The 576,716-nt window shown below is 36.3% G+C and overlaps 4 protein-coding genes, 1 non-coding gene and 1 pseudogene across 5 annotated transcripts; 2 read left to right on the top strand and 4 right to left on the bottom strand.

Moving 5' to 3' along the window:
• Positions 1–126,690: 126,690 nt before the first annotated feature.
• SLC26A7 (solute carrier family 26 member 7) lies at positions 126,691–435,201 on the bottom strand. The gene is made up of 20 exons (XM_057734289.1): positions 435,168–435,201; positions 431,388–431,438; positions 287,646–287,870; positions 246,325–246,435; positions 241,014–241,186; positions 205,282–205,446; positions 179,501–179,653; positions 176,142–176,224; positions 173,217–173,364; positions 171,085–171,198; positions 162,943–163,020; positions 161,523–161,618; positions 154,510–154,616; positions 153,446–153,512; positions 148,068–148,202; positions 141,771–141,819; positions 132,825–132,925; positions 127,939–127,993; positions 127,753–127,856; positions 126,691–126,726 (listed from the first exon to the last, which is right to left on the bottom strand). Exons 3-20 carry the CDS (start codon positions 287,836–287,838, stop codon positions 126,691–126,693), a joined length of 1,968 nt encoding a protein of 655 aa, XP_057590272.1. The 5' UTR covers positions 287,839–287,870; positions 431,388–431,438; positions 435,168–435,201.
• Positions 149,321–151,208, bottom strand: LOC130853101 (serine/threonine-protein phosphatase PP1-gamma catalytic subunit B-like; annotated as a pseudogene).
• On the bottom strand, positions 322,906–420,365 carry LRRC69 (leucine rich repeat containing 69). The gene is given in 5 exon segments (XM_057734292.1): positions 322,906–323,053; positions 341,245–341,424; positions 353,553–353,654; positions 420,185–420,212; positions 420,214–420,365. Coding segments are annotated over 5 exon segments (573 nt in total). The 3' UTR covers positions 322,906–322,942.
• Positions 422,777–447,817, bottom strand: OTUD6B (OTU deubiquitinase 6B). Its single transcript, XM_057734291.1, has 7 exons — positions 447,630–447,817; positions 446,884–447,035; positions 444,566–444,646; positions 436,799–437,111; positions 435,168–435,229; positions 432,457–432,563; positions 422,777–431,438 (listed from the first exon to the last, which is right to left on the bottom strand). The coding sequence occupies exons 1-7, from the start codon at positions 447,709–447,711 to the stop codon at positions 431,366–431,368; spliced, it is 870 nt and encodes a 289-aa protein (XP_057590274.1). The 5' UTR covers positions 447,712–447,817; the 3' UTR covers positions 422,777–431,365.
• A 44,303-nt stretch (positions 447,818–492,120) lies between these two features.
• TRNAL-CAA (transfer RNA leucine (anticodon CAA)) lies at positions 492,121–492,193 on the top strand. Its single transcript has one exon. It is a non-coding gene; the product is annotated as a tRNA-Leu (tRNA).
• A 12,346-nt stretch (positions 492,194–504,539) lies between these two features.
• Positions 504,540–576,228, top strand: PIP4P2 (phosphatidylinositol-4,5-bisphosphate 4-phosphatase 2). The gene is made up of 7 exons (XM_057736416.1): positions 504,540–504,782; positions 526,564–526,712; positions 540,672–540,778; positions 541,827–541,950; positions 551,424–551,476; positions 573,955–574,045; positions 574,693–576,228. The coding sequence occupies exons 1-7, from the start codon at positions 504,677–504,679 to the stop codon at positions 574,834–574,836; spliced, it is 774 nt and encodes a 257-aa protein (XP_057592399.1). The 5' UTR covers positions 504,540–504,676; the 3' UTR covers positions 574,837–576,228.
• Positions 576,229–576,716: the final 488 nt, after the last annotated feature.

Here is a 576,716-nt window from a genome sequence, read left to right as displayed (position 1 = left end):
ATATTATGTAAATTTATGCTGTTAGTAATTAAGAGGAATTGCTAATTATAATAACATTATTTTTGCATATATTTTATACTTTGAAATACCATTTTGCCTTTATTTTTCAAAATTTTCTTCCATCAACAGTTTTGCAAAGTGGTCATGCAGGTATTATTGTTCAAAGTTTACAGGTGGTGAAAATAAGGGTAAAAGAGATTATGCTATTTATCAGTCACATATAAACAAGTGGCATTGTCATTGCTCAAACACCAAATGTTCTGATTCTAAATCATTGCTGTTCAGGTACCCATTTTGTCTGAGGGAGTTATTTGGAAGCTTTACCAGTTCTTAAGACAACAGACCATAAAGATAGTCATTTATTTTGCCTTCATGCTTGACCAGCCCTGGTTATATTGCCAGGGACATATAATCTTTCTGATAATTTCCCTTTCTCCAGTAACTTAAATCTGCTGTTTGTCATTCAGAGTGCATTCATTATACCAGGGGGAAAAAAAAAAAAAACGCCACAGGAAATCAGCATTTAAAATTCAAGACTGAAGCATGATTTGGATGAATTAAGGATGCAAAGTGATATCTGCTGATACCATAACTGTCACTCAATAGCTATCTCAAGATTCTCTTCCAGCAGCAAAAAACAAAGTGCCTAAGCTTAGCCAAAGCAGGACCCAGTGATGATACAAAATGACAGAGCTTTCATTGCATGGGAGACAGTTTAACTAGTTCTCACTTTGGATTCCTAAAAGATGCATATGGAGCAATCATTCTATGAATGAAGCATGTGTGATCTTCAGGGGAGCTGGCCAAAGTGCTAAAGTGCATGGGTTTTGGATGTCAGTGTGAACATGTGGTGCTGTGTGAATAAAATGTGATAGCGCCTATCAGAACGAGCCTGCATCATATTCTTACTTGACACATTAAGCAAAGCTTTCAGCTCTGGGTGTATTGATGATGAAATTTTGTTCACGATTGTTTTATGATAGCTTGTTCTGGGACTTGAAAACCAAATACTCTTTATCTTCTTATCAGGAAAGATTTAAAAGTGGTATCACACACTCTGTACCTCTAGAGTTGTGAACTCATTTGTTCTCATCTTCAGCCTAAAGAGTTTAACCTGTTAAATACTCCAGCCAGTATTACACTTTGCATAGAGAACCTCTTCTTTTTACTGTCCCATCAAAAGCACTATACCAAGAATTACATAATTGAGTTGCAACACCACATTCTTGAATTAAAATTATTTGATCAGATGAAATAAAAGGCATAGTTATGTGCATGTATGTGTGTCTTCCAATATATTGTTCGTATATACTGTTAAACAAATGCAGGTAGTATCTATGTTTATTGTTTCTTTGTTTATATCTTATTTAAAAACTCTAATCCATGCCAGTATAATTCTTCATTATTCATGGATAATTTTAAGAACAGGGTGTCTTAGACTGGATTCCTCAGAAATCAACCTGAAACAAAGTGGAACTGCTTTATTAGGAAATGTGTTTCAGGAAGTAGAAATGAGGGATGAGGGAGTGAAGAAGGGAAGAAGATGCCTCCCTGAATTGGCTGTTGCTGTGATGCAACTGGTTACTCAATACCATAAGAACTCTTGAAGAACTTTATAAAGTAAACTTTAGGACTGTCGTTAGAGTAAGAAAGGAGGAAGAATCTCTCCATGTGCTCTTGTCTACCAAGAGCTGCCCTTCAGAGCACTTCCAGATTACTCTTGAGTTGAGTTGCCCCACTCCAGCAGCTGTATCAACAGAAGGCTTCATGGAGGGTCTGAAATGCTGTCAAGATATAAACATGCATGAAACAAGTCTGAGCTAAAACAAAACTGGTTGCTCCTGTGGCTGCAATAAGAAATCTGTGGTGATACTGAAGAGGTTTCTGATTCATGAGGACTCCATTACTTATGAATAATCTGGATTCCAAAAATTCACTTGTAAGTTTGTTATATGAATGTTCTATTCCTACACAAACTGTCTAAATCTCATTCTGTAGACATTTAAAGAAATTCCCAGGGTAATCCACAGAGACCCACTTAACCATGTAGATAAAAATATTAACTTTTCTCAATGAAAAATTGTGTTCAAAACTATATTATAACAGTATATCATATTGTTTCAGCTAAACATGCTAACTGACATCTACTAGTTCTTGGGAAATGGCTGCTAAAAGTCTCAGCCAAACCAGGCTGACCTCTGAAATTCATTCTCACTAGAGTATTAGTGACTGATATCAGATCTGTGTGATTAGTGGGAAAGAAAACAAAATCATGAGTGAAGTATTAAGGGAGAGGATTGACAAAGGTGAAATTTTCCTATATTGTTTTTAATAAACTGCCTGCTTCATAGCTTTCTTTCTTCTCATATCATTTTGTTACATACATTGCTTTTATTTTGTTTCCACTTTGACTATAGTCTTTGAGTCTGGGCCTGCAAGGCACATTCAAAAAGGCATTGCATGGCATTTTGAATTGACAATGAGTTCTTTATTTTTCATTCACTAATTTTTAGGTCATTATTTGAATGATAAGAGAAAGGAAAATCATGTATGTAGTGTAGTATGTAGTGATTCTGTATTTTTATTTCATTTGTAAATCAAGTTGTTTAAAATTGGGGAGTACATCTATTTTTGTTATGGCCAAATTTGACTCTATTAATATGTCTCCCTTGTTTTTATTCATGGAATGGAAAAAATCTGAAAAAAAATCTGGTTTACTACTTTTAAGTCCTTCTCTTAAAATTCTTTTAAGAGGTGCTTTTATTTGGAATTTATCTATACTTTTCCCAAGAAGAGAGACTATCGCTTTGGTATTTAGATTATGAACAAGCAATAAAAGCTATAAAATTTTATTGAAGTGAGCTGTCAGTTAAAATAGTGGAGTAAGGAACTCTAAAACTCTATTGCTTCATAAAAGCAATGAAAAATCTGGCAAAAATGGCTGGAATCAAAGTTTTCAGAGTTCTGGAAACTAATCAAATGTCTTTCATAATTAGAGTAAAACTATATTTTTAAGAAAAACAGAATCTTGGTAAGAAAAGCAAGATTTGTGGCATTTTAATCTACCTTGATCCCATCTCTAATTCCCCTGGTGAGTGGTGGTCTTGAAGAAAACAGCTTGCATTTCTGGTACACATACTGGTACCAGAAGGAGCAGAATGGACCTCATATACAAAGAAGTGTGGTTGTTTGTTTTGACCTGTCTTGTGCCTTGATGGAGGACCAGCTTAAAGGGGTTTCCTTCATTCTACCTAATTCAGAACTCTCCCAATGCTGAGGTGGCTCCCCAGGGCACATCTGTCAAAACATTTATATGCAATTATATCGGTTGTTTCTGTCTGTGGCAATGGAGTACAGTTGGGACAAACAATAGACTAACCAAAACTTGGGAGGAAAGATTGGGGAATGAGATGTTTTGGGGAATAAGGATATGAAAAATTCTGGCATATTCCTGGGGCTTTAGAAGTCCCTGCACATGCCCAGGGCTGTATGCATGCTCAGAAAAAAAAAAGAAAGAAAGAAAGAAAGCAAGCAAGCAAGCAAGCAAGCCCTAAGATCTGACCTCTGGATGACCCTCAAGCTTTGCACAAGTAGGAAACTAAGTCTAAGGCAGAGTTGTAAATTGCCTAGATGAGTGTTGAAGGTGTTAACCAACACACACAGAAAGCCCATCTGTAAAGATTAGAGGCTATATTTTGTTTCCAGGAGTTAAGATAGTCTCTGCCCAATCCCTGTCTAACTACTAATCTAACAAAATAGAGACTTCAGTCACCCCACACAACAAAGATTATAGATTTGCAAAACTAGTTCAAAAAAGTCAATAAATAAATATATAATGACAACTACAAAAAGTGGCAAAAACATACCCTAAGGATGAGGTAAAATTTGTTTCCTATAATTGTCCCATTACAATATTCAAAATTTCCTGAATTCAATAAAAATTTATGAAGTATGCAAATACATAAGAAAACATGACTTGCACAAAAGGGAAAAAAGCAAGTAATAGAAACTTTCTGTGGAAGCCTGACATTGGAGTTACTAAACAATAACTTTAAATCACTTGCATAAATATGTTCAAAGGGCTAAAGGAAACCATGACCAAAAACTAAAGGAAATTGTGTCACCAGATATATAATATTAATGAAGAGATAGCCATTATGAAAAGGTATAAAATAGAAATTCTGGCACTGAAAATTACTATAGCTGAAATAAAAAGTTGATTAGAGGAGCTAAATAGATTTGAGAAGGAAGAAGAAAGAATCAATAGACAGGAAGTTATTATATTGAGATTATTCAACCTGAGAAATAGAAAGGAAAAAGAATGAAGAACAGTGAACAAAGACTAGGAAACCAGTTGACTACTATCAAGTGTATTCACATATACAGAATGGGAGTCCCAAAAGGAAAGGAAAAGAAGGAGCAGAAAGAATATTTGAATAAGAACTAGCAAAAAATTTCCCAAACTTGGAAAAAAAACATTAGTATATACACATTTAAAAAGCCCAAGGAACTCAAGTAGGATAAATTAAAAGAGATCTACACTGAGACACATTATAATCAAAGTATTGAAAGACATAGACAAAGAGAGTATTATGAAAGCAGTAACAGAAAAGTGACTCATTATTTAAAAGGGATCCTACATATGATAATAGCTGATTGTTTATCAGAATCCATGGAGGCCAGAAGGCTGTAGGATGACATATTCAAAGTGTTGAGAGAAAAAAAATTGTCAGCTAATAATTCTGTATCTGATGAAACCATCCTTCAAAAGTAAAGGAGAAATTAATCCATTCCCAGATAAACAAAGCTGAGAGAATTCATTGCTATTAGACTTGCCCTACCCTTCAGGGGGAAATGAAAGCATACTTGACAATAACACAAACCCACACAAAGAAATAAAGAACACTGTAAAGGTAACTACACAGGCAAATACAAAAGTCAGTATTCACATATTTCTTGTTTTTAACTTCTCTTTTTTCATATCTGATTTAAAAGACAACTTCAAAAAACAGTAATTAGAAATCCAATTTTGATGGGCACTCAATTACTAAAGATGTAATTTGTGAAAATAAAAGCATAAAGGGGGAGATGGAGCTATATAGTAGCAAAGATCTTATATAACATTAAATCTTAGTTGGTATTAATCCAAACTAGATTGCTATAAATTAACATGTTAATTGTAATCCCCATGTCAGTTACTAGGCAAATAATTTAAAAGTATATGGTAAAAGAAGGGACAAAAGAATTAAAATGATACAGTAGAAAATATATATTTTTAGCACAAAAAAGACAATAATGAAGGAATTGAGGCACAAAAGAGATATGACATGTAGAAACTAATAGCAAAACACCAGAAGTCATTCCTTATATGTTATTACATTAAATGGAAATAGATTAAGTTGTCCAAATAAGAACCAGAGATTGGCAGAATAGATGAAAAAATATGATCCAACTAAGCACTGTCTATAAGAAATCCACTGTAGATTCAAAGGTACATATAGGTTGAAAGTAAAAGGATGGGAAAAGATATTTCATGAAAATAGTAACCAAAATAGAGCCAGATGGCTATACTTAATATTAGACAAAATCAACTTTAAGACAAAAATTGTTATAAAACATAGAGCATATTATATAGTAATGAAAGGGTCAATTCATCAAGGAAATATAACAGTTATAAATGTATATGCACCTAGAGTAAAGCCCCAATATACATGAAGCAAATACTAACAGAATTAAAGGGAGAATAGACTGTTCAGCAATAATAATTGGAGGGCTTCCCTGGTAGCACAGTAGTTAAGAATCCACCTGCCAATGCAGGGGACTCGGGTTTGATCCCTGGTCCAGGAAAATACCACATGCCATGGAGCAACTAAGCTCGTGTGCCACAGCTACTGAACCTGTACACTTGGCCACAACTAATGAGCCCAAACTCAGCAACTACTGAAGCCTGCATGCCTAGAGCCCATGCTCTGCAGCAAGAGAAGCCATCACAATGAGAAGCCACCACAATGAGAAGCCCATGCACCACAGCAAAGTGTAGCCTCTGCTTTCCTCAACTAGAGTAAGCCTGTGTGCAGCAATGAAGACCCAAAGCAGCCAATAAATAATAATTAAAAAATAAATTAAAAAAATAATAATTGGAGATTTCAGTACCTCACTTTCAATAATGGTTAGATGAATAGGCAGAAGATCAAAGAGATTAGACTAGACTAGAAGACTTGAACATTATATACCAAGTAGACCCAACAGGCTCCAAAACAGCAGAATACATATTCTTTTCAAATGCACATGAAACATTCTCCAAGACAGACCTTATGTTACATGACAAAACATCTCAATACATTTAAAAAGTAAAATCACCACAAAGTATGTTCTCCACAACAAAGGAATGAAATTATAAATCAATGACAGAAGGAAATTTAGAAAATTCACAATTATGTGGAGATTAAACAATACATTCCTAAATACCAATAGGTCAAAGAAATAAAAGAGCAAATAGAAACTAATTTGTGATGAATGAAAACAAAAATACAAAATACCAAAATCATGGGATGCAGTTAAAGCAGTGCTCAGAGGGAAATTTGCAGCTGTAATCATCTATATTAGAGAACTCTCAAGTAAAGAACCTAACTCTACCATAAGAAACTAGAAGAAGAAGGGCAAACTAAACCAAAGCAAGCAGAAAGAAGAAAATAAAGATTAGTGCAGAGATAAACAAAATAGAGAATACAAAACCCAAAAGTATATTCTTTGAAAATGTCAACAAAATTGGCAAATATTTTGACCAAGAAAAAAAGAAAAGAATCAAATTACTCAAACCAAGAATAAAAGTGGGGATATTACTACACAGATCTTACTGAAATAAAAAGGATTCCAAGAGAGTACTACAGATTTTGGTATACCAACAAAGTAGATAACCTCAATGAAATGGGCAAATACCTAAAAATAATCTAATAAAGCTGACTAAAAAAAGAAAATAGAAAATCTGAATAGACTTATAACAAGTAAAGAGATTGAGTCACTAATCAAAACACTTTCTACAACAACAATGAAAAAATGCAGGACCACATAGCCTCACTGGTGAATTCTACAAAATGATTAAAGGATTAACACTAATCTTTCTCAAACTCTTCCAAAAACTAATGGAGGGAATATTTCCTAACTCATTCTATGAAGCCAGTATTACTCTAATAATAAAGCCATACCAGAAGACTAGGACTAGGAATAGGACTAAAAGGAGGAGAGGAGAAGGAGGAGGAGGAGGAAGAGGGAGAAGAAAGAAAGAAAACTACGGACAGATATCCTTTATGAATATAGATGCAAATATCCTCAATAGAATAGTAGCAAACAGAATCTAACAGCATATTAAGAGGATTATACATGATAATTGAGATTTATCCCAGGAATTTGAGTTATTCAACATATGAAAATCAACCAATGCAGTAAACCATATTAATAGAATGAAGGTTTTAAAGATACATGATCAACTCAATAGATTCAGAAGATGCATTGGAAGAAAATTCAACACTTTTTCATGATGAGAATACTCAGCAAACTAGGAGTAGAAGGAAACTTCCTCAACCTAATAAAGGACATTTATGAAGAACCCAGCACTAACAACATACTTACTATGAAACATTAAATATCTTACACCTCCAGGATCAAAAAAAGTCTGATATTTTTACTTCCTTTCAACATTTTACTGGAAGTTCTAGCAAGAGCAATCAGGCAAGATAAATAAATGAAATGCATTTGAATTGGGAAGGAAAAAGTAAAACTATATACACAGATAACATGATACCTATATACAGAAAACCCTAAAGAATTCAAAAAAAACTAGTAGAGCTAATGAATAATTTCAATGACACTGCAGGATATGAAACCGATATGCAAAAATCAGTTGTATTTTTATACACTTGCAATGAACAATCTGAAAAATGAAATTAAGAAAAAAATACATACACAATAGCATCAAAAAGGATAAAATACCTAGGAATAAACTTAACCAAGGAGGCAAAAGACTTGCACACTTAAAACTACAAGACAGGGCTGAAAGACATTAAAGACACCGATAAATGAAAAGACATCTTGAATGTCCAAGAAAGATGAATGGATAAATGAAATTAGTATAGGCAAACAATGAAATTTTATTCAGACATAAAGAGAAATGAAGTACTGATACTACAACATGGATGAAACTTGAAAACATGTTAAATGAAATAAGCCAGCCATATTGTATGATACATTTTATACAAAATATCTCTCTAAACTAGGCAAGTCCACAAGGGCAGAGAATAGATTTTTGGTTGCCAGGGTCTGGGAAGAGAGGGGAATGGAGATTAACTGCTTAATAGATATGGGATTTCTTTTGAAGGTGACAAAATTTTCTAGAATTATAGAGTAGTGGTGGTTGCACAGCATTGCAAGTATGTCAAAAAACCCACTGAATTGTATACTTTAGTATGGTTAAAATGATGAATTTTATGTTATGTAAATTTATCTAAAATTTTTTAAGTTTGTTGGAGAAAATATGGAAAATATTTACTTTTGCATTTTTGATTCAAAAATTATTGAATTAAAATATTCTTGAATTAAAATATATTACATATAATAAACATAAATTTCCATGAGTAAAGTAAATGACATAATTCTTAATTTTGCAACATCTAGGATTTTTTTCTCATTAAAGGTAAAGAAATAGAAAATCACTCATAGGCAGCTGCCTGAAGAGAAAGCAAAAGTAGGCTTTGCTATTTAGTATGAGAACTGAGGTATTCCTTCGAATTAAACAAATGTAAACATTTTTATCTCAAATCATTGGATTCCCAGAAATAATGAACTTTAACTATAGCTTCCAGTTATATACATTTAAATTCAAATTTGAGACTAAAATCAAAACTCTTTCAAGTAAATTAAATAGACACACAAATTTATGTCTATATCTTTAGCACTGGAGGTAGAGTTCCTTTATGTAATTAAATCTTTCATCATTTGGAGCCATTCTCAGAGTGCACTAATTGTACTTACACTGGAAACTTTCAGACAATAAACCATGCGCTAGGACTCTCTTCCTTCAGTATGATTACGCTCTACTTCAGCATGAATGTGCTTTTTTTTTCCTCAGGGCTCACTAATGCCTTCAGTTGCTGCAGCATATCAAATTCCTTCTGAACTAAATTGTAATGAAATGCATGGTGCATCCTTCAAGATGGATTTGTTTCAAGGCATTTAGCAGAGGCTGAATGAAACAACATTGATAAAATAACCACACCAAAACCAGTAGTATCTGATATAAACTTTTTTTTATCACCATCTATTCACTTGACAAACATTTGTTTAGCAGTTGTTCAGTTTTTAGTTAGGCACTGCTAAACAAATGGAGTTAAAGTTTAACATTCACAAATTTCAAGAAGGCCATGCATGATACATTGGGGAATGATATAGAGACAAAAAATAGAAATGACAGTAATTTAATGTAGCAAGTACAATGACAGAAATATGCCATAGTGAGAACACAAAAGAGGAGCAAGTAGCATAACCTGGATGGTGAGGAAAGGCTTCTAGGAAGAGTAAAAGCTGTTTCTGTGGGTAAAACAGTTAACCAGAGAAAGGAAAAAGGAGAGCAATTGTAGACACAGGATAATAATTCATAAAGACACACAGGTAAGAAATAACATTAAGTGCAGGTAAATTGCAAGACATTATACAATGTTTCTAGAAAGGGTCAGACAAAGAAAAGCTTTGTATACCACATTAAGGAGTTTAGATATTATCATGTTGGTAATGGAAAATTACTAAAGATTTTTAAGAAGCAGCAAAGTACAGATTAATTTGTGCTTTACACAGTACACTTCTGAAGGAATATAGGATTTGAGGAAATATGCTAAAAATTTTTAGGATGAGTAGTCTGTATGACACATATTCAATGGATAATAATGAAAAGTTTAGAAATTCAGAACATATCTCCATGCTGAATTAAGAAAATTAAGAGGACTTTTTGGCATATGCAAGTATGGGTTTAGAAATTGAGAAAGAATAACAGTGGTAAATCTATGTACCGTTTCCTCAAAAGAATGTTTTTTCTGAGTCAACAGTAGACAACCGTTTAGTGGTTAGAAATTAAGCCTAGGATCAGGGTTTGGGATTGACCACCGCTATCATAAAATTCTCAATCTTTTTTTTAAAACAAAAAGGCAAGAAACCCTAAAACTCATGTATCATGTCCCAGAAACTTGCCTTCAGTGATATCTATGGATTCCTAAAATCCAAAACAACACGCAATCCAAAAAGTAACATTTGATTGGACATTTCCAGTAAACCTGAAGAGTTAAAAAAAAAAAGCAAAACAAAAAAAAAAACAATCAGCAGATCACTAAAAAATACAATTAACATGGTACTTTTTGTTTTGCTTTGTTTTTAGATCATTGTTAGTGACTGTACGAGATTGACAGTCAATGTGGTTATTGCAAACTTTGTAAAGACGGCAATGAATTGTAAAAAACACCACAGTGCTTAACTATTTGGTAATGCCATCAATTGCTCTACAGTAAATTGTGAATATAGATATGTTCAGAAAACAAAGCAGAAAAGAGTTGAGATGAATCCCAGATAAGTCATAAAAGCATAGACTCCGCTTTTTTTCTCTTTCTTTGAAAACTTTCATCTCATAAACTGAAACAGTGTCTCATTGTCCTGACCAAAATCCTTCTTTCTTCAGGAAAACACCATGAAAATTAACATTCACTAACATCAGTGTTGGTTTGAACTAAAGAGTCTATTATAACTCCATTAGAATAGAATTGTTTGTGGCATAAAATTACCGTGGGAAATGAGTCCATGCTCTACCTTCCCGTACGCACATTGCTAAGACCCCGTAGAGAATCCATTAGTGGGACCCAGAGTCCACTTTTTTTTTGCCTTAGAAACACAGTAGCCTGTAATTTTTCTTTGCCCAAGATTTTAAAAAGGCCATTCCTGGCTGAGTCTCATGCATGCTGTCATAGTTCCATGTCCAACTCATATCCTAGTTATCATCTGGACACCTTCTCAAGAAAAGAAGGCACAATGAAATCAGCTTTTCTTGTTTCACAGTATATCTAGTGAGCAAGGAATTCCTTTTAGCTGAACTCTTTCTTGATTTTCTATTTCTATTGTAAATTAGACTTTCATTTTATAAAATAAGATTCTCAAATATTTAGTTTTAGTTTAATATTAGGTATATTCTGTCATCAAAATTTATATTTGATTTTGTAAGCTTTATACCAATGATGTGGAAATTTAACTACACTGTGTTAAACCAGATTCTTTATCATTAAAGAAGGCCATATTTTAATGATCAAATACATGTATAATGTGCAAATACATGGTATCAAATTATCTTAGCCTGATGCTATATTAAAAGTGACATTTATCTAGTTATAAACACATAACATTAAAATGATTATTAGAGTAGATCAACTATGGATTATGCTTACTTAAAGACAATAACTTCTTGATGGTTTATGTTAATGGAGAAGAAAGGTATAAATCTTACATAAGGAAAGTCTATGTATGAAAAGGTACAATTTTAATTCAGTAAAGTACTTAACTCCATCAAATCTAAACCATCTTAAAGTTCATGGATGGAGTGACTTGAATCTCCTTTAGGTTAATTCTTTTAAGGACTTGGACTACTGGTAAAGCAGCTATGTTTTCCCAAGAGGGGCTTTGGTCATATTTTTAGATACTTTAGTATTATATAATGCTGTTTTTTCCTTCTCTAATGATTCATACATTCTTTTGAAGGGATAGGAGTTTGGTGCAACAAAAGAAGCAATACCACCGGACACATTGCTTTGGTTGTGGGAGTATTACTCATCATGAAATCAGATTTTACCTCCTGTCACCTTTGAACCTTTGAACCTTGGATAACTGTCCCTTTTGACCATATGGTATTGTCATTCAGGATGGAGGTAATGATTATATAGCAATAGGCTATAATGGTGATCCAACAAAGAAAAGGCAAAATTCTAGATAATTTACATATCACCATGTATTCAACAAACGATTAGTTAATATCAGCATCATTTGGCATAGACCACTACGCCATTCTTCTTAGACTACATCATTCACTGGACCCTTTAGGCTCTCCCCCTACCTTATTGTTCACTTAGCTTTCTTGCTTGTCTTCTTCTTAAATTTCCAACCTCTAAACAATGGAATGTCTTAGGATTCAGTCCTGGCATCACTTTGCATTATATACCAATAAATTCATTGTGGTTTCACCTTGTCCCATGGTTTTAAACACCAGCTTTATGCTAATGACTCTCAGGTTCATGAATTCACCTTGACCTCTCCTTGAAAAGTCTCCAACTGTCTATTAATATCCAGTTCTATTTTTGACACTAATTCTTAACTAACCTCTTGATTCCTCTCCCTTAAACTTGTTTTTCCCTCAGTTGCCCTATGTCAATAAATAGCAATCTCATTCTTCTATTTAGAAGTCTTCCTTGTATTATTCCTCTTTCTGTACTTCCTTTAGGTGTAAGATTAGATTGTCTATTTGAGATTTTTTTTTTGTTTCTTGAGGTAGGATTGTATTGCTATAAACTTAACTCTTAGAACTGCTTTTGCTGCATCCCATAGGTTTTGAGTTGTCATGTTTTCATTGTCATTTGTTTCTAGGTATTTTTTTAAATTTCTTCTTTGATTTCTTCAGTGATATCTTGGTTATTTAGTAGAGCACTGTCTAGCCTCCATGTATTTGTGTTTTTTACAGTTTTTTTTCCTGTAATTGATTTCTAATCTCATATAGCATTGTGGTCAGAAAAGATGCTTGATACAATTTCAATTTTCTTAAATTTTCCAAGGCTTGATTTGTGACACAAGATTGTGATCTATCCTAGAGAATGTTCCATGTGCATTTTAGAAGAAAGTGTATTCTGCCACTTTTGGGTGGAATGTCCTATAAATATCAATTAAATCTATCTGGTCTATTGTGTCATTTAAAGCTTGTGTTTCCTTATTTATTTTCTGTCTGGATGATCTGTCCATTGGTGTAAGTGGGGTGTTATATTTTCTTCCTGGATTGATCTCTTAATCGTTATGTAGTGTCCTTCCTTTTCTCCTGTAAGAATCTTTATTTTAAAGTCTATTTTGTTTGATATGAGTATTGCTACAATAGCTTTCTTTTGATTTCCATTTGCATGGAGTATGTTTTTGCATCCCCTCACTTTCAGTCTGTATGTATCCCTAGATCTGAAGTGGGTCTCTTGTAGACAGCACATATGTGGGTCTTGTTTTTGTATCCATTCAGCCAGTCTGTGTCTTTTGGTTGGAGCATTTAGTCTATTTGCATTCAAGATAATTATTGATATGTATGTTCCTATTACCATTTTCTTAATTGTTTTCTTTTTGTTTTTGTAGGTCGTTTTCTTCTCTTATGTTTCCCAGTTAGAGAATTTCCTTTAGCATTTGTTGTAGGGCTGGTTTAGTGGTGCTGAATCCTTCTAGCTTTTGCTTGTCTGTAATGCTTTTGATTTCTCCATCAAATCTGAATGAGATCCTTGCTGGGTAGAGTATTCTTGGTTGCAGTTTCTTCCCTTTCATCACTTCAAATATATCATGCCACTCCCTTCTGGCTTGCAGAGTTTCTGCTAAGAAATCAGCTGTTAACCTTATGGGAGTTCCCTTGTATGTTATTTGTCATTTTTCCCTTGTTGCTTTTAATAATTCTTCTTTGTCTTAATTTTTGGCACTTTGACTATTGTGTGTCTTGGCGTGTTTCTCCTTGGGTTTATCCTGCCTGGGACTCTCTGTGCTTCCTGGATTTGGGTCGCTATTTCCTTTCCCATGTTAGGGAAATTTCCAACTCTAATCTCTTCCAGTATTTTCTTGGGTGCTTTCTCTCTCTCTTCTCCTTCTGGGACCCCTCTAATGCAAATGTTGGTACATTTAACATTGTCTCAGAGGTCCCTTAGGCTGTCTTCATTTCTTTTCATTCCTTTTTCTTTATTCTTTTCTTCATCAGTGATTTTCTCCATTCTGTCTTCCAGGTCACTTATTTGCCCTTCTGCCTCAGTTAATCTGCTATTGGTTCCTTCTAGTGTACTTTTCATTTCAACTATTGTGTTGCATATCTCTGTTTGTTTGTTCTTTAATTCTTCTAGGTCTTTGTTAAACTTTTCTTGCATCTTCACGATCTCTGCATCCAGTCTTTTTTCAAAGTCCTGGATCATCTTCACTATCATTATTCTGAATTCTTTTCCTGGAAGGGTGCCTATCTCCACTTCATTTAGATGTTTTTCTGGAGTTTTATCTTGTCTCTTCATCTGGTACAAAGTCCTCTTTCTTTTCATTTTCTCTATCTTTCTGTGGCTATGATTTTCAGTTCCACAGAACAAAATACTGCTGATACTGCTTGATAATGCTCTCTTCCCTCTTGTGGAGGAAGCTATCTAAGAGGCTCACAAGTGTTTCCTGATGGGAGGGACTGATGGTGGGTAGGGCTCTGTGGGTGGAGCTCAGTAAAACTTTAATCTGCTTGTCTGCCAATGGGTGGGGCTGTGTTCCCACCTTGTTGGTTGTTTGGCCTTAGGCTACCCAGCACTGGAGCTTACAGGCTCTTTGGTGGGGCAAATGAAGGGCTCATGCCAATGAGCACTTCCTATAACTCCTACCGCCAGTGTCCCTGTTCCCGCAGTTAGCCACAGCTGCCCCCCCCCCCACCTCTTCAGGCAACTGTCCAACACCAGCAGGCAGGTCTGGTTCAGTCTCCTATGGAGTCACTCCTCCTCCCCCCAGGTCCTGTTGCACTCCACTCCAAGAGTGGAGTCTCTGTTTCCCCAAGTCCTGTAGAGATCCTGCAATTAAATCCCACTGGTTTTCAAAGTATGATTCTCTGGGGATTCCTCCTCCTGTTGCCAGACCCCCAGGTTGGGAAGCCTGACGTGGGGCTCAGAACCCTCACTTTAGTGGGTGGACTTCTGTGGTATAACTGTTCTCCAGTTTGTGAGTCACCCACCCAGAGGTTATGGGATTTAATGTTAATATTATTGCATCCCTCCAACTGTCGCATTGTGGCTTCTCCTTTGTCTCTGGATGTGGGGAGTCATTTTTGGTGAGTTCCAGGGTCTTTCTGTCTATGATTGTTCAGCAGTTAGTCATAATTCCTGTGCTCTTGCAAAAGGGAGTGTGTGCACATCCTCACATGCATCTTTTTGAATTCTGTTGGAAGTTTTTAATTACAGTTTCAATTTCATTGTTTGTGACAGGTCTGTTTATTTTTTCTAATTCTTCTTGGTTTTGTCTAGAAAATTGTACCTTTCCAAGAATTTGTACATTTCCTCAAAGTTGTCCATTTTATTGTCATTTGGTCACTTGTAGTAGTCTATCATAATCCTTCATATTTCTGTGGTGTCTGTTGTGATTTCTCCTTTTTCATTTCTAATTTTATTAATTTGTATCCTCCCCCTTTTTTTCTTGAGTCTGGCTAAAGATTTATCAATTTTGTTTATCTTTGCAAATAACTCACTTTTAGTTTTATTGAGCTTTGCTTTGCTTTCTTCATTTCTATTTCATTTATTTCTGCTCTGATCTTTATGATGTCTTTCCTTCTACTGACTTTGGGTTTTCTTTGTTCTTCTTTCTCTAGTTACTTTAGGTGTAAGTTTAGATGTTTTATTTAAATTTTTCCTTAATTCTTGACGTGAGAATGAATTACTATAAACTTCCCTCTTAGAACTGCTTTTGCTGCATCCCATAGCTTTATATATATATATATATATATATATATATATATATATATATTTATTTATTTTATTTATTTATTGGCTGTGTTGAGTGTTAATTGCTGCACACAGGCTTTCTCTAGTTGCTGTGAGTGGGGGCTACTCTTCATTGTGGTGTGTGGGCTCCTCATTGTAGTAGTGGCTTCTCTTGTTGTGGAGCATGGGCTCTAGGTGCATGGGCTCAATAGTTGTGTCTCACAGGCTCTAGAGAACAGGCTCAATAGTTGTGGCACACAGGCTTATTTGCTCCATGGCATGTGGAATCTTCCCAGAGCAGGGCTCGAACCCATGTCCCCTGCATTGGCAGGCAGATTCTTAACCACTGTGCCACCTAGGAAGTCCATCCCATAGCTTTTGAGACATTGTGTTTTCATTGCCATTTGTTTCTAGGTATTTTTTAATTTCTTCTTTGATTTTTTCAGTGATCTCTTGGCTATTTAATAGATCACTGTTTAGCCTCTGTGTATTTGTGGTTTTTACAGTTTTCTTTTTCCTGTAATTGATTTCTAATCTAATAGCATTATGGTCAGAAAAGATGCTTGATACAATTTCAGTTTTCTTAAATTATCCAAGGCTTCATTTGTGACCCAAGATATGATCTATTCTAGAGAATATTCCAGGTACAGTTGAGAAGAAAGTGTATCTGCCACTTTTGGGTGGAATATTCTAATAAATATCAGTTAAATCTACCTGGTCTATTATGTCATTTAAAGCTTGTGTTTCCTTATTTATTTCCTGTCTGGATGATCTGTCCATTGGTGTAAGTGGAGTGTTAAAGTTACCCACTATTATTGTGTTATCTTCAATTTCCCCTTTTATTTTTGTTAGCATTTGCCTTATGTATTGAGGTGTGCCTATGTTGGGTGCATAAATATTTACAATTGATATATCTTATTCCTGGATTGATCTCTTTTTTTTTTTATTTTTTTTATTTATTTATTTAATTTATTTTTTGGCCGCATTGGGTCTTTGTTGCTGCACATGGGCTTTCTCTAGTTGCTTTGAGTGGGGGCTACTTTTTATTGTGGTGTGCAGGCTCCTCATTGTAGTGGCTTCTCTTGTTGTGGAGCATGGGCCCTAGGCACGTGGGCTTCAGTAGTTGCGGCACATGGGCTCAGTAGTTGTGGCTCACGGGCTCTAGAGCACAGGTTCAACAGTTGTGGTCCACAGGCTTAGTTGCTCCGTGGCATGTGGAATCTTCCCAGGGCAGGGCTCGAACCCATGTCCCCTGCATTGGCAGGTGGGTTCTTTACCACTGTGCCACCTAGGAAGTCCCTGGATTGATCTCTTAATCATTATGTAGTGTCCTTCCTTTTCTCCTGTAACAGTCTTTATTTTAAAGTCTATTTTGTCTGATATGAGTATTGCTACACCAGCTTTCTTTTGATTTCCATTTGCATGGAGTATCTTTTTACATCCCTTCACTTTCATTCTGTATGTGTCCCAAGGTCTGAAGTGGGCCTCTTGTGGACAGCAGGTATATGGATCTTGTTTTTTTATCCATTCAGCCAGATTGTGTCTTTTGGTTGGAGCATTAAATCCATTTACAATTAAGGTTATTATTAATATGGGTGTTCCTATCACCATTTTCTTAATTGTTTTGGGGGGTTTTTGGTGTCTGTTTCTTCCTGTTTAACAAAGTCCTTTTAAGACTCGTTGTAAAGCTGGTTTGGTGGTGCTGAATTCTCTTAGATTTTGCTTGTCTGTAAAGCTTTTGATTTCTCCTCCAAATCCGAATGAGATCCTGGCTGGGTAGAGTAATCTTGGTTGTAGTTTTTTTTTTTTTTTTTTTTCTTTTATCACTTATGTATATCCTAACACTCTCTTCTGGCCTGCAGAATTTCTGCTGAAAAATCAGCTGATATCTTTTTGGGGATTCCTTTGTATGTTATTTTTTGCTTTCCCTTATTGCTTTTATTTATTTATTTTTTATCCCTTATTGCTTTTAATATTTTTTTCTTTGAATTTAATTTTTGTTTGTTTGACATATATATCTTGGTGTGTTTCTCCTTGTCTTTATCCTGTATGGGACTCTCTGCATTTCCTGGACTTGATTATTTCCTTTCCCATGTTAGGGAAGTTTTCCACTATGATCTTTTCAAATATTTTCTCAGACCCTTTCTTTTTCTCTTCTCTTTCTGGAACCCCTATGATTCAAATGTTGGTGCATTTATTCCTTTCCCAGAGGGCTCTGAGATTGTCTTCAAGTTTTTTCATTCTTTTCTCTTTATTCTTTTCCTCTGCAGTTATTTCCACCATTCTGTCTTCCAGCTCACTTATTCATTCCTCTGCCTCAGTTATTCTGTTATTGATTTCTTCTAATGTATTTTTCATTTCAGTTACTGTGTTGTTCATTTCTGTTTGTTTGTTCTTTAGTTCTTCTAGATCTTTGTTAAACATTTCTTCTATTTGTTCTATCCATACCTCCATTCATTTCTGAGATTCTTTTTTTTTTTTACCCAGAAATAACCACCTTTTTTTTAAAATTTTATTTATTTATTTATTATTTTTTTGGGGGTACACCAAGTTCAATCAACTGTTTTTATACACATATCCCCATATTCCCTCCCTTCCTTGACTCCCCCTGCCTCGAGTCCCCCCCACCCTCCCCGCCCCAGTCCTCTAAGCATTTGAGATTCCTTATCATCTTTACTATCATTACTGTGAATTCTTTTTCAGGTAGGTTGCATATTTCTTCTTTATTTATTTGGTCTTGTAAGTTTTTACATTGTTCCTTTACCTGGGACATATTTTTTTGTCATCTCATTTTTATTCTGATGAGTGGGGGGTGCTCCTGTCTTACTGGTTGTTTGGCCTGAGGCTTCCAGCACTGGAGTTTGTAGTCTGTTTGGTAGAGCTGGGTCTTAATGCTGAGATGAAGACCTTTGGGACACCTCATTCTGATGAATATTCCATGGTGTCTGAGGTTCTCTGTTAGTCCAGTGGTTCAGACTCTGAGCTCCCAGCACAGGAGCTCTGGCCTGACCCCTGGCTTGTGAACCAAGATCCTGCAAGCTATGTGGGGTGATACTTAGACAGGAACAGGGTTTAGGTGGTGGGCTGGGCCTATGCTTAGGACCCAAATGGCCAGAAAAGGCCCTGGGGGCTGTGGATAGTAGGGCTTAGGCTCAACTCAGCAGGAGGGTCAAAGGAGTGCCTCTGGCCTTGGTGGGCACAAGACAAGGTCTAGGACCCTAGCAGGTTTCCTGGGCCTGAGTGGGTGGGGAAAACACTAGGTGCATTCCCCACAGTCATCCAATCCAAGAGGGTCCTTCCCCATTGGCCTCTCTTCTTCCCCCCTCCCTCCTATGCCCCTAGGACCCAAGTAATCAGAGGGGGCCCTGGAAGGTGGAAAACCCAGCTTGGGACCCCAGCAGGCTTTCCACAGCCCAAGTGGACCAGAGAAACACCCACTGTACACCTCCTGATACCCCAGTCCCAGAGGGATCCTTCCTGTCTGCCTTTTCTCCTCTTCCCCCCTCCTCCTTAAACCATGTACCTCAGATGGGACTTGAATCCATGTGTTGGGACTTGAACCTGGCCAAAACTCATATTGGATCTCAAACCCACATGGCCAGGACTCAACTTGGCCAAAACCCAAGGTCTTCCAATTGAGATCACTCACCTGGTTTCAGGACTTAATGAAACTTAGGTTCTTAATGTCTCATCACAGAAAAAATTCAGTGAGAGACAAAATGATTGGTAAGAAGTGGATTTATTTAGTGAGAAACACACTCCACAGACAGCGTGTGGGCCATCTCAGATGGTGAGAAAGGCACCAAGGTATGGGGTTGTCAGTTTTTATAGGAGTGGGTAATTTCATAGGCTAATGAGTAAGAGGAGTATTCCAGCTATTTGGGAAGGAGCAGGCCACCACCCACTTTTTGATACTTATGGTCAGCCTTGGAACTCTCATGGGGCATGTAGGTGTGTCATTTAGCTTGCTGATGTGTTACAGTGAGCATATACTGAGGCTCAAGTTCTAGTGGGAGTCAACTTGTCCACTATATTGAACCCATTTGGTTCTAATCAGTTTATGTTATGTCATCGGGCTATGTCATTCTTTCAAAGGTTGTGCTCTGCCCCCTTCCCTCCTGTTTCACTCCCTTCCTCCTATGCCCCTAGGACCCACATGGCCCAGATGGGGCCTCAGAGGACAGAGGACCTGACCAGGAGCCCAGCAGGCTTCCTGGGCCTGATTGGGCAGTGGAAAGACTAGGTGCACTACCCCCGATCCTCTGAGCCCCTGAGGGTCTCTTCAGTAATGGGAACTCCTCCCCTCTCCCAGCTACCCCTCAGGGCACCAGTCCTGTCTGAACTCCACTTCCTATCCTCCCTCACTCCCTGTCCCATGTCCTACCCAGTCACTTGGGAGTTCCTCCCATCTCCTTGGGTGTCAAAGTCCCCCACCAGCAGCCAGCCAGTGCCCTAGTTGTGGGAAGATGCAAACTCTATGTTTTCCCACACAGTCATCTTCACTCTTTCTTTTTAACACATAAAGATCCACTCCCAGAACCAAGGCCAGTGTCTTCTTAGCCCTGATGCAGCCAGCACTCCTCCTCAAAGAATTAATGACATAAGCTTGAGGTTCCCCTAAATTTATATTGTGTATCCAATATCCAGTACAAGGTGGTAGGAACAGTGTTTGTAATAAAGAATCCTAATTCTTGACGAAGTCCTGGGATTCAATGTAAGTGAATGATAATGTGTATATGTGCTTGAGTTATTGATGATAATGATAATAGTGAGGATGAATAATGCTAATATATGAAAGCCTATAGCCATCGGTGGATATTAAATGCAAATTGCTGGAGAACTAGCAAACTAAAGGAAAAATTTTAGATTTTATATGAACTATGTATAGATAAAATTAATTAAAGCCATTTATGTGAATTATTTATCATATTTCTATTTACTACACAACTTAATAGTGAGATATTATTAAATATATTGAATTATCTTTTTAATAAATAGTATTTGATTAAAGAGTTAATGTGTGTGTGTATGTAGTTGTCATGGTTTGTATGTCAAAAATATCATCTGCTTACAAGGTTCAAAAAATAGAAGAAACAATACTGCCCATACTAAATATATTATAAATATAAAACATTCAAAAAAGTAACAATTCACAGTTGAGACTATATTTCACTCAAATTATTTTGTTTAAAAAATCAGGCTTTACTCTATTCTTAATTTCTTTCAATTGAATGGACTGTAATTTCCACTTGACATGTCATGTCTTGGAATTATTATAACCATTTGCAAATTAAATACTTAGTGCCCTACAGAGTAAGTCTGTGAATTAGTTTCTATTGATTACCTGTAGGTTAATAATCACTCTAGCCTATTGTTTAGGTTCATACACCTAACCAGATAACCTGCAATTTTATGCATTATCTTCTTATGACAAGCTCCAGTGTTTACTGTGATATCTTCTTCAGCAAAACATTTCTCACAGTTATTCATTCATTGAGTATAAGTTGAGTAAGGCCAAGTTGCTTCCTAAAACCAGGACAGATTCTACTTTGTCCAACAAGAATAAAAAAAACTCAGAATATAAAGATACTTCTTTTTCTACAGTAAATGGCACACAGATGGTGCTTAACTGTTATCTGAATCAATTCCAAAAATGTGCAAAATCTTAATAGAACTGAAGATGGTTGAGGTTCTATGAATATCTTTAAAACTTTTAAGTTTTTTTCCAGACTTTAGATTGAAATTTTATTACTTATACTGTTGTTTGTAGAAAAACCATTTTCAGGGGAAATTTTGGATGACATTTAACAATGTCTGTCTAATAAAATATTTTAATTTACTTTGTACATTATTGTATGGATAGTAAGACTCTAAAAACCCATATACTTCTGACTTCACTCCCACTCTCTGGATAACTTGTATGCTCACAGATGGAGGTTTTAACAATTTTATTTGGATTTCACTCTTCCTTGAAAGATGTATCATTCTGTTTCCAGACCCTCTACATTATTTTCTTGCATTTAATTATTCATTCTTCTCTTTCATATTCTTTCTCCTATTTCATACCTTATCTTTTTAATAGGAAGGTGAAAAAAGCAGGGAGAAGAAGGTAAATGAATGGGAGAAAAAAATAAAAGAGAAAAAAAGGAAGAAGAACAAGATTGTAAATCACATGATTCTGACAGAAGGCCTGGCATACACCCAATGACTCTCATACATAAGCCCATGTCCGTATCTCTGTAATGACCAGGACATACCAATATTCCCTATTGTGGAGTCAAAGATGACTTGGAAACAGTCCTGGAAATCCTTGGGCTCAAGGAAGCATAGGAATACATATCATTTTAATAGAATAATAAGTTGTGTCCCTATTCTCAAATGAATATGGAAATCCTGAGTGTCCAGAATCAGAAAAGGGGCCCATGCTTCCAACATTAAAAACATTCATGGACAAGAGCCCAGCATAACTGAGCGATAGTACTTCTACTTGAATCAGCTCTTTAAGATCTCTGAAAGAATGTTTATTTCCTAAGTATGTTTCTGTTCAATACTACTATTTGCCAATCTCTCTACTGGGTCCTACCTTGCACAGATAAATGACAAATGGTCCCTGATTCCAAGAACCTCATCATACAGCAAGGGAGGCAAGTATACAGAAAGTAAGGATCTATAGAGTCTAATAAACAAAGAGTTATTTATTCTGCCTGTGGACTGGTATGGAAATTAGCAAAATGTTGGTAGAGACTCAGAATATCTTAAAAGAGCTTAAAGATTGAATAATCACAATGAATTAGTTTGAGTTGCAGACAGATTTTTATGTATAGTAAGGATCAACTCAGGACTGAATAGTAACTTTCTTCTGGCAAAGCAGATATGAACAACCTTAAAGATGTGTCTAAAGATGATCTGATGGAGTCTTTTAGAGAAAAATAGAATATAATTAATAAGCTAGATGTTTTACTCTATAATTTACTCTATGGCAGGGTCAGCACATTTGAATACCTATAAAGGCTAAACAGAAAATGTAAATGAATGAATGACACAGGGTACAGATTAAACATATATAAATGGAGTTCATTTCCATAAAGATAACACAATGTCATCTCAGGTTATCTTTCATTTGTTTCATTTTTGATAAATACATGGGTAAAGATACATAATTCTCTGACAGTTGCCCTCAGTTTGGGAAACAATAGGAATTGTTGAGGATTGTGGCAAACTGGAGAGCATGCCCAAAGAGCGTACTTGTTACTTTGCTTCTCACAATTTTTGGTATTCCAGAATGTGGGACAAATATTAATGGATAATTGAATTGAGAATTGGAAATATTTAATTGCATGAATTATTCTAATATTATGAGGTATACATTACACAAAATTAAATTCAATCTTTGTAGTTGTATAATTCAGTGAGTGTTGGTTACTCTGTATCGTCATGTACCTACCACCATGGTCAAGATATATAGCGTTTCGAACAGACCAATCACAAGTATGGAAATTGAGGCAGTGATTAAAAATCTCCCAACACACAAAAGCCCAGGACCAGATGGGTTCACGGGCGAATTCTATCAAACATTTCGAGAAGAGCTAACACCTATCCTTCTCAAACTCTTCCAAAATATTGCAGAAGGCGGAACACTCCCAAACTCATTCTACGAGGCTACCATCACCCTGATATGAAAACCAGGCAAAGATGTCACAAAAAAAGAAAACTACAGACCAATATCACTGATGAATATAGATGCAAAAATCCTCAACAAAATACTAGCTAACAGACTCCAACAGCACATTAAAAAAATCATACACCATGATCAAGTGGGGTTTATCCCTGGGATGCAAGGATTCTTCAATATACACAAATCAATCAACGTGATACATCATATCAACAAATTGAAGGATAAAAACCATATGATCATTTCAATAGATGCAGAAAAAGCTTTTGACAAAATTCAACATCCATTTATGATAAAAGCTCTCCAGAAAATGGGCATAGAAGGAAATTACCTCAACATAATAAGAGCCATAAATGAAAAACCAAAAGCCAAAATCGTTCTCAATGGGGAAAAACTGGAAGAATTCCCTCTAAGAACAAGAACAAGACAAGGGTGTCCACTCTCACCACTATTATTCAACATAGTTTTGGAAGTTTTAGCCACAGCAATCAGAGAAGAAAAAGAAATCAAAGGAATCCAAATTGGAAAAGAAGAAGTAAAATTGTCGCTCTTTGCAGATGACATGATATTATATATAGAAAACCCTAAAGACTCTGCCAGAAAACTGCTAGCACTAATTGATGAGTTTAGTAAAGTAGCAGGATACAAAATTAATGCACAGAAATCTCTTGCATTCCTATACACGAACAACGGAAGAGCAGAAAGAGAAATTAAGGAAACTCTCCCATTCACCATTGCAACCAAAAGAATCAAATACCTAGGAATAAACCTGCCTAAGGAGGCAAAAGATCTGTGTGCAGAAAACTTTAAGACACTGTTGAAAGAAATCAAAAACGACACAAACAGATGGAGAGATATACCATGTTCCTGGATTGGAAGAATCAACATCATGAAAATGACTGTACTACCCAAAGCAATTTACAGATTCAGTGCAATCCCGGTCAAATTACCCATGGCATTTTTCACAGAACTAGAGCAAGAAATCTTACGATTTGTATGGAAATGCAAAAGACCCTGAATAGCCAAAGCAATCTTGAGAAGGAAAAATGGAGTTGGTGGAATCAGGCTTCCTGACTTCAAACTATACTACAAGGCCATAGTGATCAAGACAGTATGGTACTGGCACAAAAAGAGAAAGGAAGATCAATGGAATAGAATAGAGAACTCAGAAGTAAGCCCAAACACATATGGGCACCTTATCTTTGACAAAGGAGGCACGAGTATACAATGGAAAAAAGACAGCCTCTTCAAGAAGTGGTGCTGGGAATATTGGACAGCAACATGTAAAAGAATGACATTAGAACACTACCTAACACCATACACAAAAAGAAACTCCAAATGGATTAAAGACCTACATGTAAGGCCAGACACTATAAAACTCCTAGAGGAAAACATAGGCAGAACACTCTATGACATCCATCAAAGCAAGATCCTTTTTGACCCACCTCCTAGAATCATGGAAATAAAATCAAGAATAAACAAATGGGACCTCATGAAACTTAAAAGCTTTTGCACAGTGAAAGAAACCATAAACAAGACTAAAAGCAACCCTCAGAATGGGAAGAAATAATTGCCTATGAAACAATGGACAAAGAATTAACCTCCAAAATATACAAGCAGCTCATGCAGCTTAATATCAAAAAAGCAAATAACCCAATCCACAAATGGGCAGAAGACCTAAATAGACATTTCTCCAAAGAAGACATGCAGATGGGTAACAAACACATGAAAAGATGCTCAACATCACTCCTCATCAGAGAAATGCAAGTCAAAGCCACAATGAGGTATCACCTCACACTGGTCAGAATGGCCATCATCACAAAATCTGGAAACAACAAATGTTGGAGAGGGTGTGGAGAAAAGGGAACTCTCCTGCACTGTTGGTGGGAATGTAAGTTGGTACAGCCACTATGGAAAACAATTTGGAGGTTCCTTAAAAAACTACAAATAGAACTACCATATGATCCAGTAATCCCACTCCTGGGCATATACCCAAAGAAAACCATGATCCCAAAAGAAACTTGTACCATAATGTTTATTGCAGCACTATTTACAATAGCCAGGACATGAAAGCATCCGAAATGCCCATCAACAAATGAATGGCTAAAGAAGAGGTGGCATATATACACAATGGAATATTACTCAGCTATAAAAAGGGATGAGATGGAGCTATATGTAATGAGGTGGATAGAACTACAATCTGTCATTCAGAGTGAAGTAAGTCAGAAAGAGAAGGACAAATATTGTATGTTAACTCACATATACGGAATCTAAAAATGGTACTGATAAACTCAGTGACAAGAACAAGGATGCAGATACATAGAATGGACTGGAGAACTCGTGGTATGGGAGGGGGCAGGGGGGTGAAGGGGAAGCTGAGACGAAGCGAGAGAGTAGCACAGACATATATATACTACCAAGTGTAAAATAGATAGTGGGAAGTTGTTGTATAACAAAGGGAGTCCAACTCGAGGATGGAAGATGCCTTAGAGGACTGGGGCGGGGAGGGTGGTGGGGACTCGAGGGGGGGGAGTCAAGGAAGGGAGGGAATACGGGGATATGTGTATAAAATCAGATGATTGAACTTGGTGTACCCCCCCCCCAAAAAAAAAAGATATATAGCGTTTCATCACCCCCCAAATTTCCCGAATGCTGCTTTTCAGTCAGTCCTCCCCTACTACACCTGACCCTTGATAATCACTTATAACTCTTCTTTTCTCTTAGTTTTCCCTCCTAAAATTTTTTATATAAAGGAAACCATACAATATGATGTCTTTTGTGATCTGCTTCTTTCACTTAGCATGATTTCAATATTCACCCATGTCATTTCATGTATAAGTATGTACATGCATTTTTATTTTCGAGAGGTATTCCATTGTATGTTTACACTACAACTTGGTTACCGTTAGCCCGTTGCCAGATAACTGAGCCATTTCAGAACTTTTGCTATTATGCATAAAGCTACTAAAAACATTTTTTCACATTAATTTATCTTTGGGAAATATCTAGAAATGGATCAGCTGGATTTTATGTGTGTATGTGTTTAATTTAATAAGAAACTATCCAACAATTTTCTAAAGTGTTGTACCATTTTATATTTTGCATTCTCACCAGCAATATTTCAGAGTTCCAGTTGCCCCAGAAGTTCTCTAACCCTTAGTATATATGGTCTTTTTTTGTTTTACATTTTAATTATTCTAATGCATTTGTATTGATATCTGCTTACAGTTTTAAATTGTATTTTACTAATGACTAATGATGTTGAGAATCTTTTTTTGTGTGTGCTTATACCTACTCATGTATCTTCTTTGATAAAATTTTTGTTCAGAGATTGTGTCCACATTTTGGGTTAACTGTCTTATTACTGAGTTGTAAAATTTCCTTATAAACTCTGTAGTTAAGTTCTTTATCAGAATGTGTTTTGAAAATATTTTTCCTCATTTGTGGGTTTTTATTTCTTAAGAGTATCTTTTGAAGAGCCGAATCTCTATTATTAAATTGAATTTGTCAATATTTTTCTCTCATGGTTCATGCTTTTTATATTCTATCTAGGAATCATTGGCTAACCCAGGGTCACAAAGAGTTTCTCTTCTGTTTTTTTCTATAAGTTTTATAGTTTTGGTTCCTATGTTCAGGTTCATGGTTCATAATACCAAATTTTTTATATTGTCAAAGTTCAATGTTTTCCCATATATATACATCAAATTGTGGCAGGACTGTTTGTTGCATAGATTATCCTTTTCCTATTGAATTATCTTATCAACTTTGTCTAAAGTTAATTAACAAGTCATGTATGTGTCTATTTCTGGACTCATCTGTTCCACTGATCTATATGATTGTTCTTATGCCAGTTAGTAATGTAGTTTTATAAGTATTTAACTCAGGCGGTATAAGAGTACAGACTTTTCCTTCTCTTTCCACATTGTATGGATTATTCTAAATATTTGGTTTTTCCATATAACTTTTAGAATAAACTTGTTAATTCCTATGAAAGAGTTTTGATTTGAATGTGGAGGATATTACACTGGATCTGCAGATCAATTTGGGAGGAAGCAATATCTTAACAATATTGAGTCTTTCAAACAGTGATATACCTTTATTATTCAGAAATGTTTTGCCATTCTTAATATACACATCTTACATATGTTTTGTTAAACTGATGATAATGTCATGTATTTTGATAATGTCATATATGGTATAGTTTTTTTAATTATCATTTCTAATTATTCATTTCTATATAGAAATTCAATGAATTTTTTACGTTGACTTTATATCTTATGACTTTGTTTACTTACCACTTCTGGCAGTTTTTTAAAGTATATATGTAAAGTATATTTAGGACTTTCTATATTGATAATCATGTGAGCTGTGAATGAAGAGTGTTTAATATATTTTTTTTACAATTGGTATGGTTTTTTCTTGTTTTTCTTTTTTCAATTATTGAAGTGGCCATGACCTCCAACAATGTTGACTAAAAGTTGTGAGGACAATTTTTTACCATTAAGTAAAAGCATAATTTTGCTGTAAGGGTTTTTTGTTTGCTTGGATTTTGTCTATGTGTTCTATCTACCATTGAGTGAGGAGTGTTAAAAATCTCCAACTGTAGTTGTGGATTTGTCTGTTTCTCCTTGCTGTTCTATCATTTTCCCTTCACGTACTTTGAAGAACTGTCATGAGATACTTCAGATCCTATCTTTAGGATAATAAGAATTATGTCTTTCTGATTTAATTGAACTTTTTTCACCTTGCAATTTTTTTTATCTCTGTTAATACTTATTTTTCTTTTGTGTTGCATGGATATATATTTCATCCTTTTACTTTTACCTATTTCTTTATATTTAAAGTAAATTTCTTGATGATAGCATATATTGGGGTCTTCCTTAAATCCAATTTTACCATCTCTACCCTTTAATTGAATATTTAGACCATTTACATTAAATGTATTTATTGATGTAGTTGGGCTTAAATCTGTTATCTTGCTATTTCCTGTCTAGTGTCCCATCACTTCTTTCTTTCTTTCTTTCTTTCTTTCTTTTTCTTTTCCTGCCATTTTTAAATTAATTGAGTTATTTTTATAATTCCATTTTTGTCTCCACTATATTATTCTTAGATATTAACATATATCTTTGTTTCATTTCTCAATTGCTGATCTGCATTCTATAATATGCATCTTTAACTTACCATAGTTACCTTCAAATAAAAATATACCATTTTTTGGATGTTATAAGAACCTTACAACTGTATGTTTGTATTTTTTCCCTCCTATCATTTATACTGTCATTGTCATATGTTTTACTTTTACATACGTCATAAACCCCACAATATTTTACTCTTTTCTTGTTTTAGAATGTCAATTTTTAAAGAGGCTAAAAATAAGAGAAGAGGATTTTTTGTTTACTCACATTTTTACCATTTTTGGTGCTAATTCATTTCTTTGTACAGAGACAGATTTCCGACTGGCTTATATACTTTCTGACTGTAAAACTTATTTTAATCTTCCTTATAGTACAGCAATGCTGATGATAAATTCTCTGTGTTTGTATTTAATCTGGAAAGTTATTTATTTTGGCTTTATTTATTTATTTATTTATTTTTAAAGTGGAGGTTTCTCCTCCACCTTTCTTAAAGTGGAGGTGTTCCTCTACTTTTTTATTTATTCATTTATTTATTTATTGGCTTTATTGGGTCTTCGTTGCTGCACACAGCCTTTCTGTAGTTGCAGTGACTGGGCACTACTCTTCTTTTGTGGTGCATGGGCTCCTCATTGCCGTGGCTTGTCTCGTTGTGGAGCATGGGCTTTAGGCATGTGGGCTTCAATAGCTGTGGTGCATGGGCTCAGTGGTTGTGGCTCATGGGCTCTAAAGCGCAGGCTTTAGTGTGGCACACGGGCTTAGCTGCTCCACGGCATGTGGGATCCTTCCAGAGCAGGGCTTGAACCCATGTTCCCTGCATTGGCAGGCGGATTCTTAACCACCGTGCCACCTAGGAAGGCCTTGGCTTTATTTTTTAAAGAGAATTTTGTTGGTTGTAACAGTCTCAGTTGACAAGTTGCTTTGTTTCTTTACCCAGTCAACATGTCATTTCATTGACTTTTAGCTTACTTTATAATAAGAAGTCTACTGTGATTATTAGCTTTGTTCTCATCTATGTTTCTTTTTTCTCTGACTGCTTCAAGTTTTTTCTTGTTGTTGTTTTGTTTTAATTGTTTGTTTTTACTTTGGGTTTTCAGCAGTGTGGTTATGATGTGCTTAGGTGTATTTAGGCTGCTTAGGGTTCTTTGAGACTCTTGGAAATATTGTCTGTTGATAAAGGGCAGCAGGAACTTCCCTGGTGGTGCAGTGGTTAAGGATCTGCCTGCCAATGCAAGGGACAGTCCTGGTCCAGGATGATCCCATATTCAGCAGAACAGCTAAGTTCGTGTACCACAACTACTGAGCCTGTGCTCTAGGGCCTGTGAAACACAACTACTGAGCCTGAGTGCCACTACTACTGAAGCCCATGTGCCTAGAGCCCATGCTCCGCAACAAGAGAAACTACCGCAATGAGAAGCCCGTGCACTGCAATGAAGAGTAGCCCCTGCTCGCTGCAATTAGAAAAAACCTGAGTGCAGCAATGGGGACCCAACACAGCCAATAAAAAATAAATTAATTAATTAAAAATAAATAAAAAATAAATAAAGAGCAGCAGAATATGCTACCTCAAAATATGCTGCTTGGTATATTAATTAATTTTGAGTTGTAGACACTTGAAAAACAGAAAATTCAAGGAGAGGCTTTCTCTGAATTCCCCTTATCCACCTAAAGACAGATCCACCAAAAGGAATTCCATTGTCATAAATATCCTCCCTGGGATTTTCATCAACCAGGGAAATTGACTCACCACAGGAGAGGAGAGTAGTTGATATCACACCCAGACAAACTTCGTCAGAAATACCTCCTGTCTAGTCTTCTAAAGACCTATGCATCTTTCCTAAAAATTACTTACTCTTTCCTACAAGGCTGATGTCCCCTCTTCTCTTTCCCTACTGAGATGGTATTTAATCTTAAATTCTAAAGCCACCTCTTTGAGTTATTCATTTTTCCTGGACATCACCCGTGTATACGTGGGGTATTAATGTTAGTAAATTTCTGTTTGTCTATCTCTTGTTAACCTGTATTTTATTACAGGAGCCTCTAAGAACTCAGAAGGGTAGAAGGATAATTATTTTTCCTCCCTTACTTTGGCTTCAATCAATCTTGGAGAATTCTTGGCCAGTATCTCAACATATATTATTGTAGCCATCTTTCTCTCCTATTTCCTCTGGGATACCATTCCAGGTATTTCATAGAGTTTTATAGTGTCCCACATATGCCCCAAATGCCTTGATAGACATTTATTTCCTTAACGTTAATAAGCCTTATGTCCAAAAACTACTCTGTTAAATATTTTAATTTAATAAATTTAGCCATAGGCACTTCCATGATAAAATGATAATTCAAGTACTATTAAATTTAAGTCTAGGGGAAAACGAACACAGTTTCACATCTTTATATACAAGGGCTGAAATAACTATCTTCGACATTTTCTGTAGAAGAGAGAATAATCCCTTGAGATTTGCACAAATTCCCCGATTATAGACAATGGCACAAGGAATGTCCAAATTGAATTGCTGCCAAATACAAACAAAACAAAACAAAACAAAAAACAAACAAGCAAAAAAAAAGCCTAAGGCAGGGGTTTTGGAGTTTAACAAACAAAATGTCCATTAATTTAGGCCTTCTGTGTTTGGGCCCTAAAGTCAGGGATCTTTCTGCTATATGGTTTTTAACCAGATTATTTGTAATGATGAGGTTCAGATAGTCAACATTAGGCAAGATAAGTCCAGACTATCATTTACTAATCTTTTTGATAGTGGATCTGCCAAATAGTCCTTTGGATACATGTTAGTTTTCATTAAACCCCATTTACTCCTTTCTTCTTTCTTTCTTCTTTTCTTCATTTTTTCATTTATTGTTCATTGTGAATTTTTGCCAAACCATAGTTTTTACATTTCTACACAGGAGAGCAAAATATTTAATTACAAATTTAAATATTAACTTCATGATATTTTTCTTATTCACATATCACTTATACCAAAATTTATTTTTTACCTAAATGTAAATAGACTTTTATTTAGCCTTATCTTAAGCAATTATATTCATCAAATTAATGGTTCTCAATCTTTAGCACAGGTTGGTATCACCTGGAAGGCTTTTTAAATAAAACAGATTGCTGGGCCTCACCGCCAAAGTTTCTGGTCCAGGAGATCTAGGGTAAGGCTTGATAATTTGCATTTCTAATAAGCTCCCAGGTGATGCTGATGCTATTTGTTTGGGAACCACATAAAATAACCTCAACATTAAGTTGTAGTTTTGTTGTGTTAATTATGCGAACACACATATATACATACACATTTTCTAATGCAGTTATAGATATTCAATATGTAACTATTAAAATCAAAATGTTGCCTTGTGAACCACCAACAAATTTTCTCACCTATTACACATTTTTAGGAGAAATTGTCTAGCAGGTCTAACTTGATTTTCCTGGTGAATAATCCTCTATCTGGTTATTCTTACTTCATCTCTATTTTTCTCCTTTGACTTTAAAACTCTGAATGTCTATTATGTTATCTGACTACAAATAGAATGTCACTTGGCATACCCCATACATCCAGCATAAGAAAGTTATTAGTTGCCCATAAGTTGTTGGGAACAGAAAAGTTTTGTCTCAAGAAACCTAGGGAAAATAAAGTGTCCAACATTCACTAGCACAGAAAGCTCACTTTTCATAGTATGACTTGGAACAGCCCTGCATCCTCTCTTCCCCTACCTCTGCCCCTAAATCATCATTCTGAATCCAGAAGTTCATGTTCTCTTCATCATGTTACTATATTAGTGGTAAGTAATGGATTTGGAAAACTGCATTTAAGGATGGTTTTTTATTGACATACATTGACACAGAAGAATATAAATGCTGATTACACAAATAATATGGCAAGTAGATTACTGAGATATCATTATTATTGTTATTATTGTCTAACTAACATTACTATTACTAATGCTCTTAAGTCAAGAATGACAGGGTGAGCAAAGTCAGAAAGGAAATAGAAATTCAAGACATTTCCTAAAACCATCTCCAAGCCGTTTAGGTTAAGGCACTCTAATATTTTAACAAATAAAAGGAAATGTGCACCTTGCTTACTTTCACACTTAGGATTTCCCTCACAATACCTTTCGCATCTGAAATGTCTTCCTTTATCACCTTCATTAATTCAAACTTGACCTTTGCTTTAAGGCTTAGCTGGAAAACCATTCCTCTAAAAGAGCCTTGGAACACCTAAAGCAATTATAGAATGTACCACTTAGCACTTATATTCAGTTACATATTTTTCAACATTATTTAATAAATATTATTTTTTTCCTCAACTGCAGAGAGATGCTCCCCACTTTCCTTGTAATTGTGCTAAGTATTTTCTCAGTGATTCATCTTTGATTATATTCTAGTGAATTCTAAAGAAACATCTAATTATATAGCTTTTCTTGTTATTTAAATCCATTTCTTATTTTACTCATAGATAAATATAGTCTGACCACAAATTCTACTATTATTAAAATTACATGATCATATATAAAATTTATATATGTGTATATTTTACCTATATCTTCTTACTAATTTTTCTTTAATTTATTATGGTCAATACATTGTAGCTTTATAGAGAATTGGTAATTTTAACTCAAATTCTTTAATATTACATCTTATTTTTGAATTAGATGCCTAAACAAATAAGTTCCGACTACTTAAAGAATCAAGAAAAAATACCTCTAATTTTATATCTGTAAGAAAGAAATTATAAAGCATGATATAATTTTTCTGCTTCAGAAAAAAAATACATAATAGCATCAGGAAAATTAAAGTTGTGGCTACAAAACATCATATGACTAATTTATTTGCATTTTTCTTTTGTCAACAATCCATTAGCATTGTCTACGTGATGCCAAAGTGTTTGCCTTAACAGTCAACTGACGCATGGGGTGAAATATCAACATGATTTCTTTCCTATACTTGATGGCATCAGACATTTTTAATGAAAACAGCCATATTAATCAACATTTTTAAAGTTTATATCATAGTCTCTCAAATTTAGACTAACAAAGGATAGGGAAAATCATGAATATTACTTTCTGTCTGCCAGGAGGGCCCTTGCCACTCTATTAAACCTGCAGAGGACTCCTGGCTTAAGGGAGAGATGTTTTACCACTGTTGGATCTAGTGGAAATCTGCTGAGGAGGAGGGGGAAGAGCTTTATTGATCACAAACAGAAATTGTGTCAAGAAGCTTCTACCTTTACAAATAAAAGCTGAAAACGCTGAAAACCATTGATACTGAAAGCATGATGAATTGATTTAGAGGAGGAAACAAACCGCTTTTTGATCAAAAAATGCCACCATTCAGCATTTTTCCTTTGTGTAAAAATACAGAAAATAGTATTAAACTAAACAGTCATAAATATGTCCTGCCATATTCTAATTACACCATAATTTTTTCATGCGTTTGATACTAATTCAGATTCTGACAGTTTCTCTTGAGGCGTGAAAACATTAAATTATAAACTCTAACACCTATTTTCCAAAAAAAAAAAATTACTGAGGTAAAACCTGTATCTAATGCTAAGGGGTAATAAATCTTGGAGCCGGAAGACTTGGACTCAAGTCTCTGCTACCTCATTAACCAGTTCTGCTCTATCATTAACTAGTTATGTCACCTTGGGCTGTTTTAGCTTTCTGAGGCTAATTCTCTCACCTATAAAATGCAATTATTAATATCTGCTTTACACTTCTGTGGTGAGATTAAATGAAATAAGAGATGGGAATATTCTTTGTAAACCGTAAAATGCCAAAACAATAAAATAAAATAAAAATTGGCAGCCCAGATCACTGACTTATTTGTTATTGTTATTCATATTATCTGAAAGCAAATGGGTTTAGAGCTATCTCACACTTTCATGTACTCAGCATAGCCACAACAACTCAATCACTGTCCTTTAAAAATATGGATGTTTAAAGCTCCACCCTCTTGTGAATATTTAGTGTCAAGTTGGATAAAGCACCTGCATGCTTGACTTAATTATTTATTTTCTTTCAAATGTTAGTGATGTGTGGGCAGAATATATATATATGTATTTGCATTTGGTCAATCAAAAGAAATGCCTAAAAAATTCACCAAGAAAATAAAGAGTGTCTTGCAAAGATGGTAATCATATTAACAACTAAACAAATGAACAAATAAACCTACTCCAGTGTCAGTCAATATGCAATGATGAAAAAATTGTCAAATTCATGGAATCTTAAGATCTGGAAGACAGCTTGGAAATCAAATTCTCTACCTTTTTACATCATGAGAGAATCCTCTCTACCATTTTACAACCAGCTGGATCCTTTCATTATATCCCAGCAGTCAAGTATTTTCATCTCCACTCTTCAGCTATGTGTTGCCTGGTTTCACAGTCACTCCTTAAATGGCATAACAGTTTTTCTAGATTTCTTCTGATTCTTTTCTGGAAAGTATCACAAGTTATTATGTCAGCTCTTGGTGAGAGATCTCAGAGAAAAATTTAGGGGTGGAAGGACTGAACAGCAATGAAAACAACCTCTTTTGCCTGCTAGTAAGATGACTTTTAAAGTGCTAAATATTTTCAAAAGTTATTTCAATCTAATGTATATTTACACAATCCTAAATAAAATATATTTCATTTCTGTTTGTCAATATTTCTGTCTCTATACAATTTTTTAATTAAACAGGCTTCTTTTTTTAGTAGATATTTTGATAGTTTTACTTTACTAGGTATTTTCAAGTCTGTTTATTAAAGTTGTGATAAGTATATTTGGACTTGTTTTACACATAAAATTAATGCATATATAACATTAATTTCAGGTTCAGAAATTAATTTATAAAAATCATGTATATTCAATATTAAGTTATACTATTCGTCACATGTTCTAAACATCACTGTTCTTCCTCTGTCCTTTCCCTGTTTCTCAAACGTAGTCATGGACTTGACCAGAAAGATAAGACAGGTATTTCTACCTACAGCTGGAAATTTTAAAACATTTGTTTTATCAGGAACTGGGTAAAGAACAAGAAAAATTGAAAAGGGAAAAATTGAAAATACATTTTAACTCGTATTCTCCAGGTCTCAGAAGTCTGTGACTTCAAAATAAAGTAGTACTTCCTTTGTTTTACTGATTTATCTTGGTGCAGGCATTCATCCTGTTTGACTTAGAGAAGCTAGACTTTTATTAGGTTTCCTTCTCCCAGGTGCCTCTGGGAATCCTGAGAGCATTTGTTATGCTCTCAAAACTTAGCCTCTCAAAATTTTTTCTGGTACTCACCAGTCACTTAAACCCTAGACCCTGACTCTAGACCCTGTTCCACAGTTCTGAGTTGAGCTTCAATTCATATGTGTCTCTGGAGGGATTCCCCCTCTTCTTTAACTTCACCTTAAGCATAGTGGCAAGCTCACCTCTCAGTTCTCTGAAGCACAACAGGCCTATGCAATGTTTAACAAGACTATTCCAAAAAGAAACAAGAGAAGGAAACTATAACACAGAAAACTTAGATTTGGTTGTGGTTGTTTTTAGAATCTATAATCTCAAGCCACAAGTCAAAGGTCTCCTGGGACCTTTTTTCCCCTTAAATTTTGACCTGCCTCACTGTGGTAAAAATCAACCTCTGTGCCATCTCTTGTCTCTCCTATTTTATAGAGTTCAGCTTAATTCCTGACAAATGGGCAAGGAGAATTTCCTAACTACACATCTTCTCCCGTAGGCTAGATGCCAACTCCCTAAGGCTAAAGTGAATAGAAATAGCTTTCCTTTCCTCTTGCCTCCCCCAGGAGACCTCAATTTCTGCCCTTGATTGACCTCTCCCAGACTGATTCATGGGGTACATGCATTCTCTTCAGGGAGAAATCCATCCCCTTCCCACAGGTATTGGTCTACCAGGCACCCTTAAGGACAATTCCACAATACAGAATTCCCTGTGTATTTCCCAAAGTGTAGAATACTACACATTGAAAAACATCAATGGAATCAACAAGTTGGAACTAGGTAGTAACATTTTCATTTCTGTTTCAAGCATTTTGTGAGCTTACAAGAGAAAACTCACAAACACATATATTCCATGCAAGCAAATGAAGAAATAATAGTGCTAACCAAGGGCAATCTAAATCAGAACCACATTACCAAAGAGAACATTTGCTATCTTAGTCTTAATTGTCTGCCTGTCAATTACTTTTCTGATATCAAGATATTCTCAAGAAGAAAAGGTAGGTAACTTTTTGTATGTCTGAATAACTTTAAAAATCCCCAAAAGATAAACCTTCCCAGAATAAAGAAAGAATCATTCACAAGAGGAAAGGAAAAAACTCCACCCTAGAAAACAGAAATTATGTTCTAGTAATTTTTTAAAAGTCAACATTTTAGAATAATTTTAAGTTCACAGCAAAATCAAGAGGAAAGGACAGAGATTTCCCATATATTCCCTGCCTTAACACATACATAACTTTCCCTATTATCAACATCACCCACCAGAGAGGGTGGTACATTTGTTAGAATTGATAAACCTACATTGACACAACATAATCACCCAAAATCCTTTATTTACATTAGGGTTCATTCTTGATGTTGTCTGTTCTATGGCCTTGGACAAATGTATAATGACATATAGCCATCATTACAGTATTATACAGAATCTTTTCACTGCCATAAAAAATCTTCTATACACTGTTCATTAATCTCTCCCCTCCCCCCAATCCCTCACAACCACTGGTATGTTTACTGTCTCCTTATTTTTGCGTTGTCCAGAGTAAATGTATAGTTGGAATCATACATTATGAAAAGTAGTACTTTTTACATTGGCTTCTTTCACTTTGTAAAATGCATTCCATGTATTTTCATTGCTTGATAGCTCATTCCTTTTTAGTGCTGAATAATATTCCATTGTCTGAATGTACCACAGTTTATTTATCCATTCACCTATTTAAGGATATCTTAGTTGCTCCTAAGTTTTGGCAATTATGGTTGAAGCAGCTATAAATATCTGTGTGCAGGTTTTTGTTTTGGACATAAGTTTTTAACTCTTTTGGGCCAATACCAAGGAACATAATTGCACAATTATACAGTAAAAATATGTTTAGTTTTGTAGGAAACCATGAAATTCTCTTCCAAAATGGCTACATGATTTTGCATTCCCACCATCAGTGAATAAGAATTCTTGTTGTTCCATATCCTTGTCAGCATTTGGCATTGTCAGTGTTACGGATTATGGCCATTCTAATGGCTGTGTAGTGGTAGTGTATTGTTGTTTTAATTCACATTTCCCTGATCACATATGATGTGGAACATCTTTACCTATACTTATTTCCCATCTGTATATCTTCCTTGGTGAGGTGTCTGTTAAGATCTTTGGCCAATTCTTTAATTGGATTTTATGTTTGCTTATTGTTGAGTTTTAAAAGTTATTTATATATTTTGGATAATATTCTTTTATTAGATATGTCTTTTGTAAATATTTTCTTCCACTCTGACTTGTCTTCTTGAACTGTTGACATTGTCTTTCACAGAGAGAAGCTTTTAATTCTTTTTTAAAAATTTTTATTGGAGTATAGTTGCTTTACAATGTTATGTTAGTTTCAGGTATACAGCAAAGTGAATCAGTTATACATATAACTGCATTTTTTTTAGATTCTTTTCCCATATAGGCCATTACAGAGTATTAAGTAGAGCTTCCTGTGCTATACAGTAGGTTCTTATTAGTTACTATTTTATATATAGTAGTGTGTATATGTCAATCCCAATCTCCCAATTTATCCCTCTCATCCCCTACACTGGTATCTCCTGCTAACAAGTTTGTTTTCTACATCCATGGCTCTACTTCTGTTTTGTAACTAAGTTCATTTGAACCCTTTTTTATTAGATTCCACATATAACCGATATCATGATATTTGTCTTTCTGTGTCTGACTTACTTCACTCAGTATGACAATCTCTAGGTCCATCCATGTTGCTGCAAATGGTATTATTTTGTTGTATTTTATGGCTAATATTCCATTGTATATATGTACCACATCTTCTTTATCCATGCTTCCTACTCCTCCACCGCTTGATCCCCATTCTCCAGAAAGTTTTTAATTTTAATGAAGTTTATCTTATCCAGTATTTCTTTCATAGTAATGCATCTAAAAGTGCATCATCACTCCTAGGATTATCTAGATTTTCTCCTATATTCTCTACTAGATTTATAGTTTTATAGTTTTGTGTTTTCCATTTAGGTCTATGATCCATTTTGAGCTAATTTTTGTGAAGAGTGAAAGATCTATATCTAGTTGTTTTAATAACTTTTTTAAGAATTTTATTTTTACATTGGAGTATAGTTGATTAACTATGTTGTGTTAGTTACAGGTGTATAGCAAAGTGATTCCGTTACACATGTACATACATCTACACACTTTCAGATTTTTTCCCATATACTTCCCTGTGCAATACTAGGTCCTTGTTGATTATCTCTGGCAGCTGTGGACTGTGAGAGCAAGCACACACAGGTACTGGGCCATAGCAGAGCCTAAGTGGACACAATAGGAACCATGGCAGATCAGAGTTCAATCTGGAGGCAGAGGAGGGCCTCTTGGGGAGGCAAAAGTGGCCTGAGGCTCAAGGCATGTATAAGGACACTTACAACTGAGACCCCAAGGAAGTAGAATTATTATTATTAATTCTATTGATTTGATCCATTCTGTTCTAACTTCTGGCCTTGTTTTTGTGGTTTTTAATTATGATCTTAGTCCAAAGGGATCTTCACGTTTTATAACATATCTTTTATTCTATTTTTTACTTTTATTTTTAGCCTTTTTGTATATTTCTATTTCTAGCTAGCTTTTTTGTAGTGGTAAGTTTATCTCCCCTAATTCTTTTCTTCTTTATCTTTAATATATTTCTATTTTATTTTTTCTTTTTATATTTCCAGTCATACTATGCTCTTCTGTTGCTCTCTGTATTATTCCTTTTTATTTTATTTTATCTTATACTTTTAATAAATATTATTGGTCTGCTCTATTTTCTTGCTTTATTCTTCAGATGACACATTGCTTTTTGTTATTAGGTTTTGTCTTTATCTTAATTCTAATTATAATTGTTTGATTTTGTATTGGGGATCTTCAGTCTATCTGGTTGTTCTCTTGCTTTTTGTTATATTTCCTCCTTGTTTCTCTTTGGTCCCTGTTGTATTTGGTACTCATTTCTTGTTTTCACAACTCCCCTGTTTGTTTGTTTGTTTGTTTTCAATTTTTGTTGGTTTTCTCTTTAATTGTCTGATTGCATTCTGGGGTTCTTCTGTCAGGTCGTTCTAGTGCTTTATCTTCTATTGGGTTCTGTTTTTGCTTTTCTTGTGCACGTACATGTTTCCTTGATTCAGTATTTTTTTTGTTTGACCTAATCTTTTGCCATCAGTTTGGAGCTTGGATAGACTTTTTTAATCCCCTTTATTGCCAGGACAAGTGACCTCTGGAGTGTGGATTCCTTGACCAGAAGTCCAGTTGAAGGCTCTGGGGAGGGAGCACTGAGTCCAGGATGCTAGACCACTAGAGACTCCTCAGCCACAGGGATGATTAACTGCAGAGAAATCTCATGGAGGCCTCTATCAGAGTCTAAGACCCGGCTTGACTCAACTACATGCAAATGACAGTGCTGGTTACCTCACACCAAACTACAAATAAGAGAGGAACACAAACCCACCCATCAGCACACAGACTACCTAAAGACATATTAAGCTCACAGATACCCTAAAATACACCACTTGACATGGCCCTGCTCATCAGAGGGAAAAGACTCAGATCCTACACAAGATAGCAGGCACCAGACCATCCCATCAGGAAGCCTGCTCAAGACACTGGACCAACCCCACCACAGGGGGCAGCGAACAGAAACAAGAGGAATTACTACTAGGCAGCATAAAGAAAAGAGAGCAAATACTATAAATTAGACAAAATAAAAAAAGAAAGAAACACCTTGCAGGCAAAGGAGCAAGATAAAGACACACAAGACGAAATAAATGAAGAATAAATAGGCAAATTGCCTGAAAAAGAATTCAGAGCAATGATAGTAAAGATGATCCAAAATCTCAATAACAAAATAGAGAAAATACAAGAAAAGACCATTTAATAAGAACCTAGAAGAACTAAAGAGAAAACAAACACTAATGAGCAATACAATAACTGAAATTAAAAATACTCTAGATGGTATAAGCAGCAGAATAAATGAAGCAGAAGAAAGGGTAAGAGTTGGAAGATAGAATGGGGGAAATAACTGCCACAGAGCAAGAAAGAGAAAAAAAGAATAAAAAGAATGGAAGACAGTCCCAGAGCCCTTGGGGACAATATTAAGCACAACTACATCTGAATCATAGGCATCCCAGAAGAAGAAGAAAAAAAGAAAGAGTCTGAGGAAATATTTGAAGAGGTTATAAGGGAAAACTTCCCCCACTTGGGAAAGGAAATAATTAATCAAGTCCAAAAAGCACAGAGAGTCCCATACAGAATAAACCCAAGGAGAAATACACCAAGGCACATATTAAGCAAACTAATGACAGTTAAACACAAAGAAAAAATATTAAAAGCAGCAAGAGAAAAGCAACAAAAAACATACATTAGAAAACCCATAAGGATAGCAGCTGACCTCTCTGCAGAAACTCTGCAGGCCAGAAGCGGGTGGCAGGATATACTGAAAGTCCTGAAAGAGAAAAACCTACAGCCAAGAATACTCTACCCAGCAAGAATCTCATTCAGATTCAAAGGAGAAATCAAAAGCTTTACAGACAAGCAAAAGTTAAGAGAATTCAGCATCAGCAAACCAGTGTTACAACAATTGCTAAAGGAACTTCTCTAGGAAGGTAACACAAGAGAAAGAAAAGACCTACAAAAACAAACCCAAAACAATTAAGAAAATGGTAATAGGAACATACATATCAATAATTACCTTAAATGTAAATGGACTAAATGCACCAACCAAAGGACACAGACTGGCTGAATGCATATAAAAACAAGACCCTTATATATGCTATCTACAAGAAACCCACTTCAGACCTAGGGACACATAAAGACTGAAAGTAAGGGGATGGAAAAAAGATATTCTACGCAAATGGAAGTCAAAAGAAAGCTAGTGTAGCAATACTCATATTAGACAAATTAGACTTAAAGTAAAGACTACAGCAAGAGACAAGGAAGGACACTACATAATGATCAAGGGATCAATCCAAGAAGAAGATATAACAATTGTAAATGTCTAAGCATCCAATATAGGAGCACCTCAGTACATAAGGCATATGCTAACAGCCATAAAAGGGGAAATTGACAGTAACACAATAATAGTAGGAGATATTAACACCCCACTTATACCAATAGACAGATCATCCAAACAGAAAATAAATAAGGAGTTGCAAGCTTTAAATGACACTTAGATCATCTTGACTTAATTGATATTTATAGCACATTCCATCCAAAAACTACAGAATACACTTTCTTCTGAGGTGCGCACAGAATATTCTCCAGGATAGATCACATGTTGGGTCACAAATCAAGCCTCAGTAAATTCAAGAAAATTGAAATCATATCAAGCATCTTCTCCGACAACAACACCATGAGACTAGATATCAATTACAGGAAAACAATGTAAAAAATACAAACACATGAAGGCTAAACAATACATTATTAAACAATCAAGTAATCATTGAAGAAATCAAAGAGGAAATCAAAAAATACCTAGAAAAAAATGACAATGAAAACACAATTACTCAAAACATATGGGATACAGCAAAACAGTTCTAAGAGGGAAGTTTATAGCAATACAATCCTACTTCAAGAAACAAGAAAAATCTTGAGTAAACTACCTAAATTTACACCTAAAACAATTAGAGAAAGAAGAACAGAAAAATCCCAAAGTGAGCAGAAGGAAAGAAATCATAAAGATCACATCACAAATAAATGAAAAAGAAATGAAGGAACAATAGCAAAAATCAATAAAACTAAAAGCTTCTTCTTTGAGAAGATAAACAAAGTTGATAAACCATTAGCTAGACCCATTGGGAAAAAAAGGGAGAAGATGCAAATCAACAGAATTAGAAATGAAGAAGAAGTAACAACTGACACCACAGAAATACAAAAGATCATGAGAGACTACTACTAGCAACTATACGTCAATAAATTGGATAACCTGGAAGAAATGGATAAATTCTAAGAAAAGTACAATCTTCCAAGACTGAACCAGGAAGAAATAGAAAATATGAAGAGACCAATCATAAGCACTGAAATTGAAACTGTGATTAAAAATCTCCCAACATACAAAAGACCAGGGCCAGATGGCTTCACAGGTAATTCTATCAAACATTGAGAGAAGAACTAACACCTATCCTTCTCAAACTCTTCCAATATATAGCAGAAGAAAGAACACTCCCAAACTCATTCTATGAGGCCACCATCACCCTGATACCAAAACTAGGCAGAGGTGTCACAAAAAAAGAAAATTACAGGCTAATATCACAGATGAATATAGACGCCAAAATCCTCAACAAAATACTAGCAAACAGAATCCAACAGCACATTAAAAAGATCATACATCGTGATCAAGTTGGGTTTATCTCTGGAATGCAAGGATTCTTTAATATATGAAACTCAATCAATGTGATACATCATATTAACAAATTGTAGGATAAAAACCATATGATCATCTCAATAGGTGCACAAAAAGCTTTTGACAATATTCAATATCCATTTATGATAAAAACTCTCCAGACAATGGGCATAGAAAGAACATACCTCAACATAATAAAAGACATATTTGACAAACCAACAGCCAACATAATTCTAAATGGTGAAAAACTGAAAGCATTCCCTATAAGGACAGGAACAAGACAAAGATGCCCACTCTCACCACTATTATTCAACATAGTTTTGGAAGTGTTAGCCACAGGAATTAGAGAAGAAAATGAAGTACAAGCAATCCAAATTGGAAAAGGATTACAACTGTCACCTTTTGCATATGACAGATATTAGACATAGAAAACTCTAAAGATGCTATCAGTAAACTGCTATCAGTAGTCGATGAATTTAGTAAAGTAGCAGGATACAAAATTAATGCACAGAAATCTCTTGCATTCCTATTCCCTAACAATGAAAGATCAGAAAAAGAAATTATGGAAATACTTCCATTTGCTATTGCAACAAAAAGAATGAAATACCTAGGAATAAACCTGCCTAAGGAGGCAAAAGATGTATGCAGAAAACTATAAGACACTGATGAAAGAAATCAAAGACAATACAAACACATGGAGGGACATACCATGTTCTTGGATTGAAAGAATCAACATTGTGAAAAAGACTATACTACACAAAGCAATTTACAGATTCATCACTATCCCTATCAAATTACCAATGTCATTTTTCACAGAACTAGAACAAGAAATTTTATGATTTGTATGGAAATGCAAAAGACCCTGAATAGCCAAAGCAACCTTGAGAAGCAAAGACAGAGCTGGAGGAATCAGGCTCCCTGACTTCAAACTATACTGCAAGCCTACAGTGATCAAGACAATATGGTACTGGCACAAAAACAGAAATAGAGATCAATAGAACAGAATAGAGAGCCCAGAGATAAACTCATGCACATATGGGCACCTTATCTTTGACTAAGGAGGCAAGAATGGTGCTGGGAAAATTGGACAGCTATGTGTAAAATAATGAAACTAGAACACTCCTTAACACCATACACAAAACTAAACTCAAAATGGATTAAAGACCTAAATGTAAGGCCACACACTGTAAAACATTTAGAGGAAAACATAGGCAGAACACTCTGTGAGATAAATCAAAGCATAATAAAAGATCCTTTTTGACCCATCTCCCAGAATAATGGAAATGAAATCAAAAATAAACAAATGGGACCTAATGAAAATTAAAAGGTATTGCACAGCAAAAGAAACCATAAACTAGGCAAGAAGACAACCCTCAGAATGGGAGAAAATATTTGCCAGTGAAGCAACTGACAGAGGATTAATTTCCAAAATATACAAGCAGCTCATGCAGCTTAATACCAAAAAAGCAAATAACCCAATTCAAAAATGGGTGAAAGACCTAAACAGACATTTCTCCAAAGAAGACATGCAGATGGCTAACAAACATATGAAAAGATGCTCAACATCACTAATCATTAGCAAAATGCAAGTCAAAGCCACAAGGAGGTATCACCTCACATCAGTCAGAATGGCCATCATCAAAAAATCTAGAAACAATAAATGCTTGAGAGGGTACAGAGAAAAGGGAACCCTCCTTCACTGTTGGTATGAATGTAAATTGATATAGCCACTATGGAAAACAGTATGGAGGTTCCTTAAAAAGCTAAAAGTAGAACTACCATATGACCCAGCAATCCCATTGCTGGGCTTTTACCCAGAGAAAACCATAATTCAAAAAGATACGTGTACCAAAATGTTCATTGCAGCACTATTTACAATATCCAGGACATGGAAGCAACCTAAATGCCCATCAACAGATGAATGCATAAAGAAGATGTGGCACATATACACAATGGAATACTAGTCAGCCATAAAAAGGAATGAAATTGAGTTATTTGTAGTGAGATGGATGGACCTAGATTCTGTCATACAGAGCAAAGTAAGCCAGAAAGAGAAAATAAAATACCCTATGCTAACTCATATACATTAAATCTAAAAAAATGGTACTGATGAACCCAGGGACCAGGCAAGAATAAAGATGCAGATATAGAGAACGGACTTGAGGACACGGGGTCAGGGGTGAAGGGGAAGCTGGGACAAAGTGAGAGAGTAGCATTGACATATATACACTACCAAATGTAAAATAGATAGCTAGTGGGAATCTGCTGCATAACACAGGAAGATCAACTTGATGATGGGTGATGACTTAGAGGGCTGGGATAGGGAGGGTGGGAAGAAGTCACGGGAGGGAAGGGATATGGGTATATATGTATAAATACAGCTGATTCACTTTGTTGTACAGCAAAAACTGTCACAACAGTATAAAGCAATTACATTCCAATAAAGAGCTTAAAAAATTACTCTGGTCAAAGGCATCTAAAATATCAAGATACAATTGTGAAAAAATAGAAGTGGCCATTATGATACCATAGTGACCTTAGTGAGTGCAGTTCCTTAGTAATGTAGAGCCAATTTTGGTGGTGAAATAGAAAGTTAGAAGTACAGAAGTGAAAACTGTGGGTCTAATTCTGCCTTCACTTGGATTTTTTCTTCATCTGATCCTATGTTATATAATCATAACTGTGTGTAATCTATATTTCTATATTTGACACTCTAATCAGAATATTCACTTAATTTAGACTTTGATCCTTTGCTCACTGGTTCTCTCAACTATTCTCAGGTCATCTGTCAGTTCATAAGCATCTACATGCTCTAAAAAGAACAGACATTGCTGTCTATGCTCTAAATCCCAGAGACCTAGAACAGGCAGAAATCCATTACAAGGGGAAACAGTAGGAAAGATCTGTGTGGTGATAAAGGAAAGAGGACAGACTTGGTAGAGCTTTTTAAAGGAATTCTTTCCCTACTGTCCTTTCCCTACTGTTACCTGTATGATCACAAATCACTCACAGCCAGATGGAGCTAGGCTTGCATGATCTGACTTTCTGGCAAAGGCCAGATTTCTGTCACTTCTCAAAGCAAAAGTGTCCAGTCCTGCTGCAGAAGCAGCCCTCCTTTTAGATTTCAACATGGAATTTTTATGCTGTTGTGCTTACTCCTCTTCAGTGTTATAAAACAGTCAAGGAAGATGAATATGGCTGGTAATTTATACTAGTAACTTGCATTGAATTATACTTGGATGACTTATTAAATGAAGGATATGATCAATATTACATCCATCATAAATGAAAAACTCCACTTTTGAATGGATCTAATCCATTCATTGTTTTATGAGCACAGTGTCCTCCAGAGAGAGTCACAAATCCAAATAATGTCACCAAGTGATGGATTTTATGTTCTCTTCTCAGGCATAGCTAAAAAATGCCTGAGATCCTTATGTAGAATGAGGGTTCCTCTTTGGCAAATCATTGAAGCATTGAATCTTTCATAGCAAAGTTTCATGAGACTATCAGGAAATGTCTTTGTTCAGCTGCAAAGATTATAAAAGGCAAGGTGGTAAATGGAGGATGGGTAAATATGGCCTTAGATAAACAGAACTACATGAAGCCTCTTGTTTCCTTACTAGTCCCTATGAAATTATTCAAAGAAAGAGGCTAGATTTGGAAGTCTAAGCTTCCTTCACTTAGTGAATATTGCTCAGCTCACTCAGTGTGTTTTGCAATAATGCCCAGGAAATTAAAAACCACAAAAGTTTCCTCATTTTCTTAACCATATTTCCTATTGTACACAATATTTTGCTTTAATTTGAAATGCTTAATCTCTCTTTGATGAACTAAAATATCTTCCATACAAGACACAATTCATTTTGTGTAAACTCAACTCTAAGGTAAAAATGGATGACTAATATTATAGAGTTCTCTAGAACAATAATAGTCATCCATTTTTAATTAATTTTAAATAAAATTAAGATTGTTTTTTCTTATAAGACCTCAGTGAGATAGGTTATATTATTGTCCCAATTTTTAGACAAGAAAACTGAGAAACATTTTTTGTTTGTTTTTTGTTTTGTTTACATATTGTCTGCGGCTGCTTTTTTTACATTGAAGTATACTTGATTTACAATATTGTGTTAGTTTCAGGTGTACAACAAAGTGATCTGGTTATACATATATATGTGTATATATACATATATATTATTCTTTTCCATTATAGTTTATTTACAAGATAGTGAATGTAGTTCCCTGTTCTATACAGTAAATCATTATTGTTTATCTATTTTATAAATGATAGTATGCATCTGTTAATCCCATATTCCTAATTTATCCCTCCCTCCCTTCCCCTTTGGTAACCATCAGTTTGTTTTCTAGTCTGAGAGTCTGTTTCTGTTTTGTAAATAAGTTTATTTGTGCTATTTTTTAGTTTCCACATGTAAGTGATATGATATAATATTTGTCTTTCTCTGACTTACTTCATTTAGTATGGTAATCTATAGTCCATCCATGGTGCTATAAATGGCATTATTTCATTCTTTTTATGGCTGAATAGAGAAATATTTTTAAATTGCTTAATATCAAATAACATGCTTCAGAACTCCAGAACTCTCACTCTTAACCATTATATATAATTCCTCATAAATCACTTGTAAAAGAAAATTTCCCAGAGTGAATATACATTATTCTACTGGATTAAAAGGGCTCATCAAGTGCCCAGTACAACAGATAGAAAAGATATCTCACCAAAGCACATCTTATTGAAATAGGAGTCTTTTCTCTCATCTTTTTTCTCACAATGAGAGTGAGAAAAATCTAAATCTAGAGATTTTAGAAAGAATAAATATCACCTACAAAGGAATGGATAATTGTATATGACATAAGATATTTTAACAGCAAGTTTCAATGATAGAAGATTTATACCCAGCCAAACTCTTAACCAATAGACAGTAGAATGAAGACATTTACAGACAAGTATGGCCTCTGAAATTTCACCTGCTATGTAGTCTTTCTTAGGGAGTTCCTTGAGAGTGTACTACAACAAAAACAAATGAGTAAATAGAGAGGAAGAAACAGGTTTAAGGAAACCGCAACTGAAACCCAAGAGAGCAGTAATAGGCCATCTCAGGAAGATGTTCATGCCCCAGGCCCTGAGAACCTTGAGCCAGAACTGAAGAAAAGTCACTAAGGAAACAGCTTACTCATTAAAATATAAGATATGATGGCATGTTTATAAAGAAAAAAAAAGAAAGAGGATTTTTTGTCATTTTCTTGGGGAATGGGAAAGAGATATTTCAGAAAGAGAAATTAATGGTTTGACAAGAATATATTGGGGAAAGAATCAAGAACGGGCAGAAGTAAGAAAAAGTTATTTTGAGGCAGAAGTAATTACCGGTTGAGAGAATTTTATCTTGTGCTTCTAAGATGACCATGATGGAAATTTATTTTATATTTCCTATTATGCCACCCCCAAAGTACCTTTTTTCTAATCACCTTTTGCTGGTTGGAAAGGGAATTTTTTGTGGGTAGTTCAGAGTGAAGGAGGAAGGATGCTGAAGGGCTTTCCTTCCCTACCCGCAATTTCACCCTTTACTCTGGCCCTATAAACTAGAGGAGAAAGAGAATAGATTCCTAAACAGAATCAGCCAAAATGGCCTGGATCTAGAGTAACATTTTCTGCGAGTTTCCAAGTCTGCACTGGTATTATGGAAGGGTATTGAGAAAGGCGGGGTGAGGAGAGACACTTTTAATAAAGGAATCAACATTTCAATTTGGAGTAGGAGTTAGTCAAGTGAAAGTGAGCAGTAGGGGAAATTTTCCAGGCTGACAGAATAGCTTTGTCAAGAAGTGAGGAGACCATCTCACATTCTGATAAACAGTTCTGTGTGACTACATTGTGAAAGACCTCAATTCATGTGAGAAAAACACACCAAAAAGGAGAGAGCAGTTCAGAAAACCCTTGCTGGAGGAATGAACCCTTCACACCTGAACTATTCAACATGAAATGGTTCTGAATCCATGTCCAAAAAGAGGGAATTTGGATGTTCCAATATTTTTTTTAAAAATGAGAAAGGAGAATAAACACATGTAAATGGAGAAATATAATTTTACATAAAAATCCACAAAGCAAGAAAAATGGTGGAAAGCAAATGTGATCACACTGAGTAAAGATAGTTCCTATACTGTTCAAGCATGATGAAGCTACAGATTTGCAAGACCAAAGTCACATCAAAAGCATTTATGAACTATTTTCTCACTATGAAAGTCATGGCTGTTGGATGTTCACATTAAACAAGGTAGGATTAGCGACCCACGGGTGCATGGGCTGTGGCTTCAGGTGTTACTTAATGGGAAGAATATGTCCCAGAACCAAGTCAGGAAATAAATAGCCCTTTCACAATCACATTGCATATCAAGGTAGCTGGACCAGTAAACAGAGACCTGAAGTGGGATTCACTAAAATAGAGTAGATCACTTGAATTCTCGTGAAAATAATACTCATTCAAAGACAATAACTGCCCTTTGAAATTTGAACAATTGGAGTCAAGAAACAAAACAGGATAAATTTAGGACATCTTCTGATCATACCAGGATTGCCTCAAAAGAACTGTTTCTTACTCTAGGGGTGTATGAGCCTGTGTGTTTTCACATAGAGGTTGTATTGCTGCTTATGTTTTTTCTTGTTAATCATATTCTATATATCTTGGCAGCTTGTGCATTGTGCTTTTGTTTTATAGCCATGAGATGAGAAAAAATTATTCAGGAAGCAAGTCAGCCATCATTTTTGATAAAGTATAGTCAAATATCTTATGGGAGCTCCTCCACCCTCAAGAAGGAGACACAATTGACTCTGATATCAAAGTCACAGTTGTAGGGAGTATGACTTTTTCTGTTTTTAAGCTCTTTATTGGAAAATAATTGCTTTACATTCTTGTACCAGCTTTTGAGGTATACCAAAATGAATCAGCTGTATTCATACATATATCCCCATATCCCCTCCCTCCCGCAACTCTCTCTTGCTCTCCCTGTCCTGGCCCTCTAAGGCAACACCCATTAGGGAGTACAACTTTTACTAAGAGAAAAAGGTTGAGCCTAAAGAAAAGAAGGCCAGGAGAAAGCAAGTTAGGGTTTAAGGAGAACTGGAAGCTTTTGAGAAGCACATATGGGCAATGGATTTTACTGGGCTAGAAGTTTGGAGACAAACATTAGTATGGATAAAAAAACCGAGGCATTTATCTGTAATGAAATCTCTGCATATATTCCCTGAAAATCCAAGTGATTGAGGATTCTGTGACTGGTGGCCTCAATCATTCCTCTTTCCCTCAGGGACATAATGAACAATTATTATTACTGAAATATAACAACTAACAAATATTTTGAAAGTATTAGCTAGGTATCTATATACAGTGGCTCTAGGATAGAATGTCTCTCTTCAAAATAATTTTTAAAAAGCAGAAAAAAGAGCAGTTATTTCTTGAAAATAAAAAAGGAAAGATACACAAACTCTATTACATTTTTTTATTACATAGAGATTATCAATTCCTTTTACAGAATTAAGGAAGTACAGACTAGGAAAACTACACAGGTTTTTTGTTTGTTTGTTTGAATTGGGGTATAGTTGTTTTACAATGTTGTGTTAGTTTCTACTGTACAGTGAAGTGGAGTTCCCTGCTATACAGCAGGTTCTTATTAGTTATCTATGTTATATATATTAGTGTATATATGTCAGTCCCAGTCTCCCAATTCATCCCACCCCAACCTCCCCCACCTGCTTTCCCCCCTTGGTGTCCATACATTTGTTCTCTACATCTGCATCTCTTTTTCTGCCTTGCAAACTGGTTCATCTGTACCATTTTTCTAGATTCCACATATATGCACTATTTATAACAGCCAGGTCATGGAAGCAACCTAAATGTCCATCGACAGATGAATGGATAAAGAAGATGTGGTACCTACATACAATGGAATATTACTCAGCCATAAAAAGGAATGAAATTTGGTCATTTGTAGAGGCATGGACAGACGTAGAGACTGTCATACAGAGTGAAGTATGTCAGAAAGAGAAAAACAAATATCATATATTAATGCATATACACAGGTTTTCAAGGAAAAAAACACCAAATTTGAATCACATCATACACACAGCTTTATAATCTGCTTTTACATTTATATATTTATTCATAAATATATATTGTTATATACTTATACTATATTTCATGAATATACTTATTTGCCATTAATTGGTCCTCCACAAAGTCATTTTTAATGATAGCATGCTACTCCATACTATGAATATCCTATAATTTATGTCATCAATTGTAAATAGTCAGATACTTGGCTTCCTTTTGCTTCCCCCCTTCATTTATTTCTTTTATAATCAATAAAGCTGGTTTCTGAAATTTTCTCTTAATTTTTTAATTTATCAGATCTTCAAAAGATAGCAGGGAAAACACTAATCTGTATACACAGATAATGCAAAACTAAAATAAAGATTGTCCTTACCTTGGCCAAGAATTAAAACCCTTAATACTGCTATGGGGAGAAAAATAGTCATTTGTTTTTAATTAAAATACTAAACAATCTATGCAACTATCTAGTAAGAATAAAAATTCAGTAAGATGACCAATAATCCTCTCTCTATTTTATATTAATACTTATTAGGCATTTACAGAGGAAAAGAAGACTTGACATCCTCTCTTTTTCCACATTCAGATTTATGTTATTAAAATAAACAGATTACTTACAGTGGAAAACAAGTGCCAAGTGTTTTCAAATTCAATTTGATGGGGTAGTACTAAGCTTAAGCGCTTAGGAAACCTTTGAAAATAAACTTATTTTCATTTCTGCTTGAATAAAACATTATCATGAAATAAATCTCAGATGTGCAATTACATAATGTACATCTTAAACATTATTTTACTTTATTTATTTATTTATTTATTTATTTATTTATTTATTTATTTATTTATGTATATCCTGAACAGGGTGTTTCCCTCATGGTCTAATGTTAGTGAATTGTCATAAAACTCTTTCTGGAATATAAACTCAGACCCTCTTACTTTAATCTGTCAGCCTACAGTGCTTACATACATGAGTACATCTGCCATTGCCCTAAAAGCATCTTACACCTCCTTGCCCATCCTTCATCCTCATTAGATTGGAAGCTACCTGAGGACTGGGACCTTATCTTCCATGCCTTCATGTCATCTTCACTTCCTATCAAAACAATGGAAGTATAGCAAAGTTGAACAAATATTTGCTAAATGAATTAATATATGTTATCCACTCACACCAGGTCATTAAACTACTTTTTTTGGTTGACTTAGCAAGTATAAGTCTTCAAACATGTCTGTTAGAAAGAATACCGACTCCTGAAAAAATGTAATACTATTTGAAATGTTCTGTTCAGTGCTTTATCACCACTCTGTTTATCAAGGACTCATGGCTAAGGCATTTTAGACAGGAAAATAAAACATGACATGAAAATGAAAATAGTGTGAGATAAAACTGACCCTCACACTTATGCCATGCAAAGTCAAATTAAGCCCTCCATATTTGATCTGGTTATTGAAATGGATGGCAGATAATTCCACAGAAAGGTGATACTAATAAATCGATTTTGGGCTCCCAATGACAAGGTGGGTGGAATTTGTATATTTCTCTCAGTCTTTTTTCTGGTATTTTTAGAACTTAATCTTCTACATTTGAGATAACAAAGTTGGGAAGGATCAACGACTCCCAAGAATAAAGAAGAAAGTAATAAGGTGATTGCCAGGCTTTGTGGACCGTAATTGAAATCCTTACTTTTTAACAGTAGGATTACTTTTACCCACATTTTTCTTTAGAGCTAAACAGACTCTTGAACAGTACTTGAATCCCTCTCTTGAATATGTAGCAATATCATACACATCAAGTTCTTTGCTAAGAAAGCTGTACTGTGCCAATATCAAAGTTGACATGCAGGACTGGGTTGGATGTTAAAACGTGTTTCTTTGTAGACAACATATTGTGCCAGTTGACTCCCTATACACAAGGGAATTCTTTACTTCATTTTAATTTATTTAAAATATCTTAGAAACTATTTGATGGCAAACCATTTTCACTGAAAGGAAAATAGTGACATCTGGTGGAATATTTTTATCTGAAAGTCTAGTCATTTACATTTCTACTCCCTCAAAATAAGTTTTTAAAATATACATTCTTTCCCTGGAGAACAAATGTGCCATTTTTAAAAATTAATTAATTAATTAGTTTATTTTTGGCTGTGTTGGGTCTTTGTTACTGTGTGCAGGCTTTCTCTAGTTGTGGCGAGTGGGGGCTACTCTTTGTTGCAGTGTGCGGGCTTCTCAGTGCAGTGGCTTCTCTTGTTGTGGAGTACAGGCTCTAGGTGTGCGGGCTTCGGTAGTTGTAGCACACATGCTTAGTTGCTCCGTGGCACGTGGGATCTTCCCAGATCAGGGCTCAAACCTACGTTCCCTGTGTTGGCAGGCAGATTAACCACTGAGCCACCAGGGAAGTCCTAAATGTGCCTTTATAATGGAACTGGCATCTGCTATATATCATAATGTTACATTATCGTGCCAATACCAATAACTAATTCCCTTTTCTTAAAATAAAAACTTGGAGATTCTTTAGTTAATGTCCAAAGCAATAAATCTTAAAAAAAAACCCAAAAACTGATTATAAGGATTTGTCTTCTATTATTCTAGCCAATTGAGCAATGCAATCTGAAAGTCACAACCAATATGGTATGTACAGAGGTATGTAAACACTCATGTGTGCATATATGTGTATGTATATGTTAATTATATAATATATTATATTATTACATTATATTAATTATATAGTATATGTGTACATAATATATACATACACATAAACTAATTATGTATAATTATATATACGTACACATATGTTAATTATGTATAATTATATATACACATACATATATATTAATTATATATTATATATATATAATATATTTTCACATATATTTAATTATATATGTATAATATATAAACATAATTTCTGAGGTCAGGCAACCCGGAAAAAAGTGAAACATGCTTTTATAATGCTCAAGAGGGCTTAACCCAGACCATAATGAACTTGCAAATTTTCAAATGCCTGTGTACATATTATTTTGAAATTAATTTATAATTGAGTATGAATAGTGAACCACGAAGTAGCCATAAATTACTGTACTGAATGATGGTCTAGACTGGTGCCCATATAGCAGCCACAAAGGGTAAATGTTTCCATGATTAGATTATAATTGCACTGTATCTCCTGCAATGTGAGTTATTTGCAACTACTGTGTAATGCAAATTCTAAGTCAAATAAAGCCAGGATCTCCACTAGGTTATATGGAGAGTCTTGAGAGGTAGTTTAGATCTTAGACTTGGACTCCCACAGACCTGGGTTAGAATCCTGGTTTCAAATTGGATGTCATTTAATTTCTCTGTATCCCCATTAGTAAAATGGGCACAGAAGTGCAACAGAGTTGTTGTAAGTATTAATGGAAAAATATAGGTAAAATACTTTAGCAAAGTGACTGGAAAATAATGCTTATTTGTTATAGTTGTGATTATTCTATTACTCCCTTTCTGTGTCACACGTGGTTGTATAACACATTGTGCAACACAGTATGTTGTATCACATATATATGTCATGTAAAAGTTTCTGATCTTAATTACAAAGGTCACAGCACTTGAGAACTTGGGATCTAGAGCAAATGTAGTTCACATCTTGGCTCTGTCACTTACTGTGTGGTCTTGGGCAAGTTACTTAATTTTTCTGTGACCCAGCTTCATCAGTTATAAAATTAGGATAAAATTTTACCTTACCTCATACAGTTTTATTATGAGAATTTATTGTGAGGTTTTATTGTGAGGATTAAATGTGTTTATAAATGTAAAGCTTTAGAGCACTGTCTGGCACAAAGTAAGAGCTATATAAATATTACCTCTTAGTATTGCATTATCTACAATGTAATAACACAAAAAACAAAGAACACTTGGTTTACTTTTCCAAATAATTTCAATGGATATAAGTGGAGAGACTGATTTAAATTTGACTTCTAAAGTATAAATAGCCCAGAAGAGAGTTCCCTGGCCACAGCCACAGATCACTTTGGTTTGCTTATCCATTGATGAGTATATATACTCAACTGAAATGTAATTCATTTTTCCTTCTTGTGTCTATGATCTCACCTTGGGCCTAAGTTTTGCTCATTGCTGGGATTTAAACATCACTGGGTATCCCTGGCTGATGGGAAGAAATTGTGTTGGGGTACAATTGTGAGTTGGATCTAGATGTTAAATAGAAGCCAAATCAAAAAGGGTCTTGAGTATTAAGCCTATCTATCAAATGGGAAAGTTGTAATACATAGACTCTTGTTCTCTGACTTTCAGGTAGTGTTTCCTGTAAAGGACATAAAGCCCTTTCTCCTATATCACATGGAAACATAGAAGCTCAAGACTGGGTGAAACGAGCTCCTAATTCCAATCTGAGGCAAGAATCCTGTCAGCATTCCTCTTGAGTTATTGTCGGTTCTCTGCTTGAACACCTCCGGTGATTGAGAACCATCACCTCTTGAGACATCACATTATACCTTTTAGAAATTAATTACTGTAACTAAAGTCAAACATGAAATATTGAACAACCCATTTATCTCCCCTCTTCATCTCCAAAATGCAAGTAAAACAAGTTAAGAATTGCTTTTAAAAAATCCCACAAGAGCAAAGAGACAGGATGTTAATGTAACTTTGGGAGAGGATTCGGTAGAATAGAGAGACTGGAAACTCAGGTCTTCAAGGGGAAAGACAAAGCCTGGAAAGGCTCAGGTACATCTGAGGTGTGATGTGGGGCTGAAAATGAGAATTTATTGAAAGGCTGTTTAAAAAGAGTCATACACCCAGATTCTCTCCCTCACCTCATAGAGACAGGGCACTGTCCTCCTTCCCACTCAGGCATATTGATTTACTTTCTGAAGATGTTGAACCATAAAGATTGTCAAAGGAAAATGCTTTTCTCAAGTGTTAAGTGGAATGTAGTTCACATCTCATGACTGGTTGACGTGAGGGTATAAAGGCCTGACCTTGGGGCATTTCCAAAGGACCCTATCAGATCTGGTGCTTTCCATGGATTCAGAAGAGGTCTCTGTCACACTGGATTGGAAATTCTCTAATAAACTTCTTGTGTACAAATATCATCTCAGATTGTGGTTCCTAAGGTGTCCTATCTAAGGCAAGAGCTATGGGTTATAAACCTAAGGATTTTGTAATTTATAAGATGTAACATGATTTGACTTTATGTTTAATTGGATGCATATCTATTTTTATTTATTTATTAATTATTTTATTGGCTGTGTTGGGTCTTCATTGCTGCATGAGGTCTTTCTCTAGTTGCAGAGAGCAGGGGCTACTCTTTGTTGTAATGTGCAAGCTCCTCGTTGCGGTGGCTTCTCTTGTTGCAGAGCACAGGTTCTAGGTGCATGGGTTTCAGTAGTTGCAGCACATGGGCTCAATAGTTGTGGCTCACAGACTCTAAAGTGCAGGTTCAATAGTTGTGGCACATGGGCTTAGTTGCTCTGAGGCATGTGGGATCTTCCTGGAGCAGAGCTCAGACCCTTGTGCCCTGCATTGGCAGGCAGATTCTCAACCACTGTGCCACCTAGGAAGCCCAGATGCATATCTATTTTTGAACAGCTTTTGTGGTATAATTGACATACAAGAAAGTGCACATATTTAACAATTACAATTTGGTACGTTTTGCATGAGAACTTACCCATGAAACCATCACAAATTAATGATGATGAGTGTACCCGTCTGCCCAACATGTTTGTAATCCCTCTGTAATCACTTCCTCTCTTACATTCCTATCTATATCCCCAGGCAACCACTAACTGATTTGTGTCTCTGAAGATTGGTTTGTATTTACTAGAGTTTATATAAATGAAATCATAATGTATGCACTATCTTTTGTCTGGCTTCTTTCACCCAGCATAACTATTTTGATTTTCATTCATGTTGTATCCATCAAAAGTTTAGAGTTTATGTAGAATTGTTATTATTTCTTCTTTAAATATTTTATACAATACAAAAGAAAAAGAAAGATTGTCAACACTTGGACACCAGGCACAGGGGATGGCGGAGGTGACACACCTTCTGAAAACAAGAGGATTGAGTATAGGTCTGTATATTGAAGACGAAGCCACTCAAATGGCCTTCTAGCACAGTAGCTACCACTCAACACCTTCCCCAATTTCATCTGTGGAAATTTACCAGCCCAAGGGAAATATCTCTGATTCTGACACTTAGATCTCCCTAAGTGATCCCTGTCCCAAAATGATCACCTTGTGGTAAGATCTACCATTTGCCTAACCTCATGCACATCACAGCATTTAATTGCCTTGCTGTTGTGGATTCTGTAGCATATCACCTAGATTCTCCCTTTAGGACTGAGGTGATGCTCCCAGTAGCTGGAGGTATTAGTGATTTATGGATCATTTCCTGAGAGGAAATCACCTCAAATGAAGAGAGCTGTCTTACCCAGAGGACAAGCCCAAATCCAATGATTTGTATATGATTACAGTCTTTCCTGGAGGACATCCCAAATCCAAAGATTTGTAGATGCGAGGCAAAGAGGTCCAGCCCTCTTGCCTCAATTAAGTACATCTCTGAGGTGTCATCCCAATACAGATCTCTCCTTGTGATTTCCGGATAACTGATTGAAATCATATCCCTACCCAATTTCTCTCTTTCCTCCTCAGGTGTTGATTCCAAGAAAATCCTGAATAAACCTGCTGCACAATCTATTTTCCAGGGAACCTAAACTAACAGACTCACTCTAGAATATGAAAGGATATCCCAACCTTTATTTTTTAGGAAAGACTCTAACATGTAAGACTGAGTCCAAATCAATGCACAGTGAGGAGAAAAAAAAAGGCAACTTGGGACCCCCTAGGTGGCACGGTGGTTAAGAATCCGCCTGCGAATGTAGGAGACATGGGTTTGATCCCTGGCCTGGGAAGATCCCACATGCCACGGAGCAACTAAATCTGTGCGCCACAACCACTAAGCCTGTGCTCTAGAGCTCACGAGCTACAACTACTGAAGCCCACATGCCTAGAGCCGGTGCTCCGCAACACTGCACTGAGAAGCCCACACACAGCAACGAAGAGCAGCCCCCGCTCTCCACAACTAGAGAAAGCCCATGTAGAGCAACAAAGAGCAAAAACAGCCAACATATAAATAAATAAATAAATAAATAAATAAATAAATAAATAAATAAATAAAAATTTTTTAAAAGGAACTTGAAGGGAAAAGATAATGCAGAGAATATTAATATTGAATTATTCTCAAAGAGATAATACTTCATTCATAAAATGAAAAACAGGATGCTCTAAGAACCCAACTTTCTGAAAACAAAGAAGAGCTCTTGGGAAATAAAAATATGGTAATAGAAATAAAAATTTTGATAGACTGAAAGAATTGTAGAACTCGTCAGAATATAGAACAAAATACAAAAGAAAGACAGCATGAGAAAATTAGATCTGGGAGGCATAACATTTTACTAGAAAAGGAATTTTAAAAATAGAAAAGTTTTTTTAAAAAGCTAATAGAAAACATGAGAAAATTTCTTAGAAATGAAGACCAAGTGGTCCTAAAGTATCCCACACAATGAATAAAAAGTTCCACATTAATGCAAATCTCTGAGAAATTTCAGACTAAAAAGTATAAAGAGAATTTACTGAAAACTTTCCAGAAGGAGAATAAACAAATGCAGCATATATGCAAAAGATAGTCTCAGGCTTCTTAACAACAATCCTCAAAGTTAGAAAACAATAATGTAACCCATGCCTTTAAAATTTGAAGGAGTGTAATTTCCAATCCAGAATTCTAGGCCCAGGAATGCTCTTAATCAAATTTAGGAAAGAATAGAGACATTTTCAGATGGTCAAGTTTCAAAAATTTTATTCATCATGCATCCTTTCTGAGGAAGCTTATTGGGAAAATATTCCATTAAAATAGGGAAATAGAACAAGAAAGAGGATATTTTGAGATTTTGGAAAGAGGTAAAGGATATTGAAAGAACCACAGCTGCATCAAGATAGGAGCCAGTGAGCTAAAGACTCCAAAGAGAATTTTGCTGAGAAAACATGGCACTGAACATATTGACCAAAATATCTTACTGCATTGATTGAAATCTTGCGGCTCTGATGGAGAATTTGAGGATGAATTAATAGCAGCATCCAGGAGAAATAACAAAAATTGGATAATCATTAATTCTAAGGAAATTGTACGTTATACAATAAGGTAGAAAATATCATCTTAATATTTTATGTGACTCAATCATGAGCTATTTATATAAAATACATTCTGAATATTGATTTAACCAGAAAAAAAAAGTTATTTAACTATGTTGGGAGAAGGGAAGAAGACAGGAGAAGGTGATATAGAACCAAATTCCCATTTCCTATAGTAGTAGTCATTAGATTTAATGCTTTTTAAAGCAGAATATGCATGATATTTAGAAAATAGAGGAAGAATAAGTGAAAATGGTCCCTAGAGATTGCTCTGGGGAACAAGGATTAGGGTGGAGAGACAGAAGATAACTTGTTTTAAATTACATGCTTTGCGGTGTTATTTGTCTCTGTAAACTGACTGTGTGTGTGTGTATGTGTGTGTGTGTGAATTACTTTTATAAACATTTTTTAAAAATAAACATTTAAAAGAAAATTTCTTATTCTGACCTAAGATCTGCCTCTCTACCTTCTGGTTCTAATTACACTCTTTGTGACTCAACATATAAAAAAATCAATAGTTTCTCTTCACCATGACTATCCTTCAAGTACTTTAAATCAGAGCTTTTTTTTTCTTTCTTCAGTTTGCATTTATAAGGGCTAAAATCTCCTGTTTCATTCAACCACACCTTATGTGAAACCATTCCCTTCCCTGACCTGATTGCTTTTCTCTGTACTCAGTAGAGTGGTAACCAGAGCTGAGGAGGATACTCCTGAGATAGTCTGGCTAATTTACAGCAACATTATCGCTTCTTTCATTCTGTACATTATAATCCATTAAAGGCAACAAAGATCACATTAAGTATCTTAGAATCCAAAACACATTAATGCTTCATAGTGAAATCTTGTCTTTTCCACACATATTTTTTCACCTATTCTATGGGTGGAATTTATTGTTTGGATCTCTCTTTTTTTTTTCATCTTGGTGGAGAGCCTTATATTTATCTCTATTAAAGTGTGACATTAAAGTCACCTTACTGTCAAACTGAAAACAAAATATATTTGGCTCTTGATTATTCATAGACTATATTAGCTATCTCTTCCAAATTTGTGTTACGCATAAATGTGACAGCTGTACTTTCAATTCAGGTCTTGAGTAAAAATGGCAAACACCACCAAATCTAGCAAGGCAGAGCCCTTCAGCCATAGGAACACGTGTTTCAGGTTAACAACCATCTGTTAGTCAGCTTTAAGTTACAAGTTGTTCAACTGTTAGAAGACCATCAAATCTGGCCAAGAGCCAGATACACCCAGTAGATTAACAGTCCTATATTTTAGCCATTTATTAGCCAAGTCATTAAAAAAACAAATTAATATAATTAAACATAATACTCTTTTTTCTGATACAAATTATGAAACATACAAGCAGCTACTATCATTCCTATTTCATTACATATTCAGACACAGCTATCATTTGACTTGTCTGTTATCTTATAGTGACAGACCTAGATGCAGGTTTTGATTTTGGCTCCTGCCGTCTAGCCCTATTCTTTAGAAGTGTCTCAGGATATGTTATTGTTGCTGCTGTTGTTATCTTAATGTGAGTTTGTTAGCCAAAGGATTTTATCTTCATTTTCATACCCTGAAATTCCACGTAGATATAGCATAGTTCAGTCCTGGAGGTCATCCATAGATATTTAAATTTTAATGGGCAAATCCCGGCCTCCCCAGGCCCAGCTATTCCCACTGCTTTCTGACAACTGACTGAAGATACATCTTTGAGTCTTTAGATCTTCCTAGGCAAAGAGCGTGTACTTTGACATTTGCATTTATCTCATTATGTTTGATTGGCATATTGAAATCCATAAGCTTGTGGTTAATACATTGTCAAGGATTCTTAATTAAGCTGGTTGTGCAAAAAAGGCATCGGGGTCTCTTGAGAAATATATAATCTTAGCCAATCATTCACTTTGAATTTGCCTTGCTGCCCTGGCGGCATAGCAGTAGTGCTACAGGGAAGATTGGAGGCTTAACATAACAACCAACAGCTTGTAACTGGTCCTGCCATTTGAGTTGGGAGGCAAGGAAAACTGTCATGATAGAGAGGGGAGACATGCAGAATACCTAAGTTCATATTCCCTACAGACAAATGAAACAGAAGAACAAAATATATCACAGGCAAAGCTGCCAGTTGTCATACTCCAGGGAATTATTGAACATTCACGTGTTTACTTTTTACTTACTTTTTCCTACTAGCCTTCTCATGAAATCAGGGAAGCTGAGGCAAAGAAACCAAATCTCTACCGAATCAAAGCCATCTGTATGTGGCTGTGTATTGTAAGGCAGTGGGTGTAAAAGTTTGCTGCCAGGATCAGCAGGACAAGTATCAGCTGGCAACTTAGAAATGCAAATTCCCAAGTCCCATTCCAGAGCTACTTAATCAACAACTAGGAGGAGAGCCCAGAAATGGGTGTCTTAACAAGCCACCCAGGTCACTCTGAAGCACTTCAGTTTGAGAACCACTGCTATAAAGGAACAACTTGGATTTTCCAGGTGGGAACCTCTCAAAGGATATGATGGAATGATTCTGAGCAAAGCAAGGACAGCTCATGGAAAACTCTAGGCTGAGTATACTCACTCACTATTTCCCCTGCCTGCTTGGCTGTCATTGCATTAGCATCCCCTGTGTGGCAAAAACCATGGACCCCAGTGTCCATCAGATCCTTAGCAGTTTCCTTCAGGAGGCAGCATTCCTATAGGAGAGGTATGATGCTCTTTTTCCACATGATCCATTACCTGCCAAAGTAAATTTCACCTTTGCCTCCAGTCTTCTTCGATCTACCTCATGACCACGAGCCTTAGCAGCAAATTAATTTTGTTGACTTCGAACATTATGCATTCATATCGTTCACACCTTCCCTTCCTTTCCTGTTCAGGATTCCTACAGGCAATCCCTTTATGGCCTGACCAGCAGGATGCTGTGGTTTAAATGTGGGTCATGCAATGAGGATTACACCACTGGGAGCTAGGCTGCTCTGCTTTCCATACACCCTGTTGATTTCTGATGATCCCACTCTCAATTTTTTTCCAAACCCCTAGGTGATGCTTCCCTGGCACATGATGGTTGAGACATCTCAACTCTACTATGCCTACTAAGAATCCATTAAATACAGGGAATGAGCATTGGGCTTTAGTCCAAGAAGGTTTTGGTGAAATTTCCCTTAATTGTCATATATACCAAATATCCCTATGTCATGCACCCCTAAACAGCAACTGTTCTACTAGTAGGCATATGAGGGTACATGCTGAAACAAATGCATTTAAATCTTTTCTATCTGTAGATTCCTAGGTTGTTTTCCTTTTGCTATTCACTCAATGTGCCTAACCTTTGCCAAACAACTGCAGAACTATGATCTGGCCACAGGTTTTATTTGCTGCCTTTAGTCATTTTTGATTTCTTAGCAGAAGCAAATATGAGAGTAAAAGTCAATGGAAAGCAGGTTTAGGTAAGCTCCATTCTGTCCATACATATTGCGAAGAATCCCTGCATGTACTTGAGGCTAAGAGGTAGTTTCTGCTTGGATTTGGAACACCATAAATCAAATAACTATGGTTCAGCCACCCCAAGACTGCTGACATGGCTCCCTCCCAATATTTATTGCCACATGTAAGAACTTACAAATGCCAGCATGAGTAGGCTGCCTGCACCTGGCAAATTATTTCTGGTTTATCAGAAAATCCAGGGGCTGCTTTTGTTTGATGTTAGCATGGTTCAGTTATTGCTCCAGTGCTGTTTGCATGACACTCATTTTCACAGCATCAGAAAGGGTGGGAATCACCAAGAAAGCCTCTAGACCTCATATTGTATAATCCTTTTCTCCATATATGCCAACTGACAAGCCTTTCTTCATATATGCCTGCATTTAAAGATTTCAAAGACAGAGGTGGCCTGTGAGTTGTTTTCGTAGCTATCTGGTACAGTTAATTGAGTTGTTATTTTACATGGGTGAGAAAATCATGTATTTGATGAGCATTTTGTATCTAGTATGTGTCAGTCACTGTGCTGGGGACAGTGGACACTGACCCTGCTCTCAGGAAGCTGACATCCTCTGGCACCATTTAGGAGTCCAGGTGGCTTTCTCCCTGCTTTTTTTACCACCACACTTATTTACCACATGATGTCTGAGCATTTCTTAGCTGTTTTCTGTTGCACCGAGCTCTGTGGGAAGGAGTTAGCTATATTGTCATTGTAGCATAGCTATTGACAAGGCATCTAAAACTCTTAATTCATAGTGTCTAATAGTATCACTAAAGTTAACTAGGATATAATTTTTAGGAGACAAAGATTTTTCTTAAAAAAATCAATGGTGGGCTTCCTAGGTGGCGCAGTGGTTAAGAATCCGCCTGCCAGTGCAGGGGAGACGGGTTCGATCCCTGCCCCAGGAAGATCCCACATGCCACGGAGCTAATAAGCCCGTGCGCCACAACAGTTGAGCCTGCGCTTTAGAGCCCGTGAGCCACAACTATTGAGCCCATGTGCTGCAACTACTGAAGCCCATGTGCCTAGAGTCCATGCTCCACAATAAGAGAAGCCACGGCAATGAGGAGCCCGCTCACCACAAAGAAGAGTAGCCCCCACTCACTGCAACTAAAGAAAGCCCACGCACAGCAAAAAAAGACCCAACACAGCCAATAAAATTAATTACTTAATTTAAAAATCAATGGTAACAATAGATTATGTACTTAGAATTGAAAAATACAAATATCGATATGAAACCACATGTAATCTCACTCCCCAGGAAAAAAACTGTTGAAATTTATGTGTAACTCTATAAATAGACCTATTTATAAGCACCAAATATAGATTAAATTTGGATTAAATAATTTTGAATCTGGTTTCTTTATGTGAGCATTTTTCATATCAATGAAGTTATAATGGTTCCATAATATTCCACTATTTGGACATGTCATGATTTTTTAAACCATCTTCTACTGTAGTACATTTAATCTTTCTAATGTTTCATCAGTTCCAATACTCCTATGACTAACATTCTGATGCATGATCTTTGTCTTCATTTACAAATATTTCCTTAGGTTGTGTACCTAGAAGCAGATAAACACCTAGGCTAAGTACTATGAGGTCTTTAAAGTCTCTTGGTTACAAAATGGCAAACATTTTTTCCAGAAATGTTATACCAATTTAAATTTTCATCATTCTTAAGAGTGCCTCTGAGACCAAGTTTTTTTTTCTTCAAAATCTTGTATGAAATATTAAAACATCTTACAAGTCAAAAAGTGTATAGTTTTCCTTAGCAATCTTTCCTCCAACTGAATGTTTTTAACATAATTCTTTGTACATTTTTTTGCATGATATATAAGCTGCACTCCGATAGGACAAATGTTTTCTAGCACAGTAATTTTGACCCCATAATGAAATATGAAAGCTATGACTTTTTTTCATCACAGAATGTCTCCCATGCCCTTTCTTTGCTTATATCACCCTGTTTTTCCTTTTCATTTGGAAAAACATACTGTAGCTCCCCCTAAGCATAGGAGGCAGAGGATATGACCCAAGGCTGGCAGTTTCAATATGGTCACATGATTCTACTAGAGCTAGTCATAGTATTTCCCAAAGCTTTTCACTTGAGCTAACAGGGAGTCCAGGAAGATGTACAGGGAGCCATTCTGATTGCCACAAGGAGAGCCTCTGCCTGCAGAATAAAATCAAGTAGAGACAAGCAAAACAGTACAAGAGACCCTGAATGTAATCTCTGACTTCCAGGATGCAGCTATATCTGAAGTTGGCTTTGTTCCTAGAATTCTAAGCTTCATGAGACAGTAATTACTATTTAGCTCAAACTGGCTGTAGATATTTTTGATACTTTCAAACCAAAAAAACAAAAACAAAAACAAAACAAAAAAAAACCCCACCTATTTGAATATACAACTCCAAACTATCCCACAGAGCTATGACAGTGGTCCTCGACCTTTCTGACACCAGGGAGCGGGTTTAATGGAAAACATTTTTTCCACAGATGGGGGTGGGGGGTGGCTTAGGAGGAATGCTAGTGATGGTGAGCAGTGGGGAGCGGCAGATGAAGCTTTGCTCCCTTGCCTGCCACTTACCTCCTGCTGTGCAGCCCAGTTCCCAGGCTGCAGACCAGTACCAGTCAGCGGCCCAGGGATTGGGTACCCCTGCTATAGGAGATATCAAATCTTAGGCCAAGTCGGAACCACATTGAGTAGAATGTGGTTCAGGAGGTCGGTGGAAGAATTTATCAGTGTGATCAGAATTACATATATATAAAGAATGGAACCAATTTTCAGGTTATATAAAATGAAAGGGCATTTGGAAATGTATTCATTAGGTCTTACACACTATGTGCTTTTTTTTCTCTATAAATATGAGATAAAAACTCCAACTCATACCCCATGTCATAATAGTTACTGAAGAGGAAAGAATACGAGTGGAAAACCTTGCCCTTGCTTCAGAGAGTTACTAACCTAGTTAGACAAAATTTATATAAGCGTATGTCCTATTAAAAGAAAAGTGATCAAAGTAGCTCACCTTTGTAGGCTGTTCAACTAGGATTTTTTAGAATATATATTATGTATAGGACTACATAGGATCAACATATTTTCCCCAGTTAGACTCTGGTTGATGCTAGGATGCATTCCTTGAAGGTATGCAATATGTAAAATACGGGGTAATATAAATAGCACTGAACTGAGAGCCAGGAGACCTCCTGTAGTCCAGTTGTTAGTCCCAAGTTGTCATGTGACTTGGGCTTATCATTTACCTGAGTCCTAGTTGATTCATGTATTCAACAAGCAATTTAGACTTCATAGGCTCTAGTACTAAATGTCAGAGAGTCATCATTCAAAATATAGCACCTCAGAATAAGGAATTAGAATTGTCCCTAAAGACTACTGTTTCTTCAGTTACTCAGCCCATGTCACCACTTTGGTGAATCCTTTGGGCTCTCTAGACAGAGATATAACACATCTACGTATTCAAGATGATTGAAAATAAAGAACGGAAAAAGATATGTTAGGCAAACACTAACAGTAAGCTTGTATAGCTATATTAAGAACATTATTAAACATATCATAATTTAACAAATTGTTATAAAGTGCACACCTTGTACCCACCATCCAGATCAAGAGAGTATTGCTGGCAGGACCAGCCCCCATCTGAACCACTGTGTGTCTCTTACTAAGCACAATGCTTTCCTTCCCCCCTTGAGATATGACAATAACTTTATGGCAAGAATGTTCTTGCTATACATTTGTATTTTTACCACCATTGTTTTTCAACTATATGTAAAACAGAATCATAGTACATACATTACTTTGTGGTTTGCTTCTTTAAAGTAACATTATATTCATTGTGGCCAGCTGCAATTTGTTCACTTTTATTATCATACAATATTCCACGTGTGCCAATTACTGATTTATTTTCTCTCTTGCCTTAGCTTTGTGATACTGGAGCTAGATCTTGCACATATTTCTTTTCTGCCAACTCACACAATATTGTTTTGTTAGTAAAGTGCACTGGACAGGACCTATAGGAAGAAGGGACTTTTCTTCCTGGTCCCAGTGCATTTTCTTCTTTTTACTTTTGTGGTTCACAGCTGCCAGCAGCACCGGGGACACCTGGTGACACTCACCCCATGCATTTCAGTGGCACCTCACGGGATGACTGTTCAGGGAGATTTGCAGCACCCCTGCAGGCAGCTTCCTAGTAAGTTTCACTGGCATCCCAGTTCATGGTTTCCTGTATACCAGCTCTGGCCTGTGGCACCTCAGCAAATTTCTCTAATATGCAGTGGGACACAGCCATACCCTCCCCTTGAGGTATGAACCTCCACCTGTAGAGGCCCTTCCTCAAGCTTCTTCCTTCCTTGGGTACTTTCTCTCAGCTCTAGGCTATCCCTGTATCTGCTCTTTCTTTCTTTTTTTTTTTTTCTTTTAAAGAACTTTTATTGAGATATAATTGAAGTACAATAAAATACATATATTTAAAGTGCACAATTTGATATTTTTTTCCTTATTATTAATGTATATATGATAACCCCAATCTCCCAATTCATCCCTATCTGCTCTTTCTATATAGGTTAGAGTTCTCTTTACCTCTCTTAGTAGTTTATCCCCTGCTACTAATTAATCTCTTTTATTAAATTTTGAAATTAGTAATATGGTTTCTCTCCCCTGCCTGGACTCTGACTAATATATTTCATACATGCCAAATATTTCTTAATTGTATGAGTTTTTTTCAAAGAACCAGGTCTTGGTTTTATTGAACTTCATCTTTTATATTCCTGTTCTATAGCTCTCATTTCTGATCTTTATTTCACCCTTTCTTCTACATCACTTGGATTTCTTTTGTTGCTCCTTTACTACCATCTGAGATGGATGCTTATTTTATTTTTTTAATCTTCTTATTTTTAGTATAAATATTTAAGGCTATAAACTGCTTTCTTAGTACTACTATAGTTCCAACATGCATATTTCTAAGATTTTGCTATCATTCAGTCTAAAATACATTTCCATTTTTATTCCTTTTTAACTCATGGAAGATTTAATTTCCAAATATTTGGGAATTTTCTAGTTCTCTTTTTGATATTTACTTTTAGATTTCATTTGCCTTTTTGTCAGTTAACAGTCCCTATATGATGTCAGTTCTTTGAAATTGTTGAGGCTTTTATTTCTCAATACATAGGAAATTTTTATTTTCTATTTCTTGAGGTGATAATACTATGTTCATACAAACTTTAAACTAGCATATTTTTCTGATGAATTTCATGCTTTCATCAGTATGAAGTGGATCTTCTTACCTCCCTTAATGTTTTTGTTTAAAGTCTAGTTTGTCTATTATTAATGCAGCTATAAAAGCTTTCTGTTGGTATTTGCCTAGTGAATATTTTCCCGTTTTCAGATTTTCAAGCTTTCCATAGTCTTAGGTTTTGGGTGTTTCTCTTTTTTCTCTATTTATTCTAGAAATTAAAACATGCGTCTTAAAACATCAACATTAAAATATGTATAATCGAAACATTTACCTTCCTCTCAGCTAACACAAGGTCCTGAGAATATTTTAGCTGCAATTTACACTTAACTGATATTTCAGTTTTCCAAGTATTTTGACTCAATAATTTTAACTCTCTTAGACATTATTCTAACTCTATATCAATGTTCATTTACATTTGCCCACATATTTACACTCTTCCCCTCTTAATTTGCTTTGCATCTCACATCTTCCATCTGGATCACTTTAATTCTTCCTTAAACATCTTTTGAATATCCTATTGAAATAATGCTATTAATAAATTCTTTTAGATTCATTTCTTTGAAAATATCTTTATTTTGAAACATATTTTTGATGGTTTTGGAATTTTAAGTGGACAATTCTTTCCCTCAGCAAATAGAAAATATCATTACACTAACTTCCAGCTTCCATTTTTATGGTTAAAGCTTCCATTTTTATGGTTAAGTCAGATGTCAGTAGCTTAAACAGAATTTGGGTTTTCTTTGGTCTCTTCAAAGTTTTCAAAGATTTTTTTTCTCTTTATTTTATGTAATTTTCTTATGATATGACTAGGTGTGGATTTTTAAATTTTATTATAGTTGGAATCCTCTGGGCCACTTCAATCTGTAAATGGAAGAATTTCTCATTTCTCATTATTATATCTGCTCCTCCTTCTGAGACTCATCAAATGCTTGTTAACCTCCTTAGATTTCCCCACATTTCTCACCCTCTATTTCCATCTTTTTCCCTCTCTATGCATATATTGAGTAAACTCCTCTGAGCTTCAACAATTATTAGCTCATAGCCAGTCTTGCTTCATTTATCTTTTCTCAATTCTCTCATATCCATAACATTTTGAAGCAATTCCCATATAGCATTTTGCTTCATCTGTAAATATTTCAATGCGTTTTTCCAACAGAAAGAATTCTTTCAAAAATAATCACAGTAATATTATCATGAATTACATTTCTAAAGTCTTTACTGTCATCAAATACCCAGAATTAAAATTCCCATTGTTTTATAATATCTTTTACTCTAGTGTTTGTCTTGTTATTTTCCTTTAAATCATTGAATATTTTGAGCATATTTATGAGGTCTTTTAAAATCCTTGTTAACTAATTTAATCATCTCTGTCATTTCTGGGCCTGTTTTTATTGATTGCATTTTCTACTAGTTATGGATCTTTTTTTCCCTGCATCTCCACATGTCTAGTAACTTTTATTAGATGTCAGACATCATAAATCTTATTTTTGAATATTGGATTTTGTTGTATCCCTTTAGAATTATGGGCTTTGTTCTGGCAGGGACTTAGGGTACTTGTGAATCAGCTTGATCTTTTCTAGGGCTCTTTTTAAGCTTTTGTAGGGCCAGGTTACTGAAGCTTTACTCTGGCCTTTGTTTAGTCCCACTGCTAATACGTGCCCCTTTTACATCTCTACTTAGAGGCTATATATTCAACAAGGTCTCTCCACTGTGGCTAGTGGAAACACAAATGATTCCAAGTCTGTGTTCGGTTTACTGTTCCTTAATAATTATTCTTTTCAAGCTTTTTCTTTTTCTTTCTTTCTTTCTTTCTTTCTTTCTTTCTTTTTTTTTTTTTTTTTTTTTTTTGCATATTCTTTGGAGTTTCACTTTAGGTATACACAGATGGGTGTTAAGACAAAGATCCAGGGAAATCCCTATGCAGATTTCTGTAACTCTTTCTCTGCATAGCTCCTTTCTCTAGGATACTCAACCTACAAATTCTGTCTCTTCAACTCAGTAAAATTGCTGCACTCTGTTTGGGTTCCCTACTTCTGTATCAATTCATAAATTGCCACCAGACCTACAGCTGCTGTAACTGTAATGCTCACTACTTTTGTTTCCTTTCCCTTAGATCACACAGTTCTGAACTGACCATTGTTCAATGTCTGAAAACAGTTGTTTCATACATTTTTTCCAGTTTTATAGTGGTTTATAATGATAAGTCCTGTAGAAATTAATCTCATAATCAAAAGAAATCTGATAATCATTTTCTTTTAACATAGAAAACATAGATGTTTTATAATCTTTGGATAATTCTAATATCTGAAATCAGTTTCTGCTCTCTATTGTCTTCTCTGGTTCTCACTTTTAGTCCCTTGTAGCTCTGATGTCTATTTATCTTTGGCAGAATGATGATCCCTGCATTTTTTTTTTAATTACATGGAGATTCCCTAAGGCTAGGATGAATGTGTCTTCTACCAGAGGCATTTGATTGGGAATCTCCTCAAACCTGGGGCAAAAAAAATAAAAAACATTAGTCTACTGTCATAAATTTTTAGATATTTTTTCTCCTTTTCTCCTACTTCATTGCCCCATAAGTCATATTTTTCAGTGCTGTGGAGAAAGACAAAGATAGTTTTAACTATGGATTGCCCTTATCTACTCAGTGAGACCAGTCCTAGCTTAATGTAGGAGAGAATTTCTTCTAAATTGTGGGTAGGATCTTTTATGAAAAACAAAAACTTGTGTTTAAGCTTCTGTTTTCCTTGCCCCAAGAGGCCCAAAAGTGTCACTTTCACGTATCCTCAGCATAAAAAAACACAAATAACCAATAAACATCCTTAGTGTTCTGATAGTCTGTTTATTCTGCTTGATTTTCTAGGTTTAGACTTTTCTAAGGTTTAATATTTGATATGCAGTTTCCTACTGGTATATATTAAAAATACATATATAATGTATAACTAATTTGTAAAAATAATTAATAACATATTATTCCATATATGTTAATATAATTATACTATGTATGTATTATAGTACATATTTAATATATATTATATATCATATGTATTATAGTATATGTTTCATATATATTATAAATAATATATATGGAAAGAGCATATAATTCCACTATGTCTTACTGTTTTCAGCAAGAGAAAGTAATCTAAATAATCTAATTCATCATTCCCAGAAATAGAATTCTTCAAATCAATTTCTTAAAAGCTGAAATTATGAAGGGTGAAGGAATTGTTCTCTTCTTCTTTCTCAGCCTCAGTACAAGGTGAAGTAATGATTCTGGGTAAGCATAACTGCTCTGAAGACCACTCTTCCCCGTGTGGGCTGTTCTAAACTATAGGCTTAGAGGGAAAGATAGTATTATCAGCTTTGTTTGATTGTTGATCTATAACCATATTCTTTTTTATCTTATAACTGGAAGTGTGTACCTTTTGGCCACCTCTGGCCGTATTCTTCAATCAGGTTTATCTATATAATAAAGCTTATATTTGACTTCCAGTTCTCTGTTTCCTATGTCTTATTTCTCAATTGCTTTCCAAACTTGGAGAAGAAGAATAGTTACCTTTTCTATCCAAACCCCTCTCCAAAAAGAGAAAAATACAATGGCATATATTAAAAGATATTTTTCCTTTTAATTCCTGGCTAAATTTATATGTGGAATTATGAAAATATAGATAAAACAGAATGAAGGATGGACTGGGAAAAGATGGTGGAGGAGTAGGATGTGGCTATCACCTTCCTCCACACAAATACGTCAAAAACACGTCTACTTGGGGAATGGCTCCTGGAGAACACATTCCAAATACCGGCAGGAGACCTCAGACTGCCAAAAAGGCAAGAGAATTTCCACTAATCGGGTAGCGCAAAGGAAAGAAGGGAAAAAGAGAGACAAAGAATCCTGAGGAGACTGGCCCCTTTGGGAGGGAGCTGTGAGGGGGGAAGGCTCCCACACACAGGGGAGCCCCCTCACTGGCGGGGAAGGACGGGGAAGCCTCGGAGCCCCCAGAAGAGAGAGCAACAGCAGGTCTGCCGAAGGCAGAGCGGAGAGATCCCGGTACTGAGGAGTCAGGCAGCACTCCCCAGCCAAGAAGCTAAGCTCCTCACCCACAGTGGCGGTGGGGGCTGGGTTCCGAGGCTTGGGCTTCAGAGAACAGACCCCAGGGAGAGAGCAGGGGTTGGCTGCATGAGAACAGCCTGGGGGGCAAGTGCACCAGCAAGATAGGAGGGAGTTTGGAGAAAATCCTGGGCCAGACGGAGAGGCAGGGGACTTCTGTTTCAGAGTGCTTGGGAGGAGCTTTCCTCTCCATGAACTCACAGGCTGCAAAGTGGTGCTACCAGCAGCTGCCGGATCAAAAAGCCCACCTCCCACTCCATGCCCCTGACCAGTGGCTGCTGGATCAAAAAGCCCGCTGCCCCGTGCCCCCACCTGCCCTGTGCACTGCTGGGTCCTGCCGAATGCCCGCCCACCTGCCCGCCGCCCCACTCCCCTGCCCTGCTGCCAAGCTGCCGGCCTGAAGCCTGCTCACCCACAGCTGCCAAGGGTCCTGTGTGTAAGGCAAGTTATCGGCGATACCCTCCCACCAGCAGGGGAAGCCAACCAACACCAACGGTCCTGCAATCAGGACCAACTTCCGTGGGAGAACGCACAGCACACCTCAGGCTCACACTGACCGTCACTGCTGCAAGCAATCCCACAGATTTCAGTTAGATTGCCATATCCCTCCCTACTCCCCAACCTGAAGTTGCTAGTGAGCCCCAATCGGCCTCTTTTGCCCCCTCTTGCCTAGGTGGGTAACCAAGTCTTGAGAGCAACCTACACACAAAGTAGGGACCAAAACCAAAACTGATCCCCAAGGACCGCAGGACCAAAGAAGAGAAAGAGGAACATCCAAATGAGGAGCAGATTTAATGCCTACAATAGGTTTGAAAGAACCTGCATCTGTGGAACACCTGACTAGATGAGTGTTTCTACAATACAGATTGTAGACATAGGGGAAAACTGGGGACTGTGGGGACAAATACATACAGGACTAATACCAGATCACAGTCTGAGCTCTCCACAGTCCTCTCCACAGCAGGTGCAGAGCCATAGCTAGAAGTATTGGAGGACTTCTTGGTGTGCTTATCTTCTTTCTGGTTTTAGGTATTTGTTAGTTAAATTTTTACTGTGTATATTTGATGTGGATTTGCTTGTGATTGGTATGAGTACTCTCTTCTTTCTTTTCTTTGCTCTCTCTTTTTCTCTTCTTTTTGGTTTCTTTTCCTCTTCTTTTTTTGCAAGTGCAAGTGGGCAAATCTCCTTGTGTGATTTTGACTGATTAGAGTTGCTTTTACCACCAGTTTTGGGGATCTGTCTGTCCTTTCCCCTTCTTCCCTTTTTTTCTTCCTTTTTTCCTTTACTCTCCTTCTACCTCCTTTATCTCCATGCTGTGCAACTTCCAAGGTTCTGGTGCCCCAGCTGGGGGTCAAATCTGGACCTCTGAGACAGCAGAGCAAGTGCAGGACATTGGACCACCAGAGAACTCCTGACCCCATGGAATATTAATCAGCAAGTGCTCCCTCAGAGTTCTTATTCTCAACACCAAGTTCCAAACCCAACCAAAGGCCAGCAAGCTCCAGTGCTTGACACCTCAAGACGAACAGAAAAGAGATAAGAGGAATTTCTACTAGGCAGCATAGGGAAAGGAGGCAGCAAATACTATAACTTAGACAAAATGAGAAAACAAAGAAACACCTTGCAGGCAAAGGAGCAAGATAAAAACCCACAAGACCAAATAAATGAAGAAGAAAATGGCAAATTGCCTGAAAAATAATTCAGAGTAATTATAGTAAAGATGGTCCAAAATCTCAAAAACAAAATTCAGAAAATACAAGAAACATTTTAATTAATAAGAACCTAGAAGAACTAAAGAGAAAATAAACAGTAATGAAAAACAAAATAACTGAAATTAAAAATACTCTAGATGGTTAAACAGCAGAATAACTGAGGCAGAAGAACGAGTAAGTGAATTGAAAGACATGATGCGGGAAAAAACTGCCATAGAGCAGGAAAAAGAAAAAAACAATAAAAACAATGAAAGAGAGTCTCAGAGACATCGGAGATAATATTAAGCGCACCAACATTCAAATCATAGGCATCCAAGAAGAAGACAAAAAAAAGAAAGGGTCTGAGAAGATATTTGAGGAGATTATGGTGGAAAACTTCCCCCATGTGGGAAAGGAAATAATTACTCAAGTCCAAGAAGTGCAGAGAGTCCCATACAGAATAAACCCAAGGAGAAACACACTGAGGCACATATTAATCAAACTGCTGAAAATTAAACACAAAGACAAAATATTAAAAGCAGCAAGAGAAAAGCAACAAACAACTTATAAGGGAAAACCCATAAGTTGATCTCTCTGCAGAAACTCTGCAGGCCATAAGGGAGTGGCAGAAGATGTTAAAGTCTTGAAAGAGAAAAACCTACAGCCAAGAATACTCTACTCAGCAAGAATCTCATTCAGATTTGACAGAGAAATCAAAAGTTTTACAGACAAGCAAAAGTTAAGAGAATTCAGCACCACCAAACCAGCCTTACAACAATAGCTAAAGGAACTCTTCTAGGCAGTAAATTCAAGACAAGTAAAAGACCTCGAAAAACACAGTCAAAACAATTAAGAAAATGGTAATAGGAACACACATGTCAATAATTACATTAAATGTAAATGGATTAAATGCTCCAACCAAAAAGCCACAAACTGGCTGAATGGACAAAAACATGACCCTTATGCTGTCTACAAGAAACCCACTTCAGACCAAGGGACACATATAGACTGAAAGTAAAGGGATGGAAAAAGATATTCCATGCAAATGGAAGTCAAAAGAAAGCTGGAGTAGCAATACTCATATCAGACAAATTAGACTATAAGTAAAGACTATTACAAGAGGCAAGGAAGGACACTACATAATGATCAAGGGATCAATCCATGAAGAACCTATAACAATTGTAAATATCTATGCACCCAACATAGGAACACCTCAATACATAAGTCAAATACTAACAACCATAAAAGGGGAAATCGATAGTAAGACAATATTAGTAAGAGACTTTAACACTCCACTTACACCAATGGACAGATCATCCAAACAGAAAATAAATAAGGAAACAAAGCTATAAATGAGACATTAGAGCATCTTGGCTTAATTGATATTTATAGGACATTCTATCAAAAAATTACAGAATACACTTTCTTCTCGATTGCACACGGAACATTCTCCAGGATAGACCACATCTTGGGGCATAAATCAAGCCTTGGTAAATTCAAGAGAACTGAAATCATATCAAGCATCTTCTCTGACCACAATGCCATGAGACTAGATATCATTTACCTGAAAAAAAAACTGTAAAAAATACAAACACATGGAGGCTAAACAATATGCTATTAAACAACCAAGAAGTCACTGCAGAAATCAAAGAAGAAATCAAAAAAGACCCAGAAACAAATGACAATGAAAACAGGACAACCCAAAACCTATGGGACTCAGCAAAAGCAGTTCTAAGAGGGAAGTTTATAGCAATACAATCCTACCTCAAGAAACAAGAAAAATATCGAATAAACAACCTAACCTTACACCTAAAATGATTAGAGAAAGAAGAACAAAAAACCCCCAAAGTGAGCAGAAGGAAAGAAATCATACAGATCACATCAGAAATAAATGAAAAAGAAATGAAAGAAACAATAGCAAAGATCGATGAAACTAAAAGCTGGTTCCTTGAGAAGATAAAAAAAAATTGATATACCATTAGCCAAACTCATCAGCAAAAAAAGGGAGAAGGCACAAATCAACAGAATTAGAAATGACAAAGGAGAAGTAACAACCGACACTGCAGAAATGCAAACGTCCATGAGAGACTACTACAAGCAACTATATGCCAATAAATTGGATAACCTGGAAGAAATGGATAAATTCTTAGAAAACTACAATCTTCCAAGACTAAACCAGGAAGAAATAGAAAATATGAACAGATCAATCACAAGCACTGAAATTGAGACTGTGATGAAAAATCTCCCTACAAACAAAAGCCCAAGGCCCGATGGCTTCACAGGAAAATTCTATCAAACATTGAGAGAAGAGCTAACACCTATCCTTCTCAAACTCTTCCAAAATATAGCAGAAGGAGGAACACTCCCAAACTCATTCTACGAGGACACCATCACCCTGATACCAAAACCAGGCAAAGATGTCACAAAAAAGGAAAATTACAGGCCAATATCACTGATGAATATAGATGCCAAAATCCTCAACAAAATACTAGCAAACAGAATCCAACAGCACATTAAAAAGATCATACACCATGATCAAGTGGGGCTTATCCCTGGAATGCAAGGATTCCTCAATATATGCAAATCAATCAATGTGATACATCATATTAACAAATTGTAGTATAAAAACCATATGATCATCTCAATAGATGCAGAAAAATCTTTTGACAAAATTCAACATCCATTTATGATAAAAACTCTCCAGAAAGTGGGCATAGAAGGAAGTTACCTCAGCATGATAAATGCCATATGTGACAAACCCACAGCCCACATAATTCTAAATGGTGAAAAAGTGAAAGCATTCCCTCTAAGGACAGGAACAAGTCAAAGGTGTCCACTCTCACCACTGTTATTCAACATAGTTTTGGAAGTTTTAGCCACAGCAATCAGAGAAGAAAGTGAAATAAAAGGAATCCAAATTGGAAAAGAAGAAGTAAAATTGTCTCCCTTTGCAGATGACATGTTATTATACATAGAAAACCCTAAAGATTCTACCAGAAAACTGCTAGCACTAATCAGTTGAATTTAGTAAAGTAGCAGGATACAAGATTAATGCACAGAAATCTCTTGCATTCCTACACACTAACAACGAAAGAGCAGAAAGAGAAATTAAGGAAGCACTCCCATTTACCACTGCAAAAAGAAGAATAAAATACCTAGGAATAAACCTGCCTAAGGAGGCAAAAGACCTATACACAGAAAAGTATAACACACTGATGAAAGAAATCAAAGATGATACAAACACATGGAGGGATATAGCATGTTCTTTGATTGGAAGAATCAACATTGTGCTAATGACTATTCCACCCAAAGCAATTTACAGATTCAACACAATCCCTATCAAATTACCAATGACATTTTTCACAGAATTAGAAGAAGAAATTTTAAGATTTGTATGGAAATGCAAAAAACTCCAAATAGCTGAAGCAGTCTTGAGAAGGAAAGACAGAGCTGGAGTAATCAGACTCCCTGACTTCAAACTATACTACAAGGCTACAGTGATCAAGACAGTTTCGTACTGGCACAAAACCAGAAATATAGATCAATGGAACACAATAGAGAGCCCAGAGATAAATCCACACATATATGCGCACCTCATCTTTGATATAGGAGGCAAGAATATACAATGGAAAAAAGACAGCCTCTTCCATAAGTGGTCTGGGAAAATTGGACAGCAATATGTAAAAGAATGAAATTAGAACACTTCCTAACACCATACACAAAAATAAACTCAAAATGGATTAAAGACCTAAATGTAAGGCCAGACACTATAAAACTCCTCGAGGGAAACATAGGCAGAACACTTTATGACATACACCAAAGCAAGATCCTTTTTGACCCTCCACCTAGAATAATGGAAATAATATCAAAAATAAACAAATGGGACCTAATGAAAATTAAAAGCTTTTGTGCAGCAAAGGAAACCATAAACAAGACAAGAAGACAACTCTCAGAATGCTAGAAAATACTTGCCAGTGAAGCAATGGACAAAGGATTAATCTCCAAAATATACAAGTAGCTCATGCAGCTTAACACCAAAAAAGCAAATAACCCAATCCACAAATGGGCGGAAGACCTAAATAGACATTTCTCCAAAGAAGACATGCAGATGGCTAACGAACACATGAAAAGATGCTCAACATCACTAATCATGAGAGAAAGGCAAGTCAAAGCCACAATGAGGTATCACCTCACACTGGTCAGAATGGCCATCATCAAAAAAATCTAGAAACAATAAATGTTGGAGAGGGTGTGGAGAAAAGGGAACCCTCCTGCACTGTTGGTGGGAATATAAGTTGGTACAGCCACTATGGAAAACAGTTTGGAGATTCCTTAAAAAACTAAACATAGAACTACCATATGATCCAGTAATCCCACTACTGGGCATATACCCTGAGAAGAGTATAATCCAAAAAGAAACATGTACCATAATGTTCATTGCAGCACTATTTACAATAGCCAGGACATAGAAGCAACCTAACTGCCAATCAACAGATGAATGGATAAAGAAGATGTGGCACATATATAAGATGGAATATTACACAGACATAAAAAAGAATGAACAAAGGGAGATCAACTTTATGATGGGTGATGCCTTAGAGGGCCAGGACAGGGAGGGTGGGAGGGAGTCACGGGAAGGAGGGGATGTGAGGATATATGTATAAATACAGCTGATTCACTTTGGTGTACCTCAAAAGCTGGTACACGAGTATAAAACAATTATATTCCAATAAAGAGCTTTAAAAAAAAAGTTAAAAAAAATGGTACTGATGAACCCAGGGCCAGGGAAAGAATAAAGATGCAGATGTAGAGAATAGACTTTAGGACACAGGGTGGGGGGGAAGGCAAATGGGAAGCTGGGATGAAGTGATAGAGTAGCATTGACATATATACACTACCAAATGTAAGATAAATAGCTAGTGGAAAGTTTCTGCATAACATAGGGAGATCACCTCGATGATGGGTGATGACTTAGAGGGCTGGGATAGGGAGGGTGGGAGGGAGTCATGGGAGGGAGGGGATATGGGGATATATGTATAAATACAGCTGATTCACTTTGGTGTACCTCAAAAATTGGCACAGCAGTGTTAAGCAATTTTATTCCAATAAAGACCTTAAAAAAAAAAAAGGATGATGCAGGGAAACAGAAACAAATCCTACCTGCTAGTCATGATCACTGAGATGTGAAAAAGGGCAAGTTTCTTCTTGTTTCTCCTCTGCTACCTAGAGAATAACTTGATGATCCCTACTACTAAGTCAAATGGTTCCCAAACGATACCTTGCCTCAGTATGTGGTTTTATAGTTTGTGGGTCCTCAAGACAAGTATGGTACATTGTTCTATTACAACTAAAGTCATTATACACTTTCCTTCTAGCACTTTTACTCAATGACTGCTTTAAACCTTACCAGTTAAATACTCATTTGAGGGACCTCTGCAATCCTTTAATTTCTTTGGCCAGAAAATAAAAAAACACAAAATAATTAAAGACATCTCAATGAGGTAAGGTAAGAATTAAAGAAAATTGCTTAGTTCTTAAATACGTCTAAAATAATTAGCCACAAAATCTCTGTTTTCTTTGCACTCTTCAAATCATTCTGGTTTCTGGTGCCTGGGACAGGCTGAGGTCAGCCTGCACTGTAACTCAATTACCAGTTCACTAGTATCAGTTACGCACGACGAGACAACATAATATTGGATGACAAAAGAGCCTGTGTTGGAGTGTAAAAAAGTTAAAAGGTCAGAAAGGTAAACAGAATCAGGGCCATTGAGAACTTTATAGGTCATTAAAAGGATTTTAAAAGCCATATGCTGTCTAGGAGGCAGCCAAGATAGAGATTGTAAGATGGGAGAAATATGATCTGTAGATCAAGACCTAGTAACAACGCTGGCAGCAGCAACATTCAAAACCATCTGCAGCCAGTTTAGCAAACAATCTGGAATGCCACCAGGAATAAATTAGAATAGTCCTGGAAGAAATGAAAGCCTAGCATGGATGAGTGAAATGTTGCTTGCTGGAGAATGCAGAGCCCGTAGTCTTACAATATTCTAGAAACCATAAAAAAGAATTTTTCACCACCAATGCAGTATGGAGATTGAAATTTAAACTGAGGGCCACCAAAAGAAACATGCATGGCAAAACTGCCATTTGAAGCAATGAACATGAATCCCAGTCTCACTGGTTCTGCTAGCATAATGTGCAGCTCAACTGGGAAGGAACAAGGTTAACTCTGCCACAGTCTAAACGGGACAATGCTCACCTGGCCAGCCCTAGAAGCACAATGATGTTGAGTTTTGGAGCCAGCAATTTGAGTAATACCCCTTGATAATACGTGCAGTGGACTTTTAGATCAGAACTCTATTAAGACTGCAACTTGATTTGTTAACGTTTGTTGAGAAGGAACTCACATCATTCAGTAAACTTACACTGAGTCTTAAACAGTAAGCAAAAACAGAAGCAAAAATATATGATCTCTAACATTTACTAATTCCTTACTCTATAAGGCCAACACAGTTCTATGTGCTTTACATAAAGTCTAAGGTCATTCTGACACCATAAATGTTATGATTTATGGGTTGTCTTATAACTCCTCTTCCTAACCCCTCAATGACATTGCTCAGAGAGAAAAATCCATGCCCTGCCCTTTGCAATCATTGGAGCAGATAATTCCTTAGAATGAGCGTGGGCTTCTAGCATTGCAAGTATATGTATAGAAATTGATGGGCCTGAATATGTCTGATGATGTAACATTACCAGTGAAGTGAATACCATCCCCATTTTACAGATAAGAAAGGCAAGGAATTGTGAAATTTAGTAGATTGCACTTTAGTGCAGTGGTCCCTTAGTATTCAGGACTTCTCTTCCCCAACCCCATGGATACCAAAATCTGTGAATGTAAGTCCCTTACATAAAATTGCCTAGTGTTTGCATATAGCCTATGCAAATCCTCCTATATACTTTAAATCATCTCTAGATTATTTATAGTCACTAATACAATGTAAACTCTGTATAAACAGATGTAAATACATTGTAAATGCTATGTGAATATTTGCCAGCACAGGGCAAATTCAAGTTTTGTTTTTTGGAACTTTCTGGAAATTTTTTTTCCAAATATTTTTGATCCACAGTTGGTTGAATAAGGGTTGACTATATGTTGTTCGGCCAGAATTTGAACTCTGATGCTTTAAAATCTTATACAAATCTAACCACATAGTTGTTCTGCATTTAATCCCAGAATCCTAGTCCCATTTTACTTAGGCAATGATGAAACCATCAGATAAGAGCAGCTGAGAGAATTCAGCCATCCTGAGCTTTGCCTAGGTCTCCTGAATTCATCAAATTCTGCACTGAGTTCCTCTTGAGCCAACTGCTCAACCTCTCTCCCTCTTTTTCTGTCCCCCCATGTGAATGAAAAATATTGCCTACTATATAAGCAAGCAAAGCATGTTGCAGCTATCAAACCATAACATGACAGCTGCCCAGGGCAGTGAGCCCTGAGGAAACTTAGGGTGAGAAAGCACAGGATACTAGCCCCAGATAGGTGAGATGCAAATCAAAGGAATGATTTCAGTGAGCCCAGACCCTTGCATCTTCCCATACATAGAAAAGAGCTAAATTCCTTTACCTGGGATATCTGGTTTTCTTTAATTAACAGTAACATTTTGATGTTTGACTATCTGGTCTTTGTGGCAAAACTATATATTCTGGCTCTTCCCTTGCGTCTTCAGAGCAGCCTCAGAGTTATCTGAGAGGCTGTGTCCCAGGCTTAAGTCCTCAGTTTTGTCCACCAAATAAAACATAATTCTCAACTTTTAGGTTGTGCATTTTTTTCATTCAACATACATTACTCATTATATAGATTTAGAAGCTAAGAATATGCTTCAGTATCTATATGAAATTGTTCACAATTCAGAACTTTTAAAGACAAAGTGTTCCACAGGGAGATTTAAACACCTCCAGCTCTCTGTCCCATTTTTACAATATTAGAATTCCTACGCTCATTCTGAGAAGTAGCTGGCTCTTAGTTGCTTGCTAAGCATCTTGTATAGCCTTTTTTCTCTCTCAGCAATATCACTGAGGAGTTAGGGAGAGACGTAACAGGATAAACTTGGCAGTACAGGCATACCTCATTACATTGCACTTCACTTCATTGTATTTCACCGATACTGTGTTTTTTAAAGGTTTGTGCCAACCCTGCTTCCAGAAAGTCTATCGGCACCATTTTTCCAACAGCATTTTCTCACTCATGTCCTTGTGTCTCATTTTGGTAATTCTCACAATATTTCACATTTTTTATTTATTTCATACTTTATTATTTCACACTTTATTATTATTATGTTTGTTATGGTGATCTATAATCAGTGATCTTTGATGTTATTACTACAACTCACTGAAGGCTCAGATGATGATTAACATTCATTAGCAATAAAGTATTTTTTAATTAAGGCATGCACATTGTTTTGTTTAGACATAATGCTATTGCACACATAGTAGACTACAGTACGGTGTAAACATAAGTTTTATATGTATTAGGAAACCCCAAAATTCATCTGATTCACTTTATTGCAGTGGTCTGGAATTGAACCTGCAATATCTCTGAGATATGCCTATAATAACTTTCTACTTGAGCTCTGCCTGAAAAAGTTGTACCCCATTGTGTCAGCTTCTTAAAAGTGCTAAGGATACTTGCTGTGTTATACTCATAAAGTCTATCCCCCTGTACCTTAGGAAAGAGTTACAAGTGTTGACCAACAGCATCATCCTGGTATTTAACATTTCATGTTCACTGTGTTGGCTTTACTTGTAGGCTCCAAAAGATCAACTATGAATCATGGGAGGTTTGCAAGTGGGCTTAAATTTCCTCAGAAATAACACCCACCCAAGCATGAATTGGTAAGGATACATGAACTACAAAATGGTAATCTTTGATTAAATCACACTGCAAAAAGTGAAATGTTAGATGGATATTTGAAGGTTTTTGTTTGTTCTATCATGATTCTCAGAAGGGGAATAGTAACAGGAATAATCCATCTGCAAGGAAGTCAGATTTTATATATGAATTTTGAGAAAGATTCAAAAGTCAGTTAAGATTTACATTTGACTTTGATATTTTAAGTAGGATAGGTTCTTTGCAAATTTGCTCTAAAATATTGTTAAAAGATTATTCTAACTTTGAAGATCACTATTAGAACTGCATCTTGAGCCTAATTTATGAACAGGGAAGGACATTCTGATATTCTAAAACACATGTAAATTATCAAATGTACATATAGAGATGTTATTACTGACATTGATAGCAATTGATCCTGTGAATAAAGTTTACAGTAGGCATGAAACTATTTTTGTCTTTATCTCCTCTTTACACATCAGACATAATATGGGCTAGAATTGTTTTAATAGCCAATTCAATAGAATACCTTTGACGATTATTCCATTAAACTAAATACTAACTGCTGGTTCCCTAGTTTATACAAAATTTCACAGTAAAGGAAGAAACTAGGATATGGGACTGAAATAACCTGAAGAAAAAGAGTAGAAGTCATGTATTCAAAGTTTAAATTTGCTAGGCACATCTTAAATTTTCTAACATTCAGTATTCATTTGATTAACACTGCTCTATTAACAGCCCTTTAGAGATGAGAATTCCAACTCTAGTAACCAATGGACAACAGGAAGTTACCATTTAAAAGCATAAAAGTAGACTAATACTATAAATGTTCAACTCAGTGCTTTAGGATTCAGGATTTTGACATATTCTGTAGATGGTGGTTTTTTTTGCTGAAGGAATGTCAATGTTTATTTCAGTAATTTTTTCAAGAAATATTTTGACATCCTTATAGATGCCAGAGATTTCATATATACACGTTCATATATATGTAGATATACATATACATACACTCTGAAAATAGCTGACATTTATATTAATCACTCAAAAACTTGGGCAAATTTGAAAACTTCTGCATACATGTTCATAGCAACATTATTCATAGTAGCAAAAAATGAAAACCACCCAAATATTTATCAACTGATAATGGATAAATGAAACTTGGTATGTTCATACAATAGAATACTATTCAGCAATAAAAAATAATGAAGTATTGATACATACTGCAACATTAATGAAAATAGGAAACATTAAGATAAGTGAAAGAATCACAGTCATAAAAAAGAATTGTATATTTCCATTTATATGAAATTTCTAGATAAGCAAATCTATGGAGACAGAAAGTAGCTTAGTGATTCCAGGCAGGAGGGAATAGGGAGTGACTACTAATGGGTATGGGGTGATAAAATATTATAAAATTAGATAGTGGTAATTGTCGCATAAGTCTGTGAATATACTAAAAATGCTGAATTAAATATTTTAAAAAGGCAAGTTTTATAAGTGAATTATATCTCAATAAAGTTATAAAAATATAACTATGATCACATTTAGAATAATATAAATGTGTCAATTCATGAGAGCAACATACATCAAGAGAAAATCATTGACTAGATTCATATGACATATAAAATTAGGACAGTTTTGATGCAATTCCAGTCTAGAGTTTATTGACTTTTAAGGGTAGATAGCTGATTATCAGAAAAAGAGAATATATGACCAAATCAGCCTTCATAGGCAAATAATTGCAAATCTAGCTTAAAATGTGAGTCACTTTAGTAAGCAATTTAAAAATATTATTTATTATTTTTAGTAAACAAGACAATTCTTTCATGGTAAATGAAGAGAAATCCACTCAATTCAAAAATTAAGCTAATATAAATATGTTCTATCTTTTTTGAGATGTCATTATTTTTACTCTCACAGTAAGTCTATTTAAAACAGGCATAAATAATACTGTTTGTGACTCTTTAGAATGGGACATGGTGCATAAGAAAAAGACTGATATTCAGCTAGTACCACTGATATGACCATATTAGAGGTTAAAATAGTGAAATAGTCTGTACTTACTGGTAAACAGTCTCTACCTCTAACCTCTTAGAGTCTCCCTGCCTTCCAGTTGACCTGAACCTACCCTAGCTTCCAGCCTCCGACCTGTATAAAGCAACTATAGGATTGAAAAGCTGGTGTCCATACAATGCAGTTGTAAATAGTCAGAATATAATACCTGATTAGAAATAATAATCTGACAAATGCAACTGTTAATCAAAGCATGGCATTTATAGCTTATAAATTGCTTTCACACATTTTTTAATTAAATCATAGTTGATTTACAATATTACATTAGTTTCAGATATACAACATAGTGATTCCTGGAATGCAAAGTTGTTTCAAGAAACGAAAATCAGTCAATGTCATACATCACATTAACACAATTTAAAAAAAGATCATCTCAATTGATGCTGAAAAAGCATTTGACAAAATTCAACACTGTTTCATAGTCATAACATTCAACAAAGTAGGAAGAAAATTACCTCATAATACATAATAAAGTCCATCTGTGAAAAATCCACAGTTAACATCATACACTGTGATGCAACTGAAAGCTTTTCCTTTAAAAACGGGAACAAAATAAGGATGCCCATGTTTGCTACCTCTATTCAACACAGTACTGAAAGTCCTAATCAGAGCAATCAGGTAAGAAAAATAAGTAAAAGGAATCCAAATTGGAAAGGAAAATATTTATAAAATTATCTCTGTTTGTAGATTGCATGATCTCATATGTACAAACCCTAATGATTCTACATTTTAAAAAAAAGCTGTTAGAACCAATTTAAAAATTCAGCATTCATTTATGAATATACAAAAATAAAAATCAACGCAATTTCATTTTTTTACATTTAGCTGTCTAGTTTTCCCAGCATCATTTATTGAAGAGACTGTCCTTCCTCCATTTAACACCACACAAAAAAATAAACTCAAAATGGATTAAAGACCTAAATGTAATACAAGACAGTATAAAACTCTTAGAGAAAAACATAGGCAGAATGCTCTCTAACATAAATCAGAGAAATATCTTTTTTGATCCATCTCCCTGAGTAATGGAAATAAAAAAAAATAAACAAATGGGACCTAATTAAACTCAAAAGCTTTTGCACAGCAAAGGAAATCATAAACAAAATGAAAAGACAACCCACATAATGGGAGAAAATATTTGCAAATGAAGTGACTGACAAGGGATTAATATCCAAAATATACAAACAGCTCCTGCAGCTTAATATCAAATAAACAAATAACCTAATCAAAAATGGGGGGAAGATCTGAATAGACATTTCTCCAAAGAAGATATACACATGGCCAAGAGGCATGTGAAAAGATACTCCACATCACTAATTATTAGAGAAATGCAAATCATAACTACAATGAGGTATCACTTCACACAGGCTAGAATGGCCATCATCAAAAAATCTACAAACAATAAATGCTGGAGAGGGTGTGGAGAAAAGGGAACCCTCCTACATTGTTGGTGGGAATGTAAATTAGTACAGTCACTATGGAGAACAATATGAAAGTTCCTTAAAATACTAAAAATAGAGTTACCATATGATCCAGCAATTCTACTCCTGAGCATATGTCCAGAGAAAACCATAATTCGAAAGGATACATCCACCCCAATGTTCATTGCAGCGCTATTTACAACAGCCAGGATATGGAAGCAGCCTACATGTCCATCAACAGAAGAATGGATAAAGAAGATGTGGTACATATATACAATGGAATATTACTCAGCCATAAAAAGAATGAAATAATGCCATTTGCAGCAACATGGATGGACCTAGAGGTTGTCATACTGAGTAAAGTAAGTCAGACACCGAAAGAAAAATATCATGACATCACTTATATGTGGAATCTAAAACAAACAAACAAAAAAAGCATACAAATTAACTTATTTACAAAACAGAAGTAGTGTCATGGATGTAGAAAACAAACTTATGATTACCAGGGAATGGGGTGGGGGGAGGTAAATTGGGAGATTGGGGTTGAAGTATACACACTACTATATATAAAATAGATAACTAATAAGAACATACTGTATAGCACAGGGAACTCCATTCAATACTCTGTAATGACCAATATGGGAATAGAACCTAAAAAGCAATGGATATATGTATACGTATAACTGACTCACTTTGCTGTATAGCGGAAACTAACAAACATTGTAAATCAACTATACTCCAATAAAAATTAGATAATAAAAAAACAGTACAAAAAATCAGTTGTTTCTGTACACTAACAATGAATAATCTGAAAAGGAAATTAAGAAAACAATTCCATTTATAATAGTATTGAAAAGAAAAAAGTACTTAAAAATTAACCAAGATGATGAAAACTTGTACACTGAAAGCTATAAAGCATTACTGAAGGAAATAAAAGAGGACACAAATAAAAAGAAAGGCATCCTGTGTTCATGCATTGGAAGACTTAATACTGTTAAGAAGCCAATGCTACTGAAAATGATCTACAGATCCAATGCAATCCTTATCAAAACCCCAATGAGTTGTGTTTTTCTTTTTGCACAAATTGAAAAATCCATCCTAACATTCATACGGAGTATTAAAGAATCCTTGATAGCCAAACCAAACTAGAAAAAGAACAAAGCGGGAGGCCTCATACTTCCTGATTTTGAAACTTACTACAAGGTGACAGTAATCAAAAGGGTGTGGTACTGGAATAAACATTATAGACCAATGGAATAGAATAGAGAGCCCAGAAATAAACTCTCATATTTATTTTGTTCTGTCAAAACTTCCACTCTCAGAAAATGTCCCTGTGTTCAAATATTCCATTGCATTTATTTATACTTTTGGTTTACAGGATTAATACATTAAAAATACATTCATGTTTTATTGGCCCAATAACTGAGTTGTGGCTGTATTGCCAATAATAACGTTTCTTGTCTCAGTAGCCCAGCTGGTAGTGATATACAGGGTCAGATAGATGGATCAGGGTTCAAATCTTGCAGAAGAGTGGGGTTTATATTAACTATGTGTACCAAGGAAGAGTTCTACAGTTAGAGAAATACACAGAGAACAAGTTGAGAATGCAATCTCACAGTGCATGATATGTTAACACAGGCATACCTTGGAGGTATCATGGGTTTGGTTCCAGACCACTATAATAAAGTGAATATTGCAGTAAAGCAAGTTACAGGTTTTTTTTCAGTTTCCCAGTGCATATAAAAGTAATATTTACACTATATTGTAGTTTATTAAGTGTGCAATAGCATTTTTTCTAAAAAGAAAAAAACAATGTTATACCTTAATTTAAAAAAATTTTATCACTAAGAAAATGCTAACTATCACCTGAATCTTTAGCAAGCCACAGTCGTTTTGCTGGTGGAGGGTCTTGCCTTGATGCTGATGACTGTTGACTTATCAGATTTGTGGTTGTTGAAGGTTTGGGGTGGTGTGGCAATAAGACAACAGTGAAGTTTGTCACATTGATTGATTCTTCCTTTCACAAACAAGTTCTCTGTAGCATGCAATGACACTTAATAGCATTTTACTCACAGTAAAATTTCTTTAGGAATTGGAGTCAATCTTCTCAAAGCCTGCTGCTGCTTTATCAACTAAGTTTATGTAATATTCTAAATCCTTGGTTGTCATTCCAACAATCTTCACAGTATCTTCACCAGGAGAAAATAACATCTCAGGAAATCATTTTCTTTGATCATCCATAAGAAGTAACTCTTCATCCAATAAAGATTTACCATGAGGTTGCAACAGTTCAGTCACATCTTCAGGCTTCAGTACTAGAAATGCTAATACTAATTCTCTCACTATCTCCACCACATCTGCAGTTACTTCATCCACTGTAGTATTGAATCCCTCACAGTCATCCATAAGTCTTGAACACCCTCTTTCAAACTCCTTTTAATGTTGATATTTTGATCCCTTCCTATGAATTACAATTGTTCTTAATGGCATCTAGAATGGTGAATCCTTTCCAGATGTTTTCAACTTACTTTGTATAGTTCCATCAGAGGAATCACTATCTATTGGGGCTATAGCCATACAAAATGTTTATCTTAAGTAATAAGACCTGAAAGTTGAAATGACTCCTCAATCCATGGGCTTCAGAATGGATACTCTATTAACAGGCAAGAAAACAATATGAATCTCACTGTCCATCTCCATAAGATCTCTTGGGTTACCAGGTGCACTATCAATAAGCAGTAATATTTTGAAAGGAATCTCTGCTTCTGAGCAGCAGCTCTCAACAGTAGGCTTAAAATATTCAGTAAACCATGTTGAAAAGCAAATGTGCTGTCATCCAGGCTGTGTCATTCTATTTATAGAACAGAGTGGATTTAGCAGAATTCTTAAAGTCTCTAGGATTTTCAGAATGGTAAATGAGCCTTGGTTTCAACTTAAAATCACCAGCTGCATTTTGCACTAACAAGACAGTCAAACTGTCTTTTGAAGCTCTGAAGCCAAGCATTGACTTCTCCTCTCTACCTATGAAAGTCCTAGATGGCATCTTGTTCCAGTATAAAGCTGTTTTGTCTACACTGAAAATATATTAATTAGCATAGCCACATTCATTAATTATCTTAACTAGATCTTCTGCATAACTTCGTATAACTTCTACATCAGCATTTGCTGCTTCACTTTGCAATTTTATGTTATGTGGAAATGGCTTCTTTCCTTAAACTACACGAACCAACTTCTGCTAGCTCCAAACTTTGCTTCTACAGCTTCCTCACATCTCTCAGCCTTTGTAAAATTGAAAAGAGTTAGAGTCTTTCCCTGGATTAGGTTTTGGCTTAAGGGAATGTTGTGGCTGATTTGATTCTTCTATCTAGACCATTAAAGTTTCTTCATATAAGCAATAAGGCTGTTTCCCTTTGTTATCATTCATGTGTTCACTTAAGTAGCACTTTTAATTTCCTTCAAGAACTTTTCCCTTGCATTCATGACTTGGCTAACTGTTTGGTGCAAGAGGCCTAACTTTTAGCCTGTCTCAGCTTTCAATACACCTTCCTCACTAAGCTTAATGATTTCTAGCTTTTGATTTAAAGTGAAAGACGTGTGACTCTTCCTTTCACTTGAACACTTAGAAGCCACTGCACACTTATTAACTGACCTAATTTCAATATTGTTGTGTCTCAGGGAACAGGGAGGCTCAAGAAGAGGGAAAGAGATGGGGGAAGGGCTGGTCAGTGTAGCAGTCAGAACAAACACATTTATTGATTAAGTTTGTCATTTTATACGGGCACAGTTCAAGGTGCCCCAAAACATTACAAAATAACATCAAAGATCACTGACCACAGATTACCATAACAAATATAATGTCAATGAAAAAGTTTGAAATATTGTGAAAATTACTAAAATGAGACACAGAGACATGAAGTGACTAAATGTTTTTGGAAAAATGGTGCCAATAACTTGCTCTAAGCAGGTTTGCCACAAACCTTCAATTTGTAAAAACTGCAATTATCTGGAAAGTACAGTAAAACAAGTTATGCCTGAATGTCACTAGGCATTTGGTTGGATGTGGCTGGGTTGTTCCATAAGGGAGGAGTCTGAAAAGAGAAACTTGGTCAAACACTATAAAAAACAGGTGGTGAATGTGCTAATGTAGATACTTTACAAAGCATCTCACTTGTTTGGGAGCAGTGAGATCAAGTGTAACCAAGCAGGACACTATGGGGCTTTCCCAAAACAAAGCATCCCCACCCCACCATGTCCTCCACCTTGTCTGTAGGAAAACTTTAGCTTCCTTGGCCATCCCAGATTTTCAAAGAGTAAATTTAATCAGAGAAGTGAGAAAATGCAGAACGAAAGGAAAACAGTCAAGCAAGACAAACTAATAATAGTTTTGCCAATAAACAAAGTCAAAGACCTTTAGCTCCTCCTCATGGGCTATAAAGAATATTCTGAGCTACATCCTTTGAGCTGTTTTGCACATACTGAAACCCCCACCAGGTGGAAGAAGTTAACTGTATGTTGCCCACAAGCATGTAGACCCCAGACCAGTTGTAACCAGAAGGTTGATGGTGTTGACTCCCAATTACCTCACCACCAACCAGTCAGAAGAATGTCCACAAGCTGATCACACATCCCACAACTCTTTCTCCCTCACCCTGTCTTTAGAAACCTTGCCATGAAAGTCTTTGGGAAGTTTGGGCATTTTCAGCATTAGCTACCTGGACTCCTTTTTGGTACCCTGCAATGAACACTGCATTTTCCTTCACCACATCCAGTGTCAGTAGATTGGCTTTACTATGCGTGCGTAAGTGGATTCAAGTTTGGGTGGGTAACAGTGTGGCTCTCCTACCACTCAGTGGTTGGGTGTAGTAGCACCATAACGGGGATACTGAGCATCTAATTAACCCCCACACACACACAACTATGCTACCTCCCAGAGTTAAAAAGTGATGTTTCCCTTGAATTGTTGTCATATAGTGGTATAAGAGCTGTAGGCCATAAGATGTATGGGCTGCTTTTTGGAGAGGTTTTAGTGGGTGTGACTCCCACACTTACCTTGGCTGGTACCTACCTACTGGCGGATCCAGCCCAGCTGAATCAGGTATCAACTTCGTAAGATATAAGTAATGTTTTTCCTACTTTTAAGCTAGTGACCATTGGTCAGGCAGCTACAAAAGAAAAAAAAAAAAAATAACCCTTCTCCTGTTGCTTGGCAATATGACATCTTTATTTGAAAACTCTCAGCAGCATGTGGTAGAAATAGTATATTCACATAAAGAAAAGCTGGTGCTACATTATAGTGAGTTTTGTTATCATTTCCATTCCTTTAACAAACATAGAAGTAAAAGGTACTGGTGCTGTAAAAAGATGAGAATCTGCAACACCCAATGTACAACTAGTCAAGATTTGGATAACATTATAGCCATTCAAGATGGAACAGGAAAATATTAGCACAAAGCTGGGGTTAAATAGGAAGTAAGGAAAACCATGAGTAGCTTAATACAACATATGGAAGAACCAAATGCATCACCATCACAGGTACTTTGAAGAACTCTTTGTGATATTCAGATGCTACAGGAAAGAAACTCATTAAAGAAGCAAGTAAATAGAACTCAAAATAAACATCAACCTCAAAAACCAACTTCATTGTGTGGAATTGAAATTCTAGAGGAGTATAAAGTGACCAGACACAGAGAACAATTTCTTATGCATTACCAGTGCTAAAAATGACAAAAGAATTCTTATTTATACAACATGACAATATTCGACAGTAAGTGCTAGTACCTCATTATTCAGTGATGGCACCTTCAAGATGTTACCAACAGAGTTCACTCAGTTATTTACTACACATGGTGTAATGTTGGGTTATACTATGCCATTGATTTATGCACTAACAATGGAAAGGTGAGAAGACACACAGATATATAGACAGATATATATATAATATTATACATATTATATTACTTGAATATATATTATACATATATAAATTACTTGAATTTGTACAGCAAAGAAATCTTGACATTAACTCTTCACTGTGGATGAATTTTGAAATTGCGAATATGAATGCAATCTCAAAAGCAATTTGACTATTCCTACCAAATGCACAACTAAAAGAATGCTTGTTTCACTTTTCACAATCATTTTGAAGAAAAATACCTTCTTGGGTCTAACACATGAGTGTATGACAATAGAAAGTAATATTGTACACGTGCGTCATTGTAAGATGTAAATAAATTTTTTTAGTATATTGTGGAGAATGCAGACGAAAATTTAGATGACCTGACTGATTATGTTGAGAGTGTATTCCATGGATGGCATGGCAGAGGAAGAAGACCAGAAGCTCCAAGATTTCCACCAGAAATTTGGAATGTTTATACATCAGTACTGAAGAGTGATCACAAGATGAACAATGCAGTGGAAGACTAGCATAGCAAATTTCAAAAGCCGATGGTAGTGCATCATCCCTCACTCTGTCCTCACATAGCTTTTCCTTTGTGCATGCACACTCCTGGTGTATCTTCCTCTTTTAAGATCACAGTCTTATTGGATTAGGGCCCCATCTAAATGACCTTATTTATCCTCAATTACCTCCTTAATGGCCCTATCTCCAAGTACAGTCACATTGGGTGTTACAACTTCCACATGTGAATTTTGGGAGGACACCATTCAGTTCATGACAGACTCTTACTTTCAAAAGTGATCCCATGGCACCACCTTCCCCAATTGCTGACCAAATTCTATCTAAAAATTCTTATGCTATCAATCTTACAAAATTATTTCTTATTTGGTAATAAAGTAACCATGATTATATTGCCAACTAACTAGAAATTCCCAAGATAGTAAATTAGTTGAAGATGCAGTATATAGTTGTTCTCTGGGTAAAAACACAAATTCAATTATTCAATAAGAAAGCACAGAGTGTAACACCTTCGCACACTACCACATCCATCAGACCAGATAACTGCACTTTCATGCATCATTTGGTCAGTCAAAATAAAATTGCTGTAACAGGACATCACTGTAGACTGCTTTGAAACTAAATACTTGACTTCAATAAATGTCTTGGCTTCTGCTATGATTCCATCTTACAACGCAATAACATTTTCTTTGATCCACATCCTATCCCTCTAATATTCTCTGTTAATTAAAGTTTAAGAACAATTGATTGATTAGACAGACAAAACAGAATCTTCTTCAGATCTATAGATTTTATACTTCAAGCTGTTTTTCAGTCTTTGCCAGTTTTTTATTGTCCAGCTTTCAAAAAATGGTAGGTTGTTATCTTGCTGGTAGTGAATCATTGCTACATATTGTGCCTCATCTGAGTCACACTGACCTGAGGTTCATAGACACTGACTTACTCCTGTCACTTAGGACCTATTTAGGTTTTCTTTGCCAATCCAAAATATTTAAAACTCCTAAAGCTATTATTCATCATATCATTTATAAAAATCTGGATTTGACAGTTGAATTAGCCAATCATTTACATTAATAAAAGTAAATTTTTTAAATTTACTCATTGAAAGGAATAAATACAGAAAATGCTACATTTCACAATTGACTTCTCACTATTCTAGCAGACTAAAATTATTTCTTTCTGGATGATTAAATTTGGGGGGAAAATTTTTTTAATGTTTTATATGTTTATCCTATTTAAGATAACTTTTACTTTGCAACAAAACCAACATTACCACTAATAAAACATTGGTCTTTTATTAAATTTTAGAGTACTGATATCAGATGCTTGCTGATTAAATAGTTTATTCACTTGGTTCCTAAGAAATTATATGAGGCTTCTGGAATGTCCTACTATCACAGACAAATACCTGACAATACATGCATATTACAGTGGTGGACAAATTGAAAAAAATTTGATAGCTAGTAATAATTATAATGAAAATAATGATTGATTCAAATAAAACATGATTTTCCATATAAAAGTGGACACAATTCCTGTGTTTAATCAGAAATCACTCAACATACAATTATTGAGTGCCTACTACATGCGACTTGCAGCAATAATCTCTGAGAACAAATAGTGCATCAAACAAAATCTTTAGAAATAGCTTATATGAAAACAAGGTTCTTTTTTTCTGTTTACACATTCTTTGGAACCCTATTTGCCCACATAAAACATAAATCCAATTTGCATGATTTATAGCATAATGCTTTGAGTGGGATTTTTTTCCTTCAGTACTCCACAACCACCCCTAATACAAAATTACCCTAATATCTATTTACTTCTCATGTTGTTCCATCACTGCTGGAAAATGTTAAAGACAAAGAGATCTGTTCCTGAATTCTTCTTGAGAGTTCTGGAATTCAGCTCAATATCCTTCATTTACTCCTCCAGCACTTCCTAAAAGAGAAACATAAAAGCAGTTGGTCAAAGGCAAGAATATAAAGTTAGGAAGAAATTGTGCTCATTCAATTCTTTTTAGCTCACTGGCATTTCACATACATTAAAAGAGAGAGAGAGGGAGCGAGGCAGAGGGAGAAAAGAAAAATAATAAAAGAAAGAAAGGAAAAGAAAAACCACTGTGGTAGCCCTGTTAAAAAAGTTTAAGAACAGTCAGCTGTGTCACAGTTTTTCTTTGAGAAACAGAAGTTGGAGAAAAGGAAGGTCAAAAAGGAAAAAGTCTCCATTCAATGTTATGTTTTGTAAATGGATTTCCCAAAGATTTTTCAACTTTCCTATAGGAAAGAATCAGTTCATTGATTCAATGGTCATCTCTGCCTCAAATGGTCATTAAAATTCCATTTTTATGGAATTAAAAACAGATGAACCTAGACCTTTTTCTTGACTAAAAACCTCAAAAGAAAGGAGAAAGGATACAATGGTGGTTGGCTATAAATGAGAGAAAGAACTGGTCTGATTCACAACTTTCTGAAGTTCAATGAAGAAATTTTCTATTATTATCCCATTGAACTCAGAGCCATACTGTATTACTAAAGCAGGAGACAGATGGGCCCCCAGGGCAAATGGTTGGAATTTGTTCCCTGTGGACTGATATTCTGAGATGGGAATAATAGGACAATTGGGAGAGGAGGCTGGGCTCTGCCCAGATAGAAGATAAGAGAATATATATTCCTCATTCTTGAAGTCTGGAGACCTCCCCTGACTACACAGGCACAGAATGCCTCCTTGGAGGTCAAAAGGGGAGTGATGCCAAGTGGCCAAACCTACCCATAGGCCTCTTCAGTGGAATCTGTCTTGGCTAAGAGATGCACTTGCACATATGGGAAAATCCTGAGATACACCAAATATGGACTTTGAACCAGGTAAATCAAAATGATTGATCAAAGGAAACACAGAAGAAATGCCCCATGTAAGTGATTTAAACTACCACGAGGGTGCAACTCTCTCTGAGCCTGACCATGTGTCTATCCACACATATTTTACTCTTTTTTTCTAATAAATATTTTACTTGTTTCACTAATTTTCCTCTTTGTGGGAATTCTTTTCTGCAAAGCCATAGGGCCAGGGCCTTGTCACTGACCACTGGTCTAGTGGCTAGGATTCAAAGCTGTCACTGCTACGACCTGATCTCAGTCACTGTCTGGGAACCAAAACCCTGCTTCAAGCTGCTGTGGGCCGAGGCCACGCAAGATCATTACCAGGCTAAAAATAGCTTTAGATGTGCCAAATATATATATATGTGTGTTTCTATTAGAATTAAAATGCTGTTTGCAATTAGTTGATATTAATAATTCTAGTTGGCTAGAATTATGTACATCTATTTATCAATTTGGAGATTAATTAACTTCAAGTAAAATAAAATAATGTTAAATTACTAAAATTATTTCTATGGGTTGGTTGCAGTGAACAATACAACATAATTTGAAAATGAAACACAGAGGCTGTCTGATGCAATTTCATACAAAGTGACTTAGTTTTGTTTTGAATATTAGGAAACTGACCTAAACTGGGAAGGTACAGAGCTTTCTGTGAACAATTGTGTATAGGTACATCAATTTATTATTGTTAACCTTTGAAAAATGAATAGGAAGCTTATCTCAGGTGATTATACATACCAAATTTGAACTTGATAATCACAACTGTGTATACTCTGAAAATTTTGCCTCAAGACTTGACTGAGTCTCCACTGGATTGTTTCTTGTTGATATCAATCTCACCTCACAATGTCTAGGAACCCATGTCCTAAAGGAGATCTCCTTTTGGTTTTATTCCCACTTATTTTGTTAACTTGCATTTTTGGCAAACACTATAAATTGACTTATTTATACCTTATGTAAAATGGAAACATGGCATTTGTTCCTTCTTTGTTCCCATAGTGTATAAATAAAGTGATAATATGGAGAGTTCCTACAAGTACTTCCAAAAAGTTGATAAGACTTCCCCCTGAGCACAAAAATAATCCCCCTTCAAAACAGTAAGCATAAATTGTAAAATCATCCATCATTTAATGAACATTAATTGGGTACTTTCCCTATCTCAGACACTGTGATCAATGACATAAAAATGAAGGCATGTTCCCTTTTCTCAAAAATTTTACCACCTAACAAGGGAAATAAATAATATAAAGTGGTAAATATTTTATCTATGGTGAGGCCCCCAAAACATAATGATCATCCTAATCTGAAGGTATCAAGAAGCAACTTGGTAAGATTTAACATTTAAATAGAGTCTTGGTTCTTCAAGGTCATCCACAAAAAAATGAGGACGAGTGCTGTGTGCAAAGACACGGTGGCATGGGATGGGAGTGTGTGAATGTGGTGTGGTATGGCTAAACATTAAATTTATGAGTGAGGATTATATGAATCAGTACTCTTTTGATTGCAGGAGAAAGAAATACACCTCAAATGAACTTAAACATACAAGGAAAATCTGTTGATTTAAATAAACTACAAGAAGACAAAGATAGTCTTTAGGGTGGTGGGATCCAGAGATACAACTTCTATTACAACTGTTTCTCCATCTTTGTCTCTAATTTCTTCTTTGTTTTGTATCTTACGGTTTGTTCTTTTCCACTAGGGAGGGCTTTCTCTACAGTGTAGAGAACACAAGCACTGGGAGTTAGAGACTCACATCCTAACCATTACATCAAGAGAGAAGACAGCTTTTTTCCTTCCATCTACAGAATGAGAGTTTCCAGGGAAGGAGTAATAATAAAATAGTTCTTTTTTCTAAAGTTTTTTTTTTTTTTTTTGAGAACTTTATTTATTATTTTTTTGGCAGTGTTGGGTCTTTGTTGCTGCACACTGGCTTCCTCTAGTTCTGGCAAGCAGGAGCTACTCTTTGTTGCAGAGCACAGGGTTCTCATTGCAGTGGCTTCTCTTGTGGAGCATGAGCTTCAGTAGTTGCAGCATGCAGGCTCAGTAGCTGTGGCTCACAGGCTTAGTTTCTCCACAGCATGTGGGATCTTCCTGGACCAGGGATCGACCCCGTGTCCCTTGCATTGGCAGGCAGATTCTTAACCACTGCACCACCAGGAAAGTCCCCATTTTGAGTCTTATAAAAGGGAGCAAATATAATAAGTACAACTTGATTACAGATAAGGTAGGTCATAGTCAGATCACTGAGAATTCTTTATGCTATGCAAAATTTGGATTTCACCCTTTATCTTAAAGGGAACCAATGAAAGGTTTTAAATAAAGGAGTAATAGGTCAGGTTTCTATACTTAAAGCATAGAGGATGATGGGGTAAATGGAGAGAGGGCAGGGTGACAGGAAGTAGTTGCCTTGATCTATATGTGAGATGATGACAGCTTGAATTAGAATAATAGCTGTAGTAATCTAGGAGGAATAGAGTAAACAGGAGCTATTATTCACTAGTCATAGATGTTTGAAAAGGAAAGTTCCATGGAATGACTAGAAGATTTCTGGTTTGGGTGCTAGGTAAATAATGGCACTGTTAACCTGAATGAGATCTACACAAAGAGGAAAGAGACATGTCCATTTTGAACAAGTTGAGGATAATGTGAGAGATTGAGATGATGTTCAGTAGCATCTTAGTTATATAAGTCTAAAGCTCAGGAGACAAGTTGACTAAGCTTGGAATATAAAGTTGGGGAATATTCACATAGAAATGGCAGTTGAAGTCATAGAGGAGGCTGAGGTGGCCAAGACAATATGTAAAGTGAGAAAAGAAGAGAACAAAATACAATTGTCCCTTGATATTCATTAGGGACTCATTCTAAGACCCTATGCAGATACCAAAATCTGCATATGCTCAAGCTCCTTATACAAAATGGTGTAGTACTTGCATATAACCAACATATATCCTCTCATATACTTTAAATTATCTCTAAATTACTTATGATACCTAATACAATGCAGATGCTATGTAAATAGCTGTAAACACAAAGTAAATTCTGAGTAAATAGTTTCTGGTGCAGGGCAAATTCAAGTTTTGCTTTCTGAAACTTTCTGGATTTTTTTTTTTTTTTTTTTGATCTGTGTTTGGTTGAATCTGCAGATGTGGAATCTGAGAATACAAAGGGCATACTGCACAGAACTCTATAGATTTAATGGATGACTGTGAAGTGATGACTTTGTAAAGTGCCCACTTGACTGAACTATATTTCCCAGAATTCTCTATTTTTTTTTTGCTACATTTCCAGTTGACATGGGATGGTGATTTTCTTACTAGAGATAAGGTGTCAGAATGGAGGTGACAGCTATTTTGTTTTGTGTCCTAATATGTAGAGAATGTTCAATGTGTTCTTGAGAAGAATATTCTGTTCTTCTTGGGTAGAATATTGTGTATATGTCTATTAGGTTCAAAATTGTCTAAAGCATTGTTCAAGTCCTCTGTTTTGTGTATTGATCTTCTGCATGCTCATTCTACCCATTATTAGAGTATTGAAATCTACTATTATTTTTTACTATTTCCCCCTTCAATTCTGTTAATGTTTGCTTCATATAGTTGGATGCTCTTCTGTAACATACATAAGTATTCATAAGCATTTTGTCTTCCTAATGCACTGATTATATGATTATATAACATACTTTGTATTTTGTAACATTTTTTGACAAAGTTTATTTTGTCTGATGTAAGTATATACACTCCTACTCTCATTTGGTTACCATTTGCTTGATATATCTTTTTCCATCCTTTTACTTTCAAGCTATGTATGTCCTTATATCTTAAGTGAGTCTCTTTTAAGCAGCATATATCAATAGTTTGACCATGTTTTTTCATCCATTCATACAATCTGTGTCTTTTGACTGGAGAGTTTAAGCCATTTATATTTGAAGTAATTGGTGACAGGAAAGAACCTTATATTGTCATTTTGTTTGTTGTTTTCTGTATGTTGTATAGTTATTTTGTCCCTCTTTTACTGCTTTTCTTCTGTTTTATTGATTATTTTTATAATGACAGAATCAGCTGTATTTAGACATATATCCCCATATCCCCTCCTTCCCGCAACTCCCTCCCACACTGCCTATCCTGGCCTCCTAAGGCATCACCCATCATCGAGTTGATCTCCCTTTGTTATAAAGCAACTTCCCACTAGCTATCTATTTTACAGTTGGTAGTGTAAATACGTCTATGCTACTCTCTCACTTCGTCCCAGCTTCCCCTTCGCCCCCCACTCCCCCAACCCCGTGTCCTCCAGTCCATTCTTTGCATCTGCATCCTTATTCTTGCCCTGTCAATGGGTTCATCAGTACCTTTTTTTCTTAGATTCCATATATATGAGTTAGCATACAGAATTTGTTTTCCTCTTTCTGGCTTACTTCACTCTGTATGACAGACTCTAGGTCTATCCACCTCATTACATATAGCTCCATTTCATTCCTTTTTATGGCTGAGTAATATTCCATTGTATATATGTGCCACATCTTCTTTATCCATTCATCTGTTGATGGGCCTTTAGGTTGCTTCCATGTACTGGCTATTGTAAATAGTGCTGCAATGAACGTTATGGTACATGTTTCTTTTTGGATTATGCTTTTCTCTGGGTATATGCCCAGCAGTGGGATTACTGGATCATATGGTAGTTCTATTTGTAGTTTCTTAAGGAACCTCCAATTTGTTTTCCATAGTGGCTGTACCAACTTACATTCCCACCAACAGTGCAGGAGGGTTCCCTTTTCTCCACACCCTCTCCAACATTTGTTGTTTCCAGATTTTGTGATGATGGCCATTCTGACCAGTGTGAGGTGATACCTCACTGTGGCTTTGACTGGCATTTCTCTGATGATGAGTGATGTTGAGCATCTTTTCATGTGTTTGTTGGCCATCTGTATGTCTTCTTTGGAGAAATGTCTATTTAGGTCTTCTGCCCATTTTTGGATTGGGTTATTTGCTTTTTTGGTATTAAGCTGCATGAGCTGCTTGTATATTTTGGAGAGTAATCCTTTGTCCACTGCATCGTTGGCAACTATTTTCTCCCATTCTGAGGGTTGTCTTCTTGTCTTGTTTATGGTTTCTTTCGCTGTGCAAAAGATTTTAAGTTTCATTAGGTCACATTTGTTCATACTTGATTTTATTTCCATGATTCTAGGAGATGGGTCAAAAAGGATCTTGCTTTGATGGATGTCATAGAGTGTTCTGCCTATGTTTTCCTCTAGGAGTTTTATAGTGTCTGACCTTACATTTAGGTCTTTAATCCATTTTGAGTTTATTTTTGTGTATGGTGTTAGAAAGTGTTCTAATGTCATTCTTTTGCATGTTGCTGTCCAACTTTCCCGGCACCACTTATGGAAGAGGCTGTCTTTTTTCGATTGTATATTCGTGCCTCCTTTGTCAAAGATAAGGTGCCCATATGTGCTTGGGTTTACCTCTGGGTTCTCTATGCTGTTCCATTGATCTTCCTTTCTATTTTTGTACCAGTACCATACTGTCCTGATCACTGTGGCCTTGTAGTATAGTTTGAAGTCAGGAAGCCTAATTCCACCAACTCCGTCTTTCCTTCTCAAGATTGCTTTGGCTATTTGGGGTCTTTTGCATTTCCACACAATCATAAGATTTCTTGTTCTAGTTCTGTGAGAAATGCCATTGGTAATTTGATAGGGATTGCACTGAATCTGTAGATTGCTTTGGGTAGTGTAGTCCTTTGCACAATGTTGATTCTTCCAATCCAAGAACATGGTATGTCTCTCCATCTGGTTGTACCATCTTTGATTTCTTTCATCAGTGTCTTATAGTTTTCTGCATACAGGACTTTTGCCTCCTTAGGCAGGTTTATTCCTAGGTATCTTATTCTTTTTGTTGTAATAGTAAATGGGAGAGTTTCCTTAATTTCCCTTTCTGCTGTTTCATTGTTAGTGTGTAGGAATGCAAGAGATTTCTGTGCATTAATTTTGTATCCTGCTACTTTACTAAATTCATCGATTAGTGCTAGCAGTTTTATGGTAGAATCTTTAGGGTTTTCTATGTATGATATCATGTCATCTGCAAAGAGTGACAATTTTACTTCTTCTTTTCCAATCTGGATTCCTTTTATTTCATTTTCTTCTCAGATTTCTGTGGCTAACACTTCCAAAACTGTGTTGAATAATAATGGTGAGAGTGGACACCCTTGTCTTGTTCCTGTTCTTAGAGGGAATGCTTTCAGTTTCTCCCCATTTAGAACGATGTTGGCTTTTGGTTTCTCATATATGGCTTTTATTATGTAGAATTTTATTATGTTGAATTTTCTTATATTTCCTTCTATGCCCTTTTTCTGGAGAGTTTTTGTCATAAATGGATGTTGAATTTTGTCAAAGGCTTTTTCTGCATCTATTGAGATTATCATACAGTTTATATCCTTCAATTTGTCACTATGATGTATCACATTTATTGATTTGCATATATTGGGGAATCCTTGCATTCCAGGGATAAGCCCCACTTGATCATGGTGTATGATCTTTTTAATGTGCTGTTGGATTCTGTTTGCTAGTATTTTGTTGAGGATTTTGGCATCTATATTCATCAGTGATATTGGCCTGTAATGTTCTTTTTTTGTGACATATTTGCCTGGTTTTGGTATCAGGGTGATGGTGTCCTCGTAAAATGAGTTTGGGAGTGTTCCTCCTTCTGCTATATTTTGGAAGAGTTTGAGAAGATAGGTGTTAGCTCTTCTCTCAATGTTTGATAGAATTTTCCTGTGAATCCATCTGGCCCTGGGCTTTTGTTTGTTGGGAGATTTTTCATCACAGTCTCAATTTCCATACTTGTGATTGGTCTGTTCATGTTTCCTATGTCTTCCTGGTTCAGTCTTGGAAGATTGTAGTTTTCTAAGAATTTATCCATTTCTTCCAGGTTATCCAATTTATTGGCATATAGTTGCTTGTAGTAGTCTCTCATGAACTTTTGTATTTCTGTGGTGTCCATTGTTACCTCCTCTTTTTCATTTCTAATTCTGTTGATTTGCATCCTCTCCTTTTTTTTCCTGATGATCCTTGCTAATGGTTTATCAATTTTGTTTTTTTCAGGTAATTGATATCTAGTCTCATGGCATTGTGGTCTGAGAAGATGTTTGATATGATTTCAATTTTCTTGAATTTATGGAGGCTTGATTTGTGACCCAAGATGTGATCTATCCTGGAGAATGTTCTGTGTGCACTTCAGAAGAAAGTGTGTTCTGTCATTTTTGGGTGGAATGTCCTATAAATATCAGTTAAGTCGAGATGGTCTAATGTGTCATTTAAAGCTTGTGTGTCCTTATTTATTTTCTGTTTGGATGATCTGTCCATTGATGTAAGTGGGGTGTTAAAGTCTCCTACTATTACTGTGTTACTGTCGATGTGCCCTTTTATGGCTGTTAGCATTTGCCTTATGTACTGAGGTGCACCTATGTTAGGGGCATAGATATTTACAATTGTTATAGGTTCTTCGTGGATTGATCCCTTGATCATTATGCAGTGTCCTTCCTTGTCTCTTTTAATAGTCTTTACTTTAAAGTCTAATTTGTCTGATATGAGTATTGCTACTCCAGTTTTCTTTTGACTTCCATTTTCATGGAATATCTTTTTCCATCCCTTTACTTTCAGTCTATATGTATCCCTTGGTCTGAAGTGGGTTTCTTGTAGGTGGCATATAGAAGGGTCTTGTTTTTGTATCCATTCAGCCAGTCTGTGTCTTTTGGTTGGAGCATTTAATCCATTTACATTTAAGGTGATTATTGACATGTGTGTTCTGATTACCATTTCCTTAATTGTTTTGGGCTTGTTTTTTTAGGTCTTTTCCTTCTCTTGTGTTTCCTGCTTAGAAAAGTTCCTTAAGCAATTGTTGTAAGGCTGATTTGGTGGTGCTGAATTCTCTTAGCTGTTGCTTGTCTGGAAAGCTTTTGATTTCTCCTTTGAATCTGAATGAGATTCTTGCTGGGTAGAGTATTCTTGGCTGTAGGTTTTTCTCTTTCAGGACTTTCAGTATATCCTGCTACTCCCTTCTGGCCTGCAGAGTTTCTGCAGAAAGATCAGCTGTTATCCTTATGGGTTTTCCCTTATATGTTATTTGTTTCTTTTCTCTTGCTGCTTTTAATATTTTGTCTTTGTGTTTAATTTTTGTCAGTTTGATTAATATGTGCCTCAGTGTCTTTCTCCTTGGGTTTATTCTGTATGGGACTCTCTGTGCTTCTTGGACTTGAGTAACTATTTCCTTTCCCATGTGGGGCAAGTTTTCCACTATAACCTCTTCAAATATTTTCTCAGACCCTTTCTTTTTTTCTTCTTCTTCTGGGATGCCTATGATTAGAATGTTGGTGAGCTTAATGTTGTCACCAAGATCTCTGAGACTGTCTTCCATTCTATTTATTCCTTTTCCTCTTTCCTGCTCTGTGGCAGTTATTTCCCCCATTCTATCTTCCAATTCACTTATTCATTCTTTTGCCTCAGTTATTCTGCAGTTTATACCATCTGGAGTATTTTTAATTTTGGTTATTTTGTTGTCCGTTACTGTTTGTTTGCTCTTTAGTTCTTTTGAGTCCTTATTACCTGTTTCTTGTATTTTCTCTATTTTGTTGTCGAGATTTTGGATCATCTTTACTTTCATAACTCTGAATTCTTTTTCAGGCAATTTTCCTATTTCCTCTTCATTTATTTGGTCTTGTGGGTTTTTTTCCTGCTCCTTTGCCCCATGGTGTTTCTTTGTTTTCTCATTTTGTCTAATTTATAGGATTTGCTGTCTCCTTTCCTTATGCTGCCTAGTAGTAATTCCTCTTGTTTCTGCCCTCTGCCCCCTGTGGTGGGGTTTGTCCAGTGTCCTGAGTAGGCTTCCTGGAGGGGGGGTCTGGTGTCAGCTTTCCGGTGTGTGGCTCTGTGCCTTTTCTCTCTGATGAGCAGGGCCATGTCAGGTGGTGTGTTTTAGGGTATCTATGAGGTTAATATGGCTTTAGGTAGTCTGTGTGCTGATGAGTGGGTTTGTGTTCCTGTCTTATTTGTAGTTTGGTGTGAGGTGTCCCGCTTTGGCAGTTGTAGGCAGTCAGATGAAGCTGGGTCTTAGACTCTGATACATGGCTCCATGAGAGTTCTCTGCAGTGAATCTTCCCTGTGTCTGAGGACTCCCTAGTAGTCTAGCATCCTGGATTCAGTGCTCCCTCCCCAGAGCCTCCTGCTTGACTTCTGATGGAGTAGTCCAGACTTCAGAGGTTGCTTGTCCTGGCAATAAAGGGGTTTAAAGAGGACTGTCCAAGCCCCAGACTAATGGCAGTGTGTTGAGTCAAACAAATACCAGTTATGTCGGGATCTTTGCAGTCCTTTCTGGTGTCCGAGGTCTTCTGCTGGTGTTCAGCTGGTTCTCTGTGGGAATTATTGTGTATTTTGATGTATTCCTGGTACAGCTGTGGAGGGGGATGCATTCCACGTCCTTCTACTTCACTGCCATCTTTCTTCTCCTCAGGTGATTTACTCTTAATGTTTGCCTCCCTCAGGGAAGTTGCTGAGGATCCTGGGGCACAGCAGTGCAGGGAGCAGCTATAAAATACTCTTAGAAGCTCCCATAATAGTTACATCAGCAGAAAGATCCTTCTCAAAATGAAAAATTACCAAAAATTATTTGCAATCTTACATTTGAAAAGAGCAACTGAAGTTACTTTCAGTTATAACAACTGAAAATGAAGCTGCCGAAAGTAAAAATTGTGCCAACATAATTAATGACCTTGTAGAAAAATGAGCCAAAATCTTGTGATTAGAATGTCACATTAATAAAATACAATTCAGTATTGTATTGTATACAATTATGATATCAAAGATATTATTTTTTGTAATTTGTAAGTTTACATTTTATTCATTTGTCACTATTGCTCCTAATAAATATTGCAGTTAATAAAATATTTTTAAAGGAAAAACATTTGCATAATTGCTCTCATTTGAAGTGGTGATTAAAGAGTATGCAGGGAACAAATGTTTTAAAAAGAGTATGGAAGTGGCATTTCCCTGGTGGTCAATTGGTTAAGACTCTGCACCTCCAATGCATGGGGCACAGATTCAGTCTCTGGCTGGGGAAATAAGATCCTATATACTGCAGGGTGCAGCCAAAAAGAAAAGAAAAAAATTATGGAAGTGAATCCAGAAGTTAATTAACTAAAAGTAATATTATTTTTCTAGGTTTGGGGGTGTTTGTGATATTTGTCAGTTTTGTCACATTTAAAAAATGTGATTTAACTTTTTTCTCAATATAAATAAATACCTATTTTTATACCTTATTTCATAATCTTTTTCTGGATTTGAGAGGTCACTTCCCATAGTTTAAGCTCCAGATCCCACAGAGCCTAGACTTGCTTTCTTCTTACTTGCAATGCCTGAGGGCAGTAGATTCAATCAACCAGGCCAGCCTGGGATATTTCTGTATGTAGAGTCAGACTCCATCTTACATAACTAGAACTTCCACTTCTTTCTTCAGGCACTAGCCTGAGAATTGAAACTGTTCAAAACTTTCCATTTTAAGAACTCAAGACAGTGATCCTCCAAAGAACATTTTGGAAGTATCCTTATTAGGATACAAAAGTGTCCACCACTGCTATTTCCTCCAGTACATTTCAGTCTGTTTTTAAAAATTTGGACTAAATACCACAGAGGCTCAATAGATGTTCAATCATGTGTTAACTATTTGCATGCAGTTAGAAGATTTAACAGTAAGTAAAGTTTTATAAATTTAATCAGACTGACTTGGTAGAATCAGCTGGTTTTGCTTTATTTATTATCACTGTGTTATTGTAGTAGATCCAGCCAGCAGCATTAGAACTGGAAAAATCCTAAACATAAGATATTAAATATACCCAAGAGGACTACTCCACCCTATCCACCTCAGACCATCTGGCCCTTTGCTTAACCTAGATTCTACTCATTTATCTACAGCATCAAGGAGTCTGGCAAAACTAGATCCTATTGTATAAAAAAACTGAGGCAAATTAAATGCACCATAAATCAGTTTATTTAAAATAATTTCAACCTTTTGGGGACTATCTAGTTATTAACTAATGTGAACAATTAAGTTTATTCGAAAACTCTTACCTTATTTATCAGAAACAGCCCAGGTCCCATGACAGTGAAGTTTCCTCAAATTATGACTTATAATCCTGATTTTATTTCAAATGTATAATTTATGATTACAGAAATGATAGAGCAATAGAATGAAAAGGGTAGAAGAGCCACACCCGGAGGTGACAGACTGAATTCTTGAGAAAAAATATTTTAGCACATGAAGTTTTTACCAGGAAATAAAACTAACATAAATTCTTTAAACCAGTCTTTGGTCTTAAGGCAGCTGAACTTAGACTTTGTGAACACTAGGAGTCAGACAGAACTGGGTTTAAAAGCTATTTGACATAGGCAAGTTATTGAATTAGCTACGCCTAACTTCCCAGATGTGTAAAAACAACATAATAATAATGACCTTATGAGGCTATTGAGAAAAATGTACATAATAACACCAATAAATGGGAGATATCTTTAACACTCTTCTAATAAAAGTTATACAATGATTTTTAAAAATGAGTGGTGTCTATGTTATTTATATAAAATAACTTCATTGTTTATTATGCTTTGTCAGTGTACAATTTTTAAATAATTAGGAGCAAAATTTGGGTGGCAGGGAGGATCTTTCAAAATATATTTGTCAGGGAGTAATCTCAATCTTATAGAGAAAGGGAGGGAACAAACTTGCTACCATTCCATAGATGCTGAATGTAGATGAGACAGTTTATCACTCACAGCAGAGCACACAGTAGGGACATCAGCATAGTGGTGCCGGATCCCAGGTCCCCAAGTCCTATGGGCAACACCATCGGCCCAGATGGATGCCTAGAGCCAAGGAAACAGCAATCCTTGAGCAAGCAGCAAACAAGCCAGTCCCCCTCCACTAGGGAATGAGGCCATCATGTGGTCATCCAGACCTGCTTAGTGGCCCATGTGGCTAACTATGAAGACTGCTCAGAATCAAGAGATGAATAAAGCTTGCAGTTTATACACAAGGAAAGAATATTCAGGGACACTCAGGGCCCCTGGCCAATTGCTTTCCCTGGCAATGTTGTTTTCAAGAAACAACAGTCTTCCTTTGATGTTAAACACTAACTGGAGATGCTATTGTTTACATATCTGATTCTGATTCAATGATTTTAACTGTTCCAAAATCTAGAACATTTAACAATTTTACAAATTAAAGTTTGTGAAATGATGAAGAACCTACTTCTTCTCTTTCTATCAAGAAGTTTAGACTTTACAATTTTGTGCAATATTTCAAACTGATATAGTATAATATAAACTGCTCTTGTAATACAAACCAACCACTTGATTTTGGCTATTGTGTTACTCTTTCTCATCTACACATGTTTTTTTCCAGGTCACTTTCTGCCTCCATCTTCTACTTAGCCACAGGAGGATGTGGTAACAGATAACACAAAAATACAAAAGTCCAGTAACAATCCACAAAGCGTTAGCAGTTAAAAAACAAGTAGGTTGATTTTAGATTATCTCATTGCCCCTTCACCTTAGTAAATTGTTGGCAAAATTACTGTCTCAGAACCAGTTTTAACTTCTACAAAGCAAAAGATGAAAAAAGTAAGATTATTCTAAATATCATTTAACACCATAGATTTTCAAAAGATCAACTGCCTGATATGATGTTAAATATAGTTGAATGTGGTCCCACATCTCTGCACCACTTTGCCAAGTTTCCGTCGGATGTAATTTGCAACAAGCAACATATTAAACCTCCATAAATAGTCATTATAATATAAACACTGAACACGCCTTATTGTAGCAGTGAAAGAAGGCTCTCCAAAACATATAAAATAGAAAACAAATCCTTGAATTTCATCTCAGGGCAGAAGGTGGATTTGAATTTGGAGACATGCCAAATGGTAATTTTGGGCACAAATATTTCAGACAAAGCTGATCTATTATGAGTAATAACAGCATATGGTAGTTTCTAACTCAGTTTGCATATCAGGAAGCACGCCCAATTAGTATGTGAGGCCATTTACACTTCAGCAAAGTTATTAACAGTAAATCATAACAAAGTAGGTATAATCAAATTATACCTTCTATTTTAAATATATATAAAAATCTGACACAAATGCATCAATACAGAGAAAAAAAGAATATTAAATGAGTTAAATCAGCAAATTAACTTTTGTTTCTTCTTATTATTATTATTATTATTTTATTTTATTTTCCCATAGCCAGCTGCTATGGCTCTTGACAGTTTCCTTTTAGCTAGCTAAGCCTCAGAGAATTAAAGAAGACATTTGGCCTTTATGGTTTTCTATGTCTGAATGTGTATGTCCTGAGGAGAAAAGGAGCTGTGCAAGAAGCTATTAAGCTCCAGTGAGTGAGCATGGATGTGGAGGGTATGAGTTATGCTCACTGAAACAGATGGCATGTCCCAGAATTCCCTGAGCTGCCTCAGGCTTTTGCTGGTGTCAACCCTGTTGTGAGTGGGTTTTCATAATGAATTTAGTGTTAATTTTCACACACACATACAAACCATTAGAATTACATTAAAGAGCTGACTAAATGCCACCAAGACTCCAAGTATGACTGTTTTTTTGTTCCTTTGGAAGAAGCTCTGAAGAATCCAGAATCTCAACTCAATCATTCATTATAGTTTGTGGTGAATAGCAGGCCTCCCTGTGGCTGAGGAGAGGGGCAAATACTTTTGGGGGGTTCCCGAATCCCACACACTAGAGTAAGGCTCCTAATTATTTTTAGATAATCACAGTAGTGAGCATTGTTCTCAATACCAAATATAGGGTATCTTATCTAACTTGACTTTTAAATTTTTGTTTAGTCATTTCCCTTTAAAATATGTTTTAGTAAATAAATAAAGCAAAAACCTTTGGCTGGAGTAAATAATGTAAATGTATTCAAGAAACACATATTCCAAAAAGACTACCAGCTATGTGTGGAATATCTAGAGGGTACAATAGCTTGATATAGATGCTGTCAAGGTAAGTATAAAAAGCAACAGGGAGCATCACGGAGACTGACAAAAAGAGAGCATTTTCAAAAAGAGACACACAGATATCCGTTCTTCAGAAAATAGCAAAGCTACTAGTACTGTTAAAAATAATAACAGTGACAATCAATTCTGTTGATTGAGCACCCATTATGTTTCAAGTACTATACTCAATGGTTTTCATACATTATCTTGTTTCTTTCTCATAAAAATGTGTCGACAAAAAATATATATATGCATAACGTGAGAGTTGCGAGTTAAGTTTTATTTGGGGCAAAATGAGGACTGCAGCCAGGATATATAGGAGTTTTGCAACAAAGGACAGGTAGTTGGGAACATCAAGAGATTATTGTTAATTAAAGAAAACCAGATATCTTAAGTTAAAGAATTTAGCACTTTTCTATATATGGGAAGATGCAAGCTCTGGGCTCACTGAAATCATTCCTTTGATATGCACCTTAGCTATCTGGGGCCCCTATTTTCACATCCTGACTTTCCTCAAGTCTCACCACAGGGAGTGGCTAGCAATCTGAGGGCTGCTAGATGGCAGGCATTCTTTTCAGCCCTGAGTTTCTTCCTCTCAGCTCACCGGCTCACATTGGAGGGCTGCAATCGTTGATTACTGCAACATCCTTTGTTTATTGATATGGCAAAAATATTCCATTTAGAAATATTCCATTCCATTTTTAAATATCCCATTTATCAAATGTCAAGAATAAACGCTAAAATAAAAGCATTTTTAAATGCTTCCTTCATGCCAGGCTCTGTTCTCACCCCGACACCATCGCCCCCCCCCCCCCACCCAAGCCATGCTGTTGTCCTTTCAATGTTTTAACACTTGAGCTCTTTCTTACAGTTGAGTTTTCCTCTTTTGGAGTCCTCTTGTGTCAGCTTCACCCACCCTAAACTTGCTTTTTTTTGGGCAGGGGGCTGGGGGGAGCTCGGTATCTCCCTCTTCTCCATAACTTCTCACTTAAAAATCTTCTGAGAACTGTTAGGTTCCTAACTGTCTCACTCAATCCCTCCTCTCCCCACCTTCTTCCCAGCTGTGTTATTCTCTACCATGGTGGTGACTGGCTTCACTCCTCAGGGCCCTTTCTCAATTTCTAAGTATTTATTTGCCTTATTTTTGTCTCTTCCTTACTACAGTAAAGTATCATAAGGTCAGGTTCCAGCTCCTTTTCAGTCACCAATCAATACACAGCACATAACAAGGAATTTGGTACATGGTTGGTACTCAGTAAACACTCACTAGGTGAAAGAATGTGCTAAATACCTTGCATTAATCCTCTCATTTAATGAATGATTTTCCTGTGAGCTTACTGAGGACAATGTGCCCTTGACCACACAACTAATAAATGCCTATGGTAAAATCCAAAGCCAATTATGTAGGACTTCAGACCATGACTTTATCCATTATATGCCCATTTGAAAATCTCACAGATTCATAGCATCAGTTTAGTATAGATATTTAGGATTGTTCTGTGTTTTTTTAAAATAATCTTTCACAATTTTGGCCAATACACAATCCTTTTTCAGTTTTGCTTTAGCGCTACTGCTCTCAAGCGTTCATCAGCTACATTTAGCTTAGCAGCTCTTCAGCAACTTGGAGTAAAGTAGATCAAGAAAGGAAAAGGCAAGACATATAGCTTCCACTATATATACATCTCTCACTGTATACAAGCCCAGGGAATAAAAATCTCACCCTGTTTTAACATGTCTTTAACCCAGCCACACGAACAATAAAGGGGTTTGTTAAATGGGACTCTGATTAGAACCTGAAAGGAATCGTCATTCTATTTTACTGAGGCTCCTAACTTTAAGCTACTATGACATATATATATATATATATATATATATATATATATATATATATTTTTTTTTTTTTTTTTTTTTTCTTTTTAAGAGAAAGAAATGAAGTTTCTGTTGTGGACTGAATTGTGTCCCCCATCCCCTGAATCGCATGTTGAAGCTCTAACTTTCAATGTGATGATATTTGAAGGTGGGGCCTTTAGGAGGTAATTAAGTTTACATTTGGTTGTTAGAGTGGAGCCCTCATGATGGGATTTGTGCCTTTATAAAAAGAGACATCACAGAGCTTGCCTCCTCTTTCTCTCTCTAATGGCAGGCACCAAGGAAAGCCCATGGGAGGACACAGCAAGAAGGCAGACATCAAAAACCCAAGGAGAGAGTTCTCACCAGATACTGACCCTTCTGTCGCCTTGACCTGGAACTCTCAGGCTCCAGAACTCTGAGAAACAAATTCCTACTGTTTAAGCCACCCAGAATGTGGTGTTTCATTATGGCAGCCCAAGCTGACTGGGATAGTTTCTTCCGCCAAAAGCAAAACCTGTATAGTGTGATTACTAGCTATTGTTTCCCATATATCATTTCTTTGTGACTTTAGATCATGTCCTAATGGGACTATCTTCCTCATAGTTGTTGACTTTTGGGATATTGGGGAAATTTAAAGAAATAGAGACCACTTGCATATCGGCTTCTAAATAATTGTTTGATGACATAATATTTCCCATTTTACTGGAACTGAGAATATTTCTATGCTAGGAAAGAAATTACATTAAAAATTTTCACAAAACCATTAATACACCACAGTATTGTAATATTATCTCATATTTTTCTTCCAATCCCATCTTTATTTTATATCTATAGGAAAAATGAGCAGAAGAGATTCTTAAATATATCATCTTCTATGATAGTCTAAGATTTTTATCTCTGAATTTGTCATTATGCTTTGAAAACTAATAATTTCAAGCTCTGTAACTCCATAACTTTCAGAAATTTATCCCAGATATAAACCAATTATACAGAAGGGGGGAAGGCATAAATAAAGCAAAATTGTGTGTAAATCCAGCTAATTTTGCCCTTAGAATAAATAGATACACATAAAGACAAATACAAAGACGAAAATGTGACTATTCCTGGAATTTTAAAAGAAGAATGTTCAGATTCTTGGTCATCTTAACCAGAGTTTAAAAAGATGAACTTTGAGGAAAGCTTTCTACATCATAGAGTTGCTTGAAGCATTAATTATTATAATACTTTACAGTATTTAAAACAATACTGACACAGGAGGTAATCAATAAATGATCATTTATATTTCACCCTTAAACATTTTAGACACTCTCCTGTGTGGCTGAACCACACTAGCTCCATTTTGTCAGCTCCATCTTAGGCCCCAGTGCTAGCCCCACCCCTTTCCACATGACTGAGCTTTAGTCTACTCATAAGGAACATGCCCAAGCCAGATAAGTTCCCTATCAGCCTTTACCATGCCTTCATCTGATATGAAAACTGGAAGAATGCCTTTTGCTGATGCAAATAGTGGCCTTGAGATCCCCCGGTGGGGGGGGGGGGGAGGGTACAAATGTGCTTCTCCCTAGTAATCAGATTCTCCTTTTAGCTTTGACCCCTTTAAATCCCCCTGCACCCCTTTCAGCACAGAGTGCAGCTGCAAATTCCTCTGAACCATTGTCAGGCCAATCCTGCCTATATGTAAGTTACCCACAATAATCTTTACAATTACTTTTATGGAGTTGCCTGCTTTGTTTTTTGGTCTCAAAATTTCTTCTCAGTTTGGAAGGTATTATTCAATATCTTCACCTTCCAACACTCCTATAAAATGAATCATCAGGTGTACCTTATAACCTAGAAATATATCCAGCTCTTTATATCCTCAGTTACTTTATCACTTTCAATACTGATTTTGACTCCTCTTGGTGTTGGTCAAGGTGAAGAAGAGAATAATTTCTGGACATGTTATATTGTTTCTATAACAGTGGCTTGAATAATTTTTTTTAATTTATTTTTCCTTGATGTGTCTTTCTACTCCTAATCATGGAAACAAATAGCATGCAATATGGAATCCTGACCAAAGAATTTTGCTAAGAAATTCATGAGATGGGGCATGTATGGCTATTTGCATAACTGACGCCATCTTGGGCCCTCACAGTTTCTCTTATCCTTTCACTGACTCTACCCAGGACTGTATTGTGAGTAAATCACTTTCTGTCATTAAGGGCAGGGCTTTGTAGTTAATATATGTTGTTAATTAATCATTAGGATCAAGTAGCCTCCATGCTCCATTAGTCCCCAAACAATGATAAAATCTTCACTGACATATTCCCAATGCCCAAGAGACTAGTTACCCATGCATAAACTTTGACTTAGGAAGGAACATTCTCTTTCCAAGCACCTACCCCCATACCCTAGGTTAACTATAAAATTATCCCAATGGCCCCTCAGTGGTGTGGAGTGCAGCTGTGAATGCTTCTTGATTGTTGTCTGCCTGATCTTGATTTCACTCTGTAAGTTACCCTATAATAAACTGACCCATTGATTATATGGCTTTTATGCTCAGTTCAGTGGGCACTTTTTGTTCCCTCTGTCCTCCAACAGGGTGAGGCAACTAGCTGTTTAAGCCACAGATTGGGAAGTGGGAGTTGTCAGGTCAGGGAGAAGAGTAAAAAGAGGCTGGAAGGAGGCTTATTAGTGGGGGCTGGAAGAGCAATGAGGAAATGCTTTTGGAGACTAGTAAGAATGCAACTGAGTTACACAGTGGCAGAACAACTGGGAGAATATTGCCTTCAGCAATTTGAAATATAGAAAATAAATTTTTGGATCTGGCTAAGGAGAGTGTCAGGTAGTGTTGAAAGTACCATTTGGTTTTTTTGTTTTTCTTTTTGTTTTCAATCTTTATTGGAGTATAATAGCTTTACACTGTGGTACCAGTTTCCGCTATACAATAAAGTGAATCAGCTGTATTTATACATATATCCCCATATCCCCTCCCTCCCAAGCTTTCCTCCCACCCTCCCTATCCCACCCCTCTAGGTCATTAGCAATCATCAAGTTGATCTCCCTGTGTTAAGATGTTGCTTCCCACTAGCTATTTTACATTTGGTAGTATATACATGTCAATACTACTCTTTCACTTCATTCCAGCTTTTCCTTCCCAACTCCCCATGTCCTCAAGTCGGTTCTCTACCTCTGCAACTATTCTTCCTCTACCATTGAGTTCGTCAATACCATTTTTTTTAGATTCCATATATATGTGTTAGCATATAGTATTTGTTCTTCTCTTTCTGACTTACTTCGCTCTGTATGACAGACTCCATTTGGTTTTGGTTTTGGTTTTTAGCTGCATCGTGTAAGGTGACAGAAGAGAGACATGAGCTGAGAGGAACTTTCAGCTTGAAAGCAGAATGTAAAGGAAATAAAGAAAAGCTAAGAATTGCATGGTTGAAATATAAAACTGATTCACATTTCCATCCTATAGAAGATCCTCAGGTAAGAAATAATCTTAGGATAAATATCTATTTAAATATGTAGTTATAAAACCCTTTGATAGGATCTCAGGAAAACTTAGGGTGGTGGCTAGTTGACCCCAATCAGTCAAAAAGGTTTCTAAAAATCAAGTGTGTTGTCCCACGGCAGTTTTACACGCTCAAAGTAGATAGAGATCTGTTCCAAAAAGAATTATGTATATCACTTCTGGGTCATGGCATCGACCCAATAAGATTCATGACAATTTGAAGAGAATGATATTGATTCAAACACTGCCTCCTTGGACCAAAAGGAACAGAAACAGGGAAAGAAAGGCCTCCGGGAATTTAACTTTCTATGAGAAAGAGCAGGCTGAGACAGCTACTCAACTGCAAAACCAGCTATTTCTATCAAAAAGAGAAGACTTCTCAGAAAGCAGAACCAAAAAGCCCGAAGCTGAAGTCAAGATCCAAGAACAATGGATCCGAGAATCACTCTCAGGCTGCAGAGCTTGACCCTAATTAAGGAACCTGCCTTGCCCCCAGAGGAGGGAAACCTGGTGACATGTACCCAATTCTTTTTCAAAATTACTAGAAAATCATGACTGCTATGTGCTCCCCACTCTTAGTCTCTTTTTTTCTTAAATATTATTGTAAATTCTGATTACTTTTTTTTACAAATTTATTTATTTATTTTATTTTTGGCTGTGTTGGGTCTTTATTGCTGTGTGCTAGCTTTCTCCAGTTGTGGTGAGCGGGGGCTACTCTTTGTCTTGGTGCACGGGCTTCTCATTGCAGTGGCTTCCCTTGTTGTGGAGCACAGGCTCTAGACTTGTGGGCTTCGGTAGCTGTGGCACATGGGCTCAGTAGTTGTGGCACATGGACTCAGTAGTTGTGGCACATGGGCTCAGTAGTTGTGGCTCACAGGCTCTAGAGCACAGGCTCAGTAGTTATGGTGCATGGGCTTAGTTGCTCCACGGCATATGGAATCTTCCCAGACCAGGGCTCGAACCCATATCCCCTGCATTGGCAGGCAGATTCTTAACCACTGCACCACCAGGGAAGCCCTAGATTACTTTTAAATTTAAAGAAAAGCTACAAAGATAATACAGGAAATTACCATATACCCTTCATCCACTTTCTCAAACTATTAACATTATACATAACCATGAAGCATTTGTCACAACTAAGGAATGAATATTGTAATTACAATATAGTAATATAGTAATTACATTACTAATAATGAAACTTCACAGTGTATTTTGCTTGCACTATTTACCTCACTGTCCTAATGTTCTTTTTCAGAATATTCTGCAAGATATCACAGTTCATTCAGTCATCTCGAGTCTTCAGTTTCCTCTGGTGTGATGGTATCTAAATCTCTGCATTTGATGACCTTGAGAGTTTTGAGGTGTACTGCCCAGGTATTTTGAAGACAAACTAGGGCTCTTTGACCTTCAAAGTAAGTTTTTCACTTTTTTTAATGGCCTAAAACCAGCCATTTCTCTAAGAAGCCCTGGTTCCTTCTATTGCTTAATAGAATAAGAAAGCATGATCTGGGTGTTGAATATGCCCACTGCTCCTTTCTTACTTTTTTTTGAACAGGAGTGTCTATTATGGTTATTCTGCCCCTCTCTTACCATTGTATACTGAGTATGTGACTGGAAGATAACTTGGGTTTCTAGTTCTCAGCTCTTAGTAGCAAAAGAAGCTGCATCTGAGGAACTCAACCTGAGGAGTTTCACCCACACTGAACCAGACACTGGTTATGAAATCCTGGACTCGAAGCCTGATGCTATAATTGGGGTGAGAATTTGGAGTCCTTGGATGGAAGTGAGCATATTTTCCATGTTGAAGGAATGTGAATAATTTGTGTGACCAGAGGTGAACTCTGATACATTGTTTGATGGCTAAAACATTATGCACATCCCTTTGCAAAGTGGCTCTGCTGTTCCTCCCATGCAGAGATGTAGTCTATTTCTTCATTCCCTTAAATTGAGCTGGCTTTGTGGTGGAAGAAATGTGTTGGAAATGACATTTTTTTTGAGTTCCCAAGCATAGGCCTTAAGAACCTTGCAATGGCTGCCTTCATTCTCTTGGAAATCCTAAGACTTCTAGGCTTGTAAAGAAGCCCAGCCAGGCATAAATCCCAGGTGAGCCCAGCCCTCAGCTAACTCACCAGCTGAATGCAGCAGTAGGAGTGAACTCAGGGGAGCCCAACAGAATCAGTCCGACAAATGAAATCATGAGAAATGATAAATCACTATGTTTTGGAGTAGTTTGTTAAGAAGAAATGGATAACACAGTAAAACTGACTGCCAAAAAAGATCATATTTCTATTGATCCAATATGTACTACCTGTAAGTTCCAACTGCCCAACTCGGGGATTTTGGTAGGCAATAAAATACAGTAAATTGGAATAGTAAGTTAATATCTTAATTTTCTATTTTCATATTATATTTTTACTGATGACATAGACTTAATGCTCTACTGAAAAAGAGTTTTATCAGTAAAAATTTTGAGAACTGTCACAAATTGGCAAGGTATTTGGAGAACTGAAACTTCTGATTCCCTCTCAGATGGCATCTTAGAGATACCTGTTTACTCCATCTGAAACTAGAGATTAGTTCTCTGGGAGTCAGGGTTAAGACACTGCAGTATAATTGTGACTGGAAACTGGCAAGCAAACATTGTTCAACAGAGACAGAAACTTTTTCATGAAGAAAGTTCAATTTACCTCTCCAGATTTACTTCAAGTTACTGACCTTCTGAGTCCCTTGAAGATACATGCCAACCTCTTTTCCGTAGTCCATTCCTAGGTTTTTAATATCTTTACATAGTGTTAGTTTTAATTGACTTATCATTTCATTCATCTCTTCAACACATATTAAACATGCCATTTAATGAATCAGGAATATAACAGAGATTACTATATAGCTGATGCCTTTAAAAGCATATAAATGAACGATTAGGATGTAATACTGTGTAAATTGGGTGAATTGTGATAAAGACTCTAACTCCATTATTTGACTACTGCTAACAGCTTTTAAGCCAAACACCTCTCTTTTCCCCTTCTGCCCCACATCTGGGCAAACTTATAAGAAGGCTTGTGTGCTTCCTCCTTTGTTATGGGAGGGTCAAGAACACATTCCCCGGTCACACCCCCTAACCACCATAAAAATCTCAAGCTAGTCTCCCTCCCTTGATCCCTCAAATCATTTTTTACCAGAGTGGGGGGCCTGCCCTGCTATTCCCAGAAAGCTGATTACATAAGTAACAAACATTTTCAAATCTTCTTGGTGCCTATGTGGTACCATCAGTCTCAAATAAAATTGTGAGTAAGGGTAGCCATTTTGTCTTTAAAGAGTGACCACAAAACCGGTGATCAGAAAAGGTAGCCTGGATGATATTTGAATGGCATCTTAAACTGTATACTTAGCATGTAGAATTATAATTCTCTTTTTACCTATTTATGTCTTACCTTTAATATCCTTAAAGGCAAGAAATTACTCATTCTTGTATTCATATCAACCAGCATGGTTGGTACATGGAATGTAATAGTTGTTCAAATACTTTTTGAACACATGAATGGCTTTTGGATGCCAAGGGAGAGCATGATTTTAAGAAAGAGAGAGTAGTTGAGAGTATGAAAAGCAATGAGGATAAGTAAGAAGTGTATTAAAAGGTAGCTACTGAGTTTGGGAATTTGGAAGCAAATGATCATGTTTTCCAGAATCCTTTAAAACTGTAATGAGGGCAAAAGTCAGACTACAAAGGCCAGAGATGGACAAGTTGAGGCAGCAAATGTTGACGACTGTTTCAACAAATTGGAATAGAGATTATTCAGGCAAGACTGAAGATAAGCAGAGAGAAGAGACAGAAAAGAAAGCACGGCCAAGTGAGAAAAAAAATTTTTTTTGAGGAGGGGAATAAGATAAAGTTTTTTTTATAAACTATGATTACATCCAGTCAAGCAAAAGAGATTAAGACACTAGAAAGAAGAATTAATTGATAGATCTTGCATGGAAAAGCAAGAAGGAAGTTTTGGATTTTAAAAAATGAAGTTAAACTAACAAAGCAAGGTTGGGAGGAGAAAATGTCACGTGGCAGATTTGATCTTGATTAGAAGAAAATACAACTCAACCATTTATACTCAAACAATGTAAGTACATATGGATTTGGATGTGTATATCTTCAGGTGGCCAGGATGAGTAGGACACTGAGGGATAAAATGCATAATGGCTTCCTAAAGAGGTGGGGCCAAGGTTATCTGTGGAAGGCCCTGAGGAATGGGATTTAGAAGGGAAATTAAGGATGTGGTGCTTGTTTACAACACTGGAAAGTAGGAATGGAGAATCACTGAGCACAGAGAAGTGAAAGCATTGACAGACCACCTAGTGGCCTTTTTGGGGACATTAATCTGCAGAAGTGTGATCATCTTCCCAGTCTGTATATACCACAAGAATTTGGATCCAAGATCTCAAGACTACACATATTAGATTCCCCTCCATTTTTACTCAGACTGCAAGTAATTTTTCTAGCAATTACCATGTCCTCTTTTGCTTTACCCTCTCTCTCCCTCACATTGGTGTTAACCTGGATGGTTTGCCCTGGACAAGCAAGGCATAGGAAGACGTGCAGTGAGTCCCTCTCACAGCTCCTCTGGGACTTGGGTTGCAGAACATTGTTATATAACATTCACTGTAGAACAATTTCTGATTTCTTTAAAAAAAAAGAAGTTAAAAAAGGATTGTGAGATGGAGTCCAAATATATATTTTATTAATTTTTTGACCTTCTGAATATTTAATGCAATTAAATCAATTACCCATAGAAAGAGAATCACTTTAAAAAGCGGATAAAGAATATACTGCAGTAAGAATATTCCAGAAAAATGAAACCTGAAGACATACATTCACACATCTGGCAGTGATTCATAATTGAACATTATTTTCTCTGTAGTTATGATGGTTTACATCAGCCCCATCCCCAAACTAAAAGTAGCTGAGTAATATTACTGGCACTATCACTTTATCCCAGCTCCATATGTGCAGAATAAAAGATTTTAACTACAATTCACTCTGGTAGCATTACACAGGGAATGTCAATGAAAGTGCTGAAAGAAAATAATTAGCCATGGAGCCTTAGGCTGGAAAGAAAATCTCTCTCTTTCTTTATGTGTTTCTAATGGATATGTGTGAGAAGCAACTTGGAGGATGAGACCATTTTCTTATATGACTATATTAGTATCTTTCAGAAACAGTATAAATTTGTGAAACAAGGAGGAGACTGAATTTTCCATGATGAAAGATATTAAATACAAACTTTCAGCCTTAAGCAATTCACCCAAGAGGGATAATATGTTTCAGATACTTTCTGACTCTGACAAACTCATATTAATCAAAAAGTATGGTGAATTTGACAAGTTATACTCAGTTCTGGTTACTGAAGAATAGCACTATAGATCCACTATATATCTACAATACACTGTGACTGGTGCGTAAGCCCACATAAAGCAAGTGGTGAACACATATGGCCTAAGACTTAGAGTACAGGGCTTCTTTCAAATATCAGACTAAAGAAAGCCTTTGTGACTGTGAATCCAAACTTTAGTGTATAAAACAAAAGTGGATGATTCTTTAAAAATTCTTATTCTCAAATTCACCCCAAAGAAATTCTGATCCACTAGGTTTTGGGTAGGGTGCTTAAATCTACATATGTAGAAAATACGCATGGTGATTCTTGTGCAGATACTATAAGGATCACATTTCAACCGAGATATAGGAGAGAGCTGGCATAATTTTCTTGGTTTTAATTAATTGTCTCTAATCTGTTAAGTGAGACCCTCACTACTTCAATCTTTTCATTGGCAGAGTGAAGAGGAGCAACTTAAAAAAAAAAAAGGTTTACACATGACAAGAATTGTGTGTCAATTCCATGTTTGGCAGTTTACTGCTATTCTCAAATTTTAATTCCAGAGCCAAAGCAAAAGGCATGGGTCCAAGCTCCAGGAAAAGATGATAGGTGGGAAGAATTGTGTTTGGCTTCATAAACACCAGTTCCACCATGTCTGTGTCTTGGAGTGGGGTGAGGGAGGGAGGGGTGGCCCTGGTCATCCAAGCATTTCTGAGGCATACTGCTCAGCCTGCCTCCCAAAGCCACATCATCATTTTCATCTCTGCCCTCAGCAGCACTCTGAACTCCAAAAGAGATTTCTAACCAGCCCTCCTCATCAAAATTTATTCTGTGCTTTGTTTTTTCCGGCCCTTGATGACAACGTCAGAAGCTTATCAGATGAACTAATTCTTCCTAAAGCTAACACAAGGCAGGGCAGGGCTTGCGTGTGTTCTTCCTTTCTTATAATATTTATTCCAGCCTAAATAAGTGGCTAATGCTGAAAATCTCAGGCCCCTTGGAAGACAGATGAAGTATATATTTAGATCCAGGAGACAGCTACATATTCCTGAAATCATAGGGTTAGTCATGCCAACCAACCTCCTCCTCATCTACTCACTCCCTGCCTTTATCCTCAGTCTTTCCTCCTCCCCTCAAGCCATCCAGTGTCCAGGCATTACATTCGGTGCTCTCCCTTCCCCATACTCTCTCAGGCATCATTAGCCTAAGGAAAGACACCTTTATTTAAACAATAGATCCCTTACTACAAATTTAAGAAAATAGGGAGCACGGAAGCTTGAGAACTCTATAGGATATAAATCAAGATGTAAGGAAGTGTAGAAATAGGGCTGTTAAATATGGAAATTGATTTGGAAAACATTACAGTCTAAAAGAGTCCATCTTTCCTTACTTTTCTACCCTCACAAGGCCAGAAATTGCTTCAAAATCAAGAAGGGAAAAAAGGCAGCTCTAGAAGCAAAGGAAATAAAGACACAATTCTAGTTTTTTTTTTTAATTGAAGCATTTTATTTTTTTAATGCAACAATTGTTCTTGTTAAGTATAAATTCTTCCTGGACTTATTCATTAGCCAATTTTTAAATGTGGCCATAAAAACAAGAGGCTCCAAATAGGAAAAAATACTAAAAAGCTTTCTATACTTAGTAGAGAGAGTTGTCATTATTTAGGACAGAAAGGAAAATAAGTTTGACCAAAATGACCTTCCTGTTGCTGAATCAATAGAAAATGAGTGAGGATTTTTACATGATGAGCACTCTGAAAGCTATAATTTCAGAGCACTTAGCTAATTTGTAGTAACCTTGTATTCTTTCCTTCTTAATAAACAAACAAAAAACAACAAAGAAACAAACAAACAAAAAAGTGGAAAGCTCTCACTGCAGTTAGCATCAGGACTCTGTTCTGCACCTGTTTCTGTGACAACTGGTAGAATTAAGCACGTCTGTTATTTTCTCTAAAACAGTATGATAGTTAAAGGAAAGCTAACTAACTCAATTCAGTTTTCTTAACAGGATGGTTAATCATTAGAAACCATCACCAGAATATAATATCGCAGCTTATGAATAACCATTGGAATACTGCAAACCCATTCCTGACCACTTCACGTTTCATGGCCAGAATCTCATCTCAGTAGCCAGGTATGGCTAGTAATATCTATGCTAACCTACAGTCTCTAGCATTGAAATGCTTTAACCTGACAGTTCACAATTACTTATCATGTTTTTGCTGCAAAAACATCACATTATATTAAATATAAATAAAATTCTAGTAAGCCTAATTTTAAGACATAATATATAAGAAATTTATAACTCTCTGCTATGGACTTGTGTCTCCCTAAAATTCATATATTGAAGCCCTAACCCCCCAATGTGACTGTATGTGGAGACTGAGCATACAGGGAAGTAATAAAGGTTAAATAAGGTCATAAGGGTGAAGTCCTAAGCTTATAGGTTGATAGGATTCTTTAGAAGAGACATTCTCTTCCCATCACATGAGGACACAGCAAGAAAGTAGCTGTCTACAAATCAGAAAAGAAGCTCTCACCAGATTGAATCAGCTGCCACCTTGATCTTTGACTTCTCAGCCTACCGAACTTTGAGAAATAAATGTCTATTGTTTACGCTCTCCAGTCTGTGGTATTTTATTACAGTAGCCTGCTGAGACATTCCCATTGGTCACTATTCCTGCCACCCTGTCTCAGGACACAACACACACTTTCTGCCATACTTTCCTTAAGTTATTCTTATTCTTAGCACATATTATCATTTAACTTATAATAAAGGTATTTAAAATTTATCCCATTTATTTTGTCTTCCCTTGTTAGAATGTAAGTTCCATGAAGGCAGGGACTTTTCTTCTGCTTTATTCACTGCCATACCTCCATCACCTAAAAGAGTGCCTTATCTTCTTGTTCTTTGAGCAGTAACCTTTAAAATACTGGAGAATATTGAACTCGGCCTAGAAACTCAGGAAAGACAAGCAATAGTATATAAATGAAGAACTCAAACAAATTAAAAAATTAAATTACATATTAATTAAAATTAGAACCAAAAGGATTTAAACCTGGTGTGAAAGGATTGTCTAAATGTAGTGTTGCAGCAAAAAGTAACTTCATTAGCCTTCCATAAATTGACTTATAATATCTCACAATTTTAGGTTTAAATTTTGTAAGAGCAAATTTCAAAGAATATTGAATCCAGGAATTTTCAACACATAATACTTTGTGGTCAGTCTAAGAAAGCAAAACATATTATTTGCTTTATAGGAGAGTACATACTTTGAAATAATGGACACAAATCCATTTAAGCATAATAGTCATTATATTTCAGTTTATTTCCGTGTAAATTGGTTGTTATATGCTGAGTCAGTGCAAAGGGTTATTTAAAAGATAATTAAATGCATTGAAAAATATAAAAGTATGTGTGGCATATTGGACAATATGATTTTTAACTAAAAATCTTAGGATTGCACAAGCCTCACTTAACTCCCTATTGAAGACCTGGCAACAAAATCACTGCCAAAAAGCATATTCTATATTGAATTAGATGATCATCCCACAGAATGCAGAACGTGCATTTCTAGGCATACGTATGTTCAACAACATACTAATATATTTTGGTAACCACTAAATGTCAAACATTATCCATACAGGGTATTAACACATTAATGTTTTCATTAAAAAAGAGAGATCTCTTTCCTCATTACATTACACATTTATACAATAGCGATCTGTCACATAAATTACAGCAAAGTAATTCAAGTTAGACTTTATAACACTTGAATCATATAATCGGGGCAAATAACCTTTAAAATGAAAGATAAATGGTAAAATTTAAGGGCATTTAATTTGCATAAATGTAATGTTAACAGTCTTTTCCTGGTTATATACTTTATGGTTAATTTATATATGTCACTCTATTAGGTCCTTAACACTCTTATAGGTCAGTTTTAATTTTTTCCAATTTTATTTTACCATAATAAGTAATATGGAAGTAGTTCATCATATACAAAAGTAAGTTAATCTCATAAAAATAATTCAGCATGACTAGAAACACTCTAGCATCAGGACCATATTATAGTTCTTCTGTTGTTGATGTCTGCTTTGAAATAAGCATTTATGTTTTAGAATCTTGTGTGTCTAAAACTCATATTCAATTATGAGCTCTCAAAACTCAATTCCAGGGAGTTCCTCCAGGTCTACAGTCATTGTGACCTTAGTATGCAGGATAAGCCTTAGAACAAAGGATTATTTATGGTACATATTTTGGTCTTCCTTTACTTTGAAAATAATAACATTTGACACCAAAGTTGTTGGCTTTTAAGTTTTACCCATTAAATGTCTAATATAAACAGTGAAATGCATTCAAATACATCTCAGACAATTGTGTGTCAGCTTCAATAATAAAATAGAAGAAACCATTCATTGATTAACTAATGATTTTAATGCCATCTATAGTCCATAACCTTTAACAAATTAGAAAATGCCTACAGTACATGAATTTAATAACAGGCTAAAGTTGCACAGAAATATGTTAATTTATACATAGCAAAATATATTTTCTTTCTTAACTTCCCTTGACTCATGTTTATGTGCTTATGACCAAAGGATTAGAGAAGGGGAATGTTGCCACCATCTACCATTGGAATAATTTAATCAGAAAAGGAGAGTGAAATTCCTTTTTTTAAGGAAATTTTACTTCTAATTATTACTTCCACCTTTATTTGGAACAGTATTTGATGGGAAGAAAAGTTGGCTTCACGCATGTCCATCCAAATTAGTGATAAAGGGACTGAGGCTTCCTGTGGAACAAAATCTACCCTCTGTAGTTCATGTCAATCAAAATTGACATGGCTAAATAAGTTATGAGAATTTGAAATGTTTATTATTCCCCTTTCATTTTATTACATTGTCTGCATAGGACTTAATGGTAAAAATAAGGGTCATGTGAACGTTTACTACACATTTGCTAGGGGCCATTACATCACTTGGCAGATATTAGAATTTACTCTTACAGATGTCCACAAAACACCTAAATTACCAGACTTTTAATTTTGTTTTCAAACTATTTCTCAAACTCACTTTAAAGTACTTCGCTTTTTGTTAACTGTTAATTTCTAGAACAGTTAAAATGCCTTAAGATTAAAGCATGTATCTACACCTATCTTTGAAAGTAAGATTTCTTCATAGGTAATCAAATTGCTAGGTAAAAATATGAAACTATATAATTGTATGTGATTGAAAATATATGTAGAAACATGAAAACAATAACTTATACAAGTCAGCCTGGCCTGTGGTGTTTATTTGTCAATTACCCTCTTGGTTTAGTGGGTTTACAGATAATCACTTACTTAAGCTCCCTTCTAACAAAATAAAAAATAAAGCATTCTATGGAGATCTATTTATCAATAGGGATCTAGAGAGATAAATGTATCATATTATATTAACTATTTCTCTGCAATAGGAAAGTCCCAAACTACTATAATTAATCCTATATTGGAATACCACAAAGCTATTCTACTGGTGATATTTTCTCATCTAAAAATCATATTTGTGAAAAAACATAAAATGTGCAACTTCCACATCCTCTGGTTCCAATAAAACTTAAGCTGAAAACAGAGACTTTTATGGGATGGGAATGTGGAAATTAGGGCTATAAGGTCTGAAGATTCTAAGCATTTCCAGTACTCACAGCAAAACAGACTAATGTCAAGCACTTGGTTTCGCTGGGATACTAATTACTTTAAAAACATTCCTGAAGACTTCCAAGCGTGGAAAAGCACAGAGAAGAATGGTTTCTAGTTTGTCATTTGTTTTTGTTTGACTTACTTTCTGTAAATTTCATAATCATATTGCATGAAGTAACATTTAACCTTATTGATATTTAACGGCTTTTTTTGGTAGGGGAAAATGGCATACTTGCTAAGTTGTTTTTACATATTAGTTACAGATGATCCTGCATTTTTACAAATGGCTTGCAAATGTTCTAAATCTCTTATATGACAAATTATTTCTCACTTTTACAAATATACTTACAACAAAACTGAATTAACACAAAATACTGTGGTATAAAAAAGGAAATAAATTCGTTTATCTTTCAGTACACTAAAACTAAACGCATTCTGATTTTTGTAAAATAACTATAAAATAACCTACAAAGTGAATTTGCTTACTAACAAAGATTAGATAAAATTGTTAGCAAACCTTGAGCCGTGGTTATGTGATTACTAAGTCATATCACACGTGGTAGTAGAGGTCATTTGTAGGATCTACACAACAAAAAAGGTTATGCAGAATACTTGAGTATGGCCTCCTTGGAGCAGTTGCTAAAGAAAAGAGCAAAAGTCTCAGATTTCACTGTGGTCACTGAGTCTGCTCAAATTCTGAAATAGAAGGGGAAGAAATTAGCACCTGCTACTTATTTAACTCTTAAGTTGATACCATAGTCAAAGAACAGCAGTAACTGAAGCAAGCTGTCCAGCTCAGCTAAGAAAATGAATATTCTCTGAGGCATCAGAGTATTGAAGTTTAAAGCTCCAAGTTCCAGATCAGACTGTGGACTTTGAAACTGACTCTACCACTTACAGATGGTATAACTTCCCTTAGTTTCCTCATTTCTAAAAATATGTTAAATAATAGTATCTACTACTATGCAAATTATGGCAAATTTAGTGAAGTAATACAGATAAAGCTCTTAGCATATTCCGCGAACATAATGAGCACTCGTGAATGTTAGGTATATAATAGTAGTAGTAGTAATACTAATAGAAATTATGATAATAATATTATTATTTTGTGAATACATACGGTTCTAATTGCACATAATAGGGATGATTCAGGAAGACAATAAATGCTGTTCTAGGGATAAGGAAAGGCAAAACAATTCTAAATCAAAGAAAAATTGTGGGAAGTCAAAGTTCTAGAAACAGTTCTAAAACTAACCATAGAGCCCAGTATTGTAAGATAACTTTGACACTGTGAGTTCTGGGCTCTGCAAATAGTCAAAGGTGGCAATATGAGCTTAGAGTAAAGGGTATCACAAGAGCAAAATGCTATAAGGCTATGTTTAGAGTTTTTGCATTTGACAGAGGTGGACTGCAATTCCCAAGATAGCGGATCCTGGAAGATGCATTTATTTTATAAGCAAGCAGTTTGCACTTAATAGGCGATCACCAGTCCTCTAACCAGTCATATTGTTGATAGATTGAAATTATTAAACAATGTTCATAACTTGTCCAAAACAGGAATGAAAAAATTCCTTTACTTGTAGCAGAGGACCCTGAGGAAGAGGCACATTTTAAAAGGTTTTTAGATGTCAGTGGGATAATAAGCTGTATAAAAAATGCAAAGCCCTTTATTCTACATTCCAGTTTTCTTATAATTCCGGCATACAAACTTGCTCAACTCACCTTATTTAAATGGATATTTTTTACTGCAGCAGATATTGATTCAAAAAAAATTGGTTTCTCTGAATCTAGGTTTCCACAGTATTTCATTGCTTTTATCAAGGAAGCTGTAAGAAAGCACAAGTGATACAAGGATACGTAGAACAGTAGAAGGACCATGTCCATTGTTAGCCAAGGATACTCCCTTACCTGTGCAGTGGACTAATGATACATCCACACTCTTGTCCTTACAGTCCATGTAAATCTGGAAGAATTAAAATAGTACACCCACAATTAATTCAGGATAGCTGGCAGGAAGGAATACGCTGAGTTTCAGAAGGCGGAATTTCTAGTACAAAAAGCCAATGTTTATGATGTCACACCACCAGGGGGAGGCATTGTAACACAGTCAGGCATACTCAGACCTGCTTCTAAAACAGATGATCTTAGTAAAGGAAGATGAATGCCAGCAAGGCATTTATCATTTAAGTAACTAAGTTTCGCTGCTTACATTTTCCACTTTATTTAATAAAAGTGAAAATACCACTTTTTGTTCCTCATAAGAATGATATAAAACTGTTTTCAATCATCTTTTATTGGAAGTCAAGTACCCATTTGGGAATATGATGAAACCTGCCGACCGACAGCTTACTTTAATATTTTACAATAATTTGTACATATTCATGGATTCTCTAAACCCCATCCATGGAAAGTAAATTGAGAACATCACTATAATCAAAGCCAAGTTTGATTGTCCAACTTCCATTTTTATTGTCCATCAAGATGAGAGATCCTAACTAATTTTCTTGACATACTGCGGGGTCTTACCTTCTTTAAGTCCTAGAAAATCTCAAGTAGTAACAACCTTACTGAAGGCCCTGATCTTAAATTCGTCCAGACCAAAGTCAGCCCACAAAACTCAGTAAATCTAGAAGTTTTAGTAACAGTAGAATGGATTTGGTTATATAATAGCAAAGTATCATACATATAAAATGTAGAATGCTGCATTTACAAAACATTTTAAGAGTATGCATGGTACATCCAAAAATTTCCCTTATTTTCTTCCAGCATAAGCAGTTAATTTCTATGGTAGAAGAATTATGGAATAATAGGAGACATCACTCTGAGCATAAATAAACAAGCAAAAAATAAACAAGCAAAAAATAAACAAATAAATAATACATGGTCTGAGACTTGCCATTGTATAAATGACTCCTGTTTTGTAAGTTAAAATGACAATAAGTGATCTGTCAGTGTTTTACTCTTCCTCAAGCTCAGTGATGCACAAACACAATGCTACGGGTGGTTTGCTGATGCTGATAAACATATTCTCTACTCTTGTTCACTGACCTCTCCAGTGGCCTAAGTAGAAGAATAAATAGGACTCACTCCATTTTCTTCAACCTATAACTCTTAGGAGAATGTTCCTTATACCAAAGTGACTAAGAAAATAATCCAGGGAGTGTTTTTGGGAAGCAGGAAGACATGCATGGCTGAAGAGACTTTGTGGCTCTTTACTCTGGACCCTATTTCATGGTGGCAGGAACTAAGAAATAATATTAGTTGCAGTGATGACTTTTGCCAAATGAGAACAAATAATAGAAGCTAGCATTATTGAGTACATACTTTTTAAAATGCTTTATACGCAATATGTCATTTCTAAGCTTAACAACACTTGATGAAGTGGGTATTTCTATTTCTAGTTTACAGAAAAGCAAACAAATACTTAAACACAGATCCTAGAACTAGTTATGTAGCTAAGATTTGGACCAAGTGTTTGTCTATCTTTAAATTCTATGTTCGTAACATAATTTACTGTAACCATGACGAAATAAACGAAATAGTAATAGGAAACTAAAAATGGCAAACTGATACAAAACTGCTGGTTTTGCATATACAGAAGGGCAAATGTCAATTTCTGCGAATTTAAAAATAAAATGCATCAGTTGACTTATTCCTTCATTCTGTTGTGTGGTATTTTAAAACCATTAAGATGAATTTTTAAAAGTTTCTTTCTCAGGATGCCCAATACCTAGATTATTTGAATTCCTCTGAATTTTCAACTTTAGATCTTAAACTCAGTGGGAATAAGTAACCATTTCTTCCTCTTTACTAACACTAAGTCCTGATTTGCAGTATCTAGAGAAGGCAGCTAATAAATACTGGAGTATATTCAAAAACAAATTTTAAATACAATTAAATAAAAAATATACACAGATTATCCCATAAAAGGACAATCCTAGTCCAGTGTTTCTCAAAACATGATCTTTGGACAACCTACATTGTTTAAAATGAAGGTTCCTGGGCCAGAACCAGGACTCAGAAGACCACATTTTTTTCCTTCCAGTTTTATTGAGTTATAATTGACATGCAGCACTGCATAAGTTCAAGGTATACAGCATAAAGATTTGACTTACATACATCATGAAATGAAGACCACAGTAAGTGTAATGAAAATCCATCATCTCATATAGATACAAAATTAAAGAAATAGAAAAAAATATATCTTTTCCACATGATGAAAACTCTCAGGATTTACTCTCTCAACAACTTTCATATGTAACATACAGTGTGTTAATTATATTTATCATGTTGTACCTACATCCTTAGCACTTATTTATCTTATAACCAGAAGTTTGTACCTTTTAACTGCCTTCATCCAATTCCCCCTCCCCTAACCCTTTGCCTCTGGTAACCATAAATCTTATCTCTTTTCCTATGAGTATGTTTGTTTGTTCGTTTATTTGTTTTTAGCATATAATTGACCAACAATACTATGGTACACAACATAGTGTTTCAATATTTCTATACATTCCAAAATGATCACTATAAGTCTAGTTACATTCGAAAGACTGCATCTTAAATAAGCTCCGCAGATGATCCTTATACACACAGGTTTAACAGCGCTTTTCTGGACCTTGGTAAATAAAAGTGCCAAACAAAAGAAGCCCTCCCATGATGAGGCACTATCTGTTTACAGTCTAGATTCAGATGCAAGAAAAGTATTGAGGTTGAACCCTATGCCAAATTGTGCAAAGATTTTATGGTGAGCAACAAGAAAATAAAAGCATATTACACACAGAAAAGGGTGACAATCAAAAAGAGCCACTAGGTTTAAGGCTTAGGATACTTAAACTTCAATTATTTGGCATAATTTATTTCTTTTCTGAATATCTACTAATTCTGAAACAAAATCACCCTCTCATTTTTACAAAATGAATAAAGTGAGATCCAGACAGGTTAGACAATTTCCCTAACACCTCCCAGAAGATGTGATAGATCTGAGACTACACTCTGACTGTCACATAGTAAGCTGCTTCCCTTCACATAGTCCTACCCCATCTTCACAGGAAAGCCAAACTAAAGTTGACCTTTGTACTATCTTGAGTTTGAAAGGTTGGAAATTTCAAATTTAAAATATGAATGGAGACACAGTTATGCAACACCATGAGAAAACAATCAAAATCTACAATATGGGGACTTCCCTGGTGACACAGTGGTTAAGAATCCACCTGCCAATGCAGGGGACACAGGTTTGATCCCTGGTCCAGGAAGATCCCTCATGCCGCGGAGCAACGAAGCCCGTGTACCACAACTACTGAGACCGTGTGCTGCAACTACTGAAGCCCATATGCCTAGAGCCCATGCTCCACAACAGGAGAAGCCACTGCAATGAGGAGCCCGTGCACCACAATGAAGAGTAACCCCTGCTCACCGCAACTAGAGAAGGCCTGTGTGCAGCAACGAATACCCAACACAACCAATAAATTAAATAAATAAATAAATAAATTTATTTTTTAAAAAAGTTAATGTCCAATTTTGACTTCTGGCCATGATAAGTAACTAATATAAAGACTATCCTATCCTCCATAAATAAGTAGACAACTGGACAAAATATACAAACTGTTTTCAGGCAATGGGAATAGGGAGCAAAGGACTGAGTTCTCTGAGAGACAGAAAACAAATGGGGTGAGCTCTCAGATCATCTCAGCTTTCTGCTGCAAAGCAGTTTGTGGGCCACTACATGATGGTGGCGGGAGCGGGGGGACCCACGCAAAATGCAGCCACTTCACTGAGCTGAGAAGAAAGAACTGGCATTCAGGAAGGATTGAGTGGGTGAAATTTATGGGAGAAAGTAATGAAAAGGAGGGAAATATGCAGGGAAAAAGCTCCAGAAATTGCCATAGGTTATGATTAAGTTTTTGGCTGAATACAAAGCCTCACACAGCAGGAGACTGTAAGAGGCCAGAGTAAGAGTGCCACTGGCGAGCAAAGAGCCAAAGGCAAGGTGAAGGGAGTTCCACACAGCAGACGCTAAAAGAGGACTGAGGACAGCTGAGAAACAGACAATGCCTGATTTTCACAATCCTCCCCCATATTTAGTGTACTGAAGGAGAAAATAAATGGAAATAAGAAAGGGAGTACATTCCTTGTTGACTTAGTATTTACTAAAAAAAAAAAAAGAGGAAACAATTCCAGAAGTGTCTGAATTTTCCTTGAATTGGCAAAATTAGGTGTTCCACCTAAAAAAATGGAGGCTTCAGATTTAAAGAAATAAAACTGTTTTATTTTTTGCAACCAAGATCGTGGAGACCCTATGGAGGACATGCAGTGGAGAAGTAAACACCACTATCTGAGAGAATGGAGAAAAATCCCTGCATTGGGCATTATTTCAGAGACCAGGAATGGTTTCAGGTCAGACTGTACCAATCCACGATGTGAGAGACAACATCCTGCCACAATCAGGCCACATGCTCATAGAAGGAATTTTTCTCCTTATTTCTAGAAGCCTAGGAGTTGACTGCCGAGCATGTGGTATGCCCATTACATCTCAAGTCTATGTTCTGTTTTAACTCCCCACATGAATACCCACCTCTACTCTCTCCACCCCCTCCAGATTCACACACAGCTAGAAACTTCATGGGATCCAAAAATCTATAGTGGGAGGCATAAAGTCTATGTCCTTTGGGGAGAATGGGTGAGATGAGTATTGAAACAAGCAGGGTCAAGACCCCAGAGCTGAGAGAGAGGCTGGTGAAAACGCTGTTACTAAAGAGAAGGGAAAGAATCAGTCCAAACACAAGCTGTGCAAATACCTCAACAAGCATGGAGACTCCAGAATAATCAGAAAAGGTCAATCCACTGCAATCCAGGATTAAAGAACACTTCTGATTTAAGCAGCACTGTGTAGCTTCTTCTACAGGAGAAATAGAGTCGAGTTAGGAAGAATTCTTAGAGATTTTACTCTTGAGTTTGTTGAACATTGGGAAGATTAACAGTGGCCTCATGTTTAACAAGACCAATTCCAAACACTTAATTTTTACATTTTTCAGTTAATTACTAATTATTTTTGAACTCTTTGATTTTTGATTGTCCAAATGTTATCTCAGGTAGTTATTACATAACTCAGACAGGAAGATGGGCTAGGTTAATTACCAGTATCATTTCAAGATAAACAAACTGAAGCTCAGCAAGTTTAGATGATTCTGAAAGGATCCTTGGCAAGTTAGTGCCAAACACAGCCTAGAATCTAGGCCTCAAGACATTCTCAAAGTACACTTTCCACAATATCCCACAGTTTCCTTCATGGGTATGCCCAGAGGTAGAGCCCTATTTTATGGTGTCTGAAGTTTATATACTTTTCAAGTCACACTAAGGAGAAGAGTCAGTCTTGGAGCTTGTCCCTCAGACTTAGAAGCATTCTGTGTGAGGGGCCCTGAAAATTAAACTTCCTTTGGTTCTTAGTAAATCTGCCTCTGAATGCACCTAGTGGGAATTTCTTTTTTTTTAATTAGGAGTTCATGACCTCTTTTCCACTGATATCCTCAGGGCCAGTTTCCTCATGTGAAATGACATATTTCTAAACAGTGACAGGCCACCATGTCTGAGGTCCCTCTAAGGAGTGATATGGCTCTGAGAGCAGATGATATAGGCTAAGATTCCCCCATCATTAGTAGGGGGGAATTCAAATAAACTCCAATTCATTTATTATTATGAAATTCTCTGAAAATATAAATTTTTAATTGGAATAGTTTTGCCATTTAAAATGTCCATGATTTTCCTCTGTAGTGGCTACAGAAAAATGGGACTATGGTGGTTTCTTAATTAGCATTGAAGGGAAGTATGAGGGAAATTGTGTATTTTTAAAAACTAAGAAATGCTACAAAGTAATTTTTAATGTATTTTAAAAGCAATATTCATGTACAGGGTTTGTTTCCAAGTTTCATCTTTAGATATATATTCACATTTATTAATTGAAATAATAACTATAGAGCATGAGCATGTTCAAGAAATTTTTTGAAATCAAGGGAATGATACAAATGTGCAAGATCCTACTCCTTTCTTCTAGGAGTTTATCCTTGAGTGCCAACGATAATATTGGTACATAACATATTATTAAAAATGAAAGAGAATGGAAATTTACAAGAAGTCTCTTTGGAGCAATCAGGGAAGGCTTCATGCAAAAGTAGCCTGGAAGGGTATATTTAATTACAAAAAATAGAAACAATATGGAGTTGTAAGCATTCCAATCATATGGACAGCTTTAATTAAACACAAATGATAGTTTAAGATCTCAAACTTCTTCTGCTCCGATTCAATCAATATTTATTGGGGACCTACCACATGCCTCACACTCCAGTAGTGCCTTCTGTTTCCCTTTTTCTGCCATGAGAAGGAGGGCTGAGAGTAAGTACAGATTCAGGCTATGAGACTGGTTCAAAATGGCAAATTAGAACCTCAAACAAAATGAAAATTGACCACAACTTAGCTCTTCCACTGACCACTAGGTAGTAATCATTACCATTCAATATTTGCCTAAATAAAAATAGAACCTAGCCCTACTGTACAAAGGCTCTTATTTATAACCTCAGATATATAATGTGTCCCTGCTTGTTATCAGAGATTGGAGAGGGGTTTAAGATCAGAGGAAAAATAAAAATATGTATCCTAAGCAAAGACAGACAGTGGAATGTTGATTGGTATTTATTCCTTTTATCTCCTAGTCTCACAAACAGACACACACACACACACACACACAGGTTGGCACTACATTAATTAATTTAGAGATACTTTTATTCCACCTTATTTAGAGTCACAGAGGCAGAATTACTAGATCAATACTAAAAGATATGCTAAGACATTTGGCTGATTATTTATCTGTGATATGTATTTCCTTGCAAATTTTTTATGATTCATAAATATAATTTTAACCAATTTGGAAAATTTTTATTGAATTTTCAGAGTATAAGAATCTCTAATAATTAAATATCGGATAAGCTTTCCTACAAAAGTTCAATAATTCACATGCTATATACATACATAAAATATATATAATGGATTAGATATTTCCCTACAAAGTTAGATATAAAAAGCTTTGGTGAGACTAACTGTTTGCAATGTACCATGGAGTTCAAAATTTGAAGGGTTCCTATGCAATTCTCCTGAATATATCTGTTTTAGAAAACAAAATGTATATGATTTTTTAAAAGACACATCAGGCCAGCTCTTTTGACATCTTTTCAGCATGTCAACTGTATACATATCTTTTCAAGCTCCATGTTTAATGAGAGCATATTTACACCATGGAAACTGGCAAGTGCAACAAATCAGTGCTTTTCCATCACCCCTTGCCATATCCTCCATTCCAAGAGTTATTTGTCAAAGATTTACCAGCACATCACTACTTAAATCTGGGTACTCTTGTTAAACACAAAGAAAATAATGAGTAATTTTTTTTAAAATTCAATGGCTTGGATTAAATAAATGACTTAAACCTCTGACATATTTAGCAATAAATCTTAAAATGACAATGATCATACAATTTGATAACAAAATTAGTGAAGTCCTTTTTTCCATCTCCTTACACAGCATTGTTCTTAACAAATGATATATGTCTTCTATAATATAGTACATATTTCAAAATAAGCTAAATCTAAAATCCTTACTCCAAAACTGTATATAGAAAAAGTTATTATTAATATCTAATCCACCAAATTAAACTATGAATTTTTGAGATCCTTAAGCCTTATTCTTTATTTCCTAGAAAATATAATTGTCATTGAATATATACTGAATTATATTCAATATAATCTGAAAAATATTAGCAACTAAGGAGGTACATAAATTATTATCTATAACTAACTTTATGGCATGCGTTCTATCATCCCCATTCCTTAGCAAGACAAACATGGCTAATCAATTATGGTACTTTTTTCCACTTAAGTCAAAGAAGATCTCAGAATTTTTATCAATTCAGTGCTGAAGGAAGCCACTACTAGTTCATAAGAAACTTACTTGTCGATCTGAACTTAATATTCCAGTGAAAAAACTATGCATATATTATTTAGAGAGATTGATCACTAGATCTAAATGACTAGGAAATGGTGGTAAAAAGATACAGAAAATTATTTAAGAAAAGTTTTTTTTTCTTTTCTATCCTATCACATTTATTTCACTTGTAAATTATACTTGCCATTCTCTATATTTTCTTGTAATCAGTTCATAATTTAAGTGATGATAGATTGTTAACTATGAAAATGGGTTTAATCAATAGCAAAACAAAAATTTTCCTTCCATTGTTTCAGACTGTGCTTGCTCTGTCTTTCATTTTTACATTTGAAGTTCCTCTTTTCTGTTCCTTTAATCAAAATGCAGGCACATTTTCAGATTGTCAAAAAAAATAAAATAAAACAAAAGAATTGCGCCATCCATGTAGTTGTGGATAATAATTCAAGTAAGCTATTTTAAGAGAAGCAATTCATGATGTTTTCTGTAAATAAAAAGATATTTTTAATGGCAAAGTTACCAATGCACTCAAATGAAAATTTAAATACAATGGACATTTCTGAAGTCTTTCCAAAAATAAGTGACATTTTCTTTTACACAATATCCTCTCAGTTCTGCCATTGTACTGATTTTATGGCTATATCCTTGTGTTCTAAGCTTCTAAGTAAATCAACCAGTGCAATAAAAATCACACTGCTGTAGAAGAGAGTGAAGTGAATGCACAGCTAATATCCTGCCTTAAGCAAAATGAGGTAAGTTTGGAGTATGTGCAAAGAAGACAGCTAATCTATACCCATGTGGGATGTGGTAAATGATGGGCTTTATCTACAAAAAACAACATTTCAGAAAGAAATTAACCATCAGGTGTGGGTGGGCAATTAACTCCAGACTGTGCAAGCCAGCTCTTTCCTGTGGAATATTCATTAACCCCTTTAATTAAAAAGTATTCATAGTTGCATAATTTAGGAGTGCTTCTTTTATGCTTCAAAAGGTTCTTCACAGTCTGTAAGTCACTCATAATGTTTTAAAAGAAGGCATTTTCTGCTGATATCAAGTAACTATTGAGAAACAGATTTACATCTCTAACTTCTCAAGAAAACAAGGATATCAGAAATATTTAGGACAAACCAAAACACTATCTTTGGAAAACATGTGCACATGTTATTGAGCATCTCTCACTCATTCATTCAAGCAGTCCATCACTATAGACGTATTGGGTGCTTAGTTTAAGCACTGTCCTAAGAAATAAAAATAGAATGATGGACAAGAGAGATGATGGCTCCTACCCTCAATAGACTCACAACAAAACTGGGAAACCAGGCAGCTTAACTAGTAATCTGAAGTGTTACAAAGGCTGAAAAAGTTATGCAGAAAGTGCTAAGGGACAGGACAGACCTGATATTGTGGACAGAATAATGGCCCCCAATGATGTCTGTATCTTAATCCCTAGAACCTGTGGAATATGTTTCCTTACATGCCAAAAGGAATTTTGCAGACTTGATTAAATTAAGGATCCTGAAATGAGGAGATCACCCTGGATTATTGGGGTGAGGGGGGTCCAATGTAATTACAAGGGTTCTTATGAGAGGGAAGCAGGAGGGTCAGAGTCAGAGAAGGAGATGAGATGTGGTGATGGAAGAAGAGGTCAGAGAGAGATTTGAAAATGCTAACATGGCTCATTTGAAGATGGAGAAAGGGTCCATGAGCCAAGGAATGTGGATGGCCTCTAGAAACTGAAAACGACAAGGAAGTAAAAGGATTCTCTCCTAGAGCCTCCAGACAAAATATAGTTGGTTTGGGGAATTGGGTGGGGGTGGAGGGGTGGTTGAGGGAGGGGAGCTAATTTAGGCTTCAGGATCCATGATGACAGAAGTCATGCCTGCTTTCTTCATCCTTGAATATATAGCACTGTCACTGTGTCTAGGACTTAGTCGGTGTTCATTAAATACAAGAAATATTTGCTGAGTGAACAAGGACATGCATAAAGTAATACAGGAATGAAAGGAAGAATGGGACATGTAAGCTGAGATGTGGAGGATAATTTGAAGTTAAGCAGATAAGAAGGGGGTGGAGATGAACCTGAAAAAATCACAATGCTAAGAGAGACATTGACAGAGTGCCTCTTGGTAATGGCACAATGTGACTAAAGTGTTTTGGAACACAACCTACTAACTGTGGTAATAGAAGATTTCTTCACATTTGAGCAATTTTTGTTTTCATTCAGAGAAATATGATGACTTCCGCCTTATTATTTACATAGTTTATATGTACAGTTTGATTATTCAATCAAATCCTCCTCTTTTGTAAAGATTGTTGGGGAGGGGGTATTTTTTATTCTCTTACCTCTTTCCCACTCTCTTGCCTGACTAATGTTTCCCTTTGCTTTAGTTACTTCCAGATCTATTCAATGGTCCCCAAAACCCATGGATGTCTCCTGGATAGTCTCCCAGTATCTTAAATTCACCATCCTCTAAAGTAACCTTCCCTTTCCTTTTAGCCAGCCTCCTGGATTTCCTATTATCCCAGTTTGAGAGTTTCAAAGCTTCAAATCATCATTTGTAGTGCCTTCCTCCTTCCCGCAACATCCAAACAGTACTGGTTATGTTAATTACATACTGAAATTTCTTTTATCTTCTATCTCCATTTGCACAAGCTCGCAACCAAAGCAGAGGAAGATGGCACTATCTGTTACCTCCTTTTCCCTGGATTAGCACCAACTCACCCTTCTTGGCTGTGTTCCTGAAGACTGCATCTGGCTCAGAACTCTCAAATTCCAGCTTTAAGCACCCTTTCCTGTACACATGTCTGCCATCAACAGGGACTCGAGTTCCTCCTCTGTCCCTAAACAACTGCGTGCAAGTTAATTATCTATGGCCTCAACTTCTTCAACAGTAAAATGAAGAGTATCCTAAAACCTATTTGAAAATGGGAGTATAGTTTCCAATTATCTATTTCAATTATTGAGAAGAATGTCCTTTGAAAACTTGGAAGTGCTATACAAATATTAGCATTGTAATTTTCATTCACTGTTCATTGGACAATGAAGGATAATGCAATGGAAATTTAAAATGCATTTCTTCCCTTAAAAATCTAGTTAGGAGGAAAATATGCACGAACAAAACAACTTTATAACCATGTAAGGCGATATGTGATTGAGTGAGGCATGTAGTAGTCTCTCCGTGTTACTTTGATTTCCATTTTACATCTGAAGAAACAAGTCCAGGCTGCACTTGACCGTTAAGTTCCCCTCTATGGATCTGGTTGATTTCTTTGTCTACCTGAGATTGCCTAAGAGTGTGTCCCTTCAATTTACTTCTCTATTAAACCTTGAAGAAAGTATAATATTTGGATTGGCAAAAAAGTAGATAGTTCTAGAAAGGAGAATACAAATAAAGGATCAGATCCAGGGATTATTAAATTAGATGTAGGGGCCATGAACTGATTCATCTGACTACGATAGAGAACTTATGTAATGTGTAGTAAAAGGGAAATCAGTTTGAGAAGATAAGGAAGGGTTTTAGGTGCCAAGCTGAGGAGTGGGCACTTGATCCTCAGAAGGGAACCTTCATAATCTCTAATGCATAAGAAGTCTTTTTTAAAAAGGTGATTTAAGATTAATCTATCATTACATCACAGAATAGAATAAAGCTGGGATCGCAACTACATCTCAGCTTGTGTGTCAACAACAACCATTGTTGTAGCTTCTTTCAGCCACCTGTTTAGAAGATTTTCAGGTTACTTTGGCTCACAGGAGGAAGTGCCTTGATTGATTAGTTCTGTCTGATGTAAGCACAGGAAACTGGGTATTTTCTATCCATGGAATAAGACCAAGACTGTCTCATAGCAGAAAAAAAAAAATATGAAAGTCATACTAATTCATTTTGAATACGGTTGAGGACAGAATCAGAGTCACAGGAGTGAAAATGTAAAGGCAATAAAACCAAGAGTTATAGGTCTTACTACTGAAATTGAGAGAGGAAATCAAGAACATGAGCAGTAAGTGAAACCTGAGCATTTAAAGCACAGGGAAGTGACAGAAAGATGTTGCTCCCTGAACAAGAGTCAGAGATAGGAGAACCCAGGATACTTTACAGTGTCAGAAGAGAGGAGGGAAGGAGGGTACCAGAAAAATATCCTGGTCAACCAGTCCTGGCTACTATAAAAGGGCCACTGGGTGCCAAAAGCTTTACAAGGACACAGCAAAGATGACCATGCCCATCAGCCACTTGCTCTGTGCAAAGTGAGCCTGATCTAGTGATAAAGAGGAGAAAACACCCTTAAAAAGTTTCCAGATTGGCAGAAAAGTGATATAAATGATCAATTATATTGGGTTGGACAAAATGTTCATTCAGATGCTTCTGTAAGATTTTATGGAAAAACCCAAACAAACTTTCTGGCCAACCCTATATATATATAATATATCGTATATTTATTTATTTTATATATTTATTTATATATATTTATGATGTTATTTGTTGTGATTTTAATCTACATGTCCCCAATAATTATTACAAATAACAATAGTGAATTTAAGCAAATTCTCATATGTTTATTGGTAAATTTGAAAGTGTCACTTTTTGTGAAATGACTGTTCATGTCTCTTGGCCATTTTTCTAATGGATCATCTGCCATTTTTACTCTTTGATATACTGGGGAGTGCAATTCTTTCTCCATTTTATATGTTACAGCTATCTTCTTTCACTCTGGCTTATCTTTTCATGCTTTATATGATGCCTTTTGGTAAACAAAAGCTCTTGATAATAATCTAGTGAAGTTTAATGAGAATGTTTAACATTTCCTGTATATATTCTTCTATATTCTTTTCTAAATTTATAATTTGTCTACCACTCCTAGGACTCTGATCCAGCTGGTACTGATTTGGGATAGGGTATGGGCTAAAGGTCTAATTTCATTCATTGTGGATACATGATTGTCTCATCATTGTATATTAACAAGACTGTTAATATACTCACTGCTCTGCAGTGCCACATTTGTCACAAATAAAACACCAATATATGTGAGATTTTTTCCTCACTTCTGTGCTCTCTACTCTGTCCTATTGATCTGTTCACTTATCTCTAAACCAATACCACACTGCACTGATTATTAGGGTTTTATAATAAATCTCTAGGTACATAAGAAAACATGATCTCCCTCTTGTTCATATACTTCAACAGTTGCGCCTATTCTTGGCCATTTGAGTTTCTGTACAAAATTTAGAATGAGTTTGTCAATTGCCATTAAATTGTCCTATTGGAATTTTAATTGTGATTCAATTTATATCTATAAATAAATTCAAGGACTGACATTTTCAGTATTGTGCATTCTGATCAATGGACATTGTATTTCCTTTCATTAAAAAAAATACCATTAATTTGTGTTTCAGGTATTCTTAATGCCTCATTATAAAGTTTTACACCTTCATTTTTGTAGGTTTATATATCTTAAAATTACTTCTAAAAGAGATTAGGAGGATGAGGAGGAAGAAAAAGAAAAGGAGGAAGGGTGAGGACAGATAGGAGGAGGAAGAGAGAAACAAGAGAGGAGGACGGAGCAGGCAAGGAGGAGGGAGACAGAAGAGGAGAGAGTGGGAGGAGAGAGGAAGGGGAGATTGAGAGCAGAGAGAGGAGGCAGATAAGGAGGAGAGAGGAAGGAGGACAGAAGTAGGAAGCAGAGAGGGAGGAGAAGGGGAAGAAGATTTCATTCTCTGGTCTATATCCAAGCCAGAACACTTAGATTTTTTTAAGCTAACTCACCATTGCAAATGCCACTGGATAGAGCATGGAGCAATGTGTTTTGTTCACACTGAAACGAAAACAAATATAAAGAAGAATAACATTATAAAAATTCATTTCTGTCTCTGAAAAAGAACATCATTCTTTTCTCCATAAATAACAAAAAAATAGTCTCCAATAATTATTTTTCCCTAGTCTTTTTTTTCAGAATGACAAATACAACAAACTGAAATAATAATTAGTTCTAAGTTATGTTAGCTCAGTAGATAATTTAAGTCATCAAGTCAGACTATCTTCTTTAGAACATTTTCTGCAAGATTAAGTTTGCTTTGATTTTTGATCAGGAATGGAACATTTGCATATGTGTTTCATGAAGTGTATCCAATCAGAAATTAACTCCATTAACACAGCACTCTCCAAGAGAGAGCCACCAACCATGTATTTCATATTATACAAAAGATAGCTGTTTGCTTAGTATGATAATCTCTTGGTCCATCCATGTTGCTGTAAATGGCATTATTTTATTCTTTTTTATGGCTAAATAATGTGAGGTAAACCACACAGAGAAAGATAAATATCATGATATCACTTATATGTGGAACCTAAAAAAAACAATATAAATGAATTTATATACAAAACAGAAACAGACTCACAGACATAGAAAACAAATGTATGGTTAACAATGGGGAGAGGGGAGAGGAGGGATAAATTAGAAGTTTGGGATTAACATATATACAACAACAAGGACCTACTGTATAGCACAAAGAACTGTACTCAATATTTTGTAATAACTTATAAGGGAAAAGAATATGAAATAAAAAGATACATATGTATGTAGAGCTGAATCACTTTGCTGTACACCTGAAACTAACACAACATTGAAAATCAACTATACTCCAATAAAAATAAATTAATTTTTTTAAAGTTAGCTATTCATCTGAAGCTCCATAAAAATGTCCAAGAAAAAAAAAACATTCTTGATTTATGGAAATGCTGGAGAATGAAAATGACTCTATATCCTACAATTGAATTTCTTTGAAATTAAACATGATTGATGCCCTAAAATTATCACATTATGTACTCCTCAAAAATGTGTTACTGTTATCACTGTTAATGATGATAGCAACTGTTATTTCTTGAGTAACAAAAACAATCATTTCATCCTCAGAATTATCCTATGAAGTTACTGATCTCATTTTCCATATGAAAGTTGGAAAATTTCTAAATTTGGAAGACTTCTAAAGATTGACATGGCTAAATAACTTGACCAAAGTCACAAAGCTGGTAAGAACTGAGTTACAATGTGAGCTCATGTCTTTCCAAACTGCTACATTATACTGCTTTTTGCATGAAATCAGGTTTCATCTTAGAGGGTGACCACAGAACATCTATTTTCCCTTCTTAATCTCAGTGATGCAGCTTATATATTTTAAGTCTGATTCTGACAGTTATCAAATAATTTCCACTAGGTTATTTTACATTTCTAAGTCTTAACCTTTCTTTTTTGTAACATTCAGGTAAAGTCAGTTACATCATGGGGCTGATGACAATTAAGTTAGATAGCCCATTTAAAGGAATTAGCCTCTGAGAGATAGTCAATAAATGTGTTTCCTTTACCTCCTCTTAAAATGCCTTATCTGAAATCTCTCCTGCAGAAGAATCTCAAATTATTTACATAGATACTCTACCCTCAAGAAGGTGGAGAATGACTCCACACTCCTTAAGTACAGGCCGCACATAGTGACTTGCTTTCAAGGAGTATAGCATGGAAAGGGGAAAAATAGAGTAACTTAACAGTGAAGAAATCTGACAAATACTACCTCATTCAGGTGATCAAAGTCAACATCAACAGTGATAAATCATGTTGATATTATGTATCCTTGATACAAGGTGATGAAAATGGTACTTTGCCTCCATAGTTTTCCTCCTGAAAACCTGTACCCTAGTCCTACCATGAGAAAAATAAGAAATAATTCCAACAGAGGGGCATTCTACAAAATACCTGACCAGTACTACTCAAAACTGTCAAGGCCATCGAAAAAGGGAGTCTAAGAAACTGTCACAGCCAAGAGAAACCTAAGGAGACAGGACAACTAGATGTAAGGTGATATCCTAGATGGAATTCTGGAGCAGAAGAAGGACATTAGGTAAAGCTAAGTAAATCTGAATAAAGCATGGACTGTAATTAATGATAATGTATCCATATTGGTTGACTTATTATAATAAATATGTCACACTAATGCAAGATATTAATAATAGAGCAAACTGTGTGTGGTGTGGGATATATAAGAACTCTTTATAATAAGTTCTCAATTTTTCTCTGTAAATCTGAAACTGTTCTAAAAAATAAAGTCTAGTTAAAAAAAAAATGTTGTCTGAGCAAAAGAAAATTTTAGATAAACAGCAGATTGAAACTCTTCTTGCAAAGTGAAACCACAAAGTGGTGATTAATATTATAGTGAATATGTGCAGCCTATATAATAATGAGCACAAATCCATCAAACACTAGCAGCCTGAGATCCTTCTAAGCTTCTGCATTCAGGGAGATATTTTATGGTGATATATAGGAAGTTTAGCAGGATAATGATATAGAAGTATATCATTATATAACCCAGTAGGGAATCCTTTTTCAGTTTGTGTTTTGAGTAGGATGTGAATTTTCCTACTCTGGAGTGTTTTAAATGCCCTTTTATCACCATCATCTGTTGAAAATGCAGCTGTCAGAGAAGAGAAAATCTAGGCCCTGGCAGAGTACTCCAGTTTAAGGCACAACTGTAGACTACTATGTGAAGCCTAATAAAGGGAGGCAAAGCTGCAGTAGAGATTAATTGATGCAGACTTGCTACTCTAAAAATGAACTTAGAATAAGTACATAGTCCTTAAAACAAGTAGATATCCTAGACAGACAGTGTCCTAGACAAGGATAATATGAGATGCCCAAAAGAGCATCCATGCTCAAGACTAGCCTTTTAACCATTCTGAATAAAAGTTTATCCCAGGTTCCTCTGCGAGGAGGGATTCCAAATTTCCATCTGAATCCTTGGTGTGTCCTTTAAAATTCACAATATACAAATACACATACAATATATGCATTATTATCATTACAGTGGAACTCAGTTTCAAGAAATTCTTTCTCACCATGATAAAGTTCTTTTTTTTTTAAGAACTTTTACTTCAGATACAACTGACATACAATAAACTGCATATATTTAAAGTGTACAATTTGATTTTTTTTCTTATTAATAATGTATATATGGCAATCCCAATTTCCCAATTCATCCCACACCAACCTCCCCCCCCTCACTTTCCCCACTTGGTGTCAATATGTATGTTCTCTACATCTGTGTCTCTATTTCTGCCTTGCAAACCGGTTGATCTGTACCATTTTTCTATATTCCGCATATATGTGTTAATATAAAATATTTGCTTTTCTCTTTGACTCACTTCACTCTGTATGACAGTCTCTAGGTCCATCTATGTCTCTACAAATGTCCCAGTTTCATTCCTTTTTACAGCTGAGTAATATTCCATTGTATATATGTACCATATCTTTTTTATCCATTCATCTGTTGATGGACATTTAAGTTGCTTCCATGTACTGGCTATTGTAAATAGTGCTGCAATGAACATTGCAGTGCATGTGTCTTTTTGAATAATGGTGTTCTCTGGGTATATGCCCAGCAGTGGGATTGCTGGGTCGTATGGTAACTCTATTTTTAGTTTTTCAAGGAACCTCCATACTGTTCTCCATAGTGTCTGTATCAATTCACATTCCCACCAACAGCGCAAGAGCGTTCCCTTTTCTCCACACCCTCTCCAGCATTTACTGTTTGTAGATTTTCTGATGATGCCCACCATCATAATGTTCTAAGTTAAAGAATCCTTTCAGGTGCCATAACCTATCAATAGCCTAGATTCAATGAACTCTATTTGATCTTTAGACTCAATTTTCTGAAGTCCCAAGTAGGTAAAATCCAGAATCTAAAAATGGTACTGATGAACTCAGTGACAAGAACAAGGACGCAGATACAGAGAATGGACTGGAGAACTCGAGGTATGGGAGGGGGCGGGGGGTGAAGGGGAAACTGAGACGAAGCGAGAGAGTAGCACAGACATATACATACTACCAAGTGTAAAATAGATAGTCAGTGGGAAGTTGTTGTATAACAAAGGGAGTCCAACTCGAGGATGGAAGATGCCTTAGAGGACTGGGGTGGGGAAGGTGGGGGGAACTCAAAGCGGGGGGGAGTCAAGGAAGGGAGGGAATACGGGGATATGTGTATAAAAACAGTTGATTGAACTTGGTGTACCCCCCCCCCCAAAAAAAAAAAAAAAAAGTATGACTTAGAGGGCCAGGATAGGGAGCGTGGGAGGGAGCTGCATGAGGGAGGGGATATGGGGATATATGTATAAATACAGCTGATTCACTTTGGTATACCTCAAAAATTGGCACAAGAGTGTAAAGCAATTATATTCCAATAAAGAGATTAAAAAAAAAAAAAAGACTGAAAAAAAAATAAAAAATAAAAAAATAAAATCCCAAAAAAAAAAAAAAAAATCACTCATGTGGAATTGTCTCACAGAAGACTGTGTTAATGAGATTTGTTTCCAAGATATACTACAAGATAAACACATGCCAATTTGCAATTTCTGAAAACAAGTTGGAGCAATCTTAATCTTGCAGTACAATATTTTATGGAAAACACTATCGATAAATAATTAGTTATAAGAATCCTCACATCAGGTAATCTGCTAGAAATGATAAAGCCCACAAAGTAGTATATTATTTCAAGAAGTAAATTTACATTTTGGTAAAATAAGACCACAAACTTCTTGTGGGTTAATTAGGTTATTTGAAGCTCTAGACAGATTTTCCTACAATACTGTTATGCATGGTGGTTATTAGCCTAACGTCAGCCACAAGAACCTACCTCTCTCATAATACACTTTAACACTCTAAAAGGTATAGAATGGCTTTGTGATTAAAAATAGGCCTAATATACTACTTGAACAACTAGGAATATATCTCCCCCTTTGGCATAAGAGCAAGTTCTTCTCAATCAAAAGATCACAGGTGGTGGTTACTAATATTCCAATGAAACTGACATCCTAAAGCGCACGGTGAGGGGTAAAGGGGATATAGAGATGTATACGCAGGGCCAGCTTCATGGGCTTGAGCCCTGTGCAGTCCCTGTGCAGTCACACAGGCCCCCATGCTTAGAAGGGTCGCTCATTTGGCTTAATGTTTTGTTGTCACCATTTTGAAATTCCTAACAAATGCTGAACAAGGAACTTCACATTTTCATTTTGAACTGCACCCAGCAAATTTCATATCTGATCTTGTATCTAGGGCCTCTGTGGTGTGGATCAGTATGAGGCTCAAAGGCAGAAGCATGAAGCCTCAGAGACAGGAATGTAGAATTAGCTCCTGAGACACCAGAAATGGGAGGGCCGAGGTCTCCTATGCATCCAACGGACTGGGAGATAGTATATGCTCAAGGATACAAGAGAAAGAAGAGACCTTTGTGATCTAAAATAGTCAAGATACACTTCATTGAGGGGGTATTATTTGTACTCAATCAAACTAATAATACTAGCTAAGATTTTATAGTACTGAGTAGGCCAGGCACTATTCTAATTTCTTTGTGTATATTAACTCATTTAATCATCTCCAGTACTGATTAGGAAACTGAAACAGAAAAGATTAAACAACTTGGTTAAGGTCCCACAGCTCCTAAATGGCTCACCCAGGCAGCTTAGCTCCAAAGTCCATGCTCTTGATATTGCAGAAGGCTTAAGCATTCAAATGATTATAGATAGCTCATTCACATGAACTCATCCTGAGGCACATTTGATTTGCTATCTCTGTTAACTGAGATAATTTATGGAGATAAAGAATGATAAAATTTTAAAATACTGTTATAATGATAGAAACAGTTCATACTTCTCTGAGTCATTTACCATATTCTCTTTTAGAGGTAGATCTAACTCTTCTTTCTCTTGGTAAAAAGATCCTTCAATTTATGTGACTTGTCTTATTTAGTCTTCTCAGGGTTATAGCACCTAGTATACATGTCCATTAGATATACGCTTAATTAATGAGTAAATGAACAACTGAACAAATGAATGAAAAAGTGATTACGTAAAAGCTAACTACAAGGACCAAATAAAAAGTATAATACAATATAAGGCTTTGCCGAGGGAAGAGGTCTCTAAACATTTTTATAATGTATTATATTTACATGATACTTTTTTGGGGTATCATGATATAAGGTTATCTGTAGCATGATATTGTAATGATGAAAAAGTGGACCCTACCTTGCTGATTTCAAGTGGCTGGTTGTCGGCATTTTCTTTTTGGATTATGTTCATTAGATCAGTATGAAACTTCTTCGCATTCAGAAAAACAAGCGGGTTGTTTATTGAGATGATTTTCACCTGCTGCAGGGTTTCCTTTTGGAGGACAGAGGAATAGATTCAGAGTTCTGAATGAAATAAATCCTACAATGAATTGAAATCCTACAATCCAAATATCATTCAATCATGGAAGCAATCTCTTGGCTGATGTTTTCATTATTAAAATTTCTTTGGAGAATTTAATATACTCTCACAATTCTCAAGGAAAAATATGTACTTCCTCTTTATTAAGAAACATTACTAACCATGAGATAAGTCTGCAGCTTTTTAGAAAATGGCCCTTATTCCTACTAAATTGGGTTTTGAGGAGGAAACAGCCTAGACTATCCAAAGAGTACCAGGAAGACTTACCCTCCTAAAAGTACTTCTTCCACTCAATCTAGAAATTAAAAATTCCTTTACCTAGACATCAGTATTTTTAAAAATGAAAATGTGTCCTTAAGGGTCACTCAGTCATTTGCCTCATAAGGACATAGGCTTCCTTAGGCTGGAATATAACCTTACAAGTGACTAATAGTTCTAAGTGGGAGAAAGAAACCCAGAGGCATTATCAAGAAGGTAATTTCACTTTGGGCAGGCCTAGATTACACTGGATTGCCAGGATGTAGGCAAGACATGAAGAAATGGAGAAGGAAAAATTTCAGCACAAAAGGTGTCTTCTTTGGCCATTTGCTCAGCTCTTCCTGGCAATACCATCTTCTCCATGACTTTTGGGCGGGCATCTGTCTTAGAAACTGAGGATGGTAAGTCGATGAAATAACTCCTTATCAACGAAATAAAGTAATATTCCTTCAGACTTTAGTACTCACATAGAGGAGGAGACATACAGGCAGAGATAGAAAGATAAAAGAAAATATTAGATAAGTGAATTTGGACAACTTATTTAACCTCTCTCAGATTCCTTGTTTTTTAAGGTAGGTAATTTTTTAAACAAGTTCATCATTTAGTAAACCTGAATTCATTTCTACCACATGGTATTGTACATGGTCATCTGTTGAAACAGATTTCTTTTAAATAGATCTTAGTTTTAAAAAGTCATAGATACTATGAGTTCTGTATAAACCGGTGGATGGTAAATTAGTTTCCTTGTTTTGACCTGTAAGCCTCAACTTCACCACAGAATAAAGAATGTAGGCCAAAGAAAGCATAATCGGTCACTCATATAGAACAGCATTTTTCTATAATTTGAAGCTTTCTGAATGGACGGGTTCAGGCCTGATGTAACTGTAAAAAGATGACTTAGTGAATGGACTATATGGAAATTGTACAAAATGTTATTAACTTTAATCATTAATAGCTTAAACAGCACTATGTTACTAATTGCTATTCAATCTCAAAAACCTGTTCTTGAATCCCCATGAAGGCAGCAGGAGTACACAACCATGCCACCTTGTACTTAGGGGAGTGTCAATATATATTTCAATGGAAACTTTGGCTTTAGGAGAGAGTCACAGACATTTAACATAATGGCTTTAATTGTCATTTCAAGTGTACCACAGGGGAAAGTGTGCTTAAAACATACATACCAGTGATGCTGGCAAGGTTGAAAGTTACTCCTAATTTTGATAGCTATAAAAGCTAGTTTGTACATGATAAGACTAAGAGAAAAAAAAAGCAATTCCTTTGAAACAAACAAAAAGTTCACAGTGTTTTGTATCCAACACTATGCATTTTATGACAATGACATGTACAGATTGAGCACCCCAGGTCTCTCTTTACATCCTAAAAAAAATGAGCATTTACATTATTCTCGGGCTGCACTGAATTTTAAAAAAAAATCAATTATACACTCATCCCTTGGACAGGATAAACTGTCCTGGAGTGTATAGTTTTAGCACCATCATTAAAGTTGTTTGCAAAAGGAACATAGAACTAAATACAACAAAACACTTTTCCTTGGGAGCGGAGAGTTTTTCATTTGCTGTTATAACCAACAAATACCACTCATTAAGTCAAAAATGGAAGAGGGGGTCCCACAAACACTATTTGAGCAAGCTGACCAATACACATTACAGTTTTAAGAATGAAGGTTTTATACTGTATATTACAAGTTCAAGAGGCAGTGCCAACGTGACACCTATTTCTTTGCTTGCTTTGTGATCATACCCTTCGAAGGTGTTATGGGTCTCATGATATTTGGCTTCTTTTTCTCTGCAGGATTTAAAATCTGAAATGAACACATTAGTGTTTCATCCACACTCACCATGGCACCTCCATTGTCAAACTCCCCACAACAACTGGGTGCAGAAAACAGAGTGACCAACTGCCTCTTTGCAAAAAATTTATATCCATCTTCAACTACCTGATAGGCTGTACATATAAGATCCAAATCATGCTTATGGAGAGATTTTGCAACCACTTCTGCAACAAGTGTGAAGGACACTCCTCTGTCATTTTCACCCCAGCGTAAGACATCTTTATCGGGGTCAGAACACAAAAGATCACAAAGAAGACCTTGATCTGGTACATCAGTTGGTCACATAATTCATCAGATCTCTCCATAGATTGAGGATCTGGTGATAAACCTCCATGACAGCAGAATATTTTCTCACCCATGATGGCTGCTATCGGTAAACTGTTAAAGCAGTCTGTGAAAGTCTTCCATAGTATAATGTTATATCCTCTTCTATATTCATCATAAAATCCATAAATTCTATTGATGCTGGCACATTTGTGGTTTCTGCTGAGAAGGAAAAATTTCTCGGAATGTTTGATTTTGTAAGTCAATGAGAGGCGGATAGTCTCCAATGACTGCTTTCCACTGTCCACACAGTCTCCAAGCAACAGGTAACTGTTTCCTGGCAGAAAACCACCGTACTCAAAAAGTCGGAGCAAATCATAGTATTTCCCATGGATATCACCACATATTTTGAGAGGTGCTTCAAGTTCTAGTAGGATAGGATGACTGAGAAAGATCTCTCGGGACTTTAAGCACAGTTCTCTGATTTTGTTCTCCTGTCGCTGGACATTCTTACCAAGTTTGGACCCTCTCTTTTCCAGAAGCCATTGGATGATGCTGTTGAGTTTATCTGTATCTGCCATTGCCTTCCCACTGCTGACCTTCCCACAGCGGCATCGCCTCCCGCTCGCACCCAGGATTCACACCTGCTTTCCCACATCACCAGCACAGAGATGGTGGTGGCAGCGATGGCAGAAGCCACCGCGGGTCTTTCCTCCAACCGCCCTGCTCCCTGCTTCCTCCTTCTCTCACCCCTGGAACCACGAGAGCTCAAGTAGGTAAATTTTTAAACTAGATAATGTCAAAAAGTTTCGATAGCTACACAACTGTTTTAACTCTAGAGAGTGAGATTTGTTACAAATACATAATTCAAGAAAGCAAAAACCCTTAAGTTATCAAATTAACTTTTAATCAAGAGGAAATCTCTTATAAGCCAAAAATAAATCAATTATTTGGCCTGTCATGCTTAGTTATGACAAAGCCCCACATCTTGGATTGACTCAATAATCACACCTCATGATTGTGCCAATATGTTTTTTTTTAAGAACTTTTATTGAGCTACAGTTGACATACAATAAACTGCATATATTTAGAGTGTACAATTGGATATTTTTTTTCTTATTAGTAATGTATATATGGCAATCCCAATCTCCCAATTCATTCCCCCACAACCCTTGTGCCAATATGTTTTAAGATAATATATTTTTTAAAGATAGGTATTGATTAAGGAATAGAGACTCAAATTGGGCCAGAAAAAAATTCTCGATAGAGTTGAATTCACTGATTGGGAAGAGACCTTCCAAACTGATAGTGAGTACTTCATGTGAAGAAGGGGTGGGAGAGTGCAGCTCACAACCACTGCTGAAGTTAGCTAAAAATCCACCTAACTCATAGTTCATATTCAAATCTTTTTCTATCGTAGTGTTTTCCCTCTTAGTTTTGATACAAAACATTAAGTAACTAGTGAGGTGTAATATTCTAATAAAATTAAGATTTCCATGTGACACAGTTATTATTCAGGTAGGTGATATTATTCAGGTAGATGACTAGACTGGAACAAATAAAGTTTTAAAGGCATGGAGAAATTTCAGCATTTTCATCTTCCTACAAATCCCCTCATTCACTTCCTCATATATTTAGCCTGAGAAGAAGATATGGATTAGAAAGAATTTATTAACCAGTAATCTTTAAACTGAAAAATAGTCAAATTTGAATTCTGTTTCAAAGCTAAGAATGTCAAGGCTGTACGTGTGGGGTGGATACACAGAGGACTTTAGAGGCCTGAGTCAGTCTGGGACTTTGCATGAGCACTAAATTCCCATGGAAAATCTAAAGAAAGAAAAGAAACGGATAGGAAAGAAAGGTAGCATTGGTGGAAAACTTGAGCCTGGGACACCTTTGAAGTCTTTGAACTCCAATAGCATTCTATGAAGCAAATATTTCCATACTTGTTAAAAACACAAGCCATTTCCCTGGGCATCACAGAAGGACTCCGGCTGCTACTTTCTACTTCCAGTCTACTCAGAAATACCCTGACACTGCTCCTTCTGGTAGGAGGCCAGTTCTCTCTGTTCTGAGGACAATCATGAGGTACGAAAACAAGTAAAAATGAAAAATGAAGGGAAAAAAAAGTTAACCAAACACTACAAAGTAGGTTCAAAATGAGACTAGTTTTTTTAATTGACAAAAATTCAAGTCAACATTTTCTTTCTTCACTTTATACTTGTTTGGGTCATCCTTCAGAACAAGAAGCTAGAACTCAAACACAACTGGCCTGCCTAAACATGGATTGGGTGAGACAATTTACATAAGTTGTTTCCTTAAAAAAGTGTCGGCTATGCAAGAAACCAATCCTAGTAGCATTAATTACCCTCTGCTAATAATACAGACTCATTGATTTTGTTAACAAATACCATGACCCCACTTTGCTCTATTCCCTTCCTTATTCCCTATCTTCCTCCATCATTTAATTTGGAATAGGCTATTAGTTTAGTTTGACTGTTTTATGTCAACTTAATGGAAAAGAGGTTTCCAAACACCTGAACTAATCCAGACAATGATTCTACCATGAATTGTACATCTGTGGACCATGCTATCCTCTTATCTGAATGCTGATACAAGATTTCTGTTGATGTTCTACTGATTTGTTACATGTTGATTGTGATATATACGGTAGTCACACATGCCACTGAAAGTTCAAACTAATCAAAAACAGAATTATCATTTTAAGGTAGTAGTTTATCTGCTTCTTATAATATCTTGAAATTATCTGACCTACGAAAGTTACTAATTGCACAAAAGAAAAGGAAACTAAACTTACATCATCCATTTCTGTCTTCACTTTAAATTCCATTTCCTTCATATTTTTTATACTCAAAGTCTTTGCTCTAGAATTAAGGCAGATATAAAATACAATGTCATTTCCAAATTACTACATTAACCATGAAGAGTAAAAAGGATGAGCCATTTTGTTTTAACAATTAGAACATACCTAGAATGGTTCAGATGCTATATCCCATTTGCTCATAAGACACTGGAAAATGTGTATCTCTCTGGAATCCTCAGAAATATAGTAACAACAGAGACATCTAAACAAATTTTAAAGTGTAATTTATCTCATCTGGGCTACCATATCTTCAAGTTATAACAGGTGGATTGACAAAGAAGAGCAATAAAGGAGAAGGCTAGAAAGTATATGGTATTAAGAAAATCTTGTTTTAGGGTAAAGGAAATAAGGAGGGAATCAATGGCAAGATAGTACCACATAACAGTAAATCTATATATCTATATCTATATCTATAGACTTCACAAAGAATCTATAGAGGTAAAGCTTAAATTTTTAAGAATATATTATTTCATAAAGAATTTCAAGGGAAGGATGAGAAGTGTGTAGAATCATTATCAGATGATGAACACTAGGAAAACAGAAAAAGAATTGATCAAAATATGGAATGGTTTACAGATGTTCAGTAAAAAAAAAGAATGTGCTCTTTATTAAATTATCTAGAAAAAAAGTAGCTAGATTAATACAGCTTCTGAAAAATTAAATTTGTTGAGGTTGTTTAACTTTTCAAATGATAACATTGTTATATAGTTTGTGTCTCATTAGATACTATATCCATTCACTTAATTTAAAAAATAGCTCTGTGATACAGTGTATGGCTATGGGGTTAATTTATTTACTTTAACAGATTTATATATTCTATTTTACAGTCTTGACAACATTATTACATATCACATGTAGATAAAAACTTCTCTTTTGTCTCTAAATCTAAATAAAACATGAGATTGTAATACTGTCTATTCCACAGCAATAAAAGTAACTGGCAACATTATATACTTTGCTGCTGTGTCAGAATAAACAGCATTTAAGTAAAATCTTACCTTGGGAAGCGACCAATCACGATAGCTACGGTACACACAACACCAAACAGCAGCCCCACGTTGGCAGCGAAACATATTGTAAATATATATGTACTGACCCATATGCCCTGAAAGAGAAATAGGAAACAGGAGATATGGGTCCTTTGGTATTCTCACCTTTCTTGTAATTGCTAAATTCCTCACAATCTTGTTCTACATTATTCCTGTGATAAGATCTCTCAGCAAAAATAAATTATTTAAGGAGTGGTAAATAGAAGCCCAAGAACACAGAAACAAATCCAGGCCCCACCAGAGTCCCAGTGGCAGAGGTTAAGGGAAAGGCAAAGGGAAAAGGTGTATTCTTTTATATATAGATGCTGCCAACCCTTAGTTCAATCCCCAACAAACATTCTATTTAAAATCTGTAAATGGTTGATGTGCTTGGTTCAAAAGCATGCTATATTTTCCAATTGTTTTTTCATTTAATGTAATAATACTACAAACAAACATTTGCAGATTTTTGGTCATTCCCAGCAATATTCTGTTTTCTAGGATTGCTATAAAAAGAACTAAGGTAGCTTATTACTGTTGACTCTTATCACATAAGACTCTTAAGCCTAATGTTAAAATGACTGATTCTAACAACATGACCAAAACCACTTTTAGATCAACCACTATAAAGATGGTTATAATTTTATTTGCAAGGGGTCACTTCTTATGAAATTGTGAAAGCTAAAAACTCAAGGCCAACTTATTTCTTGGGAATATTTCAAAAGATTGCAAGAAAATTCTCCTTTAGTTGGTACTTGAAGAGTATTGTAGTTTTGTCTACCACCTGAAATTACAATTTGCAACAAGATACTGTATTATATTGGCAATTCTAAGTTTATTGCTGGGAAAAATAGCTTTAAAAGCAAAATGATTTGTGAAATCCAGAAGTTATATTTTCTAAACAAAAAATTCTGCGTTTATCAAATAGTAGACCAACAAATTTTTCAAACTCTCTTTCTCCCCCCAAATTATCTGCATTACTTTGTAAATTCTAAGCTGAATTCTTTCTGTCCCAATAGCTGTATTATCACATTAAGACATTTTTAACAACATAAACCAATTCCATATGCTAATGAAAAAGAAATTTCTCTATAATCTGAAAACAGCACAGATTCTTGGAGGAGTATAGTTTGTTTTTTTCAGACAAGTTTGAAACAAATGTTTCTAAAAGGTATTTTTTACTCAAAATTTTTTACTTCTCCTAGGTCTGTATTATTTATCTACACTGAGCTTGAGTGGTTTTTAATGTTGAGCTACTTTCAAAAGCTAAGCACCTTGAAGCAAATGGACAGGTTTTTGTCTGTAAAATTCCCTTTTGATATAGAAGAAACAAGCATTCTGGAATAAAAAAGAAACTATATTTTAAGTGTTCTCATGTTAAGATCCATCACCTACAAATGTAATGCTATTAGAACTTATTATTACACCATCCTGTCATCTAATATGTTAAACACTGAGATGTTTTTCTTCTATTCAAGTGAATGAAGAGTCATTTGAATCTTCTATTTGTACACAGTGTGTTTTTCCCTTCCCAGTGTATTACACTCAGACTCGATCATGCACAAAATAAGGCTGCAAATTTTTGATCATTACTTCAACTTGCCATGATTGCTCTGTTTCTCTCTCATTCCCTAATGCTTACCGAGCCTGCCTGGGTGTGGAAGAATAAGACCTCACCAAAAGCTTTATAAGTCCTATTCCTCTTGGCCAACCTCCATGATTCAATATGGCATGGGGAACTGAGGATACTGGGCCCTGCCATTTAAAAAAATACAGAGCCTGGAGGCCATGATTAATCAGAGTGACCAAAACTGTTGGTACCATCTGGTTCTATTTTTAAAGCGTATTTACTCTCCCATATCATCATCTATTGTAAAGTAGGCTTATAATGCTTAGTTATTTCCCAGAGTTACATCTGTAACTGAAAAAAATATCAAATGGAAATTATTAACATAGACAAGTATACAGTTCCACTGCTTAAAATATGTCCCAACACTATTCTGTAACAATTCCTATTAAAGATCCAAATGCTGGATGTCACAGCTATAAGAAATAGGGTTCTTGAAACTCTATTTTTTTTTTTTTTGCACTATGCGTTCTTATTTGATCTCTTCCCTATTTGGCATTCACAGGCCCTAAACTTGTTAATAGATAACCCCAAAGTTGGCCTCAAGTAGGGAACACATAAACTCCTCCTTTTATAGAAAATATAACAGTGTAAAACACAGTTTATCAGCTACTTAATCACTTCACCTCTCTGCTCCATCTGTTATCCTATCTGTTTCGGTGACTGATCCATATTATTAAATTTCTGTAGGTCTGAATTCTGTTTCTACTGTTCAGTTACCCAAACTCAGTTCTAAGTCCAGGAGTAAGCCCTCCATTTTGGATCCCTACTTCCTCATTATCTTGAAGAGGGTTTTGATCTACAACTCAAAGTAGAATTCTTATTAAACTGTAAAAAATTCAAAGAAATAAAAATTTCTAATTTTTCATGTGATGACTACTTACATTTTTCTTAAACTTTCAACCTTCAAATTACTTCACACATACACACATCTTTGGTAACTTTGCTTCCATGATATTTCAGGTATATTCTATCTATTAAGTTATCTGGACATATTCTGTCGGCTGACTGATCTATCCACAAAACTCTGTGCAATATTATCACTACAAATGCTATGCCCAGATCATATCCCAATAACCCATGGTTTGTCACTGTTAAATTCCTTAGCAACTAGAGATACCTATCCACTTCAACTGTAGGAGGCCACTGTCAAGCTAAACACGTCATCACATGTAATTATCATGTACCTGCTATATCCATATCACCTTTCTCAACCGTTTTTTCCCAAACCATCCTGCCTACTTACTCCAGGTTTCCAACTATTACCTCTAGGTAGGAGATTACCAATTATGAGCCATTAAACCAGTTTCAAACAGTCTACCAAATTCCTTCAAACTCAGTGTGTCCAAATGCAAACTCATTAAATTCACCCCCCAAATCTGCCCTTCTTCCACTGTTCTCTTTCAGTTATAATACTAATATTCTTCAAGACACTACAATCAGAAACCTTGGAATAATATTTTACTATTTCTCCTGTTTCATATACTTGTTCAATCATTTCCAAGTCCTATCAATTATTAATAAAAAAATCTCAAATTATACCCTCTTCTCAATTCACTGATAATGTCCTAGTTCACACTTTGCTATTGTTCCCTTAAATGGTTCTAATGGCCTCCTACTTAACTATCTTCTTCTGTTATCAGCACTGTAAACCATTTGCCATACTGCTGCCAGAATAACCTTTCTAAGTATAGATTTGGAAAGCAGATTTAGATAGTATATTAAAATCATTTTTACTTTACATCCCTCTATTAGAATCCACCCAAAACAAAATAAAAAAGGAATATACGGAGAGGAAAATCCAGCTTTGATGAAACAAGAACATGGTTACAACTCCTAACTATAAAATATGATACAGAATTGCAAAATTTGTAAGATACCAAGAAGGACACTGGAAGCCAACAAATTTATCCTTGAAGTTTAATCAATTACAGATTTCTCCATGAATGTCACAATTTTTAAAATTCTATACAATAATCTTCTGATAAGAGCTTTAAGTTCTAGGGGAAATAATGGGCCACCAGAGAAGAAAGAAAGGTACCCATATGTTACCTATTTGATACCATATAAAGGACATGAAATGCCATTTGTATCATTTACAACCTAGCTTCTTAACCAAAGGAGACTGACAGAGATAAAGCAAGGTGAAAAAGGTAGAGGAGGCAGCCAGTATCAGATTATCCAGGAGCCTATGATTTGTGAGGCTTTATTTCAACTAAGGACAAATCTTCTGATGACATACTTAAATCAGTCATGGGATGCTCCACCTCACTTCCTACCTCCTGCCCTCCCCACATTATTTTTCAGCAAATAGCTATGTCCACTAGAAATGCATCATAATTATAAAGGAATAATGAAGGAACCTATTTACAAAAATGGGAAAAAGAAATAAAGTTATCAAATAGAGACAGAGGATAGGTTTAGAAATGTAAGAGGCGATATAATCTCAGGGGTAAAAAAAAAAACCTCAAAAATAGATATGAAGAGTCAAAGAAGAAAAATAGGAAAGAAATTGGATGGAAACAAAAACATTACAGAGATAAAAGCCATATTCAAATTTACAAAATGGGTAATCACAACTAGAAATACATAATCATAGATACAGTGCATAGTCCAGAGAAACCATATGCACACACACACACACACACACAAGTGCACACCCCAAAATAATCATGGGAAAATGTACAGATTTTAAGAAACAAAAAGTAAATTAAAAATACATAATTCAGGGGCTTCCTAGGTGGCGCAGTGGCTGAGAATCCGCCTGCCAATGCAGGGGACACGGGTTCGATCCCTGCTCCAGGAGGATCCCACATGCCGCGGAGCAACTGGGCCCGTGCGCCACAACTATTGAGCCTGCGCTTTAGAGCCCGTGAGCCACAACTATTGAGCCCATGTGCTGCAGCTACTGAAGCCCACGTGCCTAGAGCCCAAGCTCCGCAACAAGAGAAGTCACGGCAACGGGGAGCCTGCACACTGCAACGAAGAGTAGCCCCCACTCACCACAACTAAAAAGAAAGCCCACGCACAGCAAAAAAAGACCCAACACAGACAATAAAATAATAAATAAATAAATAAAATAAATTTTAAAAATACATAATTAAGAGAACAGAACATACATATTTGAAAAAATATTCAAGGACATATTAGAAGAAAAATTTTGTATATAATTTTCGATTCCAAGATCACAAGGATATGTCATGCTCTTAGAAATTTGTTACTGACTGTTCCACCACAAGTAATATTCAGATAATACTACCAAACTTTATGAGCAAGAAACTTATTGAAGAATCCATTTAGAAAAACAAACTCACATTAAATAACAAAAAATTAAGTTGACCTGTGAATTCTCTGCCTTACTCCCCAATGTCTAAAGATAATTCAAGTTTAAAAAGCCTGGGGGAAAGAATTTTAGACTCAGCCAAAAACTTCCTTCTAGTATAAAAAGAAAATATATTTTAACCATGCAGTACCTTTGGGAATATAAAACTCATGATTCCTTCTTGGAAAACTGCTTGGTGATAACATATAGAATACAACCAGAGGAACTGAAATAAATAACTCAGGAATACTAACCTGTAATTTTTTAAAAACTAAAGGTAATCAGCAAATGCATTTTCTTCTGTATTCTATAACTTAATGAATGACATCATCTTCCTCCAGTGATGTTCCCAACTGATAACTTACAAACCATTCTAGACTGATGCACTTTATATGATGAATTGGTGATGAGGGGTAATGAAATCTCTTCAGTATTTTTCAACTCTATTCCTTCCTCTTGAATCTCAAGTCTTAGTTGTGGTCCAGGCCTTTCTCATTTATTTGCCTGAATTACTAAAGGAGTGCTTTTAATTGTTACCTACTTCATCAATTCAATCAATCTTCCTCAAATTATTCAAATGACCTTTCTAAAACACAAATCTTATTCCTATTTCTCCTTTCAGTGATACTTCACTGCCATCTTCGCAGGACATGAGCAGCCTCTCCCAGTCCAACTCTTTCTTAACTTTTCCAATCCTATCTGTTACTACTTCCAATTTCACACTATGTGTTCTACTCAACATTTCCTGGAAAAAGCCTTCCCTGACATCTCTCCTCTTCCATCATGGTAATACGCTTCCCCTTACATGGTTAATGAGTTCCTTAGAAATACTTTTATCATGGGTTTATCAATAGCTTGTTAAATATGTTTGTATTTTCTTATTTTTCTATTTCTGTGTAACACCTCACATATATCACCTTAAAAGAGTCATGATCCTCTGTTAGCTGGTTAATTTTGTCATCTTGAACTTCCTACAATATACTGTTCCTTCAAGTCTCAGTTCAAAGTTCAGCTATGCTGTAAGTCTTCTGTATTAACCCAGTCCAAATTAAATGCTCCAGCCTCTATTTCTCTCCAGTGCTAAGTTTTTACTTTTGCTTCCAGGTTATATTGTATCATGCCTCGTATAATAAGTTACTGTTTCTTTGCCTGCATCCTGCACAAATATTAGTGTCTGAAGAGAATAACTACTTCTTTATTCATCTGTGCATTCTACATGGCACTCATTATTGTACCTTAGTAGAAGCTCAGTAATTTTGAGACTCAAGAGGAGTATTATTAAAGTACGTGCCGGCATAAATAATCCCCCAAAGTCTCCCAAAGCAAAGGATTTGAAGGAGATAATTGCATTTCAATATGGTGAATGCCATAATAGAGCTAAACAGAGGCTAGTCATGAAATAGCTCACCCATATAGGAAAGGGAGAGAATTCTGGATGTTCTTGCATAGACACATTTCTCTAGAACAAGTATATTAAACATTTATGTTAGTAGAATCCATATTTTATCATTGTTCAGTATAATTTAATCTGTTCCTAAAAATATCTTATTAATATAATGCTCCTCTCAACGTAACACATTTAAAGAACAATTCATGAGACTGTATTTAGAATGAACATGGTCACTATTAACATGTTTACCCTATATTGATGCAGCATACATTTCTTAGCAATTAATACTGGCTTTTCATATATGTTATAAATAGTCATATTTCTAATAGCTATTCCTTGATGGACTTCACTTCCAGAATCAATTCATAATGGAAATTGGGAATTCCAAAGCCACTCAAGTTAGCTAGCATTTCTTTAAAAGTTCTTAAACAACACATCAATCAAAATCTGACAAAAGTCCATTTCTGTTTCTTATAAAGACATTTTACATTTTAATGTTTTTATTAAGAATTTAAAACATGATAGTTTATAAAATGTAAGTCTCAAATGGATAAAACTATTTTCTACAAATGGAACTATTAAAACTTATTTTGTAACATGTGTTTAAGCCAAAGATAGTAATTTTAGGTCAAATTTCTACTTACCCAATCAATTTTATCCACATTCCAGTATTTTTTTAAATCCCGAAACTGTATTAGCATTCCCTTCAGTCCCACAACAATAATACTTGCAAGAACACACTACAAATAAGAAATAAGTTGATGAAGATACAAGATAAAGATTTTAATCTAACTTTAAAACAATCAGGGTATTTGTTTTTGAAGTACTTACTAGAGAAAACCAATAACCATTTAGAAGACTAAAGTAATATTCATTTTGTTTAGAACTAACCTATTATTGTACTTTGGGAATATAATATCAGTTCTAGAAAATCACAGGGTAAATGTTATGCCATTCTAAAAAAAAAGAGCAAAGAAAAAGAAAAGTAGTGAATTGTAAGGCTGAATGTTATAAGGCTGTCCTCTTAACTTGATAATAATTATTCACTGCCATTTGTTTGAAATCCGTTTGTTGTTAAAATTAAATATTTATACCATGTATTTCCTTATAATAGTCTTGAGTATCAATTATCTGGCTTCACCTGAAAATATTTATGACTCTCTCAAAAAGTAAACTTGATTTTTGTGGGGGGGAATGAATTGGGAGATTGGGATTGCCATATATACACTACTAATAAGAAAAAAAATATCAAATTGTACACTTTAAATATATGCAGTTAATTGTATATCAATTGTATCTCAATAAAAGTTCTTAAAGGAAAAAGAAAAAAAAAGTGAACTTGATTTTTGGAAAATCCTCTCATGAAAATGACTTATTACATGAATGAAGAATTAGAACAAGAAAGGACTGACACTGTCTCTGGATCTCTGAAGACCAGGATCTTACTTGTATCACTTTAGTGCCCCAGGCTTGTGAAAAGCAAGGTAAACACGTGTACTAATATTCTGAGTCACTTTGCATAAACGTGTACCAAGGGTGGCAAGATATATTTTATTCCCTATTCTCTTGCCCAGCATGCATTTTCTAAGAGTCCAAATTTTGTAAAATTCTTCCAATTCTTATAACAGACTTCCCTGGTGGTCCACTGGTTAAGACTCTGTGCCTCCCCTGCAGGGTGTGCAGGGTTCAATCCCTGGCCAGGGAATTAAGATACCCCGATGCCGCGCAACACAGCAAAAAAAAAAAAAAATAGGAGTCACATGTACTTCTTATAACAGAGATTGCCTAGTTTCACCTTCCAAATGAATACAGAATAAATCTAATTCCATTATGCCATTTTTATTCAAAAGCCTAATTCTTAATTAGAAAACAGCCATGGTACCCTCTCATACTTTCCCCACCAAATGTGGGCTCTTTACACCTTTCCCCCATTCAGGCATTACTTATGTCACATAAGTTTTTAGATTTAGGATCCTTGAGGTTGTTCTTCAAAGAAATTTTTAAAATACAATGATTCTCATTAAAAGTAAATTTAAAAAGTAAATAATAAAAAGCATGACTTACCATGGGCAGCCAGTAAAGCAAAGGTCCTATTGCATAGATGACTATCAGGATGAAAATGCAAGATATCAGACAAGCCACCTGTAAAATGCAAGACAGACCAGAAGAAAAAAGCTTTAGACTTTCTTATTATTCCAAAGTTATAGGGGAAAAAAGATAATTCTTAGTCCTTCTCGATAAGAAGAAACAAAATGTTGGTACATGATTGTTAAATTATATAGACTGTCATTATCTATAGTTTGTAGCTGAAGGAACCCAAATGTGACAGCTGACAAACTGGTGCAATCAAATTAATTCAGCAATGAGAAAAGCAATTCTACACAAAGAAACAGGACACTATCAAATTTTACCACACATCACAGCACGACTTTTTGTTTGTTTGTTTAATAGTGAAAATGACATTTCAATTAAAAGTTCTTTAGTCTTTAGTTGTTCAGCCTGGCCCCCCGTCTCATTTCCTATTTGTTTGGGTAATAACTGAATATGCAGCTCAGGGTTTTTCTGTGCTAATGACAAATTTCCACGGAAGCCTTTATTCTCTTCTTTGGGGTCCTTTGTTAGTATGAAATAGCTACATGGGATTATGGCAGCAGTCTCTGCAGTGAAATAGACTTAATTTTATTAATCCTGAAAAGTCAATAGTATTGTGTTCTAACCAACTCACCTGGCTGACAAAAGGCAATTCAAAACAGTTCACTCCTAGCCATGCTCCACTTGATGGAGAACAAATTTCACATAAGCAAGTAATCATCTCAATAGAAACATTTAGCCAAACTGTTGGCCTAACGAGAAAAGAGGGCTTTCAAAGAATCAAAAAAATACCTAAAATATCATTGTGGAGAAATCCAAAGAAATAAAAACCTATTAGAGTGGCTAAAAATAAATATATTAAAAATAATCAATAGCAAGGGCCAGCAAGGACTCAGAGCAACTAGAGTTCTCAGACACTGCTAGTGGGAATTCAGTATGGTACAACCACTTCAAAAACAATTTGGCAGTTTCTTCTGAAGTTATGTATGACCCAGAACTACCTAAGAGAAATGAAAACATATGCCTACAAAAATATTTACATTTAAATATTTATAGCAGTTTTATTCATAAACATCAAAAACTGTAAATAACTAAACTGTCCACGAATTGGTGAATAGATAAGTTTTGGCACATCCATACAATAGAATACTACTCAAAAATAAGAAAGAACAGATTATTGATACATGCAAAAACATGGATGAAACTCAAAACCATAAAACTAAGTGAAAGAAGCTAGATACAAGTTCCTTCCATATTTAGTGGAACTCATCTACAGCACCCCCCATCATATAAAGGGGGAAAAAGTCCTTCTGTAGGAAATGTCATTAGGGAACTAAGTATTGTGCATAAAAGAAGTTATAGTACACCAAACTGTCACTAAACCGACCATTTGGGAGTAACTGGTGATTTACATGATAAGAATTTTTAAATAACAAAATATTATGCCTGTCATTCCACTAGACTGGAGAGAGCTAGTTGGAGGCAGATTACACGATTCATGGAGAGAGCTAGTTGGAGGCAGATTACACGATTCATTCAGATACCCTTTTTTTTTTTTTTGGCACACGGGCTTAGTTGCTCCACGGCATGTGGGATCTTCCTGGGGCTGGGATCGAACCCGTGACCTCTGCATTGGCAGGCGGATTCTTAACCACTGCACCACCTAGGAAGCCCAGATACCCTTGTTAAGTGACTCAGTATATCCATGTTTATGTGGAAAGAAAAAGACACCAACTGCTAAGGTGCACTTCATGTCAAAAGAAAATGGCATGTATTGTCATTGTGAGACTCTCTACTCATACACTGACGATGTACCTGACAATAAAAACTCTTAATCTTAGTTGCAGCTATGAATTTGGGACAGCTAGAGTCTAAACTCCTTTGAAGGATCTGGGAGACAAAAAGGCAAAGTGACTTTCCCAAAGTCATGAAGCTACAGAGTTAGAATATGAACTGAATTGGATCCATAAAGCCAAATATATTTTAAGGTTCTAGATACCTTACATACATAAAACTGTTAGAGAAATTACAACCTAACTAAATAATTCTATTTAAAAAGAGTAAACTACAACTAATTATGGGATTTTCTCTAAAGAATATTTAACTTGGCTTTTATTTACGTGGCTCTTTGCATGTACATTAACAACAGAGTGCTCACTGAACTACAACTTCAGTCTTACTGTTAAAATAAGTCAAGAGTTAAATGGATCTTATTTGCAAAGGGTAACAAACAATGGGTGGAAAAGACTGTTTACCTTAGATGCTAAATCATTTAATGAAATACACTATATAAGCAAATAGCTTATGTCAGCTCCCTTAATGCACTTACCTCATCATTGTTGATGTCCCAGGTCAAAAGATAAGTGCATCTAATTAGATAAGAAATCTCTATCAGTTCTGCCTAGGGTATCTACTCCTCAGGCACAGAAATCAATAATATAATAGTTTCTACCCTCAAAACTCTCAAAATACTGACATTCTTTGTCTCCATAAATAAGAGACCCAGATATTAAAGTCTGAATTTGGAAAAAGTCTTTGAAAGCATTCAGTCCAAGCTATCATTCCATTTATGACCAACTCAGTAACTATACAAAGAGGCTAAGCTAAGACGACATATTTACAGTGCTACAACAGACTTCACCGACTTCAGGTTTCTGTAATAACCCAGTTACACTATATTTTCAAGTATTACACAAATTCTGAATATCTATAACTTTGTATGTGAAGTGCTAATATCTTACCTATCTCTGACTTAGAAAAAAAATTTAAAGGCAAGTTACAATCAGAAGAGAGATAAATTTGCTTCCTTTTTTTAAACTCAGAAAACAAACAAAGCTAAGTGCCCCCTTAATAAATTTCAGGTTAGTTTACTAGTAGAGAAAACTGTTCACACCTTTAATTAACCATAGGACAAACATTTTCTAGGTACTTTACTTTTCTTTAACTCTTTCCATTTCATACTAACTAAATGTGCAAAGATAATTTTTTATTCTAAAGTCATAACTACTCATATTTAAGTTAATTCTGAATACATGATAATGAAATAACCTATATTCTCTTCTTGTTACATTCTCAAACAAATATTATCTGTGTTATAGGTTACTTACAAAGATGACTATGCAAGCATCAGTGTTACCCATACCTATAGATAAGGCTGGAGTGAGAATGAGATGCCAGCCATTTCCTTCCTAAGTAGTTGTCAAAGAATGCAAAGAAGGTCAAGCACTCATTACCTGCACAGCTTTGTGGAAAGTAGTGGAATAGTGACAGAGATAAGAAAGGGAAGAAAGAGAAAAAGAGGGAGAGGATACTGGGTAACTAGGCTAGATTAAGAAGGATTTAAAAGAAGTTGGAAGTAATAAACCAAATTCTGCAAGAATAAAGGAATATAGTTTGGCAAATTAGAACCCAGAGGCAATTTCAGTGTCACAGAAGAACATGGCAGCTGTCATTTTCAGCTGTGGCTGAGCTTGGCCTGCAGCAGATGCTATCTCTCATCCTTCACGGTTTGGTTGTGCCTCCCAAACTGCTTGAAGAGCACAAGTATAGCTACTCTGTTGGAAGCAAAAAGAAACACACAGGGGGAGGGTGGGAGGGTTACAGTGCCTTCCTCCCATAATTAACATTCATTAAAGGCAAGGACAGAAGAAAGGCCCACAACACTCATTTGTGCTATATGTCTAGGTACCACCAAGACTTTCTTATTCCTAGACACCCATGCTCTGCATGTCACATCTAAAGATAAGCACTGTAAAAAAGTTCCGACATGGAGGATAGAAACGTCTTTGGGCCTTTGACCATGGCACTTGGTATTCAATAATTCGTATCTTTTGGGATGGCCGTGGTGGCGCAGTGGTTAAGAATCCGCCTACCAGTGCAGAGGACATGGGTTCTATCCCTGCTCCAGAAAGATCCCACATGCCACAGAGCAGCTAAGCTTGTGTGCCACAACTGCTTAGCCCACGCACTACAACTACTGAAGCTTGCATGCCTAGATCCTGTGCTCTGCAACAAGAGAAGTCACCCAGAAGTCCTCACACTGCAATAAAGACCCAACTCGCCACAACTAGAGAAAGCCTGTGCACAGCAATGAAGCCCTAACGCAGACAAAAAATAAACCTCTAAAAAAAAAAATTAGTATCTTTTGTTACTTCAATATAAACATCTTAATTTTTATTATTTATTTATTTATTGGCTACATTGGGTCTTCATTGCTGCACATGGGCTTTCTCCAGTTGTGGTGAGTGGGGGCTACTCTTCATTGTGGTGTGTGGGCTTCTCATTGTGGTGGCTTCTCTTGTTGCGGAGCATGAGCTTTAGGCACGTGGGCTTCAGTAGTTGTGGCACAAGGGCTCAATAGTTGTGGCTCATGGGCTCTAGAGTACAGGCTCAGTAGTTGTGGTGCATGGGCTTAGTTACTCCATGGCATGTGGAATCTTCCTGGAGCAGGGCTCAAACCCATGTCCGCTGCATTGGAAGGTGGATTCTTAACCACTGCACCACCTAGGAAGTCCTAAACATTTTAATTTGACTTTCTAAAGCATTGAAAGTCTTTACAATCAACTCACTTGTATGTAAATGGCCCCAAATGTGCTGTCTAATATAGCCACATGTGACCCTTGAGCATTTGAAACGTAGCTGCTGGGTATTAAGAGATGGTGTAAATGTAAAATACACACCAGATTTTGAAGCCTTATAAAAAAGAATATAAAATACATCATTAATAGTTCTTACACAGATTACTTCTTGGAATAATATTTTGACTATATTGAGTAAATTAAAATATAGTTTTAAAACTAATATTACCAGTTCCATTCTACTTTTTAAAATATAACTACTAGAAAATTTCATTTACCTATATGACTCATATTGTGTTTCTATTAAATAGTACTTCTCTAAGGTCTATGATCCTAAGCCTGATTTCAAATAGTATTTTCCTAACTTCAAATGTTCTATATTAAGTTATAGTAAAAGCTCTTGCCTGGCTTGACATATTCCTTTTTATATTGTAACAGGGAAGAACAAAATCTGACTCCATGTTGGACCTGTTTCTTTTACTTTAACCTTTGCTCTCTGTTGCTTTTTGTTACTACAAGCACTAAAAGGAAGTTGTCTATAGCTATTGACATACATAATGGCCTCCCACTGGGAATCTTGCCCCTCTGCCTAAACGTTAAACTAAAGTGCCTTTGTTTAGCTCACAGGGAAACATTCTGACCCTGCCTACCTGTGAGTGGCTACAAGAAAGAAGAAATTAACAAATCGCCTCCCCGAGGCTGGCCAGACCAGAAGATATTTTTCAAGACTTACGGCCTTTTTACTTTACTTCCTCACCTCCTCATCCTCTCTGTTCGTAAAATAAACTAGCATCCAGACCCCAATAAGATGGTACTCCAGGACGTTAGTCCACCATCTTCTTGGATGCCTGGCTTTCTTTTTTTTTTTTTTTTTTGGCACACGAGCTTAGTTGCTCCGCGGCATGTGGGATCTTCCTGGAGCTGGGATCGAATCCGTGACCTCTGCATTGCCAGGTGGATTCTTAACCACTGCGCCACCTAGGAAGCCCCTGGCTTTCTGAATAAAGTCATACTCCTTGCCTCAACACCTTGTCTCCCGATTTATTGTCCTGTTGTATGGTGAGAAGAGTGAGCTTGGACTTGGTAACCATATCAGCAAAATTGACTAGTTTAATAATTATCAGATACTTTCATTTTTCCTTCATTATTTCCATACATAGTTATGGAACATCTACTACGTGCTAAGTCTTGGGCTGGACACTGAGGATATGGTGAACCAAAGCAGACATGGGCTCCCTAGGAGCTGAAGTCAAGAGCAGAAGGCAGATCAATCACATAGTCACACTGATGAACACTTAATGTCCAACAGAGCTAAGGTCTCTGAAGAAAAGAACACAGTTGACCCTGAAGTATCAGTGACATCTGAAGGATGGGAGGAGTTAACTTAGAGGGGAAGAGGAGGCAGTCACAGAGACAAAAGGAAGACACTGGAGCCCACGAGAAAGGAGGAGCTGTGACTGGAGAGCTGAGAGTGAGGTGTTCAAGAGTCCAAGATGAGGCTGTAGGGGGAAGCACTCAGTTTTGGTAACATAAACATCTAAATTCTAAGACCTATGCAAAACCTTTTATGGGCTCTAGGAAGAAGTAACAAGATCATATTTGCATTTTAAAGGATATCTTTCTACAGAAATACTACCAGTGTTTCTGAATAAGAAAGAGTCAGTTGGTGAAATAATTGACAAATACAAGGTGGTTCCCGCTGCTGCTTTGATTGGCTATTATTAGCCTAAAAATTGAAGGGTTTTAATTCTTCTAGATTAACTTACTGGGTATAAGTCTAGTACCTAAGAGAGACAGTGCTATTTAAGGGATTGCTTTGTGAAGTCGTTATCACAAAGAAAACTGGTTTCACAAATAGCCTATTTAGAACAAAAGTTTTAAGACTTGCCTTGCCCAATGCCTTCTTCAAATCATGTCTGTTATCCCTACATAAGCTTAATAGTTGTAATGCCAAAATGACTACCATGGGAAAGCATCCTTGATTTGGGTAAGCACATTAAATCAAATTCCTTCTCTGTGCAATTTAATGGGAATTGTTGAGCAGATTAGTGACAGTCTCAACAAGCAGAACAGCATGAAAATATTGTGCTGCCAAGCTTTGTTTCACTGAACTAGTCTATTGTTAGGTACCTTTCATTTCTTCTGAAGTCTGATAAATAGAATAGCATGCAGAAATGATGAGAGGAAATCTAACACACTCATCCTTCTAAGAAACTAGGTGGAAACTACTATAGAATCCTAGAATTTTATAGATAGAAGAGTCTTCCCTTACAGTCCTCAGAGTAAGGAATGATACTTGAGTACACTATGTATTAAACATTCAAATGTAGATTACAAACATTTGAGAGTTTACAAAAATGTTTATGCCAATACACATGATGAACTTATGCTTTAAATCAAGAATTGTGTAAAAATCAATCAAATTGTCATGTAAAACAATGTTGAATGAGAATTATACATCTTTGCTGATAAGTTGTGGCAATAATATGTCAAATTATTATAGATTCAGAATTTGTTGCTGCTTCCCCTCTGCTCCATGGTACATTCATCGATAATTTTATTAGTTAGTTTTATGCTATATTTTAATGTTCATTTACTCATCCTTCTCTTGCCACTTGCCCCCAAGGTCAAGAAACATATCCTTTTCAGATTTACTCCTCTACAAGCCCCCAAAAAGGACTAAATACAAGGTAAAGTCCCAATAAATATTTAAATTATCACATAAAATGTTTTATGAATTCTCATTCAACTCCAATTTAAAATAAATGTGAATTGTTTTAATAATGGTTAGCTGTTAATTTATTAAATTAACATATACATGAATTTACTTGTGTAGAACAGTGGTTAAGAATGCAAGATTTGGAGTGGATCTCTCTGGGTTCAAATCCCAGCTCTGCCACTTACTAGCTCTGTGACTTGGGTAAGTTAGTTTAACCCTATTTTCCTCAATTTTGTCACGTGGAAACCTAGCATAATAATTACACCTCCTTCACAGAGTTGCCTAAAAGATTAAATGAGTTCATTTATATAAAAAGTATGACATGCAATGCGTGGCATATAACTAACTCAATATATGCTTCCACCAACACTAACCAAAATGTGCACAGACGTATTATTCATTCACATACTTGTACATCTCTATAGAGAGGAATGTCAGTATCAAGGAGGATATTGCATACAGTAGTTTTCATTTTATTTAAAGGAAGTGAACAAAAATTTTTAAATTTCAAATTGACTGGTTAGATTAGCAAAAAGTACAATCAGAGATACCACTAGAGGGAGCCTTTGTTCAAAGTCTGACAACAATAAAGCTGCCATTAGTACAGGATTTTTTTTTCTGTTCATTAAATCATTCAGCTTCTCAAGGATCATTCATTCCTAAGAAAGAGAAGAGAAGAACTTCCTTGATACTAATTTTAAGAAATTGAAGAAGTAAAAATATTCTCAGGATTTTAGAGAGAAGCTCACTCTTCCCACTTTCCAAGAAGGAGAGTAAAGGCCCATCAGTTCTTTTGTCCCTGCTGAACAATAAAGTTACCTGTGTCTTTGCTCCCGTGCTATATAGACCAGCGGTTCTCCCCATGGCAGCAGCACTTGGTATGCAGAAGAAAAATGAAGGAATCACATTGCTAAGACCATGGGCCAAAAATTCCTACAGGAATGATAATAGGAGAATGTGTCATTTCTTAATCACAATCAACTTTCAGAGACCACAGGTAAAACTTGTCATAGAATGAGACTTATTTTGTATTCTATTTCTGTTCTCTCCACTGGTTGTAATTTAATCATTATTTTAAAAATAGCTAACATTTACTGAGTGCGTACAATAAGCCAGAAACTCTTCTAAGCACTTTATTCATTTAATCCTTACAACAATAAGAATCTTATAGGAAAGTACAAGGTATTTATTGTATCTGTTGCCAATTTCTCCTCGTTCAAGTCACTACAATCAAGGCTTTTGTTTCCACCACTCCACCAATGACCTCCACAGTGCTAAATCCAATGGTTAATTCCTACCTTCTCTGGCCTAAAAGTGGCATTTGACACAATTGCTCTCTCCCTCCTTAAAGGCTCCTTCCAGGTCCTTCTAGGACCTCTCACCATCCGTTTTCTCCTACCTCCCTGGTCACCACTTTTCAGCCTCCTTTGCAGTTCCTTCTCATCTCACCAATCACAAATATTAGACCACTTCCCTCTCTAATCTTAGCTACCCAAATACACGTTGGCAGCCCCCAAATTTATACCTCCAGCCTAGATCACTCTTTTGAACTTCAGACTGACATAGCCAACCTGCTACTCAGCATTTTCATTTGGATGGTTAACAAGTATCCCAAACTTAACTAATCAGGCTATTGCTCTATATACTCCCACCCTGGTGCTCCCATATCCTTCCCTATCTCAAGCTCCAGTTGCTTGGGCCAAAAGCTTTAGAGATAGTCTTGACTTCCCCTTTTCCCAGATGGTGTCCACAACCAATCCAGAATCTGTCCAGTCCTCACCTCCTTCATTGCTACATCCTCGTCCATGTCATTAAATGTCATTTGGATTATTACAAAAGCCTCCTAATGTTTTTCTGCTTCTGCTGTTGCTAGTAAGTGACACAAACAAAATTCCAAGCCCTCACAGACTAGTGTTCTAGTGAGGGAATTCTGACAATAAACAAGATGAATATGGAAAGCAAAGCAGAGAAGGGAGTGGGAAAATTTGGAGTTTAGGATTTTAGCTTACCAAGAAAAGCCTCCCTGAGAAGGGAACATTTGAATAAAGGAGGCATGCAGCTACCTGAGGGTACAGAATTCCTGGAAAAGGGAACAGCAAGTACAAACATCCTGAGCTAGAAACATGACTAGTGAACTCAAGGAAAAACAAGGCAGTAAGTGTGGCTACAACAGACTACAAAAGAAATAAAGGAAAAGGGATGTTGGCAAGGTCAGGTAGGGCCTTGTAAGCTTTGGTAATAAGCTTTTAATCTGAGTACTATGGGAAGCCACTGGGAGGTTCTGAGATGAGGAAAGACATAGTCTGTGTTATGCACCATTGTATCCCTTGTCCCTAGATCAGTACCTGGTAAATAGTAGGGTTCAATACACATTTGTTGAATGAATAAATCAGCTTTTTTTACAGATGACAAAACTGGGGCACAGAAACAATTTCAGAGTGAGATTTAGGTATAGGTACTTTGGCATTCTAACCACTATTCCACAGCTACCTCTGCAGACCTGTGCAGAAATGTAGGGCCAAGGGTCTTGAGACAAGACACTAGCAAAAGTAGATTGAGAAACATGCTCAACAAAATCTTCATCCTTTGCTATTCTAAAAATGGACCCTTGCATCCTTTAGTGTTCTTTGTATTTTGAAATCCAACGTTTTTAAAAGTCAGCATGCAATGATAAATATATTTAGATTCTCTCCTTAAAACAAATCAAACAACAACATCAAGATGCCCCTCTCTAAAAAACAAAGTGTACTCTAACCAATCCATGAAGGTCAGATTTTCACCTTTCTATGAATGATTTAGAGATTTTCTTTTGCTTTATTCTACCCATTCACTTTATATACTTAGGAAAGCTGTATTTTTCATAAGTTTAACATTCTCAGGATCTGGGAGTACATCATACAATGATACAATAGCTATGGAGAGGTGTGGAGAGGTGTTGGGGCATACTCCACCTGGTTGTCATCAACGGAATATCTGAATTTTTTGGCAGATCCTTGAGCAAGAGCCAGTGAGGCCACATAGCCTACAAGTGCCACTCCAAAAGCTTCCGTGACTACTGCAGAGAGGATGTTCATTGGGGGAGCTCTAGGTGGAGGAATTCTGTGGAAAGAAAGACCATATTGAACTCTTCAACTTTCGTGTAATTTCTGTAACAATTTGCAGTGAATTCAACTATGATAATGACTCTGAAGTTTACACTGAATATATGAAATACCCCTGAGAAAACCAAGCAGCCTTGCCCTTAAAAGCCTTTTGTTTTCAACATTATTTAGCAGAAAAGCAAAATCACAAAGAATACCATAGGGACAGCTCCGTGCATCTAACTGGCATTCACTTTCAGTTAAAAAATTCAGGTTATAGCACAGAAACTTTGACTCAAAAAAATTTCCTGTATCAGAACAAAAGCAAATCTGTAGCTTTCTTTCACTGAACCTTCCTAAACGTTTATTTGGCTGGCATTAGAAACTGTAGTTCCTGCCTTGAATACTACAGTACTGTATGCAAACACTAGTTTACCCTGAGCTATGATTCTTGAGCTAATCTTTAAGTTTGCCATTGAGTTTATAATCTTAATTATGTTTTTAACTTGATCATTTCACAGTACACTTAACTATTGTTAAAAAAAAGGAGACAACAGGCCCATAAAGGAGTCACTTGTGGTAAGCCACACGTAAGTAAAATAAGAATTAATACCTAACAATTGCAGTTTCAGCCTCTCCCAGGAATGTAACCTTAGCTAGTCAATCTGGAATTACCTGGTCAGCACTAGTGAGGTAATTTGCCCTTCTGTCCCCCATAGGATGGTGACCTTGCCTGAAACAATCCACTCTTTGCTAGAAACTTCCTTTTCCTGCCCCCCTTCTGACTATAAAAGCCTTTCATTTCATACAGCTCTTCAGGCTCCTTTTGATCTGCTTGATGGGCTGCTGCTCAATTAAGCAATTGTTGAATAAAGCCAATAAGACCTCTAAATGTACTCAGCTCAATTTCGTTTTTTGACTCTATGTATCACATGCTAAGAAAAATATCTTTAAAGGCTCCATCTACCCTCTGTTACAAAATATAGGACCACAGTTAGCTGTTTCTCAGTTTTGACAACTGTTTAAAATATATCTTCCAACTAATACCCAGTCATTGTCCTATTGTCTTTCTGCAAACCACTTGAGCCAAAGTATTATTGTTTATTTATCCCTGATGACACTTACCTCCCCTCTTTAAAAAACTCCTCTGGGGCAAAAGTAGAAGAAAGAGGGAAAATAATTCATGCTGATATACTGAACATGTTAACTGAATGCTCAGCACTTTCATATTAGCAGTTTTATTCAATTCTCCCCACAATCCCCAGACCAAGTATCACTAATGCAATGTATAGAGGAGGAAACATTTTACGAAACATATCTAAATCACAAGGTGAATGGTAGAGCTGGGATTCAACCTCACCTCCATCTCTTATTAATGCCATGCTTTTTTTATGATTCTGTAAAAATATGGGTCTGAAAAGGTCACTCAAAATAAAGGAGAATTAGACTGGATGGAGGAGAGGCAGTTTTTTATCCACTCCTTCAAGTTTATCCCCAGGTCAAATTGATTCATACCATTATAAGCCCAAAGATATATAACACATAAAAGTGCTACCATTTCAAATTATAAAAACTTTTGTTTCATGAAAATTTAGCTTGCCTAATTATTAATAATGATGAACTAACCTAGAGAAAAAACTGAATTTGAAGGTGGGAAATTAGAGAACCCTTTAGAAAACAAAAGTTGATTCCAATAATCACTCTTAGCCTATACCTGCATAAAGGCTAAAGACAAGATTTTTTAAATTATCTTTTTAATCTCTGAGAATTTTTCTACTATCCCTCCATTTTAGTGTAATTAGAAGCCAAACTTTGGAGCTGGAAGATAAAAATATGGAGGAGCAGCCACTCTAACTTTGCCCAAATTTATAAATATTGGTGTATAGTACTGCCTGTTAAAAGAGAATAATTCATAAGACATCCCCTTTCTCCCCAATGATGACTTTGTTTTCTTTCAGGCTATATTTGGAATGACATTTTGTCCTTCTAGGGTGAACACTTCTTCTTCTGGCTAACCTTCCTCTTAGTGTCCAGAAGAAAGCTTTAAGACAGTTGAGGAACATGCTCTCGTCTCCATTTTCACCCTCTCTTTCACCATTGTACACCACCCATGACTATAATTTTGCTATTTCAGATGATGTTTGTGTACTTTTACTATGTTTTAAGTGAAATAAAAATAGTCATAGGAATATGTGAGTGGAGTAGGGAAAACTATATCATACAGCATGACTCTAATTTGGAAATTCAATGTCCTACTTTCTTTTTCAAATAATATTCATGTCATTTCCAAATCTTTTACCTGAAGCAATGCTGTATAAAATAGTTATCAACTTCCCAAATAATAGATAAGCAATCTGAGAAGTTATTTTTTCTTTAATGTGAATTGTTTGTTTCTATCATTGTAAAATAGAAATTAATTGGAATTTTGTCCCATACAGAGCCTATGAAAGAAATGAAATTCATACCCACCTATCCCCATTCAAAAAACAAACAAGAAAGAAAGAAAGAAAGAAAGAAAGAAAGAAAGAAAGAAAGAAAGAAAGAGAGAAAGAGAGAGAGAGAGGGAGAGAAAGAAAGAAAGAAAGAAAGAGAGAGAGAGAGAGAGAGAGAGAAAGAAAGAAAGAAAGAAAGAAAGAAAGAAAGAAAGAAAGAAAGAAAGAAAGAAAGGAAGGAAGGAAGGAAGGAAGGAAGGAAGGAAGGAAGGAAGGAAGGAAGGAAGAAAGGAAGAAAGGAAAAAAGAAAAAGGAAGGAAGAAAGAAAGAAAAAAAGAAAAAAGAGAGAAAAAGACTACGTTACCCTTTTGGAATATGACCAACTACTTCTAATCCATACGTGTTTTCCATATTGGTACAATAACAAGTAAATGATGCAGCAATAATCTGTGTGGTTCCATTAAAAAAAAAGAAAAAGAAAATTATTCCTGGCCTCTCAAACATCTTAACACTATCTTTAAAAGTAAACATTTTTTCATGTGCCCCATGATTGTCAAGAGTAACATAGCAGTTGCACAGATTTTTAAAAACCAAGAAAATTTTAAAAATCAAAGATCCCTCTGAGATTTGAGGGCACTTAATTTGCAGTTTCAAAAATTAAATGTCGTCACAGTAATACAGCTTTTTTTATATCCTTCCCAATTGTGTCAACCCAATTATGCCTGATTCTGAAGGGGAGCAGAACACAGAACATAGGAGTGTGTATGTGCATGAGTGCATGTCTGTGTGTGCGTGTGTGTGTGTCCAGATACCACAAGCCAATCTAAATACTTGTCTCTTGTAATATGAAGGGATGGTTTATATCACAGAATGTTTTCCCTCCACTGCAGCAACCACTTGAGTTTAAGATGTTGCATCAATATTCTTAATGCAGGTTAGTAATCAATGATGATTTACAGTCTCCTTGAATAATTTTGAATTTTGAGCTTTTGCTATTTCTTGAAGTAAAATATGCTAGTTAGTAATGTGTTCAACTCAATACTTTTGAAATTACCTCCCTGGAGTTTCAGGTGCCTGACCCTCTGTTATATGATATAATGATACCTAATAAGCAAGGCCATGTGTTCTCTACAAGTAACCATGATCCCCTTTAAAATGTACGTTCAGAGTTCTATTCAATGTTTGCTTTTACCAGCCATGCCACCTTAATGTTTTCCATCCACTTTCACATTCTCTTTTCATTCTTCTGATAATTTAATAGGTACTAGAAATTTCACATGGTTATCATATTAGTTTGGTATCAGTTTGGAATTATTTAAATACTATAGTTTTTGGTTAAAAAGAGACACTAATTACCTAAAGTACAAATTTACTATACATGGCCAGAAAAAATATATGACACTAGCAAAATAAGGAATATCTAACAATGCCCAATAATATTACTTTGTAGGGATTTTCCTACCTATTTCTGTTCTCTGTGATGATATTTAACTGAATATATAGAAATTTTTAAAACATCAAATAGACTTAAAAATTAAAAGAGCCTTGAGAATTTTTTAAAAAGGCAACAAAACTCTACAGGTTATACTGTTAAAGTTTATAAGTATTGTGATATATTTGTATTTTCTAAAGAATGTAGTAGTAGTTAAAAATTCTGGCTATTAGGCTGGAATCAGAAGTGTTAATGTATTCAAAAATTCCTGAGCCCATTAATAAATTTTAATTGCTAACAATATTTATGAAATATTAATATCAAGTCAGAAAATACTGTGAGCTGTAAAAGAAAATATTCCATAGCCACAAGATTCTGGCTTCTTATTGAAAATGGAAAAATACATGGTGTTCAAATACACATAGCCAATATTAAAACTAAGTAACCTAAGTCACTAACTTGGTCTTTCAGACAGTGCTTTAGAGGGTTCTAATCTGGTTGTTCTCCAACTGTAGCGCTCCTCACAAAATGGGAGTTTTGTGGGGGCAGGAGGAGGTACCCAACTCAAACATGGACTCCTCTTTCAGGACCACACCCAGAATCCTCATGAATTTATAATTTCCTGTGCAAATGGCTCCAAGTCTGCTTCCAGAATACCTTTCCCAGGTCAAACCTTCCAATGTGGCCCAAGGAAAAGTCAAGGGACAGTTGTGGTGGTAGAAAAGTGGGGATGTGTTTGGAGCTTGTGTACTGGGGCAAGGGTATCTACATATATACTTAAGAATCCCATTATAGGTGGGATAGAGCTGAAGTAGGAAGAGAATAGGCAGTCCAAGGGACTGGCTTTCCCCTTGCTGCCACATTCTGGCAGAATTCGAAGGATTAGGAGAATTCTTTATTTTAACCTGCCTTTCAAGGTAATCACTAAGGTTACTTTAGTCAAGATAGGAAAATAGAACGTGTTTTATTTAACATATAACTCTTAAGCATTTGGCCCTGCATTAGTATTTTTGCCTTACGTCCTACAGATATCCGGGCAACAGTGTATAAGGAGTATCTTTTATTTTTTGTAAGGATAATTTTTTTTTTTTGCACTGAATAAGCAACTGTTTTATTCCGTACTGAATAAAACAAGTTCAACAGCCTTCTTCCCCAAGGTTATTTTTCAATTTCTCATTTCATGAAACTTATGTAATCAAGCTTCCCAAAATACAATAAGCATTCCTTAATACCTATAGGACTTTGGAATAAAATATGTTTCACAGTTGTTCCTATGAAAACCACTAATAATCACAGTACCCTCCACTTGTATGGCTTATTTGAAATATACACACACACATACAAACACACATATTATATAGAATATATATGTTATATGTATCTCTACAAATTATACAAGGCCTAACTATGGAGAGAGGCCATCCATCTTAGTTATGCAGAAAAAAGTCATATCCCTCATAGACAGTTGCCAATGTGCTAGCCTTATACATTTACATAAACCTACACCACTTCAACAGTGTGAAGGGATATTTCAACAGGTGAAATTATTTACACACCACTTGTCATATACATGTATAACCCAAACACCATTAAAAAACTAAAGCCAATTAATAATAAGTTAGTAGACTGTGGTTGGCTTAACACTTCATTTTCAATGTAATGCTTTGTTTAGTTAAGAGTTCCCATTAGAGGCTCTTAAATTTTCAAAATGTATTTTTTAATGTCATAAGCCTCAGGAGCAAAGTACGATTTGTTGCTTTGCCAAGTACGACAACAACAACAACAACAAATCTTAGAGAATCAGCTCTGGTGAGTGAAAATCATGAGTATCCTTTCAATAAAGCAAAATTAGGTCAGTAAAAACAATGCTAATAAATCTACCAATCATTAATGGACATTTAACGATTGACAATATTTCTATGCATCATACAAATGCCATATCAATAGGATGTGGTATCACTTTTTACTGCTTTAAGGAGAATCATGCCAGAGATCTTTTGAGTCTCATCCTCAGAAATGTCTCCTATTTAAAATGTTAAGCTATACGTTCTCTTATTTATCTAAAAAACAAATACAAGCATATGAAAAATTCTGTGAAAATTGAAAATATGTGCTTCCTTTTTTAAATTATTGATTCAAAATATTTCCTGTCTTTACATTAGTGTATATCCATTCAAATTAGCCCTGCTTTAATGAGAGATGGGGTTAGCTGTGAGTTACTATAGACAATAATAAGGTGAGCCTCTGCAGGCATTGCAGGGCAGAATGTTAAATGTTGATTTCATACTTACCAAAACTAAGTCAACAGGAAGAACAATTTTAATTTTCCTTTTAAACTGTTCATTCAGCTCTTTAACCAGAACAAGCACCACAATGCTCAGCAAGGATAAGAGCAGTGCTCCCAGCTGCACAGACTTGATGTTTTCAAAGACATACGCATAGATCTATGGTAATGAGGAAAAATACAAACAAAATTCACAATCACCCACAATATACCAAAACTAAAATATGGCCCAAATGAACTCAGTGATGTTTTGTGATAAATAGCTGAATAAATGGGGAGTAGAAAGGTGAGGCATAGAAGGGTAGTCAGTGCTTAATTCATTTGCATGTACAAAATTGCTTTGCCCTCGATTCTTCCACCAAACTCACTGTTTGTTCCTTCCTACTACTACACTTCCAGCTCTTCCTCAGATACTTCAATGGGCAGAGGTGCCAAAACTCTTTAGCTACATTCAGATTCATCATTAAGAGCACGTGAGGGAACTATAGTTTCCTTTGAACCCCACTACTCTTCCTCAAAACCCAGAATCAAACATGCACACATACTTTAAATATCAATGGATACATCTGGAAGTTAATAGCTCTGTGTAAGGAGATACCTGCGTTTCTCTGTACCTTTCATATTTCTCTTACAAAGATGTATGACTTGTATAATTTTAAAGGTTTTACATAGGTCTTAAATGCTTATCTTCAAAATGTCTCAACTCCTTCTTCTCTTGGAACATGTTAAATCTGATTTTTATAAACTCATTTCCATTTATCCACAGCTGATTTATTAAGTCTGGTTTCAAGTGATAAAAACTAGTTTTTACTTCAGCACACAGGCCATTCTTATAGCAGCTCAACCTGTTGGTGTTCTTGCCCTCTTTTTTTTAAAATCTCAAAAATAATTTGACCACAACTAAAAATATTGGATTAAAATACTATATATTTAGCAGAATTTTAGGAGATGCTAAAATTCTGCTCAGTAGGTATCCTAATTGAACCCATCTTGCCCAGGGATCAGAAACATACCTGGTATATAAATGAGGTACATCAGGCTATCTGCACACAGATTCCATATATTGAATATTATCATTAACACTGTAACTTTTTCAAACAAAGAAAATGTACTTAGTTAACATGGAGCCCTGTTGGTTGAAAGGGATCAGAGTAATGTAGAATCCAGAATCTCCTTTGTCCACACAGAAAAAATTGGTTGTGTAATCAGCTACATTAAGGAATAATTGGGGGTCAGATAGCTTTACTTGTTATCTTTTTCGCAGCATTCTATTGTATTCCACACTACTTGGAAGAAAATTGGGTACTACAATATCATGGTTATCTGAGATGCAGACAATATTTTTCTTCTCTGTCTCTCTAAGCTATGGATAATAACTGTTCACAGAACTCCTGCAGCAAGTGAAGAAGCAGGTTCCATTTCTCATAGTTACCCCTTACTCAAAGCCCGGAACAAAAATCCAAAATGCTACTCAATGAAATATATTCTATAGGGGATGCAGTCAGAGAGATGTCAAGAAAATCTGGTCCAAATACACAGCTTTCTGATGCTTTATCATGATCTGAATATAAAATTGAGACTATCATTTAGATGATTTGCATCCAAACGTTTAAAAACATTTAGAGCTTATTCCTTCTGTTTTATCCATGGTATTAAAAGTATGCCATGACAGTGCCTGTATAAGAAATCAGAAAAATGTGAAAAAATCCCAAGCCATAGCAAATTTACTGTAATGTGCATTTTGAGAACATGTGTTTGCAGTAATAAAAATGGCCACCCCAGAATGAAAGGAATGAAAAACTCTCCCCCAGGGTTTTTACTGCCTTTCTGAATTAAACTATAATTTGTAGAGCAAAGTACGTCTCACAAGATGCTCCAGAAGAACATGGGGGAGGGCAGAGGCTGGTTACAACCTGCACGAAGAACACAATAGAAAAATAGGCTGATGAATGTTATACTAATGACTATCATGTGGACCCACAAGGAGAAACCACAGCTAAAACTGGCTTGTAGGAGATAGGTGGCATTTGGAGACAAAGATAGGGACAGGGATAGGCATGTGCAAAAACACACACATGCACACATTTACACATGCTCATTTAATATAGGTCTAGCATCCTAAACACACATTGATGTTTCTCATTTATAGTATAAATCCAGTCATTTGGATATGCTATCACACACTACACTTCAGTAGATAAAAATCCTATTGAAGATCATCATTCATTTCCCAGACCTCAGAGAAGCAAAGATAGTTTATATGTGTATGGATAAGTAAGTAAACTATTTTGTCAGAACTGAGCAACCTGTTTTAAAAAACAGGAGTTTAGCTCATTTGGAGACTATAATACTAGTAATTCTTTAAATTGTCCAGTTAATATAACTTGACATAAAATGAAAAATAGCAACATAAACAAATCCATTTTGAGATATTTCAAAGAATGAAAATAGCCTATCCATCATACACATACATTATTTTTTATAATTTTCTTCAGAGAGGGGACTTTTCTGAAGCACTTAATGGACATTTACACAGACAAACACATTCATACATACACACTACCTACATAATGTGTTTTTATCTGATTCTTAATACATTTTTTTTCACTGATGGATTCTCAGCTCCTAGAGTAATGTCTGGCAGATTCCAGGCACTCAATAAATACTGTTGAATGAATAAAAGCTTTAGACTAACATAGTAATAGTAACAATAAATCTGTAAACAATAAATCTGTAAATAAGAGTAGATTTTACCCTGAATAAGCAGAATGACAGGGAGAGGAAGAATTCAGACTCCTCTTTTCTCACTATTAATACTTAACTATATCATATTAAAGGGATTTGTAGTTATTTGTTCAATCACTCAACATATTTTTTCATGTTCATTCTGTTTACATTTTTAAAAGTTTTTATTTTGTAACAGAGTATAGTTGATTAACAATGTTGTGTTAGTTTCAGATGTACAGCACAGTGATTCAGTTATACACATACAGGTATCTATTCTTTTTCAAATTCTTTTCCCATTTAGGTTATTACAGAATATTAAGCAGAGTTCCCTATGCTATACAGTAGGTCCCTGTTGGTTATCGATTTTAATATAGCAGTCTGTATATGTCAATCTCAAACTCCCAATCTATCCCTCCCCAACAACCTTCCCCCTGGTAACCATAAATTCATTCTCTAAGTTTGTATGTTTCTGTCTTGTAAATAAGTTCACTCGTATCGTTTTTTTTAGATTCCACATATAAGTGATATCATATGGTACTTGTCTTTCTTTGTGAGACTTACTTCACTTAATATGATAATCTCCAGCTTCATCCATGTTGTAACAAAGGGCAATATTTCATTCTTTTTGATGGTTGAGTAATATTCTATTGTATAAGTTTACCACACTTTCTTTATCCATTCATCTGTATATACACATTTAGGTTGCTTGCATGTCTTGACTATTGTAAACAGCACTGCAATGAATAGTGGGGTGCATGTATAGTCTCGAATTATGGTTTTCTCTGGATACATGTCCAGGAGTAAGACCGCTGGCTCATGTGGTAAATCTATTTTTAGTTTTTTAAGGAATCTCCATACTGTTCTCCATAGCGGCTGTACCAGGTTACATTTCCACCAACACCGTAGGAGGGTACCCTTTTCTCCACACCCTCTCCAGCATTTTTGTTTGTAGATTTTTTGATGGTGGCCATTCTGACCAGTGAGAGATGATGTCTCACTGTAGTTCTGATTTGCATTTCTCTAATAATTAGTGATGTTGAGCAGCTTTTCATGTGCTTTTTAGTCATCTGTATACCTTCTTTGGAGAAATGTCTGTTTAGATCTTCTGCCCATTTTTTGATTGGGTTGTTTCTTTTTTTGATATTGAGCCACCTGAGCTGTTTGTATATTTTTTTGTTTTTGTTTGTTTAAATTTTATTTATTATTTTTATTTATTTTTTGGCTGTGTTGGGTCTTTGCTGCACATGGCTTTCTCTAGTTGTGGTGAGCAAAGGCGACTCTTCATTCCAGTGTGTGGGCTTCTCATCATGGTGGCTTCTCTAGCTGCTGAGCACAGGCTCTAGGCATGAGGGCTTCAGTAGTTAGGGCACTTGGGCTCAGTAGTTGTGGCTCATGGAATTTAGAGTGCAGGGTTAATAGTTGTGGCACAGAGGCTTAGTTGCTCTATGGCATTTGGGATCTTCCAGGACCAGGGATCGGACCCATGTCCCTTGCATTGGCAGGCAGATTCTTAACCACTGTGCCATGAGGAAAGTCCCTGTTTGTATATTTTGGAGACTAATCCCTTGGCAGTCACATCATTTGCAAATACTTTCTCCCATTCTGTGGGTTTTCTTTTAATTTTGGTGATGGTTTCCTTTGCTGTGCAAAAGCATTTGAGTTTAATTAGATCCCATTTGTTTATTTTTATTTCCATTACTCTAGAAGACAGATCCAAAAAGATTGTTGTGATTTATCACAAAGAGTGTTTTGCCTGTGTTTTCCTCTAAGAGTTTTATAGTATCCATTGTTACATTTAGCTCTTTAATCCATTTTGAATTTATTTTATGAATGCTGTTAAACAATGTTCTAATTGCATTTTTTACATGCAGCTGTCCAGTTTTATAAGCACCAAGTATTGAAGAGAATGTCTTTCCCCCATTGTATAGTCTTGCCTCCTTTGTCATAGATTAATTGACCATAGGTGCATGGGTTTATTTCCGGGCTTTCTATCCTGTTCCATTGATCTATATTTCTGTTTTTGTGCCAGTACCATACTGTTTTGATGACTGTAGCTTTATAGTACAGTCTGAAGTCAGGAAGCCTGACTCGTCCGGCTCCATTTTTCTTTCTCAAGATTGCTTTGGCTATTTGTGGTCTTTGTGTTTCCATGCAAATTGTAAAGTTTTTTATTCTAATACTGTGAAAAATGCCATTGGTAATTTAATAGAAATTGCATTGAATCTGTAGACAGCATTGAGTAGTATAGTCATTTTGACAAAACTGATTCTTCCAACCCAAGAACATAGTACATCTCTCCATCTGTTTGTGTCATCTTTGATTTTCTTCATCAGCATCTTATTGTTTTTGGAGTACAGGTCTTTTGCCTCCTTACATAGGTTTATTCCTAGGTATTTTATTCTTTTCAATATGATGGTAAATGAGATTATTTCTTTAATTTCTCTTCCTGATCTTTCATTGTTAGTGTATAGAAATGCAAGACTTATGTGTATTAATTTTGTATCCTGCAAATTCACTTTACTCATTGATGAGCTCTAGTAGATTTCAAACAGCATTTTTAGGATCTTCTAGGTATAGTATCATGTCATCTGCAAACAGTAACAGTTTTACTTCTCCTTTACCAATTTGGATTCCTTGCATTTTTTCTTCTCTGATTGCCATGGCTAGGACTTCCAAAACTATGTTGAATAAAAGTGGTGAGAGTGGACATCCTTGTCTTAGTCCTGATTTTAGAGGTAATGCTTTCAGCCTTTCACTGTTGAGTATGATGTTAGCTGTGGGTTTGTCATATATGGTTTTCATTATGTTGAGGTATGTTTCCTCTGTGCCCACTCTCTGGAGAGGTTTTAACATAAACGGGTGTTGAATTTTGTCAAAAGCTTTTTCTGCATCTACTGAGATGATCATATGGTTTTATTCATCTGTTTTCATGGTGTATCACACTGATTGATTTGCAGATACTGAAACATCCTTGCATCTCTGGGATAAATCCCACTTGTTCATGGTATGTGATCCTTTTAATGTATTGTTGGATTCAGATTGCTATTATTTTACTGAGAATTTTCCCATCTATGTTCCATCTGTGTTACTGGCATGTAATTTTCTTTTCTTGTGGTATCTTTGTCTGGTTTTGGTGTCAGGGTGATGGTGGTATCATACAATAGGTAGTGTTCCAAACCCTGCAATTTTTTGTAAGTTTCAGAATGATAGGTGTTAACTTTTCTCTAAATGTTTGATAGAATTTGCCTGCGAAGCCATCTGGTCCTGAACTTTTGTTTTTGGGGAGTTTTCTAATCAGTTTCAATTTCAGTACTTGTGATTGGTCTGTTCATACTTTCTATTTCTTCCCGATTCAGTCTTGGAAGCTTGTACCTTTCTAAGAATTGGTCCATTTTTTTCTAGGTTTTCCATTTTTTTGGTGTATAGTTGCTTGTAGTAGTCTGTTGTGATCCTTTGTATTTCTGTGGTGTCTGTTATAACTTTTCCATCTTCATTTCTAATTTTATTGATTTGAGCCCTCTTCCATTTTCCTTGCTGAGTCTGGCTAAAGGCTTATCAATTTTGTTTATCTTTTCAAATAACCAGCTTTTAGTTTCATTGCTCTTTTCTATTGTTTTCTTCATCTCTATTTTATTAATTTCTGCTCTGATCTTTATAATTTCTTTCCTTCTACTAACTCGGGGTTTTGTTTGTTCTTCTTTCTCTAGTTGCTTTAGGTATAAAGTTAGGTGGTTTATTTCAGATTTTTCTTGTTTCCCATGTAAGATTGTATTGTTATAAACTTCCCTCTTAGAACTGCTTTTGTTGCATCCCACAGGTTTTGGATCATTACCTTTCATTGCCATTTTTCTCTAGGTAATTTTTTGTTTCCTCTTTGATTTCTTCAGTGATCCATTGGCTGTTCAGCAGCATATTGTTTATCTTCCACATGATTGTTTTTTCTTTTTTGAGCTTTTTCCTTGTAGTTGATCGCTAATCTCATAGCATTGTGGTTGGAAAAGATGCCTGATAAGATTTCAATTTTCCTAAAATTACCAAAGTTCGCCTTGTGGCCCAGCATGTGATCAATCCTGGAGAATGTTCCATGTGCACTTGAGAAGAATGTGTATTCTTCTGCTTTTGGACTGAATGTTCTATAAATATCAATTAAGTCCATCTGGTCTAATTTGTCATTTAAGGCCTGTTTTTCCTTGTTGATTTTCTGTCTGGATGATCTGTCCATTGATGAGAGTGGGGTGTTAAAGTCCCTACTATTGACCCTACAGAGCCAGAAGATCAGGAGAGATGCTGTGGGCAATCTCCCTACCCACTCAGCACTGGAAAGCCTGCTGGGCTCCCAGTCCAGGCCTTCAGTCCTACAAGGGCCCCTCCAGGCTGCATTGGTACTGGGGGCATAGGAGGGAAGTGGGGAAGAAGAGGAGAGGCAGATGGGGGGAGGGGCCCTCTGGGATTGGAAGATCAAGGGGGAGGTGGGGAAGGCATTTTCCCTGCCCATTTGGCCTTGGAAGCTTGCTGGGCTCCTGGACCTGGTCATTCTCACTCCAGGGCCCTCTCCAGCTGCTCAGGACCTAGGAGAGTGGGAGGAAGGGAGGAGGAGGGAAGAGGAAGAGAGTCAGGTTGGGGACCCTCTGAGACTGGGTGATCTGGGGAAGCATCAGGGGCATTGACCTATCCCAGTTGGCCCAGGGAAGCCTGTTGGGCTTCTAGGTCTGGTCTCCTCCCTTCCAGTGCCCCCTTCAGTTGTGTGGGTCTTAGGGGCATAGGAGGGAGGGGGAAGGTAAGAAGAGAGGCCAAGGGGGAGGAAGCATCTAGTATTTTCAGAGATCAGAGGACTGGAGGAAGCATCTAGCATTTCCCATACCAACTCAGGCTCAGGGAGCCTGCTGGGGTCCTGGAGCTGGTCCCTTACCCCCAAGACCATAGGTACTTCTGGGCCCTCCTGCCTCACTGAACCTAAGCCCCACTCCTCACTCCCCCCACCAAAGCTCCCTTTTCTTGCCCTGTGGGACCTAGGTGTCAGCCCTGCCCACTGCCTAAACCCCACCCCTGCTTAAGCCCTGCCCCCAGAGCCAAGGACTTTTTTAGCTTTTTTTTTCTTTTTTTCTTTTCTTTTCTTTTTTCTTTCTCCCCTCCTCTATTTTGCTATTGAGGTTCTGTTGTAGCTTCCAGTTGCTGTTTCATCTATTTTTTAAATTTTTTTAACATATCTGTTAGTTTTCTAAACTTATTGTATTTTTTAGTTTGCTATTGTTCTGCTCCTTTTTTTTTTTTTTCCTTCTCCACACAGCTTGAGGGATCCTGGTTCACAAGCCCAGGATCAGGCCTGGGCTTCTGTGGTAGGAGATCTGAGTTCAAAACATTGGACTAACAGGGAACCCCAGACCCCAGGGAATATTCATCAGAGTGAGGTCTTCCAGAGGTTCTCACCTCAGCACTAAGACCCAGCTCTGCTCAACAGCCTACAAACTCCAGCGACTGAACCCTCAGGCCAAACAATCAGTAAGACAGCAACATAATCCCACATATTCAAAAAAAAAGGGGGGGGGAGACAAAAAAAAAATATGTCACAGACAAAGGAACAATGTAAAAACAAACAAGACCAAAAAGAAAAAAAAATGAAGAGGAAATAGGCAACCTAGCTGAAAAAGAATTCACAGTAGTGATAGTAAGGATGCTCCAGAATCTCAGAAATAGAATCAAGAAAATATAAAAAAATGTTTAACAAATATCTAGAAGAACTAAAGAACAAACAAACACAGATGAACAACACAATAACTGAAATGAAAAATACACTGGAAGGACTGAGGCAGAAGAACAAATAAGTGAGATGGAGGATAGAATGGTGGAAATAAATGCCAAGGAAGAGAATAAAGAAAAAAGAATGAAAAGAATTAAGGACAGTCTCAGAGACCTCTGGGACAACACTAAACACACTAACATTCGAATTATATGGGTCCCAGAAGAAGAAGAGAAAAAGAAACAGTCTGAGAAAATATTTGAAGAGATTATAGTGGAAAACATCCCTAACGTGGGAAAAGAAATAATTTCCCAAGTCCAGGCAGCACAGAGAGTCCCATATAGAATTAACCCTAAGAGAAACACACCAAGACACACATTAATCAAATTAACAAAAATTAAAATTCAAAGAAAAAATATTAAAAGCAGCAAGCAAAAAGCAAAAAATAATATACAAAGGAGAACCTATAAGGTTATCAGCTGATTTCTCTGCAGAAACACTACAGGCCAGAAGGAGTGGCAGGATATACTTAAAGCAATGAAAAAGAAAAACCTACCACCAAGATTACTCTACGCAGCAAGGATATAATTCAGATTTGAGGGAGAAATCAAAAGCTTTATAGACAAGCAAAAGCTAAGAGAATTCAGTACCACCAAACCAGCTTTACAACAAATGCTAAAGGAAATTCTCTAGGAGGGAAAAAAAAGAGAAGAGAAAGACCCACAAGAACAAACTCAAAACAATTAAGAAAATGGTAATAGGATCATATATATCAATAATAACCTTGACTGTATATGGATTAAATGTTCCAAACTAAAGACACAACTGGCTGAATGGATACAAAAATGAAACCTACATATATGTTGTCTATAAGAGACTCACTTCAGACCTAGGGACACATACAGCCTGAAAGTAAAGGGATGGAAAAAGTTATTCCATGCAAACAGAAATCAAAAGAAAGATGGAGTAGCAATACTCATATCAGATTAAATAGATTTTAAAACAAAGATAGTTACAAGAGATAAGGAAGGACACTACACAACGATCAAAGCATCAACCCAAGAAGAAAATATAACAATTGTAAATATTTATGCACCCAACATAGGAGCACCTCAATACATAAGGCAAATGCTAACAGCCATAAAAGCAGAAATGGACAGTAACACAATAATAGAAGGGAACTTTAACACCCCACTTACACCAATGGACAGATCATCCAAACAGAAAATAAAAAAGGAACACAAGCTTTAAATGACACATTAGAACATCTTGACTTAATTGATATTTATAGAACATTCCACCTGAAAGTGGCAGAATACACTTTCTTCTCAAGTGCACATGGAACTTTCTCTAGGATAGATTACATCTTGGGTCACAAATTAAGCCTCAGAAAATTTAAGAAAACTAAAATTACATCAAGCATCTTCTCTGACTATAATGCTGAGATTAGAAATCAATTACAGGAAGAAAAACTGTAAAAAACACAAATTCATGGAGGCAAAACAGTGCACTACAAAGTAGTCGAGGAATCACTGAAGAAATCAAAGATGAAATTAAAAAATACATAGAAATAAGTGACAATGAAAACAAGACAACCCAAAACTTATGTGATGCAGCAAGAACAGTTCCAAGAGGGAAGTTTATAGCAATTCAATCTCACTTCCAGAAACAAGAAAAGTCCCAAATAAACAATCTAGCCGTACATCTAAAACAACTAGAGAAAGAAGAACAAAGAAAACCCGAAGTCAGTAGAAGGAAAGAAATCATAAAAATCAGAGCAGAAATAAATGAAATAGAAATGAAGAAAATAATAGCAAAGATCAATAAAACTAGAAGTTGGTTCTTTGAGAAGATAAACAAAATTGATAAATCTTTAGCCAGACTCATTAAGAAAAAAAGGGAAAGGATACAAATCAATAAAATTAGAAATGAAAAAGGAGAAATCACAAATGAGATCACAGAAATACAAAGGATTAGAGGAGATTATTATAAACAACTTATGCCAATAAAATGGACAACCTCGAAGAAATGGACAAATTCTTTGAAAGGTACGATTTTCCAAGACTGAATCAGGAAGAATTAGAAAATATAAACAGACATCACAAGTAATGAAATTGAAAGTGTAATAAAAAATCTTCCAACAAACAAAAGTCCAGGACCAGATGGCTTCACAGGTGAATTCTACCAAACATTTAGAGACAATCTAACACTTACCCTTCTCAAACTCTTCCAAAGAATTGCAAAGGGAGGAATACTCCCAATAAGTTTCACAATGCTACCATCACCCTGATACCAAAACCAAATAAAGATATCACAAAAAAAGAAAATTACAGACTAATACCACTGATCAACATAGATGCAAAAATCCTCAACAAAGTACTAGCAAACAGAATCCAACAGCACATTAAAAGAATCATACACCATGATCAAATGGGATTTAGACAGGAATGCAAGGGTTCTTCAATATATGCAAATCAATGTGATACACCATATTAACAAATTAAGGAATAAAAACCATATGATCATCTCATTAGATGCAGAAAAAGCTTTTGACAAAACTCAACACCCATTTATGATAAAAACTCTCCAGAAAATGAGCATAGAGAGAACCTACCTCAACATATTAAAGGCCATATATGACAAACCCACAGCAAACATTTTTCTCAATTGTGAAAAACTGAAAGCATTTCCACTGAGGTCAGGAAAAAGACAAGAATGTCCACCCTCACCACTCTTACCCAACATAGTTTTGGAAGTCCTTGCCACAGCAATCAGAGAAGAAAAAGAAATAAAAGGAATCCAAATTGGAAAAGAAGTAAAACTGTCACTGTTTGCAGATGATATGACACTATATATAGAAAATCCTAAAGATGTGACCAGAAAACTACTAGAGCTCATCAATGAATTTGGAAAAGTTGCAGGATACAAAATTAATGCACAGAAATCTCTTGCATTCCTATACACTAACAACAAAACATCAGAAAGAGAAATTAAGGAAACAATCCCATTCACCATTGCAACAAAAAGAATAAAATACCAAGGCAAAAACCTACTTAAGAATACAAAAAACTTGTACTCAGAAAACTATAAAACACTGAAGAAAGAAATCAAAGATGACATAAACAGATGGTTAAATATACCATGTTCTTGTATTGGAAGAATCAATGTTGTGAAAATGACTATACTACTCAAAGTAATCTACAGATTCAATGTAATCCCTATCAAAATACCAATGGCATTCTTCACAGAATTAGAACAAAAAATTTTACAATTTGTATGGAAACACAAAAGACCCTGAATAGCCAAAGCAATCGAGAAAGAAAAATGGAGCTGTAGGAATCAGGGTCCCTGATTTCAGGATATACTACAAAGCTTTAGTAATCAAGACAGCATGGTACTGGCACAAAAACAGAAATACAGATCAATGGTACAGGATAGAAAGTCCAGAGATAAACTCACACACAAATGGTCACCTTATTAATGACAAAGGAGGCAAGAATATACAATGGAAAAAAGACAGCCTCTTCAATAAGTGGTGCTGGCAAAACTGGACAGCTACATATAAAAGAATGAAATTAGAACACTCCCTAACACCATACACAAAAGTAAACTCAAAATGGATTAAAGACTTAAATGTAAGACCAGACACTATAAAACTCTTAGAGGAAAACATAGGCAGCACACTCTATGACATAAACCATAGCAAGATAATGGAAATAAAACCAGACTAATGGAAATAAAACCAAAAATAAACAAATGGACCTGATGAAACTTAAAAGCTTTCATTTTTTAAGTTCCTTTTGCCTTCACAAAGGAAACCATAAATAAGACAAAAGGACAGCCTTCAGAACGGGAGAAAATATTTTTAAATAAAGCAACTGACAAAGGATTAATCTGCAAAACACACAAGCAACTCATGCAGCTCAATATCAAAAAAACAAACAAACAACCAAATCCAAAAATGAGCAGACCTAAATAGACATGTCTCCAAGGAAGACATACAGATTGCCAAAAAACACATGAAAAGATGTTCAACATCACTAATTATTAGAGAAATGCAAATCAAAACCACAATGAGGTTATCATCTCACACCAGTCAGAATGGCCATCATCAAAATATCTAGAAACAATAAATGCTGGAGAGGGTGTGGAGAAAAGGGAACCTTCCTGCACTGTTGGTGGGACTGTAAATTGATATAGCCACTATAGAGAACAGTATGGAGGTTCCTTAAAAAATTAAAAACGGAACTACCATATGACCCAGCAATCCCACTCCTGGGCATATACCCAGAGAAAACCATAATTCAAAAAGACACATGTATGCCAATGTTCACTGCAGTACTATTTACAATAGCCAGGACATGGAAGCAACCTAAATGCCCATCAACAGATGAATGGATAAAGAAGATGTGGCACATATATACAATGGAATATTACTCAGCCATAAAACGGAATGAAAGTGAACTATTTGTAGTGAGGTGGATGGACCTAGAGTCTGTCATACGGAGTGAAATAAGTCAGAAAGAGAAAAACAAATACTGTATGCTAATGTATATATATGGAATCTAGAAAAAATGATAGTGATGAAGCTAGTGGCAGGGCAGGAATAGGGATGCAGATGTAGAGAGCAGACTTGAGGACACTGGGGGGAGGGGAAGGGAAGCTGGGATGTAGTGAGAAAGTAGCATTGACATATAAACACTACCAAATGTAAAATAGATGGCTAGTAGGAAGCTGCTACAGAGCATAGGGAAATCAGCTTGATGCTTTGTGAAGACATAAAGGGATGGAATAGGGAGGTTGGGAGGGAGGCTCAAGAGGGAGGGTATATGGGGATATATGCATATATATATATATATATATATATATATATATATATATCTGATTCACTTTGTTGTACAGCAGAAACTAGCACAATACTGTAAATCACTATACTCCAATAAAGATTAAAAAAAAAGTCCCCCATTATTATTTTGTTCCTGTTGATTTCTCCTTTTACGGCTGTTAGTATTTGCTATATATGTTGAGGTGCTCCTATGTTGAGTGTATGTCTATTTATAATTGTTGTATCTTCTTCTTGTATTGAACCCTTGATCATTATATATGTCCTTCCTTGTCTCTTCTAAGTCTTTATTTTAAAGTCTATTTTGTCTGATATGGATATTGCCTCCCCCACTTTCTTCTGATTTCCATTTTCATGTAATATTTTTTTTTCCATCTGCTCACTTTCAGTCTGTATAGGTTCCTAGATCTTAAGTGGGTTTCTTGTATACAGCATATATCCAGGTCTTGGTTTTGTATCCATTCAGCCAGTCTATGTCTTTTGGTTGGAGCATTTAATCCATTTACATTTAAGACAATCACCAACTATGTATATTCTTATTGTTTTGGATTTGTTTTTGGAGGTCTTCTTCTTCTCTTTCTCTCTTCTTCTCTTGTAATTTGATGACTAATTTTTTGTTGTGTTTAAATTCCGTTTGCTTTTTTGCATGTGCATCTCTTATAAATTTTTGGTTTGTGGTTACCGTGAGGTTTTGATATAGCAGTCTATAAATAAACTAAATAAACATTTTTTTTTCTGTCTTTTATTTTCAAATGTATTTCCAATATCTTGCATTTGTACTCTGCTGTTCTCACAATTGCTGGTTTTGATATATTTGTGTGTGGATGATTTCCTACCTTTACTGTATGTTTGCTTTTACCAGTGAGCTTTTCCATTCATATTTTTCATGTTACTAGTTGTGGCCTTTTCTCTTCCATCTCGAGAAATTTCCTTTAGCATTTGCTGCAAAGTTTGTCTGGTGGTAATGAATTCCCTTAGCTTTTGCTTGTCTATAAAGCTTTTGATTCTCCATCAAATCTGAATGAGAGCCTTGTTGGGTAAAGTATTCTTGGTTGTAGGTTCTTCCTTTTTGTCACTTTAAATATATCATGTCACTCCCTTCTGGCCTGCAGAGTTTCTGCTGAGAAATTGGCTGATTATCTTATGGGAATTTCCTTGTTTGATATTTGCTGCTTTTTCCTTGATGATTTTTAATATCTTTTTTCTGTCTCTAATTTTTGTCAGTTTGATTACTATGTGTCTCAGCATGTTCCTCCTTGGGTTTATCCTGCCTGGGACTTTCTGTGCTTCTTGGACTTGGGTGACTGTTTCCTTCCCTGTGTTTGGGAAGTTTTCAGCTATTATCTCTTCATATATTTTCCCAGGTCCCTTCTCTTTCTCTTCTCCTTCTAGAACCCCTGTTATGCAAATGTCAGTGAGTTTAATGTTTTCCCAGAGGTCTCTTAGACTGTCCTTATTTCTTTTCATTCTTTTTTCTTCATTCTCTTCCATGGCACTGATTTCCACCATTCTGTCTTCCAGCTCACTTGTCTGTTCTTCTGCCTCAGTTATTCTGCTATTGATTCCTTCTACTGTATTTTGTATTTCCGTTGTTGTATTGCTCATCTCTGTTTGTTCTTTAGTTCTTCTAGCTCTTTGTTAAACATTTCTTGTAACTTCTTGATCTGTGCCTCCATTCTTCTTCCAAGATCTTGGATCATCTTTACTATCATTACTCTGAATTCTTTTTTGGGTATATTGCCTATCTCCTCTTCACTTAGTTGTTCTTCTGGAGTTTTATTGTGTTCCTTCATCTGGGACATGTTCCTCTGCTATTTCATTTTGTCTAACTTTCTGTGATTGCAGTTTCTGTTCTGCAAGCTGCAGGATTATAGTTCTTCTTGCTTCTGCTGTCTGCCCCCTGATGGCTGAGGCTGTCTAACAGCCTTGTGCAACTTCCTGGTAGGAGGGACTGGTTCCTGCCCACTGGTGTGTGGAGCTGTGTCTTGTCCCTCTGGTGAGCAGGACCATGTCAATAGGTGTGTTTAGCAGGAAGTTGTGTGCTCAGGAAGACTTTAAGCAGCCTGTCTGCTGATAAGTGGGGCTGTGTTTCTGCCCTGTTGGTTATTTGGCCTGAGGCATCCCAGCACTGGAGCCTACAGGCTGTTAGGTGGAGCCACCTCTTGGTGGAAAAATGGTGGAAACTTCCACTGCCAGTGTCTTTGTCTGCAGTGTGCCACAGCCAAACCCCCACCTCCAAAGGAGACCCTCCAATTCTATCAGGTATGTCTGGCCCAGGCTCTTAAGAGGTCACTGCTTTTTTTCACCATGTCCTGGTGCACATGAGACCTTGTGTGTACCCTCCAAGAGTGGTGCTTCTGTTTCCCCCAGTCCTGTGGAATTCCTGCAATCAAACCCCACTGGCCTTCAAAGCGAGATTCTCTGGGGTCTCCTCCTTCCATTGCTAGAACGCCCAGCCTGGGGAGCCTGATGTCAGGCTTAGGACTTTCACTCCTATGGGAGAATTTCTGTCATATAATTATTTTCCAGTTTGTGGGTCACCCAACCAACGGGCATAGGATTTGATTTTTTTATCACACACAATTACTCTCCTCCAACTGTCTCATTGTGGCTTCTTCTTTTTCTTTGGATGTAGGATGTTCTTTGTGTTAGGTTCCAGTATTTTTTGTCAATGGTTGTTCAACAGTTAGTTGAGATTTTGGTGTTTCCATAAGAAGAGGTGAGCTCACAACCTAATATTCCTCCATCTTTCTGAGATAGCCCCTGAAAATCTGGAGATCCCATCATGACATGGCTACTGCTGCTACTGGGAGAAGCAATCTCCCTCAATATGTTTATTGAGGTTCTATTGTGTGTAAGGCATTGAGCTAAATATTAAAGCTACTATTACAGTAAATCTCAAGTAATCCATCTTTGATGTATTCTATCTGATCTAAATAATCATACTTTTAATCATTCTGTTTATATAAGAATGAAGCAAAATCCAAAGTACTACTCTGAAATCTATGAACCTTAATTCCCAATACATGACTTTGAGGCAGGCATCAACCACAAAACCAGAAATATCTCCAGAAAAATGGTAGCATTCATACATGTGTGTTACCATGAGTTCAGACTTTGGACTGAAAACACATTTGGCATAATCTGTGCACAGATATTTGTCTAAAATTCAATGACCAGTACCTTTACAGGAGACAGAAGAGGAGAAGACACAAACACAGAAGGGCAGGCCATGTGGTGACAGAGGCACAGTTTGGTGTGATGCAGCCACAAGGCAAGTGTGGCTGGAGCCACCAGAAGCTAGAAGACAAGGAATGATTCTCCCCTAGAACCTCCAGAGCATGTGTGGCCCTGAAGACACCTTGATTTTGGACTTCTGGCCTTTGTAAATGAGAAAATAAGTTTCTGTGTGTTGTTACCATGTTTGTGGTAATTTATTACAGTAACCACAGGATACTAACACAGTTTCTCACTGCTGAGACAATTCAAAGAGGGTGTTATAGACTCATCTGTGTTCCCATAAAATTCATATGTTGAAGCCCTAATCCTCAATACCTCATAATGCGACTGTATTTGGAGATAGGGCCTTTAAAGAGGAATTAAATTAAAATGGTGCTTTTAGGGCGGGCCCTAACCCAATCTGACTGGTGTCTTTATAAAAAGAAGAGCTTAAGACAGAAAAACTCTAGGAATGCACATGCACAGAAGTGTGAAGAGGCAGGAGGGTGGTCATATACAAGCAAAGGAGAGAAGTCCTGTAGGCACCTTGATTTTTGACTTCAGGACTTCACAACTGTGAGAAAATAAATTTCTATTTTTTAAGCCACCCAGTCTACTCAGTTTGTCATGGCAGCCCTAGCAATATAGAGGACAAACGGACTCACAGCTTTAGCCTTTGGAATTCCCTGTATGCCCTAGTAAATTATTTCCTCTTCAAGTTAACCAAGATAAAAGTAACCAAGATAAAACACAAAATGAGACTAAATAGAAAACTTTTAGTAACAGTAACTAAACAATTAGTACCATTAAGAGAGACAGCCAACTACTAAGCATTTATCACAGATAAATAGTCATGGTGGATAGCTGTGGTAAGGATTTCAACTACAGTGCCTAACAAAGGCAGTATTTAGGAGATATTATTCAGCACTTGTTAGAGCTGAAAGGCCTTGAAATCAACCAGTTGAATCTACGCATTCTACAGAGGTAGAAACTAAGGCTCCAAAGATTTGTAATTTACTTTATTCTAGGTGACATGGCTTGTGAGTGAAAGAGTCAAGACTGTGACACAGGTTCTCTGAACCCTAGACCAACACATTCACCATTTTATCAATGCCTCACACACTATTCTTTTCTTTCAGTCCAGCAAACAACTTTGCCAAACTTCCTTGGTGCTTCCTTTTTCCCTTGGTTTATATGGAGGGAAGATGCCACCCTTTGAAAGAGAGACTATCATGGAGCATGGAGTCTTTGATTTTGGTTGTTAGTAGTGGGATTCAACGGCACCTGGCTTTGCCTTAAACAAGTTTTCCCACCTGCTGCCTTGTCCCTTTAACATCAGCAGCAGAATCATGTCAATCCAAGAGAAGCAATAAACCCTTCCACTTGATTCTAAAAACTGTAAGAACAGGAACCATGACTGTTTTTCTTAACATATACACATTTGGTGAAAGTATACTTGTATCTATACAGGACATTCACCCTAGTTCCCTCTCTCCACCTCAAATGAAAGAAAATTTTATATTACCCCTATCACAAACACACGGCGGGAGGGCAGACTGGAGTGGAAAGAATGGGAGAGATTGTTTAAACTTCATCATTTTCTAGAAGAGTGGGTGAACTAACATTTCCAGGCACTAGGCTAGCCATCTTATATGCACTGACTCATTTGATTTCCCAATGAATACAAGGTGAGCATAATCACTTCTTCACTCTATCACATTATCTGCCTTTAATTAAACTGCCTGGTTTCCCTCATTAATGCTATATGAGATTACTTTCTTCACCAATTTGTCTCCTCCCATCCTACTTCACATCCCTCTCCCCTCAGCATTTCAATAAAACTCCACTGGAACAGGGATGTTATTTCTCAACTGCATCCTCATCACCTATGAGGAGGTCAATTAACATCTGTTGAGGAAATCCATTTTAACAGTTTTTGAATCAAGAATGCATACTAATCTCTTCCAATCCACGTGTAGATTATTCTGTTGACTATTCATGCTTTTGAAGCCTCACTTTTAGTCCAACTCTCCCACCTCCCAGAGGAGACTGAAGTCTGCTGTGGGCCCTGCTTTTGTTTTTTAAGGTAGCTTTCACATCCTTGGAGCCTTTAAACATGAGCCACAATTGCCCAGGCATACCCTCCCCCTGCCCCAACTTGCTTTCAACTTGATTATATTTGTTTTTATTTTATTTTATTTTTTAATGTTATTTTTTGGACGTGCCACGTGGCATTCAGGACCTTAGTTCCCCCACCAGGGATCGAACTCGCACTCCCTGCAGTGGAAGCATGAAGTCTTAACCACTGGACTGACAGGGAAGTCCCCAGCTTGATTATATTTTAATTCTATCTCTAAGCAGATCTAGATTCCTGCTCAGGGACCACTAAAGCCATCTATGATAATTCCAAATTGATGTTGGTACAAGTTCTCTCTGTTCTTAAGAATTTGATGTCCCCTATAAACTTTGCCTATATATCATTATATCATTAAACAATTTAGAATGGTTATTATTAAGATCAAGCTCCCCTAATCCCTATACTTCCCAAAGTAGCACACATTAATAGAAACACAAGACTAATATTAAGTTTAAAGCTCAACCCCCAGTCTGTGTTCATAAGTACAAACACAACTCCAAAAGGAAGAAAAAGATTACAACATTCTATTATTCTTTACATCATTTTATATGCAAATTTCTGGTCAATAACTGCTTCTCACACTGGGAATTTATCCCAATAAACTACTGCTTTAAGGGGTACATTAAGTCTCCAACCAAAAAGTGATCCAGGGGAAGTATGATATGTTAAAGCTAGAGACAACATGGGTGCACAAAACTCACTTGGGCCAAACACAACAAAGCGTGCCAAGGCCCAAGTGGCATCCAACCATCACTTGTTTAGAAAACCAAGTTTAATTTGAATTACTTAAGCAACTGGATTTTGTGGTGGTGCATTTTTCAGTGGATTGTGGAGGATGAAGAGTTTAGCCCAAGATAATTGAGTTGCTAAAATATCTGCCTTCTGATTTAGAATTTTAAAGTAACCTTTGTTACAAATTCCTATATAATTGTTTCGTATCCAAATTAAACCTGCCACATTTTCTATCCACCATATCACTGATTGATTCAAGCTGCAGAAGAACATTCCTTTCCTCTCCCCTTCAATTTGTTCTGTCCATTTTTCAGGGTGTATTCAACATCCTCACAATTCACAATAGAAATGTCACAATAACTGCAGAGAAACTGTGGGCTTTCATAAACTAACAAAGTGTGTTTTTGATTCAGAAATCCCAGAGGGCCTGTGTCTTTAAAGTAGATTTGATCTCCATATATAAACCTCATTTGTACATATTTAATTGTGATCTCATTCTCTAGAAAAGAAAATGTTTCATTGGCTCTGATTTCCTTCTGACATTTCTACTCCCCACCCCCCCTTTTTTTTAAAACAATCTTGGTTCTTGCTTCATAGCCTTCAGGGCTATCCAAGCTAGAAAAGTGCTTTGCTTGTACTTCAGGGATGGGAGTGACAATGAAATTGCTTTCTCGTCTGAAATTCCTCAATTTTAAGAAAAGAATTAAAAATTTCCCCAAAAGGTAGTTGAATATATTGACAAGCTTGCCTTGTGCTCTTGGGTTTAACGTATAGAACTGTACCTAATTATTTATATGCATTCATATAAATCATGTCAGTGAAAATAACTTTGCCAAATTTATCATAGGCTGCTACAGGATAGCACACTGGTGCCACCTCAAAGAAATCCACATGTGCTAACATGAACTAGTAATTTTTGTTTTATTGTGCCCTTTTGGGGGAAATATCCTTTCTAATAAAAAGATATATTGTCATTTCTAAATATAAAAAATCGATTTTTTATTTATGAGAATAAACTTTTCCCTTGTATCTTTGTGGGACAAACTATCAGAAAACATTTTAATTTGGTAAAAGGTTTTATTTAGTCTTGACCTGCTCTCTTCCTGCTTTCTGATTGCTTTCTCCAGAAGATTTTAGGCTTCAACACTTCACATAGTTAAAATTTTCCTCTAGATTCTGGTTTTATCAATTAGAGAATTTGTGTTCTAATGAGTATTAAAATATACCTCAAAGTTATTTTTCCTTCAAAAAAAAAATCTCTCAAAAGTTAACCCGAGTACACTCTTAGTGGGAATGTAAATTGGTACAAACACTATGGAAAACAGCATGGTGGTTTCTCAAAAAACTAAAAATAGAACTACCATGTGATCCAGCAAGTCTGCTCCTGGGTATTGATCCCCTCAAAATGAAAATGTTAATTCAAAAAGGTACATGTATCCCAATGTTCACAGCAACATTGTTTACAATAGCCAAGATATATAAGCAACCTAAGTGTTCATCAACTACACCAAAGCACACCATCCAAATGTCCCAGTGTAACCTACTGATACAAAATCTATTTCTTAATCTAATGCTCAGATCACAACAATTTGTGACATTGCAATATCAGCATTAATTTTGAAACCTTGGCAAAGAACAAAAGCATCATTCCAACCTAGATGCCTAACAGTGCAGGGCTCTGTGACTTTGCAAAGCAAGAGCAACTTTTCTTTGTTTTCCATCTACACAAACCATATCAACTTCCACCAACTGAGTAATGCAAATTTAGTCAGCCATCTAAAAATATTTTTAAATCTGATTCTATTCCAGTATGAGAACTTACAAAAGACCCCCAAATGCTGAACAATTATTGACAGAAAGACACTGGAACTCACCAAAAATGACTCCCCACATCCAGAGACAAAGGAGAAGCCACAATGAGAAGGTAGGAAGAGCACAATCACATTAAAATCAAATCCCATAAATGCTGGGTGGGTGACTCACAAACTGGAGAACAGTTATACTGCAGAAGTCCACCCACTAAAGTGAGGGTTCAGAGCCCAACGTTAGGCTCCCCAACCTGGGAGTCCAGCAATGGGAGGAGGAATCCCCAGAGAATCAGACTTTGAAAGCCAGCAGGATTTGATTACAAGACCTCCACAGGACTGGGGGAAAGAGAGACTCCACTCTTGGAGGGCACACAAAACAGTGTGCGTACCAGGACCCAGGGGGAAGGAGCAGCAACCCCACAGGAGACTGAACCAGACCTACCTGCTGGTGTTGGAAGGTTGCCTGAAGAGGTGGGGGGCAGCTGTGGCTCACCAAGGAGACAGGGGCACTGGCAGCAGGGGTTCTGGGAAGTACTCATTGGCGTGAACCCTCCGAGAGTCCACCATTAGCCCCATCAAAGAGCCTTCAAGCTCCAGTGCTAAGTAGCCTCAGGTCAAACAACCAACAAGGTGGGAACACAGCCCCACCCATTAGCAGACAAGAAGATTAAAGTTTTACTGAGCTCTGCCCACCAAATCGTATTAAAGTCTTACTGAGCTCCACCCACACAGCCCTAACCACCATCAGTCCCTCCCATCAGGAAGCACCCACAAGCCTCCTAGATAGCTTTCTCCACAGCAGTATTAAGCAGTATCAGCAGTATTTTGTTTTGTGGAACTGAAAACCACAGCCACAGAAAGACAGAGAAAATGAAAAAGCAGAGGACTTTGTACCTGATGAAGGAACAGGATAAAAACCCAGAAAAACAAGTAAATGAAGGGGAGATAGGCACCCTTCCAGAAAAAGAATTCAGAATAATGATGGTGAAGATGATTCAGGACTTTGAAAATAAGACTGGATGCAGAGATTGAAAAGTTTACCAAAGACCTAGAAGTAAAGAGCAAACAAACAGAGATATGCAACACAATAACGGAAATGAAAAATACACTAGAAGGAACCAACAGCAGATTAACTGAGGCAGAAGGGCGAATAAGTGACCTGGAAGACAGAATGGTGAAATTCACTGATGCGGAAAAGAATAAGGAAAAAAGAATGAAAAGAACTGAAGACAGCCTAAGAGACCTCTGGGACAATGTTAAACGTGCCAACATTCACATTACAGGGGTCCCAGAAGGAGGAGAGAGAGATAAAGGATCCGAGAAAATACTGGAAGAGATTATAGTTGAAAATTTCCCTAACATGGGAAAGGAAATAGCTACCCAAGTCCAGGAAGCGCAGAGAGTCCCAGGCAGGATAAATCCAAGGAGAAACATGCCAAGACATATAGTAGTCAAATTGACAAAAATTAAAGACAGAAAAATGTTATTAAAAGCAACAAGGGAAAAACATACAAGGGAACTCCCATAAGGGTAACAGCTGATTTCTCAGCAGAAACTCTGCAAGCCAGAAGGGAGTGGCAGGATATATTTCAAGTGATGAAAGGGAAGAACCTACAACCAAGAATACTCTACCCAGCAAGGATCTCATTCCGATTCGACAGAGACATCAAAAGCTTTCCAGACAAGCAACAGCTAAGAGAATTCAGCACCACCAAACCAGCCCTACAACAAATGCTAAAGGAACTTCTCTAAGTGGGAAACATAAGAGAAGAAAAGGACCTACAAAAACAACAACAAAACAATTAAGAAAATGGCAATAGGAACATACATATCGACAATTACCTTGAATGTAAATGAACTAAATGCCCGAACCAAAAGACACAGACTGGCTGAATATACAAAAACAAGACCCATATATATGCTGTCTACAAGAGACCCACTTCAGACCTAGGGACACATACAGACTGAAAGTGAGGGGATGGAAAAAGATATTCCATGCAAATGAAAATCAAAAGAAAGCTGGAGTAGCAATAGTCACATCAGATAAAATAGACTTTAAAATAAAAAGTGTTACAAGAGACAAGAAAGGACATTACATAAAGTTCAAGGGATCCATCCAAGAAGAGGAGATAACAATTATAAATATATATGCACCCAATATAGGAGCACCTCAATACACAAAGCAAATGCTTACAACTATGAAAGAGGAAATGCAAGGCAGAAATAGAAACAAAGATGTAGAGAACATACACATGGACACCAAGTGGGGAAACTGTGGAGGGTTGGGGGAGAATGAATTGGGAGATTGGGACACCAAATTGTACACTCTAAGTATATGCTGTTTATTGTCTGTTAACTGTATCTCAATAAAAGTTCTTAAAAAAAAAAAAAGACCCCCAAAAGTCACATTACAGTGTCTGATCTACAAGGTAAAGAAAAAGCAGCTTGCAGTTTACTGTGCAAGAAAGCAAACTTTAAAAAATCATACACAAAACACTTCAATGTAGCATTTTATGCACATCGCCACCAGAGAAACAAGCTGAAAGACCAAATGTTGTTCTCATAGCAGGCTATCCAGCTTCTTTTAACACAACTACTGAAAAGAGGATTGATTAATTGTATAATGTGAATAGGACTAAAGTGACCAATTTGTAACCTGCATACATTTCTTTACACTGCTCATGCACAGACAAGCGTGCTGCTCCCAGCCTGGAGGTCAAAACAAAATCTAGTACCAATTTGGTTCTATTGGTGCAGACCTGGCATCACCAAAAATTTTAACTCAGCCAGTCACCTGATAACTTATAGCTACTTTGGTCTGCTTTTATTTGATCTGAAGCTTGGAATTATATTCTTTCCACTTACAGTTTTAGTGTTCTTGTTTTAGTTTTAAGCTTTCTTATAATGAAAGAATCACTGAGCAGGATATTACTTAAATAATAAAAATTCAGAAACAGCTTCCAGCTTTGTGTTGCCAGCTACTATATTAACTGCTTTACCAACTGATCAGAAAAACACCCATTAAACAGAAAAGTGATACTATTTTTTACATATCAAAATGGCAAATTTTAAAAATAGTAATAATCGGAGTTGATGAGAGTAAATATTGATTAGTACTACTTTTCAGATTGATATTTGGCAAAAATATTTGATCCAGTGATTCCATAACTAGGAATTTATCTTAATGAAATCATCAGGGATGCAAATTAGAACATATGAATAAAACAAATCTTCACTGAGCTGTGTATAATGGTGAAACACCACAAACCACTCAATAACAGGAATTAGATAAATAATTTATTAAACTTCCATATATTGAGCTACTATTCAGCCATTCCTTGATTAAGGGCAAGAAAATTAAGAATGGGAATATGCTCATTATAAAACATTAATGTTATTTAGTATAGACCATTACATTGTAGGAGACCAGAATATGCCACTCCAAAATATGCCTCTTTGGTATAAGAATTATTTTGAGCTTATTATTTTGAGAAACGGCCGACACAGGGAAGCTCTGAAAACAGTACAAGTTACCCTTTCACAGAGAAATTTACATTTACATGGAAAATCCCTATGTGAAAGTGTGTCTTCCTCTCAGTACCAGGAAGAAAAAAATGACTCTAAATCACAAGAGATTCTTATCAATGGAGAAGGAACTAATCCAAATCTGCATAATAAACCTTACTCATGTTCACTGTACTTTTCATGGTCACTTTCTCATAACTTGCTTCCCCCACACTCTTATTCCTTTGTTTTAACTGAAGATGGTATTTGAGCCCAAATCCTAGCCACTTTGAGTTACTAAACCTTGAGTTTCTCCCATGTGTGTATGAAGTATACATGCTAATAAACTTCTGTTTGATTTTCTCTTGTTAATTTGTATTTTGTTACAGGGGCCCCAGCTCCTCAAGAGTAGAGAAAAAGGTATTTTTCCTCTTCTGCAATATAAAATTAAATAAAATGAAGTCTGGTTGCCTTCAACATCATTAACAAGGCATTGACTTTCTTATAAAACTCCAATAGGATGTGACTTCCTAAGCAGTCACAGATTTTAGATCAGCCTCAGAAAGAGACCAAGAACAATGGAGAATTATTAGGATAATATGTTGAAACTGGACACGTTTCTTTCTCAGGTTTAAGTGAATTTTAATAACTGATTGTCCGCTATTGGGACTCCGGACCCCAATTTTGACCAGGCCTCTAATTTGATCTATAGCAGGATTCACAATAGTGAAAGAATGTGGTAGGATATACTTCTGTTACACTGGGCCACAAGCCTGGTAGATGGCTTCCATTAGAAGTTAGCAACACATCTGGTCACAAAAAAATTCAAGCTACTTTTTTCCAACCATGTTCCCAAACCGTACCATATTTAATTGTTTATTACAAACAACTGTTCCCCAAATTAGTAGGTTTCATTAATTAAACTAGTTTCATACCCTCAATCACATTTAAAATATCCTAAAAGATTTTATTTAAGCCCGTGTTGCTTTAAAATAGAAAAATCTCAGCCCTGCAATTAATTGAATTTTACTATGTCAGACACACACAAAATCTATTAACAAAGACATATGGAAAAACTCACATAAAAGAATCCAAGTGGTCCAGATATGTATGGCATTTTCATTCCCAAGAGATATTTGACTTGTGAAGTCACGACATGGGTGGCAGCGCCAGTTGTCATCGCACTGATCACAGGCTCTGTAAGCAGGAATGTGGCACTGCCCAGTTGTAGCACAAACATGGCCACCTAAGAGAACAAAGGAAAATGAACCTTCCCAAGCTTCCTAGTGATGTTAATATCTGACACATTTTCATTTTCAATACACAGACAGAGGGAACTGATATGAAATGTACTCCTTAAATTTTCTATATTCAATAGCTTGAGCTTTCTTGAGAACATTACTAGGTTCTAGGACTTTCCAAATGTTTTTGGGTGCAATTACAAGTGTTTCAATTAAAGTTAACATAGTTTTTTTTTTCTGAATATTGACTTTTCTTTCTTCCTCTTTTCCTAATAATATATATTACAAAAAAGGAAATATATTCAAAGTAGTTAATATATGGGGTTCTGTGGAGAAAAATAAAATTTGCATTATCATACCTATAATTTTTTAAAAAACCCAAAGGACACGATTCACTACTTTATATCCAATAGGCTTGAGGAGAAAAAGCCATTTCTTGAGTTTCTGCCAGGTTCTGAGAAATGGAAACCTACTATTTAGACTATACTCCATCAAGTAGCTGTAAAGGGTCAATATTAATAAGAAGACATCAGGACTTATATGTATACGGAGAAGAACAAAAGACAGAGGTAGTTTAAAGGAATATGTCTTAAGAAACCCAGGAATCAGTAGGACAGTCATTTTCCTTCAACTTTTCCTTTCTGCTCCTAGCATCATGCTCCATTGCGAAACTATTTCATGGCCAGACAATTCATCTCATCTGAGTAGAAGTTATGCACTGAGCTCTGCTGGGCAAAAAATGACAGCAAAAATCAAATCTCTTTTCTCACTGGTAACGCTGCAATAATTATTGCAGAGAAAGAACTTTTAGGAGGTGGCCCACTCTTTGACTGAATACATCCATGTAAATCAGTCATAGAAATTTGCTGTTTTGAAAGTAACATTAAATTACATGCCTGAGTATCCACACTGGAAAAGAAACACAAAATGGGTCACGCTGATATGTCCTCTTAGTGTGTTAATTATAACATTTAGCTCAGGTCTTAAAATTCTTGTTGGAAAATAAGATTATTAAAGAAATCAAAGGAAAGAATAGCAATGGGTTCTCCACCTATCAAGAGGTCACAGTGATAAAAATAAGAAGTATAACGTGCTAAGTACCACCAGAGCATACATTGCAAAATATATCATTTCTATCATATCACAATGCCCCTTGGCGAAGCACAATAATATTCTAAACTTGTATTAGCGTGGAGTTTTCTGGGCTCAAATCTGAAAATTTAAGTTCTGATTCTAGCTCCACCATATCCTAGTTTTGTGACTATAGAAAAACTGTTAAAATTTCCAAGCCTCGTCATCTATAAATAATTAGAATGATGTCTGCCTTACTGATATTGCAGAATTGCTGTAAAGTGAATGTGAAATAACATATTTGAAACTGTAGAGGCTTTGAAACCTGTAAAATGTGCAACATATGCAATGTACCTTGAATGTCATAAGGTGCCGTATATATTTACCTAGCACGGAAAACTAGCCACCAGATTTTAAAATGTAGAAAAGGCCACACCATATTTTCCAAGTCTGGAGAACATGAAAGAATTTATCAGTGCAGAAAGAAATGTATTTAAATTGTTTGCATTAGCAACCCCCTTCTATTCAACATGCAACAAAGAAAAAAATACAGACTGCCAACATAGAAATCAGGCAATCTCCTGCCAAAAAAAAGAAGCCAAAGCAGCAGCTTCTACTACCAACACTTTTTTTCAGAAACTATCTGTCAGTTTTTCAAATGGAAATGTCCTAAGGGAAATACCCAATCAATAATAGTATAGGTACTGTTGGAACACATTGAGTCATAGTTTGTTGATTTTCATCCTGAAAACACAATCAGTTATGAAAAATATTGAACCAATTTTTCCCAAGTCTCTCTCTACTGGTTAGTTCCAGATTATGACATTAACTCTTACAGGCCATGAGGATGAAATTACTGTAGTATTGGGGTAAGATGAACACCAGAGAGTTGGATTTTCATTTAAGCTAAATGCAGCATACAAGCAATCCAAATCTTTGAAATTCTGAAAACTGTTTGCAGATATGGAATTTTATGCATACATGTAATGTCAGAAAGTTCTTATCTGTATGCCAAGAAATCTTATCTTCATTTATTTTGAGAAGCAAACTGCTTTGGGATGCCTTGTATAGATCATCACCATTTTACCATCTGGTTTTAATTTTTTCCTACCCAGCATCTATTTAGAGGGGTTCATGATTTCTCATGCTTGAGAAACGAAGGTCACCTAACCTGAAGTGATACACCAACCACTTCCAGCTAACCACTGTCTTCTAGTAGCAACTTGTTTGTCATATCTACAACCTGAATGTTACAAATGGAAAAGTATGGGAAAAGTTCAAGGTATAAAAAGAGTTCAGCCATCTCAAATGTTGAAAACATATGTACCTATCTAACAATATAAAATGAAAAAGGTGGAGTATCCTCCTTCAAAACTTATCCAAAGACTCAAAGTATTTTTGTAATATTTTACTTGTACACATTTTTATGCTTTAAAAAAAAATCTTCCCAGCAATGGACAAGTTCCTAAAATGAAGAATGCTTAACTCTGAAAGTTCAACAAGCCCCTCAAGACCTCATTTTTGATACAAAATATTGTGTATGTGAAGGATGATTGCAAACATGTGAGAGTTAACTGAAAAGAAATTACTTTCTCCTGGATGACAACATTCTCCATAACCCTACACAATGGCATACATTTTAAGAAAGAAAAAAAGGAAGAGGAGGTGGGGGAGGGATAGGACAAGGAAGAGAAAGAGAAGGAGAAATTTAATAACTCCCCTTTCCTTACAACCCAAATTTCAACAGTTTATTCACATCAAAATGAGGGATCTAGCATACAGACAATGAGGCACACAGGTTGAAGGCAGCAAGTACCTGTGCAACACAGGCTTTGTAAGAGGTGTCTACAGATGGAACTGTTTCCATTCCAAGGTTTCCCTGGAATTTAAATAAGCATGTAAAGTGAGGATCCTTCGAGAATATTTTGCTCAGGAACCTAGTATTTAAATTTTATGCTAATGTTAAAAAGATTTAAGCTAATGACAATCAACAGCCACATCACCTCCTTTTACTAATAATACGAATGATAATAATTCTAATCTGGCTAGCCAACTCCCAAAATTTGCCCACGCAACATTTTATGAGAAAATAAATTTCATACAATATATTTCAGCTGTTTGTAGTAATGTTAATGTTCTGAGCTAATGCTGAAAACCTCTGACATGCATTATCAAAGTTCACTAGCATGATACTATTTGGTAATGCTTTTATGAACACCATGTGTTCTGCATATATTGAATGTATCTCAGATTTCAGGCCATTTTTTTGCAAGTGGCCTTCAAGTAGTGAAAAAAAGAAAAGAGTGCACACAAACAGCTATACTACCCAAGTGGATGCAATACTGCATGCATTTCAGATTTTGTCAGTTTTTCTGCAATCTGGCTCTTACATTATACCAAATCACTTATTTGTTTGTTCAGTGAATATTTATTGAATACCTAGTGGGGCAAGGCACAACATTGTTGCAGAATACAGAGATAAGATACAGTTCATACTTTGAAAGACCTTATAAAGTGAGGTGAAATGTTGATGTTGGGAGCAGGAAATGTTAACCCTGCTCACAACAGCATAAAGAACTGTAATGTAGGTGTTACTAGGAAGGTGAGGTCTAAGAAGCTATTTGAGTGGGACCTAAAACCCTAAAAGCCTTTTGTTCTCTACTGAGTATGGCATGCAGATTTGGGGAAGAGAACTAAATTGCTCATAATAATAGGAGAACAATTGAGTGCTATGTAGGGATATGGCAGAAGAAAACCTCTGTGTGACCAGAGAGCTTGAGAGAAAAAAATGTCAAATGGATATCTATGAGGTTATGTGCTGTGGAATTCAGAATACAAAGCCCTTCTCCATACTATTAAATAATAAAAAGGAATGGCCTATCAAGCCATGCAAAGACATGGATGAATCTTAAATGAATGTTGTAAGTGAATGAAGACAGTCTGGAAAAGCTACATACTGCATGATTCCATTTATATGACTCTAGAAAAGGCAAAACTATAGTGACAGTAAGCAGATCAGTAGTTGCCAAAGACTTGGGAGTTGGAGAGTGTAACAGGTGAAACATAGGGAATTTTTTAGGATGGTGAAACTATTCTGTATGATATTGCAATGGTGTATATATGACACTAAGCATTTGCCAAAACCCATGAACCTTAATGTGTGCAAATTAAAAAAAAATAATTTGGATGTTGGGAGACCCCAGGATGGTCTGCAGAATGTGACAAAGAATCTGACAACCAATTCTGCATTTACTATCCGTATATGTTTTGCCTTTTCTAGACTGTCATTTAAATGGAGTCATACAACATACAGATTTTTCAGACTTGCTAAATATATAAAAAAACCTCACTGAAAGGAATGCAAAAAATGTGTTCATGTGAATAACTCCGGAAAGTATGTAAAACCAAAGGCAAAAAAGAAACACTGTACTTGAGTTGATAAAGTTATTTCCAATGGGGATAGAATTGTTAACAATTCTGAAACCACTATAAACACAAAGTGGAATTGAAAAATCAAGTAAATGGATGTAGATGGTGGGAGCCAGGTTTCTCACTATTGAAGAAGTTATATACAAGCAAGGGGCGAAGGCTAGAATTAACAGTATGGGAGGGATAAGAGTTGCAGACATCAGTAGGAAATCATGTTTAGTTTAACACAGATATAGATAGATACATTTAGGAATATATGCAGATATGTTTACATACATTGGTTGATATACATACATGTTTCCCTGCTGTGTAGGCTGAAATGGCTTAGAAGCCAACAACATCCCTGTGGCAATGAACACACCTAGCATCTAGATCTTCATCTCTAATATGATTCCCCAAGAAAAGAAACCAGATTTCCTTAGAAAAATGGTTGATTCTAGAACTGTTACCAAGTCCAAGCTTGCTCTGCTCACTACACAACAGGCCAATGAATCGAAGACGAGGTGTTGAGGCAAGGAATACGACTTTATTCAGAAAGCTGGCAAACCGTGAAGATGGCAGACTAATGTCTCCTAAAAAACCATCTTATTGGGCTCTGGATGCCAGCTTGTTTTATGGAATTGGTGGTGGAGGCGGGGGGCAGGGGGCAGGAAATAAAGTAAGAAGGGTTACAGTCTTGCAAAACATCTCATGGAATGACTAGCCTCAGGGGAAGGGATGTGTTAATTTCACAGGTGGGTAGGGTTCCCTGAGGCAGGCCATTGTGTATGATTAAAGCAATGAAAAGCAAAGGTTAAAGTCAAAGAAACAGATCCAACATGGAGTCCAATTTAGCTCTACATGGTAACAATTCTGCACTGTCAATGTCCACTCCATTATCTTGTGGGAAAAGGGTGGCAATGTTCTAACTGCTCCATCAGATGGATCTTTCTGGGAGTGTCCACCATTGGTGTCAGTGTTCCAAATGTTGAGATTTGTCTTTTCTTCCACTTTGGAAGTGTAAACCCGTAAACTTAAAAATATTTACAACCTAAAAGTTGAAAGTTATCAGGAATTTTGAGGGCTCAAACCCACATGTTGGGACTCGAACCCAGCTAAACTTAGACTGGGACTCAAACCCAAGTGGCCACATCTCAAGTTAAAGAATCTAGCATTTTTCTATGTATGGGAAGATGCAAGAGGCTGTGCTCATTGAAATCTTTTTTTTTTTTTTTCTTTTCATATGTACCACAGCTGTCTAGGGCTTGTATCCTATATTTTCACATCCTGAGTTTCCTCAGGGCTCCCCATAGAAAGTGGCTGCAGTCTCATGGCTGCTAGATGGCAGGTCTTCTTCTCTTTCCTGAGTTTTCTCAGGGTTCACTGGCTCACATTGGAGGCCTGCAGCCACCAATGACTGATCCTCTCCTCTTGATCAGGTATTTGACCAGTATTTGGGAGATGCTTCATGATGAAATTTTGTCCCATGGTGCTGGCAGGCTCATCCCAGGTCAAGTGAAAATTCTTGATATGCCACTCCAGGTGCTAATTTCAGATTAGGCCCTATTGATAAAAATTCTCTGGACCCTCTGTCTAATTATGATCCAGGAGACATTTACCCTTGCTGTTTCTTCCCATACCTAGACTCACATTATTACACTTTTAGCCATAGAAGTTTTGTTGGAGGCCTGGTTACACATAGGGTACTGCAAGAGACAACAATCATAAAACAGACAAGTTATAAGCAACTCAGCCAGTAACATTGACAAAGACATACTGCAGCAGGGAGACACAAAGCACAAACAATTTGTAAACAAAGAACAAATTAAAATAATGATTAGTATAACTAATTGTAATCCAGCTGCAATAAAATATCAAGTCCAAGGGAGAGACAGCTGGAGACATCAAATTCTGTGAGGATCAGGTAGAGAGAAAAAAGATAAACTGTTTTGTCTTTGTTTACAAAGGCATACTTTATCACCTTGTAGGTCAAAACGTAAAAGGTTTTTTCCAAAAAACAAGGATTAAAGCCAGTATACTTCCCAAAGCCATAAAGTTACAAATCATATTTACCAGTCTACTCAGTCTCATGTAATTAATCTGCATTGATCTGGATAAAATAATCAAGCTTCTTATGTTTTGGTCATTTGTTACCCAGTCCAGTGATACTATCTAAAGAAAACTTATATTTGTTATAAAGTTCTTTTTAAAGCATCAGGACACATCAGAAGTTAGGGATTCCATATAAATTTTGGAATATACATATAAACGACATTTATCCATACACTATAACCTAAGGTTCATCTCCAATCACTGGACAATGTTTTTGAAATAATTTAACACACCAAATAAACAGCTTGACATCTCTCTCTGAGATGTCTCAGAGATGTTCTTTCCAAGTATCTCAGAGTCAGCTGGAGGCTAAAAAGCTTCAGTCAGATTTTGATATTTGGGAAGTTTGTTAAAAATATCAATAAGGTTTTAAAACACAACAGGGTCACAGGTTACTGTGAAACAATACTTATTCATTTAACCAAAGTCACAAAACAATGGAAAGAAGACAAATACAGATCACCTAAGGTTGCAGAAATCATATAATCTGTTATCAAAGAAAAAGCATTCTTAACAGATCAAATTCCAGTCTTGTATTAGGTTACTTAACAAAGTCCATTTACTTAGTTAACTTCAATCTAACTTTAGTTAATCTTGACCATATACAAAACTTTCTCAGTAAAATGTAATTTCATTTCTCATAACTTCTTAACTGAAAACACACATTATACTATCAAGTTATTTTTCTTGCTGACAAATTTGCAACAGATAACACTATTTTATTTAACTTCTATTAAACTTAGGTGCAGTGAAAGTACCATACTTAATGTTGATGGCTCTAATGACATGTCTATATTAATTAGATCAACAAACTTAAACACTAAAAAATACTAGGTATTAGTTTAATACTGAATATTTCCCAGTTCACGTGAATCTGAAACCCATTTAGCTTAATTCCTCTTGTATTTAGAAATATTTGGTTTGTAAGCGCTTACTTTTCTTTAAGCCAATTAAATAGAGCTCATTTACAGATTAAACCCAACAATGTTATCTAAAGACAAAGACACATACAAACACACAAATAGAGAGACCTCATAGTTTTCATTTCAAATTTCAGCCCAGAGTCAGGTACAGCAATGTAAAACCCATCAGTTTACTAAAGGTTGGACTAAGATTCTGTTTCTGGCAGATGGAACAAATCAAGCTCACTCGTCTAGATGGCTAAACCCTTTTTACTATTTATGAAAAATAAGTCAAGTTCTAAATTACTGTCTCCTAGGATGACTTTGTTTCCCCTTTGTCGGTTTCTGGGCAGACAAAGCCATTGCAATCATGTGGGTCTTTTGCCTATTTCTCTGCGTGTGTTCAGCCTTTTCAGCCATATCCCTATTACTGAAAACTGAATTGGCCACTTGGACACTGGAGTATGAGTACCAGCAGTTGCTTTCTGAATTCTGCACCTGATGTCTGGGGCAGACTGGGCCGTGAAATGCCTAGCCAAAAGGGCCTGCACCTTGGGGGCGGAGGGATCCACGTTCATTTGGGATCCATGACCCTGCAGGGTGAGGTCCCCTAGTTGGCCTTCTAGAGGCTGTAAGAAAGAACAGTGTTGTACTTCTCCAGAAACTCCCATGACCAGGATAGACTGAGATGTCTTCCATGCTACCTTGGTGTTTACCACAGAATATGCCACCCATATCTATTAGAAAGTCAGTCAACTTGTTCCCCACTGTCAGTGTTACCTGGGGTTCCTGTGGGGAAGTCAGAATTGGATGCCTCAAGTCCAAGAGAGTCTTCTGGTCTCTTACCGGATATCTGGCAAGGGAAATTGCCCTCCTGTAGAAGTGGCTCCCGGTCCAAATTGGGTGCCCTGCCAAGTCCCTGTGCACCAAAGGTTAATATCATGTCCCGACTCTCATTTTCTCTCTCTTCCCTTGTAGTACAGGTTTCCCCTTGGGTTTCCTTTCAGACCACCACACCATAAGGTGGCAGTCCTCTGACTCCTTTTCTTCCTGTTGCAATAGCATAAATGCTTCTACATATGGAATCTCATCTCTTTTCCCTGCTCTTTTGCAAAACACTTCTAACTGCTAAATGGTATAATAATTGAGTGAGCTATTCAGGGGCCATTGTTCTTCTGATCCTAGCATATATTGGGTCCACAGCTGATTACAATAGTATATCATGCCTTTCTTAGTCATAGGCTCACAGCTATGCTTTGCCTATTTATTTAATATACACCCCAAAGGGCTCTCCTTTGGGATTGATGGAGTATTTCCCATTTTTATAAGTATGATAACACAAAAACACAAAAGATGCAAACAAATTCCAACACTAAAAGCCTAAACAAATTCTAGCATTGATGCACATAGAACCAAGACAAAATCAACACAAAAACCAGCAAACTAGTTCCCAGCGAGCCAGCTCCCAGAATCAGGTAGAGTCCAACAACAATTCACCCCTCCAGCAGGGTACCCCAACCAGACTTGATTGTCCCATAAAGGAAAACCCCAGATTGAGGGGGAATACGTTCCCGGCATGCACACCGGAGCAACTTACCCTTTGAATTGGATCAAGTCCGTTGACTCATATCCCCAGGTGGAACCAAAGTCCCCCAGATGGGACCAAAGTCCCCCACATGGAACCGAAGTTCCCCAGATGGGACCAAAATCCCCCAGACAGGACCAAAGTTCCCCAGGTGGGACCGAAGTCCCCCAGACAGGACCGAAGTCCCCCAGACGGAACCGAAGTTCCCCAGACAGAACCAAAGTTCCCAAGATGGGACCAAAGTCCCAGAATCAAATCAAGCCTGTTGACTCATAACACAGAAGGATACACAAAACTAAACCAAGGCAACACCAACACAAACAAACTGGTTAATGAATTGGGTAGACTTATCCTACAAAATTGAGTCTGTGAACTCACAGAAGTTGGTCAGTTCCTTGCTTCAACTTCTGGGGTAGCCGGTGCCGCTTCAGAGAAGATCCTCAGGACAAATGGTCCTGGCAGCTGCTAGGGCCTTGCCCCAATATTCCCTGACTGGGGCCGGCTAGCCATGAGCAGCAAGGCTCCTGTCTGACTAAGCCAAATTTGTTACTGTGTCCAAGCTTGCTCTGCTTGCCACACGACAGGCCAGTGAATCAAAGAGAGGTGTTGAGGCAAGGAATATAACTTTATTTGGAAAGCCGGCAAACCGTGAGATGACAGACTAATGTCTCCTAAAAAACCATCTTATTGGGCTCTGGATGCCAGTTTGTTTTATAGAATCAGAGAGGGAGGGGCTGGGAAGTAAAGTAAAAAGGGTTATGAGTCTTGCAAAACATCTCATGGAATGACTAGCCACGGGGGAAGGGATGTGTTAATTTCACAGGTGGGTAGGTTTCCCTGAGGCAGGCCATTGTGTATGATTAAAGCAATGAAAAGCAAAGGTTAAAGTCAAAGAAACAGATCCAACATGGAGTCCAATTTAGCTCTACATGGTAACAGAACTAGGGTGGGAAATATACACTATGAGCCTGGATCATCCCATAGTGCCAGAAAGTAAAAAGTAAATCCAAAAATAAATAACAAACAAACAAATAAACAAGTAGGAGTATATCAAGGAGGGACATAGAAGCCAACTGAAAAAAGATCCCAATGCTCAAAGCTAGAACAATCTGAAGATCAACATAAATAAAGTAGTACTGAATTATAACCCAAAGGATAAAATAAATATTCTTGAGTCCATACTGATATAAATGATTTATTAAATTTTAAAATGGGAGAGTTGGAAAACTATTGCTCAGAGGAATTCCAGTAAATTATGTAGATACTCTACACTCTTTATCTTAACTCTCCTTTAACATAACTCCCATACCTTAAGAGTGGGCTGTGCATATTGACTTCTTTCCCAAAAATGCAGTATGGAAAAGTGGAAAATACAGTAATTTGGAGAAATCTAACAAACTAACACTAGTTCAGCCAGGTGATCCAGGTTAACATTAAGTGTGATAAGTTATGTTGATAGTCTATACTCTTTAATAAGATGTGGTGGGAATATCACTCTATCTCTCTCATCTTCCTCTCCAAAACCCACAACCCCAAGTTTAATCATGATAAAAACATCAGACAAATCCCAATTGAGGGATATTCTAGAGAATATTAACCAGAAGTCGTCAAAACTGTCAAGATCATCAAAAGTAAGAAAAGTCTCACACATTTTCACAGTTAAGAGGAGCCTATCGGAAGACAACACTACTAAATGTAACATGGTATAGCAGATAGCATCCTGGAATAGAAAAATAACATTAGGTAAAATTTAAGGAAATTCGATGACAATATATGGACTTTACTTAACAACAATGTATCAATCTGATTCATTAGTTGTGACTAGTATACCATACTAATGTAGATATTAATAATAGGGGAAGTAATAGGGGTATGTGGCAGCTGTGTGTACTATCTTTGCAACTTTACTGAAAATCAAAAACTATTCTAAATTAAGAAGTTTGTTTTTAAAAAAGAAAGAAAAGAAAAGAAAAGAAAAACTCCTCTACCTCTCCCACAGAAACTTCAGGTAAGTCTACATTTTTCCAACATGTATGTGTTGTTCAATACGAGTTCCTGAGTTCTGCATATATGGGGACAAGGGAAAAGAGGGACTCCTGGAGAAGCTTCAAAAAACTGGGTTTCAGAGGTATGATGTGTGCAAATAACCACACCAAGACAAGTCTGCACACATAGAGAGAAATAGAAAATGTGCCACTAGTTTTCAGAAGGAGAATGAAGTACTGCTGGACAGGGATAAAATTGTATCTTGACACTTGAGGAATCCAAGAAGAAAGAAGTTATTGGAAAGCATTCCAGAAGGAGGGAAGAATATGAGTATAAAGCAGGACAGCATGGGATATGTTCAGAAGACACAGCGTTGTTAGTTTAGAAGAAGCACAACTAGCCAAAAGGGAACAATAAAAAATACAGTAAGACATTTTGAACTCAGAATGTGGAGCACCTTAAAATAGTAAAAAGAGAGTTTTCCAGGTGTGAGTGACATCACTTTTCCATACATTTATTAAACACCTAATTTTGCAAACAAATATGTTGCACACTGGCTCAAAAATCGGAGCTGTGCTTTGCCAGGATCAATCTCATAACAGAATGTGAAACAACTGGCTGTTTAAAAAGTTAGTATGAGAGGAGTAGCAAGAAGAAAAAGGACAAAAGCAACTAAACTGGACATAGCAGGAATGGAGAACAGATATGAGACTAGCTTATCATATGCTAGGAAACAAACAATTTATTTTTTATTTGACTTTTTATTGCAGAATATATCAGAAATTCACTGGACTTAAGAATTAATTTATTTGGAATTGCATGGTTGAAGGCAGCACCATAATCTTTTCAGTTCTCAGACTTTTCTAGAAAAAAAAATAGCCCCTAATGCAAGAGGCAGTGAGAATCAGAACTGCTAGGGATGAACAACACTTTGACTCTTCTGCTTCCAGTCTTCCCTAGCTAAAGAAGAAAAACAAAGTTTTAAAATGGGATGACTGGAGCAGGATATTATTAAAAGCCACAGAGGAATAGGGGGTTGTAGGAGTGGTTGTATCTTTATTTTTCTTCAGGTGTTGGCTGCAGGATAGTTGTGAGGAGAGGTGGAAGATTTCATTGACCAAGTCTTCACATTTGAGCTAGATGGATCTGACAAAATCCATGACCAAACTAGAAAATTGTAATACCTTTTCTTACTCCTTCTTCATTAAGAATTGTGCTACAATTTAAACAGAAAAAGACACATTCCCTCTCTTCTCATGGGGGATAGAGGGAGAAAATGATGAATTAGAAAAGGCAAAAATAAAATCTCAATTTAATTTTGGTTATTTGACATAGTGATGCTACTAACATTTAATTGACCTTATTCTTATTCAACTTACATTTATTCTGTACCAGCTGTTAGCATTATAGAGCTCAACAGTCTCTATTCTATAGAAACTAACAGTCCTGAAAAGGAAGCAAATACACGGAAAATATTTTCTGGTAGATTGAGAAGTCCTATAATGTAAGTCATAAGCAATGTCTCATAGAGTAAGTAAGGGTAATCACTTATAACCATGTCCAGAGATATCAATGAAGGTCTCTCTGAGACAATTGTATTTAAGCTGAGCCTTGAAGGACATAAAAGTGGTGTGAGAAAGGACCTTGAAGGTCTCAAGAATGGCAGGCACACAGTTGTACAGCTAAGGCCGTTGCCCCACCAGACAAGTCATGACTAACACATAGGCTGCTGCTACTCTTAAGCAGATAAAATATGGGAGAGAACTAGCACAATGCCTGGCCCAAAAAAGGTGCTACATTGAGTTTCCTTGCTTCCTTTCTCAATATTAGTTTAAAAAGCTGTGTAACATAGCACTTAAGAGACTGTATACTTGAGTCCAACTCCTACCTTGCCAATTCCTAATTATGAGATTCTAAGTAAGTCACTTTACCTTTCAGTATCTTCATCAGTATACTGGGAAGAATAACATTATTTATTTCATAAATGCTGATGGAGACTGAATATATGAATACATGCAGTAAGCTTAGAACAGAGCTTGGCACATAGTAGGCTAATAAATATTATTACTGTTTTTAATGTGAAGAATTTTCAATTTATAATCTTAAGAATAATTCTAATTCTATTAAGTAATTGCTTCTTAGATTTGCCAGGTACAAACACAGCTGGAAAGATTTAGAGTAAAGAGAGTAATGGCTTCCTGTCTGTTATGGTTGTGAAATAGTGAAACATCATCGAAAGGGACTTTAGATTGCCTTCCCCCAACATTACAAAAGAAGAAAGTCAATTTTTCTGGAAGGAGTAAGAATTATGTGTTGAATAGGTAGACTAAACGAGTTAACATCTTAAATCCTTTCGATACTCATGATCTCATTATTTAAAAGATGCAAAAAAAAATGTTTAGTATGAAATCAAAATAAATGAAGAATCTCTTATTTGGGTCTGCACTTGGTTTTTATTATCCTTGAAAATATAAGACTATGTTTCCAGAATGTACCCGTACAATAATAAAAGGCTCTCTCACTAAACACTCCCACCTATGTCACCCCATGCTTGTGCAACTGTCGAACAAAGGAGCCATATATCCCCATGTACTCCAGGGCAGAAATCTTGTCCTGTGGTTGCTTCAGAAAAATAAAGCTTGCGAAAACTTTCAAAGGTAAATGGACAGGGGACAATCCCAGACTCCTCTAAATTCTTGGAAAAAGGAATGGGGAAAGTGCCCATTATAGAGAATAATAAAAGCTACAGGGAAAAGGGAATAATGTTTTTTAAAGTGTCATAATTTTATCGAGTGTTTGTTTCCCCAACAAAAATGCTTATTGATACTGGCATTTTAAATGGTTCCACCTTGCCTTGAAATTAACACCTCATTGCTGTCAGCAAGCAATCAATTCCTCTCTTGGCTGCTACCATTTTTCTTTTTTGGAAAGTAACATACTGCAAACTTACATCAGTTAGAGTTTCTTTGTAAAATGAGACACTTAATGTATCTTAGAAACAGATGACAGAAATGGAAATAAAAAGATTCCCAAAGCAGTCAGTTCAGCCACAATCAGATAGTGCATGAGTTCTACTCACCGAGGTCCCTACTGTGATATAAAACCATTACAACAAAACTAGAAAATCAATAATAAACTTATGTAGAGAGAAAGAAACCAGACAAAAATAATACAATGGATACATTTTTATAAAAGTCTAGAAAATATAAACTAATCTATGGTACTTAGTGGTTGATGAGAAGGGAGGTTCCAAAAGGAGTGAGAAGAAGGGCAAGTGTCAGAGGAAAAATTTAAGGGAGTGACAGATATTTTCATTATATTGACTGTTGGATGGTTTCATGGGTGTATTCATATGTCAAAACTTACTCTAAATATGTGGAATTTATACCTCAATAAAGCTGTTTTTAAAGAGCCCATAATCTAATCTACAACATAGAAACCTATCACATTACATCACTGTGGTGTAAAAGTATACCTTATACTAGCAATATAAAAGAAATAGTAAGGGAGAAGAGAGATAGGAATAATTCATTTTACTTGAATGACAATGAATGAGAGGTATTTGAATGCATTAATGCTTATTACTCACATATATACAGCTTACCTAAAAGGTGATCAAACCACTAGAAGGCAATGTCTGTTAGTTTTGATGTAGGCAAACTACAGTAATGAATGTACCATTTTTAATGCAAGAAAGATCAAGTATACAAAAAATAATAATAATTTTAAGACAACATAATCAATAAGGTAGAACTTATTGCTAGACATTAAGACCCTTTTCCCCTCCAAGGGCTCATGAAACATTCATAAAAATTTCCCATATATTAGATTACAAGGAGAACATTAATAAATTAGAAAATGTAGAGATATTTCAAACAATAATCTCTGACCACAATGCAACAACAGTAGAAATTATTGACAAAATTTTTTTTAAAAAGGCTCATTCACTTGAAAATTTAAAACCCTTTTCCTATATAATTGTTGGGTGAAAGGAGAAATATAAACTGAAATCACAAAATTTCTAAAATATATCACTATTGAAATGCAACCATAATCTATAGAAAATATTTCAAGCAACGAGCATAGGAAAATTCATAACCTTAAATTTATTTTTTATAAATAAAAAATTTTAAAGTTATAATAAATAAATTGAATTCCCAGCTCAAAAACTAGAAAAATAATAAACTAAAAAATAGCAAAAGGAAGGAAATAATAAAAATGAGATATCAATAGAAAAAAAGTAGATCTACTATTTCAAAATAATATTATTTAAAAAGAAAAATTAACAAAATAGACAAACCACCAGCTGACTTTGTTCATGAAAAAAGGATAAAAGAACAAACATAAAAATAGGAAATGACAAAGGGGAGAAAAGATTAAAATAAGAGATTGTTTAAAAAGCATAAGAAATTAAAGACCTATATACAAATGAATTTGAAAAGCTCCATTAAAAGATTGATTTTCTACAGAAATTTTCTAGAGAAATTCTTTTTTTTCTAAACTCTTTATTGGAAATTCTGAATGCCAAATCTGGCTGTATTAGAGATAGAAATGTTTAAACTGATCAATTTTTGTAGACAATATAGAGTACATTATCAATAAATTACCCCAAAAGAATATCAGGGAGCAAATGATTCCAGTGGAAGATTCTTTAGAGGATTCTACAAAACCTTCACAGACTAGATGTCCCAAAAGTGTGATACATTGCTTAAGAGCATTGGGAAAGAATATTAAAAAGAGAGAAAAGCATTGATAACTAGATCTGATAAAGAGAGTACAAAAAAAGAAAACTATATGCCAATACCACTGAAGAAAAATGATGCAAAAGTGCTACATAAAAAATTAATAAACAGAATCCAAACCACATTAAGAATAAAATAGAGGTGTGGCCAAGATAGTGGAGTAGGAAAACCCTGAACTCACTTCCTCCTATAGGCACACTAAAATTACAACTATTTACAGAGCAACTAACTACGAAAACAACCTGAAGAGTAGCAGAAAAGATGTTCCACAATTAGACATATAAAAAGGAAACCACAATGAGATGGGTAGAAGGGCCAGAGATACAGTACAATCAGGAACCACACCCTAGGGAGTAGGAGGACGCAGAGTTTGTATATCCCCACAACTAGGGCACCTACCAGATGCTGGTGGGGGACCTCAACATCCAAGGGGATGGGAGGAACCCTTGAGTGACTGGGTAGGACGTGGGGGGAAGAGAAGGGGGATAAGAAGTGGAGGATGGGTGAGACCAGTGCCCCTGAGGGGTGGCTGGGGAGGGGAGGGGTTCCCAGGTTGGAGGGACCCTTGGAGGTTCAGAGGGTTGGGGGGGAATGCAGCTGGCAATTACCCTGCATACTCGGGCCTTGGGAAGCCTGCTGGGGTCCTGGGTTATGTCCTCCACCATCTGGGGCCCCTCTGGCTATGTGGGTCCTGGGGTCATGAGAGAGAGGAGGGGGAAGTAGAGTAGAGGTGAATGGGGAGGGACCCTCCTAGACCAGAGAATCATGAGGGATGCCACTAGCATTTCTCCCACCAACTTGAGCACTGGGGAGCCTGCTAGGGTCCTGAGCCTAATCCTCTGCCCTCCAAGGCCTCCCCTGCCCTGTGGGTCCTAGGGACATGAGAGGGAGGGAGGGGAGAGAAGAAGAGTAGAGGCAAACAGGGAGCCTACTGAGGTGCGGGGCCTGAGGCTGAAGGCACTCTGGGGCCCCTCCTTGCATGCTGAGCCTAAGCCCCACCACCACCACCCAGGGCCTTTTCTAGCCACCTGGATCCTAAGACTAAACCATGTCCCTTCATAGAACCCACCCCTGCCTAAGCCTAACCCCCTACCTAAGCCTCCTTCCCAACAGCTAAGGCATTTTCTGGCTTTTTGTTTTTTGTTTTTTTTTCTGCTTTTTGCTATAGTGGTTCTATTTTACCTTCTGGATGTTGTTTCATTTACATTTTATATTTTCTAACATATCTGTTAGTTTTTTCATCTTATTTTATTTTTTTACTCTTTGCTATTGCTTTGTACCCCCCAACTTTTTTTTTTTTTTGTAACCCTGTGTGGCTTGCAGGATCTTGGTTTATGGGGGTCAGGCCTGAGCTCCTGTGGTGGGAGCAATGAGTCTGAAGCATTGGGATTACAAAGAACTTCAAACCCCGGGGAATATTAATCGGAGTCAGCTCTCCTGGAGGTCCTCATCTGGGCACAAAGACTCAGGTCAATGCAATAGCCTAAAAACTCCAGTGCTAGAAGCCTCAAGCCAAACAACCTGTAAGACAGGAATACACTTGCACTGTCAAAAACAAAAACAAAAACAAAAAAAGAGATGACAGAAAAATATGTTACAGATAAAGGAACAAGGTAAAAACCTATAAAATGAAATAAACGAAGAGGAAACAGACAACCTACCTGAAAAAGAATTTAGAATAGTGATAGAAGATGATCCAAAATCTTGGAAACAGAATGGTGACATGGATAGAGAAAATACAAGAAATGCACAACAAAGACCTAGAAGAACTAAAGAATAGACAAACAGAAAAGAACAACACAATAACTGAAATGAAAAATACAATAGAAGGAATCAATAGCAGAATAACTGAGGCAGAAGAACGAATAAGCGAGCTGGAAGATAGAATGGTGGAAATAACTGATAAGGAGCAGAATTAAACAAAAGAATGAAAAGAATTGGAGACAGTATCAGAGACCTCTAGAAGAAAACTAAACATAAGAACATCCACATTATAAGGTTTCCCAGAAGAAGAAGAGCAAAAAGAAAGGGTCTGAGAAAATATTTGAAGAGATTTTAGTTGAAAATTTCCCTAACATAGAAAAGGAAATAGCCGCCCAAGACCAGGAAGTGCAGAGAGTCCCATACATGATAAACTGTAAGAGAAACATGTAAAGACATATATTAGTCAAACTAACAAAAATTAAATTCAAAGAAAAAATATTAAAACAGCAAGGGAAAAGCAAAAAATTACATACAAGGAAACCCCCATAAGGTTACCAGCTGATTTTTCAGCAGTAACTCTGAAGGCCAGAAGGGAGTGGCAGGATATATATATATAAAGTGATAAAAGAGAAAAATCTAAAACCAAGATTAATCTACCCAGAGATGAAAGAGAAAAATCTAAAACCAAGATTATTCTATTCAGACTTCATGGAGAAATCAAAAGCTTTACAGACAAGCAAAGCTAACAGAATTCAGCACCACAAAACCAGCTTTACAACAAATGCTAAAGGAATTCTCTAGGCAGGAAACACAAGAAAAGAAAAAGACCCACAAAAACAAACCTAAAATAATTAAGAAAATGATAATAGGAACAAACATATTGGAAATTACCTTAAATGTAAATGGATTAAACTCCCCAATCAAAACACTCAGACTGGCTGATTGGATACAAAAACAAGACCCATATACATGCTGTCTACAAGAGACCTGTTTCAGACCTAGGGACACATACAGACTGAAAGCGAGGGGATAGAAAAAGATATTCCAAGCAAATGGAAATCAAAAGAAAGCTGGAGTAGCCATACTCATGTCAGATTAAATAGATTTTAAAATAAAGACTGTTACAAGAGATAAGGAAGGACAATAAATGACAATATAGGAAACAATCAAAGAAGAACATATAACAATTATAAATATTAATGAACCCAACATAGGAGCACCTCAATACATAAGGAAAATGCTAACAACCATAAAAGGAGAAATCGACAGTAACACAATAGTGGGGAACTTGAACACCCCACTAACACCAATGGATAGATCATCCAAATAGAAAATAAATAAGGAAACACAGCTTTAAATGACACAACAGACCAGATAGATTTGATTGATATTTATAGGACATTCCACCTGAAAGTGGCAGAACACACTTTCTTTTCAAGTATACATGGAACATTCTCTAGGATAGATCACATCTTGGGGCACAAATCAAGTCTGAGAAAATTTAAGAAAATTGAAATTGTATCAAGCATCTTTTCCAACCACAATGCTATGAGATTAGAAATCAACTGCAGAAAAAAAATGTAAAAAACATAGATACATGGAAGGTAAATAGTGTAGAACTAAATAACCAAGAGATCACTGAAGAAATCAAAGAGGAAATAAAAAACTACATAGACACAAATGACAATGAAAACACAGCAACCCAAAACCTGTAGGACATAGCAAAAGTACTCCTAATAGGGAAGTTTATAGCAATTCAATCTCACCTCAAGAAACAAAAATATCAAATAAACAATCTAAGCTTTAACCTAAAGCAACAAGAGAAAGAAGAACAAAGAAACCCAAAGTCAATAGAAGGAAAGCAATCATAAAGATCAGAGCAGAAATAAATGAAATAGAAGTGAAGAAAACAATAGCAAAGATCAATAAAACTAAAAGTTGGTCCTCTGAGAAGATAAACAAAATTGATAAACCTTTAGCCAGACTCATCAAGAAAAAAAAGGGAGAGGACAAAAATCAATACAATTAGAAATGAAAAAGGAGAAATTACAAATGACACCACAGAAATACAAGGAATCATAAGAGACTTCTATAAACAACTATATGCCAATAAAATGGACAACCTCAAAGACATGGACAATTTCTTGAAGAGGTACAACTTTGAAAGACTGAACCAGGAAGAATTAGAAAGTATAAACAGACTTACCACAAGTAATGAAATTGAAACTGTAATTAAAAATTTTCCAACAAACAAAAGTCCAGGACCAGATGGCGTCACAGGTGAAATTCTACCAAACATTTAGAGAAGAGCTAACACCTATCCTTCTCGAGCTCTTCCAAAAAATTGTAGAGAGAGGAACACTCCAAACTTCCTTCTACAAGGCCATCATCACCCTGATACCAAAACCAGACAAAGATATCACAAAAAAAGAAAATTACAGGCCACTGATGAACATAGATATAAAAATCCTCAACAAAATCCTAGCAAAAAGAATCCAACAACATATTTTAAGAGGATCATACACCATGATTAAGTGGGATGTGTCCCAGGAAGGCAAGCTTTCTTCAATATATGCAAATCACACAATGTGATACACCATATTAACAAATTAAGGAATAAAAACCATATGATCATCTCATTAGATGCAGAAAAATTTTTGACAAAATTCAACACCCATTTTATGATAAAAACTCTCCAGAAAGTGGGCATAGAGGGAACCTACCTCAACATAATAAAGAGCACATATAACAAACCCACAGCAAACATCATTCTCAGTGGTGAAAAACAAAGCATTTCCACTAAGTTCATGAACAAGAGAAGAATATCCACCCGCACCACTCTTTTTCAACATAGTTTTGGAAGGCTTAGTCATGGCAATCAAAGAAAAAAAAGAAATAAAAGGAATATAAATTAGAAAAGAAGTAAAACTGTCACTGTTTGCAGATGACATGATACTATACATAGAAAATCCTAAAGATGCAACCAGAAAACTACTAGAGCCCATCAATGAATTTGGTAAAGTTGCAGGATACAAAATTAATACACAGAAATCTCTTCCATTCCTATACACTAGCAACAAAAGATCATAAAGAGAAATTAAGGAAATAATCCTATTTACCATCACAACAAAAAGAAAAAAATACTTAGAAATAATCTGCATAAGGAGGCAAAAGACCTATACTCAGAAAACTATAAAACACTGATGAAAAACATCAAAGATGACATAAACAGATGGAGGAATATACCATGCTATAGGATTGGAAAAATAAATATTGTGAAAATGACTATACTACACAAAGGAATCTACAGATTCAATGTAATCCCTATCAAATTACCAATGGTATTCTTCATAGAATTAGAACAAAAAGTTTCTAAATTTGTATGGAAACACAAAAGACCCTGAATAGCCAAAGCAATATTGACAAAGAAAAACAGAGCTGGAGAAATCAGGCTCTCAGACTTCAGACTATACTACAAAGCTACAGTAATAAAGACAGTATGATTCTGCCACAAAAACAGAAATACAGACCAATGGAACAGGACAGAAAGCCCAGAGATAAACCCATGCATATATGATCACCTAATTTAGGACAAAGGAAGCAAGAACATACAATGGAGAAAAGACAGCCTCTTCAATAAGTTGTGCTGGGGAAAACTGGAAAGGTACATGTAAAAAAATGCAATTAGAACACTACATAACACCATACACAAAAAATAAACTCAAAATGTATTAAAAACCTAAATATAAGACCGGACAGCATAAAGCTCTTAGAGGAAAACAGGAAAAACACTCTTTGACATAAACCACAGTGAGATCTTTTTTGACACACCTCCTAATGTAATGAAAATAAAAACAAAAACGAACAAATGGGACTGAATGAAACTTAAAAGCTTTTGCACATCAAAGGAAACCATAGAAAAGATGAAAAGATAATCCTCAGAATGGGAGAAAATATTTGCAAATGAAGCAGCAAAGGATTAATCTTCAATATATAAACAGCTCATGGAGCTCAATATCATAAAAACAAACAACCCAATAAAAAAATTGGCAGAAGACCTAAATAGACATCTCTCCAAGGAGGATATACAGATAGCCAAGAGGCACATGAAAGGATGCTCAACATCACTAATTATTAGAGAAATGCAGTCAAAAGTACAATGAGGTATCACCTCACATCAGTCAGAATGGCCATCATCAAAAAATCTACAAACAATAAATGCTGGAGAGGACTGGAGAAAAAGGAATCCTCTTCCACTGTTGGTGGGGATGTAAATTTATATATCCACTGTGGAGAACAGTATGGAGATTCCTTAAAAACTCAAAACAGAACTACCATATGACCCAGCAATCCCGCTACTGGGCATATACTCTGCAAAAACCATAATTCAAAAGGACACATGTACCCCAACGTTCATTGCAGCACTATTTACAATAGCCAGGACACAGAAGCAGCCTACATGTCCATCAACAGATGAATGGATGAAGAAGATGTGGTACATATATAGAATGGAATATTACTTGGCCATAAAAAGAAATGAAATTGGGTCATCTGCAGAGATGTGCATGGACATAGTGATTGTCATACAGAATGAAATGTCAGAAAGAGGAAAACAAATATCATATATTAACATATAAATGTGGAATCCAGAAAAATGGTACATATGAACCTATCTGCATGGCAAGTATAGAAACACAGATGTAGAGAACAGAAGTGTGGACACAGTTGGGGAAGGGGAAGGTGGGATGAATTGGGAGATTGTGTTTGAAATAAATACACTACCATGTGAAAAATAGATAGCTAGTGCAAACCTGCTATATATCACAGGGAGCTTAGTTCACTGCTCTGTCATGAACTAGATGGGTGGGATGGGAGGGGAGACGGGTCCAAGAAGGAGGGGATATATGTTTACATATAGATGATTCACTTCATTGTACAGTAGAAACTAACACAAAATTACAGAGAAATTATACTTAAAAAAAAATGTAATTGGCCTAAACGCATTAACTAAAGGGCAGAGATCAGCAGAGTGGATAAGAAAAACACAGTCTGACAATATGCTGTGTAGAAAATACTAAATTCAAATTCAATAATACAGGTAGGTTCAAATTTTAAAAAATGAGAAATGATACACTACACAAACATTTATTTGAAAAAGGAGGAGTAACTAGTGGTGCTGGGAAAACCGGAGAGCTACATGCAAAATAATGAAAGTAGAACACTCCCTAACACCATACACAAAAATAAACTCTAAATGGATTAAAGGCCTAAATGTAAGACTGAATACTATAAAACTCTTAGAGGAAAATATAGGCAGAACACTCTTTGACATAAATCAAAGCAATATCTTTTTCATCCCACTGCCTAGAGTAATGAAAATAGGAAAAAACAATAAAGAATGGGACCTAATTAAATATAAAAGCTTTTGCACAGCAAACGAAACCAAAAAAAAAAAAAAATGAAAATACAACCCTCAGAATGGGAGAAAATATTTGCAAATGAAGCAACTGACAAGGGACTAATTTCCACAACACATAAACAGCTTATGCAGCTCAATATCAAAAAAACAAACAGCCCAATCAAAAAATGGGCAGAGGATCTAAACAGATAATTTCTCCAAAGAAGACACACAGATGGCCCACAAACATATGAAAAGATGCTCAACATCACTAATTATTAGAGAAATGCAATCAGAACTACAATGAGCCTTCACCTCACACCAGTCAGAATAGCCATCATCAAAAAATCTACAAATAACAAATGCTGGAGAGGGTGTGGAAGAAAAGGAACCCTCCTACACTGTTGGTGGGAATGTAAAATGGTACAGCCACCAAGGAAAACAGTATGGAGGTTCCTTAAAAAACTAAAAATAGAGCTACCATATGACCCAGCAATCCCACTCCTAGGCATGTATCTGGAGAAAATCAGAATTTGAAAGGATGCATGCACCCCAATGTTAATTGCAGCGCTATTTACAATAGGCAGGACATGGAAGCAACCTAAATGTCCAGCAACAGAGGAATAGATAAAAAAGAAGTAGCACATATATACAATGGAATATTGCCCAGCCATAAATAGCAGTGAAATAGTGCCTTTTGCAGAAACGGGGATGGACCTAGAGATTGTCATATGGAGTAAAGTAAGTCAGAAAGAGAAAAACAAATATTGTATAATATTTCTTATATGTGGAATTTAGTAAAATGGTACAGATGAAATTATTTGCAAGCAGAAATAGAGTCACAGATGCAGAGACCAAACTCATGGTTACAAAGTGGGGAAGTGGGGGTAGGGTGAGAGGTTGGGATTGACATATATACACTACTATGTATAAAATAACTAATGAAAGCCTAAAAGACAAAAAATAAAAGTGATGCTAAAAATAAATAAATAAATAAATAAATAAATAAATAAATATCCAGTTCACCTGCTTGATAAAAAAAGATAAAGTATATTTCAGAGAAAAGAGAACTATGACACAAAAAAGAGACTGTGAATAATAATAAAAGGAACAATCCATCCGGGGGACATAATAGTCTAAATCTGTATGCATCAAGCAACAGAGTATCAAAATTCACAAAGCAAAAACTGATAAAGCAGAAAAGAGAAACAGATCAGTAGTCGAAACTGAGGTCTTCAACATTCTCTTCTCCATAACAGATAAAATTATTAGACAGAAAATCCAAAAGGACAAAAAAGGTTGATTAGAGCCAACCAACACCATCTAATTGACGTACAGTAAATTCTCTACATATGAACAAGTTCCATTCTGAGAGTGCATTCTTAACTCTGAATTGTTCGTAAGTCCAACAAAGTTGGCCTTGGTACTCAACTAACATAGTCAGCTATATAGTATTGTATTATAATAGGTTTATAGTACTTTTCATGCAATAATACATTAAAAATAAACACAGATAATAAAACATTTTTAATCTTAGTGTACAGTAACTTGAAAAGTACAATAGTACAGTACAACAGCTGGCATACACTGGCTGGCATCAAGTGAACTGGCAGGAAGGGTTACTGACTGGAGTAGTGAGAGGAGGTGGGAGGTGGTAGAGCTGAAGGATCATCATCAATAGAGATGGAGGGCAAGCTGCAATTTCACTCATATCTAACATTGATGGCACAGGTTCTGGTTCCTTGCTGGATTCAATTCTATCTACCTTTCTCACAAAATGATCCAGTGACGTCTGGGTAGTAGCTCTTTCTTTCTCATCATAGATGACATGGTAGCACTGGATTACATTCTGTTTTCATTGTCACTTTTTTCTAGGTATTTTTTTATTTCCTTTTTAATTTCTTCAGTGATCCCTTGGTTATTTAGTAGCGTATTGTTTAGCCTCCATGTGTTTGTGTTTTTTACACTTTTTTTCCTGTAATTGATTTCTAATCTCATAGTGTTGTGGTCGGAAAAGAAGCTTGATATGATTCCAATTTTCCTAAATTCACCAAGGCTTGATTTATGACCCAAAATCTGATCTACCCTGGAGAATGTTCCATGTGCACTTGAGAAGAACATGTAATCTGCTGTTTTTGGATGTAATGTCCTATAGGTATCTATTAAATCAAGCTGGTTTATTGTGTCATTTAAAGCTTGTGTTTCCTTACTAATTTTCTGTCTGGATGATCTGTCCATTGGTATAAGTGGGGTGTTAAAGTCCCCCACTATTATTGTGTTACTGTTTATTTCCTCTTTCATAGTTGTTAGCATTTGCATTATGTATTGAGGTGCTCCTATATTGGGTGCATATATATTTATAATTGTTATCTCATTCTTGGATGGATCCCTTGATCTTTATGTAGTGTGCTTTCTTGTCTCTTATAACAGTTTTTATTTGAAAGTCTATTCTATCTGATATGAGTATCACTACTCCAACTTTCTTCTGATTTCCATTTGCATGGAATATCTTTTTCCATCCCCTCACTTTCAGTCTGTATGTGTCCCTAGGTCTGAAGTGGGTCTCTTGTAGACAGCATATACATGGGTTTTGTTTTTGTATATTCAGCCAGTCTGTGTGTTTTGGTTGGGGCATTTAGTCCATTTATATTCAAGGTAATTGTCGATATGTATGTTCCTATTACCATTTTCTTAATTGTTTTGTTTGTTTTTGCAGGTCCTTTTCTTCTCTTATGTTTCCCACATAGAGAAGTTCCTTTAGCATTTGTTGTAGGGCTGGTTTGGTGGTGTTGAATTCTCTTAGCTGTTGCTTGTCTGGCAAGCTTTTGATGTCTCTGTCAAATCGGAATGAGATCCTTGCTTGGTAGAGTATTCTTGGTTGTAGGTCCTTCCCTTTCAGCACTTGAAATATATCCTGCCACTACCTTCTGGCTTGCAGAGTTTCTGCTGAGAAATCAGCTGTTACCCTTATGGGAGTTCCCTTGTATGTTACTTGTTGTTTTCCCCTTGTTGCTTTTAGTAACTTTTCTCTGTCTTTAATTTTTGTCAGTTTGACTACTATATGTCTTGGCATGTTTCTCCTTGGGTTTATCCTGCCTGGGACTCTCTGTGCTTCCTGGACTTGGGTAGCTATTTCCTTTCCCATGTTAGGGAAATTTTCAACTATAATCTCTTCCAATATTTTCTTGGGTCCTTCCTCTCTCTCTTCTCCTTCTGGGACCCCTGTAATGTGAATGTTGGCGCATTTAACATTGTCTCAGAGGTCTCTTAGGCTGTCTTCAGTTCTCTTCATTCTTTTTTCCTTATTCTTTTCTGCATCAATGATTATCCCCATTCTGTCTTCCAGGTCACTTATTCGCCCTTCTGCCTCAGTTAATCTGCTGTTGGTTCCTTCTAGTGTATTTTTCATTTCCGTTATTGTGTTGCATATCTCTGTTTGTTTGCTCTTTACTTCTTCTAGGTCTTTGGTAAACTTTTCGATCTTTGCATCCAGTCTTATTTTCAAAGTCCTGAATCATCTTCACCATCATTATTCTGAATTCTTTTTCTGTAAGGGTGCCTAACTCCTCTCCATTTAGTTGTTTTTCTGGGGTTTTATCCTGTCCCTTCATCAGGTACAAAGTCCTCTGCTTTTTCATTTTCTCTATCTTCCTTGGCTGTGGTTTTCAGTTCCACAAGACAAAATACTGCTGATACTGCTTGATTCTGCTATCTGCCCTCCTGTGGAGGAAGGTATCTCTGTGATCAATGATCTTTGATGTTACTGTCACAAGTCTCTGAAGGATCAGGTGATAATTAACATTTTTAGCAATAAAGTATTATTTAATTAAGGTATGTACATTGCTTTTCTAGATACTAGAATACTTAATACTATTTAATACTTAATAGATTACAGTATGCTATAAACATAACCTATATATGCACTTGGAAATGAAAAACTTTGTGACTTGTTTTATTGCAATATTCACTTGAGGAGCTGGATCCAAAAGATCCAACAGACTACAGGATTCTAGTTGACAATGGGAACAGATGGGTTTGGAGGTCAAATAAAATCCAGCCACCTGTTTACAAATTGTCTAAATTATAGGTCACATGTCCAGGATCAGAGCTGATAAAAGAAAGCAGATGTTTAATGAAGTTATAAGACAAAATATATAATTCTGGATCAGATCTTACATGTAATAAAAGGCCATGAGAACCAAAATATTTTTGCTATCTTTGATAATATTCTCTTTTAATCTTTTGCTTCTACGAAGTTTCATTCTGGGAAATGAGATATTTATTTTTATGTTGCTAGAATTCTGGCATTTACATTAATATTTTATTATTATTTAAATTCTTAATCCAAATTTTCTATATAATAACAAAATACTTGGTAATTATTTAAACTCATGGAAAATGGTTAAAATGAGAACAAGCAGAGATTGCTGGATCTTATTGCTAATTATATATGCTCTTAGACTTATAAAAATACTAATATACACCTAAAGCTACTTGCTTCATGCTGAATGGAATAAGAGAAGGTCAAAACCTAGGAAAAATTATAAATTCAAAGAGAATTATGAACAGAAAATAATGAGACCAGAAGAAGTAGTGATAATATATTTGCTGTGTTAACACATAGATTTTTATTTTAAATGGACATAAATTAAGGAAAGTCTATAGTGAATCTATGGCAACATATCCAAGTCTGAATCACCAGTTCACATGGCTGATTATTTCTGAGATGGACACAGATGATAGATTCATGAGAGGGACTCACATAGGCCAAGCTAGAGGAAAAGGCCACTAACCCTGCTTCTGCAAGTCTCAGAAATACGCTGACATCATTCATGTTAAAAATAAATAGCAAAGATTATACAGTACCCAGGCATCAAGTTTGTATTTCATGAAAGCACACTCAGCCAAAGAGAATATCTATTGGCTTTCTAGTCTGAGAGTCTCCTACACAAAGCTGCCACTCAGATAATCTGTTTTCTGAGGAACTGTGAATATTGGAATTCTTCTTCATTTTTCATCCTTAATTCTTCCATCCTTTTTACATAGCTAGAAGGCAACATAACTCTAAGAATTTTTTTAATTAATTAATTTATTTATTTATTTATTTTATTGGCTGTGTTGGGTCTTTTTTGCTGTGCGCGGGCTTTCTTTAGTTGCAGTGAGTTGGGGCTCCTCTTCATTGTGGTATGCGGGCTCCTCATTGCCGTGGCTTCTCTTGTTGTGGAGCAGGGGCTCTAGGTGCGTGGACTTCAGTAGTTGCAGTACATGGACTCAACAGTTGTGACTCACGGGCTTTAAAGTGCAGGCTCAATAGCTGTGGCGCATGGGCTTAGTTGCTCCATGGCATGTGGGATCTTCCTGGAGCAGGGATTGAACCCGTGTCTCCTGCATTGGCAGGCAGATTCTTAACCACTGCACCACCTAGGAAGCCCCTAAGAATTTTAATGTTTCTTTCCCTCCAGGTTGCATCTTTCTTCCTACCAACCAATTACAGGCAATCACCAACTATCTTTCCCTCTTCTTGGAATCTACACCATCTTTGACCTTGTAAATAATGGATGAGGGTGAGTCAAAAATTATCCGCACTTAGGTTATAACTTCTGTTGGCTGCACTGTCTTATCGGCACTTTTCATTCAAGGCTACTGTCTCCGCAGTCATTGCTGTGCAGGTGTGAACATGTCACATCAGTTCATTTGTAACTGTGGTGCAAGCAAAAATGGATTCTCCACTTGTGGTCTGCATGAAAGAAAAGCAGTGTGCAGTGATTTGTTTTTTGTGGTCTGAGGGTGTACCTGGTGCTGTTATTTATCGAAGACTTTGTGCACAGTATGGAGAAAGTGTTTTGTCATGAAGACGTGTGTTTGAATGGATAGAAAAGTTCAAGGAAGGTCAAGCAACTGTTAGCCATCAAGAATGAACCGGATGCCTGTCCACGTGAAGACGTGAAGATAGCGGTGCATTTGTGGCTCACAGCTCAGCCTAAAACATTTTTTAATGAGGGAATATGAAACCTTATTGAAGATGGACAAAGTGTATTGAAAATTAAGGATATTATGCTGAAAAATGATGTATTTGTCTTTTCTAAAAGTTAATGAAAATAAATTCTACAGCCAGAGTGTGGATAATTTTTGACTCACCCTTGTAATACCACAAAATAGAGCCTCTACCAGCCCAGAAAGCAGCCACGAAGGAAGTTAATGTATACTTAAGCCAGTTTAAAATGAGGGAGTAAAAAAAAAATAAAAATAAATAAAAAAATAAAATGAGGGAGTAAGCCAAAATAGCTATCAAATAGGCAACCCATGTCTAATAGTCAGTACTTATCTACATTTATTTTATTTTCACTTCTGAGTTATTTAATTTTGACAACTGATTAGAAACAGCAAATTACATAGTCTGATATTTTGAAGAAACAGATAGACTAGAGGAGATCTGGCACACACATGCTTGATGCTGAAAGGGCCAAAGACTGGTGCAGATCTGTATACCAAGCCCTCACACCAGCAAGTCTATGGCACAAACTAAATACTGATGTAGACAGTAAAATCATAAAATCTGAAAATTGGGAAGGATCCTAGCAATCTAGTTATGTCTCCCTCCCATTGTAGGAATTTCTCCTATATTATCCTACAGTGATGATCTGATCACTGTGTGAATGCAAGGACTACCTCATTGCCTTACAAGGAAGTGCACTCCCTTTTGTTAAACATTTTTTAGAAAGCCTGTTCTTGAAAAGTCAAGAACTCCTTCCCTGTAACTTCTATTTATTGATTTTAATTCATTTATTGAAGCAGCATTTATAAAGTAACTGCTCTATTCAGTAGACAGTATTTTCATAAAGATAAAACACATCTGCCCTTCATCCACCTAGAGAAACAAACCCATGAACAATAATAAAAATAAAGCAACAGAGAAAGTGGCCCAGATGGGGGAGTAGGGAGACCCTGAGCTCACCTCCTCCCACAGGCACAGCCAAAATTACAACTGTATACAGAGCAACTATTGATGAGAAAGACTGGAAGACTAACAAAAAAGATCTTCTACAGCTAAAAATATAATAAAGGAACCACAAAGAGATGAGTAGGAGGGGTGAAGACACAGTAGAGTTGAGACTCACACCCCCAGTAGGTAACCCACAAATGGGAGGATAATTACAATTGCAGAGGTTCTCCATAGGAAGTGAGGAGTTTGAGTCCCACATCATATTCCCTAGCCTGGAGGTCCTGCAGTGGAAAGAAGAGCACCCAGATTGTTTGGCTCTGAAGGCAAGGGCGCTTACTTTTGGGAGACCCAGAGGACTGTGGAAATAGAAACTCCACTCTTAAAGGGCACACATAAAATCTCACACACTCTGGAACCTAGGGCAGAAGCAGTAATTCGAAAGGAGCCTGGGTTAAACACATCTGTTGACACTGGAGAGCCTCCTGGAGAGGCAGGAGGTAATTGGGACTTACCCTGGGGACACAGACACTGGTTGCAGCCACTCTAGGGAGCTAATTGTTCCATGAGGAGACTGGTGCTGGCAAAGGCCATTTTGGAATTCTCCCTCTAGCCTATTAACAATGGGACCCAGCCGCACCCACCAGCCTGTAGGCACCAGTACTAGGATGCCTCAGGTTAAGCAGCTAATCAGGCAGGGACACAGCACCAGCCACCAGGAGCACTGCTGCATTAAGACCCTTTGAACCTACAGTCAACTTGGGACCAGGTCCTATCCAACAGATAGCTCACACACCAATGCAACCATAATAGCCTGAGACCACCCCGTGCCTCACAGCCAGTAGACCAACATCAACTCTGGAAAACTCAGGGTCCTGAAGCCAGAGATCCTGCAACCCAGCTCTGCCTACCAGTGGGCTAGCACTAGCCTTGGGACCAGCCTCACCCACTAGTAGGCAGGCACCAGCCCTAGGACCTGCTGAGCCCTGGCACTACCCATTATTAGGCCAGTACACCAATGCCAGATATCCAGGGCCCTGCAGCCAGAGACACTGGGACCAAGCTCCACCCACCAGTGGCCCCACACTAGCCTCAAGAACTAGCCTCACCCGTCAGTGGGTGGACACCAGCCCAAGGTCCACCATGACCCTGCAGTTTGTGATGTTATGACCCAGCCCACCCACCAGCAGACCAGTGCCAGCACTAAGACACCTTGGGAACTTCAGCCAGCCATCTCAGGATCCTGCCCCACCCATCAGAATGTTGACAACAATTGTGGAACACCCCAGACCCCCAGCCAACTCTGTCAGGAAATGGCCCTATTCGGCAGTGAGAAAATTCCAGCTCCAGGACCCCTAGGGCCCTGTGGTCAGAGACTCCAGGACTTGGCTTCACCCACCAGCAAGCTGGCACTAGCCACAGGACCCAGAGGGACCAGGCCCCACCCACCAGAAGGCTGACAACAGCATTGGGAAACCCCAGACACTGCGCCCAGCCACATCAGGAACTGATCCTACCCACTAGCAGGACTGACCCTACCTAACACTATATCTGGAATGACTGGGCCCACAACCACCCACCCCAGAACCCAGCTCCACATACCAGTAGGCCAGCACTAGCCCTGGGACCAGCCAGTGCTTTGCAAATAGCCATATCATGATCAGGCCCTGCCCATCAGCAGGCAATTTTCCCATAAGGTAGGGCCTAGCAACCAACTGGACAGACCACATACAGTAGTCAACCTGCAAAAACAGAAAGATGCATACAGCTCAAACAGGGGGCACAACTAGAATATGTAGAATTGGTGATCAGAGAGGGGTATGCTGCTGGGACAGATAAGACATCTCCTACAAAAGGCAACTTATCCTAGGTCAGGAAACATAGCCAACCTACCAAATACATAGAAATGAAAAAAAAAAAAAAAAAAACAAATTAGGCAAATAGAGGCAACAGAAGAATATATTGCAAATGAAGGAATAAGAAAAAAACCCAGAAGCACAACTAAGTGAACTGGACATAGGCAATCTACCCAATAAAGCTTAAAGTTAATGATCATAATGCTAATTCTTCCAATCCAAGAACATGGTAGATCCCTCCATCTGTTTGTATCGTCTTTGATTTCTTTCATCAGTGTCTTATAGTTTTCTGCATATGAGTCTTTTGCCTCCTTAGGCAGGTTTATTCCTAGGTATTTTATTCTTTTTTGTTGCATTGGTAAATGGGAGTGTTTCCTTAATTTCTATTTCTGCTCTTTTGTTCTTAGAGTATAGGAATGCAAGAGATTTCTGTGCATTAATTTTGTATCCTGCTACTTTACTAAATTCATCGATTAGTGCTAGCAGTTTTCTGGTACCAATTTAGGGTTTTCTATGTATAATATCATGTCATCTACAAAGAGTGACAATTTTACTTCTTCTTTTCCAATTTCGATACCTTTTATTTTGTTTTCTTCTCTGACTGCTATTGCTAAAACTTTCAATACTATGTTGAATAATGACTATACTACCCAAAGCAATTTATAGATTCAACACAATCCCTATCAAATTACCAATGGCATTTTTCACAGAACTAGAACAAGAAATCTTACGATTTTTATGAAAATGCAAAAGACCCTAAATAGGCAAAGCAATCTTGAGAAGGAAAGAAAGAATTGGTAGAATCAGGCTTCCTGACTTCAAACTATACTACAAGGCTACAGTGATCAAGACAGTATGGTACTGGCACAAAAACAGAAATATAGATCAATGGAACAGAACAGAGAGCCCAGAGATAAATACATGCACATATGGTCACCTCAATTATGACAAAGGAGGCAAGAGTGTGCAATGGAAAAGAGACAGCCCCTTCAATAAGTGGTGCTGGTAAAATTGGACAGCTACATGTAAAAGAATGAAATTAGAACACTTCCTAACACCATACACAAAAATAAACTCAAAATGGATTGAAGACCTAAATGTAAGGCCAGACAGTATAAAAAACTCTTAGAGGAAAACACAGGCAGAACATCCTATGACATAAATCAAAGCAAGATCCTTTTCGACCTACCTCCTAGAATTATGGAAATAAAATCAAAACTAAATAAATGGGACCTAATGAAACTTAAAAGCTTTTGCACAGTGAAAGAAACCATAAACAAGACAAGAAGACAACCCTCAGAATGGGAGAAAATATTTGCCAGTGAAGCAAATGACAAAGGATTAATCTCCAAAATATATAAACCTCTCATGCAGCTTAATACCAAAAAAGCAAATAACCAATACACAAATAGGCAGAAGACCTAAACAGATATTTCTCCAAAGAAGACATGCAGATGGCTAACAAACATGAAAATATGCTCAACATCACTAATCATCAGAGAAATGAAAGTCAAAGCCACAATGAGGTATCACCGCACACTAGTCAGAATGGCCATCATCAAAAAATCTGGAAACAATAAATGTTGGAGAGGGTGTGGAGAAAAGGGAACCCTCCTGCACTGTTGGTGGGACGTAAATTGATACAGCCACTATGGAAAACAGTTTAGAGGTTCCTTAAAAAACTAAAAATAGAACTATCATATGACACAGCAATCCCACTCCTGTGCATATACCCTGAGAAAACCATAATAAAAAAAGAAACGTACCACAATATTCATTGCAGCACTGTTTACAATAGCCAGGACATGGAAGCAATTTAAATGCCCATCAACAGATGAATGGATAAAGTGTGGCACATATATACAATGGAATATTACTCAGCCATAAAAAGGAATGAAATAGAATGAGTTATTTGTAGTGAGGTGGATGGACCTAGAGTCTGTCATACAGAGTGAAGTAAGCCAAAAAGAGAAAAACAAATATTGTATACTAACTCATACATATGGAATCTAAAAAACAAACAAACAAACAAAATGTACTGATGAACCCAGTGACAAGACAAGAATAAGGATGCAGATGCAGAGAATGGACTGGAGGACATGGGGTTGGGGGGACGGAGGGCGAAGGGGAAGCTGGGACGAAGTGAGAGAGTAGCATAGACATATATATACTACCAACTGTAAAATAGATAGCTAGTGGGAAGTTGCTGTATAACAAAGGGAGATCAACTCGATGATGGATGATGCCTTAGAGGGCTGGGACAGGGAGGGTGGGGGGGAGTCGTGGGAGGGAGGGAATATGGGGATATGTGTATAAATACAGCTGATTGACTTTAGTGTACCTCAAAAGCTGGTACAAGAGTGTAAAGCACTTATATTCCAATAAAGAGCTAAAAACAAATAAAAAATAAGTTTAAAAAAAATAAAAAGCTTTGCACAGCAAAGGAATCTATCAACAAAACAAAAAGGTCACGTACTGAATGGGAGAAGCTATTGCAAACAATATATCTGATAATGGTTTAATATCCCAAAACATAAAAAACTCATAGAACTCAGCATCAAAAAAAAAAAAAAACAACAAAAAGACAAAAAAACAAAAAACATACAACCCAATTTAAAAATGGGCAGAGGATCTGAACAGACATTTTTACAAAGAAGATATACTTTTGGTCAAAAGGCACATGCACAGATGTTCATTTTCACTGATCATATGGGAAATGCAAACCAAAACCAATGAAATATCACCTCACACCTGTCAGAATGGCTATTATCAAAAAGACAACAAATAACCAATGTTGGTGAGGATGTACAGAAAAGGGAACTCTGGTGCATTATTTGTGGGAATGTAAATCAGTGCAACCACTACGGAAAATATTAGGAAGTGTCTGCAAAAAATTAAAAACAGAACTACAATATTATCCAGCATTTCCACTCCTGGGTATTTATTCAAAGAAATTGAAAATACTTATTAGAAAAGATATATGCACCCCTATGTTTATTGCAGCATTATTTCTAATAGCCAAGATATGGAAGCAATGTAAATGCCCATCAATAGAGGAATGGATGAAGTAGATGTAGTCTATATATACAATGGAATATTACTCAACCATATAAATAATGAAATCTTGCCATTTGTGACAACATAGACAGACCTAGAGGGTATTATGCTAAGTGAAATAAATCAGACAAGGAAAGACAAAGACTGTAAGATTTCACTCATATATGGAATCTAAAAGGCAAAACAATGAACAAATATAACAAAACAGAAGTAGAAATGTAGACAGAACAAATAGGTGGTTGCCAGAGGAAAAGGAAAGAAATAGGTGAAAGAAAATAAATACAAACTTTCAGTTGCAAAATAAATGAGTCATAGGTATGAAATGCATTGTGTGGGGAATGTAGTCAATAATTATGTGGTATCTCTGTACGGTGATAGGATTTTAACTAGACTTATTATGGTGATTATTTTGAAATATGTAGAAATATTGAATCACTCTATTATGTAATTATAAGATAAATATGTACAACATGATAAATATAATTAACAGTGCTGTATGTTATACGTGAAAGTTGTTAAGAGAGTAAATCCTAAGTGTTCTCAATACAAGAAAAAAATACTTTTTTCTATTTTTTTAATTTTGTATCTATGAGATGATGGATGTTCATTAAACTTAAATTTCATGATGTATGTATGTTAAATCATTATGCTGTACACCTTAAGCTTATACAGTGCTGTATATCAATTATCTTAATAAAACTGGAAGAAAAATTCAATTGACAAGAAAAATTTAATTTAATAAATAAAGCACCAATTGCCTTTTCTTTGCCACTGTCTCCCTCTCTTTATTCCCAAGTTTCAGTATACTTACCTGAATCACACCTCCCAAGAAGGAAACAGCTGCAGCAACACCAATCCTTTGCATCTCAAAGTCAGATAAGCCCAGCACACTTGTGTTACTCTGGGTGGTAAGGTTTTGACTGCTCAGAGGGACAAGCCGTTCCACTGCATTAGCTGATATTAAGGATGTCAAGGCAAAGGTGCCTAAAAGGGGCAGGGGGGAATCTTCTGTTAGTAACACTCAATAAACATTATTGGATTCTACCATTAAAGTTGAATCCATGTTGTAAAACCAAAACAGATCTATTAGAAGCACTCTCCTCTGCATCCCCACTATTCCACCCTTCACTCCATGGAAAACACAGAAACCTACCTTTCTATATACATATTTCTTCCACACATAGCCACGCCATCTACTTGCTATTCCCTCCCAGGCAACACATTTTCTGACCTCTCTGCAGACTTACATAGAGAATGTCCTCAGGACAGGGATTAAGATCATGGTCTGGACTTGAATCCAGCTCCTCCATTTATCACTATTGAGACTTAAAGCACATTACTCTGAGTCTAAATCGCCTCATCCATAAAATGGGGGTAATAATAGAACACTATTTTTGAGTTTGAGGATAATATAAATGAGATGATAAATATGAAGACCTCAATAGGCTCAGTGGAAAATATGACTTTTTGCTGAATCTGGGGTTCATTGCCTGAAATGCTTGCTCCTCCAATCTACTTACGAAAACACTCTTGTCCTTCCTGGTCTGGCTCAAATCCCATATTCAACAGATCCATCCCAGACCCTCCAGGCCATGTTTAATCTTTCTATTCCCTGTGCTCTCATAACAGAGTATACCTTTATTATAGTATAACAACAACATGCTGTGGCCCATAAATTAAACATACCATTTCCATCTACTAGAACTAGATAAGGTTAAAAGTATTTCCCAGGAACTGTCCTGGCCTCACACAAATGCAGGATCATTTTCAATGTGTTCCCCTCTTTCTGCCAAGAGTTCTGATGCTCTTATCTTGGCACAGCATGACTGAGAATGCAGCCACACCAGCAGGGAAATGCCAACTCCCACAGAGAGGGTTCAGCAATTTCGGATTAAAGAAACAAACTGCAGCATTGTGCAAACATTCCCCCAACTCATTACCTGAAGACCTTACTTCGCCCAAGGTCACAAATGACACTTTATAAAAAAGGGCCTGTCACAAGATGTAGACATCTCAACAAACGGCATACAGCCTCATAGGACAAGAGAGCCAAGTCAGACAGAAAAAAGGTCTCAGTGGAAACCCAATACAGACAATCTTTTGGTTTTACAGGATAACCAAGGCAGTATGTGCGGTGATTCAGCATAGTGTGGTGATTGTAGCCTCCAAGAAACCTCACCTTAAATCCCAGCACTGTCATCTCAGTCTTTACATCTAAAGACAGAAAGCATTCCTTACCCAATGGGGTTGTGATGAGACTTAAATGAAATAATATAATATACCACATATCACAATATATGGCATGTGGTTAGCAACTAAAACAGATAATTCTTAATAAGATTAAAACCAAAATGCTCTGCTATCGTCTGTTATTCAGTGTTCACTGTTCCATTGAGTTGATGTTACATAAATACACACAGATCAAGCTGAATACTCTCTTAGGGAGCTAAGTCATTCTCAATAAATCATCAAGAAATATTAACTATCATACCACTGTTGTCATCATAAAGTACTAAATTAAGAACACATAAAGGAACAAATATATCTAATGATTAGAGACAAGATTCTGGCATCAAGGATGGGCAATACCAGATAAGGAATATTTGCCACAGAATCTGCTCTTGATAAGACTTATTTTTTCAAGATATGTTACAACAGAATTTCTCAGTCTGATATTCCTGAAGGTAAAGAAGTGTGTGCTTTGGCCTTTAAATCTAGAACATGGAGCAAAATGATTTGTACAAAAGCCACTGAACAAATGACTAGAGAACTGAGAACCAAGATGATTTAGAGTTAATTTTTGAGTTTAGGCCTACCTTCCCTAAGAGTTGGAGGAAGATAAGAAGGAATTGAATGGTAAGAGAGAAAGGCCATCTAAAATGCTTTGTTGAGGAAAGAAAGCGAGTCTCACCTGTGTGTGAGTCACATCCCAAGAACTTCTGCAGAGACAGACGTTGCCAACAATGAATATGGGGTTACCCACTGTGCCAACATGGTTATGGGAGTACTGCCTCTTTTCAAAAGATGATGTTTTGCCGTTTCTGAGACAGCTGAGAACAATCAAGGATGCTGAGGCTGCTTGTGACTATATAGAGGATTTTGTGAATGACATTTTACCTTCTCTATCTTATTGGTCTTGCTTTGTCTTTATCTCTTCCCTACTACTCCTTTATCCACCTAGTAGCTTAAGAGTACTGTGGTTGGCAGGGCTAATAGGAAGTGAATTGGGGCCTCAGAACTGGACAGACCTAAGTTCAAATTCCTGTCCAAATTACCTAAACTCTATCAGCTTCCTCATTTGTAAGATAAAATATCTAGTTACAAATTGGGTAGAGATTAAACAAGATTTCACATATAAAAGACATCTATCACAAGTCCTACCTCATTTGGTAAATAATCATTTGCTTATTTTCTTTTTTTCTAAAGAGTACCCTCTATGGTCTCCCTAATCTTTTCTCTAAATTACTGAACATATTTTTCTCTTTAAAATTTTTTCTCTAATTTAGGAGATAATTATATCTTACAAGTTGTCACATATGGGTTATCTTCAAAAATTTTCTTTCCACTGGGTTAATACCCAAGTTTCTGTTATTTTCCTTTTCATTCTAAGACATGTTCTTTGCAAGTCACAAGAAGCAATTGATAATTTATTCCTTTTTAAAAAATATATGTATTTTAAATTAAAGTAAGAAAATTGTGCTGTTGAAAAAAAACAGCACATTTGGTGTCTTTATATTCTAGCTTTTGAATTATTTGCTTTTAAAGGTATCTCAAGCATGATTTATTATTGCATTTAGTAATTCATTATTGCACTCTGACTACTCGAGTTGGAGGTATCATTGCCCAATGATTATGGTTTAATATTATTATTAAATTTGTTAAATACAGTCATATAAGTGGTAATATGTGTGTATATAAATATAATACCAAGAGGAAAAAGGATCATTTCTTCTTTACTGATTCTAAAGAATTCTAAATCTGTTGGGATAAAAAGAGAAATGAGAATGTCCAGCTGGCTCTGTCCTTTGGAGATGCGTATATGCAGAAATGAAATGCCTTAAGCATTTATTGTGCTATACAGTGTCTACAGTAAAGCCTGTAAATCATATGTATTTTGAAATGTATATTATTCCCCTAGTAGAATAGAAGATCCCTACAGCTGTTAATATTAGTTAAATACAACGTTTTATGTAAATGGCAATTTCAAAACCATGCCACAAGTAAAATGTCTACAATGATTCCTTAGGAAATAAAGTGGTTTACGTAAATGCATACTTCTGTATACCAAGTTAAGTATTTTTGACTTCTTAAAGTAATTATAATCTACTGGGAATTTTTTTTTTTTTTACTTTTTTCTTTTATCCTTTTTTAACATAGGAGATGTTTTGAGGTCAGCTCTAAAATAATCTGCTTTTTCTTGCTAATGATATATTTAAACATTTTGAAGAATGAAAATAAATTGTTAGGAAATTAGGGAGCAGGAAAATTTGAATATAATAGGCTTCAAGAACTTCTAATTCATCATTGTGCTTTTCTTCCTTTACATCAATACAAAAGGAAACTGCATTCTTGAGCAGCTGGTTGTAAAGAGGGAAAGCTCCACATAACACTGATCCTGCTGGTCCGTGGACCATACTTTAGGTAGGAGGTGTTATAAATGTCTAATAATTGTTGATCCTATCCTCCATGACAAATTTCATTGACATAAGAAGCCAAATTTACATAAATAAAACATTATTTTATGGGTTAATTTCTGCATGAGAAAATGCATGTATCAATGTAGTAAGCAGAATTATGGCCTTCCAAATGCATCCACATCCTGTAAATACCTTATGCTACATGTCAAAGGGTAATTCACGTTGCAGATGGAATTAAGGTTTCTAATAAAAACTGACCTTCAGATAAGTAGATTATCCTGGATTGTCCAGGTGTACCCAGTGCAATCACAAGGGTCCTTTAAACATAGAGGAGGGAAGCAAAAGATCAGAATAAGAAAGAGATTTGAAGTTGCTACCTGCTGGCTTTGAAAATGAAGGAAGTGCCTTGAGCCAAGAATGCAGATAGCCTCTAGAAGCTGGAAAAGTTAAGAACACCAAATTGTTCCCTAGAACCTCCAGAAAGAAATGTAGCCCTACTAACATCTCAGTTTTAGCCCCATGGGCATCATTTCGAACTTCTGATCTCTAAAACTATAGGATAATAAATTTTTCTTCAATAACACAACTGACCACTGAAGAAATAGACACCAAATGGTATTACTTACAGACTGAGGTCTTGCATACACAAAATGGATAAAAATGCCTCTATGGATATTTCCTCTAAAGTACTTTTATTATTATTACCTTAATATTTTAGATTAAGGTATCATTTTCATAATGATAACAGCTTTTATTAATTTTTATGTAGACAGTAATACATTAGACACTTGTACATCGATTTATCTCATCTAATGCTCACTACAATCATGTTTTTTTGGACATTTTACTATCAAGAAAGCAGTAAATAGACCTTTAAAACTTTGCCCAAGGTCATGCAGATAGCAAAGAACAAATGTGACACATATCCAGGTCTATCTAACTTCCAAGCCCTTGTTTTTAACCAGCCTGCTCTATTATCAGATTACTTGTGGCAGTTCACGTTTTATTCGGTAATGCAATGCTAGGCAACGTAAGAGATATACTAATTAGAGGGAATTATAGAATCTAGACCGGAACAAACCTAAAAGATTGTTTAATCCAAATATAAATTACATGGAAAATAATTTTTATTATTTGAGTAACTAAATTTTATACAGTCTTTTCCTCAAAGTGCTTACTTTCATTTCACTGTAAATTCACAACATTTATCCTTCTCTTACAGTTTTTTTACAACTTAAAAATGAACAGAATCTTTAACAATAACCTTGGTTACATAGTAATATAGCAATAAATCACAGTATGTATTAAGGCACAGAAAGTTAAATGTCTTACCCTAATATTTGCTGATATTATTTGAGGATAATATTTGCCCTAATATTTTCAGTAGTAAAGTATGAACTGGAAATGTAATCAGTAACAAATGATCACTTCTGAGTCCCTTTCATTAGTAACATGAGAAGCATAAGCATAGACAGAAATAATTACCTGTGGCAACATGACGTCCCATTCCAAATATCGCATATATGATGGCAGGAAACAAAGACCCATACAAACCAAACACCGGGTGCACAGATGAGAGAACAGCAAAGGCCAACCCTATGAAAAAGACCAGGGTAAACAGGATCATCTTATAACTCCAAGATACAGTCCATTACAAAGTAGAATGGATATTGGTTTATTTAATGATGAAAGGAACCATAATTTTATTATCCTACTTGCTCAGTGAAAGACTAGCATCATTGTCCTAAATAACAGAAAATTCATTCATTAGCTAATATTTACATTTCAATTCTAAAACTATTCTTTTTGGCCTACTAGTTTTTACCTTGATTACAGAGATGCCTATAAGAAGACATTAGCTCAGAGTGTCTTCCTGGTAAAAGTGATAGCATCATAGCAAAATATCTCCACACACACTTAGAAAATCATTTTCACATGTTCATTCTATTCACATAATAGCATCTGTCAGATAGGCAGAACTAGTAGCAATACCCCTGACAGATAAGAAGCCTGATGTGAAAGGTGACTAAGGCTGGGTCAAAAAGAATGTACATATTCAAAGTTGCCTGGTTGGCTGGCTAGCTGGCTGGCCTAGGATTGTGTATCCCAGTGTTGGGCCAGTGTATGAATCCATTCATGTCTCATAACTGGACCCCAGCATATATTCAGGTACAATTTCTTAGAGTGAATAAAAAATCAAATTCATTTATTCAAAGAATAAATTCTCAAAACTGTTCATTTTTATTCTCCTTAGATACTACTGCCTGCATAGTTTGTCACAGGCACATAGGAAAATTTCCTAGACATATCTAAATAACCACTAGCCATTTAAATGTGACCAAAGTATGCATGAGTATAAACTGATTAAAGTGATCTTGTTTGTGGCTGGTCCTCGGCATCAAACAGCTAGTTCTGAGGCAGGAAATAGATGGGCCCCAGGCTAGGCATTTACAACTGGCCTCCTGTTCACACTTCTTGGGACAAGAAAAAGATGGGCTTCAGGCCGGACACTTACAACTGGCCTCCAGTTTGCATTTCCTGAGACAGGAGATAGGTGAGCTCCAGGTTAGATATTTACAACCAGCCTCCTGATTGCACTTTGAAATAGAAATAACAACAGAAACAGGGTAAATAGCCAGGCTTTGTCTCCTGAGGATACTTTAAGAGAACAGTCACAGGAGGGACCAAGAAGGACTAAACTCTGTTTGAGTAAAGATCAAGAGGTCATATATTCCCCATCCTTGGGGCAAGGGAGACATTGTACATGTGCAGAAAGGCTTCTTGGGGATCAAAAAGGAGGGTGCACCACCCCATAATATGTGATGCTAAGACTACTCAATAGGCCTCTGGGCTGAAATCCATTTTGGAAAAAAGTTGCGCATGCATGTTGGGGAAGGTCCTAGGGCAGGTCAGGTGTGGAAAAAGAAACCAGATAACTGGCCAAAGGTAAACAAAGACCCAGAAGAACTGCCCAAGATAATGACTTAACTGCCTCTTTACTGCATTCCTCTTCATTAGGGAGGACGCCCACACTCTTTCTCTCTGGGTGTGCATCTCTGCCTTGCTTGTATCTTAACTAAACAAACTGTTTCTCTGTGTGTTCTCCCACTTGTTGTGCTATGTTTCTAATAATAATTTTGTACCTGATTTTTACAGTTTTTGCCTCCATGAGAAAAGCATTTTTTTACTGGGGGCAAGAGCCAGGGAAAAATAGCATCTAGCCTCTAGCCCTTGCTGGTCTGGTGGCTAGGATTCCTGGTTTTCATCCAGGCTACCAAGGTTTGATTCCTGGGCAGGGAATTAAGATCTCACCTCATGCCACCACTCACTTATGCCTCTCCAAGATCAGTTCAGGTAGGTTCTGATAATCCATTCAAGTTTGTACAATTTAAAGATAGCCATTTGATTGGGCATAACAGACATGACAAACTACAAAAACATTTGAGGAAGCAGGTGGCGTTAGAACCTAGATTACCTGAATATTAGGCCAGTTAATTATTCACACTATGGAGCCTGGCAATCTGGTTCCTATATCAGTACTTTTTACTGTTTAACTTTTACTATTTCAAAGTTAAGTTTAACTTCTTTAAAATAAACAAACTCTAGTTTTACATCAAATATTTTTTTCAAGCAGTACAGAAGATATTTCAGTCATGATTAAAGTGCATGAAAGATCTACCAATAACCAGTCCCTTCTTTATTTTTAAAAACCTACTTGGGTTGCCTGTATACTGACGACGTATTCCTAAAAGTCTGGTGAAAACACATGAAAAGTTGTTATAGAAGAGTCAGTGGCAAAGGCTGCTGTAGAATTTCATACAGGCAAGATAAGAGGCAGCAGTCTTGTTGTTCAGAAAGGTGGTGTGAAGGTGCAGATCTCTAAGCCAGGTTAGCATTGTAAGGCTAAACATTCCCCCAGACCAACAACAAACATCTCATGGCATTTATAGTGTAAGCAACTTTGTAAAAACATTGTGTGCATTAAAACATTCATATGGAAAGCTAGAAAGCAACTTTTTCTTACCCATTTTCAGAATGAGTTACCTGATAAAAATTACCCATCAAGAGACAGAAATACAGAGTGATTCCAAGTTAGAAAAAAGGTTGCCCAAATTTCAGATCACCCAGATCTACCAAAACAGTGATGGGGGATTGGGAAATATACATGTGGCATATTTAACAAAACCACCTGGATGAATTGAGTGAACACTAAATTCTGATAAATGCGGTAAATACCAACAGAATCAAGTTTGCTGGAGTAGCCTATTTGGCTACATTTCTACTTCACCTGCAACAGCAAATGAAAATACAAATAGACAAATGTTTGCTTTATTATAATACTCTCTCTCTCTCTCCATTCATCCCAAGAGAAAGCTATAAAAAACTAGTTCAAAAACAGAATTTCTTTGGCTCCCATATTTCTATCAAATTAAAACAGGAATAATCATGGAAAACATTTTTAACTGAAACCTTTAAAAGCTCTCTAGACCTATAAATGCAAAATATCACTTTAGTAGATTTTACGAGAACCACCTCAAAGACCAGAAATCACATAGACACTTCCTTTATCACAAATGACACTGATACTGAGCTTTCACATTAAGCAAGTGTTGTACATTCTCAGTGAGAATCTACTTCTCTGCTAATACGGCAATGAACAATGGCCAATATGAAGTAATGAACTAATTCAGAAATATAATGCTTTAAAATTTCAAGTACCCCTTCCATAGATAAAAACTAAAAAACCCAAACTACCTTCCCATACACTTCTCCATAAAGGAGAGGGAACTGGATAAAGTTTTCTTTCTCTGATTCATTATTCTGGTTCATAATATAAGCTACATCCATATTTTCACACAAACTAAAATATGTTAAGTCCTCCAAAAATAATGAAAATATTAACTAGTTAGAGTCATTTACAAATTAATAGAATTATCTACACATTTCTCCATGTTTAATAAAACAGGGTATTTAATTCAATCAGAGCAGAATTAGAACTCTCTAATTCTATTACTCTGGAGAAAAATTGCTGCAAATACTGATAGATATTTGTATTATTTAATCTCAAATAAGAGCAAAAGCAACACAACAAACAAAAGTATCAAAGAATAAAAACAAAATGGGTATTAGGCCAAAGGGTGCCAAAAGGGGACAGAGGAGGAATGAGAGAAGAAATAGAGAGACAGAAAGAGAGAGAGATTGATTGATTGATTGATTGATTGATTGATTGATTGGAGGAGAAAACCCATAACTTGAGATCTTTAGTTGGTTGATTATTTTTAAAAATCAAAAATCATGCATTGGTAATGCATGACAAAAGAATGGTCACTAGAAGACTTTGAAAGATGCAATTTTTAAGAAAACGTTTTATAGGTGTGATAATAGTTATTATAGTAGAAGAGACTCCATATTCCCACGTCAATATTATCAGTAGTTTCAGGGCTTATGAATACGTCCCACCTTTTGAGGGGCCCTGAGTGTGAAATTGGACATTTACCACTAGCACCCCTTGCCCCTCCAACCCAGGCTACAGTGAAAATGGTTTTACAGTGAAAATGGCTTTCCTAGACAGAGTGCCTGAGCCCTGCCAAGGAAGAATGAGAAAGCAGGTAGGTAGCTCACTCTGCCTCTGCACCTGGTATAATCTCTTGGTTAAGACTGCTATAAAATGACCAATCACTGCTGGTGAGAAAGAGAACTGTTTATCACAAAGAAGATGACGTTTCATATTTTAAGATACATATTTTATTTCAGCTTCAGACCAGTTTTATTTGGATTTGCATGATAGTGATTATTTAGAAAAGTAAAGAAAACTAGAACTGCAAAAGATCATGTCTAGAAATTGAATAATGTATCTGAAGTTGTGAACTGGTGTTGGAATTACTATAGAGAGCCACTCTATTGGAGACTTTATATTTTCTTGGCTTAGTGACATCGCTTCATTATTGAGAGGCCAGGCAGCTAAGACTCAGAGGCACTGGTTTATTCCCCTCAAGCATGAATACAAGAACAACAGTATTTCATAGACTGCAGCATTTAGTTATGAAGCTTCAAATACTACCCAGAAAACTACAGTTACCACAACTCAATGAAACTCTATTCCAGTAGAATTCATTGCTCCCAGAAAGTCAATCCTTTTCACAAAACACCTTTGGCCTTTCTTATGGGTTGAACTGTGCCCCTCTTCCATTCATCTGTTGAAATCCTAATTCCTAGCACCTCAGAATATGACCTTATTTGGAAATAGGGTCATTGCAGATGTAATTAGTTAGGATGCAGTCATCCTGGAATACAGTGGGTTTATAGTCCAATATGACTGATAAAAGAATATCATGAAGAAACAGACAAGAACAAAGGAAGAATGCCATGCAAAGATGAAGGCAGAAATCAGGATAATGATTCTGCATGTCAAGAACACCAAAAGTTGCCAGCACACCACCATAAGCTAGGAGAGTGGCACATTAAAAATACTCCCTCACAGCTCTCAGAAGAAATCAATTCTGCCGGTACCTTGATTTTAGACTTCTAGCCTCCAGAACAGTGGGGTAATAAATTTCTGTTGTTTTAGTCACCCAGTTCATGGTATTTTGTTACAGGAACTCTAGCAAACATACAAGTATTAGTTTTTGGAAGGAGCAGAAGGTAAGAGGTCATTTGATGCTGTGGTGTTCAATCTCACATTCTGAACAGGACTGAAACACTTATCCTTAAGAAATATTAAATAACATTACCAACTCTGAAATTATAATTCATAATCCCTAAATCTATATAATATCATTAAAAATTTGTATTTTGAAGCATCTAAAATAGCATCTACGCAAATTAGTTCCTAAGTAATAAGTGTCTAGAAATTGTTACTAAGCGTTAAAGATAGTCTTTCGAAGACTGCTTACTCAAAACTCAGAATTGAAAGTTAAAACCTCATTCAGTCTCTATTATACATGGTACTATCACTAGAAGTTGTGTTGACAGGAGTCTCAAGGGCACTATTCTTAGTACTCAGCTTCTATAACTTTAAGGAAATGGAGCTTATTGAATGTCTAAAAGGAAATGTGAGTAAATTTGGGCCAACCACATTCGGAACTGTGGTCAGTCTTTTAAGGCTTTGTAGAACTGAGTTTCCACAAGAAGTAACTACTTCCACAAGTAGTAATACAATTTAATTGTCTCATTAGTTTCTCCAATTTCTAGTATACAAGAAAGAAAATAGTTATAAAAATACTAAGAAAGCTGAACCCACACTGACCTGCTCATGCAAAGCTCTTACAGATTCTTGGCCTTTGTTGCCAGCCTGAATCTAATCCCACCTGCTGAGAGATCATTTAGCACCCTTGTGTAAATTAGAAAAAGGGACCCCCCTGCTGGATGATCTAACCAACCTTATTTTTGAACAATTACTGAGGAAATGCCACTCTCCAAAAAGCATTGATAGCTTCCCCCATCTTCTGCAAAAATGGAATGCTTTGGTCAATTCTGAAAATATTTATTTCTTAAAATCATATTAAAGCACTGTATTTATTTTTTGAAGTTGCCAAACAGAAATCAAACAATGATTTCCAATTCTAAATGTTGAGTTTACAGGTGAATTACTGCATTTGGCTACAGTAGAAGAGGAGATATTCATTTTAAAACCAAAGGTAAGATTCTTATCCTAATAAGTCAGTTTACATGATAAATCATAGCATTATCCCACCAGAGTACATCCCTGTGCATACCCACAAGGGAGCTAAGCTAGATCCAGGGCAGAGACTGCCAACATTGGAGAGCTTCCTATGCATCCCTGTTTACATTTGGGAGGGAGCAGCTCAGTGGTGTGGCATCAACCTGTACGGCTCTGACCCAGCCTCTAACCAAGGTGCACACACTGGGGAAAAAGTAAAATCAGCATGGAAGTGCAGTCCCAAGCCCTCAGGCCACAGCTACCTCCACTTCCACCTTAAACCAAGGTGGAGATTGCCATCATGTTCTGGAGAAACCTAACTCTACTACTGCCCCAGCCCTTCAGGTTCCAAACCCAATAGGGCAGTGATGACTACTGAGCATAGGAGAAGTCCGACTTGCACTTGGCTCTTGTTCCAGCCCCTCCAGTTCCAGCCTACTTACTAAGGTGGTCGCTGCCAGCACATCCCAGAAGAAGAGGAGCTCACAATCACTTCGGATACAGCTTTCCCACCAAAACCACAGGGCACATGCACACTACATAGTGATGCTCACAAAAAGGACACAGGGAACATGCAGACTGCATAGGGATGCCTTCAAGATCAGAATAGGTAAATGTTTCATGTCATTTCATAAAGTCAGAGAAAATTAAACAAATTAAGGAAACAGAATATGTTTCAAATAAAAGAATAAGAAAAAAGCCCTCAAAAAACCCTAACGAAAACAGATAATATTACCTGATAAAGAGTTCAAAGCAATACTAATAAGAATGGTAATTGAACTGGTGAAAAGAACAGATTAAAATAATGAGAATTTTAACAAAGAACTAGAATGTATAATAAAGAATGAGTCAGAGCTGAAGAAACAATAACTGAAATTTAAAATACACTAGAGGGAATTAATAGCAGATTAGGTGATACGGAAAAATGCATAAATAACCTGTAAGACAGAATAATGGAATCCACACAGTCAAAAAAGCAAAAGGAAAAACAAATTAAAAATAATGATGACAGTTTAACAGAACTCTGGACAACATCAAGCATACTAACATTCACATTATAGGGGTCCCAGAAGCAGAAGAGAGAGAGAAAAGAGTTCAAAAAGTATTTGATGAAATTATGACTAAAAACTTCCCAAACCTGAAGAATTAAACAGATATTCAGGTACAGGAAGCACAGAGCATCTCAAATAAGATGAACTGTAAGAGACCCATAAAAAGACATATAACTAAAACAGCAAAAGCTAAAGATAATTTTAAAGACAGCTAGAGAATAAAAAGAGTCACATACAAGGGAAACCCCATAAGACTATAAGCTGATTTCTCAGCAGAAACTGCAGGCCAGAAGGGAGTGGTGCAATATGTTTAAAGTCCGAAAAGAAAAAAAAAAAAGTACACCCTATGATACTCTCTCCAGCAAGGTTATCATTCAAAATTGAAGAAGAGATAACTTCCTTGAGAAGCAAAAAATGAGTTCATCAATATTAAACTCATGTTAAAGAGTCTTCTTTAAGTGAAAGAGAAAATGTTACAACAAGAAAAAAGAAATTATAGGAGGTGGAAAATCCCACTGGTAAAGGAAATTTTAAGGCTGTGGCTCAACTGCTGAAATAAGCTATTACAAAGTTTAAAGATAAAAACTGAAAAATCAACTATGATTGCAATAAACAGTTAAGGGATAGACATGAACATGTAAAATATGACATCAAAAACACAAAGCACTGTTGGCGGGGGGAGGAAAAATGTATGGAGCTTTTGAATGTGTGTGAGTTAAAAAAGTATCAGTTTAAAATAAATAGATATAGTTATAGGTCAACATACATGAACTCCATTATAATCAGAAATCAAAAACTTATGATAGGTATACAAAAACTAGAGAGAAAGGAACATAAACTAAAGAAAATCATCAAATCACAAGGGAAGATACTAAAAGAGAAGAAAAGAACAGAGAAGAACTACAAAAAAAGAAAACAAGAAAACAAATAATAATATGGCAATAAGTATATAACAATCAATTTAAATATCAATGAACTAAATGTACCAATCAAAAGACATAGGGTGGCTGACTTGATTAAAAAAAAAAAAGACCCATCTATATGCTTCCTAAAAGAGATTCACTTCAGAGCCAAAGAAACACACAGACTGAAACTGAGGGGATGGAAATGATATTCCATGCAACAGGAAAAGAAAGCTGGGGTAGCAATATTCATATCAAAGTAAATTTTAAAACAAGTTTCATAATAAAAAGACAATGAAACATATTACATAATAACAAAGAAGTCAATTTTAAAAAGATGATACAATATTCATAAACATATATGCATCGAATATAAGAGCACTTAAATATATAAAGCAAATTTTAACAGATGCAAAGGGAGAAACTGACAGTAACACAATAATGGCAGGGGACTTTAACTTCCCACATACATCAGTGGATAGATTATCCAGACAGAAAAACCAATAAGGAAACAGTGGCCTTAAATAACACAGTATAGAAGTTGGACTTAATAGATATCTACAGGATATTCAATCCCCAAGCAGCAGAATACACATTCTTTTCAAGTGCACATGGAATTTCTCTAGGATAGACCACATGATAGGCCAGAAAATAAGTCTCAAGAAATTTAAGAGGACAGAAATTATATCAAGCATCTCTTCCAATTATGATGGCATGAAACTAGAAATCAATTACAGGAAGAAAAATCGAAAAACACAAACGTGGGGAGACTAAACAACATGCTACTAAAAAAACTGATGGATCACTGAAGAAATCAAAGTGGGAACCAGAAAATATCTTGAGACAAATGAAAAAGAAAAAAAAAATTCCAAAGTCTATGAGACACAGAAAAAGCAATTCTAAGAGAAATTTATAGTAATTAATCCTTACCTCAAGAAGCAAGAAAAATCACAAACAACCTGATATATCATCTAAAGGAATCAGAAAGAGAAGGACAAACAAAGCCCACAGTCAACAGCAGGAAGGGAATAGGAAAGATCAGGGAGGAAATAAATAAAGTAGAGACCAAAAGACAACAGAAAAAAAATCAATGAAACCAAGAGCTGGTTTTTTGAAAGGATAAACAAAATTACTAAACATTTACAGGCCTTGTGAGAAAGATGGCGGCAAAGTAGAAGGACGTGGATTGCATCCCTCCCCACAGATACATCAGGAATACATCAAAAGATGCAATAATTCCCACAGAGAACCAGCTGAACACCAGCAGCAGACCTCGGACACCAGAAAGGACTGCAAAGATCCTGACATAACTGGGTAGGATAAAGGGGAAAAAAAAAAGGAGAAAGAAGAGGAAAAGAAAGGAAAGGGATAGGTCCCACAAGCTGGGGCGGGGGCAGCTGAAACAGAGGGGAGATTGCCAAATTCGGGGAAACATCCCTTATCTGACGGGGAAACCCCTTCTCCAACGGGGAATTTCACTGGGTCAGAAGGGAGGCATTTGGGCCTGTTCAAAGAGGGTGAAGCAGCTGATCTGTGGCAGACAGGAAAGAGTGAGAAACACACAGAAGGTCCACACCACAGCTCTGTGTGTCCGGACTGAGACATGGGTTCACAGCTGAACAGGGGGTCTGGGAGCTGGCAAGAGGGAACTGGAGAACTGGTTCAGGGTGAGAAACATTGTTGGCAGTGGGGAGATGGACTGAGGGGACAGGAGGGAAGAAATCCACAGTGGAGAATGCCTACCGTGGAAAACCGGGTGGCCATGGTGGCGGCTCAATACTGCTGACTCACAAGAAGTGGGGAGGAGCCACAGGTGTAGTCTCTCAGCACCTGTGATGAACAAAGGGAGACCCCTCTGGGCCTGGCTATCACAGTCAACAAGGGATAACAAAGGCCCCTGGGCAGGGCAGGGCCTAGAGTGTCTGCAGCCAAGAGCCATAAGTCTGCAGAGTGGCACAGTTCTGGAGACATTCTGTTTACACCTGAGCTGCCAGCTTCCCTCAGCAATAGGCACCGCCAACACTGCTCAGGTTCCTGCAACCCAGGCAGGGCACTACTGCTCACTCACTCCCAAGGGAAGGAGCCACTATTGTACCCTCTCTCTCCCCACACACCAGGCACTTACAGACAAACAGTAAAGGAAGCTCTGCTAGTCGCAGAGCAATACAAAAAGCCCAAGGTGGGTAGAAGGACACTTACAGCTGAGACACCAAGGAGACAGAAACACCATTATTAATTCTATTGATCTGGTCCATTCTAGGGTCAGTTCTAGCCTCTTTTTTTTTTTTTTTTTTGAAATTACAATATTAGTCCTAAGGGATCTAAATGTTTTATAACATTTTTTATTCTCTTTTTTCTTCTATTTTTATTTTTAGCCTTTTTTTATATTACTATTTCTAGCTGTTTTTTGCAGTGCTGACTTTATCTCTCCTATCTTCTTTTCCTCTATCTTTTATTTATACATTTCTATTTTTTCTTTTTCTTTTCATATTTCCAGTCACACTATGCTCTTCTGTTGCTGTGTCTTCTATCCTTTTTTAGTTTATTTTAACGCAATACACTTTTAATCAGTATTATCAGTCTGATCTGTTTCCTTGCTTGATTCTCCAGAAGACACGCTGCTTTGGTTTTTCTTATTAGGGTTTGTCTTTATCTTAGTTCTAATTGTAATTGTCTGATTTTGTTTTGGGAACCTTTAGTCTGTCTGGTTGTCCTCTTGCTCTTTATTATATTTGATCCTTGCTTTCAAAATTTCCCTGGATTTGTGTTTGTATGTGTGTGGGGGGGGGGGGGGTTGGGTTTTTGGTTTTTTTTTTTTTTGGTTTTGAATTTTTGTTTCTTTTCCCTTTGACTGTCTGATTGCATACTGTGGTTCTTCTGGCAGGTTTTTCTTGCGCTTTACATTCTATTGGGTTCAGTATTTGTGTCTTGTGCATGTATGTGTTTCCTTGACTTAGTATTTGTTTGACTCAACACTCTGCCATTATTCTGGGGCTTGGACAGTCTTTTTTAATCCCCTTTATTGCCAGGACAAACAACCTCTGAAGTATGGACTAATTGACCAGAAGTCAGGTAGGAGGCTGTGGGGAGGAAGCACTGAATCCAGGATGCTAGACCAGTAGGGAGTCCTCAGCCACAGGGAAGATTAACTGCAGAGAATTCTCACAGAGCCTTGTATCAGAGTCTAAGACCTGGCTTCATCTGACTGTCTGTAACTGCCAATGCCTCACACCACACTACAAACAAGACAGGAACACAAACCTACCCATCAGCACACAGACTACCTAAAGCCATATTATCCTTACAGATATCATTAAACACACCACCTGACATGGCTCTACTCATTAGAGAGAAAAGACTCAGAGCCACACACCAGAAAGCAGGTACCAAACCCTCCCACCAGGAAGCCTACTCAAGACACTGGACAAATCCCACCACAGGGGGCAAAAGGCAGAAACAAGAGGAATTACTACTAGGCAGGATAGAGAAAGGAGATAGCAAATCCTAAAAATTAGACAAAATGAGAAAACAGAGAAACATCTTGCAGGCAAAGCAGCAAGAAAAAAATCCACAAAACCAAATAAATGAAGAGGAAATAGGAAAATTGCCTGAAAAGGAATTCAGAGTAATGATAGTAAAGATGATACAACATATTGATGACAAAATAGAGAAAATACAAGAAATATTTAATAGGGACCTAGAAGAACTAGAGAGAAAACAAACACTAATGAACAACAAAATAATTGAAATTAAAAATATGCTAGATGGTATAAACAGCAGAATAACTGAGACGGAAGAATGAGAAAGTGAGTTGGAAGATAGAATGGGGGAAATAACTGCCACAGAGCAGGAACAAGAAAAAAGAATAAAAAGAATGGAAGACAGTCTCAGAGACCTTGGTGACAACATGAAGCGCACCAACATTTGAATCACAGGCATCCCAGAAGAAGAAAAAGAAAGTGTCTGACAAAATATTTGAAGAGGTTATAATGGAAAACTTCTCCAACATGGAAAAAGAAATAATTAATCAAGTCCAAGAACTGCAGAGAGTCCCATACAGAATAAACCCAAGGAGAAAGACACTGAGGCACATATTAATCAAACTAATGAAAATTAAACACAAAGACAAAATATGAAAAGCAGCAGGAGAAAAGCAACAAATAACATATAAGCAAAAACCCATAAGGATAACAGCTGATCTTTCTGTAGAAACTCTGTAGGCCAGAAGGGAGTGGCAGGATATACTGAAAGTCCTGAAAGAGAAAAACCTACAACCAAGAATACTCTACCCAGCAAGAACCTGATTCAGATTCCACAGAGAAATCAAAAGCTTTACAGACAAGCAAAAGTTAAGAGAATTCAGCACCAGCAAACCAGTCTTACAACAATTGATAAAGGAACTTTTCAAAGCAGGAAACACAAGAGAAGGAAAAGACCTACAAAAACAAGCCCAAAACAATAAAGGAAATGGTAATCAGAACACACATGTCAATAATCACCTTAAATGTAAATGGAATAAATGCTCCAACCAAAAGACACATACTGACTGAATGGATACAAAAACAAGACCTGCGTATATGATGTCTACAAGAAGCATACTTCAGACCAAGAGACACACATAGACTTCAAGTAAGGGGATGGAAAAAGATATTCCATGCAAATGGAAGTCAAATGAAAGCTGGAGTAGCAATACTCATATCAGACAAATTAGACTTGAAAGTAAAGACTATTACAAGAGACAAGGAAGGACACTACATAATGATCAAGGGATCAATCCAAGAAGAACATATAACAATTGTAAATATCTATGCCCCCAACATAGGAGCACCTCAATAGATAAGGCAAATGCTAACAGCCATAAAAGGGGAAATCAGCAGTAACACAATAATAGTAGGAGGCTTTAACACCCCACTTACACCAATGGACAGATTATCCAAACAGAAATTAAATAAGGACACACAAGCTTTAAATGACATATTAGACCATCTGAACTTAATTGATATTTATAGGACATTCCATCCAAAAACTACAGAACACACTTTCTTCTCAAGTGCACACAGAACATTCTCCAGGATAGATCACATCTTGTGTCACAAATCAGGCCTTGGTAAATTCAAGAAAATTGAAATCATATCAAGCATCATCTCTGACTACAATGCCATGAGACTAGATATCAATTACCTGAAAAAAAAAACTGTAAAAAAATACAAACATATGGAGGTTAATCAATATGCTATTAAACAACCAAGAAATCAGTAAAGAAATCAAAGAGGAAATCAAAAAAATAAACAAATGAGAATGAAAACAAAACAACTCAAAATCTATGGGACACAGCAAAAGCAGTTCTAAGAGAAAGTTTACAGCAGTACCGTCCTACCTCAAGGAACAAGAAAAATATCAAATAAACAACCTAACCTTACATCTAAAATAATTAGAGAAAGAAGAACAAAAAACCACTAAGTGAGCAGATGGAAAGAAATTATAAAGATCAGATCAGAAATAAATGAAAAAGAAATGAAGGAAACAACAGCAAAGAATAATAAAACTAAAAGCTGGCTCTTTGAGAAGATAAAGAAAATTGATAAACCATTAGCCAGACTCATCAGGAAAAAAAGGGAGAAGACACAAATCAACAGAATTAGAAATCAAAAAGGAGAAGTAACAACAGAAACTGTAGAAATACAAAAGATCATGAGAGACTGCTACAAGCAACTATATGCCAATAAATTGGATAACCTGGAAGAAATGGATACATTCTTAGAAAAGTACAATCTTCCAAGACTGAACCAGGAAGCAATGGAAAATATGAACAGACCAATCACAAGCAATGAAATTGAGACCATGATGAAAAATCTTCCAACAAACAAAGGCCCAGGACAAGATGGGTTCACAGGTTAGAGAAGAGCTAACCCCTATCCTTCTCAAACTCTTCCAAAGTATAGCAGAGGAGGAACACTCCCAAACTCATTCCACAAGGCCATCATTACCCTGATACAAAACCAGGCAAAGATGTCACAAAAAAAGAATATTACAGGCCAACATCACTGATGAATACAGATGCAAAAATCCTCAACAAAATACTAGCTAACAGAATCCAACAGCACATTAAAAATATCATACACTATGATCAAGTGGGGTTTATTCCTGGAATGCAAGGATTCTTCAACATATGCAAATCAATCAATGTGATACACCATATTAACAAACTGAAGGATAAAAACCATATGATAATCTCAATAGACACAGAAAAAGCCTTCGACAAAATTCAAAATCCATTTATGATAAAAACTCTCCAGAAAATGGGCATAGAAAGAAATTACCTCAACATAATAAAAGCCATATATGACTAACTAAAAGCCAACAGCATTGTAAATGGTGAAAAATTGCAAGCATTCCCTCTTAGAAAAGGAACAAGACAAGGGTGCCCACTCTCACCACTATTATTCAACATAGTTTTGGAAGTTATAGCCACAGCAATCTGAGAAGAAAATGAAATAAAAGGAATCCAAATTGGAAAAGAAGAAGTAAACTGGTCACTCTTTGCAGATGACATGATATTATACATAGAAAACCTTAAAGATTTTACCAGAAAACCGCTAGCACTAATCAATGAATTTAGTAAAGTAGCAGGATACAAAATTAACGTGCAGAAATCACTTGCATTCTTACACACTAACAACAAAACAGCAGAAAGAAAAATTATGTAAACTCTCCCATTTACCACTGCCAAAAGAAGAATAAAATACCTAGGAATAAACCTGCCTAAGGAGGCAAAAGACTCATATGCAGAAAACTATAAGACACTGGTGAAAGAAATCAAAGATGGTACAAACAGATGGAGAGACATACCATGTTCTTGGATTGGAGGAATCAACATTGTGAAAATGACTATCCTATGCAAAGCAATTTACAAATTCAATGCAATCCCGATCAAATTACCAATGGCATTTTTCACAGAACTAGAACAAGAAATCTTATGATTTGTATGGAAATGCAAAAGGCTCCAAATAGCCAAAGCAATCTTGAGAAGGAAAGACAGAATTGGTGGAATTAGGCTTCCTGACTTCAAACTATACTACAAGGCCACAGTGATCAAGACAGTGTGGTACTGGCACAAAAATGGAAAGGAAGATCAATGGAATAGAATAGAGAACCCAGAGGCAAACCCAAGCACATATGGGCACCTTATCTTTGACAAAGGAGGCACGAATATACAATGGAAAAAAGACAGCCTCTTCAATAAGTGGTGCTGGGAAAACTGGACAGCAACATGTAAAAGAATGAAATTAGAACACTTCCTAACACCATACACAAAAATAAACTCAAAATGGATTAAAGACCTTAATGTAAGGCCAGACACTATAAAACTCCAGAGGAAAAGACAGGCAGAACACTCTATGACATACATCAAAGCAAGATCCTTTTTGACCCACCTCCTAGAATAATGGAAAGAAAATCAAGAAGAAAAAAGGGGGACCTAATGAAACATAAAAGCTTTTGCACAGCAAAAGAGACCATAAACAAAACAAGAAGACAACCCTTAAAATGGGAGAAAATACTTGGGAATGAAGCAACTCTCAAATGATTATTCTCCAAAATATATAAGCAGCTCATGCCGCTTAATACCAAAAAAGCAAATAACCCAATCCACAAATGGGCAGAAGACCTAAACAGACATTTCTCTGAAAAAGACATGCAAATGGCTAACAACACATGAAAAAATGCTCAATATCACTAATCCTTAGAGAAATGCAAGTCAAAGCCACAACGAGGTGTCACCTCACACTGGTCAGAATGACCATCATCAAAAATTCTATACAAGAGTGTAAAGCAATTATACTCCAATAAAGAGCTTAAAAAACAAAATCTAGAAACAATAAATGTTGGAGAGGGTGTGGAGAAATGGAAACTCTCCTGCACTGTTGGTGGGAATGTAAGTTGGTACAGCTACTATGGAAAACAGTTTGGAGGTTCCTTAAGAAACTAAAAATGGAACTACCATATGCTCCAGTAATCCCACTCCTGGGCATATACCCAGAGAAAACCATAAAACAAAATGAAACATGTACCATAATCTTCATTGCAGCACTATTTTCAATAGCCAGGACACGGAAGCAACCTAAATGCACATCAACAGATGAGTGGATAAAGAAGATGTGGCACATATATACAATGGAATATTACTCAGCCATAAAAAGGAATGAAATGGAGCTATATGTAATGAGTTGGATAGACCTAGAGTCTGTCATACAGAGTGAAGTAAGCCAGAAAGAGAAAAGCAAATGGCATATGTTAATTCATATATATGGAATCTAAAAACAATGGTACTGATGAACCCAGTGACAGGGCAATAATAAAGATACAGATGCAGAGAATGGCCTTGAGGACACGGGGTTGAAGGGGGGTTGAAGGGGAAGCTGGGATGAAGTGAGAGAGTAGCATAGACATATATACACTACCAACTGTAAAACAGAGAGCTGGTGGGAAGTTGCTGTATAACAAAAGGAGATCAACTCAATGATGGGTGATGCCTTAGAGGCCAGGACAGGGAGGGTGGAAGGAAGTTGCGGGAGGGAGGCGATATAGTGATATATGTATAAACACAGCAGATTCACTTTGGTGTACCTCAATAGCTGGTACAAGGGTGTAAAGCAATTATATTCTAATAAAGAGCTTAAAATAAATAAATAAATAAACCTTTAGCCATGCTCACTAAGAAGAAAAGAGAGTAATGAGAGAAAGAATAAACAAGCTCAGAGTCAGCAGAATAATGGAAATAATAAAGACCAGAAAGTAATTAAATAAAATAAATATCAAAAAGGCAATAGGATAAGGCTTCCTAGGTGGCACAGTGGTTGAGAATCCGCCTGCCAGTGCAGGGGACACAGGTTCAATCCCTGCTCCAGGAAGATCCCACATGCTGTGGAGCAACTAAGCCCGTGCTCCACAACATTGAGTCTGCGCTTTAGAGCCTGTGAGTTACAACTACTGAGCTCACGTGCTGCAACTACTGAAGCCCACGCACCTAGAGCCCGAGCTCCACAACAAGAGAAGCCATGGCAACGAGGAGCCCGTGCACCACAACGAAGAGTAGCCCCCACTCACCACAACTAAAAAGAAAGCCCGTGTACAGCAAAAAAAGACCCAACACAGACAATAATATAATAAATTAATTAATTAATTTTAAAAAGAAGGCAATAGGATAGATTAAAAAAAAAAAAAACAAGAGCTGGTTTTCTGAAAGGATAAACAAAATTAATAAACCTTTAGCCAGGCTCACTAAAAAGAAAACAGAGGACCCAGATAAACAAAATAAGAAATGAAAGAGGAGAAATAACAACCAATACCACAGATTTACAAAAAAGTGTAAGAGAATAATATGAACAGTAATAAACCAACAAATTAGAAAACCTAGAATAAATATGCAAATTTCTAGAAACATACAACCTATTAAGACTGAATAGATGTAGAGAACGGTCTTGAGGTCATGGCAGGGGCAGGGAACATTGATTCATGATAAAAAAAAAACTGTCATCAAAGTGGTATGATTTATGATTAAAAAAACTGTCATCAAAGTGGTATGTATGATTCATGATAAAAAAAAACTGTCATCAAAGTGGTATGTGATCATATCTATTGACACAGAAAAAGCATGTGACAAAATTCAACATTGATTCATGATAAAAAAAAACAAACTGTCATCAAAGTGGTATGTATAGAGAGAGGTCATTTATGACAAACACACAGCTAACATCACCCTCAATGGTGAAAAGCTTAAACCTTTCCTCTATTTTCAGGAAGAAGTCAAGGAGGCCCACTTTCTCCACTTCTACTTAACACAGTATTGGAAGTCCTAGCCACAGAAATCAGACAAGAAAAATAGTAAAAGGCATCCAAATTGGAAGGGAAAAAATAAAACCATCACTATTTGCAGATGATATACTTTATACAGAAAACCCTAAAGTTTCCACCAAAAACTATTAGAACTAATAAATAAATATCAGGTAAGTTGCAGGATACAAGATTAACATACAGAAATCTGTTGCTTTTCTACGCACTAGTAATGAACTCAGAGAAAGAGAAATTAAGAAAACAATCCCATTTAAAATCACATCAACAAAATAATAAAATACCTAGGAAAAAACTTAACCAATGAGGTGAAAGACCTATACACTGAAAACTATAAAACATGAAGGAAATTGAAAACGATAGAAAGAAATGAAAAGATATCCTGTGCTCTTGGATTAGAATAATTAATATTGTTAAAATGGCCATACTACCCAAAGCAATTTACAGATTTAATGCAACCCCTATTAAAATACCTATGACATTTTTCACAAAACTATAACAAATAATCCTAAATTTTGTATGGAACTACCAAAGACCCCAATTAGCCAAAGCAATCTTGAGGAAAAAGAACAAAGTTGGAAGTATCATGCTCCCTGGCTTCAGAATATACTACAAAGCCAAAGTAATTAAAACAGTATGTTACTGACACAAAAACACGCACATAGATCAATGGAACAGAATAGAGAGCCCAGACACAAACCCACACGTATATCATCATTTAATCTAAAACAAAGGAGGCCAAGATATACAATGGGGAATCAACAGTCTCTTCAATAATTGGTGATGGAGAAAATGAACACCTACATGTAAAAAATGAAGTTAGAACATTTTCTCACACTATATACAAAAATAAATTCAAAATGGATTAAAGATCTAAATGAAAGACTGGAAACCATAAAATTTCTAGAAGAACATAAGCAGTATGCTCTTTGACATGTCTCAGCAATATTTTTTTGGATCTGTCACCAAGCAAAGAAAATAAAAGCAAAAATAAACAAACGGGACCTAATTAAACTTAAAAGCTTTTGCACAGCAAAGAAAATCATCAACAAAATGAAAAGACAACCTACTAAATGAGAGAAGATATTTGCAAATATGTTTGATAAGGGGTTAATATCCAAAATATAGAAATAGGTTATACGACTCAACAATAAGAAAAAAATAAACAACCCAGTTTAAAAATGGGCAAAAGACCTCAACAGACATTCTTCCATAGAAGACATACAGATGACCAACAGGCACATGAAAAGATGTTCAACATCACTAAGCATCAGGAAAACGTAAATCAAAATATCAATGAGCTATTGCCTCACACTTGTCAGTATGGCTATAGTCAAAAAACAACAAATAATAATTGTCAGTGAGGATATGGGGAAAAGGACTCCTAGTTCACTGTTGGTAGGAATGTAAATTGGTACAGCCACTATGGAAACCAATATGGAGGTTCCTTAAAAAATTAAAAATAGAACTACCATATGATCACTCCTTGGTACATATCCAAAGAAACTGAAAACACTAATTAGAAAACATATACATCCAATGTTCATAGCAACATTATTTTTATAATAGCCAAGATATGGAAGCAAACTAAGTTCCCATCAATGGAAGAATACATAAAGAAGTGGTATATATACAGAATGGAACATTACTCACCCATTAAAAAGAATGAAACTTCCATTTGTGACAACATGGATGGACCTAGAGGGTATTATGCTTAGTGATGTAAGTCAGATAAAGACAAATACTATATGATCTCATGTATATGTGGAATCTAAAAAATAAAATGAATGAATATAATAAAATAGAAGCAGACTCATAGATACAGAGAACAAAGTAGCGGTCAGCAGTGGGGACAGCATTGGGAAGAGGGGCAAGATAGGGGAAATGGATTAAGAGATACAAACTACTAGGTACTATGGACAAAGAATGTTGCCTGTCATATCAGTAAATAAAAGATATTGCGGCCATCAAACCCTCAGCCACTACAGCTGCCATCTCCCAAAGGTGCGTTCTGGAGAAAAAACAGGACACTGGCTCTAAACACTTAAGGTGCATATCAAAGGAATAATTTCATTAAGGCTAGACTCTTGCATCTTCCCATACATAGGAAAGTGCTAAATTCAATAGTTTGAGATGTCTGCTTTTTTTTTTCCCAAAAAAACTCCTATATATCTTGTCTCCTCCCATACCCCTTTGGAACAGTCCCTCAGAGCTATCCAAGGGGCTGTCTCCTGGGCTTTAGTCCTCAGTAAGTCTGCCGAATAATCATAATTCTCAACTTTTAGATCGTGTACTTTTTTCAATAAACAATATAAAAGAAATAAGATACAAGGATATAATATATAGCACAGGAAATATCAACATTTTGTAATAACTTTAAATGGAGCATAATCTATAAAAATATCAAATCATTATGTTGTACACCTGAAACTAATATAACATTGTAACTCAACCATACTACAATAAATAAATAAATAAATAATTTTTTAAAAATCATAGCATTATCCAAAAAACACCCCCTCAATAAAGGTACTTCATATGAGTAAAAGTTAGCCATTGACAAAAACTTATTTCTTAAAAATGCCTGGATATTTTTAGTGGAAATGATGAGTGGTATCTTGAATACTGAGCATCGGAGGTATTTTTTTATGCTTTTCAGAACTTACTCTGAGCCTAGAATTGCTAAAAATTGATGCACTTCAAAGTTCTCATTGCAAGGAATAAGGGCTAACTATCAATAGTTCCATGAGTAAAAGAAAGAGTTTAGAACTGGAGAAAATACTAACAGCAAGACCCATTAAAAGGAAATGAAAGATTCAATCCTGTATTGCATTTCTTAAACACCAACGGAAAGTTCTTATGAGTAGCCTTTTCTTTGAAAATGAAAGGCCAGCTTATATGAACAAAGGATATGGAAGGCAAAGTGAACCCAAGATACTTTTCTAGGTTAACAATTAGAAAGAAGGATAGTTACTTAAGGAAATACGAAGGTACTGTGTGATTCTCTTCTCCCTCCCTCCAACTCTCTCTCCCTTTCTCCTTCCTTTTTCCTACTGACCTTCTCTTTCTCTATTTTTAAACTAAATTTATATTTTCTCTGATTCAAAAGGAGGTGGTGGAAATATCTGGAATCTCTTAAAATTGGGACAGTGGGAAGATAAGAATCTTGAGTCACTACAAATGGCCTATCAGCTACACATTTCTTCTTCAAATGAAGAGTTATTTGTCCCAGGAATAGAGGCAAACGATGTATTTATAAACCTGATAATGAAAGCTAGTTTTGGACATGTGCACCCATGCGCACATACAAAGTCAGGACTCACTGTGTGGAATGCTTCTGGGCAGGTTACTGATGGACTGAACAATGGGCATTCCATATGCTACACTGGCCACTGGCTTTTAGCTCCTCCAGAAAAGAGGGCCTCGACATACCCTAACTCAATACACAGATTCTGTTTGGAAAAACCTCTGAAGCCTGAAAAAATCAAAGTTAATTAGTTACTACCGACTCTTACATGTTGCTGAGAATATTCGCTTTTCAATTCTGGATAGAGTATATAACCTTTATAGGGTAAACAAAATTGCCATGTGCTCCAAGCTGATCAAGTCACCCACCACAGCTGTAGGCTAACTGAACTCTTCCCAAATCAGATTTTACTAGTAACGTGATATGTGTATAGAACTTTCAAAGCCTTAGTGTTTCTGTTCCTCTTATGCTCTCATAGGATGAAATGCTTGTCTACATCATCGGAACAATATCACCCACCTGCCTCAGTGGTTGAACAGGCCATTAGTTCCTGTTACTGTAAGATGTTTGCTGTGTTTTAGCCACCCAACTCCATTCTCCCTTCTTTTATTAGCTGCACACCAGTTTCCTTCAATAGGTCACTCTTTCCACCTAAAGTACATGGGCAGAGAATAAGGGATTTAACCTCTACCCAAAATCTAGGTATGGCCACATGACTCAGCCCAACCAGTAAGAGGTTTGCATTCCCCTCACCATAATATCTGTTTTAAAGGATGCATGTATGTTCAATGAAATCTCATTACATTGTTTTATGTTAGTTGCTCCACGGCATGTGGGATCTTCTTGCAACAGGGACCGAACCCATGTCCCCTGCAATGGCAGGTGGATTCCCAAACACTGCACCACCTAGAAAGACCCTCATTACACTTTTATTGTAATTTTTAGATGAATACATAGTTACATAAGAATTACATAAGAATCATACCTAATACTGTGCATTACAATACTTTATGTGCTGATTAAACATGGATATGACCTGAATGCCCATTAATATGAAGATGGTTAATAAATTTTGGTACAATGATGCTATGGAATATTATGCAGCTCTTAAAAAGACTGAATTAGAACCATAGCCATTAATCTGGAGCAGTGTCCACTACATATTGTTATATATGACAGGATTCAGGCTTAAATTATTTTTGCATGATATTTTACATAAGAATCCAAGAACGAGGCTACTGATGTTCTTTACACATCTTTGAAAGATTTTTTTTCACCTTGTACAATGAGTTCACATAACACAATTTAATTTTTGATAGAGACTTTTTAAAGTAATCTGAACATTATCATGAATGTTATAGAAGCCTTTAGGAGATCTTTTTCTAATGGAAACAAGGTGATGAAGTTTGCTTTTTAAGGATCAACATAACAGTTATATAGAAGACACCAGATTGGTGGGAAAAAAAGAACAGGAAGCTACTGCTGGTATCCAGGTAGTCACAGTAGAGAAAGAGACAGCATTTCTCAAGGAAATATAGTTCCATCAAATATAAATATATGTTTCACAGACACATTTAAGAAAACAAATCAGTTCCATTGCCTGTGGCTTTAGCACAGAAATCTTTCTTCCTAGGACATGTCAGAGGACCAAAGCTGATAGGTTAAATATGAGCCGGAAATGACAGAAACCTCATAAAAGACAACTAAAGTCCTGAATTAGGCCACTCAAAGAGACTGGTCAGATTACAGTAAGATAAGCAGAAGGCTGAAGGCCTTGGTCAACACCAGAATTTGAGGAGTAAAGAAATTGTCAGATGCACAGAAAAAGAAGTAGGAGAAAGGAGTATAAAAAAGCCAGGGCCAGGCATCTGCAGCAACCCCACAGAAATGGTATTCATGAAAAAGAACAGAAATGTCTGTTAAATTTGATAATGCAGGGGTTCTGGTGACCTTAAGAAGAGCATTTCTCGGGGAACTGAGGGTGTAGGAACCAAGAGGGTGCAGGTTAAGAAATAGATATAAGTGGAGGGAGAAGTGTCAGGAAACACGAACTAATCTTTGAAAAACCTTATTTGTGAAGAGAAGAGAGAGAAAGGCTTGGTGCCAAATGAGGACATGGGATAAGAAAACAAGTTTATTTTCTTATTAGTTTTCAGATAGGATAAACTTGAGCACAGGAGTGATCCAGTATTTGTGAGCCTTAAATCTTATATATTTTGGGGGGATTCCTAGAAAAAAAAGATAAAATTACAATATAAAATTAGTTACAAAGGCAAATATTTACTTAGAATGAGAAATCAAAACAAATCACAAATTTTAAAAAGCTGAAAAATTCCATGATCAAATATCTAGAAAAAATGTATTTTTATTAACTATTTGCTTGATATACCACTATAATACCTCTTCCCCTTACAATTTTAGGCTCTATATTCAATAGTTTTTGTGTTATTTCCTATAGAGGAATAGAAAGATAATTTTGGCTTTCCTCTTGCATATCGGTACATCATTTCAGCACTGTTGGCATCGCCTGTCTCTTGTAGCTCTGCAAAGGCTGTCTGATTTCCTGTGGTGCAATCTGACAGCTCCTCTTTTTTCTCATACCCTAGGGTTTCCCTATTGACACTTGCTCTGGCATTCAACTGTTAAAGCCCAGACTCACCTATGCAAACTAAGAGGAGCACCAGACAGGTGAGCCTTTGACTAATGAGAGAGTGAGCAGCCCCTGTCTCCTCTTTTCTCCCCACTGAAAGACAGTTTGGAGGTGCAGTTGAAACCTACTCGGGGTATGCTCCAATGATAGAGCTGTCTGCCCCCCTTAGAGGCAGCCAGCCCCTTAAACAGGCATTCTCTGTACTCTTTCCCTCACTTCTGCCCTCTGGGCTTGCACTCCCTAATGATAAAGTAGTATATAAGGCCTCTGTCTCTCGCTCTAATTTCTGGGCAATCAGACTAAAGTATATTTAAGTTTATTTTTTTATATTAATAGATTAGAAATTTTTAATTTAGCATTATAACTAGTTAAAAATATCATGTGAAATTCAAACTGTCAAATTGAGAAAACCCCTATTAGAATTCTTGATAACTATAAAATTTCAAGGCATCTCAAGTTTTCTTAAGCAAAAACTTAAATATTATTTGAGAATTAGAGCCATTAATTAACCAGTTTCATGACAATGTCTTTTACACAGTGCCATACACTGAGCTTTATTTGATCTTCATCAAGTCAGTTTTTTTGTGGCAACTTACTCTTAGCAAGACCCCAAAAATATCTGCAGCCACTCCAATGCCACCAGACATAAGAAGCATGACTCAAGGTAAGTTGAGTTGGGAAAAGACAGTGTTCTTAATTAATTTCTGTTAAAATATTTTTGGAAATTTTACAAAAATATATGACCATGTGAAGACAACTGGCCTTGGAAGAGGCACATGCAAATGGAGATGCAGTACTGAACAAGAAATATATTGAGCATGTAAATATAAGTGTGATATATTTTATACATGAATTATCAAGGGCAATGGAAGAACAACTAGCTTCCACATGAGACGGGTGTTTGGGAGATAATGCCCTTAAGTGAGAGAGTCAGCTTTTAGGAAAGGCAAACAGAATGTCTTGAGAAAATTCTGAAAGTGCAGTTATTGCCTAAGTAAGACTGGTTCCTCCTCCTATACTGTTGGTGGGAATGTAAGTTGGTACAATCGCTATGGAAAACAGTATGGATTTTCCTCAGAAAACTAAAAATAGAATTACCACATGATCCAGCAATCCCATTCTTGGGCATATATCCATACAAAACTATAATTCAAAAAGATACATGCACCCCTATATTCATAACAGCACTATTCACAATAGCCAAGACATGGAAGCAACCTAAACATCCATCAACAAATAACTGGATAAAGAAAATGTGGTACATATATACAATGGAACACTACTCAGCCATAAAAGAATGAAATTATGCCAATTGCAGCAACATGGATGCAACTAGAGATAATCATACTAAGTGAAGTAAGTCAGAAAGAGAAAGACAAATACCGTATAATATCACTTATATGTGGAATCTAAAATATGACACAAATGAACCTATTTATGAAACAGAAACAGAATCACGGACACAGAGACCAGACTGGTGGTTGTCAAGAGGGAGAGGATTGGGGGAGGGATGGAGTAGGAGGTTGGGGTTTGCAGATGTAAGCTTTTATATATAGAATGGATAAACAACAAGATCCTATTTTATAGCACAGAGAACTATATTCAATATCCTATGATAAACCATAATGGAAAAGAATATAAAAGAATGTATATATGTGTATAACTGAATCGCTCTGTTGTACTTAACACAGTAATTAACACAACATTGTATTTCAATTAAAAAAAAAAGAGTGGCTCCTGAGGGTGCATTGGTAAAAGCTGGCCATGAAGTTATCACTGGAAGTACAAGCCAGGGAGGAGGACACACACGGCAGTGTTAGAGGAAGAGAAGGGAAAGATGACTAAGAAAGGGCGTGATTTTATGTGGTGACCAATGATAACATGAAATAGAGACAAATGTGCAAGTATAAACTCGATTATACATGACATATGCCATTTTTCTGTCACTTCTTACCGTATTTATATTGGACTCTTAAGACCTCATGATTTTAAAGAGACAAACATAATGGTCTCTGGTTTTCCTGGTCTTGAAGTCGGTCAATTTGAAGGACTTCTTTCTTGTCACTCCCATCTTTCAATATTTTTAATAAAAGAGATGTTATATACAGTCAAAATTGTAATTTTCAGAGAAAAAAAGGAAGTAATACCTTAGCTTTAGTGATAGAATTATATAAGCAAACATCAGACCATGAATGTGAGCAGACTGGGCAGGTCAGTGCAGAGAGTTGCAGTCAGGCCAGCCCTCCCTTGACACAAGATGCAACCTTAGAGAAGGAGGCGGCTTGGCCACACAAGATCGTACCAGGGCAATAGTGATGATGCTTCTCTCTGCACAGTGCCATCCTCTGGCAATACCCTAGTTTAATGAAAATGATCATGGACCTACAGGATACAAATAACGGTTAAAATGTTCTTCTACTCAATCATGGATATAAGCATTGGTTCATGTGCCTAGAGACCCAAACAGAATGATTTGATAAGCTTAAAATGCTAATTAGGCTACTTGGCATATCTTCCCATTTCCTTTAGGATTTGTTTATTTTCACTGTTTCTGCTTTTAACTGGGTAGACGGGATGGGGAAGAAAGGGAAGTGAGATAGAGATGTGTACATTCATGCACAGACCACCTGCAGATGTTAAATGATATCTGTCTAGCAACTGACATCAATAATAGCTAAGATTCAAACAGAAAGGTTTGAAGTATCCATCCTTGGCAAATTTGGAAGGGTGCCCTTGACATTTTTTAAGATGCCTATAATTTCTCTAATTTACTTGTTTTGAAAGATTTCTTGAAAAACTAATATTCTCCATCTTCCTACCTTCCTCTTATCTTCGAGAAGCAGAGTTAAAACCTAGAGGTAAAAAAAATCTGCCTAGAATTAAACACCTACTATGTGCCAGGCACTTGAGATACATCAATTAACAACCCAGATAAAAATCCCCACCTCTGTGAAGTTTACTTCTCATGAGAAATAGATGATAACAATAATAACATTAAAATAACAGCATTTATTGAACACTTCTTTTGTACTAGATTCTGCCCTGAGCAATTTATTTTCTCTCCTTTACTCTCCAAAGCAACTCTATGTACTAGTTATTATTATCCCATTGTACATATAGGAATATTTATTCTTAGAGCAGCTAAAGCACTTGTCCAAGTGATGTAACTGGAATTCAAAACTGAGGTCTTTCTGACTGTTAGTCTATAGGTACTCATAAAGCTCTTACTATGTATCCAAATCCACCAATTAAATTCCATGAGAGATTTAAAGGAACATGAACTATAAGGTCTTTGCCTGAAAAAAACATTATCCAACATTAAACAATTGTATGTGCAGTTTATTGAACAATCAGTGTAGTCAAAGTTTAGAGAAGACAGAGAAATTATGCGAGACATAATCACAGAAACTTTTATTGGAAAATTATAATTTAAGTGTGGGTTGAAGGATGGACAGAATTTTTACAAATTTTTTCCATAAGTTACCCACATTCCTGAAGAGTTGTGAAGCACTCTGTTCTGGTACAACTGATTTTGTCATTAAGAATATTTTCTAGGGCTCTTTTATTGAATTTCACATTTTTGGTTTCTAAGCATTATTGCTTTTGTTCTGGGAACTCTGTTTCATACATACATTTTACCCTGTCAACCATACATTTCTTAAAGCTCTTATCCATTGGCTCCCAGAGCACCATGGACCACATCTTCTCAGTCTGCTTTGCTAGCTCCTCAGCCACTTAAATATCAGTGTTTCCCAAGGCCTCTTCCATTCTTATTCCTCATTTTACACTACAAATTAACTATGATTATCCCATGGGATAATCATGGTTAATCTTAATATATCTTAATAATATCTCTCCTGAACTCCAGATCCAGACGTACATCAACTGGAGATCCCACAGGCACTCACATAACAAATCCGAAATGAAAATTGTTTATTAATTATTTATTTTGATCCCTCCCACCACAAATTCTGCTGTAACAACAAAACAATATGCATCAAAAACAAAACAAACAGACAAAAATTCCGGTAGTTCCTTGTTTATTTACACCCTATCTCAGAAAATGACATTGTCACCCATCTAGTCACCCAACTCAGAAACCTAGGAGTTATCAAAAATGTTCTTTCTCTTTCTCACCCTTACATTGCAGGGCATATTGATCACCTTATCTATTCCATTTAACACTGGTAGATTCTGTCTCTCCTACTGCTTCTGCATTTCTCTGCTCAGACCACTGTTTTTTCTGTCTTGAACAGGATATCTCCTAGCTAGTCTTTCTTGCCTCTGTCAAGTACGTAATATAAGCTGCTGCCAGAGTGATTATTCTATAACACAAACCTTTGTCACTCCCTGAATCCCTCAAGATCCACCAGTATGCTCCATTACCCTAGAAAATAAGCCCAAACACTTTTTCCGTGTTATTCAAGAAGACGTTTATGATCTGGACTCTGCTAACCTCTCCAGCTACAACTCCCACCAAGTTAGATTATTGACAAGTATTTAAGCAAACTATGTTCTTTTATTCTTCTTAACACCGTATATTTTTCTTCTTTCTATAGTGCCCTTCATCTGTGAGCTACCTTGGAAACTTGTATTAGCCTTCCAGATTCAGTTAAAGTATAATTTCCTCTGGAATCTTTCCCTGACTACCAGTCTCATCCCCACTCTAGGAAGAGTTGATATTGTTATCAGTGCTATTGCTGTACCTTGTACATTCTTCACTTGTACAACCTACCAAAATTATTAAAATTACCTGCTTTTGGGTCCAGGTCTCCAATCATATTGTGAGATCTATTGTTAAGAAAGCTAATACGAATTAATTCCATTAATAAGTAAACTAGTGTGTGTCAAGCAAAGTACTGGTATCTCTCTCATGGGGCTCCAATAAACACAGAAAGAGGCCTAGAAATAAACTGATACATTGCCCAAAGCTATGAAGAGTATGAGAAGAAAAACAAAGGATCAAAGCAAAGAAAGGTCCTGATTATCAGATGGATGAAGGCATGAGTGAGGTTAAGTGGTCAAGAAAATTATAAAGAGGTTAGGAAATGAAGTTAATAAGCAGTTCATTGCAGAAACCAGTACTAACTCAAGAGTATTGAATACTAGTTTTTTAGGAGCTTCTGACCACATGGGACAGAGCATGACTGGGAGCTTCAAGGCTTCTCACAGGTCCTGACACTCTTTCCCCTTAAATACTCTCTCTGAATAAAGTTGGAAAGGAACTTTACCATGGCATATTTTATATACCATGGCTTATTTTAGTGGGTTTTGTTTTCGTTTTTGTTTTTTTTGAGGACCAAGTTCATATAGCACTCCTCTAAAGCACACACTAGGCCCAGTACCAGTAGAGGATAAGAACTTTCTTCCCCACTTTACATTAACTGCTGGCTAATGTCTTCTTCCCTTATTTCTCTTTGCCAGCTTGGTGCATCTTCTCACTGCCTCCTATGGGCTTAGTGACATTTGAGGTCTGCTCACTTACTAGGTAGAAAATTAGAAAAGACTATGAGATCTATCCATGCTACTGGGTCCCTAGACTGTAATTCAGGCTATTTTTACCCAGAATCTTGGACCCAGGTACTAATCCTAGGTTGCTCTTACACTTTGCCTGAGCTTCTGACACTTTATTTTCCAGTTTTACCTTTTGTATTCTGGTCCCACTGGTTGACACCCAGGTGATAAACTTTACACTCAGAGGCTGAGTTTGTATGCCTTAGCTAACCTCTCTGGACCTGACCTCAATTCCACCTTCTCAAATATCTTGATTCCAAACACCTCTCTCTAGTTACAGTGCCACAACCTCAGCTCAAGTGGTACAGCAGAAGTCCTCAGACTCTTCTCCACCACCTTCCACTTCCCCCACCCAAGAGGAGGGGTGCTAATTGGAGGGGTCAAAGTAGAACACTTTGAAGAAGACACATATCTTGATGGGAAAGGCCATATCCACATGTGTATGTTTTTGCTCTTCTACTGTTCCTTTATTCGTGCTACTGATATGATAAAAAAAGCAGGGCCTGCCTCAAGGTCAGCTCTGATACGTCTCTTTTCTTTCTATAAGCACATCCAAATCTTAGCTTTACAATTTCTTGTAAGGAAATAGCTCTTCAGCCTCAGGCCTAAATTGTTCTTCTCCACTCCAGGTTTGCTACATCTATCCGTTAAAATACTAATTCAGCTAATAAAGTGGGATACATTCCCTAACTGTTACCTGTGTATATAGTTACCTTGAGATCTTCTCCAGAGAAAGAGTGATTAGCAGGACTTGATTTCTTAAAATTCCATTTCATGTAATACCATGTATCTTTAGCTAATCAAGTCTTTCCTGTTTTTTAAGACTGTCACATTGTTCTCTATGTTAATCCAACTTTTACAACCAAATATTCATTTCATGCCATGCTATATAGATAGGATTGTATTACCCTTCACTTTTCTAAATAAAAACACAGAATTCTTTGGCAGCTCCCTAGGTTACACAATCTACTCAGAAAGTGGCTGAAACTAATACCTTACAAACTTTCATTAAGAACATGTTCTCACCCTTATGTACCCATACCAGAATATCTTCAAAGTTGAAATAATAAGATCATATTCTCATATACTTTTGTACAAATTTCTGAGGAAGGAAAAAATAATAAGGCCCTTGTGGGCTGGATTGTTGTCTTTTTCTTCTCTCTTTCCAAGAACATAGCAAAAGACTGTATCTTTTCAAGTATTTTTTGAAATAGAAGTGAATAAATAACCTTAGGAAGACAGATTAGTATTCCTGAAAACAAAATAATTATGTGGCAGTAGGCACTTCCAAGAATTACATATAAGAAATCAAACACAAACTGTGTGGGTAATAATAAAAGCCATTTCCCTCTGGCAACTGGTTTATGGTGGCCTTAGCACTGTTATTAGAAAACCACAATATAATCAGCTCTCTGGTTCACAGCATCAGTGGGCTCAGGGTTAAGTGATATTACAAGTGGATCTCTCACGGTAAATTTACATATATCCAAGAAACACAACTATATGAAAACGAAATTCCTATAGAAATACATTCTCTTTGTTCACAGACAAGTATTGTTAATCAAAGATCATTGGTACTAATCACTAGAGGGCTTAAGGCAAATTACATCATGCTCTCATACTGCAGCTTATTGTACAGGTAAGATCTCACAAGAGTGAAAATAAAGAATTACCATGATCAAAAAGCTTCATGATCAACAGACCTACAAGCTTAAATATTAGAAACAGTAAGAGGTTACAAGTTTCCATGGGGAGAGTAGCCACCAAAAGAGTGGACACAGGAAAGCTCTATCCCATCATCTCAATTTTTATTTTTTACCATCAAAAAACATTTGAGTACCTACTATGTGCCAAATACATTGATAAGAGCTGAAAGAGTTTCCTAGGACTCTGGACATTCATTGCTAAAGCAGGGATGATTGGTCACCCTAGACTGTAAACACTCCCTGCCCTCAAGAAAATTACAGTTTAGAAGAAAAATCAAATATAAGTAACAAACAAATGTGATAGAGCTAATTAAGTGAATAAGTGAGGGTACTATGGGAAAACAAAATAGAGGTATCTATCAAGCACTTTCTGAAAGCCCATAGTTCCCAACCCTAGCTGCTCATTTTACTTTATTTTTTTATCATTAGTTGAGGAAGCTGAGGTGCAGCACATTAAATGATTTACCCTAAATTTCTCAGAGATTTTGATTTAACTGGCATAGCATTTGGGCATGGGTATTTTTTAAGTGCCAAAAGAGATTATAATATGCAGCCAAGGTTGCAAACTACAGAGCTAAACCCAGTCTGAAATATGCTAAGATATAATCAGGTGAAGGGGGCCAGAGGAGAAAGATTATGCATTTAAGAGAAAGCAGCATGTACAATATATATAATATATATATAAAATATAAGCAGAAAACAATATATATAAAATATCTTGTTTTCTGAATTCTTTGATGGGTTTGGAAAATCAAGGTGTCTTTGAGCTGAGTTTGAGAACATCCTACTCTAGATCTGAAGTGGATAAATAACAGGAGTTAAGTGGTATTAATATAAAAGGATAGGGAGTATTGGAGAATATCACAAGTTGCAAAGTCCATGCCCACATAAAATATGCAGGCACCAGTCAACTTCAGCCTGTTGCTTCTGTTCAGGAATATTAGCCCTTTGCTGTTAGATGATTAAACTTAAATGAAAAAAAAGAAGCTCTCAATTTTACGATGAAGTCTTAGCAAAGAAAACCATAAACAAGATGAAAAGACAACTCTCAGAATGGGAGAAAATACTTGCAAATGAAACAACTGACAAAGGATTAATCTCCAAAATATAAAAGCAGCTCATGCAGCTCAATATCAAAAAAACAAACAATCCAATCCAAAAATGGGCAGAAGACCTAAATAGAAATTTCTCCAAAGAAGACATACAGATTGCCAACAAACTCACAAAAAGATGCTCAACATCACAAATCATTAAAGAAATGCAAATCAAAACCACAATGAGATATCATCTCACACCAGTAAGAATGGCCATCATCAAGAAATCTAGAAACAATAAATGCTGCAGAGGGTGTGGAGAAAAGGAACCCTCTTGCACTCTTGGTGGGAATGTAAATTGATACAGCCACTATGGAGAACAGTATGGAGGTTCCTTAAAAAAACTAAAAATAGAACTACCATATGACCCAGCAATCCCACTACTGGGCATATACCCTGAGGAAAGCATAATTCGAAAAGATACATGTACCACAATGTTCACTGCAGCCCTATTTACAATAGCCAGGACACAGAAGCAACCAAAATGTCCATCAACAGACTAATGGATAAAGAAGATATGGTACATATATACAATGGAATATTACTCAGCCATAGAAAGGAACAAAATTGAGTTATTTGTAGTGAGGTGGATGGATGAGGTGGATGGACCTAGAGTCTGTCATACAGAGTGAAGTAAGTCAGAAAGAGAAAAATACTGTATGCTAATGTATATATATATGGAATCTAAAAAGAAAAAAAAAGGTACTGATGAACCCTGTGGTAGGGCAAGAATAAAGACACAGATGTAGAGAACAGGCTTGAAGAAGAAGCTGGGATGAAGTGCGAGAGTAGCATTGACATATATACACTACCAAATGTAATAAGGATGGCTAGTGGGAAGCTACTGCATAGCACAGGGAGATCAACTCAATGCTTTGTGACGACCTAGAGAGGTGGGATAGGGAGACTGGGAGAGAGGCTCATGAGGGAGGGGATATAGAGATATGTGTATACATATAACTGATTCACTTTGCTGTACAGCAAAAACTAACACAACATCGTAAAGCAATTATACTCCAATAAAGATGTGGAAAATAAAATAAAATAAAATGAAGTCTTCTAATATTTATACGTTGGCTCCCAACATTATACAAGTCAATAAAAATGCATCTGTGATTTCAGTTCCAGGGAAGCATTTGGAGTTCCAGGATGCCAAGATGGAAGGGATAGGAAGGAAGACAGTAAGGGAAAGTAAGAGAGACCAGTGAGATGTTGTGAAGTGAGGATGCTGTAAAGAGTAAAATAGCAAATTAAAAAGCTATTTGCAATGGTACAGCTGAAGGAATTTAAAACAAAGATCCCTACTGTATAACTTAATTTTTTTGTTGTAGTTTGAAAATAGATAATAGAGGGACAAAACTATAAATAAGAAGACATTCTAACTGGCAAGAAATGAATAATGATTGCTCTTTATTAAGATAGGAGCATGGATTCAAGAGTTAGAAAGACATACATTTAAATACTCCTTATGCTTTATAGAAACCGTATTACCTTGCACTACAAGCAAACTAATCATCCTTCCCTCATCTGTAAAATATAAACAGTCATATCAGATTCTTAGGTTGTTATGAAGATTCAGTGATATAGCATGCAAGGAATGTTTAGCACAGTTTGCGGCACATTTTAAACATTTAGCAAATGTTGTAATATCTACTATTACCAAAGAGGTTGCCACAAGGACAGTGAGTATCAGATACATTAGAGAGACATTAAGAGGAAAGAATTTATAAAACCTGATTAATTGAATATGGCTGAAAGGGCAAAAGGCAGTAAAGATCCCCACTAGACTTCTGGCATAGACAACTGAATAGATGGGGGTGACTTTCAGTATAATAAATAATAGAGGATAAGGACTATTTTTCCCTTTTATTGCTCCCTAGCTCTTAATAAACTCTCATACAGACATTTGATCCTGTGTCACCTCTGCCACATGGTAAAAGCTATTGTTCACTGATGCTCAGGCCAGTATTAAGGCACATCTCTCCTCCCTCCCTCACCCTAAGCTAGTATAGCAGGGGGCATGAGAGGTTCTGAAGGGAAAGAACAGGAACTCTGGTAGAGGTACTTCTTCCCACTGGCACAGTCGTCTCCCCTCTCTACCAGAATCTCTGGATTTTGTTTTATCAAGGAAGGTGATATGTCATCACGGGAAGGGGCAGCCTGGGGGGCAGCCTGATGTGCAGTGTGCTGCTCATGTCATTCCCAGTCCCACCCAGGTTATGTCTGTTATACTTAAAGCAAGCTGGAGAACAGAAGGCAGTGAGGGATGAGGGATTGAGCCTGGCAGATTTACATTTCAATCCCTCTTAGCAGTACTAGAACTGGGGCCAGTCACCCAGTGTTCTCAATGTCAAACTCTTTTCATGAAGAGGACTATAAATATAAAGTATGAAATATCTATTTTGCTGGGTTTTAAAAAATTAGAGACAATTTGTGTAACACATTTGAATTGTAATAACACTCAAATGTGTAGTTAAGGTGATTAGAAGTAACCCAACTTAAACCTAATTAACAACAACAAAAAAAGTGTTTTCATGTACAGGTGAAAACTCAGAAGTGTACTAGCTATCATCAGGACTCAGTTTCTCTCTGCTACGCCCTTTGCTGGGTTGGTTTCATTTTCAGGCTTTGAAGGCCCAGGGAAGCTGTAGAGGCACATCATCCTTACTGTTAGTAGTCCCAGCACAAAGGAAGATGTCTTTTCCTTTCTTCCTGAAGGGTTCCACACATGTCCTAGGATCCAGAGTGACTGGACCATTCAGGTCACTTGTATTGCCATCATCATTTTAAAATAAGAAATGACTGGTTTGTTGTGTTTCCCCCCTTTGTGCCTGGAGGGGAAATGTCACCATTGAACCAGTCACACCATTGAACCAGTGTATGGAATTGTGCTAATTATCAAGACGAGCCACAAATCTTTACCTGGACCAATAACTGTCTGGATGCAGCTCTCAACACTGTTGCACATTAGAACCTGGGGCAATGGGAAAAAGAAGAAACACGATGCCTGCATATCTGGGAATTATTCCCAGGAAACCTGATTTAATTGTTTGTGATAGGACCCAAGTGCCGATGTTCTTTTAGGTCCCAAGGTAGTTCCAATGGGCCCCCAAAGTTGAGAATCCTGGTCAAGGGAGGCTTAGTTTACTGATCAGTTTAGAGCCAAAATTAGAACCTCGCCTAAACCATGTATATCAGAAATGGAAGAGGGGTTGTTCCTCAAAACAAATCCAAGGCAAATTTACTAAAAGAAGCAGGGATGGATCCTAGCTGGCAAAAACAGAAATCTACTACTATATAGGCCACACACCTTATCTTCACAACCACTGCCAATGTGTTTTGTTGCAAACCTTCCCAAGTTCTCAACACCCTAAAATGGAAGGTCATGGTGCTTCCATGTGAACAGGTCTAAATATTACAGGGAGTATTATTCTAACTGCAGAAATATATATAGCCTTTTAATATACAAATCACCATTAATTTACATTTAAGAAAAAAAGGAAATCAGAAGTGCTGAATGAAGCCTAGAGCTATGGGTGAGAGCATGTGTCATAGAATGAAAGGAAATGGAGAAGTTAAAAGCCAGCAGAGTGTTCCCAGCTCCTGGGTACACTTTTATGGAGGTCAGGGCAAGTATACTTTAGATTTATTTAGCAATATTTAGCTGCCATTGTTCCTGGAGGAAAGTTATTAGATATAATAAATCATAATCTCTCTACATTATAATCTACATGTGTATAGTGATTAAGGGGGTTAGGTTACAGACACGTAGCTAATGCTAGGATTCTTAATCCTCAGGGCAGATACCATGCAGGGAAAAATTATCAGACAAGCCTTTAATTTTCACAATACAGTATGCTTCAGGAATTTCCACTTACTGTCCCACATGTCACTAAGCTGCCCTCAGGAGTGCAATGAAGATCAGCTTCCACACATTTTGGTGCCAGTAATGCCACAAGTTCTACACAATTATAAGGAATATCCACCCTTTGTCTGTGGCCCAGAACACTGTGGTTATAACACTAGGCAACCCTACAGCAGCATAAAATTTTCATGGGTTGGCAACAAAAATTCTAGGTGATCCCTTGGAATGCAAGTCAAAACATTCTCAGATTCCTCCTCAGTGTATTAGGTACTTATATGGCAAATCATGCATTTTCAGTCTTCACCCTGTCTCAATGCTTGAGTTTTCAGATTGAAAAAAAAGAAAATATTTCCCACAAGTGGTCATCCAGGGTAGAATGTGAACTAAATACTCTGAGTCTTATACTGCTTAATTTGCCAACCATGTTGACGACATGTTAAGTCAATGACATTCTCTAGAATGCTTGTTCATCTTCAAACTACATTCTGTAGTGAGGGTCTACAATATGTCGGTTAAAGAACATTGTGTTAGATGCCAGGTATAATGGTTTTCACCTGATGTTAGTAATAAGAGCTTCCAAATGTTTTTAATATTTAAAAAACACAAATCGTTTCTAAGAAATACTTGAACATGGTGAAAGAATGATCTAAAGTTCCCTTTCTTTTTTTCTCTGAAATGAGCACATTGACATTTACTTTGGGGAGTAAATATTTACTTTAGGGACCCCTTTAGCAGTCTGGTATACTATGAACTCCTTCCTAGAATACTTTCTTAAAAGAAGTAACAGAAAATACATAGAATTATAAAGAAACGAAGTATACTAGAATATATTAATGCAGGTTCACAGACCTGAAGGTTCTGTGGATGTAAGCTAAGAACCTAATTTTTATGTACTCTCTCTTAAAGGCTTTATTCAAGAATGAGTTCAAGGCATTTCAACAAAACATGTTAGGAAGTGTCTTGTCAGGGGAGATGAATTCAGACACTCAAAGCGATAGGGAGGTAATAGGGATACTAGGAGGAAGGGTGGCAGCAGATGTGTGAATGGTGGCAACTGTGGCAAAATACAAAGCACATGCCCTGTGCACAGGAGGAGCCAGCAGGTTATTACCACATGGGAATGTGGGCCCCTTACGGCCATGTGTTTCCCTTTTTCAAGAGAAGCCAGACATCTAGGTTTTCATATGAACTATACAGATGGGTTAATGTTGGCTGTAGAAAAAATTAAACACTGGGACAAAGGAAATACAGACGAATCTTTTACCAGATTTGTCTGGAGGGATACAAGTTTATAAATTCAGGAAAGTAAGGAGAATTGGAAGAAATTAATTACCCATATTTTTATCCATTTTCACTATCAATATCTTTATTACATTTATTTTGAAAACATAAGAATTAATTTAAATTTAATTTCCTTCCTAGAGTGACAGCATATTACCATAGAACAGTCAGAGACTTCAGGAGCTAAATTATTTATTTAATGATATCAAGAAATATTTACTGAAAACCTATGTTTAGTCACCAGGTAATATACAAGTCAGCAAGAATATAAAGATTAAGACATTCTTTCCAAAGCTTACCCACCAGTGCACAAAGAGTTGTACCAAAAGATTACAATACAATCTGTTAGGGCCTATCATAGAGACATGTAAAAAAGTACAAAGGGAGTAGGAGGTAAGAAAATATACATCTTTCCCAGGAGATTGGAAGGGATTCTCAGAGGAAAGGTCTCTTCAAGTAGACCTTTGTATTAAGGGGCCCGGATTATTAATGATCTAATAGATTATTCTGAAGAATAGGGCTTTTACCCTAAAGAAAACAGAGAGTTATTGAAGAATTCTGAACAGGGAATTGATATGTGTAGATTTTTATGATCATTCCGGCTACAGCATGGAATGGCCTACAAGAGGAGGCAGAGTAGAGAATGAAGACCCACAAGATGATGAATTCAATAGTTTAGTAAACTAGGGCAGTAGCCGGGGACACGAAGAAGATTACTAGGTTGGAAAGATGTCTAAGGAATAGAAACAACGGAACTTGGTGGCTGACTGTACACTAGTGGGTAGAGTAGCTAAAGAGAGGGAAGAGTTGAGAATGACTTGAGACTCTATGGGAGGTAGTCTGGTATAAAGTCTGGTATAAAGGTAAGAGCATAGTCCCTGCAGCCAGACTACTTGGGTTAAATTCCTATCTCTTCTAACTGGGTGACTTTAAGCAAGTTATTTATCCTCTGTGAACCTTAGCTTTGTATATATGTCGTGTTCTTTTATGTCTAAAAATTACTGTTATTATTTATTGTTATAATTCTGGTTAGGATGGTGGTTTCATTCGTTTTGCTTCTTTTAAAAGACTAATGTTGCATTTTGAAGTCTTTTAGGAGCTTCTAGGTTTGTAGACTTGAGTATGTGGATCTCAAGAAGAAAGTTTCATTAGTACAGTGATAGTGATTAGAGCTTCTTATGCAGATGAAATAGCCTAAGGCATTTTCAGAGAAGAAGGCCCAGGGTTTGAGTCTCCAGGACACTAAGACGTAGATAGAGTAGGAAGCAAAATCTGCAAAGGCTCATAATAAGAGAAGGCTAGAGAAGTAGTAGAAGGTAAACAGAAGGGCAGTGTCTAAAGCCCAAGAGAAGAAATGGTTTTAGAAAGAGTATAGTCAACACAGAAAATCCTACAGAGGAATCAGTTATGATGACGACTAACAAGTGTCTATATTTAACAACTGGGAAATCTTTAATACAGTAATTTAAAATAGCTCATTGGTATCTGACACACAGAAAAGACTCAAATGTTAGTTTCCATTAACCGTAATTTTAAATGCATTTCTAGAGAAAGGAGAATTAAAAACAACTACTGGGTTGAATTATATAATTTTTCGTATTTGTAGGTTAGAAAACATTGAATTCAATGATTTCACATAATTCAACTATGTTGAATAACTGAAAAGCTGCTTCAAAGACTGGTAGAGTAAAAGAAGGTATTTGTTTCTACTTTTTGCATTATGATACAAGAGCAAAAATTACCCCTTCTTTCTTCCAATTTTTCCTAAAGAAATGGAATTGATAATGATTGCCAGTACTGTATTCACACAAATAGAAGGTAATGATATCTAAATGCCTTCCTTGCTCCATGTTCTACTACAGTTATTCCCCTTGTGACTCTGCCTTTGAGTCTAAAAACTAGAGGGGGAAAACTAAATGTAAAGGTAATTTAAAGGAAAGGATATACATGTCTTTCCAAAGAAATACCTTCTATTACTAATAACATTGGTATTATGAAAAAGTCTAGTTATTTTGTCAGTGTAAAGTATAAAGCGTAAAATGTTGAGTGTTAGGCTTTGGAATAAAGTCCTGACTCTGCCACTTAACAGGTAGGAGGTCCAGGGGAAAATATTTACTTGTCTAAGCTTCCACTTTCTCATATGGAAAATGGAGGAAGTCTATCACTTGGGATTTTGTTGGGATAGGGTAAGATAATGTATATAAGGGATTTAGCACAAAGCCCCTTACAACAAATGGTAGCTTATGATATTTACTCACAGTGGGTAAGCATGAGAAAGTTTGGAAGAATTGTTTTTAAAGAATAAGTTCCTTTTAGGATTAGTCTTTCCATACACCAACAAAAACCTTTAAGTTCTTTCTAGCAGCGTAGCCTTCCTTGCCCAATCACTGGGAGCCTTCCAAGAGAACCAAGAGCCAGATCCTAACTTCCAAGACACAAGGGCTGAGTAAGCTTTGTACTTCTCATCAGTCTGGGGCTGGCCAATGTATTTCTTCATAACAAATGAAATGCATAACTAATAACTCAAAACCCTTCAATATCTATACCCAAAGAAAAGCTATACAATTAACTACCAAAGACACATAAATGATAATGATAATGATGTATCACAGGTATCTTTACCATTTCCTCAAATTTTCTTATTAAATTGATATTTCCCGAAGATGAAAAAACAAATTATTTTTAAACATATATTTCTCTTTCACTTTACAATAAATTAAAACAAAACAAATTTATAAAATATACTGAAACTATCTGGTAAAAAAGCCCCTGTAAGCTCATCATCTTAGTTTTAAAATCCATGATAGTGTCTCATTTTGAATTTAAAGTTGAATAAAGACATTCTAAAAAAACGCCCTAACCTGTTTTTCACTTTGCATTTCTATGAAAGACTACTGTGCTTTGCTTTTGGTAAAACAGTCATTAAAAATATAACAGAAGACTATTCAGGAAAATGGAATCCCAGAAAGTATGATAGCATTATGGATCTTAAAGTAAAGCCACCAGTGCAGATTTTCCTAATCATACTAAAACACAAACACACAAACCAGTTTGTTCCAGCTACAGAATAATTCAATTAGAAAAGTGCTTATAATTTAACGATATGAATAATAGTTCAAGCCAGGGAGGTAGTAAAACTGCAAAAAAAATATAAATCTACATAGTCTGTGCCAAGGAACATTTTACAAATTCTCAAGGCTGAAAAATCAGTTCCTTTTCTTGGTACAGGTAGAAAATTGTTACCCGAATTAGCTTTTAAAAATACAGTGAATGTACCTTTAAGGAAAATACACACACAAAACACACACATGCTCATACACTGTAGGCACACTAGTTACCTAACAGCTTTCACCAAGAGAAACACCTATCTAAGTCCAGAATATCATTTATACTCTGCTTTGGGAAAGTTAAAATCAGACTTCTCACCAGTTTAAATTTCTTACTGAGAAACAAAAACAGTATGTAATGTGATACACAACTAAATCGGCATGCAAAAACGTAAGCTCTAAGGACATACAGGATTCTCTTTGCAAATAATGATCTTGGCAAAAAGCCTCTTTTATGTACAGAAAGGTCTATTCCTTGCTTATAGCAACTCTCAAGGCTATAACAGGTAATTATATGCTGCTAATTAGGTTTACAAATGATTTGTTCAAGCCAGGAGATATATTATAGCTTGATTCAGCTTAAGTAGGAAACTGTATCAGCAAGGTCAAACTATAAAAACTTATTCTCCCACAATTACTGCAAATATATAATGCCATTAAAAAATTGGTTCGATGCTTAACAGCTATCAAAAAATAGCAAAAAACAAAAACAAAAAAACAACCTAGGAAAACTTTTGCATACAGATATTCAATGTGTTTATTCACCCAAAGTTAATTAAAACCCATTTCATTAGTAGATCTTAGGTCACAATACTCTTCCAAGAAAGCAAAGTGATATCTATTCTGCATAAAACAGGAAAATCAAATGTAGTACATTACCTTGTGTCACCTGTTGAACTGCCAGCATTATCCCAGACACAGTGTCTGGAAGCAAGTTTTCTTTCATATTGTAGTGTGTTGCCCATTCCAAAATAGGCAGCCGCCTTCTACACCACTGTTTAAAGTCTTCATAATGGGGAGTATGCATCTTGCTCCAGAGCACACTTTTCTTTTTTCTCTTTGCCCCTGTCATTTTCAGGTTACCTCTTGTAGAAGTAAACTTCTCTAAACAAGAAAAAAAAATCTTTACAGAACGCCTCCTTTCAATGCCAGACTCCAACTCGTCCGTGGTTTACAAAGTCAAAGCTATCCAGAAAATAAATCAATAAAAGAGAGAGAGAGGGAGGGAGATAGCACTTAAATATACGTAGCCAGGCTGTATGTCTTATCACGGTACAGCTAATTATTCTAGATAAAAGATACAGATCAAAACCTTGAGTTGTTATTTGAACGAGATGGAGAAATAGTTTCTGTTAGTGTAATATTTTTCTGACCTTAGAAAAGTAATGGATTCAGAGTAATGTTGGTGTAGAGCTCTGTCGCCAGTAATTCCCCTTATATTCACTGTAGTCTTATGTTTTGGCTTAAATCCCAGTGGCTAATGAGGTAGTTCTGGGCGTGTGTTGGAAGTGGGCTGGGTTATGCTAATGAAACAAGGAAGCATTCAGCTATTCCATCTCACCCTACAAGCTATGCAAAATCGTAAAACCGCCAGAGAGGTTTTTCATGCAAAATGTATCCAGAGAATCTAGATTTACTTCTTTGGGAAGTATATATTTTCAATATATCAAACAACTGTCAGTTCTAAAATATTCAGAAACATGAGAGGCTAAATGTCCTTATCTTTTTTTGTTTTTCCCCTGGGAGACGAGATTTTCATTCATACAGAAACATTCAGACAACCACTGCCCAGTCTGGGAAGAGAATAGCCAGTTCTCATAAACAAAGTGAAATTTCATTTCACGGGCTAAGCAAATAAGTATACAATGAACAATTGTGGCAACAGTTCTTCCCTGTCTCTGATTTGTTCATTCAGTTTTCTCTATTTTTCCAAGTCATATAATTCTCACACTGGTACTATTGTAACTGAAATTTCTGAGGAATAACATATGGTTCATACAATTGTTTGAAGTGTCCTCAACATTTTTTATAATTCTGCCCTCTTTTTCAAATGACTTTTTGGGGGTTTCTCTATTTTAGAAAAGATGTTACATTTTATAACACAAGTTTTCTATCTGTGCAAAAATACCTTTCTTTTTATAAGTCCAATGAATCCTAAATACGTAGCAATATATGTACACTTCATTCATATGTACAGAATAGAATTTGCTTTGTATTTTTCCAATTGTTTACATATGCTAACCTTATGAACCTTTCATTAGTTTAGATATGAAGCCCTATAAGAGACTCAGTTGTAGTATTTTAGCTCTATTCTTTTGGTTTGAGAGGTAGATTCATCAGATAAATAAATCCACCTTTAATAGAGATCCTATGTTGCATTTTCTTCACAAACGGCAATCTGAGTTTTATATACTCCACCCATTACATAAGCAAATAAATTCAGACGCTATATATAAACTGAGTATTATTAGTTTTATAATCAAAATTAACACTAAAGATTTTTCCAAAACATATCTAGGTCAAAAATTCAAATCCACGTTAACAAAATGAGAAAAATAATTGAAAGCTTAAATAGTGAAATCACCAATCAACAGCTATGATTTGTGTAATTTCAATTATTTTTTAAAAAATCCCTTTGTGTTAAATGTTAATAACAAATAATTCACAAGAATAGAATTTTTAGAATTGAAGATGAATCTATAGAGAAATATCTAAGCATATTAGTGCCAGCAATTGCTCTAAAACATCCTAAGGCCAGGAGGGAAAAGAAATGTTTGATAAAATAGTTCTGTAGTCTCTCAATTAAAAAAAACAAACAAAAAAAAATTCATAAAAGAGTAAATCTTTCCTTAAAATATTTTTTTAAGTATAAATCTGGAATTCCAGCTCCAGGTTTTCTTCCAACTCCATGTGCTTAGACATTATTTAAAATATGCCAAAATCTCACTCCAAAGCATGGTATCAAGCATAGGATTGATTGATTATAATCAGCAATACCAAAAACTCTTTGGTGGAGAAATTTATTCATACCCATGAGATTCTTAGAGCACTTTACCCAGCCCATGAAGTCCAAGACTAAATGTAGTTATTCAAAAGTTTCAAAGGCTAAAATTAGCTTAAAGTTTAGTACTACATATCAGCTATATAAGACATCTCTTCTCAAATGTCTAGGCAATAACCATACAAATAAAGAGATGAACTTATTATCGACCTCCCATGTGGAACAACAGAAAAATTCTTCTTCCTAAAATATTTTGATCACAACCCTGACATGTTTGCACTTCCAGTGATTTCTAATATTACCCTTAAACTCATTAGCACAAGCATGTGACCCTTTCTCCACTCCTCTATCCCTCCTTTGACTTAACTACCCATCAACTCTATTTAAATCAGCAAGTATTTATTGATCAATCACATTTTGCTAGACTGTGTGAAATGCAATAGAAGAATGGGGGAGGGGAAGATGTCTATTTTCTAGGGGTTCTTTAATGAAGGAAATAGAAAAAGGTAGACTAGGATAAATTAACAATCAAGTCACACAACAAGTGTTATGGGACCTCAGAGGACGGAGAGCTGCATTACCACTGAGAAAAAATCTTTCCACCTTGCCTAGACCCTGTGTTCTAGCAGATTAGTATACTCACTATCTGCTGTACACTAACTCTTCAGTTTATCTGTACTAATTTCCCTAGTTCTATGTTTTTTTTTCCCTTGTCTAAACATTAACTCAATACCTACCTCTTCCATGAAAATTTCCCTGGCTTCCCCACAGTTCAGTTCTCGCTGTACACCCAAAATCCAGGTAACTCTTAGGCTATTCATGGGTATACAACTGTAGTCATTTTCACTGTCTATTGATTTTCTTCCTTGAAATTTATTGCATGTGATTTTATCTGTCTGGTTCATGAGATTGTAAATTCCTTGTGAGTAGGGATTAGTCACAGCTTGCTTTGCCTCCTTCCTCAGGATGTAATGGAAGGTTCTGCAGGCACAGGATCCACTCAGTAAGTATTAACACATGAACGTCCCTACTCTTGAAATTACCAAAGAATCATTTAACCTATCTTAGCGTAGCTTCCAGACTGTGCTGTTAAAGAATCAGGAAAATAGGTAGAGTTAGAAAGAGTTAGAGATAGTAGTAGGAAAAGTAAGGAGAGATTTTGTCTTTACTTGCTCAACTTCTCCCTATTCTTTCATAATTTAAGGAAAATTCGATCCTTTTCAACACAATTCCTTTTCCTTATAGTATAGAATCTGAAGAACATAGAGAGGAAAAACTAGACTAACTGCAGAAGAAGAAAAAGAGGAGACAAAAGAGAGAAAATCTCATGGACTGGGGGTTTCAGAGAGAGTTTCAAGAGGGTTAGTGTGTGAGAGCAAAAATACTCTGGAGCAGTTATGAAAAATGAGGGAATTGAGCCAGGTGTAAATGAAGAAAAATGTTGAAGAAAAACATTTTAAGAAATGTGTGCACTATAAACTGGATCACATTGAATAGTTTTTGAGAGACATTAGTAAATCTGAAATTCTTCTCAAATTACTTTTGATGATGACATTACACTTCTTTGAATGTGGTCTATGTGGAGACCAGGACACCTTGGAAATGTAGACTCATAAATCTCAGAGGGCATTAACTCCAAACTCAAGCCTATTTCAGGGTGTTGATCTACAGCATTTCTAACAAGAGGACACTGCAAAACGTTCCCATCTAAGTAAGTAAGTAGTAGCTGAAACTGAATCCATGTTCTACTAAGTCATGTAACTGGCATGGAGATACATCAACACAGAGGGAGCAATTTTTAAGTCATCCATTAGATAGGGTACCTTTTTCCCAATTTACCTAAAATGTCATATAGGCTGACACAGCCCTGAATCTAACGTATGTTTTAAATCTTCCGATGATTGTAACTGACAAGCTTAGAAAAATAGCTTATTCCAATTTTCAGACATTCTAACTGTTAGAACATTTTCCCCTAATTATTGAGCCAAGATCTGCTATTTAAAATGCCTACTCTTTAGTCTTTATCCTAATCCCTGTAACACATAACAACCCTTCAGGACTATTTCATTTAGTGCTATCCTCAAAAAGCTCTGATTTTTTTATGATGCTGTTCATTTTAGAAATACTGCTACATTTAAATGTGGATGCACATATATGTCAATTACAGTCCTGAATAGTGCAGTTAATATTTTCCTCATGACAGGCCAACCAATAGAGCAGAGTGAGCAAAATCCTGTGCTCTCAGAGCTGATTGTTAATGTAACTTACTTTGATTTCTTTGGATTTAATAACACTTGCCAGTCTGTTTCTTTAACATGTTTTTCCTTCTGCCATTATTTTATATTCTGTGCCGCATTTTGACTCATAATAGGGGTCAAAAGGAGATAGATCTAGTGAAGTAAAAAATGCCTAAGGAAAAGAATCACTTGTACTTTCAAATGCATGTTTTACAAGTATTCAAGGCATTTTCAAAGAAAAAGAAGGGAAGGAAGCGGGGAAGGAGGGAGGACAGAGATGTCATGGACTGTATGTTTGTGTCCCCCCAGTATTCTTATGTTGAAACCCTAGTAACCAGTGAGATGGTATTAGAAGGTGGGGCTTTTGTGAAGTAACTAGTTTCATACAAGGTCATGAGGGTGGAGACCACACTGGGATTAGTGTCTTTATAAAAAGAGAAACAGACTAGAGCTTCTTCTCTCAGCCATGTGAGGATACAGTAAGAAGGTGGCAATCTACAAGGCAGGAAGAGGGTCCTCACCAGACACAGAATCTCTTAGTGCCTTGATCTTGGGCTTCCAACTCTTCAGAAAAGTGAGAAATAAATATCTGTTGTTCAAGCCACCCAGTCTATGATGCTTTTGTTATAGCAGCCTGAACTGAAAAAGGAAGGAAGGAAGGAGGGGAAGGAGAGAGGGAAGAGGAGAGGGAGAAAAAAGAAAGGAAGGAAACAATAAAGAACAGCAGTTCACTGAGGATTAGTAAAAGCCCCTTCTCATTTCTGACCAACAATTGATAACCAGAGAGTAAAATAAATTATGGCTGGGGACACAGCATGACTCGAGAAGATCTGATGATACTAAAAGAGGGAATTATTTAATGCAGTGCTAGAAATTCACTTCCCTTAGAAGTGCATGATTGTGGATCTATAACTGCTGCTTCAGCTGTCCTACTTCTAGGAACAATAACACTCATGCAAAAGAAATAGGTTTAAATATTTGTATGTACTTATATTTGATGTAGATTTCTTGTACGCAGTATAGAGTGGGGTCTTGCTTTTGTAATCCGGTGTGACAATCTCTGCCTTATTTGCAGTATTTAGACCATGTATATGTTATGTGGTTATTGATGTGGTTGGGTTTAAATTTATCATTTTGTAATTTATTTTATATTTATCTCATCAGTGCCTTAGTTTTTCCTTTTATTACCATCTTTTGGATTATTTTTATGATTCCATTATAATCCTTTGTCAGTTTATTAACTATAACTTATTTGGATGATCACTTTAGAGTTTATAATGTACATCTTTAACTATTAAAGTCTATCTTCAAATGATAGCACACCACTTCACATTTAGTATAAGGACCTTACAAGTGCATACTTCCATTTTCCTTTGTACTAGAGTTGTCATACATCTATGTCTACATGTGTTAAAATGCCAAAATAAAATATATTATTTTTTGCTTTAAAGTTGCTTATCTTTTAAAGACATCAAAATAATTTTAAAAGTCTTTTATATTCACCCACAGAGTTACCACTCCACTATTCTTCATTTTTCCTTGGATAGTTCCAGATTTTCATTTGGTATGATTCTCCTGCCTGCAGTACTTCCTTTAACATTTCTGCTAGCACACGTTTGCTGGATGAATTCTTTATGTATCTGAAATATGTTTTATCTTGCCTTTGTTTTTGAAAGATATTTCCTTTAGGTGTAGAATTTTAGGTTGACAGGTTTTTTCTTTGTTGGTTTTTTGTTTTTGTTTTTGTTTTGGGTTTTTTTTTTTTTTTGGTTTTTCTTTTTGTTTTAGTACTTTAAAGACATTGCTCCACTGTCATCTAGCTTGCATTGTTTCCAAGAAAATTTTTTGTCATCTTTATTGTTCTTCCATACATGTTTTCTTTCTTCTCTAGAAGCTTTTGAGATTTCCTCTTTACCATTGATTTTAAGCAATTTCACTGTGCTAGACCTTGATGTTTCTTCCTTCCAACATATTCTGCTCTTTTTATTTACTTTTTTTTTTTTTTTTTTTTTTGCTTGGTGTTTACTGAGCTTCTTAGATCTGTGACTTTATAGTTTTTAACACATTTGGAAAATGTCTAGCAATTATCTATTCAAAATATTTTTCTATGCTACTTCCTTCAAAGATGACAAACAGATGGAGAAATGTACCATGTACTTGGATTGGGAGAATCAATATTGTGAAATTTATTCCCACTATTGGGCAAAAACTTGTTGCTACATGATGCTCTGTGGACCATGGAACTTTCACCCTGGTTAATGGAAACAGGAACCTTGTGTGAGTAGTCCCTAGCATTGCTCCTTCTAATCATTTCTCTGGTGTCTGTAGATTCCTTACACTCATATGCTAATCTTTACTTAGCTTAACACTCTGTATATGTGCAGATTTCCTGGGCTCTCTCTCTCTCTTTGTATGGCTTTCTTTTCTCTGGCACTCTGCCATGTGAAATCTAGGTGCTTCAGCCTCTTCAGACTTCCAGATCCTTCTCTTCAACTTAGAGAGACTACCTGTCTCCTCCTGGGTTCTCCTCCACCCTCATACTCTGCTGTACAATGGCCTGGAAACTCTCCTAGTAGTAAACTGGGACAATCATTGGGCTCATCTGTTTCCAACTTCTCCAAGATTATTGTCATTTGTTGCCTGATGTCCAAAATCCTGACAATATTGTTTCATATTTTGTCAGGTTCTTATTTGTTTCAGGCAGGAAGGTAAATGTCCCTGCTACTCCATTCTAACTGGAAATTATCATATAATATGACTTTTAAACTGTCCACCATTATGATCACCCTCCTCATGATTTGCTACAGCTTGCCAATTTTCCTTTTAGTATGTGATACCAAAATTTAACAGCTCTTAGCTGTGTTCTAGCTTGAAAAGTATAAACAATATCATACAACTAAATTCTTTTTCCAAGCCTACTCTAAGTGATATATTCTCCATTCTTTATTATGTAGGAGACTTTTTATACAAATCTAAGCACCAAGTTTTATATTAAATCTTATCTGATATATTGAATCTGGTCAGTTAATTCATTGTGACAAAATCTTTCTGAATCTGATCCAGTCATTATTAATGCTGATAATTATGTACTTCACTTAAACATATTACCTATTCCTCCAAACACTGTTACCTGTATCATTAGTCAGCTCAGGCTGCCATAACAAAATACCATAGACTGGATAGCTTAAACCACAGGAATTTATTTCTCATAGTTCTGGAGACTGGGAAGTCTGAGATTAAGAAGCCGGCCAGTTTGGTTCCTGATGAGGGCCCTCTTCCTGGCTTGCAAAGAGCCATCTTCTCACTTTGTCTTCACATAGCAGAAAGAAAGAAGCAGCACCTCTTCACATGACCTAAACCTAGTTTTTTCCTAAAGGCCTCATCTCCAAATACCATCATATTGGGGGTTAGGACTTCAACATATGAATTCGGGGGGACATAACACAGTCCACAGCATTACTAAAAAATTGATTAAGCATGTCATATAAGTCCTTATTCAAATCAATAAATAAGAAAACCCAGATACATCTACTAGACTCTGTCCTTCAGAGTGAAATTTATTCTTTAGTAGGAACAGAAGGGTCAGTCAAACAATTTTTTTTTTCATTTTGTCCCCAAAAGTATCTTAATAATTCATATCAAACTTTTTACTGAAATCAAATATACTATGTCTTCAGTAGTCAAGTAACTTTTCAGTCTAGTACTTATACTATTATAAGAGATAATAGTGTTTGTCTAATAACCTCATTAGGCTCTCCCTCTGGGTACAGAGTCCTCATCTAGAAGGTATCATAACAACAGAGAAAAAAAAATTGACTCTGGAATTGTTGTATTACTCAGAAGAAAAATGTCTAAAACACTTCATACAGCCTATATTGCTGCAAAGGCATCAACCAAAAAAGCAAGTTTCCCCAACACTTTCAAACAGTATTTGATTTATGCAATTACTTTTAGTGGAAATTCAATACTAGCATGGATCTTGCAGTGTTACCTCATTAAGTCTTTTTTTTTTTGGCTGTGTTGGGTCTTAGTTGCTGCAAGTAGGGGCTATTCTTCATTGTGGTGTGCAGGCTTCTCATTGTGGTGGCTTCTCTTGTAGAGCACAGGCTCTAGGTGTGTGGGCTTCAGTAGCTGAAGCACGCTGGCTCAGTAGTTGCGGCTTGCAGGCTCTAGAGCACGCAGGCTTCAGTAGTTAATGGTACATGGGCTCAGTAGTTGTGGTGCATGGGCTTAGTTGCTCTGCGGCATGTAGGAATGTTCCCAGACCAGGGATTGAACCCGTGTCCCCTGCACTGGTAGGGGATTCTTAACGACTGCACCACTAGGGAAGTCCCTACCTCATTAAGTCTTCAGTCTTAAAGCTGAAATAGTACCTAGAGGTGACTCCTAATGAAGAGGATTCAAGCAGTGTGAAAATCATTTTTATAGCATTCCTGAGAAAGAGTCACTGAGCTTTTTATGCATGAAATAGGGGGCTAGTCTAAGATTCAGGACTGATAATTACTCTTAGGGTTTCACTTACTTGCAACAAGAAGTATATTTATAAAAGTATAATTATTGTGTATATGAAATATGAGTAAACGTACAAAACTGAAAAATAACCAAAATGCTCTCATATATATATATATGTATTAAAATACCAAAAATTAAAACCCAAGTTTCTACTTATTCCATTGCTTTTACTTTCCATGGTCAACTTCCATGGTTTTGTATATTTTGTGTCAAGCAACAATAGGGCAAAAAGTAGAACACGTGCACTTTGATAAGAATTCAGAAGCCATTTTTTTTTCCAATAGTTTTCACTTTTCTGATTATTACATAATCAAATTACTATTATAAAATAGAAAGTTTTATAAAGGTAGAAATGGTGGTATTAAAAAAAAAGATATGTTCCATGGTCATGCTGTTGATTAAAATTTTGGCATAGTTTGTTCCTTTTTTTTCCTATGAAATATTTTTCTTTACATAGCTGAGACAATACTATATACATAACTTTTTTTTATTTCATTGAGCATTATATTATAAACCTTTGCCATATCATGAAAAAGTCTTAGAGAACATTTTTTTAAATGACTGTACAATATTCCCTCATAAAGATGTACCAATGTTTACATAATGATTTTCCTAGGAGTAGATATTTTGGTTCTTCCAGTTTTACGGAGTTTTTTTTTCAGGTAACATTGGGATACACATCTTACTAATGATGTCATATTTATTGGTGGATATTGTTCCTATGCTTCAATGAGGCTTTTTGGAGGGCTAACATCTTATGCCAGCCTAGATGTATAAGAAATTCATCTTTTGAGTGGTCTTATTGGGACATTTTTCAACTTGTTACATGTTGACTTCCACAATACTTAATGATGTCTAGTTTTCTGGATCAATTGACTTCCCAGTGGAAATTCAGAGCACTGATGCTTAGAAGTCCTGGGAGCTTGAAGTGAAATATATTTTTCTTTTGACTTAGTTTTTTTTTTGCTGGTTTATATTCCATATTTGACAATATAACTCAAATATGGGCTGCTACCACTAATGTCTTATTACCAAAATGCACATAATATTCAAAATTCTCGATACTCAAGCTTATTTGTCCTTAGGAAGTCAAACTGGGTGGCTAAGTATAACTCAGACAGTGGAGTCAAATTAAAAAGGGAAACATCTATCATTTCGTGGAAGATGTAGACAAATACTCAAATAATTTTAGCTTATTGAAAATTCAAATCTTTGAGGTACTTTTTAGGCCTTCACTTCAAGAAGTAGCATATAGGGAACAGTACCAGAGCTCTCATTCTCCCAATTAACTAGTGGCATAACTGAACTTTACATGAGATCTATGTGCAAGATCTATATCGCACATAGATTAAAATATTTTCTACCATATTCACTATATATTTGGCAATAAAAAAAATTATATATATATATACACTAGAGCAGACAAACCAAGCCCCCGGGAACATTACTTTTTATTCATGTCAAAATGAGTACAAGAATAAAAAAACAGCTGAAGTGTTGTACTATGAAGCCAGATAATCAACCAGCACATTGACGAGCAAAGCTAAAATTCCATGCCAACTTTCCAAGGTCTTTGAGGGGAGGATTTAGATAAGTAGAGTACCAAGGACAACGTCTGGCATATGGGATGAGCACTGATAAATGTTGTTAGCACCTATAAATTTCTTTCATGAGTTGCTAAGATGATTTCAATAACGTATTTCAATAGTTTTGAACTTTTTAATATGCCTTAATGCATTGAAAGCATAAGAAAGAAAATCATGTTTTACTTCCCATCATCATTCAATTAGAATAGAATGTTTTCTTCTCCTGGGATGAACAATCTTATCCAGTGTATATTTGTTACAAACCAGCCTACTTAAATTCCAAATTGAATAACAACCCAAATCTATTTCTATCTGCCTTGCTTGAACTCAAAATTCTGAATTGGACTACAAAATTATTTATCCTCAGAAAAATGGTCATGTATCCCTGTTTCATTTGAAGATCTGCATGCCAACTCCATTCTTCCCTTTCAGACTCTAAACTTTGTCATGTCCTCAGGGTGGTCCTAAAATGCCTAAACTCTTGACTTTATTTTATCTTCTGGTATTTATATTCTCTACATTATGAAAATGATGAATTAGTTCTGAACTATGAAATGAGGAGTTAAGAATTCTGAATCAGTGCATCCATGCTCAACAAGAAAGTTTGTGTAGCTCTCTTAGTGATATCTGCCATGGTTATTGGTGGGAGTGTAAACTTACCATTATTGCTCTAGCCGTTTTTAATCTAAGGAAATTCTTTATGAGAGTCAAGAGAAATCTATTAATTGTTTTTAACAAATTGACTGTGGGTCTCAACCCAATCTATAAAAACAAGGTTTTACTGTACCTAGAAACTTAAAGCTAGTATGAGGTAAGAAGTGATGAATATGCTTAGTAGCATATAGTATTTATGCCTGTCAATTCTTTTAGCTGTCTATAGAGAAGGCACTACTTTTGGTGGGCAGTCTATTTACTTGTACTTAAAAGAAAAACTCCACTTAATTAAATTAATACTCCCAAAGTCTCCAATCCACTGAACAGTCTTACTATTATGAACCCACCATTTTAACTGGTAGCTTTAAAAATTACACTGGATGATCAGAATGTTTTCTGATCCATCTCCATGGATTACTCATTCCCAAGGAAGTCCCAAGAATGAGGGAGCATTATACTTTAGGATACTTAACATAATTAGGATTGTAAAACCAAGAACAATGTATTTAAAAATTCAAGGCCTAAACCTCCCTTCTGGAATTGGTTTCTGAGATTAGGAATAAGGCAGATTGTATGATCTTTCCCACATTCTAATCAGCATCATAAGCACATAATGCCCACAATAGTGAATGTAGTGAAAGTACATATTCAGCAACATCACATTTAGCAACAAAGCAGCTTCTGAATCTGATGACCCACTTCAGGTATACAAGAAAAGAAATACTTTCACATCTAACCTCCATTCTCAGGGACTAGAAGATCACTGTCAAATAGTGGACCAGCTGAAAGCAGAGAGCTTATCAACTTATGCATAAGTCCAGAAAATAAAGAATCCCACCACAAGAATATGCCTTTTATTCCTGTCAGTCTCAGGGTAATCAATAGTTAAGGGGATGAAGGTGAGAAAGATGAAATACAATTCCATTCCTGTCAATCTTAAATCCTTTTGAAGAATCCTATTCCTTTAGATGATAATGTAATCAGATTGAAAATCAAAAAGAATGGATAGATGCAAGAATGTTGTAGGGGTAGAAGCCATATAATACAGCAGAATAATTGGAGGCCAAAAAATGATGAAGAATGTTTTTATGTGACTGAGTATATGGTGATGTCATTATTACAATGGAGATATCACAATAAGAAGATGTTTCATCCATGAGAAAAAATACAGAGAGACTAAAATAAAGAATAAGAGATGGAACATCATCAAATAGAGAGGAAAAGAAAGAAAGATGAGGGCTTAGAAAAGTATGGAATTTAGCAATTAGAAAGTTGTTGAATGAGTTTTGGGAGAAAACTTTTATTACCAGTTGCAGTTGTTTGAAGAGTAAATGGGTGGTAAGAAAATAGGGGCCACTCTTTGAAGAAGTATAACCAAATAGGATGCAGAAGAAGCTTGAGGTTTTTTTGAGGTACGAATCTCTAATTACTTTTATAGATGGGAAAAAGATATGGTAGTGGGAAAAAGAGTGAAAATGAGACAAGCATGCTGATATCAAATGTAGCAAGTCTGGAGAGAAGCGGGAAGCAAAAGGATAAAGGGTACAGATCACAGGATCATCCTCTAAAAGGACAAATATATATATTCCTCAGGAATAGAGGCAGAGATAGAGAAGAGGCGGAGTCCAAGATAGAGAGGGAGAAAATTGACTGAGTTTTGTTAAACTGCCCCAAATTAACTGAAATAATAGGTAAGGTAGTGCTGACAATTTAGCAAATTAAAATGCAGGAGACCTAGTTAAATTTGTATTTCAGATAAATAAGAAATAATTTTTATTTTTAATATAGATATGCCCCAGGCAATATTTGGGACATATTTATACAAAAAAATATATATTTATTGTTACCAGAAATATAGATTTTTGCATGGGACATACTTATGCTAAGAAGTCATTTATCTGAAACACAAATTTAAATGGGAATCCTGTGTTTTATCTAGCAATCCTAAGTTAAGGTTATCTTCTGTGAATAAAAATATTAGGAGGTATACCAAATAGACACAGAGTTTTTTCACAAATGTGAGTTTCCAAGAACACCTTTTAAAAAGTGCTCTGTGATGACCTAGATGGGTGGGGTGGGGGTTGGGTGGCATGGTAAGGAGGTCCAAGAAGGAGGGGATATATATATGCATATAGCTGATTCACTTTGTTGTATAGCAGAAACTAACACAACATCGTAAAGCAATTATACTCCAATAAAAAAAACTAGTGGAGAGGAAACCATATTATGTTTATGTTAAACTCACTCTACTATTTTTCCCTATACCGTCTTATTTTGATATAGACAACTTGATTGGAAACACATACCATCACAGAGCTCAGGTCACATCCTACCACTACTTGCTGTGTGACTTGCAGCCACATATGTCAATAAAGGGCCAGAGTAGCTGTCATATACAGTTTGAATTTCAGTTCTGCCACTTCTTAGGTTTGTAATCTCCCACAAGTTTGACTGACAAAAGGATTAAAGTAAAGTACAAAGCACAAAGGTCATCACAGAGTTGACAAATACTAGACATTGGTCTGGTGGTGAATGGCACTAGGAGTAGCAGCAGCAGTAGCAGTACTTAGTAGTTTGATTATAAGCATGTGTAAATTTTATATAATAGAGAGTACTGTCAAAACTATTTGTAATAATGTTGATGATCAATATTAGTCCAATTTCAGGCTAATATAAACAATAGTGCTTCCTGTATAACTTCTGCGTAGTTAATGGCGCGTCATGCACTCACTTGGTGAAGCAACAGTGTCACCTAGTGGTTGTCAAGTCAATAACGAACAATTATGAACACCTGGATAAAAGTTGCTTGTATCTGCACAGAACTTAATGAATTTATGTCAGTGAGGACTTTGATGGTAATTATTATTTTCCATAATATATTACATTGAAGTCATGTCACTTTGCATTAAAATGATGCACACACTACCCACAGAAGGGTATTGGCTGTCTGCTTTTACCTACCTTCACTTGACAGTTTAATATACTTTGTTAAAAAAACAAATTCCTGCTGCCCAGGATGTTTTAATTACAGAATTACTCATAGTTTTTGAACTTCTCACAGCTCTTCCTAACTCTGTTATTCTCTGAAAACCTCAGCAGAAGGGGAGGAGATGGTGTGGAGAACTGGAAATATGAAGCTTGAGGCCTACTCAATTACCAGCTTCAAATTTATTTTCCTTCTATTCAGGTTAGAGGGTTTTCTTTTCTCTCTCATGCAGTCAAGATCTATGATTTTCTTTGGGAAAAGAAAAGATATTACTTTCCTGAAACTCAAATTGAGATATAAATAGTCGATTACAAATTTTGTTTCTGTATTAGCTGGAGACCAGTGTCTACTCCAGTTATATTTCATAGCTTCTGTCCTGAGGGCCTCTCAAGGAGATAAGAGATTTATAGCTCTAGGAGTTATATATGTGAGTAAAATTTTTAAGAAGTAATGAATAATGCAGTTTTCATTCACTTCCAAAAATGTCAAGAGAAATTAAGTTAAGAATCCCAAGCAGACTTTGGGGGAGATTTTACTCAGACCCTACTTAGCCTATTTCTTATATGAGACTATTATAGAAGTCCCAAATCAGAATCCCATGGCCTAGTGGACAACAGATAGTTAAACTAAGTAAACAGAACGTTAAAACCGGTAATATATCAACTCAGATATGACTCGAGTTATTAATCAATGGCTGCTAGAAATATTTCCTGAGTTTGTGAGAAATACAGACATACACACACACGCATATTTCCAACATCCATTAAGAATCATTCTTTTTAAAGAACCAAATGTTTTAGATATATATTTTAAATCCCCAATGATTCTGAATTATCAAAATATTTCTGTGGCTCCCAGACCTTTCACAGTTCTTTCTTTCCCAGACTCTCCTTCATCCAAAAGTTTTCATAAATATTTCATGGCTGACATTGGTGGGAATTATGATTTTCTCTTTTTCTCCTGATAAGAATGAGTAAAAATATTCACATGGATAATTTATTAGAAAGCACATGCCAGAGTCCCTAAAATCAGTCCTAAACATGAGCAAAAATATATCCTGTAAGATTTCTTTCCATCTCCTCTAGTTGTTCCTTCTCCTCTTGATGGTTATTTTTAGGACTTGGGGGAACCAAGTTATCAATACCAGAGGTAGATAGCTTAGATACAATTCTACGATGCAGAAAACCCAGGCATAGCAACAAGGCCAGAGCACTTCATCCCATAAAAACCTCTAACGCCAGCATACCTGAGAAATCAGCTAATTCATGTCACATCTATTTGCAGGACATTAATGACTGCTACTAGAAGCAAAGCTAAATTTGAAGTAACAGGAGATATCACAGAATCCCCTTGAACTCATTTATGTGAGTCAGTCAAGGAAAAGAATGACATGCTCTCCGTGAGTGTACATACTGCTTATCTGAATATATCTGAGAAAACCAAGTAGCAACACGATGACTGTTTGTCCATAACATGTGTATTCACTGAATAAGACTGTTTTCAATCATGATCATTTACCATCTGAAAAAAATACAAGGTCTCATTCAGGTTTAGCTGTGTTATTTAAGAGCACCAAATATTTAAAAATTAAATTCTCAATTCCCTCATTAGAATTGAGAATGGGCCAGGTATTTTATGCAGATGAAAATAAGGCAAAGATACATGCCCTTCACTGCTAAGTCTCTCTGCAACATTTTCATAAATAATAGAGGAGCCACCCAATTTTAATCAATGTAAGAACTATGATATATAGGTGTGTATACATACATATATAACTGCTTTAGTAATGACTTAATGGTAAGCAACTATTCTACTCCATAATCTGCTTCTTAAGAAATCTGTAAGGATTTCCTAATACACAAACCAAAACTAATGAAGCTTTTGGGGAGCCACTATGAAAAAATAGCAAGTTTAACACTTTCAGCAAGAATTTTTTTAAAATTTATTATAAGGCCAACAGATTTTAGTAAAATTAATTAACTTATAAAGCTATTGATGTACAAAATCTATTCTTGACTCACATTCCACACCTATAGGGATGGGTGGTCACACTCTGAAGAGCATAAAAACAAAAACAAAAGCAAACAAAGAGAAAACAGAAACTCTGAAAATTTCAGAGAATTGAGAAACACAGGCATGCCTCTTTTCATTGTGTTTCACTTTATTGCACTTTGCAGATATTGCAGTTTCCATAAATTGAAGGTTTATGGCAATCCTGTGTTGAACAAATCTGTCAGCACCATTTTTTGTAACAGCATTTGCTCACTTCATGTCTCTGTATCACATTTTGGTAATTCTTGCAATATCTCAAACTTTTCCATTATTATTATATGAGGGTGAGTCAAAATTATCTGCACTCTGGTTATATTAAAACTTCTGTTGGCCACACTGTCTTATCAGTGCTTTCTGTTCAAGGCTACCGTCTCCCCAGTCATTACTGTGCAGGTGTGAGCATGTTACATCAGTTCATTTGTAACTGCAGTGCAAGCAAAAATGGATGCCACACTTGTGATTTGCACGAAAGAATAGCAGTGTGCAGTGATTTGTTTTTTGTGATCTGAGGGTGTACTTGGTGCCATTATTTACTGAAGACTTTGTGCGCAGTATGGAGAAAGTGTTTTGTCTCAGAGAAGTGCGTATGAATGGATAGAGAGGTTCAAGGAAGGTCACACAACTGTTAGCCATCAAGGAGCTGGACGCCTGTCCATGTCCATAGCTGATGACAACGTTGGGCATACATGTGAAATGATTCTGTCAAATAGATGAGTGACAGTGGATTATGTGGCAAATCATTTGCAAATCAGCCATAGCTTTGCCTATGAAATAATCCATGACAGACTTAGGTTTTGAAAAGTTTGTGCTGAAGCCTAAACTTCAGATTAATCACAGAGCACTGCTATCCAAGGGGGTTGTGATCTTGCATGACAATGCATATCTGCCCACCTCTGCCCACACTGTTGACATTGCAAAAACTTCGTTTTGAGGTGTTAAAGCATCCTCCTTATAGTTCTGATCTTGCTCCATCGGACTTTCACCTGGTTGGTCCCCTGAAAGCAGCCATATGAGGAAGAAGATTCACTTCTGATGAGGAAGTGAAGACAGTGGTGCATTTGTGGCTTGCAGCTCAGCCTAAAACATTTTTTAATGAGGGAATATGAAAGCTTGTTGACGGATGGGACAAAGTGAATTGAAAATCAAGGAGATTATGTTGAAAAATGATGTATTTGTCTTTTCCAAAAGTTAATTAAAATAAATTCTACAGCCAGAGCACAGATAATTTTTGACTCACCCTCATATTTGTTATGGTGATCAATGATCAGTAATCTTTGATGTTACTCTAAGACTCACTGAAGGCTCAGGTGTTGGTTACCATTTTTTAGCAATAAAGTATTTTTTAATTAAGGCATGCACATTTTTTTGACACAATGCTATTGCACACGTAATAAACTGTAGTCTGATGTGAACATAAGTGTGGTTTCTTTTTTTATTGAGGTACAGCTGATATACAATATTATGTAAGTTTCAGGTGTACAACTTAGCGATTCACAATTTTTTAAGATTATATTCCACTTATAGATATTATAAGATATTGGCTATATTTCTTGTGTTGTACTATATATCCTTGTGGCTTATTTATCCTATACATACATAGTAGTTTGTACCTCTTAATCCTCTACCCCTATTTTGCGCCTCCTCTGTTCCCTCTCTCCACCGGTAACTACTAGTTTGTTCTCTATAACTGTCACTCTGTTTCTGTTTTGTTATATTTATTCACTTGTTTTATTTTTTAGATTCCATATATGTGATATACAGTATTTGTCTTTCTCTGTCTGATTTATTTCACTAAGTTTAATACCCTTCATGTCCATCCATGTTGCTGCAAATGGCAAAATTACATTCTTCTTTATGGCTGATTAGTATTCCACTGTGTATATATACTACATCTTCTTTATTCATTCATAAATAAAGAATAAATAAAGTGGTTGATGGACACTTAGGATGCTTCCATTTCTTGGCAATTGTAAATAATGTTGTTTTGAACATTGGGTGCATGTATCTTTTCAAATTAGTGTTTTTGTTTTTGTTTTTTCAGATAAATATCCAGGTATGGAATTGCTGGGTCACATGATAGTTTTATTTTTTAGTTTTTTGGGAAACCTCCATACTGTTTTCCACAGTGACTGCACCAATTAACATTCCCACCAACGATGTATGAGGATTCCCTTTTCTCCACATCCTTGCCAAAATTTGTTATTTGTGGTCTTTTTGATGATAGACATTCTGACAGGTGTGAGGTCACCTGTGGTTTTAATTTGCATTTCCCTGATGATTAGTCATGTTGAGCATCTTCTCATGTGCCTGTTAGCCATCTATATGTCTCCTTTGAAAAAATTCGAGTCTTCTTCCCATTTTATAATCAAGTTGTTTGTTTTTTGATGTTAAGTTGTACGAGCTGTTTATATATTTTGGTTAACTCCTTATTGGTCATATCATTTGCAAATATTGTCTCCCACTCAATAGGTTGTCTTTTTGTTATGTCAATGGTTTCCTTTCCTGTGCAAAAGTTTTTAAGATTAATTAGGTCCTATGTGTTTATTTTTGTTTTTATTTCCCTTGCTTTAGGAGACAAAGCCAAAAAAATATCGCTACAATTTATGTCAAAGAATAGTCTAGAACCAAAAATTTCTCCAAGGTATGCCTATACGTTTACCAGCTGAAAAGAAATTAAACTAAGTTAAATATGAAAATGAATTTCAGATTCATAGCAAAATTAAATCCATTCTTTTCACTGTCCCAGTCTTCTACATCTGCCATCTGATCTATTTGGAATAAGCAGATATTTCTGAAAACTTGAATTTAGAATATCATCCTTAAGGGTGTTGGAGAAGAAAAGAGATAAAGGACAGAACAAAGGTGGGTCACAGGGCTAAAAGGCAATAACTGCACTTAAGTGTTTAAAGAACAGCATTTGTGTAGCAACAAGGAAATTATAGAGACATGTTATAGGAATTCTGGTTCTCTGGAAGATTCTATGGGCAAGGTATAGGCATAGTTGAAATAAAACACATTGAACTAAGCAAGGAGCTAAGAGTTTAGATTTTTCCACTAACACACTGTGTGATTTTGAACAAGTTACTTTACCTTTTCAGGTTTTGGAAACACATTTTTTTGAAAAGCAAGATGTCAGGTTATATGCCCCTCTCCCATGTTTTCTGAGGGGAAAGCTACCTACTGTTTTTCCAACTGTCTCTTCAGTGACCTACTTCTCTGTTCCTTTTCCTCTTCACGTTTCCTCTTCTCTCCTTTTGGGGCTCACTCTGCTTTACAGTTCCCTTAATGTAAGGGTCAATCTGATGAGTCTTACCTAAGCTGGAACAAATTATCCTTTGTTTCAGGGTTGCTTCTTTATCAGGCTCTCAAAAGCATACAAAAAAACAAAAATTCAAATAAATAAATAAAATTTCCTCTGGATGAGGCAAGAATTTACTAGAAAGTAGAGCTGCCAGATAAAATACAGGATTCCCGGTTAAATTTGAATTTCAGATAAACAGCAAAGAATTTTTTTGCGTAAGTATATCCTATGGAATATTCGAAACATTATTATATTAAAAATTATTCATTGCTTCACAGAAATTCAAATTTAACTGGGTGTTCTGTATTTTTATTTGTAAAATCTGGGAACCCTATTGGGAAGGGACATGAGAGGGTTTTCTGGGATGATGGCAATGCTCCGTATCTTGACAAGGGTTTATAAATGCATTTGCAGAAGTCACAAAAACTTGTGCATATAAACATGTACATGTAAATTCTACCTCAGAAGAAAAAGAGAGAAACAAATATTAAACTCTAACTAGTGACATGCACACTGAAATATCAGAAGGGAAATCACTGATGTCTACAACTTCAAAATATAAAAAAATAAGATAGATCAATGGCTACTTCCCCCACAACACAGGTGATAACAATGTATAACAGTAAAAGAGACTTGAGTTTCTCTTTTTCACTCTCCTATGTCTTTATGAGGCAAATGTGAGTGAACCAAAAAAAATCCAGAGGGTTACCCACAGAAGAGACAAAAAGAGAAATATTCAATCCAAATAATTCACAAAAAGTTAATGCTCCAGTTGCTTCAACCTCATTTGAAAAATAAAAGTCTATTGTAATCGTTAGAAGATAAAAATATTTTGCAGTGTTTCAGATTCCAACATAATGTTTCAGAAGGATTATAGATTGGCAAGAAGAGACCACAAACTCACATGCATACGGACAGCAACATATATGTGGAGTAAGATTATTTAAATTTCTGATTTAATTAAATAATGATTCAGAACACAGGGTGGCACCACGAGGCAGAAGCAGATGCATCCTTCCCCAGTCTAGTTCCTATGGTGACACTTGATGCATGACCATGCATCCAGCAACATTAAATCTCCTGACCTCAGAGTCATGTTTTCTCTTTAGCACACATTCAGTTTTTTTGGTGCTTTCTAGCATCATTCTGCACCTTTTGCCTTTCAAACACTCAATTGATTCCTATTCATTATACCCACAGAACTCATTCCTTCACTTGTTTCAGATTTCTTATCAAATATTACCTGATCAGACCCAGACTACTCTATATAAAAAGTATTCTCAGCATTTCTCTATCTCTGGAATCTTATTTTACTTCTCTTCACCATATTATTTGTCTGGTTTTTACTGTTTGCCTCCCCCACCCCATCAGAACATAAGCTTTCTGAAATCAGAGACCCTGTCAGTTTTGTTCATTGCTATATCCTTAGAATAGCAAACAGTGCCTGGTATGCAGTAGCCCCTCAATAAATATTTGCTTAATACATAAATAAATAATTTGTGAAGAAGAGAATCAATTCTATTTCAGATACATTGAAACTGAAAAGCGTGGCAACATGGGTTAAAAATGAAGAAAAATTTAGCAGCTACCTACCTAGGTTGATAAATGAAGCTAAATGAAACTGGTGGGAGTAGGTGAGTTCCGTCAGGTAAAGAAAAAAGTGCTAAAAGAGAATAAAATGTGACTAAGTAGAAAAATCTCATAGAACCCTTGTTTTTGAATGAAGGTATAGAAGCGAATTCAGTTAAAGTTATGGGGAAGAGGCTATCAGAGAAATAAAGAATGATCCTAAAGCATATATTCCAAGAGGCAGAAAATGGTCAATTGAGCCAAACCTACAGGGAAGAACAGCCAGATGAGGAGCAGCTGAACTGGTAGAAAGTCACTAATGACCTATGAAAGACCAGTTTTGGAATATTAGGGCAGAAACCAAGTCTCAGTACTTGAGATATGAAGGGGATGGGGTGAAAATGTGGAGGAGAGTCAAGAGTCACTTCATGTCCCCTGAGCTTCAAGAGTACCTGAAATATTTGTTGAATAAATGAGTACACAGATAAATGAATGAGTACAATTTTCTCCCCAGAACCAAGATGGCACATAAATTGCAGCTGAAGTCATGAGATTAAAATGGTAACCAAAACACTCTTTTCAACAACATAGGTTGTATAAAAATATTTCCCTAATCAAAATCAATTCTCAGTAGTTTTCCCTCAATAAACATACACAGTTTATTCCTGTAACTCATTTTTAAGTGACTTTCATTTGTACCTTGTTTTTTATTTTTGTTTAAAATGCACCCTTGGCTAATGGAGCCTTTAGAAATTTACCTTGAGGCCCAACTCTGTCTCAGTGGGGCCTGACTCTTGCATTCTTTGGAACTGAGAGCCTCTCAGCTATGCTCCATTGATTTAGCTTCCCATGTATGCTAGAGGCAACCCTGATGCATGAAGGACTATGTCCTGAAGTAAACTAATAAAGGGCCTAGTTAGGAACATAACATGGTAATAAAATATATGTAAGATGAGAAATCACTCAGCTTTCCACAAGAAGAACCACCAAATAGTTACACAAAGAAATATATTTCTAGTGGGGTTTAAAAATAAATTATAACTAAATTTCTTGCTTTTCTGAATCCACAGAAAATTTATCTTAGTCTGGACCTAGGGATCTCAAATAAGACATCAACTAGAGGAGCTGGTGATTTTGACCCAACAGACTGCTGGGCCGTACTCCCCCAGTTTCTGATTCAGTTGTATGGGGTAGGGACAGATAATCTGCACTTCTAACAAGTTCTCAAGTGATGTAGATGCTGCTGGACAGAACCACACTTCCAAAAACTACTGGTCTATGCAAACTGTATATATATTTTCATCATTTTCTCCCCTAGTTTTCTGTTGTCCTTCAGAGAAAAGGAGTCTAATTCTCACTGTGGCACTACTTCCCTGGTTTCTGTCAGTTTCTCTTGTGGAAAAAAAATTTAAAAGCTTTAAAAGCAAAAACAAAGTGATGTTAGGAGTAACCAAGCCTGGGTTTTCAGCTTCTACTCATTTTTAAATGGAATGAAGGTTTTATCTTAGTCAATAAGACATTAGTGTCCCTCAGGAAAAGGAAGATGGCAGTATCACACTCCTGATTTCATATTGTACTACAAAGCTAAAATAATCAAAACATCATGGTACTGACCCCCCCCCCCCCAAAAAAAAAAAACATACACACAGATCAGTGGAACAGAATTGAGAGCTCAGAAATAAACTGACACATATATGGACAGTTAATTTACAAAAATGGAGCAAAGTACATACAATGGAGAAAGGATAGTCTTTTCAATAAATGGTGTTGGGAAAACTGGACAGCTACATACAAAAGAATGAAACTAGACCACTATCTTACATCATACACAAAAATCAACATTAAAAACTTGAATGTAAAACGTGAAACCATAGAGCTCCTAGAAGAAAACACAGGCAGTATACTCTTTGACATTGGTCTTAGCAATATCTTCCTGGTATGTCTCTTCAGGCAAAGGAAACAAAAGCAAAACTAAGTAGGACTACCTTAAACAAAAACGCTTTAGCACAGCAAAGGAAACCACGAACACAATGAAAAGACAACCTCCAAATAGGAGAAGATATTTGAAAATTATATATCAAATAAGGCATTAATATCCAAAATATATAAAGGACTCATAAAACTCAACAACAAAAAGCCTGATTAAAAATGAGCAGAGGATCTGAATAGACATTTTTCTAAAGAAGACATACAGATGACCAAAAGGCACATGAAAAGATGTTCAACATCACTATTAGGGAAATGCAAATCAAAACCACAATGAGATATCACCTCCCACCTGTCAGAATGGATGTTATCAAAAAGGCAAGAGAGTGAGAAACACACAGAGGGTCCTTACCACGGCCCTGCATGTCCCAGACTGAGACTTGGCTTCCCAGCAGTACAGGGGGTCTGGGAGCTTGAACGTGGGGATTAGAGAACTGGCCCAGGGTGAGAAACATTGTCGGCTATGGGGAGACCGACTGAGGGGACAGGAGGGAAGAAATCCACAGAGAGGAATGCCTACCATGAAAAGCTGGGCTACCATGGTGTTAGGGCGCTACTCCTGACTCACAAGCAGGGGGGGAGGAGCTATTGTTGTAGCCTCTGTTTCAGCACCTGCAATGAACAAAGGGAGGCCCCCCTGGGCCTGGCTGTCATAATCAACAAGAGAAAGAAAAAGCCCCCCCGGGGAGGGGGGGGCGGCGGTAGCTGGGCTGGTGTGCTTGCTGCCCAGAGCCAGAAGAAGTCTGCAGAGCAGGCCATCCCTGGAGACATTCTGCTTACACCCGAGCCCGCTGGCTTCCCCGTGCAATAGGCACTGCCAACACTGCCAAGGCTCCTGCAACACAGGCAGGGCATTACTGCTGACTCACATGCAGGGGGAGGAGCCACAATTGTACCCTCTCTCCACCCCACACACTGGCACCTAAAGATGAACAGTAAAGGAAGTTCCACTGGTCACAGAGTAATAAACCCCCAAGGACTGCCCCTCAGGCACCTGTGCCAGGCGCCAGTAAAGAACCAACACTAAGGCCAGATTTCCCATACCTGTGGCCACCGGCATCCCTGCACATTTGGCATCACCCCCAGGGCTCTGGTTATCCAAGCAGGGTGCTACTGTTGAGTCACATGCAGGGAGAGGAGCCACTATCAAAGCCTCTCTCTCCCCACACACTGGCATCTGCAGGTGAACAATAAAGGAAACCCTTACTGAGGCAGACCCAGAGAGCTCTAAGGCAGCCTCAGGACCAGACTCTGGTGGTTAGACCACACGCAGAAGCAGGGACAAAACCAAAGGTGAATGCCAGGGACAGGGAGACTAAGGAAGAGGTTCTAAAATATTCCCATCGGATATACACACTGCAGACTAAATCCCCATGATCAGCTACGTAGACTCTATGTCTTTGAAATATCTGAGTAAACAATGATTGTTCCCACAAATGAAAAAGGTCTAGCTCTGGCAACTGTGGACTTTGGGAGTAAGCACACACAGGAATTGGGCCAGATAAGGGCCTAAGCGGACCCCATAGGACCCACAGCAGGTCCAGAGTCCAAACCAGAGGCAGAGGGGGCCCACTTGGGGAGGTGAAGGTGGCCTGAAGCTCAAGGCATGTACAAAGATGCTTACAGCTGAGACCCCAAGGAAACAGAATTATTATTATTAATTATATTGATCTGATCCATTCTGTTGTCAGTTCTGGTCTTTTTTTTTTTTTTTTTAATTACGATCTTAGTCCTAAGGGATCTTCACATTTTATAACATACTTTTTATTCTATTTTTTACTTTTATTTTATTTTTAGCCTTTTTATATATTTCTATTTCTAGCTAGCTTTTCTGCAGTGCTGAGTTTATCCCTCCTATCTTTTTTCTTCTTTATCTTTAATGCATTTCTATTTTATATTTTTCCTTTTTCTATTTCCACTCATACTATGCTCTTCTGTTGCTCTGTGTTTCACCCCTTTTTATTTTATGTTATTTTATTTTATCTTATTATAATTTTAATCAATATTATTGGTCTACTCTGTTTCCTTGCTTTATTCTTCAGAAGACACACTGCATTGGTTTTTGTTATTATATTTTGTCTTTATCTCAGTTCTAATTATAATTGTTTCATTTTGTTTTGGTGATCTTTAGCCTATCTGGTTGCTCTCTTGATTTTGGTTATATTTGCTCCTTGCTTCTATTTGGTCCCTGTTACATTTCGTTCTTGTTTTCACAGTTCCTCTGCTTTTTTTTTTTTTTTTTTTTCATGCTTGTCACTGTTTTGTTTCTTTGCATCAGTCTTTAGTTGGCACTCTGTTTAGTTTATGGGTTTTGGGGGGTTTCTTTTGTTGTTTGTTTTGAATTTTTGTTGGTTTTCCCTTTAATTGTCTGATTGCGTTCTGGGGTTGTTCTGTCATATTGTTCTAGTGTTTTATGTTCTATTGGGTTCTGTTTTTGTTTTTCTTGTGCATGTACATACATGTTTCCTTGATTCAGTATGTGTTTTTTTTTTACTTAATCTTTTACCTTTAGTCTGTGGCTTGGACAGTCTTTTTTAATTCCCTTTATTGCTGGGATGAGCAACCTCTGGATCTGGATTTCTCAACCAGAAGTCAAGTCTGAGGCTCTGGGGAGGGAGCACCAAGTCCAGGAAACTAGACCACTAGAGAGTTCTCACCACAGGGAAGATTAACCTCAGAGAACTCTTATGGAGTCCTCTATCTATCAGAGTCTAAGACCTGGCTTCACCAGACTGCCTGCAACTGCCAGTGCTGGATACCTCACACCAAATTACAAATAAGACAGGAACACAGATCCACCCATCAGCACACAAACTACCTAAAGCCATATTAAGCTCACAGATACCCTAAAACACACCACCTGACATGGCCCTGTTCATCAGAGGGAAAAGACTCAGATCCACACACCAGAAAGCAGGCACCAGACCCTCCCATCAGGAAGCCTACTCAAGACACTGGATCAACCCCATCAAAGGGGGCAGAGAACAGAAACAAGAGGAATTACTACTAGGCAGCATAGGGAAAGGAGACAGCAAATACTATAAATTAGACACAGTGAGAAAACAAAGAAACACAGGCAAAGGGACAAGTTAAAAACCCACAAGACCAAATAAATGAAGAGGAAATAGGAAAACTGCCTGAAAAAGAATTCAGAGTAATGATAGTAAAGATGATCCAAAATCTTGAAACGAAAGAGAGAAAATACAAGAAATATTTAATAGGGACCTGGAAGAACTAAAGAGCAAACAAACAGTAATGAACAACACAATAACTGAAATTAAAAGTACTCTAGATGGTATAAACAGCAGAATAACTGAGGCAGAAGAACAAGTAAGTGAGTTGTAAGAAAGAATGGTAGAAGTAACTGCCACAGAGCAGGAAAATAAAAAAGAATAAAAAGAATGGAAGACAGTCTCAGAGACCTTGGAGATAACATTAAGCATACCAACATTCAAATCATAGGTGTCCTAAAAGAAGAAGAAAAAAAGAAAGAGTCTGAGAAAATATTTGAAGAGATTATAGTGGAAAACATCCCCAATGTGGAAAAGGAAATAGTTACTCAAATCCAAGAAGTGCAGAGAGTCCTATACAGAACAAACTCAAGGAGAAACACACTGAGGCACATATTAATCAAACTGATGAAAATTAAACACAAAGACAAAATATTAAAAGCAGCAAGAGAAAAGCAACAAATAACATATAAGCGAAAACCCAGAAGGATAACAGCTGATCTTTCTGCAGAAACTCTGCAGGCCAGAAGTGACTAGCAGGATATACTTAAAGTCTTGAAGGAGTAAAACCTACCGCCAAGAATACTCTAGCCAGCAAGAACCTCATCTAGATTCGATGGAGAAATCAAAAGCTGTACAGACAAGCAAAAGTTAATAGAGTCGAGCACCACCAAACCAGCCTTACAACAATTGCTAAAGAAACTTCTCTAGGCAAGAGAAGGAAAAGGCATATAAAAACAAAACCAAAACACTTTTAAAAAATGATAATAGGAACATACATGTCAATAATCACCTTAAATGTAAACGGATTAAATGCTCCAACGAAAAAGCCACAGACTGGCTGAATGGATACAAAAACAAGACCCTTATACATACTATCTAAAAGAAACCAACTTCAGACTTAGGGACACATACAGACCCAAAAGTAAGGGGATGGAAAAAGATATTCCATGCAAATGGAAGTCAAAAGAAAGTTGGAGTGGCAAAACTCATATCAGACAAATTAGACTTTAAAGTAAAGACTATTACAAGAGACAAGGAAAGACACTACATAATGATCAAGGGATCAATCCACAAAGAACCTGTAACAATTGTAAATATCTATGCACCCAACATAGGAGTAGCTCAATACGTAAGGCATATGATAACAGCCATAAAAGGCGACATCAACAGTAACACAATAATAGTAGGAGACATTACCACCCCACTGACACTAATGCACACATCATCCAAACAGAAAATAAATAAGGAAATACAAGCTTTAAATGACACATTAGACCATCTTGACTTAATTGATATTTATAAGACATTCCAACCAAAAACCACAGAATACACTTTCTTCTCAAGTGCACACAGAACATTCTCCAGGATAGACCACATCTTGGAGCATAAATCAAGGCTCAGTAAATTCAAAAAAATTGAAATTGTATCAAACATCTTCTCTGATGACAATGCCATGAGACTAGATATCAATTACAGGAAAAAGAACTGTGAAAAATACAAACACATGGAGGCTAAACAATATGCTATAAAACAACCAAGAAATCACTGAAGAAATCAAAGAGGAAATCAAAAAATACCTAGAAACAAATGACAATGAAAACACAATGACCCAAGATGGCAGAGTAGGAGGATGTGCGCTCACTCCCTCTTGCAAGAGCACCAGAATTACAACTAACTACTGAACAATCATCAACAGAAAGGCACTGGAACTCACCAAAAAAGACACCCCACATCCAGAGACAAAGGAGAAGCCGCAATGAGATGGTAGGAGGGGCGCAATCGTGTTACAATCAAATCCCATAAATGCTGGGTGGGTGACTCACAAACTGGAGAATGGTTATACTGCAGAAGTCCACCCGCTAAAGTGAGGCTTCTGAGCCCCACATCAGGCTTCCTAACCTGGGAGTCAGCAACGGGAGGAGGAATCCCCAGAGAATCAGACTCTGAAAGCCAGTGGGATTTGAATGCAGGACCTCCACAGGACTTGTGGAAACACAGACTCCACTCTTCAAGGGCACACAAAAAAATGTGCTCACCAGGACCCAGGGGGAAGGAGCAGTGACCCCATATTGAGACTGAACCAGACCTACCTGCTGGTGTTGGAGGGTTGCCTGCAGAGGTGAGGGGCAGCTGTGGCTCACCAAGGAGGAGGGGGCACTGGCAGCAGGGGTTTTGGGAAGTGCTCATTAGTGTGAGCCCTCCCAGAGTCCACCATTAGCCCCACCAAAGAGCCTGTGGGCTCCAACACTAGGTGGCCTCAGGCCAAATAACCAACAAGCTGTGAACACAGCCCCACCCATTAGCAAACAAGCAGATTAAAGTTTTACTGAGCTCCACCCACCAAATCGGATTAAAGCTTTACAGAGCTCCACCCACCCAGCCCTACCCACCATCAGTCCCTCCCATCAGGAAGCACACAGGAGGCTCCTAGATAGCTTCCTCCACAAGAGGGCAGACAGCAGTATCAAGCAGTATCAGCACTATTTCGTCTTGTGGAACTGAATACCAGAGCCACAGAAAGATAGACAAAATGAAAAAGCAGAGGACTTTGTACCAGATGAAGGGATAAAGCCCCAGAAAAACAACTAAATGAACAGGAGATAGGCACCCTTACAGAAAAAGAATTCAGAATAACGATAGTGAAAATGATCCAGGACTTTGAAAAAAGACTGGATGCAAAGGTCGAAAAGTTTACCAAAGACCTAGAAGAAGTAAAGAGCAAACAAACAGAGATATGCAACACAATAACGGAAATGAAAAATACACTAGAAGGAACCAATAGCAGATTAACTGAGGCAGAAGGCCGAATAAGTGACCTGGAAGACAGAATGGTGATAATCACTGATGTGGAAAAGAATAAAGAAAAAAGAATGAAAAGAACTGAAGACAGCCTAAGAGACCTCTGGGACAATGTTAAACACACCAACATTTGCATTATAGGGGTCCCAGAAGGAGATGAGAGACAGAAAGGACCTGAGAAAATATTGGAAGAGATTATAGTTGAAAACTTCCCTAACATGGGAAAGGAAATAGCTACCCAAGTCCAGGAAGCGCAGAGAGTCCCAGGCAGGATAAACCCAAGGAGAAACACGCCAAGACATATAGTAGTCAAACTGACAAAAATTAAAGAAAGAGAAATGTTATTAAAAGCAACAAGGGAAAAACAACAAATAACATACAAGGGAACTCCCATAAGGGTAACAGCTGATTTCTCAGCAGAAACTCTGCAAGCCAGAAGGGAGTGGCAGGATATATTTAAAGTGATGAAAGGGAAGAACCTACAACCAAGAATACTCTACCCAGCAAGGATCTCATTCAGATTCGACAGAGAAATCAAAAGCTTTCCAGACAAGCAACAGCTAAGAGAATTCAGCACCACCAAACCAGCCCTACAACAAATGCTAAAGGAACTTCTCTAAACCAGAAACATAAGAGAAGAAATGGACCTACAAAAACAACAACAAAACAATTAAGAAAATGGTAACAGGAACATACATATCGACAATTACCTTGAATGTAAATGGACTAAATGCACCAACCAGAAGACACAGACTGGCTGAATGGATACAAAAACAAGACCCATATATATGCTGTCTACAAGAGACCCACTTCAGACCTAGGGACACATACAGACGGAAAGTGAGGGGATGGAAAAAGATATTCCATGCAAATGAAAATCAAAAGAAAGCTGAAGTAGCAATACTCATATCAGATCAAATAGACTTTAAAATAAAGAATGTTACAAGAGACAAGAAAGGACATTACATAAAGATCAAGGGATCCATCCAAGAAGAGGAGATAACAATTATAAATATATATGCACCCAATATAGGAGCACCTCAATACATAATGCAAATGCTAACAACTATGAAACAGGTAATGTGTGGCAGAAATAGAGACACAGGTGTAGAGAACAAACACATGGACACCAAATGGGGAAAGCGGGGAGGGTTGGGGGGGAATGAATTGGGAAATTGGGACACCAAATTGTACACTCTAAATATATGCTGTTTATTGTCTGTTAACTGTATCTCAATAAAAGTTCTTAAAAAAAGAAAAAAAAAAAAAAAAAACCACAATGACCCAAAACCTATGGGATGCAGCAAAAGCAGTTCCAAGAAGGAAGTTTATAGCAATATAATCCTACCTCAGGAAACAAGAAAAATCTAGAAAAAACAACCTAACTTTACACCTTAAACAATTAGAGAAAGAACAAAAAAACCCCAAAGTGAGCAGAAGGAAAGAAATCATAAAGATCAGATCAGAAATAAAGGAAAAAGAAATAAACAATAGAAAAGAGCAATAAAACAAAAATCTGGTTCCTTGAGAAGATAAACAAAATTGATAAATCATTAGCCAGAAGCATCAGGACAAAAGGGAGAAGACTCAAATCAACAGAATTAGAAATGATAAAGGAGAAGTAACAACCGATACTGCAGAAATACAAAACCTCATGAGAGACTACTACAAGCAACTATATGCCAATAAATTGGATAACCTGGATAAATGGATAAATTCTTAGAAAAGTACAGTCTTCCAAGACTGAACCAGTAAGAAATAGAAAATATGAACAGACCAATCACAAGCACTGAAATTGAAACTGTGATGAAAAATCTCCCAACAAGCAAGCCCAGAGCCAGATGGCTTCACAGGGAAATTCTATCAAACATTTAGAGAAGAGCTAACACCTATCCTTCTCAAACTCTTACAAAGTATAGCAGAAGGAGGAACACTCCCAAATTCATTCTACGAGGCCACCATCACCCTGATACCAAAACCAGGCAAAGATGTCACAAAAAAAGAAAATTACAGGCCAACATCACTGATGAATACAGATGCAAACAAAATACTAGCAAACAGAATCCAAAACCCATATCATCATCTCAATAGATGCAGAAAAAGCTTTTGACAAAATTCAACATCCATTTATGATAAAATCTCTCCAGAAAATGGGCACAGAAGGAAATTACCTCAACATAATAAAAACCATATATGAGAAACCAAAAGCCAACATTATTCTAAATGGTGACAAACTGAAAGCATTTCCTCTAACAACAGGAATAAAACAAGGGTGCCCACGCTCACCACTTTATTCAACATAGTTCTGGAAGTTTTAGCCATGGAAATCAGAGAAAAAAAGAAATAAAAGGAATCCAAATTGGAAAAGAAGTAAAATTGTTACTCTTTGCAGATGACATGATATTATACATAGAAAACCCTAAAGATTCTACCAGAAAACTCCTAGCACTAATTGATGAATTTAGTAAAACAGCAGGATACAAAATTAATGCACAGAATTCTCCTGCATTCCTTACACTAACAACGAAAGATCAGAAAGAGAAATTAAGGAAACACTCCCATTTACCATAGCAAAAAGAATAAAATACCTAGGAATAAACCTGCCTAAGGAGGCAAAAGACCTGTATGCAGAAAACTATAAGACACTGATGAAAGAAATCAAAGATGATACAAACAGATGGAGGGACATACCATGTTCTTGGACTGGAAGAATCAACATTGTGAAAATGACTATACTACCCAAAGCAATTTACAGATTCAATGAAATCCCAATCAAATTACCAATGCCATTTTTCACAGAACTAGAACAAGAAATTTTATGATTTGTATGGAAATGCAGAAGACTCCAAATAGCCAAAGCAATCTTGAGAAGGAAAGATGGAGCTGCAGGCATCGGGCTCCCTGACTTCAAATTATACTACAAGGCTACAGTGATCAAGACAGTATGGTACTGGCACAAATACAGAAATATAGATAAATGGAACAGAATAGAGAGCCCAGAGATAAACCCATGCACATATGGGCACCTTATCTTTGACAAAGGAGGCAAGAACATACATTGGACAAAAGATAGCCTCTTCAATAAGTGAAGCTGGGAAAATTGGACAGCTCCATGTAAAAGAATGAAATTAGAACACTTCCTAACACCATACACAAAAATAAACTCAAAATGGATTAAAGACCTAAATGTAAGGCCAGACACTATAAAACTCCTAGAGGAAAACATAGGCAGAACACACTATGACATACATCAAAGCAAGATCCTTTTTGACCCACCTCCTACAATAATGGAAATAAAATCAAAACTAAACAAATGGGACCTAATGAAAATTAAAGCTTTTGCACAGCAAAAGAAACCATAAACAAGACAAGAAGACAACCCTCAGAATGGGAGAAAATATTTGCCAACAAAGCAATTGACAAAGAATTAACCTCCAAAATATACAACCAGCTTATGCAGCTCAATATCAAAAAAGCAAATAACCCAATCCAAAAATGGGCAGAAGACCTAAATAGACATTTCTCCAAGGAAGGCATGCAGATGGCTAACAAACACATGAAAAGATGCTCAACATCACTAATCATTAGAGAAATGCAAGTCAAACCTACAATGAGGTATCACCTCATACCAGTCAGAATGGCCATCATCAAAAAATCTAGAAACAATAAATGCTGGAGAGGGTGCAGAGAAAAGGGAACCCTCCTGCACTGCTGGTGGGAATGTAAATTGGTACAGCCACTATGGAAAACAATATGGAGGTTCCTTAAAAAAATAAAAATAGAATTACCATATGAGCCAGCAATCCCACTCCTGGGCATATACCCTGAGAAAACCATAATGCAAAAAGAAACATGCACCACATGTTCATTGCAGCAGTATTTACAACAGCCAGGACATGGAAGCGACCTAAAGAGCCATCAACAGATGAATGGATAAAGAAGATGTGTCATGTATATACAATGGAATATTAGCCATAAAAAGGAATGAAATTGAGTTATCTGTGGTGAGGAGGATGGACCTAGAGTGAGGTAAGCCAGAAAGAGAAAAACATACTGTACACTTACTCATATATATGGAATCTAAAAAAATGGTACTGATGAACTAAGTGACAGCACAACAATAAAGATGCAGTTGGTAGAGAATGGACGTGAGGACACAGAGTTGGGGGCAAAGGGGAAGCTGGGACGAAGTGAGAGAGTAGCACTGACATATATACACTACCAAATGTAAAATAGATAGCCAGTGGGAAGCTGCTGCATAACATAGGGATCAACTCGATGACGGGTGATGACTTAGAGGGCTGGAAAAGGGAGGGTGGGAAGGAGTCCCGAGAAGGAGGGGATATGGGGATATATGTATAAATACAGCTGATTCACTTTCATGTACAGCAAAAATTGGCCAAATAAAAGTGGTATAAAACTACATGGGAAAATTATTTGGAAATAAAAAAGAATGAAGTACAGATACATAATACAGCATGGATAAACCTTGAATACATTATGCTCTACAAAAGAAAACAGAAATAAAAGATCATATTGATTGATTTGATTTATATGAATAATAAGCAAATTTATTTAGAAAGTAGATTACTGTTTGTCTGGAGATGAGGGAAATTAAAAAAAAAGGCAAGAAACAATAAGCATTGGCAAGGATGTGGAGAAAAGGGAACCTCCATGCACTGTTGGTGGGAATGTAATTTGGTGCAGCCACTATGAAAACAGTATGGAGAGTCCTCAGAAAAATTAAAGGTATGTATGTGTCAATCCCAATCTTCCAATTTATCCCTCCCCCTGCCTCTTACCCCTCAGTAACCATAAGTTTATTTTCTACATCTGTAACTCTATTTTGGTTTTGTAGATAAGTTCATTTGTAACCTTTTTTGAGATTCCATATATAAGCAATATCATATGATATTTGTCTTTGTCTGACTTACTTTACTCAATATGAGAATCTCTAGGTCCATCCATGTTGCTGCAAATGGCATATATGTAAAATAGGTAACTAATGAGGACCTACTGTATAGCACAGAGAACTCTATTCAATACTGTGTAATGGCTTATAGGGGAAAAGAATCTCAAAAAGAATGGATATATATATTTGTATAACAGATTCACTTTGCTATACACCTAAAACTAACAAAACATTGTAAATCAATTATACCCCAGTAAAAATTTTTAAAAAATTAAAAATAGAACTATTACATGATCCAGCTATTCTACTTTTGGGTATTTATCTGAAGAATATAAAAACACTGATTTGAAAAGATATATGCCCCCTATGTTCATTGCAACATTATTTACAATAGCAATAGCAAAGATATGGGAACAAACTAAGTGGCCATAAATGGATGAATGGATAAAGAAGATGTGGCATACACATACACACACACACACACACACACACACACACACACAACTCAGTCATAAAAAAATAAAATGCAATTTTGCCATTTGCTATAACAATTATGGACCTTGAAGGTATTATGCTAAGTGAAATAAGTCAGAGAAAGACAAATACCATATGATTCCACTCATATGTGGAATATAAAACAAAATAAAATAAAATAAAACAAGCAAAACAAAAACAAACAAACAGATACAGAGAGCATATTAGTGATTACCAGAAGGGAAGTGGGGTGGGGGAGGGTGAAATGGGTAAAGCAGGTTAATTGTACAGCAGTGGATGGAAATTAAACATTTGGTGGTGAGCACATAGTAGTGTATAAACTAGCTGAAATATTATGTTGTACACATCAAACTTAAATAACATTATAAACTAATGTTACCTTAATAAAAGAAAGAAAAAAAAAGGATGTTAGTGCCTCAGAAAATAAGAGCTCAACTGAAATCATACAATGTAACTGAATTGTCTAGCACTAAAAAGTGAATCTCTTTCATTTGCCAAACACCCATAAAATAAATACTTGTCCCCATCAAAGTCCTTAATATTATTTAGAAAAGGAGGGTGGTAGTCATAAAATGACAGAAAAAAATAACACTCATTTGCCACACTGATCTTTACTTTTACATTTTTTATTTTGTTTTTAAGTCAAAGAAGAAACAGCACACAGAGTGTAAACAATCTAAAGGTAGACTGTAGTGCTTAAATTAGGAACTTTACAATTAAATTATTTTTCTTCCTTTACTTAATGTATTAACAAAAAGAAGAGCATGGTATCATAAGTAGGACATAATCTGACTATGTGTGCAGAGCTGATGGGGCAAGTCATGTGAGGCTCCAAATGAGCCTCTTACCTGCTCTACACTTGAGCAATTCCAAAGAGGTTAGGGTCATGTTGATTAAAACATTTGTAAGAACAAATTAATATTCGAAGAGGAGCCAGCTGTAGATTTCTGCTTATTTTCCAGTTCTAAAAAGTAGAGATTGAAAATAAAATTAAGGCAGTGCTCAATAAATATTTTTGAATAAAATAAATATTCGCTTTCTCAGAGATTTCAGAACGTTGATTTCTAAGGAACACAGTAAACTATTTTTGCTTGAGTTGCTCTTTTCCCACACATAAATAAACTTAACTAGCTAAGAAGGACATAACACTAAACAAAATTCAAATGATAAAAGATTATCTATGCTTTTTATCCAAAAATATTATTATGTTGTCTAGCTGTAAAGTGTTTGGGTTGAAGGTGAAAAATGGTACAGAATCCACACAAACCTGATTCTGATCTACGGGGATGTTAAGTTGATCAATCAGCAGAAATTAACTGAACACCAGACATCTCAGTTTTACCTGTCTCGCTACCATTTCTCATGAAAATTAATCTGCCTAATACTCTGTTCATTGTCTGCAATGTTCATTAAGATCTTCACTTGCTAGGTTTCAAGCAAGTTGACCAATACATGACTTAAGTTTTTGTACTTAAAATATCTCTGGTCTTACTTCTCAGTGTACAAAAAAGGCAGTCAAAAACCCTGTTAGCCAACTTAGTGTACATGTCCTGACCACTATATTCGAAATAATGGCAACTTCAAAGCTTACCATTTACATGTTTTATAAACAACTTCTTAAGTCAACACAGCTCTCATTGAGAGAATCCAAAACAGAGTCACAGTTTAATTGGTTGATAATACTACTTAGTTTTATCATTAACCCACTGGGCATCACCATTACAATTCACAGTGAGAGATTTCATTACTATTCTGTTCACTCTTCCGCAAGAGAACTCTGAGGGCCTAATTAAAGGTTCAAGCTCCTAAGCACAGTTATTTAAAGGTTCCAGCACCTAAGCACAGTTATTGAGAGAGTAACAACCTTTCAACCCTGGAGATAAATCAATGGGGAGCCAAAGTCCTATGTCATATCACCTTCACATCCACCTCCAATAGTGACTATGAAGGACTCAGAGAATACATGGTACTATTTCAATGATAAGTATTTTGGATGAATGTGAAAGATGAAATCTCTACAAATATGACTTATTTCCTAGAAGTTTATGTGACCAACCAGGAAACATTTATTGAAATTCCCAACAGGGATCTTGTTTTTGCCTGTCAGCATCCATTTCTCATCTGCCGGCACAAAAGCCCACCTTTTCCTTTAAGGAACTACCCATTCTCCAATTTCCGTGCAAATGTTATGAAAGAGAGAGGGCAACTGATCCTACACCATCTCAAGACAGGACCGTGGAACTCAGGCCGAGCACATGACCCAAGACAGTCCAATAAAACCAACAACCATCGGCCTCAAAGCTTTCCCTGAATCTACTGAGAGAAGGAAGCTCTCCCTCTACTGCCAGAAGGCACAATTTAGGGAGCTCTCACCTGAGAGCAAAGCCCAGACAAAGGAAAGCAGGAGGACAAATTCTTGATGATAAATTTGGATACCTGATCCAGCATGGCTAAATATTCAGCCAGACCCATCCCTGGACCTTCTTCATTACTTGAATTAGTGTGAGTTGGGTTTTTTTTAACTTTAACCAAGAGTTCTGACAAATTACAAGCAACCAAAAACCTGCACCCCATTAGGCAAAGTGGCAAAGATACAAAGATATGTAACAAACAATTCCTGCCTCTAAGAATCTTTCAGCATCTAAGACATAAACACAAAAAAATAACTAGAAGCACAAGCCTCAACCCAAGGATAGGTTCTATATAAGTGCAGAGAAAGGAGACACCACCATAGGCTGCATATTAAGCAAGACTTTACAATATAACAAAACAGTAAACTTGGTTTTGAGGGATGTCTAGGATGTGGCTATCTGGAGAAGACATGAAAGGACATTTAGAAAAGGTGAACTATGAGAACAGTAATTCAAGAATTTGCATTTTGTATTGGGGAAACAATACAGTATAAACAATAAACAGATCATAAAATGTTGACTCATGGGATATCAACAATAAACATTAGTCCAGGGATAAAAAGAATTCATAAGCAGCTTTCCAACGATAGACACACTATGTATATATAATATTTCAGATCTACTCTGTATGAGATCATATTGATTAATTAGATTATAATGGCTAAATGTTGAAATTGTGCTTGAAGAACCAGTGACAAAAGCTGAAAGTTAAATGTGGCCTTTTCCCTTTCTATATATATAATAGATAACCCTTTCATCCAACAAACTATTCCTGTCCACTACTGTAGCAGCTCATCTAGAACTAAAGGTTTATCAAAATAAACCATGCTACATACACTTCACTCAACTACTGTTTAATAAACTAGGACAAAGAGGAGGAGGTTAAAGAAAGACGAACATCAACCAAGGAAACAAGCATGGTCATACAGCTATCCGATTTGCTTTGTCCAGTTTCTCCATGAGGTGAAAAGTTTATAATAGAAACTTTATTAAAGGCATTTTATATTTCCACTGTGGTTTTAGCCATTTTCCCTTGTGTCATTAAGAAAATGTACGGGCAGAGTTTCGTTTGGCTCTTCTTGCAAGCAGGAATGCAAAATGTCTGTGTCCCTCATTCCCCCTATTATTGTTTAGTTCATTAGAATACAATGTTTTATTTAACTTTTTAGGAGCTTATTTTACCAAAGGCCATCATCAGCTTTGTACTGAATAGGAAACTTTGCGTGTGATTATTCTCTGACTTAATTACTATTTCTGATATAATATCTCTCATGGCTATTGTTTCCTGGGAATTTTACTGAGAAAAATGGACTCAACATAATTCCTTGGTAACATACTTTTCCATCTAGAGTCATTGAACTCGGTAATGTTTATATGAGAAAAGAAAGTATCTAATACCTTGCCTCTAGCTATGCATTTAAGTTTCTATTTCCATTTATAGCATTGTCACCAGTATGACATATTTCTACCAGTATAACATATGTCCATTTGAAATAAGCATTTACAAAGGAATTATGACACATACTCTTATAGTAGACATCTCTTCACAAAACTCAATTAATAAAACCTCACACTGCTGTCAAAGATAATTACTGCTTTGGTCATTGTTCACAGATAGAAATTGAAACACTAAAAGATCCTTTTTGTCTAGCCAAAGTCAGAGAAGAGGAAAAGGAGCTGCTCTGTGATTATACATGTTTTTATATCTTTTTAGCAAAAAGCTTTAAAATGTGAAATGCTATACTCAAGTCTAATTTTCACTTACTCTTTACAGTGAAATGCATTATTTCCTAAAGCAAATAAACATATGATTATAATCCTCCCCCTATTTTATGGAAAAGTAGTCTTGTGCTTTAAGTTTGAATATGCATGTTTACTAAGTTTTATATTTGTTGAATGGTGGAATTGAGAGATGTGTTTAAAATATGCTGAAGTGACAATCACTACCATATTTTAACGTTTGAAGAATCAAAATTATCAAAATATATATTTATATCTCACAGTATAAAGTAAAGCTTTGGATAAGGTTTCAATATTATATGAAGCACAAGGAATAGGAAAGAAGAGAGAGTTTCCTGTTTTCTCAGGAAAAGTTATCATGGTAGGCAGGATAAATGCTCCCCAAAGATGTCTAGGTCCTAATCCCTGGAACCTGTGACTACATATGTTACCTTATGTAGGAAAAGGGACTTGTAGGTGTGATTAACTTAAGGATTTTTTTTTTAACTTAAGGATCTCAAGATGGGGAGGGTATCCTGAATTATCCAGGTGGATTCAATTTCATCACAAGGATCATTAAAAGTAAAAGAGGGAGGCAGAAGAGAAGGTCCAAGTGATGTGGTCTGAGAAGGACCAGATCTGCTGCCAATTCTGGCTTTGAGGTTGGAGGAGGAGACCATGAGCCAAGGAATGTGGGTAGCCTCTAAAAGCTGCAAAGAGTAAGAAAATGGATTCTCCCCTGCAGTCTCAGAAAGACTGCAGCCCTGGACACCTTGATTTTAGCTCAATAAGACACATACTGGACTTCTGACCTACTAAACTAAAAGATAATAAATTTTTGTTGTTAAGACACCAAGATTATACAAATTTTACAGCAGCAATAGAAAATTAATACTAGCATCATGTTCCAAATTAGCAGGACCAAGAAAAGCATCACTATGATAGCCCCTCTCCCCATTATGGAACCAAGGCACTCTGAAGCTAGAAGACACTGGTTTAATCACTTCATTGTCCAGATGAGGAAACTGGTCCAGATATAATGAGAAGGAAGGTGACTTACCTTAGACCTCACAGTTTGAGGCAGAGACATGACTAGAATCTAAGTTCACTAAATTCTAGATCAGTTTTAGTCATAGTATGGCTCCCAGCTTCTATCACTAATGTAGTGTTTTGATTATACTTTAATAACAACATGCAGAACTGTTTGGAAGAATGAACAGTTATTGGAAAGTGCACATATTTTCAAGTAAAGCATAGAAGAAATACATTGCTCTGTTGTTCTGGTATGTCTCCAACTGATGGCTAAACATATTCACTTGAATTATCTACACATCAATTGAAACTCAAATATCTAAAATGAAACTTGAAGTCTCGCCTCCCAAATCACCTCCCTCTGGAATCTTCTGGTTTTCTCCTTCACACCCCTCTGAGGTTTCCCACATTCAATCAGTTACCAAGTTCTGTCATCTTTCCTCCCTCATGGTGCTTCCTTTCTTTGCATTTCTACTGCTACCCCTTACATCCCACTAGGCAAGCACTCTAATAGGTTTCTGTTTTTCAGTTTCTATTCTCTTCAAACTCAACTTAATCCAGCACAGTACTGCCAAATGATTCCTTCTAAAATACATCTTCTTTTGTATCATTGACTTGTCCCCACACAATCAGGAGGACTCTGTTTCCAAACAGATCAAGTTCAAACTCTTTATTCTATCCTTTGACAGGTTCATAGAATTTCAGTCTAATTTTTTTATGTCTTTCTCCCACTCCCAGCCATAAACCAACTTGATTCACTGCCCTATGAACATGACTCATTATCCTCCATATTGTTCTCATCTCCTAAAGTATCTTCTCTGCTTCCTTCTCCACATATCTGAATTCTATCTATGTCAAGGTTCTGTGCAAGTTTCAACATCTGCCTGGGCACTTCCTAGGCCTGACAATATATAGGGACCTCACCTTACACTTTGAAGGCCTAAAGCAATTGGTTTTATTTAACATTTTGTTTTTATAGCTAGTGACTTTTAAATCTTTATAGAGTTTAAACCCTTAGATTTTAATCATTGGGACAAACTAGGTTCCCTACTTATTTGCATTGTACTTAGCACCCAGAATTCCCTGCTTAAAGTAGGCTCTCAAATATTTATGGAATATCTAAAGTAATTCTATTTTTAATTTTTTTAACTTATTTTTCATCTTTATTGGAGTGTAATTGCTTTACAATGTCGTGTTAGTTTCTTCTGTACAACAAAGTGAATCAGATATATGTATATATATATCCCCACATCCCACCCCCCAGATCTTCCCTCCCACCCTCCCAATCCCACCCCTCTAGGTTGCCACAAAGCATCCAGCTGATCTTGCTGTCTGTGCTCTGCAACAACTTCCCACTAGCTATAGATTTTACATTTGTGTATTTACACAATGTGTACATTGTGTATTACACAATGTAAATTTACACAATGTGTATTTACATTTTACATTTTACATAGTGTATATGTAATAGTGTCATATAGTGTCAATGCTGCTCTCTCACTTCTGTCCCAGCTTCCTGGCTCCCCATGTGCCCTGAGGTCCATTCTCTACGTCTGCATTTCTATTCCTGCATTTCTATTTCTATTTATCAGTGCCATCTTTCTAGATTCCATATATATGTATTAGCATATGGTATTTGTTTTTCTCTTTCTGATTTACTTCACTCTGTATGACAGACTCTAGCTCCATCCACCTCACTACAAATAACTTGATTTCATTCCCTTTTAAGGCTGAGTAATATTCCATGGTATATATGTTCCACATCTTCTTTATCCATTCATCTGTCGATGGACATTTAGGCTGCTTCCATGTCATGGCTTTTGTAAATAATGCTACAATGAACATTGTGGTACATCTATCTTTTTGAATTACAATTTTCTCAGGGTATATGGCCAGGAGTGGGATTGCTGTGTCATATGGTAGTTCTATTTTTAATTTTTTAAGGAATCTCCATACTGTCCTCCATAGTGGCTGTATCAACTTACATTCCCACAAATAGTGCAGGAGGGTTCCCTTTTCTCCACATCCTCTCCAGCATTTATTATTTATAGATATTTTGATGATGGCCATTCTGACCAGTGTGAGGCAATACCTCATTGTGGTACTGATTTGCATTTCTCTAATGATTAGTGATGTAGAGCATCTTTTCATATGTTTGTTGGCAATCTGTATGTCTTCCTTGGAGAAATGTCTATTTAGGTCTTCCACCCATTTACGGATTGGGTTTTTTTCTGATACTGAGCTGCATGAGCTGCTTGTGTATTTTGGAGATTATCCTTTGTCAGTTGCTTAATTTACAAATATTTTCTCCCATTCTGAGGGTTGTCTTTTTGTCATGTTTATGGTTTCCTTTGCTATGCAAAAGCATCTAAGTTTCATTAGGTCCCATTTGCCGATGTTTGTTTCTATAATCATTATTCTGGGAGGTAGGTCAAAAAGGATCTTGCTATGGTTTATGTCATAGAGTGTTCTGCCTAAGTTTTCCTCTAAGAGTTTTATTGTGTCCAGTCTTACATGTGGGTCTTTAATCCATTTTGAGTTTATTTTTCTATATGGTGTTAGGGAGTGTTCTAATTTCATTATTTTACATGTAGCTCTCCAGTTTTCCCAGCACCACTTATTGATGTGGCTGTCTTTTCTCCATTGCATGTTCTTGTCTCCTTAGTCATAAATTAGTTGACAATATGTGTGTGTGTCTATCTCAGGGATTTCTATCTTGTACCATTGACCTATATTTCTGTTATGGTGCCAGTACCATACTGTCTTCATTACTGTAGCTTTGTAGTACAGTCTGAAGTCAGGGAGCCTGATTCCTCCAGCTCCACTTTTCTTTCTCAAGATTGCTTTGGCTATTCAGCGTCTTTTGTGTTTCCATACAAATTGTAAATATTTTTGTTCTAATTCTGTGAAGAATGCCATTGGTAATTAGGGATTACACTGAATCTGTAGATTGCTTTGGGTAGTATAGTCATTTTCACAATATTGATTCTTCCAATCCAAGAACATGGTATGTCCCTCCATCTGTTTGTCATCTTTGATTTCTTTCATCAGTATTTCACAGTTTTCTGAGTACAATTCTTTTGTCTCCTTAGGTAGGTTTATGCCTATGTATTTTATTCTTTTCGTTGCTATGGTATATGGGATTGTTTCCTTAATTTCTTTTTATTATTTTTCACTGTTAGTGTATAGGAATTCAAGAGATTTCTGTGCATTAATTTTGTATCGTGCAACTTTACCAAATTCATTGACGAGCTCTAGTAGTTTTCTGGTGGCATCTTTAGGATTTTCTATGTATAGTATCATAACATCTGCAAACAGTGACAGTTTTACTTTTTTTCCAATCTGGATTCCTTTTATGTCTTTTTCTTCTCTGATTGCCATGGCTAGGACTTCCGAAACTATGCTGGATACGAGTGGCAAGAGTGGACACCCTTGTATTATTCCTGATCTTAGTGGAAATGCTTTCAGTTTTTCACCACTGAGAAAAATGTTTGCTGTGGATTTGTCATATACGGCCTTTATTATGTTGAGGTAGGTTCCCTCAATGCCTTTCTGGAGAGTTTTTATCATAAATGTGTGGTGAATTCTGTCAAAGCTTTTCTGCATCTATCAAGATGACCATATGGTTTTTATTCCTCAATTTCTTAATATGGTATATCACATTGATTGATTTGCACATATTGAAGAATCCTTGCATCCCTGGGATAAATCCCACTTGATCATGGTGTATGATCCTTTTAATGTGTTGTTGGATTCTGTTTGCTAGTATTTTGTTGAGGACTTTTGCATCTATGTTCATCAGTGATATTGGTCTATAATTTTCTTTTTTTGTGATATCTTTGTCTGGTTTTGTTATCAGGCTAATTATGCCCCTGTAGAACAAATTTGGGAGTGTTCTTCCCTCTACAATTTTTTGGAAGAGTTTGAGAAGGATGGATGTTAGCTCTTCTCTAAATGTTTGATAAAATTCTTCTGTGAAGCCAGGTGGTCCTGGACTTTTGTTAGTTGGAAGGTTTTTTATTATAGTTTCAGTTTCATTACTTGTGATAGGTCTGTTTATATTTTCTAATTCTTCCTGATGCAGTCTTGGAAAATTGTACCTTTCCAAGAATTTTTCCATTTCTCCAAAGTTGCCCATTTTATTGCTGTACAGTTGTTTATTGTATTCTCTTATAATCCTTTGTATTTCTGCAGTGTCAGTTGTGATTTCTCCTTTTTCATTTCTAATTTTATTGATTTGTGTCCTCTCTCTTCTTTTCTTCATGAGTCTGGCTAAAGGTTTATCAATATTGTTTGTCTTCTCCAAGAACCAACTTTTAGTTTTACTAATCTTTGCTACTGTTTCTTCATTTCTATTTCACTTATTTCTGCTCCGATCTTTATGATTTCTTTCCTTCTGTTGACTTTGGGTTTTCTTTGTTCTTCTTTCTCCAGTTTTTTAGGTACAAGGTTAGATTATTTCTTTGAGATTCTTCTTATTTCTTGATGTGAGATTGAATTGCTAAACTTCCTTCTTAGAACTGCTTTGCTGTGAACCATGGGTTTGGGGTCATCATATTTTCATTGTCATTTGTTTCTATGTATTTTTTTTATTTTCTCTTTGATTTCTTCAGTGATCTCTTGGTTATTTAGTAGTGCACTGTTTAGCCTCCATGTTTTTGTGTTTTTTACAGTTTTTTTCCTGTAATTGATTTTTCATCTCATAGCATTGTGGTCAGAGAAGATGCTTGATACAATTTCAATTTTCTTAAATTTTCTGAGGCTTGGTTTGTGAACCAAGATGTGATCTATCCTAGAGAATGTTCCAATGTGCACTTGAAAAGAAAGTGTATTCTGCCACTTTTGGGTAGAATGTCCCATAAATATCAATTAAATCTATCTAGTCTAGGGACTTCCTTGGTGGCACAGTGGGTAAGAATCTGCCTGCCAATGCAGGAGACACAGGTTTGAGCCCTGGTCCAGGAAGATCCCACACACCACGGAGCAACTATGCCCGTGTGCCACAACTACTGAGCCTGCACTCTAGAGCCCACGAGCCACAACTAGTGAGCCCGTCTGCTGCAACTAGTGAAGCCCATGCACTTAGAGCCCATGCTCCACAACAAGAGAAGCCACCACACTGAGAAGCCCATACAGCACAGCAAAGCATAGCCCCCACTCTCCACAAGTGCAGAAAGCCCACGCACAGCAACAAAGACCCAATGCAGCCAAAAACAAACAAACAAATAAATAAATTTATTTTAAAAAATCTATATGGTCTATTGTGTCATTTAAAGCTTGTGTTCCTTATTTATTTTCTGTCTGGATGATCTGTCCATTGGTATAAGTGGGGTGTTAAAGTCCCCTACTATAATTGTGTTACTGTTGACTTCCACTTTTATGGCTGTTAGCATTTGCCTTCTGTATTGAGGTGCTCCTATGTTGGGTGCATATATATTTATAATTGTTATCTCTTCTTCTTGGATTGATCCCTTGATCAGTATGTACTGTCCTTGCTCATCTCTTGTAACAGTCTTTATTTTAAACTGTATTTTATCTGATACAAGTATTGCTACTCCAGCTGTCTTTTGATTTCCATTTGAATAGAATATCTTTTTCCATCCTTTCACTTTCAGTCTGTATGTGTCCCTAGGTCTGAAGTGGGTCTCTTGCAGACAGCATATATATGGGTCTTGTTTTTGTATCCATTCAGCCAGTCTGTGTCTTTTGGTTGGAGCATTTAATCCATTTACATTCAAGGTTATTATCAATATGCGTGTGCCTATCACCATTTTTTAATTGTTTTGTTGTTGTTTTTGTAGGTCCTTTTCTTCTCTTGTGTTTCCCTCCTAGAGAATTTCCTTTAGCATTTGTTGTAGGGCTGGTTTGGTGGTGCTGAATTCTCTTAGATTTTGCTTGTCTGTAAAGCTTTGATTTCTCCGTAGAATCTGAATGAGATCCTTGCTGCATAGAATAATCTTGACTGTAGGTTTTTTTCTTTCATCACTTTAAGCATATCCTGCCACTCCCTTCTGGCCTGTAGAGCTTCTGCTGAAAAATCAGCTGATAACCTTATGGGGATTCCTTTGTGTGTTATTTTTGCTTTTTCCTTGCTGCTTTTAATATTTTTTCTTTGAACTTAATTTTTGTTAGTTTTGATTAATATGTCTTGGCATATTTCTTCTAGGGTTTATCCTGTATGGGACTCTCTGTGCTTCCTGGACTTGGGAGACTATTTTCTTTCCCATGTTAGGGAAGTTTTCCACTATAATCTCCTTGAATATTTTCTCAGACCCTTTCTTTTCCTCTTCTTCTTCTGGGACCCCTATAATTCAAATGTTGGTGCATTTAATGTTGTCCCAGAGGTCTCTGAGACTGTCCTCAATCCTTTTCATTCCTTATTCTTTATTCTCTTCCTCAGCAGTTATTTCCACCATTCTATCCTCCATCTTACTTATTCGTTCTTCTGCCTCAGTTATTCCGTTATTGATTTATCCCAGTGTATTTTTCATTTGTTATTGTGTTGTTCATCTCTGTTTGTTTGTTCTTTTTTCTTCTAGCTCTTTGTTAAACATTTCTTGTATTTTCTCAATCAATGCCTCTATCCTATTTCCAAGATTCTGGATCATCTTTACTGTCATTACTGTGAATTCTTTTTCAGCTAGGCTGCCTATTTCCTCTTCATTTATTTGGTCTTGTAGGTTTTTACCTTGTTCTTTCATCTGTGACATATTTTTTGTCTCTTTTTTTTTTTTTTTTTTTTTTTGATGGGGGATTGTGTTCCTGTCTTACTGGTTTTCTGGCCTGAGGTTCAAGCACTGGAGTTTGTAGGCAGTTGGGTTGAGCTGGGTCTTCGTGCCAAGGTAAGGACCTCTGGGAGACCTCACTCTGATGAATATTCCCTGGGGTCTGGGGTTCTCTGTTAGTCCAATGCTTTGGACTAAGAGGTCCCATTGCAGGAGCTCAGGCCCGACCCCTGGCTTGTGACCCAAGATCCCACAAGTCTCACAGGGCAGAAAAAAAAAAAAGCACAACAATAACAAAGAACAAAAAATACAATAAGATTAGGAAACTAACAGATATGTTAGAAAAAATTTTAAAATAAATGAAGCAATAACTGGAAGGTAAAACAGAACCACAATAGCAAAAAAGAGGAAGGGGGGAAAAAGCCAGAAAAGGCCTTGGCTGTGGAGGTTGGGCTTAGGCAGGGGCAGAGTTTAGGTAGTGGGCAGGGCCTATGCTTAGGTCTCCAGGGCTGGAAAAGCCCCTGGGTGGGGGGGAGAGTAGGGCTTAGGCTCAACTAGGCAGGAGGGCCCCAGGAGTGCCTCTGGTCTTGGGGGTGGAGGACCAGGTCCGTGACCCCAGCAGACTTTCTGGACCCGAGTGGGTGGGGAACATGGTAGGTGCTTTCCCCAGTCCTCTGATCTTGGAAGGTCCCTCCCCCTTGGCCTCCCTTCTTCTTTCCCATCCTCTTCTTTCTATGCCCCTAGGACCCACGAGGCTGGAGGAGACACTGGAAGGCAGGGGACCAGACCCAGAAGCCCAACAGGCTTCCCAGGGCCGACTGGGCAAGGGAAATGCCCACAACACTTCCCCTGATCCCCCAGTCCCAGAGGGTCCTCTGTCCACTTCTCTTCCTCTTCCCCCCTTCCCCCTCCCTCCCACTTGCCTAGGACCCACATGGCTGGAGGGGCCCTGGAGTGCAAAGGAACAGGACCAGGAGCCCAGGGGGGTTGCAGGCAGAGGAAATGCCTTCCACGCCTCCCCTGATACTCCAATCCCAGAGGACCCCTCCCCCGTCCACCTCTCTTCTCCCTCCACTTCCCTCCTATGCCCCTAGGACCAATGCTTCCCGGGGGGGCCCTTGGAAGGTGGAGGACCTGGCCAAGGAGCTCAGCAGGCTTCCTGGGGCCAAGTGGGTGGGGGAATAGCCAGGGGTACCTCCCCTGATCTTCCAGCCCTGAAGGGTCCCTCCTCCCCACTGTTTGCCTCTCTTCCTCTTCCCCCCTCCTCCCTCCTTCCCATGCCCCTAAGACCCACATGGCCAGAGGGGGCCCTGGAGAATGAAGCACCAGGCCCAGAAGCCCAGCAGAGTAAAACACCCTCTGCACCTCCCCTGGTCCTCTGATCCCAGAAGGACCTGGCCAGGGATCCCAGCAGATTTCTTAGGTGGATTGGGAAGGGCAAATGCTAGACACACTCCCCTGTGATCCTCCAAGCCCTGGAGGGTCCCTGCAGGCAGGAACCTCTCCATTCCCCCATCCACCCCTCAGGGGTGCTGGTCCTATCCAGCCTCCACTTCTCCTCCTGACTCCCCCCATGTCCTACCCAGTAGCTCAAGGGTTCCTCCCATTTTCTTGGGCCTCGAGGTCACCCACTAGCATTGGGCAGCTGCCCTAGTTGTGGGGAGATGTGAACTCTGTCCTCCCATGCCACCATCTTGACTCCACCCCTCATAATTTTATAAATACAAGATGAACTTTCAGAATGACAGCTCTTCTATTCCAGCAGTGATAAGCTCCAGCAATGAGCACTCCTCTAAAGTTAACTGCTCCATTTAGGAAGTGTAGCCATACATTCAGGTTTGCCTAGGACAGTCCTGGTTTCCTGCTGATTTTCCAGTTATTAATAATATTGTCCACTTTCACTCTCAAAAGCATCTTGGCTTAGATGATACATTATATACGGTCATTCCACCCTTAGGGCAGTTTGGACTGTAGTAAGTGCAGAAACCAGAAAGAAAATCCTGCTCATGTTCCAGCCACCCATTCAGCTATGCAGCATTCTCTCCACTACAGAGTGATCCTGCTCTCCATCACTATCTCTGCAAAATCAACGTCCTTTGAATTTCACGAGGGAGATTCAAACATTTCTGTTATGCACAGCTTAAGATAAATATGCTGCAGTTGAATACAACTTAAGATTCTTTAGAAGAAAAAAAAATCATATATACTGAATACAACTGTTAACTCTACCTAGCAGTTTAAGAACAAAAGGGAGAGGGAGAGTTCCCTAAAGGGAAAAGAGAACTCAGTGAATTCCTATAGAAGTAGAAGCAATCAAGAGACTGTGTGTGAGATCATTTATACTCTAATTGTTTTGCTATTTTCTGAATAAAATAAGAATCATTCATGCCATTTCAATTTTCTGAACATATTACTTTCATGATTGTTTAGATTTAGAAATGTGATGCCTTCTGATCCTCTAAGTGTTTGATTTATGTTAAATTAACTAACCCCTGCATAAATGTTTTAAAATGTAAATTCACTTTTACAGTTGACTGGTTGAAATGATCAATTTCATAAGTGAATGTCAGTGTTATATAAACAGTAATAACTATTTATTGCAAGTTAGATTTTGCTCTATAAATAATGAGTAAAATTATTAAATGTAATCTTATGTGTCATTACTGGCAGCTTGTCATAAAAAAGGAATTAAGGCTGCAATTTTTCACTTATTTTCATGAAGTAGATCAGCTTTTTCACTCATTGTAATGGAATCTACTAAATCTAATCTCTTTTGAAGGAAGTTTTAACTACATTACATCATTCAATACAGGGCTGAGAGTTCATGTTCCAAACTTTTCCCTCCCTAAGCTCTTAAACTTTAAAGGAATCTAGGGAAATGTTAAGTTCAACTAATGTAACTATGTGGAATGAAAGCATCAAATGCATACCTTGGGCACTGAATCACTCAAGTATTTGGACAGAATTTTATGAGACTATTTAGTAACCTCAAGTCTCTAGTTCAACATGACCCAAGTTGGTAGTAACTAAAGAGGATTAATTTTTGTTGCTGTTTTGAAGCATTACATCATTAAGTAGTTAATACTTAAATATCAATTACATTGAAATTATTGATAATTCTGTAATTGCTAAGGACTAACTGAACTCAGATGGCAAGGGCTATAACATCTGAAAAAGACAAAAGCATCTGAATGAATTATGGTAAAAGTTAATATTTGAGATTGAGTAAAATGTTTCATCAACTATTTCCAATCCTCATCTCACCAATTCATAAGTATGGCATAATTTCACACTCATCTGAAAAGAAGCAATTACAATTTGATATTTGGTTGTTTCTAGTTTTTTATATCAAGAACAAAGGCCCATTTGTCATCGTGTCTCCCTCTTCAACTGTGCCTTCAGATAACAAACCCATCAGAGACATAACATTCTGTAAAGCACAACAGGGTAACTAGATGTTGGCATTATCAAACTGGGTTCTTCCTTTATGCTAAACTCTAAAGGTTAGCATTCTCTAAGTTTAGTTCCTGAAAAGATAGTAATAAGCTGAACTCTTTTAGAAAGGGAGGCTTCTAGGCAAACTAGTTTTTGTATAATCACCCTCTACTTAAATAGAAAAATAACATAAAATTCTTAAATGTATATAAAAGCAACTTTTTAATAACATGGTTAACTTGATTATCACCCCTATGTATTTTGTGCATGTTCTCACTCTAGAAACAGGAAACTAAACAACCCCATTAAAATAATGTTTTGCAGAAACAGACTCACAGGCATAGAGAACAGATTTGTGGTTGCCAACGGGGTGGTGGGGGGAGGATGGATTGAAGTTTGGGATTAACAGATGTAAACTATGATATATAGAATGGATAAACAACAAGGTCCTACTGTATAGCACAGGGAACTATATTTGATATCCTGTGATAAACCATAATGGAAAAGAATATGAAAAAGAATACATATATGTGTATACATATATACACATATAACTGAATCACTTTGCTGTACAGCAGAAATTAACAACACTGTAAATTAACTATACTTCAATAAATAAATTTAAAATGTTTTGATTGCCAAACACCTAGTAATATATATTCCAATCTAAAGGTGTTCATGTCATAGCCAGTGAAAAGCAGAGTGCTTTGGAAACTTTTGCCAAATAATATGACGTGTATTATACTCATTAGTGTCTCTTGAATACAACAATCTATTCCAGATGGTAACGTGAAAAATTCACAGATAGGTTACATAATCAAGATTACAGATTTATTCCCATCTTGAGAACCAACATATATTTCAATTTTCATTTTTCCACTGATGGTCTCTCTTTTCTCTTGGTGTTTAATGTCCATCTGGTTTGACTTTTAAATTTATCCTCAACCATTATTTCACCTTGACATTAGCCTCACTGGCAGCGGCTCTGCCAGATTTTTCTCTACAATACATTTGATATAACATATTAATAACCTAATAAGACACAACAGCTGGTATTAAAATCCAGTTCTTGTGATTTATCAGTCATTCTTAGAAATGAAATATGTACCAAGCATTGTGCTAAGCTCTCTATATATAATAGATGCCCATTCTAACCACTACTATTCAACATACTACTGGAAACCCTAACTGGAACAGCCAGGTTAAAAAATAAGATAAAGGGCATCCAAATGGAAAAGACAGACGTAAAACTGTCTTTGTTTGCAGATGATAGGATCTTATATATAGAGAAAATCCTAGACTCCTCAAAAAAACTGCTAGAACTAATCCACAAATTCAGTAAAGTTGCAGTATACAAAATCAACATACAGAAAGTAGTTGCATTTCCATACACTAACAACAAAGTATATGAAAAGTAAATAAAGAAAACAATCCCATTCACAACAGCATCAAAAACAATAAAGGTTTTGGAATAAACCTAAGGAAGTAAAAAACCTGTACATGGAAAACTACAGGACTTTGGCAAAGGAAACTGAAGACACAAACAAATGGAAAGATATCACATGTTTAGGGATCACAAGAATTAATATTGTCAAAATTTCCATATTATCAAAAGCTGTCTATAGATTCAATGCAATCCATATCAAAATTCTAATGACATTTTTCAAACTTTCCAATGATATTTTCAAAAATAGAAAATATAATCCTAAAATTTATATGGAGCCATAAAGGACCCCAAATAGCCAAAGCAATCCCAAAAAACAAGAACAAAGCTGGAAACATCACACTTCCTGACTTCAAACTATACTACAAAGCTACAGTAATGTACAGTACAGTACAGTATTGGCATAAAAACAGATGCACAGACCCATGGAACAACATTGAGAGTTCAGAAATAAACCCCTACATATAAGGTCAACTAATATCTGACAAGGGAGCCAAGAATATACCATGAGAAAAGGATATTCTCTTTAATAAATGGTATAGGGAAAACTAGATAACTAGATGCAGAAGAATGATATCAGACCCTATCTTACACCATTCACAAAAAAGAATTTGAAATGAATTAAAGACTCAAATTTAAGAACTAAAACCACAGAAGTCCTAGAAGAAAACATAGGGGAAAAAACTCCTTGACATTGGTTTCAGCAGTGATTTCCTGGATATGACAGCAAAAGTAGGAGCAAAAGAAGCAAACATAAGTAGGATTAAGCCAAACTACAAAGTTTCTGCATAACAAAAGAAACCCAACAAAATTAAAAGGCAACCTATGGAATGGGAGAATGTATTTGCAAATTATATACCTGATAAGGGGTTAATATTCAAAATATAAAAAGAACTCACACAACTCAACAGCAATAAATCTAATAATCCAATTAAAAAATAGGTAGAGGAACTGAATAGACATTTTTCCAAAGAAGACATACAAATGGACAACAGGTATGTGAAAAGGTATGCAATATCACTAATCATCAGGGAAATGCAAATCAAAACCTCAAAGTGGTTATCACTTCACACCAGCTAGAATGGCTACCATCAAAAAGAGAGGAGATAACAAGTGTTGATGAGGATGGAGAAAAGGATACCCTAGTACACTGTTGGTGAAAATGCAAATTTGTACAACCACTATGGAAAACAGTATGCAGGTCCCTCAAAAAATTAAAAATAGTACTACCATATGATGCAGCAATTCCACTTCTTATTATATATCCATAGAAACTGAAATCAGGATTTAGTAGAGATATCTTCACTCTCATGTTCACTGCAGCGTTACTCACAAGAGCCAAGATACAGAAATAACCTAAGTGTGTCCATTAACAGATGAATGGATAAAGATGTGGTATTTTATATATATATATACACACACCACATCACACTTCCTGACTTCAAACTATACTACAAAGCTACAGTAATGTACAGTAGCTTTGTACAGTCTACTTTTATGCCAGTGTATGTATGTGGATACAGTCCATTTTTATGCCAGTGTGTGTACATATATATATATAATACAATTGAATATTAATATTATTTATAAAATACAATTTAATACTATTTATATTTATATAAATACATTTATATATTATTATGTATATATATAAGGTACAGTCTATTTTTATGCCTGTGTGTGTGTACATACAATTGAATATTATTCAGCCAAGGAAAATAAGAAAATCCTGCCATTCATGACAACTTGGATGGACACTGAAGGAACTGTGCTAAGTGAGATAAATCAGACAGAGAAAGATAAACACTGCATAACAACAAGTATATGTGGAATCTAAAAAAGACAAACTTAGAGAAACAGTAAAGTGGTAGTTACCAGGGTTGGGGGCTGGGGATAATGGAGCGATACACTTTGAAATTTGTCAAAGTGTACAAATTTCCAGTCATAAGATTAGGGGATATAAGTTAGATTAGAGGATATAAATTAGATTATAGATTAGAGGATATAAATTAGAGGATCTAATGTACAGCATGGTGATTATGGCTAATAATATTGTATCATATATTTTAATGTTGCTAAGAAAGTAGATAGATCTTAAGTGTTCTCACCACAAAAAAGAAACAATAACCATGTGACAGGATGGAGATAGTAGCTGATACTATGGTGGTAATCATTTTGCATTTTACATGTATCAAATCAATATATTGTACACCTTAAGCTTACACAATGTTATCTGTCAATTATATCTCAATAAGGCTGGGAAAAAACCATTTTATCATCATAAAGGTCAATTCCTAGATACAAATGTGGTTAGTATTGGTCAACTTAGATACGGATAAAGAATAAGAGGAGGTCTTATGCTCACATTCACATAAAAAGCACCATCTACCTTTGATGGAGGAAAAAACTCAACACATTCCAGCCATATGGTTAAAAAGGACTTTCCACATATTGCACATTTTCTTCCCTGAGAGATTATGTTCCTGACCTGTGGGTACCATTCTATGGCTTGCATTAGGAAAGGACTCTTTTCTGCTAGCTGATTCATTACAAATCTTGACGTTATTTCCTACGTTAAAAAAGAATATGGTTCCTCGGATTATTCTCAAAATAACTGTTTTATATTACACTGATTCCCATTTCAATAATTTATATGTTAGGCTTATTCCTCACAGTTTCTACTAAATTAGTTTTCCACAGTATATATAATGAATTATATTGGCACTGACTGGCATTGTAAGTTTATTTTTCAACATTATACAAAAAGCAAGTTACTTTCATTGTAATATTTCTGTGTCTCTGACATACAGGAATTCAAGTTATAATAAATTGACATTATTAGATAAAGTTTAGGTTCAAATTTTGTACCTCTCATTACAATAGGCAAGGACTGTACAAATATTCAGATTGGACTCAAAAACTGAGTCTGTCATACTTACTAAGGTCTAAACCCTTACCACTTAAACTGCAAATCATGACCAGTAGAATCTGTATCACCTAGAAGCTTATTAAAAATTCAGATTTAGTTGCACTTCAGACCTACTGAACCAGAATGTGAAATTTAACAAGCTTCCCCATGTATTCCACACATATGTTAAAGTTTGAGAAACACTGGACTAACTTATCTACTGCATTAAGTACCTGAATTGAGTCAGTTTAGTAAAGAATACTGATTTCTATTACCCAAAATTCTGAATTCAGTGTATTAAATCTATCCACATAAATATGTCCAGATATTTCACTTTAGATAATAATAATATTAAATAATAAAAGGGGTGGTGAGAATGCTATGACCATCATCATCTTAAAGTTAAAAATTATATAACATAATTATATCTTTACTGACAAAGCAAACAAAATAAACATTTGATTTACTCCAATAAATGCCCCTCATTGTTTGTGTGAATAGCATGAAGTTTTGTGTAAATGTTACAAAAACACTGCATGAATTTTAATACTGGAGAAGACATTTTTTCTGGCCAAAGAAAAAAATTTCCCAATGATATTAAGATAGTCCACATCAGGCTCTGATAGGAATCTTTGGAAATACATACATACATAAACATGCATACATACATACATATTGGGTTGGCCAAACTGTTCATTTTTTTCTGTAAGATGTATCTAGTGTTTAATTGTCTTTAATTTCATTCAAAACAGTTTTGTTAGACTGTATCGTGGCAAGTGTCATATCAGCGTGCATTTAAAAAAAACATCAAAATTGGTGAATTTTTGTGTAGCCCGTTTAACATTGAAAACGGAAGAAAAAAAGCAACATTTTCAGTATATTAAGCTTTATTATTTCAAGAAAGGGAAAAATGCAACTGAAATGCAAAAAAACGATTTGTGCAGTGTATGGAGAAGATGCTGTGACTGACTAAACGTGTCAAAAGTGGTGTGCAAGGTTTCATGCTGGAGATTTCTCGCTGGACGGTGCTCCATGGTCAGGTAGACCAGTTGATAGCGATCAAATCGAGACATTAGTTGAGAACAATCGACATTATACCATGCAGGAGATAGCCAAATTACACAAAAATATCCAAATCAAGCACTGAAAATCATTTGCACAAGCCTGGTTATGTTAATCACTTTGATGTTTGGGTTCCATATAAGTTAACCAAAAAAACAAAAAACAAAAACAAAACCCTTCTTGACCGTATTTCTGCATGCAATTCTCTACTAAAACACAACAAAAATGTTCTGTTTTTAAAACAAATTGTGACGGGCAATGAAAAGTGGATACTGTACAATAATGTAGAACAGAAGAGATCATGGAGCAAGTGAAATGAACCACCACCAACCACACCAAAGGCCGGTCTTCACTCAAAGAAGGTGATGTTAGGGGACTTCCCTGGTGGTCCAGTGGTTAAGAATCCACCTTCCAATGCAGGGGACAAGGGTTTGATCCCTGATTGGGGAACTAAGATCCCACATGATGCAGGGCAACTAAGCCCATGTGCTGCAACTACTGAGCCTAGGCACCTCAACTAGAGAGAGAAGCCCACACACCGCAAAGACACATGCCACAACTAAGACCCAACATAGCCAAAAATTTAAAAATAAATAAACATTTTTTTAAAAGGTGATGTTTTGTATATGGTAGGATTGGAAGGGAGTCCTCTATTATGAGCTCTTTCCAGAAAACCAAACAATTAATTCCAACAAGTACTGTTCCCAAGTAGACCAACTGAAAGCAGCACTCAACGAAAAGTATCCGGAATTAGACAACAGAAAATACATAATCTTCCAACAGGATAATGCAAGCCTGCATATTTCTTTGATGACCAGGCAAAAACTGTTATAGCTTGGCTAGGAAGTTGATTCATCCGCCATATTCACCAGACATTGCACCTTCAGATTTCTACTTATTTTGGTCTTTACAAAATTCTCTTACTGGAAAAATTTCAATTCCCTGGAAGACTATAAAAGGCACCTGGAACAGTTCTTTGCTCATAAAGATAAAAAGCTTTGGGAAGATAGAAGTATGAAGTTGCCTGGAAAATGGGAGAAGGTAATGGAACAAAAGGGTGAAAACGTTGTTCAATAAAGTTCTTGGTGAACATGAAAAATGTCTTTTATTTTTAGTTAAAAACCAAAGAAACTTTTTGGCTAACCGAATACATACATACATAATCCTTCACTCATCTACCCCAATTAAAATCTTTTAAAATAATAACAAAATACTATAAATTCCTGCCTCCCTGTCCCTTATTACTCTATCCCTTCCACTTAACAAACATCTGGGAAAGCTACCTCTACAGAAACAGCTCTGAGCATGGGTTTCTTAACTGCCTGATCCTTCAACAACATAACTTCCTTCACATTTCAGCTTATTCTCTGGGATGGTCACTTAATGAGGTCATCCTTTCCGAAAGAATTACCCTTTCACACTAATATCACAGGACTCTTAAATTAGATGTCTATTCTCACTCCTCTCTAACCACTCACACATAGCATAGCTTGTGATCCTGAATTAAATACTGATTTTAGAGATAAGTTTTAGCTATCAGAATTCAATGGCTAGTCACACTATAAAGCCTCAGAAAACTAAGAGACAAGAATTCACGCCCCAAAATAGCAAAGGGTAGAAGAATTTGCTGAAATACATGGGATCAATAAATAGGTGACAATTCATATAGTTCACTTTTTCCATTTATGATTTCTGGAATCAATCATGTTTGCTGCACTCAGTGTGTCTCTTGACAACTCTTACAATACCCATTATTTATATCCTTCTCCTACTTGCTGCCAATGTGTCGCATTAAAATATAAAGTTATTACTTGAAAATACAAGCATATATAAAATGAGATACTTTTGGCATGACCAACCAGTAAATTTTAGGAAACCTTGTAAAGATACAAGCAATGCAGTATTTGAGAATATACAACTTAATGATGGCCTAATTCCAGCGTTATTTAAAAGTCAAGAAATCTTTTATGGACAAATAAATTGTCCCTTTTGAATAGTTTATATGCTATTCTGTTAGAACATTTGTTAGCTAACTACATGTAGGTTAGAGATTATTTCTATATTTAAACCATTTTTCTTATATATGATGATTTCATTTGAATTATAAAATTATCCATATACAAATTATATTTACATAAATATAAAAAATTTAAAAATGTAAAAACAAATGGGAATCCTTAGAAGGAATGATGAACTTTGGAACTGTTGTATGATCAATTGTTACTGTATGATAGGCACTAAAACACAGCATCAAGAGCAAAGATACTGAGTCAGATTCAGATAGATAAATACGTGCAAATCCTAGCTCTGTGACCTATTAGTGTGACCCTATTTGGACAAGTCCTTAAATTCTCTGATCTTGAATGCCTCACCTGTAAAATAGGGATTTTTTGGTCCTATACTATCACATAGAGTTGAGAGAAATAAATTACATAACACAGGTAAAACTCAGTGTGGCATCTGCTGATGCAGTATATTCTGGCTAATATTTTAGTATAAAATAGTTTTCAGTATTAAATTTTAGCTCACAAATTTCTGAGGTGTGGAAAAGTCTATAAATCTTAACCAAGCCATATCTTGAAACAAATCCCTACAGTTTTCTTTCCATTTAAAAAGTTTTGAAATATAATTGAATACAATACACTACATATATGTAAAGTGTACAATTTGATATTTTTCTTATTAGTAAGGTATATATGGCAGTCCCAATCTCCCAATTCATCCCACCCCAACCTCCCCCCACCTGTTTTCCCCCCTTGGTGTCCATATGTTTGTTCTCTACATCTGTCTCTATTTCTGCCTTGCAAACCAGTTGATCTGTACCATTTTTCTAGATTTCACATATATGTGTTAATGTATGATATTTGTTTTTCTCTTTCTTACTTCAATCTGTAGAACAGTCTCTATGTCCATCCATGTCTCTACAGATGACCTAATTTCATTCCTTTTTATGGCTGAGTAATATTCCATTGTATTCTTTGTCCATTCCACATCTTCTCTGTCCATTCATCTGTCGATGGGCAATTAGGTTGCTTCCATGACCTGGCTGTTATAATTAATGCTGCAATGAACACTGGGGTGCATGTCTTTTTGAATTAAGATTTTTCTCTGGGTATATGCCCAGTAGTGGGATTGCTGGGTCATATGGTAATTCTATTTTTAGGTTTTTGAAGAACCTCCATACTGTTCTCAATAGTAGCTGCATCAATTTATGTTCCCACCAAAAGTGCATGAGGGTTCCCTTTTCTCCACACCCTCTCCAGCATTTATAGTTTGTAGATTTTCTGACGCTGCCCATTCTAACTGGTGCAAGGTAATACCTCATTGTAGTTTTGATTTGCATTTACCTAATAATTAGTGATGTTGAACAGCTTTTCATGTGCCTCTTGGCCATCTGTATGTCTCCTTTGGAGAAATGTTTAGGTCTTCCACCATTTTTGGATTGGGATGTTTGTTTTTTTTTTTTTGATATTGAGCTGCATGGACTATTTATATATTTTGGAGATTAATTCTTTGTTGACAAATCCACTGTCACTTGCAAACATTTTCTCCCATTCTGAAGGGTATCGTTTTGTCTTGCTTACAGTTTCCTTTGTTGTGCAAAAGTTTTAAGCTTCATTAGGTCCCATTTGTTTACTTTTATTTTTGTTTTTATTTCCATTCCTCTAGGAGGTTGGTCAAAAAGAATATTGCTGTGATTTATGTTATAGAGTGTTCTGCCTATGTTTTCCTATAAGAGTTTTATACTGCCTAGCCTTATATTTAGGTCTTTAATCCATTTTGAGTTTACTTTTGTGTATGGTGTTAGGGAGTGTTCTAATTTCATTCTTTTACATGTAGCTCTCCAGTTTTCTCAGCACCACTTACTGAAGAGACTGTGTTTTCTCCATTGTATATTCTTGCCTCCTTTATCATAGATTAATAGACCACAGGTGCCTGGGTTTATCTCTGGGTTTACATCTTGTTCCACTGATCTATATTTCTGTTTCTGTGCCAGTACCATATTGTCTTGATTACTGTAGCTCTATAGTACAGTCTGAAGTCAGGGAGTCTGATTCCTCCAGCTGTTTTGTTTTGTTTTGTTTTCTTTTTCCTCAAGATTGCTTAGGCTATTCAGGGTCTTTTGTGTCTCTACACAAATTTTAGGACTGTTTGTTCTACTTCTGTAAAAAATGCCATTGATAATTAGATAGGGGTTGCACTGAATCTGTGGATTGCTTGGGGTAGAATAGTCATTTTCACAATGTTGATTCTTCCAGTTCAAGAACATAGTACATCTCTCCATCTGTTTGTGTCGTCTTTGATTTCTTTCATTAATGTCTTACAGTTTTCTGAGTACAGATCTTTTATCTCCTTAGGTAGGCTTATTCCTAGGTATTTTATTCTTTTTTGTTATAATGGTGAATGAGATTGTTTCATTAGTTTCTTTCTGATCTTTCGTTGTTAGTGTATAGGAAATCAAGAGATTTCTGTGTGTTAATTTTGTATCCTGCAGCTTTACCAAACTCACTGATTAGTTCTAGTAGTTTTCTGGTGGCATCTTTAGGATTTTCTATGTATAGTATCATGTCATCTGCAAACAGTGACAGTTTTACCTCTTCTTTTCCAGTTTGGATTCCTTTGATTTCTTTTTCTTCTCTGATCCCTGTCACTAGGACTTCCAAAATTATGTTGAATAATATTGGTGAAAGTGGACATCCTTGTCTTGTTCCTGATCTTAGAGGGAATGCTTTCAGTTTTCACCATTGAGAAGGATGTTTGCTGTGGGTTTCTCATATATGGCCTTTATTATGCTGAGGTAGGTACGCTCTATGCCCACTTTCTAGAGAGTTTTTATCATAAATGGGTGTTGAATTTTGTCAAAAGTTTTTTCTGCATCTGTTGAGATGATCAAAAGCTTTTTCATTCTTCAATATTTTATATGGTGTATCACATTAATTAATTTGCATATATTGAAGAATCCTTGCATCCCTGGGATAAATCACCCTTGATCATGGTGTGTGATCTTTTAATGTGTTGTTGGATTCTGTTTGCTAGTATTTTGTTGAGGATTTTTGCATCTATATTCATCAGTGATATTGGTCTGTAATTTTCTTTTCTTGTAGTATCCTTGTCTGGTTTTGGTAGCAGGGTGATGGTGGCCTTGTAGAATGAGTTGGGGAGTGTTCCTTCTTCTGCAATTTTTTGGAAGAGTTTGAGAAGGATGGGTGTTAACTCTTCTGTAAATATTTGACAGAATTCAGCTGTGAAGCCATCTGGTCCTTGATTTTTGTTTGTTGGAAGATTTTTAATCACAGTTTCAATTTCATTACTTGTGATTGTTCTGTTCATATTTTCTATTTCTTCCTGGCTCAGTCTTGGAAGGTTATACCTCTCTAAGAATTTGTCCATTTCTCCCAGGTTATCCACTTTTTTGGCATATAGTTGCTTTTAGTAGTCTCTTATGAGGCTTTATATTTATGTGGTGTCCATTGCAACACTTCCTATTTCATTTCTAATTTTATTGATTTGAGTTCTCTCCGTCTTTTTCTTTTTTTTTTTCTTTTTTCTCTCCCTCTTTTTCTTAATGAGTCTGGCTAAAGGTTTATTAATTTTGTTTATCTTTTCAAAGAACCAGCTTTTAGTTTTACTGATCTTTGCTATTGTTTTCTTTGTTTCTATTCCATTTATTTCTGCTCTGATCTTTAATATTTCTTTCTTTTACTAATATTGGGTTTTGTTTGTTCTTCTCTCTCTACTTCCTTTAGATGTAAGGTTAGATTTTTCCTTCAAGGTTTTTCTTCTTTCTTGAGCTAGGATTGTATTGCTATAAACTTCCCTCTTAGAACTGGTTTTGCAGCATCCCATAGGTTTTGTATTGTTGTGTTTTCCCTGTCATTTCTATGTATTTTTTTGATTTCCTCGTTGATTTCTTCAGTGATCTCTTGGTTATTTAGTACTGTACTGTTTAGCCTCCATGTGTTTTGGGGTCTTTTTTTAAGTTTTTTTCCTGTAATTTATTTCTAATATTATAGCATTGTGGTCAGAAACAATGCTTGATATGATTTGAACTTTCTTAAATTTATCAAGCCTTGATTTGTGACCCAAGATGTGATCTATCTTGCAGAATGCTCCACATGCACTTAAGAAGAAAATGTAATATGCTGTTTTCAGATAGAATATCCCATAAATATCAATTAAATCTACCTGGTCTATTGTGTCATTTAAAGCTTGTGTTTCCTTATTAATTTTCTGTCTAGATGATCTGTCAATTGGTGTAAGTGAGGTGTTAAAAGGTCCCACACTATTATTGTGTTACTGTTGATTTCCTCTTTTGTATCTGTTAGCATTTGCCTTATGTATTGAGATGCACCAAAACTGGGTGCATATATATTTACAATTATATCTTCTTCTTTGTTTGATCCCTCAATCTTTATGTAGTGTCCTTCCTTGTCTCCTGTAACATTCTTTTTTCTTAGTCTATTTTATCTGATATGAGTATTGCCACTCTAGCTTTCTTTTGATTTCCATTTGCATGGAATATCTTTTTCCATCTCCTCACTTTCAGTCTGTATGTGTCCCTAAGTCTGAAGTGGGTTTTTTGTAGACAGCATATATATAGGTCTTGTTTTTGTATCCTTTCAGTCAGTGTGTCTTTTGCTTGGAAGAATTAATCCATTCACATTTAAGGTAATTATCAATATGTATCTTCCTGTTACCATTTTCTTAATTGTTTGGGGTTTGTTTTTGTAGGTCCTTTCCTTCTCTTCTGTTTCCCACTTAGAGAAATTCTTTTATCATTTATTGTATGGCTGGTTTGGTGGTGCTGAATTCTCTTAGCTTTTGCTTGTCTGTAAAGCTTTTGATTTCCCCATTCAAATCTGAATAAGATCCTTGCTGGGTAGAGTATTGGTTATAGGTTCTTCCCTTCCATCACTTTGACTGTATCATGCCACTTCCTTCTGGCTTGCAGAATTTCTGCTGAGAAATCAGCTGTTAACCTTATGGGAGTTCCCCTGTATGCTGTCATTTTTCCATTGTTGCTTTTAATAATTTTTCTTTGTCTTTAATTTTTGTCAACTAGATTAGTATATGTCAGCTTGTTTCTCCTTAGGTTTACTCTGCCTGGGACACTCTGTGCTTCCTGTATCTGGCTGGCTATTTCCTTTCCCATTTTAGGGAAGTTTCAACTATAATCTCTTCAAAAATTTTCTTGGGTCCTTTCTCTCTCTCTTCTCCTCTGGTACCCTTATAATGCAAAGGTTGGTGCATTTAATGTTGTCCCAGAGGTCTCTTAGGTGGTCTTCACTTATTTTCATTCTTTTTTCTTTATTCTGTTCTGCAGCAGTGATTTCTAGCATTCTGTCTTCCAGGTAACTTACCTCTTCTTCTGCCTCAGTTATTCTGCTATTGACTCCTTCTAGTGTGTTTTTCATTTCAGTTATTGTATTGCATATCTCTGTTTGTTCTTTAATTCCTCTGGGTATTTGTTAAACATTTCTTGCATCTTTTTGATCTTTGCGTAGATTCTTTTTCCAAGGTCCTGGATCATCTTCACTATCATTATTCTGATTTCTTTTTTCTGGAAGATTGCCTATTTCCACTTCATTTAGTTTTTTTCCTGGGATTTTATCTTGTTCCTTCATCTGGTACACAGTCCTCTGCCTTTTCATTTTGTCTATCTTTCTGTGATTGTGGTTTTCATTCCACAGGCTGCAGGATTATAGTTCTTCTTGCTTCTGCTGTCTGCCCTCTGGTAGATGGGGCTATTTAAGAGGCTTGTGCATGCTTCCTGATGGGAGGGACTGGTGGTGGGTAGAGCTGGGTGTTGCTCCAGTGGGCAGAACTCAGTAAAACTTTAATCTGCTTGTCTATTGATGGGTGAGGCTGAGTTCCCTCCTTGCTGGCCTGAGGTGACCCAGCACTGAGCCTACAGGCTCTTTAGTGGGGCTAATGGCAGACTCCAGGAAGGCTCATGCCAATGAGTACTTCCCAGAACTTCTGCTGCCCTTTGCCCTGTGGTGAGCTACAACTGCCCCCTGCCACTGCAGGTGACCCTCCAACACCAGCAGGTAGGTCTGGTTCAGTCTCCTATGGGGTCACTGCTCCTCCCCTTTAGGTCTTTGTGCACACATTACTTTTTGCATGCCCTCCAAGAGTGGAAACTGTTTCCCGCAATCTTGCTGAAATCCTGAAATGAAATCCCGCTGGCCTTCAAAGTCTGATTCTCTGGGGATTCCTCCTCCTGTTGCCAGACCCCCAGATTGGGAAGCCTGACGGGGGCTCAGAACATTCACTCCAGTGGATGGACTTCTCTGGTATAACCATTTTCCAGTTTGCGAGTCACCCATCCGGCAGTTATGGGATTTGCTTTTATTGCGATTGCACCCCTCCTACCATCTCACTGAGGCTTCTCCTTTGTCTTTGGATGTGGGGTAGCTTTTTTGGTGAGTTCCAGTGTTTTCCTGATGATTGTTCAACAGTTAGTTGTGATCCCAGTGCTCTCACAAGAGGGAGTGAGTGCATGTCCTTCTACTCCGCCATCTTGAACCAATCCCAAATCTCTATAGTTTTTTGACAGTCCAAGTAATTTAATCAGTAATATTAGCCAAATAATGACTTTTACTTTATATTTATACAAATATAAAATGTATAATAAAGTTGTTACTTTTCGAAGAAAAATTCTTAGAGATACTTTTAACGATACCCAAATCATTTATATATTGTAAGTAAAAATTATTGCTTCTGCTAAATGCACAAAACAAAAACCCAAAACTCTTGTGCTCCTGGGTCCTTAAAGTTTTGAAAATGAGAAGGAAGAAATACTGCTCTCTCACCCTGCACCTGGGTCCCAGACAGAAGGTAATAGTCTTGTTCTCAAGAGCTCCCTGTAAGACCCCTGCCACAATGAGTTAACTGCTCATCCAGTCCCTTTCACAAACCAGAATCTCTTTCAACCAGAGACTACCCCTGTTTCCCTTTCCCTCACTTTCTGGCAGCCCCTCTCTGAGGCAATACTGCAGCGTGGAATCTGGAGTCCAACTACTTAGAATTGTATCAGCATTCCAAAACTTACTAGCTCTGTGAACTCAGAGAAATTAAATAATCTCTCCAAATCTCAGTTTATCTGTAAATCGGGAACAATAACTGTACCTACCTTTTAAGGGTTAATGGAGGACTAAATTAGTTCATTCCTGTTAAGTGCGTAGAACAGCGACTTGCCCATGTTAAACATAGTAAGTGTAGCTGTCTATTATTATTATTATTATTATTATTATTATTTTACTACTACTATTCTGAAATGCTTGATTCAAGGAGAACAATTAGGCTATAAGGAATTAAACAAATTAAATATTTCAGTTTATAAAATCATTTACAATTAAACTTCAAAGAAGTTTTTTTTTTCACATGTGAGTGGGAAATAATAATGTTTATGGAAATATAGGTTGCATTTCTGGAAAAGAATTTGAAAAGAGCTCATCAGACTTTAAAAGATGAAAGTTCTTTGGCTCAGCAATTTCACTCACAGGGGTAATATGGACATTAGAAGAGGATAGTCATCGTAGCCTTGTTTATAAAGGCCAAAAATTATAAAATTATTAATAATCTAAACAGTCAACAGTAGGAAAGTAGTTTAAAATATTATGGTATAATCATAAATCAGAATATTACTACATATCCATCAAAAAAGATATCATTGACTTATTTCTTATTGATTGGAAAGATATTCACAATATTTTGAGTGAAAAAAAAGGTCTCTAAATAGTATATAGAGCTTGAAATCCCTTTTGATAACAAAAACTTCTGGATTTATGGAAAGTTTTAGCAGAATAAACATCAGAGAGAATAGTGATTGTATCTCTGTATACTGGATTTCCAAGTATTTTTATCAATTTCTACTGCCTTTTTTCTAATTTCTCTAAATAAGCTTGTATTAATTTGTAAAATTAAAAAATTTACAATAAATTTTTTAATCAATATGGCATTATAACTAATATTTATTTTCTTCCTCATTCACCTGTATTTTCTAGTTTTCTGTATTAAACATATACTACTTGTACAATAAGGGGAAAATGCTATTTTTTTTCCAACTAAACCATTACACAAGGTTGGTTGTTTCTGTAGCCAGGAAACTTGATTCCTATGCAATTCTTGAAAGTTTTAAGACTATTCTGCATGTTCAGCTATAGACCTAAAAGGACCTGAGAAGTCCAGATTCACGACAGAGACTCATACTCAAATGTGAAAAGGTCTGCAACATTTAATTCATCTATGACCAAAATACACACAAAGAGAGTCCCCTATTCCTTCTTTTAATATAATCAATTTGTTTGCCAAAAGGGAACACAATTTCTGGATCATATTCATTCACCCACTAGGAATGGGGACAAGTGAAAAGGGGATGGAAGAGGCAAAAGACTCCAGTAAGGAAAATCAAATTTTCCTTAGATAATACTAAAAAAGTACTTGGAGGCTGAACTGAAAACAGATTCTTTTGTTTTCAACAAAATGTTTTCATCCAACAAAATGTTTAAATGTCTCTGAATTTGTTCACTCTGGAAATCAGATAGGATTACACTGGATCCTGCAAGTTAGTCAAAAAGATTATGACTAGGGTCCACAATGCCAATGGATTATGGTTGTATTAATCATTTGCTAGCTTGGCAAGAATGCTTTAGAAGAAAACGCTTTAAAACTTAAATCATGGCTTTAGTTTGAAGACCTGTGTGAATGATATAAGCCTTCACCTGTAGACTCCAAATATCCTCCTGTTTTACAGCATTAACTGGCTGCTTCAGGAACAGTGGGTTTCCCTCACAGTAGAACTCTCTCAGCTTCAGATCCTGAAACTTTCAAAACAAAATAAAAACTTCATTACACAACAAAATAAACTTTACATCTGAGCCTACATCTTCAATAAAATTAGGCTAAAATTATTTATGACTGGTATTTCACATTAATATTTTAACAGCAGGGCATACTCTAGTTATTAGAAGCATAAGAATCTATTTGTTGACATGGATGGCAATGACCTCAGAGGTCACTAGTGGCATCTCCCATAATAGACAGCTGAGAAAACTTGTTCAGGATCATAGAACTGGTTAGGAATAGAATTACGGGTAAATTAATCAAATGCTGGGAACAGTTTGCAAATAATATGTTTGTTAGGAACCAAGTATGATGAAAATTAACACTTTAATATACACCAAAATCTAGGTCTCAAATACTATCTTATGATCCATTCATTTATGATCAGTGAGGAAGGTAAGGGAAACAGAGGAACATCAAAAAATTCTCATTATATTGAAGTACAATTGATTTACCTGTTGTGCACAATGAAAATAAAAAGGAAAATATACAATTCACAATGATATTAAATCTTCTATAAAGAAATCCTAAATTCAGCTGGATTCTACCCCTTGAGTAGAAAAATAAGGAATTCTCTTATATTGTCTTTTTGTTTTGTTTTGTTCTGTCTTTTTGAATTACGGTTTTCTCAGGGTATATGCCCAGTAGTGGGATTGCTAAGAAAACCATAATTCAAAATTACACATGTACCCCAATGTTCATTGCAGCACTATTTACAATAGTCAGGACATGGAAATAACCTAAATGCCCATCAACACATGAATGGATAAAGAAGATGTGGTACATATATACAATGGAATATTACTCAGCCATAAAAAAAGAATGAAATTGGGTCATCTGTAGAGACGTATATGGACTGAGAGTCTGTCATACAGAGTGAAGTAAGTCAGAAAGAGAAAAACAAATACTGTATATTAATGCATGTATGTGGAATCTAGAAAAATGGTACAGATGAACCTACTTGCAGAGCATGAACAGAGGCACAGATGTAGACAATGGACATGTGGACACAGGGTGGGAAGGGAAGCTGAATTGGGAGATTAGGATTAACATATATACACTACCATATGTAAAATAGATAACTAGTGGGAACCTGCTGTATAGCACAGGGAGCTCAGCTCAGTGCTAGATGGATGTGTTGGGGATGGGGAAGTTGGAGGGAGGTCCAAGAAGGAGGGGATGTATGTACACATATAGCTGATTCACTTTGTTGTACAGTAGAAACTAACCAAAATTGTAAAGCAACTATATTCCAATTAAAAAAAAAATAATGGGATAAAAACAAAAATTGTACCAACAGAAAAATATATATATATTATGACTTGACTCCCAAGAACTCACGTGGTTTTCAAAGTTAAACACATTTAGGGAGTTACTCTTCTGAGCCTTGGTTTCAGCTGTGAAATGGGGAAAATAAGACCTATCTTCAGCGGTGTGCAGATAAAACAGTTCTCTGGAAAGAAAAAAGAAAAAAAAAGGCCCTGATTTGTGGCATGTTTTGATTCTACCATGTAAATACTCCTACTATGGCTGATTCCAGTTGACCAGAGATGTGGAAAACTGGCTTTTGTGAGCCAGGATGAAGTAGCGCCATTAACACCACTTAACCTCACATTTATGGAAGAATTAGAGGTATATCCTTGATTTCAGTCCAGGGCTTAAAACATAGCAAGCACTCAAAAAATTAAAAATAACTGATTTAATAACATCTTTCCAGGGCATCATGTCATTAGGTCTAAAATGTCTCATGAAATTTCTACAACATAGACAAGGTTTTAAAATAAAATACAGAGTCCAAGGCCACACTGGAATCATCTACAGACATTCTGACTTTCTTAATTCAGTTTCCTGTGTTATCCATCAACAAGGAGCAACCTTGAGAGTTGAATTCAACGGTGGTAGCCCCAAGTCAGTGCTGGGTGTGCTGAAATGAAAAGAGCACTTCTTGTGCTTAATGGAACCATTATTTTTTCCTTCTGGTCCTATAGAATAACATTCTATAATTTATACCTAAACTCCTAGTCCTTTTTTTAAAAACGGATACAAACTTGAGTAACTTGGTATATGCAAAAGCATTAACATATGTGCACCTCATTTCAAAGTTAACCACAGTTCATAGGGCATACACTTTTCTTTAGGGATCATGTTTCACTTCCTTCAAATCCTGTTACTATTTTTCCTTCAAACATGGTAATGAGTTACCCAACTTGCTAACTTAGTACACATAATATCAGAAAGAAATTATCTTAATGAAAAGAAATTGATTAATAATGAAATTCATTAGCATGTGTTTTGTAGCAGGTAAGTTTCAATAACCTGAAGTCACACAATCTCTCAATGTCCACTCTGAATACTTCTCAGAGAAACATTTTTTAATATCCTCTCTCTATATGCACTACTGGGTTTCCTGTCAGCCTAGACAGGAATAATATTCTTAACAGAATAATATTCTTTACTAGTATCATCACTCCAGCAGCATAATCTCTTCTGCTAATAAAATGTTGTTACAGCTTTTCTGAGTCTCTTAGCACAGGCCTACTCAAACAACCACTATTATAAATTTAATCTCAACTGGAATAATTTTGGCCCTTCCCTCCCCATCAGAGATCTACAGATATTTTTCATTGTTACAACTGGGAAAGGGTGCAGTATTACTGGCATCTCTTCAGTAAACACCAGGGGTGCTCCTAAACACTGTACAATGCAAAGGACAGACCCCACAACAGAGAATTATCAGGCCCGAAATAGTGTAAAATTTGGAAAAACCTTGGTTTAGAAGTACAAGGTCATAAACATTCACTGACCATATTATCTGGAAAGGGGATTTGCAGCTGGAGGGAAATGAAGGTTCAAATGAGGGTTTTTAATTTTTTTAACGTAAAGAAGACTTGATCATGTAGAAGGTAAGTACCAACATAGATTAATTTAGAGGAGAAAGAAGGAATAATTGAAAGAATAATGATCAGGTGAAGAACACAAAAAGACCTTTGAATATTAACATCTTTGAATTATCCTCTCCTCTGTGGCTAGAAGAAAAGATGCAGGTGTGAATAAGTTTGAAGGTGTGGAACTGGATGTGAAGGAGTCAGACATGATCCCTTCAATTTTATCTTTGAAATAGAGAACAAGACCACCTGCTAACTGAGTTGTGAAGCAAGGTGTCAATGTGGAAGGAGGTATGGAAGGTGGTAAAATTATGGAGTAGGTTTTGGAAAAGGAATTTAGCATGGGACAAGCAAAAATATTATATGGGGGTGCTGTATCCACACGTTTGCAGTAGTCCCTGTCCATAGACTGTGTGCACTCCTTTAGCACCCAGCAGTCCAGATACAACATTAAGAACCTGCAGAAGGATATGTCAGAAAGCAAGGGCATGAGCTCATATGCACTAAAAAGTAAATGAATTGAAGATGTGGCATATATATACAATGGAATATTACTCAGCTATAAAAAGGAATGAAATGGAGCTATGTGTAATCAGGTGGATAGACCTAGAGTCTGTCATACAGAATGAAGTAAGCCAGAAAGAGAAAAAACAAATATTGTATGCTAACTCATATATATGGAATCTAAAAAAAAAAAAAAAAAAACGGTACTGATGAACCCAGTGACAAGACAAGAATAAGGATGCAGATGCAGAGGATGGACTGGAGGACATGAGGTTGGGGGGGCAGGGGGTAAAGGGGAAGCTGGGACAAAGTGAGAGAGTAGCACAGACATACATATACTACCAACTGTAAAACAGATAGCTAGTGGGAAGTTGCTGTATAACAAAGGGAGATCAACTCGACGATGGGTGATGCCTTAGAGGGCCGGGACGGGGAGGGTAGGGGGGTTGTCACGGGAGGGAGGGAATATGGGGATATGTGTATAAATACAGCTGATTGACTTTGGTGTACCTTAAAAACTGGTACAAGAGTGTAAAGCAATTATATTCCAATAAAGAGTCAAAAAACAAAAAAAAAGTAAATGAATTGGATTGGGTCCTTTATGGTTTAGACCAGATAGAAAAAGAAATAACAGTACACAGTTTCAATGGACTAAGAATAAAAGGAAATGTAGAGGGACATGAAGTCTCAGTGATTTAAAAGGAAAGATATGGCTACAAAGTAATAAGAGAGCTGGAACATAGGAGGAACCAGGGACCAAACTGCCATGTTGGACTTTAATTCTTCATATTTAGAGCAGCAAAGATGATGCTGCAATCTAGACATGACTGTGATGATGCTGTGCTGAAGTAAAGACCTAAAAAGCTCATTAAAATCAAGGAACTTTGAGCCTATGTCGTCTGTATTGATCACCTTTACAAAACAACTTCTTGAGTAATATTCTCGAATATTTGGCTGTCTACTGGACATCTCCAGCTGGGAGTCCCACAATCACCATAAATTAGAACATTCAAAAATCGAACTCTTATTTCCACACCCCCCATTGTCTTCGTTCCTTTTCCTCATCACCCACATCAAATCTCCTACCATGCCCTGTCAATTTTACCTTCTTAAAATTTCTAGAATTTTTCCTTTCGTTCTATCCCCCATCCACCCAGATCCTCACCACCTCTGCACAATCTCTTCTCCTACTCCCTGCCCCAGCTACTAATCCTCTAGCTTCACTAAGGCCCTCATCTTATATGAATTATTGCAATAGTACTTATATTGGTCTCAGTGCAAATTTTTGCTGCTGAAGTGGTCTTTTAAAATGAGAAGCTGCTGTGATGAGGTGGATGGACCTACAGTTTGTCATACAGAGTGAAGTAAGTCAGAAAAACAAAAACAAATACAGTATGCTAACGCATATATGTGGACTCTGGAAAAATGGTACTGATGAACCTAGTGGCAGGGCAGGAATAAAGACACAGACATAGAGAACAGACTTGAGTACCCGGGGGGGAAGGGGAGGCTGGGACTAAGTGACAGAGTAGCACTGACATATATACACTACCAAATGTAAAATAGCTAGTGGGAAGCTGCTGCATAGGGAGATCAGTGCTCTGTGAAGACCTAGAGGGGTGATAAAGGGAGGGTGGGAGGAAGGCTTAAGAGGGAGGGGATATGGAGATATATGTATACATATACCTGACTCACTTCGTTGTACAGCAAAAGCTAACACAAATTGCAAAGCAATTATACTCCAATAAAGTAAAAGCAAACAAAACAAAAATTAATTAATTAATCATACCACCTGTAAATACTATGAGGTAATCATTGTTGAAAAGACTATCTTCATCTATCAGGTTTTAGTCTAAGAGCCATATCCTAAGTGACTATTTAATGCAAGCTCTAAATTCAGTTCCTAGTACATAGCTGAGGCCCAATAAATAATCAATCACACACAGCTCTCCCTGGGCACTCAAGATTTGCAAAAGCCTTCTTCTGCAGACGTGGTCAATTGTAATAAGTACTCCTGCAAAGCCCCAGGCCTCAGGAACAATGTATAAGTTCAGCAAGACTTTCTGTTGCTTCAGTCCAGCCTTAAGTAATGACAGAGATCAGAAGGGGGCTAATTTAGGAAGAAATTTGTTAATGTAAACAAGGAGAAGGGAGGCTGAGATTTCATATGAAATCAAAAACAGAACTGATAAGCAGGTGATGGCAAATAACCACAGAACCTTCAGACCATCTCAAAGCTTACAGAGTTACCTGTTAACAAGAATTGGAATTTATAAATATGCTGAGTTGACTTGTAAGGTGGGTAGGATTTTAAGTGTTGGGACTGTCATCCAAAAATACATAATTAGCAATTCTAAAAAAAAAAAAGAAGAAGAAGAAGAAAAGAGGACATGAATAAGATCTGTGACCAATGGGAAATTCAAGAAAATGGATGATAAACTTGGTATCTAATCAGAATTGTGGAGTGATTCAGCTGCTGATATCATTTGAACATAAGAAAGCCAAGAATTCTGTTGTGGGATCTCTCTCACACACTGTGCATGAGTGGGAGGGACTATAGGCAGAAAGTGATGTAAAAAAAGCATCTTTCAGTATCTATTGGATAGTTGACCCAAGAAAAGACCCTTAGAGGGAGCTGAAGAAAAGAGGCCAAGAGAAGTCTGCAGTGAAGGAGACAACTGAACTCCCAGGATCTAAGGACACACACACACACACACACACACACACACACACACACACACACCCCTTCTTCATTCTGGTGGCCAAGAAGAAGCAGCTGAAGGCCCTTAAGCTCAGGCTCCTCCCTGCCTTCAATATCCTAGGCCTTAAAGCTGATGGGACAGTAGCTTCAGCAGCCTCTTCAGCCACTCATCATTATAAAAAGAAAAATTGATCTGGGAGGACTTAATTGTTATCTTCTCACAATCCCCATCTATAACTTCTTTAGATCCCATTTCTATTCTTGTACCACCTAAGAACCAGTAACTGAAGATGCCTCTGTTTCCACTCTGCCCTGTATGTTCCACCCCCAACAGTGTGATCATAAAATGTAAATTAGATCACAGCACTACATAGCTCAAAACCATCTGGCACTACCTTGCTCAAAACCATCTCATTTCTCATTCAAAATGAAACGCAAGAGAAGAATCAAGATGGCAGAGTAGGAGGACGTGCGCTCACCCTCTCTTGCAAGAGCACCAGAATTACAACTAACTGCTGAACAACCATCGACAGAAAGACCCTGGAACTCACCAAAAAAAAACCACGCCACATCCGGAGACAAAGGAGAAGCCACAATGAGGCGGTAAGAGGGGAGCAATCGTATTAAGATCAAACCCCATAAATGCTGGGTGGGTGACTCGCAAACTGGAGAACAGTTATACCGCAGAATTCCTGAGGGTTCTGAGCCCCACGTCAGGCTTCCTAACCTGGCGGTCCAGCAACGGGAGAAGGAATCCCCAGAGAATCAGACTCTGAAAGCCAGCAGGATTTGATTGCAGGACCTCCACAGTAATGGGGAAACGGCAACTCCACTCTTGGAGGGCACACAAAACAGTGTGCTCACCAGGACCCAGTGGGAAGGAGCAGTGACCCCATAGGAGACTGAACCAGACCTACTTGCTGGTGTTGAAGGATTGCCTGCAGAGATGGGGAGCAACTGTGGCTCACCGAGGAGACAGGGGCACTGGCAGCAGGGGTTCTGAGAAGTGCTCATTGGTGTGAGCCCTTCCAGAGTCCACCATTAGCTCCACGAAAGAGCCTGTAAGCTCCAGTGCTGGGTCGCCTCAGGCCAAAGGACCACCAGGGTGCGAACACAGCCCCACTCATTGGCAGATAGCAGATTAAAGTGTCACTGAGCTCCACCCACCAAATCAGATTAAAATTTAACTGAGCTCCACCCACCCAGCCCAACCCACCATCAGTCGCTCCCATCAGGAAGCACCAACGAGCCTCCTAGACAGCTTCCTCCAAAAGAGGTCAGACAGCAGAATCAAGCAGTATCAGCCGTATTTCATCTTGTGGAACTGAAAATCACAGGCACAGAAAGACATATAAAATGAAAAGGCAAAAGACTTTGTACCAGATGAAGGGACAAGATAAAACACCAGAAAAACAACTAAATGAAGAGGAGATAGGCACTTTTCTGGAAAAAGAATTCAGAATAATGATGGTGCAGATGATCCAGGACTTTGAAAAAAGACTGGGTGCAAAGATCAAAAAGGTGCAAGAAAAGTTTACCAAAGACCTAGGAGAATTAAAGAACAAACAAACAGAGATATGCAACACAATAACGGAAATAAAAAATACACTAGAAGGAACCAATAGCAGATTAACTGAGGCCAAAGTGATCTGGAAGACAGAATGGTGATAATCACTGATGCAGAAAAAAATAAAGAAAAAAGAATGAAAAGAACTGAAGACAGCCTAAGAGACCTCTGGGACAATGTTAAATGCACCAACATTCTCATTATTGGGGTCCCAGAAGGAAAAGAGAGAGAGAAAGGACCTGAGAAAATATAGGAAGAGATCATAGTTCAAAACTTCTCTAACATGGGAAAGGAAATAGCTACCCAAGTCCAGGAAGCGCAGAGAGTCCCAGGCAGGATAAACCCAAGGAGAAACACACCAAGACATATAGTAGTCAAATGATAAAAATTAAAGACAGAGAAAAGTTATTAAAAGCAACAAGGGAAAAATGACAAATAACATACAAGGGAACTCCCATAAGGTTAACAGCTAATTTCTCAGCAGAAACTCTACAAGCCAGAAGGGAGTGGCAGGATATATTTAAAGTGATGACAGAGAAGAACCTACAACCTAGAATACTCTACCCAGCAAGGATCTCATTCAGATTCGATGGAGAAATCAAAAGCTTTACAGACAAGCAACAGCTAAGAGAATTCAGCACCACCAAACCAGCCTTACAACAAATGCTAAAGGAACTTCTTTAAGCAGGAAACATAAGAGAAGAAAAGGACCTACAAAAACATAAACAAAACAATTAAGAAAGTGGTAATAGGAACATATGTAATGATAATCACCTTGAATATAAATGGACTAAATGCACCAACCAGAAGACACAGACTGGCTGAATGGATACAAAAACAAGACCCATATATATGCTGTCTACAAGAGACCCACTTCAGACCTAGGGACACATACAGACGGAAAGTGAGGGGATGGAAAAAGATATTCCATGCAAATGAAAATCAAAAGAAAGCTGGAGTAGCAATACTCACATCAGATAAAATAGACTTTAAAATAAAAAATGTTACAAGAGACAAGAAAGGACACTACATAAAGATTGAGGGATCAATCCAAGAAGAAGAGATAACAATTATAAATATATATGCACCCAATATAGGAGCACCTCAATACATAAGGCAAATGCTGACAATTATGAAAGAGGAAATCGACAGTGACACAATCATAGTGGGGGACATTAACACTCCACTTACACCAATGGACGGATCATTCAGACAGAAAATTAATAAGGAAACACAAGCTTTAAATGACACAATAAATCAGCTGGATTTAATAGATATCTATAGGACATTACATCCAAAAACAGCAAATTACACATTCTTCTCAAGTGCACATGGAACATTCTCCAGGATAGATCACATTTTGGGTCATAAATCAAGCCTTGGTAAATTCAAGAAAATTCAAATCGTATCAAGCATCTTTTCTGACCACAATGCTATGAGATTAGAAATCAATTACAGGAAAAAAAATGTAAAAAACACAAACACATGGAGGCTAAACAATACACTACTAAATAACCAACAGATCACTGAAGAAATCAAAGAGGAAATCAAAAAATACCTAGAGACAAATGACAATGAAAACACAACAATCCAAAACCTATGGCATGCAGCAAAGGCAGTTCTAAGAGGGAAGTTTATAGTGATACAATCCTACCTCAAGAAACAAGAAAAATCCCAAATAAACAATCTAACCACACACCTAAAGAAACTAGAGAAAGAAGAGCAAACAAAACCCAAAGTGAGTATATGGAGAGAAATCATAAAGATCAGAGCAGAAATAAATGGAATAGAAACAAAGAAAACAATAGCATAGATCAATAAAACTAAAAGCTGGTTCTTTGAGAAGATGAATAAAATTGATAAACCTCTAGCAAGACTCATCAAGAAAAAGAGGGAGAGGACTCAAATCAATAAAATTAGAAATGAAACAGGAGAAGTTACAATGGACACCGCAGAAATAAAAAGCACCATAAGAGATTACTACAAGCAACTATATGCCAATAAAATGGACAACCTGGATGAAATGGACAGATTCTTAGAAAAGTATAACCTTCCAAGACTGAATCAGGAAGACATAGAAAATATGAACAGACCAATCACAAGTAATGAAATCAAAACTGTGATTAAAAATCTTCCAACAAACAAAAGTCCAGGAACAGATGGATTCTCAGGTGAATTTTATCAAACATTTAGAGAAGAGCTAACATCCTTCCTTCTAAAACTCTTCCAAAAAATTGCAGAGGAAGGAACACTCCCAAACTCATTTGATGAAGCCACCATCACCCTGCTACCAAAACCAGACAAAGATACTACAAAAAAAGAAAACTACAGACCAATATCACTGATGAATATAGATGCAAAAATCCTCAACAAAATACTAGCCAGCAGAATCCAACAACACATTAAAAGGATCATACAGCATGATCAAGTGGGGTTTATCCCTGGAATGCAAGGATTCTTCAACATACACAAATCAATCAATGTGATATACCATATTAACAAACGGAAGGATAAAAACCACATGATCATCTCAATAGATGCAGAAAAAGCTTTTGACAAAATTCAACATCCATTTATGATAAAAACTCTCCAGAAGGTGGGCATAGAGGGAAACTACCTCAACATAATAAAGGCCATATATGACAAACCCACAGCAAACATCCTTCTCAATGGTGAAAAACTGCAAGCACTCCCTCTAAGAACAGGAACAAGATAAGGATGTCCAGTCTTGCCACTCCTATTCAACATAGTTTTGGAAGTCCTTGCCACAGCAATTGGAGAAGAAAAAGAAATAAAAGGAATTCAAATTGGAAAAGAAGAAGTAAAACTGTCACTGTTTGCAGATGACATGATACTATACATAGAAAATCCTAAAGATGCCACCAGAAAACTACTAGAACTAATCAGTGAGTTTGGTAAAGCTGCAGGATACAAAATTAACACACAGAAATCTCTTGCATTTCTACACACCAACAATGAAAGATGAGAAAGAGAAATTAAGGAAACAATCCCATTCACCATTGCAACAAAAAGAATAAAATACCTTGGAATAAACCTAACCAAGGAGGTAAAAGACCTGTACTCAGAAAACTATAAGACACTAATGAAAGAAATCAAAGATGACACAAACAGATGGAGGGACGTACCATGTTCTTGAATTGGAAGAATCAACATTGTGAAAATGACTATATTACCGAAAGCAATTTACAGATTCAATGCAATCCTGATCAAATTACCAATGGCATTTTTCACAGAACTAGAACAAGAAATTGTACGATTTGTATGGAAACACAAAAGACCCCGAATAGACAAAGTAATCTTGAGAAGGAAAGATGGAGTTGGTGGAATCAGGCATCCTGACTTCAAACTATACTACAAGGCTACAGTGATCAAGACAGTATGGTACTGGCACAAAAACAGAAATATAAGTCAATGGAACAGGGTAGAAAGCCCAGAGATAAACTATGGTCAACTAATCTATGACAAAGGAGGCAAGGATATACAATGGAGAAAAGGCAGCCTCTTCAATAAGTGGTTCTGGGAAAACTGGACAGCTACATGTAAAAGAATGAAATTAGAACACTTCCTAACACTGTACACAAAAATAAACTCAAAATGGATAAAAGACCTAAATTTAAGGCCAGACACTATAAAACTCCTAGAGGAAAACATAGGAAGAACACTCTTCAATGTAAATAACAGCAAGATTGTTTTTGATCCACCCCATAGAATAACAGAAATAAAAACAAAAATAAATAAGTGGGACCTAATGAAACTTCACAGCTTCTGCACAGCAAAGGAAACTATAAGCAAGATGAAAAGACAACCCTCAGAATGTGAAAAAATATTTGCAAACAAATCAGCAAAGTATTAATCTCCAAAATATATAAACAGTTCATCCAGCTCAATATCAAAAAAATAAGCAACCCAATCAAAAAATGGACAGAAGACCTAAATAGGCATTTCTCCAAAGAAGACATATGGATGGCCAAGAGGCACATGAAAAGCTGCTCAACATCACTAATTATTAGAGAAATGCAAATCAAAACTACTATGAGGTATCACCTCACACTGGTTAGAATGGGCATCATCAGAAAATCTACAAACAGTAAATGCTGGAGAGGATGTGGAAAAAAAGGAATGCTCTTGCACTGCTGGTGGGAATGTAAATTGATACAGCCACTATGGAAAACAGTATGGAGGTTCCTTGCAAAACTAAAAATAGAATTACCATATGATCCAGCGATCCCACTCCTGGGCATATATCCAGACAAAACTATAATTCAAAAAGATGCATGCATCCCTATGTTCATAGCAGCACTATTCACAATAGCCAAAACATGGAAGCAACCAAAATGTCCATCAACAGATGAATGGATAAAGAAGATGTGGTACATACATACAATGGAATATTACTCAGCTGTAAAAAGCAAGGAAACTGGGACATTTTTAGAGACATGGATGGACCTAGAGACTGTCATACAGAGTGAAGTGAGTCACAAAGAGAAAAACAAATATTGTATATTAACATATATATGTGGACTATAGAAAAATGGTACAAATCAACCAGTTTGCAAGGCAGAAATAGAGACACAGATGTAGAGAACAAACATAGGCACACCAAGTGGGGAAAGCAGGGAGGGTTGGGGGGGAACAAACTGGGAGACTAGGATACCAAATTGTACACTCTAAATATATGCAGTTTATTGTAAAAAATTAAAAAATAAAAAGTTAAAAAAAAAAAAGAAATGCAAAGTTCTCAAGCTGGCCTACAGGACCCCATACTATTTCTGACCTTATATCCTACCATTCTCCCTCTTCCTTTTCCTCTCCCCCTCCATCCTCTTCCCCTCACCGTCCCGCTCCCTCTCCCTCCTTCTTTATTTCTCTTCCCTCTGGCAACATTGGCTTTCTTTCCAAACATTTTTCACCTTGGGGGCTTTGCACTTCCCTCTTCTTGGAACATTTTGGTCTCAGATTTGTCCATACCATTAAAATTCAGAATAAAATGAAATCACATGTTTAGCAGTTTGAGAGGGGAAACATTTATAACTCAATGATTTGATAACTAGAAAATTTTTCATTAATGTGCAAAGGCAATGGAAAGACATTCTCACATGCATAAGCTATATACCTTAACCAAAGAAAATTACTCAAGACACAGCAACTGAAAGAGGGTAACAAAAACCAAGAATTTGGGTAATACACTCATTTTGCCTGTCAAAATGCAAAGAATAAAAAGTAGAACACCCACTGCCCCAATACAAGCAAGATTAGCACAATCTGTTTTCTGCAAAAAGCAAAAATTTGCAATGTCATTAAAAAAGCCTGAAAATTATTTCTACTGTGTTAATTCTACTGATAGGAACTCATTCAAAATAAATATTTGAAATGGGAGCAAATATGTATACACAATATGGGTTTCTCAGAATTATTTAAAATTATAAAATCATTTCCTACATTAAAAAAAATTGTATACGTTATACTACACATGTAATGTTCAGGCACTCTGCCTTTTCTCTATATATATCTAGCAAAACCTAAGGTTGTGTCATCCCTGCGACTAGCTTTCCCTGTCTCTGACCCAAGCAAATAAGTGCTGTTTGTAGTTACACCTTAGGGTAAGCAAGAATCACAATAAATTCGCCTTCACCAACTTCCAATATGCCCTCAGCGGATGCTGAAAATTCTCCTCTAGTGAACATGCTAGTCAATACAACTCCATGTTTCTTTTGCTGGCTCATCTTTCTTTGCTGAGCCATAAAATAGTTCTCCACTGAGCCTAGCACATTCTCTTTTCACTTTATTTTTCTTCCCTCAGCAATCTTAACCACATCCAAGATTCAATGAAATCTCTATGCCAGGGACTCTGGCTGCACACCCTATAGCCAGCTGGTGACTAAAAATCTTCACCTGGATGTCTTTTTATTTTTTAGAATTTTTATTGAGATATAATTGAATATAATACACTGCATATATGTAAAGTGTACAATTTGATATTTTTTTCTTATTAGTAATGTATATATGGCAGTCCCAATCTCCCAATTCATCCCACCTCAACCTCCCCCACCTGCTTTCCCCCCTTCGTGTCCATATGTTTGTTCTTTACATCTGTGTCTCTGTTTCTGCCTTGCAAACCAGTTGATCTGTACCATTTTTCTAGATTCCACATATATGTGTTAATGTATAATTGTTTTTCTCTTTCTGACTTACTTCACTCTGTATGACAGTCTCTAGGTCCATCCATATCTCTACAAATGTCCCAATTTCATTCCTTTTTGTGGCTGTGTAATATTCCATTGTATGTATATGTACCATATCTTTTTATCCATTCATCTGTTGATGGAGATTTACATTGCTTCCATAACCTGGCTATTGTAAATAGAGCTGCAATGAATACTGAGGTGCATGTGTCTTTTTGAATTATGGTTTACTCTGTGTGTATGCTCAGTAGTGGGATTGCTGAGTCATATGGTAATTCTATTTTTAGTTTTTTAAAGAACCTCCATATTATTCTCCATAGTGACTGTATCAATTTACATTCCCACCAACAGTGCAAGAGGGTTCCCTTTTCTCCACACCCTCTCCAGCATTTATTGTTTGTAGATTTTCTAATGTTGCCCATTCTAACCAGTGTGAGGTGATACCTCATAGTAGTTTTGATTTGCATTTCTCTAATAATTAGTGATGTTGAGCAGCTTTTCATGTGCCTCTTGGCCATCTGTATGTCATCTGTGGAGAAATGCTTATTTAGGTCATCTGTCCATTTTTTGATTGAGTTGTTTGTTTTTTAGATATTGAGCTGGATGAACTGTTTATATATTTTGGAGATTAATCCTTTGTCTGTTGATTCGTTTGCAAATACTATTTCCTCCCATTCTGAGGGTTGTCTTTTCATCTTGTTTATAGTTTCCTTTCCTATGCAAAAGCTTTAAGTTTCATTAGGTCCCACTTGTTTATTTTAGTTTTTATTTCCACTACTCTAGGAGGTGGGTCAAAAAAGATCTTGCTATGATTTATGTCAAAGAGTGTTCTTCCTATGTTTTCCTCTAGGAGTTTTATGGTGTCTGGCCTTACATTTAGGTCATTAATCCATTTTGAGATTATTTTTGTGTCTGGTATTAGGGAGTGTTCTAATTTCATTCTTTTACATGTAGCTGTCCAGTTTTCCCAGCTCTACTTAACAAAGAGGCTATCTTTTCTCCATTGTATATCCTTGCCTCCTTTGTCATTAATTAGTTGACCATAGTTTATCGCTGTGCTTTCTATCCTGTCCCACTGATTTATATTTCTGTTTCTGTTCCAGTACCATATTGTCTTGATTATTGCAGCTTTGTAGTATAGTCTGAAGTCAGGGAGTCTGATTCCCCCAGCTCCGTTTTTACCCCTCAAGACTGCTCTGTCTATTCGGGGTCTTTTGTGTTTCCATACAAACTGTAGGATTTTTTTTTGTTCTAGTTCTGTGAAAAATGCCACTGGTAATTTGATAGAAATTGCATCGAATCAGTAGATTGCTTTGGGTAGCATAGTCATTTTCACAGTGTTGATTCTTCCAATCCAAGAACATGGTACATCTCTCCATCTGTTTGTGTCTTTGATTTTTTTCATCAGCGTCTTATACTTTTCTAAGTACAGGTCTTTTACCTAATTAGGCAGGTTTATTCCAAGGTATTTTATTCTTTTTGTTGCAATGGTGAATGGGATTGTTTCATTAATTTCACTTTCTGATCTTTTGTTATTAGTACATAGGAATTCAAGAGATTTCTATGTATTAATTTTGCATCCTGCAACTTTACTAAATTCATTGATTAGTACTAGTGGTTTTCTGATCACATCTTTAGGATTTTCTATGTACAGTATCAGGTCATCCACAAACAGTGGCAGTTTTACTGCTTTTCCAATTTGGATTCCTTTTATTTCTTTTTCTTCTGCAACTGCTGTGGCAAGGACTTCCAAAACTATGTTGTATAGGAGTGGTGAGAGTGGACATCCTTGTCTTGTTTCTGATCTTACAGGGAATGCTTTCAGTTTTTCACTATTGAGAATGATATTTGCTGTGGGTTTGTCGTATATGGCCTTTATTATGTTGAGGTAGGTTCCCTCTGTGCCCACCTTCTGGAGAGTTTTCATCATAAATGTGTTGAATTTTGTCAAAAACTTTTCTGCATCTACTGAGATGATCATATGGTTTTTATTCTTCAATTTGTTAATATGGTGTATCACATTGATTGATTAGAGTATACTTAAGAATCCTCACATCCCTAGGATAAATCACCCTTGATCATGGTGTTTGATTGTTTTAGTGTGTCATTGGATTCTGTTTGCTAGTATTTTATTGAGGATTTCTGCATCTATATTCATCAGTGATATTGGTCTGTAATTTTCTTTTCTCATAGTATCTTTGTCTGGTTTTGGTATCAGGGTGATGGTGGCCTTGCAGAACGAGTTTGGGAGTGTTCCTTCCTCTGCAATTTTTTGGAAGAGTTTGAGAAGGATGGGTGTTAACTCTTCTGTAAATGTTTGATAGAGTTCAGCTGTGAAGCCATTTGGTCCTTGATTTTTGCTTGTTGGAAGATTTTTAATCACAGTTTCAATTTCATTACTTGCAATTGTTCTGTTCATATTTTCTATTTCTTCCTGGCTTAGTTTTGGAAGGTTATACCTTTCTAAACATTTGTCCATTTCTTCCAGGTTGTCCATTTTTCTGTCATATAGTTGCTTCTTGTAGACTCTTATGAGGTGTTACATTTCTGTGGTGTCCATTGTAACGTCTCCTGTTTCATTTCTAATTTTATTGATTTGAGTCCTCTCCCTCTTTTTCTTGATGAGTCTGGATAAAGCTTTATCAATTTTGCCTCTTTTCAAAGAACGAGCTTTTAGTTTTATTGATCTTTGCTATTGTTTTCTTTGTTTCTATTCCATTTATTTCTGCTCTGATCTTTATGATTTCTCCCCTTCTACTAACTTGGGGTTTTGTTTGTTCTTCTTTCCCTAGTTCCTTTCAGTGTAAGGCTATATTGCTTGTTGCGATTTTTCTTGTTTTTTGAGGTAGGATAGTATTGCCATAAACTTCCCTCTTAGAACTGCTTTTGCTGCATCACATAGGTTTTGGATTGATGTGTTTTCATTGTCATTTATTTCTAGGTATTTTTTGATTTCCTCTTTGATTTCTTCAGTGACCTCTTAGTAATTTAGTAGTGTATTGTTTAGCCTCCATGTGTTGTATTTTTTCATTTTTTTCCTATAATTGATCTCTAATATCATAGCACTGTGGTCAGAAAAGATGCTTGATACAATTTCAATTTCCTTAAATTTACCAAGGTTTGATTTGTGACCCAAGATGTGATGTATCCTGCAGAATGTTCCATGTGCCCTTGAGGAGAAAGTGTATTCTGTCCATTTTCAGTAGAATATCCCATAAATATCAATTAAATCTATCTGGTCTATTGTGTCATTTAAAGCTTGTGTTTCCTGATTTATTTTCTGTTTAGATGATCTGTTCCTAGGTGTAAGTGAGGTGTTAAAGTGTCCTACTATTACTGTGCTACTGTTGATTTCCACTTCTATGTCTGTTAGCATCTGTCTTATGTATTGAGGTGTACCTATATTGAGTGTATATATATTTATAATTGTTATATCTTCTTCATGGATTGATCCCTTGATCATTATGTAGTGTCCCCCCTTGTCTCTTGCAACACTCTTTATTTTAAAGTCTACTTTATCTTATATTAGTATTCCTAATCAAGCTTTCTTTTGATTTCCATTTGCATGGAATATCTTTTTCCATTCCCTCACTTTCAGTCTGTATGTGTCCCTAGGTCTGAAGTGGGTCTCTTGTAGACAGCATATATATGGGTCTTATTTTTGTATCCATTCAGCCAGTCTGTGTCTTTTGCTTGGAGCATATAATCCATTTACATTCAAGGTAATTATCATTACATATGTTCCTATTACCATTTTCTTAATTATGTTGGGTTTTTGTAGGTGCTTTTCTTCCTTTGTGTTCCCACTTAAAGAAGTTCCTTTGGCATTTGTTGTAGGGCTGGTTTGGTGGTGATGAATTTTCTTAGCTTTTGCTAGGCTGTAAAGCTTTTGGTTTCTCTGTCAAATCTGAATTAGATCTTTGCTAGGTAGTGTATTTTGGGTTGTAGATCCTTTGCTTTCATCACTTTAAATATATTGTGCCACTCCATTCTGGCTTGCAGAGTTTCTGCTAAGAAATCAGCTGTTAACCTTATGGGAGTTCCCTTGTATGTTGTCATTTTTGCCTTGCTGCTTTTAATAATTTTTCTTCGTGTTTAATTTTTGTCAGTTTAATTACTACATGTCGTGGATTGTTTCTCCTTGGGTTTATCCTGCCTGGGACTCTCTGTGTTTCCTGGAATTGGCTGGCTATTTCCTTTCACATGTTAGGTAAGTTTTCAACTATACTCTCTTCAAATATTTTCTTGGGTCCTTTCTCTCTCTCTTCCCCTTCTGGGACCCCTATAATGCAAATGTTCGTGCATTTAATGTTGTCCCAGATGTCTCTTAGGCTATCTTCATTTCCTTTCATTCTTTTTTCTTTATTCTGTTCCACAGCAGTGATTTCCACCATTCTGTCTTCCAGGTCACTTATCCGTTTTTCTGCCTCATTTATTATTAATTCCGTCTAGTGTATTTTTCATTTCAGTTATTGTATTGTTCATGTTTGTTGTTTTAATTCTTCTGGGTCTTTTTTAAACATTTCTTGCATCTTCTCCAAGGTTCTGGATGTTCTTCACTATCAATTATTCTGAATTCTTTTTCTGGAAGGTTGCCTATCTCCACTTCATTTAGTTGTTTTTCTGGGGTTTTTTCTTGTTCTTTCATGGTACAAAGTCTTCTGCCTTTTCATTTTGTCCATCTTTACATGGCTGTGGTTTTCATTCCAGAGGCTGTAGTATTATAGTTTTCCTTGCTTATGCTGTCTGCCCTCTAGTGGATAAGGCTATGTAAGAGGGTTGTGCACACTTCCTGATGGAAGGGATTGGTGGTGGGTAGAGCTGGGTGTTGCTCTAGTGGGCTGACCTCTGTAAAACTTTAACCTGCTTGTCTGCTGAAGGGTGAGGCTGAGTTCCCTACATGTTAGTTGTTTGGCCTGAGGTGACCCAGCATTGGAGCTTATAGGCTCTTTGGTGGGGCTAATGGTGGACTCCAGGAGGACTCATGACAATGAGCACATCCCAAACACCCCCCCCCACCATCATCCCCATCCCTGCGGTGACCCACAGCCACTCCCCTGCCTCTACAGGCGGCCCTCCAACACCAGCAGGTAGGTCTGGTTCAGTCAACTATGGAGTCACCGCTCCTTCCCCATGGGTCCTGATGTGCACACTACTTTTGGTGTGCCCTCCAAGAGTGGAGTCTCTGTTTCCCCCAGTCCTGTGGAATTCCTGCAATCAAATCCCACTGGCCTTCAAAGTCTGATTCTCTGGGGATTCTTCTCCCATTGCCAGACCCCCAAGTTGGGGAGCCTGACATGGGGCTCATAACCTTCATTCCAGTGGATGGACTTCTGTGGTATAATTGTTCTCCAGTTTATGAGTCACCCACCCAGTGGTTATGGGATTTGATTTTATTGTGATTGCGCCCCTCCTACGATCTCACTGCAGCTTCTCCTTTGTCTCTGGTTTTGGGATGTCTGTTTTGGTGAGTTCCAGTGTCTTTCTGTCAGTGACTGTTTAGTAGTTAGTTTTGATTCTGGTGCTCTCACAGGATAGAGTGAGCACATGTCCTTCTACTCCACCATCTTGAACCCATGATTCTGGATGTCTTAAATACATGTTCAACTCACTGTGTCCAAGATTGAACTCATGATCTGCCCTCCTAAAGTTGGTCTTTTTCCAGTGTTTTCTATCTCCATCTATAGACAGCTCATAGCCTATCACCATTTCTAACTTACTTCTTAAATGTCTCTTGAATCTGTTCAGGTCTTTCTATCCTAACTGCCACCACCTCAGACCAAGTTACACCCCATTCCCTTTGTCCTGCCTTCCATTGTGTCCTCCACAGTTCAGAAATATGATCCTTTCAATATACAGATCTGATTATGTCACCCCCTACCTAAAACCCTTTAGACTTGCCTTGTTCTTCAAGTAAAGATCAAAATTCTTAGTATACCTTACATTCCTTGGTCATGGCCCCCTCCTAAATTCCTTCCAGTTCCCTGAACATCCATGTTCCCTCACACACCAGGGCCTTTCCACACACTGTTCACTCTGTCTGGAATGGGTCTTTCCCCTTCACCTAACTAATTCCTATTCATTCTTTAGACTTGAGCTTTGTCACTCCTTCCAAGAAGACTTCCCCAGCCTACCTGTTTAGTTGGGCTTCTTTTCTGTCTCATAGACCAGTGGTCTTTAAGTGTACTGATTTCAGTTTTTAATTATACATTCATAATGTTAATTATTTGATTAGTATGTTCTTCCCCTGTAGTACAGCTCTGAGCGAGCAGATACCTGTCTTATTTCCTCACCATTATATGCCCAGTTCTTAGTACAGGGCTTAGTATATAATACAAAATGTTCTAGGAAGAAGACAGACTCAGAAATCAAATTACCTTGTTTGAATTTGAGGTCCATTAAACATAACAGAAGCACCAAACTTTTCCTACTCTACTAATAGACCTCCACCCCCAACACACACACACACACACACATGCACACACACACACATGCACACACACACTTTCTAAGTGAAATCATGTACCCAAGGACCCTGGCCTCTACAGATTTTACATGGTATGACTCTACTGCTTGGACATCTGAACAGGGACTGATTCTTGAGCCAAAGAAAGCTAATCATAGGTCTGATCCAATCATCTGGGATCCAATAGGCTGGCCTAATCATATACCCTTTGGGGAATTTGAACCAAGAAACACAGAAATTTGCCATTTAGCTCTGGAAGCTAAAACAAAACAACTATTAAGGCAAAGAGCTGGAGAGTCCACAGTGGGCTACATGTAGGTTAAAGTTAAAGGGGAACAGAAACAAGGTATAAGTAGAGCAAGCAATTTGAATATGGCTGCTCTACCAACAACACAGTAAGTGTGATGACCTAAAAGTTCATGCTGCTAAGAATCCCAGAAGCTCCTTGACCTGAGAACCACACATTTGCTCCACTATCTCTGCGCTCTGCCCAGCCTTACCATAATCACTGCTTGAATCCCCATGAGATCCTCCTTACTCTTTCCTATGAAACTTTAATTAAACTCCATTTAAACTGCAGCTAAAGAACCAAAAGAAAACATGCACATAAATTTCAACATCATAGATTCTCTTGCCCCAGCTTCAGCAGATAAAGACAATTCTAATTTCTCTGAATTGCTCAAACTAACATTTTTGTGTGCTTTTCTGTGATTCCTCCTTTGAAAAACACAAAAATCTATTTCTTCCTACTCTGAATCTAGTTAAGACTTCCAAACTTTAGTCACTAACTTGTTAGAAATAGTCTTCTTTTCAGGTTTTGAAAGCAAAATATATCTGTAGCACCTCTCCACTGGATAGGGAAGCCATACCTCTAGAAACACTCTTTCACCCATATTTCTAAACCCCACAGACCTGGTTACAGAGAAAAACCAGAAATGAGCAGTAAGCAAACTATAAAAGGCACTTTTCCAATAACAAAGAATTTAAAGTTCCCTACTTCTGCCATGGGATAGTCTACAATTTAAACCAAAAAATTCCATTTTAAAATTTATTCAGACCAGGAACAATTTAGAGCACTGAACACTTAGAAGAAAGATATTCAAAGAGTTTGTGGAAAATGTTTATGGTTTGAAGACCAATTGTGAGATCTTTGGTCTTCTACTTTTTTATTCTGACAGGAAATTAAAATTTGAGTAACAAGATTCACGATGGGAACTGCAGAAAAAAAAGTCAGTTTCCAGATTCTGCCTTGGTTTCCAAATGCGCCCAAATGTGGTTTTAAATAAAGCCTCTCAAAGGCATAACATTTTTAATTCCTCTCAATATATCTTTGTTCTTCTTCATTCACATTAAATATCACTTTTTCGAGGGATTCTTGAATGTTTTTCTTTACCTTCTCTTAAGTTGCTGCTATTTTAATCAAACATTCTTTTCTTTTAAGCTTTTCACATAACTTCACCTTTACTTAATAGTAGAATAGGGCAAGCACTGGGATTAAAGGCTAGAGACTGGTTTCAAACCCATTTCTTCCACACAACCCCTCCACACAAGTCATTCAAATACCTAAGCCTATTCTTCATGTATAAATAGATATAATAATATCCATCTCACTGGATTTTAAAGATCAAATGAGAAATGTATAAAGTACTTGGTAAACTATAAGGCATCCTAGAAAAATGAGGTACTACACCAACATGTAGTCAATTGTCTAAAGTAGGCAAGTCATATTTATTACTTTTCTCTCAACAGAAGAGTCTTGTTGGGATCAGCTGATATTTTTCTTTCATTTTTTTCCATTACTTTGCTTCATTTAAATTCTACCAGACAAGGAAAAAGTCAATTTCATATGCAGCAAAACTATTAGTAAACTGATACAAGTACTTCTAGTTTCAAGATGGCAAAACTAAGCACATTTAGCAGTCTCCTTTCCCATGCCAAATCCTAGATATGATAAGATTTAAGATAATAAATAAATAACCACTTTAAAAAGGAGGATAAATTTTCACAGGAACAGAAACTATGTGTAGACAGTATCAAGTGAAGGAGGAAGCATCAACCCAGGATGAATATGGAAGCCCAAGGAAGAACTGTTACAAAGAAACGGAATTGAGGGAACTCAATATACAGAGGTAGTGGAGGCCTCCAGAGAAGTATGGGATAGTTGAATAACAGACAGCAAGATTACTGTACTCTTTCAGAAGCAGGCAGACACTGTACTCTTTCACAGGTAGGTGAACTCACCTACCCACTCTCATCCACCTGGTCACACTCTACCTCCTACTACTATACCTCCTTTCCCTGAATCCCACATACCTATAGCTTTGTAGGAACAGTGCTTTGAAGAGAGAAAGATAAGACTGGGCCCTGAAGGGCTAGCAACACCAGGGAGGACTAAGGACCTATCATAATGCATTATTCATGATGGAATATTCCAACCATTTCTGCACTCTCAATACACTGATGAATGCAAGCTCCTATAAGAAGTTTTTCTTCTTCCATAATGTGAACTGCAAAGACAGTTGCCAGTCTTTCAGGGAATCTCAAGTGTCCCAACTTAAATAAGCTGAAAGCTGAAAAATGAAATTAGCTGATAATCACTGAGTGCCAATATCATCAGAGATAACAGATGCAAGAATTTACACCAGGAAATAAAGCTAATAGGACAGGATTCTAAAATAACTAGTATGATTAATATCTTCAAACTACATACATGAAATGTTGCTTGCACAAAGCAAGAATAAGAACCAATTTTTAAACTTGGAAATGCTGAATTATATAAGCTTTCTGAATCAAAATTTGGAAATATTTATCGTCAGTAAAATTATGCACAATTTTTGATCCAGCAACAACACTTCAAGAAATCTTTCTTAAGGAAGTAATTAATGCTCTGTACAAAGATTAGCTACAATGGCATTCACTGAAGCTTTTTTATTGCGGCCAGAAGTTTGAAACAACCTACCTGCCAAAAACAGAGGACTGCTTAAATATATACAATATCAATGTTATGCAGCCATTAGAAATAGTGATATAGGAAAGTATTTTAAACCATGGGGAAATGTTTACAAAAAAAACTGAAAACGCATGTTATGAAACATGTACATGAATAATACACTAATACAATAATACTAACATATTAACGTGTGAATATTCCATTTTGGGGGGGAAAAAACTATATGTGCATGGGTACACATGAATGCACAGACTTTAAAAAAAATGGTACAACAGAGTCCCTCCCATTAGGAAGCACACAGGAGGCTCCTAGATAGCTTCCTCCACAAGAGGGCAGAGAGCAGAAACAAGCAGTATCAGCAGTATTTCGTCTTTTGGAACTGAAAATCACAGCCAAGGAAGATAGAGAAAATGAAAAAGCAGAGGACTTTGTACCAGATGAAGGGACAGGATAAAGCCCCAGAAAAACAACTAAATGAACAGGAGATAGGCACCCTTACAGAAAAAGAATTCAGAATAACGATAGTGAAAATGATCCAGGACTTTGAAAAAAGACTGGATGCAAAGATCGAAAAGTTTACCAAAGACCTAGAAGAAGTAAAGAGCAAACAAACAGAGATATGCAACACAATAACGGAAATAAAAAATACACTAGAAGGAACCAATAGCAGATTAACTGAGGCAGAAGGCCGAATAAGTGACCTGGAAGACAGAATGGTGAAAATCACTGATGTGGAAAAGAATAAAGAAAAAAGAATGAAAAGAAATGAAGACAGCCTAAGAGACCTCTGGGACAATGTTAAACGCACCAACATCCGCATTATAGGGGTCCCAGAAGGAGACGAGAGACAGAAAGGACCTGAGAAAATATTGGAAGAGATTATAGTTGAAAACTTCCCTAACATGGGAAAGGAAATAGCTACCCAAGTCCAGGAAGCGCAGAGAGTCCCAGGCAGGATAAACCCAAGGAGAAACACGCCAAGACATATAGTAGTCAAACTGACAAAAATTAAAGAAAGAGAAATGTTATTAAAAGCAACAAGGGAAAAACAACAAATAACATACAAGGGAACTCCCATAAGGGTAACAGCTGATTTCTCAGCAGAAACTCTGCAAGCCAGAAGGGAGTGGCAGGATATATTTCAAGTAATGAAAGGGAAGAACCTACAACCAAGAATACTCTACCCAGCAAGGATCTCATTCAGATTCGATGGAGAAATCAAAAGCTTTACAGACAAGCAACAGCTAAGAGAATTCGGCACCACCAAACCAGCCCTACAACAAATGCCAAAGGAACTTCTCTAAGCAGGAAACATAAGAGAAGAAAAGGACCTACAAAAACAACAACAAAACAATTAAGAAAATGGTAATAGGAACATACATATCGACAATTACCTTGAATGTAAATGGACTAAATGCACCAACCAGAAGACACAGACTGGCTGAATGGTCAGATAACAAAAACAAGACCCATATATATGCTGTCTACAAGAGACCCACTTCAGACCTAGGGACACATACAGATGGAAAGTGAGGGGATGGAAAAAGATATTCCATGCAAATGAAAATCAAAAGAAAGCTGGAGTAGCAATACTCATATCAGATCAAATAGACTTTAAAATAAAGAATGTTACAAGAGACAAGAAAGGACATTACATAAAGATCAAGGGATCCATCCAAGAAGAGGAGATAACAATTATAAATATATATGCACCCAATATAGGAGCACCTCAATACACAAGGCAAATGCTAACAACTATGAAAGAGGAAATGCAAGGCAGAAATAGAGACACAGATGTAGAGAACAAACACATGGACACCAAGTGGGGAAAGCGGGGAGGGTTGGGGGGGAATGAATTGGGAGATTGGGATACCAAATTGTACACTCTAAATATATGCTGTTTATTGTCTGTTAACTGTATCTCAATAAAAGTTCTTAAAAAATAAAATAAAATAAAAACCAAAAAAAAAAAAATGGTACAACAGGAAGATATAAACCATAGTGAAAAGAAATTTTTAAATGTTTTTCCAGGAATGATGAAACCTACATTACCCTAATTCTGATTACCAATCTGCAAACCTTCAGAAGACAGATTTGGGAATGGGAGCAACAGAAGATAGACTCGTCTTGTACTACATTGAAAGACTTGGAAATACAACTTTCCAAAGTGAATAAATTTTCTCAGGGCTAAAAATATTTCAAGGATTTCAAGAACGCTATCTCAACATCTGTGCTGATTCTAAGATTTTCTCAGAAGTTTGAAAACTTTCCCACACATCTGGTCCATGAAGTATAAAAGTAGGAATGTAAGAAATATTTTTTCAAGTCCTGTGGTGGTTCAGCTCATACATTTCAACAGTAAGGGTGGGAGCTGGCCCACCCCCAAGGAGATGAAAATTGGTTTAGGGGGGAGGAGATAAAAATCTTAGCTATTACAATGGCTTGTGGCCCTGAAAACTCAATCTTGCCTGATAATATAAACATATACACAGTATATATCTGGTATTTAAATTTAATGGGGTTGGGGAGGGGCTATTGGGGAGGAAATATCTAAAATCCTCCTAGAGGTGATGAGAACAACAATGAAAATAAGGCTGAGAAACACTGGTTCAACTATAGAACATAAAACTGAAATTCTTTTTTTTTTCTTATAACCTCTCTCGGTTAGAACTTAGAATAAAAGTATTCACTACTTTTTTTTTTAATTATACATGTGCATACACATACATGTACACATGTTCCTTTGGGGTAAATAGAAAGCTGTATCAATTGGCTTTTCAATAGCTTGCTTCTATACTGAACTTTCTAGACCAAGAGAATATTTTATAAAGTACTAGATTTTTTCTAAGCATTGTGTTGCTTTTGGTTTTCACATACAAGTGGTTAAAGCTTTGAAGAAGTGTCTACTTACAGCTATTAACATTACCCCAAGATTTTAGACATAGTTTTTAAAGTTGACTCTGTAATCATTCACATTATTATGACTCCTATAATAAAGCACAAATTAGGGGGTAAAAATATTTAACCATTTTTATCACTTACTGATTCATTTATAATATGAAGAACATGCGTTAATCCTGATATATTAATGAAGCATACTATTAAGAAAATGCATTATAATATTATCTTCATGTTTGTCACTTTATAGCTGCTAATTCTCAATCAAATCCAAGCAACTTAGAGAAGGAAAGACCAAGAAGCAAGAGGTAAAAGAGGTTAGTGCGAACCAGATAAGTCTGTCCAATTTTACTGGAAAAATAAAAGTTTTCCTAGAAATCTCACCCAAAAGATTTCTACTTATTTTTCTCTGGCCAGAGCTCTGACACATGGCTACTCCCCTTGGAAGTAGTTCAAGAAAAGAGGGTTGGAGACTGGGGCTTCAACCAACTACCCAAAAGCGCTTAAGTCTCTTTGAACATGTGAGTCCCTCAAAGTGCCTTTCTTGACAGTAACACTAAGAGTAGCAGACAGCTCCTTTATGTCCTGATTTGTTCTTGCACTGCTATAAGCACTGAGGATAGAGGTGCACAAAACACACAAAATGTCCTCTCCTGAGCTTACAGTGCCCTATGTATTTTCTTTATAGACTACCTAAAATTATAATATTTTTGTTTACTTGCTTATTACCTGTCTTCCCCTCTAGAATATAAGCTGTAAGAGGGTAAGGAGTTTGTTTTATTCACCTCTGTCTCCAGACTGCCTAGAATAGTTCCTAGCATATAAAAACATGTGAATCCATACCACATAAATGGAACACTGAAATAGGAAATTAGGCTTGGGGAATTTAAGGCTTTCTACCCAAGATGAGACAGCTAGCAAGTGGCAAAGTTAATATTTTAAGAATCTCTGAAACAAAAGAAAGACACATCTTTTAAAATTCATACCAGATCCTCCTTATCTCAATCAGCGGTGCCAAGGCTACTGCTGTTGATGTGCTGACTGGTATTGACTCAGGAGAGCTAATTATGAGCATCAATCTCCAACCTAGCTTTCAGTGATATCATGTTGGTACTTGAAACAGTCTATATCGGAAATATTTACCCCACAGAAATTGGCACAAATCAGGGCTCCTTCACCTCACCAGAGAGCTGGTTGTTAAACAGTTGCCAGCAAATCACTGAATGTTTCCTTCCCACCCCACTTCTCTGTCTCTATTAATGCTAAAAGCACTTGCGTGAGCTATCCAGACTTCTCTCCCTATGAGCAGTCTTTATCAGGTTGCTTCTATGGAACTCACTGAGTTTTCAGCATGATGCTCTTCTTTTGCTTTCTCCACTTTCCAAACCTCTAAATCCTTGAACAAGAAACACAGCCCAACAACAGTGGAGCAAACAAAAACTAAAAATTGTGATTATTCAACAAGCAAAGTGGGCAAGGTCACCGGGAGATAGGTGGGGAAAGAGAACAAGAGAATTTATAACCAGCTCTGTGTCTATGAAAATGGGCAGGAGCAGAACCTTTGAAAGACAGCGCATGGTTGGCAGTCCTGGGATTACTCCGAGGAGGAATTAGTGCTGGACTGACTCTACTTGTTACTTCCCCAAAGACATTCAGTGGAACTTGTATTCTAAAACAGTGAATACCTGAATAAAAATTATATGGGAGTACCATAAAATAATTTCATTAAGTGGCTGCTTCCATTCTAATATTAAACACTAGCTACATGTTTATTTTACCATATTCTTGCTTTACATAGTATGCCTTTGACCCAGGAACATAAACTGTAGTTCCTCCTCCTGCCATACAGTTTTTTTAAAACTGCTTATATTAAATTAGATTTTCAAAAATACTCATCTGGTATTCATAGGTTTTATTTTTTCCCAACCCTTTTTCCCATTCATTTGCTCACAGTCTGGGTCAGAGTGCCCCAGGGATATGTAAGGAATATGTAAGGGATAATCTAGAGGAAAAAGTAGAAGAAGCAATAATTACACCTTTTAGCGCAACTTATCTAAGACCTGACATCATGGTGGCAGTCTCACATCACTGTAATAGTGTGTATGGGGTGGGAGAACATGCTTATGCTTTGATAGTGATAGGCAAAGATAGGAATTAGGATTAACATAATGAATAAAGCACTAGCTATGTTTCTGGTGAATTATATTTGCTAGCAGAGTCATTTACGACAGCAGCCAGTATAATTTGTATTAATATTTGATGTGTTTAGATAAAGGAACTTAAGTTCAGGGCTTTAGAAAACTTGTCTATAGTCACGCAACTAGGAAGCTGCAAAACTGGAATTCACATACAGCCCATGAAAGTTCACGTGTCTTCTACTACACAATGCTGCCTCCAATGAAGATAGCACACTAGCTGCTCTTTGTTCTGTTATGACCTAAAAAAGAAGTCACTATCAAAATCTTGACTCACCACATTTCCCTTGGAAAGCTAACTTGTAAATCCACCAAGAAAAACCTGTCTTCTTCTATGGCCAACTCAGGGATCTCTTGCAATGGGCTGTTATCTGTGGGAATCATAAGAAATCAAACGTAAGTGTCAGAGCCAGAATTTAAACCCAGGTTTGTCCTACTCCAGATTCTGTCTGTCTGCTGTTTTCACCCATCATGCTTTTCCACTAATGCAAAAAAAGAAAGATCAAAATACATCCAATATTACATAGAAAGGGAATACTTATTAACTGCATGTATTTATTAGAGTTGTGCATGTGACATGATGCAGCTGTAATTTTTGGGACAGAGATGCACTTCTTGGGAAGAAAGTCTCAAGTAAGAGATAACCACGCAAGCACTTAGGAGAATCTAGCCACCAAGTGATTTTAACAGATTAGCACCAACTCCTTACTTAAAACGTAAGAAAAGGAAAGTAAGCAAAATTTTTATATTTTGAAACAACTATGGTATCAAAAGACTCACAGTCTTCCCACAGTGACATATTCAATTACCTCAGTGTCACCTACTTATTTCACATCTTTGAGTCAGTTCCATGACTTCCATTGCAGAGCTTAATTATCTAAGCCTTCAACTAACACAGTGTCTACTGTTGGTAATTATTTCCTTGAGTTATAGCTCTGCTTTCTTGTTAAGTGTATCCTCCTAGAAAGACACACCTGCAATTTCTTTGAAGTTCCCCTTTATGTCAGGAATGCCAGCAACAGACTCTCAGATATGGTGTCTGAAAATACTCTCTAACCACAGTATCCTTTCTTTCTCTCAACAGTGAAGTTTAGAGGTTCCTTTTGCAGGCAGACTCCAGATGCTACCAACTATTCCTCCTACTACCAGGCACAAAAGGTCTATTTCAGCAAGAGCTTTCAGAGTCAACTGCTAATCTCAACTCCTCACCTCAAATGAACCTATGTTTTCAGTTCTCCTAAAAAACACATTTCCAGGAGTCTTGACTTCAGTTTTCTAAAGTAAGCTACGGCCTATAGGAGAATAGAGGGTTAGGCAGCAGGGGAAAGAGGGTTCAGAGATCAGTCCTTTCTCTGGCTAGTTCAACTCAGCCATACCTTCCACAATAATTGAAAGAACATACAATCTTAATAAATAGGAACAATATACAATAATCTGGCATGGTATGTTTCTAAAAGTACTACTAGTGATTAAGTATATTTTAGCTTTGAAGCAATCTAGGTTTTAATTTCAGCTCTGCTATATAATGTTTGGAAAAGTACATTAATCTTTTCCCAAAGCTCAGTTTTCTCATCTGTAAAATGGCCACAGTAACAGTAATAGTTTATAGAGCTATACTGAGGATTAAATAAGATGATGCTTCTAAAGTGATAAGCACAAAACCAACCATATAGTTTTCAAAGAATATTTTTTATTATTGTTGTTTTTTTACAGTAACTTTTACATACCCCCTTTGGCATATTACTGTTTCTAGCAAGCACCTGTGACCTAGGTAGATGAAACTCTCACTAACAATCCTGAGAATATCCCTCCTATGACGGCCTTTGCCCATCCCTGATGGTTCGTCCCAAATTATCCACAGAATTTCCTTGCCAGAATTTCCTAAAGGATAGCTCCACAGCTTCTAACAAAAGAAAGAAGCTTCTTGATAGAGAAGTGATTTTTTTCCCTCATTATGTTCTAGAATCTTCTGTCTTTACTGTCACTAATCACTATACCTATCCCACCATTATACCTTCCCTGCACACTACAGTGTGATTTTCTGCTTCATGGCACTTAGAGTAAAAAGCAAGAGAAAGCTAAATTTTTGGAGTAGCAGGCAGTTTTCCATAAATTTATTTGATCCTCACTTCACAAAAATCCTAGGAATAATGAGAAAGTTGATCCTCCTCCCTCCTACCCTGACCGCTGATTACAAATAAAATTTTCTGAAATGCCATGCAATTTTACATAGAGAGCTTTGAAATTCTTTTGGGATACCTTCTCAGTCAGGACTTGAGTATTTACCTTTGTTTTGGTTTGTCTTTTAATGTATTCTTAATTATCTTCCAAGAACTTTAGATGGTTTATTATATATAGAAGACCTACACATTAATGCCAATAAAATTTGAGTTCAAAAACATAGAAAAAGATGATTCTAAAACTGTAATCTCTGAACTTCTCGGCATCCAAATCAAAAAGGTTATTAAAGAGTTTCTATAATTTTAATTATCTTTTAAAATTAAAAAGGAAATAGAACTTTAACAGAAATGTAATGCAGCTTTTATACAGAGATTTACCTTAAAAAGTCTGGAAGACAGAAACACAGAGTCCTCTGGAGGACAAACGGAGCAGGAAATGGATTATCTGACCAAGCAAGTAAAGTCAAAGTTGGAGGAGGTAGAGACAAAATGCAGATAAGTTCTCATATCAAACAAGATTCTTGAGACCTTCTCAGTGCTTGTGACTTACGGGTATTAGACGAAGAGTAGGAAAATCAAACAATAGCTAAGATCATGCCACTCAGTCATTTATTCATTCAACAAATATACATTGCATGCTTACTATTTGCCAAGCACTATTCTAGGCAATAAGGATATAACAATGAATAAAGACACAAGTGTCCTGATCTCATGGGAACTACATTCCATGGGGAATAAAAGAATGGAACGTGAATGAAGACAAACAACAAACATGTAAACAAATAAACATATTTATAACAATAGTAAGTGCCATAAAGAAAAATTTTAAACTGTTTTAACAGAATGATGAGATGGCTACTTTGTTAGATGGTCAGAGAAGGCTTTTCTGAAGAGTTAACATTTGAGCTGAGACCTGTTATACAAAAGACCTAGCAAGGGGAAAATCAGAGGGAAGATTATTTCCTCAGAAAGACAGGAAAGAAGGAGACTATAGCCGCTTAGAGAACCAGATCTAGTATCTATGCATCACCAAGAGAATCGTTTGAGCCAAAGTAAGAGTGCTCTGTTACTTCAAATTTTGATACTTGTAGAAGAGTCCTAGAAATGAGCAGAGGTGAGTGTTCATTAACGCAAAGGAAATGTATTGGTTATTGAGGAAGCTAAATAAGCTTTCCCAGAATGAAGTTACTCAAGTTTTCTCAGTGTCTTAATGAAATCTATGAAAAATGCCCAATTCCAGTAATGGAAAACAAAGTAACTCAGACAAAACCTCCCATTACATTTTACAGAAGTAAAAATATATTTAAAATCTTCTTAAAGGCATGAAAGAGCTAATAAGACCATCAGGAATAACCAAGACAAAATCTAGGAGCTGACAAATATCCAGAGAAATGAGTCCCATGTTTAAAACCACTTTACCATACTGAGACCAGAAAGGGATTTTCACATAGGAATAAGAGTAAATCAGAAATTATCCAGCCCTACACAGATATAAGTCCAGCTTTGAATTTTCTAGGTGACTCTTAGGCATTGAAACTAGACCATATTATTAATGTCTCCATCTTACTAAAGATGAGACATTAATTAAAACAACTTCACTTAACATGTTCCAATATGATACCTACTAAAGAGGTATCATATTGCTTCCTCGTGGCAAAAGCAAATGAAAACTTTTCTAGGAAATTACATCATCTGAGGTCTAAAGTTATTTTCAAAAATAGTTTTTCGAGACTTCCCTGGTGGCACAGTGGTTAAGAATCCTTCTGTCAATGCAGGGACATGGGTTCAACCCCTGGTCCACAAAGATCCCACACGCCACGGAGCAACTAAGCCCATGCACTACAACTACTGAGCCTATGATCTGTGAGCCACAACTACTGAGCCCATGTGCCACAACTACAAAGCCCATGTGCCTAGAACCCATGTTCTGGAACAAGATAAGCCACCACAGTGAGAAGCCTGCACACCACAATGAAGAGTAGCCCATACTCGCCACAACAGAGAAAGCCTGCGCACAGTAACAGAGATCCAATGCAGCCAATAAATAAATAAACTTATAAAAAATAATGATAATTTTTCAAATACAACGTCTAGGACACAATCAAATCTAAACAAGCACATGAGAAGAAAATATGCTGTACTGTGTTGAATACTGTCAATTAAAAGAATAAGTTGTACAAAAATTCCTTACACAGATTTTGAAAATGGATTCATAAAAATATCCAATCATTTCAAAAGGAACAAAGAAAAGTGAGAAAAAGGAATACAGAATCAGTGGAACAAATTAAATATATATAGGAATATATTGATTTAGTCCCAAATAAATCAGCAATTACATTAAACTTAGATGAACTAAATGTTGCAAATTAAAGACAAAGATTTTAAAAAATGAAGAGTCGTATACTATTTATATGAAATATATCTAAAACCTAAGTAAAAAGGTTGAAAGGAATTAAAATAGATATATCTTGAAAATATGAATCAAAATAGAGCTGATATAGCTAAATTAATATAAGGAAACTAAACTTTAAAGCAAAAATCATTAGCCATATACAGAATATATGGGCATGGGACCAAGACATCAAAATTTTAACAAGCACCACTGCTGATTCTAAAATCTATTTGATAAAGATATATTCATAAGAATTATGGCATGGAAAACCACAGAGGAACAAATAGTAAATCCCTAAAGCCAGGGTTTCATATAGTTTATATTTACATTGTTAATGAGGGTATGGGAAGGACAATAGAAAGGACTCATCATCTAAATAAAAATCAATGCCTAAATAGGCTGCATAAGAGCTGCATTACTGGATTTCAATCAAAGCCTTTCTTTACAATTTTTCTCATTTTTTATTAGGTTTACTTCTTGAAAAATACTGGCCCTCATTTTGAAATCATTTAAACTCCACTTTTATCACAAAGCATAAAAGATAGCAGCTCTGACTCTCTGACTTTATGAGCAAATAACCCTAACCTCCCTTCCTCTCAACAAGTGAAGTGGGTGTAGCTTAAATTTTGGAATCCCCATTTTGAAGATAAGCATCATCACTTTTATCTCCTGAATCACTTTCTCTATATACTTGACTGGAACAAAAACATTTCCAAGGATAACTAAATGATAGCTAAACATTGTTCAGCAATCACCATAAATGTGGAATAGGGTCCTTTCAAGCCCTTACAGGCATCCAAGACCAGCTCATCTTTAATACAGTGCATATAGAAGTTGAAAGGCAGAACCCAGATTATTTAATTTAGCAAAACAGGGAAAAACATTTATACCCGCTAACTTAGTTTTTTATGCCCTCAATTTTTGAATCAAAGTTTTAACAAAACCCTCATTGCATCCAGGGTAATATTTTATGCATTTTCTCTATGTTTTTCATTTCAAAACATCTATTTCATGAAATTTTAGAATTAGAATGGCAAAATAAGCAACACATATAATCCAACACCCTTCTCCTTGCCCACCGCCCCCCATATAAGAAACAGCAGAAAACATGGCCTTATTCTCATAAAAGTAGTAACAGGCAAAGCATGTAGTCAAGTTTTGGAACTTACTAATTCTGTATTAGCTAAGTTTACAAAACTACAGAGCCCACAAGGGGTTTTCATTAGTCAAGCACTGGCTTGTGTCCCATTTATTAAAGGTCACTGAATGTTGCTTTAAATGTATATCTCCTAATAAATTAAGCCACTGAAGGCAGCACTGACAACCAAAGAAAAATATACTATTTTCAAATCAAGGTCAGATTTTAGAGAGGATATAATAAGCTTCAAGAATAGGATACATTTTTCCTTAATATTCAACCGAGACAGAAAATAAACTATAGATATAGAACAAGAAAGAAGTGGATCTCTAATGCTGCTATTCAAAAGAGGCGGAAAAGGAAAGGGGATGGAGGTAGACAACTGTAATATGGCTATTTGAGCAAAGTGGATACTTCAAACCAAATCACTACAATGTGGAGATTTTTGGAGATGTTCTTGTCCACACCTTTTTGAATGTTTCCCTGAGTAAAATTTTTATATTTTTAGGTCATCTTTTAATCATCTTGCAAAAGAGTTTCAAAAGTTTTAATAGAAACTTTAGTACAAGTCAAAATAACAATTTCATCTTCCCAAGTTCCTTTCCCACAACTATACTGGGCTTTTGACCACTCAAGGAAGGACATTTTTGGTCATGAACATGTTGAAACTGTATATAACCATTCTCCAACTGTTCAGTGAATTTCACAAAAATATTTATCTTAATCCAAAGCTAAATGATCTTCCTGTGTATATATGAACATATTTATATTTAACTGCTCATACATGGAAATAATTCTACTAAAGGCAGGTGAGCTCATTTGGAAATGATGAGAATCATTCAAAAATAAAATGGCTTGCATCACTTGACTTTGGATTAAGCAAAAAAAGGTAAAACAATAAAAGGCACTGGAACATTTGTGAAATATTTAGGCTTTATAAATTAGATAAATATGAAGCCAAGAGTGACACTAAGCCAGAGTCTATATGCTAGATATCAGGCAAGTGTCTGCAATCAAGGACACAGCAAGATATGCTTTTCTTGACATGGGTCAAAATCAATCAGCACTGAATTAGAGAAATGCAAATCAAAACTACAGTGAGCTACCAGCTCACACTGTTCAGAATGGCCATCATTAAAATGTCTACAAGTCCTGGAGAGGGTGTAGAGAAAAGGGAACCCTCCTACACTGTTGGTGGGAATGTAAGTTGGTGCAGCCACTATGGAAAACAGTAGAGGTTCCTCAAGAAACTAAAAATAGAATTACCATATGATCCAGCAAGCCCACTCCTGGGCATATATCCAGACAAAACTATAATTCAAAAAGATGCATGCATCCCTATGTTCATAGCAGCACTATTCACAATAGCCAAAACATGGAAACAACCTAAATGTCCATCGACAGATGAATGGATAAAGAAGATGTGGTACATATATACAATGGAATACTACTCAACCATAAAAAAGAATGAAATAATGCCATTTGCAGCAACATGGATACCACCAGAGATTATCATACTAAGTGAAGTAAGTCAGAAAGAGAAAGACAAATACCATATGACATTACTTATATGTGGTATCTAGATATGGCAAAAATGAATCTATTTACAAAACAAAAACAGACTCACAGGCATACAGAACAGATTTGTGGTTGCCAAAGGGAAGGGGGTGGGGGAGGGAAGGACTAGGAGTGTGGGATTAGCAGATGTAAACTATTATATATAGGATGAATAAACAACAAGGTCCTACTGTATAGCACAGGGAACTATATTCAATATCCTGTGATAAACCATAATGGAAAATAATATAAAAAAAAAAAGAATGTCTGTATGTGTATAACTGAGTCACTTTCCTGTATAGCAGAGATTGGCACAACACTGTAAATCAACTATACTTCTAAAAAAAAAAAAATCAATCAGCATTGCTTATAAACAGAGAAACCCTGTTAAATTAAAAATATTCAAGGAAGGAAAGAACATTGAGATAAGTAGTAGGTGACAACTTCAGTAAAGGGTCTAAGAAAAGGGGAATTTGGTTAACAAGGGATCCTATTTTCAGAGGGATCTCATGTGACAGTCAGAAACCAAGTGAGCCAGGAGGAAGGGGGAAAGGATGAGACAGAAATAAACAGAGAATCAAAGGTGAAGATCCAGGGAAGGAAGGACCTCTTTCAGGGAGATAGTTTATTAGTACAGTTTTGTTGATTAACCAAGGTAGGGCAGAAGAATGTAAATGCGTTTGTAGAGGAAAATAACCCAAAATAGTGTGCTGCTAACAGAGACTGTACCCCCCTTATATACTCTTGCATACAGAACAGTGGTTACCCTGCAAATTGCAAGTTAGAGTCTTTCAGGTACTCTCATGGCTTTCAAAGACACCCCTGCATTTGGGATGGATTCAGCCACAGGTAGCTCAGACCAAACGTTAAAATGTAAAGAAATTAACATTTAATATCTATCATGTGCCAAGCATTAGTAAAGTATTTATATACATTATCTTATTTAATCATTCATTCATTCTATATTTGCTAAGCACCAACTGTTGTGTCAGATACTTTCCCAACAGTGTTATGACACAAGTGTTTATTAATACCCTCAACTTACAGAGGGAAGGGTGGGGGGGGGGGGGCATAGAGTAACTGAATTATGTGCTCAAGGTCACACAACTGGTAAACTGCTAATCTAGGCATAATTATTTTTGTTTGGAAAGAGTGGATTCAAATCTTCTCTTCATTCAAATGATTTGTGCTTCTGGGAAAGTTGCTTACATTTTTTTTTTCTCTACTGTGTTTCTCATACTGTAAAAGGGAAAGTGCTCATGCTATTCTCAAATTTGATTTATGATAATTTTGATGTTCCTTGAAGGAAAAAAGGGGGCATTGATGAAATGGACTAGGTTCTATAACTATTATCCCCCCTAAATAGTCCAAACATTATTTTTCTCATGACAATACCATTGCAAGAGGCTTTTTCTCCTTGTGTTTTTTGTTTTTCTTATAAAGACACTATACAAATATTTTAGGATACACAAATATTTAAGATTCTTAACTCTGACACAGAATCTGTTTATGGAGAGGCACAGATTCAAATGAATATTATTAATATGAATTTGAAACTCAAAAAGCAGCAACTAAAAAAAAAAAAAAGCAGCAACTATGGAAAATGTAGCGTTGGCTGTGATTTATATCTTTTAAGCACATTTCTTCAATGTCTATTCACCACAAAGTGCTTTCTCACAATTTGTCATATTTATATATGTCCTTGTAAATGTTTTGGCTAAATCTGAGTTTCACTTCTAGATCCTGTGGTAAATAGGAAACTTCATAAAGACAAAACTCAGAAACAAAAGTTACATGGTAGGGCTTCTTAGGTGGCGCAGTGGTTAAGAATCTGCCTGCCAATGCAGGGGACACAGGTTCGATCCCTGCTCCAGGAAGATCCCACATGCCATGGAGCAACTAAGCCTGTGGGCCACAGCTACAGAGCCTGCGATTTACAGCCTGAGAGCCACAACTATTGAGTCCATATTCCGGAACTACTGAAGCCCACGTGCCTAGAGTCCGTGCTCCACAACAAGAGAAGCCATGGCAATGAGGAGCCTGTGCACCACAATGAATAGCCCCCGCTCACTGCAACTACAGAAAGCCCGCGTGCAGCGATGAAGACCCAACACAACCAATAAATAAATAAATTTAAAAAAAAAAAAAAAAGTTACATGGTAAATATTTGGCTTTGCCAAACTTCCTCCAAAATAAAATTTAGTGTTTAAAGTCACATGCTACACAGTTAAGATGGTGGAGGAGTAGGAGGACATGGAGTTCATCTCTCTCCATGGATGCAACAATTCTCACAGAACACCAGCTAAACACTAGCAGAAGACCTTGCACACTGGCAAGGACTACAAAGATTCCTGCATAACGGGTAGGACAAAAAAAAAAAAAGATGGGAGAAGGAGGAGGAAAGGAAGTGGGATGGGACCTGTACCCCGGGGTGGGGGAGTTGAAGCAGAGGAAAGATTCCCAAATTTGACGAAACCCCCTCTCTGACACGGAAATCGATTGGGACAGAAGGGAAATATTTGAGGCTTCAGAAGAGGGTGAAGCGGCCGATCTGTGGCAGACAGGACAGATTAAGAAATACAGAGATGGTCCGTAATGCAGCCCTGTGTGTCCTGGACTGGGACGTGTGTTCACAGGTGTGCAAGGGGGCAGGGAGCTGGAGGGTGGGGACTGGAGAACAGGCCCAGAGAAAGAACGGCTGTTGGCTGTGGGGAGATGAACTAAGGGATGGGAGGGAGGAAATCTGTAGCAGGGAATGCCAATGGGGGAAGACCGGACTGCCATGGAAACAGGGTGGTACTGCTGAGTCACATGCAGAGGGAGGAGCTACTATCCATAGCCTCTCTCTCCCCATGTCAGCACTTGCCGACAAACAATAAAGGAAGCCCTCTCAGGGCTGACCATCACACGCCTGTTGTTGGGCTCCAGAAAAGGCCCTCACTATGGCCTTATCTCATGAGACTGTGCCACTGGCTTCCCTGTGCATTTGGTGCTGCAGGGGCTACCACAACCCAAGCAGTCACACCACCTCTCGCCCTGTCCTCACTAAGGCAGACCCAAGAGCTTCAGGGCAGCCTCAGATCAGATTCCCGTGGGTAGACCACACACAGAGGTAGAGATAAAACCAAAGTTGAACCCCAGGGATAGGAGTCTAAGGAAGAGGATCAAAAATCTTGCCATTAGCTATCCACTCTGCAGCTTAAATCCCTGTAATCAGCTGGGTAAACCCTGCATCTATGGAACATCTGAGTAGACAAAGTATGTTCCACAAATGAAAATGGTCTAGCTCTAGCAGCTGTGGACTTTGGGCACAAGTAAATGCAGGAAACCCCCTCTCTGACATGGGCCAGGTCAGAGTCTGAGGGGTCCCCACAGGGCCCACAGCAGGTCCAGAGACCAGGCCAGAGGCAGAGGAGGGCCCCTAGGGAGGCAGATGTGGGCTGTGGCTGAAGGCACGTGCAAGGACATGTACAGCTGAGACCCCAGGGAAATATAATTACTACTAATTTTATTACATTGTGACTCATTCTGTCGTTGGTTCTCACTTTTTTGGGGTTTTGTTTTTTGTCTTTTGTTTTTAGTCATTTGGAATCTTTGTGTACTACAGCATTTTTTTATATATATATATTTCTATTTTTACTTTGCTTTTCTCATTTTGTATGTTCTTTTACCTTATTTTTTCTTCTTCTTTAATATATTTAATTTCCATTTCTACTTTGCTTTCCTGTTCTTTTTCCCATTTTTATATTACATTATTTGTTTTATTTTATTTTTTTCTAATCACTTTTATCAGTTTGCTCTATTTCCTTGCTTCATTCTTCAGTTGGCACACTGCTTCTCTTTTCTTTTAAGTTTTGTGCTTTTCTTAGTTCTGATTCTAATTGTTTGATTTCATTTTGGGGTTCTTCTGTTTATCTGAATGTTTTCTTGCTTTTTGTTTTATTAGGTTTTGTTTTTGTTTCTTCTGTGTGTGTTTCCTTCTTTCTGTTTTTGTTTATTTGATATTGCTTTCACCATTTCTCTGGGATTTTATTTGTCTTTTTTCTTCTTTTCTTAATATATTTTTTACATTTCTATTTCTACATTGATCTTCTGTTGTTCTTTCCTCTTTCTCTTTCTCTGTTTTTTTAAAATCATTTTGGTAGGTTTGTTTCTTTGCTTCATTCTTCAGCTGGTACTCTGCTCTGGTTTTCTTTTTTGGTTTTGTGTTTTTGTTAGTTTTCTTTTTAATTGTTTGATTTTCTTCTGGGGTTCTTTGGTTATTTGCTTGCTTTTTGTTTTATTTGGCTCTGTTTTTGTTTCTTTTGTGTGTGTGCATGTTTCCTTGTTTCTGTTTTTGTTTGTTTCATTTTACTTTTCACCTTTTGGTTAGTATTTTTATTTTAATCCCCTTTATTGCTGGGTAGAGAGACCTGCCAGGCCTTGGTTCCTCAACCAAAAGTCGGGCCTGAGGCTCTGGGGTAGGACCATTGAGTTTAGGGCACTGGACCACTAGAAAATTCCTGTCCCCAGGGAAGATTAATCACCGAGAGCTCTCACAGAGGCCTCTATCTGAATCCAAGATCTGGCTCCACCCAACTGCCTGCAGCTCCCAGCAATGGACACTTCACACCAAACAACAAACAACACAAGACCACAAACCCATCCATCAACACACAGACTACCTAAAGTAATACTAAGCTCACAGACACCCCAGAAAACACCAACTGACACAGCCCTGCTCATCAGAGGGAAAAGAATCAGCTACACCTACCAGAATGCAGGCACAAATGCCTCCCAACAGGAAGTCTACACAAGAGGCAAAGAACAGAAGCAAGAGGAACTATGGCCTTACAGCCTAGGGAAAGGAGATCTCAAATAATGTAAATTAGACAAAATGAGAAGACAGAGAAATATCTTGCAGGCAAAAAAGCAAGATAAAAACCCACAAGATCAAATAAATGAAGAAATAGGCAAACTACCTGAAAAACATTTAATGATAGTAAAGATGATCCAAATCTCGGAAACAGAATAGAGAAAATAAAAGAAACATTTAACAAGGACCTAAAAGAACAAAAAAGCAAAAAACCAATAATGAAGAACACAATAATTGAAATTAAAAATACTCTAAAAGGAATCAATAGCAGAAACACTGAGGTATAAGAACGGATAAGTGAGCTGGAAGATAGAATGCAGGAAATAACTGTCTCAAAGCAGAATAAAGAAAAAAGAATGAAAAGAATGGAGGACAGTTTCAGAGACCTCTGGGACATTAAACATACCAACATTCAAATTATACACATCACAGAAGAAGAAAAAAAGAAGGGATATGAGAAAATATTTGAAGAGATTCTAGTCAAAAACTTTGCTAATATGGGAAAGGAAAAAGCCAATCAAGTCCAGGAAGTGCAGAGAGTCCCACAGAGGATAAACACAAGGAGAAACATGCCCAGACACATATTACTCAAACTAACAAAAATTAAACACACAGTAAAAATATTAACAGCAGCAAGGGAAGAGCAACAAAAAAACATACAAGGGAACCCACATAAGGTTAACAGCTGATCTTTCAGCAGAAATTCTGCAGGCCAGAAGGAAGTGGCATGATATATTTCAAGTGATGAAAAGGAAAAACCTACAACCAAGATTACTCTACACAACAAGGATATCAATCAGATTTGAGAGAAAAATCAAAAGCTTTACAAATAAGCAAAAACTAAGAGAATTCAGCACCACCAAACCAGCTTTTCAAAAAATGATAAAGGAACTTCTTTAGCAGGAAACACAAAAAGAAAAGAAAAGAAAAGAAAAGAAAAGAAAAGAAAAGAAAAGAAAAGAAGAGAAAAGAAGAGAAAAGAAGAGAAAAAAGAAAAGGAAAAAGACCTACAAGAACAAACACAAAACAATTAAGAAAATGGTAATGGAAGCATACATATCAATAATTACCTTCAATGTAACAGGATTAAATGCTCCAATCAAAACACACAGACTGGATGAATGGATACAAAAACAAGACCTGTATATATGCTGTCTACAGGAGACCCATTACAGACCTAGGGATACATACAGACTGAAAGTGAGGAGATGGAAAAAGATATACTGTGCAAATAGAAGTCAAAAGAAAGCTGGAGTAGCAATACTCATATCAGACAAAATAGACTTTAAAATACAGACTATTACAAGAGACAAGGAAGGACACTACACAATGATCAAGGAATCAATACAAGAAGAAGATATAACAAATGTAAATATCTATGTACCCTACATAGGAGCACCTCAATATATAAGAAAAATGCTAACAGTCATAAAAGGGGAAATCAATAGTAACACAATAATAGTAGGGTACTTTAAGACCTCACTTACACCAACGGACAGATCTTCCAAACAGAAAATAAGTTAGGAAACATAAGCTTTAAATTACACATTAACCAGATAGACTTAATAAATATTTATAGGACATTCCATCCAAAAACAACAGGATACGCTTTCTTCTAAAGTGCACATAGAACATTCTCCAGGATAGATCACAATCTTGGGTCACAAATCAAGCATTGGTAAATTTAAGAAAATTGGAATCATATCAAGCACCTTTTCCAACCACACTATGAGATTAGATATCAATTACAGGAAAACAAACTGTAAAAAAAAAAAAAACCCATGGAGGATAAACAATATGCTACTAAACAACCAAGAGATCACTGAAGAAATCAAACCGGAAATTAAAAAATACTAGAAACAAGTGAAAATGAAAACATGATGACCCAAAACCTATGGGACAGAGCAAAAGCAGTTCTAAGAGGGAAGTTTACAGCAATACATTCCTACCCCAAGAAATAAGAAAAATCTCAAATAAACAACCTAACTTTACATTTAAAACAATTAGAGAAAGAAAGAAACAAACAAAAATGCCCAAAGTTAGCAGAATGAAAGAAATCATAAAGATCAGGTCAGAAATAAATGAAAAAGAAATGAAGGAAACAACAGCAAAGAATAATAAAACTAAAAGCTGGCTCTTTGAGAAGATAAAGAAAATTGATAAACCATTAGCCAGACTCATCAGGAAAAAAGGGACAAGACTCAAATCAACAGAATTACAAATGCAAATGGAGAAGTAACAATTGACACTGCAGAAATAAGAAGGATCATAAGAGACTACTACAAACAACTATATCCTAATAAAATGGACAACCTGGAAGAAACGGACAAACTCTTAGAAAACTACAACCTTCCAAGACTGAACCAGGAAGAAATAGAAAATATGAACAGACAAATCACAAGCACTAAAATTGAAACTGTGATTAAAAATCTTCCAATAAAAAAAACCCCAGGGCCCGATGGCTTCACAGGTGAATTCTATCAAACATTTATAGAGGCGCTAACACCTATCCTACTCCAACTCTTCCAAAATATAGCACTCCCAAACTCATTCTACGAGCCCACCATCACCCTGATACCAAGACCAGACAAAGATGGTCACACACAAAAAAGAAAATTACAGGCCAGTGTCACTGATGAACACCAGGGCAAAAATCTTCAACAAAGTACTAGCAAACAGAATCCAACAGCACAGTAAAAGGATCATACGCCATGATCAAGTGGGCTTTATCCCAGAAATGCAAGGATTCTTCAATATACAAATCAATCAATGTGATATATCATATTAACAAACTGAAGGATAAAAAGCATATGATAATCTCAAGAGATGCAGAAAAAGCTTTTGACAAAATTCAACACCCATTTATGATTAAAAACTCTCCAGAAAGTGGGCATAGATGGAACCTACCTCAACATAATAAAGCCATATACAACAAACCCACAGCCAACATCATTCTCAATGGTGAAAAACTGAAAGCATTTCCTCTAAGATAAGGAACGAGACAGGGTGCCCACTGTCACCACTACTATTCAACATAGTTTTGGAAGTTTTTGCCATGGCAATCTGAGAAGAAAAAGAAATAAAAGGAATCCAAACTGGAAAAGAAGAAGTAAAACTGCCACTGTTTATGGATGACATGATACTACACATAGGAAATTAAAGATGCCACCAGAAAACTACCAGAGCTAATCAATGACTTTGGTAAAGTAGCAGGATACAAAATTAAAGTGCAGAAATCTCTTGCATTCCTTACACTAACAATGAAAAATCAGAAAGAGAAATTAAGGAAACACTCCCATTTACCATTGCAACAAAAAGAATAAAATACCTAGGAATAAACCTACCTAAGGGGGCAAAAGACCTGTATACAGAAAACTATAAGACACTGATGAAAGAACTCAAAGATGATATGAACAGATGGAGAGATATGCCATGTTCTTGGACTGGAAGAATCAACATTGTGAAAATGACTATACTACCCAAAGCAATCTACAGATTCAATACAATCCACCTATCAAATCAACCAATGGCATTTTTCACAGAACTAGAATAAAAAATTTCACAATGTGTATGGAAACACAGAAGAACCTGCATAGCCAAAGCAATCTTGAGAAAGAAAAAAGAGAGCTGGAGGAATCAGGCTCCCTGACTTCAGACTATTCTACTAAGCTACAGTAATCAATACAGTATGTTTCTGGCACAAAGACAGAAATATTGATCAATGGAACAGGATTGAAAGTCTGGAGATAAACCCATGCACCTATGGTCATCTAATCTATGACAAACGAGGCAAAAATATACAATGGAGAAAAGACAGCCTCTTCAATAAGTGGTAAACTGGGAAAACTGGACAGCTACATGAAAAAGAATGAAATTAGAACACTTCCTAACACCAAGACCTAAATGTTAGGCCAGATGCTATACAACTCTTAAAGGAAAACATAGGCAGAACACTCTATGACATAAGTCACAGCAGGATCCTTTTTGACCCACCTCCTAGATTAATGGAAGTAAAAGCAAAAATAAACAAGTGGGACCTAATGAAACTTAAAAGTTTTTCCACAGCAAAGAAAACCATAAACAAGGCAAAAAGACAACCCTCAGAATGGGAGAAAATATTTGCAAATGAAGCAACTGACAAAGGATTAATCTCCAAAATATACAAGCAGCTTATGGAGCTCAATATAAAAAAAACAAAAAACCCAATCCAAAAATGGGGAGAAGACCTAAATAGACATTTCTCCAAAGAAGATATAGAGATTGCCAACAAACACATGCAAAGATGTTCAATATCACTAATCATTAGAGAAATGCAAGTCAAAACTACAATGAGTTATCACCTCACACTGGTCAGAATGGCCATTATCAGAAAATCTAGCAACAATAAATGCTGGAGAGGGTGTGCATAAAAGGAAACCCTCTTGTACTGTTGGTGAGAATGTAAATTGATACAGCCACTATGGAGAACAGTATGGAGGAGGTTCCTTAAAAAAGTAAAAATAGAACTACCATATGACCCAGATATTCCACTACTGGTCATATACCCTGAGAAAACTGTAATTCAAAAAGATACATGTACCACAATGTTCATTGTAGCACTATTTACGATAGCCAGGACATGGAAGCAACCTAAATGTCCATTGACGAATGGATAAAGAAGATGTGGCACATATATACAATGGAATATTACTCAGCCATAAAAAGAACAAAATTGAATTATTTGTAGTGAGGTGGATGGACCTAGAGTCTAGCATAGGGTGAAGTCAGAAACAGAAAAACAAATACCATGTGCTAATGCATATATATGGAATCTAAAAAAAAAAAAAAAAAAAACACGGCCCTGATGAATCTAGTGGCAGGGCAGGAATAAAGACACAGACTTGGAGGACAGACTTGAGGACCCAGGGTGGGAAGGGGAGGCTGGGACGAAGTGAGAGAGTAGCAATGAAATATATACAGTACCAAATGTAAAATGGATGGCTAGTGGGAAGCTGCTGCATAGCACAGAGAGATCAACTCAATGCTTTTTGATGACCTAGAGGGGTGGGATAGGGAGGGTGGTAGGGAGGCTCAAGAGGGAGGGGATATGGGAACATATGTATAAAGATGTGAAAAAATGAAAAAGTTAGTCCAGAACAAAGGCAGTCTGCTTATAAGATGTGCAAAAGTGTGACAAACTAATAGATAATTGTCTCCAAGAAAAGATGGCAACATGTATCTTTAAAGTAAATAGGTAACAAGGACCAGGACTTGTGATTTCCCACACCATCAATGCTATCCAGGTATTTCTGAGGGCACAGACTGTATACTGCTCATTGCATGTAATGCCATAAATTTTGTGTATGAGTTATACTTTTGCCATTGTGTTTACAGAATCTAAGGGTATGGCCCAGAAATATGAAGATGACAAAGTAATTTGATCTCATGATATATCAAATGGAAATCACAGGATATAATCAGTCTTGACTAATAAGTGGGTTTTACTTTTACATGCTTAGAAATATATTCACAAACAAATCATGAAAAAAAAAGTGCAGTCTGAACTAAGAAACTCATTCATTTAAAAATGTGCACTGTAGGCCTACTATAAGATACCACTAGTTCTAGGTGTTAGATATACAAAGGTGAATAAGACATGTAAGATCTTTACTCTAAAAGCACTTACACAGTAACAGTAAGATAGCAACAGTCAAATGAATGAATGAGTGAATGGCTAAACAAATTAATAAGAAAAATAACAGACAGCATTAAGTGCTCTGTAGATAATTTAAAAATGAGGAGACAGTGATTGGTTGATCAGGGAATCTTGTCTTAGAAGTTGATATTTAAACTGAGATCTGAGTGACAATAAGAAAGAAAAAACAGCCAAAATAAATACCTCAAAGTATGAACATTCTTGGTGTGGTTGAGGAGCCAGGAGATGTGCCTGATGTGGCTCAGCATAGGGGTAGAGAGAAATCCAGCCAAAAAAAAAAAAAGGTTGTAAAGGTATGTTTGGGCCAGATAGTTGTAAACCTGGGTAAGAGGTTGGGATTTTACTCTAAGTTCAGTGAGAAATGACCAGAGGATTTTGAGCATGTGTGTAGCATTATTTTATTTGTGTCTTAACAGGAGCACTCTGATAGCTATATAAAGAATAGTCTTAGGGGAAGCAAGATGTGAAGAACAGAAATAGCACAAAAGCATGACTGCAATGGTCCAGGTGAGAGATGATGATGACTTGAGTCAGAATCATAGTGGTGGAGGTAGAAAGAAGTGGATGAGTTTCAGATATTCTTTGGATGTAGAGCTGGAAGGTTGTGAGATGTAAGAGAAAGAGATGAATCATGGATAGAATCAAGCTTTTGGGCTTGAACCCCTGAAATGATGAAAACTGGGACAAGGGCAGTTTTGGAGGTAATACAAGGAATCAAGAGTTGTTTTATCCATGTTAAAATTAAGATGCCTTTTAGACCTTTAAGTGGAATATCAAGTAGGAAGTTGTAAATGCACATCTAGTGTTCTCTAAAGTGGTCAAGACCAGAGGTTAAATTTGTGATCCTTCAGCAAGTAAAAGGTGTCATGTGGGATTGTAAGAGATCACCAAGGATGAGAGTGTAGGGAGAGGACTGAGACTAGAAGAGGAAAAGGACTAGCCAGTGAAGTAGAAGGGAAAGCTGGGACACCTACAGTGTTTAGTATACCAGATCCTCTTAAGTGAGCCAGTGCTCAATTCTCAACTACTGTGGAATCTTCCTGCTGAGGACCTTCTCCTACATCCTTCTCTGAAGAATTTCCCTTGGCTATTAGAAGCTTTACCTGGAGATGCATGGAAGGTTATGCCTCTACTCCATCTTCCCAGGGTGGCCTATATAAATCATGATGCATGTAGGAATGTAACAGCCAGCCCCTTTGCCTCTGTGGTGCAAGGCATGCTCCAGAACTCTGGTGGGATAAGGCTGAGGCTAAATTTCTCATGAAACCATGACTTTGCCTAGATTCTTTTCCTGCTCTGTTCTGCTTCCCTTGTACACTTACTCCTGAGAGCACAGCCTCAATAAATTAGAAAAATCTACAACTCAAGTTTTCTAAAAAAGAGTCACAGAAGCCAAGGGGAAAGAAAAGGAAAAGAAAATTCTTTTAACAAGGGAGATTCAAGTCAAATCCCAGAGGAAGGTTAAGTAAAATAAAAGCATACAAGTAACCACTGGATTTAGCAACACGAAAGTTATCAGTGACCTTGATAACAAGGGTGAACTGCTGGGGAGGAAACTGAAGTATGCTGTGGAGAAAATGTGAGAAAACAAAGACAATGACTAAAAGACAATTCTTCAAAGAAATTTTGTTATGAAGGGACACTAGAAACTTAGGAGCGAGCTGGAAAATCTGTTTCCCCCTAAAATAAAATATAGTACAGCTTATTTATACGCTGATGAAAATAATCTTGTAGATAATGAGAAACTAACGATATAAGGAGAGGGATAATTGCAGAATCAAAATCCTTTAGTAGATGAGCAAGGATAGGATCCAAAATACAAATGGGAGACAGCTTTGGATAAAAGCAGGGACTCTTCATTGGGGAAGTAAGAGCAAGGTAGAAAAGGTAAGTTCAGATAAGGGCAGTGGATAGATTTGGTAACTGAAGGATGAGGGAGTTCTTGACCTACAGTATCTGTTTTCTTAATGAAATATGAAACAAAGCCATCTACTTGGAGGAGGAGATATAAGAGCTTTAAAGGAAGGTAATTTTGAAGAGCAATCTAGGGAAATGCAGTAGGGTGGCTAACAGCCACACCTGGTTTTCTGATTCAGTTTAGCTCCCAAGATGATGATATAAAATGGATAACTGAAAAAGGCATTTTCTCTGGGTGACACATTAACTATGTGGCCCTTTGGTTAGAAAATGCCATGTAAAATTTTGTGCTCCCCAACCAAGAATATGGCATGTAGAAAATAAAGAGGGTTCAACTGAAAATCTTAACGTTTAAAGGATTTCAAAGTTAAAACTAAGATGAAGTGAATGGAACTGGGATTATTCTTGATAGAATAGAATAACTAAAGGAAAATTCATTGATGGCCCTTAAATTCATAGAGGTATCTTAAGGACCAGATGGTTACATCCTGTCACCAAGGCAAATATATCAGAGCTTCACCCTAAATTACATAAAAATACAGAAAGCAAGGACTAAGTTACCTTTCAGAAATACTTCAAAACCCAACCTAAATGTTTCATTAATACAATCATTTATGTTTGTTATGTGCTTGGTAGTATTCTGAATGCTACAGTGAAAAACACACACAAGATCCCTCTCTCATAGTGCTTATATGTTGGGAAGTGAAACAGACAACAAAATAAGTAAACAAATAATTGCTGTTAGTGTTAAGTGCTATATTTAAAGGAAAGAAAACAGCACAGTGGGATAAAAAGTGACTCAGTGTCAGATTAAGTCATTAGGGAAGACCTCTCTGAGGAGGTGACATTGGAGGTGAGCTATTTAGGATGCCCTGGCAAGGTTGTTCCAAATGGTGTTTTTCTCACAAAGGACTTCATAAATAGAAGGCATTCAGAAAGAGTACAGCTGTGTGTGGTTAGTAACTCTTCTGTGGTTATGGGTAGTTCCTGAGCGAAGGTTTTAGTCATATGAGAGACAACCACTTGATAAGCTTAAAATTTAAAGGACTTCAATAATTATCTATAGTGAAGTTCTGTTGGTATTCTCAGAGTGCAACATTTCTGTCCTTTGGAAACTAGCATATTGCCATAGATTGAAAGACACATTGCTATTAAATGGTTTCTCACAGACCCGCAAGCCAGGGAATTATAGCATCTTACAACCAGAAAGAACTTTCATAAGTCACCTAGTACAACATATAAAATGCAACTGAGCAACTATGTACCTTCTTCATGAACACACTTAGTACTGGGTGGCTCTTTTATCTTCTTAGGCAGTTTTATTTACGTGTGTGTGTGTCTGTGTGTGTGTGTCTGTGTGTGTGTGTGTCTTTAGAGACTCCATAACTTCTACCCACTTCTTTCCATAGGAATCACAAAAAAATAATGTTATTCCCCCACCTCTTTCCCATACAACAGTCTTTAAAATATTTGAACACTGCTATCCTCCTGATTTTGTTCCATTCTTCCTTAACCATTTCCCTCAGGAAATAATTTCCAGACTCCTTACCATCCTGGTTACACTCTTATTTTTCTATGTACTGCTCTCTAGAAACGTGGCACCTAGTGTGAGACAGGAAATGTGATCTCATAGCATACATCTGTTGGGACCATGGAATCTCCCTCACACAGATGACTACACTTCTGTTGCAGCCTAACATGGCATGCAATCTTTCAGCAGTGGGGCACTTGTTGGAACATAATTAATTTTGTCTGGGGACAAAAACCTACTATCAAGGAGGTAACTCACATCCAGAACCTGTGCAGTTGAATTCTTTTCTTAACTTAAATGTAGGAATTTATAGTTATCCCTGTAAAAATTTCATCTTGTTTGTTTTTGGCTCAAAAGACATAAGTGGATGTGATATTGTCACTCTAATTTCAAAGTCTAAATTGGATAATGTCACTGGACAAATGAGATCTGTTTTTCCCATCCCCAATTTGCTTAATGCACTCACCTTTCTCATAATCATATGATAGCCAAAGTTTGAAGTCACAAAGAACTCTCTCTCTCCACCTAAAGTCAATAAGTCACCAAGTCCTATTCTCAAAATGCCTCTTAGATGCATCTTTTTCAGCCCTCATTGCAATTATCCTAACGCTAGTACTCATTACTGCCTGCCTGTAGCATTACCTAACTTAAAAATGTAAAGAATAGGCTATTTTATCATTTAAACTCCTTTACCTGTCCTACTGGATTATGTATGAAGAGCTGCCCAAATAATCAGTCCATGAGGAATTTCCCTACCTAATATGTTCTAAATGTTCCCAGGCTCCCTGTGGCCTTTTCTACATCTTTGTATGCTTGTCCCAAAGAGTGTCTGTGTATCCCAACTCTGCCTAAATTTGATTTGATTTATTTAATTGCACTGGCCTACTCATACCTCCAGGTTATAAACATGTCTGTAGCCTGCCTTGAAATGGACGTGTGTGTTTCCTCTTACATCTTGGATATGAGGTAAACATGTCAGTGTGTATTGATGCCTTTGGATTATAGACTCTAGATTTAATGTGTAGCAATCTTTGGATAAATAGAGAAGAGGATAAGAATTTTGAGAAGAAAAAGTACTGATTAACTTATTAGTGCTAATGATTAACTTCAAATAGAATTTAATATGTGCCAATTACTGTGCTATGCAACCTTGTACATTGTCTCAGTTTGGACTTCACAGTACCCCCAATTTATAAAAAAGGTATCTGAGGTACAGGTTGTGGTTTATGGTGAAATATTATAGCTTCACTCAATGGCCTATACTCCTAATTTCTACATTACATACACTATTTACAGCAATTTTAAACTATTTTTAAAAAGAATTTATTGTTGCTCAGAATGATCATATACAAGTATATGCACATAATACATACATTCATTCATACACACACTCTTTATACACACATGCAATAAAATTTTATGCAGTATAATTTCTCATTTTAAATATTCTTATTCTGTTGCTTACACCATTTAGTCAGTATTTTGCAGTAGGCAAAGCACAGGCTTTGGAGACCACCTGCTATGCAATGTAGCAACTATGGGATCTCAAAGAAGTCATTCAAATTCCCAAGTCTCCCTTTTTTTTTTTTTAAATTTCTACTTCTCAGGCTTGCCTTAACAATTAGAGACAATATAATGAAGTACCTGGCAAATAGTGGATATCATGAAATGCTAACTATAATCTTTTAGATTCAGGAGAAGACCATGGAACAAGATGTTAGACATACATAGTGTTAGGAATGCTTCATATAGTATGTATGTGGACACTTCTATTCAGTTTTCAAATTTTAAACCTTGTCTGTTTTCTTGATTTCTAACTCATTTTTTCAAAGATTTCTAAATTCACAGCCACTTTTGAATGAAATTTTTCAGGAAAATTATCTCTGTTATTCTGTTGGTCACAGGAATGATGACTTTCTGTTAATCACTTAATTTTGCTGGAAAATTTATTTTATTGTTTCTACAGTGATAATGTGTTCAGGATTCTCTTTCCATCAAACTATCACTATACCTTGGTTCTCCAATTATTTTTTTAAACTTTTATTGAGATATAATTGACAAACAATAAACTGAATGTATTTAAAGTGTACAATTTGATTTTTTTTTCTTATTAGCAATGTATATATGGTAATCCCAATCTCCCAGTTCATCCCACCCCAACAACCCCACTGCTTTCCCCACCTGGTGTCCGTATGTTTCACTACATCTGTGTCTCTGTTTCTGCCTTGCAAACTACCTGATCTGTATCATTTCTTTATATTCCACATAGATGCGTTACTATACGATATTTGTTTTTCTCTGACTTATTCCACTCTGTATGACAGTCTTTAGGTCCATCCATGTCTCTACAAATGTCCCAATTTCGTTCCTTTCTTTGTCTGAGTAATATTCCATTGTATATATATGTACCACATCTTCTTTATCCATTCATCTGTCAATGGACGTTTAGGTTGCGTCCATGACCTGGCTACTGTAAATAGAGCTGCAATGAACATTGGAGTGCATATGTCTTTTTGAATGATGGTGTTCTCTGGGTATATGCCCAGCAGTGGGATTGCTGGGTCATATGGAAACTCTATTTTTAGTTTTGCAAGGAACCTCCATACTGTTCTCCATAGTGGCTGTATCAATTTACATTCCCACCTACAGTGCAAGAGGGTTCCCTTTCCTCCACACACTCTCCAGTATTTATTGTTTGTAGATTTTCTGATGCTGCCCATTCTAACCGGTGCGAGGTGCTATCTCATTGTAGTTTTGATTTGCATTTCTCTAATAATTAGTGATGTTGAGCATTTTTTCATGTGCCTCTTGGACATCTGTATGTCTTCTTTGAAGAAATGCATATTTAGGTCTTCTGCCCATATTTTGATTGGATTGTTTGTTTATTTTTGATATTGAGCTTCATAAACTGTTTATATATTTTGGAGATTAATCCTTTGTCTGTTGATTCATTTGCAAATATTTTCTCCCATTCTGAGGGTTGTCCTTTCGTCTTGTTTATATTTTCCTTTGCTGTGCAAAGCTTTTGTTTCTTTAGGTCCCACTTATTTATTTTTGTTTTTATTTCCATTACACTAGGAAGTGGATCAAAAAAGATCTTGCTGTGATTTATGTCAAAGAGTGTTCTGCCTATGTTTTCCTCTAAGAGTTTTATAGTGTCTGGGCTTACATTTAGGCCTTTAATCCATTTTGAGTTTATTTTTGTGTATGGTGTTAGGGAAAGTTCTAATTTCATTTTTTTTACATGTAGCTGTCCAGTTTACCACTTATTGAAGAGGCTGTCTTTTCTCCATTGTATATCCTTGTCTCCTTTGTCATAGATTAGTTGACCATAGTTTATCTCTGGGCTTTCTATCCTGTTCCATTGATCTATATTTCTGTTTTTGTGCCAGTACCACATTGTCTTGATTACTGTAGCTTTGTAGTATAGTCTGAAGTTAGGGAGTCTGATTCCTCCAGCTCTGTTTTTTCCCTCAAGATTGCTTTGGCTATTTGGGATCTTCTGTGTTTCCATACAAATTTTAGGATTTTTTGTTCTAGTTCTGTGAAAAATGGCTTTGGGAATTTGATAGGGATTGCATTGAATCTGTAGATTGCTTTGGGTAGTATAGTCATTTTCACAATGTGGATTCTTTCAGTCCAAGAACATGGTATATCTCTCCATCTGTCTGTCGTCTCTGAATTCTTTTATTAGTGTCGTATAATTTCTGAGTACAGGTCTTTTAGCTCCTTAGGTAGGCTTATTCCTAGGTATTTTATTATTTATGTTGCAATGGTGAATGGGATTCTTTCCTTAATTCCCCTTTCTGGTCTTTCGTTGTTAGTGTATAGAAATGCAAGAGATTTCTCTATGGTAATTTTATATCCTGCAGCATTACCAAATTCATTGCTTAGCTCAAGTAGTTTTCTGGTGGCATCTTTAGGATTTTCTATGTATAGTATCATGTCATCTGCAAACAATGACAGTTTTACTTCTTTTCCAATTTGAATTCCTTTTATTTCATTTTCTTCTCTGATTGCTGTGGTAAGGACTTCCAAAACCATGTTGAATAGTACTGGTTAGAGTGGACATCCTTGTCTTATTCTGGATCTTAAAGGGAACGCTTTCAGTTTTTCATCATTGAGAATGATGTGTGCTGTGGGTTTGTTGTACATGGCCTTTATTATGTTCAGGTATGTTCCTTCTATGCCTACTTTCTGGAGAGTTTTTATCATAAATGGATGTTGAATTTTGTCAAAAGCTTTTTCTGCATCTATTGAGATGATCATTGGTTTCTATCTCTCAGTTTGTAAATATGGTGTATGACACTGATTGATTTGCCTATATTGAAGAATCCTTGCATTGCAGGGATAAACCCAACTTGATCATGGTGTATGATCCTTTTAATATGTTGTTGGATTTTGTTTGCTAGGATTTTGTTAAGGATTTTTGCATCTAAACTCATCATTGATATTGGTCTATAATTCTTTTTTTTCTTATTTGTAGTATCTTTGGTTTTGGTATCAGGGTGATGGTGGCCTTGTAAAATGAGTTTGGGAATGTTCCCTCTTCTGCAACTTTTTGGAAGAGTTCGAGAAGGATGGGTGTTAGCTCCTCTCTAAATGTTTGATAGATTTCAGCTGTGAAGCCATCTGGTCCTGCACTTTTGTTTCTTGGAAGATTTTTAATCACTGTTTCAATTTCATTATTTGTGATTGGTTTGTTCATATTTTCTATTTCTTCCTGGCTCAGTCTCCATTTCTTCCAGGTTGTCCATTTTTTTGGCATATAGTTGCTTCTAGTAGACTCTTATGATGCTTTATATTTCTGTGGTGTCCACTGCAACATTTCCTGTTTCATTTCTAATTTTATTGACTTGAGTCCTCTCTCTCTTTTTCTTGATGAGCCGTGCTAAAGGTTTATCAATTGTTTATCTTCTCAAAGAACCAGCTTTTAGTTTTATTGATTGTTGCTTATGTTTTCTTTATTTCTATTTCATTTATTTCTGCCCTGATCTTTATGATTTCTCTCCTTCTACTAACTTTGGGTTTTGTTTTTTGTTCTTCTTTCTCTAGTTTCCTTACATGTAAGGTTAGATTGTTTATTTAGGATTTTTCTTGTTTCTTGAGGTAGGATTGTATTGCTGTAAACTTCTCTCTTAGAACTGGTTTTGCTGTATTCCGTAGGTTTTGGATCATTGTGTTTTCATTGTCATTTGTCTCTAGGTATTTTTTGATTCCCTCTTTGATTTCTTCAGTGAGCTCTTGGTTATTTAGTAGCGTGTTGTTTAGCCTCCATGTGTTTGTGTTTTCTACAGTTTTTTTTTCCTGTAATTGATTTCCAATCTCATAGCATTGTGGTCAGAAAAGATGTTTAATATGATTTCAGTTTTCTTAATTTACCAAGGCTTAATTTGTGACCCAAAATGTGGTCCATCCTGGAGAATGTTCCATGTGCACTTGAGAAGAAAGTGTAATCTGCTTTTTTTGGATGGAATGTCCTATAAATATAGATTAAATCTAGTTGCTCTGTTGTGTCATTTAAAGCTTGTGTTTCCTTATTAATTTTCTGTCTGGATAATCTGTCCATTGGTGTAAGTGAGGTGTTAAAGTCCTCCACTATTATTGTGTTAGTGTTGGTTTCCTCTTTTATACTTGTTAGCATTTGCCTTATGTATAGAGATGCTCTTATATTGGGTGCATATATATTTATAATGATTATATCTTCTTCTTGGACATACCCCTTGAACATCATGCAGTGTCCTTTCTTGCCTCTTGCAACGTTCTTTATTTTAGTCTATCTGAGTATTGCTACTCCAGCTTTCTTTTGATTTCCATTTGCATGGAATATCTTTTTCTATCCCCTCACTTTCAGTCTGTATGTGTGCCTAGGTCTGAAGTGGGTCTCTTATAGACAGCATATATATGGGTCTTGTTTTTGTATCCATTCAGCCAGTCTGTGTCTTTTAGTTGGAGCATTTAGTCCATTTATATTCAAGGTAATTGTCGATATGTATGTTCCTATTATCATTTTCTTAATTGCTTTGGGTTTGTTTTTGTAGGTCCTTCTCTTATATTTCCCACTTAGAGAAGTTCCTTTGGCATTTGTTGTAGGGCTGGTTTGGTGGTGCTGAATTCTCTTAGCTGTTGCTTGTCTGTAAAGCTTTTGATTTCCCCATTGAATCTGAATGAGATCCTTGCTGGGTAGAGTATTCTTGGTTGTAGGTTCTTCCCTTTCATCACTTTAAATATATTGTGCCACTCCCTTCTGGCTTGCAGAGCTTCTGCTGAGAAATCAGCTGTTAACCTTATGGGAGTTTCCTTGTATGCTGTCATTATTCCCTTGTTGTTTTTAATAATTTTTCTTTGTCTTTAATTTTTGTCAATTTGACTACTATGTGTTTTGGCGTGTTTCTCCTTGGGTTTATCCTGCCTGCAACTCTGTGCTTCCTGGACTTGGGTGGCTATTTCGCTTCCCATGTTAGGGAGGTTTTCAACTATAATCTCTTCCAGTATTTTCTCGGGCCCTTTCTCTCTTTCCCTTCTGGGACCCCTATAATGCAAAGGTTGGTGCGTTTAATGTTATCTCAGAGGTCTCAGGCTGAATTCATTTCTTTTCATTCTTTTTTCTTTATTCTTTTCCACATCATTGATTTCCACCATTCTGTCTTCCAGGTCACTTATCTGTTCTTCGGCCTCAGTTATTCTGCTATTGGTTCCTTCTACTGTAGTTTTCATTTCAGTTATTGTGTTGCTTATCTCTGTTCACTTGTTCTTCAGTTTTTCTAGATCTTTGTTAAACTTTTCTTGCATCTTTTCAATCTTTGCATCCAGTCTTTTTTCAAAGTCTTGGATCATCTTCACTATCATTATTCTGAATTATTTTTCTGGAAGATTGCCTATCTCCACTTCATTTAGTTGTTTTTCTGGATTTTTGTCTTGTTCCTTCATCTGATTCAAAGTCCTCTGCCTTTTCACATTCTCTATCTTTCTGTGGCTGTGGTTTTCAATTCCACAAAATGAGATACTGCTTATACTGCTTGTTACTGTTGTCTGCCCTCTTGTGGAGGAGGCTATCCAAGAGGCTGGTGCTGCTTCCTGATGGGAGGGACTGGTGGTGGGTAGGGCTGGGTGTTGTTTGGTGGACTGAGCTCAGTAAAACTTAAATCCTCTTGTCTGCCAATGGGTGGGGCTGCATTCCCACCCTATTGGTTGTTTGGTCTGAGGCAACCCAGCATTGGAGCTTACAGGCTCTTTGGTAGAGCTAATGGAACCACTCCCCACCACCACCCCCCCACCACCACCACAAGGGCTCATGCCAATAAGCACTTCCCAGAACTGCCACTGCCAATGTCCCCATCCTTGTGGTGAGCCACAGCCAACCCCCCTCTGCAGGGGATCCTCCAACACCAGCATGTAGGTCTGGTTCAGTCACTGTGGGGTCACTGCTCCTTCCCACTGGGTCCTGCTGTCCACACTACTTTTTGTGTGCCCTCCAAGAGTGGAGTCTGTTTTCCCCAGTGCTGTGGAAGTCCTGCAATCAAATCCCACTGGCCTTCACAGTCTGATTCTCTGGAGATTCCTCCTCCCCTTGCTGGACCCCAGGCTGGGAAGCCAGACGTGGGGCTCAGAACCCTCACTCCAGTGGGTGGGCTTCTGTGATATAACTGTTCTCCAGTTTGTGAGTCGCCCACACAAGCAGTTATGGGATTTGATTTTATTGTGATTTCACCCCTCCTACCATCTCATTGCAGCTTCTCCTTTGTCTCTGGTTTTGGGGTGTCTGTTTTGGTGAGTTCCAGTGTCTTTCTGTCAATGATTGTTCAGCAGTTAGTTGTGATTCCAGTGCCTTGCAAGAGGGAGTGAGCACACATCTTCTACTCCACCATATTGAACCGTCTCCCAGTTCTCCAATTATTATAATCGATTTCTGTGTTTAATGCTTCCCTTTGGCATGTATCACCTTCTCCAGGAAGCCATCCTCCTTTTGTAGTTGCATAGCACTGTGTATTTTCTATGGACAATTATTATCTTCTGCTTTGTGTTATACTGACTCGCATATATCTTACTTTTACCATAAAGTTGGAAATTTTGCACGGTAGGGTCTCTGTGATTCACCTAGCATTCAAAAACCAGTGTCTGAAATATAATAATGGTTCAATAAATATTAGTTCAGTGCTGCCTGCTTAGGTCATTTCTTTAATAAGCTAATGGTTCCAACTGTGAAGATACTCATTATGACTCCATATCATTTGCTTTTTTTTCAAAATCAAGTACCTACTGAGCTCAGTCATTGCCAATCTATCCAGCTGGATTCACTTCCTTCTAATGGGCTGCATGCTTTCTTTATTCTAACCATCTGCTCGTTCTCACTAACCCGTGTTCAAGTCAGTATGTGCCTATCATATGTATGCCTAGAACTTGAGCCAGGCAACCTCTCGTAACATTTAATTATGTTGTGCTTATAGGTATTAATTACCACTAGAGAACTCTGTGCTGTTTATTTTATCTTTTAATTACTTATTTTATTTTTAAAATGATATCCGTGACTAACTGGGATAAATTTTTTTTTTCATGTAAAAAATACCAGCTCAAATATCCACTTTTATCTGGAAGTCTTTCTAAACTAAATCATGGCTTGGTGATACCATTCTGGAAACTATTAAATCATTCACCTGTAACATGTACAAATATGAGCTAGTATTTGAAATATTAGTCCTTAGATTCCTTAAAGGACAGTGAATATTTTCATTCATTGTACCTAAATAGTACATAATATAGTGTCAGGTTCTGTAAACTATTTAATAAAAATAATTGAATCAAATTAATAGAAGAAAAATAAGATTTTTACATTTTTTAATTAGTATGTGTATGACCAAGGTATATGGGAGACGGCAGCATTAGGGCTCACTCTGCTAATTCTTTTATTTTTTTTTTAATGGACAAATTTATTTTTTTTTAATTTTATTGGAGTATAGTTGATTTACAATGTTAGTTTCTAGTGTGCAGCAAAGAAAATCAGTTATACATATATCTACTCTTTTTTAGATTCTTTTCCCACATAGGCCATTATATTGAGTAGAGTTCCCTGTGCTATATAGTAGGTCCTTATTAGTTATCCATTTCATATATAGTAGTGTGTATGTCAATTCCAGTCTCCCAATTTATTCCTCCCTCCCTTACCCCTGGTAACCATAAGTTTGTTTTCTACATGCTATTTCTTATAAATGCCTTTTTTTTAGGAATCTGGCACTGCAGTTCAGTACAACTGCCAAATGCATTTTCTGAGTCTAGCTGCTCCTGAAAGAATTTGAATAACTTTGCTAATTTCAAAACTATTATTTAATTTTTCATTAACTTCTTAATTCTTAATATTGAGTTGGCCAAAAAGTTCCTTCGGTTTTTAAGTAAAAATAAAAGACATATTTGTCATTTTCACCAAGAACTTTAAAGAACAACATATTTACCAGTTTGTTCCACTAACTTCTGCCATTTTTCAGGCAATTTCATAATTCCATCTTCTCAAAGATTTATCTTTTTGAGCAAAGAACTGTTCCAGGTGCCTTTTACAGTCTTCCAGGGAATTGAAAATTTTTCCATTAAGAGAATTTTATAAAGACCAAAATAAATGGAAATATCTGGTGAATACAGCAAATGAATCAGAATTTCCCAGTCAAGCTATAACAGTTTTTGCCTGGTCATCAAAGAAACATTCGGTCTTGTGTTATCCTGCTGGAAGATTATGTGTTTTCTGTTGTCTAATTCCAGATGTTTTTCGTCGAATGCTGTTTTCAGTTGGTCTAACTTGGAGCAGTTCTTGTTGGAATTGTTTGGTTTTCCGGAAGGAGCTCATAATAGAGGACTCCATTCCAGTCTCACCATATACAAAATATCACCTTCTTTGGATGAAGACCTGCCTTTGGTGTGGTTGGTGGTGGTTCATTTCACTGAACATTATTGTATAGCATCCACTTTTCATCACCCATCACAATTTCTTTTAAAAACGGAATGTTTTCATTACATTTAAGTAGAGAATCGCATGCAGAAATACGGTCAAGAAGGTTTATTTTAGCTTAACTTATGTGGAACCCAAACAGCAAAGCAATTCACACAACCAAGCTGGTGCAAATGATTTTCAACGTTGATTTGGATATTTTGAGTATGTCAGCTATCTCCCACGTGGTATAACGTTGATTGTTCTCAGTTAATGTCTCGATTGGATCGCTATCAACTTCAACTGGTCTACCCAACTGTGAAGAATCATCCAGTGAGAAATCTCCAGCATAAAAACTTTGCAAACCACTTTTGACATGTTCAATCAGTCACAGCACCTTCACCATATACTGCACAAATCTTTTCTTGCATTTCAGTTGTGTTTTTACCTTTCTTGAAATAATAAACCATAATATGCCAAAAATGCTTTTCTTCCATCTTCAATATTAAAATGGCTACACAAAAATTCACTAATTTTGATGTTCTTTTTTAATGCACACTGATGTGACAGCTGTCACAATACAGTCTAACAAAACTGTTTTGAATGAAGTTAAAGACAACTAACCATCACTAGAGCCATCTTACCAAAAAAATCAAATGAACTGTTTGACCAACCCAATACATCATGTAAGATTTCTCAAAACAATTATAGTTTCATTGGAAATAGTTTCAAGGTCCAGCATGGCATCTAAGCTCTAGAGAATCCCTGTGACCTCTAGAACTGATACCTTAGAGCCCAAAGGTAATCCCACTGTCATGGAATTGGAACTTCCTACTCAACAATATTAGAAAGAATCTCTGGCATTCATAGCAGAAGCATTAAGAGCCATTACCTATTATCATCCTGTCAGAAGCTTCTAAAGCAAAGACTAAAGAAGCAAGGATAGGAGTTCCAAATCTTGGAAAAGGGGAATTACAACACAAAACTCACTCAATTAAAATGTAAAACTTTAAATATTTGGAAGAACTAAGTATTTGGATGTTTGAGTGGGGGTAGGGGCTAAAATTTTCTGAGTAACTAACATGGTTAAGGCACTATATATAAGATGAGTCAAGGGAGGCACAGAGAGATTATGTGCTCAGTTGGCAAGTGAGAGAAGAGGGTTGGGGCTCCTCTTGACACCTGACAGCTAGAGGAAGAAGAAGTTCCAGCAGGGGTTCAAGAGGCTTAATGCAGGTTTGGACATACAAGCAGCGACAAAGGAGGAATGAAAGTAGTGTAGAGGGAAGGAATTCACTAGATGCCTGTGTTCCAGGACAAGATACAATAAATCAGTATAAGAAAGCCCTGTTTCAATAGCAAACCCAGGCTTAGGAGACAGGAGGAAGAATGCATTTCCAGTAGATGGGACAGGAGAAAGGACAGGCTTGATGCTGGACCAACAGTACAAACATCAGATCTTTTCTGTTCTGCCAGGCTTAGTGAGACATAGAATGCCCAAGGAGGGAGAGACAGGGAAAGTTGTTGCATATGCTTTTCTTCTTATGTTCCTCTGCATAACTCCCATCCTTCAGGTCTTACCTCAGTTGCACTTCTCAGGTCTACCTTCCCTGATTTCTGACTACAGTTCCTTAAAACACAATATAATTTTTCTTCATGACACTTTTCACAACTATAATTTTACATTTATTTGTATATTTGATTACCTTTCCCCATTAAACCTGAGAGCAGGGACGCATGGATGTTTTCATTCCTTTTTGTATTGTCAGTATCTAGCAGAGTGCTAGTCTACTAGCAGGCACAATAACTATTTGTTAAGCATAGGGAAGAAGGCAGGTAGGAAGGGAGTGGGGGAGGGAGGGAGGGAGGTGAATGGGTTAGAGGTCATCCAAAAGGATAGTAAAAGTATGAAAAGGAGAGACTAGGGATGAAATAACAATTTACAAACTACCCAGCTCTACTTAGAGTTGCCCTTATTTACTGTCAATTGTTTATGGTCAAATAAAAAGCTACGGCAGACCATATCTTTGTCCTGGGCAGCTACACATGTGAGCCACTTAAGGGAACATTGCTGTACTACCATTGGACTTTATGATGCATGTCAACAATGCTGTACACAATTGGAGATAATGGCTATTTGTTTCTCTGGGGATTTTAAAACTACGACTGATTTACCTATGAAGGACCTCTGTTCCTAGATGCTGCCATAATCATGATAGCTCTGTGTTTGATTAAGTAGGAATGAAAATAGCTTATATCCCATTCCACTCAAATTGACATTCGATTTATTAAGTGCCAGGCATAGGGACAAGACAAGGTCTCCACCCTCAAGAGTTATAATAAAGTGCTTCTTTGAAAATTGTTGATATCCCAGCATTTCATTGTCCCAGACCAAATGCATTCACCATAAATTATAGAACATTAACCCATTATTCTCCATGTCATCAGAAGTGATTGAAAATTTCCAGTTTCAACAGTCAAATTAGCAAAAAAAAAAAGAGACAGAATCTGTATTCTCTAAAGAATCTCCTTCCAGTTTATCATTGTTGCTAGTTAGACCATAATAGCAACTCTAATTTATTTAAAAGTTTCAATGTCAGGAAATGAGATTTACATATATTAACATTTAATTTAATTCCCAAATATGAAGACAAAGACCTTGTTTTTTTCACATCCGTATCCTCAGGACCATCGTAGACACAAGAATATAAATGGTAAATATTTGTCAAAAGAATGGATATGTAAACAAATGAAGACTAGGAACAATACATATTCAAAACTGCCATCTTTAGGCAACCCAGTTTTTGTTTTTCAGAATTATAAACTGAATAACACACCCTGGTGAATTTCATACTAAGGGTATAGAATAATAAGACAACAGAGCTGAAAGTAACCTCAAAACAGACCTCATTTTATACATGTATTCACTGGTTGATCTTGACAAGTGATTTAACCTCTTCCTGAATCATAAATTTTATTAACCATATGAGAGTGATAATAATAACTTCCTCAAAAATGAATAAAGAGTTCCTAGCATTGTGCCTGGCTCTCAGTATATGGTGGATACCATTTTTTGAGTGCAAAAATTTTGAAGTATTACTTTTGTTTTAGGAACTGAAATATCAAGACTATTTTAATGCTGTGCATTCTGTGGCAAATATGACCCAAAAAATCAGTATATTGGGGCAAGCTGGACTTCTATGATAATAAAAGAAGGACTAACCCAAAAGTCAAGCACAGTACAGACCAAAAAAAAAAATGTATATATATATACACACACACATATATATGTATATATATAGAGGGGAGTTTTCAATCATTTTAATAAAATTATGACCTGTAGCAAGAGAAGAAAGAATTCAAACTAACTTTTAAAACAACACATTCAGGGATTTTATAGAAAATTGTTAAAGTAAGAATTATTATCATCTTTGAACTATGACATAAGTATCACCAAGTTATGAAGACCACAAGGACACTTGGCAGCATTTCAGCTGAATGCCACAATGTGCCCTGCCTGCTTTCTCTGCTATAGTTTTCTCCTTAGCACTAATTACTACCTAACATCCTACTTACTTTTGCTTGTTTGTTTCTTGCATCTCTTCTGACTAGAACATAAGCTCCATGAAGGCAGGTATTTTCATCTGTTTTGTTTTTTTTATAATTGCAAATTTACCTGAGACACAGACACTGCTCAATACTTAAGTGTGGCTTTGAATAAAGGAAGGCAGAAATTGAGGCACAGTGAGATTAAATACCAGTTTAGTTCGTGAGTGGCTGAACAGGTTAAAGTATCCAGGACTTACAGACATTCAATCAGGGCTCTTTGCAGCTCTCTAAGCTCTCTCTTTTCTGAAAGTTTTGTCTTCCCTTTCTATTAGCAGCTAAGAGAATGAGCAGTATTTCTGAACTGTGTAAATAATCTCTATCTATCTTTTGAGGGTTTCTAGTACGTTGTATTCAAGATGCTTCTAGAACTCCCATTATAAAGGGAAAATAGATTTTTTTCAAAATTCCACAACATTGGAGACTTTATATGAAAAAAACTGCTAGTTCATAACAGTGAAACAATAATGCCATTAGCTTGAGTCTGACTTATAAAGCACTCTAAAGATAGACCACAAGAAGCTTAGTTTCTAATCAGTTGAACTCTTCTTTAAAAATAAGGGCTGAAGGACTTTCCTGGTGGCACAGTGGTTAAGAATCCGCCTACCAATGCAGGGGACACGGGTTCGAGCCCTGGTCTGAGAGGATCCCACATGCCACAGAGCAACTAAGCCCGTGTACCACAACTACTGAGCCTGTGCTCTAGAGCCTGTGAGCCACAACTACTGAGCCCATGTGCCACAACTACTGAGCCCATGTGCCTAAAGCCAGCACTCTGCAACAAGAGAAGCCACCGCAATGGGAAGCCCAGGCATCACAACAAAGAGTAGCCCCCACATGCCACAACTAGAGAAACAGCCCACACAGCAACAAGGAACCAAAGCAGCCAATAAATAAATAAATAAAAATTCAAAAATAAATAAATAAAAGTAAGGGCTGAGCTGAGCCAACACACTGTTTAAGGAAATTGAATTGGGAAGTCAAAATTTAGGATCTCTTCTAAATAGTCAAAGGATGAGGAGGAGAGTAATGGGGGAGTAGCCACAAGAAGACAAAGTAATGATGCTCAGTCTCTTCAGCTCTTTTTCCTGAGGAAGTCCTGAGGAAGTGTATTTTACAATCTGTAATTTTTTACTAAACAACTATTAATTAAACAGGAGAGAAGGATACACATATTTTCAGATATACAAGAGTTCAAAAAATTTAATTACCACAGACCTACAATAGGGTGGTATCTGGAGAATTATTTCTACAAAATACGTGAGTAAACCAAAAAAGAGGAAAAACACAGTTATAGGAAACAGTGGGTCCAATTCAGGAGCTGCAAAGGGATATCCAGGTTGACAGTATCTAGCAAACCTAGACAGTAATCAGCTTAAATTGGGCCAGGGGGATGGAGGCTCCTGGAAGGAAGTTACTCAAGGAAAAAGCATGTTTGACAGGATATGTAATATGATCAAGTTTAAAATAAAATGAGGCCATGATAAAGGCAAAAGGCACAAGAATAAGTGAAAGACAATTAGAAACTCCAAGACAACAAAAATGGTATATGAGGAAGAAAATACAATCATAGTACATTAATTGGTTCCATGTAAATGATATTTACTTATTAACAATACACAGTTTAGAATTTTAGAATTCTCCAAGAGACAAAGATTTAATCATGGTTATAACTGAATACATTGTAAATACTATACATCTCATAAAAGTAAGTTTATAATTTATGAAGAGGAAGAGGAAAGGAGAGCTGAAAGTGCATTACAGATGCTAACACTGCCATTTTACCAAGTGGGGAGTAGAAAGAAACTGTAGTTAATGAAAAAAAAAAAACAAAGGATGGGAGATTGGAATTGACATATACACACTACTATATATAAAATAGAGAACTAATAAGAACCTACTGTACAGCACAGGGAACTCTACTCAGTACTCTGTAATGGCCTATATGGGAAAAGAATCTAAAAAAGAGTGGGTAAATGTATATGTATAACTGACTCACTTTGCTGTCCAGCAGAAAACACAGCATTGTAAACTAACTATACTCCAATAAAAATTAATTTAAAAAAAGAAACAAAGGTGCAATAATATAAATTTAAAAGATAATTATGGAGAAACTAAACATATTAATGTAACTATATCTGGAAGATGAAGAAGAGTGATACCTAAAATGCACAAACTGAGAAAACAAAAGAATTAAAAGTGGTTATATATGGAGGTCAAAATTGTGGGTGAGGGGGAATGGAACAGAAGAGTTGCTTTCTATTACAAACCATTTATAGTATTTGATTTTCTTAAAACAATGCACTGTTACTTTAATGGAAAAAAAAATTCAAGCAGAGGTGGAGAATAGGCTTTTGGTTGAGTCAGATTTTAAATTCCTTTGCATAGAAACTCCTCTGCCTCATTAGAAAAGTCCAAATCCCTGTTGTTCTATAACGACAAATACACTTTTGGAAGTTATTATTAAAGGGGGAGTTTTTGAGTATTACCCTATTTCTTGGAAAGACATGGTCACAGGTTACAGACTCAATTTTGTAAACCTAAGAGGAAATGACGTAGGTAAAGGTAAGAAATAGGGTTTTTTTGTTTTGGGGGTTTTTTTGGTAACTGCAAAACTAATGAACTATAATGAATTACAATGACTTGGCTGGTTATAGGTTCTTTCAGTGCTGATGACAGTTTAGAAGTGAAAAGAAAACTACAAAGTAAATATCCCTTGCCTTCTCCCAACCTCAAGATTTTAGCAGCTGCCCTTTCACATTGTTCAGAGGAAATGTTTAACAAGCACCTGGGATTCATTCTGTTGCTCTGTAAGGAGGATCTTCTTAAATACTAACCTTCTTTTAAAGGCTACTTCAGAAGAATGTTCCCTCCTTCCCATTTCCTGCCAACACTCCATTTCAAAGTTCAGCCTGTCTAGAAAATTGAAAAGAACTCCCTTCTTACATCAGACACATCTCTTCATTCCATACGCAAAAGCTTCAGGATAGTCCCCAGGGTGAACAGCATCTCCAGGATCCTCAAACCCACTTCCAAATGGAGCCCCCAAGGTAAACAAGTAGATCCAAGCTCCCAACGCCTTTCTGGATGACAGCCTCCAGAAAGATGAGTGTGGCAGAGACCTAACCCTCTGATTCCAAATGTGGGCCACAGAGCACATGAATAAGTTGAAACATCTTCTCCCCTTATCATATGTAATTCACTAAGGGAGAAAGCCTTCTGATGGCTTTCCAGCAACCATCCACATTAAGTCTCCAGGGAGCTAAGTCTACAAAGATTGAAGCTTTCTTATTCTCTCAACTCTTTTCTCTCTTCCTATTTTCCATCCTCAATTGAAAAAGATAATGCTGTTCCTCACCTGGGTCAAGGTACTTATCTCTGGGCACTTTGGGGATTTGGTTATTCCGAAGGTCTAGTGTCTTCAGGTCAGGCAGTTTTACTAACACAGAGGGCATCTTTGTCATGTTCTTTCCATTTAAGGTAACGGTTTTAGTGTTTTTACCGCCCTTCAGTGCTCTTATTAACAACCTTTCAGCCATGGGCCAGGAAGAGAAATAGGATCCTTATTATGCATCTTTAGAACCTCTAACTGAAGAATTGGTGTGTCATGGAAACAAAAACATTCTGAGTTCTACCACGTTGAAGGTGGGAGGCATTGTGTAGTTTCCTGTGTAAAAGGTATGGAGGGAAAATAACTGATTCCAGGTTTGGGACAGGAAATGTGCAAGATGAGCCTAGAATATCTTGTGCCAGAGACATAGAAGTTGCCAAAGACTAATGAGATCACATCAAAGGACACAGAAGCCACTTCTAAGGGCTCCCACTAGTCTAAAATGGGAATATTTGAGAATCAGAAAAAATGATGAGTGGATTGAAATATCAAAATAATTAAAATCTAAGAGTTCATAACGGTATTATAAAAATAAAACATTAATTACATCCAGACTTACTAAGGAACCAACTCACAAGACTGAAAAATGATAAAGGAAAAAAAATGAAGCATTTATTCTGCTTTTCCAGCACAAACTGCCTTTTGGTGTAACCTAACAAAGTTCTTACTCATGGATAAACTGAAGCCAATAAATGAGAAAGAAAGAATAGATTTAGAAAAATCACCAGTTTTGTAAACCTAATGAAATAATGGAAATATGTAAAGATTATAATTGGATGCCAAAAGCATTAGGTGAGAGGTTGATGAGGAACTTTGCAAGTGACAAATCAGACTAATAACCTACTAATCAGTTTTAGTATCACTAAAATTGGAACAATCATATATTGTTTCTAAGTCTCATGATATGAGACAATAAAAATTACACAGCGCCACCTATGAAATATTCTTCCCTAAAAAGTGAAGCTGAGTCTAATCATGCTTCTATATCTAAATGCCATTTACAGGCAATATGAGCACTAGAAAACAAGCTAAATTAATCTCAGGCAAGCAGTCAGCCAAATCTAGAACATGGGAAAATCTACAAGGCAAATGACACAATGTTTAACCAACAAGTCAAGGTCATTAATAAAAAGGTGAAATTGTTATGAAATAAATAAGACAAAAAAATAACAGTCAAATGCAATCTGTGAATCCTGTTTGGATCCTTATTTGAATAAAAATATTTCAAAGTCGATTGAGGAAATTTGATCATAGACTGGATATTAGATGGCAGGAATTTGCTAATTCTGCTGTGTGCAATAACGACATGATGGTAATATTTTTTTAAATGCACCTAACATTTAGAAATGCATCTGAATTTTCAGCTCAAAAGCCATTATATCTTCAATTTTTTTTTAAATAAGCGGGGCAGAAGAGTGGGTGGAAGAAAGAGATCAAACAAGATTGACCAAACATTGGTAATTATTGATGCTCAGTAATGGGTACATAAGGGTTGATTATACTATTCTTATTATTTTTTGTATAATATTTGAAATTTTCCAAATGAAAGATTAAGACAAAGACAAAAGAGTAAAGGAGAGGAGACAAAGCCAATGATATTTGATTAGAACCCATTTGGGCCAGTTATGAGGCTTGGAGGCATTTGGGCTACATATATATACACCACATTTAGATTGCTGACTTCCAAAAACTTGAATAGTAAAAAATGTATTCTGCATTGATAAAGTACTCAGAATACAATTCCATCCTCCTTTGTAATTCACAAATCCCTTTATTCATTCATTCAACAAACATATAGGAGTACCTACTATACGCAACACTGTTCCAGGTACTGGGGATAGAGGAGTGAATTAAAATGACAAAAATTTTCCTCTAAATGAAATTACATTCTGGAAGGGGGAGAAAAACAAGCAAGATAAATAAGTAAGCCATTAGATGGCATCAGGAGCTAAGGAAAAAATAATGAAACGGGTGAAGAAACTAGGAAGTGTGGGAGTGAGGAGTTTGCAATTTTAGGATGACCTGAGAAGGCTTCACTACAAGGATGCTATTAGAGACAGGAGCTTTTCCAATAAGAGGGCAAGGCAAGTGCCAAAGTCCTAAAGAAGAATCATTAAACTTACACAGGCTATTATAATGAATATCAGTATCATCATAACAGTAAAACAAGAGATGCTGATCAATAGATATCCAATGGCTAGAATGGTAAAATCATTTTTCAGCTACTTAATCACTGCTCTTTTTATCTCTTCCAAACCTATCTTCGTGTCTTTATTTTGATATTGTTTTAGTTTCCTAAGAACAATCATGCTGTTACTACCTAAACATACTGATCATAAAGCTTTGTTTCAAAACAAACAGACAAACAAAAAAAACACTCATAGACACTCATCTCCTCTAAAGTAATGCTGTATAGCCAGTACCCCAGGTGACACTATCTAAACACTGGTAATTTCTTCCTGCTTTAAATGAGTACACAGGTCACTACAATCTAATACTGCTTTTTTATTAATTTGCTTACCAAAGAAAATCTGGTAAACATTTTTAATTCCTCCTCCTTTCTTACTTCCAATATGCAATCAGTCCTATTAATACTGCCTGTTCCAATTATCTATTCCTGAGTAACAAAGTACTGTGAAACTTAATAGCTTAAAACATTTATTTTATTCACAAATTTACAATTTAGTCAGGGCTCAATGGGGACAGCTTGTTAATGTTCCTCTTGGTGACAGCTGGGGTGCCTCAGAGGCTGGGGCAGAAATAAAAGGCTCATTCACCCATACCTGGTGGTAGGTGCTGGTTGTTGGCTGGAACCAGAACACCTACCTGTAGCCTCTCCAATGTGGCTTCCTCCCAACATGGTGGCTTGGTTCTAATGGAGAGCAATCCAAGAGAGAAAGTGGAGCAGAAGTTATATTAACCTATCTTCAGAGGTCATGCAGCATCACTTCTGCCACGTTCTATTCATTAGAAACAAGTCACTGAGGCCAGCCCATCTACAAAGGAAGAGGAATTAGACCCCACCTCTTGATGGTAAGTAGGCATGTCTTAAAACCCACAACAGTCCACCCGCTGGCCATGAGTTACATACATTCCTCCAACACACAAAACAGAGTTGCCTTCTCCCAAGAGCCCACCTCCCCCAAGGTTTCACTTATTTAGAGCATCAGACCCCAAAATCTTGTCATCTAAATCAGGTACAAAGGTGAACGTGGCTTCTCAGGGGCAGTTCCAGCTCAAGTACAGTTCATCTTGATCTGAAGACCTGTGAGCTAAAGAGATAAGATATCTGTCCCCGCATACACAGAATTTAACAACCAGTGAAACATGGGACAGGCAATAGACAGTACCACTCAAAAAAGAAGAAAATTAGAGGCACAAAGCAATTCTGGAACCCAACTAGATGTATGTTGTCAGTTCCTTGATAAGTGTTCAGTCCTACTGCCTGGGACTAGCTCTTGGTTCCCCTCACTGGGCTCTTGAATAATCTTTCCCTTTCCATAAACATAGCCCATGTTTGCTGAATTTCCTCAGACTGCTTCATGTCCACAGAAGAATCCAAAGGCATCTCTTCATTTTTTTCTGCTTCGGTAACAACTTTGAATTTTAATTCACATATCATATAATTCACCCATTCAAAGTGTACAACTCAGTGGTTTAAGTATATTCACCAAGTTGTTCAACCATCACCACAATCACTTTTGGAAAGCTCTTATCACCCCAAAAAGAAACGCTGGATTCGTCAGCAATTACCTTCCTATTTTTCCCATCCACCCCAGTCCTAGGTAACCACTAATTTCTTTTCTATCTCTATAGATTTGCCTACTCTGGACATTTTATATAGATGAGATCATATGTGTCTTTCACTCAACATAATGCTTTCAAAGTTCATTCATGTTACAGCATGTACCAGTACTTCAGTCCTCTTTATTGACTAAAAATATTCCATTGTATGGCTATACTATATTTATCCACTTATCAGTTGATGTACATTTATGTTGTTTCTACTTTTTGGCTATTACAAATAATACTATGAACATTTGTGTACAATTTTCTTGGGTATATATCTAGGAGAGGTCATATTGTACCGTTTGAGGAACTGCCAGACTGTTTCCCAAAGTGGCTGCATCAGTTTATATTCCTACCAGCAATGTATGAGGGTTCATCTTTTCATTTTATACCATCACTTTTGATCCACACTGACACAATCCCTTTAAAAACTTTATAGGTTTGCCTTGAAACAGTTCATAATTCACTCAGACAAAAGCCACACTCAAAATCTCTTTGCAATAGCCCTTCTCTATTTTAGGTTCCCATGTGAAACTACTGTGGGACAACAGCCTTAAGAATTTTAGAAGCTCTCTCATCTGTTGATTAGAAAATGTCTTCAATCTTCCTGAGGTCTTAACAAAGCGTTTTATAGTCACGCCCTTGGCTTCACCTTTGGAGTTCATTTTCCTGACAGTTCCCTGATTCACTCTCTATCTGGAACTCATTCCTTAATTTTAGCATCATTTACTGTCTGGAGAGGCTAGCAGTGAGAAAGTTTTGTTTTGTTTTTCAAACCCCAAAATTCGTGGCTCACTTATATTTAATAATTTTTTCCTCTTGCTTGCCTTTCTCCCCTGTCATTTACTATAGGCAGCTAGAAGTATCCAGATAGCAACTCCAACACTCTCTAGAAATTTCCTGAGGCAGATCATCCAGTTGATGAGATATACTTCTTATTTTCCATGTTAATGCTGCTGGCATCATTGCTAAACTTTCTTCTACTATGTAACAGAAGTCACCTTTCTTCCAAGTTCCAATAACATCTTCCTCATTCCTTTAAACCCCCACCAACAGCCTCCTGGAGTGACCTCAGGCTCCTGCTAACAATCTCCTCAAGGCCTTTCTAACTTACACCTGAGGCCAAGACCCAAAGCCCATTACATGGTTTAGATATTTTGTTACAGCAGCAAATTCTGTATCAGGGTTCAATCAGAGAAAAAGACCAACTAGGAATCATACAGACTTTGACCTTAGGTATTTATAGAAGCTGGTTAAGCCATCCGTGTAGGTGTGGCTGCTTTTGTGTCTAGTGCTGTGCCTGCCCCAGAATTCAGAGATGCTTAAGGAAAAGATTTGACAAGTGGGTGACACTACAGGCTCAACTGTTAATTCACACCAGTGAAGTGAGCCAGTAGATTAGCAACAGGATGCATGATATTAACACTAGATGCCTCCAGTTTTTTCCAGTTAACATTTTATTAGTTTAAGGTGTACAACATGATGACTTGGTATATGTATATGTTGCAAAATCATCACAATAATCACATATGTATCAAGTGCCCATTACACACCTAGGCACCACTATAGCACTGAGGCATTGGGGACATAGTAATGAACACGGTAAGTCAATTCTCTCATGAAGCCAACATTTCAATATAATAAATGCTAACTTAAATAAATACACAAGGTGGCAAAGAACCTGATTTGTTGGTTCCAATAAGATTTCCTGCTGTTTACTGCTAAGTCCAATCATAATATGTTTAAAAGAACTAACTAGTTGATGAAATAAATGTGAGGAGGGAAAGAATTTAAATAAAAGGAGCATGAAAAAATGCTCATGGTATGAAATACACAGAGCCATGGGGAATATAAATAATTCTATTGCATAAGTCTAAACAAAGAAATGATGGGAGTTGATGTTGGACAGGTATGTAGGACCAGTCATGAAGGACCTCCCTTAAATACCACAATAAGGAATGTGGACTTCATTCTACAGGAATGAGGAGCCACTAGAAAGTTTAGGCAGGGAAGACAGTAGCCAGGTATGCATTTCTGGCAGTTCGCAGCAACATGAAGGGAGAGTTAATGGGAGCAAGACTAGAGGCAGGGACAGCACTTATGAGGCTTCTGTACTATTCTAGGTAGAAGAGAAAAAGGGATAGAGAGGAAATGATAGGGCATAATGTGGGTAAGATTGTGACTAGAACCTGATCTCATAGGTACATTAGATGGGATGAATGATAACTTAGGGTGGAAGTAGGGAAATGAGAGTTGAGCAGGGTACGGCTGTGGCACAGGTCCAGGTTGATGAAGACATAAGAAGAAAAAAGTAAAAAAGGAGATGGGGTTTACTCATTTCACCTTTTTTGTGTTTTGACCTGCATCTTAAATGCATTCCCTATGGATGCCCAGCTGAAAGGGTTGCTCATCTCTTTGCTGTATGGGTTAGCGTTGTGGAATGTCAGCATCCAGACCTTTTCTAGCAACCAGAAATCAATCTATTTGCCATAATCTGATGAAAAATCACCAATTTTTTGAGACAGTATCATCCTGTGAATTCAGCACAAGACAAGGGAACTTTACACTGAATGTTAATCCAAATGGAGCAATAGACTTATTATGGAAACTTAAATAAGTCAGTCAAACTAAGCTATATCTCTCTTCTCATCAGTAGAACAAGAAAGAATACCAAGCTATTCCACTGAGACATGTGAGAAATATTTAACTAACGACTATAAACTACCATGGAAGTATGAAGTGCTGTAGAGAATGCTAAACTATATAGCATTCTAGAATCTTAAGCACCTTAAAGTAAAAACATTAATTTTATTAACACAGAGGGGGCTTGTTCCATTTATTAATACTCTACAATGCAAAGAACTTGGGTAATTCCTACTCTCATAGGTGGCCCTAGGACAAATTAAAAGAGTTTTGAATGCTGCAAAAATGCATGGAAAACTGGAGGTCATAAACACAGTTTATGGCAGAAACCAATACAATTATTTAATTTGTTTTGGCAGACTTATTTTGTGATTAAAGTGTGATCTGAGGCTTAGTTTCCAAACAGTCCCAAGGTAAAAGTTTCCAAACATAAACAGATGCTTCATGTACTAGAAATCTACTGCAGAAATTCTCTCTTCTGTAATAAACAAGGATATTGTATATTTCTCTTGGTTTTCTTTTTAAAATGAAAATGGAAGTTTTGATTTAAAGGGTTTTGGATTCTTAAAGGCCTGCCTTCTATGGTCAACCTTGCCATTTATTAGCCATATGGCTTGGCAAGTTATTCATTCTTAACCTCTTCAAGTCTCATCCCCATTATCTATAAAAACAGGGTATTGAGCATACCAACTCCTGCCTGGACCTTAGCTCCACTATCCTCTTCCTTATCCATCACACAGCAGGGAAACCACTCCTTGGCACAACAGGCATATGTTAGCACCTTCAATCAGTCCCAAGAGTAGTGCTTGCACACTTGAGATTTAACAAAAGGTGAAGATCTTGATTTAAATGTCTATATGAAACCACACAAAACAAAACATAACTACCTTTACTGAGCATTTACTATGTGTCAGACTGTGATAAATTCTTTATGTGAGCGGACTTATTTAGTCTTACAGAGGCAGGGGTTGGTATTTTAAGAAAAATCAGGAGAAAGATTATAAGAAAAATAATAAATTCAGCAGCCTTGTACAAAGGCAGTAATTTGTTTCAGTAAGGCATACTAGTCATCCTGATTATACTGAAATAAGACAACTGTAAACTTCTTCCTGGTCAGTATATTAGCAAAGTTTTTCTTTCTTTTATTATTTGTTTATTTATTTATTTATTTGGTTTGTATACTTGCTTTAGAGGACCATTATATTTTTTAGGTTTGTTAAAATCAGATTGTCCTAATTGGCACATGAAGGTAAATTAACTGTAACACTATCAGAAGTTAAGAAAAAAGAAAGCCCTCTTGGGTCACATTCTTCTTTCAACTAACCAGAAGACATAAGAATTTATCCAAGGGTAATGTAAACTAGAAAGCAGCTCTTCTTTTGGTGAGCAAGCACAATTCTATGTCACTATCTTGTTCTATTCTTAACGGTCCCATTAGCCTAAAGAAACTCCTCAGTCATATCCTATCCTCTCAACTGATCTTACAACTATCAACATACATTAAGTATTTAATACATAGGCCAAGCAATGTGCTAGATATTTTAATAGCAATCAACAAGTCCTTGTTTCTAAGCACTTAAAGACTAAGGGGAAATAATAACAACAACAATAATAATAAACTACATGTAAATCACTTTTTTATAATTGTATAATTATAAGTGTATAGTTACTTCTATAATTATAAGTGTATAGTTACTTCTAGCAACATGCATGAACTGGGGTACCTAACCTAGCCCAGGTGGAAGAAGTATGGGAAGCTTACCGAGGTCAGTGCTATTTAAGCTGAGACCAGGAAGACAGTAAGATAGGTGAAGCAGGTTGCACCCAACTCCAAATATCAGTTCAAAGGCCTTGTAGGAGAGAACAAGGTGGGGTAAAGAACAAGAACTGATGCTTCTAAAATTTACTTTAAAAAAAGAATTAGAAACCCTGTGAGTTCTTTTTCCATAAGATGGAGAAAGAGATATTTCAAACAAGACTTAGAAGAATCAATGCACGTAAAAACACACAGGAAGAAACTTCACTCTCTCATTTGTTCAGTAGAAGTAAAAACAGTATGAAGTTACAAATTATATTTTCAGAAAAAAAGCTGACCTACTCCTTCAGCTAGTTCATGACAACCTGTATGTACCATGACAAGATATTAACAAATATATGCCAGCACTAATTTGCACAGATTTCCTTCTTACTGCTTCAAATTCTCACACACAAATGTTTATTCATTTTTTTCTTCAACACCCAAGAGTTTTAGATGGTTTTCTAATTAATTTGCCTTTCATTATTTTAAAATAATAAAATAATATAAATATTATAAATATTAGAATCTGTGATTATATTATTCTCTATTATAGATGAGGGCAAAATAAAGGCTGAATAAAATTCTAAAAGTTTTCTCTACTTCTAAATTCTAAAATTATTAAAGAATAACTTAACAAATGACTTCATTCATTCATCTTTTATTTTTATTTTAGCAAACATCAGATAACATGAACAAAATTTTATTGCTCACTATAGTTACACACATTCTTTTTTGCTTTATATAAGTTATAAACATATTTAAATGGATAAAATTCTTGGCTAAAGGCATATTCCAGAACTCTGCCATATACTTTTCTGAGTTAGGACAAAAGACAGCTTATCAATCCTCCCTAAGAGAACAGCATCATACAGCACACTAAATTAGTGTATGCTGCTTTTAAGTTAACATCTGCCATTTTTTAAAGACTTTAATTTTAGTCTTTAGGCTACAGCTAAAAAAATTTTTATGTCAAGTTTTATGAAAAAACAGAAGCTGACCATACAAATCCTACTCATAACCATACTGACCATTTAAAAAATAAAAAATAATAAAAATAAAAAATATACCTATAATCAAGAAAATTCTACTCATTCTGCTAGGAAAAAAAATAGCTACCAATAAGTTATTTCAGAATACTTTAAATATAGATGCAATTTATAACAACTAGATTTCACTGTATCTTGTTTTATTACTTCTTAATGCTTCTCTTTTAAAGTAACAGATTATTTCAAAATAAAGCCAAGCTGCTTAGTATTTCATAATTTCATTCTTTTATAAATTTCAGACCCCAAAAAAATTCAGATCAAGGACTACAAAACAAGCAGCCTTCAGAATATATTTTGTTTGGCAGGCAGAATGGTTCTTAATCTTTAGTAGTGTAATACCTTCATGCAGTACTTATTTGCTCCACAACAGTCCCTGCCAGCTTCCCACACTGTTACCTGCTAGGAATATGATACTGATACCCTAATTTTAATATTATAAAACCCAACACTTACTTATAAAAATTAGTTGCATTCATGGAGAAAAAATTCAAATTTTATAAACTTGATGCAAAATCTTACTAGTTATTTCTTATTTGAGAAAAACATATCAAACCAAAAAGGTCTCATTTTTATAATACCCCCTTTAACACAGCAAATTATCAGACACATTTGTATATTTGGGTACTATCTTCTTAGAATATTGTTATAAGTAACCTAAAATCTGAGCTAGACAAATCATTCAACTGAAAAGTACTGTACTGATTTAATTCTACAGTCTTGGCTCAACAGTGGCTTTCAGCTTTATGCATGTATATAAGATAAAAATGCCCAAACATTTGAGACAAATATTCTCAAATATTCGAGGAAAGGTGACATTAATAAGGTTAACAAAATAACAAGTAATAAAGGCTTCTCTAATCTTAGAGGATGAAGCAAAAAGAGAGATCTTGTAAGACAAATTGGAAAAGAGGAAGAATTTGAAATAAATTTGGCCCTGGACCCTTTTACATTGCTACTCCTTCAATTTGCACAAGTTAAAGAATAAGAGAGGCTAAAAACTATTTCTTAGTGGAAAAGGCTGCAAGGAAAGCAAAGCAACTGAATAGTGATGAAGAAAATACAACAAAGAATATAAAAATTTATACTTAAGAAGATAATTAAGAAATGATGGTGCAACCATTCTGAAGTTACGAAATAGCAAGGAATAACATGAATTAGGCAATAATCTGCTGAGTCTTTTTAAATTATATACAAATAAATGACTTCTCTTTTTTAGAGGTTTAAAGCTGATTGGGAACATATATTTACCTATGAATTTGTCTTATTTCTTAAAACATAACAACTGATTCCCATCTGAATAAATATTTTTAAATTCTTTATTAAAACAAGCTTCTCAGCTGCACTTTGATGGGGTTTATATAAAAAGCATCACAGCATTAGTCCCATCAACACAAAGTTACTGCAATCAAGTTCATTTATAAGCACTCATTAAATATGCATCACCATCACCACATTATTGCAATGTCAAAGAGACTGAGTCATTTCACTTCTTCAAGAAAAATTACATTGCTACGGTTACTGTAAGCTTCCAATAATAGAAAAAAAATTTTTTAACTATTTCAACACAGAACATAATGTTCAGGATCCTATATTTAATAAAAATATCAGCAAACAGGGTACCATCTTGGTCTTTATATGATGTTCTCCACAAGGAACTTACAAGTGTTTTCAAAACACCACTAAGGGAACATTGGTTAAAGTTTATCTCTGACACATTTTTTAAAAACCTATTAGTAGCTTTGCCATAAAACTGATTTAAGGTAGTTGTGTTTTTTCAGAAACACTTAGAACAATCCAACACTTGATATTAACACTCCAGATCACCATTGTACTAAAACATAACTGCACCATTTTATAGACTAGCTGCAATTTTCAGTAGAATGTGTTCACCAACCGTTTAACAGAATTGTAGTGTTCTCCTAAGCCATATGCATGTCTCATATAACTGAAATGAAAAAAAGAGAAATAAGTAATTTAAACAAAAGTAATTCAATTTGCTGTATATAAATGTTTATTATGTATATAAAAACAAGTACTCTGAATTAATCACTTCACAGAGTAGCATTCAACAGACTTTATCACTTAAAAGTTCAAAACCATATGGAAAGCATCAGCAATCAGTAAGATCTGGTTCAATAATTGTCTGCTGAGTCGGGTAAAACACAATCACTGATGTGAAAAAGGAAAGACTGAGATGCTGAGCGCTCAACAAGCTTAAATTATTATCTAAACCCAAGCCATTAGTGACTACCTTAGCAGGCTTAGCTAATGAATGCTGAAGTCAATGGCAAACTTTCCATGCCGTTTCACAGAACTCTCAATTATGTAAAATGCTTTTACAATATGAAGGAAAAAATCTATAAGGAATAAACAATCAGGCAACAGAAATGTGAAATACATTTTTACACTTTTTGAAACATTTAGCATTATTAATGTCAAACCAGAACAACATGAAAACTAATTCTAAAACTTTGTAACCTTTAGAAATGACTTTACTCTTAACTCATACACAAGAATAAGTCACTACAAATGTAAAATGGATAGCTAGTGGGAAGCTGCTGCATAACACAGGCAGATCAACTCCACGACGGTGATGACTTCGAGAGCTGGGATAGGGAGGGTGAAAAGGAGTCCGGGGAGGGAGGAGATATGGAGAGATATGTACAAATACAGCTGATTCACCCGGCTGTACAGCAAAAGCTGGCACAACAGTGTAAAGCAATTATATTCCAACAAAGAGCTTAAAAAAAATAAGTCACTAAAGGCTTAAACAATTATCTAAATCACATATTTTGACAATGCCTTCTAATTCTGTAATTGCTTTTAACACAAAATAAGCATAACTAATGCTGCTGAAGATAGATTTGTTGTGATCAATCGACATATATAACCTAGAAACTTTTCATAATCCTTTTTGTCTTAGTTATGAAAAATATTAACAGTAGGAATTTCTAGGTACTTACACAAGTATTAATGGGTTCTTTGGATATTCTTCACCAACTACAATAGGAGGAGAATCTGCCTGTATTACCTCTATTGGTGTTCGTAAAATGTGAGACAGGGCTCTTAGCTATAAAAGAGAAAATGTAAAACCAAAAAAAAAAAAAAAAAAAACCAAATACTATATATATATATTAGTAAGGGAAATAAAGAGGTAAATCTTATTCAAATCATAAACTACTGAACTACTGAGTTTATACATAAATAGGGCAACCAGTCAGAGTAGGGATCTACTCTTGTTCCTTAACGTACACCAAGAGTCTCGCATATAGTGGGCACTTAATACATATTTGTTGAAAAAATAAATAAATATAATGTTTATTAAATAAAATGCATAAGTTTCAAGCCCTGGCTGCCCAATAGCTTTTTGGAAATATTGATGCCATAGTTAATGAAGCAAGAGGATGAGTAGATTGAGTTCATTATACTAGTCTCTCTACTTTTGAATATACCTTGAAAATTTCCATAATAAAGGATTTTTAAAAATATTGTTACTCAAGCACCAGATCAAATCAATTACAATTTGAGAGGGGCTGAGGGAAGGAGAGAGAAAGCAAGGAAGAATAGGAGGTTTATTTTTTTAAAAGCTTTTTAGATAACTCTAATGTACTAATGTTGAGGATAACTGCTCTATAATTTTCACGGCGTGAGTAGAATGAATTAGGTTATGAATTGTACTATTCTTTCATGGAATTTCCATCTGAGTAACATACAATTTTAAGTTCATGCCACATGATATAAAATTAGAGCTTAAAGTTGGATGAATAATAGTTAATAATGAATAATGGTAGTAACATTTTTTTAGACTTACTCTGACCAAGCACCCTAAGTGCATTATATGTATTAATTCGTTCAATCCTCACAGTATCCTTATGGGATAGGTACTATGATTACACATTTTTAAAGACTAGAATTACAGGTAGAGAAAGGTTAAGAGAAGCCAAGCACAAAGAAACAAAATGATTTGCAGCTGAACTGAGAAGTCTGACTCTAGACATCAAGTTCATAAACAAATTAATCATTAACAGTTTTCAGTCATAATGCCCTGATCTGTTTATTTGCCCCATCATAACAGAATATGGACCTTTTAGGAAATTTTAAACAAAGAAATTAATTCAAGAATATGGAAAATGTTCTATGCTACACAGTAGCAAATTAAATTCCATGCTCCATCTCATAAAATATTCCTTTGAGGCACTTTTTTCTTATACTTAAAATAACTTTTTAAAAGCTAGCATGGAATGGAGGGTACAAAACATGCTCTAGAAATCTTAACATCCCATATAAGTCTTCAGAAATCATACAAAGAATTTCTCTTTAATAATTTAAATTCACCCCATTGTGAAAACAGCAACTTTTATTTCAAATGAATTCACAGACAATTTATGAGAAAATGTCCTTCAAAAGATATTTTAAAAGGTTTTTCTCAATTTAAAAAAGAGTCACTTAGATCTCTGGAACTCATGTGAATATGAGATTCTTATTAAAAAGTTAAAGCACCTTTAATTACTTCTAATGTCATCACAAAGCTAACCTTCCTGAGTTTCAGAGACCCAGGAGAGGCATACAAAACAAGTGGACACAGTTCCCTCTGGTGGCTCAGAAGAGGTACAAATATAGCACTGCAAAGAAAAAGACTTTGAAGCAGCAATCATATCTTCAAACAACAGGGTTCTTGAAGTGAAATACTCAGAGCCACAAACTATTTAAGATGACTAATCATCATTACACAATAATAATAATACTGCTAGATTCATGCACCTAGCACTTTAGCTTACAAACGTCTATGCATATACTCTTTGCCTTATTTAAAATCCACAAATGGCCTTACCATATACACATAGGGGTTTTCTTATTCCCATTCAATAATTAGGAAAATGGAGCTCAGGAGGTTGGCTGACTCCCCCAAAGTCACAAAACTGAGAAACAGAAGGAAAAACCAGGACCCAGCCCCAGGCTTTTCCCTTTTACTTCCTGACTTCTAATACCCCAGGATTACTCGTGACCACTTGGACAACCTAAGTGTTTTATTTTCCTTTAATGAAACAGAGTTAACAGTAAGATAAGTAATTAGAGCTTAAAAAAATTGTGATTAACACCCTACAAGTGACTAAACATATTGTTGTCTTACAAGTGAATTTTAATGCATCAAATACTGCTTTCAAGTCAGTCAGTATCAAGTAGTAATTCAAGACACAATTGTAATAGATGTATTGTGGTAGGATTTGACCTGTATTCTCACATTAAAATATTGTTTTCTAATTCTGATGTAACGGACACTACTTTTCCAATAGTGATTTTCATCAGTTAAGCCACTTGGATAAATTTATTGTACTTGAGTAAAATCTTCACTCAGTAAGTCCATAAATTCAAATATGTTGCCAGTAGCAACATTACAAATGGGAATATGCACATGCAACACTAGCCTCACCAACACACAGATCAAACACCGGACTATTTAAAAGGTAACAGTGCTTCAATTCCCAAAGGTACATACTTAAAGGTCTAAGAATATTAACTTCCTTTTTCAATGCTTTGTCAGTAGAGAAACAGCAAATATATAAAGAAAAGGAATCTCCAAAGAGAAATTTTGATCATCTGAAAATATGTCTGAAAACTACAGAAAGAATTTAAAATAATTTAACAATCCCACTGTGAATAATAACAAACTTACCTCAAGCTGACCTCCCCATGCAGCTGTGTTTATGATATCATCACAGTACTTTCCAAACTCTTCTGTAGAAAACAGATGAGAATATAGCACTTACTAATTTTCAGAACTTATGTCAGTCCCTTTTATACCTCCCACAATTTCTGATGAAACTGCCCAAGCTACGAACTTTCTCCTTCTCTACCTATATTCTCCAGAATTTAATCCATGTCCCAAATCCAAACTTAACTCACTCCAACTTTCCATCCAAGAGCAAAGCAATTCATCTCTGCTTCTCTCTCTCAGTCTGAGGTCCGGGCACCAGAACTACATTACAAGCCTATCTCTCTCTTAACCCAAGCAATGTCCCCAAAATTGCCACCATATTCACATTTTAAAGTCCAAATCCACATCTGAAAGAATATGCCTAAAGACTAAAAAAAAAAAAAAAAGCATCCTCTATAATATCAAATTCACTATAAGACCCTATAAGAAATGTGAGAAGAGAATCAGAGTAAAAATACAAATGAGTTGAAACTTTCCCAGGTATAGCATCAAATAGTGCCTCCACACATTTTGGAAACATTTATTTATATCACTATCAGTTCTAGCCAGAGAAAGGTCTTCCCAGATCAGTCCTTAGAGGAGGTAAAAGACCTAAGTGCAGAGTTTAATGGCGTATCTTGAGCATACACACTTTTATACAGAAAGTTAAAATGGGAAACTAACACCCTTCCTGTTTAGGGGAAGGGGAAAGAATTATGGGCATCTAGGAGAAAATATGTCCCATGTGTCTGTCTCATTCACTGTCTCATATCCCTAGTACTCTTGACACACTGTGGATTTCAATAAATATTGGTTAGAGGAATGAAGATAATTAAGTCTTTTGTCTGTTTCTCTGATTCACCATGCTGATTTGCTACCTCCTCTCCACTGCTCTACAACTAGCACAGTTGGGGACTCCTTTAAACAAAAGTCAACCTTGACCTTCCCCTCTTTAATACATCCTGGCCATCCAACTTGCTCCCAGTGGATACTGCCACACCTGCTGTCTTATCTCAAGGACTAACTTTCTCCCTTACTCTCCTTTCTCTTTAAGAAACTTCTTCAGATTTTTACTTGCTCTCTCATTTATTTGCTAGTTGTGCATTTTTTTACCTTCCCAACTACCAAAGGTATTATAGAGAATAATAACGCAGGTTATTAACCCATTTGTTTTTGGTTTTACAAAGTCAAATTTTGCCTAAATATTATGGCTTAGTCTTCCAAAGTATAGGATAAAAGGAGGAATTAGTTTTCCTCATCAATCTCTACTGATGGTCCTCAGGCCCTATATTCCCAGAAAGTCAAAGCTTAACTTTGTGAAATGTGAACTTATTAATACTCTTTTAAAAATAGTAATAATGAATCCTAGTCCTATTTTTATCTCATATAAAAAGATTACTATATTTTAACTACAAAATAGTTAAGTACTTAAAAAATCTTAATAAACCAAAATATGCTAGTATCTATTAAAGCTATAGAAAATAATTTTGCCTAAATGTTGAGATTTTTCCCCCATAAGGACTATTCAGGTTTTTTTTATTCTCAGTTCCAAGAAGCACTTTATTTAACAACCACCACAACCACAAAAAGGCATAGTAAAGAATTATTACCTGAAGTATACATATCTCCTGTATTAGGATTTGTTAAAAATGGCAGAAAGTCTTCTACATGGCTTTGCATATAGTCAGCAGTTTGACATCTTAAGGCAGCCACAGTCAGAGCACAGTCCTGTTCTTTCAGTTGATCTTCAATGGCTCTATACATACAGTGGCCATCAGATGGAATCTGTTTAATTTCCAACTGTCTAGCTGCCAATATTTGAGCAAGTTTTTCACTTTCTACATGTCTAGCTCCAGTTAAGTTTTCAATTTCAGCTTCAGCTATCCTTTCTTCCCGCTCCTTTTCCAATGCAGCTTTTTTGTCCTATGAAGAGGACAATGAAGGAAAGTTTATTCCTAATAATTAGGAGTAATTTACATTTATTATGGGGAGAGAAATATAAGATTCTCAAAAACATTTTTCGCCCATCTCCCACAAGCACTATCATACTGATGATCTCATCACTTATAGAATTTTCTATATTGTGAACTCCTTTAAAGGCAAACAGTATTTCTCATCTGTGTGCACCCAGCACCTAGCTCTGTACTAGGACAAAAGAAAGCCCTCAAATTTTTCCATGAAATCTATTTAAAAACTACATGCCAAGTTTCTAAAAGCTTTACTTACTGATTTCAAAGTACTATCTTAGGATTGAGTTGTCCTAGGCCTTAAAGCAACATCATTATCATACTTAAGTCCAAGTTAATTCAAATTTTTTAACTTATCACTCCACCAGTGAGGTCTTAATGTGCTAAATCACCAGCTCACCAGCGAGGCATTAATTTGCTAAGGTCTTTAGAAGAGTACAGGGTATTTTTTCAGCTTTAAAAAAAAAAAAAAGAAAAGTGCACATACAAACACACACATTTAACTAAAGTAACAGATGAAAATATTCCCCTCCATAAAAAAATTAAAATTATTACAGATAATCTAAATTTCCCCTTAAGGACCACTGCCAATCCCAGTGCCTACTCCAGAGGTCTGATGTGTATCCTTCTAGATTTTTTTTTCTATGCATTTTAATAAATACAGATGTACTCATAAAAAATGTACAGAAAACAGTATTTTAACAAAACTGGCATCATACATGACATTCTGCAACTTGCCTTCCTTATTCAAATGTGATAAGAAATCTTCCCATGCCAACATATGCAAGGATGGGATGGGGAGAAGGTAATGAGAAATTTGTGACACGAAGGATGGATAGGAAGTAGAGTGGGAAGCTTGGGGGAAAAGAGAAAAAAATTCCTGACACCTGGAATAGCAAGAATCAAAAGACAAAAAGCACTATATGTTTCATAGCTGAACATGGTTCATATAGCTAGAGTACCAGAGAAAAGTGTCAAGAGATGATGTGGAAGGCAAAAAGGATGGTATATAGTTAATACAAATTAAGTCTATGCATACACAGTTTAAGAAAACAACATCACTAGAAGGATGTACACAAAATATTTATATTGCTTTTCTCTGGATGGTAAGATTACAAAGTAAGTCTTATTTTGTTTTGCATATGTGCCTGCATGTGTGTGTGTGAACATCTTTCTAACTCTCTGGTATGTTTTACTCACATAATGGGAGTAAATGCTTTTCAATTTAAGAGAATTAAAATATTTAAACTACGTTCCATAAATATAAATCTTGATTTGGTAGCAAACTACAGTGAAGGATTTGGATAAACCTAGAAAAAGAAGGAAAAGGTAAAGATTTTTATGTTCCCAGCTCTAACCTTTCCTCTGGGCAGAAGATGTGAATGGAAAGGCAAATTTCAGTTTCACTTAATGCCATCTGCTTCTACTACATGCCTGTTATGTGCCATGCCAGATAAACCTAAAGTGATTTTTAAGTTACCTGGATCAAAAGCAGTATTACCTTCTTAATAAAACATAAACCTATTTAAGTTTTTTCCTCCCAACTTCAACCATGCCAGAAGTAACATGAAACAATTTATTTCACGGCATACCTACAACTGTGGATCACAGTGGCATAAAATCTTAAAACGCAAGAAGGCACTATTACTTTTTAAAAGACTATAAAAAACATTTTCAGAGGGGAGAGGAAGGATAAGCACCTTGAATATCATCTAATCCAAAACCCCTCATTTTCCTCTTCTGAGGAAACAGCATGCAGAAAGATTTCCAAAGGCCATACAGCTGGTTAGAAGCAGAGGAGGGACCAAGGACAACACAGAGAGCTCCTTCTATCCAGGCACCGGAATCATAATAAAAACTGGAGCAGATGGGAGCTGGAGTTATCATGTACTAGTTACTGGAAGAGTGGAACTTTATACTACCCATAAAATCTTAATTTAGCCCCTAAAATACTAATCCAATCATTTCATTTTTTTCCCCTCTTTCTCTGCTTCAATATTACAAAGCAATTGTACTTCCTTTCCAGAGCACTAGGTGGGAAAGATATTGGATTGTTTTCCCAAACATGCAGAGTTTTCCAATGGCATGAGGCACTTTCCTTTCTACAACCCTAGTCCTGGAGATAGAGTGGCACCAATCAATTCTAATGAAAATGTATGTAAGATGAAAATAGAACGTAACTCATAAATACACTGTCAGTAAAACTAGAGTCATGCTGGTATAGTAATATAGCAAAAACAACTCTGAAGAGAAATCTTAAGAGCTGGGTATTATTAGTGCAGGGGTTGTATCAAACTTTCAGCATGCCATTGAGACAATCTGGGCCTCAGCTTTCTCATTTATAAAATAAACTGAACTAGATCTCATTCCAGCCCTCAAATTTCATATTTTTGGAACCCAGTTCTTCTAAGTTCTACTTTGGGCTCTTCCACCATTCGAATGAGTTTTCACTGAAGTTCTTTGAAGTAAATAATACTCCCTATGCTTTTCTACATTAAAAATATGGAATTTGCTTAATATTCCAATAATAAATCTGCATAAAGTTTTGTCATGTTTTTCCACCACAGAGTTGTATCTCTCCCAAAGATAAACATCATTAGTTAACTGACTTTTTATTCCTTGTTGCCTGTGGTGATAAAAAAAAAAAAAAGTGGTTTGATATAAGTCTAATACCCAATTATCCACCCTGTTTTCAGGTTCTACTTTCAAAAAACACTATAAACTTTGTGTTTTCTGTTCCAAAATCCTATAAATATAACAAAGCAATAAGAAACTTAGGGCATTACTTACAGGGTGTTTTCTCTGCCAAGTGTTGACTTGGCAGAGAAGTGTTGACTTGGCAGAGAAATTTTGTCAAGCAGCTGACTATAAAAGAGACTACATTTTTTGAGGGTATAGCTGGCAAAGGTATGCATTTCAGCTATGCAATGTTTTAGGAGAAAAGTAACAAAATGTTTGAGAAAGGTAAGAGAGTTTGTCTGTTTTGTTGCCTAAGGGGCCAGGTAAGGTAGACAAGATTTGATAAAGACAGGAAAGAGTTTTGTCATGTTTTCCAGAATTAAATAGTTGCTACTTTAAGATACAGCAATTACTAAGTAGAGGCAATTCCAACAAATACTTTGTTATGCTTCTGCCAAGCAAAACTTCTGCCCTTCACTTTTGATCTATACAAAATAGATGAGAATTATAAGGCTATAACAGAAAGAATACATATCATAAGTAGAGAGTTGGTGAACTAGATGACCTCCAAGATACCATGAAACCTAAATTTCAAGAGTCCATGAAATTCACAATTATAATAATTACTCAAGAATAAAATTTTACAGGCTTCCAGGAGATAGGATTAAGATGGCGGAGTAGGAGGACGTGCGCTCACTCCCTCTTGCAAGAGCACTGGAATTACAACTAACTGCCAAACAATCATCGACAGAAAGACACTGGAACTCACCAAAAAAGACACCCCACATCCAGAGACAAAGGAGAAGCCACAATGAGATGGTAAGAGGGGCACAATCGCGTTAAAATCAAATCCCATAAATGCTGGGTGGGTGACTCGCAAACTGGAGAACAGTTATACCGCAGAAGTCCATCCACTAAAGTGAGGGTTCTGAGTCACACATCAGGCTTCCCACCTGGGAGTTCAGCAACGGGAGGAGAAATCCCCAGAGAATCAGACTCTGAAAGCCAGCAGGATTTGATTGCAGGGCCTCCACAGGACTGGGGGAACAGAGACTCCACTCTTAGAGGGCACACAAAAAAATGTGCTCACCAGGACCCAGGGGGAAGGAGCAGTAACCCCACAGGAGACTGAACCAGACCTACCTGCTGGTGTTGGAGGGTTGCCTGCAGGGGTGGAGGGCAGCTGTGGCTCACCAAGGAGACAGGGGCACTGGCAGCAGGGGTTCTAGGAAGTGCTCATTGGTGTGAGCCCTCCCAGAGTCTGCCATTAGCCCCACCAAAGAGCCTGTGGGCTCCAGTGCTAGGTAGCCTCAGGCCAAACAACCAACAAGGTGTGAACACAGCCCCACCCATTAGCAGACAAGCAGATTAAAGTTTTACTGAGCTCCACCCACCAAATAGGATTAAAGCCTTACTGAGCTCCGCCAACCCAGCCCTACCCACCATCAGTCCCTCCCATCAGGAAGCACCCATGAGCCTCTCCTAGATAGCTTCCTCCACAAGAGGCCAGACAGCAGTATCAAGTAATATCAGCAGTATTTCATCTTGTGGAATTGAAAACCACAGCCACAGAAAAATAGAGAAAATGAAAAAGCAGAGGACTTTGTACCAGATGAAAGGACAGGATAAGACCCCAGAAAAACAACTAAATGAACAGGAGATAGGCACCCTTACAGAAAAAGAACTCAGAATAATGATAGAGAAGATGATCCAGGACTTTGAAAAAAGACTGGATGCAAAGATCAAAAAGTTTACCAAAGACCTAGAAGAAGTAAAGAGCAAACAAACAGAGATATGGAACACAATAACTAAAATGAACAATACACTAGAAGGAACCAACAGCAGATTAACTGAGGCAGAAGGGCGAATAAGTGACATGGAAGACAGAATGGTGAAAATCACTGATGTGGAAAAGAATAAGGAAAAAAGAATGAAAAGAACTGAAGACAGCCTAAGAGACCTCTGGGACAATGTTAGACGTACCAACATTTGCATTATAGGGGTCCCAGAAGGAGATGAGAGAGAGAAAGGACCTGAGAAAATACTGGAAGAGATTATAGTTGAAAACTTCCCTAACATGGGAAAGGAAATAGCTACCCAAGTCCAGGAAGTGCAGAGAGTCCCAGGCAGGATAAACCCAAGGAGAAACACGAGTTTCAAGAAACAAGACATACAGTAGTCAAATTGACAAAAGTTAAGGACAGAGAAATGTAATTAAAAAATAACAAGGGAAAAATGACAAATAACATACAAGGGAACTCCCATAAGGGTAACAGCTGATTTCTCAGCAGAAACTCTGCAAGCCAGAAGGGAGTGGTAGGATATATTTCAAGTGATGAAAGGGAAGAACCTACAACCAAGAATACTCTACCCAGCAAGGATCTCATTCAGATTCGATGGAGAAATCAAAAGCTTTACAGACAAGCAAGAGCTAAGAGAATTCAGCACCACCAAACCAGCCCTACAACAAATGCTAAAGGAACTTCTCTAAGCGGGAAACATAAGAGAAGAAAAGGACCTACAAAAACAAAAACAAAACAATTAAGAAAATGGTAATAGGAACATACATATTGATAATTACCTTGAATGTAAATGGACTAAATGCACCAACCAAAAGACACAGACTGGCTGAATGGATACAAAAACAAGACCCATATATATGCTGTCTACAAGAGACCCACTTCAGACCTAGGTGCACATACAGATTGAAAGTGAGGGGATGGAAAAAGATATTTCATGCAAATGGAAATCAAAAGAAAGCTGGAGTAGCAATACTCATATCAGATCAAATAGACTTTAAAATAAAGAATGTTACAAGAGACAAGAAAGGACACTACATAAAGATCAAGGGATCAATCCAAGAAGAGGAGATAATTATAAATATATATGCACCCAATATAGGAGCACCTCAATACATAAGGCAAATGCTAACAACTATGAAAGAGGAAATGCAAAGCAGAAATAGAGATACAGGTGTAGAGAACAAACACATGGACACCAAGTGGGGAAAGCGGGGAGGGTTGGGGGGGAATGAATTGGGAGATTGGGATACCAAACTGTACACTCTAAATATATGCTGTTTATTGCCTGTCAACTGTATCTCAATAAAAGTTCTTAAAAAAAAAAATTTTTACGGGCTTCCTAGGTGGCGCAAAGGTTGAGAATCTGCCTGCCAATGCAGGGGACACAGGTTCGATCCCTGCTCCAGGAAGATCCCACATGCCGTGGAGCAACTAAGCCCATGTGCCACAACTATTGAGCCTGCGCTTTAGAGCCTGTGAGCCACAGCTGTTGAGCCCATGTGCTCCAACTACCAAAGTCCACATGCCTAGAGCCTGTGCTCCGCAACAGGAGAAGCCACGGCAATGAGGATCCCAAGCACCACAATGAAGAGTAGCCCCCACTCACCGCAACTAAAAGAAAGCCCACGCACAGCAAAAAAGACCCAACACAGCCAATAAAATAAATAAATTAAAAATAAATAAATAAAAAATAAAGTGACACCACTTGACAGAAAACATTAAAAAGAAAAGAATAAAACTTTACAATAGTATGAGAAATGGTTGACAATTGCAACTTAAGCAACTTTCAAACAAACAAACAAAAATGCATGTCTTAGGTTGAATTTCTTAAGAGGTATACAATGCAGTACTTTAACACAGTGAACAATACTATCATTTGTTGACCTGGTAGTTCACCAGACCTTGGAAACAGTAAATTATTTAATATTCACAATAACTTTATGAAGTAGGTATTATTTTCCCCCATTCTATACAAGTGAAACTGAGGTTTAAGAAGGTTAAGAATCTTACTCAAAGCCATCACAGTGGGATTAAAACCTCCATCTGACTAACACCAAATTCCATGCTCTATTACATTATGCACTACTAAATTATAAGATGTAAAGGTAGTTTAAAAATAAACATTTAAAACCTAGAAAACATCAAGTGTTGATAAAACCATATTTGGGAATAAAAAGATTGGATTTTTTAAACTTCTTGTTCTTTTTCAAAGTACAAAGCCCTTACCTATCTAACCTCATTCCCATAATTCTGATATCATAAAATTATTACATCCAATAAATCAATTTCCTTACAGCTCTTTGATACAAAATTTCATTCCCATATTTGTTTCTGTGCATGCAGTTTCACTTACTTCAAATATTTTAACTAAATAAGTGTATTTCCTTAAAATACCAACTAACACTTAGCACAATGAATTTTTCCTTCTCTGAATTTTCATCACAACTAAGCAATACATATAAAACTACACAATTCTGATAATTTTGTACACCTATACATCTTGCTTAAATTCTAGGTTCAAATTCTTATTTTACTACTTAATACCATAGTTTTTAACAAAAGCTGTATATCAGAATCACCTGGGCTCACACTCAAGATTCTAAATCATTAAGCATGGAATACTATATTTGTAAAAAATATCCTTTGCACACCGCCTTTCCTAGCCCCACCCTCCTATTAAGAACTGGAAACTGGACGTGTTATTTCATACTGTCTTAGGCCTATTTTCTTCTGTATAAAATGGGGATAAAAAATCCTACTTCACAGCATTGCTGTCAGGACTAAATGAGATTTCATATAATCTAAAGCTTAATAAATATTAGCTCAGGTACTTTGGCAAAGAACTCCATTTTTTTTTTCTATTCACTTCCACAACACTTAAGATAGTATTACACACATAGCACTAACAAATACTAGGTGACTTTCATACCCGTCTCTTTTGTGCTTTTGATATCCGAAGCGGCTGATTCTCAAGAACCAAGTTTGAAATATTAACAGCAACAGAATCTAACTGAGGGAAATAAAAAACATTAACAAGTTAATGAAAAATACCTTTAAGTTATTATTCAAAGTATCAGATTATTAAATTATTATTGAAAGTCACAAATACGTGTCATCCCACAATTCAAATTTGAATAATAGCACTAGATACAATACTAAGGACATGGTTCTCTCTACTTTCTCTATATTTAAGGGAGAATTTGTCAGATTCCCAAGAACTTTCCTTACAGCTCTTCAAAGACAATGCTCACTCCTGCATGGTTTCCTTCTTTCTTAGAATGCCTACTCCATTCATTTAAATACTTCCTATAAGTGCCAACTCCTTCAGCACTCCACCCTTACCTTCTCTAAGTGTTATATTTATAGAATATACAAGATTTTGTCATTACTATTTTCATAACCTCAAATGTGGCGGCAAAGGCCTTTTTCCATCTTAATTAGCCAGAACCTGATGAGCACTGCCTCTTGACCCTGGTAGCATATTGAGATTTTTGTATCCTTTCCCAGCTACAAACTGAAAAATTCTTAAGTAGAAAATTTAATTTATAATTATTGTTAAGATTTTACAACCAATCTTAATGATCAAATGGCTGTTATGTATTTGCTAAAGAAAAAAGATGCTAGACTTTTAACTATCAGGATTAGTAGCTAGTATCACCACAACTGTAAGTTAGGCTACTTTTTAGTATGACACATACATGAAATCAAGGCCTCTAATAAGAGTCAGCAGTCTCTAAGGCCATGGTCCAAATTAACAAAATGTCAAAATCAGATTAAGACATCAAAGAGTGGTTATCAACTTTAGTGAAATTAGGATTCTTATATTTTTCAGAAGAATGTACTAAAATTTACAAACTGCCATACTGACAACAAAGAAGCATCTAGAAAAAAAAGAGAAAGCAGTGACAAAAGAATTCAGGTGACATTCAGAAAGAAAACAGGCTTCAATTAAAAAAAATAATAGTTCAAAGTAAAATGAGAGTTTATACTTTAACAGTTGGACAATTTGTAGCTTAACAATCAAACATTTTTGTCCTTGGAAACCTAGGAAAGAAATCTCAAAACTGAAAGGCCTGAGAGAGCAACAAAACTATCTCACTAATAGAAAAGACAGGGACACAATTGGGAATACCATGATTGTAACAACACAAATATCTGGAGCATCATGTCTTGTTACCTGGAAATAAAATATGTTAAAGGCACAGAAAGCCATGATCTTGATGACTAGCTAAAAAAGTTAAAGAAAATAAGACTGTTTAATATAATAACTGTAAATCAGTACAGACAAGCTGTTTTCCCCGTCAACAGCAGACCAAAAATAAACCAAATAAAATAAAATTTATGGTAGATAAAATTTTGCATAGACATAAGAACTTTATCAAAAATGAAAGTGAGGTTATGGAGTCTACGATCTTTGATATCTAAAACCCACGCAATAAGCTACCACTCTAAATAAAATTGTAACAGAATTCAGTGTTCACATTCTGGAGTAAAACAGCTCTTATTTTGAATTCAGGCTTTGGTACTTAATGGCTGTTATAAATTTCGAACAAAGTTTTTAATCTCTCTGAGCCTGTTTCCCATTTGAAAAATGAAATTATCTACACTTACTTCATAGTGTGTTATGAGAATTACATGAGAAAATGAATATATGTTAAACAAAGTGTGGCATACAATACATTGTGCCTACAATGATAAAATAATTAGCTAAAATGATGACAGTTAACATGCTCCAATTTACCCAAGAAACATCAGTAAATTTCCACTTATCACCACTTGTTCATAAAGCACTTTTATAACTTAAAAAATGATTTCACATTTGCTATCCCACTTCTTAGAAAAGTCTTGTGCTTAAACAGCAGTAATATTTGTATCATATGAGATGTGAAGAAATCTATGCTGAATAAGATTAAGTAAACTTGCCCAGTTACAATTCTATTTAATGGCAATTCTGAGACTAGGAGACTGGTCTTCCAACTTCCATTTGATAAAGCTTCCTTTAGTCCATTTTATCAATCTGTTCATCTTTGGGGCAACAATTAAGATAGTGGACTTTCACTGCTGACCTCCCTTAAAAAACACACTAATGTAAACCTGGTCACAAAAAAATCAATGAAAGATGATGCATGAGCATGACTAAGTGACTTCTTTCCCTCCAATTTTATGATTTTATATAGTAAACAGTGTAACAGAAGTGGACAATTGCTTTCAAATGTTGCAGACAAAGAGAAACATTACTTCACATACTTTACTCTCCTTAGTGGTCAGCTTCAATTGCTCCAGCTCTTCTTTATGCTTCTGTTCAATTTCTGCTTCTAACTTAGCAACTTCTTCAATAAGTTGCTTCCTCCTCTTTTTGTCATTCTTGGGAACAGCATTCTTCATACCCTGAATTTTGGCTGAAAAGCCACCAAAATCAGTCAAAAAACTCAGGGATTAAGAAGAAATAGAGATAAAGTAATTGTGAAAGCAAGAAAAATAATTACATAACAGTTACAGATAAGAGTCCAGATGAAGCTGAGACACTCTCTTAAAAAAAGGAAAACACACTAACAACCGTGAGTTTGTTTTGTGTGGTAGGAGGAAAAAGAAGACAAATTTTTAAATCTTTCAAGTATCCCTTCCGAGTCCTCAAAGTTGAGGTGATATTTCAAACCACACCCAGGAGGGCCAAGTGTTGGTAACTAAGGCAGGAACAGGAGAAAGAGACAGGAAACGGGGTCTGGGTCCAAGACCGTGGCTTCCAGGCGTTTTCAGAAACCCACACCCGGGTGGCGATGCGGCGTAGGGGGAAAGCTGCGGACCCGAGAAGCAGCTTCTGAAAGTCTGGGAGATTAAGGGACCCTGGAAAGGCGGGAGGGAAGGGGTCACTGGCTACTTTGGAGAAGCCTAAGAGGATCCAGATCAGAAGCCCCTCAAGATTCCCCAGAACCAACCCGCCACGCGCCCTTCCCTGAGTCCTGGCGACTTCTAGGTTCCCATTCCCCCGTCACCTTGCAACTCCTTCTTCTCTTTGCGATGCCGTCTCACCAGCTGTTCCTCCTCATCAAGCGCCTCCGTCAAGACTGCCTCCATGACAACCAGGTAGCCCAGCACACGCGCTGAAAGGAAGCAGCACTACCGGCTACCAGCACCTTCCACCCTTCAACTCTCACCCTATGCGCCATTGGCCGCGCCTTCAAGGCGGTACCGGATCTAAGCCGAGTCATAGGAGCGAAGAGGAAGAAGAATGCCTCGACTTGCGCAGATGGGGCCGGGCGGGGCGGGCCGGGGCGGAAGCGGGGCGGGAGCGGAGCGGGGAGGGAGGGGCGGGGCGGGGGCGGGGCGGGAGCGGAGCGGGGAGGGAGGGGCGGGGCGGGGGCGGGGCGGGGCGGCGGGGGTGGAGCGCAAAGGCGTGTCAGGGTTTGGCTTAGCCCGCTGAAGTTTTCACCCTTGCAATTGATCCGCGCTGCAGACCCTTCAGCGATAAAGCTACGCACCAGGCTATTGGCCCTGACGTCAGTTGGCCCTGACGTGAGGCGTGCAGAGATAACGTAGCGGGAACCACCTTGGACGTTTTGTGGTGTTGTGTGGTGTACCTCGGAACATCTCCTTTAATCTTGGCTTCTGTCCCCATTGCTAAGGAGTGCTATTCAAAAGGTAAGAAGGAAAAATAAAACATTTCAATAAAGCCGTGAATAATTTCAGTGGCAGTCTTTGTGCTGATTCAATCAAACAGTAGAGAATTAAGTTCTGTTTATTATTTTCAAGGTCGTAATACCGCAGTTCCGAAGAAGAACAACTATGTGAGAAAATGCCGCCTCTTGAATATAGCGGTGGAAACGGAAGAGAGAGTAAGAATTGAGTATTATATCACACAGGAGCCTAAAGACCTCTGCCCAGTGATAAAGAGGCTATTGTCAGAGCGATTGAAAGTATCAGGGAGCTGACAGATAACAGAAATGTGCAAGCCTGATAGGGCACAAAATCTAATTACTAAAGTTAACGCAATACAAGAGAAATTTCCACAGCAAGCAGGAAAAAAAAGAGAAAAGAAATTAAATGAAGAGAGGAAGAGGGACCTAGAGCGCCTGTCCAGGAGATAAAATCTACGCATAATATGAATACTTGAAACAGGACAAAGCAAAGCTGAAACTATCATTAAGGAACTAACTGAAGAAAAATGTCCAGAGCTGAAGAAGGAACTGAATCTGCAAATAGAAAAAGCTCGCAGGGTACCATTAAAATTTAATGAAAAGAAAGCAATACCCAGACATATCCTAGTAATATTTTTAAATTGAAAGGATAAAGAAAAAATTCTACAACTATCCCAGACAGAGAAGGCAAGTATAAAGGAGCAAACGTTAGGCTGACCTCAGATTTTTCCAGAAAATAGTGGAACAATATCTACAGTTGTAAGGGAAAATAATTTTGAACCAGTTATATACCCTGCCAAATTATTTCTGTACCAAGGCAAGTGGAAGAAATTCACAGGTATGCAGAGGTTGAGAAAGTATACGTTTCAAGTAACAACCTTGAAAAATTTGCTAAATGATGTGCTGCAGCCAACAAAGAACATGAATTAAAATAACTTAAGAGTAAGGAGGCAATTGTATGAAAAAATTAGTGGTAAGCATTAGTGAAACAGAATTAAGGTTACATTGTTATGTAGAATTATAAAACTAAATGCAGAAGTTTGTGAGTTGGGTCTAAAATTTCAGTTTATGTCCTTATAAACTGTGAAAAGGCATGCCAAATATTTACTATATAGAGCAAATAAATACAGCTTTAAAGTAGGTAAAGGTATGTATGTTCTTAAGCTAAACATAAGTAAAATGAAAGGACTTTGTCACTGTGGACAGAACCTGTAGAATAAAAGCATACCAAATGTTAATCTGACAAAATGGGGAAACCAGTCAGTACAGTTTTGTTTCCCTTAGTTTTAATTATATAAGGGGGAAAAGTAGGAAATTTGTCTATAATGTTAATACTGCTAGTGTAAAAAGAAAATATTTTAATTACTAGTTGGGGAGATAGTGGATTAAAACCTTTTTTTATGTACATCTTGCCTACAGAAAATCAATACCTACTGCTTCATGTAGTAGATCATTATAAGTAAGTTTAACAGTGAAATAAACATTACAAATAAAAATAGAGTACATATTCCAGTTGTTTGGATTGTAGAGGAAGTGGTGAAAAACAGCAAGAAGCATTAAAATTGGCATAAAATAGATTGACACAGGTAATGATGAGTTATCACACTCATAAACTGATTATTCCTACTTAAAAAGATAAAAATTGGATCAAAAATGAATCTATAACCCTAGATACTCACATTTTATATGAAACAAGGGATAAAAGAATTTAAAGATAATGGAAATCATAAGTCATAGAAATGGAAGTAGGGAGCAATACTTTTTTACACAAAACTCAAGCCATAAGATATTTATAAAACATACAGTACAGGTTGTAATTGTTTAAGAGGCTTTATGTGGTAAATAACATGGCACTCATGTAGAATAAATGTTCAATACCCTCATGTGAGTGGTAGTTGTACTGATATATACATGTTTTAAAAAACTGTACATTTAAAATTAGTATGTCATGTACTTAAAATTAATAAAGTAATACAAAAATTGTTGGATTGTGACTTCAGTACTTAAAATCTTTAATAAGTCAAGTAAATGAAAAGTTGAGATAGTTAAGGATTAAATTGTTCAAAGGTGTGTGTATTTGCATTCTATTCAAATTGTCATGAAACATTTCTAAGTGATCATATACTAGGGTACAGAGAAAACCTTAATATATTTCTAGAAAGCACAAATTATCACATTGCAAAAAAGCCTAGCAACTTAAGTTTAAATACTGAAAAATCACATATTTGGGATTTTTTAATCTTATGAAATACCTTTGGGTCAAAGAGGAGATTATAATAAATGTTGATAATTTAGGAACTGCAACAATAAGGACATTTTGAGTTATATGTTATGGGGTGCATGTACAAAAGATGAACTAGGAATGAAAACACTAGATAAAGATTGGAACTAGGAAAGACCTAGTTACTGGACTTTCTTGCCAAGACCAGCTCCGTGACTGGGCGAGTGACAGGTGCCGCAGGCTTAAAGAAACACAGACACAGATTTAAGAGAAAGATGGGACTGGGGGGCTCGAGACCTCTAGGATCAAGAGCCTCGCTTTTATTGAGCTCACGGGCATAGCCTAAGGGTCTAACACTCCCAAGTTTCATCCCACAAACAAGGTTATCTTTGAAGTAAACAAAGGCTTCATGACTGGGAGCAATGATCTTTGTTTGCCTCCTGGGTCCCGATTTGAGCTGCGTGTGGAGAGCAAAGCAGCCCTGGGGGCAGGAGACCTCTCTCAGAAGGGTTAAGGGTCTGTGCCCCACCCCTGTTGGCCACTCTGCAACCGTGCCTGTCTTAGGTTGTTTCTCCCCTGAGGAATCTTACCCGACTCAGACTCAGGCTAACCAGCCATCCTCCGGGGCCAAACAGGGTGATATGAGGTGTGCAAGTGATAAAGGGGCTGCGCCCCCAGAGAGGGTCAATTTTCTGTTTCCATGGTAGTCTATGCCCCCATGGCCTCCATGCCTAGCACCCTTAGTTCCTCAGTTGCTCAAGCAGGACATCCTGCATCCAGTTGCTCAGCCCACATACTTTAATTACTTTTAGTAACATTTTCAAGGTTTCAGAAAGCCTTCTGAATGTTTTCCACACTTTCTAAATTTTGCTACCTTCCAATTCGAAGTACTGGATTTACTTCAGTATAAGCTATTCTAAGTGCCATGGTTTACTTCGTAGTGACAGATTTTTCCCAACTGAATTTTGCCATAATAGATTCTAAGGATCTAACAGTTGACTCTCAAAGAGAGGAAAGCCAGATGCCCTTTTCTCACCACCACCTACTGCCCTCCTCCCCTGTCGCTGTTTTTGTTCTTTCTTTCCCAGGCTTCCATATAATACTTCCTGCTCCACAATCTTTTTATTGAAAAGTATGGTCCTCAGAAAAGCAGCATAAGCATTGCCTGGGACCTTATTAAAAATGTGGTATATCAGGGTAATAGCGGCAAAGGATTAGATTATAAAATGTATTATTAAGCATCTATAAGCCTTCTCAGTTAACACAGTGAATGTTTAATAAATGTTGAGTAGTATTAGTATCTAGAAACAGGTTTGCTTAAACATGTTATTGTATGGGAGATTTTGTGATTGAATTGTAAGCTCTTGCAGCATCCCTATTTGAATCAAACATTTGGTTGCATTTTCCAGACATTTCAGATGGGAACTGGTACTTCTGTTTTTCTTTGTAAAGATGGGACACAAAGAAAACTTCAGACTGAACAATCTAAATTTTAAAATGTTGAAGGAGTACAATTTAAAATGGTAAAGAAAGAATGAGCTTTTCTCTAGTGAATAAAATAACCATGGAGTAGATTTAAACTAGATATTTCAAGGTTTCTGGATAAAAATCAAAGATCCATTTACAGCAGCTATGTATAATTGATAACAGATGGATAAATAGGAGCACTGGCAATAATTGGAACAGTAGCTCTAGTAAGTTACAGACAGGACTTTTTCAATTCTTGAATGATCTACTCCCTGAAGGTGTTAACACTGTAATATTAGCAAGGGTGGGCAAGACCAGTGATGCTAAATTTAAATATGCAAACCAGTTGCCTGGGAAGATCATATTAAGATGTAGATATTGGTTCACCAAGTTTAGAGTAAATTTGAGGTTTTGTATTTCTTGCAAGTCCCTGTAGGTTGTTGATGCTGCCACTTTGGGCACCTACCACACTTTCAAGTAGAACAATAATAAAACCTATGTTGTATCTACTAACCATGAAAGTGAGGCTCAAAAAAAAAAAAGTAGTTGGCTTAACACCATACAGTAAGTATCAGAACCAAATCTGATTTCAAGACTAATTTGTGTCATCTATACAATCCTGCCTTCATCCATACTACAGCACCTACTTAGAAGATTGTTGTGAGGATAAACTTTGTATAATAAGGAAGAAAGCTCATTACTTCAGGTAACATATATATTCCAGAAAACAATGGCTCATGGAGGGGAAAATGAGTTTTTTTTGTAACATGTCGAGCAAGATTTGTAACAGGGACATTTGTGGATAAGTCAGATAAGTATTTAGAAATTCAGGTCCAGAGCTGGAAGAGATGTCATGACTGGAAATTTCGGTTTTAGTTTTCTGACTTGAAGGTGGTATTTGAGGCCTTGAGAAATCACCCTGGAAAGAATGATAGGAAATAGGAGAAAGGAAAGGAGGTTAAACCTTAAGGGATACAACTACATTTGATGAGTAGGTATTAAAGAGGAATGGAATATTTGGATTTATAGTTCCAACTGAATTAAACATCAGAAATAATGCACTTACAAGGGCTTCCCTGGTGGCGCAGTGGTGAAGAATCTGCCTGCCAATGTAGGGGACACGGGTTCGAGCCCTGGTCTGGGAAGATCCCACATGCCACGGAGCAACTAAGCCCTTGTGTCACAACTACTTAGCCTGTGCTCTAGAGCCCACAAGCCACAGCTATTGAGCCCATGTGCCACAGCTGAAGCCGGAGCGCCTAGAGCCCACGCTCTACAACAAGAGAAGCCACCGCAATGAGTAGCCCGTGCACTGCAACAAAGAGTAGCCCCCACACACCACAACTAGAGAAAGCCCACGCGCAGCAACAAAGACCGAATGCAGCCAATAAATAAATAAATAAATTTATTGAAAAAAATAATGCACTACAGTCAGTCCTATACTTTGAGTTGAATAATGAATAGGAGGGCCTTTTGTCTTTGTACTAGATTTTTTTAACTTATAATTTGCAGACTATAAAAAAATCTATAATAGCACATTATTCCATTATATATTCTAATTTTGTAGTTCACTACTACATATCTATATCTAGTTGATTTTTGTTACTGATGGTAGTTATGTTCTTTATAGTTTCTCAAACACTGAATTAGTGAATGCTATATCACTGTCCCTAGAAGAAATACAGAATTAGGTGTCTGCAAGCCTCTTGTCACATTATTGTCACCAACTGATGAATACATAACCTTATTTTAAGATACTTTATTTAATATCTGTTGATTCACTAACATTGAACTCATGGCCAACAGAACTATAACTTATGGCCTGAATGAATTTTATCTAACATATATTTTCTCTGTATGGTACTTAGGAACAGTATACAGCACTAAGGGACCATTTTAAACAGCAAAATCACCCATAAAAAGCACAAAACTTCAACAACAACAACAAAAAACACACTAAATATATCCTGAGAAGGGCACTTGTTTACAGTATGAGAACATAGACAAGATAGGGTGTCACCTTGTTCCACTTCATCAGAGATTATACGTCAGATAACTCAATTTTTTTTTTTGCTACTGTGTACATGCACATATCCATGACAGGGCCATTAGTTTTGATTTGGAGGTTATTAACCTTTGTAAGCAAATTCACAAATAGAGAATCTGTGGGAAATAAGTATGGACTAATTCATTCAACATGTTTTGTTCAGTATTTTTCCAACTTGAGTATGGGAAGCCATATTTCCACTAATGAAGCCTAAGAATTCTGTTTTTTTGGAGAGCATACAACACTGATGACTGCCACAGAATTAAGGTTCGCTACAAAGGTTCTGAAGGGCTTGTACATGGTTACCATGAACTGTTCAGAACACTTTCTGAGCAGTACATGCAGTTCTACTCAGAACCATGCACAAGCAGTTTCTTTCTGTTGGCACTGAGCCAGAAAGTCTAGATTGCCAGTAACTATTATTTTGTTGTCCTCTCTGGCACAGCAAGAGAAGACTATTCCCAATGTGAAACAGAGCAAATTGAAATCTAGAATACCTGTCCCAAATGTTAATTTCAAAGAACTCTCAACAAAACTAAATGATGGTGCAAATCTAAATGTGAAAAAAGATATAGGAAAATGGAGGGTTTCCATTTTCTGTTTGACGAGACTGCATATTTGAGAGATATCATGCAACCATTTATGAAAAGAGATTGATTATTCAAGGGTCACAAGTTACCTCAGCAGGATTACACACCCAGCAGAAGGAAATTGGGCCTCAGTTTTGATTAACTGGCAATTTTGACCCTCTCATCCTAAAGGCTATCATAATGAAAAAAGAAAAAAAGAAACGATATGTTTCTTAGTCTATGTAGGCTGTCATAACAAAATACCATAGATTGGGTAGCTTAAACAACATAAGTTTATTTCTCACTGTCCTGGAGGCTGAGAAGTCCAAGGTCAAGATGAGCAGATTCTGTTTCCTATGAGGGCACTCTCCATCGCTTGTAGACAGCTGCCTTCTCATGGTTTCCTCATATGTTTGCAGGTGGGGGACAGGGAGGGCAAGGTGCAGGAATAGGAGAGAGAGAGAGTGCTCTCTGGCATCTTCTTAGGAGGATACTAATCCTATTGAATTAGGATTCCATACTTATGACCTCATTTAACCTTAATTACTTCCTTATGCAGCTACGGCAGGCTTACAGCTTCAATATATGAATTTGGGAGGAACATAATTCAACCTACAGCAATACAGGAAGGCAGCCTAAAACAACTACTAGTTTACCAACACTGAGCTCTCAGGCAGCAACCTTTTTACTCAGCTATTATATGCTAAATAGTTTATAATAATAAAATGTTGAATGAAAATCAACTTGGAAGTTTGAGTTTAAGAGCTTTTTGGCTTCTGAAAAAAAATATTTTAACTGCACTTCTGCACTGGTTTTTTTGAAAAAATTTTTAAGCTAAAGCAACTAGATAGTTTTTCTTAAATTATTTATATAGAATAAGGCTTTTTTTATTCATACAATTAGATTTCTTTGTGTCCTTATGTTTTATTCTCTATTGTTTAATGTATTTATTTATTTATTTATTCATTTACTTATTTATTGGCTGCATTGGGTCTTTGTTACTACAGCTGGGCTTTCTCTAGTTGCTGTGAGCAGGGGATACTCTTCCCTTCAGTGCACAGGCTTCTCATCATGGTGGCTTCTCTTGCTGCGGAGCACAGGCTCTAAGCGAGCGCACTTCAGTAGTTGTGGCACATGGGCTCAATAGTTGTGGCTTGTGGGCTCTAGAGCTCAGGCTCAGTAGTTGTGGCACACGGACTTAATTGCTCCACAGCATGTGGGATCTTCCTGGACCAGGGCTTGAACCTGTGTCCCCTGCATTGGCAGGCAGATTTTTCACCACTGCACCATCAGGGAAGTCCCTGCATTGTTTTCTTTTAAAGAAGAACTGCAAATATTCAGTTTACTTCCGTAATATGCCTTCTATGATTGCTAAAATGGACACAATGCTTTATAAAGTCCTTGTATATTTACTATTTTAAAGTAATAAAGTTACTTTATAAAGTCCTTATATATTATTACTATTTTAAAACCTCAGTTCATTAAGATAAGAAAAAACTATTACCATCACCAATCCCATGTTATAGATAAAGAAAATAAGGTCCAAGAGGTTTGAAATGGAGCAAACTATTTAATAGTGATGAAATGATCAACAAATTCATTCAATGTGATTAAACTTTTCTATTTTTTGAAGGTAGCTTAATAATTCATACCCAAACCAACAATTCAATCTCTAGAATGTTATCCTGGAAAACAATAGAAGAGTATGCAAATTTGGAAATTTGGAAAAATTGGAAACAATGTTTATGTTCAGTTATAAGGACTTAGTTAAATATATGAAGTATAACCATTAAAATGAGTAAGATCTATACTGATTGATAATGGAAAGGGCCTCATGACATGCACATGTAGGTAAGAAAAAACCCAGTTAACAGCAAATACAAAAAGACTTCTTTTACATGATTTTTGTGTTCATGTGTCTTTGTCTCTCCATCTATCTAGAAAATGTATAAAAATATTTGGATATTGCAGTGTTAACAGTACTTATATCTGAGTGGTAGCTTTTTGGATAATTATTTACTTATCTTTCATTAGCATGTCCATGTTAACAGAAAAATAAAGCTATTTTACTTTTTTTAATTAAAACATTTCTGCAGAAATTTTGAACAAAATATAGATGATGATAAGTGTTACCCATTATCTCACCATGCAGAGATGTCCTAAGAACAGGATATTTCTTTCTGGAAATTACTTTTAAGTTACTTTTAATATTTAGAATAATGCTATATATAAATTTCTGCTTTTTGTTCACTTGCAATTATAGTCATTTTTCCAAGTCGCATACTCTTCAAAAACACTTTAACTGCTGCATATATTCCCATCGCATAAAACAGCTGTCAAAATCACCACTGTTCAGCCTATAAGTTGCTTAATTTCTCAGTAATATTGGACACTATTGACTATCCTTTCTAACCACATTTCTACTCAAACATGAATGAAGCCTGCCTTCGTCCCTCCGTATAAAAAGAAAGCAATGTGCTCTCCCCACCCCGCTTTCCTATTGCCCTGTTTAACTTGCTTAATGTCTCTCATAAGAGTTATCACCATCTGATATATATAAGTTGAGTGTTGTCTATCTCCTCCCTTGGCTTCCATGACACACCCTCTCCTGCTTTTTCTCCTTTGGTTCTGTCTGTTTCACTCACTGAAATTTGCTGGATCCCTTAGGGCTCTGCCCCAGGCACATTTGTCTCTCTATACACTTTCTGTCAATTTCAATTCCCATGCCTTTATTTACTACACCTATGTGCCAATTGGACCTTTCTTCCAAGTACCAAGGTCATATGTACATATACAGCCTGCTGGGTGACTTCACTTGGATTGCCCCACAGTTACTTCAGACTTAACATGCTTAAACTGCTCTAAATTGTTCTCCAGATTTTTTGTTTGTTTTGGTTTTTGTACTTTTTTGAAAAAAGAATTACATACTTACAAGATTTTTTTTGTTTAATATGTCAGTAAACGGCAGCACTCCACATCCTGGAAAACCTCACCTGTTTTTGTTCCTGCATTCGTGTCTGATCCCATCTACTCCCAACCCCAGACTTCAGCAATTTTGGTCTATTTTTCTGTTTCTTCTTACCACAGAAGTTTTTCCCTAGGTGCTTTTTTGACTTGGGGAAAATACCAAATTTTGTAAAACTGGCCTTTTATCATCATTCAGGTAAAAATTCATATATTTCACCTTATCAAAAATGCCTCAACTACTCAACCACCCTACATGGCACCCCTGCAATCAAGTATATAGCACCTCTCTCAAGGCACTGCCCATCACTTTACCTGCTATATCACTGTCATAGCCCTGATTACTCTCTGATAGCATCTTCTTTTAACATTTTATCTTTTTAAAGTTTTATCTATCAAGATATAATTGACATACAATAAATTACAACTAATCAACCAATAATGGTACCACTGTCAAGAGGAGAGTTGCTTACATCAAAAACCTGGGTATCCTTCTTAACTACTTTTTTTCCCTTAACCTTTACTTGCAACAAATCATGAAGTCTTGCCTTTTAAATATATCTCATATCAATACACTTACCTCCAGTTTCACTGACACCACTCTAAGTCCAAGCCTGAATCATTTCTCACCCGTATAACAAAAACATGCCTCTCTCAAGTTTATTCTTTATAACACAATGAGTGATCTTGAAAAATTCAAGCTGAATTTAAGAGTTTCAACTCTTAAGTAGTTTTTCAATAATTGTATACTTCTTAATATGCTTCTCAAAGCCATCTCCAGTTTCATCCCTTGCCACACTCTGTTATAATCTGTTTAAGCCATCTGGACTTTGATATCTTGAACCCCCACACTTTTTTTCCCCAGAAGTGGAATACCTTTGGAAACAGTGATTTCTTATCACTGCAAATATTGATTTGTCATCACCCCCATCACTCAATCTAAAGTAATTCACAATTCTTATTCACTCATTCTCTATTGGAACTACCCTATTTTTCTCCTTTGTAATACTTTAACTTGTCTTTTCTGCTTCCTGCACATGAATATGCTTCCATGAAGCAAGTACTAACTAGATCTGTCTTCTTCACATTTATGTCCTCATTACCCAATATGGTGCTTAGCATATACAAGTTCTTTAGTAAACATTTAAATAAGTCAAGCATGGACTCAATAATCATTTAGCAACAGTAAAGGCAGATAAAGGAGCATTTAAGTTTCATTTCCTCTTTGAATTATACACTTATGGAAATGTTGTCTTATATTTTATGTTCAGTATTTCTCAATGGTAATTATAAGATGAAAGATCAGACCTTGTCCCTATGATAAGGTTTTACCCAAGGGCAAATAATAGAATACCAGTAAATGAAAAGAAGTACCTTACAGAACTTTCTCTTTTGGCCTTTTAACTTTCAACTACGTCCCTGAATTTATATTTTGTTTCACTTTCTTCAAATATTTTCAGTTGCAATGTTTTAAAATCTCTCATTTTTATTTTCTCACCCATTTCAAAATCCTTTTTGCTAAGCTTTTTTTCTTCTTTTCTCATGAATTTTTATTTTTGCCTATTATAAAAAATTATGTGACATTGGGCAAGAATTCTAACATAATGGAATCTAGTGTGGTGGACATGGCAAACTGTACTTAGCATTTGTTCCATCTTCTCCATAGATTTGAAAGAAGTTTTCAAAGACTTGGAAGATAAATACTGTATTTCTTATATTCTCACATAGGCTTCTGCATGCAAATTAGTTTCCATTCATTAGAGACACTTACCCAAGACTAATTGAGGTGTGCTCTTTTTCTGTTATTTCAACTGTCATTACTAGTTAGGACATTTATGGAAAACTTGGGTGGCATTGCAACAGCATTGCAATGTCCAGTGTCTTAGCCTCATCTCTAGGTATCTTTATGGTCTCTGATCAAAGACACACAGCTATATGGTCTTAAATTGAACATATCTTGTGGCAGCCTCTGTATTAACCTCTTTATGCCTCAATTTCCTACTTTAAACTGAGGGGGTGGAAAGATGAAAAGCCATCTGTTTTGAATTATTTTTAAGTATAAAACTGTTTTTTCAAATGAAATCTTACACAAAAGTCCAAAATATAAAATAGACTAAAATGGAGCCAGTGAGGTTAAAAGAATAAATAGTGTGGAATCCTACCTACTCTTCACTAAACTTCAGGCACCTTGTGGAACCTGTAGGAATTTAGTTTGAATATCGCTGGATAAATCTAAGGCATAAGTTTTTAGTTGGCTGTACTTTGGAATCATATGAAGAGTTTTGCTTTGATTAGTTTTATTTCTAATACTGATGTCCTGGTTTCTCTCCCAAAAAGTTGGCTATTGAGAACAGGTAGGTATATTTATTACAAAACTCTCCAATAACTTATGAGATTGGAAATAGCTTCTCTGGATAGACTTTTCCTGCTTCTAAGTGCTCATCTTCTCACTGATTTTCATTAAGGCAAGTCACATCTCATTCTGGGTCCTTAGTTTGCTTCCTTAACCTACAACTTTTCCAAAAGTCCTTGGATTTTCCCAAATTCTTATATTCCATTATACCTCTATTGTTTGTTACATGACTTATCCCAAACCAGCATCATATTCCAAAACAAAATAATGTTTCTTAGGCTTTATTATGTGCTTCTTTTTCTCCTTCATACAAATACATAGAATAATTATTTAATGATTAAAAGATGAGCTTTGGAGTCAGAGTTGAGTTATTTTATATCTCTTCCCCATACTAACTCTAAAGTTTACTAACCCTTTGGACAAATTAGGGACAAGTGATAGTATTACTACATAGAATTATTGTAATAATTTGGTACAGTGAGGTCTGCAAAGTGTTTACTTGGTGACTAGTACATGGAAAGTGCTCAGATGGTTAACTGTTACGGTTCCCTTACTAAATGCTCCAATCAAAAGACATAGGGTGGCTGATTGGATTTAAAAAAAGGACACTTCTCTATGCTGCATAAAAGAGACTAAATTCAGAGCTAAAGACACACACAGACTGAAAGACATTTTATCCAAACAGAAATGACGAGAAAGCAGGGGTAGCAATACTGATATCAGACAAAATAGACCCTAAAACAAAGGCCATAACAAAAGAGAAAGAAGGGCATTATATAAGTGTAAAGGAATCAATACCAGAAGAGGCTATTACACTCATTAACATGTATGTACCCAATACAGGAGCACCTAAATATATAAAGCAAACACTAATAGACATAAAGGAAGAAGTTGAAAATAACACAAAAATAAAAAGGAACTTTGACACCCCACTTACATCAATAAACAGATCATCCTGACAGGAAATCAATAAGGCACAAGTGGTCTTAAATGACACGACAGACAAAATGGACCTAATAGATATCTACAGGGCATTCAATACAAAAACAGAAGAATACACATTTTTTTCAGGTGCACATGGAACATTCTCGAGGATAGATCACATGCTAGGCCACAAAACAAGCCCCAGAAAATTCAAGAGGATAAAATTATATCAAGCATTTCTCCAACCAACTGTATGAAACTAGAAATCAATTACAGAATGAAAAATGGGAAAAGAATAAACATGTGGAGACTAAAGAAAATGCTATTAAAAAACCAATGGGTCAATGAAGAAATAAATTGGAAATCAGAAAATACCTTAAAACTAACTCCAAAATCTATGACATTCACTAAAACAGTTCTAACAGGGGAGTTTATAGCAATACAGGCATTCATCAAGAAATAAGAAAATCTCAAACAAGCTAATCTAAGGAATTAGAAAAATAACAAACAAGCTCAAAGTCAGCAGAAGAAAGGAAATAATAATGACCAGAGAGTAAATAAATGATATAGAGATTTAAAAGGCAATAGACTAGATCAAAGAAAACAAGAGCTGTTTTTTTGAAAGGATAAACAAAATTAAAAAATCTTTAGCCAGGCTGACTAAGAAGAAAAGTGAGGACCTAAATAAACAAAATAAGAAATGAAAGAGCAGAAATAACAGCCAATACCACAGAGATACAAAAAATCATAAGAGAATAATATGAACAGTATTATACCAACAAATTAGGCAACCTAGAAGAAATGGACAAATTTCTAGAAACATAAAACCTACTAAGACTAAATCAAGAAGAAACAGACAGTCTGATTACTATAATTGAAACTGAATTTGTAATAAAAAATCCCCAGCAAAGAAAAAGAAGTCCAGGACTGGATGGCACCACATGGAAATTCTACTAAACATATAGAGAAATGTAAATACATATCTTCTCAAACTATTCAAAAACTTAAAGAAGACAGAACACTACCAAATTCATTCTATAAGGCCCCATTACCCAGATACAGAAACCAAAGACACTTAAAAAATATTACAGGAAAAATCCTCAACAAGATGTTAGCACACCAAATCCAACAATATATAAAAAGATCATACACCATGATCAAGTTGGATTTGTTCCAGGGATGCAACAATGTTTTAATATTCACAAATCAATGTGATACACCACATTAACAAAAGGAAGGATAAAAATCACACGATAATTTCAATGCAAAAAAAGCATTTGAAAAAATTCAACACTGATTCATGATAAAAAACTATCATCAAAGTGGGTATAGAGGGAACATATCTCAAGGTAGTAAAGGCCATTAATGACAAACACACGGCTAACATCATACTCAGTGGTGAAAAGCTGAAAGCCTTTCTTCTAAATTTAGGAAGAAGACAAGGATGCCCACTCTCACCACTTCTATTCAGTTTAGTATTGAATAGAAAGTTGTAGCCACAGCAATCAGAAAAGAAAAAGAAATAAAAGGCATTCAAATTGGAAAGAAGTAAAACCATCTCTATTTGCAGATGACATGATACTCTATATAGAAAACTCTAAAGCATACACCACAAAAAATATTAGAAGTAGTAAATGAATTCAACAATGTTGCAGGATGTAAGGTTAATATACAGATTAATAATTAATATAATCTGTTGTTTTTCTAACACTAATAATGAACTAAAAGAAAGGAAAATAAAAAAGAAATCCTGTTTAAAACCACATCAATGGATAAAATATCTGTGAATAAACTTAACTAAGGAAGTGAAAGAACTATATTCTGAAAACTATAAAACAGTGATGAAAGAAATTGAAGATCATACAAAGAAATGGAAAAGCATCCTATGCTCTTGATTTGAAAGAATTAATATTGTTAACATTGCTTTACTACCCACAGGAAGCTACACATTTAATGCCATCCCTATTAAAACACCCATAACATTTTTCACAAACTGCAATATATAATCCTAAAATTCACATGGAACCACAAAGACCCCAAAATCTTGAAAAAAACAAAGCTGGAGGTATCACCTTTCTAAAATTCAGACTACACTACAAATCTACAGTAATCAAAACATCATGGTACTGGTAAACATAGCTCAATGGAAGACAATAGAGAGCCTACAGTCAATAAATCTACAACAGAGGGGGCAATAATACACAATGGAGAAAAGATATTCCTTTCAATAATTGTTGTTGCTGGGAAAACTGAACAGCTACATGTAAAAGAATGAGATTAGAATATTTCTTCACACTGTATACAAAAATAAAGTTGATTAAAGACCTAAATGTGAGAACTTAAACAGTAAAACTCCTAGAAGAGGATGTAGGAGATCATTCTTTGACATAAACTGTAACAATATATTTTTTTGATCTTTCTCCTAAGCCAAAAGAAGTAAAAGCAAAAATGAACAGATGGGACCTAATTAAACTTATAAGTGTTTGCACAGCAATGAAAATCATCAACAAATGAAAAGACAAACTATGGAATGGGAGAAAATATTTAGAAATGATATGACCAACAAGGTCATGTAAAAATAAATATATAAACAGCCCATACAGCTCAATATTTAAAAAAAAAATCAAAAATTAGGCAGAAGAAATAAAGAGATACTTTTCAAAAAAAAAAACTGCAGATAGCTATTGAGCACATGAAAAGATGCTCAGTGTTGCTAATTATTAGAGAAATGCAAATCAAAGCAACAATGAGATATCACTTCACACATATCAGAATGACTATCATCAAAAAGTCTACAAATAACAAATATTGGCCAGGATATGGACAAAAGGGAACTCTTGTACACTGTTGATGGAAATGTAAATTGGTGAAAACATTGTGGAAAATACTATGGTGGGTACTCAAAAAAATTAAAAATTGAACTACTATATGATCTAGCATTTCCATTCCTAAGTATATATCTAGAAAAAGTGAAACCACTCCTTCAAAAAGATACATGCACCCTAATGCTCATAGCACTGTTTACAATAATCAAGATATGGAAGCAAACCAAGTGTCCATCAACAGACGAATAAATAAGATGTGGTATGGATTATCCCAACATATACAGGAATGAAATACTGCCATTTGCAGCAACATGGATAGACCTAGAAAACATTGTGCTCAGTGAAAAAAGTCAGACAGAGAATGAGAGATACCATATGATATCACTTATATATGGAATCTAAATCAGTGAAAAAAGTCAGACAGAGAATGAGAAATACCATATGATATCACTTATATGTGGAATCTAAAAAATAAAAAAATATATATAACAAAACAGAAACAGATATACAAAACAAACTAGTGATTACCACTGGGAAGAAGAAAAAGGGAGCAAGATAGGGGTATGGGATTGAAATACAAACTACTATATATAACATAGATAAGCAACAAGGGTATATAAGACAGTACAGGGAATTATAGCCATTATCTTGTAATAACTTTTAATAGACGATAATCTATAAAACTATCAAGTCACTATGCTGTACAACTGAAACTAATATTAAAAATCAACTAAACTTCAATTAAAAAAACTATTACAGTTACCAAATACTTCAATAAACATGTTAATCAATTTTCTCTCTTTATATAAATTAAATAACTCTGAATTTTGAGCCATATAACAAAATGTGGGGGATTTATTCATTTAGTCAGTCTAGTCAACAATATTTATTAAGTGCCTTTTGTGTAATGTGAGAGGAACTCAGTAGTCATTTTTCAAATATCCCAAGTTTTGTGGTCAAAGGTTCTACCAGTTGAAACTGAGAAATATCCATTAGGATGGAGGAAACAAATGCTTTTAGGGCTGAGTCTAGTGTAATAGCATATGGGCTTGACCTGCACAGTGTTTCCAGATATTTATATTTTAAAGCAAACAGTAAGATTATTTTTATTATATTTTGTTTTTTTTATTGAAATATAGTTGACAGCCACATATTTTTAATTAAAGTATAACTGATTTACAATATTATATTAGTTTCAGGTGTACAACATGGGGATTTGGTATTTTCATACCAAAATGGAAACAGGAACATATATATTGATATTAAATATAAATGGACTAAATGTTCCAACCAAAAGACATAGACTGGGTGAATGCATACAAAAACAAGACCTATATATATGCAGTCTATAAAAGACCCATATAAGAGGTGGACAGGTGCAGGTGGGGGCTTTGAGATTGGGGGATGGGGAGGACAGAGGGCATTTTGCCTGCTCTCTTGGCCAGGGAGGCCGACTGGGCTCCCGGGCCTGGTCCTTCACTCTCCAGGCCCCGCTCCAGCATGAGGGTCCTGGGGGCGTGGAGGGAGGGGAGGAGGGAAAGAGGCAGACAGTGGGGGTGGGAAGGGATCTCTCCAGGTCAGAAGAATAGGGGAGGTGCTGCTGGGTATTTCTTCTGGTTGGTTCCTCCACCTTCCAAGGCTCTTCCCAGCTGTTGGTCCTAGAAGTACAGGAGGGAAATGGTGGGGGGAAAAGAAGAAAGGTGAAAGTGGAGAGTGATGCTCTGGGATCAGAGGATTGGGGGAGGAGCAGAAGGCATTTCCACTGCCCACTGGCCCGGGAAGCCTGCTGGGCTCCTGGGCCTTGTCTCCAACTCCCCAGGGTCCCCCCCCACCAGACACATGTGTCCCAGGGATGTTGGAACGTGGCTGAGGAAGAGGAAGAGAGGCAGACTGGTGGTGGGATGTTCTAGAAGCAGAGGACCAGGGGAGGTGCGGAGGACCTTTCCCTGACCACTTGGGCCTGGTGGGCCTGCTTGTCTCCAGAGTCTGGTCCCTCAGTCTCTCTGGCTGAGTGGGTCATACAAGAGTGGGAGGGAGGGAGGAGAGGAGAAGAAGAAGAGAGACAGTGGTCAGGAGGCATTGCAGGACCGGAGGATCAGGAGAGAAGCTGCGAGAAATCTCCCTACCCACTTGGCACCAGGAGGCCTGTTGCACCCCCGGGCCTGTTCTTTGGTCCTTCAGGGGCCCCTCAAGGTCTCACTGGTCCTAGGGGTGTAGAAGGAAAGCAGGGGAGAAGAGGAAATGTGGGCAGGGGAGGGGACCTTCTGGGATTGGAGGATCAAGGGAAGTGGAGAGGGTATTTCCCCTGCCTACTAGCTCTGGGAAGACTGCTAGGCTCACAGACCTGCTAGGCTAACAGAACATACATATCAATAATTACTTTTAATGTAAATGGATTAAATGCTCCAACCAAAAGACACAGACTGGCTGAATGGATACAAAAACAAGACCCTTACATATGCTGTCTACAAGAAATCCACTTCAGACCAAGAGACACATATAGACTGAAAGTAAGGGGATGGAAAAAGATATTCCATGCAAACGGAAGTCAAAAGAAAGCTGGAGTAGCAATACTAATAACAGACAAGTTAGACTTTAAAGTAAACACTATTACAAGAGACAAGGAAGGACACTACATAATGATCAACAGATCAATTCAAGAAGAACATGTAACAATTGTAAATATCTACGCACCCAACATAAGAGCACCTCAATACATAAGGCAAATGCTAACAGCCATAAAATGGGAAATAGACAGGAACACAATAATAGTAGGAGACTTTAACACCCACTTACATCAATGGACAGATCATCCAAACAGAAAGTAAATGAGGACACACAAGCTTTAAATGACACATTGGACCATATTGACTTAATTGATATTTATAGCACATTCCATCAAAAAACTACAGAAAAAACTTTCTTCTCAAATACACATAGAACATTCTCCAGGATAGATGACATCTTGGGTGACAAATATAGCCTTGGTAAATTCAAAAAAATTGAAATCCTATCAAGAATTTTCTCTGACCACAATGCCATGAGACTAGATATCATTTACCTGAAAAAAAACTGTAAAAAATACAAACACATGGAGAGTAAACAAAACTCTATTAAATAACCAAGAAATCACTGAAGAAATGAAAGAGGAAATCAAAAAATACCTAGAAACAAATGACAATGAAAACACACAACCCAAAACCTATGGGATGCAACAAAAACAGTTCTAAGAGGGAAGTTTATAGCAATACAGTCCTACCTCAAGAAACAAGACAAATATCGAATAAACAACCTAATCTTACACCTATAGCAATTACAGAAAGATGATCAAAAAAACCCCAAAGTGAGCAGAAGGAAAGAAACCATAAAGATCAGATTAGAAATAAACAGAAAAGAAATGAAGGAAACAATAGCATAGATCAATAAAACTAAAAGCTGGGTCTTTGAGAAGATAAATAAAATTGATAAACCATTAGCCAAACTTATCAGGAAAAAAAGGGAGAAGATGCAAATCAACAGAATTAGAAATGAAAAGGGGGAAGTAAAAACTGACACCACAGAAATACGAAATATCATGAGACAATACTACAAGCAACTATATGCCAATAAATTGGATAACCTGGACTATACGGATAAATTCTTAGAAAAGTACAGTCCTCCAAGACTGAACCAGGAAGAAATAGAAAATATGGACAGACCAATCACAAGTATGGAAATTGAGACTGTGATTAAAAATCTCCCAACAAACAAAAGCCCAGGGCCAGATGGATTCACAGGCAAATTTTATCAAATATTTAGAGAAGAGCTAACACCTATCCTTCTCAAACTCTTCCAAAATATAGCAGGAGGAGGAAAACTCCCAAACTCATTCTACGAGGCCACCATTACTCTGATACCAGAACCAGGCAAAGATGTCACAAAAAAAGAACATTACAGGCCAATATCACTAATGAATATAGATGCAAAAATCCTCAACAAGATACTAGCTAACAGAATCCAACAGCACACTAAAAAGATCATACACCATGATCAAGTGGGGTTTATCCCTGGGATGCAAGGATTCTTGAATATATGCAAATCAATCAATGTGATACATCATATTAACAAATTGAAGGATAAAAACCATGTGATAATCTCAATAGATGTGGAAAAAACTTTTGACAAAATTCAACATCCATTTATGATTAAAAACTCTCCAGAAAATAGACATAGAAGGAAATTACCTCAACATAATAAAAGCCATATATGACAAACCAACAGCCAACATCGTTCTAAATGGTGAAAAACTGAAAGCATTCCCTCTAAGAACAGGAACTAGACAAGAGTGTCCACTCTCACCATTAGTATTCAACACAGTTTTGAAAGTTTTAGTGACAGAAATCAGAGAAAAAAATGAAATAAAAGGAATCCAAATTGGAAAAGAAGGAAAATTGTCACTCTTTGTAGATGACATGATATTATACATAGAAAACCCTAAAGATTAGAGCAGAAAACTCCTAGTACTAATTGATGAATTTAGTAAAGTAGCAGGATACGAAATTAATGCACAGAAATCTCTTGCATTCCTATACAGTAACAACGAAAAAGCAGAAAAAGAAATTAAGGAAACGCTCCCATTTACCATTGCAACAAAAGGAATAAAATACCTCGGAATAAACCTGCCTAAGGGGGAAAAGACCTGTATGCACAAAACTATAAGACACTGATGAGAGAAATCAAAGACAATACAAATAGATGGAGGGACATACCATGTTCTTGGATTGGAAGAATCAATATTGTGAAAATGACTGTACTACTCAAGGCAATTTACAGATTCAACCCAATCTCTATCAAATTACTGATGGAATTTTTCACAGAACTAGAATAAGAAATCTTACGATTTGTATGGAAACACAAAAGACCCCGAATAGCCGAAGCAATCTTGAGAAGGAAAGACGGAGTTGGTGGAATTAGGCTTCCTGACTTCAAACTATACTACAAGGCCACAGTGATCAAGACAGTATGGTACTGGCACAAAAACAGAAAGGAAGATCAATGGAACAGAATAGAGAACCCAGAGATAAACCCAAACACATATGGGCACCTTATCTCTGACAAAGGAGGCAAGAATATACAGTGGAAAAAAAGCCTCTTCAAGAAGTGGTGCTGGGAAAATTGGACAGCAACATGTAAAAGAATGAAATTAGAACACTTCCTAATACCATACACAAAAATAAACTCAAAATAGATTAAAGAGCTAAATGTAAGGCCAGACACTATAAAACTCCTAGAGGAAAACATAGGCAGAACATTCTGCGACATACATCAAAGCAAGATCCTTTTTGACCCACCTCCTAGAATAAAGGAAATAAAATCAAGAATAAACAAATGGGACCTAATGAAATTTAAAAGCTTTTGCACAGTGAAAGAAACCATAAACAAGACAAGAAGACAACCCTCAGAATGGGAGAAAATATTTGTCAATGAAGCAATGTACAAAGGATTAATCTCCAAAATATACAAGCAGCTCATGGAGCTTAATACCAAAAAAGCAAATAACCCCATCCACAAATGGGCAGAAGACCTAAATAGATATTTCTCCAAAGAAGACATACAGATGGCCAGCAAACACATGAAAAGATGCTCAACATCACTAATCATTAGAGCAATGCAAGTCAAAGCCACAATGAGGTATCACCTCATACCCATCAGAATGGCCACCATCAGAACATCTAGAAACAATAAATATTGGAGAGGGTGTGGAGAAATGGGAACCCTCCTGCACTGTTGATGGGAATGTAAGTTGGTACAGCCACTATGGAAAACAGTTTGGAGGTTCCTTAAAAAACTAAAAATGGGCCTACCATATGACCCAGTAATCCCACTGCTGGGCATATACCCAGAGAAAAGCATAATCCATAAAGAAACTTGTACCATAATGTTTATTGCAGCACTATTTACAATAGCCAGGACATGGAAGCAACCTAAGTGCCCATCAACAGACGAGTGGATAAAGAAGATGTGGCACATATATACAATGGAATGTTGCTCAGCCATAAAAAGGAATGAAATTGAGCTGTATGTATTGAGGTGGATAGACCTAGAGACTGTCATACAGGGTGAAGTAAGCCAGAAAGAGAAAAACAAATACCGTATGCTAACTCACATATATGGAATCTGAAGAAATGGTACTGATAAGCCCAGTGATAGGGCAAAAGTTGAGATATAGATTTAGAGAATGGACTTGAGGACACGGGGCTGGGGTGGGGGGCAAAGGGGAAGCTGGGATGAAGTGAGAGAGTAGCATAGACATAGATATGCTATCAGATGTAAAATAGATAGCTAGTGGGAAGTTGCTGTATAGCAAAGGGAGATCAACTCAATGATGGGTGATGCTTTAGAGGGCCAGGATAGGGAGAGTGTGAGGGAGTTGCAGGAGGGAGGGGATATGGGGATATGTGTATAAATACAACTGATTCACTTTGGTATACCTCAAAGCTGGTAGAAGAGTGTAAAGCAATTATATTTCAATAAAGAGCTTAAAAAAAAACCTGGTTGACATCAGATCCCAAGCTATTTACCTTTCTACTGTAACGTATGAAAGGAGAACTCTGAATTTTTGTATTTCTAGGATTGAAGGAGGTAGAGATGAAAATTTAGAATTTATTTCTGGACCTTTGAATTTGAGCATATAGCCATGTGATAAATCCACTATGTAGGAAAACCACAGTGTCGGATATAACTATGCTGTGACCCTCCGTAGCAGAAGGTGATGGGACAGAGAACTATTCTGGGATGGTAGGATATACAGAAAACATACATGGGGGAGAACTTCACGTGCCTGTTTTCTGTTGTCCTGCACACCTTCTCCTGCTTAGTGCATGCTAGGCTCCTCAAGTCATAATAACAGTTGAAATTTTTACAGTGAATTATGTGTATATCATTGTGCAGCATAAAAGGCAAACTTTTCTTTCATTATCATGTGTGATTTCACAGAAACTCTGTGAGCCTGACAGGGCAGGTAATTGAAGCATCCGCCTTCCTTAGATGCAACCCAATGTTGCAAAGTCATGTGCAGCCCTTAATCAGTGAATTAAAGCTGAAGAGAGTGATATTCTCCTTACTTACCTGGGTTCTCAGAAATAGAGGCTACTGTATTTTATACTCTCTGAAACTTGATGTGCTCTTTCTCTTTCTCCTGATGCTTTCTTTTTGTCATTGTGCCTATCTTTTTTAATTTCCCTTCTATCCAACCTTTCTGATATTTTAAATATTTTAAATTCATTTTTTCTCCTTTATCTCTGTTTTATTTTTCTACACATCTAAGATTATTCCATGGATTTCCTGAAAATAAGTTGAGTGCTGGCTGTAGGTTTGGGTATGAAAGGCTAGCTAATTCCCGGTGAGCAATATGTTGCATAACCTTAGGTGCCTTCTCACTGGGAGACTGTTTGTCATGGCTACTCTAAGTTTTAAAATGAGAAACTTTCCCTTAAGCATGTTAAAACTATTGAAAAAGATGACACAGAGAAACAACTATAATAAAGATCAGGGACCTGTAATCATGGCTTTAATACAGCCTGGGTTATTAATATAACCTCTCAATCGGGAGCTATCTTCTGAATTTCTCCATGTATCTGGGTATAATATGAGCTATATACATGTGAATATGGTAGTTATATTAACAGGCAGCTTCATATTATGTAATTCAAGGTACCTTCCACACATTGTATATATCTTTATTCTCTCTTCCTATTTAGTTTTCGCTAATTCTTAAAAAGCCAGATGAGTATCTATGCCATGGGACTGCCTCCCCACCTGCTCTTGCTGACACTAGTCATCTTCTCTCCTTGAATATCTACAACACATTTTAACCCCAAAACTCACCAAATATTTATCTCACTATTCACTTGACATGTGTTGTATCCACATTAGACACCATTTGTTTTGTGTGCAATTCATGTTTTACAGCTCTTTTCTCAGCTCTTTGATTTACAGGAGTTGGGAAAGAACAAATCATTAGGAAGGAATATTGTTAATAAAAGCTATACAAATTAACTGGGATTTTAATTGACCTTTGAAGATAATAAAATTTAGGAAGACCAAAAGAACGGACTCTTTAGAAACACCATCTTAAGTGTTTTACTGTTGTAATAACCAGTTACATAGCCAACAAAATAAATATGGGGAATCAGTACACAAATAAAATAGTAATGAATAAAAAAAAAAAGAATAAACCCACAGCCAACATCATTCTCAATGGTGAAAAGTTGAAAGCATTTCCTCTAAGAACAGGAAGAATACAAGGATGTCCACTCTTGCCACTATTATTCAACATGTTTTAGAAGTCCTAGCCAAGGTAATCAGAGAATAAAAAGAAATAAAAAGAATCCAAATTGGCAAAACAGAAGTAAAACTGTCAAATGACATGATAGTATACATAGAAAACCCTAAAGATGCCACCAGAAAACTGCTAGTTCTCATCAATGAATTTGGTAAATTTGCAGGATATAAAATTAATAACAACAATCTCTTGCATTCCCAAACACTAGCAACAAAAGATCAGAAAGAGAAATCAAGGAAACAATCACATTTAACATCACATCAAAAAGAATAAAATACCTACAAATATACCTATCTAAGGAGGCAAAAAGCTGTACTTAAAAAATTATAAAGTACTGATGAAAGAAATAAGAGATGATACAAACAGATAGCGAGATATACCATGTTCTTGGATTGGAAGAATCAATATTGTGAAAATGACTATACTACCCCAAGCAATCCACAGATTCAATGCAATCCCTATCAAATTACCAATGGCATTTTCACAGAATTAGAACAAAACATTTTACAATTTGTATGGAAACACTAAAGACCATGAATAGCCAAAGCAACCTTGAGAAAAGAAAAAAAACAAACAAACAGGGGTATCAGGCTCCCTGACTTCAGACTATACTACAAATCTACAGTCGTCAAAACAGTATCATATTGGCACAAAAATAGAGATCAATGGAATAGGATAGAAAGTCCTGAGATAAACCCAAGCACCTCTGCTCACCTAATCTATGACAAAAGAGGCAAGAATATACAATGGAGAAAAGACATTTTCTTCAATAAATGATGCTTGGAAAAAAGGAGAGATACATGAAAAGAATGAAATTAGAACACTCCCTAACACCAGACACAAAAATAAAGTCAAAATGGGTTAAAGACTTAAATGTAAGCCTGGATACTATAAAACTCTTAAGACAATAACATAAGCAGAACACTCTTTGACATAAATCACAGCAAGATATTTTTTGATCCACCTCCTTGAGTAATGAAAATAAAAAGCAAATGGGGTCTAATTAAACTTAAAATCTTTGGCACAGCAAAGGAAACCATAAACAAAATTAAAAGACAACCCTCAGAATGGGAGAAAATATTTGCAAATGAAACAATCAACAAGGAATTAATCTCCAAAATATGCAAACACCTCATGAAGCTCAATATCTAAAAAACAACCAACCCAATAAAAAAATGGGCAGAAGATCTAAATAGACATTTCTCCAAAGAAGACCTACAGACAGCTAAAAAGTACATGAAAATCACTAGTTATTAGAGAAATGCCAATCAGAACTACAATGAGCTATCACCTCACACTGGTCAGAATGGCCATCAAAAAATCTACAAACAATTAATTCATGAAAGGGTGTGGAGAAAAGGCAACCCTCCTACACTGCTGGTGGGAATGTAAACAGGTACAAACACTCTGGAGAACAGTATGGAGGTTCCTTTAAAAACTGAAAATAAAGCCACCGTATGACCCAACAGTCCCACTCCTCAGCGTACACATGGAGAAAATCATAATTCAAAATGATATATGCATCCCAATGTCTATTGAAGCCATATTTACAATAGCCAGGATATGGACACAACCTAAATGTCCATCAACAGAGGAATGGATAAAGAAGATGTGGTACATATATACAATGGAATATTACTCAGTTATACAAGGGTGAGTCAAAAATTATCCGCACTCCAGTTATATTAAAACTTCTGTTGGCCATACTGTCTTATCAGCACTTTCCATTCAAGCCTACTGTCTCCCCAGTCACTGCTGTGCAGGTGTGAATGTATTACATCAGTTCATTTGTAACTGCAGTGCAAGCAAAAATGGATGCCTCACTTGTGATTTGCGCGAAACAAGAGCAATGTGCAGTGTTTCACTTTTTGCAGTCTGAGGGTGTACCTGGTGCCATTATTTATTGAAGACTTTGTGCACAGTATGAAGAAAGTGCTTTGTCCCAAAGAAGTGTGTATGAATGGATAGAGGAGTTCAAGGAAGGTCATCCAAGTGTTAGCCATCAAGAAGGAGCCAGACGCCTGTCCACACCCATGGCTGATGACAACATTGAGTGTACATGTGAAATGATTCTATAGTATAGATGAGTGACAGTGGATTACGTGGCAAATCATTTTCAAATCAGCCATGGCACAAAGGTTCAATATTCAACAGTGCTCATTACAGTGAGATGCTTATTGAAGAGCTGAAGCCTAAACTTGGGATTAAATGCAGAGGACTGCTGTCCAAGGGCGTTGTGGTCTTGCATGACAATGCACGTCCACATACTTCTGCCCACACTGTCGACACTCTGCAAAAACTTCCTTTTGAGGTGTTAAAGCATCCTCCCTATAGTCCTGATCTTGTTCTATCAGACTTTCAGCTGTTTGGTCCCCTGAAAACAGCCCTATAAGGACAAAGATTCACTTCTGATGAAGAAGTGAAGACAGTTGTGCATTCGTGGCTCACAGCTCAGCCTAAAACATTTTTAAATGAAGGAATACAAAAGCTTGTTGACAGATGGACAAAGTGTATTAAAAATCAAGGAGATTATGTTGAAAAATGATGTATTTGTCTTTTCTAAAAGTTAATTAAAATAAATTCTACAGCCAGAGTGCGGATGATTTTTGAATCACCCTCATAAAAAAGAATGAAATAATGCCATTTGCAGCAACAATGTGTGGACCTAGAGATTGTCATAAGTAGTGAAGTAAGTCAGACAGAGAAAGACAAATATCATATGATATATCTTATATGTGGAATCTAATAAAAGGGTAGAAATGAACTTATCTACAAAACAGAAGTTGAGTTACAGTTATAGAAAACACACTTATGGTTTCCAGGGGGTAAGGAGGAAGAGAGAAATTGATAGATTGAGATTGACATATACACACTACTATATGTAAAATGGATAACTTAAGAACCTTCTGTATAGCACAGGGAACTCTAGTCAATACTTTATAATGGCCTATATGGGAAAAGAATCTAAAAAAGAGTAGATGTATGTATATGTATAACTGATTCACTTTGCTGCACATCTGAAACAAACACGACATTGTAAATCAACAATACTCTAATAAAAATTAAAAAGAAAATTATACTATTATTTTTTAACTATTAAAATTTCAGCTATAATCATTTATTCAGTTAATACTGCTCTATTTACATATTTCCTCAGACAATTCCACTCTTTCATCCTTGTATAGCAATTACTTTAATTTTTCAATATTGAAGTCATCTTTAAAATATTACATGAAACTATGTTACCATATAGTATTTATTTTTAAAAACAACATTCTTGACTTTTATCAGATATATTGAGGTATGATTGACGAATAAAATTGTATATATTTATCACTAATCATCAGAGAAATGCAAGTCAAAGCCACAATGAGGTATCACCTCACACCAATCAGAATGGCCATCATCACAAAATCTGGAAACAACAAATGTTGGAGAGGGTGTGGAGAAAAGGGAACTCTCCTGCACTGTTGGTGGGAATGTAAGTTGGTACAGCCACTATGGGAAACAGTTTGGAGGGTCCTTAAAAAACTACAAATAGAACTATCACATGATCCAGTAATCCCACTCCTGGGTATATACCCAAAGAAAACCATAATCCCAAAAGAAACATGTACCATAATGTTTATTGCAGCACTATTTACAATAGCCAGGACATGGAAGCAACCTAAATGCCCATCAACAAATGAATGGATAAAGAAGATGTGGCATATATATACAATGGAATATTACTCAGCTATAAAAAAGGATGAGATGGAGCTATATGTAATGAGGTGGATAGAGCTACAGTCTGTCATACAGAGTGAAGTAAGTCAGAAAGAAAAAGACAAATATTGTATGCTAACTCACATATATGGAATCTAAAAATGGTACTGATGAACTCAGTGACAAGAACAAGGATGCAGGTACAGAGAATGGACTGGAGAACTCGAGGTTTGGGAGGGCGGGGGGTGAAGGGGAAGCTGAGACAAAGCGAGAGAGTAGCACAGACATGTATATACTACCAACTGTAAAGTAGATAGCCAGTGGGAAGTTGTTGTATAACAAAGGGAGTTCAACTTGAGGACGGAAGATGCCTTAGAGGACTGGGATGGGGAGGGTGGGGGGGACTCAAGGGAAGGGGGGGAGTCAAGGGAGGGAGGGAATGCGGGGATATGTGTATAAAAACAGACGATTGAACTTAGTGTACCCCCCCAAAAATAATAAATAAATTTTTTTAAAAAATTGTATATATTTAAAGTATACAATGGGTGATTGGATATATGTATACATTGTGAAATGATTACCACAATCAGGTTAATTAACACATTTGTCATGTCACATACTTATCTTTTGTGAGTATGTTGAAAACTTTTAAGATCCATTCTTAGTCAGTTTCAAGCATATAATACAGTGTTATTAACTATAGTCACCATGCTGTGTATTTGATACCCAAAACTTATTCATCTTATAATTGAAGGCTTATACCCACCATTCTACTCTCTATTTCTACGAATTCAACATTCTTACATTTCACATAAGCTCAATCATACAGTATTTGTCTTTGTGTCTGGCTTATTTCCCTTAGTATAACTGTCCTCCATGTTCATTTTGTCACAAATGGCATGATGTCCCTCTTCTTCTGGTTGAATAACATTCCATTTGTGTGTGTGTGTGTGTGTGTGTGTGTGTGTGTGTATTGCATCATCTTTATCCTGGACAATTAAATTGTTCCCATATCTTGGCTATTGTGAACAATGCTGCAATGGACCTGGGAGTGCAGATATCTCTTTGAGACACTGATTTTGTTTCCTGCAGATATGTATTCAGAAGTGGGATTGCTGGATCATATGGTAGTTCTATTTTTAATTTTTTTAGGCACCTCCATCCTGTTTTCCATAGTGGCTGTACCAACTTACATTGGTGAGTTGCATAAGGGTTCCTTTTCTCTACATGATTAAGAACACGTTATTTCTTGTCTTTTTTTTTTTAAATAAAAGCCATCCTAACAAGTGTAAGATGATATATCTCATTGTGGTTTTAACTTGCATTTCCCTGATAATTAGGGATGTTGAGCATCTTTCTGTGTGTCTGTTGGTAAATTGTATGTCTTCCATTGAGACATATCAAAAAGTGTATTAAATTTTTTAACTATTAATTAAAAATTTAAAAGTATATTCAGAAATTAAAATCAGTATGAAACAGGTGGGGATCTGGGACCTGGGACCCTTTGCTGCAGTGCTTGCCTCTGGACAAACATTTCCTTGAGCAACAAAATACAAAGAAACTATATGGGACTAAAATAGCTGAGGGCATGTGCTGTTGGGGCAATTAAACAAGATACAAAAAGGCCAAAAACCCAACTGCCACTTTTGAATAACTGGGAACAAAAACAGGGTACTGGGAGCAAAACTGCACAAGCACCCTGCACATAGCACCATCAAAGGGGGTGGGCAAACCAGCTAAGGCACCCCTCAGGCATGACCCCTAGACATACCCCCCCCACCCCCTGCCCCAGGGAGCCAGTAAGGGAAACCTGTAACTTGTTCTCACTCCCTCCTGCTGTAGCAGGGGCCCCAGTAAAGCCTTGCCTGAATTTCTTGTCTGCTCTCTTATCAATTGCTGTTGATTAAGGAAGGCCAAGAACCCTGGTCAGTAACAAGTATATTAAAAAATTCCTCTCACCAACTCCAATTCCCAGATGGGACTACTGTTAAAAAAGTCACTTATTATTAATAATGTATTAGGAATAGCACCAGCTTGATTCTTACCAGCTATACTAGTTTCCTCAGACTACTATAAAAAAGTACCAAAATCAGGTGGCATGAAACAACAGGAATGTATTGTCCTATAGTTCTGAAGGCCAGAAGTCTGAAATCTAGGTGTTAGCCAGGGCTATTTTCCCTCTGAAGGAACTAGGGCTCTGGGTTTTATTATTTTCTTTCTTCTGCTTATTTGAGATTTTATTTGCTCTTTCATTTCTAGTTTCTTAAGGTGGAAGCTGAGACTATTGGTATAAGAACTCCTTTTTCTAATATAGGGATTTTATGAGATAATTTTTTCTCTGAGGATTGCTTTAGAGTATCCCACAAATTTTACATTGTGTTTTGTTTTGTTTTGTTTTGTTTCAATTCAAAGTACTTTCTGATTTCTCCTTTGAGTTCTTTGACTCATGAGTCATTTAGAATTTGACTTTTAAAAAACTTTCTATTTTGATTTAATTTTATATTCACTTAAAGCTTGCAAAAATAATACAGAGAGTTCCTGTGTACCCTTCAGCCAGTTTCACAGAATTTTATCAAAATCAGGAAAATGCTATTGCTACAATACCTTATTTGGATTTTACCAGTTTCACAAGCACTCTTTTTTTGTGTTCTATAAAATTTACTACGTGAACAGATTTATCTGACCACCACCAAAATCAGGGCACAAAATCTGCTCTATGACATCAAAGAAACTCCTCGTGCTGCCGCTTCATAGTCACACCCTCACCCTAACTCCTTCCAAACCTCTTTTTGCTCTTGAACTTGTTATATTTCTTCATCTATGCATTTATTCTGGTCCTTTTAAATGCACTTTAAAAATATAGTTTTAGTAATACTGTGATATACTTTTTATAATTTTGTTAGTAAGCGTTTTGGGTCTTAGGTACTGCTTTGTGAGATTAATATTTGTATACTTTTTACTGTGCTGTTAATGTAAAAGCATGTTTTTCTATTATATTTTCTATCTTATTGCTGGTTCACAAAAAATTACTGGTCTTTCTAGCTCCTTTCTCTCTTTTCGGCTCATAATCTCTTCGACTCTTATTTCTTTATTTCCCATACCCTTGTCAGAGGGAAAAACATGTCTTTACTCGTGAAGAACAGTTTTCTTATTTCTTCTGATAACTTCCACCTCCTGATATCAGTTCATATAATACCTCACCCAGCATTAGGAAGCTTTTGAAAATAAATTCCCAAAGACTGATTTCTGTCTGACAGAAACTTTTCCTATACTATATTCCTAAAAGTTTTTAACAAGATAGGAAAACTAAATCAGAAATTTTATAATTATTAGGGCAGAGACTCTAATAATTAAAGAAAAATATGAAACATCATTAATACTACCAGCTTAAAATGCTGTTATTAGGGAGTAGTGGCTGAAGTTTTAAAATTTACTATAGAAACTATTATATTAGTGCATGAAATTCTTGGGCAGAATGATTATCTTCCTATTTTAACCTAAGAATTTAGAGGTGAAATTCTGCATTGTTTAAAAAATGAAATTGTAATGCACAATTCTAAAATATAAAAAAATCTATAATTAACCTGAGGGTAGAAACATTTATTTTATTAGATATAATCCAATTTAATTATAAGAGCTGTTTTCAAAAGTTGTGTTTTTAGTGAGGATAAGAATCTTTATTGTGTAAATGCTCCATATGGGGAGACTGAAATAAATGATTCAAATAATAGGTAAAAAAACCTTTGGGAGAAGAGAACAAAGAAAGGGAATGAAGCTAAGAGAAATGATCAGATGCAAATAGCCTTGGGGCTGGGGACGAGAGAAAAGTGGTAATGTAGAATTGAGGTAGGTGGTCAAAGTAAACAGCCTAGTTTTCAGATTCAGGAGCCGATCATATTAGTAGGATTGAAAAAGATAAATTTTGGCAGACTATGGCTAAAAATAGATTAAAGGTTTGAAGTAACTACTTCCTTCTGTGTATGGCTTCATATTTCTCAACATATGCAATCTCTGTATAAGTGAGGCAGTTATGTTTAAAAACAATGGATTTGGGATCAGATTACTTGGGCTGAGTTTCCAGTTCTAACGTTTAAGTCCAGTAATATCATGAGAGAGCAACCCAATCTCTTAAGAGTTTCAGTGTCTACCTCAGTAAAATGTGTATAATAGTAGTACCTGCTTCAAGGGTTATTTTGAAGATAAATTGGGATAATTCAACAGAAAGAAATAAGCTCTCATCTAAGATTGCTAACTACTGTCATTGTCAAAGATAACCCACTTTATTGTTAGAAACTTGGTCACTTGAGGTAGAAAGAAATTATTTCTGACTTTCCCAATTGTTTTATTTTGTATCTCTGCCATTCCTTACCAGGGCAAGAAATAGATTTAAAAACCCATACCAGCCAGGGCTGTGGGTAGGATACCACCTGGCCTCTGCTTATGAACTCTGAGCTTATAAAACTGTGTCCTCCAAGCGGCAGGCTTCCCCTATATTTGCCCACTATATGTGTCTGTATGACAGAGTGTCTGTCCCTACTTGCCCCCAGCTCTTAATTGGCCTTCTGATTTCTGATGCTGATACAGTAGCCCTTCCCTGAATTTAAGCCTGTTTCACTAGTACTCAACAACCTACAGAGCCCATGCTAGCTCTTTCTCCATAGGAGTTAAACCTGTGCTTCTGATTATTAGTTTCTAACCCTTCAACAGCTACATCACTGCTCTCCTAATATAGAATTTCAGTTCTTCCTAGATTCTCTTGCTGCTATACCTTAACAGATAGGTTAGAAGCCTCTGGGTACTGATTTAATCTGGAACAAGTTTCAATTTTCCCCGACCATTTGGACAGTGCTGACCTATACTGCAGGAGCCTACCCTATGCTCATATCAATTCACCTATTTATTCTTGCTTCTGATACCCCATCTTTACCTTTCAAAATAATTAGTATTTTCCAGGATGCTTCAATGTTAAGCTAGTCTGAATTGTGGTACAGAAAGCATGGAGATGTTTCATGAGGTAAGAAATTGGGGTTTGGATGGCATATGGCTCAATGGTATTACCAGTCCTACTTATCTATTTCATAGGTTTACTTTGAAATGAAAGTCTATACATAAAGTATATTTTAAAATCTAAATTATAACACAATAATGATAAAAAAACAGGAGTTCCTTTTTTTTTCCAGCTCTCCCTTCCTCTGCCTTTCTTGTCATGTCTTTGTTTCCCTGATGGGGCTACCTCATTGCATTTCTTCTCTCTCACTTTCTTTTTCCTTTTTCCTCTTTCTTTCTTACCTTCCACTCCCTTCACCTCTCATGTCCTTTATACTTTTTTATTTTCATCCAGTAGGTTCCTATTTCTCTCATGTTAGTGCCTCTCTCAAATGGGGTTTTACACTGTCTCCCATTCTACCTTATGATGAACTTCTGTGCTGTTGCGGAGAACTTGCATATAATGGGATGGTACAAGTCAAGGCCTAGGATACAGTGGGTGTTTTCACATAGTGGAAATAAATGTAAATCTAAAAAGAGTGAAACTGATCTTTATATGTTGATATAGAAAAATCTGCAAAATAGATTATCAAGGTAAAAACAAGATACAGAAAAATGTATTTAGAATTATTCAACTTATGTTTGAAAAAAAAGGATATGCATGCCTCATGTATTAATTTGTTGTAGGGAAGGCTAAACAAATTGACACCATTTTAGAGTCTCTTAGAAGAGTCAAGGTTATTTTTGATTCAGCAATTCCACTTTTATTAATAAACATTTTATACTGAAGAAATAAATTTCATATAATTATTGCAATATACTTCTTATAATATTTTAATAGCAAAAAATAGAAATAAATCCAATGTTAAGAAAGTAGGCAAATAAATCAAGGAATATCCACAGTCAGACATAAAATACAGATATAAAGTTAAATTTTTGAACTCTGTTTAATAACATGGGAAATGTAATAACAAATGTTTAAACAAAAATCAAGTTACAAAACAAATTTTACAGAAGGATCTTAATTTTGCTCATGTGTAAGACACATTTACATAGACAAATAATGAAGAAAATACATGAAACTGTTAGGAGTAGACATCACTGAATAATGAGATTAAGGTGGTTTCTGTTGTCTTCTATGCCCTTTCCCATTATCTAAATGTTAAAATATGAAAGTACTTTCTTCTCTAATAATAAATTAGAAAATGTTATTAAAATAAAAAACCATTTTCCAAAAATTCAGGAGTTCAGTTGAGCTCAGTTCCTTCGGAGAAGTTTCACTTTTTTAATTTTTTAATACCTGGCTGGTTTCTATATTGTAAAGTAAATATATTTTCTTTTTAAAAAAATTTTTTATTTTATATTGGGGCATAGTTGATTAACGATGTTGTGTTAGTTTCAGGTGTATAGCAAAGTGATTCAGTTATACATATACATGCATCTGTTCTTTTTCAAATTCTTTTCCTATTTAGGTTATTAGAGAATACTGAGGAGAGTTCCCTGCCACTTTACAGTAGGTACTCTTGGTTATCTATTTTAACATAGCAGTGTGTGTATGTTAATCCCAAACTCCCAATCTATTCCTCCCCTCCACTTCTACCCCCTGGTACCTATAAATTTATTCTCTAACTCTGTAAGTCTGTTTCTGTTTTGTAAATAAGTTCATTTGTATCACTTTTTTAGATTCCACATATAAGCAATATCATATATTTGTCTTTCTTTGTCTGACTTAGACTTCACTCAGTATGACAATCTCTAGGTCTATCCATGTTGCTGCAGATATCTTTATTCCATTCTTTTTAATGGCTGAGTAATATTCCATTGTATATGTGTACCACATCTTTATCCATTCATCTGTTGATAGACAATTAGGTTGCTTCCACGTCTTGGCTATTGTAAATAGTGCTACAGGAACACTGGGGTGCACAGATCCTCTCAAACAATGTTTTTCTCTGGATGTGTGCCCAGGAGTGGTGTTGTTGGATCATATGGTAGCTCTATTTTTAGTTTCTTAAGGAACCTCCGTGCTGTTTTCCATAGTGGCTGGACCAATTTACATTCCCATCAACAGTGTTGGAAGGTTCCTTTTTCTCCACACCCCCTCCAGCATTTATTTGTAGACTTTTTGATGATGGACATTCTGTTGTATGTGAGATGATATTTCATTGCAGTTTTGATTTGCTTTTCTCTAATAATTAGCAAAGCTGAGCATCTTTTCATGTGCATCTTGGCCATCTGTATGTCTTCTTTGGAGAAATGTCTATTTAAGTCTTCTGCCCATTTTTTGATTGGGTTTTTTGTTTTTTGATATTGAGCCGCATGAGCTGTTCTTAAACTTTGGAGAGTAATCCCTCATTGGTTGCAAGATTTGCAAATTTTTTCTCCCATTCTGTGGGTTGTCATTTCATTTTGTCTATGATTTCCTTTGCTTTGTAAAAGCTTTTGAGTTTAATTAGGTCCCATTTGTTTATTTTTGTTTGTATTTCCATTACTGTAAGGGACAGCTCAGAAAAGAGATTGCTGTGATTTATGTCAAAGAGTGTTCTGCCTATGTTTTCCTCTAAGAGTTTTAAAGTATCCATTGTTACTTTTATGTCTTTAATCCATTTTGAGTTTATTTTTCTGTAGGGTATTAAGAAAATGTTCTAATTTCATTTTTTTTTACATGTAGCTATCCAGTTTTCCAAGCACCATTTAACGCAGAGACTGTCTTTCCTCCACTGTAATGTAGTCTTGCCTCCTTTGTCATAGATTAACTGACCAGGTGTGTGGGTTTATTTCTGGGCTTTCTATCCTGTTCCATTGATCTATATTTCTGTTTTTGTGCCAATACCATACTGTTTTGATTACTGTATCTTTGTAGTATAGTTTGAAGACAAGGAGCTTCCGTCCTCCAGCTCCATTTTTCTTTCTCAGGATTGCTTTGGCTATTAGGCATCTTCTGTGTTTCCATACAAATTTTAAGATTTTTTTGTTCTAGTTTTGTGAAAAATGCCATTGGTAATTTGATAGGGATTGCATTGAATCTGTAGATTGCCTTGGGTAGTATAGTCATTTTGAAAATACTGATTCTTCCAATGCAAGAACATGGTATATGTTTCCATCTGTTTGTGTTCTCTCCAATTTCTTTCATCAGCATCTCATAGTTTTCAGAGTGCAGGACTTTTGCATCCTTAGGTAGATTTATTCCTAGATATTTTATTCTTTCTGTTGCAATATGGAATGGGATTGTTTCTTTAATTTCTCTTTCTGATCTCTTGTTGTTAGCATATAGAAATGCAACAGATTTCTGTGTATTAATTTTGAATCCTGCAAATTTACCAAATTCATTAATGAACTTTACTAGATTTCTGGTAGCATTTTTAGGATTTTCTATGTATAGTATCATGTCATCTGCAAACTGTGACAGTTTAACTTCTTTTCCAATTTGGATTCCTTTTATTTATTTTTCTTCTCTGATTGACATGGCTAGGACTTCCAAAACTATATTGAAAAAAACTGACAAGAGTGGACATCCTTATCTTGTTCCTGATCTTAGAGGAAATGCTTTCAGGTTTTCATCACTGAGTATGATGTTAGCTGTGGGTTTGTCATATATGGCCTTTATTATGTTGAGGTAGGCTTCCTCTATGTCCACTTTCTAAAGAGTTTTTTTTTTTTTTATCATAAATGGGTGTTGAATTTTATAAAAAAAATTTTTCTGCGTCTATTGAGATGATCATATGGTTTTTATTCTTCAATTTCTTGATGTGGTGTATCATAGTGATTGATTTGTGGATATTGAAACATACTTGCATCCCTGGGATAAATCCCACTTTATCATGGGATATCCTTTTAATGTATTGCTGGATTCAGATTGCTAGTATTTTGCTGAGGATTTCTGTATCTCTGTTTATCAGTGATATTGGAGGGTAATTTTCTTTTTTTGTGGTATTTTTGTTTGATTTTGGTGATGATGGCACCATAGAATGAGTTTGGGAGTAGTCCTTCCTCTGCAATTTTTTGGAAGAGTTTCAGAAGGGTAGGCGTTAACTCTTCTTTAAATGTTTGATAGAATTTGCCTGTGAAGCCATCTGGTCCTAGACTTTTGTTTGCTGGGAGTTTTTAAATCATGGTTTCAATTTCAGTATTTGTGATTGATCTGTTCATATTTTCTATTTCTTCTTGTTTCAGTCTTGGGAGATTATACCTTTCTAAAAATTTGTCCATTTGTTCCAGGTTGTCCATTTTATTGGCATATAGTTGCTTATAGCAGTTTCTTATGATCCTTTGTATTTCTGTGGTGACTGTTGTAACTTCTCCATTTTCATTTCTAATTTTAATGATTTGTTCTCTCTCCCTGTTTTCTTGATGAGTCTGACTAAAGATTTTATCAATTTTGTTTATCTTTTCAAAGAACCAGCTTTTAGTTTCATTTATCTTTTCTATTGTTTTCTTCATTTCTATTTCATTTGTTTCTGCTTTGATCTTTATGATTTCTTTCCTTCCACTAACTTTGGGTTTTGTTTGTTCTTTCTCTAGTTGCTTTAGGTGTAAGGTTTGGTTGTTTATTTCAGATTTTCCTTATTTCCTGAGGTAAGATTTTATTATTATAAACTTCCTTCTTAGAACAGTTTTTGCCATGTCGCATAGGTTTTGGGTCATCCAGCTTTAATTTTCGTGTGTCTCTAGATATTTTTTTATTTCCTCTTTGATTTTTGTCAGTTATCCATTGGTTGTTTACTACCATATTGCTTCCCCCCCATGTGTTTGTGTTTTTTAGGTTTTTATTTTGTTTTGTTTTGTTTTTTGTTTTTTTTCTTGTAGTGGATTTCTAATCTCATAGCATTGTGGTCAGAAAAGATGCTTGATATGATGCCAACTTTTAAAAATTTACCAAGGCTCGCTTTGTGGCCCAGCATGTGATCAGTCCTGGAGAATGTTCCATGTGCACTTGAGAAAAATGTGCATTCTGCTGCTCCTGGATGGAATGCTCTATATATATTAATTAAGTCCTTCTTGTCTAATGTGTCATTTAATGCCTGTGTTTCCTTATTGATCTTCTGTCTGGATGATTTGTCCATTGATTAAAGTGGGGTGTTAATGTCCCCCACTATTATTGTGTTCCTGTCAATTTCTCCTTTTATGGTTGTTAGTATTCACCTTATATATTGGGGTGCTCCTATGTTGGGTGCACATATATTTACAATTGTTATATCTTCTTCTTGGATTGATCCTTTGATCATTATGTAGTGTCCTTCTTTGTCTTTTGTAACAGTCTTTATTTTAAAATCTATTTTATCTGATATGAGTATTGTTATTCCAGCTTTCTTTTGATTTCCATTTGCATGGAATACCTTTTTCCACTCCCTCACTTTTAGTCTGTATGTGTCCCTAGATCTGAAGCGGGTCTCTTGTAGTCTACGTTTTTTTGGTTGAAGCATTTAATTCATTTACATTTAAGGTAATTATCAATATGTAATTTCTTAATGTCATTTTTAAAATTGTATCAGATTTATTTTTGTAGGTCTTTTTTCTTCCCTTTCTCTTTTGTTCCCTTCTTTTGTGATTTGATGACTAACTTTCATGTATTTGGATTCCTTTTTTCTTTTTTGTGTGTGTATCTAGTGTAGATTTTTGAGTGGCAGTTACCATGAGGTTTTGATAGAGCAGTCTATATATAAACAAGATTGTTTTAAATTGCTGGTCTTTTAATTTCAAGTGCATTTCCAATATCCTGCATTTGAGATCTCCCCTTCTTACAATTGCTTGTTTTGATACCATGTTTGTGTGCAGATGATTTCCTACCTTTACCTTACGTTTGCCTTTACTGGTGAGCTTTTCCATTTGTAATTTTCTTGTTTTTAGTAGTGGCCTTTTGTTTTCCACTTAGAGAAGTTCCTTTAGCATTTGTTGCAAAGCTGATCAGTGGTGCTGAATTCTCTTAGCTTTTGCTTGTCTGTAAAGCTTTTGATTTCCCTGTTGAATCTGAATGAGAGCCTTGCTGGGTAAAATATTCTTGGTTGTAGTTTCTTCCATTTCATCACTTTAAATATATCTTGCTACTCCCTTCTGGCCTGCAGAGTTTCTGGTGAGAAATTGGCTGATAACCTTATGGGAGTTCCCTTGTATGTTATTTGTTGCTTTTCCCTTGTTGCTTTTAATATTTTCTCTTTGTCTTTAATTTATTTTTTTTTAATTTGATTACTATGTGTCTCAGTGTGTTCCTTTTTGGGTTTGTCCTACCTGGGACTCTCTGCGCTTCCTGGAATTGGGTAACTGTTGACTTTCCTATGTTAAGGAAGTTTTCAGCTATTATCTCTTTCAGTGTTTGCTCAGGTCCTTTCTCTCTCTCTTCTCTTTCTGGGGCCCCTGTAATGCAAATATTGGTGCATTTAATGTTGTCACAGAGGTCTCTTAGACTGACTTCATTTGTTTTCGTTCTTTTTTCTTTATTCTTTTCCATGGCAGTTATTCCTACCATTCTGTCTTCCAGCTCACTTATTTGTTCTTCTGTCTCAGTTACTCTGCTATTGATTACAGTATATTTTCCATTTTAGTCATTGTATTGTTCAGCTCTGTTCATTTTTCTTTTTTTAGTTCTTCTTGGTCTTTGTTAAACATTTCGTGCAAACCCTTGATCTGTGCCTTCATTTGTTTTCTGAGTTCTTGGATCATCTTCACTATCATTACTCTGTAATTTTTTTCTGGTAGACTGCCTATCTCCCTTTCATTTAGTTGTTCTTTTGGGGTTTTATGTCATTCCTTCATCTGGGACATATTCCTCTGCTGTCTCATCTTCTCTAACTTTCTATGATTGAGGTTTCTGTTCACTAAGTTGCCAGATTTTATTTCTTCTTGCTTCTGCTGTCTACCCTTTGGTAGATGAGGCTAAGAGGCTTGTGCAGGCTTCCTGGTGGGAGTGTTTGCTTCTTGTTCATTGGTGTGTGGAGCTGGATCTTGTTCCTCTTGTGGACAGGGCTGTGCTCAGGAAGAGTTTAAGCAGACTGTCTGCTGATGGGTGAGGCTGTGTTCCTGCCCTGTTGGTGATTTGGCCTGAGGCATCCCAGCACTGGAGCCTACAGGTTGTTGGGTGCGGCTAGGTCTTGGGAAGGAAATGGCAGCCTCCAGGAGGGCTCATGTCAATGAGTACTCACCAGAGCTGCTGTGCCAGTGTCTTTGTCCCCACAGTGAGCCACAGCCACCCCTTGCCTCTGCAGGAGACCCTCCAATACTAGCAGGTAGGTCTGGCCCAGTCTCTTATGAAGTCATTGCTTTTTGTCTGGGTCCTGGTATGAATGGGACCTTGTGAGTGCCCTCCAAGAGTGGAGTTTCTGTTTCCCCCAGTCCTGTGGAATTCCTGTGATCAAACCCCACTGGCTTTCAAAGTCAGATTCTATGGGGGCTCTTCCTCCTGTTGTCAGACCCCCAGCTGGGAAGCCTGACATGGGATTCAAGACTTTCACTCCTGTGGGATAACTTCTGTGGTATAATTATTTTTTTAGATTTTGGGTCAACCACCTGGTGGGTATTTGATTTGATTTTATTGCGATTGCATCCCTCCTACCATCTCATTGTGGCTTCTTCTTTGTCTTTGGATGTAGTGTATCTTCTTTGGTTGGTTCCAGCATTTTTTATTTTTTGTTCGATAGTTGTTCAGAAGTTAGTTTTGAGTTTGGTGTTTTTGTAAGAAGGGGTGAGCTCATGTCTGTCTACTCCACCATCTTGCCAGCCAATATATATTTTCTTAAGTTAACTCTATCTATCTAGCTATTTCACTATCTATTGTCCATCTGCCTACTTGTCTGTCTCTCTGTCCTCCATTTGTGTGTATGTCTGCCTATGTGTCCTTCTGTCATTTGTCTCTACTCTCCTCAGCTGAGTTTTCTAAAGAAGTTTGTTGCATGTTTTCTCTTTAGTTAATAACTCTTATTGTAATAAATGGCTGCTGATAGTCTTGTTGAGTGGACTTGGTATGTTCTTCATAGTGATATAACTTTTCCAATTACGAGAGTATCATTACACTAATTACTTACCTCTTCAAGTATAAACTTCTTTATAGCATGTTTTGTTTAAAAGTAGGCCCATTCATAAACATTTTTGAGTAATGACGCATTAAAAGGCACATTTAGCTTAGAAATTACACAACAAATTTGCAAAAGGCAAACATGCAACTACCTGCTCTATGAAGTTCTTTTTCCAATATGTAGTTCGTATTTGTTCAAATTAAACATGGAAGTTAAATTCAGTCAGATAAATGTTTCTAGTCATCCAAATTGGTGTAAGTAAAAACCTTTTGGATAAGCAGATGTCTGTTGCTCAAAGGAGCAGTCGTTTTTTTGAAAGAGATAAGATTAGTAATCAAAATATTGCTATCAACAACCATAATTTTTCTGCAATCTTTGCTCACAATTCATTTTTCATCCCTAAATATTCCTTCATTCCACTATTTGTTATATAATACATATAGGTGCCATTCTCTTCATTTTTCTTTTACCTTGTTAGTAATGGCAATTTTGGCTGATACTGAGTACATTATTTTCTAAGGTATGATTGCTTAGGAATTAGATGTGTTAAGGATTAAGTTAAGAATTAACTATGTTTCCATGGCATTTTCTTCATGTATCCATTAGTGCAGGGATATTTAATTTTTAAGTTATATGTCACACTATTAGAACTAATGCTTTGTTCATTTTCATGTACCCACACTAATGATAATGTTTGGTACTAAGTAAGCAATCAATAAGTGATTTTTATGGTTGTAGAAAAGGGTAGATTATAATAATAGCTTCCAGGAGAAAACAAACAAACTAGCATGGGTGAATTTGAAACTCTCTCTAATATTATTTTTAAAGAAAGAATTTCTAATATTTCTAATATTTTAAAATTTTATATTATTGTACTGATCATGCAAATACAATGATTTATGTTTCTGACTCCCTGGTTCATTAAAAATAGGAGAAAACAAAATGTAGGAAGTATTATTTAGAGTTTATATGTTTTTTTTTTAATCAATGTTTCCTAAACGGAGATTTGTACTATTATCAAGAGATAGTTTCAATTTTTAAGAAAAAAAAAAGTAAATCATATATAAGAACAGATATTTCTTGTATCAGCCCAACCAAAAGTTACCTATTTATTTCTGATTATAACTGTGAATTGAAGTTAATGTTTCTATCAAGGGGTTATTTCTTGTGCAATATTCCAACTGTTGTTTTTATACATTTTAGGTTCTGCCAGATTTTTTTTACTTATTTTAACAAACTCATAGTAATTAGGGAAAAATGAAGAAGTTAAGAATTGAGACTGTTGTCTGAAAAGATTTCTACACTGACTGGCCTATGACTAGACACAATTTTAGAATCAGGAAAAGATAATGGAGAGAGCTTCATGTTATGGTGTGGTGAAATTCTCCTGTGGGAGGTAGAATAATGGCCCACCAAAGATGTCTGTCCATATAATAATAATAAACCCCAGAACCTATGAATATGTTACCTTACATGACAACTGGGACTTTACAGATATGATTAAGTTAAGAATACTGAGATAGAAAGGTTATCCTGTATTATCCATGTGAATAATCACAAGGGTCCTTATAAATGGAAGAAGGCAGGAGGGTCAGGGACAGATTTGAATATGATGGCTTTGAAGATGAAAGAAAGGACCACAAGGGAGGAATGCTCGTGGTCTCTTAAAGCCAGAAAAGGTAAGAAACTGGATTCTCCCCTGGAGCCCCCCCACAAAGAAATGTAGCATTGTTCACAGCTTGATTTTAGCCTAGTGAAAACCATTTTGTACTTCATGCAGACAAATCTGTGTGATGAGTTTAGCTGGCCTGACCTGTTAGTGTTGATTAGTGTGGATGGGGCGGTCGGTGAGAATATGTGACAAGTAAGGTCAATGACAAACTGACCAGCCAGACAAGGATGTATCCCTCTGAAAGACTGAGTGACCTGAAGCATGACCTTAAGAGTTAGATGACCAAAAAGTAGAGTAGCCTTAAGAGTGAATAAGGCATGAGAGGGACAAAGCAAGAAATGGCACTTCGTTCACTCATGCATCCTTTATTCTGGGCTTAATCTGAATTGAGAAAGAATGAAGATAGAAGTTCTATCAGCAAAAGAAGACAGTTTGATATTTCATGGGCTATAAATTACAGAGAATATAAAAATCATATACAGAGATAGCATATAGTGGAAAATTAGATACCCATTAAAAACATTTTCAACACAGACAAAATCAAAAGACAAACAATAAGCTGAGAATAATATTTGCCTTATTTTCTACAGGTGTCTAACTTTCAAAAGCTGTCCAGGACTCAAGAGGATTGTGTATGTTATTCAGGTTACTGCACTGGAAGAATAACCAAAGAGAGTGTTTCCTGGAAATTGGGAAACAAGTGGGGTTTTATATGGCAAAGAAACAAAAGTGGCAGAGTGCCAGTTGCAACTCTGGTGACCAATCAGGCAGGTGTTGCAGTCTTTCAGAAAATGTGTGTGTGTTTGTGCATGCATGCATGTGTGAGAACATTTGGCCAATTTCAGTCCACTGTGTCCCATTCTTGGAATTATTAACTCAAAGAAGGAATTTAGAGGAATGGATTAGTCTCTCAGTATGAGGGAGCATGGGTATCAGTATACATTCAGAGAAGAAAATTTTACATTTCTTCACACAGAAAAAACATCAATATGTTTACTGTATGAAGATAAATTCTTTATCTCTTTCTATATGTGTCTTTATGAATTGGGAAAAACACCTCCTGCTGTAGATAAATGAACTCTGAAATTTCAGTGGCTTAACACAATGAAATATAGTTCTTGCTCACAAATCGCTGCAAAATTAGTGTTCTTGGTGGACAGCTCTCCTATAAGCAGTGATTTAATATCTCAAGATCCTCCTTCCTTGTGCCATTTTCAACAAGTGACCCCAAGTCTCTTTGGGGGTCACTTCCTACATTCTATCTTAGAGCAGAAAGAGCATGGAGGATGATGTGAGGGAGTTTTCATGGCCTAGTCTAAAAGTAGTCTGTATCACTTCTATCAACCTTCCATTGGCCAAAATTTGGACATATGATGACCTCTAAGTGCAAAGATGGCTGGGAAATACAGTTTAGCTGGCTTCCCAGGAAGAAAAGGGAATCAGTTTTATCAATCAATCAATAAAATGTAAGTTAAATTTATAAATAAAATTATAAATAATAACAAAAAGATGAACTCCCCAGTGGAAAAATGTCCAATACTAATGATCAAAAATAATATTCAGAACCATCATAGATAAAGTTAAGTAAATTACAAAAAATAACATATTTCCTATTAAACTATCTATATTAAAAATAATGATAATACTCCATGTTATTTTCCTTTGCAGCTGAGATAGGTACAGTGTCAGATATCACAAGTAAGGGTAAAAAAGTAGTTCTCATGTTCTAAAGGGCAACTGACAATATCTATCCAAAGATTTTAAAATGTGCATACTCTTTGGGGACCTCCCTGGTGGTCCAGTGGCTAAGACTCCATGCTCCAAATGCAGGGGGCCCAGGTTCAATCCCTGGTCAGGGAACTCGATCCCACATGCCACAATGAAGATCCCATGTGCTGCAACAAAGACCCAGCACAGCTAAATAAATAAATAAATATTTTTAAAATAAAATAAAATGTGCTTAGTCTTTGATCCAGCCTACCACTTCAAAACCTTTATCAGGAATAAATGATCAGTAAAATGTTCTAAGATTGATTGATGTCATCCTTAACTTGTCTTTCATAAACTACATGAGATACATCAGGAAATCATGTTAGATTTACTTTCATAATATATCCAGAATCTGATCCCTTTTTTCCACTGTTTCTGTCTTTCTTACCTATAGTCCAATTTTAACATAGTAGCCCTTGTGATCCTTTTAAAGTCTATGTTATATTGTTAGTGCAAGTTCATGTGCCCGATGCACAGTGAGGCCAAACAAACCAAAACATCGTCAGAGTTTGTAGCAGAGAAAGGTTTATTGCAGGGCTCTGCTAGGACACATGTGACTCATGCCCTAAAAAATGCCCTGAACTCCCTAAAAGTTTTGGCAAAGCATTTTTGAAAGCCAGGAGAGGGAGGTGGTTGCAGGGTATGTGATCAGCTCATGCGCAAGTCTCTGATTGCCTGCTGGTGAGGGAACAGGGAGGTGTCACAGGGGTTAATATTATCAGTCCTTAGGCTCCAGGAGGCCTGGGGCCATGTGCTCATGGTCCTCAAGTAGTTAACGTCTTCCATTTGGTGGGGGGGTTTCACATCTGTAAAACAACTCAAGAAATGTGCATCTAGTATTGTTATCTAGGTACTTCAGAGAGAAACTAAAGCAGAGGATATGGGGGAAAGTGTGTCCCCAGAAGACCCCATAGGGTCCTACTCAGTTACAATATGAAGTTACTCCTCTACTCAAAAGCCAACATGAGTTCCAAAGTTTTCTCAACTCAGAGGAGAAACCAAACAGGCCTCATGTGATCTGCCCCATCTGGGGTACATGCCATCTGGGGTGATCTGATCTCTTCTCTTACTCCCCCACCCCCCACACCCAACTCTCTAGCTCAGTTTGCTCAGGCTTCCTTGCGCTTCCTGCATATACCAAGCACGCTCCCTTCTCAGGGCCTTGCTGTTCACTGTCCACATACCTGCTTAAATGTCATTGAAGCATATCCTAGCTCCTCCATGTAAAAAAGCAATGTGCTCCCTCCAACCCATCTTTGCCATTTCCCCTGACCTGGCTTTATTTCTTTTATAACATTTATCACCATCTGATATATTATATATCCTTACTAAGTTGAGTGTTACCTTTTTTGTTATAATGAGGTCAGGGGCTTTGTAACTCCTTAAACAGTGCCTGGCACATAGAAGGTACTTAATAAACATTTGCTGAATGAGTGAATAGAAAAATACTGCAAAAATTCTGAAAGATTAAAAAATAGAAGACTGGTTAAATAAACTGAGATGATGCACTTAAGGGTCAGGCAGATAAGATAGATTCAAAAGCCTGGAAGTGTGGAAATTAAAACCAGAACGTGGTTCTGTATTTCAAAGGAGGAAATGCTGGTAATACCAATTTCTAAAGAAGTAATAGGTATTTTTCTTACCCACTTGGTTTCTGAAACCATAGTAAAAGTAGGTTTCTTATCATAAAATGTGTTTTTACATTCATCAACTGCTTCTATGGTCTCAAACAGGTGTCTCTGTGAAATGTGTATATGTGTGTCTCCAAGTGCTAAAAGAATTTTTGAAAAGCAATCTTATTCTATGTAGACTGTGTTAGCTCAAGCTGCCATAACAAAATGCCACAGATGGCTTATACAACAGAAGTTTATTTCCTCACAACTCTGAAGGCTGGAAGTCTAAGATCAAGGGCTCACTTTCTGGTTGTTACCAAGTCCAAGCTCACTCTGCTTGGTGCATGACAGGCCAATAAATTGGAGACAAGTTTGAGGCAAGGAATACAACTTTATTTGGAAAGCTGGCAGACTGAGAAGATGGCAGACTAATGTCTCGAAGTAACCATATCATCAGGGTTTGGATGCCAGTTTGTTTTATAGCACAGAGAGGGGGAGGAGATGAGGAAGTAAGTAAAAAGGCCATGAGTTTTGCAAATAGCCCCTGGAATGGCCAGCTTCAGGGAGGGGATTCTTTTTTGCAGCCATCCACAGGTGGACAGGGTCCGGATGGTTCCCTGAACAAAGGCACTTTGGTTTAACATTCAAGCAGAGGGGCAGGGTTCCCTGAGGCAGACCATTATGCATAGACAGTATCCTTTTAGTGAACAAAAGCAATGGGAAGCAAAGGTTAAAGAAAAGAAACAGATCCAACATGTAGTCAGATTTGGCTCTTCCCTGTTACATGGTGAGAACTCTCTTCTTGGCTTGCATATGGCTGTCTTCTCACTGTATACTCACATGATCTTTCCTCAGTGCAGATTCATGGAGAGAGAGAAAGACAGAGAGAGAGAAAGAGAAAGAGAGAAAGAGGGAGAGAGCTAGCTCTCTGGTGTCTCTTCTTATAAGGACATGAATCTTATTGGATTAGGGCCCCACCATTAAGGCTTCATGTAACCTCAATTACCTCTTTATTTAAAAATATTTATTAAAAAAATATTTATTTATTTGGCTGCACTGGGTCTTAGTTGTGGCATGTGGGATCTTCATTGCTGCGTGCAGGATCTTCATTGTGGCATGTGGGATCTTTTAGCTGGAGCATGTGGGATCTTTAGTTGGGGCATGTGGGATCTTTAGTTGCAACATGCAGGATCTTTAGTTGCAACATGTGAATTCTTAGTTGTGGCATGTGGGATCTAGCTGCCTAACCAGGGATAGAACCCAGGCCCCCTGCGTTGGGAGTGTGGAGGCTTAGCCACTGGAACACCAAGGAAGTCTCAACCTCAATTACTTCTTAAATGCCCTGACATCTTTGTAGCCCCAGCATTTAGTACCAAATTCTTATATTTATGAATCAAAAATATTTGAATCAAGGAAAGCTTGAATTTGAGGCAACTATCATACCTATTTCTACATTTATCCATGTGTCTATCATCTATCTATCATCTATCTATCTATCTATCTATCTATCTATCTATCTATCTCTACAAGTTATTAAACAAACAGAACTCAGCAAGGTGCAAATAAGAAACAGTTACAGTTTCCTACAAATACTACCCCTAACAGGGCCATTTTAAATTCTCCCTTGCCTCCTGTAACAGATATCTTATCACCTCATCACATTTTACGTACATTTCATAAATTCCTTGTCAATTTCAGTGATTAAATATCCATCCAGTCTAAAACTCCAATTTCATATCCAAATCAAAGATTTCCTCTTTTCTGTCATCTGGTAGTATCATGGTTTGAAGGACCTGAAATGCGGAGGGTATATGGTCTTCTCTTTTCCTATTTCCCATTTTGCATCTTGGGGGAAAGAATGTAGTTCACCTCTGGGCCTCAGGTCCTTCCTCCCTTTTCTAGTTTCTACCTCCTCCAAGGAGTGGACACAGGGAGGAGTCGGAGGGAGCCAATGGGCTGTCACTGCAGTCTTCCTTGTGTTGTTTGATACTAATTCTTGGGCCAACACTGACTGTCCATTGACAGTACTTTCTCCACAGCAGGCACTCAAATACTGGATTTCTAGAGGAGGCACGAATATGAGTTCTGTAGGGCCTTCCTAATCTACAGTGTCCTGCTTAACTTCTTCCAGTCCTCCTCAGCTCTTGTACTCAGTGGAATAGCCCATGGGCTCTGGTTGCTGGTTTTTTTTCACCCAGCAGTTAGCTTTTTTGTTCGTGAAAGCATGATGGCACAAGCCCAGTTATTTTTTGTGGGCTACTCTGGTCTACCAGAAACTCACATTCTCATCAAAGTAGAAGTGACAGCTGAGCTACTCCACAGCCCTTTCTGTTTGTCCTGCCATAATTCACCAATTCTTTTTTTCCTGTTCACATAGACTTTGGGAAGATCAGCTAGCCTGTGTTCTAATTTGAAAATGAGGTGCTAGTTTTCCTTTCATGCAGATACCTCCCAAACTTTGCAAATTATTCTCTGAGAGCACTTCTCACTTGACCTTTCAGAAAAGGGCAGGGGGAAGCCACAGAAGAACTCCCTAAGCCAATAATTCATGACCTCAATAATTTCCATATTCTTCCTTCTCATTCTCCTGTTTATATGGCTTGGGGTAATTGTAGTTATTGAGGGGCCAGTTCTGCTGATTTAGTATGTGGAGATACTTCCTGCTTTTTTTTTTTTTTTGTCCTCAGTTTTGGACCTACTTATCAGTTTGGGATCAAAAGGGAAAGTTTCATACAACTTCAAGTCACATGTCCTCTATGGAACTTTGCATTTCACTCTGTTCTGTTGAGGGTTGCTTATAGAGTTTGGACCTTATTTTATTCTAATTAGCATCCTGTGAGATGTAGGAGAGCTATCCCCCATTTTGCTGATGAAACTAAGACAATAAGAGGCAATCTAGAACTATTTAATTGAAAAATACAGCTCTTCTATGACTGTAGTCAAGACTTCAAGCCTCCTCTATTGTTTCTGCAAAATGCTGCACCTTTTTTCAACTTCAGAACATGGCCTTATTCTCTCAGTTATAATTCTGTCTGCTGGAGAAGTGAACAAAATTCCTCAGAGCTGAAGGTAAATCTATTTACCCTAGTCTTAGTAGAGTGTGTACCCATCCTTCAAGTTTTCCTCACCTAAGAACCAGTTTCCTGCCTTTTGGGGATATGCATATAACAAAATATGCATTCATATTTCATCCTTCATGTGAAATCTAAATCTGTTTCCTCAAAGTACCTTTTACTGGGCATTTCCAAAAGCCTCAGGAACATTCATGCATTTTGTTTTTTTAATCTTTTGGCCACTCCATGTGGCATGTGGGATCTTAGTTCCCTGACCAGGGATGGAACCTGTGCCCCCTGCATGGCAGCATGGAGTCTTAGCCACTGGACTGCCAGGGAAGTCCCCATTCATGCATGAATACAACTCCCTCAGGCCTGCTGCTGAGATATCCTAGGGTTCTTACGTTAAGCATGCAGACTACACACTGAGATGCTACCATATAATAACTGTAAGGTGAATGTAGATGAATGAATTAATTAAAAATACAAACATGTTCTGGCCTATTGTGCTTCTAGCTTAGTTCAGTGATGCCTATCCTCTGGTTTTCCTTCCAATAAAGCTAAAAGGGGAGAGTGATAAAAAAGCTTATGTTTATGGCAAGTCTATGTGCCAGTCACTGATAGTTACATTCCACACATTTTTTGTTAAATTATAATAAATACCCCATAAGCTAGGTATTATTACTCTGTTTTGCAACATAATTAGGCAACTGAGGTTTTGAGAGGTTAAACTAACTTAAGTCACTACTCAGAGGTACTGAATTCAAATATAATTTTATATAACTTCCAAGCGTGGGCTGTCCCAGCATAGAGTAGAAAAGCAGAGGTCAGGGTGAGAGAGTAGAGGTTGTATCCTGGTATGCACTAAGAAAAGCAGTTATAACCCTTACAAATACATATTTAAAATGAACATACTTTGCATAGATATTCATAAAATAGGTGTTCATAGGTATTCATAAAATCTATGATAGATATTCATAAAATATCATAGATATTTTGCATAGATATTCATAGAATATCCTTCTCAGATGGACTTTAGAATTTCAAATTAAACTTCCCCAAAGCATCGTGTCCCTTGAAGAACTCTCCTTTGTCTTTCTCTATGCCTTTTTTACACAAAATATTGTTTGTGGTTGTGACAGATCATTATAAAATGACCTCCAATGAATCACACCTCCCTGCACCCATGCTCCTCTGCATGTGACACTGCCACATCTTCCATGAAGAGACTGAATTTATCCTTTTGCCCGTTTGAATTGGCCTGGCCTTGTGATTTGCTCTGACAAATAGAATGTGGTAGAAGTAACCTTGTATGTGTTCCAAAACCTTGGGCTTAGGAGACCTTGGCAGCATCTGCCTTTGCCCTCTCCGTGTACTATTCTGAGGCTGACACGCAGTGAAGAAGCCCAGGATAAAAGTGCATTTGGTGACAGGGGTTCAGCCAATGCAACTTTTTCAGCTGAGCTCAGTTCCCAGCTGATCCACCAGCTGAATGCATCTTTCTGAAAAATAATACATTGTTGTTTTAACCCACTAAGTTATAAAATGGTGGATTCTTACAAAGCAATAAAAAAAACAGAAAGTGGTACTGGAGTACAAAGCAATAGATAAATCCAACAGAAATTGGTACTGAAAGTACAAAGCAATAGATAAATGTAACAGAAATTAGTATTGCTCTAACAAAACCCCAAGTATATGGCATTGTCTTCAGGATCAGGCAGCCTGAGAATGCTGAAAGGAGTAGAGAAGAAACTGTTAGCATAAGCTGGAAAAGCAGGGAGGAAACTGCTATGTGAAACCAGAGAATAGAGGTTTACCAATTAACTATTGCTTGTGGTAATTTGGAAGGTAGAAAATACACCTAATGAATTTATTGATCTCACTAATTTCCATGTAGGATATAGAAAGTAACAATTAGCTTCTTTTAGATTCGTTTGATGACGTGGCATTTTATATTGCTGACATAAAAAAAAATTATCACTAACTTAGCTTAAAGAACTTAAGTTTATTATTTTACAGTTCTGTCAAAATCTAGAGATAGTAAAAATGAAAACTAGATCAGTAAAATAGTATTAAGTAAGAGTTCATGATGTACAAAAGGATAGTTTGCAAACCGGGAGCCTTCAAATCCAACACTGAGTTGAAACTCAGAGGCATTATGTCACAGGATAGCTTTATAAAGTGGAAGTAAGAAAGCTGTTTACCCTTTACAATGATTGGTATTACAATGGGGGTTTCCAGGTGGGAGGGTATTGGTTAAAAGTGATTATCTTATGCCATTTAAGGAAGATGGTTATCAGAGGCACTTACCAAAAAAAACCTAACCTAAGTTGATTTTCACTTTTGTTCATGAAATAAGCTAGATTTATTTTGTTTATGTAACTTAAATAACTTTGCTTTTGGGATTTTCAAGCCTGATCACCATTTTAACAGTTCCATAGGTCAGAAGTCCAATAGTTCTCACTGGACCAGAATCAAGTGTTCAGCAGGGCTGTGTTCTGCCTACAAGCTCTAGGAGAAGAGCTATTTGTCGACTTGAAAAAAAAAAACAAACACAACATAAAGGGTTGTGAGTTTAAGTTTTATTCAGGGTTTTACTGAGGATTATAGCCTGGGAGACAGCTCTGAGGAAATGCTCCAAAGAGGTAGGGGAGGAGCCAGAATATATGATTTTTTTGGCTAGGAAATACATGTAGTGAAGCATACATCTTGGTAAAAGACTATTGCTAATCACAAAGAACAGACATCTCAAGTTAATGATTTTAGTGCTTTTCTATGTATGGAAGATGCAAGAATCTGGGGTCACTGAAATTCTTCCTGAGACCTGCATCCACCTAGAGGCCTGTTTATTGAAAACACAGAGTGCCTCATCCTGTTTTTCATCTTGAATTTCTCTTAGGGGAGACCGCAGTGGGTTTCAACTTAACCCTTGTGTAGCTGGGTGATGAGCAATGCTCTTTGTTCTTCTTGGCTCACAATTTCTTTGCTCACTAAAGTTGCTTATAGAATCCAGCTGTTTGTGGTTGTGGGGCTGAAATCCTCACTTCCTTGCTGCTGTCAGCTGAGTCACCCCTAGCTCTAAAGGCCAGCCAGACTCTTTGGTTCCCTTCTTTTACCCTCAAAGTCAGCAATGATAGTTGTGTCCTCCTCACACTTCTAATCTCTCCTCCTTCTTCTTCTGTGAATATCATTAACTACAGCCAGGAAGGTTCTCAGCTTTTACAGACTCATTGGCCCACCTGGATAACCCAGGATAACCTCCCCATCTTAAGATCTGCAACCCTTAATCACATCTGCTAAATCCCTTTTGCCATGTAAGGTTTTCCAGCTTCCAGGGATCAGGTGTAGACGTTTTTGGGGGGTCATTATTTTGCCTACCACAGAGATGAACTAAAAAGAGAACTTTCAGTTTACAACAGAATTTAGAGGAAATATAGAGGACTCAGAGCATTCCAGTAAAAGTTTTTTTAACATAAGAAATAGCCTCAGGATAAAATTTTAATCCAAGGGGATGGCTATAAAACCCCTTGTTAAGACCTCTGAAAGATTCAAGCAGTGACTTAAAGACTTCCTTAGATAAGATAAAGGGGTTTCTACAAATCTGAAAGGTCTCAAATGTGGCCCAATGTAGAGAGATACCTATCTCCAAAAGAATTATGTCTGTGGCTTTGGGGTCAGGAAGTAAACCCCAATCAAATTTATAAGAAGCCTGCAAAGTTTTTAAGGGAATTCTATCAACTTGGATTAAAAGGAACAGAGACAGTTCAAAATTTTAAAAAGGCCTCTGGGCCTCCAACTTTTTTTGGGCAGGAGGCAGGCTGGGAAAGCTACTCAGCTGCAAAGAGGAACCATATCTTATGGAAAAGAAAGGACTCAGTGGTAGGGCAAAGAGCCAAGGGGAGCAATAGATGAGAGGGCCAGTAACACCAGCACAACTATGCCCTAATAAAGGAGCATTCCCTGGCTCTAGTGTCAAGGGAGCTAGTGACATATGCTCAACTGGATTTCAGAATTCTGTGGTTCAGTGTATGCTATGTTCTTTCCATTCTAAATGCACATCACCTCCCTCCCCTCACCTGTGAAACTGAAATGTTTATTGCTGTTATCCTGTTCGCATTTCACTGTTAAGTGTTGGAGGGTGGGACGGGGGAGATGAGGAAGGCATATAATTTTCTTTTTAGTTCACAGCTCTCTGAATCAATAGGTGCTGTACCAAGGAGCTGAACCTGTGGAATCATACCCAAGGAACTTTGTCTGCATCTGGACTTGATTTAGGTGACAAGATATACAAGATGACTTTGGTGATTAAATGAGACTTTGGGGTATTAGGAATGGGCAAATGTAGTTTGCCTGTGACAGGGATGTGAACCATTGTGGCGAGTGGACAGACTATAGTAGCTTGCTATATAATGGCTTACAATGAATCATGCCTTCCTGTGTTCCACGGCCCTTTGCACTGTGGCATTGTCACTCCATCCATGAAGATGTGGAATCTATTCCTCCACTGGCCTTGTGACTACCATGGACCATAAAAAGAGGCCTCTGGGCCTCCAACTTTCTTTGGGCAGGAGGCAGACTGAAGGAGGTGGAAGAATATGGTGAAAGTAACATTATTTGAGGTCCAGAGCCTAGATCTTAAGAGGTGTCATAGCTTCCACAATCACCCTCTTAGAATACCGCTCTGAGACTACTAGGCATGTAAAGAAGCCTTGTTTGAAAGACTGTATGGAGACAGATGCCTGGCCATCCGAGCTGTCTCATTAGCTGAGCCCAGCCCCCAGCCAACCTGCTACCTTGAATGCATCTGCCTGAGTAAGGCTAGGCAAGACCAACAGAATATCTACTCAGTCAACCTACAGAATCATGAAAAATAACAAATCACATTATTTTAAGCCACTGTGTTTTGATATGATTATTACTTAGTACTAGATAACTGGAACTGTAGATGAAGCAGCTAAAGTAAGTAGTAAGAAATATCTCTTACTAGCTCACACTTATCTGTTTTGTACCATACTATTATTCCAAAAGTGAAAAGTGAACAGTGATGGCAAAGTATTATAATCATAAAATGCCTTACATTGATCACTGTTATTTAACATTTACTGCGTAACCATAAACTATAGTATTATCTTTAAACTAGAATGAAGTGATACTCATCTAATAAAAGTTTTTTACTTTTCTGTGAAATTTGGCATTGTTGCAAATATAATCTTCAACATACCCACTAACTGTATCACCCTCCAATGAATTCGGAAATGAATAGAACAGTCATATAAAGAAATAAAGAACGAAAAAAAAAAAAAACCACCTTTATACTGATCATTATTACCTGGGCAATAAAGAAACTCTAGTGGTAAAGATAAATTAGAACAATAAAATAGATGGCCAAAATGCTCATCTTCACCAAAAAAGTCAAGAAATGCTCTTAACTTTTTTCCTGTTAACAATTTGTTTTCGTAAGATTCTGGGACTGTTAGGATTTGTTCATATACTCATTTGTTATTTATTTGGCAAACATTTATCAAGTGCTTATTAACGTGCCATGCATTGTATTAGATACTGGAGATATAATAGTGAATGAGATAGATTTAATTTCTGACCTCACAAAGTCAGTTGGGAATAAAAGGTGGGTGGGTAATGGAAATGTAAACACACTATTACAATAAAGTGTGATAGGTGACAGGAGAGGACACTATTGTCACCCCTTGTTCTTCTGTATCCCTGGGGGATTGGTTCCAGACCCCCCTCTCCCCAACTCAATAGATACCAAAATCTTTGGATGCTCAAGTCCCTTACATAAAATGGTGTAATATTACATAGCACTGCATATGACCTATGCACATCTTTCCATATACTTTAAATCATCTCTAGATTACTTATAATACCTAATACAATGTAAATGATATGTAAATAGTTGTAAATACAATGTAGATGATATGTAAATAGCTGCCTGAGCACAGCAAATTTACATTTTGCTTTCTGCAACTTTCTGAAATATTTTTTCTCAAAAAATTTTGACCTGTCGTTGACTTTGTGGATGTGGAAACCCATGTACTTTGTATATGGATGGCTGACTGTATGGAATAGGATTTTGTTGACTCTTCTTAAAAGTTTCTTTATCTCAATAGCTTCTAGGCTGCAACTGTAAAAATACTGCTGTTTCTTTTGTAAATTGTCCACTTTTGCAGGGAGTGCTACATCTTGACCTGTCACAGTCCAAGTCCCCAGAGACCTATAAACGCTCTTGGGTTATATCCTATGGGAATCCTCTTTTGTTTTAATTAATTAATTTATTTCTGGCTGTGCTGGGTCTTTACTGTGGCATGTGGGCTCAGCAGTTGTGGTGGGTGGGTTTAGTTGCCGTAGGTGGGATCTTAGTTTCCCAAGCAGGGATCAAACCCCGGACCCCTGCATTGCGAGTGGGGAGTCTTAATCACTGGACCACCAGGGAAGTCCCCGGGAATACTTATATTGTATTGTACCCTGATGTTACTGACCCACAAAAAATGCTGCATAATAGAAAACATTATTCTTTGATTTTCCCTTAGGATTTCCAGCTGGTGCCTAAATGGATTTTTCAGAATAAAGAGTATCTTTAGAGGGCATGTAATACAAGAGGTAGTTTTAAATATCTACAGTTCGCTTTTCCTCATGCCCCCTTAAATCTACAGCCTATTTAAAGACTACCAGCCTCATTTTTGGTTTGTTTTTGACTGTGCTACCTCACAGGCATCTTGAAGATCAAGATCATCCCCTATTCATATATGTAGACCAGTAATCACATGATAAATATGTGATGAATGACTCAAAGAACTGTTGCAGAAAAATTATCTGTTTGAGACCATGACTATTTTCCCATTGCATTTTTTTTTTTTATCTGGGCATGTTCAAAACTTTGATTTTAAAACCACTCTAGCAAGCCACCAAAAAAAGAAAAGAAAAAAATAAACGCAAAAAGCAAGATGAGAACTGTGCCTAGCTTGTTTTTAGTACTCTCTTCTACATGTGAAAGATTCTTTTAAAACATTAGCTACAGAAAACAGTTATTTGTCTTATATTATTCATAAACTTCATTATTGTATATATGTCAGGGACAATACAGTACAAAACAAAACTAAAATGACAACAAATTTAGTAAAATGAAACTTGTAAAAGCCAACACACTATGCATCGTTTCAGTACGGAACTGTTACTAGAGTGCCAAACAGATATTTAAAAAATTAACAAGGAAAAGCAGGGAATGGCACTGCTCACACAAAAATCTACTTCCTCTTAGACAACAGATGTTGAAAAATGATTTCCTGACAAAAGCAGCAGCCCTCGAGAAGGAATCCATAACCCTAGGAATAAGCTTTCTTTATATAATTGCTGCAAAGTCTGACAGCAAGGAACTCCTCTTCCTCCCTTGAGGAGGGGTTAAACTTGTTTGCTGTAGTTTTCCTGTAATCAAGCCACAGCCCTTTTACCCCCTTTCAAGGCTGCTCTTTACCCTTCTTTTTCCTTAGTTAAGGAAATGTAAAGTACAAAGAGGAAAGAGCTGTAACCCTTCCCTCCCACTTACGTCCTCTCCGCTTTCCTTACTTGGCACCTTCCCAGTCAGCCCTACTGTGTTCCCAGGGCTCCTGCTCCTCCCCTTCTCCCCTCCCCCAGCTCTCCCCGGCCCGAGTCTTTTATTCTTTCTCCCCTCCCCTCTCCTCTCCTCCCCTCCCCTCCCCTCCCCTAGGCGTACTTCCCAGCGCGCTTCCCTTCCCCGCCTCTCGGTCCCGCACCCTCCCCCCCCCACCTTGTGACACATCCCGGGTCCTCCCGGAGGCGGCTGCAGCGGCAGCAGCACTAACGCCGCCTCCAACGGGAGCCGCAACCCCAGACTCAGCCTCCCCCCGGCCCCGCCGCCACTTGCTGCAGTCATGGCTGCTGATGGGGTGGACGAACGCTCGCCTCTGCTGTCCGCATCCCATTCGGGAAATGTCACTCCCACGGCCCCACCATACTTACAAGAAAGCAGCCCCAGAGGTAAGGCCAGCATACATCTTTCTACTTTGTAAGGAAAAGCCTAGAATGTAAAGCCCAGGGAGCTCTTAGGCGGAGGCCAGCCTCTCACTTGGGCTGGGAAAGAGGGATGCTGACTCGGGTCTTCCGAAGCAGAGCCTGCCTGCCTCAGAGATTCACCGCAGGGCTTTCTCGTGGCGTAGTGTGGGGTGTGTGACTGTGTGCGGCCGCGCGCGCGCGCGTGCGTGTGTGTATGTGTATTTTGCCCCTTCTTACCCACCGGTATGGGGTGTGTGTGTGTGTGTGTGTGTGTGTATGTGTGTGTGTGTGTGTGTATTTCACCACTTCTGACCCAGGGGTACAGGATGTGACATGAATTTCCCCGGTTGGGCTTTGCTGTTTTAGAGCAACTCCTAACTGCAGCTGGATGGTGGTGCAGATCTTTCACAGTCATTCACAAATCCTTTCAGGTTGCTGAAGAACCAGGAGTACTGCTCACCTTGGCATCTGTCCTTGAAAGGGCTTAGCTTGAAAAATATGCCTCTCCTACCATTCACCCACCAGTGCTCTGTTCAGTCAGGGAATTGCCTTACCAAAAGGAGAAGAGTTAAATATTCCTAGTATGTCTGAAATCTCTGCCCTTCCTTATTACTCCTACTTGTAAGGAGTATGTGTGAGTTTTAGTGGTAAACGAGAAGGAATAGAAGGGAAGATGAAATATTTTTGATGCATATCTGAGTGAGATTGAAATTGACTTTTAAAAGTAACCCAAGTTAATATTGCATATATTTCTATTTATTTCTCGTTTCAAGATGAAATCGAGAAAGATTTGATGGCAATGGGGTCTGAAGAAAGAAGGGGGAAATCTATTTACCAAACTATTCAATTTATTCCCAGATCTATCCTTGTTCTAAGCCTTTTAGTTGATTCCTATAGTAGAAATAAGGCGGAGTCAGGAGTTATAGAAAATGGAAGGCAAGACTTTAAAAAACCACTTAGACTAGTGAAAAGATTTGTCACATGTGGCACTTGCAAATGTAGGTTAAGTGCATTTCTTTATTTTGGCTGAATGTGAGAGATTTAAAAACCCAAGGAGGCAAACATTAATGCTTTTGAAAACATAGGTAGATCATGTTTCTTGTAACAACTTTTTCTAAGTTCAGGTCTGGAATTGGAGCAGCTGTAGAGCAGGTTGAACTTGTCTAGTATTTAAAATTTCCGTTTAACACTTTGTAACTTGAAAAGCAACAATCTAGATCTTAATCGACACTCAACAAGAAGCAGAGCAAAGGAAAAAGATGTTTAGCTGTGAATAATTCAGTGTGATTGATGAGTTGAGAAATAAGGTGCAAAATGGTACGGATACTCACCCAAAGAAAACCCACAAGTCACGTTTGTTGGTCAGCATTAAACATGTGTCAGAAGACACAACTTGGGGGAATTTCCTTTAATGGGTAGATTTGATTGTTAATATGTTTACCATTTTTTAAATTGTGTGGTCTACAGTAGGTTTAAACACTTAATAACTGTTTCAACTTCATCAAGGCACCCTTTTAAGACAAAATATTTGACAATTTATTGACAGAGTTTAGGTTTAAGAAACTGTCCTATAACAGATTTTCATGTGATCTATCTTGCATCTATGTTTTCTATTTTTAGTCAAATAGTGGTTAAATTATCCCACAAAAAATGGTCATACTGATGGACCTACTTGTAGGTTTCTTTATCATTTGCCATATAGCTGTTTAATCTGATAAGACCTCTCAAAGCACACAATAAGGTACAAGTTCCAGCTCAGCCACTAAGAAAAAGAAATATCATTCCAGGAAACTTTTAACAACCAAAGAAATTCAATGTGTTATAAAACAAAATTCAACTGAGTAAATTTTAAAGATCTTATTGACTTTATTCAGTGATTCATGAATCAAGGCAGCATCCCATCTAGCAGATAGAAAGGAGCTTGAGGGAGCTGTGTGAAAGTAAAGACTCATATGAGCAGAAGGGAGTGGGACAAGGACGTTATACTAGCAAAAAGTGGATTGGTTGTGGCAAGGTCACTTTTCTTTAGGGGATGGTAGAGGCTGATCAGTCAGATGACCTCACTAGTGCTCATCAGGAGATTCCTGATTGATTGGGTAAAGATTCCATTTCTGGGAGAGGCATAAGTGACTCCATTTTGGGCTTGTCTTGCTTTTAACAAGCTTTTAGCAAAAAGCTCTTTCTGCCTATTATAGAATAATTCTTTTTTTCTTAATTGGTGAATGAGACAGGTTAGATAATTAGAAACTAATTTCATATGCCGTAATACTTAGGAAGCAAGAAGCATAAGTGAGAAGTAAAAGGCAACTTTTTTTTTTGCGTTTTTGACAAAATATCTTTTCTTAATAAATAACAAAAAAGAATCTTGAGAAATATTTTGAGTAAATACACAAGATCTGATTCCAGAAGACCGGTGCTAGTCACTCATTTAGTAATTCATTGGGCAAGACAATATGCCAGAGACTGCTCTAGGTAAACAAGACTAACGAAACCCATGCCCTCATGGAACATGAGAAAATAAGTAAAGACATGGTTGGAAAATTTCAGATTTTAAAAAACAGTCTGTCACTAGGCCAAATATTTTCAGTAGTGGACAACAATTAGAGTTGAAGCTTGGGATTCAAAAGGCTTGAAATAGAATATATTTTTGATAAAGAACTTTGGTTTATGATAATTACCATCTATAATTACCCAGACTTTAAAAAATTTTTATAGAAGTGGTTAATAGCCATAACTAGCGAATATTTTCTCCAATTCAAGGCTTCACTATTTGTGTAAACTTCAAAGAACAAGAATGTGAGATCCCACCCCAAGACGAAATATTCCATTTCAAATTGAAAGCTGATGGAGTGTTTATTTATAGACAAGTTATTGACAGTGTAGTGGGGAGCAGTTAGTATTTTGCATCTGGTTTCATTTGTGTAACAAATCCTCCTGGGTTTCTAAGTGGAATGCTTCTAGTGGTCTTTGCTGTCAGTCCTGGATTCCTGCAGAGTAGGAAATCACTTCTGTGATTATGATGCCCCATTTGGTATACTTGTCAAATTTTGTTACATCATAGAAATTAAAATCAAAGAGTTTCAGGCTCATTTGAAAGGAAATTGGAAAAAATACCACAAAACATATACAATTTGGCTATATATTTATTTGCTTTCTTTATACATCTGCTAATTTTATAGATAGGATATGACAAACAAATATGACCTTTAAATTTATGAGACATAATCTGTGAAAAATGGTTTATATTTGGGTTGTCTAATTATGTATTGGATATGGGAATGTGATTATCTACTTCACTATAATTCTATAGGGAAAAGGGTACTTTGTTATAGAGAGAGAGTTTCATTTACTTAGTTTGTTTCTGTTATTCATTCAGCAAATAAATATTGGAGTACCAGCCAAGCTCTGTGGTTAAGAAGGGAAAAACAGACATGGCTCCTCTTACAGTCTAGTTGGGGGTATTGAGCCATAAATTACATAATCATTCAAACAAATGCAAAGTGCAGTGGGGATGAGGACAGTGCTAAAAATACATCCAGTGCCATGAGAGTATATAATGAAAAGATTTAACCTGATTAGGGAAGTCAGGAAAGGCTTTCCTGAGCCTTGATTTAGGTCTGAAAGCTGAGCAGTAGTTAACTTGGCAAAGAAGGGATTAGAAAAACACTCTAAGCAAAAAAAAAAAAAAAAGGTATATGCAAAAGCCTTTAGCAGGATAGAGTATGGGAAGTACCAGGAACCAAAAGGCCAATGTGGTGAAAGTGAAAATAGCAGTAGGGAATGTGCTGCAAAATGGGAGTGGAGAGGTTGGAGTGGTTCGTATTCTCCAGAGCTTCTTTTTGATATTCAAGTCCTTGAATAGTTCTTCTCCTTGAGTCTGGGCTGACATTGTGATTGATTTTGGCCTACAGAATAAGGTAATAGAAAGCTGGATGACTTCGGAGACAAGGTCATAAGAGGTCTTGCAGCTTTTGCCTTTGTCTCTTATAAAGCACACTCTGAAGAAAGTAACTTGTCATGTAAGAATTTGAATACCCTGAGACTGCCATGCTTTGAGGAACCCTTAACTAGCCACCTGCAGAGGTTACATTGTGAGAGGGATGCCTGACCAGTCCTCAGATATGTGAGTGAAGATGCCATCTTGGATGCCCATTTGAGCCTTCAGATGACTCCAATCCAAGCCAAATTCTTACTGCATCTGCATGACAGATTCTAGGTGATTACCATCCCAACTGAGTCTGATCAATCTACAGAATCATGAAAGGTAATGTTAAATTGTTTTAAGCCCCAAGTTTTTTGGTGGTTTGTTCTGCAGCAAAAGATGACCAGAACAGTATTAATCAGCGCATGCAGGGATTATCGGTCATGTTGAAGAATTTTGCTTTATGCAAAGAGATGAGCTGGTTAGATCTTTTATTATTTTTTTGATTACTCTATTTATGGATTAGAATGAATTAGAGAATGGCTAGTTAAGGATAGATGACTTTGAGTGGCTACTATAATGATTTGGACAAATCTGATAAACTGTGATGATAACTTGGACTCAGGTGGTGGTAGAGGTGGAGAGATAAGAAGATGTTAGGAATTATTGAAGAGGGGTTGATGATAGACTGAATGTAGTAATGAGAGGGAGATAGCAAAGGTCCTGGCTTCTATAACTTGGTGTGATTACCTACACTGAGACAGAGAGTCCAGAGGAAGACCAAGTTTTGAAGAATACAGATCATAAGCTTAGTTTTAGATAGGATACATTTAAGGGGCTTTCAAATATCCAGGAAGAGATGTCAGATAGGCAATTGAATCTGTGGGCATGGGGCTAAGAAACAAGTCCTGGGCTGAAAATATAAAATTGTGTTATTTACAAATTGGTGATAGCCAAATACATGGATCTTGATTTAGAGTTTCCCAAAGCCCCACCAGTGTGCCACGAATGTGATGAGATAGGACATACATGTGTTAAGATATGGACTATCCTCAGTCCTTGGAGTAGCAGAAGCCTTTAGGCCAGTGGCCTCCAGCTCTGAGTAGCTATACAAATATCGTCATTTTCTCTGTGTACCAAAATGTGAAAAGTTTGGGAAGCTTTATATGAGGCCACTTAGGGAGAAAGAATAACGTAAGAAGAAGCGAGAGCCTAGGACAAAGCTTTGAGAAACTCTGACATTTAATGACCAGTTAGATTAAGATGAGCCTGCAAAAAGGCTAAGTATGTTCCAGTGAGGTAGGATGAAAGCCAGAGGACTGTAATATCACAGAATCAAGGGGAAGAAAACACTTCAAGAAAGGAGTGGTCAAACATGTCAAAAGCTACAAGAAAGAGCAAATAGATAAGGTCTAAAATAATGTCATCTGAACTTAGTGCCATGGAGGTTATTGGTGACCTTAGTGAGAGTTTGTTTAGACATGTTTATATTCAAATCCTGTTTAAAGAATTGGAGAACTGTTCATTTCCATCTAATGTAATACTCTAATGTGCATTTATTTTAATTGTAAGATTACCTCAAAGCCACTTAACTTCAATGAAGAGGTTAATTCTTTATTCTGAAACACACAGATTTCCTATGAAACATAATTGCATTTTAGAAGGCATTGCTGTTTCCTTTTCACCTTGTTTCACTTTAAAGTGTATAAATTCAAAGTTGCTTGAGGAAATGTTTTCAGCAACTAGAAAATAAATTGACTCTTGGTTTGAGAGATAAATTACTTAATATGAACCTTTGTACTTCTTACTTAGAAACTGTACAATAAATAAGGTATATTTTTAGTGATCCTTTTATGTCCTCTATCTAAAGAAATCTAAAGTTAAAAATGGTGGCTTACTTTAAGGGGGCGCAACATTTTTTTCACTTAGAACTATGTTCTACACTAGACTAGAGTTTAATTAGACACTAGAGTGTCTTGGTTCAGGCTGTCATAACAGAATACTATAGACTAGGTGGCTTAAACAGCAAACACTTATTTTCACAGTTCTGGGGTCTGGGAAGTCCAGGATGGAGGTGCCAGCAGATTCGGTGTCTAGTGAGAGCTCTCTTTCGGGTTGCAGACCCCCAACCTCTCTTTGTATCCTCATGTGGCAGAAAGAAGGCAAGAGAGCTCTTTTGGGTTCTTTTCATAAGAGCACTGGTCTCATTCATGTGGTCTCACTCTCATGACCTAATTACCTTCTAATACCATCACATTGGGGGGTTAGGATTCAACACATGAATTTTGAGGGAAGACAACTTTCAGGCCATTGCACTGAGTTAGTGTCCTTGAGTCTATTTGGACAGTCTTTTAAATTTCTGAACCTCCTTGCGTTCTTGCAAAGTTTAAAGTTGGCTGTGGATTGGCAGGAAGAGATGATATAGACCCAGAGACCCACACTGTATGCACAACCCACTGTGAAATTGAATTCTCATTTTATCAATATTTGCCAAGGTTTCTAAAACCTACTAGAAACCAGGTTGTCACAATGAGTGGAAGTAGGTGCAGCATATTTGAGAGCAGCTTCCTGAAGCTCCATGAAGGTTTCAATATGGGTGAGGACCTGCTGTGATACTGAGAAAGTAGGGAAGCTTGGTTTTGTGCTATGCTAAAGCTGATGATCCATTTAAAGGAATTTTTAAAAAATGGTTGTTTTTTGTTTGTTTTTTACTGAGGTACAGTTGATTTACAATGTTTTTTTTTCAGGTGTACAGCCAAGTGATTCAGTTATACACATATATCCATATATATATATGTGATACATATATATGTAGTCTTTTTAAGATTCTTTTCCATTATAGTTTATTATAAGATATTGAATATGGTTCCCTGTGCTGTGCAGTAGATCCTTGTTGTACAAAATGGTTCTTGAATCAAAATCTACTTCTCTGAGACTACATCCTTACGAAGGAAAAATAGAGCCCAAACATTGCTAAAGTATATCTGCTTCCAGTTTTCCAATATTGTGGCAAGCCCATTTCCTTTTATAATCCTTTTCTATTATTCAGCAGGCATCAACCTTCATGATTGTTTTATTCTATTTTATAATACCCACATTTCTTCCTGGGCCTATCAAATATCTTTAAACATTAATCAAGAAATGTTTCATTCAGTCAGGTATCATTTCAAATATATGAGCACCTATTATACTGTTCCACAGGCTGGGGAGTTTACATTTCAGCGAGAGATACATTTGGTAAGCATTATAATTCCAGAGAGTGAAGAGAGTAAAGCAGGGGATAGAGGTGGTATGGGGAGTATTTCAGGTAGTGTGTTTGGGAAAGATATCTCCGAGATGACAGTTGCTCAGAGACCTGAAAAATGAATTGGAATCAGCCATTGGAAGATTTACAGGAGGAGTGTGTCAGACAGCTAGAACAACAGGCACAAAACATGCTGTTTTAAAACAAGGAGGACAGTTGTTTTGAGTGTGGTGACTTAGGGGAAGCGTGGTAGAAGAATATTTAGAGGACTAGACTAGGGAAGACCAGGAGAGCTTTGTCGACTGAAAAAAACGCACAACATGAGAGTTATGAGTTAAATTTTATTTGGGACAAAATGAGAAATATAGTCTGGGAGACAGATGTGAGGAACTGCTCCAAAGACAGTATAGATGTGATTTTGGTGAAGGGGGATACATGTAGTCAATTACACGTTTTGGCAGAAGCTTGCTGCTAGTCACAAGGAGCAGATGTCTCCATTAGTGATTTTAGTGCTTTTCTACATATGAGAAGATGCAAGAAGTTGAACTTATAAAATCTTTTCCTGAAGAATACCTAACTCTCTGAAGGTCTGTTCTGCCAGTTTTTCCCCAGGGGACATAGTGCCTCATTCCTGATCTCTGCCCCTGAACTCCTGTCAGGGTGTGTTGAAGGTCAGCAACTGCAGTGGCTAGTACTTCATCCTTGTAGAGGCAGATGGCAGGTGACAAGTTTTATGGCAGTTTTGAAGGCCACCATCAGAGATGGGATTGTGTGCCGAGGATAAGGGGAGGCCGTGGAGAGTTTGGAGCAAACGAGAGACATGAAATATTAAATGTTTTACTTTTAAGTAGATCTTCCTGGTTGGTGTTTGGAGAATGAATTATTGGGGGAAAAATGAGAAGAGGTTAATAAGACATGCAGCTAATCAGGAGGCTGTTAGAGTGGAATAGGCAAGAGGTAATGTTGGTCTGAACCGGGGTAGAAGTGATGGAAGCAGTGAAATGTGGTTAGATTCAGGACATATTTTAAGCATAGAGCAGAAGGACTTGCTAATGGATTGAATCAGTGAAAAGAAAGGAATCACAAATCTCAAAAATGACCTAACCAACTAGGTAAAAAATTGTGCTTTTTAAAAAAATGGGTGAACAGGAGGAGCTGGGTGTGTGTGTTGGCAGGGTGGGGCGGGGGTGGTGGTGGTGGGAAGATGGGGAGAAGGACAGTGGAAATAAATATTTTGTTTCAGAGAAGTGGAGTTTGAAGTACCTTTAGTCATTACTCAATTGGAAATGTCCAGTATGCAGTTGGATGTACAAGTCTGGAGTCTGGGGAGAGATCAGGCCTCAGGAATACATTTGATTCAACAATTATTTATTATATGTATGGTAACACTTCGCTGTAGTGGGAAATGATGCTTTCAGCTTCTCATTTATTTCCAAGGATTCTTCAAACTTTTTTCAGGAATGTCAAACTTTTAGGACAGAGCACTCAGTTAAAATCTTGCAAGACTTGCCCGATGGATGCACGTGTTACTTAGATACAGATGTTAGAGAGGAGAGTTAGCAGGATGGATGTTCATCACTGTATTTGAGGGCAGTAAGCAAATATCTGGGAAGTGATCAGTGGAAACCCTAATCCATTGATTAGCATTGAAAAGCAGACAACCCTGAATACAGCTTTATGCTCAGCTATTATGAGTTTCATTTTTATAAAAAATGAAGAGATATTGCATAACCTGAGAATGACAACCCTTTAATAGCTCTTAAAAGGGAATGCATTCTGCCTGCTCTTTGGTTCTTTTGAGAGAACTTCTATACTTATTTTTGGAGGGCTGAGTGGGGAGTGCATCAGAGTTTTGTTGCTTTGCAGTTTTCTGGATTTGTTTCCTTTCCCTGGTTGCTGTTATAAAGTGAATTTCTTTTTCTCTCTAAGAATAAAAGTAAATATGTGAAAAAGAAATGAAAAGTCTGTCTCCTCTTCCTGGTCTTTAGGTAGGTTTCTTAAGCATTGTATAACTAAATTCCTATATAGCCTTGGAGATGACCTGCCACCAGGTGTGGTTTGGCCTGGGGGACCTGACACTTGAATTCTTTCTGCCAGTTACTAGCTGTTGATCTCAAAGTAGTACTTTACATCCCTGGGCCTCAGTTTCCCACCTGAGAAGGAGTGGTATAGTATATTGCCTTTTGCTTTCATATTCCATGACACAATTGTTCTTCATAAGGAATGTGGATACACCTAAGAGAATATATCTGTAACTTTAAAAAATAGATGGTTATTATCTTTTTTTAACCTCACTATTTTACTTCCAATGTCCCTTTTTTACTTAAATTTCTATTTCTTCCAGTACCCTTTTGAAAATTGCAAAGACAGTATATTGAATATTAAGGAGTGTTACTGGGCTCTTTTTTTTTTAACCAGCTGAGGTTTTTTCTTTGCTTTTGTTTAATTTTGTTTATTTATTTATTTATTGGCTGTGTTGGGTCTTCATTGCTGCACATGGGCTTTCTCTAGTTGCGACGAGCGGGGGCTACTCTTCATTGTGGTGCATTGGCTCCTTATTGTGGTGGCTTCTCTTGTTGCGGAGCACAGGCTCTAGGCGCATAGGCTTCAGTAGCTGTGGCACATGGGCTCAATAGTTGTGGCTCACAGGCTCTAGAGCACAGGCTCAGTAGTTGTGGCGTATGGGCTTAGTTGCTCTGCGTCATGTGGGATCTTCCTGGGGCAGGGATCGAACCCCTGTCCCCTGCATTGGCGGGAGGATTCTTAACCACTGCACCACCTAGGAAGTCCCCGGACACTTTTAACCATGAGAAGCCCAACTAGTGTACAGTATTTTTTCTTCCATACAAAGTATGTGCCACATGACCAGATAGGGCAGTCTATTCAAAACATGTATTTCTAAGGCAATGGCAAAATCTTTTTTCCTCCCGTGCTTTGTCAAGTTGAGATATTTAAGCTTTGCAGATCCCCAGTATGGATTTGAAATGAGTATACAAGAAAGCCCCTAATAGTTCAACATTAGAACACGTGAAGTTTTAAAGTTTCAGAGATTAAAGTGCTAAGATTCACCATCCAGAGGAAAAGCAATAAATAGAAGTGATAGCGGATTTAAAGTAAAAGACTTTCACAGACACCTGAGTTGTTATTAATCTTAGACTGTAGGAATTTCCCAAATAAACATTGATTTCTACTGAACTGTATGGATTCTACCAATTAATACAAAATTGTTTTTAAAATTTTTAAGGAAACTCTTTTCCAGATTTACAGAATTCAGGGATCCTGTTCTGTCTCTATATAGAATGGTTTGCCTTGCTCAACAAAAGTAGTATTTATATTTACTGCTAGTCCCTAATGAGGACACAGATTATTATTAAAACTATCAGACATGCCTGAACACAAGGTGACCTAAGCGGAAGTTGTATGGTTTTTTATGATCTAGTCTCAGACGTCAGATATAGTGTCACTTCTGCCATGCTCTATTGGTCAAAACAGTTATAAACCACCTGCATGTAAGGTAATGGAACATAGACTTCAATTCTAATGGGATGAGTGTCAAAGAATTTGCATCCATATTGTAAAACCACCACAATAAGCTGTGATATATCCACAAACTGGAACACTGTGTGGCTGGAAAAGAAATGAGGAAACCCTACATACCATTACGGAAAGATTGCCATGGTATAAAATAAAATGAAAAAAGCAGGATGAAGAATGAGAAAGGCATATTCCTTCTTTTTGTATGAAAGATGGAGAAAAGAGAATATGTGTGTGTATATATTACCTGTGCTAGGCTAAAGAAACACAGGAAGGATTCCAAAGCTAATAATTAAGTGGAAATCTCTGAATTGGGGCTTAGTAGATTGGCACAAAAATTGGAGTAACAATTCTAAGCATATATTTTTGACATTAATATTGATTTTTTTGGAAATATGTTACTAATAAAAATTTAATGTATCAGAAAGCACTTTGGCCACATTATGTTATTGATCCTTGTAGAGTTTATCCTTGACTAGGACCCTGAACACTTTAACAAATGCTATTTTTTAGACCGTGTCCCACATCTCTATACAGGTCCTTGCAGTGGAACCTTATATTTCACTGTGTTTGATTTGGTTCATTACTCCAGCTTGTCAAGATCTTAATGGAAGTATCCTGTTTTGATATGGGAAATGTATCACTGTGTATCTGCTTCTTCCTAAGACTCTGCTCATTGCCTCATACCAGTATCATTTATTAGCCACTTCTAGTCTTCTCTAGGTGAGGATTTACCTCTTGCTTCCTATGGGTAGATAAGTAGGAAAGGGATTTTGGAAATTGAAACATTCAAATTCTATCCATTTGTCAAAGTCCTTTCTTTCCATGTAATCCTTTCTAATCATTGTTACTGGACTGTACATGTTCCCAAAGCAATATCTCCAACATTTCTTCTATATATTTTAATACTTATTTGTGTACATGAGCTTATCAAGGAAGACAAGGAGGGAGAAAAGATTCTTGTATCTTTCATCTCTGAGTCCTACATAGTCCCTTGCAGTTGATCTTATATTTCTAGGCACTCAACAGGTATCAGTTGTATGAATGAATGAGTGAGAAAACAAAGAAGGATGCCATGATGGTGATTTTGAAGTCACTTAGGGAGTGAAGGTTTTACAGGGAGCTGGAAGAATATGGGAACAAAAGATGGAAGTGATCCAGCAGAGCATGTAGCGGAATCCATTTCTTCATTAGAAATGTCCACATAGCAAAGGAAGGAGCTCCATCACTATACTTCCTGCTGGGTATAGTGAGGAACTCTCCTCTTAATGGATTAACTTCTGGATTTTTAGAGTTAATCTCTATATTTTAAAATAAAATTTAATTGACTTGTGGGGTAGAAATATCTAAGCACTAGAATTTAGGGATTTATTCACTAAATATGCTTAAAAATAAATGTTGGTTCTGAGAGGTTCAATTCACTCCATATATCATGTCTAATTTTGCTAAGATTTATGGTGAATATGTCCCAAACTCTAAAATTACTAAACTGGTGACTTTTATCTGTAAACCATTAATCCCTAGGTCATTTTTTTAAAAAAATGAGTGAACTGTTTCAAGATAGAAAGATATTGAGTATAATATAATCATTCACATATCTTATCATCTAATTCTATCAGGCCTTAACATTATGTCATACTGTTTCATATATTTAAGCAAATAAAACATCACAAATCCAGTTGAACTTTTTCGCTTCCCCATATACTGAGGTAATTCCTCCCCACCTCATATTTTGTCATCTAAAATGTCTTAAAACAAATTTGGGGTTCAGTTATATTTAAGCATATTTCATAACTGTGCTTCATGAATACCTGTAACCTGCAAGTTATTTAGTGTGTATACCTAGTGCAAAGAAGTGTCTTGCTTTCTGTTAGAAAAAGCAAGTCTGTAATAGATAGTGAAGATGAGCTGTCTAGGAAGAGTGACAGATTAGGAATTTGTTACCTCCTCAGGCTATAGGAGGAGTTTCTAAATTTCTAGGCAAGTACATTTTTTGCCTTGGAAACAATTTGTTTTTCTGTACTAAAAATTAGTATCTCTATATTTTTCTTGAAATGGATGCTTTCTTGGAAGTAATATTGTAAATTAAAAAATTAAGAATGGAGCCATGCATACAAACAATATGATTTCATATAAATCATGTCAGAAAAAATTGCATTTTTTCAATAAAAATAAACACAGTAGTTGATAAAATGAGAGAAGAATATGTACCTTATTAACTGCCAATACTGGAAGGATGTACTAGTGCCATAGATGAAATGCACTAGAATGAGGTAAAAATATTGCCTAATGAGAAATAGAAAAGACAGAGCAGAAGCTTTTGTCATCCAGGAATTTGTCATTGGCAGGTCATTGGGCATTTCTTGCCAGTATCTCCAGTTATATGGCAGTATTTTGATAAAATTCAAATACCTAAGACTACTAAGGGAGGGGAAAATAGCAGATAAATTGCCCATAGTGGAATTCAGTACTCATCATCACCAGCTGTATAAGAATGCCTAGTTTGTTGCCTTGGCGTCTACCGTGAATCCACAGAAGCTTCTACAAGCAATACTGGAGGCACCAGGATGTAGACTGATATTGGTGCCAAGCTGATATCACAAGCAAACTTAATACAGTATAGCTGCTTTTTTTAGAGCTGCTGTTTGGAGAAAGGAGTTAATGGTTAAAATATATAGAAAGGTTGCAGTATTTGAATACTAAATTGTGCTAGAGTGACTCTTCTTTTCCCTCACCTACTCCGCCCTCCTGACACACCATGCCTTAGTTGGATTTATATTCCCTCTTCTGTACTCCCAAAGTCCCCTGTGTGCATATCCTTGTTAGAGCACTTACCACAGCAAATTATACTTGTAGTTTTAATGTCTTTCTGTATGTTAAGAATGTGAGCTCTTTGAGCCCTATCCCTGACATACATCCAGTACAGTAGCTGGTACAGAACAGATGCTTAAGTACTTGTGACTGAGTGCTAACTAACTCTTGGAAATCCATCATAGAGGACCTGGCTGGCTGCTGCTTTTTGCCTAATTATAGCTGACGCCCTCTTGACTTTCTGTGGCATCAGAGCTCATGGAGGGGGCTTATATCACATCTCCTCAGTTACAAAACTAGAATTGCCCTGGAGCAGCAGTCAGACTTAGAAAATGAGTGAGTTGAATGAAGATGTGAGAGTTATCACCACTCCTACATCTTTCATATCTTTCATAGTGGCACTATCTATGTAGTCCTTCCAGGGATGTGGAGTTGCTTTTGGTAGAAGATCTGGAGGCCCTCTATGTGACCCTTCCTCCCTTAATCTATGGGCCAGAGAACCAATTTTGGTATTTTGCTGGTTGACAAGAATGTCTGTTCCAATAATATATTCAGAAACTGGGAAAATAACTTTAGCATGGGTCCCCAGATCTACTGGGACAACATTATGGGTAGATCTGGGGTAAGACTCCACCTATAACCTGATGGCCATCTATAACCTCTCTGACTGGTGGGCCACAGTGGAGTTTTGACTGTTCATTTACAAGCCAGTTTCTAGTAATACCTGAAATATCTGGGTATTTTCTTTTTCTCCAGTGAACAGTCACTCTAGTGAATGGTCTCAGGTCTCTTTGGGGAAGACTTGGAGATTTATAATATATACTTATCATAGTGTTGCTGGATCATTCCTCAGAGGCATCAAAAAACCCTCAATAAAGATGCTCTGGGTCTGTGAATTTGGCTTTGTTGGGAACTGGTTGAAAGACTATGACTTACCACTGTGGCTACTCAAGTCAGGTTGCTGTTAAGACCTAGACTTTTCTATTGTGCCAGCGTGAGTCAAAACTTATCCGCATTCCAGTTATATTAAACTTTTGTTGGCTGCATTGTCTTATCAGCACTTTCCGTTCAAGGCTACTGTCTCCCCAGTCACTGCTGCACAGGTGTGAACGTGTTACACCAGTTCATTTGTAACTGCAGTGCGAGCAAAAATGGATGCCCCACTTGTGATTTGCATGAAAGAAGAGCAGCATGCAGTGATTCATATTTTGGGGTCTGAGGGTGTACCTGGTGCTGTTATTTATTGAAGACTTTGTGCACAGTATGGAGAAAGTGTTTTGTTGCGAAGAAGTGTGTGTAAATGAAAAAAAAAGAAGTGTGTGTAAATGGATAGAGAAGTTCAAGGAAGGTCACACAAGTGTTAGCCATCAAGAAGGAGCCAGACGCCCTTCCACGTCCACAGCTGATGACAACATTGAGCGTACATGTGAAATGATTCTGTTTTCTGAGATTCTCAAGGGCCAGTATTGGAATATTATCAGGGAAAAGGTTCAACAATCAACAGTGCTCATTATAGTAAGATGCTTATTGAAGATCTGAAGCCTAAATTTGGGATTAAATGCAGAGGACTGCTGTCCAAGGGCATTGTGATCTTGCATGACAATGCACGTCCACACACTTCTGCCCACACTGTCCACAACTCTGCAAAAACTTCCTTTTGAAGTGTTAAAGCATCCTCCCTATAGTCCTGATCTTGCTGCATCGGACTTTCACCTGTTTGGTCCCCTGAAAGCAGCCCTATAAGGACAAAGATTCACTTCTGATGAAGAAGTGAAGACAGTGGTGCATTTGTGGCTCACAGCTCAGCCTAAAACATTTTTTAATGAGGGAATACAAAAGCTTGTTGACAGATGGACAAAGTGTATTTAAAAGCAGGGAGATTATGTTGGAAAAGGATGTATTTGTCTTTTCTAAAAATTAATTAAAATAAATTCTACAGCCAAAGTGTGGATAATTTTTGACTCACCGTTGTATATAACCAAGTAACATTTGTGTAGGTTACCCATCCATTTCATGCTTAGGCTTATTTCAGTGAGCCATTGCCAGAGGTCCTTGTGGATCAAAATTTTCTAATATCCACTATTTCCCATTACAATAAATGTACCCACTTTGTCTTTGACTTTTGTTTTTATAAATTTATTTATTTATTTTTACTTTTGGCTGCGTTGGGTCTTCGTTGCTGTGTATGGGCTTTCTCTAGTTGCAGCAAGTGGGGGCTGCTCTTTGTTGCGATGTAGGCGCTTCTCATTGTGTCTTTGACTTTTAAGTGCTGCCATTTGGCCTCTGTTACTCTGGGATTCCATAATCTCAACTGGAGTCATCCTGCACTGTAATGCCTGGCCTTTGTAGGAGATCCACTGTAGCAGAATGCTTGTGTTCCCCTAAATAATGTATAAATCAATGCCTTAGTTAAAGTTATATCCTCTGAGTCCTCTCAGGAAATGTAGTGGATTGTGGGGTGCAGATTTCATACGATAAATTCACTGTAACATTCCTGACTCCCTAAACTGATTTCTTCTTCTGCATCATGCTGGGGATATTTTGACACTTCAGCCTCATTAAATGTAAGGCCAAGTCTCATCAACCAACAGGTAAACTGATAGAGTCACTTCCACCTTTAAAACAAACATCAAATCCAGAACATTTGGCAAATACACCTGTGTTATTAAATTTGGCTCAACTCAGTGTTATATTCCATCCTCTTTGCTTTAATCCCCATAGGATTCACTCCCACACATATTCTCCAGGTTTCTGACAGTATATATTATCAAAACATTGCAGTTCTCTTGATGTATTAGTTGCTTCTTTCTGAGTCACACTTTATACTTGTCTTCCTAAAGCTTGTTGAGATCTGATCCTAGTTTATAGGTCCTGAGGCAACAAAGGGTTTGAAGATGGGTCTTAAGTCATCTCCTTGTAAGACAGTTGCTTCAGGTGAGGTTATTACAGTTTTCCATTAAGAGGAGGCTCATATTCTCAGATACGAGAAGGAATGTTGTGTTCCACTCACAGGGGAGGCTCAGAGTGACTCAGGAGTTTAAGATTCTCAGCTCTGGGTACAATTAGATGGCCCCACTCCGAGTTTCAGAGTTCCACTCCTTTGCAATCAATGTCCTAAGTTTCACATGGCAGACTTGGTAAAGCTGTGGGTTCCCCTGAGATTATAATTTAGCAATCTACACAATTAAATTTTGTGTTTGATTTCCAGCAATATAAGCCCTGTGACAATTAGAAATAAGCAGTATTTTTAGGGCTACAGTAGAAGTTCTCGGACCATAGCATGTGCTGAGAGTTTAAAGACCTGAGCTTCTGCTTTTTTTTTCTGTAAATGCTCCAGTGCATTCATGAGAATCTACTCCGTCACAGTCCATACAGTAATTATTACTGCCATAATGGTCAAGTGAAGGAAGCTCAAATATCAGAATCATTACAGGAGACAATCTGATTCACCAGGATGCCACTACATGCCATCAGTTAGTGCCATACCATGTCTCACTAGTAAAGGAGCTCAGCACTGCATTCAAGCCCAAGGCACGACTAACCCATTTCTCCAATCCCATTTTTGAGGATCTGTTTCCTGGGATTACTCCTGATATGAGTTTTTGTAACAGGTAGGACCTGAAGATAGAAACCACATAATAGAATGTAACAGAAAGAATTGTTAATTAGGTATAAAGTTGTTAACCAGGTAACTAAAAGGTAAGGATATTACTCTACCTTATCAAATAGGTATTAAATGCAGGAAGCAGCTGTTACCTCTAGGGCTGAGAGAATGAAAGGAAGAGATTGGAATTGCTAAAATTTAGTAATTTAGAGGAGCATAAGTGAAACATGACTTCTAAGAGGCACCAGCCAGCTGGTGCTGATGTCTCTGAGCTCTGGAGAAAGATTTTATTACATCTGGGGAGAGTGCTGCTAGTCGCTTCTTCCTCCTTCAACCTTGCAGGTTCTGTTTATCACCTGCTATTAACAGAACATAACCTGCAGCCAGCTGGCAAAGAAAAAATGTGGTTTGCAGAGTTCTAGCTCCAGCATGATAAAGCATAGAGAGGTGGATTTGGAGCTAAGATTCGGTAGCATAATAGCTAGCACATTTACCTTCCATACTGACTTTAGCCAGATGGATCCTTCTGAGGATGTAATGGATCTAGAAGAACCCAAGAGTCTCCTAGAATAGTTTTATTTCTTTGGGGGAGGGACAGAAGGTGGTCTTCCCTTTCTCTGTGTTGAACTGGACTGGAAAGGTTTTACCCAGGAAGTAGATATCCCATAGCAGCCAAGTGTATCCTGTTCCTAACCATACTCTCCACAAAGATCCTATGGAGGAGAGAAAGGCAGAGCTTTCCTCACAGGCTGGTCCTTTATACTTTTCTTGCTCATCCTATAATCATAGTGTTCTAAGATATCTCTCATTTTAATCTGTCATTTTTCAATTTTGATACATCTTTATCAAGGGCCTGAAGGGTTGCATATAAAGAGTGTATTAGTGAAATAAGTGAATTAAACTGGAAACTATTGTCATTGCAGAGGTTTATAAAGGAATAACTGAGGTAATAAAGATCAGAGCTATCCAGCAAAACATTTTCAACCTTTAAAATGCTATATCTGGGTATATCTGGTAAAAAATGAATTATGGATTATTATTACCAGGATGAATTAGCAGGAAAAAGGGGCTTTTGGGTATAAGATAGATAAAGTAAGTCAATGTTTATGATGGGAAAGTGTAATTTGATCACTTGTGGGTTTACAGAGTAATAATGGTTCCTTCTGAGTGTTTTAAGGAAGACCATTATGTATGCCTTGTGATCTATATTATTTCATCTTGTCTCTCTTACAAGTCTCAGTTTTCCTGTGAAATTTTTATCATGAACTAATTCTTTCTTCATATTATGTTCTGATTTTCACTTTTCCTGACTCTTCTTTCTCCTCTTCCTAATCCCCTTTAACTCAGATCTGATTCTTGTCTAAGTGTTTGTGCAGAATCCCCATTAGTCCTTACATCTTTTCCCTGTATTAAATTCCCTTCATTAAGAGAGGCAGCTGTCATTATGGAGAGACCTCTGGGAGAATATTCAGCCCTTGGCTTTGCTGAAGTGCTGTATAAAAGTCTATTCAAAAGTTAGAATCTCTGTGCTTCAGTGTTCTCGTCCGTAAGATGAAGTTAGACTATATAATTAAGATAGCTTGAATTTCTAACATGGTACAATTCTGAAACTTTGAGGGTTTTTTTCAGGTTTGAAGACTTCTGGTCTAACAAATACTGCTCGCATGGAGAAAAAAGGTTTTTCACTGAGGCAAGCCCCATTTCACTTAGGCAATGACCATAGAGAAAATGGTCATTGTTTAGATAACAAGACTTCCAAAATGAAGAACTTTTGTGACTCTTAATGTCCAATGATTCCAAGTTCTGAGATTACAGTGGACTTTTTATCCAGGGCAGAAGTTTAAAATAGGCATAATAGTGGTGATCTTTTGACTGTTTTAAAGTAAAAAGAGACAAAATGAACAATCTAAGTTGCTAATTATTGCAGGTTTACGGACTGTGAAATAACTTTCTGGAATTACAAGTTCTTTACAAGAGGAGATGGAGTTGTAGGTGAAGATTTCCTTGGGATAAAAGTACAAGATGTATCTCTAAATCAGTTTAGGGCTGAAGTAATTAATGGACAGAAAATTGAAATGGTAGGCCTGAAAGTACTGTTCAGTGGAGCAATTAGGCTGCAACATCTGTCGTTCTATTGATCTCTTGGATTGATTGTACTTATCTGGTGGGCCAGGCCAGTGTCCCCTAACCACTTCTCTCTCTCAGTGCATGATTTGGAGAGGGTATTCTGTATATACAAGAGAGCCTTTTTTTCAGACAAGCTGTACTTCCATGCTAGGACCCTAGCTCCTCTCCAAGGAGAGTAGTGGTAATATACTTAGTATCATTTTCCCAAGAGAAATAGCTGAGTCAGTTTCAGCAATTCACTTATTCATTCAATAAATATTCAGTGAGCATCTATCATAGACCAGGCACTATAACAAGTACTGAATCAGTCCTGAACAAGCCAGATATGACCCTGGCCTCATGGAGCTTATAGTTTCTCCCATCTTAGACTTCTAATCCTCACTCATTCTTTCCCCCTCCTTCCATTTCCCAAGCCTTCAGAAGATTCGGGCATATTTTTGTCATTAAAAGCTTTTCTTTTTTTACAGGTTAAAAATTATGTGGTACAAATCTTATAGAAGAAGTTCACAGGGTTTTGTTGGTTTTGATACACTTCAAATGCTTCATAAGATCAACCATTGAAATCTTTAGGAGATTCCGTTAAGCAAAACTTTTGCCTGTTGGAGTGGATGGGTTTTACCATCCTTCTATGTAGCGGCAGCGCGTGGCCTCTTCCTCTCACCTTCAATGCACTTGTTTTCTTTGTGAAATTGTCTTGTCTTTAAATTTCTTTTCTATCATACTGTGTAAGGTGGAAACTTGGAATTATGGGAGACCTACTTTATGTTACTTTATAACTCAAGGAGAAGGCAAAAGAAGTAACTTTTATTAATGATGCTATTGATAATAATTATTAAAAACAATATTTATTATTACATACTAGGCAGTGTGTCTTGAATTTCTAGTGAGGTATGTACTTTTTTTCCCAGAACAATATCTTCTTTATTGAGATCTGATAAAGTAATCTGCAAATTGCATGGGCTTAAATGTATTTTTGACACGTTGATCCTTTAACCTGTTTTTTCTTCTTGATTAATGCATTGCAGGTCACTTTGCATCAACCTGAAATTCTTTCAAGGATTTAAAACTGTTTTTATAATTTAGACATCTATAGCTTCTTTTTAAGTTCAGTGTTTGGCAGTGTTCTCATATACGCCTCCCAGGGATGTGCACAAATTGTCATTTCAGTGTGGCCTCTTTCAGAGCCTTGGCTGCTGCAGAAATTTAGTTTATTATGAATATTTGAATGGATAACACTTGTTGCTAATCCTTTGCAAGTCTAGAAAAATGTACATGATATACCCCAAGGATATGTGGATTTAAAATTTACCATAATGTAATGTGCTTTAACTCATTTCAAACTATCACAGAGTTCAGAATCTAACTCAGTGGATAGGAAAATCTCTATTTAAAAAATGGCTCTTTTCATGATTAGCTGTTATGATTGTATTTTATAGCGTCACAGAAGCCCCTTGAACTGTCAGTTCTCTTTAATGGGGATTCAATCATGTGTTGAGGTGTAGCATTTTCTAGATGGCCCATGACAATACCTTATCTTGAAAGGGCCGCCTGTGCCTATATTTAAGATAGTTACAAAATGGGGTTAGGCAGTCCCCTTTAGAAATTCCATTCTGGAATAGTATATCTAGACTTCTTTTCTCTGACTTTTGTAACAAGTATATACTTCTGGTAGATGAACACAACTCTGAAATTGGGCTTCTACCCTCTACCCAATCACCCAATCAGTTGACCTAAGGACTCTCAAAAAACAGTGTGTGCGTGTGTGTGTGTGCATGTGTGTGTGTATCTTTGTATTCTGGGAATTAAATACTGGCATTTTGCTACTCTTTTTGCATCTATTACCCCATTTATTTTTTCTTGGCGTATTTAAACTAAATCCCAGACAACATATTTTTTTTACCCATAAATACTTTGATACATTTCCTAGATTTTTAATGTTAGGTGAAAGTTTGAGACAAAGATTGTTAAATTTACTTGAGTCAAAGATTGTTAAATTTACTTCATTCTTTTTTTTTGTCTGAAATTAGCACAGTTCCATTCTAATTAGAATGTGTTCCATGTTGATATGTTTAGTTTTCCTAGGTTCATTTTTATCTCTCCTTGACTGCCACCAAAACCCTATTTTGGTCTTGTCATACCCATCAGTTTTTATGCTAGTTCTGGTATAAACAGAGCATGACAACTACACAATTTATGTGTATGTATAATTGATTTTAAAACTTTGTCCTCGTTGACTGTTTCTTGGGAGTCAGATCATTCGTGTAAGATTTTTACTTTAGGCATCACTTTCCTATTATAAACTCTATGAATTTGCACCTAGGAATGGAGTGGATATTGTGAGTATAGGTTAGTAAAAGGTAAAAACCTAGGCAGGTGTGATTTGGATTTTAGGAGTTAAGAATTATTCTACTTTGCAATACAGTCCTATGTGTTTTTCTGCTCTGAAACTATATTATGTTGCTTATTTGCTCAAACCAGCCGTAATATCTCTGAGAATCTGATTCAGTGGCTAATATCTTTTTAGCGGAACTCCCACCTCCGTATACAGCCATTGCCAGTCCAGATGCCAGTGGTATTCCAGTAATAAACTGCCGCGTGTGCCAATCTCTCATCAATTTGGATGGCAAGCTTCACCAGCATGTGGTTAAGTGCACGGTTTGCAATGAAGCTACGGTAAGTGGAGGTTTTCATTAATAAAAGCAGAAATTATTATCTGACATCTTCTCCCTAAAAAAGTACTTCAGTAATGTTACTTAAAAGTAGATGTGGGCTGGATACAGAAATGGCCATATTTTTTTATTCTTTCTTTCTTCTCTCTGGCTATTTCTCTTTTACCATACAAGGATGCCTCCAAGTATTTAAAAAGCTAACTCCAATATGAAAATTTCATGCTGAATTTAAATGTAATGCCATTTGGCTCTTTATTTTCTAAAATGAGACCGACCATGGGCAGTTATTTATAATTATCTTCACTGTCTATCCACATCTCAGCTAAATCCATTCTGATTTTCACTAAGATGAAATATGCTGAAGTTCACTACAAGTGTGGACTTTGTACTTATTACGTGGAAAATTATTTAAACTTCTTTTACATCTGTCACTATGGTTTTTCTGGGGTCTAGTAATGATGCACTTATTATTGACATTTGTGTCAAAGTGTTTATTAACAGGTTGTTATATTATTCCATTTATTTGATATTAATTTAGTGAAATATTCAAAAAAATTGAAGAGCATATATTTTTTACTGAAGTTTGGGAAGAACAACTACATTTTAAGTAAGATTTTTACAATTTTAAGTAATAAACTGGTAAAGTGTATGCCTGTCAAGTTAAATATATTTGTACTTTCATGGTTAAGCTTTATTTTTAAAATTTTAAGCTGTCTCAAAATTTGAAATTAAATATTAATTTAATTTTGGGTATTTATATTTTTTTTCCTCTTTACAAAAAGCCTAAAAAAAGTCAGCCAATGATTATTGTGTCTCTAAGAATCATAAAAGGTGAATACTGGGGGCTTTATATGTTTTATGGAAAAGTCATAAGATAAAACCTTAAGTCATGAAGCAATGTATTTTATTGTAAATATTTATTCTGTAAGGGACATCACTTAAAGAACTTTATTGTATAAATAGGTGATACCTGTGAAACTAGCTATTTTCTTTTCCAGTTGAACACTTAAATAGTAAATTTAATTAGTATTAACTTCCTTAGTGCTCCTTTGAGAGTTGGCAAGCAAATAAGAATTGTTGGACACAAACAGCAATTAAAAAAGATACCAGCAAAAAACAAAAAACAAACAAAAAAAGATACCAGTGTCTTAAAAGTTTCCTTGGATTTGGCATTAGTATTAAATTTTTTCACCTCTTCCTTCACTCATACAAACTTTGTTCTTTAATGAGTAGAAAAAAAGGAGATTTAAAGCTTTATATTTACACTTGGAAGGAAACAGAACAGAGTAGGTCATTTATGCAAGAATCTCGAAGTAACTATGGATTTAGCCAATAGCCTCAATCTGGTTACTTAGAAGTGCTGAGTTCATGTAGGGCCAGTAAAATTTGAATACAAATAAGCTACTTCTGGACATAAAGAAAATTGTGCTGAAATTTTTATATCATTACTACCTTTGTTAAGTAAAGAAATGTAAATAATTGTGACTATTCTAGAGAAAATGAATAGTATTTAATCAGATTGCTTTGTATGGAATTACTAATGTTACAAGGGAGGAAAAAAGTGAAAAAAAAATTTTGAGGAATGCTCTAACATATGACCTGCTAATGTTTGCAGTGTAATTTGATCTTAACTTTATTAATGAAGAGGTAGGTGTTAGGCATCCGGCAGCTTCTCTGAGAAATTCTACACTGAAAAGAACAGATGCAATGGAGAGATGTAGTGGACCAGGGCTGAACAGAACAGTTCCCTTATGTTCACTATCATTATTTTCTACTCAAATAACTGTTATTCATTTTCCTCATGTCACCTAAAACAGGATATCAGTGTATCTATTCTCTTGGGTAGCCACCTTTAATAGGAATCTGACATTCCTGTGGAGATAGAAAGAAATAAAGCATACAGAACAAAAAAATCAAGGTTAATAAAAGTCCTTTTTACTTCAATAGATAGAATTAGGAAGGGAAGTAAGCTGTGTGTGTCTGTGTCTGTGTCTGTGTATAAGAGAGAGAATATGGACAAATTTCAGCAAGACTTAGAGAATACAGAATTTAAGGTTAAAAGGAGAAGCAATATCTATGACTATTTATCTATGACTAGTAATGCAAAATTTGAGAAGTCCTAGAGAAAGAGTGGAGCTAGTTGGCTGCATACCTGATTGAATCTGAGATTTGAAGACTAATAGGCTGGGGTTTGAATCTGCCACTTAGTAGCTATATATCCTTGGGGACTTCTCTAAATTGTGGTTCTTCATGTTAAGAAGTATAATAGTAATAATACCTACCTCTTAGGGTTGTTGTTGGGATTACAGAGGTAAAATGCCCAGCATGGTTCCTGGAACATGTAAGCTTATTTTGCCATGTGAGACTATTAAAACTTAATGCATATGAACAATGTCATCTCCTCCACCGCCCCCCATCCTTTTACTGCAAGACATGACATGGTGTGGGCTGGCACTGAGGACGGATGTTTGAAATCTTTCAGTTCAGTCATCTTATTTTACAAATGGGAGAACTGAGGTCTAGAAATATGGTGGGAATAAAATACAGGCTACTTCAGAGATATTGCGGGTTCAGTTCCAGACCACTTCAATAAAGCAAATATTGCAATAAAGCAAGTTACACAATTTTTTTGGTTTCCAGTGCATATATAAGTTATGTTTACATTGTACTTTAAGTGTGCAATAGTATTATGTCTAAAAAAATTACATATCTTAATTAAAAAATACTTTATTGCTAAAAGATGCTAACCATCATCTGAGCCTTCAGCAAGTCATAATCTTTTTGCTGGTGAGGGGTCTTGACTCTGTTTTGATGGCTGATGACTGACCAGAGTGGTGCTTACTGAAGGTTGGGGTGTCTGTGGTAATTACTTAAAATAAGACAACAATGAAGTTTGCTGCACCGATCGATTCTTCCTTTCATGAACCATTTCTCTGTAACACGCAATGCTTTTTCATAGCATTTTACCCACAGTAGAACGTCTTTCATAATTGGAGTCAATCCTTTCAAACCCTGCTGCTGCTTTATCAACTAAGTTTAGGTAATGTTCCAAATGCTTCATTTTCATTTTAACAATCTTCATAGCATCTTCACCAGGAGTAGACTACATCTCAAGAAACCACTTTCTTTGCTTATCCATAAAAAGCAACTCCTTATCCGTTAAAGCTTTATCATGAGATTGCAGCAATTCAGTCACATCTTCAGGTTCTACTTCTAATTCCAGTTCTCTTACTATTTCCATCACATATGCATGTTCTTCCTCCACTGAATCTTTAGTGCCTCAAAATCACCCATGAGGGTTGGAATCAACTTCTTCCAAACTCCTGTTAATTTTGATATTTTTACTTCTTCTTCTGAATCATGAATGTTCTTATTGCATCTAGAATGGTCAGTCCTTTTCAGAAGGTTTTCAGTTTACTTCATACAGATCCATCAGAGGAATCACTGTCTATGGCAGCTATAGCCTTATGAAATCTATTTCTTAAAAAATGAAACCTAAAAGTCAGAATTACTCCTTGATCCATGGGCTGCACAATGAATATTGTGTTAACAGGCATGAAAACAACATTAATCTCTTGTGTATCTCCAGAAGAGCTCTTGGGTGACGAGGTGCATTATCAATGAGCAGTACTATTTTGAAAGGAATTTTTTTTCTCAGCAGTAGGTCAACAGTGGGCTTAAAATGTTCAGTAAAACATATTGTAAACAGATGCGCTGTCATCCAGACTTTGTTGTTCTACTTACAAGTAGTGACAGAGTAGTTTTGGCATAGTTTTTTTAAGGACCCTAGGATTTTCAGAATGGTGAATGAGCATTGGCTTCAATTGAAAGTCACTAGCTGCATCAGCCCCTAACGAGAGTCAGCCTGTCCTTTGAAGCCAGGCATTGAACCTCTCCTCTTTATCTATGAAGATCCAGATGGCATTTTCTTCCAATAAAAAGCTTTTCATATACAGTGAAAATATGTCATTTAGTGTAGCCACCTTCATTAATTAGCTTAGCTAGATCTTCTGAATAACTTGTTGCAGCTTCTACATCAGAACTTGCTACTTAACCTTGCAGTTTTTTTTAAATTGAAGTATAGTTGATTTACAATGTTTGTGTTAGTTTCAGGTGTACAGCAAAGTGATTCTATATATATATATATATATATATATATATATATATATATGCACATATATATTCTTTTTCAGATTCATTTACCTTATATGTTATTATAAAATATCGAGTATAGTTCCCTGGACTATATAGTTGGTCCTTGTTGGTTATCTATTTTATATATAGTATGTATGTGTATGTCAATTCCAAACTCCTAATTTATCCCTCACCCCCCCCCCCCTTCCACTTTGGAAATCATATGTTGTTTTCTATGTCTGTGGGTCTATTTATGTTTTGTATGTAAGTTCATTTGTATCATTTTTTTTTAGGTTCCACATATAAGCAATATTATATGATATGGGTCTTTGACTTACTTCACTTTAGTATGATAATCTCTAGGGCCATCCATGTTGCTGCAAATGGCATTATTTTATTCTTTTTTATGGCTGAGTAATATTCCATTATATGTATATACACCACATCTTCTTTATCCATTCATCTGTCGATGGATATTTAGCTTGCTTCTGTGTCTTGGTTATTGTAAATCGTACTGAAATGAATACTGGGGTGCATGTATCTTTTGGAATTATGGTTTTCTCTGAATATATGCCCAGGAGTGGGATTTCAGGATCATATGGTAGCTCTGCTTTTAGTTTTAAAGGAATCTCCATACTGTCCTCCATAGTGGCTGAACCAATTTACATTCCCACTAAGAGTGTAGGAGGGTTCCTTTTTCTCCACACCCCCTCCAGCATTTATTATTGGTAGTCTTTTTGATAGCGGCCATTCTGACGCATGTGATGTGATATCTCATTATAGTTTTGATTTGCACTTCTCTAATAATTAGGGATGTTGAGTGTCTTTTCATGTGCTTCTTGGCCATCTGTATGTCTTCTTTAGAGAACTGTCTATCTAGGTGTTCTGCCCATTTTTTGATTGGGTTTTTTGTTTTTTGATATTGAACCACATGAGCTGTTCATAAATTTTGGAGACAAGTCCCTTATAAGTCACATCATTTGCAAATATTTTCTCCCATTCCATGGGTTGTCTTTTTATTTCCATTACTCTTAAGAGATGGCTCAGAAAAGATATTCCTGCAATTTATGTCAAAGAGTGTTCTGCCTTTGTTTTCCTCTAAGGGTTTTATAGTATCTGTTGTTACATTTAGGTCTTTAATCCATTTTGAATTTATTTTTCTGTATGGTGTTAAAGAATGTTCTGAGTTCATTTTTTTTTACATGTAGCTGTCCAGTTTTCCAAGCACCATTTATTGAAGAGACTGTCTTTCCTCTGTTGTATAGTCTTGCCTCCCTTGTCGTAGATTAATTGACCATAGGTTCATGGGTTTATTTCTGGGCTTTTATCCTGTTTCATTGATCTAAATTTCTGTTTCTGTGTCAGTATCATACTGTTTTGATTACTGTAGGTTTGTAGTTTAACCAGAAGTCAGGGAGCCTGATTCCTACAACTCTGTTTTTCTTTCTCAAGATTTCTTTGGCTATTCAGGGTCTTTTGTCTTTCTATACAAATTTAAAATTTCTTTATTCTAGTTTTGTTAAAAATGCCATTGCTAATTTGATGGGGATTGCACTGAATTTGTAGATTGCCTTGGGTAGTATAGTCATTTTGAAAATATTGATTCTTCCAATCCAAGAACATGGTATATCTTTCCATCTGTTTGTGTCATCTTTAATTTCTTTCATCAGCATCTTACAGGTTTCAGAGAATAGGTCTTTTGCCTCCTTTGGTAGGTTTATGCCTTGGTATTTTATCTTTTTGATGCAGTGGTAAATGGGGTTGCTTCTTTAATTTCTCTTTATGATTTTTTGTTGTTAGTGTATAAAAATGCAACAGATTTCTGTGTGTTAATTCTGTATCCTGCAACTTCATCAAATTCATTAATGAGCTCTAGTAGTTTTCTGGTAGCATCTTTAGGATTTTCTTTGTATAGTATCATGTCATCTGCAAACAGTGACAGTTTACTTCTCCCTTTCAAATTTGGATTCTTATTTCTTTTTCTCCTCTGATTGCCATGGCTAGGATTTCTAAAGCTATATTGAAAAAAAAAACTGATGAGAGTGGATACCCTTGTCTTGTTCCTGGTCTTAGAGGAAGTGCTTTCAGCTTTTCACCATAGAGTATGATGTTAATGTGGGTTTGTCATATATGGCCTTTATTATGTTGAGGTATGTTTCCTCTGTGCCCACTTTCTGGAGAGTTTTTTTTTTTATCATAAATGGGTGTTGAATTTTCTCTAAAGCTTTTTCTACATCTATTGAGATGGTCATAATGTTTTTATTCTTCAATTTGTTGATGTGGTTTGTCACAGTGATTGATTTGAGGGTATTGTAAAATCCTTGCATTCCTGGGATAAATCCCACTTGATCATGGGGTATGATCCTTTTAATGTATTGTTGGATTTGGCTTGCTAATATTTTGTTGAGAATTTTTGCATCTAAGTCTTCCAGTGATGTTGGTGGGTAATTTTCTTTTTTTGTGGTATCTTTGTCTGGTTTTGGTAACGGGGTGATAGTGGCCTCATAGAATGTTTGAAAGTGTTTCCTCCTCTGAAGTTTTTTGGAACAGTTTCAGAAGGATAATGTTAATTCTTCTCAAAATGTTTGCTATAATTTGCCTGTGAAGCTATCTGGTCCTGAACTTTGTCTGTTTGGAGTTTTTTAATCACAGATTCAACTTTAGTACTTGTAATTGGTTTGTTCATATTTTCTATTTATTGCTGGTTCAGTCTTGGGAGATTGTACCTTTCTAAGAATGTGTCCATTTCTTCTAGCTTTCCATTTTCTTGGCATATAATTGCTTGTACTAGTCTTTTACAGTCCTTTGTATTTCTATGGTGTCCATTGTAACTTCTGTTTTTCATTTCCAATTTCATTCATTTGGCCTCTCTCCCTTTTTTTCTTAATGAATCGGGCTAAAGGTTTATCATTTTTGTTTATCTTTTCAAATAATCAGCTTTTACTTTCATTGATCTTTCCTATTATTTTCTTCATTTCTATTTCATTTATTTCTATTCTGATCTTTATGATTTCTTTCCTGCTACTAACTGTGGGTTTTGTTTGTTCTCCTTTCTCTAGTTGCTTTAAGTTTGTTAGGTTGTTTGAGATTTCTCTTGTTTCCTGAGGTAAGCTTGTATCACTATAAACTTCCCTCTTAGAACTGCTTTTGCGGCATCCCATAGGCTTTAGATCATTGTGTCTTCATTTTCAGTTATCTGTAGGTATGTTTGATTTCCTCTTTGATTTCTTCAGTGACCCATTGGTTGTTTAGTAGCATATTGTTTAGCCTCCCGTGTTTGTGGTTTTTGCAATTTGTTTTCTTATAGTTGATTTCTAATCTCATAGTGTTGTGGTTGGAAAAGAGGCTTGATGTGATTTCAATTTTCTTAACTTTAGCGAGTCTTGCTTTGTGGCCCAACATTTGATCTATCCTGGGAAATGTTCCGTGTGCACTTGAGAAGAATGTATTTTGCTGTTTTAGGATGGAATGCTCTATAGAGATCAATTAAATCCATCTGGTCTAATGTGACACTTAAGGCCTGTGTTTCCTTATTGATTGTCTGTCTGGATGGTCTGTGTGTTGATGTAACTGGGGTGTTAAAGTTTCCCACTATTATTGTGTTACTGTCAATTTCTCCTTTTATGGCAGTTAGCATATGCCTTATAATAATGTTGAGGTGCTCCTATGTTGGGTGCATGTATATTTACAATTGTTATATTTTCTTCTTGGATTGATCCCTTGGTCATTATGTAGTGTCCTTCTTTGTCTTTTATAACAGTTTATTTTAAAGTCTATTTTGTCTGATATGAGTATTGCTACCCCAGCTTTCTTTTGGTTTCCATTTGCATTGAATACCTTTTTTCACCCCCTCCCTTTCAGTCTGTATGTGTCTCTAGATCTAAAGTGGGTCTCTATTGTAGACAACATATTTATGGATCTTGTCTTTCATCCATTCAGGCAGTGTATGTCTTTTGGTCAGAGCATCTAATCTGTTTACATTTAAGGTAATTATCGATATTTATGTTCTTATTGCCATTTTGCCCATTGTTTTGGATTTGTTTTTGTAGGTCTTTTTTCTTCCTTTCCTCTTTTGTTCTATTCTCTTGTGATTTGATGACTAACCTTAGTGTTGTGTTTGGATTTCTTTTTCTTTTTTGTATATTTATTATAGATTTTTGATTTGCGGTTACTATGAGGTTTTGATATAGCAATCTCTCTATATATACATGATTGTTTTAAGTTGCTGATCTCTTAATTTTAAATGCACTTCACATATCCTACATTTGTACTTTCCTGTCATGATTACTTCTTTTGATATCATATTTGTTTGTGGATAATTTCCTACCTTTACTTTATGTTTGCCTTTACTGGTGAGCTTTCCCATTTCATAATTTTCTTGTTTCTAGTTGTGGCCTTTTCTTTTCTGCCTAGAGAAGTTCCTTTAGCATTTGTTGCAAAATTGGTTTGGTAGTGCTGAATTCTTTGAGCTCTGCTGGTCTGTAAAACTTTTGATTTCTCTGTCAAATCTGAATGAGGCCATTGCTGGATAGAGTAATCTTGGTTGTAGGTTTTTCCTTTTTGCTTTAAATATATCATGGCACTCCCTTCCGGCCTTTAGAGTTTCTGCTGAAAAATCAGTGCATAGTCTTTTGGGGATTCCCTTGTATGTTATTTGTTGCTTTTCCCTTGTTGCTGTTAATATTTTCTCTTTATCTTTAATTCTTGTCAGTTTGATTATTATGTGTCTTGGCATGTTCCTCTTTGGGTTAATCCTGTATGAAACTCTTGTGGTTTCTGGATTTGGGTGACTGTTTCCTTTCCCACGTTAGGGAAATTTTCAGCTATTATGTCACCAAATATTTTCTCAGGCCCTTTCTCTCTGTCTTCTCCTTCTTGGACCTCAATATTGCAAATGTTGGGACATTTGATGTTGTCTCAGAGATCTCTTAAACTGTCCTTATTTCTTTTCTTTCTGTTTTCTTTATTCTGTTCCACAGCAGTGGTTTCCACCATTCTGTTTTCCAGCTCACATATGCATTCTTCTGCCTCATTTATTCTGCTATTGATTCCTTCTAGTGTGTTTTTCATTTCAGTTATTGTATTCTTCAACTCTGTTTGGTTATTCTTTATATTTTCTAACTCTGTTAAAAACATAAGTTCTCGCTCTGTGCATCCATTCACTTCCTGAGTTCTTGGATCATCTTTACTATCATTACCCTGAATTCTTTCTTGCATAGTTTGCCTATCTCTACTTCACTTAGTTATTCTTCTGGGATTTTATCTTTTTTCCTTCTTCTGGAACATAGTCCCCTATCTTCCCATTTTGTCTAAAATTCTATTTGTATTTTTATGCATGTGGAAGTTTAGTTATGTTTCTCGACCTTGGATAAGTTGCCATCTTTAGGGGATGTCGTGTGTCCCAGTTGTATTGTCCCTTCTTGTCCCAGGGTAGATTCTGACCTGTGTTTGTAGACTCAGTTCTGCTGGCTGCTGGACTGTGGTTTCTTGCTTCTGGTATCTGCCCCTTGGTGGGTAAGCTGGTCTAGAGGCTTTTTCAGGCTTCCTGGTGGGAGGGGCTGGTGCCTCCCCACTGGTGGGTGGAGCTGGGTCTTGGCTTTCTGGTGGGCAGGGAAGTGTCGAGGGGTGTGACTTGAGGCAGCTGTGTGCTCAGGAAGTCTTTAGGTAGCCTATCTGCTGATGGGTGAGGCTGTGTTCCTGCCCTGTTGGTTGTTTGGCTTGGCCTGCAGGCTCTTGGGTGGGGCCATGTCTTGATGCCAAAATGTTGGCCTCCAGGAGAGCTCATGCTGGTGAATACCTCCCAGTAACACTGTCACCAGTGTCCTTGTCCCCAGAGTGAGCCACAGCTACCCACCCCCCCCCCCCCACCTCTCCAGAAGGCCCTTCAAAACCAGCAAGTAGGTCTTCCCCAAGCTCCTATGAAGTCATTACTTTTACCCTGGGTGCCAGTGCACACACTCCTCTGTGAGTGGAGTCTCTGTTTCTGCCACTCCTGTGGAGCTCCTGCAATCAAGTCCTGTTGGCCTTCAAAGCCAAATGGTGTGGGGACTCTTCCTCCTGATGCCAGATCCCCAGGCTGGGGAGCCTGATGTGGGCCTCAGAACTCTCACTCCTGTGGGAGAACCTCTGCATTATAGTTGTTCTCCAGTTTGTAGGCCACCCACTCAGAGGTGGGGGGCATGGAATTTTATTATACGAGGAGTGCACCCTTCCTACTGTCTTGTTGTGGTTCTTTTCTATGTCTTTAGATGCAGAATATCTGTTTCAGTAGGTTCCAGTCTTTTCTATTGATGGTTGTTGTTCAGCAGTTAGTTGTGATTTTGGTTTGCTCACAAGAGAGGTGAGCTGAAGGCCCTTCTACTCTGCCATCCTGTACAGGAATTGAAAAATTCTGCAGTTTTGCATGACACATATTTGTTGGTTATATAGTTAAGCGCACAAGCCCTAGAGTCAGACTGCTGGGGTTCAGATTCAGCTTCTTTCCTTTAACCTCTGTGTGATCGACAGATAATACCTCTATCTTCAAGGAATTTATACCTCTTCTTTCATCCTTAGTCTGGCTTCACTTGTGTATAAGGGCCTTGTGCAGAAGCCTTGCACCTAATGAATCAGATTAGTTTGAATTAGAGTTCCCAGCACAGGGCTGCTTCTGATATCAGGAATTTATGAGCCAGGCCATTGGCAGTTCTCCTTGAAATTTTGTTTTATAGAGGTGGCTTCTTTCTTTAAACTTAATAAACTAACCTCCGCTAGCTTTGAACTTTTCTTCTACAGTTTTTTCACTTCTTAGCCTTCATAGAATTGAATTGATTTAGGGCCTTGCCCTGGATTAAGCTTTGGCTTAAGGGAATGTTGTGGCTGGTTTGATCATCTATCCAAACCACTATAACTTTCTTTATACCAGCGATAAGACTTTTGCTTTCTTACCATTTGTATGTTCCCTGGAGTATCACTTTTAAATTCCGTCGAGAACTTTTCCTTTGCATTTCCAACTTGGCTGTTTTGTGCAAGAGATCTAGCTTTTGGCCTCTCTTGTCTTTGGACATGCCTTCCTCACTAGGTTTAATCATTTCTAGCTTTTGATTTAAAGTGAGGGATGAGTGGATCTTCTTTCACTTGAACACTTAGAGGCCATTGTAGGGTTATTAATTGGCTTAATTTCAATATTGTTGTGTCTTAGGAAATAGGAAGACCCAACGAGAGGGAGAGAGAAGGGATCATTAGGTGGAGCAGTCAGAACAGATACAACATTTATCAATTAAGTTTGCTGTTTTATATGGGCATGGTTTGTGGCACTCCAAAACAATCACAGTAGTAACATCAAAGATCACTGATCACAGATCAACATAACAAATATTATAATAATGAAAAAGATTCTGAAGTTGTGAGAATTACCAAAATTATGACAGAGATACAAGGTGAGCAAATGCTGTTTGAAAAAATGATGCTGATAGACTTGCTTGGTGCAAGATTGCCACAATTTGTAAAATAGTACAGTATCTGCAAAGCACAGTGAAGCACAGCACAATAAAATGAGGTATGCATGTATAAAAACAAATTTTAACATTTGCCAAACGCACATTTACTTAATGGTAAAATACGTATATAGAGAAATTAACCCAAATTGTGGTTCTTGATACTTTAGATTGTATAGGAATACATTCTGGATGTTTGTGAAGTTTAGCTCGTCAGATTCTATCTATAAAATAGTTTAATAAATTGCAGGTGGCTTATTGCTAACATATATATTTCTTCCAATGTTATTTACTTAAAATTTTTAAATCTTTTAAAAAAAGTGTTGCAGACTTACAGAAAATTAGAAAAATTATAGTACATAGTATAGAGAATTCCCATAAGGTAGGCCTCTTACCCACATTCTGCAAACATTATTTTGCCAAAGTAGCTTTCTCTTTCTAAATCAATAGTTTTTTCAGAACCCTCTTCTACCCTTAAACATTTTAGTGTGAATTTCCTAAAAAAAAAAGGAATTCACTTATACAATCACAGTAGAGTTATCAAATTCAGTAAATTAACATTGATGCAATACTGTTATCTAATCTTTTGACTTAATTCATCCAATCTTTTGCCCAATTGTTCCATTAAAAAAAAAATCTGTTCCAGGAGTCAGTTCAGAATTACATGTTGCTTTTGGTTATCATGTTTCTTTAATCTGCCTTAATCTGAAATTTAGTCTTTGTCTTCTCTTGCCTTAACAGTTTTGAAGAGTACAGGTAAGGTATTTTGTAGAATGTTCCTCATTTGGGTTTGTCTGATGTTCTCTTGTGATTAGATTCAGGTTATACATTTTTGGCAAGCATGCCACAGGAGTGGTATTATATTCCTCTCAGTGCATCATAGTTTATTTACATTAACAAGCTTAAATCCTAGTAATGAAAGGAGTGTTTTCTTTGGTGTTATTTATTCTAGCTTTTAAATTTACTATAAAGTTAAAGAAAAAAAGAAATGCTAGCATTAAGAGCTATAGTAAGTTTTTTTTAAGCTAAAGGATGTCATAAAATTAATCACTTCTTGTATTCTAGTGAGTAAAGTTTAAGAAAAATTCAAATTTGTGATATACTTCCGTTTCCCTACTATTCTTTTTGAGCTTGCTTTTCTCGGACATGTACAAGAACCCTCAGTGAATGTTTGCCCCTGGCCAGGCAGATAGATGACCTTGTCTTGTGAACTTTAAAGGGAAAACAACTCCAGGCCAATACAAACTAATTTTGAAATATGCCCTTTGTAATTAAATTGCTGCAGTCCCCCAAATTTTATAGAGCGTTTACTAACATTTGAGCTATTTAAAATCACATATGATTCATCGCTAATTATTAGAGAAATGCGAATTAAAACTACAATGAGGTGCCACCTCACACTGGTGAGAATGGCCATCATTAAAAAGTATACAAATAATAAATGCTAAAGAGGGTGTGGAGAAAAGGGAACCCTCCTACACTGTTGATGGGAATGTAAATTGGTGAGGCCACTATGGAAGACAGTATGGAGGTTCCTCAAAAAACTAAAAACAGAGTTGCCATATGATCCAGTAATCCCACTCTTGGGCATATACCCAGATAAGACTACAGTTTGAAAAGATACATGCACCCCTATGTTCACAGCAGCGCTATTTACAATAGCCAAGACATGGAAACAGCCTAAATGTCCGTTGACAGATGAATGGATAAAGAAGATATGGTATATATACACAATGGAATATAACTCTGCCATTGAAAAGAATGAAATAATGCCATTTGCAGCACTACGGATGCAACTAGAGATTATCATACTAAGTGAACTAATTGAGAAAGAGAAAGGCAAATACTATATGATATCCCTTATATGTGGAATCTAAAATACGATACAAATGAAACTATTTATGAAAAAGAAACAGACTCACAGACATAAAGAGCAGGTTTGTGGTTGACAAGGGGTAGGGGGATGGGGGAGGGAAGGATTGGGAGGTTGGGACTAGCAGATGCAAACTATTATATATAGGATGGTTAAACAACAAGGTCCTACTGTATGGCACAGGGAACTATATTCAATATCCTGTGATAAACCATAATGGAAAAGAATATGAAAACAAATATATATGTGTATAACCAAGTCACTTTTCTGTTCAGCAGAAATTAACACAACATTGTAAATCAACTATACTTCAATAAAATTAAAAAAAATCACTTATCATGCACTTTTCCTTAATCTGTACTTTGGTAACACTATGGGGAGCCTTAAATTTTAGGAATCATTTCCTTTTTATACACAGATGAGCTTTGGCAATCTGTACTTTGGTTATTTTGCTGTGTTTGTATTTTCTTCTCTTATCTAGCCAATCAAAAACCCCCCAACAGGGAAGAAGTATGTTAGATGCCCTTGTAATTGTCTCCTCATTTGTAAGGACACATCACGGCGAATAGGATGTCCAAGACCCAACTGGTAAGACATAAAGATTCATTCATTCATTCACTTGATCATTCAACAAGCACTTGTTAAAGATTCATTATATGGCGGTTTTATTCTAAACAGAGTCTTTGTCCTCAAAGTAATTATAGTACCTACAGTATTATTTTCTTTGTTAAAGGAATGACACTGCTGAGTTTGTAATTAATGGTTACAGGTATTTGTAAACTAATGTTCTTGAATGAGCAAAGAAAGTTTTCTTGATGTTATGTAACTACTTAACAGATGGTAATACATGACTCATATTTAATTAAAAATGACCAATTAGTTTATCTTTGATATATTTCATCTTAACTTGGAAGTGTGTTAGTAATCATTGTGCACTTTACCATGTGTTATTACACTAGTCTTTGCTGAGTATAATCTATGCAATAAATTCTGTAGTTATTTTCCCCTGCCAAGTGCCATGTGGAAGTGTGCAGATAGGAGTATATCAAACCTTAACTGTGTTTTGTTTCTGTGATTTCTGTCTTTTTGACCATTATGTGAGTCATTTCAACCCCATCTGATGGTAACCTGGAAAAAAGAGAGGAAAGGACCCTACCGTTTTCCTTTCTGTCCAACTCTGATTAAATAGACATTAAGGAGTACTAATCTACCCAGAGGAATTTGATTGTGACTCAGCACTTTGGTAGCTTCATGGCACACATATATATGTTAATGTAGAATATTTTAACTTATGTAGTCTTTTACCAAGCTCAAGTTATCTTCCAAAATAAGACGATAAGATAAGACAAGATAAAGAATGATATGATTTGAACTTATAAGAACTTGGAAACAGCAGTTAAATGTTCCAAGGTGATTTGATTAGGTCCAATTCCATCTCATTTTCTTGCTTTTGAAATATTGACTATCGCTATTTTCTGTGATTTTGGCCCTAAAGTCTGACATTTAATTCACTTAACTTATAAAACAAGTATCACCTGTTTTCAATGCTATATTCCATGCTTTTGGCCCCATATTGTAGGTTTCACCCTCAGTCCATTTATGGGATAATCAAGTTGTTTCTTTTCTCTTTCCACAGTAGACGCATAATTAATCTTGGCCCAGTAATGCTTATTTCTGAAGAACAGCCAGCTCAACCTGCATTGCCAGTTCAGCCAGAAGGTACAAGGGTCGTGTGTGGGCACTGTGGAAACACGTTCTTGGTACGTAAAAAGACGTTAGTTGCAGGGACATCAATCTGTAAATTTGGCCATGATCACACAAATTTAACCACTGCTCATAGTCTTATAGTTTTGTCCAAGTGCAAATTGATCAAACGTTAAAATAGAGCCTTTTTTAGAAAGACAGTTAATCAGAGCTGCAGCTAGGATGTATTGCATTGTTTGTGAATTACATATAAGGTGCATCCTCTGATTCATTTGCAAAGAGGGCCTCTCTGGATAGGCTAATAACAAACAAGAACCCTGTCCTCCAGGCAGAGCAACTTTGGATATCTTGGTTTAGTGAGCAGCTGAATCTGCCTCCTACCCTCACCTCTTCAGCAGAGCACAAAATACATAGTCTCGTGCAGTGGCCTTGCTTCACGGTTCTAGATTCAAGAAATATTCTCGTTATAATTTATCAAAAATTTTCTGATTTTTAAATATGAAACTTGGAGTAAAGGGAATTAACCCTGGTATCTGTAATTTGATAAACCATTGGATAAAAAATAAGAAAGTGTAAGTAGTTTGACATGAACAAAAGTTATAGGAGTTCCTGTTTTACTACTTTTAACTTTAACCCTAAAGTTGATTTTAAAAAGTTAATTTCATAGTGACTTACTCCATCAGGTTTTCTTTTGCTATTTAACCTTCAAAGGAGACAAAAGATTTTCCTTAGAACCTAATTACTAAAGGAACCTACCAGAGTGTAGGCATGGGGAGAGCTGAGGTTGCAGTGGGATGAACAAGACCTGCTGTCACTAAGCTACACTAAGCTTAAGAAAGTGTCGATTATTTGCTCTTTGTTCCTTCTAATTTTTATTTTTGATAAAATAATCCATGTATAATAATTTCAGATGTCAAATAGGACTATAAAGATTATAGGGTAAATGGTGGTCATCTCTTTATCTAACACAATCCCAATTTTCATCCCCCAAATACTTTTAACTCCTTCAGCTGCTCTTCTGGTATGTACTTCCATGTGTTTAAATTGTTTGCTTATATTTTTCTTTTTGATTAAGCAGTTTTAGATATTACCTATTACTTTGTAAAATGCAGGTTGAAGATTTCGCACTCTAACTATCCCTGCCTGCACTCATAGTCCTTTCTCTACTTTCATACTCCCAGTAAATATTTTATTCAATTAATACTTAGTGTTTACATTTTTTATGATTAGGTAAATTATGTTCACAGTTGAGCCAAGTAATATATTACATTTCTTTCCTGTATGGTTCTTAAATTTTTCTTGGACTTATTAATAATTGCCTCTCTCTCTTTTGGATTTGTTTAATTTTTTATGTACAAATCATTATTTCTTCCCATATTCTTTTATAGAACTGTATAAAATTCTTGTCAGTTTAGTCAAACAGCTCAGGGACTCTATGATTTAGACTTCCTGCTACACAGCTGTCATCCTGTGACTTCCCTTCACCTTATTCTAGGAATTCCTATTATCTCTTTCCTGTGTTGGATCTTATGCCATCCTTACAGTTCTTGGTTTGTTCCTTTAATTTGTTGGAGCACATCCTCTCTTAGCTTTCTGAGAAAAGATGCAGGGAAATAAATTTGAGTGCTTTTACTTCTTAAACAGTTGATGGGAAGGTCAACTGCTGTTCCAACTCCTGACCCTTTCTAGGTGACCTATTTTTCCCTCTTTCTTTTCTCTTATTTTCCTCTTTCCTCTTTCATTTCTCCAAGGTTCTGAAATTGTATTAGAATGTGCTTTATGGAGGATCTTTTTGAACTCATTGTCTGGGTACTCGGTGGACTGTTTCATAGTCCACTCCATTTTCTTTCTTCCATCTTTCTACAACTCCTGAGATTAGATCACCTGAAATTAGATCACTCTCTCTCATTTTTTTTTTTTTTTGGCTTTTTCTTTCACTTACAGGAACAGTTCCTCAACTATGTCTTCTAAACTGAATTAAACATTCTAATTTCAGATGATAGGAATTAATTGTTAATTTCTAAGAGTTCTCCTGTGTTCTCTGATTAATTTTTCTTTTTTTCTAAATAGCATTCTCTTCTTTATGGCATCTTTCTGAAGCTACTGTTTATATTTTTTTGAGGTATTCTTCTTCTTTATGCTTTGTCTCTGTTTCCTCTCCACTGTTTCTATTTGTTTTTCATTTCTGATAGAGGTTTTAATGAGAAGCTCATTTGTATTTGAGGGTAAGTTACTGATTGGAATCTCTAAGTATGCAGCAGGAGCTAAACATTTTCCCCTTTCTCCTTCCTTCCTTCCTTCCCTCCCTCCTCCTTTTTTTCCTTTCTTCTTTTCTCCTCCTCCTCCTTATTTTTCTTCTTTCTCTTCCTCTTCTCCTTCTTCTCTTTTCTTGAAAAACTGCCAACTATCAGTATCAATAAATCTTTTTTTTAGGGTAGGTTTCTCTGGGGAATAATCCTGTGATCTCTTGTAAGACTTATACCTGGGAGACAGCATTCTAGAAGCTAAGAAAGGATAAAGGATGAAGGTCTCATCTACTGTTCAGACTGTAGACTTTAACTTCTTTGTTTTTAGAATGGTGTTTATTCTTGCCTTCTTCTGTGCCTAGTGTTCCTAAGTTCCCAGGCTTTCTAGTTCAGTTTCTTTGAGAGAATAAATAACTCTTATCTTGCATATGTTGGGGAGGGAGGGGTTTTTAGTTTTGTGATATGGAGGTAAGAATCTAGAATTGATACTTATGTTTTTATCACTATCCTTAACTCCCACCTTTGAAAGTACCTTGTAGCTCCAAGGTCTGAACTGTTTTGTAGCTCTTCAGTTGAATCAGCCTGCTTTTCATTGGATATCTCTCTGTAGGAAATCAGGTTTCAGCATTCCTTTCAGTAAGTTAGTTATTAAGTCTCTATCAGCTTTCCATTGTCAAAAAATTCAAGGTCATTTCTCCTTGGATTCTGTTTGTCCTTATGGTATTATACATTTGTAAATACAATTTACTATCATTTTAGTCAGGTTTGAGAAAGGAAATAGAAATGCATGCATTTGTCCAATTTATTACATTTAACCAGAATTTCTAGGATTTTTCTGATCTACACTAGGATAAGATAAAACTTCTTTCTTGCATTTATATTTTATTGATTGAATCGGTGACCAAGTACATAAATTAGGGTATATATTTGGTGGAGATAGTGGAAAAGATTTATTTTTTAAAAATCACTATTGATTACTTCCTCTGTAGGTATTGATACATATCAAGTGAATTGACTAAATTAAATATAAATAAAATATATTTACTATCCTTTTCTTTCTTATATGCAAGCAAATTTATTTTGAAATACCATTTAAAAATCTTCAAAACAGATTTTTTCAACTTACTTTAGTGAGTTCCCTTGCACAATTACCTTCATTTGCATTTTTTTCCAGTTATGTTTCATATTCCAAACCCTTGACATGGATAATCCTTATAAGCCACATTATAAGTAAGCTGATTTCATTTGTTCAAAAACGTATATTGAATGTGTACCAGACACTGGGCTACATGCTGGGGAAACAGGAAGGTGCAGTCCCTGCCATCATGGGATTTTTCCAATCTAATAGGAGGAGAAAGACAAATAGCACAAGAATTATATGAAATCTAGTTAGGCTAAAGCAGGGAAATATAGAGTGTTCTTAGGAAGTGATGTTATCCTAAGAGTAAAGAAAAATTAAAGCAGAGCTTTATAATTAATTTTGTGTATATGGATTCTATGTATATAATAGATTGCATATGGGCAAGCCTAACGAAACACAAGACCAGATATTTAGGTTTTATTATTCAAAAGTGATGATGATGGTCATGAATACCATAAAGAATTTAAGAGAGAATTGGCCATACTGATGTTAGGGTAGATAAGGGAATGAAGAAGAAAATAAAATTAAAGACAACTGTTACAAAGGTTTATATTTAATTTTTTGAAATCATTTGGCAGTGAATTCTAGAGAATGATCCAAGTTGAGAGGTTAGATAGATGTGTGTGACATGGCTTTTACTAAAATTTATGCATTTAGGTATTTTCCCCACAGAATAAAATTACTAAAGTAATATGCAAGTCAGAAATGAACTTCTAAAGGTAAGCTCGTTCTTACTTAATATTCAGTGCAGACACATGAATCATATTAGCATAGTAACTATGATTTAAAAACTTTGTCTTCGGCAGGAAAGGGCATTTTGGATTAACATATGATATTTAAAGTTGATTTCAAAATTCCCAGAAAACAAAGTTTTTGGTGATTAGGAGAACACAGTACATACCTTTAAGATGGCTATTATCTTTGAGAGTTTTAGACTTATGAGAGATACTGAGTATTACAAAGAATAAACAGACCCGGAAACTCTTAATTCTGACTTGAGACCTTCACCTTATTCTTATTATTATGCTGATCCAAGTAATCTTATATCCTTTGTAGTATTCTTTGCCCTTCAAGTTTTTACCTAATAGGATAATTCATCTACTTGTTCTATACCTTGTTTCGGCCTTGGCTTATAAGGCCCAAAAGTAATTGAGACAAGTTACAAAGTCAAATAGCATTGAAAAGTAAAATATGAAAAGATTGAGGAGAATGAAAAATAGGGCAGAAATATGATGAAGTCATAGGTAAGAATATAAATATGCATGATATTTAATCCTGTGCAGTTAAAATTTGACTGAATTTGAGCTGTGAGCCTTCTATGGTCAATGAAAAGAGGAAAACATGATCTATTACAAGATATTTGTGAAGTTTTCTTAAAAGTTCACTAGGAGCTTTTACTGGAATACTGAGACCTAAGAATTATTCCCTTGAATCAAGATAAAAGAACAGTATAATGGACTGTGTGCTCAATGATCTTCATTTATAGTAACATAATACAATGTAATATAATATTACTGTTATAATGCTAAAATTAAATTTACTAGGAATTCACAGTATTCACAGTATTCGTTTAACATCATGGCCGGAACCATGGATAATGTTGAGAAAAGCTAGATTTGTGTTTTCCAAAGTATATTCATTAGAATACTCATTTTATAGGATAATAATGTGTCATGTGAGTAAAGAGTTCCAGGATAACTGGGAATTGCTAGGATAAAAAAATTAAGCAGAATTTTTTATAGGTATATTCTTTAGCACTTTTATTACGTAATATGTTAAAATAATAATTAAATAATATTAAATTACTAAATAATAATTTAATAATTATAATTTAATTACTTAAATTCTTTTTTTAAGAACTTTTATTGAGATATAATTGACATACAATAAACTGCATATATTTAAAGTATACAGTTTGATTTTTTTTTCTTATTAGTAATGTGTATATGGCAATCCCAATCTCCCAGTTCATCCTACCCCAACCCCCCCTGCATTCCCCCCTTGGTGTCCATATGTTTGTTCTCTACATCTGTGTCTCTGTTTCTGCCTTGCAAACTGGTTGATCTGTACCATTTTCCTAGATTCTACATATATGCGTTGATATATGATATTTGTTTTTCTTTCTGACTTACTTCACTCTGTATGACAGTCTCTAGGTCCATCCATGTCTCTACAGATGACCCAGTTTCATTCCTTTTTATGGCTGAGTAATATTCCATTGTATATATGTAACATTTATCAATTTCTTATAATAAGTCAGTAAATAATGTTAAAATCCAAGAGGAAGTTTTATGTAGTATGTGTATTTTAAAATATCCAATTTCAAGAGGATTGTCTAGCCAGACCAATGTTTTGGGGGACATTGTTTAGAAAATAATTTTCCAGAAGAATAAAGGTAATACAAGCTAGTCGTCCATGAATGTAAAGAAGTTTTTTAGGACAACTGAACAGCAGAGAATTTAATACTGAACCTATATGAGGCAGGTGTTCTCTGTTGCTGATGAAGGCAGGTCCACATGCTGTGTAGGGCTGGCATTTTCCAATAAAATCTAACACAACCTGCGGTATGTGCCTGAATCATAGATGGTGGTTCAGACTTTGCTTTGAAATGCCCCAATGTAGTACCTTCAGGCAGGTTCAGATTTTCTTCACTTGTTCATAGGGTTCTATGGTTTGGTGGCTTAGCAGAGAGTGACAACATTAATTTGAACATACTTTAAAGTAATGATACCAGTTGCGTATTGTATCCATTAAAAAATAAAATCTAGTAGGGTACTATCAAATGACTAGTTTTTAGCAGTGTAACTTACTTATGTGCCTTCTAAGATAGATTTTAAAAATATACCTTGGGGTAACTAAGTTTATCTGTTACATAGAATAGTTAGAAATAAGCCAAATATTGGAAGACCTCTACTAAAAATAATTGGGGTTTAGAGAAGTTGCTTTCAATCTTTCTGATATAAAATATCTATTTTTCACAATAACCAAAACATGGAAGCAATGCAAATATCTACAGTGGATAAAAAAGATGTGGTGTAATAATGTTTATTGCAGCACTATTTACAATAGCCAGGACATGGAAGCAACCGAAATGCCCATCAACAAATGAATGGATAAAGAAGATGTGGCATATATACACAATGGAATATTACTCAGCTATAAAAAGGGATGAGATGGAGCTATATGTAATGAGGTGGATAGAACTACAATCTGTCATACAGAGTGAAGTAAGTCAGAAAGAGAAGGACAAATATTGTATGCTAACTCACATATACGGAATCTAAAAATGGTACTGATGAACTCAGTGACAAGAACAAGGATGCAGATACAGAGAATGGACTGGAGAACTCGAGGTATGGGGGGGGCGGGGGGTTTAGGGGAAGCTGAGACAAAGCGAGAGAGTAGCACAGACATATATATACTACCAACTGTAAAATAGATAGTCAGTGGGAAGTTGTTGTATAACAAAGGGAGTCCAACTCAAGGATGGAAGATGCCTTAGAGGACTGGGGTGGGGAGGGTGGGGGGGACTCGAGGGGGGGGAGTCAAGGAAGGGAGGGAATATGGGGATATGTGTATAAAAACAGATGATTGAACTTGGTGTACCCCCCCCAAAAAAAAAAAAAAAAAGATGTGGTGTACACACACACACACACACACACACACACACACACACACACAATGGAATATTATTCAGCCATGAAAAAGGAGGATATCCTGCCATTTGTGACAACACAGAGGGACCTTGAGCAGATTTTGCTAAGTGAGATGAGTCAGACAGAGAAAGACAAGTACTGTATGATATCCCTTACACTAGAATCAAAAAAAAAAAAAAAAAAAATCAAACCTGTAAAAAACAGGAAAATGGTGGTCACTGGAGAATGGGAGGTGGGGGATAAGATTGATATTACAAACTTATAACAAGTAGTAAATAAGTCATAGGGATCTAATGTATAGTATAATGAATATAAACAATAATATTGTGCTATAGTTCTGTAATTGATAAATATCACTGCAACAGCCATGTTACCACGTTACAGTATAAAATGTATCAAAGTGGTAGACTACACCTTAAATTTGTACAATGTTACATATCAAATTTATTCAATTAAAAAACAGGAAAAATTAGATTTTTTTCTATTGGCACTTCAAGGTCTGGCAATAAAACTTTAAGAGTGCAGAGGCTGCATTTTCGATAAGGGAGTAGTAGTAAATCCTTTCAAAAGCACAGGTATTTGCATTCATTCAAACAGATTATGAGAAAATTATTTCCAATAATGTTTTTCTATTCTTAGTTTGCTACATTTAAATGAGTACTTGTAGATAACAACAAAACCAGATGTGTTAGGTTGCTGGCTATATAACATTAATTATACATTAGAGTCTTAGTTGTTTGTCAGTAATAATTGAATTTATCATACATAATCTCTGCTAAAATGATAAAATTGGATTAACCTCCTGTAGGTTGGTCATCTAACATTCTAGATTTTCTATGCCAATGTGCTAGCCTTCAGGCTTGGATTTTGAGTTACTGTCCTCTTAAGGATTTCATAATTGCTTCCTCAGCCACTTTGCTTCTTTACAATGAAAAACTTAAATTTTGTTATTTATAAATAAAATTTGAAATGACATTACAAGTTCAACAACTATCTTAAAACTAATTAGAAAAATGTAAAAAAGTACTTAGTAAGATTTCTGTATTCTTCACTTCTTAATGTTCTATGCCATTTTCTGTAGAAATCTATGTAAATCTCTGTTTAGCACACTAATTTAAGCATTTTTACTATTAAGAATAAGCTTTGAAATAAATTAACTTGCTGTAAAATAAGTAATGAGAGAAAGAGTTAATGCTGCTTGAAAAAAATGTAGCCTTGGTTTGGCCTTCTCAGATATTGAAAAATAATTATTGTGAAAAGAGTGAACATTCATGTAAAGTTTCATTTCTAGTGTATTTACCTTGGGACTCTATATTCCTACTGTGATTGAGAGAGATTATTTCAAGGTTAAGTAGCTTTCAGGAGGTTTGAAATAAAAATGAAGAAAAAGAAGTCCAAACAAGCTCAGATTTATTTGTTCTTCTTTAAAAGCTAATCACTGAGAAATTAAAAAGAATAAAAGTCATGTATCAGATACTTTCTGAAAGTTATCTTCCATTATGTGGAAAACATTTGAATATGCATAACTTACTGAAGCCCTACTATAGCTAGAACTTGAGAGTTATGAAGAAAAATGAGTGACCTGGAATCCTAAGCAAAAATTAATTTTAATGAAAGAAAAGTTATTTTGATGATAAAACTGCTAAATTGTTCTCAAATATTGTACTTAAAGGAATTCTATAAAGGAAATGTATACTTTGTGAGAAGATATATAGAAAAGCAAGTGAGAAAGTTATTTTGAAATATTTTTTTGTGATGAAGTTACTTTTTTTTTTAATTTTTAAAATTTACTTTAAATTTATATTGCACATCCTTTCATAGACTTTAATATACTACCAGTAAGCTGTTTTAAGCATCTGAATGACAATACTGTGAGGAAGGTAGCCCATTTTATTATCTACATTACAGGGAAGAAAATCGACTGAAAGTGGTCCATAGAAGGAATGTATTTTATTACCTAGAATTAGAATAAGTAACCATAGAACAGAAAGCAGTGTCTTGACATTAATTCTACCTGTGTCTAATTTGTTTAGTTTATTTACTTTGTGCATTTTCTACATAAATAAAATAGTTGCATTTTAGTAATGACTCTAAATGTTCATGTATTTAAAAGGCTAGTCATCAATATTTAGAGGAAAAAACAAACTTTGAAGGTACATGAAATATGTTTTTATTTTCTGGCAGTGGACTGAGACATAAAGCTGAATGAAATGACCCCAATTACGACATTACATTCAGTTTTCATTGCAAAGCAAACCTAGATTGCATCAGAACCTTGCAAAAATCATGGGAACTGTTTCAGAGGGGAATCCCAACCTTTATTTTAAGGGGAGGAGATGTGTTGGAGGGGAAAAGTTCATATAACCATGAAAAGGTTGATGGCTGCTGCTGTGATCCCTGAGGACATTTGAACTAAAAGAAACATCTTATCAGATTGAATAATTTTCAGTTGTTTTTCTTTTCAACCTCTCTTATTTATTTTACAGTGGATGGAACTGAGGTTCAACACGCTGGCAAAATGCCCACACTGCAAAAAAATGTAAGTTCTGTACCACTGGAACTACTATTGGGAAATATTTGAGAACAATTTAAAGAGTTCAGAATTCTCACTTAAGTAAATTTTGATTTTAAGACATATTATGGGATGAGTACATGGTTAACGTATTTATGCTTTTTAACACTAAAAAAATGACATCTTTAAACTGATTAATATATTCCATTTTGAAATTTAAATGATTGGGCTTATCTAATCTCTAAAGGTAAATCAATTTCTGAGAAAGTGAAATGACTAAAATTATCAGTAACCTGCTAATGATTTTCAAATATTCTAAGTGGTTATAATCTATTGCAAATAATCTCAAATTTATATTTTTTAAATGGGCTGTAATCTAGGAGAAAACCAAATTTTGGGGGGTTTATAATTAGGAATTTGGATGGCAAAGTTTTTATAATTATTTACATCTCAACTATTCAGTCAATTTCTCTGTGTTCCTAAATGGTGTACCTAAGGAAAATAACAAAAGGCACTATAAAAATGGGAAAAACTAGAAGACATTTTGATTAAAGACATTTTATGCCATCTGTGTTGGGAAGCCCCAAGTCACCTTAAGATTTTTTGACTTTCTAGGAGAACTAATAGGGATTAGTATACAGTTGTACTCACAGCTTTACGGTGAAGCAAAGCAAAATCAGCAAAAGAAAAAGGCACATGGGGCAAAATCTGGAAGAAACCAGGAGCAAGCTTCCAAGAGTCCTCTCCCAGTGGAGTCATACAGGACTTAATTCCTTCAGCAATGAATTGTTACAACATATGTGAAATGTTTTTGACAAAAGAAGCTTATTAAAGACTTAGTGTCCAGGGTCTAATTAGAGCTGGTCACATAGACACCTGCTGCATAGCACATGCCACAGTTCCACAATTTCTTTTTCCCAGAAGGAAAGCAGGTATTTGGCATAAACCATTTGTTTGTACAAACAATTTAGACATAGCGAGCCACGCTTATCGGTAAGGGAATAGTCAGAACTTTTTTGAGATCTAAGTTCCCAGGTGTCAGCCAGGGGCCTACCTTACAAGCTGACTCACAAGGCCTTGTGTTAGGCCTGTTATTTTAACTCTTTTCTGCACAGCATCTATTTTGATAATAAAACTTTAATTCAAAAATTACTGTTTTCCGCTTACATGTGTGAAAATTTAGTAAAGGAAATTAAACTGGAATGTTTTGATTACTCAGTATTTAAAATAAAAAATATCAGCTCATAGTTAAATTTTTGTGATCCTTAAATAATAAAAATATCTATTTTGAGAGTAAAGTAATTCTAAGAATGGTATATAGGAGCAAAGAATTAAAAAGTGAGAAGTAGAATATATGTAACAAAATATCTCCAATTATTTACACTAAATCTGATTCCAACTAAATAAAATTTCATGAGAATAACTTCTTTACAGCACATTTCTAGCTTCAAAGGAACAGTTACTTCCTTTTTATTTATTTGTGAAATTAATCATCTGAATGGTTAACTTAGCTGAATCCAGGACAATTCCATACATGGAGAAGCAAAGTGGATAACCCAAAATGAGTGCACAGAAAAATATATACTTCAGGGATATAGCACATGTGTGTATGAATATGTATGTGAATAATCCATATTTCTGTATGTTATCTGTATTTTCACAAAAATGAAGACAATGAAATTGCATATATCTTCACGAAGAATGTTAAATTGGATTTTAAAAATCTTTCAGGAAATGAGACTTCTTATGATTAGCAGATTGTGTGCTAAGCACAGTGATTGTTGCTTTGTATACGCATATGTATTAGCTGTAATCTTTACAACAATCCTGGATGGCAAGAATTATTATCCTCATTTTATAGATGAGGAACTGTTAGAAAGGATAAGGATTTTGTTTAAGTGATTTGCTTGGTTGGTTGATTATTTTAGAACAATGGCAATATTTTGCTAATAATGAAGTACTGAATGTCTAGATATTCTACCATTGGTTAAGTATCACAAGACAGTATATTAACGTGAAGAATAATTTGTATCAATTAAGGAACAACTTGCTTAGAAATTCACATGAAAATGAATCAGCTTAAATATCAGCCTTAGAGGAGTGTGTGTAGAATTGGAATCACATACTGAGCATGGGAGGATTTAGGGCATTCATTACTTATTTGAGCAAAGATGCTGTTATTACATGGACACTTGTGGGTCATATCTAGATTTCTTTTCTCTTTGAATATTTTTCTTAGCAAAATAATGAGTCCATCTTTTTGAAGTAAGATTCTGAGATTTTTATTTCTTTAAACTCAAATAGCAAATACCCTAAAATTATTTTTAAGTTATAGAAGTTACTAAATCATTGCTATGAAACTAGCCTGTTATTTTTATATCTCACAAAGCAAGTGGGGTATACCTTCTCCCAGGGCTCAGAGACCAAGAACCGCTTTTTTTTTTCTTTTATTATTTTTTTGGGGGGTACACCAAGTTCAATCATCTGTTTTTTTTTTTTTAATTATTTATTTATTTATTTATTTATTTATTTATTTATTTATTTTTATTTTTTTGGGGGTACACCAAGTTCAATCATCTGTTTTTGTACACATATCCCCGTATTCCCTCCCTTCCTTGACTCCCCCCCCCTCGAGTCCCCCCCACCCTCCCCAAGAACCGCTTTTTATCTCAACTGTTTCTTACTCATGCAATCACTGAGCCTATTGTAGCTGAGGGTGAAGTTTCTCTTTCAGTTGGGCAGTTTATGGTTCCTGCTGGACAGATGTAGCCCTATAATTCTGAAATGACAACTTGGATGATATTTCCGTGAAGATGTTTTAATGGATTTAAGATTAGTAGACATGATGATTTAATCCATGGTAATTATCAATGAATATCATTCCTTCTATATCACTGTGGTACATTGTGGATCTCTTCCTGGCATTTTAAACAGTAGCAGACTCTTATTCTCAGAAGTTTTCTTTTTATTTTTCTGTTTAGTGCTTTCTTTTATGACTATTCATTAATTCAACACTCCTGTGCAAGGTACTAGGTGCTCAAAAAAAAGATGTAACCTTGCCTTCAACGGACTTAGTCTTGTGGGAATATGGAAGAGAATAGACAATTACAATAAACTTTTAAGTGCTTTGGAAGATTATACCCAGCATGCTCTGCTCTGGAGAGCCCCTAATCCATACTGGAGGGAAAGTGAATGTGAGTGAAGATTTCCAGGAAGGAGGGATATTAAAGATGACTGGGAATGATATGAAAAAGAGGGCTGATGGTTCCTTGTAGAAGGAGCAACCTGTGCAAAGATATAGAGGAGCCAAAGTATAGGTGTGCTATGAAGGAAATGGAATAGATAGGGTTTAATGTGAAGGGATAAGAGAGAGATTGGGGTCAGGAATGACCTTATATCTGAGAGGCTATAGAACCATTCACTAAGAGAGAATGCAGGATCTAAAAGAACTGTGTCCAGCAGAGAAATGATAAGTTCATTTTGAGCATAGATATAGAGAAACTCTTAGGTTTTCTAAATTGGCTAGGTCATCATCACTTGAAATTCAGATCCATCTATCTGCTTTTCAAGCCACCAATCTTGCATCCATATGGCCATAGCTTCTCCCTTGCTTTATCAAGATAACCAAGAGCTGAAAAAAATTCTATATTGATTAGCTCTTTACAAATGTATAGCTTTACACTTCAGCTAAACCTTTGCTTAATATTTCCTATTTAAGTGTCCTTAATTAACTCCCTCCCCCATACCTTAGAGTGGTTATCTCTGGATATTTTCTGTTCCTCTTAAACCCCCATCCCTCATACCCTCTACTCTATCTCAGGAGATGAGTTGCCATCTTCCCGTCTCTCTCAAATTTTTGAGGCAATCTGTGAACTCCCTCATCTTCACACTTCCTACCTATAAACATTTCTATATCTATGCTCACTTTATTTCTTCTTCCCAGAGGGATGCATATCTCTTCCTTTCAAGGCATATCTCTTTATTTGATCATGGCACCCCATTCCCCCAGGAGTAAAGTACAATTAGCATCAGTACCCACTAGACCACCAAATTTGCTCTGACAAAACTCACATCCCAGTTGCAAGTTTTATTTTTGATTATTTAAATTTATTTTTTATTGAAGTATAGCTGAATTACCATGTCATGTTAGTTACTGCTGTACAGCAAAGTGACTCAGTTATTCTTTTTCATATTCTTTTCCGTTATGATTTGTCCCTGGATATTGACTATAGTTCTCTGCAGTAGGACCTTGAATATAGTGCTGTACAATAGGACCTTGTTGTTTATGCATTCTATATATAATGGTTTGCATCTGCTAATCCCAAACTCCCAATCCAGCTCTCTCCCCACTTGGCAACCACCTGTCTATTCTCTATGTCCCTGATTCTGTTTCTGTTTCATAGATTCATTGGTGCCATATTTTAGATTCCACGGGTAAGTGACATCATATGATATTTGTCTTTCTCTTTCTGATTTACTTCACTTAGTATGAGTATAATCCCTAATTGCATCCACATTGCTGCAAATGGCATTATTTCATTCTTTTTTATGGCTGAGTAGTATTCTATAGTATACATGAACCACATATTCTTTATCCATTCAACTGTTGATATACATTTAGGTTGTTTCCATGTCTTGGCTATTGTGAATAGTGCTGCTATGAATATAGAAGTGCATATATCTTTTTTAATTATAGTTTTGGCCAGAAAAATGCCCAGGAATGGGATGGCTGGATCATATGGCAACTCTATTTTTAGAGTTGCCATATGATCTATTTTTAGAGGAACTTCCATACTGTTTTACACAGTGGCTGTACCAACTTACATTCCCATCAACAGTGTAGGAGGGTTCCCTTTTCTGCACACCCTCTCCAGCATTTGTTAGTTGTAGACTTTTTAATGATGGTCACTCTGACAGTCATGAGGTGGTACCTCATTGTAGTTTTGATTTGCGTTTCTCTAATAATCAGTGATGTTGAGCATCTTTGCATGTGCCTGTTGGCCATCTGTATGTCTTCTTTGGAAAAATGTCTATTTAGGTCTTCTCCCCATTTTTCAACTGGGTTTTTTTTTGTTACTGAGTTGTATGAGCTGTTTGTATATTTTATAACTTAAGCCCCTGTTGGTCACATCATTTGCAAATATTTTCTCCCATTCTGTAGGTTGTCTCTTTGTTTTGTTTGTAGTTTACTTTGTTGTGCAAAATCTTGTTAGTTTGATTACATCTGATTTGTTTATTTTTGTTTTATTTCTGTTGCCTTAGGAGACTGACCTAAGAAGATATTTGTACAATTTATGTCAGAGAATGTTTTGCCTATGTTCCCTTCTTGGAATTTTATGGTGTCATGTCTTACGTTTAAGTGTTTAAGCTGTTTTGAGTTTATTTTTTGCCTATGGTGAGAGGATGTGTTCTAACTTCATTGATTTACATGCAGCTGTCCAACTTTCCCAACACCCCTTACTGAAGAGACTGTCTTTTTCCTATTATATATTCTTGACTCTTTTGTTGAAGATTAATTGCCTGTACACGTGTGGGTTTACTTCTGGGCTCTCCATTCTGTTCCATTGATCCATATGTCTGTTTTTGTGACAATATCATGCTGTTTTGATTACTGTAGCTTTGTAGTATTAGCTGAAGGCTGGGATGGTTATGCCTCCATTTTTGTTCTTTTTCTTCAGGATTGCTTTGACAATTCTGGATCTTTTATGGTTCCATGTGAATTGTAGGATTATATGTTCTACTTCTGTGAAAACAGTCATGGGTTATTTGGTAGGGATCACATTAAATGTGTAGGTTGCTTTGGGTAATATGGTCATTTTAACAATATTAATTCTTCCAATCTAAAAGCATGGGATATCTTTCCATTTCTTTGAATCATCTTCAGTTTCCTTTATTAATGTTTTATACTTCTCAGCATATAAGTCTTTCACCTCCTTGGTGAGGTTTATTCCTACATATTTATTTTTTGGGTTGTGATTTTAAAAGATACTGTTTTTTTACATTCCCTTTCTGATATTTCATTTTGGTGTAAAGAAATGCAACTGATTTCTGTGTGTTGATCTTATATCCTGATACCTTGCTAAGTTCATTTATCAGTTCTAGTAGTTTTTGTGTGGAGTCTTTAGGGTTTTCTATACATAGTATCATATCATTTGCATATAATGACAATTTTACCTCTTCTCTTCCAAGTTGGATACCTTTTATTTCTTGTCTGATTGCTGTGGCTAGGACTTCCAATACTATGTTGAAGAGAAGTGGTGAGAGTGGCATCCTTGTCTTGTTCCAGATTTTAGTGGGTAGCCTTTAAAATTTTCACCATTGCGTATTATATTGGCTGTGGGTTTGTTATAAATAGCTTTTACTATTTTGAGATATGTTCCCTCTATATCCACTTTGGTAAAAATGTTTCTCATGAATGGCTGTTGAATTTTGGCAAATGCTTTTTCTGCATCTATCGAGATGATCATGTGGTTTTTGTCTTTTCTTTTGTTTGTGTGGTGTATCACATTGATTTGTGTGTGTTGAACTTGTGAACTTGGGATGAATCCCATTCGGTCGTGGTATATGATATTTTTTATGTGTTGCTGGATTCAGTTTGCTAATATTTTGTTGAGAATTTTTGCATCTATATTCATCAAAGATATTGGCCTGTAATTTCTTTTTTCGTGGTATCTTTGTCTGTTTTTGGTATCAGGGTGAACCATCACCCTGGCTTCATAGAATGTCCTTGGGAGTGTTCCTTCCTCTTCAGCTTTTTGGAAGAGTTTGAGTAGGATCAGTGTAAGTTCTTTGTATGTTTGGTAGAATTTGCCTGTGAGGCCATCTGGTCCTGGACTTTTGTTTGTAGGGAGTTTTTAAATTACAGATTCTTTTTCAGTTCTAGTGATAGGTCTGTTCCAATTATGCATTTCTTCTTTCAATTTTGATGGACTGTATGTTTCTATAAAAATGTCCATTTCTTCTAGGTTTTCAAATTTGTTAGCATATAATTGTTCATAGTGTTTCCTTATGGTTTTTTGTATTCCTATGGTATCAGTTTTTATGTCTGCTTTTTCATTTCTTATTTTGTTTATTTGTGTTCTCTCTTTTCTTCTTATTGAGTCTGGCCAAAGGTTTGTCAGTCTTGTTTATCCTTTCGAACAATCAGCTCCTGTTTTTATTGATTTTTCTGGTTTTTTAAAAATCTCTCTTTTATTTATTTCCTCTCTGATCTTTATTATTTCCTTTCTTCTGCTGACTCTAGGTTTTGTTTGTTCTTCTTTTTCTAATTCTTTTAAGTGGTATGTTAGGTTGTTTATTTGAGATTTTGTTTGTTTGTTGAGGGAGGCCTGTATTGCTATGAACTTCCCTCTAATAACTGCTTTTGCTGTATCCCATAGGTTTTGTATGGCTGTGTTTTCATTGTTATTTGTCTCAAGACATTTTTTATTTTTTATTTTTTTTCAATTAAGTTTTCATTGAAGTATAGTTGCTTTACAATATTGCATTAGTTTCTACTGTACAGCAAAGTGAATCAGCTTTACATATACATATATACCCTATTTTTTGGATTTCCTTCCTATTTAGGCCACCACAGAATATTGTGTAGAGTTCCCTGAGCTATACAGTAGGTTCTCATTAGTTATGTATTTTATACATAGTATCAGTAGTGTATATATGTCAATCCCAATCTCCCCATTCCTCCCACCCCTCCCTTTCCCCCTTAGTATCCATACATTTGTCATTTGTTCTCTATGTCAGTGTCTCTGTTTCTGCTTTGCAAATAAGATCATCTATATCATTTTTCTAGATTCCACATATATGCATTAATATTGATATTTGTTTTTCTCTTTCTGGCTTACTTCTCTCTGTATGGCAGTCTCTAAGTCCATCCATGCCTCTACAAATGACCCAATTTTGTTCCTTTTTATGGCTGAGTAATATTCCATTGTATATATGTACCACATCTTCTTTATCCATTCCTCTGTTGATGGACATTTAGGTTGTTTCCATGTCCTGGCTGTTGTAAATAGTGTTGCAAGAATCATTAGAGTGCATGTGTCTTTTTGAATTATGGTTTTCTCAGGGTATACGCCCAGTAGTGGGATTGCTGGGTTATATGGTAGTTATATTGAGGTTTTTTTTTTTAATGTCATCTTTGATTTCATTGTTGACCGATTGGTCTTTTTTTAGTAGCATGCTGTTTAGTTTCTTTGTAATCATTTTTTTCTCATTTCTTTTTCTGTGGTTAATTTCTAGTTTCATTTTATTGTAGTCAGAAAAGATGCCTGAGATAATTTCTATACTCTTAAGTTTGTTGAGGCTTGTTTTGTGCCCTTGTACATGGTCATCCTTGAAAAGGATGTGTATTCTGGTTTTTTGGATGTAATGTCCTGAAAATATCAATTAAGTCTAACTGTTCTATCATATCATTTAGGATCTCTGTTGCCTTATTGATTCTCTGTCTGGATGATCTTTTCATTGGTGTGAGTGTGGTGTTAGTGTCTCCTACTATTATTGTATTCCTGTCAATTTCTCCCTTTATGTCTGTTAGTATTTGTTTTATGTATTTTGGTGATCCTCTGTTAGGTACATATATGTTGACGAGTGTAAAATCCTCTTCTTGTACTGATATTTTTATCATTATATAGTGTCCTTCTTTACCTTTCTTTATGGCTTTAAGTTCTATTTTGTCTAATATGAGTATTGTGACCCCTGCTTTCTTGTCATTTCCATTTGTATGAAATATCTTTTTCTATTCCCTCACTTTCAATCTATGTGTGTCCTTTGCTCTAAAGTAGGTCTCTTGTAGGCAGCATATCATAGGCTCTTGTTTTTTTTTTTTTATCCAATCTGCCACTCTGTGCCTTTTGATTGAAACATTGAGTCCATTGACTTTTAAGGTACTTATTGATAGATATGTATTTATTGCCATTTTAAACCTTGTTTTCCCATTGATTTTACACTTCTTTTTTGTCCCTTGCTTTTTCTTCTTGTTTTTCCTTTTGTGGCTTGATGGTTTTCTTTTGTATTATGCTTATGTTCTCTTCTTTTTGTTTTTTGTAAATCTATGGTATATTTTTAATTTGTGGTTACCCTGTTTATCAAGTATGTTAACCCCTTCCTAATTTATCAAGTATTGTTTACCCCTCCCTATATCTACTTGCCTTAGACAGATAGTCATATTGGCTCAAACACATCCTAGGGGAAAAAAATCTATATTTTCTTACTCTCCTCCCCCACATTTTATGATTTTGATGTCCTCTTTTACATCTTCATGTTCATCCTTTTGCTGTTCATTGTGATTACCATAACTTTCACAGAAAATTTTTTGATTTTTTTTTTTAATTTGTGTACCAGTTTATTTACTGGCTTAATCAGCCTTTTTGGGGGGGGGTTCCCTTGTAATTAACTCTTTGTTTTCCTCTTGTTTCATTTAGAATCCTCTCTTTATCTTTAATTTTTGCCATTTTTATTATACTATGTCTTGGTGTAGGTCTGTTTGGGTTTATCTTGTTTGGGACCCTCTCTGCTTCCTGTACCTGGATATCCGTTTCCTTCTTTAGGTTTGGGAAGTTTTCAGCCATAATTTCTTGAAATACATTTTCAATCCCCTTTTCTCTTTCTTCCCCTTCTGGAATCCCTGTTATGTGTAGGTTGGCACACTTTATGTTATCCCATAAGTCTCTTACATCGCTTTCATTGTTTTTCATTTGGCTTTCTGTCTTCTGTCCTATTGCATAATTTCCATTATTCCATCTTCCAGGTCACTTATTCATTCTTCTGCATTATTCATTGCTGTTCATTGCCTTTATTAGCTCAGCTTTCGTCTCTGCAAATGAGTTTTCTAATTTTTCTTGGTCCCTCTTTATAGTTTCTAGTTCTTTTTACAGTACTCTGCATTTCTGTCGATATCCTTTCTTAATTCCTTCAGTATTTTCATTATTTCCTTTTTGATATTGGTATCTATTAGACTGAAGATGTCTGTTTCATTGTTTGTTCTTTCAGGGGAGTACTCTTGATCTTTTAACTGGGAGTGGTTCCTCTGCTTCTTCATTTTATTTAAATTTCTCTTACTTTGTGAGTTTAGGAGAAACAATTATCTACTGTGATCTTGGAAGGCTGTTTACATGTACGTTTGTTCCTGTGTAGCTTGTATGGGTTTAATATATTTGGTGCGAGGACTGTTTTTAGTATGGATGCCTGTTGCCTCTTTCTTCAGTATGTGTGGTTGCTATCCCCTTGATAGGGGGAGTGCAGATGCAGTGGCTGGCACCTGGTCTTTGGGCTCTTGGCAGCAGTGGGTGGCTCAGGTGCATGCAATGGGAATGGAAGCAGCTTGCATCCATTCCTAGAGTTCAGATGGGTGGCAGTGGGGACCTGCAACCACTCCTGGGGTCTGGGAGGGAGGTGGCGGGGCCTCTCGATCACTCCTGGTGTCCAGGTGGGTGGCATCAGCAGCCCGCAACCAATCTTAGGGTGCAGGAGGGTGTCAGTGGGGGGGTCCACCACAATTCCTGGGGTCCGGGAAGGCATCGGCAGGGGCCCCACGACTGCTTCTGGCATCTGGGTGGGCAGCATCAGAGGCTTGCAACCACCCCTGGGGCCTGAACAGGGAGTGTCCTGCCTCTGTGAACAGGGTGCTACAATCTGGGTCCTGCCCCTCCCTTTGTGCCCCTTCCCAAACAATGGCGACTGACCTCTAAGGTGAGCCAGGCTTTCTCCATGTACACTCCCAGCAGCAGTCACACTGGATTACAGCCTCCCCTCCCCCCCTCCCCCCGCCCCTGTCTGTCTGTACACAGCCAACCTGTCTTCTCTCCAGTTCTGATCTCCCAAGCCTGAGTTTCAGCACTCAGTCCCTGCAACCACCAGAGGACAGGCGTGTCAGGCTGGGGAGTAGAGGTCGGTGTCACTGACCTTCTGTGCATTTTCCCTCTGCTCTGGCTGCTGCAAACCTGCTACTAGTGTTCTCCTCTGAGGTTCTGAAGCTCCCCCTTCTGTCCCAGCTGATCTCCCTGCTGGTGAGGGAGCTTCCCAGGGTGCAGGAATCTTTCCTCTTTCATAGATGCCTCCCAGGGGCAAGTTCTGGTCCTGATTCCTTTCTCACTTTCTTTTTTTTTTTTTCTTTTTTCCTTTATCCCACCTGTGGTTACATGGAGATTTTCTTGCCCTTTCAGGACTCTGAGGTGTTCTGCCAGCATTCAGTAGATATTCTGTGAGAATCGTTCTATGTGTAGATGTACTTTTATTATATTTTTTGGGAGTGGGTGAGCTTCATGTCTGATTCTGCCATATTGACTGCTCTCAGCAATTGCAAATTTTAATAGATCTGTTGAATCTTCATCTCCTTATTTTCTCTGTAGTATTTGGTTCTGTTGACCATCCTGCTTTTTTTTTCTTAAATTTTCTTCTTGTTTTGGTTTCCAGACTTCACTTTCTCCTAGTTTTCTCTCACGTCACAGAACATTCATTTGCTATCTCCTTTGTTGTCTCACTTCCTCTTCTAAGTTGTTAAATATTGCTATTCTCCAGGATTGGAGCTTAACCACAATATATCTGTGCTTTCTGATATGTTTTTATATAATTTATATGCCACTAAATCACAACCAATATACCATTAAATCCCCCCAGATCTCTCTTCAGACCTTCAGATGTAAGTATACACTCTGTATTCACCATTTGCCTACAGTTATTTCAACCTGGGTGTCCCATAGCCATCTCAAACAGAATATACCCAGCTTGCCCACCCCACTAGGGAAACTAATTGTCCTTGTGTATTGATGAATAACTTACATTAATGAATATTTTTCTGTCTCCTCAGTTGACCAAGCCAGAAATCTGAGTATATCTTTATTCACCATATCCAAATAAAAACAGGTCTTGTCAGTTCTGTCTCTTGACATTTCAGTTCTGTTACCTTATTCTTAGTATTTCTACTATGTCTAGTTCAAGCATTCAGGATCTCTCACCAGGACTACTGCAATAGCTTTCTAATTTGTCTGTTGGTCTGCAGCCTATAGTTCTCTTTTAATTTACTAGAGTAATGGTCTCCAAGTGAAAATATGATTTCAAGCTCTGGCTTCAAACCTTTTAGTAGCTCCCAAATTTAGGCCATGACATACAGCTGTGCAGGTTGTATATTGCACAACCCAAGGAGGTGCCATTTCCATTGTTATTTTAGGTTTTTCTGTCAGTGCCATATGAAGTATTCTGAGGAAAGATATTTTCTACGTATTGACATAAATGCACCATATAGGTTATTATAGGCCCATTGCCTAAATTCCAAAACCAAACTCCAAACTTCTTAACAAGATTTATACAACCCTCCAAGTTTAGGTATTTGCCTAACTTCTCTAGTGGTATCTTTATTATGTTTTCCTCTACCTCTACACACACCACCAGCCTCAACAAATTCTTCTACTTCTGTAAATATACAATAGAGTTTCTTGCTTTTGTCCCTTAATCTCCCGCTAGGCCTGGAAAGACGTGGCTGGTCCCTTTTTCATTCCTGTTTACTTGGAAAACAACTACTGGACCTCACAAATTAGCTGAAAATCCTCTAATTCTACTCACTTACAGAAACATTCTCTGCAAGAAAGGTTATTCTACTGCTTGTTCCTTGAACAAAAGTATTATTTTTTCTAGCTGAACAATGCTACTGTTATCAGCTAAGATGACTTACTCTCCCTTCTATTCACATCTTATCCTGTCCTTAAGTTTCACCTAATAAAGCCTTCCCTGGCTACCTCATCTGAAAATTGTGCTTAAATAACATTGCTTGGTACCATCTTTATTTTCCAGGTGTCCTTCACAATTTTAGTGTCCACAGGAGAGTGTTGTGAAGGGGAAGGTAAATAATTTGAAGAGTGAATAATCAGATGTTTGAGAAACCTTGCATGATCTTTTCCTCTTGGATATTCAGTGTTCACATTTTTGTATATTATGTTTCTTGACTTTCACACCCGATAATATGAAAGACTAGTTTACTATTACAAATATCCTTTTAAATGCATTGTTCAGCTCATATGAAAGTTAAGAAAATCCCCAGGGAGAGCAAATGACCACCAGAGCTGTCGTAAGGGTATTTACCAATACTAGGGACCCAGAGACTTGGGTTTCAGTGTTCAAAAGAAGAATGAAAAGGAAAGCCTTGACCTTGCAGAAGGTGAACAGTTGGAATACCATCCCTCCCCACCTCCAATAAAGGACTATTCTCCATGAAAAGAGTAGATCAAAGGAAACTATAAGCAAGACAAAAAGAGAACCCTCAGAATGGGAAAAAATATCTGCAAATGAGTCAACAGGCAAAGGATTAATCTCCAAAATATATAAACAATTCATGCAGCTCAATATCAAAAAAACAAACAACCCAATCAAAAAATGGACAGAAGACCTAAATAGGCATTTCTGCAAAGAAGACATATGGATGGCCAAGAGGCACATGAAAAGCTTCTCAACATCACTAATTATTAGGGAAATGCAAATCAAAACTACAATGAGGTATTACCTCACACCGGTAAGAATGGGCATCATCAGAAAATCTACAAACAGTAAATGCTGGAGAGGCTGTGGAGAAAAGGGAACCCTCTTGCACTGTTGGTGGGAATGTAAATTGATACAGCCACTATGGAGAACAGTATGGAGGTTCCTTGAAAAACTTTAAGTTAACATATGGCTCAGCAATCCCACTATTGGGCATATACCCAGAGAACACCATAATTCAAAAAGACACATGCACGCCAGTGTTCATAGCAGTATTGTTTACAATAGCCAGGATGTGGAAGCAACCTAAATGTCCATCAATGGATGAATGGATAAAGAAGATGTGGCACATATACACAATGGAATATTACTCAGCCATAAAAAGGAATAAAATTGGGACATTTTTAGAGACATGGATGGACCTAGAGACTGTCATACAGAGTGAAGTGAGTCAGAAAGAGAAAAACAAATATCATATATTAACACATATATGCAAAATATAGAAAAATGGTAGAAATTAACTGGTTTGCAAGGCAGAAACAGAGGCACAGATGTAGAGAACAAACATATGGTCACCAAGTGGGAAAGTGGGGGCCATTGGGGGAGGATGAATTCGGAGATTGGGATTGCCATATATACATTGCTAATAAGAAAAAATATCAAATTGTACACTTTAAATATATGCAGTTTATTGTATGTCAGTTATATTCTAATAAAATTTCTTAAAAGAAAAAAAAAGTAGAAAAGAAAAAAGAGTAGGTCAAGGAAAACAGTCCCCCAGAAGAGGAAGAATACAAATGGAGATTTTTATAAAAACAGTGAATTCGAGGTTTATATTTTACCTCATTTATGTGGTCTAAGAAAACCCAGTCCCAGAAATCATTTTAAAGTGGTTAAAGGTTGGTACCATTCTAGGGAGCCTAGGAAGAGCAAATGAAAATTCTCTGTGAATGAAGCCATTCCTAAACCATGCCTGTCAGGATTTCTTACATTAAAATCTGTCAAAATAAGTTCTCAACAAAAATACCTACATGAGGAAACAAGATATCATAAGCAGAATTGACATTGATAACAAGCAACATAACTATACTTCTAGGAACTTCAAATATTATAATATTAGATATAGAATATTTTATAACCATGTCTAATTTTTTTTTTAAACAGAAATAAGAGAAGATAGATAAGAGTCTATAAAAAAATGACCCAGGCACATACAAAAACCTGTACATGAATGCTTATAGCAACTTTATTCTTAATAGCCTGAAACTGGAAACAACCTAGATGCCCTTCCATGACTGAATTGTTAAACAAACTGTGATTTATCCAGACCTTGGTGTACTATTCAGCAGTCAAAGGAATGAACTATTGTTCATTCATGCAACAGTTTGGGTGAATCTCTGGGATTTTATGCTGAGTGAAAACCAGTCACACAAGGTGACCTACAGTATGATTCCTTTTATATAACAGTTTTGAAATGACAAAATTTTAGGAATGGAGAACAGGTTAGTGATAGTGTGGTGGGTACAGGGGCTGGGTAGACAAGAGGGAGGTGAGAGTGGCTATAAAAGGATCCTTGCAGTAATGGAACTCTTCTGTATCTGAACTGTGGTGGTGGGTACATAATACTTCACATGAGATAAATTGTACAGAATTAAATATACACATACACACAAATGAATATAAATAAAACAGGTATTGATAATGTCAACATACTGGTTATAATATTGTATTATAGTTTGCAAGATGTTACCACTGGGAGAAATTGGGTAGAGGATCAGTGAGATCTCTGCATTATTTCTTATAACTGCTTTTGAGTCTATAGTAGTATAAAAATGAAAAAAAATAATTAACCGAAACAATAAGCAAGCAGGTTTTAGAAGATACAGTAAAACTTATAGGAATTAAAAATTACAGAAATGAAAATACTGTGGAAGAAGCTAAACAGAAGATCAGATTAAGTTGACAACTAAAGTTGTGGATTGGAAGATAGAGTTACGTAAATTACCTAGAATACATCAGAGAGACAAAGATGAAAATAACATTAAAAGAAATATATATAAGAACATCTGATATATTTCTGATCCAGAAGGAAAAACTAGAGAATGGGATAGAGGCATTTTGAAGAGATAATCCCTAAGTATTTTCAGCTTTATGAAAGATCTGAACCTGTAGACTCAAAAGGAACAATGAAATCCAGGCAGAATAAACAAATGTTTTATAGTGAAATTGAAGACAATCTAAGATAAATAAAACATATTAAAAGCAGAGATAGAAAAAGGCAGATTATTAGTATAAAAAAGGTAACAGTGCTGTCAACAAACATCTCAACAGCAACAATGGAAGCCAGAAAGTTTAAAAATACTTCAAATTCTAAGAGAAATTAACTGTCAGACTGTTGTTGTAGACATATCTAAACCATCACAGACTAATGAAGGTAAAATAAAGATATTTGCAAATGCGGAATCAACTAAGCAGTAGTAACCAAAAGAGAGTAGTTACCATTCTGATACCCTCACTAAAGAAAATGGTAAAAGATGAACTTAGGGAAAATACCCCTGAAGGAATTTCTGCTCTGCAAGAAAAAGAAAGTATAAACCAAGAAATTCTAAACATTCATCAGGAACACTGACTGTATACAATAGCAAAAACAATAACAGTGATAGTATTAATGCTAACAAACTTGGAGAAACAAAAATAGAATTGAACTGAAATATTGGAGAACAAGAACATGTAAGATGGGAGTAGAAGGTTTGGAGTTAAAACTTTCTAAGATCCTTGCATTTATTGGGAAGATAGATGTACCAAATGATTTAGTTTTTAAAAGGTATGCATTTAAAAATTTAAGTGCAGCTGCTATTGTAAAACTTTATAAATAGCAGGTAGAAAGTGAAATAAAATAATCATACTCAATCCAAAAGAAGTCTAAGGCTTCCCTGGTGGTGCGGTGGTTAAGAATCTTCCTGCCAATGCAGGGGACATGGATTCGATCCCTGGTCCGGGAAGATCCCACATGCTGCAAAGCAACTAAGCCTGTGAGCCACAACTACTGAGCCCACGTGCCACAACTACAGAAGCCCACACGCCTAGAGCCCAAGCTCTTCAACAAGAGAAGCCACAGCAATGAGAAGCCTGCACACCGCAATGAAGAATAGCCCCCGCTCACCACAACCAGAGAAAGCCTGTGCACAGTAACAAAGACCCAACGCAGCCATAAATAAATAAATAAATAAATAAATAAATTTATTAAAAAACAAAAAGAACCCCAACAAAACAAACAAGAAGTCCAGAAAAGGGAATGGAAAAGCAAAGAAGATAGAGAATAGAAAGTGAAAATAAGATAAATAATATATATTTGTTGTCAGAATATATATAGTTAGATTAAACTTGTCAATAAAACTTGTGAGAAATTATCAGATTAGATTTAAGCACATCTATATGCAATTTGAAGAAGAAACACATGAAATATGAGAACATGGAATAAAAGGTGAAACCATGAAACACTAACTAAAAGGAAAGATATACCAGACAAACACTAACCAACAATAAAATAGCAATAGTAGTATTAGTTAAAATAGCAGAGACTGCTGTTCTCTTTTTCCTTGCAGTAGAACTATCAGTGTTAATGACCACCCAGCTGGAGACTGCATTTTCTAACCTCTCTTGCAGATAGTTGTGACCATGTGTTTATGTTAGGGCCAATGGAATATGAACAAAAGTGATGAATACATCTTCCTGATACTCTCCTTAGAGAAGAAAACTGCTTGTCCTCCTTTTCTCTCCCTTCTTCCAATTGCTTGGAAAAGGCAACTGCAGCAGGAGACTTATCATATTGAGTCAATGGCAATCATGGACCAGAGCTGTCTACCAGCCCTAGGCCGTACCTTTGAATTCTCATATGCAAAAGAAATAAACTTAAAACTGTTGTATTACGGATTTCTCTGTTATAGCATTTTAGCATATACCCTAATTATCTCATATGCTTTAGGGTAAAAAGAATTACTATCATTATAGTCACTTCATCAGAAATATAAATTCTGAACTTGTGTGCAACAAATAATCTAGCTTTGAAATATGTAAAATAAAAATAGATAATTTTAATAACTATGCTCTTGTAGATCAACATAAGTACTGTCAACTGAAAACAAATGCTCAATGTGATAGTTGTGAGTTAAGTTTTATTGGGGGCAAAATGAGGACGATAGCCTGGGAGACTGCATTTTAGATAACTGAGAAACTGCTCCAAAGAGGTGGGGGGAAGGTCAGTGTATATGCGGTTTTGGTGAAGGGGGAGTACATGCAATCAAGCATATTTTTTGCAGAAGGTTCCTGCTGGTCTCATGAAGGTTACCACTAGTCACGAGAAGCAGACATCACCGTGAAGGATTTTAGTGCTTTTCTAGATACGAGGAGATGCAAGAACTAAACTCATAAAATCTTCTCCTGAAAATATCTAACTATCTGAAGACCCATTCTGCCAGTTTTTGCCAGAGCACAAAGTGCCTCATTCCTGAACTCCACCTTGAACTCCTTTCATGGGGTATTGAAAGTCAACAGCTGCAGTGGCTCATCATTTAAGGTAGATAGTAAGTGCCAATTTGTAGTTGGCAGTACAAAAAGCAAAATTATAATACTTTTAGGAGAAAAGATAGAAAAATATTTTCATGACAGAAGTAGGAAAGAATTTCCTAGGCAAGGCATAAAAAAGTACGAACCTTAAAGGACAAGATTGATAGTTTTGACTACATTAGATGTACTTTACATTACATTGGTATCAGTAGTAAACACTCATGATCAAAATGTCATTAAAGATGAATTTATAAAAACACTATAAGAAGATATGTGCAGTATATATAGCTGCATAGAGTAGTATGCAGATTATATAAATATCATCTATTAATCAGTAAGCTAACGACAGCCCAAGACAAAGACAATGGGTATGAACAAGCAGTTAAGAGAAAAAGAAAATCAGTAGCCAACATGCATTTGAATAGTTGTCCAACCTCACTACAAATTAGGGATATACATAATAAAACCACAATGAAATACCATTCATACTCATGAAATTGTCAAACAGGAAAACAATACCAAGTGTTGAAGTGTTAATGATGATCTAGGTGGATCAATGGAAGCTGTCATATAGTGTTGATGGGGATATAAATTTGGCATTTTTTAAAATTAAAGACATGTCTACAATACAACCCAGCAATTCTATTCCTAGGTATATGTTTGAGAAATTCCTGCACATGTACATAAGGAAACATATAAAAGTCTATTCAAAGCAGCCTAGTGATAATAGAAAAAAATTAAAAAAAACAAAAACAAAACCCTGACTGTCCATCAACAGGGAGAATGAATAAGCTGTGTTATTTCCATATAGTGGAAGTTAGTTGTGAAAATGAATGAAGTGAATTTCCACATATGAATATGGAAGAGTCTCATGTAGAGTATTGAGGGAAAAAAAAGCAAGTTACAGAAGCATGCAGTGTAACTTATAAATGTACATGTAAACTTTTAACACTTGCAAAACAATACTATATGTTGTATACAGATACCACATTTGTATTAAATGTATAAGAGATTTTATTATGCATGCAATAGATGTTTTTGGTCATTGCCTTATCCCTGTGATAAGATGGCAGTTGGAATGTAGAGTAGCAGTAGGTTATTTCTTTCCTGGGAAGATTTTCCAGAAGTAGTGACTGTTTAAGTTGAGTGATGAAAAATGAGCATGGGTTTCCTAAGTAGAATTCATGCACTGAAGTTAATGTACTAAAATGTGTTCCTTTGGCTTACAGAAAAGCTACTCCAGTATTCACTTAGAACCTTTTGACTTACTGAATATATTCTAGTAAATTTAGTTGCCTTCTAATCCATGGTAGATTTGACTGCCAGAGGCAGATACATAGGTAAATGAGAAATGGTGGCCATCTGTGAGATATAAGGCAGGAAAAATCACCAAATGCACACATAGTTATTAAAACTAAAAGTAGTCTAAGGCTAAATATAACATAAAGGCAATTAATCACAGATGCCCTAATAACTCCAGATAGCAGGCTGTATACTACTGCAATTAATGATGACTTCCCAGGTCATCCAGATGTTTCTGTTTTGGTTCCAGTATTCAGGAATTTTTGCGATATGTATTTGCAATACTATTCATCAATTTAAAAAAAATTGGGACTTAAAGGAAGTTAGTTTTATATTATGAAAAATTAACCTTTTTGGAATAGCACACTTCTAAATTATGCTTAGTAAGTGATGCATTTCTGTATTTCATTTTTTCAGTAGACATTCTGTGAGTAATTTACCGTGTGGTAGGCATAATGTGGACACTGGCCATACATAGACAAATCAGATAATTATATCATCCACTAACACAATGTGTGATATATGCTATGTGTTAATATATGTTTGTTTAGGAAGAGAAGAAAGTACTAATATGATACGATATATGATATGCGTTAATATATGTTTATATAGGAACAGAAGAAAGTGCTAATTTGGCTTTTTGATCTCTGCTATACTTTTATCATTTTGAAAACTTAAAGAATTAGAAGTAGAGAGAACTGAAAACTATTGGATTTGGAATTTTCAATTGAGAAATGCATTTTATGAATTGCCCATAGGCTTTTTGCTGTATGTATTAAAAATTTTTTTAAAGTTTAATCTCTTTAATTTTGTAATCCTACTTCTAAAAACTTATGAAAACAAAGAAAAATAAGCACAATGAAAAGAATTGATATTGTTAAAATGGCCATACTACTCAAAGCAATCTACAGATTTAATGTAATCCCTATCAAATTAGCCATGACCTTTTTCACAGAACTAGAACAAACAATCCTAAAATTCATATGGAACCATAAAAGACCCAGAATTGCCAAAGCAATCCTGAAGAAAAAACACTAAGCTGGAGGCATAATGCTCCGAGACTTCAGGCAACACTGCAAAGCTACGTAATCAAAACAGCATGATGTCACAAAAATATACATGGATTAATGAAACAGAATGGAGAGCCCAGAAATAAACCCACACACCTACGGTCAATTAATCTTTGACAAAGGAGGCAAGAATATACAATTAGGAAATAGTCTCTTCAGCAAGGGTTTTGGGAAGGTTGGACAGCTGCATGTAAATCAATGAAATTAGAGCACACTCTCAAACCATACATAAAAATAACTTCAAAATGTCTTAAAGACTTAAGATATGACACCATAAAACTTCTAAAAGAGGACATAGGCAAACTATTCTCCGACATAAATTGTACCAGTGTTTTCTTAGGTCAGTCTCCCAAGGCAATGGAAATAAAAGCAAAACTAAACTGATGGGACTAATCAAACTTACAAGCTTTTGTATAGCAAAGGAAACCATACAGAAAATGAAAAGAAAACCTACAGATGGGGAGAAAATATTTGCAAACAATGTGACCAACGGGCTTAATTTACAAAATATACAAACAGCTCATACAACTCAACAACAACAAGACAAACAACCCAGTTGAAAAATGGGGAGAAGACCTAAATAGACATTTTTCCAAAGAAGACATACAGATGGCCAACAGGCACATGCAAAGATGCTCAACATCGCTAGAGAAATGCAAATCAAAACTGCAATGAGGTACCATCTCATGCCTGTCAGAATGACCATCATTAAAAAATCCACAGCTAACAAATGCTGGAGAGGGTATGCAGAAACGGGAACCCTCCTACACTGTTGGTGGGAATATAAGTTGATACAGCCACTGTGTAAAACAGTATGGAAGTTCCTCTAAAAATAGATCATACGGCAACTCTGTTTTTAGCAATCCCACTCCTGGGCATTTTTCTGGCCAAAACTATAATTAAAAAAGATACACGCAATTTTATATTCATAACAGCACTATTCACAATAGCCAAGACATGGAAACAACCTAAATGTATATCAACAGTTGAATGGATAAAAAATATGTGGTTCATGTATACTATAGAATACTACTCAGCCATAAAAAAGAATGAAATAATGCCATTTGCAGCAACGTAGATGCAATTAGGGATTATCATACTAAGTGAAGTAAATCAGAAAGAGAAAGACAAATATCATATGATGTCACTTACCCGTGGAATCTAAAATATGACACAAATGAACCTATCTGTGAAACAGAAACACACTTGTGATTGCCAAGGTGGTGAAGGGGTGGGGGAGGGATAGATTTGGAGTTTGGGGTTAGCAGAAGCAAACTATTACATATAGAATGGATAAACAACAAGGTCCTACTGTGTGGCACAGGGAACTATATTCAATATCCTGTGATAAACCATAATGGAAAAGAATATTAAAAGAAATGTATGCATATAACTGAGTCACTTGCTGTATAGCAGAAATTAACACAACATTGTAAATCAACTGTACTTTCATTAAAAAAAAATAAGCACTATGTTTTTAGATGTTGTTTAGCTGGGATTATTTACAAGAAGGAAAACACTGTGTCCAGTAGTAGGGAGTTGGTTATGTTATATTCATCTATCAGAATTGCAATTTGAGAATACTTAATGATGTAAGAAAATGTTTATGCTAAGTTGCTAAGTTATAAAAAATGGCTGGAGAAAAATAGTGGTATTTATGGTAGTGGAATTATAGGTAATTTTCTTTTTCCTTTTATTCTTCATTCTTATTTTCCGAATTTTCTACACTAAACATATACCAGTGGTTATAAATATAAAAAGAATCAAATGCTAGCTGATTTCCATTATGGAATAGATTTCTTTTGCAAATAAATTTTTATCTTGGATGATCATTATAGATCATAGTGGCTTTTTGTAGATATTGTCAATGACCAAGATTAAGTTTTGTTTAAAGCCACAATAATTCACACACAAATTTACCAGTTATGATTTAGGTCACTTATTAAAAATATCATTCTTATTATGCACGTTCTTGTCTCTTAATTTGAAGAAATAAATGGAAGTATATGTGTTACTCAAGCCATAGATAAGTACTCACAAAAATGAAATGGAGAATCTTCATGTAAATACTTAATATTCTTTTTTGTTCTCATGAATTTGCAGTTCCTCAGTGGGTAGTGCACTTCCTCGAAGACGCTGCTGTGCATATATTACGATTGGAATGATATGTATTTTCATTGGAGTTGGATTAACTGTGAGTATTACTCTACTCACTGTTAGAATTCTTTTCTCTTAACTTTATCAGTAGTAAATGGTAGGGCCTGGAACAACCTTCATTGATCACTGAAGGACCTGCCTCCCTGGCATACGAGGCCCAGAAGCTTCTGAAAAACTTGTTAGCAATCTGAAGCCAATCCATGGGTCTGTTCTCAGTGGAGCTTGCCCATCCAGGTGAAATCATGTTTTGGGATCCCTCTGAAGGTCTTTGACATTGGGAACTTTACAAAAGCCCATCTGTTTTCATTTAGTGCCAGAACCAATTTTGCCATGGCCAAAGCTGAAGCAATATTCATTTAGCTATGAAGGTCTGAAAAACTATTATTTTTATTTAAGTCAAGCAGAGATTTATTATCAATATAGGATGGCATTGGGGTTATATAGATTGAATTCCTTTTATAAATAAAATATTTTACTGGAATTTTTGTTTACTTTGTGAAGTTTATAGTTAATATAACTAGCAACGTCATTTTAAATTTTACTGTCAGTGGTAGTCAACAAATGCAGCAACTCGTATTTTGTTGTGATTTTGTCATCTCAGGAATATATTTCATAAAAATTGCATTAAGCCAACACAAGTTCTCAGTTTCTAACTTTTTATTTTTATATTGCTTTTTATTTTAGGTTGGCACCCAAGATTTTGCAAGACGATTTCATGCAACCTATGTTTCTTGGGCAGTTGCTTATCTCTTAGGTTTGATTTGTCTTATCCGAGCTTGTTATTGGGGAGCCATAAGAGTGAGTTATCCAGAACACAGTTTTGCGTAAGCTTGTTTATGATTTGGTAATGCAGGTGAGAGTATCTAGCAGTTCTCGATAAGCTACTCTGGACATCTTTAAATCATTAACCTAATGGATTTCATTCTGGTTTATGTGTGAAGTTTTAAGACTTTGGGAGTCTTTTATGAACAAATGCTCATTGTACTACATTATGTGCAAATAGTTTGTTTTGCTGCTAAGTTTTCAAGCTCCAAATAATAAAGCTTGGCCTTCACATTCTTTCACATCTCTGAAAGATATTTTTGATTTGTTCTCAAACATTACGTATAATATCAACATTTCATTATTTTTAAATCAGTTATTCCATTATTTGCTGATCTGTGAGTATTCCCAAGAAGTGTTTATAAATGTTGGTATAATAGCTTCACATTTATACTTACATTTCAATTAAACAGTATCACAATCGCTTGCTTTAAAATCTAAGCAATATGCATTTTGCTTGGACTGCTTACTGTAACTTTAACCTAAGATCGTAGTGACCTTATTCAGGAAAAAAATTTTAGTGTACCTTCAAAGACTTGACATTCTTGTCAGATAAAGACCATTTCTAGATACTGTATGCTTATTTTACATTGTTTGTAGAAAGATATAATATTTTGATAGTAATTTAAAATACAAGAATAAAAATATTTATTTGTCCACAGTTGAAGATATGTTAGATAAATTTTTTTTTTCTCAAAAATCACAGGATTTTTGTCTTTTATTTTTGTCATTTTTAAATTTACTAATTATAAAAGTTCTGGCCTAGATTTATGAAATTTAATGTTAATCAGCTCTATATGTGGGAGCCTGAAGGAAGTATTTCATATAACATGTTTCATAATATTTAACCATTTACAAAGGTGTATCTATATTAGGTTGTCCTCCTTTTCATTAGACATGGCAAATTTTTCTCATTGGGATAATTATGGAAAATGTATGTGTGAAGGGAGCCTGTGACATTTTACACTGGATAAAGTATTGAGATTAGATGCAGTTACTTTTACCATTCTTCTCAAATATAGCTGGTCAATTAATTACCAAATTTATTCAAAATACAGATCAAAGACAAAAACAACATAATTTTCTAAGAATTCACTAGGATTTCAGGAATCAGCTCTTGTACTGCCCATCTTTGCAGTTTTGAAAAAGAAATTGCTTAACTGAGAGGTAATATTCTAAAGCTTTTGAAGTAGTAGAATTAGAGATGTTCTGAGTAAATTAATTAGCTACTCCAGGGATAAGAATAATATTTTTAATTATTTATGTTCCTAATTAGTATAAAAATGTACTTGTCAGAAAGTCTGGAGCAAAATACACATGAACTTTAAAGAGTAAATGATAAATGTATAAATGCAGTAGCTCAGGATTATATGTACCTTTGAAAATACACTAATAAAGGTTATTGTTCAAAAATTACCTTGTTTTATTCATTTTTTAAAAATAAGCATTCTTTCCAGAACTTCCCTGGTGGTCCAGTGGTATAGAATCCGCCTTGTTTGATTGCTGGTCAGGAAAGTAAGATCCCACATGCTGAGAGGCAACTAAGCCCGTGTGTAGCAACTTGAGAGCCCATGTGCCACAAACTACAGAGCCCACATGCTCTGGAGTCCCTGCACCACAACTAGAGAGAAGCCTGTGTGCCACAATGAAGAGCCTCCAGGATGCAATGAGAGATCCCGCATGCCACAACAAAGATCCTGCATGCTGCAACTAAGACCCGACGCAGACAAAAAAAAATTTTAAATAAATGAAATATATTTTAAAAAATGAGATCTTTCCAAAATTGCCTTGAGATCTTACTCTAAAATTTTCATGTTTAAAATACATATAATGTTCCTTTATGTAATATTCACTTATGATTTTTCCAGTATTTTCATGCTTTTATT

This window comes from Hippopotamus amphibius, chromosome 5, assembly GCF_030028045.1.
Source record: "Hippopotamus amphibius kiboko isolate mHipAmp2 chromosome 5, mHipAmp2.hap2, whole genome shotgun sequence".
NCBI lineage: Eukaryota > Metazoa > Chordata > Mammalia > Artiodactyla > Hippopotamidae > Hippopotamus > Hippopotamus amphibius.
The sequence above is the reverse complement of the archived record's forward strand: the minus strand, read 5'-3'. Positions and strand labels throughout refer to the sequence as shown.

What these genes read in the sequence shown, in the direction of transcription:
- SLC26A7 (XM_057734289.1), bottom strand. Translation starts at nt 287,838, where the DNA reads ATGACAGGGGCAAAGAGAAAAAAGAAAAGTGTGCTCTGGAGCAAGATG. An exon ending in TCTTGGGAGGTGTGATTCAG is followed by an intron (nt 205,447 to 241,013) that starts GTAAGTATACTG and finishes TTGTTCTCTTAG; the next exon opens with GTGGCCATGTTTGTGCTACA. An exon ending in GACCACTTGGATTCTTTTAT is followed by an intron (nt 179,654 to 205,281) that starts GTGAGTTTTTCC and finishes TCATTACCATAG; the next exon opens with ATCTATGCGTATGTCTTTGA.
- OTUD6B (XM_057734291.1), bottom strand. Translation starts at nt 447,711, where the DNA reads ATGGAGGCAGTCTTGACGGAGGCGCTTGATGAGGAGGAACAGCTGGTG. An exon ending in AGGAGATATGTATACTTCAG is followed by an intron (nt 435,230 to 436,798) that starts GTAATAATTCTT and finishes TGTTTTCTACAG; the next exon opens with AAGAGTTTGGAAAGTACTGT. An exon ending in CATGGGGAGGTCAGCTTGAG is followed by an intron (nt 432,564 to 435,167) that starts GTAAGTTTGTTA and finishes TCTCTTTTATAG; the next exon opens with CTAAGAGCCCTGTCTCACAT.
- PIP4P2 (XM_057736416.1), top strand. Translation starts at nt 504,677, where the DNA reads ATGGCTGCTGATGGGGTGGACGAACGCTCGCCTCTGCTGTCCGCATCC. An exon ending in ACAAGAAAGCAGCCCCAGAG is followed by an intron (nt 504,783 to 526,563) that starts GTAAGGCCAGCA and finishes ATATCTTTTTAG; the next exon opens with CGGAACTCCCACCTCCGTAT. An exon ending in ACTGTGGAAACACGTTCTTG is followed by an intron (nt 541,951 to 551,423) that starts GTACGTAAAAAG and finishes TTTATTTTACAG; the next exon opens with TGGATGGAACTGAGGTTCAA.